We start from the raw sequence: 424,271 nt of genomic DNA, 5'->3' as shown, positions 1-424,271 counted from the left end.
GGAACAGACTCAGAACTGCCCGCGGTTGTGAGGCTCCTCTTGGGAAAGCGAAGCCGGGCGGTGTCTGAGCTGCCGGCAAACCAAAGCCCACATCCTGCAGCTTGGGGAGGCCCTGGGCAGCGTCTGCCCCCCAGGAAAGCAGGCGGGTGCAGCGAGGTCCTGCCCGGCGCCACGGCAGCCCCAGGGCCAGGGTGCTCCTTGCCAGGAGCTGCAGGGAGAGGCCTCCCACCCTCCGCCTTCCTGCGTGACAGCCATTCAGCTTGGAAGTATTTTCATTTCCATGCTTGAGTGCTCCTGTAGCTTGGAAGGGAGAGGAGATTTGTTATTTAAAGGTGACGGACCGACAAATCGTGGTATTTAGTGTGTTATTACCGTCCATTACGGCCCATCTCCATAGTATGTGAATGCCCCTGAGGTGGAGCAGGGCCAGCACTTCAGAGGAAGGTGGAAAAGCCCTTGCTGTGGCTGTTTGTGCAGCCATGCACAGGTAGGTGGAATTCCTTCCCGGATGCTGCCAGCATTTCTCTCACACCCTGCAGCATGTCTGGTGGTTCCTTTGGGAGCAGCCTCACCCCATGCAGAGGTGACTATTGCACGGAAACACGAACGGCTTATTGCTGCCTGCCTGGAGCCGGTGGAAGAGAGAAACGTTGTTGCCTTTGCTGTACGGGATAGCAATAAAAGGTCAGAAATGGGGCGTGGTGGTGCCTCACACCAGCCCCTTCTTCTGTGCTGCCCACCCCGGACTGCCTGTCCCAGCACCCACTGCTCTTTGGAATAACTTGTAAAGTGCAAAAAGTTTCCCAGTGTGGCCAAATCTCGCTCTGAATTGCAGACTTTAGGGAAGGGAGAGGAGGCCAGCACTGCTCAGGCAGTGAGTCTGGGCCAGAGTGTGCACCAGACCAGCTCTGGGGATGTTGCCATGGTCAAACCAGGTGAATTGGATAGAGCCTTCAGCTGATGCACAGTGCTCAGGAGCATGGTTAGTCGTGCTGCAGGGTAGGGGGTGACCCATGCATGGTTTCTGTGGGAGCAGGAGCAAGGGGGCATTGGATTCAGGCCGCTCTGCATGGGGCAGGAATGAGCCCTTCGTGTGCCGCGTGGGAGGGGTGTCAAACCACTTCCCTCAGGGCATCACTGGTGCCATGGGTTTGCCAGGCTGGACACTGCCAAGGAGAGGAGCTCCATCCCAGGCCACCTCCGTCCAGACAGCCCAGCCAGCAGCGCTCTGCAGAGGTGCCCAAGCACCCCACACCTGCTCTGGCACCCTTCCCAGGCCAGTGCAGAGGAGGATGCTGAGGGCAGAAGACCTCAGGTCTGACCCTGAAGAGCTGCTTGCCAAAACTTGCTTCAACTGCCTGCAATGTGCATCCCGAGGGCTGTTACCTGTGTACCCATGCTAGCTTTCCCAAGGACGGGGTTGGAAGAGGGACAGAGCTTCCACGACAACCTATGCTGTGCCCTCAAGGCCACTGTCAGCATTTTAAACCCTATTTGTTTTCCTACCGAGAGTGTAACAAGCGTGGTGTGTGTTTCCTATCCCCACTGAGGCTTTCCATGTGTGGAGAAGGAAGTTTAATCCCTGATGATGGAGTTTGGCAGAGAAATGAGGAGTGTTTAGCAGAGAGGGAAAACCTTTCCCCATGGATGCAATACCAAGCCGAGTCTGTATCGGCCTCCTCCTCCTCCTTGGCTGCCACAGCTCCATTATCCCAGCATCAGCCCCTCCAGTGCTGCAGGGCCTGATACTGTCCCAAGCCCAGCAGCACATTCCTGCTGTCTCCTGTGTGCCAGCCTCAGCGTCTGTCCGTCTGTCTGGTGGGGAAACCAGTTCAGGAACTGATGAGCCAAAGCCATTTGGCTGCTCTCTTTTCAGCCAGGCTGATCAGCAGCTAACTACACTCCCCGATCCTGCTTGTCCTGGGGCTGGCACAGTGCAGGGACAGAGATGGGGACAGGAGAAGGGACACGCCATTGGCACAGCCCTCTGCTGCCAGTTCGGTGCTGTTATGCTGGTGTCTGCTGTAGAGTTCGGTCCCAGTCCCATCCCTCTCCCAGTGCCACCAGTGCTCAGTGCATCCCTGCTCTGCAGGTGACAGGGTCCCCCTGCTGCCTCATTCTCACTGCAGAGCTGAGGGTCAGCTCACCCACTGTGGGGACACCCTTGTGCCTTGCACGAGGGGACAGAGCCCCACCATAGCGCCCAGGAGGTAACAAGAGTGTATGAGGTGTCAGCTCACAAGAGCCTGGCTCATATCCCTGAGCCCTGCTATGGGGCATTTGAGTACCATAGTTCCCCGTGTGCTTGGGAGAGGATGGCAGCCTCTCAGGTCACCCAGCAGCTTTGTGGGCTGGCAAAGGCTGGATGCATCTCTGCCATGAGCTGTGATTACAGAGGGTGGCCCTTGGCAGCACGCGGCCCCAAAACCCAAGGTAGGGCTGGACTGCACAGGCAAGACCAGTTGGTGGGGACTGCATCGTGGGGTCACAGCCAGGTGTTCCCTCCATCTCCCCCAGCACCCCACAAAGGGATAGTTTGCACCTGAGCATGCTTGGGGTCTGGGGTCCCTGGTTTGGGATTGAGTGCAGTGGCCTCCAGCTGAGAGCCCCAACTCATTCAGATCTGCCTCTGTCCCCCACCTTGCCCTCATGCTCATCAAAAAATCCTGAATGTCCATCCAGAAGCCACCCTAATGCCCCAGAGGGCTGCGCCAGATTGAGCTCACCCACCACAGCCAGGACCACCTTGGCTATTAAAGGTATTGGGGAACCCCCTTGGGAGAGTGTCCCACTCCAGCACCTCCTTTGGGGTCTCCCAGCAGCCTCTCAGGACTCATCTGGCCCTCCCAGCCCCCAAAGAATGTTTTTGTCCACCACCCCAAAGACCCTTCCAAGGGTCCCCCTCATGTACCCCAGGTGCCCTGCAGCAGCCCCAGCTCGGTGCATGCCCACCCTTAACTCCTCTGCTCCTATCAGGGTGCAAAACCAATCTGCCCACCCAAAAAAGGACTTTTCCCCTGAGCAGGTGGCAGAGCCATGCCGGGAGCTGGGTGGGAAGGTGGAGCCGATGCCGGCCGCCACAGCAGGTTTTGCATCCACCTTGATTAAAGACCTCAGTGAATGCCTGGCCAGCACCCCACAGCACCCCAAAGCCGGGGGGCTGAGGCGGTGTGATGACCCACCCTTACAGGTGGGGCTGGGGGGGCTCCCCATTCCTGGGATGGCTAACCCCACCTTAATAACTGGTTGCAGCCCGGTGTGGCCGGCAACGCCAAAATTTGCTGGCATGTGGCCAGCCCCTGTGGTCAAGGGTGTCACCCCAAAGCAGCTCCCCCCTACTTCAGAGGGAAAGCTTCCCAAAAAATGCATGGGAAACTCCTTTCTTGCCACTTTTTATGAATTATTTGGCTGTGATTCTTCTGGGTGTTTGGGGCTGCCTCCTGCCCCCCGGCTAATTTCAAACTTAATTAAACACTGAAACAGCAAACAGCTGGGGAGGGGATGTGCAGGCAGCAAGTGACACTGGGGTGGGTTGGCCTCTGGCTTACTCCAGGAAAGACCCTGCTCTCTCACTGCACTCTGAACAGGACTGGGGTTCTGCCTCCCTTGACCACCGAGGACCTTGGAAGGGGGTTGATATCTTGGGAAGGGTGATTCCCTCAGGGGTGCCTTATACCCCCCCAGCTTCATCCCTGCTCCAGGGATGCCCATACTCCAGTTCCGCCAGGGGGTACCCCAGTGCCCCCCCATAACCCATCCAAGGTTGCCCAGACCCTCTATTCCCCCACCCTGAGCGTACCCATGGGCCCCTAGGGGACACATTCCCCTCCCCTGGAGACGCCCCTTCTCCCCATTCACCCTGTGGGGTGCCCTGTGCCCCCTTCTCCCCGTTCTGCCTCTCCAAGGATGCCTCATTCCCACATTCCCGGACGAGGGTACCTGCGGTGGGGCGGAGCCTCCCCACCCCAACCATGCCCCACCCGTCCGTGGCTGCCCAATGGGCTGCGGCGGGGCGTGGTCCGAGGGCGCGGTCTGGCTGCATATGCATGTATGCAGATGAGCAGGTGCGGGCAGAGCGCGGCGGCACGGCACGGGAGTGGACTGGGACGGGGACCGGGACGGGGACCGGGACGGGGACCGGCGGCGGGGCCATGGCCACGGCGGGGCCGCGGTCCTTCAGCGCCGCCGAGGTGCGGGCGCGCTGCGCGCAGGGCGCCTGCCTGGTCTCTTGCCACCGCCGCCTCTACGACCTGAGCGGCTTCGTGCGGCTGCACCCGGGTGGGGAGCAGCTGCTGCGCCGCCGGGCCGGCACCGACGTGAGCGCGGCGCTGGACGGGCCGCCCCACCGGCACTCGGCGAATGCCCGCCGCTGGCTGGAGCAGTACTACGTGGGGGAGATCGAGCCCGGCGACGAGCAGGTACCGCCGCGGGCCGAACCGGGACCGGGTGGGCATGGGCTCTAGGGGGACCTGGGCAGGGCATATACAGATGGCAGTCGCTGTGGGGTGTCCCAGGTGCCGGGTCCAGCGTGAACAAGGGCTATGGGGTGTCCCAGGTCCTGATCCGGGACGTACAGGGTCTCTCTAAGGCACCCCGGGTCCCAGGGCCGGCATGTACAGCGTTTCTATAGGGCGCCCCACGTCCCGGGATTGGGATGTAGAGAGATTATAGTGTGCTCTAGGTCCTGGATCGAGTTTTGGTAGGGTGCTTCAGGTCTGTGCTCTCTGGGATCTGTGCAGTGCGGGGTCTATAGAGCATCTCAAATCCAGAGTGCATGGAGTCTAATCTGTGCAGAGTCTGTAGGGCACCCTGGATCCAAACTGCAGGATCTGAGCTATACAGGGTCTGTAGCACACTCCAGGTCCAGGCTTCTCAGGATCCAAGCTGTTCAGGTCATGCAGAGGCTGGATAGGCTTTGGGATAGAAGTTTCTGGGATGCATGTAGCATATAAGGTGTTTAGTGCAGCCAGATGTGTCTGAGCTGTATGGGACATGGTGTGTGTTGGGTCTGACCAGGACAGGACCCCTAGGATCAGGCTCTGTAGGGTCTGGGATCTACTGGGCATGAGAGGTGAAGGGGACAGAGGGTGTTTGAGGCTCCTGGAATCTTGCATGGGTGGTGCCTGAGGTGTGCAGGGGACCCTGAGGCCCATAGGGTGCCAAGAGCACAGAGTCTGGTACCTACAGGGTCCCACTCCACAGCCACATCCCACCCTGGCCATGCTAGGAAGCAGGGCTGATGGGTGGCTCTGGGGTGCCAATGTGGCGTGGAGGTGTTGGGGTCTTTGGAGGGATGCAGAAGATGGAGCTCATTGTCAGTTTTAGCAGGACTGTATGGCACGGGGTGGGCAATGTGACAGGACACCCCTCCTGGCACTCCGAGCACTCAATCAGGGACCAAGGTGCTGGCCACAAGGGTTTGCCAGTGGTGAGCAGCCACTGCTGGTGAGAGGAGCCCAGCCATCACCCTGACTGCCTGGTGTAGGGCATGGGTGTCCATGACACCCCCGCTGCGCCAGCCCTGTGCTGTCCAGGCAGATGGGAAAGTTTCCTGGGGAAGTTCCGCTGCCTCTGGGTGTCAGTGGGCGCTGCTACCCAATTACCAGCCCTCACCAGCATGCCGTGGGCAGGATGCTGAGCAGCGGGGCCAGCCCGGCCCCCTTCACTAGCCCAGCAGTGGTGTTCCCCTCTAGACATCCCTGCAAGGTCAGTGACCGGCCGGTCCCTCTGGCTGGTTGTTTGCTCTCGCTGGGTGTCCTCCCCAGGGCACAGCCTCAGCCCCAGCGCCACAGACAAGGCTTTGTTTCAGCCTCGGTGCAATGCCTGCGTTCTCCCTGGATGGATCCCGGCGATGGCACCTCCTCTGTTGGGACACTCGCTGAGCCGCCGCCTCCTTGCAGGCGTGACGAGCCCAACGGGTTGGGGCGAAGGAAGGTACCGGACGAACGGGTTCCTGCGCCTCAGCCCGCGCCGAGGAGAGCTGCCACCATCTCAATGCAAATACATGGCGTGATAACACCAGGGCGCAGGGAGATCAGATGCTGCCTGGTGCCAGATAAACCATCCCAGGCTGTAATACACTGGGGAGGGATTAGAGCTGCCTGCTGCATGGTGAGACCACGTCCGGCATGCACTGATGTGTGAGCTGCTCTGCCCCACTCCCCACCCCCCAAAAATCCTCTCTAGGGAGAGTTGATGCCCTTGGTGGTGCTTGGGTTCATGCTTTGGGTAATTTGGAGCAGGTGTACCCCAAACAGCTCTTTAAAGGAAGTGTTACGTTGCCCCAGTCTGGTTCCAGATCCCCACAGCTTTGCCAGGGCCTCTCCTCACCCGTTGGAATTCCCAGGGCTGTATCATCCTTGTGCTCAGGAATTCAGGATGCTGTGGTCCCACAGGCATCCAGCATCCTCCCCTCCTTCCCCCAGGGATTTCCAGGATTTTGGAAAGGGGGAAAAATATGTTAATGCAGGGGAAGGAAAGAAGATAAGATCCAGCCTTCATCCCACTGGTGTCTCCATGCCCCTTCCTGTGGCTCTCTCCTTCAGCCACAGGTCCCTTTTCTGCATCACCCAAACCCATTTGGCTAAGGACAAATTAACCCCTAAACATTTTATCTATGCAAGCAGGACATATAGGGGAGATCAAAGCGAGTACCAGTAATTACCTAAACTAGACAGTGGATTTTAACAGTCTCGCTAGAAGGGAACTGGATCATCTAATTACCCCTCCAGTTTAAGCAATGAGAGACTTTCATCACAGCCTCTTTGGGGTGCATGATGTGGCTGTGAGTCACGGTAAATCCTCCAGCCTTCTCAGGTTTAGTGTCCTTCTCTTCCTCTTGCCTGTATTGCTGCACGTCAGGCTCGCCCTGGCTTTCCGTCCCAGCCTGAGTACACTTGGATGTAGGCGGGACACCTGGGGCACCTCTTTGGGGGTGATGTAACAAGAAGTGACTTTTTATATTGCTATTATGACTAGGAGGAGGTAAATTCACCTCCTTTTAATAGTCCTGCTGCACCCAGTGTTTAATGGGCTAAGACACAGCCTCATGGGTCTCTGCCAGCCACTGCTCATGGACCACGATACTGGTGGGATGGTGGTGCTGGGATGGTGCCACCACAAGCAAGGGCCTTGCTTGAGCTCTCTGCATGTCCTGGGGTGTCCTCATGCTGCATGGATGTACCTGCACTGCCAACAGAGCTTGTCCCATGTGGACACCAGCAAATTGAGCCTCTGAGGAGCTCAGTGAAGGTGCTGGGGCTGTGGAGCAATGCAGAGGTATGGTAGGACTCCTCTGGGTTTTGACTCACTGGGCAAATGGGTGGAAAAAACCCTGGGTCCAGGCTTTTGGCAGAGCGGCTGTCTTCAGGCAGCATCGCCCTGTCTGGGCTAGGGGGAGGTTTCCAGCTTCTCTGCCTGTGTCCCAGGAACACCGAGCCCTGTGCTGGACCACCCTTTCTGTCTGTGTCTGCTCACATCACAGCTGGATTTTGTTCTTTTAATGCTCCAAGTCCCAATGCAGGACAGCATTGGGGTGGCATGACCAGTGCTCTCCAGCTGGTGCAGGGCCAATGCCGAGCTCCCCATCTGACCCACACCGGGCAGCCAGATGCTCGCAGGTGGATGCTGGGTCACCCAGTCACTGGATCATGCCATGCCCTGGGTTTTGGCCCCGTTGTCTACCAGCAGCAGAGCTGGCACCTTGCCGGGACTGCCACTCGCTTACAGTCGCAGCACCTCATGGGTGTTAACTTTCCCTTCTTACATCAGGCCCCTTGTTCATCTTCCCTGGCAGGACCCATTTCCCTGGGGACAACTCAAATGCATCTTCACCACCCACAGGTGACAGCAGAGCCCAGCTCAGCACACCCCTTCAACCTCCTTCCAACCCATCTCCTGTTTGGAGAAGAATGGGCAGAAGTCCCAGCACTGCTCTGGGTGCCATGGGGCTTGATCCCAGCAGGGCCCCTGCATGCATGGAACAGGCAGGAAGAGGCCACCCTTTGGGGAGCCAGTTGGGACATGCATGTGGTTTGCATCCTGGTTGCACCACAGCTCCCAGTCCTTTCAGTGCCAGCCCCAGGGTGAGCAAGAGGAGAACATTCCTCCGGCTCCCTGAGGAAGAGGAGGAGGAGGAGATTACTCTGGTGCTGAGAGAGAGCTGCCATATCACACAGGGCAATGGCATCTCACTGATGTCACCCAGCCCAGGTGCTAGTGGTGAGGTGGGATGGGAGCGCCCCAGCGCATCTCCCTGACCTGGGAGGACCGGGAAGCCTCCAGGCATGACACAGTGCTCAGGCATCCATGGGCAGGGGAACTGGAGGTGTGTGAACTTTTCGGAAGAGGGAGAAGAGGTACCGGGCATTGCGTCAGCTCAGCTTTCTTAAGCATCCTTCCTGCTGCTGGCTAGGTTGTGGTGCAAGCGTGAAGGTGGAGAGCACCAGCCCATTTCTCAGGGCATGGATAAGCCGTTTCACTCTCTTAAAGCCAAATTTTCTTCCAAAGCACCTGCAGGGCAGAGGCAAAACCATAAATTCACCATGCTTTGCTGGATTTTAAGGCATCCCATCTGCCCTAGAGTTTTGGAATGTCTGGCTGAAGGACAGAGTGTGCAATGTGGAAAATAGCAGTGGGAATCCTCACAGAGAGATGTGGTGGTACATGGCATCAGCTCATATCAGTACTCTGCCTGCAGTAAAATTGATGCCAATGGGATTCCAGCCTGGAAATACTGTCTGAAAATATCCCCCGTCCTTCCCTGCCCGCTGCCCCAGGCAAGGGGCTGCCTCAGAGCTGGGTAATGCAGTTCCTGTACCAGCAGAATGAGGCTTGAAATCCGGCTAGCCCGGGAAATGGGGTGGGAGCACAGCTTGCAAGGAGTGCTTGCTGTCGGCAAACAGTGCCCGAGCCCTGCCTCGGCGTCCCCAACAAGGCACAGAGTAAAGTCCTCGTGTCCTGGCAAGGTGACACTGGTTCTCCTGCATCTCAGGCCCTCCTGCAGCTGCCAGGGCAGTATTCCCATCAATAGGGTGGCAGTGCATCCCCCTCATAGCAGTGGGGAGAGCCTCCATTGAGGAGTTGGGAGAAAACCCTTCCTCTCTGGAAGCGGCACAGCTGGAAGCCCCGTCGGGAATGACTGTGCCGGGCCCCGCCGTACCCTGCTCCGGGTTAATGGGTAACCCAAGGTGACAGAGCGGGAGAAAAGGCATGTTTGGCACGTCCTGCCCAGGGAGCCGGCGCTGCTGCCGGGGGGTGCGGCTGGCTTGGGGTTTGCATGGGCACGCTGCAGCCTCACCAAGCCCCCCACCAGCGGCACGGACAGCGCCGGAGCTGGCACAGCTATGGGAAGGAGGCTGGTGCTGGCAGCTGGCAATGTGTTTGCTTCCAAGCATCAGACAAGGCAGGTTTCTCCTGTTTCTCAGCCCACCCTGGCAGTGAGACTGCAGCTGGGTCTTCGTCTTGCCACCACTGCACCAGTGCATCCCCTGTGCCTCAGCGTGCTCTCCTAAGCCACAGCCAAACCCCACCTGCCATATTCCATAGCCCATGGCAAAGGCACCCAGCCCAGTGTCACCCTGTGAAGGACACACTGCCTTTTTCCCTGGACAAGGTCCCTGCTTCTGTGTTTTTCCTTGTGCCCACAGCCAGCGTGGTGGCACCAGCTGTGCCACACCCCCCAGGTCTGCCAGCCCAGCTTTCTCAAGGACTGAAAAGCCAAGCTGGGCTTTTGTTGGTTATCAGTGGGGTGGGAGGAGGGAGCACTAACCAGCAATGCCCCCTGCTTTGCTGGCAGTGGCAAGGTGACCCCTGCTATGGCACTGCCCGTTTGCAGGGGGAAATGCTGGCCCAGGGCCCAGAGTTTCTGCATTGCCACCCTGAAGCACCCATGCTGTCCCAGCAGCAGGCAGGGTATTCCAAACATGGCTCGGACGGAGGTTTCCAAAGAGCCCCGAGCCTGCGATGCTCAGTGCACGGTCTGAAGGGCAGCGCAGCTCACTGGCAGCTGCTTCCCTCAGGAACCTGATCTGCAGGAACTGACTGACTTAAATTCACCAGAATTTTCCCCGTATTTATTTAGCAGGCAGGAGCTCACTCGGGCCATACCCCTGCGTGCTACAGCCATCACCATCCCCAACTGAATCCACCACTGATGCTTCACCACAGGGTTTTCCTTCTCTTTTCAGAGCCTCTCTGAAACAGTGGATGAGAAGGAGATGGTTGCTGCAGCCCAGACTCCAGAGCAGGCAGATCTCTGCTACAAAACAGTGGATGTGGAGAAGGTGAGAGCCCTGGCGTTCCTCCAGCACGCTGTTTGCTGGAGTGCTCCTGGGAAACACCAGGTCTCCTTTTCCCTGAACGAGTGCTGGATTTCTGCTGACTTCTTGGATGGGAGGGATGGCGTGAGGGAGCCGAACTGATCCAGCCACTTCTGCCCTTTCTCCTGGTGTGGATGGCATTGCTCATGCTTTATTACACAGGTGTGGCCACGCTGGGAGGTTCCCATTGCAGCAGCGTGGGAGGGATGGCTTTCTCTGACAGTGGCTGTGCCCTTCCAGAGGGAAATGTTGCCAAGCCAACACCTTGCTTGCTTTTATTTCTTTCTTGCTTTATTTTATTGCTTTATTTATTTTATTTTTTTCCCTTGCCTAAGCACTTGTAATGAGCAGTAAGGGTTTCCCCAGCCCAGGCAGGGTGATCCCTGTGTGTCCAGGGTGCTTCCTGCCCTGCCAGCTCCTTTCCAAGCATACCACAACAGCAGGAGTTTGTTCCCAAGGTGCCTTCGGCTGTCCCTGCCCTTCGTAGCACCATCTGGTCACCACAGCTTGCATGGTCCCAGCTGGTTGGTGGGCGTGCCTTTATCTTGTAGAAAGTTTTTCGAGCAGGAGAACATCTTTCATCCCCCAAATTAATATTTTATCACTGAGCACCTTTGAAAGAGAACATGGCATTTCAAAGTGACCTTTTTGCTTTAACTTTTCCTCTACCTCCCCAGTGGAGAATGGCTCTGTTCCCATCCCATACACCAGCTGGGGTTGTTTCCCTTCCTGTGTGATTGTGTTCATCCCTGCCTGCAGCAGAGCCCCCAAAATGCCCACAGCCACCCTGGCTCCTTGCCCTGAGGTGCCCCAGACCGAGCCATCTCCACCACTGGCAGCACAATCCCAGGTGCCAGGTTGCTGTGCCAGTGCTGTGTGGCACAAGCAGCCCAAGGAGAGCTGCCAGTCCTGGGGTTCAGCTGGGCGAGCGTGGTTTCAGTCCTGGCGCAGAGGTGGAACCAAGAATCCACCTTATCTGGCCAGGCCAGCAGAAGATGCATCCGGGGATGTTGAGCAGTGGCAGAGGTGGTGCTGCCAGTTGTGGCTCCCTATTTTCATGCCATGCCAACATGCGTGCCTGCACAGGTCCCTTCCTCTTGCACCTGAGTTCAGCCATGCACAGCAGCAGTGCTGGAGTCTCTGTTCCCACCCTGTATCGCTGCTCCCCATCCCTTTGCACTTTGCTCCTCACTGGGGTGCCCAAACAGCTGTGGTCTCCCCATGTGTCCTCTGCACAAGGAGAAATGTCCTTTGCTGGGGCAGTGCCGTGGGGATGGGATCCATGTGCTACCAGAGGTGTTCTGCTGGGGAATATCACTGCTCACTATCTAATCTTGGCAGCTCGAGAGGCAAAGAGCCCCAGTTATCAGGGCCTGATGCTGAGCCAGGTCTGGGTACAGCCACCTTCACCTTGATCCGCTGGCAGGTACCTGGTAACACGGGTGAGCTAAGCCCCATGTTCATGGGTAGATGGGGCTGGTGTTTGTCTGGCCCCTTGTCTGCCCCGTGCTGGTGCTTGTGGGGAGCTCAGGGCACCTTGAAACAAGGAGCAACTGCCCTTGGGGTATGGGAAGAAGTTTGCAGCCCTAAATCCTGCCGCAGCAGCTCAGCTTTGTGCCTGGTACTGGGATGGTTTGTGGGTTCCACAGCCCTACAACCGCTGTCTGCTCCCTCAGGACCTGGTGGACTGGCAGAAGCCCTTGCTGTGGCAGGTGGGCTACTTAGGGGAGAAGTATGACGAGTGGGTGCACCAACCTGTGGATCGGCCCATCCGCCTCTTCCACTCGGATTTCCTTGAGTTCCTCTCCAAGACAGCATGGTGAGATCCCAGGGTCTGCACTGTGGTGGTGCCTCCCCAGGGAGGGGGGAATGGCTCACCAGCCAGCAGGACACTCCCTCTGACGTCTCCTTCTACCCCGTAGGTACGTGGTGTTCATGGTGTGGACACCTGTGGTGCTCTATCTCAGCTGGGTCAGCTACACCTCCCTTGCTCAAGGCAACACCAGGCTCTTCTCCTCCTTCACCACAGGTACAAGCAGCAGCAAAGTCGTTGGGCTTCCCTTACTGACCCCACTCTGGGTATAGGGGCAGGACAGCCTTGGGTGGGGGGAGACCTGCATCCCTTCCTCATCCCTCCTTCGTGCTCACCACAAGCCACATGCAAGAGCAGCAGGTCAGCTGCACGTCTCCCTGCGGCCACCAGCGTGTCCCCTGCATGAAGCCACCGGTGCTTGCCCACCTCCATCCCATCCTCTCACCACAAGACTTGTTCCCCCCAGGAGATCAATAGAGGCACAGAGCCGGCTGACCTGGGCTGCAGCTTGCTCCCCCCTGCCTCCCGTCCCTCCATCCCCAAAACCGAGCCCTGCCGGTGCTGGGGAGTGTTCCAATCGCCGCTGACGCCCACCTCGGGCCGCGGCTGAATGCCGGCGTGGCGGGCGAACAAACCCGGCTCTCAGCGCTGCCGGCGCCGCACAGTGCGGGGCTTGTTTCCCCGAAGCGCCTGTCCTTGAATCTCCCACTGTCTGCTCCCTGCTCCCCCGGGAATAACAAGCATGGCCGGGGCAGGCTGTCTTCTTTGTTGTCTTTTTGTTTTTTTTTTTTTCTTTTTTTCTGGGTTCCCTATTTTTTTTGCAAGGTGCCACCCAGTGCCAGCTGTGCCCGGCTGTGGGGTGGAGAGCGCCTGCTGCACAGGCACCCCCTGCTCCTTGTGGCATTCAGCACCTTGCTGCCAAGTTTTGTAGGGTTTTTTTCCAAAAATAAGCAGATTTTAGGGGAATCCAAATTTTCCTAGGAAGGACACAGGGCTGGCAGCCAGCCCAGAAAGAAGGAGGTGGCTGAAAAATGTTCTGCGGGGGAAAGTGCCCAACAAATCTATTCTTTTTCCCCAAAAAAGGAACACCAACAGCACTGTTTTACTGTCACGAGTGCTGCCTGTGCAATTAAGGTCCCTCCTGCCGTGTTCTGGTGGGTGAAGCAGCTTCGTAAGGATGACACAGTCCCTAGAGTGCATGTCCAAGCTCCTGTTGGCATCTGGAATGCAGGGACCCCCCCTCACTGGCTTCCTGAGGCAGCAAGAAGCTCACTGTTTCTGTAAATTAATGGGAATCAAAAGAAAATGTGGTTTGGAGCAGTGCTTGGGCAGGTAGCTCCCTAGAAGCTCAGGGCAGGAGGTGGATGGGAGGTGGGAGGGAGGGAGGGAGAGCTGAGCATCACCCTGACGCCAGTGGGAGGATGGTGATGGATAAAAGCACCCGCACATCGCCTGCCCTGCTGACCACCGCACATCTCGTTGTGTAGAGTACTCCATCCCTGTCCACAAATACTACTTCCCCTTCATCTTCATCCTGGGAATGATCCTGTGGTCCCTGCTAGAGTACCTCATCCATCGCTTTGTCTTCCACATGAAGCCACCTGCTAGTAACTACTATCTCATCACCCTGCATTTCTTGCTGCATGGGCAGCATCACAAGGTGAGTCGCAGCTCCCGCCTCCGCTGGCGCCTGCCGGGCCGTGGGAATGGTGGCCTTTGCCCCACGGGAGCTTGTTAGTGCATGGCCTTTGCCCAGGCAGAGCCTGTTTGTGCCTGTTCAGTGTGACTGGTGGCATCCCAAGCGAGGCACTTACCCAGTACCAGTGAGGGCTGCAAAACAGCCTTGTAGGAGCTGGAGTTAAATTTGCAAGCTCTGTGGTTGGGCAAGGGGAAGACCAAAAGAGCCATAGGATCCCTCTAGCTTCGCTGGAGGAAATGGCCCTATGGAGCTTGGGCACTTGCCAGCTAAAGCCACCACCTGCCTGGCCACCCTGGCACGCATGGAGGGCTGCTCTCACCACCGGGTACAACTGCAGAGAGGGTTTTTGGTGTTGGCTTCTCCCAAGTGGGTTTCCCCAGTGCTCGGCAGGGACGTGCTGGGGGAGGTAGGGTGGGCTAGGAGCTGCCTGTCCCACTGTCCGTCTCTGCTTCCAGTCTCCCTTCGACAGCTCCCGCCTGGTCTTCCCTCCTGTGCCAGCCTCGCTGGTGATCGGCTTCTTCTACGGTGTCCTGCGGCTCCTGCTGCCCGAGGTGCTGGGGCTCTCGGTGTTCGTCGGGGGACTCTGCGGCTACGTCATCTACGACATGATGCACTATTACCTCCACTACGGCTCCCCCAAAAAGGGCACCTACCTGTATGGCCTGAAGGCTTATCACGTCAAGCACCACTTTGAACACCAAAAATCAGGTAGCACCATGTTCCCCATGCATGCTGGCAGGGGCAAGGGCTGTCAAAGTCCAGTCTACCTGCATGTGTGCAGCTGATTGCTCCAAAATATTTGGGATGGGGAAAGGCAAGCACTGCCCTGCTGGGGAAGCAGCATGTGAGGTGCTGTAGCTCATGGGGAACATTTCCTGGCTCCTGTGTTGAGGATGGGGAGCCAGAGCAGTGCAGGGGTGCAGGCAGCAGCCCGCCTCACTGGTGGGCATCACTGCTGCCTGGGGATGCCAGGGCGGAGGCCAAATCCCCATGATGCTGGGATGTGGGTGCCTGTCCCTGCCCAGGGCAGCATCTCTTCCTGCTGGGAGGCATTGACAGGTGTAGGGTGAGGCCCTGGGCTTCCCCACATCTGTCCCACACCTTCTGTAGCCCAGTGCTTGCTCAACCTGCCCTTTGCCCGGTTTCCTAGGAGAAAGCACCCCATCCAGATAAGCTATCATCCATGGGGCTTGTTGGCATGGCGCAGCCAGCTCCTGCTCCCTCTGCTCTTCCTCCTTGCCCTCACTTTGCCTTCCTCCCTTCCCAAAATGTGGAACTCCCTCACCAGCTAACACAGAGCCCTTGCAACACCTCGATGATGGTGGTGCTATGGGCTGAACACTCTCTTCCCTGCCCACAGGTTTTGGCATCAGCACACGCTTCTGGGATTATCCTTTCCGGACACTCATCCCTGAGGAGACCTTCAAGAAAGAGGACTGACAGCTCCAGCTCAGTGCTCAGCTGCCGGCTCCGTACCCCCTGGACTGGGGCTGGTGTCCCTCCCCAGCCCCCAGCAAGGCCAGCTGGTCCCTGCCCCCTTCCTGGGGGCTGTGCCACAGCAGTGACTCCAAAGTGGAGCATCCCTGTGGAGTGCTGTGGTCCAGCTGTGGCACTGGCAAGGGGATGGGGGGCTGAGGATGGTGGGGAAAGGGGAGGAAGAGGCTGTGGGGTTCCCTGGTGGACTCCTGCCCCTACCTCGCTGCCCTCCCACTCCAGGCTATGGATGCACGGGCAGATCTGCTGCCTGAAAGATGAAGTGCCTGATGCTGCCCTCCCTCCTCTGCCTTGGCACCTTGCCAGAGCCCTTGTCTCTCCTGGGGTGCCCTCTCCCCAGGGCATCCACATGCTGCAGTTAACCCTATTGCCTAACTCGTGCCGAGGGGATTCCCTGTCCTAGGTCCTTCTCCTGGCCCGATCTCAGCCCAGGATTTTCTTGGCCTGCAGCCCTTTTGGGGTGGGTCCCACAGGTCTGGATTGTGCCTTTTTCTAACCAGTGCACCCATATCTCTCTGCCAGATTCATCAAGTTCATGGTTTTCATAGACATTGGCTACTTGAAACTCAAACTCCAATGAAAAGAATTACTATGAGATGCCTTTTTTTGCTGATCCTGTGATTTTATTTTTTATTATTTTTTTCCCTAATGTTTACTGCAGATATTTAAAGGTTTGAAATAAATTTATATGTAAAACTGTAGACACTACAATTGTAAATAAACTGTATATTTTGAAAAATAAAACTTTCTAAAAAGGCTCTGGCAAATGTATCCCCCGGGGCTGCTTGCGTGTTCTCCCGCCCTTGGTGTGTCCCTTTCCAGGTGGTGATGGCCCTTGGAGCCACCGTTCCTGGCTCCCCTCATCAACCACGGTGAGGTAGGAGCTTTGCAGGGGACACTCACAGCAAACCTGAGTGACGCCGGGGCTCTGGGTAAACAGAAGCTGCCACTCACTTCTCTGAAGTTGGGCAATAGTGTTGCATGTACCCCAGAGCTTCCCAAAATTAGCCTGGCCCTCTGACGAAGCCGTCTGCAAAATTTCCTGTGCTCCCAGCAGAGGTCAAGCGCTGTTTCCAGCACCGGTGCCCGCAGCCCACCTCCTTTGGTGCTGGGGGGTCCCGGGGCTCAGGCGTGGGGAGGGGAGCAGGGGTGTGCTCTGGAGGGTCTCGCTGCACATGCAGGAAGTTCAGAAGGGCACAGAGCCCTTACTGTGAGTGTTCCAGTGCCCTAGGCAGGCCTTTCCACTGCTGCCAGCACAGCAGAATGGGTTGTGGTGCTCTAAATAACACAAGCATCAATACGGGGGGCACAACCTCCCCATCCCCTTTGTCCCACTGCACTTCCTGTGGGCAATTCCTCTTTCCATCAGGCAAAACCCAGCACAAGGGCATACAGCCCTTGGGGATACCCCAAGTAGCTTTCTGGGAACTGGGAGCCGTGATGGCGTGGGAAGCTCCAGTGGGTTGCACAATGTCCCTTCCGCTGTGACACCCTTTAAACCTGTGCTCATCCTGCCTGCCCCTCCAGTCTGCGGAGGCAGCCGAGGTCAGCGAAGCAGGACCAGGTAACAGACGGTTTCTCTTGGCACACGGACGAGATTCTTCCTTGGGGGCTGTGCTGGAGAGAGCCTGAAGAGGACGGGAGAGTGGCTGCAGCTGGATTCTGGGTGCGTTTCTGTCTTTTTTCTAGCCAGAAGAACCTGGCACCCTTCTCTTAACGCTGGCTGCATCAGAGTGGCTGCCGCTAATTTCCCTGCAACAGGGGTGGTTTTCTGTCCTTGCTACCTGCATGTGGGCTGGGGAGCAGGCACCATCCCTGTGGGGATGCTGAGCGCATAGAAAGAGCTTGATTTAAAATCTTGAGTGGGCGCTACGGGGAGAAAATGTGGAGAAGTTGGGGATGCTGGGGCTGTGAAGAGGCACAAGCCTTTATTAGATGGGTAACCACACAGAGAGACATTGGGTAGAAATGAAAACAGATCTTTACAGTCAAAGATATGGGCTCTGCGGGCAGGACCCCAGGGTGACGCGGGGCCGGAGCCAGGAATGCTGCCCAGGGGATGCTCCTTGGGTAACTGATGTCCCTGCTCCTCTGGGTGGAAGCTCTTTGGGATGGCTCATACTAAATTAATGTACATAAATCAAGCCAAAACATCTGTTGCTAATGCAGAGAAAGGTGTGCCACTACTGCTGCTAGTGATATCTCTGGGTGTGCCTGCTCCGGTCTGCACGAGCAGCTGCAGTGCTGGGCAAAGCAGAGAAAGCAAAGCAGCTGGAGATGTGATGGGCTGTGGGAGGATGCTGTGCCATAATAGGGTGTTCCTTAGGGTGGAAGGCGTGGAAGAGCTGCATCCAGCTGATCTCTGAGCAGCACCCGAGGCTTACCTGCACCAGACACCGCCAGCCCACATCCCCAGTGGCCAAGCCTTTTGCTGCAAGCATGGACATCGTGGAGAGGGTCCTCTCCGTGGCCCAGGCCATCCATGCCCAATTCGAGCAGGTGAAGTGCTGTAAGCACCAGTGCCAGCGCCTCGTGGAGCGCATCCAGATCCTGCTGGAGCCCGTGAGGATACTTAGGGCTCAGCCACGACAGCACATCTCCCACCACGAAGAGGAACTGATGAAAAAACTGCTCTGGGCACTGTGGGAAGCCCAGAAACTGGTGATGAAATACAGCCAGACCAGCTGGATCCAGAAGTTCCTGCGAGCCCGAAGTGCTGGTGAGGAGTTTGTCTGGGTGAATGAAAGCCTGGAGGACATTGCCCAGGGCCTCTCGCTCCTGCTGCAGGCAGAGCAGAAGCAGGCTTTCCTGGAAGCCTTCCAGTCAAAGACATGTCGCAGGCAGGATGCTGAGGACCTGAGGGATGACAGAGCTTTCTTGGACCAGGTGATTGCAAGTGAGTGCATTTAGCAAACCCTCTTTCCCTGCGACTGGTGGTTGGCCCCTCTCTCCAGCTGTTCCAGCTGCTGCCCAGCTCTGGCTTGATGGCCATGGAGAGCCAAAGGGGCATTTAAGCCATGAGAAAAACAATCCACACAGACATGCTTGTTCATACAGTGGCCCAACCTCTGCTTGTTTCTCTCCCCAGGTACTGAGGAGCCCCAAGGTGTGGCTGAGGAGATCTACATCGACAGGCAGTATATGGAGAACAAGGTAGACTGGATGCAAAGCGAGCTGAACAAAGTCATTCGTGAGATGGAGCGTAAGTCGGTGTCACACCACCTGCACCCTGGGCACTGTGTCCTTTCCCCCCAAGCCCTGCCTAACGTGTCCCTTGTTCCCTTCTGGCACATGGTGGGAGCAGGCTTGAAGAAGGTCAACGTTGGTAAAAGAGAAGACATCACTGAGATCAAGCGGGACCAACTCACTTTCCACAGGCACCTACAGGACACCGAGAGCTATGACCTTTATGAGGGCGAGTACCTCAAGTACCCTGTTGCCATCAAAACTTTCAAGAGGCCACTGACCACTGACCCAGTGTGAGTTGCCCTGGGTGGGAACGAGTGTGCCCCCAGGAGGGTGGCACAGCACCATGTCATGCCTTGTTCCGGGGATCTCACCATGCTGTCCTTTTCCACAGCAAGGTGAGAGACATCTTTGAAAAGGAGATTCAGACCCTGAAGAAGTTTGAGTCTCCAAACATCCTGCGCATGTACGGGATCTGCATTGAGGAGAACGGTAGGGGTGTCATATTAATGTCACCTTTTTCCTCCCCTGCCATCCCCAGCGCTAGCTGGTGGCACATGGCTTGTTGTGGTCCCTTCCCAAGAGGTGGCACAAGGCTTTTGCCTTGCAGACGGGAGCCCCTGCTTCTCCATCGTCATGGAGTACTGTAAGCACGGGACGCTGCGGGATGTGCTGAACAAGCAACAGCATCTTTCCTGGGACATCCGCATTCGGATGGCCCTGGGAGCTGCCAGAGGCCTTTACAGGTGAGCTCCTGTATAAATCAGTGAGTAAATCCACGTGACAATCCAAAAGCTGTGTGCAGCTTCCTGGTATCTCAGAGTAAGCAGTGGTATCCTGCTAGACACTGATTCCCAGTGACACCACCTTGGGACACTGAGATGGGAGGCTGGTGGAGAGGTAGGTAGTGGATTTGGATGTAGTAGCACCCATCTACCCTGGTCACTGGCCCCTGCATCTGGCTTCAAGCCTGCAAAGACATGGAAAGGGGAAATCCCCTTCCTCAGATCCACAGGGCAGACTTGGAAGCACTCTACAGCATGGCCAGTTCTCCTTATGGGTCCTGCTCATCCACAAGGCTTGTTGTTTTGCCCACAGTGGCTCTTCCAGCACCTGCTGGAAAGCTTGGCTTGGCAGGGTTGATCCACCAAGACAGGCAGAAAGCTGCTGGCTTCTCTGGATGCATGTCAGTCTTTCCCTCCACAGCAGGAGGGAGCACCGAGGTGGGGATGGGTCCATCATCATCATCATCATCATCATCATCATCATGTGTTGCCCTTGGTTCCATCCATCTGCAGGTTGCACCAGACAGGGGAGAAGTCTCGAGTCCACGGCTGCATCTGCAGTAGCAAGTTCCTGGTGGCTGGGGATTACTGTGTGAAGGTAAGCACCACACCTGGAGATGCTTTGGGGAGTTTTGAATGGTTTTGTGGATGTCTCCCTCCACCAACGCTGAAGGGAATTGTGATAGTCCAGGATAAAATGGGGTAGTGCCATTCCCCTATCCCCTTAGGCACTTAAACCTGCCTATCTTGGTCTTATCATCAGCAAAGTGAGCATTCCTAAAGCATCCAGCCTGGGATGAGCTGAAGTTGGAGCAATTCACCTGCCTTCACCTCTGGTTTTGCTTGCAGGAAGAGACCCGTGATGGGCAGCACACACGGCTGCACACCAGCTTTGCTGCCCAGGGCATCTCGCTCTGTGTTCTCAGGGCAGTCCCTAGCTGCACCACAGATTTCTACTTCTCCTTTTCTCTCTCTTATTCTCTCAATCAGCTGTCAGGATTTGAGCTGTGCGAAACAGAATCATCCATCAAGAGAAAAGCCCAGAAGAATTGGAAACAAGTCTCTATGTTGGCTTACATAGCTCCAGAGAACCTAAAAGACATCACCTACCCTTACAAGAGGCCCTGTGAAATATACAGGTGTGTCTGTCCCTCCCAGGAGATGCCTGTGAGCAGGCAGGTGTCTGGCAGAGTAGCTGCTGAGCTATAGAATGAGGCCAGGCTTAATTGGACACATAAGCATGTGCTTCCAGTTGGCATAGCCCAACAGTCCTCTCCATTAGAAGGGAGGAATACACAGCGGAATGAATACTGAGACTCTTACTTGTCTCCTTCCAGCTTTGGGATCGTTCTGGCAGAGATTGCAACCTCCAAAATCCCATTTGAAGGTGAGACAGAAGTATCTGGTTCCCTGCGGAAAAGCCACACGGCACAGTGTGGTTCCTGTCTGGCATTGGACGCTCCCTGCTCCTTCCCTGAGCATCCCATGCACGTGCCAGTCGCAGTGCCTGGTGTGCCTGGCTCTGCATGACAGCTTCACAGCTTCTCCTGAAACTCCAATACAGTAAAGTACAGCTTATAGAAAGCAACATGCTTAAACCACAAACATGCAAATCATTTTTTTTTCTGTTGGATGGTTCTGTGCATTTAAGCATAAACACATCCTGCTCTACTGGAGCCCAACAGTGTCATGCCAAATACAGGGGGATTCATTGCAGATGGAGTTTGGGTCACTTCCCTGCTGGCTTCTCCCTGCCACAGGCTGCAGGCAGGCTCTTGGCTTTGTGCTGGGTTTCCTCCCCAGCACCCTCCTGTGGCAGCAGAGCTCCATCCCGACACTCCTGCTTGCACTTGCTGTCTAGGCTGCACTTCTGAGGAGATCGTGGAGAAAATCTGCAATCACCATTACTGGGATCCTCTTGGGGAAGATTGTCCTGACGACCTGAGGAAAATCATTGAACAGTGCCGGGCCTTTGAGCCTTCCCAGCGCCCTTCTGCCGAGGGTAAGTGTCCTGGACATCTGCTCCACAGGTCCTTTGCATCCTTCAATCAGCTACTTCAGCAGGCAGTTTTCCCCTTATTTCCCACATGAATTTGCCTGGCTTTGTCTTTCGGGATCCTGCCTTGACCTTCCTTTTTATGCTAGCAAGTCCCCAGATTCCAGACCTCACGATTAATATTTATTTACCCATGCCATGACAATAATCACCAGGCTGTTTTTTCATTCAGCATCACATAAAAGTGGCTTTTTCTGTCAGACAAGCACTGAACTAGAAGTAGGGGTCTGTGGGTTAATCCCCACTCAGGTCCTGCAGATCCCGTAAGATGGAGGAGCAGCCACAACACTCTGCAGGAACATTTCCTGCTTTGGGTTTTGAGCAGTAAATTGCAGTCTTGGGCATTGCTCTGTGACAGGGAAGTTTTCACTGTCTCTGAAGCTGGTTTGGGTCTGATCCGATGAGTAACTGGTCTCCATCAGGAGATACAACAGAAACATCAGGAAAAGATAGAGGAACATTTCTGGTGTGCTTGAAGTCACGGAGGTCATACCTTTCCCTCGGTTCACCTGTCTGAGGGGAGAAAACTCCCTTCAATCTCATCCACTCCATCCTACGGGACCAGATCCATACAAGAGATGTGGAAAATGTGCCCAAGAAACCACTGTGTATCAGGTCTCTGTGCTTCCATCTCCCACCAGCACCTCCCTCAGCAGACCCTGACATAGGGAATCACCCTGGCTGAAGCGAAAACACCAAAATACCATTAGAGACATTGGCAAAGCCACACTGAGGAAACAGGATGGCTCGTTATCAGCGAGGGAAAGCCATCTTCTCATCTCTTAAAAAAATCCAAACAAGCCTACAACAAATACTCTGTGTTGATTAAAGCCATCCTTGTGTTTTGCAGAGATTGTGGACTTGCTGGCTGACCTGGAAAAAAGCAGAAACCACGGAAGTTAACTGTGAAAAACGGGGCTGGGTGACCAGAGGCAGCAAGGCCAGGAGTGCCACTCACCCATCTTCCCCCTCACAGAGACTGATGGCTCGATACACCTGTGTTTGTTTCTGTGTGTGACACCTTCACCTCGCCAAGGGGCCGTGCCTGGGTCACCTCGGAGGCAGCTGGGGTTGAGGTGACTTGAGGAGAGGCCAGCAGGAAGCCTGGGGGGACCAGAGGGATGGAACATAGCTTATTTTACAAGGAAAAGGGAGTTGAGCCTGTTCAGCCTCGAGAAGAGACGACGGAGAGGAGACTTCATCAGTGTCTGTCACTATTTGAAGAGGTGTCAGAGGATGAACCAGGCTCTGCTGGGTGGTGCCCAGCAATAGGACAAGAGGCAACGGGCAGAAAATGATACACAGGCAGTTCCACTCGAACATGTGGAAGAACTTCTTTACTGAGTTTACAGTGATCATACACTGGAACATTGCCCAGAGAGGGTGTGGAGTTTCCCCTCACTGGAGATACTCCGGAAGCATCTGGATGCAATCCTGTGAAACGTGCTCTAGGACAACCCTGTTTGAGCAGGGAGGTGGGACCAGATGACCCCACTGTGCTCCCTTCCAACCTGACCCATTCCCTCATTCTCCTCGGCCCCGCCCCTGCCCACGGGGCTCCCCTGGGGTCGCCTCCGGCTCCACTTGAGCTCCTCCCCGGTTCCCCTCAAATCCCTTCCGGTTCCCCCCGGTTCCGCTCGGCTCCCCTCGGGGTTTTTCCCGATTTTTCCCCTTGTTTTTTCCCGCCCTCCCCCCAGCTTCCCCCCGCGTTCTCCCTGGTTCCCCCGGGCCCAGCCCGCCGCCATGGCAACGCCCCGCCCACCTCCCCCCGGTTTGAGTGAACTTGCGTTCCCGCTCTTTTCGCCCCGCGGCGTCTCCTCCAATAAAAACTCTCCCCGCCCACTCTTGTCCCGCCCCTAAGGCCGTCAGGGGTCTCGTTGCCCAATCAGACGGCCTCCCCGGAGGCACTTTGACCAATCAGAGCAGGCCCTACCTCCCTGCTTCTCGCCCGGTCACCCCCAGTTCCGTTGAACAGACGGACAGAGCGACTGGCCAATGAGAAGGCGGGAACGGCTCCGACCCACCCAATGGCAGCAGGCGCGGAGGTCGTGGCCAGCCAATAGGGCGGCGGGGGCGGGGCGGCGCGGCGCTCGAGCGGCCGGCTGGGCCCCGTGGAGGTGAGAGGGGGTGGTGGGGCCAGGGCGGGTCGCTCTGGGCCGGTACCGGGCTGGGACCCCGGCACAGCTCGATCCCCTATGGCCCGAGCCGAGTCCCCCAGCACGGCTCGTTCCTCCCGAGCGCTCGGGCTGCCTGCGGCTGCCGAAGGAGGGGTATCCCGCTCTCATGCCTTTTTTTCGGCGGGTTCGTAGTTAAAGTATGCGAGCTCTATGAAAAAGCCGGCAGAGAACCCCCTCTTGTGGAGCGCGTGTTTCGTTTGGGTCGTGTTCGGGGGGGGGGGGGGAGTGTTGTTGTTAATTTCATGCTAAAGCAGGTACGGCAGAACCCCTGCGGGCGGTGCGGAGCGGGGCCTGGGTGCCCTCCGAAAGGGGAAACTGCAGCTTCAGCCTTCAGCCCTCGGGTGCGAGCCCTGAGGCTGCCAGCCAAGCTCTGCCTTCTGGAAGTGCTCGGAATTTCTCATTTGGGCCCAGGAAGCCCGTTTGTGGAGACCCTCCGTCTGCGGGGACTTCCCGGGGCTGCCTTGTAGGCAGCTGGCTGGCTGGAGGAAGCACTGCTCCTTTGACCAGATTCCAAGATTTAACCGTGAAAATGCCAGTATTGACGTTTTTATAAATCTCACAGTTAAAGTAGGCACTGGAACATGTTGCCCAGGGAGGCTGTGGATGTCCCAATCCTGGAAGTGCTCCAGGCCAGGCTGGATAAGGCCTTGAGCCGCCTGGTCTAGTGGGAGGGGTCCCTGCCCATGGCAGGGGGGGTTGGGATTGTATCCTTAACCAATCTCTTCCAACCCCTTAACGTCATGATTCTAGGTATGGTGAAAATAAAGGGTTTATTATGTGTGTAGGTGGCAGTTCTCTCATGAACATAATGCTAGAGATGCAGTACTTGATTGTTGAATATTGTTATGTCTTGGCCATGCAGCTGTTCTGGTGGGAGGTGGTAACATCTATTTCTTGCCTAGCTTAGGCTGAATTGTTAATTAGGATAAGAATGATGAAATTACTCATAAGTTAGAATTCCTTAAAAGGTCTATAAAAATATCTGAGCTTTAGTACATCCTCCTTTATTAATACTTGTGTACATTTTTTAGCTACTTTTTCTACTACAACCAGCCTTCGGTCTGTTTGTACAGCCCTAGCTGGGTAAGTGTTGGTGTGTGCTTTGGGCTTCTAAATAGTGCTAGAGGTCTGCAATTCCCAATGCCTTCCAGGTTTATGATTGCCTAAGTACTTTTTGGAGAATGTGAATGACTTCCAGTAGCTTGCAGAATTTAATCCACACACCTCTTCAAATAAAGGACTTTTGTGAGTTTTTGGTGCATCTATCCATTCAATTAATAAAATAATCTTGAACTTTTTTGTGTTGTAAGAAGTGTAACTAAAGTGCTCTTAATTTGGTGGCTGACAGCAGCATAAGAATTAATAATACACAAACTATTGTCTCCTGTTTTTCTTCAAACTCTAAGATAGTACTCATGTTCAGGTGGTAACCTGAAATCCATATGCCAAAGATGTAGAAGGGCAACCATCCTTAATAATATATTTGCAGTTTTATTGCAAATTTCATGTTTATCCAGTCTTGGGCTGAATGTGGATCCACAAATGCTGATGCTGCAGATAACTTCGTACCAATAGTGTCTCAGTCGTGTTCTGCTGTCATGCCTTTTCTGGGTTTGCCTGGTGTTGGTAAATACCTGAAGGGCTGTTCAGTGAGCTCTGGGTAAGGGTCACAGTGATCTCTTATGATAAGGGAATTTTATTTGAACAAACTTGAACGTCAGCTCACCTCCTGAGAGCAGCACAGCAAAGGACTGTGTCGTAGAGCTTGTTTCTGGCTGTATCTGTCAGTGCTTGTGCACTGCTGCTCACCAGGGAGTCTCTCAGATATTTCCTACTGTTCTTCAAGATCCACGTGAATTTACTTGGCAAGTAAATGATGCCAGCAAGAAAACATTAACTTTATGTACTCATCCACATGCTTATTTAAGTTGATTTTGCAATGTGCCTCTGGTGCTAGCTGCTGTCGAGCCAAAGACTTTGAGCCCAGGACTCTGGGAGGGTGTTCCCAGCTCACATATGTGTATTGACTTGTGGCTAAGCTCTGCAGCAAAGGACAAATTTTCTCTTGACTCTGAATTCTAAAAGCTTTTGTAGTCACTGAGTGCGATACTTGGTTCTTGCTACCATCAGGCTACACTTACAAGTAAATCCTAGTTTTCTTCAAATCTTTGCAGAAATGGCTCAAGAAGAGATGGAAGTTGATCTCCAGCCAGTGGCTGGTTACTCGGTGGAGACCCTCCGGACACTTGCCCCAGAGCCCTCTGGTCATGCAGTGCTCTCGTCCCACGTTCCCGTGCTGGGTGAAGGAGAAGGAGGCAGCACTGCAGCCCTTCCTGCTGATGATGCTGTTGTCACACCCAATGCTGGTACAACAAGGGAAGCAGCAGCAGAGCCTGACCCACCGCCGAGTCCTGCCGTGGCCCCCAGTGAGCTGCAGAGGCTGCAAGGGGCGTTTGATCTGTACCAACCACTGCCTGTGCCACAGCTCACACAGCATCCGCAAGTGAGGAGAGCTCGCAGGCAGCAGAGAATTGGTGATTCCCAGAGGACAATCAGTGCCAGGTAAAGCAGAAGGGAAATTGGGTCTGAACTGCCCTCTGATTGGGTCCAGCGCCAGTTCAAAACTGCCTTGCTTCCTGGCTTACAGTGCCCAGCCCAGGTGTGCGGCTGGGGCCAAATCCAGGGTACCTCGCCTACCTTTTAAGCTAAGTAATAGCACAGCAACTTCTGGTGTCTTCTGTGCCCTTGTTAAGTGAATCCCCCTGTTTCATGTGTTGGCAGGGGTGGTGTTGACTTCTGAGCCCTTCTACATTTTGAATTTTGCTTGCAGAGCTTCTGCTGCTACTGTTCCCTCTGCGCAGCCAGATTCCTGTCCATGATTCCTGCAGCAGTGCTGACTCTTGGCAGTTCCAGCCAGCATTTAGCTCAGTGGAGCTTGTGCTCTGATTTGCATTTCACCTTTGATTTGAGGACTGCCTGATTACATTTTCTGGTGACAGTTGCTGTAGAAACTTTCACAAACATACAAACTGATATTTTTCTGTAGGGTTTTTTTGGTTGGTTTTTTGTTTTTGTGGGTTTTTTTTTTTTTAACTTTCAGACAAAATAAAAAATCCTGTCTATTTAATACCATTTGTGATGGGATTAAAAGGGAGTGAGTGGGGATGTTCTCCAGCCAGAAAGAAATACCAATTTCTAGTTTATTTGGGTTTTGTCTCATCTTTTTAGCTTTTGTACATGCCAAGGGTGAAATTATAATTAGCTGAAGCATTTCTTTTAAATTAAGTGAGACCAAGAGCTCCTCTCCTCCGAATTGATTAAACACCACTGTGTTATTTGCCCTCCGATTGCCTGTGAAGGTCACTGTAGTTGTGAGGGCTGGAAGGCAACCCAAGAAACTCTTTTGAATCTGAAGGATAATTGAGATAATAGCTGAACTGATGGGGGGAGAGGGGAAGATGTTTCTATCTAGGGATGAAGTTCCTGGAAGAAAAGAAGAGGGAAAGTAGAAAGACTAGACACAAAGTAGTCAATGTGCATTTCGTAGTACCGGTGGCTCCAGAAACCAGAGCTGAGTTAGGGTTGGAGAGACAGATTAGGAGTTTCCTTAGGCTTAATAGTGAATGACACTACTTTGCTTTTCTCCTCTCCAACCCCACCATCCCCTTCTTCCCCCAAAAAAGACAGTATCATTGTTGTAATGAGAAGATTTTCTTTGAACTGAGTGAAATGAATTGTTGCTGATCCTGCTGATTGTTCACTGTTGCTCACAAAGTGGGCTATCCTATGTGACTGCCCCCCTACCAGAGAAGGCCTGATCTGATAACTGTGACATCTTCCTGCTGCAGTCAAAGCCTGGGAATTTTCCTGTAAACATTCATGGAGAAACATGCTGAAACTTTAGCTTACCTGAAATGACTGTAGCTTTTGTTTCTTGCTTTTCTGGACTCAGGGCAGCATTGGATCATTACTTTCAACTCAGCAGGACCCAAGAGCCAGCTGCAGGACCAGTTCCACACCTGGAGCCCCCCCGTATTGCGAGGGACACCCAGGAACAGCGCCCAGACGAGATAGTAGAAGTGAGTGACTCTGACAGCAGCACTTCGGAGGAGGAGGAGGAAGCAGTGGAGGCAGCAGCACCACTGTTGCCATCAGCCCAGGAGACACCTCCAGCAGCGAGCTCAGGAGGTTTGTGCAGTATTGGAGCTGTGTAGAGACTGATTTCAGACACTTTTCTTGCTGTTTGAAAACTCAGCAGGGAAATCCTTTTGAGCTTCACAACAGACAGTGCTCAGAGATCTTTGTGCCCACAGCTGACAGGAGCAGGCTGCTGCCACACGGCTTCCTGCCAAGCAGCTCCTAAGAGCAGCAGCAGCAATGGGTGATTGCTACCATAATGTTAAATAATGTTTTGCTGTTTGCAGATTGCTACATGTTCTGAACATTTCCAGGATTATTTGTAACTTGAATTTAGAGATTGCTTGCCATCTTTCCGATGTTACATATTATCAAGGAGCGTTATTGAAGGCATCAGGTCACAATTTGAACATCAGTAAGTGCTTTCGGAGAAGGATTGATTCAGTATTTTTAAATTATTTGAGATTTCAATCTTCTTCAGTTTAACTTTCATTCCTGTAACTTGTGACTCTTAGCTGAGGAGATGGAGGTACTTTTTGTTTTTCTTTCCTCATCTCTTTCTGTCGCACAATTCTTTATCTAAACTCGCGTTCACAGGCTGAAACACACTTCAGTGACATTGTTTGTGATGAACATACACAGTTTGTCACATGTAAGAGTGACAAATAGTTAACTTGCTAGTCAAGGTTATTGATGCCCAGAGAATACAAGAACAAGGATATCTTTTTACTTCAGTCTCTGAGGAATGTCCTTATGATTTACTCTCTGCCCTCAGTTTTGGTTTGGATTGGCCAGCCTACCTCATTACCCTTGTTTAAAAGGGTATGTCTGTGAGGTGTCTTTTGAACAGGTCTATTCTGCTTGCTCTGGGCTAGTTTTACATGTGACAGGAGCTCAAGCTGTTAAGTGCTGTATATTGTTGTATGAACATATGCTCTCTGTTGGATTTTCTGGAATTCCCTTGTTTATATAAGCCAGTGGCTCCTCTTAGAGCCACAGATGCTGGAAACTTTATTGACATTAGCCAGGGTTAGGTAATACTTCCACTGGATGGAAAGTATCTGCCTTGATTACTAAATGTGATTAATAACTCTTGTTTTGTCAGGAGCTAGAGAGGAGTCAGTGATTTCTGCTCCTTTTTTACTATGCTAGTGATGGTGATCCCCATGTAGCAATTCAGTGTGCCTGTGCCTCCAGCAGATGGGCTGACAGAAGCCCACCACAAAAACATAGGGAGAATACCAGTAGAATTGATAGTTCAGACAATTACCAGCTGGAAAACTGCTGAAGTCAGAGTGAATGGACAGCCAGCATGCGGGAAATGCTTTCTTGGCACATGAAATATGCATGCTTAGATCCCTTGGCAAAGCAACTTCTGCATATTGGTGTCTGTCTTTCTCAGGGCATAATGATGCAGGGATATAACCTTACATCAGCCTAGCTATAGATCAGGTCTGTTTGTTTTGTGCAGGTCAGAAAATTCTGATAACAATTTCTGTCCTTAAAAGACCTCTTCTTTTTCAGAAATTCTGTTGCTTTTCATAAAAGAAAACGTAAAATTCTTTGGCACTACTGTCGATGTATAGAAGGCCTTACACACAGACTGTGTCCAGGGCACTGATCTGAAGCTTTTTATGTAACCTGTGCTGTGTCACTACTTAACCTGTGCCCTGATGATTTCAGATCAAAGCAGGAAAACTCCTTTTTCCCTCATTATGAATCAGTTCATTTAAGCAATGCTTTTTTTAGTTTCCAGCCAGGTCCAAGCAGAGCCACCTCAAGCTTCTGCAGAGCATGAAAGTCTTGAAGATGAAGCTGAAGTCCAGCAAAAGCAAGTAGGGTGAACTAAATGCTTTTGGAGACAGATTATATATGATAAAGGCTGCATTTTCTAAAGCAGTTGTGTTGGTTTTTTAATTTTTAATTCTAGACAACTCCAGAAAAGAATCTGGGGCCATCAGTTCCTGTTGCAGCTCTGGATGAGGAGGAAGGAGATACCTGTGCAATCTGCTTTGAGCAGTGGACCAATGCTGGGGACCACCGTCTGTCAGCGCTGCGGTGTGGACACCTCTTTGGCTACACATGCATTGAGAGGTGGCTCAAGGGACAGGCAGGGAAGTGCCCTCAGGTAAAATGGGTGTTTATGTGCACTGGAAAGCACTTAAAGCACTTACTATGGGTGCCTAACTTGTGCCTCAGAAGTAATAAACCCCACCATTATTTTGATGTTATTAGGCCAGTAACAACTAGCAGTACTTTAAAGGATAGGTTATGACTTGGATCTTCTCCCAAGTAGAGTATTTGTGAGTAGCAGATGCAAAAGTTTGAGTTGAAGTGCTAAACTTAGAGATGGTTTCAGAATGCCCCACTCTAGTCCTGGAGAGAACCACCTGGAATGGAAATAGCAGATGGATTCCTAGAAGCAATTAACTAAGCATAAAGAATACGTTATTGGACAAGAAATCTGTCTGAGAACTGTTTTGGAACCACAGAATGGTTAGGGTTGGAAAGGACCCTAAAGATCATCTAATTTAGTTTTCAGTTGATTAATCTTCTGTTTTGAACTGTATCTGCTTTCGTAGCCTTTAAGAGGACCAGGTTGTTTAGGAAGCTTGCAGAGAGCGAACTGAGAACCAAGTGACGTCCTTTAATGTCCATTTGCAAGTGGTAAATCAGCTTTTGAAGGTTTTCTTTCCAGCTTTCTTTCCATGGTTAACTGATCTTCTTCGATGAGGTCTACACTTCTCTGTGATGTGTTCCCATTCCTTATTCCTTTTCTCCATGAAGGAACGTTGACCAAAAATAGGTCAACGAGTACCTTGTAAATAGGATTCAGTACTGCTGCTTTCTGAGTTGGTGGCTGGAAGCCCAGGGTTTCTTTGGCTTTGTCATTTTGAGAGCTTCCATGTTCTTGCTTGACTTTGCAGGATTCCCTCCTCTCAACAAGAAACTTCCTCTTGAAGTGTGCTATGACTAAACCTAAAGAATCCTTGTTGCCATAGCAAAGCCCCAAAGTTGATTTTTCTTACCCCTGTCAGTTCTGTGTAAGCTTTTCTTCCCCCACTTCAGGCCCAGAATTCTGAGAGACCTGCTTGGCACCTTTACTCTTTGGAATTTTGTGACTGCTTTCTTCTTGAACACTAACATCTCAAGCGTTGCTTGCTCTCTCTTTCTCTTCCATTGATATAAATACTAAAAAGTTCCTGGGAGAACTTGCCCTGGAGAGATCCTTGAAGCTGAATCATCTTCCCTTCATTTTCAGTCTCTGTCCTTTACAACTGAGCGTTCTCTGGTTGAATAGCATGGAGTTGCTGTGCATGGTCTGTATACTAAGTGGCTTGAGTTACTGTGAAATTGCAGCATTCCTGATCCTGCCAGTGGTAGCTGCTGGCTGCTAGGAAAGCTGTCTTAGCCATTTATTGTTTTGCAAGGCAGCTCTTTATAGAGGGAGGGAGGCTGTCTGCTCTGAAACTACTGCTTATGATATCTTTGTGCTCCTAAGTAATAGAGAAGTCTGCATTTGAAGCACACACAGTAATTAAATGTTTAGCAGAGGTTACTCGATCTGAGTATTCAGTGCCTCTTTTCTCATCAACAAAGAATATTTGCAAAACAATAAACTTGGAAGAAATTATGGCATCTGCAAGTTCTAACTTGCCTTCTTTTTAAGGTGAAGATAAAGTACTAAATGGTTGCAGCTAGATGCACAAAATTATTGACATATTTGACTCCCTGTGTGTCACAGAAATCAGTGAGATGTCAATGTTTCATACAACATTGGAACACTTCTATGGATTTGGGCCTGTAGAATTTGATAAAAGGAATATAGCACAGAAGTAATAGTTGGGAGTAAACTCAGGGGTTCCTAAATCCGTGTCTGTTGGCCAAGCAGCAAGTCTTGGTATTCTCAAACCCGAGGTTGGGCTGGTGTTTTGTTTCAGATCTTGTTTTCCCTTCTTTGTCTGATTTGGGGTTTTTTGTCCCCGGAACGTACCTGACCGTGCTGCCTTGCTGGTGCATTAGCAGAATACATTTAGTGGGAAGCAAGGAGATGGATTATTAAAGGTACAATAGGATATGCAACTTAAACTGTTGTTGTAGCCCTGCTTAGAGCTCTGGTGTCTGTATGAGGGAGCATCATGCAAACATGCTGTGTGTTTGTAGCTTTGTTTTCCAGTAGATAGCCCCTCCCTTCGGAGCTAAATAAAACAATACCTAGGGACTCACAGGGATGCATAGTTTGCATAGTTAAATTCCTGTAGATGAACTGAGCTTGTGTTTGATTTCAGTGCAATAAGAAGGCCAAGCGTTCCGACATCGTGATCCTGTACGCCCGCACATTGAAAGCGCTGGATACCAGTGAGCAGGAGCGCATGCGGAGGTATGGAGTCTCCATGGAAAGGCACCTGGCACTGAAAGCTGCGCTCTGGCTTCTACTTCATGCTTTCATTTCCTGTATTACCTAAAGCAATTTGTTTATTCCCATGGGGTGTATCAGGAGTGTAGCTGACTTAAAGAACCAAGGCCTTGCTGTGTTGCACGTTTTAATTTTCTTTTGGAACAGAATTCTTGAGTTTGCATTTTGTGGCCCTGAAACAGCAAAAGCTATTTTGTGCTGTATCCTGAAATGTTATCATGGGAGAACATGCAGAGTTGATGCCAAAAAGCTGTATATTGCTAATTCATCATTAGATAGGAAAAGCAAGGCATAGTTAGGAATGCAAGGAGGGTGAATAGCTGACCTTTTCTACCATCTTTTCTGCATGCATTAAACAGAGCAATACCTCATATGAATCACTTTCCATCTTGCTTTGTCAAACTCTTCATGTAGCTTTACTTGCAAAAGGTCAGCAAGCATTACTATGACTCCACTTCCCTTTCCCACTTAAATGTAGACTTTGTATTGAAATAAGGAAAAGCAGGTATGAAAATGGGGACTCATTTATTTTCAGTAAGATGCTGTCACAGATACTATTCTGGAATTAAAAGGCTGCAGATATCTGAGTTCTTCTGAGTCTTGTGTTGAGTAGAATTTAATTGGGGTTTCTTCACCTGTCTACAACTATACCACTGTTCTTTCAAGGCAGTCTTTCAACAGAAACCTCGCTATCCTGGTAATTATAGGTCAGAAATGATTGAGGAGTAACAGTCATGAAGGGAAGAATCTCCCTTCTCTCCAGATTGCCACAGCCTGATGTGTTTGAAGTGTGCCTTTAGAAGGGTCATGCTTCTTTTACTGGATTAACACAAAAATAAATGATATATAACATGGTTTTCAGAAGCACAGAAGGCATTTGGTGTGTAAATCTTATCTCTCATGGAGAGGGGGTTGTCTGACTTAGCCCTTCCCCACTAGCCCTGCCCCTCCTCTCTGCCTCCTGTTTTTGTTGTAAGGCAGGGAGCGGTGACTGCCTGTGAGTCCATGGAGCTGCTGGCAGTGGCTGCCTTGTGGCACAGAGCCACGAATGGAGCACAGATGTGTGTGTGCATGCATCAGTATTGTTTGCACGTAGTCTTGAATTAGGTATAAGATCATGAGGTTTGTTTGTCACATTCAGAAAAACTCACCAGCCTCCAGGCTCTGGGTACTTATATAAAGAATGTGTTTGTGGTGGTTAAATAGGCATTTCACCTGTTTGTTCTGCAGGGAAAAAAAATCACATGAAAAAGCTATGAGGAAATGACAGAATTCTGTGCTTTGGAACATGCAAGGCTAGGTCTGTGCATTTGCAAAATACTTAGGCAAGCTAGAGCTCCCTGCATATGAACGACAGAAATATCTGGAATATTGCAGTACGGAATGCAGTGGGCAACACAGACCAAGTGTACAGCTAATTTTAAGGAGTGTTGGTGTTTCTTTCCCCACTTTAGCTATTCATTCATGTAAACCTGTATGAAAGAGAAATAAATTCAAGTAACTTATCAAAAGTGCTGCTGCTACATGGTGTATATGCACTTCTGGGCTTAAGGTGAGGTAGTAAATGTGGCCTCTTTATGGGCATTCACAGAGAATTTATCTGTATTATTTTTTCTGGTACAGATATATTTTCCTGAAATACAAGATTAGCTACTGGTAGTAGAGACAAGCTTGAAGATCTTGCTGTATATAGTTATGCTATGATGTGCTGTGTTACTGACACAGTGTATTACATGGACATTGATGGTACAGGATTTGCTGAAGTGTTTCTGTAGGGGAAAGAAAATTGATTTCTCTTTCACCCTCCTCTACTAAATTAATCCGTTTGGAGAGGGTGAGGAGAAAGTCTGTTGGAACAATACTTGAGTGAGTCATTCAGAACAATTGCATAACTCAATATCTCAAGGTGAATGTGTTGGGTTAGTGCAATACCAGGTTTTCTGTTACTTGTGGATTTTCCTGAACAGGGCTGGTGGTATGAAGTCAGAGGGCAGGAATTGACAGCCCAGAAAAGCATCTTAGATAATACCTCGTCCTAAGGATTGCTTTTCTCTCCTTCCTCCAGCTCTTTAGAAAAGGAGCAAATGTTGCGGAGACAGGCAGAGCTGGAATCTGCACAGAGCCGTCTCCAGCTCCAGGTTCTGACAGATGAATGCAGCAAACTCCGCAAGCAAGTTCAGGTGAGTCTCATGCTACAAATGCACAGAGGACTTCTTTCTCTTCAACCTGCCTTTTCCATGTTCCCTTAGAGGAGAGAAGACAGGATTCCAGTTTTAACAATCAGCAAGATTTAGTAATCTCAATTGGTGAATCATTCCAAGCTGATAAAAACATCCTGCGCTGGAATATTCATGTGCGCTACAAAAACACTGACTTTTTTTGTGCTTTTATTACTTAATTGAAGTTGCAGCCCAGCAGTAGAGTTGCTTGGCTGCCAATGTTGCAGGTTCCTCCTCAGGTTTTGTGGTGCCTAGAAAGGCATGGTAATAAAAACTAGACTTACTCTCCTCATCTTTCTTGTAGTTGCATCAAAACAGGCTTTGGAAATCTCTGTAGTAAACCTGTAATACAACCTATTATCACTAGTTAGTCAAGAGGCTTGAGAATTTGTGAAGAGGCATGACTACTTGCAAAATCAAAAGAATAACAAAAATCCTTAGGGATTTGGATTTTTTGGAAGGTTAGTCAACATTCCCATTTAGCACCCTCTGGTACCCTGGGACCTGGCCTGTCAATACAGGAGGCTTTATACATGGGCTGAGCAGCTGCTGAGAGGCACCTCTTAGAACACAAATTACTGACTATAAATGATGGGTTGTTAAATTACTGCTTCCTTCTGCCTTATGCAATATTGAGATATTTTGTAACCCATCCCAGCTGCTTTTGCAGGATTCCTATAAATTATGGACTCTGCCAGTGCTTCCAGCTGTGAATAAGGGGGTGTATTCCACCAGTGCTAGGTTTTCCAAGAGCCTGTTTCATTGCCGGTTTGCTACTTTTTGTTATGTGAGGCAGATTATATCCTCTCACTGTCTAGCAGCCTGCTTTATTTTATGCTTCTCTTTGTTTCTGGATGTTTTTTTATAGTCTTGGCTATTCATATCTGTACATTAAACAACATCCTCTTTGCTGAAGTCTTCCTGTGTGACATAAGATAAAGCTTTATAAATTTCCTGAATTCCTGCATGAAGCCATATGCTCATCATCACTAATAAGAAAATTGGTCCACTTCAAACTTTGGCTTAAGAAAAATGCAAATAAGATGAAACTGCAGGTCCATAATGTTTTCCTGCAATTCATTTGGTGTTAAATGATGGAGTGTCCAGTCTAACTGAATTGAAGTCACACGTTATAAAGATTAAGTACCCCATGTTCTTTAAGCTCTGTTTCAGTATTTATACTGCATTCATCATTGTGCTGTAGTGGTTAATGCAAATGCTGGAAGCAATTTTAAGGTGCTTGTTTATACTATGAATAAACTGAAAGTAAAAGAATATACTGGGGAGCAAAAAAAGTCAGCAGGAAGTCTGCAATAAGTCTTTAACTTGTTTGATTATATTTTGAGCAGATGCCTAATGAGTTCCTTGTTTTATGAGAAGCTGGATAGTAAAGTAACTATTTGCATAGAAGCATTTAGTTTGGGAGGTTTCTAGCCCAGCCCTGTTTGGGTGACTGCAGTGTAGCATTGGGTTGTTCAGGGTTTTTTGTTGCTAGTGCTCTTGAGCTGTGCCCAGCAGCAGTCACAGCACTAGTTATGACCTTTTTTTAGGTTTGTATGCTTTTTTCCATGCTCTTACCCATTAACGGTCTTGTTCATTGTACTTTGTTATTGAAGTATGTAATGTTATTGAGACTATGAAATTGATGGTTTTCGAGTCTTTAGCTATATGAAAATACATGAGAAAAGGAACTTGAAGTTGAGGAGAGCTCTGGAAGAAAGCCCTCAGGAGCGGGGGCTGTGCTGAGCTGTGTCCTGCCCACCGCAGGAGGTTCAGGCTTGTCTTTTGGAACCAGTGCTGCTGACACCTTACTTTTACCTGATGTTTTTCCTTTAGGAGCAAAAAGAACTTGGGAATGAGATGTGAGCTACTGCAGTACTCCTCCTGAATCTGCCAGCATTTTCAGTAAAAGTAGCTAATGATAAGCAAACCATCTCTGCCTTCTGATCAGCTGGGGTAGGAGATTTGATTTTTGCACATAGGAAGCAGTAGCTCTGTTTGGGTATGGAGCAGGAAAAGGAGGACTGGCAGGGAAATTATGGGAGAGTGCCTGCTGCTGTGGAGAAGAAAGCAAATGTAATTGTGAGCCTTGCAGAGATCAGTTTATATTGCTTGATGTAATGGACAAGCTTTTTTAAAATAGAATTTTCAGAGCATCCAAAAAAAATTGAATGGCAAAATATCAATACAAACTTGTGTATCCAATGCCTCTAGAAAAAATATTAGGCTAATTGTTTTATTGTATCAAAATTGTTCATCTTTGTGATCTCTGTGTTCACCTCCAGTTGATGTCTGGGGAAGTGAAAGCTGGTATTTCCTTGCTGTTGTTTGTAGTGAAGCCAGTTAAAAATGCTCCATGTCCTTTAGCCTGAATTTGAACCCGATCCCCAAAGGGAGGTGCAAGGTGGAATGTCTGCAGTGCTGCACCACAGCTTGAGGTTGTCGTGTCCTGTGTTTCTCTATTGAAGGCAGTGCTGGGGCTCTGCAGTGCGAGGTGGCAGGTGTGGCTTCTCTAAGAGCTCTGTGGGAAACAGCCAGAGAATGACAGTCATTGTTACCTGCCTTTGTCTTGAAAGCTTCATATGAGCTATTAGGGCTGTAACCTAATACTCAAAACTGTTCTGAATGTATTGTAGCTGGTGGTTTTCCTATTCATTGTGCTCTTCTGCTTCTCCTGCATGCTCCTCAGGAAGACTTTTGCTGTATAGCCCATTCTTTCCCCCCAGTGTGACTGTGTTCATTCATCACTGCAAAGGCAAGCTGAAATCTAGGGACAGTCATAGCATGTGCAGAGAGAGGAGTCTGCTCTCAACAAGGCCTTTAGTTGACACCAGCCATCAGGAAAACTCTGCAAAGCATCTTAAAGGAAAGTATAGGCTTTTCCATAATGAACAGAACGTTCTGTTGAGCACAATTAGTGGAATTTGTCTGCAGCACAATGTTTTTAATCACCTTGCTAATGTGTCTCCAGTAAGACTTCCTGGTTCTGCTGGATTTGTCCATTGTGTTTAAATGTAAACATTGTACTAACAGTCCTTGCGATTTTAATTGCCTGGTTTCTTTTTTAATAACTTGTGTGAAAGTTGAATGTTGAGTGCAGGTGACAAGGAGAGTTTTGTAAGGTCCCCAGAGAAACAAATAATTTTAATCACTTCTGATCCCCAGTCATAGTCTCCTCCCCTCACCTTTTAGAAATAATGAGTTTATTAAAATTTTCATTAAAAGTTACTTTCTTCTAAGTTACCTGTGTTTTTGCTGACTGCTTACTCTAAGCCTGAAGCTACAGCTTTCATCATAAGCATCCTGACAACCCTCACACCCCTTCTTCCTTGCCCAGGTTGTTTTGTCTTTTCTTGCTCTAATGGGATCGTCTGGAGTCTTCAACTTCCTTTTTTTTTTTCTTTTTTTGTTTTTATATTCCCTTAGGACATTTGGAATGTGCTTGATGCCAAACAGATCAGACCTCTGTAAAGTGTCAGAACTGCTCTCCTCTTGAGCAGCTTCCAGAAGTTATAGGTCTTGATAACTATTAATGTAGAGCTTGAACTTTGGTCTCTCCTCTTTGAAAACTGCTGCCTTTGCTTCGATGCGGGTTAAGTGGTGGTGGCTGGTTCACTATTGAGGCCGACTTGCAATTACTGATATATTCATAGTATCATTCTTGTGACCCTTAATTGTTTAAAGATTACATAGTGTTTGAAGGAGAACCTGCATTGCTCTGACAACAGAAAGCAAGTAGCAATTTTCCTTCAGCAGCTTTCCTCTTAAATATCCTTGAGATCCTGTATTGTCTGGTTTTGACCTTGGATTACAAGATGGTCAAAATGCTTTTTGGGAAGGGACACCTCTAGTTGACTCACAATATGCTGGTGCCACTACCTGCATTCCCACCTCACACCCCTGATGATCTCAGCAGAAAAAGGAATTCAAGGAATATCTTGTTCCTCATAGAAGCTGTTCTTGTCTGTGCCTTTGCTGAGTATCCTTGAGCGTTCATCAACTGAGCTGGAGGAAGAGAGGGGAGGAGGTGGTAGAAAACAGGACTGGAGCTCTTGAGAGTCGTGTCGTTCCTGGAATTTGCTGCACAGGGTTTACAAGAACAGGGTCATCATCATTAAATAGACTGACTTGTTTCCTGCAACGCCCTTTATGTTGAATCTTGGGCTTTTATTTTTTTATGGGGTATTCTGGAAATTCTGGAAAATGGTTTTAATTGACTTTCTCTTGAGGTTTAGCGGCACATAATACTTGGCAGTTCATTCTCTTCTAAACAGCATTGATCTGGTAATAATTGTTACTGGCTTTTATGTGTTGCCCAAGAGTCCTCTCTTTCACAGGGTGTAATACATACAATAACAGACTTTGAGTACATTCTGCCAGAATTTACACAGCATTTGAATGCTTGTGTTGCACGCTGTCATAGGCCATTTACTTAAAAATGTAATACTTCAGGAACAGCATGGAAATGGGACTGTATTTCCCTCTTTTATCTGAGAACAAGTACAGTTGGAACACCTGAAGCAGAGAGTGCAGAAGGTTACACTGCTGGTGATGCATTAAAGCTCTTTGGGTTTTTTCTTTGCAGGAGCTGAAGGCTCTGGTGTCCCAGTACAATGTGAGCGCTTCGCAGCAACCTGGCAGCTCCCGCACCTGCCTCCCAGGCAGCCTCCCCTCCAGCCAAAGCCAGCGCAAGTACCACTTGGAAAAGGTTTTTTTGGTGTCTCAGACTGGGAACTGCAGAGTAATGGCATACTGTGACTCACTGAGTTGTCTTGTGGTATCCCAGCCTTCTCCACAATCTACTTTTATTCCTGGTAATTAAGCAAGTCAACATTTGGGGGTTCATAAGTAAAAGTTAATGTAATTTCTACTTTGTCCCTGCTCCCTGCTTCTCTGCTTGGCCTTTACATGTGCCTTGTAAACTGAGAATACTTGTAAGGCTCCCCATAGTTCATCTGGCCCCTGCATCGGTAGCTTCTGTCTAGCAAAGGAGCTTGTTTTCCCTGGCACTTCTATGGCAGAATCCCACCAGAGGGTTTCCACTCTCCTGCTGGAATGCCACATGCACCTTAGGTAATCCTTGCAAATGTGGAACTTCTGCAAGAAGGGGCTAGGCAGTGGGGCCTTCAGAGAAGCTTCCAGTGGTTAACTGAGAAACATTGCTTCCCAAATTGTAGGTGGATTGATGCACATGCAGCTGATTTGTCAGTACCCTTAAAAAAAAAAAACAAACAAAAAAACCTCAACCAAAAGCAAACTCCTTTTAATGTGAATGCTTAAAGCACTGTTTCCTAATGAGGAAATAGGAAGCCAAGAAGGCACGGACAGCCCTGGTTTTGTCTCATTGTTATGTCCAGGGGCCAGTGACCTGACATCTGGACCAGTGCCAGTGGCTTTTTCAGTGCAATAGATGTGGCATTAGGAGTCTGAGAGCAGTTATTTGCAAAGTGCTTTCTGACTGATGAAACTTACTTTATTCGGTTAATGGGTTTGAGGTTAATGTGCCTTATCTAGGCATAAAAAAGTGGTTTTCCGCATTTAACTGGTCTCATTTTTCTGTTATTTGTAGCCAGGGACTGAATCTCTGAATGGAGGCTTTGTGGTGACTCTTGTAGCACACAGGTTAAGTTCACCTGTAACTATTCTTTGCTGTGATGCTTGTTCTCTTAAATAGCCATGTAATCCTGCTCTGTATGGCTTTATCTGGGCAAGAGTGCCTTTGAAGAAGCTGGCTAAAGAGCAACAGGCCTTGTAACAAGAATTGTAACACTGGTACTGAATTTGCTCTTGCTGGCTCAGATCCTTAAGGATTTTGCCTTGTTGCCATTTGAATTAAAGAATGATTTGTGGCAGTTCTTATCCAGAACAGCAAATAACTTACATCGTCATCCCACCACAGGCTTCAATGCAGACTTTGTAGTTCTGGCACAGAATAGCAAGTTCTATGCATATGCTGCTTTGCAATAATCTACTTTACCCTTCTTCCATGGCAGGTTGTGGTGTTAAGATGATGAGCTTGGCCAACCTGAAGAGCAGTCAGTACATCCCCATCCACAGTAAACAGATTCGGGGCCTGGCTTTCGGCACTCGAGCAGATGGTTTGCTGCTCTCTGCTGCCCTGGACAGCACTCTTAAACTCACCAGGTGAGCCCTGCTGCCTGTCCCTGCAGGGTTTGGCCGTGTGCAAGAGGTTGGGTTGGATTTTATTCTGATTTCTGGTTTCTATTCTGCTTTCTGAAAGATGCTGCAAAGATGAGATCAGGTCTGCATAGTCTTCCTGCATGTGGGAACTAGCAGAGGGAAGGGCTTATTGATGCTTTTGCATCTTTGAGGTGGAGGTGTCATGGAGCAACCTCTCTCTGGCAGTTATCCCATGGAAAACAAGTAATTCAGCACAGATTGGCCAATTCTGTTGAGAATAAATGTAACATATAGACATGACATTTACTGTCCACTTGGGTTTCTGTTACTGCAGGGAAATGTGAAGCATGGGAACTTGTACATAAAACATAAATAAGGGGTGGTTAGGCTGGGCTCTTCCTTCCTTGCAGTGATGTTGGTTTCTCCAATTTTAAACTTCTTGCAGATCATGGAATTCATCTGGGGTATGAAATGCATAAACAGCATTGTTGAGCATATATTAGAGGCTCTCTAGAGCTAGCAGAGACTTAAAGCAGCAGGTTGGAGACTAATTATGCAGAGACTGGGAGAAAAATGTGTCCGGTCCTGTTAGAATTTACAGCTTATGAGTGTGTGTTCTTGCTGCACTGCTGCTCTTCAGTCTTAATCTTACAGTGCTTCAAAACTTTATTGGCTGATTGATTCTTACTGAGTTATATTAACATCTCTGTGCAATTTGTCTGTTAGTATTGGGTTAGGCAAGATAAGTGTCTGTTGTTTGACTAATTAGTCTCAATTCTTTCCTACAAGTGAAGCAATGAAGAGAACTTAATCCTGCAACAAAAATGTACAGAATGTTGCTTTCCTGTAACCATGTTGAAACGTTTGCTAGACTAGTTAAAAGTAAACAAAACTGTCTCTGATGCTCAAGTCAAGATGTCAGACTTCTAACTGATTAGGCTGATAATTCTTTTCATGGTTTAATCTGAAGAGTGAGCAGACACTGCAACAAGGAACCAGGCACTTCCATATCTGCCTCTTACTGCCTGGCTGGCTGCATCAGAGCTTGTGATCCTCTTGCTTTTGTGCTTGAACCCAGAATGTCTTGGAGTTAGGTGTTTGCCTCAACAGCATCTTCATACTTTTTTTCAGTTTCCCTCTGAAAGAATAGTCCTTCTTTGGACATCTTTCTTCTCTAGTTACTCATTCCACAGTCATCCTCCCCAAAAGAATTATCCAAGATGTCTTTATGTCTCCTGCTCTGGCTTGCAGTTGTTTAAAAGAGCACTGTGAGTTTGTTTTGGTTTTTGGGGTTTTTTTTCGTCCTTTTGTTTTGACCCAGTCACTGCTCTGATGTCAAACTCCCTGTTTCACCAGCTAGGTCTTTGTAGTTGTTGCCCTTACACTTACCTGGGAGCAATTACTTGTTTCTCTGGAGCATTATCACTTTCCCCAGGGAGAAGCACATGTGTTACAAAGGATATCTGGAGTTACTTTGATAAGCGCAGTCTTCTGTCTCTTGCTGTTCTCAGTGTGCAAATGCATGTTGACAATGCTGCCCTTTGCAAATACGTCCTGATCTGATACCAACTTCATCTGCTTTTTTGGGCTGCGCCCCTCTGTGGACTCCCCTCTTCTTTAGAAACCTGATTTGTAGAAGGAAGAATTAATATTATAAACGTGCTTTTAACTGTCCTCATCCCACTCACTGTCTCACTCTTGCTTAAATTGGATTCTTTTGAGGCGTAAATACTGTTCCTCTTGTGTAAAAAGAGGGGAAATAATTAATGAGAGATGTAATCTGAAGAGATGAGCCCTATGATCTCAGGAATATGTGGTATTACGGGATTACACCAGAGTTGCTTCTCCTAATTGTTTCCAGAAAAGTAACTTACCTTTCTCTTGCCAGTAAGGCAGCTGAGACCCTGCTGTGGGATTTCCTCTCCCAGTCTCCAAAGATCAAGCTGGAAAAAGAAGCATTGGCCTGGAAGAATTATAAATCACTTGACAATATCCAAGGGATTATTCTGTTTGGGTTTTTAGATTCATGCTTGGAGTAAAGGAAGAGTTAATTGAGAATTCCATCGAAAGAGAGATGCTTTTGTCTGAAGACTTTAAAAAGCTAGATTAGCTTACTTTAACTATGCTGTTTTCTCATCAGTAGATGCTTGTGCAACTGGCCAACACTTTGCTTTTCTTCTGCAGCTTGGCAACAAACACTGTGGTACAGACATACAATGCTGGTCGTCCTGTGTGGAGCTGCTGCTGGTGTCTCGATGACACAAACTATGTCTATGCTGGATTGGTCAATGGCTCTATCATGATATATGATCTGAGAGACACAAACTCTCATGTCCAAGAACTGGTCCCTCAGAAGTCCAGGTATGGGAGAAGGATTTGTCATTCCTCTCAACTAATATACATCAAGTTAAACAGAGCTTTTTCCATAAATCACAGAATCACACAATCACCAGGTTGGAAGAGACCTTCAAGATCACCGAGTCCAACCCATGCCCTAACACCACCTCAACTAAACCATGGCACTGAGTGCCACATCCAATCTTTTTTTAAACACATCCAGGGATGATGACTCCACCACCTCCCCGGGCAGATGATTCCAGAACTTTATCACTCTTTCAGTAAAATCATGCAACAATTGCAATTGTTTAAATTGTATTATGTGACTCTCTTATTCAAAAATTCACATTTAGCACAAATGTGAGAAGTCTCTCATAAAGTTGTATCGTGTATATATATAACTTATGCATCTGCCAAACACTTGTGCTCTTTTTAAGGCACACAAGGGTCAGAAGTAGATCCACTGGTGCAGCATAAACAGAAGAGCTGAATTTGTTTTGGAGCTGGGTTTAGTATTTAATTTTAAAAGGACAAATCACAAAGAGGTGTGAAATTCTGATGCTTCTGTTTCTTACACTCTGGGAATCAAACACTGATTGTGCTCATCTGATGTGTGCTGTCTGGTGCTTCTGTAAAACATAAGGCTCAGTAGTTAAGTTGAATTTAATTTATACTTGACACATTCATTGGGACTCCTTGCTTGAAGGACCATCCTCACAGCCTGCTTAGGCCCTTTGTTTGCCATGCAGTTGGAGAACTGGAGCTCTGCAGCAGCAAGCAGGATACCAGCAGAGCTGCAGCTGACAGCACTGACTCTTGCCAATGACCCTTCCAGGTGCCCCATGGTATCGCTGTCCTACCTGCCCCGGATGGCCTCAGCGTCACTGCCTTATGGCGGAATATTGGCTGGGACCTTGGAAGGAGCCTGCTTTTGGGAACAGAAAGCTGGCAACTCTTACCGGCCTCATCACTTGCCCCTGGAACCCGGAGGCTGCATCGATCTCCAAACAGAGATCAACACACGGCACTGCCTGGCCACGTACAGGCCTGGTACGTACTGGGGTGTGTCTGCAGGGCTCTTCCCACTGCTTCTCACTGCGCTGGGCTGAGCTCAGCAACAGCTGTGGTGCTGTGGGCACTGCAGAAACACAGCACCTGCTCTTACTAGAGCAGTGAGCATCTGCACGTAGATAAAAACTGGTGGTGGGCAAAAGGAGGCAGCTGCAGGGTGGTGCTGCTTGTATTCCCACAGCCTATCTGTGAGTACATTTTTCAAAAGTTACCTTTTTATTTCTCCTACACAGGTAAAAATAACCCGTGTGTGCGTTGTGTGATGATGGAACTGACTTGCAGCCCACTGACAGAGGCCTCTGAAGATGTGGTGTGTTCTTCTAACCCGGTTCAGACTTTCAGTGCTGGGCCCACTTGCAAGTTGCTGACCAAAAATGCCATTTTTCAGAGCCCGGAGGATGACGGGAGTGTCTTTGTGTGTGCTGGTGATGAGGCATCCAATTCTGCTCTGGTATGTCTTGCTCCTTTCCTTGTGGTGTAAGGGTTTATTGCAGTTCTTAGGAGAGGAGCCTTATCAGTCACAGCATAGGTGTGATTTGGTGGGAATTGTCTTGTCATGCACATTTCCCCTGTGCTAGCTGGTCTGTTGTACTGCTGTGGCAGGTATAACTTCTGATAGCATGGGATTCCAAGTCTTAGCCAAGGCCTGTGGTCCCCATCCATCAAAGGGCACGCAGGCAGTGAGCCCCTGTTGTCCCCCAGGGGAATGTGGTTGGGCACAGTGGCAGAACTGGGCCCTCTGAGTGGTGTAAGAGACTCGGTGGGATAGCTAGCGTGGTAAGTGCTGTGGGAGAAGGATGCAGGCTTTTTAGGAATGATGGGGAAGAGGAGGAGAAGGGTTGCCCTTTGTATAAAAAAGCAGCCCAAATGCAGAAGATGGACAACAGGCTGCATGAGAGCTCGTGAGTGGGGTCAAAGTGGGTGGTCAGGGTGGCATTGTGCTGCAAGTCTGCTTGAAGACCAGTCAAGCAGGGTGTGGAAGTAGAGAAAGGGTCCTCTGACTAAACTGAGGAAATCTTTTCTGGAGAGAGGAAGGTCTCTTCTGGCTCAGTCCTTGACCTTGTCTGTCCCTCCCACAGCTCTGGGATGCTGGAAGTGGTTCCTTGCTGCAGAAGCTGCCAGCTGACCTGCCTGTGCTGGATATCTGCCCCTTGGAGGTGAACCAAACTCACCTCTTGGCTACTCTGACAGAGAAGATGGTGAATATCTACAAGTGGCAGTGAGCTGTCCCTACGCTTGCCACAGACTGTCCACATATGCTGCTGATAACCCTACACAACTGCTCAGTCCTGCACTTGCTGCTTACAGGAGACAGGATCCATTACAGCACCTTTCTGGCAGTGGGGAGGAACTGGGATGTGCTGATGCCCAGAGCAATTCTTTTCTTTTTCTGTATTCCTCTTTAGCCCTGCCCTTATTTCTTCTTTTGTCAATTTTTTTTACTCGAACTCCACAAGCTGCCTCAGCACAGCACTAATTCCTGGAGTGTCTCCAGTGTGTGTTGCTGCACTTTTTTTTCCACTGTGAATACAGCACAGGGACTTTCAAATCTCTGCTACAAATGAATAAAATAAGAGGAGCTTGAAGACCTGAGACTCCCACTGCACTTTCTTGTGGAATCCTGCTGTGATTACCGGGTGATGAAAAGGCATCTCGTAGCATTGCTGATAGGCAGTGTGAAGGCAAGTGCACTGCTGTGGGGAATGTGCTCCCAATGTTCTATGGAAAGTCTAGGGTCAGTTGGCAGTTATTCCCTAACAAGGATGGATCCTGTTTTGGGGCCATGGAGAGAACAGGCTTAGAAAATCTAGAGAGAACCTTTTTCCTTTGTGGTTTTTTTCCATGAGCATATAATTTGCACTGTAATTCCTTAATTCTCTGCTTTCTTTCCTGTCTCTCCTTCCTGCTTTACCTGCAAGCAAACTTGGACAGTTTGGTTGTGGAAAATGAAAATAGTCCTGGAGAAGTACAGGTAAAGAAGAGGGAGATGATTCTTGTACGGCTGGCTGCTGCAGCCCAGTGTTCTTTCTTAAAGACAGGAATGTAGTGGAAGAGCCAGTACATTGGAAAAGAATGCTGGCTGCTTTTGTAGTTTGGCGATAGGGGAGTTTGCTTTTTTCTGTTTTGAGGAACTAGTGGAAGCTCAGGGACTTAATCAGCTTGTTTTTACTGACCATTTGCCTTGTTAAATCACAGTTTCCAGCTCACAACTGGTCACAGAGAGCTTGCAGTTGTGTTTATGTGAGTGTGCTGCAGCCGCTGGTTTGTGTAAATGTGAGCCCCTGGGGTGGGATCACAGCTCGGGGATGTGTGTGGGCAGGTGGGCTTGTGGCACCTTACTGTAAATACTCTGAGGGCTGGGGCGTTCATCTCCAGGTCAGGTCATGGAGCGGGACTTCAGTTCCATTTTATGTGTAACAAAGTCAAACTTGCAAGGATGTTGGAAGCTGCAAGACAAGTTAAGTTCCCTGTGCTGGAAGGTTATCCCTTGGCACACCTCTGCCTCTGGACATGGTGAGCAGCAGCTGTCCTATTCGGATTGAGTGTGCCACCACTTCAACTGCCAGGATAATTTTATTTTCTGAAGTTTGGGGCTTGCACAATGTGATCCTGTTTGTCTTAAACGGGCCTGAGAAGATCTCGACTTAACTTTATATTTTTCTGTATAGTATTTTGTTCCTGTATTTTTATACTGTAAAAATAAAATGTTTATAATTATCAAATATAACTGGTGCTGCTGTACTTTGAAAATAGGTCTCAGTGCCATTGACTACATGTCTTATGAACATTACCAAGGGTTCCCTTATGCAGGTGAGGTTTCTCTTGCTTTGTATTACTTCCAGGTCACACTGAGCTTCAGGCTAAAATAATGAAGGTGTTTAGTGAATGAGTCCTCGCTGAACCATCCTGATCTGACCAAGTGAGGGCAACAGAAAGGGTTGAGCAAGGTCAGGCTACACGCCTGGGACATCTTTTAAATGAAAATAACTCACTGACATGAGAATTTTTGGAATTTTAACAATGATCAGGAACTAAGGGCTGGTAGAATGTCATTGTGAGAAGGTCTCTGGTAACAGCTAAACCAGAAGGAGCAGGATGCTCTCTGCCATGTTAGTACAATGAGCTTATTGTTCTCAGCTATTTTGAGGCACCATTTATGTTCTGTCAACTGAAACCCCATCTTACCACAAGAAATTTGGAAAGTTTTAAACATACACAGGAAAAAGAATCAAAATGTTTTGATTTTGATTTTCTAGGCAGTCCTTTGATTTTCTGGGTAACACTTGTTTTCTACTTTATTCCACCATATAGGAATAAGAGATACAAACATAAGTGCTATTAAAATAATGGAAGATGACACTTTCAGGTTCTCAGTTTTCAAACAGAGAGTATCAGAAAATGTTCAAAGATAAGTGAGGAAACCTTGTAACACTGTCCTACTCCCAAGTTTGCAGCAGGCTGCAGGAAGGCACACCTAACTGGTGTGCAGAAAGCCATCAGCATTGAGCACTGATAAAAGGTCAAACGTGTTAATTAAATATTTTCTCATCTCTATCTGGAGTCAAAGGGGCAGATTTGGGATGGAAGGATGAAACAAATCAGTGTTTCACTGTCCAGGGCTGTTGTCATCAGAGGCTGAGCTGTTTTGCTGGTGTTTCAGGCATGAAGCCACTCTGTGGCTATTTCTGCCTCTGTCTCTGGGAAGATTTTGTTATTGTGGAGCAGGGTGGCCCCTTGGCAATTCCTGTAGTAAATCTGGTGTGAGGCGATAGGTAAAGCCAGGCAGTGCTGCGGCTCCTGCAGATAGGGCCCTGCTCTTAGCTGTGTATGGGCATTTTTAAATTTTTTTCTCCAGGCTATTGCAGGGGCAGTACCTTTTTTAATTTTAATTCCTGGAAAAGCAGGCCTGGGGGACAGTGCAGTGCTGGCCAGACCTGGCTATGGTGGCTGCTTGGCTGGCAACAATCCAGCCCCTACTGCTCCCTGCGGAGGTGTGGTTTTGGGGGGTGGCTGGTGGGGAAGGGGAAGCTGGAGTTGGAGAGCCATCCTTTCCGAGAAGGGCTGCCCTCCTCATCTCCCTCTAACAGGGATGATCTGGTGTTGGACCGTGGTAATCCCTAGGATGAGGAAGCAGCCAGCTCCAAGCCTCCACATCACGGGAGCTTTGCTGCCATAGCACCTACCCTGGTGCTTTAGCTGTTGAAGGGACTCTGGTGAGATTTTGACAAATAATCAAAAATGTTGCAGATGAGAAAAGGTCATCTACAAAGTGTGAGCTAATAAATGAGTACAACTCGGTGTGTGTGCACACGAGGCAGGATGGGCCAGTGCTTTGCTAGGCTCTGGCTATACCCGCTGCTTCTTGGAGGGCAGAAAAGCAACTACTTTTTGTTCCAAATCAAATTGGATTAAAACCAGACAATGTAGCAAGTGAAACAAGCAGCTTAAGCTGAACCTTGTTACACTGAGGTAGCCAGAGCATCCCAGTGGGATTTCATTTAGTTCTCCTTTTCCGTTTGTGAGGAGTCATGACAAGATTTTCTGCTTCTGTAGATTTGCAGATTTTCTACCAAGGCAGTAAATTCCTTAACAGACCCACCTTTCTGCTGGTTTGTGAAGGAGAGAGAATATGGGGGAAAAAGTTCAGGGAGGAAGAAGGAAAGGGAAACAAAGGAAGGAGCAAGCAAAATCTTGTTTTCTGTGGGATTTGATTTTCACTGAATGCCAGAACAAGTAAATGTGAAAGAACAGATTTCACTGTTGAGAGAGATTGGAAGAGACCAGCACGGTTTCCCTTGCTGAGGTGCCACTTTTAAGTTTCTATTAGCAAGTTTTTAAAGCCTTCCATGAAGGCTTTTTCCATCTGCAATGGGAATCAACTGAGTGCTCAGAATGCTCTTTGAGTCCAACTGCATCTCTCAGCCTTGCAGAGTCACCTGGAAAATTGAGCAGAGGGGGTCACAGTGCCTCAGCAGCAGGACTGCCCTTGGCCCGAGCTGCTCTTGTCCCCTGTGAGCCTGCAAAGTCAGGCATGTTGATATCAACAGCCTCCCTCACCTAAGATAATGATATTTATCATTGTTTATTTGCTTTTATCATAGTTAAAGATATTTAGACATACTGCTGAGGAGGCAAAAATGCCTCCTGCTCACGTTACTTCTCTTTGCAGAAAGAGGTGGGCTGTGCTCAGATGGCAGCCAGAGCAGTGGGTTCTGCGGGCCCAGGGGAAACTGTCCTGGGGTGCATCAGCCACAGCGTCACCATCCAGTTGAGGGATGGGATTGTTCTGCTCTGCTCTGCACTGCTGCAGTCTCACTTTGAGTCCCGTGTGCAGTTTTGCTCACTGCAATATAAAAAAGATATTAAGCTGTTAGAGAGTGTCCAAAGGAGGGTAATGAAGAGGGTGAAGGGCCTTAAGGGGAAGCCATATGAGGAGTGGCTGAGGTCACTTGGTCTGTTCAGCCTGGAGTAGACTGGGGGGAAACCTCATTGCAGTTGCAACTTCCTCATGAGGGGAAGAGAAGAGGCAGTCACTGATCTCTTCTCTGTGGTGACCAGTGACAGGACCCAAACAAATGGCCTGAATTTGTTTCAGGGGAGGTATAAGTTGGATATCAGAAAAATGTTCTTCACCCAGAGGGTGATTGGGCAATGGAACAGGCTCCCCAAGGGAAGTGGTCACATCGCCAAGAGTGACAGAGTTCAAGAAGCATTTGGACAATGGTCTCAGGCACATAGTGGGACTCTTGGGGATGGTGCTGTGCAGGCCTAAGACTTGGACTTGAACCTTGTGGGTCCCTTCCAACTCAGCATATTCTGTGATTCTGTGAAAATAGTACCTCTAAGTGCAAAAGAAAGAGGAATTTGGGGATCTATGCCCTAGAATAGCTTATCTAATCCTTGGGACAAACTTTACAGGTAACAGGCTCTCTCCAGCATGCGCTGGTCAAGAGAAAAGAAATGTCTCAAACTAATTTCAGTGATTATCCCACCCTGTGAAGCATAATTAATTTGAGGGTCCAGGGGCTTTGGTCTTGCATCAAGTCCAATTTGGTGCTTCCGCTAGCGGCAGAGGTCGCAGAAGGGGGAGCAAGCCCCCTGCGCTTCCAATGGCGTCAAGCTGGCAGCAGCAGTGAGTGCTTGGGAAAGCACTAAGTGGGATTGGGAAAGAATTGCGGCAGGTTGGAGGAAGGGCTGGAAAATTGCCCATATCTTTTTTTGTAAAGGAAAGTTGCTAACTGCAACACAGATCTGCATCAGTATGGGGGGCAATAGTCTCTGCAGTTATGGCCTGGGGCTTCCAAGGGTTTGTGAGGCAAAGATGTGTCAACAGCATCACTCTTTGGGGGACAAACAAAGGTCACATCAGGCTGAAACTTTGTGCTTGAGAGGCACAAAGCTCCCCTTGTGCTCAACACTCACAGGGTTGTAGCTGAAATATTGTCTTCTCTTTGTCCACAGCTGCCTTGGAAGTTGAGTATTTCTTGGTCTTCTGTTTTTTCCCAAATGTGGATGAGCAGCAGCACTGCAGGACTCTGACCTACAAGAAAACCTGAAACAGAGTGGGGCGGAACCTGTGAGTGTCATGCAAATAAACCATGAAATACCAGGCTAGTGTTGTTGCCTTAGCCAGCAAGAAATAGCACTGAATGGCAGCTCAACTCGATTATCTGCAGCAGGATTTGTTGGTGGAGAGGATCATTCACTGGGAAAGGCAGTGCTGAAGTTTTGGGGGATGCAAAGCTTTAGAGGGAGGCAGCTGAGCCAGGCTGCATGCAAGGGAGAGGGCCTCAGGGCACTGCGTGGAGGCTAAGCTGGGATTCGGAGCTGCCACATGGGAGCAAGCAGTCTGTATCCAATTAAAAATTGGAGTAGCTCCTCTGCATGGACCGAGGAAGAACTTTTGTTCTCCCTGGTGAGCTGGAGAGCAAGGACACTGCTGGGAAGGAGAGGTGTCCCAGCAACTCAGCTCACCCCGGCCTCGCTCTGCTGAGCTGGGGGCCATATAAATGGGGTTTGTTACTTGAGGTGATGAGACTGAAAAGTGCTACCTACTACAAAAGCAGGGATCTGGAAGCACATAATGCAGCATCCAGCGGGTGACATTTAGCCTTGTTGATAAAATGCTTAAAATGAGGCAATAAGGGAATTCCTGCTGAAGGAGAGGGGCTGTAGTTGGAGGGAGCCACTGGGGTTATCGCATGGGCAGAGATGTCACTGTGCCCAAAGAAAAGCCTCCTCCTTGTTTAACTCACTGTGTGGGCATGGTGAGCATAGCGGTCTTTTATGAAATGCCTGTTGAACAGTGGACAACAGAGGATGGTAAAATCCAAGGCTGGGAGAAGGTGTTCCTTGAGCAAAAAATGAGTCTCTGGAGATCTCCCAAAGGTGTGGGAAGAAGTGAGCTGTAACCTAGCTCCACTGCTCCCTTCTGTCCTCATCCTACGACAGATGGAGGAGCAGAGGCAGCTCTTGCACTGGGCTAACTCTTCAAATAATTCTCACTAGACCAAATAGGCTGCCAAGCACGGGCTGGATTTTGCTGGCTTTTGTTTTCAAGTGTTCCCAGCTGCGCAGCCCCTGGATGCCAGCACAAAGCCATTTTCCCAAGCACTGTGTCCCAGTGTGACATTGAAATACAAGAGGCAAGGGAGACTTTGCCCCTCCCTCTCCTGCCTTCACCTGGATGAGGTGGCTTCGGGTTGGTGGCTGCACTGGGCTCAAGGTCCACTGCTAGCTCCTGGACTGGGTAAGACAGTCAGTGGCGTTCTCAAGAGAAAGGTTTCTCCCGAGCAGGACAAGGCAGCCTGGGGCAGGAAGGGAGCAGCCCTATCGCTCTGCTTCGCTCTGGCTCGGGGAGCCAGGGCACACCCATGGAGCACCCTGGCATGCAGGCAAAAGCTTCTGACTTTGGCCTGATGCCAGCTTGTACTGGGAAAACTGCTCCTGGAGTCAACGAGGCAGAGGAATTGAGGTGAGATTCTCCCTGTCCCCCATTTCCATCTGCTGTTAGAAGCAAATCTGAGATTTGGGGGCAAACCCATCCTTGGAGGGTGCTGTGAGCTGGCCTGGTGAGATCCTGGTGGGACATCTGAAGAGCCGTAGTTGCTGAGCTCTTGTGTCCCACTGCTGCCACTGCCCCAACACCTGGACAGGTACTTTTTTACTGTGAAAGTTTGGGTCTGGCTGCTGGGGCAGAGTGGGCTGCAGCATCCCCAAAATGCTGCTCCGAGGCGGGCTGTGTGGTTGCAAACACTGCTTTTAGATGATCCATCACCAAATTCAGCATCCAACCCCCCTTATTGCCTTAGGAGGAACTTGTAGATCCCATCGACAATGAGATCAGCCATTGTAGATCCTACTTTGGAGACCAGATCACGCCTACAGCCTATTTCTCTCCATTCCCATGGACAAAGCCTGGAGCCACTATGGAGCGTGACATGCCAAATCCCAGCCCCCAAAACAGAGTGTCTGGCACTGACAGCACAGGAGGTGCAGCCAATGCATCAAACTCGAAAACAAGCCGTCTCATGGCACCCCCAAAATGTGATTTTTCTGCCCTTGTTCAGCTCTCTGCTCCCTGCAGCTACCCCAGGGCTGCGCCCCCCTAGTGCAGGCTCTTGGATTTACCCCATCCCCTGCAGCTGGCCCAGCATCCTGCCCAGGAGGGGCCAGGAGAGCATCCATATATAGGCAGAAGATCAAGCCAGCTGATAATTTGGCACTTAGCATGGAGAAATGACAGCAAGAAATTTGAATGTCAGCATTTTATTAAAGATTTTGGGTGTTTTTAGCAGCCAGTCAAGTTCCTGTTTTCACTGTAGTTTCCCTTTGTTCTTCTGTATTTTTCCTTCATTCTTTAGTATTTTTTCTTTGGTTTCCCGTGGCTTTTGTTTGTTCTTCTGCATTTCTTCTCGGATCTCCTGTATTTTTTCTTTGATGCTCTGTATTTTTTTGTTGATGTCCTGTACTTTTTCTTCGTGGTTACGTATTTTTATTTCATTCTCTTTTTTTACTTCATTCTTCTCTATTTTTTCTTCATTCTTTGGTATTTTTAATTTGTTTTGCTGTATTTTTTCTTTGTTCTTACGTATTTTTTCTTTGATCTCCTGTATTTTGTCTTTGTTCGTCCATATTTTTGTTACATTCTCTTTTTGTATTTCATTCTTCTGTTTTTTTCCTTCAATCTCGTCTAGTCTTTGTTTCTTCATCTCTATTTTCATTTCGTTCTTCCGTATATTTTCCTTGATCTTCTCTATTTTTTCTTTGTACTCCTGTATTTTTATTTCATTCTTCTGTATTTTTTCTTTGATATCCTGCATTTCTTCTTCAGTGTTCTTAATTTTTTCTTTGATCGCCTGCATTTTCTCTTCGTTCTTCTGCAATTTTTCTTTGTATCTCTGTATCTTTTCTTCCTTCTTCAGTAGATGTTTTTCGTCATCCCGCTCGTTAGCCGCAAAGCTCAGTTTCCCCATTACGTCTCCTACCTCCTCAGTCGCTGGGGCAGCTGAGGTGTGAGTGGGAAATGAGAGATTTCGGGCAAAAACTGACTACAGCTGCTGAGAGAGGCGAGGGACCGGCCGCCGCCTTCCCAGCGGGCTGAGCACGCCCAGGCTCGGCTCCTCGCGTCCCCGGCACCGGCGCTGGCTCCCCAGTGTTGCCCTGCGTGGCTGTGCGGCCGCGGAGGCCGCTGAGGGGCTCCGGGGGCCGTTGAGAGGCTGCGGTAACCGCTAAGGGCCTGCGGGGCGGCTGAGGGAGTGCGGGACCGCTGAAGGGTGGCGGGGTCCCCTGAAAGGCTGCGGAACCGCCGAAGGGCTGCGGGGCCGCTAAGGGGGTGCGGGAGCCCTGAGGGGCGGCGGGGGTCGGCGGGGCCGTCAAGCCGCCGTGGCCCCGGAGGTGGCTCCTCGTCCTCCCGAAGCGGCGCCTCGCCCGCCTGAGGAGACAACGGTCGGGGCGGGGCCGGGGCGCGTGCTGAAGGAGGGGCCAGGCTAGGCCACGCCCCCTCACCGGGAGAGGGGCGTGTCCCGCTGGGGTGACGTCACGGAAGCGCTGATTTGCATACGCCGTGCGTGCCGCGGGGCGGGCGGGCAGACGCCGGAGGTGGCGGATCCAAGATGGCGCCGTGCGGACGTGTCCGGAGCCGCTGCCCGGGCCCGGCGCTGCTCCTGCTGCTGGCGCTAGCGGCGCGGCCGGCGGCGCCCAGCCCTGCTGTCGGCCTTGCGGGTGCCGGCGGTGCCCCGCCCGGACCGGGGCAGCCGGTGGGGCCGGGCGCGGCCGTCCCGCGGAGTGCCCGCGGCGGCGGGTCGGGCAGCGGGTGGAAGCTGTCGGAGGAGGCGGTGTGCCGGGAGGACGTGGTGCGGCTCTGCTCCAAGCACAGCTGGGCCAACAACCTCGCCGTGCTCGAGTGCCTGCAGGACGTCCGCGAGGTGAGGGTCGGGCCCGGGGCCGGGCCGGGCCTGCCCGCGGCTGCGAACAAAGAGCGGGGTCCGCGCCGCCCGCGCCCCGCCGTGCCGCCGCCCCGCGTTTCCCTCATGGTTTGTGTTTTAAAAATCGGAGTTTGCGCTGCGGAGCTCCTTGAGAGGAGCGAGCTAGCTGCGGGGTGGATGTGAGGGCTCCGGAGAGCAGCTCCTCTTCATCTGCAGCTCGGGGCTCCGCGCTGCCGCCCGCGCAGCGCCCTCCGGGCTGGCAGAGCTCTCGGAGGGATGGCTTTGTGTTCTGGCTCTGGTGCCTTGCGGGGTTATTCGTTTCCAGAGGTCTGGGAGAGCCCAGCCCGCGTAGTGCTGAGTGAAGGCGCCGTGCTCGTAGCAGCAGTGACCTGAGGAGGTTTTTTTCACGTTCAGGTTCCCACCTTCGCCTAGAACTCGGCTGTAGAGGCGGCTGGTTTCCAGTCCTTGGCTGTGTGTGTGTGAACCTCGATATACAATCATTAGACCTGGGTGACTTTATTGGGAGGTTAACGGGACAGCCTGTGTTGTTCCCAAACATTTGTCGTGCGCGGCTTTAAGTCCAGCTCGAGAAAAAACTGAGTTGCCACCTTCGAGTCTTCCAGCTCCATCCTTTCATTCATTCCTGGGCTCAGTTTGAAGCAGCCTTTGGGGGACGTGCCTTTGGTGAGCTGTTCTGGTCTTGAGGTCTGTGTAATCCTTGGCTTCTCTGCTGTGAAGTGCAGGAATGCTAGGCTGGGTCAGTTTTAATGGTGTTTTGCCCAGTTGGGAATGCAATTAGGAAAAACCTGGGCTCGTTTCTCATCCCTTATTATGGGGACAGCAGATGGCAGTGACAATGGTTACTTTGACCGAGGGGAGTCTTGAACCAGTAAGTGTCAGTGATTACTTCTGGCTTAAAATGCAAAGCTAATTTAGATTTTTATCTAACTTCACGTTTTAATTTTGGGGGGTAGTTAGTAAGACCCTCGTGGTAGGTGTTTTAAATGAGTCCTACTGCAACATCTGTCACAGTTATGAAACGCTCTGATAATGTGCTTTATGAATAACTTGCCCCTTGCTGTTTCTTTCACCTGTCTGGGGTCTTTTGGCCCCCTTGCAGGGAGGTGTGCTAGTTTGAAAACAAACCAGTGGGAGGCACCAAGTCAGAATAACAATTTAATGGAAATTAAAGAAAAGGAGAAAAAAAAGGTAAAAGAAAACACTATCAAACTGACAGAGTCAAGGTACAACCTGACACCCTGTTAGGCAGGGTGGTGGTAGCAGTCTGGTAGAATGGTGGCTGCAGTCCTCTGAAGCAGTGATCCTGTAGTGAAGCAGTCTGCTCTTCCTCTGGAAGTCCAGTGGTGGCTGTGTAGCTCCTGTCCTCTGGAAATCCAGTGGGAAGCCCCTGTCTCTAGTGTTCAGCCTCAGCTTATATCCACGCTGGGATGCTTGGTTCCTCCCTCTGGGTGGAGCATCTCACAATGGGGTAACAAGTCATGAGGCAAAGTGTTGATTAGGCTCATTAACAGAAGATAGTCCGGAGGGAGTTATCTCTGAGTCAGGCGGCAGGACAATGATGGGCAATTAACAGAAAGATAGTCTGGGGGGAGGAGGCAAGGAAACACTGCCCCACCTGATTTCAACAGCTGATGGGGATGGTAATAGAATATACTGCAACCCAGGACATTATCCACCCCTTATTCTATTACCATCTACATTATCCCAAATCAATACCTTCTTAAACTCTAAAACACACATACATATATATATATATATATACACAGGGAAACCTACACACCGTTCTCACCTAAGATTAGGTCTCCTTGTGGTACACAACGGGTTTCCCCATCTTTCTGCATTACCCACCAAGTGCAACCAGGTCCTTGAGCAAAGACAATCCCACGGATGGGTTTGTCTTTGCCTGAGGTGGGATTAATCCAAACAGTCTTTCCTAAAATACCTCTCAGGTGTACCGCAGGGACTCTATCTCCATCCACTGTGTGCAAGGGTTCAGACTCGGCAGGACCAGCTCGATTGATGGACCCTCGGGTATTGACTATCCAGGTGGCCTTTGCTAAGTTCACTTCCCAATTTTTGAAGGTCCCCCCACCAAGTGCCTTTAGGGTAGTTTTAAGTAGTCCATTGCAGCGTTCAACTTTTCCAGCAGCTGGTGCATGATAAGGAATATGATATATCCATTCGATACCGTGTTCTCTGGCCCAGGTGTTGATGAGGCTGTTCTTAAAATGAGTCCCGTTGTCTGACTCGATCCTGTCAGGGGTGCCATGTCTCCACAGGACTTGCTTTTCCAGGCCCAGGATGGTGTTCCGGGCTGTAGCATGAGGCACAGGGTAGGTCTCCAGCCATCCAGTGGTTGCTTCAACCATGGTCAACACGTAGTGCTTGCCTTGGCGGGTTTGGGGAAGGGTGATGTAGTCAACTTGCCAGGCTTCACCATACCTGTACTTTGACCATCGTCCACCATACCACAGAGGCTTCACCCGCTTGGCCTGTTTGATTGCAGCACAGGTCTCACAACTGTGGATGACCTGTGAGATGCTGTCCATGGAAAGGTCCACCCCTCGGTCACGGGCCCATCGGTATGTTGCATCTCTCCCCTGATGACCAGAGGCATCATGGGCCCAACGAGCTAGGAATAATTCTCCCTTGTGCTGCCAGTCCAGATCCACCTGTGATACTTTCACCTTGGCAGCTCGGTCCACCTGCTCGTTGTTGCGATGCTCTTCATTAGCCCGACTCTTGGGTACGTGCGCATCCACGTGTCGAACCTTCACGGTCAGCTTCTCTACTCGGGCGGCGATGTCCTGCCAAATCTCAGCGGCCCAGATGGGTTTCCCTCTGCGCTGCCAGTTGGCTTTTCTCCAGCGATCCAGCCATCCCCACAGAGCATTAGCTACCATCCATGAGTCGGTGTAGAGATAGAGCCTCGGCCACTTCTCTCGTTCAGCGATATCCAAAGCCAGCTGGACGGCTTTAAGCTCTGCAACCTGACTCGATCCACCTTGTCCCTCGGTAGCTTGTGCAACTCGTCGTGTGGGGCTCCATACTGCAGCTTTCCACTTCCGGTTAGCGCCTACAATTCGGCAGGAACCATCAGTGAAGAGGGCATAACGTCTTTCAGTCTCCGGTAGCTCATTATATGGTGGGGCTTCCTCAGCACGAGTCACTTGCTCTTCCTCTTCTTCAGAGGATAATCCAAAAGTCTCACCTTCAGGCCAGTTTGTTATAATTTCTAGAATCCCAGGGCGATTCGGGTTTCCAATACGGGCACGCTGTGTGATGAGGGCGATCCACTTGCTCCATGTGGTGTCGGTGGCATGATGCGTGGAAGGAACCTTTCCCTTGAACATCCAACCCAGCACCGGTAGTCGGGGTGCCAGAAGCAACTGTGCTTCAGTGCCAATTACCTCTGAGGCAGCTTGGACTCCTTCATAGGCTGCCAAGATTTCCTTCTCTGTGGGAGTGTAGTTAGCTTCAGACCCTCTGTAGCTTCGGCTCCAGAATCCCAGTGGTCGGCCACGAGTCTCACCAGGCACCTTCTGCCAGAGGCTCCAGGACAGACCATTGTTCCCAGCTGCAGAGTAGAGCACGTTCTTCACCTCTGGTCCTGTCCTGACTGGGCCAAGGGCTACCGCATGAGCGATTTCCTGCTTGATCTGGGCAAAGGCTTGCTGCTGTTCGGGGCCCCAGTGGAAATCATTCTTCTTGCGGGTAACCAGGTAGAGAGGGCTCACGATCTGGCTGTACTCGGGAATGTGCATCCTCCAGAAACCTATGGCGCCTAGGAAAGCTTGTGTTTCCTTCTTGCTGGTCGGTGGAGACATCGCAGTGATCTTATTGATGACCTCAGTGGGAATCTGACGTCGTCCATCTTGCCACTTTACTCCCAGGAACTGGATCTCTTGGGCAGGTCCCTTGACTTTGCTCCTTTTGATGGCAAAGCCAGCTTCCAGGAGAATCTGGATGATTTTCTCTCCTTTCTCAAACACTTCCTTTGCTGTGTTTCCCCACACGATGATGTCATCGATGTATTGCAGATGTTCTGGAGCCTCACCCTTTTCCAATGCAGTCTGGATCAGTCCATGGCAAATGGTGGGACTGTGCTTCCACCCCTGGGGCAGTCGGTTCCAGGTGTATTGCACACCCTTCCAGGTAAAAGCAAACTGGGGCCTGCATTCTGCTGCCAAAGGAATGGAGAAGAAAGCATTGGCAATGTCAATAGTGGCGTACCACTTCGCTGCTTTGGACTCCAGCTCGTACTGAAGTTCCAACATGTCTGGCACAGCGGCGCCCAGTGGTGGCGTGACCTCATTCAGGCCACGGTAGTCCACCGTCAGCCTCCATTCTCCACTGGACTTACGCACTGGCCATATAGGGCTGTTGAAAGGTGAATGGGCCTTGCTGACCACCCCTTGGCTCTCCAGTTTGCGAATCATCTCATGGATGGGAACCACAGAGTCTCTGTCGGTGCGGTATTGCCGACGGTGCACTGTTGCTGTGGCGATTGGCACCTGTTGTTCTGCAACTCTTAGCAGTCCCACGGCAGAGGGGTCATCTGAGAGGCCAGGCAATGTACTCAGTTGTCTGATATCTTCTGTCTCCACAGCAGCTATCCCAAAAGCCCAACGATGTCCTTTTGGGTCCTTGAAATATCCATTTCTGAGATAGTCTATGCCGAGAATGCACGGGGCCTCCGGGCCAGTCACGATGGGGTGTTTCTGCCACTCGTTCCCAGTTAAACTCACTTCAGCTTCCAGTACAGTCAGCTGCTGGGATCCTCCTGTCACCCCAGAAATAGAAATGGGTTCTGCTCCCACATACCTTGATGGCATCAGAGTACATTGAGCACCGGTGTCAACCAAAGCCGTGTATCTTTGTGGGTCAGATGTGCCAGGCCATCGGACCCACACAGTCCAAAAGACCCGATTCTCCCTTTCCTCTACCTGGCTAGAGGCAGGGCCCCTCTATTCCTGGTCATGTTGCATGTTGCTCCCTTCCGGTGAATACGTTCCTGAGGTCCCTTCAAGAGGATCGGTCATAGTATCATTCCGGTACCGTCTGGAGTTCTGTGTGCGGGAGACCGGAGCAATGTTGACTCTAGATGCGCTTCTTGTGGTAGTTGTCCCTCTTTTTAGTTCACGTACCCGAGCTGCTAAGGAGGAGGTGGGTTTTCCATCCCACTTACTCATGTCTTCTCCATGTTCCTGAAGGAAAAACCAGAGGTTACCTCGTGGGGTGTATCCTCTCTCCCTGGTTGGGGGTCGCCGGCTCCTAATGGCAGAGACTCTTGTTGGTTCTGGTGGGATGTGGTAAATCTCTTCCTTAAGTTCCTTTTTCAGTTTCTGATGGCCTTCTTCAATCAAGCTCCGGACTTGCTCAGCCAAAAGACTTGTTTCCACGGATGAGACATGGGTGCGAAACGGGGCTGTGACGGTGTCCTCGTAAATCCTCAGTTTGTTCACCAAGACGCCCACCCTGTCCTCGCCTTCCCTCCATTGCAGTGTTGCCAGGTAACGGGAGTATATCTCTGGTCCAAGGCGTGCGAACCTCAGCCACATCTGTGACGTGCACTGGACACCATCTGGGCTCTTAGGAAATCTCTCATCTTCTGAGAAAATGATCTCCAGCACAGCCAATTCCCTCAGGCACCGGATACCTTGTTCCATTGTGCTCCATTTTCCTTGGTGCACCTGGAGGTCTTCTTTACAAAGGTACCTGTCCCTTACACTTGTAAGCAGTCGCCGCCAGAGGCTGAGGGTTTCTTGGGTTCTCCCGATCCCCTGGTCAATGACCACATCCCGGGACAGAGATCCCAGTTGCCTGGCCTCACTTCCGTCCAGAATGGTGTCATTGGCTGCAGCGTCCCAGATGCGGAGCAGCCAGGTCAGGATAGACTCGTTCGTCTGGCGGGTGAATTCCCTCCGCAGGTCTCGCAGCTCACCCAGGGATAGCGACCGAGTGATGATCTCTGGCTCTGCCTCTTCTGCTGGGTGCGAAGGTCCTGCTGCATCCTCGTCAGTCACTATGCGGACTGATTTGCTTTTTGATTTCTTCTTCTGCACGGGGGCAACTGCAATCGGTTTAGGCTGTTCTGGTTCAGTGATGGTTTGCGTGGGGACGCTGACAGTGCTTTTGGTTCCCTTCTCCTCTGTGTCAGTCTGCGTGGACATGGACGCTGTCGTCTTGCGTCTGGGTTCTTTCTCCTCTGTGTCAGTCTGCGTGGACATGGACGCTGTTGTCTTGCGTCTGGGTTCTTTCTCCTCTGTGTCAGTCTGCGTGGACATGGACGCTGTTGTCTTGCATCTGGGTTCTTTCTCCTCGGTGACAGTCTGCGTAGACATGGACGCTGTTGCTTTGCATTTGGTTCCTTTCTCCTCTGTGTCAGTCTGCGTAGGCATGGTGTTTGTTGCTCTGCTCTTTTTTCCTCCCTCATCCTGAGGATGCTGTGCCATAGCTCTGATTCTAAGCATGGTGTACATGGTGCAGGCTGTACAGAGAAGACAAAGCAGAACTGACAGCAAGTTTATGCCGTCTTTGACATCCAGAGGGAATTCAATATTTTCAAAAACTGCTGTGCCTGGCCTGAAAGGCTGGAAGAAACCACTCTCTACTCCTCCCACCAGGGGCTGGGTGCGATTGTTGAGGAGATCCCAGACATAGGAGCCCAGACTAGGACAGCCAAACAAAACTGAGTATATACTCCGAATGGTATTCATCGCCTCACAGGTTATTATGCTGTAGACATAATAAACCATTAAAGCAATTCTCATACCATTCCCTGGTTTTAACAGGAGTAATACTACAGGCAGGTAGTTCCCCATGTGAGGAAAAATATAGAGAGCAAGATACAGTACCCACATAGACAAGCTGAGCACCATGGTGAATAGGTTTCCGTTAACACAAAATTGTAATTCTGACTTTCTCTCAGAGCTGCCCCACGTTGGGCGCCAAATTATGTGCTAGTTTGAAAACAAACCAGTGGGAGGCACCAAGTCAGAATAACAATTTAATGGAAATTAAAGAAAAGGAGAAAAAAAAGGTAAAAGAAAACACTATCAAACTGACAGAGTCAAGGTACAACCTGACACCCTGTTAGGCAGGGTGGTGGTAGCAGTCTGGTAGAATGGTGGCTGCAGTCCTCTGAAGCAGTGATCCTGTAGTGAAGCAGTCTGCTCTTCCTCTGGAAGTCCAGTGGTGGCTGTGTAGCTCCTGTCCTCTGGAAATCCAGTGGGAAGCCCCTGTCTCTAGTGTTCAGCCTCAGCTTATATCCACGCTGGGATGCTTGGTTCCTCCCTCTGGGTGGAGCATCTCACAATGGGGTAACAAGTCATGAGGCAAAGTGTTGATTAGGCTCATTAACAGAAGATAGTCCGGAGGGAGTTATCTCTGAGTCAGGCGGCAGGACAATGATGGGCAATTAACAGAAAGATAGTCTGGGGGGAGGAGGCAAGGAAACACTGCCCCACCTGATTTCAACAGCTGATGGGGATGGTAATAGAATATACTGCAACCCAGGACAGGAGGCATCCTATCCGAGAGAATTTCGGAAGCTGACCTCACAAGCAGTGGCTCACAAGCTGCCAGCCTGCCGAAAAAGCAAGCTCTTGTTGTTCCTTTCTTTCCAGTAGCATAGCCCCTCCCTACTTTTTTCATAGTTCCAGTGCTTGTTGGTTTTCTGCCATTTTAGCAAGGTAAACCCTTTTGTGGTCTAATTTATCGGTTTTCTGCTGGAATAGTTTTGTCATTTTTCTGAGTTAAAGCACAGAAGAGGGTGAGTGCAGGGCTGGGACCCAGGGCTGTGCAGGGAGAGGGAAAATATCAAATCGAAGATGAAGGAATGCTATCATGCTTTATTTTCAGCGAGTACAAACCTTTATGTTGGCTCTGCATATCTCCTGAGAACTCCACTCTATGAATATTATGTCTGCTTGTGGTTTTCCTTTTCCTATTCCTAAGCCTGCCTTGATGTCAGTAGTTTGCTGGCTGTTGGTCTTGTCTAGCTGTAGTGCTGCCTGACGCCCAGTGCTGAAGGTGAATCTTTTCCTGGGTGACATTCCAGGCATCGACAGGACATCTCAGGGCTCTTTTGGATTGAGTTTTCTCTCTGAAGGTGCCACTCTGCAACCTTGCCCTTATTTGTCTGTTACCCTGGAAAGAGCACTGTCAGCTGGTCTTAACCCTCAATGGTTTGCCCCCAGTAACACTGATGTGATGGGCTGCATCCTGACGTAAAAATGACTTCACAGAGTGCTGCACTGAGAAACTAATTAAAATAGCTAACTTCTGTGTAGCCCTACTGTTTAACACTTGATATTTAGATTTTGAATAAAAGTCATGAGTTGTAAACACTGGGTAGCATTTCAGCTGATAGGGAACGGGGTCAGATGTTGTCTCAGACGTTTCCTTTGCGTTGGAGGTGACAGCGGAGGAAATAAGTGACGTATTGGCCGTTGTTGATATAACTTTTACTTTTGACTTTAGAGCATCTGACTGCTTGTTTGGATGATACCAGAAAAGTGTCAATTACATTTTAAAATGGGTGAGGATCTAGTCTGAGTCATACAGCCCACTTAAAACCAGTCAGGCTATAGTAAATGGATATTTGGGGGAGTTGTTTTGTGTGTGATACTGTCAGTGAGGACAGTGTGTGGACACTGCTGCAAGTAGCAGGTAAGATTTTTAGATGCAGTTAGGCTCCAGAAGCAGCCTTTTTTCTATAGGTGTTTAAGGTAATCTTACTTTTCTCATAAGAAGTTTCTCTAAAGTGGAGAAAAGTTCATCTTGAAACTGGGAGTGTTACTATTAGGATTGTCCATTGATCTTTCTTAATGTGATGTAGGTAAGCTAGGACACTTCTAAATATGAATAACCAGGAGAAACAACTACTTGAAACGTTCCTTTTGAGTCCGTAAAATATAGAGAAAAGAGAAGGTGTGCTTGTTTCATTAGTCAGTGTGAATGCAATCGCATGGTTTCAGTATCTGCTGTTTTCTAGGTGTGCATGTCTTTAAAGTACATCATCCCTTGCTTTCATTGGGTAGTTCTGAATCTAAAGGAACAGGAGTGTTGAGTTGGTGGTTGACTGGTACAGGAGCCCAACTCGTAAGGCAAATGTTGAAAGAAGTAGTTTAACACAAGTATTCAGTAAAGAATGGTGTGACACAAAGAAAATATTAAAAAATCCCCCAAACTCCATACCCAAAACCCTACACAAATGAAAAAACCCACCCAAACCGAACCCCCAAATAGTAAATGTTAAATTTTGGTTTTGAGCGATCATTTGTAGACTGTCAATTTAAAGTATTATCAAAAGAGTTATTTAAGCACGGTGTACTTTTAGAATTCTTGAAGAAAAAGTAGTCAGATCCCCAGACCGATATCAAATACTTTTTACCACTTATTTTTCCACTGAGTCAAAGAAATGTTTAATTAATGTAGTGCAGAGTCCTCTTTCCTTTTGTAGTAGAAGGATGGGAAGGATGCTCCTTGATTGGAGAAGGAAATGGTCATGGTTAGAGCTACTCATCTTAAACATTTTTGACCATAATCAGAAAATAGAATAAACCACATTTTTTTGGTGTGTTTTGCAGATGAATTAACTTCCTTCTAGTTAGAAGTATTCGTGCACTGGATATATTGCAGTTTTGAGTGACTTAAATTTTGTCATCAAGATTTTAATTATTATTCACCGAATACTATGTCATGATATAAAAACAGTAGAATGGGGTCGAGTGTATTTATATTTGTAAAGACCATGTTCCAAAGTGCTTTTTTCCTGAAAGGATTCAGGTTGCGAGCCTGTTTTCTGGAAAGACTTCAGGGCTTGCATTTCACTGAACATAGGCTGTAGCCTTTAAACCCTTTTTTTGTGGGCTTCCTGCTAAAGTGATTTGCATGGTGGTTAAAGTATAAATAAACCCATGAAATATTAATATATTTTCTAGGTAACGATTTTTGCTTGATTAATGATGATTTGCATTTGAAGCATGAGTGAGTTGTTGAATTTGAGGTGGGAAACATTAAAAGGGATGAAAATAATCTTAACCAGTGTGGTTCTCTTATCTGGTTTACTAGTGGAGCATAATTTTACAGTTAAAACCTATATTACATCTGGTTAATTGGTGAGTGAATTTGATACCATAATTGTTGAGCTTTGCTTGCAGAGACTGTGCAATATTTAAAGCATTATATTGTTCTGTGTAATGCTAATGCATTATAGGCTAAGTATTTTTTCTAAGATCAAATGATTGTGGTTAACCTGGGATTAGAGATCAAAGTTTTGGCCTCCTGCTACTTTCTTCATCCTGAACGGTTCTGTTTCTTTGGTAGCACCTTTATAGCAAAGACAGTGTAATTGAGCCTGAATGCGCTGCCTTCTGGAAAGAATAGGGCTCTCTCAGTGTTGAGGATTGGATTGAGAAGAAAACAAGTTATCGTGACAGCTGTGTATTTCAAGAATAGTATTTTTCCTGTTATTTCAGGATTGTAGTCGGTGTAAAAGGCCAGGAAATTCATTTGATGTGACTTAATGGACTAGGGAGCATGTACCATTTGATGGGCTGGGAACTGTCACATTTCTTCCATTTAAATGTTTTATTCCTTGCACTCGGTGTATTTGAGCTCCTTAGGTGATCTGATAAAATAGTGTCAGTGAAATGACTTGTTTTAAAATTATAGATGAAGAATATAAACCAGACAGTAATGCATTGGAGTCTTCATCTCTTTTGGTAATTGTAGGAAAAGTTGTGTGTGCTCAGGCCCTGTCCTGGTTTCGTAGTGTTTCTACCTTTTTGGCAAACGGATTGGAAATGTAAAGGCTTCCCTGAAGCTTTTTGCTCACACTGAGGTAGATGAGTGTGATCTGTCACAGTAGCTTATTTTATTTTATTTTTCCTCTTTTTATCTCCCTAATTTATTGAGTTAAAGGTCAAAGGTTTTATTTTGACTCAACATAAGACATTATGTCATATTTGCGCACGTACTCCTGTTATTATGTCTCTCTCAGCTTTCCCGTGCACAGGTGGAGGCTGGCGTTTAAAGTACCCTTTTTGAGATGTGTCATTTGTGGCAGCAGATGACTGGTTACCTGTCCAGAGCTGTAAGTAATTGAGAGCTGTGGATTAAACATAGCGTGAGGGTAGGCTAGTTCTTAGGAAATGCAGATGGTGAAGACACTCTTGAGAGGGTCGACCATCTCTTTCAGCAGTTACGGGTTTTTTTCCACAAAATCTCCAGGCATTCTCCCTGGCCTTCAGGGAGAGCTGTTTTAAGAAACTGCCTGTTTCTCGGGTTGATAAATCCGTGGTTGTGGGATGGAGGCTGTTCTGGTTCTCTAATCGTTACTATTGCAAAGGAGCAGGCAGTTAGTATTCCAGTGGTGCTCTTACAGTGCCTACAGCATTATCATCTGGTTCACATGTCAACGCTCAAAGGGTTGGGATTTTTTAAAGGCAATGATCAGAAACCTGAAAGATGTACCTTAAGCCTTGCCAAGGGCTTTGCTTACATTTTGCCTTCTTTCTAAGGGATATTGACCTGGCGATCATTCAAAGTCTGAAAAGGACACAGGAGTTTAAGAACTGTTGCATTCCTGAGAAAAATAAAAGGGGAATTCTTACCAATATAGTTGGAGTTGAGCTAACTTAAAGGAAAAATGTGTTGCAATTCTGAGAGATTGAGTTAATTATTGCTCTGTAACTGGACTCTGAGTTGAAGCCTGTGACATCTGAATTAGAAATTTTCAGATACCATTCTGTCTTAAATGGAGTTTAATGAAGAATTTATGACAGTTTGTGGTAGATGCAGATTACTTTGAGTGGTCAGGATAGTCCCTCCTGCTTCTCAAATTCATGAAATGGAAGATGGACTATCCAAGAAGAAGAGAGTGGCTCGACCTAGGATTAAGGATTGAGATGATTAAGTTTTGAAAACCACATGAGCAACAGGAAGGCAAGGCTGGAACACTGAAGGTTTTTCTCCTGAGGCTTGGCTTCTTCACTGAGATTAGCTGCATTTTTATTCTGAAGTTCTCGTTTTCCCTTGTGTTTGGATAGTGTAAGCTCAGTTTCCTCCTGGCTTTTGTAGTTAAATCTTAAAGTAAAATACTAAATATACTTTACAAGTTTGGGGGTTTTTTTTAGGCTAGTTACTTTGGCATCAGCCTTTGGCTTCATCTCAGGATGTAGCAATATTTAAAAGTGCTCTTTTCTTCTGGCTGAAGACATGTGTGAGCTGAATAGAGAGGAAGATGGTCTCTCTCATGCCAGGTCCTGGACTTACTGTCTTGTGAACAGAACATTGAGCATAGCTTCTCAGTTGTCCATATCCTTAGCTGCACTTTTTGTTATCAGAGAGAGTTACTTTTGTGGTTTTTTTGGGGATGGGTCTTAATTCTGTGCTGTTCTTGGCAGGCTGGTACTTGTGGTAGCTTGTTGTCTATCAGTTTGGCCTGGGATGTTTGGCTCAATAAAAGAGATTATCTTACAGGTCTGCTTCCTCCAGCAGGCTGGCACTGTTGGCCTGCTGTGGCTCTGCATACCAAGGAGAAAAGGAATGGAAATACAAGGGGAGAAATAAAGTTTGATGCAGGCTGTGCAGCCTGGGCTTGGCTCAGAGTGCAGTGAGAAAGCTGTGTGTGGGGAGGCGATTTACTGAGCCAAATAGCTGAATATATTGAAAAGCAAAGACTTGGTCAGTTGTTACAGTAGAGACAGGTACAGCTAGGTTGTGTTTTGCATGCACTCTCTTCTCCCTTATACTGGAGGAAAGGCGATCTCTCTGGTGCTGCTTTGGGTTGTCATGGTTGGAACAGAATGTTTTGAGGAAGGATTCTTCTTGGCAAATAAAGTGCTGTATTTGTTTTCTAGTACAGAGATGACTAGGTGTTCCTTGTAGTGTAGCTTTCCTGCATGCATGCACCACTTTTCCAGTGGATTCTGCTTATTTGGTCTTTGGAAAATGCACACTTGCTTTGGAAAAAGCTTTGCAGTTATTCTTCCTAATAATATACCCCAAAGAATTGGATGAATAAAAGGTCTAGGTAGTCGCCTTTTTATTTGAAATCTTGCTTTAAAATAGTTTTTTCTTTTTGATCTTCTGACTAATTCAGTTTTAAAGTATGTGAAGTTGGTTGCTATGGCACTAAAATTTTTCAATACTGTTAGCTGATAATTTTCTGTTATCGTAGGATACCTTGATTTTCTGGATGTTCAGCTTATCAGTATCCATCACAGTGCATTAGGTGAAGAGCAGAGATCCTACTTTCCCTGGGTACCAGCTTGTGGCATAATTGCAACCTTTTTTCAAGACAGGAGATGAAAACCCATCCTGTTCCACTTTTGAGCAGGGGTGACATTCATAGAAATGGTCCTGGAACGCTGGTATCTGAATGTCTGCAGCTCTGAGCTGAGAAATCTCCTTCAGGAGTTAGAGGTGTCTTTTTTCTCTGTGCTGCCTTTAGAGTTTTTGTGCATAAGTTTATTTAATTTTATTCCTTTAGATAAATGTGTCTTTTAGATCTTACAGCTTTGTGAGCTTAGATTTCCCGTGTTTGCATTAGAGTGCGTTTCTTGTTTGTAATGTCTACAATTTTGCCTTAAACTGAGCACCTGATGCCTTTAGTAACAGTAGGCTAAAGACTAATGGTACACATGGAATGTCCCTTTTGCCAAGTAACACCATAGGGAAAAATGACCATCATCATGCAGGACAGGAATGACTATTTGCTGCATTTGTTATTTTTTGTGCATCTTTGCCTGAAACAATGCATTGCTGAGAAGTGCTGAGGTGGCAAAAGGTAGTTAATGTAATAAGTTTTCATGGTTTCTCTACATACCTGAAGTATTTTACTCCTTTCCAGTTAGTGGTAGAACTGTGTGCTCTTTTGTGAAAAACTTCTTTTCGTTTCCTTAGGTGATTCTCAGGAGTTTTGAGTCTCTTTTAGAGAATGCAAGTGGTTATGCTGATGTAATTAAGTGCTTGTATGTCACAGTGTGGGTTAATACCAAATAGCTCTTACAGCCCTGCTATGCAAAATCAATCAGGCAAATGTGCTGTCTTTTGTTTAAAAAATAATGACTAGCTTAATCTGGTGGCAAGTTTGCTGTCTAGATCTTTTGAATCTTAATAGGAAGCTCACCAGCCTTCATCATGCTCAGTAGTTTGCTAATTGTGGCTTTCTTTTCTAGACTGTTCTGGTATTGCAGGGTAAAATACTTTGCACCAAGTGAACGGCAAAACAAACTCAGCAGAGCATGCATTCTTCTAAGTGTTGAAGTAATTGCTCTACAAAAAGGTTTTGGTGGAATTAAACAAAAGACAACAAACCCAAACCTGCTTGGCTTGTAGACCTTCTGTGACAGTCCAGACTTGATTTGAGCTGAGTCAACTTTTGTTAGTCTGTTCTCAGCTGAGTTGAAATAAGATCTGGAGGGAGCTTGCAGTCAGCTCTTTCCTTACCAATTGAATTTTTGGCTTATATCTGTCTCTGTGGCCTATCTGTGTATGTCACAAAATCAGAAAAACTAACTACTTTCAAGTAAAATCACTGCAATGCTGCAGTTGTCATAATCTGCAACAGGAATTGTTCATGAGGCTGCAGTTCTTCAGCTGTGTTCATGGTGATCTAAACAAATCAATATTAATGTGATCCTCTTGTAAAATTCAGACAGGCTGGTCAGAACTGTCTCCACTTATACAAGGTCCTGATTAACTGCAGGTGCAGAGAACTGTTGACTCTAGTTTTATTTGTCATGCGTTTTGTTTTGCTGTTCGCTTATGACGTTGTGTTGACTCGGATGCCTTTTTGGTCATAGAATTATAGAACCATAAGAGCGGTTGGAAGGGACCTTAAAGGTTGTCTCGTCCCAACCCCCCTGTCATGAACACAGACACCTTCCACTAGATCAGGTTGCTCCAAGCCCCCCTGGATTCCAGGAATGAGGCATCCACAACTTCTCGTCAACCAACAGCCCCAATTCCTGCCTTGACTGTTCCTTTTGAACTGCTTCTAGGAGCACACCATATTTTTGATGCTTCAACATCTGAGATGTGTGAGGGGTGAGATGCTGGATCTCTCACCGTGACACAGGTATTCAAATTTGTGGTGACATCTGTCTTAACTTACTGAAGCCTATAGAGCTGACTGTGCAGCAGAGGTCAGAGATTTTATGAATGTAGTAACATTGCTTACTTTTTTAACTGGAGGCTTCCAGGCAGTGATCAGTAGCCATCTTCACTTGTTTCTGATCAGTTGTGTGAAGCAACACCAGGTTTTAAAGCCAAAAAGAGAAAATGCTGAAACAGTTTATGTTGTAAATCTTTCCTGCATTTTTATGAAACAGAATGCTGGAATGGGACTCCCATGGTGAATGCTTGTCCTGTCTCTAGGAATCGCCTGGGAGGGTGTGCTTCTAGGGAACATTTCCCTGAACTGATTCACATCTCTAAAGATGTACGCTCATTTTAATATTACTGTTAATAGCCTTAATTAGATGTATATGTCCTACTAGCTGTAGGAAGGATGGTTTTCTGTACTTCCCTCACAGAACACAAAGCTTTGCAGTGTTTCATATTTTTGCTTCGTGGTCTGTGGTTTAGCAGGCACCAAACATATGGTGTACCATCACTGATAATACTCTCACCTCTGACTCCAGAAATAGCAGCACTGTATAGGGCAGAGTTGCCTGGAATAATGCAGTTTGTTCCAGCTCAGACACTCGGCAGTGTGGCTTGAGCTTGTCCACATCAAACCCCTCTCACGTGCTCTGGGGCTATGTTGGCTTCCTTTCCATGAGCAGCTCACAGGTAAGGCTTACACGAATGGGAAAAGCGTACAACAGACCACAAACTACAGGGTTTTTGGTTTCCCTCCCCTCCTCCAGGCATTTGTGAAGTCTTCCAGCATCCTCTTGTAAAAACCATAGTCTAAACTTGTTCTGCTAGGGAGGGTGCTGATGGAATTTAAATTCTTCTCTTTGTATGTCAGCTCTTCCCAAAGTAATTTCCCCAAATACTTTCCTCCCTTGAGGCATTTCAGTGAAACCCATCATGACTTTGTGATGCTCTCCAAGATTATTTAGTAAATGTTATCCTCTAATGTCAGTTTTATTCACTAAGGTTCAGTATCTCAGACTTAGTATACTTGAAAAAGGCATTTTCTGAAAACTTTCTGAGAATGCTGGAGAGCTCAGGTAGGCTGTGTGGTGCTGGCATGAAGCTGGGAGAAGGATTCAACTTGAATTTCTCTGTCGTATAGTTAAAAGAGAGGATGGGGTCAGTGCTCTAGTCACTTACCTGCTGGGTTTTGCCCCACCACAGCTGTATTATCCAGTGTGGTGTCTGGATTGGTTTAGGGAAAATGGAATAGGACAAACGTTTCTGTTGCTTAGAGCTGTACATCATGAATAACTTTAAATACCATGGCAGCATATTGTTGCCATCTTAAAGTGATCATTTGTCTGTTGAGAGATGGAGTTTGATCTCTGACTGTAAACACTTCTACTTTGCCTACTGGGATCACAAATTTGGAATTGGGATCCTGTCTAGGAGATCAGAGTTTTAGGTTAAAAAAAAAAATCCCCTCTGTGAACCTAATATGAAGCTATTTAAACAAGAATGATAGAAAAGGAAGATGTTAAGAGATGGTAGCAGAGTAGCTTAGAGGTTATTAGGCATTACAATATTGGAGAATACTTGTATATCTTAAAATCTTTGTCTCAGGTTTTAAGGCAGAGTATTATTTCATACACCGTGATTGTTATGATTTTAAATTGGGGCAGAAGAATCTTTCCAAACTGAACTTTTTTCCTTAGCAGCCATTTAAATTAAACTTGTGGAGGCTGGCTAATATTATGATCCACTATTCTGGGAGCCAGTGATGCTGAAAGTACTCCTAAATAGCCCTTCTGGGCTTTAGTATGGCTTTCTAAGTTCTTTGTATGTTGCACACTTTTTGTAGCATTAAAAGCTGTAAAATATATCAAAAGATCATATTTGAAAAGTGTCTAAAATAATGCCTCAAAGCTGTCAAAACACTGCACATGAGTAAAATTTGGGCAGTGTGAGTACAGTGCTATTTGCTCCCACATTTATAGAGCTTGTTACTTTGTTCTACCTTCTTTTGGGGTTTGATCCATTGGTAGCGCTTCACACCTGAATCCAGGCCTTCAGAAGAGCTTCTTTCTGGTGAATCTGAAGCCATATGGACAGGGAAGCTGCATGGGTTGTTAGGAGATGAGTGTCTTTATTGGAGGAGGTTGGGGAAGGTGGAGAATTGAACAGCACAGCCACTGTGCCAGTCATGAAGCCACCTGGAAACAAAGGGAGGGAAAATGATGTCAGGGTTATTCCCTTGTAGAAGCTGCTGTGCAGAAGCTCAGAGGATGCAGTCACAGGCAGACAGTGCTTTTTGCTGTTGTTTTCCAGCTGGGACTCTTGCTTCTCATGGGATACTAGAGCAGCAGGCTTGTGTTGAGCATCTGAGCCTGTAGCTGTCATTAATAGCTAAGGTGGGCACTGTTCTTGTTTGGTTGTTGTTTGTTTTAGCATGGACTTTTTCATATCATTCAAATGAACAATCCAAAGCTATGCTAAGTCAAGTCATCTAATCAGACTTTCCAGAGCAAGGTCCAGGAACAATCATTCCAGCCTGTTCTTGTGCGGAAAGTACATATTTTCATAGAAATAGACTGTAATATTCCTGATAACACTGATAAAATTACAGAATTGGTGGTGATGGTGAATGCAGTAGCGGGAAAAAATTATTCATTTTACAGAGAAACAAACAAGAGGCTTTGATTAGAATTTTTTGGATCCTGTGGCATATTGCTGGAATTTTGACCATGGAAGTATTTATCTTGAAGTTCCAAGGTTTTAAGTTGGATGTGGTAACAGCAGAACGATGTTGCTTTTCCCTGGAAGAGGTACATGATCAGGTGAAACTTCCAGGATAACAATGACTTGGAGAGTGTACAATGCTTTCTATGCTGGTGTTCCAGGTGGTGGTAGTTGTTAGCGGCCCCCTTACTAAAGCACATCTTGCACCTTGCTCTGAGAATTGCCACAGCCCTGGTGTGAGCAGAACAACTTCCACGTCGATTACCTTTCCTGTGGAGTTACCTGTAGAGTCATCCAGTTTGCCTGGATGAGAAATGTGTTAGGATCCTGTGACACTTTGGGAGCTGCTGGTTCAAATAACTGTGCTTTGGTTTCCTCAGCTACAGTACTTGGCAGCAGTAGAATGGTGTACAGGCTGAAAGCGTGGGCTGACAGTGAGTCTGTCTCCCTGCCGTGAACAGAGGTGAAGTTTGGTTGAGTTTGTTGTTTTTGCTTTTCAGCATGACATGTTCCATAACAGTTGAGCTTTGCCCCTACAGTCTTGGGAATGAGTAGCGTCTCTTCTTAATTGTGAGCAGATTGCATTGGGGTTTTTTAAAATTAGTCTCTCACCTGAATGATTCTGTAATTCTTTGTTCTTCCTTACAATAAAAGATATGAACGTGTTTAACATTTAGTGGCAAGACTTGCTGTATCAAAAGATAAGAGGGCACTGGGCGTCAATCTGAGTTACTTGATGTTCCACATTCTTTCTTACAGTCTCTTGCTAGCTTTAATCCATGAAAAATGCTTTGTAAAAATATGGAACAATTTCTTTTGCCTGTAGCATCTCAGTGTCTTAAAAACATTGTGGGTTTGAAATGGTGCTTCATGCTTCTTTTAGAGCAAATCTGCTACATGTTTTTGTCCAAGAGGAATTATAGGACTAAAAGAGTAGTAATATGCTATTTCAGTACAAAAATGCCTGAGGCTCTCCTGAAACAGAAGTGTGGAGTAGAATGTTACTGACCTGAGGAATGTATTTGTTCTTAGTTTTGATATTCACATGCCTGGTAAATATTTGGGATTTGATTGCCATAGGCATTCTTCTTTCCAGAAAACTGCAGCTCCTCCTTTTAATGTGACAGAGATACCCTGGGAGTAGTTGTGGAGGAGGGAAGGGGCACAGGCAGCTTGTCCTCAAATTCTCTAGACGATGTGTCTTGCCAATTTTCTGGCAAATGTTTATGAAGTCACATGTAAACTGCAACAGTTGATGGATCTACTTGGGAGTGTAAGAGCCTGAGATATGTGTGTGATGAATACTGCTCATGACTTTGGGAATTCTGCAGTGCTCCCTTGGCTGTAACACTGTGGATGCATTTGGGTAGTTTATCAATGAAATTCCCTGTTGAGAAGAAAGTGCTTGCTGAGGAAAACAACAGATAAAGTTACCAAAATAACCCTTGCTCCCTGGAGAGCTGCTGGAGGAGGGAAAAGTCTTGTCAGTCACACTTGGATTTGAATAACATGACATAACATCCTATCAAATGGTTTAGGGTGAATGGAGTGGGGGGCTGCTCTTCCAGCCCCTCAGGCTTGCTTTGTGTTCAGAGCTTGGTTGCTTATGTTGGGATTGTGCATGGGATTGAAATGTTAAATTAAGTGTAATAGTTTTAAATCTTGGCATGTGTCAGGCTTGTCCAAGCTTAAATAAATTGAGTGCAGAAGTGTATCTCTTACGCAGATGTGCCATAGTTGAATAATTGATACATATGTGAGCAGGGCCCAATTTTATATACGGTGTCTGAATTTTTGCAGAATGCCCTAGTGAACTTGAAAGTATTTTCTTTCTCTGAGCTATTAAACAAGTTGTGAATAGTCTGTTCTTTTTATTTCTTTAAAAAAATATATATTCCCCAATTGACTTTATGCTGTTTGACCATTTACTTAGTTTTGAGGAATGCATGTCCTAAATGGTGATTTTGGTGGGTGTTTCAAATAGTTTATATTGCAAATCTGAGGCAGTACTCTTGCAGAGAGCAGAGGCAGTGGGTCTGTCTGCAGAATGACATGAAGGACCATGTTGGTCCATCCAATTCAGTAGTGAGTTCCATGGCAGGTGGGGAATATATTCTAGAGATGTGTCAACAGTTACAGCTAAATTGCCATGTGAAGATTTGGGATTTCCCTATTCCCAGAAGGAGAAACAGCTTTAGCCTGGATATCTTTAGTAAGTGTCTCTCTTTTGTTTGTTTAGGGAGTGAGCTGACCTGTTTGGTCACTCATCCAGAAATGTTTCAACATAAGTTTCTGAATGAGGCGATCGGCTCTTCTCCCAGGAGTGATTTCTCTGGATAAAACAGTGCATGTTCAGTACAGCTTTCAAGTATTAGATGCAACTCTTTCAGCCTAAGATCTTGCTGCAATTGTTTGGAAACAAATGAGACAAATATGTTTGGTCACAGAGCTTTTCTCTGTTTTAATGCTCGTTTTTGAAGAAGGGATGGTCTCAAAGATATGTTTTGCTGGTTTGGGGAAGGAGTGGATAGCACTGTGTTTCAGCTGATAGAAAATTTAGTTTGTCCTCTTCTAAAGCTGCACACCATGGCATTCAGTAATGCCAGTAATAACATAGGCCAATTACATGTTTATTTTAGGCTTTTCCTTTCTGAACCAAGCATTTTATTTATCCTGTGTCAGGGGAAGATGATTAAAAGATTCTAATGAAATTTTCCTGGAGGTTTTTTGTGCTTTTACTGATTCCTTGTTGGTAAGGTCAGCATTCCCTGGAGGTTTGCATGCTTCAGCCAGCCCTTGATATGTGTTTGTAGCTCTTGTCCCACTTTTTATGCTGTCTTTGTGATGTGTTAAAACCTCTGCAGAGTGCTTTGAAGAGAGCATTCCTGGGAAAGCCATGTCTGGCTTTATTCTGTCATGTCTTGTGACACTCCTAGGAAGAGTGTTTACGGGAGAGGCTAAAGTGTGATGGCTTGCTGGCTAAGTCAGGCTGCTTCAGGTGCTCAGCTCTCTGGTTAAGAGTCTTGGACCTGAGAGGATAGAGAAAAATTCTCTAAAACAGCATGTTAGCATGAGCATCCATACTCTGGAGCGGAAACTGAGACATGGTGTTAGGATTACGTATTGCATGTTCCCATCCTAAATCAAGGTGATGGGTAACAGTTGGAGGTCTGGGTACCTGCTGGAGTGAGCGTTGATCTGACTCAGAAGCACATTAAATCCATGAGTAATAAGTTTCTAACAGTTTTCTGCTTCACTGCTTTTTTGTTCAGGGAAAATGGGAGGTGGTTCCAGCATGCTTGGCTGTGACTGGCAGTGCTTAGGAGTAGCTTCAGGTGTTTCAGTAGTCCCTGCTTCAGATATGCTCATCCTGGAGAGATCTGAGCACTGTCAGCTCATCCGGGGAAAGCCTGGGTGGCTGAAGTTGCAAGTCAAGGCCTTGTGGGAGGAGCGTGATACTAAAGTCATGGAGGAAATGCTTCAGTTCCATGTAATGGAAATAGGGCAAAAACTTGGTGAAGCCTTGGTGGGAAAAGATATTATAGGAAAGTCCATATTATATTTGGAATATAAATATATTTAATGTTTATAAATATTAAATAGATAAAATATTATATAAAAATATAATATATAAAAATATATAAAAATAAAAAATTTCCATGTTATAGGAAAATGGGCTTAAGGGGGTTAAAATTTGTACCTGTGGCACGTGGCTGTGTAAATTAATTCAGATTAAATATCTAGGGAAGCTAATGGAAACATGTTTTAATGAACCCTGGCTAATTACTCTATTTAAAGTTCTTGATCAATACCCAGGAGATCTCAAACTGCTTGCAGATAGTTTTTTTTTTTTTTTTTAAACAACCTGCACATATAGATATTTTCAGTGTTCTGCATAAAATCAAAACAACTGGAGTCACTTGCTTTGTAGACTTCTGGTTCACCAGGGCTTTATAATATTTGGGAGTGGTCTGTAAATTAAAGCTGAAGACTTAAGCATTTTCAAAAGTATTAATTGTGAATTTTTGATGGGAAGTGCAAAGGAATAAATGGGCTTTAGGAAGCAGATACTAGGACAGAACAGTGTTTCTGAAATAATCTATGGTGTTAAGTGTGTGACAAGGCAGCTGGGTGTGATTTTTCTAAGAGAGGAAAGAGTTCTTGTAAATATTTGCTTGTGCAAGTGACCTATATAAAGACCACCTCTTACTCAGAACCTTCATTTTCTTCAGAATACTGTCTGAATTTCAGTGGACTCAACATTAATATTAAATAGAAATGTCAGGCAGGCAGCCTTACCCTGAAGGCATAAACTACTGTCTTTGAATTGGTTCATATTAAGGAAGTTGGGATAAGTTTAGTCTTCTCTGATTTAGCTAATTAGCAAAACTGCACTGCGTCTTCATAGCTAATACATCCCTGTGTGTGCAAATGGACAATGGATTCATAACCAAGCTTAGGAAAGGTAACCATTCAGCAAACAGCCTGCAACACTGCCTCCTTGAGACTTGTTTCATGGATTCTCCAGGTATTCTGTGACAACTGCCAAGTCTGTCAGATAGATGGCTTTTATTCCTGTCTGTATTCAACCCAGTGCAGCTTTTGGTCTCCCGTTGGTAGCAGCACTGATTGCATCAATGGAGAAGTATCTTTGCACCCTGCTTTGACTGGTGTGGCAAGGGACTGGCTGTGCACAAGAAGGCTTCAGCAGCTGTCAGATGCACTAATGCTGTACTGCTTAAAGCCTTGCCCTCTTCCTGTACTTTGGTGGCAGAGGGGTACAAGAAGCAGCATGTTCCTTGGAAAAGAAAGTTAGGAGCCTAGTAGTCTCATTAAGGGAATCCCAGGTATAATGTTCTCTGTATTGATGAATGTCAGATCACACTAACTTAAAACCACCCACAAACTCCACATTGTAGGTCTTGATGAAGTTTGTAAACCCTTGCAGGCTCTCACTGAAATGATTTAGTGGTTAATGGGCTGACTGAAAAGATTCTTTGCCGGGGAGCTTTTCAGAGCTGAAACTGGCAATTATTTCGAGGAGCTGTTCCTGAGGTATGAACGGTCTTCTCAAAAGCTTTTTAGTTACACCCCAAAATTTGTTACATGGTAGAAAACTTGAGATGGAAGTTGTCACTTGCAGCCAGAGAAACCAGAGTCCAGCTGGGTCTTGAACTTTGCAAGAGAGAAGTCCCTGGAGCAGGCAGTGAGCAAACAGGGGTAAGGGATAACATGGAAATCATGGGACTTTGTGGCAGAATCCTGTTCTTCCCCCTTTTACAGAAAACCAAACACACCCTTCTCATAAATTTGAGATCCTCCATTCTGTGCTGTCTGAAAGCTGCAGTTGTGTAATGTTGTGTTAGCATAGTGTTTCCTTGAAGTTCTTGGGAAGATCGTGAGGTTGAAAACTAGCCAATAAACATTGTTCTCCATATTTCTCCAGAAAAGAGTGGGAAAGTTGGAATGTTATGCTTTAGTGTCATTGTAGAGCTGGCTTTCCATGTTCTGTTATCTTCCATTTAATGTTGTTGCTTTTCTGCCTAACTTGTCTGCTTTGTTTCATTGCTGATACATCTCTTGTTTAAATAGGGAAAATATCCCTGTTATGTTATCAAGAAATTGCTCAAGCATGACTAGAGATAAAATTAACTAGCAAGTGAGTGCTCTGTGCTTTGAGGAGTGGCTTCAGATGATAGCTCACATTCCCATACTAAAAATGACCTAAGGGAGTGATATAAAAAGACAGGGGTAGGCATGGGATATCAAACTGGAGTGAAACCTTTCATCCAATGGTGGATATGAAAGGACGAAATCTAACCTTAACCAGAAGATGTCTTTCTTTGTATGCAGAAGTGCAACAATTTTTGACAACTATCAGTCTTCGGGGCTTTGTGTCCATGCAGTTCGAAGCCAGTCTGGCTTGTGGCCTATATGGGGCCTTTACTGAAGAGCCTCAGTAAATGATTGTAATCACAGTGATTCTTTCCTGCAATCTTGTTAGTCTCCAACAAGAAGGTGGGGATCAGATATAGACAGGGTTTCTAGCTGCTGGGCTTGCTGATTTTCTATTCTTTTCTTTTCTTTTCTTTTTTTTTGTTAATACCCGTTTCACCTCAATTCTCCTAGATGTTCTAAAGGCAAAGAAGCTGCTGTATAGCTGTGATCACATCAAAGCCTTCAAGTATACCAGCAAATCTTTTGAGAACAGGCAAATCTGTTCTGTAGTTTTACTGTAGTGAATTCCTAGTGTAGATCCCAAGTACTGGCTGAAGGATTTTCTCTCCATGTGATTTGGTGTCTGCTTGGATTTCCAATGGCAACAGCTGTGCTGGTGAAAAATCATGTGTCTAGTTGATGTCTTGATGTCTTCCTAAGACACATGTAGAAAAGGCCATGGCCGTTCAGACTTCCTAGGAACAAAAGTGATGAGTTAACACAGTAATAGTACTTGGTTTTCATCCTTTACTACTTAATTTTCTGTAGATCTCTGGATAATAATATAATAGAATGTTACATTTTCCTCAACCTCTCAGGTAGTTGAAACAAATGCTTTTTTTTATTAATGGGTCATCTACTGGTAGTTGTATTCATTGATGTAAGTATTATTGAAGAGGCAACGCAGCTGGTGGTCCACAGGTTGGTATATAGATGGTTGTGTTCAGATATCTGCTTAATTCAGTGTTAAAATTGGATGTCTGGTTGTGTTGCTCTATGCAGACTCCTTTGCAGGTTGTCTGCAAGTAGTTCAAGCTGGTGCTTCTTAAAAATCAAACAACCTTGCAGCCAGCTCAGTTGGTATAAAATTATTTTCTTGGATCTCACAGCAGCTTTACATTCTTTTGCAAGGTTATCCTGGACCACATTTTTGGAGCTTTAGTTCATTCAACTAGTTTCTGTTTGCATGCAGTATTTCCTTTGCTGGTTTACGAGGCGCCTCTTGTGCCACATCTTGTTGCTGTGCTTAGTTAAGCCAGTTCAGCTGCTGGCAGGGCCAAGCTGTGCACTGAATTCCTGATGGAGCAGGAGGTTGCAGGGTGGAGCCAAAGCTTTGATCGACCATTAACTTGAACAGCCCAGCTCCTCAGACAGTGGTACTGGTGATGGTGTTCAGGATGAACAAAGATGGGGATGTGTAAAGAGTGGAGCAGGGTGGATCCTAGAGCCTGGTTTGAGCTGCCATGCTTCAGTGTGTTTGGTCTCTAGAGCAGCATCTGAGTTCCACAGGCAAAATGGTCAAGGAGCTGAGCACTTCTTAGATGAGTCTTAAACACTTAAGAGTGCCTGTAAGAAGGACAAAAGTTGTACATGAATCTCAGCAGCTGAAAGTCTTTATTCAAGTCCATCAGTTTATGGATATGCTGAAAATTGAAGATACAGTGTAGTGTTAAAATGAGGTACAGCCTTGTAGTGGTATTGCTGTCTGTCTTGAAATAATTTGAAAGTTATTATCTGATAACATCAAGTGCTCACTCTTGGAAGTTCTGGAGAAAATTAAATGATTTCTCAGAAGTTGAGGTGCCAGTGAGTCTAATATATGACAAACAGCAGCAGTAATTCAGTTTTATTAGACTTGGCAACGTAACACCTCTACAACTAAGCTGAAGGGGCATCTGATTTAAGCATAATACTCTTAAGTATTAGTGTATAAAAGAAGGCTCAAAGAGAGAGGATGCTACAGAATGTTTCCAGGTAGTTAAAATTCCGTAACACCTTTTTTTCCTTGCTACCTCCTGTCTTCTTAATCCTGCCACTGCCAGTGAATGTGACTGCTGAGCAGAACTGGATGAACATGCAGACTTGAGAGCTGCACAGACCTAACCAGTTGCTAAGCTTTCTCTCTGGCATACTCTAACAATGCTTTTCTTATTCTGTTTAATTTTGTACTGTGGTAAAAGGAGGCTTTCTGGTTAGACTAATTTACCATTATTTTCTCTAGCATTGCTCAGACTTGCATATTTGTTTTGCACATCTCAAAAGATGTCTGATATTAAACCAGTTTTAGTTTTTCCAAATCTGAGATGGGCATATATTGAAATGGATGCTCAGTCAGTAAGGAGAGCACCTTGATTTACTGTGAACTTCTGGGTGGGAAAATGTCCTTAAAAGAAGGATATAGACTTTATGGAAATGTGTTGTTGTCCTTTCTAGTCAATACAGAAAGGTTGTCTGGTGCAATTTTCTGGTGACCTGTTTCTAATTAACATGCAAATTAACTGCTTGGTGCTGGAAATCAGGATTGCAAACGAAGTGCTAATATGCATTAGGCTGGGAAATCCCCGGCATCTGTTAAAGCTCCAGCACTGTCTGTCTGCCTTGTGTTTGCCGCTGCCTGCAGAGCGGTTCCCTCTGGAGAAAGAGCTACTGCAACCTGCTGTCAAACGGCTCCTTTGTCTCACTTTAAAGAGAACAGGTTTTAATTTTGTGATGTTGATGCTTATTGCCTCACATAGGGAGTCATTTGAGTGCACTTACAGCCCTGGTTCACCAAAACTGGCTGTCGTGAAAACAGTCAAGATGAGCTACTTCAGGTATTTCCCCAGAGGAATTGCAGTGTTTCATGAAATAACTTACTTCTTTGTACTAGTGTTACAAGTGCCAACTAAATGAAGAAATTAGCATATTTATTAGTGCTTGTCATCACTTAAAATTTGGATTTTCATTAAATGCAGCTGTATGATTTTATATTTAGAGAGTGACTTTGATCTAACAGGTAGAAATGATTAATTTAGTAAAGGTCTGGTCAAAAGTGGGGTTGTACCTTTGTCTTTGAGGCATCTGCTTATTTTCATGCCACAAAACATCTTGTTTTTCCTCTTCAGCGTTTTTGTGCCAACATTACCTACTACCAATGATCATAACAGCTGATTTAGTAACACATTTTGGCACAAGCTGTGTAAGGTACAATAAAACTCCACTTGATTTTTGCATCGCAGCTTGTTTCTAGTGCTGGCAGTTTGAGAGAGACCTTTTGTGCAAACTGGGCAAATTTCAAGTGGAAAAAATGAAGCAGAAAAGTGCTCAAAACCCCTTTTCTTCACCAAAATGCAGCTAAAACTTAAGCTTTGTAAGAGAATTATGTTGAAACATCAAACTGTCAACAAAATTTGGTCTGTTTTCAAGTGGAGGAAAAATCACTTTTAGTCATGTAAATTGGTTCAAAGAGTTAATAATCAAATGTTTTGGTTGCAGATAGACTCAGCTCTCTGAATTCTCCCAAAGCAGGTTGTCATCCTGTCTCCTGCAAGCTGGTTCTGGAAGAAACAGTGGGAGTGTGTGTAGTGAGTCCTAATCTGCCCCATTCTGAGTGTCACTAAACTGCACCAATAAAGGCGTCTGGAAGGGAATCTGTCTGAAATTTTGTGCTAACTATGTTGGGGCAATATAGTAACAAAGTTACTTTTGAAAAAAAAATTGTAGCTCAAATTAGCATGGAGGCTGTTAATGAGCCTAATTAAAAAAAAAGATTTCTGAAAAAACCAGCATGAATTACTTTTCAAATCAGGGGTGTTCTTGCCTATAGGCTGTACTTTTTTTCAGAAGATACTATAAATCTGCCTGAGAAGAATGAAAGCATTTCAGCAAACCGCCTGTCGGCACTTTGCACTGTGGTGCTGCTGTGTAAAGCCTGAGCACCATGCACCTTTCGTGGCTCTCTTGTCTTTACAGCGTAAAGCCTCACTCTGCTAATCCTGCTTCCACCGAAACTTTAAATAGAAGATGAGGAAGAGGGATCAAGTCTTCAGTTCGAATAATTGATGGATTAACTCAGATTTGCTTATCTCAAAGGGCAGTAAGAACTGGCTTCCAGTGGTGAGCCCCACCTGCATTAGGAGAATCTTGCTTGTCCTGACAAGGTTTCCTGCTGCACAGTTGTTGAAGGAGGCAGGCTTCCAGAAATGTGTGGGAAACTACCTGGGTGTTTTAGAGGGTGTCTTGCTCCACCAAGTCAGCAAACTTAGTGCCAGGTCTGTGCAATTGGTTTTGTAGGGAAATTTCCTATTCCAGATGTGCGATCTCTTCTTCCAGTTGTGAAGTTGAACTGAGTACTTGTGATAACTTGCTGAGTTAAAAATAACAGCTAGTATTTCCCCTTAGATCAGGCAAAGCATCTTGCATCCATCTCCCCCTTTCCTAAAAGCAAGCCACAATTAGTCTTGGTTTCCAGAAGCAATTTTTATTTATGGAGTTGTAGAGCTCTCATTTGCCTAATCCTGTGGTTGCATGTTCATCAGGTTGTCCTTGTTCAGCACTTCACTAGGAATGGGAGGGCTGGGATCAGTGAAGGACAGATCACTGGAAAGCATGAGAGAAAAATATATGTTTTAATCATACTTTATCTTCCCAATTTCATGTTGCAAGAACAAGTGGAGCAGCTTGGTTTTCTGTTGGCTGTTGTCTTCTTGTGCAATAACAGCTGGTTACTTGAGGAAGTAGGACCATGGTTTCTGAAACCAGGGTAGCATTGCTTGTACTCAGAGAAGCAGCTTTGCAAGTTGCAATGGGCCGAAGCCTCAGATGTCTTAAATCACTTGCAAATGTGTGAATCTATGGGAAACTACAGATCTAGTGCTTGTGGTAACAAGCCTGGGAACTTAGAGCGGAACAGCCTTTCTGGCAGTGGTTTAAGTTGGATTTGGTGTAGGGGCTCCCTTGTGGTTGTTGCATGTTTCTGACAACTTGGTGGTTGCCTGCAAAATGTTGGGTTTGCAAATCTTGTGCTCTAAAATGTAATGAGAAATATAACTGATGAGGAACAAACCAGCTTTTTTGCCACACAGTACATTTAGCACAGGAAGGTGTGTGCAGTAAAGTGAAGACTTCAGAATAAGTCCTGAAACCTCATATTAATCTACAATTCGCTCGCATTTCTCATCCAATTTGCCTGAAGAATTGGCAGTCACTCTGGCACACTGGGCCTTCTTATTTATAAAAATCACTCTGTTAAGAGTCAGCCAAGCTGTTCTGTCAGCCTGCAAGTTTAACTTCCTGGCAGGTTTGTGGCCTTTGGTTTCTTAGGGTAAGAGCTGCTCCCAGGATTTGAGATTAATAATACAGAGATTTTTCTTTCTAGATTCTAGCCTGCTTTCGGGTTGAGCTGGGCCTGGGGATTGTTTTTGAGAGAGCATGTTCACGATGGCTCAGGCTGATCCAGGTTAATACTGCACTTACCCTGTGTCATCCTTTCCCCCACCAGCACTGACCCTGGAGGCTGTTGTGTGTGGCATCATCTCGATGGAAAGCAGGAAACCAGAAAACTGCTTACAGAAGTTCGTAAGGAGAAGCAAGGAGAGGGGTTTGGGGTTTTTTTTGATCCTCCCTGGTCAACTGATGAATGTTACAATTCACCAATCTTAATTTGTTTCCTGAGTTCTGACTGACTTCGCTTAAGTATGTATAAAGCACCAGAGACGTTTTGCTTTGCAACACAGATGCAGTGCAAGGCTTTGTATCACTGGACAGAGTTAGATGGACATTTAATTGTATTGCACCTCTGTGCATTGTGCACCTTCTGTTGCTCCTTGCCAAATGTAGGTGACAGTGGAATGTCAGTGCTTCGGCAACTTGAGAGGTGTGAAGATGATTGGCTTGTCAAGTGCTCTGCTGAGCAGTCACCTTAGTTGTGTAGCACTAAGTGTTTTATTTTGAATTTAATTGTTTTGGGGTTTGTCTTGAAGAAAAAAAAAGACCATTTCTTGTGCTTAAATAGATGAAAATTAAAGTTATTTCACAGTATTCTCTTCTTGACCTCAGTGTTTAGGCTGGTTTGGTAATTTCCTAGACTATCCATTATAAAAATACCCTTGTTAACCTGGTAGCCTCAGGTAATCTGGTAGATGCTACGTGATAGTCAGAAATGTAAACCTGAATCTCCTAAACTCAATTTTGCAGGCTTCAGGAAGCCTGAAAATGTTACTTTTGGGATGCCTGGGTTGTGATTAAATGAAAATTGTCTGATCGTGGCAGTTCTTAATTTGCTCTAAGGCTTTTCTGTCCTTGCTTCTTGTTTTGGAGGGCAAAGAGGATGGAGGTAATGTATTGCTATGTGCTCTAGTCTGGGCAAAGAGCACTGAACCACGTGTGTTGATGACAAGCCTGGCACTCACCATGAATTGCATATTTAGAAATGTAGCTGATAAAAATGCATACAAAGGAAAAGAAAAATCTTTAAATGATCTTTACAAGCCCAAACTATTCTATGATTCTACGATCTTGCTCTCACTATGTAAGTCATGTCTCTTCCTTATTGTGCAATCTGAGTTCAAATGTAGTTTGTAGAAGATTTTGTGTGATAACTTTCTAATTATTAGGGGGTTGGAAAACTCTTAAAGATTCTCTGAATGCTGAATTGGTGCTGGAGGAGATTTTGCTCTTGAATTTGTTCTCCATCTGCTCTTGTCTTTTCAGATGCTTCAAACTCCTATTGTGTCATGTTGGGACACTTACCCAAGTGATTCCACTGGACTGTTGAATGCTCACTTTTAGTATATATTTTGCTAAAATTTAATTTTCACTAAAAATAAAAAAGTAAATCGTAAGTTTCTCCTAAGAGGTAGTATCAGTTCTTACTGTGCCAGGTATTCTTTCTTTGTAGACATTTATCAGGCATGCTCCTACTTCTTGACTCACTTGGAAATAACTGACTTCTTCCGGAAGGAGATCTGTTTGATAAATGTCATACCTCTGGTATTCTGGGGTTTATCTCTCCTTAAAAACTGCCTTTGAAGAATTGTATATCCATCGTCTACTCTGTATTGTGTGATAATCCTAAAAGGCAGAGAAAAGTTAATTGATAATCTGGTGGGTATATTTTAAAGTTTCGTTTTGTTTTTGCATGGAGATTAACAAGATTTTTCAGGCATCAGAGTTAATTCTCACCCTGAGCAAGAACTCCTCAAGACTATTTAAAGACATTGAAGGAGACCAAAGTGGGTGGTTTTGGTCACAATGTCCACTTGTGCTTACAGTATTCAGATCTCACCTTGCTATGGAAGTTGTGCTATCCCAACATTTTTTTCTTATCATGCAGATAGGAATCTGCATGCAAGGGATTTGAACGCTCACATGGGGTGGAAAACTGCTTACTTGAGGGTACGGCTGTCACCTCTTCCCCTGAATGTCGCCAGAAGTATGCCACTGCCTTTTTGTGGACATGCAAACCACATCAGCTACCTGTGCCACTTGGATAAGAACAGATCAAGTTCTTGAAGTCCCATTCTCAAGCATTATCTGTTGGGGAAACATCTTTATTCTGCTTATTGGTCAGGACAAAATAATTTCCCCACATTACTGGGTTCTTCAGTGAGAATTGTCTGGGCTTTACCATCAGCATACTGGAACTAATCCTGAAAACTAGGTATTTCCTGTTGGGCATTTCTGTGCCTTTAGAGATCGGAGATTTGCTGTGGTGTTTATTCCTTCAGCCACAACCAGGCTTCAGAAGTTGTGTACCTTCAGATAGTTTAATAGTGTGTGACTATTGAAGCTATCACCACTGATCGGAGACCAGAATGAAGTGTTTTCTATCAAGTGGTAATTGTTACTGACTGAATACTTGAAGTTCTCTTTTAGACATAACAGAAAATTCTCTTATAGCAAGAAGACAGCATAGTACTGCCTGAGTACTTGCCTGCAGCCCTTCCAGCCTGCCCTGGATTTTAGGTTCTGTATTCCTGAGCCTTGTAATTGATTTTACTGTTTGTCAGGATTAATGGTGAGAAAGAACAACCAGCTGTTTCTAGAGCAGTTGAATTGTTGATTAAATTCCTGTGTTTTGACAGGTGAGAATTGTTCAGCAGTGATGCTGGTGGTGGTCCTGCGCAGAGCGCTGTGCCATGTGTTGGTACGGAGCTGTGGCAGTGACGAGCTTATTGCTGTTCTCCCCTTTGCCTCCCTCCCCCATTATTTTCTCTCTGTCGTTATTAGCAGAAAAGCTGTAGGTGTGCTCAGTCTTTTTAATTGCAGCTTGTCTTTATTCATAGCTTTTTAAGTAGGAGTTATGGAAACAGTAATTGGGAGGATTTGCAGGCAGGTGTCTGGCTCTCCTGCATCCCAGTGAGACATTTTTTCTACTAACATTGCTTTCCAGAAAGCTCTTCAAGCTCACTTCTAAAATCCAGCATCAAATGTGGCTTTTATTTTTTTTTAAGTTGCTCATCTGTGCGAAACTAGTCAGCTATAATTTCTTTGTTTGGCTTGAGGGGAACTGTTACTGACCTGGCTGCTTACCATGGTATCATTTTAAATCCCTCGAATTACCATTATGGTTCAGAATTTTCAAGCAAAATGCTTTGGTTTTATGGCTCTATCTAACTATTGAGCTGAGCAGTTCAAGCTGAAAAACCCTAGTGGTTTTTGGAAAAGGAGCTCTCAAAAACACAAAATACGTTAAAAGCCAGGCTTCTATGGGAGAACAGACCAGTACCTACGGGGAAGTGTGCTGCAGCTCAGTGCTCCAGGCTTCTTCTGGGAACAAGGTTAACAACTTAAGCATGTATCTAACTTTATGAGGAACTGCAAAGCTTTAAATAAGATGATTTATGTAGAGTTTTCTTTATTTTTGTCCTTTGTTCTATGTAGTGAAGATAGGTACTTGGTTTGGTCCTGTAACGGAGCTTTTGTTTGCATATTCTGAAGGCAAGCAGAATTTTTATTCGGTAGTTTGTTACTAATCCCATGGAAACCTTGCCTTAGCACTGGCTGTAAAGACTTATTCATGCTGATTTTTCTGTTGAACGAAATCCAAGCAATTTTATCCAGGGTTTGCTTTTCTTCCAGTTATATAAAGAAAATATTATGATTCATCCAGGTGAAAAGTTCTGCAGCTGTGTACAGCATCGTGCTGGTCCCGTGCTTTTGAAGAAATTATACCCAAGCAAAGGCGGGAAAAAAATACATTTAGTTGGCATTTCATATGTAGTCTCTTAAAATGACTCGTGGCTTGCATCTGCCTTTCCCCCCTGTATTCTATACACAGATTCCTAAATAGCCAAAGTGTGCTGTGTGCTATGAATCAGGCCTGCCAGTGGGTTGATGACTCATTTCCTTATTGGTGCAGATGTGTATAGTAAATGTTTCTGGATAACTCTTTTCATATGAAATGCGTCTCCCCTGTGGGAAATGAACACACAGCAATTGCTCTCATTAGGTGTGCACAAAAACTTCATCCTGAAAAAAAAGCTCAAATGGCTATTCTTGGTGAAGAAAAGGTTATCTTGAAGCAGTGGTTGAATGCTGGAAACTGCTGTGTGATCCCACTTGAGGTTTTTTTGGTTTTTTTTTTAATCTTGCCTCTTTGTCCAGCTTCAAAACAAGCTGCCATTTATACCAGCACAGTTCTTTAGGGAAATGCTAGAAGCATTTCTTAAACTAAATTTCAGTAAGATTCCTTTTGAATGGCATGCTCTACTTCTTGGCCAAGAAGGAATGAAGTACTACTATATTTTTCACATCAGTAAAGGCATTAGCACAGTAGATTTGTTGAAAATTGCTTTAGATAAAATCTAGGTGTGTGTTGCTGAAGTATAGCAGAAATGGGGTAGTAAAGTAAAATCAAGTGCATTAGCCATGTGGCACTGCTGGAGTCTCCAAGAAGAAAAATGTAATTTCTGCTTTGGTGCTGGGGTCTGTGACTGAGCACTGCACCTGGCAGCCCTGCTGTGAGTCACTGAGCCCGGCCGCCTTCACTCGCCAAGACATTTATAACTTGGTTTAATGTTGTGATGTATAATCTGTCTGAATGCAGAATGCCTAATGATGTTGTGAATCAGCTGGTTTCATCTTGTCTTTCTGGTCTTTTTCTTGTCATGGCTCTTGCAAAAGGAGAACCAGACACTAGGGAAATCAATTTACCACAACAATTTGTGTGGCTCCCAGGCAGATTGATTTAAATAAGCAAGAAGCTTAGATTTGAATAATTTCAGTCTTGCTTGAACACTCGAGTAATCTTTCTAGAGCTTTCTAGTTTGGTGATATTATATTGCAGCTAATCTTAGCTTTTATTGCTAAGCTTGGTATGTTTCCTGACTAAATTGATATGATCTGTAATTATTTAAATGCTTGCATGTTAATGTTTCTGTCTTTTTTTAATAATGTTTAAAAATGGCAAGCCATTATCTACTGAATTACTTTTCCATGCATTAAGCTGCTTTTGGATAGAAATGGGAAACTTAATTAAAATGTGGAAGATGAGTATTGTTGAAATAGAACTAAAGTACTAAAATACTGGATCAGATCAGTTGTTTTACATGGAAAAATGCTTAATACATTAGTCTAGCTTTCCTGGTCATTGTGACCTTTGAGACTTGAGAACAAGGAATTTTTTTTTTTTTTAAATTTCTTAATTGTTAGAAAAAAAATGCTCTCTTTTCTCAATTCCTGTTCAGAGCCTCATCTTCAAGGTATTGATGTGAATGCAGTTGCAATTGAGAATCTGTTTTGTCTGCACCTGCGGAAAGGGCTCATTTGTCAGAAGCTGGAGATGAGCTTACAGAGCAGGAGAAGAAAGGTTTGCTCTGGAAGTGTGTTAGCAGGTTCCCAAGTGGTGTATTGGTGGCTTCAAGAGCAGAAGCACTGTCTATGAGTCCCTTGTCACACAGCAGTCCTCCAGTATCCTCCTGAATTTCGAATTTGGTACACCTTGCCCGGTCTTATTGCTTGATGGTACCATCCTTCGGGTGGACTTGGTGGTTGTTTTAGTTCTCCAGTGCAAGGAGAAAGGACTCGAATTCTGGTTGCATGTGCTTCCTTGAATTTCTTCTGTTTCTTAGTCAGAGGCAGGTGGTAGGTACCTCTCTGTGACTAAGGCTTCAGTTGGCTTATCCTGACCAGTGTTTTTTGCCTGATCCAGAATGCATTTATCTAAAATTCATCTTACTGAGGACAATGGCAAAAATGGTAACTATAGCTGTTAAATTGTGAGTACAACAGGATGGACACCCTGCCTGGCTGCCATAAAGAGAGTTTCAGAACTTTCTGTTGAGTGCCTTCTAACTACATTTATTAAGGACTTAAAATTGATGGTAAAGTTGTTTTTAGCTATTATGTGAGAAGCACAGCTCAGTACAGCCTTCTGAAGTGCAGGGTAGCATAGGGAGCAGAGTTTAGTTTGGATGTGCATCTCATGGGCAGCCCTTCCTGTATGGGAGGAACTTGAAATGGAAGCGGGGCATTGTGCTGTTTCTAGGGCTCCCTAAAAATAGCCTACAGATCTTTCCTGCTGAGTTCAGCAGGTGATGGTGAGAATCCAGCAAAACAGATCTCATGGGGGAAACTCATCCAGGGTTGGAGAAATCCTCTGGACTGCCGAGGCGATGTCCTGATTCTCTGTCGCAGAGTGATGCTGCTTGCAAGCTGCTGTTGTGGGCTGTGCTGTGCTGTAGACCTTAATACATGTTAGTCCTTTGTGCTTATTTGCTTATTCCCACTGTGTACAAGTGCAGTGTTGTTCCTTAAGTGAATTTATATTGGCCTCTCTATTTTAATAGACTGGTCTCTTTTGAATAAACCGAAAGTTTTCAACAAAGTTTCTCCCAAAGTTTCTTTGGGAGAATTGGAGAATGAATAATGTAACAAGTCTCGCTTTTTCCTGGTATAGGGTTATCTCTTAAGGTATTTTTAAATCCTGGCTTCTGGCCCTTGTTAGTGGTGTCAAGTCAAGAGCTTGTGTGGCTTTTGACTTGACATGGCTCTTCTCAGCTCCCATGTTGTGTTAGACATAATGAACTTACACTGGGATGTGTCCTAACAGTGTTTTCATTGCTGTCACCATAGCCTTGGGGAGCCTCAAGTTGCCGTTGGATTCTCTCAGCTGCTGTGCAATACCTGCGGCTTTTCCAGTGAGCTTGTGAATGTGGTAATGAAGAAATGAAGGATGAACTCAGCTGAGGAAGGGTGGTGGCTGGGCCTGGTCGGTTTTTTTTCATGTTTGAATAGTACTGTGGTAAAATTGACACATAAAGAGAATGATAAAGTCAGCGACTGTAGTTAGTGCTTAAGTGAGAGAAGAACTGAATCAGTTTATTTTAACAGCAGGTAGTCACCCTACTTGGGACTTTTGTTCTTTGCCTGCTTCTCACTGCAGTGAAGAAGCAAGTGATGTGCTGGGCCCCTGCAGATCTTCTGAAGAAAATTCAATTCCAGTGTTTTATTTCAAATCTAGCTGTTAGGAGTGTCTGAACACTGGCTGTGCTCGGGGTGCTCTTGCTTTTGAGGGAGACTTCCCCATCGCATTTCATCTTAACAGCCGGGGCCCAGGAGATGTTGTGCTTTCAGGAAATCTCTTGCAGGGTAATAGCACGGGAAAGCTGGTATATGGGGTCCCTTGGTACATCCTGCCCCTCTTGTTGGCATTAGCAGATAACGAAACAGATATTGAATATTGCATGGGAATTCAGGGTGACATACCATGAAGAAGACTAAAATAGTCTTTTTCTTGTGACAGCCAAGGACTAGTGCTTGGGGTTGTGTAAGAACTGCTACAGGCCTGCTCATCCATGTGTAATGTAACATCCATCATGTTTTGGAAGTAGTGATGTTAAATGTAATTGTGCCTCTCACCACTGTCCTGAAGGAAGAAGGGAAGACTTCAAAATAAAATTGTTCTTCTTGTGGTTTGTGGTTAAGGCTGAAGTGGCTTCTCTGAGGTATTTGATTTTTATTGCCTCTAAATAGAATAGCTGGCAGGAGTTAAAAATAGCAGAGTCTGCTTCCCACCTGTTTGGATGCTCATCTTATTTTGGTTCGAGGTAGAATGTGTGAATGTAAATCCTTAGGATTAAAGCAGTGCTGCTCTTGCCCCTGAGCACGGGCAGGAGATGCTTATTGTGCCTTGGAGAGGATGGGCTCCTGATTGATGTGACACATGTGCCTTACTGGAAGAGGGGGAGGAAAATGCTCCTGAGGAGGGATCTTTGGGAGCACTGTGTGGCTTTCAGTGTGGAAAATTGGAGTCATGAGCCCGCATGTTGAATAACAAAGACAAATATGAATATTGGCTGGTGGAGTGTGTAGAGCATTGTTCACTCTGCTGAATGAAGCAAGAGCACTTGGCAGGGGAGCCTGGTACTGGTTAGAGGTGCTCTTCAGCAATGGTGGTGTAATGAAGCTGCTGGCAAGGGGGGAATGTCAGGGCTTGTTGGCTTTGCTCTGCAGCACAGCATTCCCTGCACTGGGTTGTGGGAATGGGGCGATGAGTAAGCAGCGTTTGCTCTGAAACCTGTGCTTCTCCTCTGCTTTGGTATGTGGAGCTTTTGGTGTGAACTGTTTTCTTAGCTCCCGTACAAAGCTAATTTACAAAGGATTTCTCTAGTTCCAGGCCACGTGCAGCCAAAACATGATTCTCTGAAGAACAAAGCATGATCAGAACAGCATTTTCATCTTAGGAGACGGGCTTTGCCACTCCATGTACAACAACCTTTTATCTTGTGTAAAACTGAATATTGCTTGTGAACTCGTCATGGCTTTTTGGAAGCTTTCTGAAAAGTTAAGGTCAACTTGAGGTACTATAGAGTATATACTGTCAAAAGATGTGAAGTCTCTGTATTGAGAATAAGTCATAGAATTTGACTTACAAAGAGATTGTGAACATAATTGATAAAAGCTCTTCATTAGCTGTTGCACTGAAATTACTTGTTGAGACCTCCATTTCTTTCTTGGCTCGTTTCTCTGCATCCCCAGTGGATGCTGGGCAGTACTGCCAATACTCATGCTATTGATTTTTGTCTCTTTACTGGAATACTCTAAAGTTTATCTGGGATGTTTCTGGTTAGAGTTAAGGTAGAATGTCATCCAGAAAAGTAGTTTAAAAGTAAAGCTGTCTTAGGATAGCTTGTGGACTGCTTGAATGCTGCAGGTGGAGATGCCACTGTGCATCTCCCAGTAAACTCACTGGTGCTGGGCGGACTCTTCCATAAGCCCATTGGTACTAACCTGACAGAAAACTCTAAAATTACCGTTTCCTGTTGATGTGCTGAGTTTTGGATGGTGCGATGAGCTGGGGTCAGCTACAGGGGTGAGGAGGACAGCAGACTCCCTGTCACCTCGCTTAGTGGGATAACAGCTCTCCTTCTCCTTTTATCCTCTCTTGTAACTCTGCCGGCATCCTTGCATGCCTTTTGGTCTCTGAAGCTTTTTGCTAGCATTGCAAGAGAGCTTTCCAGGAGCAAATCCTGAAACCTGGTGGGATCTGCAGCTCAGTGTCGGTGCTATGCTTAGTAGCAGAGCTCTGCTGTGGAGGAGTGTTGTGGGAAACATTATATCTGGTAGCAGTGCTGCCAAACTTAGGTGGCAAACCCGTAATTTCAAGGTCTGTCTTGTTCCACAACTCACTGGGACTGCCTGGAAAGCCTTCGAGAGGAGGAAGAGAGGGGACTAAGGGAAGAACAAACAAACATCTGGAGCAAATTTGCTTTGATTGTGCTGACTATTGGAATATGCTCTGATGTGTGCATCTGCATTGAGAGGAGAAAGGCTGAGAGGGCTTAGGGGCTTTAGAGTCCCCCATGCAGGGAGGCAGAGGCAGCAGGGACAAGAATAGCTTGTGTGAGAAGGCTGTGGCACAGAGCATGGCACTCCCAGCACAGAGCAGCGGGTGCAGCCTCCGAGCACCCGCCCTGCACTTTTGCATGGGTGGGAACAGCCAGCTCAGAGAAGGTGATTTGCTGGTAAGAGTCACCAAAGATACTTGCCAGGTCAGGCAAATGGGCTTAGTGTTTCCTTAAAATTGCTCCACGGTCTGTGGTCACTTCTGATTCACTGGAATTTAAACTTGAGATTTTTTGTGCTTTTCCTGCCTTTGGTATTTGCCCAAGGAGGGGTCTCTGCTGTGCAGGAATGGTACACAGCCTGCTGAAGACCTTGCTTAGTGTCAAATGTGAAACAAGCAAAACCACTTTTGACTTTCTATCAAAGCTACAACAGAAAGCTCAGCAAGTCCTACTCTTTCTTGGTGTTTGAAGCAGATACTGAACAGCGGATCTGCAAAGTACCAGGGGACAAGGCCTGCTTTATCCTTGTCTCCTTTTTATGTGACTGCTGAGCCAGAAGGACACACATGTTGTACTGGAGTTTTTTGATGTTGCTTTGTGCTATCTTTTCTGAATAAGTGTACTTACCTTAATGGTGTCATACCCCTGGAGGATGTAAAATGTCAGCAAAGGTGGAAAAGTTTGTGGAATATAGAATTCAGTTAAAACAGTGAAAAAAAAGTAGCAGAATTTGGTGTTTGGGGTCATGTGCCACTTGTGCTGTGTGTGTGCAAGATGACTAAAGAAATTGCTTCTGGTCCTGATAGTTTGATTTTTATGCACAGAGTTCTGTGTGTGTTTTGGAGGTGGTTGTTAGGTGCTTGTATATAACTTGGACTAATACATTTGCATAAACTAGGAACACCTAATCAATGTGGACATAATTATTTGGGTAAAGGATTTGCTGCATTGCAGATTTTAGCTCTTTTTGCAACTGGGAAAAACTATTTATATGAAATAAGCAAAGTATGTGGAAGCTAGGAGCTTGCAACTTTGGTGCATGATATATCCACAGTTGCCATGCTTTAAAACTGGCTATTTTCAAAGCATGGATGGTAAATATAGAGCTTTTTTGCTGACATGACAACACGGGGTTTGTTTTTAGTACTAAGAGTTCATTGGCATTAGCGAATATTTCAAGCTTGGTTTAACAAGTTTAACTTTCATTGCTCACTAAGTGTGTAATTAAGTTACGACATCTTCTCATCTGTTTTGAACTTAAATTATCACTGGTTTTAACTTTCCTATCACACATGACTTTTCCAGGATTGCAGGATGTGTGAAAATGATTTACTGTAGCCGTATGCTTCTTGGCTCAGAAATCCAGGATGTTTCAGTAGGTTTGAGGCATGGGTGGTTGTGTGATGTGTGGTTTTTCTTTTACAAAAGCTGTGTTGATTCTTGCCTAGACTACTCTATGTCCTCATGTTTCCAGAAATTCTTCTGCAGAATATTTTCTAGTGGTTGCATTGGAAACTCATCAGGTTTGCAGGAGGCTGGATCCACCAGATGTCTCCTTGATCCCTACCTTGCATCTGGCATGTGCTGTTTCCAGGTGTCCAGCAAGTCTAGCTAGTTTGATACCTGTGGGTTGAATCACTTTATTTTAGTTTGCTATCCTGGCTGGGTGTGTTTGGTGTGAAGAGATGGCTGTTAGTCTGTGGGAAGGGCACAGCTAAGAAGCCAATTGTCCTTTTATCAGCTTGCTGGCCTCCTTAGAAGCTTCTAGGTCAGCAGGCCCACTCTACGATTTCTCTACAGATGCTGGTGATAAATGGCTGTTTAGATCAAAGTGGAAAAAATATGAGCTGCCTGTACTGTGTGTCTGTGTGCACCATCCTCTGTAGTATAACTGACTGTGTGACAGTGCAATAAACTGGGGACCACCTGCAGTCTGACTCGACTTCTGTCTACCCTCTCTTTCATAGGAATGTAGCTGCTTTCATTAACATCTTTTCCTAATTGACTTTTTAGAGGTTTTTGCAATCTTCCTGAATTTAGGGAGAGAACATCTACTGGGTTCTTCCCATCCACAAGTCAGTTGCCTTTTTATTTTGCTGTTTTGCTCCATGTTGGTTCTCGATGGCTTTTGCCTGAGCAAGTCCAAAATCTGTCGTCTTCAATGTCTGAGGATTATCCATAGTGTTTGAGGTATGCCTGGTTCTTGATTTTCAACAAGTTCATTGCTACTCTTGCCTTAAAAGAATAGTGGAAATGTCTGCTGTCATCCCTTCTTGTGCTGTCAGGAGGGATTAAATTCTGGGAATTAAGGCACTTGGGCAGTTGATTTCAGACTCTTTCATTTGCATGACTTTTGCAAGGAAGCAAAGGAATCTGAATGCTGGAGATTGAAAATAATCCCTGCACAGAGTTTTCCCGAGACTAGAACAGTTTGGATTGAAAGGGACCTTAAAGGTCATCTTGTTCCAACCTCCTGTCATGGGAAGGGACACCTTCCACTAGACCAGGTTGCTCCAAGCTTCATCCAGCCTGGGCTTGAGCACTTCCGGGGCAGGTCACCCACAGGTTCTTTGGGCAACCAGCCTCACCATTCTCATCCACATCAGTTGATGAGGATACTTAGCTTGCTTTTCAAAATCCCATGGTGTGAATTATTTTTCCTTAGGATGTGATGCAGGAAGACCAAATCAAGTGTGTTTTGTATACGCAGCTGGAAGGGGCTCTGACTGTCGCTGAGGGAGTGGCTGTAACTGCACCCCAGACAGTGTGCTGTGCACTGGATGGTGATGCATGACACTGGTTCAGTCACCATCAGCTGTTCCTCTGGCTCCCAGCATGATGATGGTCCATTTCTGTTGCTAAAGCACCAACACCTTGTCCCCCTTTGGGCCTGGGTAGTGGTGGTGGGCTGCTCGCTTGCTGTATAGTTCTGACCTAGTTTTATACTGCTGCCAAAGCAGAGAGATTTAGAAAGGGATGGATGACTGTTGTGGTTTGGTTCAGTGAGTTGAGATCTGGTGGATGGGAAAAGGCACTTCTAAACACAACAGTGTTGATGACTTCAGTCTGGTGGTGACAGGACTTCACACAAACCTTTAAATTTTTCTGTGGAGTTCATTATACTAATGCAGTGTGATTTGTGGCTGTTTGTGGTTGTATGGAAGAAAATGCTTTTTCTGTTCAGGTTTTCTTATATCTGGTACTTGTTCTAAACTCTGCTTTCCCAGGGAGGTAGGAAGTGGTGTTTGTACTCTGGAATGTGAGTGTTAGTGCGTGAAGGAGTTTGGAGAACTTTTTAGAGAACTGTAAAGGGAGGCAATATATTCCCACTGAAGCTGCTAAACAGCAGCAGCTTCTGTGAGCCCAGAGGCACGCACATTTTCTGTAAAGGCTGTTTTTAATCCTTCAGTTCCAAGATAAGAGGAGTCCTTCTCTCTTGATAATCGGTGGAATATCCTTGCCATCAGCCTTCTCTCCTAAAATGCCTTGACTAACATGTGGTGCTGGTCTAGACTGCTCTCTTCCTTCCCCTTGCCCTGGGGGTCTTTCTGAGCATCCGTGTTCCACAAGCTCACCATGTGGGACTGACACAATGCAGCTTTTCTTGCTCTTCACCTTCATTTAGTGGTAATTTGAAACTTATTTTTCTTTCATGACTCTTACTGCATATTGTTCTGAAACTGCTCGTTTGGAAGGTTTCTTGGGTGGATATAGTGGACAGAGGGCCACAGGCTATCTCTTCAGCAAGGCAAAACTGGTGTGGGTTGCACTGGGGAGATTTTTCTTCCCGTTCTTCAAACTCAGCCCTTCAGTTTATCAGACAGAAGCTAAAAGGATTGTTTTTCTCCTGTTGCTTCACTGAAATAGGGAGAAGCAGGTTAGCATTGCATGAACTCACCTCTCCAACACTTCCAGTGGTAAGAGGGAAGAAGGATCACAGCTCTTAGCTAGCAGGGTGTTATCTTGTTCCACATTGAAAGGATTATTGGCTAGATAATACACTTTGCATATTTAAGTACTGAGCTGTGAATGAATGCAGTACTAAAGATTAGTTAAGATCCCATTTAAGTTCCATTACTCTTCTCAGAAGGATAAGTCTAGATTTTGTTTTCGCAGTGCTGAGGTTTGCTGCAGAGCACAGGGAAGTCTGGTATTTCAATGTGTAAGATTTTATTATTGTGTATTTCAAGAAAAGCTTGTTTAAGCTTCTCAAGTCAGTGAGAACCAGTATGTTATCTTTTTGGACTCATCTTTCCAGAAAAAGACCCTGAGCTTTAATCTTTGGTGGATCTGAAGCAAGGGTTACCAGGTTGGAGGGTACAAAAGTAATTGAAGTGACCTCAGAGGGTTTTGTGGGAGTGCTCTCTGACCCTTACAGGTTCTCCTGCCTGCAAATGTGTTAGTAAGTCCTGTCCTCTACAGGAGAATTCCAGTGCTAGCCTATATATTTTTACGAAGAAACTATCCTTGACTAAAAGACTGAGGCAGTAATTTCAGTGGGGGGCACTCTGCCTCCCAGCTTTTGAAAGTAGTCTAAAACCTTCATCTGTTCCTGAAGGATGTGGGATGAGTGCAGAAAATTAAGGAAAGCACACCTTGTAAGTCACAATAGTGTTGGTCTTAGAGGCTGCTGTAAAGTAGAGCAATTTGAGTGGCATCTTAGTTTTCAGTTGAAAGAATCAGTTCTGCAGTCTGAGGATAACTGGCAGACATCTGCTAGTCTTTAAAAAAAAGTTGATATCCAAATTTTCAAATTTATAATTACTTTGGGAGATACAGTTTTAGATCATGTCAGTCTGACCAAACTGCAATTAATTACTGGAATCCTTCAGGTACCATTTTTTATGTTCAAAGTGGAGAGGTGATTTCTGCCACTTAGTGCTATAAAAAGCAAAAGTGCTTTAGTTAATAATGGCTGTAATTAAGAACTTGGAAGTGTTTTCCAGGCTTGCTTTTTTCCTCATAAACTTGTGTTCATGTTCCCCAAAGCACCAATGGTACAAGTGTTGGTGTAGCAGATCGTGCAGTAGCAAAGGCTTGCACTGAAAAGCTCTGCTTGCTTCCAAAACTGCTGAAGTGCCGGTTCTCTTATGTCAGATCCCTGAGGTCTAACATCCTGGTGTCAATCGTGTTTAAGCTTAGAGTGGTTTTGTGTCTTACTGGCTCTTAAAGCATGTCTGGCATCTTAAGTATCAGTAGAAGCAGAGACTTTGTGAGCCAGGTTTGATTTTTCTGTGCGTGTGACAACCAGGTGATTTTGTCCTGCCTTTGTGCTGTTCTGCTGTGGAGAGGAGATAGGGATTTATATGATTAACTTTTTTCAAGGAACTCTTCATTGTGAGAGCTACTCAGGCAGAAAGGAGAATGGGATGGTTTGCACTCAGAGTTCTTTCCAAAGGAGCTCCCCAGGAGAATATAGTAAATATTTTGAAATGATGTATGAATATTGGATGTCTCCAGTTTCTCACAGTTGAAAGTATAAATCTTTGAACTAGCCCTTTTATGTACAGCTGAAAGAAAAGATGTTACTTCTCAAATGGGGAATATGAACATTTCAGTCTGGGGGAGGGGAGTGAGTCCTACCTTTCTCCTTCAGTTGTATGCACCAAACTAATTTTTCTTTAAAATTCTGCTCCTACATCTTTGTTTTCCCATAGGTGCTTTTTTGCCTTCCTAGTTTGGGCAATTGTGGCAGATGTCAGTGCATTCATTATGTTTTTGCAGTGTGTACATAAATGCAGCTACTCTTGTGCTGTTTGTTCTGTTAATACAGCATAATGTCTAAAGTACCTGTTCGTTTTTTGGTAATTAGGTGTCATCACTCTTGTGATGCAGATTTTAAAATTTCCTGTCAGTTGTGTGAAGTTGTTTATTACGGTGGAAAGGAGTTGACAGTATTTTAGTTTCAAAAGTTTAGACTCTTCTCTGTTAAATGCATTACATCGGTAGTAAACTGACACTCCTTTTCTTTCTCCTTTCAGCCAGATAATGAAATCTCTTCAGACTGCAACCATGTAAGTATTGCTTTGTTTATTCAGTCTCTAGCTATGGCATTTGCACCTCCCATCCCTTGTGAACCTGAGGTATTTTGCATTGTTTGGTACTTTGCAAAGGCTATTAATCAAGACACATTTGGGTTTCTGGACTGGCCTTTGGAGGAAGAACAGAAGGTGACTTCTTTAACCCAGTATAACCACATTGGTCTTAATGGAGACTTCGGAGTGGAACATATTTAAGAACTTTATAAACTGTACTTCTTTATCAGGGGAGGATAGCAGACGTCTTTTCTGTTTCGTAATTGGGGGGTGGTTCCCGTGATTTACTGGGAGCAATGTGATGTGTTCCTTTTGGGAAAGATGTGAGCAGTACTGAATTTAAACTCTTAATTTCAGCTGTTGACACCTTCTGTATTACTTTCACAGCTGCTAAATTCTTAGACTTGCTTGGAAAATGCTGTGGGGGTGTGATATTTAGAGGCAGTTTGAGACACTTGGCTGGTTTTAGAACAGATTTCCTCTCAGCACTGTGTTTAACAGTGAGCAAGCTATTAGCCAGTTTTTGAGCTGTCAAAGTGACTCTTCAAATCCCAGGAGTCTCAAAAAAAAAAGAAAAAGAAAAAAAATTCATTTCTAAGGTTGGTATTAGTTTCTTTTGGTTTTTCTCATTTGTATTCTGTCAGCATACACCATATCAAGATCCTTAATTGCTCAGTTAGCCCTGAACACAGACAGACAAGTGCATGCCTCAATGACAGTCTTGATTTTGGATGCTTGAGAAGCTGTATTTTGCTTTATTATTGGAAGATATATTCCAGAAATGAAACCCGGCCATGCTGTACAGCTAGTAATTTCCAACTGTGTTTATAAATTAACCTTTAGCACTGCCTGACTTCGTTGGCAGCTGTAATTCTCTGTTGTGCAGGGTTGGATCAGATGAAGGGCACAACATGTTTTTGTTTAAGTCTTTTTGAAAAAGAGAAAACTCCAGTAATTAAAATGTATCTGCCTGACATTTAAATGTGCCAGCAAAAATTACCTGAATGAAGAAGAAATTGAGAATTCTAGAAATCAAAGTTGGATCTTTCTTCTGCTGGATTAAGTGATGGCAAATGTTGGGTGGATGTGGATTATGGAAGCCATTCACAAATAGGAGCTGTGGGCAAAGTCTCATTTTCCCAGGCAGAAATTGAAGGGAGGTGATAAAAAACTAGACCACAGAGAGGTTGTCTCATGTCCATGTTTCCTTTGTCTCTCTCTGCAGTACAATTGCTGATCATTCCCTGGAAAATACTGCCTAGTGCTAAAATCAGGAGTTTTAAGCTGCAAGTTTAACCTTCTTTCTGTTTGTGGGAAGGTTCATTTGGAGAGCATCTCGTTTTGAGACTCTCCAAAGTGTGAGATTACAAATGTAGAGATGTATTCTCATCTTGTGTCCTCATTCTTGTACTTCCAGTTCTGCCTGGGAGAGACCTTACAGCGCTCTTTACAAGGACAGGTTCCCAGTTCATTCACTTTTATCTATTAAACCTCATGTTTACAATTTACTCTCTCTGTAACACCCTAGTTTCCCATCACCTCCTTTTTTAACTTTTCACAGCTCCAAAACCGTAAGAGGTGTGGAAGGTGATGCAGTTATGCTGATTCTGATTTTGGTTCTCTGTCTGTGCTTCCACCTTCCTGCAGCGAATGTGAAACTGCTTTCCTTGTGTAGAGCATGTGATTATGTTTTCCCACTGTTTTGTGTACAATTGAAATGTCAAAATAAAAGTTTGACCAAATTTTATCTTTCTGATATTAATTTGTCATGAAGGCAGAGTTTTTAATATGGATTTTTAAAACTTCTTAATCTTTAAGTTAGTGAAAAATGTTTAAATGCAACTTAAGTTCCTAGAAAAACAGATGAGCTAATAGAGCAATCAGGCAACACTTCAGCTATTAATTTGCTGAGGTTTCATGACCCTACCCTATATTTTCATTTTATGGTGCCTCAGGAGGACATCTGGGATGTGTGTATATATCTGCAGGGTGTGACTTGCCCGAGACTGATTCTTGCGCAATGACCCTGTGCATTGAGTCTCCTTCATGAGCTCATTGCTGGCTCCTGGAAGAACAGTTGTCCTTACAGAGGCATTTTGCAGTCTTAAGCTCTAATGTATCGTATGCTTAGCAGGAGAGAACCTCCTGTAGGTTTGAAGTATATCCGCATCCAAAAAGTTGTCTGGTCGCAGCCCTCACAGAAGGATCAAGCTGCTTTATCTCCTGTCCTTTTTGCTAGGTTTTTATAAGGTTTTCAGCATGAAATATGCTCATATTGAGGATTTAATTTGTTTAGATCACTTGCATCAGGCAGGCACACCATGGCACAGAAAGGTGTGGTGGGCTAAAGGCGTTGCTAAATATGCAGCAGGTAGCAAGTTAAACCTTTCATTGTTTTATCCTTTCAGTTATGAAATATTCTTCATTTGTTATATTTGCCTTTAATGAGTCAGCTCATGACCTTGCAGAGAGATTTCTGACAGCCTGAATTTGTTCAGTATGTGAAAATTATTGCAGAAATGAAGGGACAAAGTTGTTGTCAAGAAGACTTTTTATTGATCATTGCACTGTAGAAGGATGATGATACAGATTGGATACAAATGATGTTTCATTGTTTTCTGAAGCAAAATGTTTGTTATTCTCTATGGAAGGCTCTTAAACTCCCTTTCTACAAATGCTTTCTCTATAGCTCTTGTGGAACTACAAGCTGAACCTGACTACAGATCCAAAGTTTGAATCCGTGGCCAGAGAAGTCTGCAAGTCCACTATTGCTGAGGTAAGCCAGGAGGAAGGCATGGCTGCTCTTGTGGCATTGAGGCTTTTGCATTTCTATGTGACAGTGAATTAATATGTGAATAGTGATTTGGGGAAGCTCTAGTCTCATATACCTAATTTCTAGCTGTAATTAGTTCAATCTCCTTGCTGAAGAAGCCAGGTACCTTAGTGGTACCAGGCAAAGGGATGGGAGAAAGAAATGCTGAGCTAACAACCCACCAGCTCCTACCAGACCTTTTGTCAGAAATCTGTTGTGAATTGGATTTGTCCCCTCTTTATATCATGTGTTTGACATTTGTAAGAGTAGTGTTGTAGTGGGGGTTCTGCTGAATTTAACGTAAGGCTGGTTTTGGACTGTGTCTTGCTAGCAGAACGCATAAGCACACAGATACCAAATGATAATCAACCTGAGGTTTTTTTCAAGTTTCAAAGGGTGGTTACTCCAAGGAGACTATGTTAGGAACTTCCTTTTTTTAGGTTGCACTAGGAGTTAGTGCTCTGTATCTCAGGCATCCACACACCTTGGTCCAGCTTCAAAGATGACTTGATCAATCGTTTCTTTCCTTGTGCTCATGCTCGAGCTCTTGAGGCTGTGTGCTCGTGGGGAAGCTAGCTGAGCTGAGGTCTCTTCCTCTGTTTATGGTGGTTTTCAGCTAGACTTCAGGGAAGCAGTGGAAGCAAGGTTCTCTGCAGCTGTACAGGCTTCAGCTGACTTAATTCAGTCACTAAGCCATGCTTTCAAAAACATTATTTGTATATTCGCCAGTATAATGTGACCTAGCCATAAACTTGCCTTTTAAAAAAACATTGTCTGCTCTGGTGTAAATTGTTTAGTGTAAGGAGAGAACAGAAAAATACTTATTAAAAGAAGGCTAGAAGATGAAACAGTGGAAGGAAGACAGCTTGCATCAAAGGATTGTGTTGCAGTTGGAGTTTGGTAACTCCCAAAAGCAAGCACTGCCAAATCTGTTGAATCCCGCTTTTTTGCGATCATAGAAGAGATTGTGTTTTTCTGGTTTATGTCATATGGCTGCTGCAGAATTTTTACAACCAAGGCATTCTTGAAAACACTCTTTTAATAGTCTGTTTAATTACCATTTTTATACAGTGGCAGTCTGGCATTGCTGTAAATGATGCCCTCTAAATCTGGGATATGATGTTTAAAAGCAGTAGGAAGAGTGTACATAATTTTAGAATTTTGCCATTTGATGAGTGGTGTTTAGTTAAAGAAAAAGGTTAGATAAGGAATAATAATCTCATGTTTGATCTTCTGGTGTTTAATACTGAGACAGGTGCATAAACCATTCCATTAACATTTTTTTAAAGGTACTTCTACAAAACTCTTTAAAACAGATATATAGTGGGCATATACTCCTCACATATAGTATCAACCTATTCATATTCCCACTATTAACCTATTCCTTAAATTTCCACTAACAGGTATAGGTGACTTTTTGCTGGTTGAATGAGCTCTGTTTAAAGTATTGCTTTGCACTCAGAACAAAATAAAACTAGAAGAGCAATTCCTAGAAAAAGTCATTTGGGAAATGGTGACTGACCCAACTGGGTATGGGTATGTTCTGAAAAGTGCACCTTTAATTTTATCACCTAAATACAGTTTCAAATTTCAATTTCTTTTCTTCTCAGCTGTTGTGGTTTTTATAAGTTCTGGCAAGAGCTTTAACCTAGAATTATAGTTGGCCACCAGATAACGGTGGTTGCTTCAGAAGTGGCCTGGCAATAACATGATCGCTTGGTCTTTTCTGCAGTTCAGTGGCTCAGGCTGTGGAGCTCTGGGGCTGTTTCCAAAGCCAAACTCTTCCAAAAACAGCATGTTGCCGTTGTGTGCTGGTTTGGCTCACGGTACTTGAGCTGAAGTAGGGCCAAACCAAAGATGCAGCTTTCTCAGAGAGCACTTGCTCAGCTCTGTCCTGTTCACCCTGCAAGGGTCCTATGTGTTTTCACTTTGAAATGTATTTTATACCTTATCTGTAACAATTACATTGACCTTAGTAAATGTTTTTCTAGTAGCTATTTAGAGTAAATATAAAATATTTCACCACCCTACATCTGCCTTCAAATAATGATGTTTAAAATATTGAATTTTTTATTTGTTACACGGAAAGTAATGGTCTCATAAGCTGAGGCAGAGATCTGTTTTATTCATCTAGTCTGACCTGTGTGAGTCTGTCATAGGGTGCCCTGAGTTATTCTTGTTTGAATTAGAATATATCTTCCTAGAGACAGCTCTCCATTTTTTAAAATTTCCAATATAAATATTCCTACTTGGTATTTGAGAACCGATAAAATGGTTTCCTGCCTGTTCCCTTAGTGCTGCCCTTGCTTGTTATCTGAAACTGCCAGAATTATTGATTGCCATAGATCTTCCTTGAGATTGATGAGCCCTTCAGTATTTTTACAGGGACAAATCTTTGATGTAATCAAGTCAGCCCATTGCAAACCTGTATCTATTCCTTGCAAACCTATCAGCTCTGAACTTAAGTGTCTGCCTGCCAGGAGTTCTTTCTGCAGCGTTATGGCTGCGATTTTCAGTACGCTCCTGAGCAGGGGCCACCAGAACTGGGCAAGTATTTCAACATGGGCTTGCCAGGGTTAAAGAGTTGTGTAGTCTTGGTGCTCCTTGGAGCATTGCACTGCTTCTATTGAAAGATTCCTCCAGGGACCATCCTTAACTGATAAGTAACCATGTTTTCCCCTTCCCTTGGAAAGACACTGTCAAAACTGCCTGCATCTTTTACTTTCAGAGGTGGAGGGTTTGGCCTGACTGTCTGCTTCCCTGAGCAGTGCAGGCTGTGATTTATACTGGGGACCTGTCTGTTCTTGTACGCTGCTTTTCCAATCCCTGCACAGCTTTCAGCTTTGGTTAGCAGTGATTTTTACTTTTTTTAGACCACTGAGTAAAATGGTTTTAGTACCAACAATCAGTTTATGCAAGAGCCTCATAGAAAAGAATTTGATGAGGATTTTCCTTTATAATATTTTTCATCTCCCAGCAAGTTATAAACAGTTCCATAAATAGTGTTGACTTTTGAATCAGTCTCACTTCTGACCAAAATCTTATATTGTGTGAGGTCAGGTGGCTAATGGGGGTCTAAGTATGATTTAGAGATGTAATATGCTCAGTGTTCTAAATAAAGGTTTGTCAAACTAGCATTTTTCCTACAAGTCTACTTGATTGCAGGGGTTCAGTGTAATTATAAAAGACGATTATTGAGCAATAGAGTTTATAATCCTCAAGGTCGCTGTGTTTGCTTTTTTTGCATGCTGGCACACATGAGATTTCTCATTTCTGAAATATTTTCAATTATTCTGACTTACTGAAAATCAAACTAAAGCCTAGAGGGTTTCTTTGCTAGCAGATTTTGAAGCTACAGATGCAAGTTTCTTTGAGGATTTTCTTATAAGGTTAAATTGAATAGCTGCAGCCGCTGTAATTTTCTTTTTTTTTCTTTCTTTTTTTTTTTTTTTTTTTTTTTAACAGATAAAGGAGTGTGCAGATGAACCAGTTGGTAAAGGGTTCCTGGTGTCATGTTTGGTGGATCACAGGGGCAACATCACTGAATACCAGTGCCATCAGTACATCACTAAAATGACAGCCATTATCTTCAGCGATTATCGCTTGATCTGTGGCTTCATGGATGACTGCAAAGCTGACATCAATCTCCTGAAATGTGGCAGCATTCGACCTGGAGAAAAGGTATCCAGAAAACATGTAGGTTGTCAATAGACTTGTAAAAGTCATTCACTTCAGGAAACGGATGTGGAGGCTCTGCAGTAGTATTACTGTCCTGCTTGCAACTGAGAAAATACGTGGTGTATCTCATCTGTCTGAATAGGGTGATGTCCTGATTGTTTGCAGTTCCTTTTTAATAAACATGCATTCGTTTCTCTGTGAGGAATGACTATGCAGAGACTTTCATTTGTCTTTCCACACACCACTACAGGTGATCTGGCAGGTAGTTGTCTCTTTGATGAGGTACTCTCAAGCTTGACTCAGTACAGTGAATCCAAACAATAGATTTAAGCATGCCTATTGCCTGGCTTATTTCACAGTCTGGTTGGGTCTGGCAGGAAGGTTATCAAGGTGATGATGCCTGTGCTATAACCCTTTCTGCTTTCTCAGGCTCTAGTTGATAGACTGGATCAACACCATTTATCTGTTTGCTTCTCCTTTCCTCTGCCCCTAAAAAATCAGTTGAAGGGCACAGGGTATGTGGTGTCACATTTTAGTAGTTCAGACTTGCCAATACTGTCCTGGTTTTACTATATCGGTGTTCTTTTGCTATGTGAGACTTAAGCAGAAGTTGATGCAATGAACAGTTTATACTGACTAGATGTGGGGTTTGTTTTCAAGGGATTGTCTTTCCCTGCCTGCTTCAGCATTAGCTATAGGCAGGCAGCAGTTACGTAGTGCTGCAGGAATGAGTGACTTTTCTCTAAGTTTTATGTTAGGGTTAAAGTTAAAATTAGCCTATCAACTTTTTACAGTGTTTTTTTGAATTACAGCTTTTATGCTTATAACAGTCTCATAAATGAGCTATTAATGAAAGGGTTTGCAATAAGATACACAGTTTTTGGTTAAAAAAAGAAGCTTTCCTAGTTGTTTGAGATATTCACAGCTATAAGCAGCTAGTGTGTTAAATTTAAGTTCTAGTGTATTCCAGAAGACTTAGGTGAGCCACAGAAAGTACAAAAATGAGGACTCATTTCTGGAAACAAGAACAAAAGCAACCGTAGAAGTGGGAGGAACTTGGATGCACTATAGGTTCAGACTGCTAACAGCTGAGTAACTTGCTTTCTCCATAAAGTAAAGGCTCTCTTGTAATACTGGGCTGAAAGACCTCATGAAATGAGAATGAAAAACTGCTTTTAACAATCAGTATAGAATCAGAAGTGTAACATGCATCCTGTGTGTCAGGTCTGCATATTACCTGTGGCTTGACCAAATTTAAATAAAGTCAAATATTTATGGTAGCACTGAAGGGATGCAGCAGAGGGGATTTTGTAAGCATAAACCAAATCTCATATGGTAGGAGTGAAGCCAATGTGGGCAGGCCTGTGTGTGTGTAACTGTGCACAACCTGCCATGTTGATCGGTTCAGGCGGGTGAAGGGGGAGGATGGCTGGGCTGCTGAGGTCACAAGGCACCAAAGAGAGGGAAACTTTGGGTCACCAAGTTTCTGTGGGCTAGCAAAGTGGTCACTAACCAAACTTCCATGGGTTTTACTATGGCTTAGGCATATTCCTCGCTTTCTTGGTACCCAACCCAGAATATTGTGCCTTGGTTTGTGAAAGCGTTGCAGCCTGTCATATATCTTTTGTTATGCTGTCATCCTTGGCACTTGGAGCAACTGAAGTACCCTATACTGCTATGGAAACAGCTATAAATGGCTATGCAAGCATTTCTTTTGTCAGTGTTCTGTTCTATCCCTTTGCTGCTTCAGAGAAATCTAATTTGCTCCCATCAGATGCTGGTTAAGGTTTTATTTCCATGCTGTAGCTCCTGAGAGCTTACCTGTAGAGAAACAGTCATTACCTTTTTGTATGACTGAAGGTAACTGTGAATTTAATAAATAGGACCTGGACACCTGAGGAGGAAGATGGGGGAAGAGGTTCTTTCTCTCTTTTTTTTATGGAAATAAGCACAGCTAGACCATGAACTCCATCTACATCAGGCAGCTAGTAGATTGCAGTATGAGAGCTTCATCAGAGTAACTGGGATAAGCTGGCATTTTTAACTGTGAAAGGCACTTAAGTTGATCATCTGGAATTACACTGCCCTTTGAAGCTTCTCTGCTAGCTAACCACGTTCCTTTTCTATACTTCCTTTTGTTTCAACTTGCTCGATAGTTCCTAACTGAATTCTGTTCTTGCTGAGTGTGTTGCTTCTGATGTGGTGGTTTCTGTGCTTTCTTTTCACACATTTGTAGTTGGGTTTCTGCTTTGTAAGAGCAGTAAAGTTCAGCTTAGAAGTCTTGATCTGACCCTAGACTTCATTTTGCTGTATGTAGCAGAAAGGCTGTAGATGTGTCATGTGAAAGCATTAGGTTTTCTAACATGCCTGTGTTGTGGAGGTGTTGGCGGGGGGGGGGGGGGGGTGTCTTTGTCTTTTTCCAGCTAGTGGAGAAACATTTAAAAGTAATTTCAGTCACCTCTCCAGTTGGATGTTGTGTTTCATAATGAATTTGGTCTCCTGGTATTTAAAAGTTGTTTTATCTTCATGCAATAGGGATCTAATTTGAAATTGAAATGGGTAATTGCAGTGGAGCTTTTCTTCAGCTGCTGACTGAAATGAGCTATTTTCCTAATCCTGGTCGGGTCCAGGATTGTATCAAACTCTAGCGGGTAGTGTCTAGTTGCCAGGGTGCTATTTGGCTATGATGTCCAAGCTGTAGTTGATTATTTGCCATAATGAAGGCTGCATAAGTGTCAATTGCACATCTCTTGCAGTACTTTATCAGATAACAGTATTTTTCCTAAAGGAAGACACCTTAAAACACCATTGTTTTCTTGGTTTTGTTTTTGTTTTTTACCTCTAAATGCTTCCAGTACAGTTGCTCTCTTTCCTTAGTTTCACAAAAGTACTGGACACAGAAGAAACTGAGTCTAAATGGGAAGAGATTATAACATTCAGCTCAGTCTTCGTTTACTCAGTGTACTAGTATAGCAGTGTATGTGTAGTATTATGCAGTGTCCTATCATCTGAAGTATTGGGAATTAGCTAATCTGAGAGGCATCCCAGCATCCCTGGTGTGTGGGTTAGCCAGGTGGAATGCTGAACTGGAGCTCCCAGTTGATCTGCTGACTGGTTTTCCATAGCCTGGCTGCTCTGGCTCCAGCAGGTTTCCACAATTGTCCAGTGCAGGGTGCTGTGCTGATGAGACAGGTTATATTTTACCCTTCTGCCTGCTGCTTCTTTTTACTCTTCATTCTCTTTTGATCACTTTTCTAGCTTCTCTCTGATAGGCTGCAGCTGGAACAGATGTGTACTTGAGGCATGTCAGGTTTCAGACAGGATAAAATCCTTTCCAGGAAACTTCTGAAAAATGACCAAAAAAACCCCAACAGTTGCAAAGCCTAAGCTATACTGGGGGGAAAGTAAAATTTCTAATGGAAAATGAATAGTAAACCTAATGTTTTTAAAATTCTGTTTTGGCCTAAAGCTGCATGCCTGGAGTTTGAATTTTAGTCATAGGATTAAAATCTCACAGAGTGTTGTGCTGAAGGGGATTTGCTTGGGCACATTTAGAACTGAGTTCCATTCCTCTGTGGCTCAAAGTGCTGTGGGACAGTACTGGAAAGCTACTTGTATCCTTTGTGGATCTAGGTATATCCTTTAATAAAGCTATGAAGAGTTTCAAGATTCTCCAGACTAGGTAATTATCTAGTATGTTTTACAGATATTTGCAATACTTTCAGTTAAAATCCTCCATTTAAAGCTTGATAGTGGTGGTGAAGCTATGTTCCAAGAACCATATATGGTTTTTAGATTTAATCTCTTGTATTTCAGTGTATTGCTACAGAGAAATGAGGCCTAGACTTTGTCAACAGGCAGCTGTTTTGCACTAGTCCTGACTTTTGGAGTGAACTTAGAGGTTTTCAACTGCTATGGAGGTTTTCTGACAATGGGTGCTGGATAGAGGAAAATCTTTTTTGGGATTCATTCCACAGCAGAGCTGCAGCAGGTATTTCCCCCTTGCACACACCAGGTAGCTGGTGCTGGAGCAGGACTGGGAGAGCTCCTGCTGTGGGATGATGACCCTTGACTTTGGTGCCTCTGAAGCTGAGCTGACCGTGCGGGACTGTTGGCACATGGAATGCAGGTGGGAACAGGCAGCTGTTGTGGTGTAGAGCTGGGTAGTGATGCAGGTACCACCAGTGTGTGTCAAAATTGTGCTGCCATCCTCGGAATGAGCCTTCACTGCCAGCTGCTTTAGAACAGGATGGTTGAGTGCAGCTGTACACACATTTGTTTTCGCTTCCAGTCTGCAATAAGAGATTGTACAATATTAAATACAGTAGGTGTTACGCTGTAATTAAAACTTGAAGTGATATTTCTCTAAACCATGTTTGTAGAGTCCTATGCTCTGTTTGGCAGTAGTGTGGGTGCCTTCGTGCGCTTTTGAGGAAATGAAGTCAGGCTCTCCTTAAAATTGCTGAACTAGTCAGCACTAGCACTGTAGGGACCTGATCTGCCTGAAAATGAACCCCAGATTAGGCCAGTAAATCTTCCAAACAGTGTCATGGGGGGACAGGAACATGAAGGGTACCACAAGGAGGCGTGTAAATGCTTGATAGTTGGAGGAAAGGGCATGTTTCAGGAGCCAGATGGGTTCGTTTGTGTGTTTCTGTTGAGTCTGCCATGTTTCAATATTGCTCTAACACAGGGCAGCAGAGTAGCCAGCACTTCAGGATGATCTGCCCAAATGTGAAAACACTATTAGCAAAGAAATGCAATAAATGAGCCATTTCATGTTGTATCCCTAAAGTGTAACAGCAAATGTTCAACATCCAGCATATGGAAACCTGCTTTCCAGATTTCCTATTAAAAATAGGTTTACTTACATATATAATATGACACTGACCAGGAATCTAAACCCACACTGCAATAAACCAGGAAACTTCTGATTTTCCTAGCAGGAAAAGCTTGCCTTGTGCCCTCCTTGCTGGCTTGCAAAGGAAAGCTGCAGGTGAGTGAAAATAACCTTGGTCTGCCTTGCCTCCCAGCTGCAACTTGACTTGGGCAGGAGCAAAAATGTGCCGGAGGAGCTTAAAATGGTTGTTTTCAATCATTCACACGTGACATCTTCTCAGCTGTAATTGCTACCTGTGACTGACCATGAGGGTTTGCAGAACAGTGTTTGTTTTTGATGTGGTTATGGATAAATGGCAATTTTAAGTGATGTGGCAAATGTACTTCTAAGTAGTATTCCTCAGAATCCAGATTTGAGGTTCAGTCCTAAAGGGACTGTTGATGTATAATTATATTTCTTCAAAGATACCTACTCAGCATATGGAATTGGCCAGTTCTCACTCAAAGAAAGGAGCAAACCAAAAAAAGGAATTTTGGGGAGTGTGGGTTTTGGGTTTTCTGCTTTCGTTTGATTTTTGGTTTGGTTTTTTTTTTGGTAGGGGAAAACTTCTTTTAGCCTTTTTAAACTGATGATGTTTCTGGGTTGTGTTTACAAGTTAACAAGTAATCAACCAAATTCTGCCTGTGCTCCAAGTGTAGCAGAATTAAGACAGGAATCGAAGGCTGCCTGTGTAAGGAGACACGTCAGAAGAAAAAGATTTGGGAGAGTTGCATGGCTTTGAGTAATCATGGACATGTTTTATGGAGACTGCTCTCTTACTCATGCTCCTATAACAGCAGTGGATGATCTGCTTGACAGAGCAAGCTGAAGGGATGGCTCCTAAATGGTGACTGCAAATGCCAGACTGGGTGATTCAGCTGAATGTGAACGTGCATGCCTTGTTGCATACTCAGACAGCCTAAGTTTAGTGGCAATATCCTTTCGCAGCAGAGCAGCATAAATTAAGGTGGCCTTCACATGAAAACCTTGCAGCAGCCTTGAGAAGTCTATACCAGTAGAGTCCATTTGGGGACCCAGACCTTCTACAGAGATAGAGAGCACGGTTCTCTTTCTAAGCACATAAAGAGGATATAGGAAACTAAGTGGAGCTTTGCTGAGCTTTGTCCTGCCTCTTCCAGGCTTTCAAACAAAGCACAGGCTCTCTATGTTCAGTGGCAGTTGCTGCTCACAGTCCAAGGTTGTCTCCAGGCCTGCAGAACAGTGGATGTGGTGCACAGCACTGGGCCAGAACTGCTTTGTCCGAGACCTCTGTCTACTGTTGAATGCTTTGCAATTTTTTATTCTCTTGGTAAGGGAATTAGCATTCAGAAGCCTACATTAGTCAAAGCTCCTTTGTGGCCTTTTTTGCATCATGAATTTTCACCACCCAAACTGAAGGCATGGCAAAACTATGATTTTTCTCTCTCCCAAGTATCTTCTTAATGTGATGCTGTTCCTTGCTGTTGCCATGGTGCCAAGAAAGCTGTGTCAGATTAAAGATAATTTGGCTGTTTTGGTAAACTGCTCTGAGCAGTGTGACTAAGTAGTGATAATCTCATTAAGTCACATTAAAACAAGCCCAGAGCATTGGAGGGAGGGATTTCATGGTGACTGTCAGTGGGATGGTGATGTATGAAGTGTGGTCAGTACAGGTCTTAATTGTTGCCTCCTCTGAATTTAAATGTGGTTTAGGCTAAATGTTGGGAAGTCTATATGTAGACAATTTGTTGCTTAATTAATGTGGTACTTAGCCAGAATCACAGATCACTTGATTATGTAAAAGCTTGGTTACAGATGTCTTGTTCTCCTATAGGATGCTCACTCGCAAGGAGAGGTGGTGGCATGCCTGGAAAAAGGCCTGGTAAAAGAGGCAGAGGAGACTGATCCTCGAATCCAGGTTTCTGATCAGTGTAAGAAGGCAATTCTTCGTGTAGCTGAACTCTCTTCCGATGACTTCCACCTGGACCGGCATCTCTACTTTGCATGCCGAGATGACAGAGAACGATTCTGTGAAAATGTGAGTACTTTCCTCTTCCCTTCTCTCTACAGTAATCCATTTAAAAAACCCCAAAACCTCTCTGGAAAAAGGAATGGAAGTGTAAACTGGAGCCTGAGTGATATTGTATAATACTGGAAACAGATACCTTGTAGCTGTCATTTTGCAATAATTCCAGTATTAAATTCACTCACCCAACAAACATGCATTATTTCCAATGAGTTAATGAACTGAATTGGCATAAATGGTTTAATGGGCGTCATAGCTGGTGTGACAGGGAGTGGGGGAGGAAAGGCAGAGGTGTGTGACCACTCCTTTCTACAGCTGTGAGCTGTTGCACAAGGTAAGCCTGGTCTGACTGTACTTGCAGCACTTCCTATGCCTAGAGCGTGAGCTGAAGAGCTGCATTGTTCAGTGTCAAATAGCTTGTATTAGCTGAGAGTCGTGACACTAAAAGGGTGATGAACATGACCAGATTTTTAAAAATGCAATAAAATTTAAAGGATTTTTATTGCATAGAAGCTATCACTGTCATTTGAAGTATTAACTCAAATATATTGTTAGCTTAAAAAAATTCTCTTCAGGTGTAGTTTAGCCTGCTCGTTAAGTGTCACAAGTCTTAACTTTAATGGCAAATGTTATTGTTCTGTTTTACAGACTCAGGCTGGGGAAGGCCGAGTATACAAGTGCCTCTTTAATCACAAGTTTGAAGAATCAATGAGTGAAAAGGTACGTATCCTGGTGAGACAAATCCTTACTGCAGAAATCATCAGATCATTCCTCAGTCCAGACTGCATTATTCTTTTCCAGTGTTAAGGAAAATCTGTCATCTTCCTAGCCAGATAATCGTCTGCTTTAACAAATGCTTTTTACTTTTATGTTTTTGTGTTTCAAGTTTCAGTCTTTAAAGGATTTAAATAAATCAAAGCTTTTGGGTGGGTAATTTGGGGAGGCAGACATGGAGCTCAAGTGGTAGCATTGTGATTGACTGTTTAAAGTAGGAGTCACAGCATGCTGAGGTAAGCCTTGAATAAATGCTGTTCTAATTGTACAGATTAGAAACAAAAATGAAGCTGTGTTTGTTTCACTTGTGTTTTCAAGCATCACATTCTGTGGGAAGGATGCGCAGTTCAGTGACTGAAGTTTTCTTCATGGTTTTCTTGATGTGGTTTTCAACAACAGCAAAAAAAGTTGTTCTAGAAAGCTAGTCATGAACAGTTGGTATTGGCATAGGTGCTTTGTTAAGGCAGCAATGCCTTCAGTGATTTTAGAAGCAGCATCATAGTGTTTGGGATTATATGGAATTATAATGTCAGAAAGGATATGAAGATGAATATCTGTAAAGATCTCCTCAGAGCTGATCTGCTGAAGGAGCCTGATTCAGAGTGCTGGAGGGATCAGACTAATTTCCTTTTTGTTAAATGCATTAGCTGTCTGACAGCTTGGTTCCAATTAACAAATTCAAATCTGAATGAGTGATCACTGAGGGCTTGAAAGAAAGCTCCATTTTGTAGAAACGTGTTACTGAAATGAGCTGCTGCTGTTGCTTAACTTCTTTTTAGTTACACAGGGACACTGGTAGTTTTTGAAGGGTGTTTTCCATGATCAGCTGACCGAGGTATGAATAAGATGTAGAGAGGTTAGACCAAGCTGCAGCAGATGACTTCGTAGGGAGAGAGGGGTGGATGCTCTGAGGACGCAGTTTGCAGAGCAGAAGGAACACTAAGTGTAGTTCTCACTCTCAGAGCTGCCAAGGTTGGACCATCTGCAAAGTCACTGGTTTTGTAGAAACTGTTACCCAGCAAAGAGTCCCTTCGTGCTGATGGCGTTGGCTGCTGCATACACATGTAGCCAGCAATAGCTGCTGGTGGGTGGCTCGCTTTTTGTCATCCAAAACTGGTTCCCAGGCTGTATCCAGCCTTTCCCTACTTCAGGTGATGAGGTATCTGCGAGCCAGTACCTCCCTGTGTTCAGAGCTGTAAATTTGTCCAGTCCCAGGGTCTGAGACTGCACAGGAGCATGAAAGAGGGTGTGGGAATATCTTGGAGTAGGGCTTTCCAGGTCCTCGAGTAGGTGTGGGAAGGAGGGAGTGAAGTCAAAAACCTGACGTAAGGAAGTGGGGAGCGGGTTCTAGGGCTTTTCTGTTCCTTGTGCCAAGATTGCTCCCTCTTCTCCCTACCTACATATTCACTGTTTTCCTTCCTTTCAAGTGGGCTGGGAATGGGGAAATTTGCTTGAGCTATTCTGAGTTATCTGCTGCTCTCAGATTTAATTTCCACATAATGTAAACCAAAAGCTATGAAGTGTAGCAGTGTTTTTACAGGCCCTTTTTTGGATGAAATTCGGAGGGTTATTCTTGCAGCTGCTAGGTTCGGGTTTGGCCACAGTGCATCCTCATGAACCTCACCAGTTGTGGAAAATGGCTAGAAATTCCCACAGTTAGACTGTTTTATCTGCTGTCATCTCCTCAGTGCGTTGCAGAACAAATCCAAGAAATGCACTATTTTGTAAATGCAACTGGAAAAAGTTCTTTCTTGAGGGCACGGGGTGAGCATGTACCACAGCTGGGGTAAATGTCAGCAACTGCTCCTAGTTACCACAAATGAGTCACGCTCTCAGCCGTAGCTCTTCACAAAAAGCTGGATGAATGTGCAGTTTTGAGAGCTGCTCCCTTTGATACCCCTGATCCGTTGACCTCAGTGTGCATTGTTAACTGTGTGCTTTCTGTGAGACAAATGAAATTTAGCTGCAGCCCAGCTTAAACACATAAATTTAAAAGCATCGGTTGTTTCCTGAGATCCAACTTGAAAACTCGACAGCAGCAGGGCCAGCTCTCTGCCACCAGCACACGGAAGCTCATTCCACCATCCCAATGTGTCTCCTGCAGTGTCGTGATGCGCTGACGACCCGCCAGAAGCTCATTGCCCAGGACTACAAAGTCAGTTACTCGCTGGCCAAGTCCTGTAAAAGTGACCTGAAGAAATACCGCTGTAATGTGGAGAACCTGCCCCGCTCTCGGGAAGCCCGGCTTTCCTATCTGTTGATGTGCTTAGAGTCTGCTGTGCACAGAGGTAAGTGGAGTTCAAAACTTGCTGGCACCTTGGTTTTAAAATGAGGGACCTTCAACTTTGTGTATTTAAAGCCTTCTTCTCCAAGAACCTTTTTCCAAACTTTGTTTCAAAGACAAAGTTCCTCATCATGGTGCTTTCATCACTGTTGTTTTGATGATCAGAATAGCTGAGTAAACCCCTCCTGCCACTGACTTCTTTTGTGCAGACAAGAAGTTTAAAATGCAAAATAGCAAATCCCACTTGGACTGCTGATGTATAGTTGCAAATCCTTCTATTCACTGTGAATTCAAGCAGCTCTTTTCCTCCATTGTGTAGTAAGCATTAAATATGCTACAAGGTTAAAACACTGAATAGAGAACCTGTTTATCCTCACTCAGGGAAAACCAGGGATACTCAGTCCTCTGCCTGCTGTAAATAATGTTTTTTCTTGCAGTTCAGTAGCTTGGGTAAATGCCTTATTTCTGTGACTCTGGTTTTTCCCTATATAGAAGGAAGGTAAGTGTGAGAATATTATTTTTGATCATTTAAGTTAATGTAAGCTGGAGGTGTCCTAACACCAGCTGCTGTTTCCAAAGGCATTAGAAGGCTCAGTGCAGCTGGACCATGCTAAAGGTTCTCTGTGAAATTGCCATAATGTGAAATAATGTGTTGCATCCTCTAGATCTGCACTGGAGAACTGTTTGTTTTTCCTCTTGGCATGCAGCTGTGTGGTTTTCAGAGTGAGCAGCAGGGCTGCATGCTGCAGTGCCTCTGGCATGCGATGGGAAGGCTGCCATAATTCCATAAGCAGTCTCTACATTTGTGAGTTTGACTAACTCATTGCTTCTGATTGATGTGGAAATGATGTACCCTGTTTGTAGAAAAATTGTGGGATTTTTTTTTTTTTTACTTCTCCCTGCAGTAGGGCAGGTGATTTCCTGAATTACATGCAGAAAACTGCTGTTCAGTTATTTACTTTCATGGTGGAACAGGTTCTGCAGTGTCTCATGCATGCGGCATAGCCCAGGAGGAACACTAATTATTCCACACAGCTCCATGTGCATGTGTTACAATGCCTGGCAGCCCCTGTTGGAGTGTCCTATGTTCCATGGGATGTTGTGCACATATGAATAGGTTGTGATGGGGTCTGCAGGAAAGCTTATAGCAGGTCTAAGCATTTACTACAGCAAGATTTCTATGCAGCTGCAGTGGTTTGTTGGACACTCCATATACACTCTTGTTTTAGTCTGATTTTTGGCTTCCTGAGCATTTATGTATTATTGCCCTAGAAAACCCTCTCCTTGGAGAAAGTGTTTAACCTGCTGTCCAAACAAATTCCTCTCTGTTACATACCAAGCTGGTGAACTACCAAAGTGGAACTCTAGTGGGAAAAGGAGCCCTTGAGCATAAGGGGAAAAGCTGACTTGTGCTACAGAACTGCAGATCCATGAGTGCTTTCCGCTGTTCGTCAGAAGCAACTCCTGTAATGTGAAATCCAAAATCAGATTCTCTTAATCTTTCAGGCATTCTTTTTTAAAAAACTGTGTTAAATCCATAGACTGGCTATATTTTACAAGGTTGTTTAAATGACAGGAGCTACCATAACCTCTGCTTTATTCTCCAGCACAAATGCTCCAGCACATTTGTTGCAGTCTGGTGTTGTTCAGAGCGTGGACTCTTGATTGTCTCTGCTCTTCCAACTCGCTGGTAGCACAAGTCAAGAAGGGCTCTGCTAAGCATTGAAACTAAATAACATCATCTTCTCTTGGCTCAGGTCGACAAGTGAGCAGTGAGTGCCAGGGTGAAATGCTGGATTACCGGCGCATGCTGATGGAAGACTTCTCACTGAGCCCAGAAATCATCCTGAGCTGCCGAGGGGAGATCGAGCACCACTGCTCCGGCCTCCATCGGAAAGGTCGCACCCTGCACTGCCTGATGAAAGTAGTCCGGGGTGAAAAGGGCAGCGTCGGGCTCAATTGTCAGCAGGCAGTAAGGAGCTTTTCTATCACTTCACTTAAGTTTGCTCAGTTGGTAGAAGCATTGATTTGTCTGTCAATGTTTTGCCTTGCGATGGAGGTTCTGCTGAAGTCAGCCTGGCTCTGCTGGGTGCCACTGAATGCTGGAAGCAGTTGTGTAATTGCCATGCTATCTAGCAGCACATCAGTAAGGGGTGGTGTTTTTGCCCTCAAAAATACATTTTGCATTGTTGTGCTCTGGGTTTTGTATTGGATCTTCTTTAGTTCTTCCTCACCAGCTTTGAAGTCATGGAATTCTCTCCTTGGGTGTAAGATGTAGGGAAACTTGCTGTTTATAATTCTAAAATATTTCTTCTCCTTCCCTTTCCCCCCTCTTCCCTTTTCTTCCTTTACTTTTCCCCCTGTGCCCTGTCCTTGGAAATGCACAAAACCTTTCAAAGCACCTTCCCACTCAGTTTTATTTTTGCTATTTCATTCAGCTTTAAGGATGGAAATGGAACTTCAGGGACAGGGAGGTACAGCAGACTGCTGTGGGTTGATGTAGTTGCAGCCAGTGAAGGAAATGTTATTTTCCTCCAAAATACCTCTGTAAAATGGAATATTTATTTTGCCTTTTTTTTAAACTCCATTTTGGCCCAAATACATCCTGCTTATCATTTCTTTAAATTGAAAACAATTCAATTTTTGTTCAAACTCATTAGTGCTTTTTAATATGAAATTACATTTTTGTACTTAGTACTTGGTTTTAATGACCCATGACCCCAAGAAAGTGACATCAATGATAAAAATGGCAAAGGAGTATTAGTGCTGATGTAGGAATTTGGGGAGATGTATGCTCTTGACTTCTTTTAATATACAGAACCACTGTTCTATACATTTCTGTTGTAAATGTAGCTTAAAACTTGAGCCTCACATGATGCCAGTTTGTGTGTATTATCAAAGATAAATTAATACCTGTTAAATTTTTGTAAGGCATTGGGTGCTTTTGTGGTGAAGCTTTTCTGCATAAATACCAGGTGTACTTGTGCAGCAGCTGTACAGTTTGAGTCATTCCTGCGGGGATCTGTAGTGCATTACTTATGCTCTGCAGCCTTTGTGTGAGAAACTGAGTATTTGTTTCTGTTTAAATACAAAATTGAAACTGCTGCTTCAGAATTTTGTTATTTGCAAATATTCATAAGATCAGTTAATCTTGGGAATAACTTTTAGATCATGAAGTGCATGTTCAGAACAAGTCGTAAGTCAAAACAGGAGACCCCCAAAAGTGATACAGGATTTCAGACTTCCAGAGAAAAATATCTTTAGAAATTTTGAGCAGGTTTGGAGGTTTTTTAATTCTCTTATACTTAAGATACTGCTTTAATTTTTTTGCAGTAAGTTGATGCAATAGTAAATAGGATCGTCCATGAGTCTCCTTCAAGTTAAATGTGTTTTGTTCTCTGGGCAAAGGACAGCAGAAAGAAGCAAATAAGGTGTTGATTTTATAAACTACATTTAGTTTGTCTGGATTTTTATGGGCAAGAGGAAATAGATGATTGCAAGAACAGAATAAACGTTCCAATGTTCTGAGTTTCTGAAGACTGACATGGTGCTATTACATAGCTGCCTACAGCTTTTGAAATACTAAATAATTTATTGTTCTTATATTTTGTATTTGAATGGTAAGGGTTGTCAGTGTCTTTGTTGTGTTTTGATTTATTGTGTTAGAATGAGCTTCCTATTTTCGCGTTCCAAGGCAGATACATTACCTTTGCAAGGAAGAGAATATTGTGTGAAAGTCTTCCAGATACTAGGCAACATGTGCTAGAGACTCCAACTCCTTGTCACATGAGGTTGGCCCAGATGGCAAGCCCTGAAGAAGGGAAGTTAGAGATCCATCCTTTAGAGTAAGCTGGAGCCATTTCAGTTCTTTCTGGGTACCTAGAGAGCACCTTAGACGTATGGTTCTGCTGTGGCTCTTGATGGTGGAGCTGTTGTGTGTGGCACTCCTACATTTTCACCTGCAGAAACAGAGAACAGCACAGGTGCTCTGGGGTGGTCCCAGCAGAGCTTGCTGCAGTTCTTTGGGTCCATCTCCAGATGTTGTCTTTTCTATAGAGTCAAAGACTCGCATCCCTGTGCTTTTAGCAGCATCATGAGGTAATGCTAGTACAGCACCATGATTTCTTGGCTAACTCAAAGCAATAGTTCTTGTCCTGAAATTCTTCCTTATAGAAGCTCTTTGACCGGGCACACATGCCTAGAAAGTTTGCTGGAGGCAATTGGAAGGGAAAACATCTAATTTGGATCTGGTTTTACTTACTGTCCTGTCTGTGAAGGTTTGCTCTGATTCTGCTCGTCTTATGAAAGGAAGACTTTTGCCCATCTGCCAAAAACAACCTAAAGAATCCTAAAACAACAAAACACAACCAAAGAACCTCCATTTTATTTTCCTGCAAGGCAAGAGCATTGACTCGTACCCTTTCCTTCATCCAGATTCAGTGATTATTTGTATTTAAAACTGTCAACAAAATGCATTCTTAGACATTCTCAAACCCCCAGTATTTTAATCTGAGAAGTTCCATTTCTTGTGAGACACCTCAGCCGGAGTCATCTTGCATGTGAGAGTCTCTGCTCACACCTAACTGCTGTTGTGCAAGAAGCACATCTAGACCTAAGTGTCAAAGCTGTGTGGGGGTTTTGTCTTCGTTTCAACAGTGAACTTGCCAAAATTCTAAAGCTCTGTGAAGGGTGGAGAACAATGGCTTTCTCTAAGTGGTTTGGCCTAAGTTAGAAAGAGAACCCCTGGATGTGTGTTGAGCCTCATTGTGCCCAGCTGTGGACGTAAGGGATCCTATGCACACGTGTGCTGTGGTGGGTCATCAGATAGGAGATTAAGTGTCACTTAATTGTGAGCATCAGCCGTTCAAAGGTCTGCAGCTGTACTGGCAGTATATAGCACCTCTGGTGTTGCTTGGTGAAAGCAGTATTTTGTATTAGAGCTGTTGGCAAATCGTTTTTCAAATATGTGGCTTCTGTGTTGCCCTGGTCTTATCTTTGGGGGTTTTTTTCTGTTCAGACCTTTGAGCATCTAAAACTCCAATCCCTGCTAAAAGGGCATATATTTCTTGCCTCCAATTTCTAATACAGCTGTTAAATTGGTAGTTCATTGTTAATTTAGTTCCATTTCCAGGATAAAAGTTCAGGGGATTGTAAAGTTTATCCAGCTGCTTTTCAGCTGTGAGGGTTTGTTGTGTGAGGGAGGAAAATCCTATACAACCTTCACTTTTATCACTGTTGCCAAATTATTCCTTCTTCCCTGCAGTCAGGGCAACTGGCTTGGTGCTGCACATCTTGCATGTGGTTGAGAATTAAGATTGGGAATTCTGCAGTAGTGCCCAAAACAGGGTGGAAGGATAAGGAGGTGCTTCAGTGCTTCTGAGCTGTTGTACCCAGTGTGCTTTGGCCTCTTCCACTTGATAGCAACAGAAATACCAATTAATTGAGACCTGAGGAAGAATCCTGCCTACATAATGCTCTGGCCAGTTTATCTAATCTGTGTGTATAAAAAAAATGTTGGGTTTGAGGTTCTATTCACCGATTTGTCCTTGAGGGAGTAAATTCCACCTTTGATATGTAAGTCACCTAATTTGAAGTAATCCCATCAACTTTACACGCAGAGTATTCCCCATCCATGCAGGCTGTGTGTCTGCACCAGCAAAACCACAATATTCTTCTCCCTCTTGCAGTGACTCTTAAAAAGTTTGTAAAGAGCACATTCAATTAAGGTGCCACTATGTTATGAACTGTATTGGCTTCTGTTTGACCACTGTCAGAGTTGTATAAAACGTTTATTTATTTACTTTTTTAATTAAAGTATCCCAAAAATTTTTGATAGGTAGGCCTTTTCAGCTGCCTGCATCCCTTAGAAGCTGATGCTGGGCATAATTAAGAGCGAGTCGCAGCAAATCCTGTGTTCCTCCCAGGCAATCTGTGGTCTGTCCTCATGACTGCAAGTTTCCTGTTGGATAAATTGTGCTAGCTTGTATTTTCTCCAGTTCTCTGATGCTTTTTTTCTTGCCTGTGTTTTGAGATGTTAGGGTTTTGCCCCTGGGAGTTTCCTGGATGGTGTTTCGGTGCAGACTTTGAAAGGTAGAGAATAAAATTGTAACTGTGCTTTTGATTTAGTTGGGCTGAGGGCCAATGACTAAAACCATTAACTAAGTGTCAAGATGCTAGGAGCATGTAGACCATTTGATGTTGGTGTGCAGTTGCCTTCTCAGCAACCTCTTCTTTTTTTTTTTCCTTCAAATTTGTCAGCTGAAGATGTTTGCCTGCCGAATGATGATACCAGTCTGCCTTCCATCAGTCTTTGGAAATTCACAGCTTGATGGAAAATGAAGTGGGGCATGGGGATCCTTGGCTGAATTATGGTCCAGAAGCTACCTTTGTCCCAGAATTGAGATTTACCCAAATTCTCTTCCCCTGGCCCAGCAGACACCTCCCAAATTACTGTGTCCGGATTTGATTTTGTAACATAGTGCTAAATATGCTAAATGATGTTTCCTTACTAATAAGAGAGAATTGTTTTTCTGCAGCTTTTGTCAGAACAGCGGTTTCACAGGAAAAAAAGATTTGATGGAGCTGTTCATACTGCATTTACCTATGACAACTGAAAGTATTTAGAAGTCATAAAGGGAGTGCTGGGATATCAGCTTTGGGTTGGCACACCTGGTCTCTAAATCTTTGGAAAATTTTTATTTTCATCTTTCATTTACACTACGACCTCTCTTAAGTAGTTAAAACAGGGTGTCCTGTTTTATAACTTATTTTATACCTTAGACACACACATACATACACATAATAAAAAAATGTGTACTATAGTTCCTGACTTCCAAAAGCTTGAGCAGGCATCTCTGAGGAAATGTTACCTCATGGGGCATCAGAACAGGACATTGTACTCTCCAGGCAACTAAAAACTGGTTTAGACTTTGTAGATAGGCACATGATCTTTAGACATTGATTTGGGTTTCAGTTGTAAATAGTATTCATAAAAATACGACAAATTTGTGTGTTTGATATCGTCAGCCTTATGGAATTGAGGCTACCATCAAAGCTTAAGACAGATCACAAATAGAGTATGCAGATTTTACCTGTTCTAATCTGTAAATTGGTACATAAGTAGTCCAAGTTTACAGCTGACCTTCAGTGTGTGACTGGTCTCATACAATGTTCCTGGGATACCTTCATAATGATAATTAGGGTCCAGCAGTGCTGGAGTTGGCAGCACAAGTTCTTAAAATAAAACACTGCAGAGCAGAGTTCATACATTGTGATGTTGTTACTGGCCTAGAATTGCCACACTGAAAGGTTGTAAGTGCTCTCATTTAGGTCTTTAACATTTGTTTTCCTATCCACAATTCCTTTCTTCCAGCTTCAAACCCTGATTCAGGAAACGGACCCCGGTGCTGACTATCGCATCGACCGCGCGCTGAACGAGGCCTGCGAGTCGGTGATACAGACAGCCTGCAAGCACATACGGTCTGGAGACCCCATGTAGGTGCCTCTCAGTTAGAACTGATGGGTTTTTTCCTGTTAGGCATCTGTAAAGGTTGTGTGGCTGACCAGTAGAGACACTAAAACCTATCCAGACTAGTGACTCCAGACCAGTCATAGAGGGTTGAACTGAGCTGTCTCCATTCTTGCTGTACAAGCAGGCCAGTATTTTTATAGGAGGACTGGTTTAGCACTGGTGAAGGATGGAGCTATCACGGACACTTAAACTAAGTTTGTAACATTTGGTGTGCTAATTTCTCTAACTATGTAAATCTCAAGCAATATCACAATGTAACAAGCCTGGAAAGGCCAGATAAGCAAATCCAAAAGGCAGAGACAGGTGTCTCCTTTGTCTTCAGGTGTGATAATATATTCTGCCCTGAGCCAGATTTTCTGTGGAATACTCCTTACGATTTTGTTGTATATCAAACTTGCTGAGATAACTAAAACAATGGAACGTGAGAGAGTACAAATCTGATATACACTTGTTTTAGATGTAACTTTTTTGAAGGAAGAGAAAGATCTTCACTGAGTTTGAACATCTTATCTATGGTTCACTGGAAAGACTGATTTGGCAACACCAGCTGTTACAGGGAAGCTTAGCATGATTTTAACAGTCTGTGGCCTGGCTTTTTCTTCTGTTTGCAGGATTCTGTCTTGTCTGATGGAGCACTTGTACACTGAGAAAATGGTAGAGGACTGTGAGCATAGGCTCCTGGAGCTCCAGTATTTTATATCTCGTGACTGGAAGTGAGTATTGTAAAACAAGATATATCTTTATTTGATGTTACTTGTATTAAGTGTTTGTATGCATTAGCAGTTCCTTGTAAAACAGTATAGCTTGTGATTGTTCAGAAGAGGACCTTCAAGTATGGCAGGTTGGTAGGGTGTTAATGCCTGTTTAGAACACTAAAAGCAAAAGCTGCTTAGAAAAGGTGTGATGCCACTTAAATCAGGTACTCTTGTAGAAGTGATGCAACCTTAAAAAGTGCTCAAGTTTGAGCTCTAAAATTCATTGCATCTAATTAAAGAATTCTGTCTGACCATATTGAAGTTGAAGGTCTCTTTCTCTGCAGGTGGCAGCCAGTTGTGTCTGCTCTAAGTGCTGCAATATGGAACTTAAGGAAACCCAAGTTTATAAGTATAACAAAGTCTCACTGTGTGAGAAGCTTCCTGCCTCCATTTATGCCTTTTTTCAAATTCTCTGGGTGTGATTACAGCCTGTAGAGCAGATATAATACCCTTCAGAGCACTACTTTTCCATCTTTCTCATCCAGAGATGGCAGTGCTTTGTTTTAAATATATACAAAGCCCCTTGTGCCAGTGTTGGTTAGGATGAGGCGAGAATAAATGTGATAAACGTGACCAGTGAGGAAAGAATAAGTGTTTGGCTTGTCTTCTAAAGAAGATTGAGAGGTGAGGAAATAGAGTACATTAAATGGCCTTACTGCAGGAAATTGAATAATTGTTCTTAGTGGCCACAAAGAGTGTAAGGCAAGAAGTCCTGGGCTTCGATTACTGCAAGGAGTGTTCAAATCAAACATTAAGAAAATCTTGACTCATAACAAGTCATGGATTTATGGACAGCATTGCCAGCAGCTGAGAGCTGATGTGCTCTGTGAACCTTCTGCTTTTAAAATATAAGGGGCTTCATGGACCAGGGAGTTTAAGGTTTTTTGGCTGTTCATTTAGTCGTCTCAATAATTATCTCCATAGGCAGACAAGAATACTTAATTTTTCCCCCCTTCTTGTTTGTCTTCATTGCTGTGTCTCCTGCCTGTACTGTTTCCAGCAGGTAATTAGTTGTTTGAGTCAAACTTAAGGGATTGGAAGAAGGAAGACTGAGTATTTGCATTTTCTTGGGAGTAAGGATAATTCTAATTCATAGTGCAGGCTGGGCAAGATTAGCTTATCTTTGTTTAAACACTGTTCCCCAGAACTGGTTTATAAATCTGTTGTACTGACCATGTGCCTCAGACGTATGCACAGAGTAGATAGGGTTTTGTTGATATCTTTATCATTGTCTATATAATTGTGTCCACCGAAATCACTTCATGTTTGTTTCCTATAGTGTTTATAAATATGAAGATTCCATTTTGGAAAGTCAGTAATATCTCACTTAACTTTCATGTAATTAGACATCATCTTAAGAGATCTTCACTTAGATGCCAAGCAGGGGACACTGAGTTTTCAGCTGGCTCAAATCCAGGGCAGACAGAATCAATCCAACTTAGATTTTTATGGAATTGGTGTTTCAGAATGGCAGCAGTACAAAGTATGTGTAAGATATTACACAAGCAAGATGTGGTATGTACCTGCCTTTCTGCTGGTTCAGGACATCAAGGAGATGATTTTTCTCATGTGTCAGCCAAGTGGCTGGCATGCTGCAGAAGAAATGGGAGGTGCTTCAAGAAGTGTTGAAAATTTGATCTGTAATTAAAGGTTTTGGTGTTATTTAGGGAGTTGATTCAAAATTGGAATTTGGAATCCTGTTGGTTCAGTTGGTCAGACACTGCTGCTGATTGGTGTCCTGGTGGTGCCTGAAACCTGAAGTGGATTTTCTGTCCCAAAAGCATTTCGGGATAACTTTTCTGTTTGCAGATTGGACACAGTCCTTTACCGCAAGTGTCAGGGAGATGCCTCCCGCCTCTGCCATACCCATGGCTGGAATGAGACCAGTGAGCTGATGCCTCCAGGGGCTGTTTTCTCCTGCTTGTACAGGCATGCGTATCGCACAGAGGAGCAAGGAAGGAGGGTAAGTGCTGATGGGCAACTTGGTACTTGTTGATCTGTGGTAGAAGGGTTGCTCACACATTTGGAAGTTGAACACTCTATGCTAAAACTGCCAGAACTCAGAAAACCTACTTTAAATCATTTACTGCAGGTGGTAGTTGCACTGCTTGGGGTGCCCAACTCTTCCTCAAGGGTGCCCTGAAGGCCTAGGTAGTTGTTCTGGTAAGGCAAAATAGGCCCAGCAGGAATGGCAGACCCGTGGAGAGACCTGTGTGCTGACACTGACTTACATTTCTGTTCAAATGCAGTCCAAGTTCTCCCTCATGTCTTTCCAAAGAGGAATGTGATTCCTTGCAGATAGCCAGCGTAGCTGCAAAATTGGTTTTATGCAAAAAGGAGTTTCAAGATCAGCTTTCCTTGGCTGCTTCTAATTAAGTTTTGATTTGTGCCCAGCTTCAGATTATATTCCATTTAATTCTTCCTATTGATATAAATGCATCATTCCAGTTCTTTGGAGCTTGCTGTACTGGTAAATGTGCTTATGCTGTCTTTAAAGAAGGCAGTGGGGATCTGACTTGCTGCCCTGCAGTCTGGAGATCCACCATAATCGCATTTGTGGTTGAGAGGTGCTCTTTTCAAGTTTGCTGCCCTCTCGTGCCTTTAGCAAGGCACTCAGATGAAGGCACCTGGGTACTCAGTTCCATTTCTTTTGGCACTGTAGTGTACACAGCCCCTAGGAGTTGATGGGTTTATACAAGGGCTTAGTTTAAAAATTAATTTCCACAGCTTGATTTAAAAGGTCTTTTGTGGCAGAGGTCAAGTATTGATTGAAAGTATGTCTTTTAGGAATAATTTTTTTTAATGCAGTTTCTTAGTCTGCTGAGTTGAGACTTTTTCGTTCCATTTTATATTAGTGCTGACCAAAGAAATCAATAGCCACCCTGCAAATAATCTATCAGAGAGAGAAGAGGTTTTTAAATGTGTTTTTCTTTTGGGAAGTAGGCTAAGGGAGCAGCTGTCATTTTGAGATTAATCTTGGAAGCAAACTTATGGGAGGTTAGACCTGTATTTGTTTCCAGTTCTGTTGACAGAATGCTAGGTAACTTCCAGCGGTTTGGATTTTTAAATGTATGAAGCTTTAAGCTTCAACTGGTGCATTTTAGGTCTGATAAGCACCATACCAGTATCCCTTGGTTTTCTACAGTTTGTTTCTTCCTGTTTTGCAAGTGCTGACTCTGATGTGCTGCAGTGGGGATTGCTGAGAAGAAATTACAGCTGGGCTACATTGCCTTATTCTGGGCTTCTGGTTTGGAATTGAGGGCATGAGCTACTTTGACTTTTCTTCTCCAGAATCAGTCTGTGGCCTTGAGTAAGGGGGGATGGTGCAGCAGATAACCTGGGGACCTGATCTGACATCATATTTCAAAAAGTGAAGTAGAGATTTAAGAATATAAAATTAAACTTAGTGGAACAAGAGGAGCTTCTATCTAAACTAAATGACAGAGCTCCAAGCTCTTTTGAAACCAGGATTTCTTGTTGGGGCCCTGGCAGGCCTGTGCTGAGCAGTGCAGGACTCGTGTGACCTCTGGGATTGATGATGGCGTTTGTGGTCACTCTCAGAACCTTACCTGACAGCATCCTGTTTGCCCTGTGTGGATTTAGGGACCCTGTATGCCAAACACTCCCTGTTCTTCTTGCAGCTATCACGAGAGTGCAGAGCAGAGGTCCAGAGAATCCTCCATCAGCGAGCCATGGATGTGAAGCTGGACCCAGCCCTCCAGGACAAGTGCATGATTGACTTGGGGAAGTGGTGCAGTGAAAAGACAGAGACAGGGCAGGTACTATACACAATGTCACTGGTACTTTGTTTGCAAAACTGGAGGGGTGGGAAGGAGAGAAAGGGGATAAAGGGACATCTCACTGCCTCTTTATAGTGGAGACCATGTTAAAAATTGGTGCAGTTTGAAACACTCTGCACCAGACTCAGAGACAGGAGGTGCAAAGAAGCTTTGCATGTTCAAATGTTAGCGGAATGAGAAGGGAGAAGGGGACAGTTAGCAAAAAGGGCTTTAATGAAGCAACCCTACCTCCCTCAACTTCCTACTTGTAATATTCTAATACAAGCTTGATATTTCCCACATAAACTTTATCCCATTTCCATTTGGCAAGTACTGTCATGCTTCCTATGTTTATGCAGAACTGAACTAACATCTGCAGGTACTTAAAAAGTTTCAACAAATACTATCATGTTAAATTGCTGTGCCCTAGGAGGGCTGTAGCAAAGGGACCATTCTGCAGCAGATGCTGTAGACACCGCTCTCTTTTTGAAGTGCCCATCATAGGTTGGGTAACTAACCTCTCCTTAGGTTATGGAAAGGGAAAATTAAATGTGATATTCCAGAAGTGAAAGCACATCATGCAGCTTTTGAGAACAAGTGGTAACATCCTAGACCAACACTTTCAGTTATTGCTATATGTGTGTGTTCTGGGAGTGCTAGTAGAGGAGTGGGATTAAATGAGATTTAGGACTTTACAAAAAGGAGGGCAGTTTCACATGTGTAACAATGTTTTAAGCCCAAAATTTCAACTTGGGTTGTTGGATCACACACTAAAATGTCTGTTTCTGTAGGAGCTGGAATGCCTTCAGGACCATCTTGATGACTTGGTGTCTGATTGCAGAGACATAGTGGGAAACCTCACTGAGCTGGAGTCTGAGGTGAGTGGTTTTCAGCCTGAGGTAAAGGCAATAGTTAAGCATGTCTAGTTAAGCATGTCATTTTAATAACGATGAAAAAGCCTGAGGTTAGAGAAGCTGTAGAAATGCAGTATTCTGGCATCAAAAAACATCCTTTTTACCCCCATACAGTGGAAGTTTTTCATGGAGATTCTTGAGGAAGAGAAGTGAACAACAGGATTTTAGGCTGTTGATGGCATTTCTCTTGCTTTAAAGATCACTTACAGGAGTGAAACTAAGATTTGCACAGAAACCCAGTTACCTTTAATACAAGTCAAGATATGTGATGGGACTTGAGATTTTGCTTGCAAGTAGTTTTGAGTACTGTATTGCAACTTCCCTATCAGTCCCAAAAATTCTGCAAGCCATAACCACCAGGTACATAGTAGAGATTTCAGTGGTGTTGGCAGTTTTATCTATTTTACAAAGCTTCATATTTAACTGTCGAGCCCCAGACTGTTCCCTGTACCTCTTGAAATTTACACTGTGCCCTAGGGAAAGCTTCCTTCCAGTGGTTAGAAACTTTGATTTGCTCAGAACTATGCTAAATCTTCAACTCCTGCCTAGGTGTAAGGTGATTTCTAATGCTCTATCACCCAGTTTGGAGGAGAATGGCTGAATTATCCAAGCCAGGAGTTTCTGTGGAGACCAGGCTCTTCCCATAAGGCTTGTCTTGCATTTGCCATATTGGCAAGAGTGAACACCGAGATTTCCAGAGCTAAAGGGCAGAGCTGTCTGGATTGCATTTTTCAAAACCCTGTGAACTGGATTGAGTTTGAGTTGTTAGCCCAGGTTTCTCCTGGAGTCCTTTTCTCTTGTGCATTCACTGTGAAAATGAAAAACTGCTTATTTTCTGCAGGACATTCAAATTGAAGCCTTGCTGATGAGAGCATGTGAGCCCATTATCCAGACATTCTGTCATGTGAGTATTCTGTAATAGTGTGAATATCTTTGAGGAAAAAGCTCAGTGGGAAAGGTTAGAGAGTTTTAGTATTAGTTCTTGCTACAGTTCAAAAGTAAAATCAGAGGTAATCAGTTCCAAAAGTCTTTAATTAAAAAATCACCCTGAAATAAAAATTATTAGTTCCAGCTAGTGTTTCTGCTGTTGTCATAGCCCTAGCAGAAAAGCTAGTTTGAAGATTAAATTTGCTCTGTAACTGGCAAAAAACACTCTTTACAGTGAGTTAAATACTAGACTTTTTTCCTTCTCCTTTACATGCAGGCAGCGTTTTTAGCCACTCTACTCTGTGCAGCTGCTCAGCACTGCTGAAATAACTTCACTGGTGTAGGGCTGAGTAGTTAAAGAGCAGTGAAGGCACCTAATTTTAATATGTCATGTAATCACTGAGTCTCTGCAATGTGTTTTCCTGAGTCTGAAGTGTGTGTGTTTCTGAGATGGTTCTTTTCTGAACTGTATAAACATAGTTGTGTACTGAAGTTGTGTGGTGCATCTCTAGGGTGGTCAGCTCACCATGGAGAGTGGGACTGTGAGTTCCATATTTCCTGGTCACAGTGGGCTAAAAGAACATAAAACCCATGACTCGTAAGAGTAGCTAATTTTTATGCCTTTCATGTCTTATTCAGGAGGTTGCAGATAACCAGATTGATTCTGGGGACCTGATGGAGTGTCTAATACAGAACAAACACCAGAAGGAAATGAATGAAAAATGTGCAATTGGTGTTACTCATTTCCAGCTGGTAAGCAACACTTTGCTATCAGTGGAAGGCTGTTCTTTCAGGGTGTTGATAGGAATTAGCTAATTATGAAAATGCTCCTTCTTTGAAATTGATTTTACACTGTATTTAAAGAGCTCTTGTGAATTCAGACAGTTGTATTTGCGTGCCTGGTCATAAATGGTCACTTCCAGAGGTGGTTTCTTTTCAACTCCTCCTTAATCCCTGGCGTATGGTAGACAGGGTCCCAACTTCTTCAGCAGTGCAGCATCCCCTTTGCTTCCATGTTAGTAAGTTTGAACAAAAGTATGTGCTAATTGTATGATTGAACAAGTGTTCTTTTGGCCAGCACTTCACTTTTTTTTTAACTCCACATGACCAAAGCTGTTTTTCTCCCCGTTTCTCTCTTGCAGGTTCAAATGAAAGATTTTAGGTTCTCATACAAGTTTAAAATGGCTTGCAAGGAAGATGTGCTGAAACTGTGCCCCAACATCAAAAAAAAGTATGTAGTGCCTGACCAAACAGCAATCTGATTGTATAAGTATGTAATTAAGTGTCAGGGTATTTCATGATAGGACGGAAAATGCTGGACTTCCTTTAAAGGCCAGTTGGTTTGTATGTGTTCAGTTAGTGATTGTGTTCTGCAGATGGCTTAAGGTAGAGGCCTGCCTCTTAAAATTACTTCTGCCTTACTCCTGGATAGAAGCCTGTCCTCTTTATTTTACTTGCTCTGAAATTAGCTAATTATTACAATTAGTTGATTGCACATCCCAGAATGTTTTATATCCTTGCTAGATTCATTGTCTTCTAAGAGGCAGACTATTGTTGTTCTAGTTGCTGATCTGGGAAGGGAAAATAGCCCACTTGTTTTATCTGGTTTATTCACTGCAGTTCTGAGGGGTTTTTTTTTTAATGTTGTACTGCCGTAGTGTAAGGCAGAATTACACACAAGGTCAGTCGTGTTTGTGGATAGCAAGACTATTAACATTTTATGAGATAAATGCCCTTCTCATAGTTTAAAAGGGTTGCTTGCAATGCTGTGTAGGTATTCACCTTCATCTATTTCTGAGATGAAGCAAAGCTTTTCTAAAGTGCTGACATGACTTTAGAGCAGAGGTCTTGCTGGGCAAAGGGTTTGGTGGGATTTTGAATGTCTTCCTGTCTGCTGATCTAGACTCCACTTTAGGTTTTAATTGTGATACAGTTATTGTACATAGAGCTGTACCCAGAAGTGAGCACACATGCACAAGGACTTCATACTGTGTTTGGATTATTGGAGTCAGTTTCTCTGTTGTGGTAATCCAATACCAACCTTGGCTGGTCTTAGTGAAGATGTATGAGTAAAAAGCTGTTTTCTTTTCTGCAGGGTGGATGTGGTGATCTGTCTGAGCACAACTGTGCGCAATGATACTTTGCAGGATGCCAAGGAGCACAGGGTCTCTCTGAAGTGCCGCAAACAGCTGCGTGTTGAGGAGCTAGAGATGGTAAACATGTCTGAAGCTCTTGTTCTCCCTGCTCTTCTAGTGAGGTCCATCAGTTAAAACTTCCTGGTTTGTCCACCTTCGGGGAAAAAAGGAAGCTCATTTGTAAGATGTATCTAATTTATTTTTTCCGCTTTTCTTACAACACAAGGCTCAGTTGCCCTTCGCAGTGAAAGTACTGATTGTCTTTAACGCCTTAAATATAGTCTCACGAAGGCTAAGGCAAGCTAAATGGTCATTGGAATTTCAGCTAGAAGTGATTATGTTTAGTGTTAGACAGCAACGTGCTACACATTCTGATGTCCTTAACGTCCTCTAGGAAAGAACAAAAGCTTCATTTTACAGACTGAGGAAACAAGCACAGATGAAGCAACTCGACTCCAGCTGCTCCAAGTTGCTCAGTGGATAAATAGGAGTAGTGTTTGTTCTGGTAGGCAAAGCTGCCTCTCGACTTCCTGCTGCAGTGCTTGCAGTAATAAACTCTTAGGGTCTTTGTCCTGTAGATACTGTTTAAGTGTCAAAGCTTCACCTTAAGTAGGTCCATATCAGAAGAGGCAGCACTCTTGCCTTTGTATGGAAGAATTCAGATGCTGGGCATCACCGAAACCAGGAAACTTAATTCACATCCTTGATCACCTACTGTTAATATGTCCTTTAGCTTTCACATGGAAAGATTTTAGTTGTCTTGGACAGTTGTGATGATGCCCTTTTAGGAGAAGCAGTAGAAACAACTTGCTAGCTCTATAATTTGATTTAAAACCTTTCTTCAGTCTAAAAAGCTGACTGATCGCTGCAGGGAATTCCAAAGTTGGTTTCCTACTAACACCATTTTTCACACCCAAGACCCTTACACTCAAAGAAACTGAATGGCTCTTGTGAGGGTTGCTTACTTTTTGTGAGTAGAGGTCTCCAGTTAAGAGACTAAAAAAGTAAAATAGTCTTGAGTCCTACTTTAAGGCTCATATTGTAATTTTTCCTGCAGACTGAGGATATCAGACTTGAACCAGAACTTTATGAGGCTTGTAAAAGTGACATCAAGAATTACTGCCAGAACGTGCCCTATGGCAATGCTCAGGTAATGGAATTTGTTAATAATTTACAATTTAATTTGTACTTTCATTTCAGAAAACTTTTGAAGAACACTTTTGCCCCTGTAAGTGCAGCTCGAGGTTTTCATTTTGATATCACTCAAATATTTTGGTAGTACTTCGGAATGTTAATTTCTTTCTTTTCCACTGGTACACAAGCATTAAAACTGGGGGAATGCAATGCTGTGAGCACTTCATTCTTCAGTTAATGCTAGTTTTAAGCTATTTGCAGCTGGTTACTGCAAATGTTGCTAAAGATTTCTTAGGATGACATTTGCGTTTTTGGAATAAGTCCAAGAGACCCTCTTCATCTCATTAAATCTTTGTGAGAAGATGAACTTAAAGCAAGTTCTAGAAATAAGCTTTGGTAATGACTTTAATAAAATCTAGGCATTGGGATTTTAACTGTCCAAATGAGATGAAGGTGGTCATTAGGGGAACACATGGCTGTGTATGACAGAATCATATCAACAGTGTGTCCATTATGCCTGCAAAATGTGTTGTAGATTATTGAATGCCTGAAAGAAATCAAGAAGCAATTGAGTACACGGTGCCACCAGAAGGTGTTTAAGCTGCAGGAGACAGAGATGATGGACCCAGAACTGGACTATACACTCATGAGAGTCTGCAAGCAGATGATCAAGGTAATGGTAGTGTGCTCATTTAAAAGGGTGAGGTTGGGATATAAGAGCTCTATCAGCTATGAGCTTCCTGTAAAGGCTTGTTACAACACTGCTGTGCTCTTTCAGAAGTATGATTGCTTTTTTGCAAAGTAATCAGTTTCTTAACTCTGAATCAGGCTGAGGTTTCTTCAGGGCTCTTCTCTTTCAACTTCCTGATCAAAGCCTGTGTGCTAATAAATTTGTCTTCCCAACTGCCAGCAGAATTGAGGAGGGAATCTTTGCTGAGGCTTCTAATACAGTTCTCATCCAGTCAGTTTGGATTTGGATTGGCTTTTAGCAAGGGTGAAGAAGTTACGATTACAGAGAAGAGTAAAATCTTCAGCTCACTGCTGACCTGGTGCACACAGACTTTTATCAAACTGATAGAGCAAGCAAAATCATGCAAAACTTAAAATTAGAAATGAAGGCTGGAAGTGGTACCACGTAGAAAAGTAGAAAGCAGCAGTGAATGTTCATATAAGACACTCTTTCACAGTAGCCAGAATTGCAAGCCCTGAAACACTGGTACGTGTGGTCCGTATACAGTGCACTGACTCCGTATTTTAGCTGATGAAGAACATCTTGAAAGTTATTTGCTCTTCAGTGCAGACACATGCTTTTAAAAAGAAACCTGAGCTCATCAAAATAGTGAGGATTTGAAGATGCAACAGCCTTATGTTACACCCACAGAATTAGTTTCTAACAAAAGGAATTAGTACCTTGGTCTGAATTTTGGGTGAGCTGGTTCACTTTTGACTATCTGATTCAAGGGGGGAATGGGCTAATTACTGTCAGTGAACTCCTCTCTGCTTTCTCCTTATATGTGGTCTTAGTTTGCACTGAGTGGTACTAATGAAGTCTTCACTGTTGCTTTGTCCAAGCAGTGTTTACGCAGAACAGCAGTATGTGTATGGACTTAAAAGATTGCTTTTTTACTTTCTAAAATAAATGGGAACAAAAGTAGTTGAATATGAAACCTAATTTGGTGGGTATTTCTTTCCAAGTGTGCTTTTCTTAAGAATAGAAAATAAAGGCAATTTGCTTTTGATAAAGCCAGTCAGGACTGTACAGCTCAGTGCTCAGTCCGTAAGCAGAGACATTAATGCCCATGGTCAATTCAGAGAGCAGCACTGAAATGTTGGGGCTAGGCAGTGTGGCTGTATACCTCTCTGTTGGGCAGGTGATTATTCCCTTCCATGAAGGAAGCTGCTTGTTGGTTTTGGTTTTTGTTTTTTCTAGTGCTTTTAGTGATGAAACTTGTTGGGTTTTGGGGATATTTTTTTTGTAGCGCTTTTGTCCAGAGGCGGATTCGAAAAACATGTTGCAGTGTTTGAAACAAAATAAGAACAGTGAAGTGATGGATCCTAAATGCAAGCAGATGATTACCAAGCGCCAGATTACACAGAACACAGGTATCTTCTGAAAAAAACCCAGAACTTGCTTGCCCGAGGCGTTCAGCATGGCAGGAAAAGTATCAGTTTTGTTTTATTCTCCTTTGTGGTTTTATGTGTACACGCTGACCTTAGTCAGTGGGTCAGCATGTGTTGTTGAATCCTCTTATTCCTGAAGCTCTTATCTCACAATTTGAAATTCTATTATGAAAAAATACTATTTTTCCCCAAAGTTATGTTCCTTTATGGTATAATGCCATCCAGGAAATTTCTATCCCATCTCTTTTTGGAATGTTATGCTCTGTAATCTGAAGAGATGTGTGCTCTAACGAAGTTCTGTCATCTCTCCTGGTTAGATTACCGCTTAAACCCCGTGCTCAGGAAGGCGTGCAAAGCAGACATACCAAAATTCTGCCAAAATATCCTGAATAGGGCCAAGGATGATACAGAGTTGGAAGGACAAGTCATCTCATGCCTGAAGTTGAAATATGCAGACCAGGTGAGTAGAGCTGGTGCCTGCAAATGAGAAAATGTGCAGGATCGTGCTGATTAACAGTCATTGAAAAATCAAACTCGGTCTTGTGGTGTGTGCAATGTATGTAACAGGCTATACATAAAGGAGGTTTTTATGTTCCTATACAAGTATTACAGAATACTGGTTAATGTACAAGGTGGTTGATTACCGAAGGTCATTGAGTGAGTTAATGACTTTCTCCTGCAAATAGCGTCTCTCTCCAGACTGCGAGGACCAAATTCGAGTGATAATCCAAGAATCAGCCCTTGATTATCGGCTGGATCCCCAGCTTCAGATGCACTGTTCCGACGAGGTAGGAGAGTAACTCTATAGCTACTTTTGCAGGATGAAAGCTCCCTTTGTGTAGCGGATTTTTGTTTCTCAAAACACGAACTTTCCTAATAACTAAAACAAAAAAATCCCTTTGAGCTGCTTCTAGCTAGTCAGATTCTCTGCTTGTGACTTTTGCCCAGTGTGTAGGAATTGAATTTTCCTGTGCAGTGCTAATATGAAGTTAATTTTTTCATCTGGGATCTCATCAGTACTTATGACTATGGAAAAACGCTTTTTTCCTGTTGTCAAAAAAAAAGTCAGTTCTCTGGTCTTGCCAGCCTTAACTGGAATACAGTCAGGCTTTTTGAGTTTTCACTTTTGGTAACAGAGTTGGTCATGCTTCCAGTGTTACTTACTTCATGCTTTCGCATTCTTTCCATGCTGTTTCCTTCCCTGCCCTCCTCCTCACTACAGTGATATTGACTTCTTGCTGCTGGGTTTCAAAGGGTTATGCATATTGCATGAGCCAGGCTGCATTTGGCTTTGGGGATTTTAGGGGGGAAGCAATCTCATCATGTATTCTTTAGCTGTGCCCTGTGATGAGCTAACATATTGAGATATAAATGTGCTAAAAGGCAGAATGTTAAAACACCTCTTTCAAAATAGATTTCCAGCTTGTGTGCAGAAGAAGCAGCAGCTCAGGAGCAGACTGGGCAGGTGGAAGAATGTCTGAAAGTGAATCTGCTGAAAATAAAAACTGAGATGTGCAAGAAGGTAAAGAAAATAAATTGGATGTGCTCTAAAAAGCTCCTATCCCTGCAGAAGTCTTTGATTTTTCCAGATCACAGCCTAGGTCATGTTCTAGCTAGTATGCGGCCAGAGCGCTGAAATTTCCCTATACGTCTTGGTTCTGGCCTGCAGGGATTCAATTCACTTTCAATTTGCCAGTGAAAATTGTGCTGGGAGTTTCTCTTTTGCAATTCCAGACTTGAATCCTTTCTTGATTATGGTTTCTTAAGGTTCTGTTACTAATCTGTTTCTTCATGTTATCTCCATTGTAGGCTTTCCTAGTCCCAGGCTGTGTGATCGAGGACTGTATGAATTGTGCCGTGGCTAGATTTCAGTTCTAACTGAAGTAGTCCTGGCATATTGATGTCATCTTTTAGATTAATATGAGTATTTTAAGGAACACTACAAACCAATTAATTAAGCCTAAACCAGCATTCATAGCCTTATCCAAGGACAGTGATGGATTTTCTCACGATCCTGGATTTAAAAAGATGATACACCTTTCAGAGTCATTGATCAGCATGAGTTTTATTCTGTCCCCTTTTTCTGAGATGTACTTGAAATTTTCTCCTCCACAGGAAGTGCTCAACATGCTGAAGGAAAGCAAAGCAGATATATTTGTTGACCCGGTACTCCACACAGCCTGTGCCCTAGACATCAAACACCACTGTGCTGCCATTCCGCCAGGGAGAGGACGCCGTAAGTGCTCGTGCTGTACTTGTGTAACCTCTCAGTCCTGAGATATTTAACCTGCATTTTCTTACCAGCATAATCTTACGTACAAGATATTTCCACCAGTCATTTGTGGGCAGCAGGATGGAACAGCAGCAGAAGTGTTAGATGAATGGATGTCAAGAAGTCTTTCCTTGTGTCGAAGGCAGGACCTAGTCCTCAATCCTGATATAATATCCTTGTAGCCTTATCTGCAGATTTAATGAGTGTATTTTATGTGCCATCATTCTTATGATTGCTGACAATAGTGTGTGATAGCAGATCCATAGACCTTCTGTAAAATCCCTCCTCAGTTAAATTCCATTGAAAATGAGCTTTTAATACACATGAACTCATTTTTCAGTGAGGTTTATCTCCCACCTTGTATCAGCTTCACACAAAATCCAGCTCCCACATTTACATGAGACAATGTTCTATCAGACCGTATCAAAAGCTGTCCTAGAACTAAATTCCTTTTCTTACAGCAACAAGTTAGTTTGGATTCACAAGATTCATTCTAAGCTAATTTCCTTGGTTCTTCTTTCTTTGTCAGTCTTTGGCCATGTTTGGCTTCTTCATTTCAGTATTTAAATTTAAATTGAAGTATTTTGGAGGGTTTTTTTCTTCTCTGCTTAAAAATATGAGTCTTTTCTTTTCCAGCATTGCAGAGGGTAAGTAATCATGACTGCACTGTCTAAGTTCTCATAGCAGCTAAAGGCTATGAGACTTCATCAGCTGTTCTAAGTCGTCCAAGACTGAGTTCAGCAAGTTCAGACCACTTGAAACATAATATATTTAAGTGTTTCCTAGCCCTTTCTTTTCCTGCTTGCGGTCAAGCTCTTGCACTTTGTTACTGTTAATAGGTTAGCTACTTGGATGGGATGTGGGGCTGTTCAAGAAAAACTAGTGGGAGAAAAAAGTTCTGAATTTTCCCATCTTATGAAGTTTATCTGGCATTAAAAATAACAGACAAGTATTTTCCTGATCGTTATGTTTCATGCTGGTTATTGAATGCATTTCTGAAATTCTGGATATCCTTTATTTGTTCCCGCTTTGTCATAATTCTTTTGATGTGTGTTCTGATGTGGTTGCACTGCAGGTCTGCAGGAATTTGCAGCTTAGAGGGCTCTGCCTGTGAGTGCTTGAATTGACAACTGTGCATTAAAAGTCTGGAGCTGGTTTAACTAAGTCTGTGGCCTGTTGGCTACAAGCTAAATAACTCTTCACTGCAAAGCAGAATATATCTAATTAGGGATTAGTCAAGTATGGTAGCATGGAAATAAAATACAAAATTTTATGTTGATGTCTCATATGAGCATTTAACGAGCTTATGAGTTAGTTGGCCAAACCCCTCTGTAGGCACCAGAACGCTGTGATCCCATTTCCTTTTCACAGGTCTGTGTGAAAACTCAGGAAGTTAAGCCTTTCAAAATATATTGTTGATCAAAAACTCCTAACAAGCCTAAGGAGATAAGATTGTGCTTTTCTGAACTGAATTTGATCTTAGCTCTCTCTAAAGGCTGGTGGCATGGAGTTCAGAGTATACAGCTCGTTGAAGGTACAGATTTAAAAGACTTCATAAAATCTCATGTAAACCACGTGAATTATATATTGGATACATACTGTAGTTTCTTTTTGGAAGTCAAAATTCTTTGCATCTCCAAATGCAATACTGATCATGAATCTTGGTGAAATTGCTAGCCTCAGGCATAGTCTGCCAGGTCTGTTTAGAAAGCCTTGTAACCATCAGCCTACATGAGAATGGAAGAGCCCCTCTCTGCACCATGTTATCGACACCACTGTTGCTATTTTGTAACACCATCTTCTACACATTACAGAAATGTCATGCTTAATGGAAGCTCTAGAAGATAAGCGTGTGAGGTTGCAGCCTGAATGCAAGAAACGCCTTAATGATCGTATAGAAATGTGGAGCTATGCTGCAAAGGTGAATATGTAAACAATTTCCATTTTTTATGCCTTAGATCTCTCTGTTGCAAGGTATTTATGAAAAACTTCAACTGTAATGAAATTCTTGTCTCTGAATGAAGTTTAGTATTTTGAGTTTGGTCCAGAAAAACTGAAATCAGGTCTTCTTGGAACTTATATCTTACTCTCACTGTGTCTGGGATGCATCCCTAACAATGCAGAATTAAACTATCTTTTGTGCACACAGGGCTTAGTCTCCTGTAGAGAAGTTGTGGGGCAATGAAATAGGGGCAGGAAAACTTCCTGTTAAAAGGTGCCTCCTGAACAGCAATTCCTTCAGGTGAATTATTGCAGGCCTGCTTTTTTCTGGTTCAGGCCAACTCTGATGATGACAGGAGGCAATAGCAGTACCTGAGACTAAAGCTGGTAAATTTCACAGCTGAGGGTTGCATAGAAAGCACAGCTTGGCTCATTTATTCCCTTTTCACCTCCAGGTTGCCCCAGCAGAAGGATTTTCTGACCTTGCCATGCAAGTTATGACCTCTCCGTCCAAGAATTACATCCTGTCTGTGATTACAGTTGGCATCTGTGTACTCTTCCTCATCGGCTTGATGTGTGGACGCATCACCAAGCGGGTGACAAGAGAGCTCAAGGACAGGTAGAGCCTGGATTGCCTGCTGAAGAAATGCCTGCCCAGTGCCCAGTTTTGTACAGCCCTCCACTGTATAGTCTACCCACCCCCTCTTGTGAGAGGAGAATAAAAAAAAAAAAAAAAAAAAAAAATTAGAACAGCAGCAGGTGTTGGCTCAGTTTTCCCATCCTGGATCTCATCCGTGGCATCTTCATCCTATGAAAGTTTGTGTGCAACATTGACAGCCCAGCCAGCAGCTTTTTGTTACCCCTTTGTTAGCAGACTCTCGTTTACCTGCCTGTAGACAAGTCTCTGTTGTACTGTTGGAACTGCCTTCACTCTCCAAATCAGACTGATATGACCTGCAGCTCAAGCAGTTTTTAAGTAAATTTTTAAAGACAGACATATGCTGCATATCGACTATATGATTTAGGTAATGGTTCATACTGAAATCTAGTCATCCTCTGTGGCTGGGTGAAGTTGAGGCAGGAAATTAAAGGGTAAATTGCATCTTACACCACAGTTGGCCTTGTTTTGGACATCTTGCTCGTCTGTGTAAAGCATCTTCAGAGCATAGTCTTGGACAACCTAAGGACACCAAGCACTGGTGTCATCTCCTAGTGAATATCCTGCTTTTGTGACTGTGGATTTTTTTGGCTGAAAAGATGTCCTCCCTTTCTTCCTCTTGCTGCTTGCAAGATAGAATAAAATACTGACCAGGATTGAATACTCATATGAGCTGTACAACTTGTATTTCAGTAGATTAAAGACACGATGTAGACACGAGGTGTGTAGAGCCTGTCAGTAGTGAACAGTGTCAGTGGGCAGGAAGTGCTCTGAGCAGTTACTCGGTCAACTTTTTTATTAGCCATGATGCAGTAAAATTCTAACACTCCTTTTATTTTACCTTGCTGCTGCTAAGCTGTTGCCCTCCCCAATTAACTGTGTGTAGATGGTATTGATGCACTGGCAGTGCAGTGCTCTGTCAGTGATGCAGAAAGCACCAGAACACTCAACATGCTCTCTCTCCATATAACGGTTACTTGTGGGTTAGCGTTTGTAACCACGCTCTGGGTCTTAATGGTTTGAATGGTAGCACTGAAGAGTGCTTTTCATTTCCACAACTGCAGTTGATGGTGATAACACCTGGCAGTTTCCTGGGATGTAGAACACAGGTGCCGGTCCAGAATGCCAAGCAGAAGTGGATGGAAGAATGATAGTGTGGTATGAAAAGCAGAAACATCTGGATCTTTAAGGGAAGTAGCTTTTGCATAGTTACCATCAACATGGCATTTATGCTATGTATAGTTATACTTCCAGAACTGGATACTTGCACCCAAGAGCCCAAAGAAGGTGTTTTGGAAAAGCTGCACCAGTAGTTGTGGCCTCTTCTTACTATCACCTGTGTTCCTCAACTACAAGGAGGTGTGGAGCTCATAAGACACGTGCTTTAACTGAAACATGGAGTGTGTTGATGAAATCCAGGAGAGGCTGCATGAGAGTCGATGTGTACAGGAGGATATGTTTTATTCACATTTTAGATGTGCTCTCCTATGTGTGCTGTGGTAAAAACCATGTGCCTGAAACTGTGCAACTTAGGCTGATGCTTGAACTGTAACTTTATTTTCCCACTTAGCACACTACTAGGTAAGACCTGGTGTTTCCATTTCTCCCCATTGTTTTCTAGAAGAACAGTGGAGGTGGTTTTGAGACACTCCAGAGTGTGGACCAGCTGATTCTGGTGATGCTGTGTATACAGAATGACATATACAAAATACTGTGAGCTTTTGCTATGACATTTTTGCTGAAGCTTTTTGCAAACACACCTTCATCCCGCTCTGAGGATGGTGGCAAACTAATATGGGTTTAGACTTGCTATGCTAGTGAGTCTCACAAACACTTCTGGTTTTGTAGCAAAGTACTGTGAACACAAGCAAGCAGCAGTGAAAGCCTGAGTGATGAAGTTTCAATGGAGAGTTAGTGTATGGTAGGATTGCAGTTAAGTGGTGAGGTAGAACTGAATTTAAGCCTGAATTCCTTTTCTTGCCCCACTTACCTGGTGTTAAGGGAGCTTGACTTGGCCGTCTGTCAGCATGAAGTGGAGCAGAAGAGAAACAGTTAATCAAGTGTCTTGAGGTAGCACAGGTGTGTAACTCCACAAATATTAGTTTGGCAATTAGAAGTGTGTGTTGTATCACTTGACTGAGTGTTGAAATGACTGCTGTCGAAATGGATGTGCTCACAGAGCTGCCAGCAAGGGAAGTGGGATCTTGGTAAAGCCTTGCTTGCTGGCATGAGTCCTGCTTCTCCAAAATGTCTGTCAGGCATAATTAAATTGCCATTGGAGGGCTTTTTTTAAACTGTTGTGACTTTTTGAGAAGGCATTTTGTAACCTGATTAGCTTGGAAAGCCTAATTAGATGGTTTATTGTCTAGAAATAGCATCTTCCACTAAATTCCAAAAGACATTGCGGTGAAAATTGTAGGTTTGTAGCCATAGTTCTGAATGTAAACCCTGTTCAGCTCTGAAGGTGACTTTCTTTACTTTCAGATTTAAGGCTTTCTGGGTTTTTTTTCCTTTTTAATTTGGAGAAGGTTATGGTAAGGGTGCCCGGAGCCTGGCATTAGGAGTCCGTGCTCTATGGTGGTGTTAGTCTGTGGTTGGTGGTGTTCTGCCTATGTCAGGCTCACCTGGGAGTTCAGTTTCAGTGTGAGTGTGCTGGGATGGTGTTACAGGTGTGTGGCTCGAGGCCCTTGGAAAAAAATGTAGGATACTAAATAAACCTTTTGTCACAGTAGACACCAGACCCTCCTTTTAAAGGATGGATGCTGGCAAGGGGTCCAAGCCATTTTATCATTGAGCATGTTATCTTTTCACGTTTTAAAAGGAGGTCTCCTACCACTGGTGATGACCAAATCTACTTTTTTCTCAACTAAAAATCTACCAGTCACAGTCTTGACGCATTCTCCTCCTTTTCATGCATACCTAAAAATCTAGAGGTTTCACAAGCACAGAAACCCACAGGAGTACTGTTCCAAAAATAACTGGTTTTGCTGTTGCCAGCACATCATCTTGCCTGCAGGTAACCATTTTCCACTGCAGAGAAAGAAAGAATGAATCAGAGTCACAGAACAGTTTTGAGTTGGAAGGGACCTTAAAGCTCATCTCATTCCAACCCCTGCCTTGGGCAGGGACACCTTCCACACTAGACCAGGGTACTCAGAGTCCCATCCAGTCTGGTCTTGAACACTTCAGGGATGGGGAGTCCACAACCTCTCTGAGCCACCTGTGCCAGTGTCTCACCACCCTTGTATGAAGGTGTGAGAAATGGTTTTAAGAAACACTGCTGTTGCCTTGAATTCAAGAAAGCCTTTTTAACTTCTCTGTTGTAATAGAGAGTGTTAGCAATAGCTGCAGTCAGCCAAGAGAAGCTGTGGAAGCCTGTGGTGTGTGGAAGAACCTGTGGTAGTGTTTCTTCTTCATAACCCTTACCTCTCACTGGAGAAGTCTGCCTTCCACTGAATGCAGTTTAGGAGATGGTTGTTGGTTGGGTTTTTTTTTTCTCCCGATCATCACAAAACCTTCTCTTGGAGAGCCAGATGCTCTCAGAGCGAGACTTGATGCTGATGCTTAGGGCATGGATGGAAGAGCTGAATGTTTGGGATCTGGCAAGGTGTGCAGCTCTCCATTTGCTTCCTGCTGCTGTGAGGGTTAACAAGTTAGGCTTCCTAAATGACGGCATGTGCACGTGTCAGGAACTGTGCATGATGTGCACCTCTATACTTCACTCCTGCTAGCCTGTTACAGTTCATTCTCTTTCACAGTAATAAGCTTATTTATTGTTTACCTAGTGAGTCTAGCCAAGTCCTTTTGTGAGTTTCAGTGTGGGATTCTCCTGCCTCACTTTTGTCATTAGGCTGCTGGAGTAATTCAGATATGAGTGGGAACAAAATTCCTGGCACTTGAAGTACCGCCCAGCGCACCGAGTTAAGTATCGGTGTGTTTGTGTCATTGCAAATGGCTGGAAAGACCCTAGTGAAGGTTGAATAATTCTGTAGCAAAATTTAGCATTTCCTCCAGAATCTGACCCTGTGATTGATCAGTGTTGCTCTGAAAGAATCCACAGTAAGTGCATTGTATGGAAAATAATGATGGTGACCGTCTCAAGTACGGAAACTAACTGCAGGTAGGTACGGAGATAAGAAATGTAACAAGCCAGAAGGATCCCTGGAATCCCATAATGTTGTAGAGAAATTGTGATGAAGTTGGATGGCGATTTCTGTTTAAACACAACGTTATTACTTAGTGAAAGAAGATTGTAGGTTTTTTTACTTTATCAGTTTTGTTTGGAAAAAAAGTTTTGAGGTGTGTATGAGTGCACAAGTGTGGTATGAAACCAGACAATTTCATCTAGCACTTCTGTCCCTATTTAAAGTACAGCTCTGTGGACTCAAAACAGCTGTAGTGTGGGTTTGTGTAAGAGCACGTTCCTAATTCTGGGGTTCAGATCCTCCAGGCAGCTCCCAGGTACTGATCTTTGCGTAGTCTCCCTGTTTGGGAGCCAGACCTGCCATTTTGCTTCCACCAGTGAGTCATGGTTAGAGGGGACCCAAATCACACACATGTGCCAGAGAGAATTCCGCTGGCATCGCTGTTTGTCCTGTGCTGGTGGAATTCTGCATCTGCTCTCTTGAGTTCCTGAATGCTGCCTGGGATAGGAAGGAATAACAACGTTGCTCTTCACTAGCCAGAGGCCAGATTTTCTCCTTCCACAACACCCAAATTTGATTCCATAGCTGACCAAGCACAAAGATCCCTTCCAGGGTGAATCGCTGCACCCTGAGATCCACCCCCTGCTGCCCCTCTATTGACTGAATTAGAAGTGCTCGTGTAGCTCTTGCCTTGGGAAATACTGAACTAGGAGAAAAGGGAAAGGTGTGACTGCTGCGCGTAGAAGCAGAGGATCGGAAGCTGTGAGTAAGGCGTGTGTTGGACTGGGCACGAGCCGGGTGTTGGGGGAAAGGGGCTCCCCAGCCCCCCTCAGTGTACAAAGCAGACCCAGCAGATTCCTATGGTACAGCAGATACAGTTTGAACGTAGTCTCCTTTTTTTATTATAATTATTTTTCAATGTGACATTAACGAGACTTCTTTTTTGTAAATTGTTTCCCCTTTCTGTGTATAAATCCTGGCCACTCCTTGTTTCAGTTGTTTTTTTGGTTTCTTTTTTCTGTTTTTTTTTTTTTTTTTTACATGTCCATGCTGTGTAATTTTGAGATGTTACTGAAATTCTGAACATAATAATGTGCATTTTTTTTTTCTGTACAGATGAAATGGGAGAATTTAATAAAAAGAGTCTGCAGGTTTGTACTTGTGGTGGTTTATTTCTGAGGGGACGCGGGGGGGAGGGGCGGTGGGTGAAGGGCGGGGCCTGTTTCGGCCGCGCCGCCGCGGCTGGGCGGGGCGGATGGCGCACGCGCAGTGGCGGCTGTCGCGCGGCGGCCGCGGCCGTAAAGCGCGGAAGGTCAGCCCGGCCTCCCCCGTCCCAGGTGAGCCGGCGCGGCCCCGCCGACCCCGGCCCCGCCGACCCCGGCCCCGCTCCGCGACCCCGGCGCGCCCTCCGCCGGCACCGCTCCGGGCCCTCCTTCTCCTCCCGGCCGCCCCGCAGCGCGGGGTCGGGGGCGAGCAGGCCGAGGCGGCGGCCCCCCGCCCCGGGGCGCCCTGACACCCCCGGTCCCTCAGGCTCCGGCACGGACCGGAGGCTGCGGGTGAGAGATCCCCCGGTGCTGCTGCTGCTGGAGCTGCTGCAGCCAGGCCCTGGGGTAAAGCTTGTGGTAAAGCTATCCCCGGAGGGGCCTCTCCAGTGCCCTGTGCCAGTTACTCTGATCACAAACTTCGTTTCCTCCTTCAGGTAAAGGCCTGGCAGCGTTAATAATCAAGCTTATTTTTGTGCCCTATTAATTTCTGCCTTTAGGAAGCATTGCAGAGCATGATCTGTGCCTGATGGGTGTTTCAGCTCTCCTTTTCACTGTTGTGAGGGCTTTTCCAACTCTCATCTGGTTCTTTGCTCATTGTCAAGTTGCACTGTGTCAAAACCAAAGATGTAATGCTCTGTTCCTATTTAATGATCTAAGTTTAAATTCTAAGGGCAAGGTGGTTGTTCAGGACTAACTACCCTCCTGTTTGTTTGCTCATCAGCTTTCCCATGTCCACTTATACCCGACATACCATGCGATGTTTCCTGCTGCCAGCCTTGTGTGTCATGAGACTCACATTACCACTCATCTTCTTTTCCTTCCTAGAAGGAGTGGTACTGAGGTAACGCCTGAACACATCTAGGTGGTGCTTTAGGAAGAGTCATAAAGAGCTGCCAGGATGTTTCTCCGATTGCTGTCCGATGTCCAGTGGCGGGCAGCTCACCCGAAATGGAGGAGAATGACCAGCTCCCAGCGAAGTACCTCGACTACAGCAGAACCTCATCCGGTTTCCCTGCCGGCACAGGCACAGGTTGTCATCTGTGGTGGTGGAATCATGGGCACCTCTGTGGCATATCACCTTTCCAAGATGGGTTGGAAGGATATAGTCTTACTTGAGCAGGGCAGGTAAGGATTTCTGGTTAAAAACCCAACAAAACAGGACTTCTATGCTGAACAACATCTGCTGTAACATGTTATTTCTGTCTCTTCACCTGAACTAAAGTGAAGACCTGGAAATAGCCTTTTTCCCTGGGAGAAATAAGGTTATACTGAACATTAGTAACAGCACTTACTGCCCCTTCCCAAGCACAGGGCTGCTCTGCAAGGTGAAGAGTATCCCTTGTGTGACTGTGGTGGCATAGCCATGGCTCAGGGCCGGACTCCCACACAGCCATGCCATTTCCCTCTGCAAGACAGAGAGAAAGTAAGCTTGAGAAAACTTGTGGATCAGGATAAAGATATGGAGATTGTACTGCCATGGGCAAAACACACTTATCCTACGGCAAATTAATTTAAAATAATTACTCTATTTCATGCCAGTTAAAATAGATTCAGGTAGTGAGAAACAAAAACCAAACATTAAAACACCACCTTTTTTTCCCCTCAACTTCACTTCTGCAGTTCAGGGTCTTCTACCTCCCCACAAAGCCCTGAGAAACACTGGGGTGGCACAGTGGGGTGTGGTCAGTACTGGGCTCCAGTGTGGGTCCTCCATGGGCTGCAGTTCCCATCAGAACTCTACTCTGGTGTGGGTTTTCCATGCACCACAGTTCTTTCGGGAGATATCTAGCTGCTCTGCTGTAATCACAGGTGATCATGTAAAACAATGCAGCTGGCAAAGGTGATGAACTGTTTAAAGAGAACTAAAAACCCACGTTATTCCTCCAGCCCCTGCTGACCTCTCAAAGCAGGATGCCATGTGTGTCTAAAGCATTGCATAGCCAGCAAAGCTCCAGAGACTGCAAGAGGTTGTAAGCAGGCATCACTAAAACATTGCCCTGTAAGCTGGTTAAATTCTCAGATTATTCAGCTTGTTGGAGGATTTAGTGCCTATCTGTAAAACAGCCAAGGCTGTTATGGTTTGGTTGAGCAGATGTGCCCTCATATAGTTGAATCAGCTCTCTGTAGCAGAGCACATAGTTCCTGTTGAAAACTGTGCATCCCAACATTTCCGCTGTTGTTTTAGACATCCCTTTCTGAGGGGCATTCATGTTATTTTCATTAAGAAGTATGGGGGATCCTGGGCACGAGACACCGCTGAGACTTTAGGGTTTGAGGAGGTGTTTATTGCAGCAGCTTCTAATGTCCTAAATAAGTGCTGGACTGCATATTTGTGATCTACTTTAGAGCTTCCCACCTGATACTGCCTTCAGGAATAATTCGTTGTGGTTCCTGGAGTTTGTGTGGCTGGGAAGCAGCAGGTTCTTTCTAGCTGCAGAGAGAAGAAATGGGGTATTCGCATCTGAGACCTTGTGAGTGGGGTACTTCTGAGCAAAGTGGGGTGCTGGGCTGCATTTGCAAGGGAGTGTCATTTTTGCTAGCGTGGAGCAGGCCATGAACAGCCTATTAAAGATCTGCAGTGAGTTAAGATGCTGTGCAGGCTCAGTCTGTGCATGCTCAAGGAGAAAGAGGAACATTGCAGTAGCAGAAGTGTCTTACAAGGAGCACAGCATGAGAAAACTGTTCTTCAGCTCTTTGGGTTGTCGTTGAGTAGGGGTGTAGCAACTGTTCCTTACCCAGCTGAATCTTAGGTTGAATTATTGAGAGAATGTAGACGTGCTAGGCTGAAAGCAGTAGTGCCAAATGGAAGAATGCATGATGACTTTAGCAGCAGCAAAGGTGACTTGGAATTATTGTGGAAGCAGGCTGCAAGGGAGATGCTTAAATCTAATTGCCTTGTCTTCCCCTGTCCATGCTGCATGGAGTTGTGTAGGTTTCTGTCTCTACAGAAGGCCTTCACCAAACAGCTCAATGGTTTAGGGACAGTTTTAGAAGGAGCAAGAAACATGTGCCTGTCTATGGCAGTTGTTAGAGAGTGAGAGGGACTTGCTCATACTGTAATCTTCAAATATGCAAGACTCAAAGCCAGGTTAATTTTGATTTGAGGGAAATCCTGCTTCGGAGAAGGGAAAAGTCAGGCAGCTCAACTTAAGTATATTTTTTTTACAAAAAATGCTTTCTTTGAAAAATGTCAGTATTTAGGACTCATTAAAGAGAAATTGTCTTGGACTGCAATCTGTTTTCAAAAGTGAGCAAAAGCAAAATCATCCTAGAGGTTGTGTCATCCCTGCATCGTCCAACTTAGTGTTGCTCTATGTGTTGTGGTGAGAAGTTGCTGTGTGGTTTGTGCCGCCAGTGGAGCTGCTGGAGCAGCCTGGTGTGGAGTGTGTACCTGGCAGCTGTATGAGGCCCCTCTCTGCACCTTTTCCTGCAGGTTGGCTGCTGGTACCACTCGCTTCTGTGCTGGCATTGTGAGCACAGCCAGGCCCACGTCCATAGATCTGAAGATGGCACACTATTCAAACAAGCTCTACCAGCAGCTGGAACAGGAGACAGGAGTGCAAACAGGTACTGAAAGTGTCATTCACTGAGTAATCTTTGGGAAACTGAAGTACTGACACTGAAATGAGAGTGCTTTTACAGTGTCTTAAGGCCTGAAAGTCTTGTTCAAAAACAATACATATGGACTTAGTCAGATGCAAAGAGATGTCACTAATGTAATCAGAATGGGGAGAAGAGTATCAGATGGGCAAACTGAAGGCAGACTACCTGCAAATTGTGACAGTTTGCATGTTACCTGTAACTTGGGCAGACATGGGGGAATTTTCACAAGGACATGGAAAATATTATTGCAGTGACTGGAGCGAGTTGGCCCATTCTGTGTACTGATTCATTTCTGAAAATGAGAAGGCGGTTAACAGGAACACTGAAGCATAAGCAAAGCCATGTCTCTTACTGTAGTCTAGGCCTGGAAATAACACAAAAAGATTATGTTGAAATTCTCCTTCTCCCTCCAGAATGTTTGAGCATGTAACTGATAGGAAGAACTTGGTCACTGAAAGTTTTCTTCTGACAAAAACTTGTGATCTCTGTCAGACTCAATAGAGGTTAATAACTGTGCCTGCCATTAAGATGAGTACTAATTTAGTGCAAGTGTTGGAGTCACATAATATTTGGTTTTAGCTGTTGAAGTTTTATTCTTCTGAGTAGTTATTAGATCACTTTTTGGCCAGTAACTTCTCTCTCTCTTAACACCATGTGTGAAATTCAGGGGTTTTTTTAATAAACAGGAGTATATGAAGTAGAAAGAGAACACAATTAAAAATTAAATTGCCTTTTTGAAAAGTTCTCTCATGCACTTTTTAATTACTAGCTTGCAAGTGTTTAAAATTATTTGAGGATGTGGAATTTCCAGGCTCCTGAGTAGTGGAAGCAAAAAGTCTGCAATTATATTAAAGCAATGAGTCTGAGATGGAAAGGAATTCATGCTCCTGTCCAAATCTGACTTGACTTTGGTCATTGTCATAGGGTACATGAAGACAGGCTCTATTTCACTGGCTCAGACTCAGGACCGACTGATCTCTCTGAAGCGCATTGCTTCATCGCTGAAGTACGTATGAGCAGGAAATACAACTCAGCTTCAGTGTGCACCAGCTCTCCTGCAAGACAAATGACATCGTGTTTCTTATGTTCTGTGGCAGTGTAATGGGAATACCATGTGAAATTATCAGCCCAAAGAAAGTGGTACAGCTCCACCCACTGATCAACATTCATGACCTTGTGGGGGCCATGTATGTGCCAGAAGATGCAGTTGTGTCATCTGCCAATGTGAGTCTGGCTCTGGCAACCGCTGCCTCACAGAATGGTAGGAGCTTTTTTTATCTATAGTGTGCTCCCCTGCATGATAGCTCCCTTCTTTCCATAAAAGAAAATTATGTTCTGCATCTCTTTTGATATTCTAACCGAGCACTGAAGACCAAAATTGTGTCGTTTCTGTAAAGCTCAGATTCTTTAAACCTGTTCATTTCTGAAAAAACAGGCCAAATTTTTTTTACATGCTGAATCTTTATAGGTTTCCTGGGATAGATCAAGCACCTGTTTGTTGTCCTTAGTGGTTACATATTTCTCTGAATAAGCACACACTCTTTCCTTCCTAGAACTGACTCATAATTACACATCAAAATAGTTAATTACCTACGAATGAAAGGGGTGACTAAGCCTTGTGGAGTATTTCATTGAGCACATATGCTTTGGAAATGTACTACAAAATGCTGTTTGCCCAGCACTTTGGCAAATTTGGAGTGGTCTAAAAGTGGGAGAAAGGTTAAATATGATAACAGGGAATAAAGGTCATTAAGGATGAAAGTCTGTCAGATTGGAAGAAGCTGCTTAGGAAGATACCTCACTTAGTTTCTTTTAGCCCAGCTTGTTTTTGCATACTGCTTATTGATTTTTTCCATGAAATGACAAATTTCCCATAAGAGAACCAGTCATGCCATCTGAAACTGCAGACTTTGTTGCATAAAGGAATTGTAATGGAAAGAAATCCATAGCTGAGACTCTTTTCTTTCATGATACTGGGGGTCTATTTATCACCCAGATTATCACATAGAAAAAAGTCTGTAGCTCTTCACAGTCTCAGCTTGTACAAATTGTACATGTGGTGTTTTACAAATAACAAGGTTTTGCTTAAGAATTACTGGGTCAAGAATAGATATTTGTCTCCAAGAGAAAATAAGCATTTTGGTTGAGAGTAAGGGTTTAAAGCTAACAGTCTGACACCTTAGTAAGAAGGCTCATGGCATACTGACTTTCTGATGTCCAGGTGTCCAGATTCATGAACGGACGAGTGTCAGTCATGTCACAGTCCAGAAGGGTCGAGTGACCGGAGTTGAGACTGACAGAGGGCGGATTCAATGCGAGTACTTTGTCAACTGTGCTGGCCAGGTTGAATTATTTAAAATTTTCCTCTTGTTTCTGTTGCTTAAGAATATGTGCACTTCCCTTTGGTACTTTTTTTGTTTTCCTTTGGGGTTTTTTAATGGTTTGTGCTTTGGCTTGGTTTACTGGAGTAGATCAAGTCATGTTACTCAGCAGCTTAGCCCAGCAGGGGTGTGAAGGAGGAAAAGCAGTGCTTGCTGTTTGCTGAGCACCAAACGCTGGGTGTTAACCTGCTGAGCAGCCCCTGCAGCTTATTGTACAGCTCTGCCCATGGTCTCTCTGCTGGGAGCTTCACCCTTCTGACAGAAGGAATTTTGCATTGGCTGTTAGGGAGACAGTTAAGTCTCACCCTACCCTCTTATCTCCCTCCCCAAAAATTTGTTTGCTTTTACTCCTTAGTGTCATGTCTTCTCTGCTGGAAAATACACCTGACAATTGCAGTTTCTCAGCTAGCAGCAGCTGTCTCCCTTGTTAGTAAAGGGTCTTAGCACAGGCACCTAAATGCTGACTATTCTGCTTCTAGATGCTGAACTTGGTACTGACTTAGGTCTACAGATCTTAATTTGCTTTCGTATTGTAAACTGGTACTTCTTAGTTTTGAGTTGGAGCCCCTTTTCTAGTTCTTGTGTTGGGAACAGAAAACCAGTTTTTATCCAAAACAATTCAAATTCTAAGAAAAGAGAAAAAAGTCATGTCTGTTTAAGGTCGGGGGGTCTGAACCAAATCTTACTTGGTCTTTTATGAAAGCAAAATCAGAGAGGTGACCTGTGCCTATGTCCTGCTTTTTTTTCCTGGAGCTGGTTTTTCTCTTTTCCATTCTGACCTGTGCTTTTTTGATTTCAGTGGGCCTATGAGTTGGGCCACTCTGGGGAGGTACCAGTCCATATCCCACTCCATGCCTGTGAACACTTCTACCTCCTGACACATCCTTTGGAGAAGCCTCTGTTGAGCAGCTTACCAAGTAAGGATTCTTCAGCTCTTCTCACTTTTCTTGGTGAATTATACCCGCCTTTCCAAGGTGACTTGTAGTTTGTGACAAAAAGACCAACCTTGGGCTATTGGTCCTCAGCTCATTTGGGATTATGAAGTCCTTCTCTCTGAATTGCTCTGAATATTCTTTTTCAGTGGTAGAAAGAATATCTTTCTTTACTCTTGGGAAAGCTTGTCCTGCAGGAAATTATTTTCAGAATTCATCAACTTAGCAGGAGAATGACCTTGACTCTAGCTTGAGTAGTAGTTGTGTGTGAGTCTTGGATTGTTGCATTTGTGGGCTGGAGAGTATGCTAGCCTTGGCACTGTGTTTTCCTTGCAGGCTGCTGGCCCCAAATGGCCCATCTATTCCTTTCCTCCAACTGAAGCTAAGGCTTTACAATGGCATTTACATGTCTATGAGCTGTAGGGGCAACCCAAACACTTGAGGTAATTGCTCCTCCCCCATGTTCTGGCTTTTGGATCTCTTTAAAAAAAGCCTTTGTGTTTGAAAACTGTGGTTGTGAAGTAGAGAGCTTTATTTACTTACTCTCAGTTGTTAGCAAGATTTTCTGCTTCTAGTGAGTAATGTATATACTGTCCAGGGAATTCAGATCTCTGGCCAGAGTCCAAGTGCTTCACTTTTATCTGACTGATTAAAACCCTCGCATGTATATATATATGTATGTATGTATATATGCACATATATATATATATTCTCAGCTTTTTCCGTACATGGCAAAAATTGCTATAGAACATGTCAGGTGGAGTAACGTAAATACTTCAAGTTGACACTACCAGTGGAAGGAGCAATCCAGACCTGACTGCTCGTCCTCACTCCAGTACTGCCCACCTTCTTTGTGCTGGTGGCCCGCAGTAAGCTGGATCTGTTAAAAATTAGCTGTTCTTAGAATAGGGAGAGAAAGAGGGGCAGGGAAGGACATGTCTTGGTGGAACGTATGGTCTTGGGTGCAGTTTCAGTGGAACCAAGCCAGTATAATAGTTTATCAGTGCCACCAGGAATCTGAATCCCTCTTATGTCCTCTCGCTCCTGGGAACACTGTCCTGCTGACTTGGTTCAATTCGGTTTATTGTACTGTCCAAAAGTTAATATGCATGGCTGTGGTGGGAGCTAATGGTTTAACCTAAACTGGCTCACCAGGGTGTCATGTGAGAACCAGAATGGTCTGACAGCGTGGGGCTGGGGGACTGAGACTATCCCTTCTCATGTCAGGAGACTGCTGGCTTGGCCTGGCATGTCACCAGCCTCCTGTTGTTGGTGTTTGTGGGACAGCAGCCTGAGACAGATATCCCTTCTCTCAATTCCCTTCCCACCTGTTTTCTTCCCTCTGCAGCTGTTTTCGACCCTGATGGCAGGATCTACATACGCAACTGGCAGGGTGGCATCCTCTCAGGAGGCTTTGAGAAAAACCCCAAACCTCTCTTCACAGAGGGACGGAACCAGCTGGAGATCCAGAACCTTCAAGAAGACTGGGATCATTTTGGTATGTTAGGGAAGAAAGGTTCCCACAGCAGTGTAACACGTGGCTTCAGCAGAAGGCAGAGTTCACGGCAGTGCAGGCTGTCGTTGACTTATGGGAAAGACAAACATTCTCTCAAATTCACTCATCTCTTCATTTGTCAGTAATTTGCTGAAAAACCCTTTACCAAGGGCTGCGGTACCTGAAGGGAGCCTACATGAGAGCTGGAGAGGGACTTTTGACAAGGGAACCGAGTGCTAGAACAAGGGGGAATGGCTTCCAAATGATAGAGGGCAGGATTAGATAAGATATTAGGAAGAAATTCTTCCCTCTGAGAGTGATGAGGCATTAGCACAGGTTGCTCAGTGTTCAAGCTCAGGTTGGATGGGGTTTGGAGCAACTTGGTCTAGTGTAAGATGTCCCATGCCCATGGCAGGGAGGTTAGAATGAGATGAGCTTTGAAGTCCTTTGCAACGTAAACCATTCCAGGATTCTGTGATTTCTGTGTAATACTTAAAAACACCCACTAACCCTCAGCATGTATTAACTTCCTCTAGAGCAGCAAGGTACTACATCAACTTGCCAGTGCTGCTCTTCCATTTCAGTTGATTTTTGACTGTCAGTGCCACGTGCTGCTCCTCTTGTGACGCAGTAGATCAACACTGTTGACCTGCCACATAGCTGTGGTATTTTGTTTCTGCAGCTCTCTTCGGCAGGGACTGACAAGTGCATTTCTATCAATGGCAGTTGCTTTGTGGACAGAAGTTGGTATTGTGGCTTCCCAGACTGCGTCCCACCATTGACAGTGGTGGTTTATTATATTCCAACTGTTCTGTCTTTCTCTTCCCATTTCATTTGATTCTGGTTTTATACTCCATGTGTACTTTTACATGGAGGACTCTTTCTGTAGGAAAGAGCATAGCATGGTCTGCGAGTCCCTTTCTTTCCCAGCCACTCCTGCCTCTTTGATGCCCGGTAAGTTGGTATGTGCCCTCTCATCTTCAAATTTGCCTTATATTCAGGAATCCAGTTTTCCCTTGTGTCAGAGCTCTCTGCATCCCTTGAGAATGCACATGACTCTAGGCATGGATGGAATTTCACTGATTTCTTTTTTCAGTCATAATGTGTTCTTCCAGCTATGCTTCAGGTTAAACAGAATAATTTTACTTTTATTTCTGAGAGATAACCATACTGATACTCTAGAAGTTTAAACTCCAGGGGATGGAGCCAGGATGGGGTCTCTTTTGTGCTGGTATATGCTAGAGGTTTTTAGATCCCTAGATGCCTACAGACTTGCTTGAAGATACTAGCTTCAGTAATGTGTTGCTCAAGCTCTGCACCCACTTCATATTTGGTTTTCATTTGGCTGAAATGAAGAGGCACTGCTTGCTCCTACCCCCAAATTGCCCAAGTTTCCAAAGGAGCTGCATGCTATGTTCCAGCATTGCCCTTTCATCTGTTCAAATGTGCTGAACAGTTGAGCAGAGTCAGAGCTTACTCAGGCAGTATTTGATCCTTTTCTGGGGCCGCAGTTCCTGGGGTTTGAGCTCTTGTATTACTGCTTTGATCTTTGTCGTTGGAACACCTTTTGATTTTAAAATAGGCTGTGGAGTTGCTTAAATTGGACTGGGTATGAGAACAAATCCAGCACTGATCTCTCTTTTTATCAATAAAAAAATAGCCTGTAACTACAGGCTCTCACTCTGGAATTCTAATGCTTGAGAGAGGTAAGAGAAAGAACAGGTCAGAAAGACTCTTTCTGTTTGTAACTTCTTAGGTAATGTGAAATCTGATTATTTTACTGCTTGTGCATAAAGCTGAGGAGTGTTCTTAGGGCTGAATCTTGAGGGCTTTTATCTGGAAGATAAAAGGTAAGGTAGGCAGAGGTAACTTTTGGGCAAATAGCCAAGTAGATATCTTATCCTTTTATTAATGCTCTCAAATGTCAAACTGTGAAGAATTGCCGAAGGACTTTTCCAGCGTGACTGGGCAATGAAGCAGTGAGGAAATTCAATAAGGATAAATGTGAAGTGACACAAGTGTGTGGGGATGGTCTTGTTTTCACTATGCGACGTGATGGGCTTTGAGCAGACCTTGCAGTTGTATTAGTTCTGTTCTGTGAAGGCATCAGCGCAGTAGCAGTCAAAGCAAAAGACAAGTTAGGAATTACTAGGAAAGGAGCAGAAAACGCAGTTCAGTATGCAACACTAAATCCTTGGTTTGCCAGATACTAGTTCTTGTTCTAGGCTGTTTCCAGAGGGTATCATAGGACTGGAGAAGGCCTGGTGGAAGAGCAGCAAGAGACTGATCAAAGCTTGGAATAGTTTCCAAGAATGGAGTGACTTGAGTGGGCTGGGGAAAGGAGATGACAGAAAGGAAATAAACAGAGGTCTATAGAATCTAGAATGAGGTAGGCTGGAAGGGGAACTGCTGATCACTGTCTCTTCTAATCCTGGAAGGCATCAAAAAAATCAAGTGTGAGCTTTAAAACAGAAGGCGGTGATTGCTCATACAACAAATTTTAACACATGGAACTCCTTGTCTGTGTCTATTGGATTTTTTCATGAGGCCGGGGAAGATTGGTCTAATACTTAAAAGAGAGATCAATTTAGGGGTTTCTAAATAGAGAAAAATATACCAAATTTTTAGGAAATCCTTTGAGCTGATGGTAGGTGGAGGATCGCAGAGTGCATGGGACAAGTGTCATATAGATTTGCCTGTTCGTACTCCTTGCTAGATACCTATTTGATATTTGTTCCTATTGCTTTCCCTAACAGAACTGAGCAGTGCTCTTGCACTGTTGAAAACAGTACTGGGCTCTTGCTGTGGATCAGTATGGCTGCTTTTATTGTATGCTGTGTGATCCATTTTGAGTAGTGTGATTCCAGCAAGAAAACCATTTCTCCTGTGACTGTATCAAAACACGGAAGCAGTTTCTGCCTGAAGCAGCTGAAGTATGTTGAGACTGAAGGCTGTGACTTTTTGTCTCTTTATTGTCTTGCATCCTAGGGCCGCTTCTGAGTGCCCTCCTGCGCAGAATGCCAGGTTTGGAGACGCTGCAGATCATGCAGTTGGTGAATTGCCCAGAGTCCTTCACCCCAGACATGCGTTGCATCATGGGAGAGTCGCCCACCGCGCGGGGCTACTTCGTTCTGGCCGGCATGAACTCAGCTGGCATCTCCTATGGTGGAGGAGCAGGCAAGTAAGTGGTCTATCACTGTTGTGTGTGTGTAAGTAAGGGTTTAGCCAAGAGTCTGCTCAGATGATCCTTCTGTTTAGAATGTTCTGGTTGGTATTTGTCACCTCCTCTGACAAAGATTCCTCTTCCGTTTCTGACTTGAATGAAGGAGGGGAGCAGTGGCTGTGTTCTGATTATGTTCTCCTGTGCGTATTTCAAATCTATGTTGGATTCTCCTCCTGTCCTGCACACCTCTCCTCTGGCATCACATCTCAGTGAGCAGCTGGGGATCAAGTAAGCTTCCTTAAAGCTGTGTTGGGGAGGTTTAGGTTGGATATTAGGAAAAGGTTCTTCATACAGAGGGTGGTTGGATACTGGAACAGGCTCCCCAGTGAAGTGGTCACAGCACCAAGCCTGCCAGAGTTTAAGAAACATTTGGACAATGGTCTCAAGTACATAGTGTGATTCTTGGGGTTGTTCTGTCCAGGGCCAGGAGTTGGACTCAGTGATCCTTGTGCATGCCTTCCAACTCAGGATATTCTGTGATTCTATGATTCTATAACTGGTGTGATTTTTTTTTTAAGTGATAAAAGCTTAACAAAACGTGTATTTCCTCATCTTCTGTGCTTCATGATCCCCTTTAATATATCATTTGATTGAAGTCTTTAGATCATTCAAGTTGACACAGCAGTTAATTCCTGTGAAAGCAGGGTGAATCTGTTGCTGATGAAACACCATATATGTGATGCCTGTGCTGACAGTAGTTTTAAGACTGTCCCCTACAGTAAGTTAGGTGTGGAATAATTTCCCAGTAAAATCCAGTTCCTGTGTTGATGCAGATACTTGGACAGGCATTTAAGTGTGATCTCAGCAGCAAAGATGCAGAATGATAATTTCTCCCTCTGATTCCCATTTAGTTTTGGTGATCCAGCATTCCTTCTGCCACACAGCCTTCTTAACAAACTGCTTGCTTTTCATGCTGAGTGTTAGTATCTGCATTTGTCTTCACTGGTTTGTCTGTTGTCTAATAATTTAACTCACCAGAGAAACAACTCATGATTATTTTTCTGTTGTCACATGAAATACAGAGAATCTTTGCAGTGAGGTTCTCTTAAGAATCAAAATAATTTCCGAAGGTAAAAGCACTATTTGTCCATTCGTTTCTACAGCCCCAAGATAAACAGTTTGGCTTGCTAATGTAATTTTTCATGATCAGCTCCAAACCCCTTTGTTTTGCTGTCTGCTGGCTGTGAGCAGAGCCTTCTGCTCTGCTAAATTCTGAGTTGCCCGTGTCCTTCAGCTCTGGAGAATGCCTTCCTCCTTCACTGCTGGAAGTGTAGCTAAACATAACTTGGCTGTCACCTCGTGCTAAATGAATGCTGTCACCAGTGGTTTGTGGCCGAGCCTACACCAGGCACTGAAGAACAACAAAGCAGAAGCCTCAAACTCCAAATGAAATGTGCTTGCACTTCCTTTTGTATCAGAACCCAAGGATATGACACAGTGTCAGCCAGGTTACCTGTCCAGGCTCCGGCTTCGTTTGGCACATGTCCTTAACTTCCTGCTGCCCTGTATGCTTCATCCTAATGGACAATTAGTAATTTAGAAATCTGGTAGATGCATTTTATAAAGGGAAACTTCCCAGATTCTGCTAGTGTTTAGAATACCATGTTACATATCTTCTCTCTCCCTATTGTAAGAAATTCTCATGTCCAAACTGCTTTGCTTCTGACTTCAAAGCTACACTCTTTCCCTGAAGATGTTGGCTGATATCTTAGTCTTTATTTCTTCCATCAGGTACCTGGCAGAGTGGATGGTAAATGGGTATCCGTCGGAAAATGTCTGGCCTTTGGATCTGAAACGTTTTGGAACCCTTCAGAGCAGTCGTACTTTCCTCCGTCACCGTGTGATGGAAGTCATGCGTAAGTGAGGTCTTTGCATTCAGCTCTGGCCAGGCTGTCTCAAGATTTTCACTTTGCTGCACTGTCTCTCCTCTGCCATCATTCTGAGAAACATTTTCCTTCTTCTTGACCTCCTTTGTGGCAATACAGCTCCTTCCAAGGAGAAAGGAAGGGATGAGGGATTTTTTGTCTGCCAGCATTCTTACTCACTTTTCTAAAAGAATGCTGGTGGTACCTTGCTCTCCGCTATTTCTGTGCTTTGCCTCTGGTATAGGGAAATTTGTATGTATCTCTGTAGGATTCCAGCCTAAAAAAGCAATGCCAGGGTCTTAACTGGGAATGTTACACTGTCTCAAACATTGTTATTCTTTGCACATCATTACAGTGTGGGAATACCTTCACTTCCAGCTTATGGCTGGGTGACCCAGTTATCTTGCATAATTCAGGAAGTCTTCGTAGACATACTGCTTTCTCCTGTCAGAGTTTGCGATAAATACCTTGCAGAATAGATTAGAGATGCCATTTTTCTTGTCTAAAGCCATGCTTTGTTTCCTCCAGTTGTTTGAATATCTGCCATATTGTCTGAATATTGTGGATGACTTCTTTTCAAGTTCTAAATAGAAGTATGAAGTGCTCCACAAGTTGCATAACAGGAACAATTACTTGAATACCAAGTCTAAACTAAAAACATATGTTCGGGTGAAAGCAGAGAAGTTCAGTAAACCTCTTAGCCCTGCTATATCTGGGGAATAAAAACCTTATGCTGCTTTGACCTTCTTCCCAGAAAAAATCACTTTATACTCTGGGCATTATTCTGCAGTTGCTTTCCAGTACAAACCTCAGTTCTGATAGCTGCAGAATCCCTCTAGTTTTTACAGAGTGAGCACTGTATACCATTCCTGCAGTGTTATGTTCCCATTCTAATCTAGTCTTCCCTCTACCCTCTCTTTCAGGAGTGCCAATACGAGATACTGCCAATAAATAAATTAAATTATTAGCTATGAGGCAGAAATGATGGAAGTGTTCAGTAAGAGATATTTGGCTTATCTTCAGTTTTAAGCTGTTTCTGACCTACGTAGAATTTTAACATTTATAAAGCAGTATTCAAACATCCTTTGAGTTATTACTCTCCACTCATAACCAAGGAGGATACTTAGTGTTTATTAGGATAACTTGTTTTCTAAATAAAAATATTATATACTAGCTGAACAGATATAGAAGCCATTTGGAAAAGCTTCAATAATTACAAAAGGCTGAATTGCCGTTATTTAAGAAGGCAAATTGGATGGTCCCTGTAGCTGTGGGCTGCCTACCCCAGCATTAGCATTGTCAAAATATCTGATATAGTGCACTGCCAGGGAAGAATCCTGCATAATTAATGCTAGTCAGCATGACTTCATGAAAAATAGAGTTTTTGTTATATTGCAGAATTGTCATGAGACCGTAAGTATCTATAAATATAAGTGTTCTGTGCAAATATTGTTACTCTGATTTTGAAGAGCTATAAATGGATCAAAATGGATTTGTGGCTTTTCAAAAACAGCAAAAGGAAGATTGGAGCTGTTTTGAGGGAGTTCTATTAATGGTTCAGATATTAGTAAGTACTGATAATCTGGAAGAAAAGTTTAGATAAAGATAATCACTTTGCCTGATAAAGGATCTTTATGACCATTGCAGCCCTCATGTGTGATCTGAAGGTTCCCCGCTGGGACTTCCAGACTGGCAGGCAGCTGCGCACTTCACCGCTGTACGACCGCCTGGATGCACAGGGAGCCAGGTGGATGGAGAAGCATGGATTTGAGAGAGTCAAGTATTTTGTCCCACCTGGGAAAGGTGAGATCATATTTTCCTCTGCCTAGTGCTTCCTGGTTGGTCTATGTAAGGTCTTGATTCATCCAGTTTATTAATTTTTCCTTCAATTCTTCTTTGTATTAGATCTGCTGGATTTGGATCACAGCAAAACCTTTTACAAACCAGACTGGTTTGATATTGTGGGTTCTGAAGTCAAGTGCTGTAAGGAAGCAGTTTGTGTTATTGACATGTCATCTTTTACCAAGTTTGAAATAAGTGTAAGTACCTAGGAAGGGACCACCTGGTAAAGGTGAGCTTTAGTTTATTATTGCCTGCTTTTGCAAAAAAATCTGTGTCCTATTGAGGATGGATAGAGGAAGTCGCACTGTATGGCCAAATTCAGGTTGTACCACAGTATTAAGCACAGATTGGATTTTGTCTGTTAAGGGCCCAGTTTATAGAAATACCAGCTTAGTCTATACATAGAATTTGACCTCCAGCACTGTGCCGCTGTTGTATCCTGTTACGCTTGAGACATCAGTGTCACTATCATCACAAATTGAAATAATTTGGGCCAGGACGTTGATGTGATCTTAAGCTGCCCCAGTGGATTTGTTTTGCTCAAGCAGCTTGTCTGACTTTCGCTTCCTTTTGATTCATGTAGTCCACTGGAGACGAGGCCCTGGAGAGTCTGCAGTATCTCTTCTCAAATGACCTGGATGTGCCAGTTGGGCATGTTGTGCATACAGGAATGCTTAATGAGAAAGGAGGGTATGAGAATGACTGCAGCATAGCCCGGCTCAGCAAGCGCAGGTGGGTGTGCAGACAACATCTTTAGCCATGATCCTTTGTGTGTTTGAGCCTTAAAGGACTTCCTCATGAAGATCTTAAACTTCTGTCACCACCCTGAACTAAAACGTCTCAGTTCTCCACCAATATTCCTAATTCAGTAAATCAAATGAAAGGGAGCTTCTGAACTTACAAACATTGGGGAAAATAAGCCTTTTTCTGGGATTACAGATGAACATAGATTTCCTCAAAATGTTAGACCTTCAGATGTTTAATTTCTTAATTGAGATACAAATTGTTTTTAGCAATCACTGGAGTTTATTAATTAGGTAACCATTTAAGTGCAAACTAACTCCTGACCAACGTCTTTACTGGAATTGCACATTGAAAATACTACTTTTTGATTATTTCAATGTTCATTGCAGTGTATGTACTCTTAATTCTCATTTCTGCAGTCTCTTATCATTCTTTTTTTGCTCTCTGATGCAAACTGACATGATCACAGGATTTTATCCTTAGACTCACCAGTTAGGGCTCTCTTTGGCATCTAATAAAAAGCTCTCTCATTTTTAAGAACTTCATGGCCATGTCCCAGCTGAGTGTTGGATTTATTTTTCTGGATGGTTTTCTATGTGTGTTTTGCACAGTATTGGTGTGAAAGCATTTTGTTGCTGCTCTTTCAATTAGAAACAGCTTTTCTTTCTCTTCCACTTCTGTCTGCATTCATGTATTGCTTTAAAGTATTGTCCTTCTCTATGTGAAACCAGTAGCTTCCCTCCTTGCCTAGTGATTTCTACAGATGGTATCTCTGTCAGTGATGTACTTCAACTCACAGTTTGTGTCAGAGACACACACAAGCAGCTCATTTTCCCATATCAAGTGGAGTTCTGTTTTTCGAAGCTGTTAATAATAACCACCATTGTGTGTGAAAAGACTTTTGCTAAAACAAGAAGTTGCTGTGAGGACCATCCACTCCTGTCAGTAGAAAGAATCACTGGTGGTGAAGAGCTGCAAGTCCCTTCTGCAAACCAGTTGTGACTTTTGAGATACCCTGTCAACTTTCTTCAGAACTCCCTGTGTTCCGCATCTAGTCACTTCTTGTCACCAGACCACTGGTAATGCTTGAAGTGTGGGATTTCTTTTCATGACAGATGTGATGGCATTGATCCAGAGACCTTAGCTGTGGTTTTCACAAACCAGCTTGTTTTGACCTCCCGTTAGCTTGGAAACGGCTGAATGGCTCGAGTAGTTGATGAACAAAGAATGAACTGGTTCACTTTGTGGTTGTTCATTCATTGTTTCTTGGGTTTGATTTATCTGTTCCAGCTTCTTCATGATTTCCCCCACTGACCAGCAAGTTCATTGCTGGGCCTGGCTGAAGAAACGCCTGCCTGATGACAGCAACCTGATCATGGAGGATGTGACCTGGAAGTACACAGGTAAGAAATCACTGAAAGCAGACCTCCTCAGACAGCTCAAAATCACAAATGGTGTCTCCTGCTGCATGCCAGTTAATTGTTTAAAGTGCCTGGAGTTGCGATTTAGTCTCTTTTCCAAATATTTGGAGGAAAACAGCAGTTCGGAGACTTTCTTCTGGCAAGCCATAAGCAGGAAGACAGCATTCCTTTACTGTGGAGGGTTTAATGACTCTCTCCTCTGTTCTTAAATGTACACATACCTATTAATTCAATAAACACTAAGACTTCAGAAATTGGAGCACACATGCATGTTAGACACCAGGCAAGACTTCTCCAGTCTTATCCTAATGCTGTTTTGTTCCTCTCTTTAGCTCTCAATCTGATTGGCCCCCGTGCTGTGGATGTCTTGTCAGAGTTGTCCTATGCCCCGATGACTGCAGAACACTTCCCCTCTCTCTTTTGCAAAGTGAGTGACTGTGCTTCTGTCCTCATTCTCCTAGGTTTTTCAAAGCATGGGTGAAAGGAGAGGAAATATGTTTTGGGTAATTAGAGGAGAACTAAGATTTACAGGAAGGTTTACTGCAGTTACTGAGCTAGGTTGGTAAAGAACTCACTAGGCTCACTTGTCTTTGGGTTCGGTTTGCTAAATATATAGGTGAATATGCATTTATTTTCAGTATTCCTTTCGCTGTAGACTTGTCGCCATTTGATATCTTGACGTATTTCATATAATCAATTAAGCTGTCAGAGGGGCAGCTGGGATTGGGGACTCAGGCGTCATTGCCTCCTGTCATGTTAAAAAGCTGAGCAGATAGCTGCTATTCAACTTCTGTCTTGTATCTAGAATACAACCTGTGTTCTGACCTAGTTCCAGGGCTTATTGCCAAGTGTCAAGAGATGACTAACAAGTCTGGATAATGGGACATCACTATTTGAATTTGGGAATTTAAATTCGTTGCAAGTATGTGCGTGTGGCAAAGGGGGAGAGAGGGCTGGGCAGTGTGGATGTGTTACACATTGTGCTCCTTCTGGATCTCTGTGCTGTGTTCCAGTTTGGATGATTTCACCCCTCTGATTCTGCAGGAGATGAGCGTGGGCTATGCTAATGGCATCCGTGTGATGAGTATCACTCATACAGGAGAACCTGGCTTTGTGCTTTATATCCCCATAGAGGTAAGAGTGCACTGCAGCCTGAGCTAATTAAAGCAGTTGCTTGCATGCATAATTGGAAACATTTTCCAAGTTGACTCCAGGTGATGAGATGTCTGGTTTGCCCACAAGAAAGCTGCCTGCAGGCAGCAGGGGGAGTTTCCCTGCTTTATATTGCATTCCAGTGGGGCAGAGCTCTTGTGCTCCAGTGGCAGGGGATAGTGACATTCCTGGTGGTGTCAGATGCTGCTGCTCTCTCCTGGTGCCAGTCTGTGTTTCACCCTTCCGTTGCAGTACGCCCTTCACGTGTACAACGAGGTGATGAACATGGGACAGAAGTACGGGATTCGGAATGCTGGTTATTACGCGCTCCGCAGCCTGCGCATTGAGAAGTTCTTTGCATTCTGGGGCCAGGACCTGGATGCTTTTACTACTCCTATGGAGTGTGGACGCGAGTTCCAGGTCAAGCTGGAAAAGGTAACCACCTTCTGCACTGGGGTTGGTGGGAGAGCAGAACTGGACTGAAAGGCTGCCAGCCAAGCAGATGGATGTGTTTTTATGGAGCTGTGTGCAGTAGCTGTAACATATATTCCTGTACTTCAGAAGGCTGCTAGAAATACAAAAATGCTCTGTCTTCCTCCTTCCTGGGCAGCATTCCCAGTGACCTGTGCCTGGCACTGCTTATATGTGCAGTGCTCAGTGTGGCAGAAGGTGCTCTGTACCTTACAGATGCTCAGAATTCTTGCTTCTCCAAGCTGTTTTCCCAATCTGATGAAGCAAAAGCCAGCCTGTGAACCCAGTGGCATTTAATGTTGTTAAATATGAGGCTAGGCTCCAATAACAGGTGTTCTGTCTTTTTACTAAAACAAGGAAGTTCGTAGAACAGAGTTATATCATGCTTTTGTGGTAGCAGGTGCTGTTGCTATCAGTGGCTTGTTTTGTTTCTTCCATCTTTGCATGAGCCAAAACAAATGCTTGTATCAATTCAAGAAAAGAATATAGTGACTAAGGATACAAATTTCACATTAGTTACAGTTTCCCTCTGATTTATAAAGCGGGCTAGACTTCTGGAACAAGAAAAATGGCAAAAAGTGGAATGGAGACATGGTTTTCACTAGAGTGAAAATTAGAATGATTTTTTTAAAGACCAGCTTCACAAACATTTCCGTGTCTTTTAACATCTGGAGCAACAAACATGACAGAGAAGCTATCTGAGGTGGGCTTCTTGTGTATGGAGGCAGCCCATTTTGATAGGGCCTAAGTTCCAAGTGTAAATTGCCCTTGTGTTGGCAACCTGGTCTGATACAGCTCAGCAGCTGCCACAATTTCTGTCCCTCACATCAGCTGATGCTCCCTTTTCCCCACAGGGAATACAGTTTCTTGGCCAGGAAGCGCTGTTGGAGCAGAAGCAGAACGGGGTGTACAAGCGCTTTACCATGTTCATTCTTGAGGACCATGACACGGATATGGACCTCTGGCCCTGGTGGGGGGAGCCCATTTTCCGCAACGGCCGCTACGTGGGCAAGACCACCAGCAGTGCCTACAGCTACACCCTGGAGCGCCACGTCTGCCTGGGCTTCGTGCACCACTTTGATGAGAAGACAGGAGAAGAGCTGGTGGTGACGACTGACTTCATCAACCAGGGAGAGTACGAGATCGACATTGCCGGGCAGCGCTTCCAGGCCAAAGCCAAGCTCTATCCCTTCAGCTCCCTCTTCACACAACGGCGCCGCAAGGATGAGGTGGAACTGAGTGGCTACCAGAGGGAGTAGTGCTGAGTAGACTAGACCCACCCCTTGTCCCAAGCTGGAGTCTTCTCCCACCATCTTCCAGCCCTTTCTCCTCACCTCATATATTTCTTTCTTTTCCTTTCTTGTCTTGCAACTTTTAAACTTTTTTCAGTGTGTTACATTTTGTATATTTTAAAACTTTAATTTTCAAGCTTTCCCAATCCTGTCTGTCTCCCTCCTTCAACCCTTGCCAGGCTGCCCTGTGCCACAGTGGTTGAAGCACAGTGCTGAACATGCAGGGATGCCTGTGTAGGAGTGAACCGCACCAAAGGCCCTGGCCTTCTACTGATGGGAAGGGTTGGGGTGAACCCCTGAGGACTGCACCCTTCCTCTCTCCTCTCCAGCAAAAGGCATGGGACGGCAGGTCTTTGCTGCTTGTGGTTCAGGTGGTGGCTGACCTCACCCTGCTCTCCACATACCATGTTGCAGAGGGGTCGGTGTGTCGATGCACACAGCAATAGAATGATCAGCTACCTCACTGGCATGAGACAAAGCATTGTGTGAGCACAGCCAAGAGACAGGTTTTGGTGTTGTCCAGCCTGTCAGTGCCCTCCTTTGTCCACCATTTCAGTTTTTCCCTAGCAGGGAGTCAAGTAGATTTAACATCAGAGTATTGAGATGACAGTAGCGCTGGTAAGTTTGTTGTTGGTGGGATTGGATTTTTTGTGTGGGGTCACTGAAACTAAATGGCCTTCTATAAATACAGTCAAAGATCAACACGTGCATTTCACTTCTATAAAGGAATGTTGTTTTTTCTTTTTTATTAGCAGGAATACTGATTTCTAACAAGGACAGATGTTAGTGTTTAATGTTAAATGGGGGTGTTGAAATGCTGCTTCTGTTTAAGCTGCACAATACACAGTCTCTTTGGGGATTGTCTTTCACTTTGTTTATGTGACTTGGTCAAACTCATCTGGCAAGGTTCATGGAGAACTTGCATTGGTTTGGGGAACTTGAGCAGCAGGAGGGGATATTATCTTGTAGTTTTAGCTGCCCGTGGTTATTTTGAAATTGTAGGAAAAGACACAGCATTTGTGTCACCTATGGTGCAAGAAACACTGGGTTTTCTACTGATGGTGAGAAAACATCTCAGCAGCTCCTGCTGGACTCAAGAAGTTGTCTTCTGTTTTCCTCCTCAAATCTGTTGCACTTCTTTGTCTCTCAGTAGTACCTTGCTGAAGGGATTGAATAAGGGAGTGAAGGGAGCATGGGAGTGGGATTATAAATTGCTTTTCTTCAGCACTGCTCTTTGCATCTGGCTTCTCATAGTGATGCTCCAGATGGTGCAGCTGGAAATTCACCCCTTCTTCAGGCGTCAAAATGTGCCAGTTCAATCACTGATGGTAAATGGTAAAGAAATGGGGGAATGCTGAATTGCCTTGTGCATGTTTGCATCATCTTCATGTTTTGAGCACAATCAAAAACCGAGACTCTTTTTATTTTCTTGAAAAAGGTCTCTTAAATGTTTTCCCTGCCTCTGATATCACATACTCCTCATGGCCTTTCTGCTTCAGCATCTGTTGGACTTCAAACACAGCCTTGCACTGATGTCTGCCCTGTTAGCTGTGGGGAACACTTTCTCTATGGTCTAGAACCATTTTTGGGCACTTTATTTTCCAGTTAAATGGTGAGCATCAGTAGTGTAAATATGAGCTCAAAACCTTCCCTGGTTCTTGTTTTAAGTTTGCTTTCTGCTGCTTTAGTTGCTTTAAGCTGTGCCTTCAGTTGAGTCTGTGGCTGCCAGTTGAGGAAACTGTAAGGGAATTTAGGATTTGAGCATATGGTGTAGTCGGTTGAATGTAGATGTCACTTCTCTCAGTATGCGTTCCTTTGTTTGTGGTGGGTTCCACTGGAGTGTGTGGCTTCTTCCAGGATTTCAAACCTAGTTCTGAATGGACATGCAGAATTTTCCAGTTTCTGTAAAGGAGTGACCACACCAGGGCAGCTTTTTGAGAACTTGCAGCCCAGAGCACTCTGTGTTGCTGCTGTAGGCGGAGATTCCGCCTGCTTGTCATTTCTTCCAAATTCCCCTATTATTGCTCTCTGAATTGAAATTTTGCCTGGTGTGTTAGAATTAATTGCTTAAATGAAAGGTTCATAAAGCATCTAATAGCAGTTTAAACTCTATAATTACTTCTTGCATATCTTTTCTGCTTACAGAGATACCACGATCCCACTGTTCCCATGCTGGACGTGTACCGGGGAGGACCTTGGTCCTTCTCCATTGGTTTTATGGGACACTGCTTTGCCTTCCTTATCCAGGAAAACAGGCATTCAACCAAAGGAAAGTGTTTTGTATGTGATACTTAGGATGTGGAGCAGCCCTTCTGCTTAGGGTTCTTAGAGCTTCTTAGAGCAGCCCTTCTGCTTAGGGTTCATTGACCGTTCATTGTGGCTGAGTAAGGCACAGTACTTCTACAGGAGAAGGCAAAGTATAGGGCCAAGGTGTGCTGAAGTGTGTAATGAAACTGCTGAAGAGAGATTTTAGCTTGAGCTGTTCAGTTCTCTGCAGAGTTAGAACTAGTTAAGACCAAACTGGAAAGCTAGCAGTATGTTACCAACCACTCGTTCCAGCCACATTATGTTCCTCCTTGTGATTATTTTTCCTTTTCCCTAATTTATAGGCGCCTGTTAGTTCCTCAGGCAACTTTTCATACACGGGTGTCTCTTCTCCAGCAGTTCTGACAGTAAAATTGTGTTTTATGAGCTACTTTTGTCATTATGTCTGCTAAGGTTTATTTTATGTCTGAAAGGTTTATTTTATGTCTAGATCTATTGACTTTTCCATACCAAAAATAGAGAGTGGAAATAGTTTTCCACCATGATGGTAGATATAGCAACACTTCATGTAACGCTGTGTTTGCTGTTTGAAACTTGGATGGTTTGGTAATTGTCAGTCTTGCAGCTCATTAACGCCTACTCTGGCCTTCACTGCTATGAATTCTGTTCTTGTTTTATATCAGAACTGGAGAGGTCTTTGACTGCTGTTAGGCTTAGTCTATTTAATTTCTGGTGTGGCTATTTTTAAACATACAATGTAAAGAATAGTTTGCCTTTACCAACTTGAACACCTGTCAAGAGGACAATTGAATCACGTTTTAAAATAATGATACTGATAGGAGGAAGATCCTTCTAGCGTAGTGTTTTCATCTCGAGGTATTAAGCAGTGATGTAAGACTCTAATCCCTTTATCTGATGATTAGAGTGCCTAAAAAAAGAGCAACAAAATCTGTTGAAGAGTTACTACCTTTAGTACACCTTCAAATTAGGAAATTAGAAATTAGATCTTTGAAGCTGCTGTGACACAGTCTTAACATCTAAGATGGTAAATAACAGGGACTGTAAAATTCTGCATCCTGATTCTCATCATTAAAACTGCCTTAAAATGCTTTTTGCTAAAATGGTGGTTTGTTCTCCTTCTGCACGGTAAGACTATGAACCTTGGATTGGGAAACACAAAAATAGCATCCGTCTCTGTGGCAATAGAAAGGGAAATGGCCTCATTTTGTGCTGAAGCTGCAGGTCTGCTCTCTGCACCTCGTGTGTATCAGTCACAGGGTTGTTACCAGTTCTCTGGGTCTTGCTGTCCAGAATGGGAACAGCCCTGTGGATTCCATTCACACAGGCATCTTTGGAGGGAAGGGAGCCAGTGAATCCATCTAAATGTGCATCCATGGGAAGGGATGGCTTGCCCAAGTGCTGTCTGGAGTTGCGGGAACTTATGGAAGACGTAGCAATTCTTTCCATTAAATGATTTTTACAGAGATATTATGTTGTCTTAACATTGCTGTGTCCTTTCCTAAGTTCTCATGTTTTGTTAGTCCTTGAGTGAGTACTGCAAGGCTTGAGTAAAAGTGGTACTAGAAAAGCGGAAGTCTATTGTTCATACTTAACGATCTGAGGATACAATTAACAGTCTATTTCTAGAATTATGTTTTCTGTTTCACGAGGATGTGTTACAGTCATTTTCACATCCGTCTTTGCCAGACTTAGCTTCTTTTTGTTTTCTCCAGTATCTAGATTTGACAGGCCTTGTTGGACAGTTTCTTATTTTGTGGCAAGGAAGGGAGGCTGTGTGAGACTTGCACTGCATCTCCACATCTTGGTGTAAGCTTGGATTCCTCCTTTCTACTGTTGCATTTGAGTTGCCATCAGTCATGTTGCTTTTCCTGTAACACCTCCAAACTCCAGCCTCTGCTGCTGTAGAATTTCTCAAGCACAAAGTTCTTCTCTTCCTTCTACCTGATGCTTTGTCATCAGAGCCATCTTGGCTCTAGGTCTGCGTCTCTGCATCAACTTAAGTTCTTCAGCTTTTAGATGGTGCTGATACCAACATCAGAACTCCCAGGCGGGTTTGTGGCTGCTGTAAATCCCATCATTTACCCCTCCCTTTCCCTGTGCCAGGATTTTCCCACAGTCCTTAACACTTCTTTAGTCTCCTTCCTCAGGTGGCTCAGTGCATTAGTTCCTTTTGCCATCAGAGAGTGAGGCACGGCAAAATAAAAACTGGTGGAGGGATGGTGGTGTGGCTAAGCTGAGGTGGAAGGAGAGGTGCAATGAAGGTTTGATCCTTTGCTCATTACTCAACTCCTTAAGCCCAGCCTTGGAGAGATGATCAGCCTCGATTCCCAGCTCAGGGAGCATCTTCCTCTGCAGCCTTAGTGCTGGACAGGTGGGAGCCATGGCTTGAGGCAGAGTTGGGACAGCATTAGCACTTGTTTCCCAGCACACATTTGCCTCTCATTGGGATGAAGGAAATGGTGCCACACAGGAGAAGTGGGACCTGAAGTGCACTTGATTGCCTGGAACACTTTTGTCTCCCTGGCACATCCTTGCAGCTGTAAAGGTACAGCACTGACATCACCAACCTCATCCTTCCAGCACATTTGAACCAGAATGGTGACATTTTGGGAAGAGATCTGTAAAAACGAGGTAGTTTCTGTGTCAGGGGAGTGGGGAGTTGCTTGCAAGGGCAGAAGTCGTTTTTATTTAAAACACAACTCTTGTTGTGTATCTTGGCTGCTTATAATGTTGAGGAGAATGTTCACAACCTTCATATTTGTCTTCCCAAATGAGTTTATTGTAATATTGGGTTAGAATAATTTCTTCCCATTTCGGGATGTTTTCCTGTTTTAAACTAACTTTTCTTTAATTGATTGTTTGGATTTCTATTTTAAAAAAGGCATTCAGTCATGGAATGGAATAGAACTTGGGAAAGGTGGGGGATTGGTATCATCTGATGACTTCAAGCTGTCACTAAAAAGAATTTGAAAATTTTCTTTGCACTTTAAACTTTCCTTAAGTATTATGGCTGTAGCAGTGTGCTTATAGCCCTTGGCATGAGTAGTCCTTGCATTTTAGAGAGGAAAAAAAGACTTTGAATATTTAAAATGCCTTAAAGCTTTAGGTGAGGTGTTTGGGCACTGGCTGGGCCTGCCACTTGATTTCCTTCCTGGAAAGCTGTGTGCCCAGAGCTGGTAATTTTGAGCAAGCACTGGGGGATGGTGGAAGCTGCCGTTGCAGTATGAGACTGGAATTTGTATGGAGCTGAGAGCCCCCGTGCCTGTCCAGCTGCTGGGCTGACACCTTCCTGTTTGTTTCCCCCCCAGAAATGTATTTATTCACTTTTTCCTTGTGGTGTAATGGGTTTTCTTCTTTCTCTAAAGAAGCCTGAGCTGGTGTAGAGTACTCTCTGAGCATCCTGTTGCATTAATGGGAACAAAATTCTCTGCCTGAACGCTTTCCTGCTGTACCAGCTGACATTTGCAGGCAGGAGTTGGGAGGAGCGGGAGCGGAGGGGATCTGCTGCTGCTCGTAGCATTTGCTGAGATGGCTCAGAGACTTCTCGTCTCCCATTTGTCTCAAAGCTGAGCTGGATTACTGATGTCAGGCTGGCTTCTGGATTACAGCACAAACCAGAGCTGCTTTGCAGGTGTGGCACACTTGGGCTGATGTTCTGTTAGAGATCCCATCTGCTTAGAATAAGGAATCCCAACAAAGAGGAGCAGTACGTTACAATGAGGAAAGTGTTCACATTAATATTTATTGATTTGTTAGTACTGGTAACAGTTGATCTTCCCAAATGGATTCTTGGCACCTGCTACAAGCAGAGAAGATACTTGGGAGTTGTCAGCCATCCCAGCAAGGACCTGATCCATTTTATGTGTATGGAGAAAAATCTGTGCTGTTGCCTTTCACTGTGGCTGAGGTTTTTTTCCATGCTCAAATTCCCTCCTTTTCCTGTAGTGGGACAGATCTCACTTCTTCCAGTGTAACCAGAGGCAGATTAATATCTCTGAAGTCCTTGACAGGTTCTCCTGCATATCCTGGTCAGGCTTGCAGCAGGACACTCATCCAAACCCACCTTCATGCTTTTGTCTCCTGAGACCAGATTTTAAAAGGGCTGGGAAGATTTCTGATGTGTTGCTACTGCTGGAATTTTAAGAGCTGAAGTTTGAACTTGTGAAAACACTTTTCTAGTGCCTTACGCTTGTGAATGTTGTGCAATGGATGTAGCTGAGGTGGGACAGAGTAAGGAGCAATGTCAGCAGCATGGTTCTCCATCCACTACGGCCGTCTCCCTCTGCCCTCGTAGGGCCCTGGCAAGCAGGTGCCAGCAGGTTGTCTCCAGCAGCACAGGGAGGCTCTTTAATCCCTTTGCAGTGTGGGGTCAGAGAAACCTCATGCCAGAGCAACACTCTGAGGGGAACAGTGGTCTCAGCTCTGCTGAGTTGGGATTTGGAGGGGTTTAGCAGAGACAAAACTGCTCTGATTGTCAGACCCTGTGGCAGATGTGGACAGTTGTTCTCAAGCGCACAAGTCAGGGTGAGTTCGCTGCTCTCCACTGAGGCCATGTTGTCATGTATGCTGTATTTATATCATGCTTGATTTCATTTCATATTTTGGTTGGCTTAAATGTTGCTAGGTTTGTATATTAATAAAGAGGCATTTTAACTACTTCTGAATTTTGCCATTAGTTATGCAAGAGCCTTGTGTGTCAGAATCCAAATCCCCCTGGTTGTTTGGGTGGGATCCTGCAGGGACACAAGGCTTGTTGAAGGGTCCAGCCCTGGGAGCTGGAGCGAGCTCTGGACCTGCCGTGTCACTCTGGGTAAGTCCCTTCCCTGCCTCTGCCTGCATCCACATTCAAAATTGCTTCCTTCAACAGCTCTTCCATGTCATTCCCTCTGCTGTGGTGGGGCTCAGGAACATGGGCTGCGTGGGACCAGAGCCTCTGTTTTAGGGCCCAGGGGGGCTGGGACATAGATGTGGGGTCTGGGTGAGCAGTGGAATCACCAGCTGTTGGGCTCTGGCTGGAGGGGTTGTGCTGGGGTTCTGCTGCTGGGCAGCCAGGCTGGTGTGGGGCCAGGCTCATCTCCTGCCCCAGTGAGGGGATCTTAACCACAGCTGCAGGCTGGTGTCTGGGCCGGGAGGGGAGGGGAGGGAGAGCAGAGCATCATCTGGGCCCCACAATCCTCTCATTCCCTTCCCCTCCTCTCCTGACCCCACTGATGCCCAGGTTTGGGTGCAGGCAAAGGCACAGCAGGCAGGGCTATCAGAAGAAAATCACCAAGCAGATTTGATGCATGATTTTTATTGACTTTAAAAAAAACAGTTGTTTTAAGACAGTTGTGTGCAGAAGTACCCATGTACACAGAGGCTACGGGCTGAGCTGCCCGCCTGCTCCTAGCCCTAGGTCAGAGCACTGGTCTCTCCCTCTCCCGGTGGGGCAGGGGGCGATGGGTGCTCGGATCAGGTACTGTGTGATGCAGACAACCTCTGCCAGGTGGGCCAGCCCAGGCACCTCTTCCCTGCCTGCCTCCTGCCCGTAGCCTGTGCCTACACCTCCTCTATGTACAGTACAGTGGTGCGCCGGCCGTGCAGCACGCGCCTGCCTGCGGCCGCCTTGCCAGGGAGACACAAGTGGTCGCGAGTCCTAGTGGGACAGCTTAAATAAAAAATAATAATATAATAATAATTAAAACAACAGAAAAAAGGGGGGTAGGGGAAGGAAGTTAGCCAAAAAAAAAATACTGTCAGGGCAGCCAGGAGCTGCGAGCGTGCCCGACACTGGATACCAGCACTGTGCTGCCGGAGGGTTCGATACCCGGGTTTGGTACCCAGCGTCTCCGCTCACCCTGCAGTTGTCAGGCCTGGCCCTGCTCAGCTGCAACAGGAGCTGGTCCAGCCTCATCACACTGGATTTGGACTTTCTAGCCACCAGTACAGTGCCCTGGATGTGTCTCTCTCTCTCAGCAGCACTCCCCAGCTAAGATCCAGCCTGGTGTGAGGAAGGAAGTGGGTACAACTGCCAGATACATCGGCCACGTCCCTGCCACCAGAGCGCACACAGCCTGGTGTTGCTGATGGGAGATGGTCAAGGCACTCATTGTTGCTCGTGGTTTTTATTTTTCTTCCCCATTAAAAAAAAAAAAAAAAAACAACCAAACAAAAAACCCACCAAAAAAACTCAACAAAAACCACCCATGAAAGTGGAGAGCAGGGCTTGCAGCAGCCTGTGTCCTGGGGCTGCCTGCATCAGGGAGGCTCCACTTCTACAGGCTAAAACCTACCACAAAACTCAGGAGTTTAAATCCCTGTGGACAGAAAAGCTGAATTTCCCCAGCCCAGGGGCTGCTGACTTGCCTGCTCCAGGTGACCAACCCACACCCTCGTGTTTCACAATTGCAGAGAAACCTCAAAAAAATAAAAGAAAACCCTGAAAAATGACAAAACCAAAGTGGAGAAATAGGTAAGAGGCTGCTACAGAAAAGCCAGATACAAAAGGGTAAAAAAATCTCCAAGCCCAAAAAACCCTACAGTGATTGTTCTTCAAATTAACTATTGCAACCAGGCAGCGCGGGTAGAGCTTCTCCAGATGGGCACTGCCCCACAGCCCCTGCAGGCAGAGGGTCCCTCTCTGGCGGACCTTTTTGATGGCTGCCTTTTTCTTGAGCTTTCCAGCATCTCCTAAAAAAACCCACACCCACCTGATTGACCCAAAGAAAGTGGTTTTAATGACACCTCTGGGGAGACAGTTTCCTTCAGCATCTCCCCATCCCATGTCATAGGCTGCCTGTCCAGCCTGGGAAGCCCTGGAGACCCTGAGGGCATCGGCTGTACCAGACTGGTGTAAACCAAGCGCCACCCCTGGCAAACGGAGCAAAGACTTTGGGATTTCAGCTTCTCACCAGAGCTGTTTAGAACAACACAAAAGCAAAAGCACAGTTCACTCACCCACTCATCTCTGATCTGTTTTTTCCTAGCCTGAAAGCAAAGGAAATCCTGTCTCCTTGACTCTGCTGCGTCCCACAACCCCTTGAGCATCCTGCAACTGCTCACAGAGCTCAGCCAGAGGGACCAGGCTACAGCTCCTGCAGGTTTCTTAGCTGCCCTCCTGTACAGTCACTCCTGAAATCTGTCCTACCCTTCCCCATCCTCAGGTAGAAGAGCAGGGATCCTGGGCCCCAAAGTTGGGGTTTCTCTTCGTCTCCCTGCACAGCTGTGCCAGCAGTTGCCAGCCTGCAGCAGAGCATCAGCAATGGCCAGCTTCCCGAAGCTTCTGGTTCCCCACCATGGATCCATGCACTGGGACCTGCCTCTTGCCAGGAGCCTTCCCTGGAGAAACGACGGCATCGGCTGCCCCAGGTGGGTGAAAGAAAAATACTAAAATAAAGGAAAAAGGAAGCAGCTGGTTCCACTGGTGAGGCTGCGCAGCTGCCACAGCTCCCTCAGCCCCCTCGGCCCAGACACGATGCTCGAGGGGTTCCCCAAAGTCACGTGGCTTCAGGGCAGGGGGGTTGTCTTGTTTTAAAAAGAGCAGCATTTGGTTTGACTGTAGAGAGATGCAAGGCGGCTGCCCCCGCCGCCTGGTCAGTCGCTGATTGTGTTTATAAATCCTTTCTCAGCTGGGTTTCTTAATAATAATAATTTTAAAAAAGCAAAAAGTCTCCTTTAGCTCTGAACCTAATTGGCTGCTGGAGGCACCAAATACCACTGGGGTGGCTCTGTCAGCAACGCAGACCTGCGCTGCCCATCTGGTGCTAGTCGCTTGAGGCCACCAGGGAGACCCTCACCCTCTGCCCCTGCAGGCAGCAGGACCTGCTGGAGCAGGGAGCCAAGGCTCAGCCCTCAGTTTCCCCGGTAAACCTCGATCTTGCTGGTTTTGGCCAGCATGTCGATGATGTGTGCCTCAAAGTCAGCATCGTGCACCCCTGTCTTCCTGAACTCCCCGGCATAGCGGTTGTTCTCCCAGTAGTGGTGCCAGTTCCCCCGGCTGTCAGCACCGAACCCAAAGACGTTCACCTGCAGTAGCAAGGGAGGGAGTGAGCCAGAACCCCCCCACCAGGCTGGGGCACCCTTGTCTCAGCACCCCCTGCATTGCTGGGGGGACTTTTGAAGGTGCCCATCCCTCTGCACAGCCTTCCCACCTCTCAAGGCTGTGCCCATCACTGTGGTGTTAGGCAATCAGAGTAAGTGACTGCTGCAGTTTGACCCCAAGAATCCACTTCCTTACTTAACCCTGTAAGGTTCAGGATCCCAGCAAAGCCATTCCATGCAAGCCATGAGCTGAAGGAGCCATTACCTACCTCATCACAGACGTGGAGGGCGAAGAAGAGCACCAGCATGCCAGTGGAGGGGTAGCGCCCGTGGTGCTCCGTCCAGCGGTCGTGGATGTACTTGAAGAAGGCAGGATTGTAGATCTGCACCTGGGAGGACAGACTGGGGTTAGTGCAGGAGCCCCAGCAATGATCCCTTTGGCATCATGAAAAGGAAGCTCCTGTGAAGGAGCACTGGGAACCCTGGGAAATGATGAGGTGACAGGGGCCATGGCCATACAGGTGCTTGTTGCAGGGGTAAGGATGAGCCCCACATACCTTTTCTTTGTCCACACGCAGAAAAGGCTTCACAGGCGCGTATGTGCTGGGAAAAGAGCGGAGAGGCAGGTGAGTTCTTGGGGGTCCCATGCCCCCAGCTCCAGTTTGAGTTGCCAAAGGGGGCTCTGGGAGGGAAGAACCAATGAATCCCCACTGCTCCCAGGGGAGCTGTCCTTGAGCTAGGTGAGCCACCAGTGCCCACTGAGTACTTACAACCTGATCTGGCCGGTGGAGAGGGCACTGGCGATCCAGAGCAGGTCCAGGGTTTTGAAGGGCACGAGCACGAAGCTGACGTTGGCGGGCAGGTTCTTGGCACTCTCCGGGTACATGAAGTGGTGTGTGGTCCGACCACCCACATCGCCCTCAAAGCCCACTGTGGGGGCCTGGTTCATCCTGGGGAGAGAGCAGGGAGGATGACACCACCCTTCCAATGCCCTGTGCCTTGCAGATGACATGGGTGATCACCACGAGCTGCTGAATGCTGCCAAGCAGCAGTTTCCCACCCAGGGGAGGTCTGGACTCACTCCCATTCATCCCAATAGCCGGTGGTGCCAGCATCACCTCATGTCTCTGTACTGCCCAGGCAGGCAGGTCCCCGGCAGTGCTCTCTGGCCCTCACCGCATCACAAAGTCGTGCCCGTCGATTTCCGGCCCGTAACCGGAGCCGCGTAGGTTGCCTGAGTTGCCAACCACGGCACAGCGGCGGCAGCGGCGTGGGTCACGGGAGCGGTAGGGATCCTCGCCCGGTACGATCTGGAAGAGCTTGCTCAGGACCTCGTGGGTGTTGTGGGACTTGAACTGGGGCTGCAGCATCTGCAAGAAGGGGAAGGAGGGCGCGGGGAATCAGACAGCGCCCTCTCCTTGATGGTGGAGGAGAAATCTGTGCCTCCCGTGCCAGAGCACACCATGGCATTCCCGCCCCTTCGCTCACCATCCACCACCTCTGGACGTCGGGCGGTAGGTCCATGTTCTCCTTGGTCCACACTGGGGACACGGTGCCGTCATAGCGCCCATCAAACCAGTCGGTGGCCCCGGGCTCCTCGGCCGGGCAGCGGCGGCAGGCGCAGCCCCGGGGGTACGGCCCCCCCTTGCTGAGCCGCTGCATCCCGGCATAGCCGGGCACCAGCTTCACCCGGTGGATGCCTCCCAGCCCGCCGGGGTCCAGGTAGGCGATGCTGTGGTGCGAGTAGGTGAAGAGGAGGGACATGACAAAGACGAGCAGGAAGGCGGTCGAGAGGAAGCAGAAGCGCAACGAGCACTTCATGGTCGGCGGGTGGCTGAGCCGGGGACGGCGCCCGCTCCGGCACAGGGCGCGGGCATAGGGCGCGGGAGGGCGTCAGCCGGCCAGCGAGGCTCCCTGCGGGAACGAGAGCTGTAGCTAACTCCCTGAGGCGGCGGTGTGGGGAGGGGGATGTAGAGCCTCCCACGACCCACCGCACCGGGCTCTTACCTGCTGGGCTGCAGCTTTCCATCCGCGTTGTCCGGCCGCGGCGAGGGCCCCCGGTGGCTCCACGTGCCAGGCAAGGAGCATCTGCGGAGGGGTCCGGCACAGCTCGGCGCACCGGCCTCAGCCGCGGCACCGCGCTCCGGCGGCTCCTCCAGGTCCCGGCCCCGGCTGGCGCTCAGCTGCGACGGTGCTCATCATCCCCGGGGTTTAGCTGATCCGCTGGCACGCTGCCCTCAGCCGCTGGCTCGGGAACACGGCCACGACGACACCAGCCTGGAGCGGGAAGGAGGGGACGGCGGGTCAAGGGGTGGCGATACCGACAGCGGAGCTGGGGGGCTGCGCCGAGCAGGAGGAGGGTGCTGGGGGCTAGGGAGTGTATTCCCCGCTGAACACCCCAAAATGCCTCCCAGCCCGTCCCAGGCACGGGGCTGCAGGGTACGAGCCGTCCCCGAAGGGGACAAGCAGGCGCAGGGTGCGCAGGGAGCTGGGATGCCGGCATCGCTATCCGTGCCTGGGGAACTCCCAGCAGCTCCCGGACTGTGCCCTCCCTGTCTCTGCCAGACAAAGGCTCAGCCATGAACTCGCCTCCGGAGCCAAACAAGCGGCTCCATTCTGTAGGATCAATTCTCCTTCTCTATCAAGCCACAAGCAGCCCCTCCAAAACCCTCTTCGCCGGCTGCCGCCGCCGCCGAGACAGCCGGGAAGCAGCCGCTCCGCAGCCTGACGGGCACACTGGGGACGGACGCTGGCGACTGTCCCCCCCCGAGTGGCCGCGTCCCTTGGGGAAGGTCACTTGCTCGCTCGTGATCCTGGAGGGTAAAAATAGCCAGGGCAGAGGTGCTGGCGCCTGCGCCCGGCGAGGAGCGGCCAAGCCCCCCGAGTCGGGGGTGGGGGCCAAAGCCAGACCATGCTCCTTGGCCAAATCAAAAAAAAAAGGTTGAAAATCCCCTTTTAACCCAGTCACTGAGCTGGGGCAGGATCCAGAATCCCAGGGCGTTGGAGACATGACCTCCCCTCCAGGCCTTTTTGGGGAGGGGGTGACCGCCCCCCAAGGTCAAACCCTGCAGAGGCATCACCTCCACGGCTCAGCCCTGGCCCCAATTAAGCCAATGCCGAGGCCGGCAGCACTAATTAGGAGCCGGCAGGCACCAGGATGCTTCTTCCCTAGGAAAAACATCTTCTGCAAGACGCTGGCTTGCTTTCCAGGAACAGACTGCTAAGCTCCCAAAAACCTCCTTGTTGGGATGGGAAGAGAACATGGACCCCTAAGTCTCTCCCAGCCCATTGCACTGCCAGGCATGGACACCTCCCACACAAACCATTAACCCCCTGACAAATATTTGTTCAAGTGGGGACAATCTTTAAAGGAAAGAGCCGAAAACTGAAGGCACATCCCAGTTCAAGTGTTTTTCTGGGCTCTGGCGGGGAATTTTAACACGCCTACATGGCACACGCATGGCCAGCAGTGACTGCAACCAGTTCCTTGGGCTGCTGCCAGCGGAAAAAGCAGGGTGGTTGTTAAACAGAGGGTTTGCATTTAAGGAGTTTGGGATAAAGCCAGTGAAAAGCTGTAACAGCCCACCCCGATGCAAAACGCTGGAAAGATTCGCAGGTAAAAGGCAATTTTAGGGCTTTTTTCAGCTATGATGTGGCAGGGCCACCAAGCAGGACGGGCTGATCCCCTTCCCCTGCTCCCGCTGCTCACCATCCCACGGGGCTTTTTAAAGGCTAAAGGAAATGAGCTATCACGTGCTTGTGTTATTTTTGTTCCTGGTGAAAGGGGGAAAATCCCTTTCCGGCTCCCCAGCTCAGCCTCGTCCTGCCTGAGGCATCCCAGCCCTGACATCATCTGGAGCACATTTTGTATGGCCCCCATCCTGGGGCCTCCTGGAGCTGCCCCCGACCACAGCAGGGGGGAAAACCCCCGTCCAGCCCAGCTCATGCGCGGTAAAAGAAGCCTTAAATCCCAGCGGCTGGTTTGAGTCATCATTTTCCTAGTAGGAGCTGGCAGCTATTTCCATCTGCACTAGTCCTTACAGCCCCCAGCAGGGACAGGGCACCCACAAATACAAACATATCCCAGCAATATCCATGCCCTCCCTGCCCAATCCTAATCCAACCCGCCTCCACAAATAAAACCCCCACTTGCAGGAGCTTATTGCACTAGATTTTGATTTTTCCTTCTTAAAATAACAAGGGATTTCAGGATTTCTCCTGTGGTGAGCAAGCTTGGCAACTCAGTGATGCCACCAAATACCCTTTCATTCCCAAATTCATCCCCAGGATCCTAAATTGCCTCCTGAGGACCATGTGCTCATCAAACACAAGTTTCTCTTTGATTGCAGGAGATAATGAAGCAAGGCTATTAAAAGGTCCTGGGAAATTGCTCTGCTGCTTTTACAGGTGGATGCTTTTTTCCAATCATATAATCTTTAATTTCAGGATGAGTGCTGGAGCGATGTGACAGAGAGCTCCAGGGCCTGGAGGATGCCTGTCCCTTCCCTGTCAGACAGAACACCATTGAGTACATCCCCACTTGGCATCTTTAGGTCTCGTTGGCTTTGTTTGCTCATTTCTAAGATATCCTGAGGTTGTTGGCACAGATTTCCGTGCCAGTAAATGGCAGGGTGGGCAAAGGAAGGAGCCATCACTGGGACATGGGATGTCACCCTATTAGGGGCAGGGAGAGAAGGGCAGTGGAGGAGCAGTGGCAGCATTGTCTGCACTGACTGCTGCTCTTCCTAGGGGATGAATGGGCTGAAAATTCCCCCAGGAGTCTTTGGGAAATGCCACCCTGGGTGACCAGGTGCTACTCATCCCATGATCCCTGTGCAGAGACATCACTTCTGCCACGACCGAACCACTGATTGGGTGCCAGAGTGGTGCATGGCTCCTGCAGGTGGAGGAGAGGGAAGCACACAAGGGACCCCTTGGACTGGACTGGCATCTCTGTCATGGGTGGAAAACCTGAGAATTAGGGTTGGGTGTTTTTGACAGGGAAGGAATGGATCTGAGTCTTCTCCCACCTCCTTCAATGCCAGGCAGACACAGTGAGTGGTGACCTGTCCTTGTTTCAGGCGTGACTTCAGTGGGCTGGATTACTACAAAAAGTCATAAAACTGTTCAAATTTCCTTTTGCCCATGGCCCAAGCGCTGCCAGAGGTTACAGCCCCTGGGCAGAGTGCCAGGGAGCCGCTTGCCTCCATGGGGCCGTCAGCTCGCGTTAGCTTGGAACAGCGAGCGGGAATCTGCCAGGGGCAGCGCGGGAGGGGACGATGCCCTGTCCCTCTGCATCACTGGGCTTCCAAAGCCAAAACAGCACTTGGTGAGAAAAGCACAGTTAATTAAGAAGGTCCTTCCTGCTTCACCCATCCAGAGGGATTATATTTTCCCCTTGAACTTTTTTCCTCCCTGGCAGCTGGATGGGAGAGGGAGCAGGGAGCACACCCAGTGTTGACACAAGGATGGTTGTCCCTGCCAGGGGATGATGCCATGAAGATCTGATGGCCAGCAGTATACAACCACCAGGTATTAAGAGAAGAAGCCAATTTCATGTGTTAAGCCATCACTACATCCCAACAGCAGTGAGGACCTGGTAACTTATTCTTCATCCTTTTAATTAATCATATTCTTATCAGCCAGCTCAATCAGCTAGTGGAGCCAAGTTAATTGGGTTTCCCGTGTTTTAAACCCTACTTGCATCCCTGGCTGCCAACAGCAGCAATTCCAGCCTTTCCTTCTGTCTGGCCTCCAGAGGGGTTATTTCGGGCTCATCCCTCAGCGCTGGGATAGGGCCAGGAAAGAGAGTGGAGGCCAAATCCCCAGTGCAGTGCTGGGATGGAGCCAGCCATGCTGAGGCCATTTCCTATGGGATCTGGGAGTGCAGGGGAGTGCCAGCAGTGGGAAAACAGAAAGGAATGCTCCCACCCTTGCGGGTGGATGGGCCTGCAGGGACTGGTCCAGGAGCATCCTGAGTTCCTTTGCTCAACTGCAGCGGGACCCTCAGGGAACTGCTCTGGCTCAAAGAGCCCGTGCTGCTCAACGGAGCGATGCTGGGTGGGCACTCTCCCCGCCAAAATTCACACTGGCAGAAGTAGCCAAGGCAGATGCCCATCCCTGAAGCTCACACTCCCGTTGGGACCAGCCAGCCCCACGTGCCAGCCTGTGTGGCTGATGTCCCTGCGCATTCTCCAGTGCCATTTCCCCCACCCTCTGCCAGCCATTCTGGGTCTCCCCAGGCTGCCATGGGGAAAAGGGGACCCTGGCTCCTTCACTCCAGGGATGTTGATAAGCCCAAGGTCATGCTCACAGCATGGCCTTGTCACGCTCAGCTCCCTGTGCCAGAAGAAGCAGCTCCCTCCTTGAGGCAGGACAGGCAGGGAGGGGAGTGGGATTCTCTCCCCTGATCCTGAATGCTTGTGGAACTGAGTGGCAGAGCCAGCCCAGCTGCTCTGCACCCCAAGCACCCACCCCAGACCCCCCAGTTTGCACCAACTCAAATACCACCAGCTCAGGCACCACTCAGCTGGGTACCACTGAACCCTGGGTCACACACCACCACACCCAGCTGAGTCCCACCGAGCAGCCAGGTTTGGCCAACCAACCCAGCAGAACAGAGGAGGCAGAGTCCGGGGCTTGCCACCACCACTGCCTTCTTCTCTCTCCCACCCTTGCCGCAGTTCCCTGTGCAAAGCCATCTGGTCCCATGGGGAGCCAGCTCCCCACTGCAGGCCACATTTCTGCCTCATCGTCCCACAGCTGCACACTGAGGGCAGCAGGGTCTGCCTGGTCCCTGTCCCCCTTCCTGCCAGCTGCACAGACACCCCACAGACACCCCTGAAGCAGTCTCCCTGCAGCCTCAGCTGCCTGTGAAGACGCAGCCACACCTCAGGCAAACATGCTCTGTAGGAAGGGCAAGGGCCCCTGCTCTGCTTTCACCACCAGCATCCGGTGAGCTGCCAGCAGCACCCTGAGCCTCCCCGCCCGGCTGGGAAAGAACCACTTCCCCTCCATCACTGCCGCTGGTTTTACCAGCCTGGACCCTTTAGGTTCATGCCTGATGCCTCACCAGGAAAATATGTGCAGGAGTGCAGGACAGGCGGATGCTGCACCAGGAGGTGCCACTGCCACTTGTGGCCCTCTGCCTGGGGAAGGCGAGCAGGGACACGGGGCCCCCCTGCACTTTCCTGTCTTCCTCCCTGGATATCATCAGCGCGGAGGATCCGAGGCGCTGGAAACCCAAAGGTTCTCCTTTGGCTTTTGAGGGCTGGTTGATGGGTGCAGTACCCACAGCCACTCTCTTTCCCCCGGGGCACAACCCAAGCTGAGAACTGCAAATTCGGTGCATGCTGTGGGTGGCCCCAAAAAGCCACCAGGGTTTGCTCCACCTGCGGGCAGCACTGAGAGGACGTTGAACTCGTTAGGGAAATTACACCTATGAGATTTCATTGCAGGGAAGTTACAAAAGGCTCCCCAGGCTGGAGGGCATCAATCCCAGCACAGCCCAGTTACAGCCAAGAACTCCCACTCTATGTAAAATTAGAGCAGTTCCACTGGTGAGGGCCCCTGACTTCCTCTCTCCACTAGCTGGGGCTCCGCTCAGACACCTGGGGAGAAGGGGGAGCATTTGCAGCTTCCTAATTAGCCCAATTACTGTTGCAGATCAAAAGTCCTTTGCTGGGGATACCCAGAGCAAAGTGATTGCACCTTGTTCTGGTTTCCCAAGAGCAGCTGTTGAGGGTGTTATTTTAGAGCTCAAACACTGAACTATCCAGCCCGTAAGAAAAAAAAAATCTATATATCACACATGCATATATATATAACATTTTAAAAAATATATTCACTACTCATCTATGTGCGGTTTTGGGGGTATCTTTGGGAACTTTGCCTTGGAGTTGGGACCCAAATCACTTGCACTTTCCAAAAAAAGCTTTTGGAAGACGCCGGTGGCAAAGAGCAACATGAAACCAAGAGATGCCCTGGAGCCCAGCGCGGAGCCCAGCAGGGCAGGGAAATGAGGTTCCCAGCCTATCCCATCACATCCCACACCCGCGGGGTCAGGCGGGCTCCGATAAATCCTGGCTCATGAAGAAGCACTGAAGCCGGCCAAGCTACTGGAAAGCAATTAGCAGCTTGCAGTCGTGCAAAAATTAAATGCAACGGAAGGAGATGAAAGCCATCGAGCTGCCGGGACCTCGGCCTGCCAAACTGGGCGGCATCCGGCGTGCCGAGAGCCCGCAGCAAAACCACCGAACCCTCAGTGCCACCAGAGCCTTTCCCCAAAAAGCGGCAGTTTGGAGCTTGTTTGGGCACGAAAATTCAAGCGTTCCCGCAGCATGCGGCTGCCGGGGCTCTCCCTGCCGGCTCTCCCTGCCTGCCTCCGGCGCCGGCGAGGCGTGGGCGGTGAGCGGAGCGCGCCTCGCCGTTCCCAAGAACCGCCATGAGCTCCTCGGAAGAGAGGGAAGCGCTTTTGACAGGCAGCTGCCGCACACCACCGGCAGCGGGGCTGCTGTCGCTGCCAGATGGGGACAGACAGACAGACAGACAGACGGGCACGCGCGCGCCGGGCGGGGGAGGGCGGCGGGCAAGGCACCCCCCCACAGCCCAACCCTCCCCGCTGAGGCCGCGACTTTTGCTTCTGATACAAGGGAAAGAAAAAAGAAAAAGGAAAACCAAGCCCGAAGCGCTGAGGAACTTCCCGCTGGCGCTCACCGTCTTGGCCACGATGTGGCCGGGGCGGCTGCTCAGGGCTCGGAAGAGGCGAGCCCGAGATAATGCAGGGCAAAACTGCCTTCACCAGCTCGAAGCCCACATGTCTTCCTGGAGGGCGGCTCAGCAACTTTTGGGGTTTGTTGTGATTTGGTTCCCCCCAGCCATGTTTTATGATTGTAGACAGCAGGCAGGGACGTGACCCTTCCTCCAGTCCGAGCTTGCACGCTGCCCGAGTGCCATCCTCCCCCCAGTATTTTCCTGCTGGGATGAAAAGCCCTCATTCTAGGGAAATATTTGGGAGCTTTGGACTAAGTACTCTGACTCTGCAGCTGGAGCCCGAGCAAAACCTTGCCTTCCCCTTGTGCCAGCAGCACTTGAGCCCCCGGCATGTGTGAGGACCCCTTGAATTGCCAGGCCCTGAAATAACGGGCTCCGGTATCAATCCCACCCTGGCAGCCGTGCTTCAGCCAGGGAAACACCCTGAAACACTGGGATAGGCACACCGATAAGATCTCACACCAATGCCCGTGTTAGTGCCCCCCCCCCCACAGGAGGGACAAGGCACATCCCCTGCTCGGTGACACAGTTTTCTACCCTGTCCCCAGGGACGCTCAGGCTGTTTGTGAAATCCTGGCTGCCACTACCCATGCAATGGATGCCGTGTGTCACGCAGCCATGTGTCACACTGCTGCTGAGGGACCTTACACTCACTCTGGCACTGGTGGGGACTGGGGCCACTCGCAGCCAGCCCTCCCACCCTGGTCCCCCGGCTCTGCCCTGAACATCCCAGGACACACGGCTGGAGGGGAGCAGCTCCATCAGCCCCAGCCCCGACACCCCTGCTAGGGCCAGCATGCTCCCCGGGGCGAGCACATCCTCCCCAGGCAGCACCCTGGAGCTGCTCCCCGTGGCTGGGGCCAGCACATCCTCCCTGGGGACAGCACCTCAGGGCCCGGGCCGGCATTCTGGACCAGCTCAACCTCCCGGGTCTGAACCCAAAGCAACTCGCGTGGATGCTCCCGGCAGCCAGCATCCAGCACCGGGAGCAGCACCCAGAACCCGGACCTGCACCCCGGACAGGAGACAGCATATCCTCCCGGGGCTGTTCAGCACCCATTGCATCCCGGCGGGATGCTCTCAGCCCCGAGACCTGCACCCAGCCCCGGGACCTGCACTCATCACCGGGACCAGCAACCGGGACCACGACACCGGGGATGAACCCAACGCACCCCGTGGATGCTCCCCGAGGCCAGCTCCCAGCACCGGCACCAGCCCGCGGCACCGGGGCAGCTCCCGGGCGGGCTCCCCCGCCGCAACCCGCTACCCCCGCCGCCTCCCCGGGACCGGCACCCCGAGCCGAGCCGGGCTGTGCCCGCACCCCCCGCCTCGGGCCCACTCTCCGCCGCGGTACCTGGCTCAGCTCCGGCATGGCCCCGCCGCCGGGCTCACCCGGGCCCCGCCGCCACCGCCCTCCGCGCCGTGCGGAGCCGTGCCGCGCCGTGCGGGGCGGGGGGAGCGGGCCCGGCAGGCTGGGAGATGTAGTCCTGGGCCGCCTGGCGGCGCTTGTGGGACTTGTAGGAAGAGAGAGGGGCCGCCTGCGCCCACCCTCCCCACCGGCATCTCAGGAATCTACCCTGGTGCCCAGCCCGGGACTCACCCCGGCACATAGGCACCCCCCAGTCCGGTGCCCAGCATCGGTATCCCCGGTATCCACTCGGAGCATCGGCAACCCCCTGAACACTCCCGGTACCCAATCCGATACCCAACTCGGTAACTACTTCGGTACCCATCCCAGTACCCACCCGGCGCACCGGCATTTCCGGGCATCGGCACCCCAATACCCATCCCCCGTTATCCACCCCCGGTATTCACCTGGCGCGCCGGCATCTCCCGCTACCCTCCCTGGTACCCAATCCGGTACCCACCTCGGCACCCATCCCAGTGCATCGACATTCCCCAGTACCCAGTACCCCGACAGAACCCCAGCACACAGCGGGCACCCATCTTGGTAACCCACCGGGAGCCGACATCAGCGCCCACCGCCCGGGCACCCCTCCTCTCTTCAGAGAGCCCTGTGAGGAGCCGGACTCATTACAGGGGTGACCCAGGGCACTTAGGGGTGCGCACCACCGCCGAGACCCATTTTAGGACAGAAAACGTCAAACCTCCATTCCCCCTTTGCAAGACCCCCGAGATGGGGGAAGGGAGGGGGGAAGCAGCACGGGGGCGCGCTGTGCCTTTAAGGGGGGGTCTGTGTCCCGCCGCGCAGTACACTGGGAATTGTAGTCCCTCAGTGCCGGGCGCCCCGGAGCGGCTGCGGGGGCTGGACTAAACATCCCAGCAAGCCCCGCGGCGCCGGGCTGGGGGCGGAGGAGGTGCCTATGGCGGCGGAGTGGAGCGCTATTCTCCTCACCTGCCGGCGGGGCCATGGCAGCGTGTCCGCCCTGCAGCGAGGCAAGTGGCGGGGCGGGCGCCCTCCCTTCCTCCCTGCCCGCGGCGGCGGGATCGGCTCTCAACGCCGCCCGCCTCTCGTTTGGCAGAGCTGGAGGTGCGGCGGCTGCGGGGCGGGCTGGGCCCGCGCCCCCCCGCGCTGCTTCTGGCCGTGGAGGACCCCTGGGCCCACCTGGGCAGCGGCGGGGCCACCCTGAACGCTTTGCTGGTGGCGGCCGAGCACCTCAGCGCCCGCGCCGGATGCACGGTGAGAGGTGACAGCCTCTGGTGGGTCCGGGAAGGCTGGAAGTCAGGAGGGGACGCTGGAAGTGAGGGGGGTGCCTGTCCTGTCCCCACTGACTCTTCCCTGATGTCCTCTCCCAGGTGGTGACCGCTGACGTCTTGAGGGACGCCCGCATCCTCATCTTGCACGTGGTGAGAGCAGACCTACAGCCCAGCATGGGACCTCTCATTGCACCCGCTCCCTCCCGGTGACCCTGCCATATTCTCTGTCCCACCAGGGCCGCGACTTCTCCTTTGACGACTGCGGCCGTGCCTTCACCTGCCTTCCCGCCGAGGAGCCTGGCGCCCCAGCCGAAGCGCTGGTTTGCAACCTGGACAGCCTGCTGGGGACCATGACACACCGGGTCTGTGTAGCCTGAGGATGGGGCCCCGGGGATGAGTTTGGTTTCCAGCAGGATGGGAGCAGTGTTGGGTTCCTGGGCTCCTTTCCTGCCGTTCCTGGGCATGTGGTCCTTCTCTTGGCAGCTCTGTGTGGGCTCCCCACCTGGCGTCTGGGTCTGCAGCACCGACATGCTCCTCACTGTGCCCTCAACACCAGGTGGGTGGATACCAGCCTTGCTTTGGTGTGGGACAGGGTTCTTAACCAGCAACACATCTGGTTCAGCCTGTACCATGCTCCCATGAGGGTGTGGATGTTCAGCTATTGCTGTCCTGTGCACAGCTGGGAGAATCCGTTGTGCCTGCAGTGAGGTGGCCAAGGCTGGATGCTGCTGCCACTTCCGCTGCTGTGGTGCAGGTTTTCAGGCAGTTGTGCCCAGTGTGAGTACATGCACTGCCCCAGTGGGCACTGGTCTCTGTCCCTCCCCCCAGGGGTCAACTGGGACAGCTTCCAGGGTGTCCGAGTGATCGCAGTGCCCGGGAGCCCAGCATATGCCAGGAACCATGGGGTCTACCTCACCAATGAGCAGGTTGGGGCAGCTCCCCCTTCAAGAGGCATCCCTTGAAGATGCAGTGGTCTCCAGTCCTGTGATGCCTTGGGTGCTGGGGTCTCAGCACTGCTATGGCTGCTTGGCCTAGGGTTCCCTGAAGAGCTCACTGGGATGGTTTTGCTCCCAGGGGCTGGTACGTGATATCATCTACAAAGGCACGGAGGCCCAGATCCAGCAGTGTGCAGGGCCAGACGGCACCGTCCCCCTGGTACGGCATGACTCAGGTATTGGTGACCCTGCCAGCCCTGTCCTTTGTGTCACCTCAGCTGCAGCCTCAGCCCTGATGTACCTGGCAGGTCTGTGGGATTGTTTTCTTCTCCTCGGATGCTGCCGAGCAGCTTCTGGCCACCCATGTCATCCCTCCTCTGGATGCCTGCACCTACATGGGACTGGACTCAGGGGCTCCACCCATCCAGGTGACAGCCCCTCTGTGGGGAATGGGACCCTTTGCCACACAGGTGTTGCTGCTGGGCATCTCTTTAGGGTCTATTTGCCCCCACACTTCCGGATTTGGGTGGGAGAGGTAGTGGGAGGGATCACCCAGCAGCAGGGTGGGGTTCAGGATGGCTGGACCCAACAAGTCCCTTTTCTCCCCAGCTCTCCCTCTTCTTCGACATTGTGCTGTGCATGGCAGGGGGGATGACAGAGGAGGATTTTGTGAAGGGTGGTGGTGATACCAGTGTGAGGAGTGCCCGCTCTGTGCTGTGGACAGCTCTCCGTGGCTTCCCTCTTAGCATGGGTGAGTGCTTCCTTCCAGCTTCTAGTGGAGTGTCCCTGCCCAGGGGGTTGTAACTAGATGATCTTTAAGGTCCCTTCCAACCCCAACCATTTTATGATTCTATGCTGTGGTGAGTGCATGTGATGTGACCCATTCCTAGGCACTCTTCCCTGCATGGGAAGAGATGGGGTGGTCAGGGCCTGACAGTCATCTCTGGGTCCCCAGGTCTTCACTCCTGACCCCTTCAGCTGGGGATGTTCAGCCTGGCTCACACGAGTGTCAGACACACCCACATTTTTTTGTCCATGTGCTGAAATCTCTCCTGCCCCCCACAGCCTGCATTCCCAATGCATCCTATGACTACATGACCGCCTCTGCGAGCGACCACATCCGCAGCCTGACTCTCCTGCCTGGCTCTGCCAGCCACCTCCGCTTCTGCAAGACAGCCCATTCCCACGTGGATGTATGTCCTTCCATCCCAGCCTTGCTCATGCGCGTTTTTTGGGGTTTGCTCTGGGCTGTGTGCCCAGACCCTGGTCCCACGTGTCTCTGTGCCCTTGACAGCAGCCCTGTCTCCTGGAGGATGGCTCTTCAGTCACCAACTGCCTGCTGGAAGGAGCTGTGCAGCTGGCAGCTGGCAGTGTCATCCAGCACTGTCACCTCCAGGTACATGACTAGGATGGGGGTGACCCACCGCTCCCAGTGCATCGAATGGGCAGCAGGGTGACGTGCTGCTGCCTAGGATGGAGGAACTGCAGCTGTGAGATTTGGGATGCCCTTCCTCTTTGAGACTGCCTTTTGGCTCATACTGGGCACCCTGGTGGCTGTCACCCTCTGCAAACAAGGGGATGAGACTGTCACCTCTGCCCTGTCCTGAGCTGGGAACCAGGGCAGACCCTCTGCTTTGGGGGCTCTGTTACGGCTGTGAGCCCTGGAGGCTGTCACCTGGCCTGAATTTCCACAGTCCGTGTTTCTGCAGCCTTGTGACAAAATTATGTCCTGCCACCTGGCTTGTGCTGGCACCAGCTTGTCTCTCAGGGTGGTTGTCCCATTCCAAGGTCAGGATTTGGCTCTGGTTTGGGGGCCAGAGATGCCATTGTTGCTTCTTCTTCAGGGTCCCCTGGTGATCGGTCCTGGCTGCCTCCTCTCGGGCCTTGACGTGGGCTCCTCACCAGCCCTGCGGGGCCATCCCCTACGTGATGTTGTCCTGCAGGGCCACCACATCCGGCTGCGTGACCTGCCCTGCCGCGTGTTCACTCTCACTGGCCGCCTCGATGACTGGCAGGTGCGGGGGCAGTGAGATGGCACAAGGCTCCCAGTGAAGCCAAGGTGTGACCAGCCCCTCTGTGCCCCTGCAGATCCCTGTGGAAGAGGCCACCTATCTGAACGTGCCCTGGGCTGAGTTTTTCCAACAGACGGGTGTACGGTAGGTGCCACATGTCAGGATGGGAGAGGAGACCCAGCTCCCAGAGGTGTCATGACCACCCCAACCCATCCCACATTCCATCTCCCCTCGTGGAAGGTGTCCTCGAGCCCCAGGACAGTGCTGATGGTCTCTCCCTCCATCAGGGAAGGGGACCTTTGGGATGCTGAGACGCCACGGAGGAGCCGCTGCCTGCTCAGTGCCCGGCTCTTCCCGGTGCTGCATGCCCGTGAGGCCCTGGGGCTGGAGGATGTGCTGTGGCTGCTGGGCCTGGCCACGGTGGCCAGTGAGCAGCTGACACGCTGGCGGATGGCGTGGCGTATGTCCTGGCAGGAGCTGCTGCCCTGCCTGGACACGGAAGCCGAGCTGGGTGCCCGCCAGGCCCTGTTCTTCCTGCAGGGCCAGTGCAAGGTGCGGCGGGTGCTGCTGGGATGCCAGGACAGCAGCCTCCTGCCACTTGCCCGCAGTGCTGTCCATGAGGGCTACCATGAGGCTATGCTGGGCACACTGGATGAGGGTGAGCTGGACTCACTAGCTGCGTATCTGGTTATCAGGACTGTTCAGTGCTCCCCACCCCCTTCAGTGATCCCCCCTATTTCAGGACCCCATGGGGTGCACCTGCAGAGCATCCAACAAGCCTGGGTGGGTGCAAGCCATGCAAGTCCCGCTCCCGTGGGGACGGCTTAAGGCAGAAGTGGGCTGGTTTGGGGTGCAACCTGCAGCCAGGCTGTGGCTTTGCAGCCTCCTTTTATTTATTTTTTTTATTTTCTAGTTGCCTCCACAGCCAGCGATGCTGGTATTGCAGCACGGGCACTTGCCTGTATTGCTGAGGTCCTGGGCTGCATGGCACAAGGGGAAGGCGGCTTGCGGAGCGGTCCTGCTGCCAACAGGGAGTGGGCCTCAGCTTTTGGGCGCCTGGAGAGCGGGGACATCACTGGTGGTGTCCAGAAGCTGGCTGCTGAACGCCAGAAGTGGATGAGCCGGTGAGGCTGAGGCTGGCAAGAGGCAGCAGGCAGCTGCTCCATTCCAGGCGTTGGTGCTATCATGGAGATGTGGCAGTGGGCTCAGCATCTTTCTCATCCCAGGCCGGCTCTGCTGGTGAGAGCAGCTCGGCATTATGAGGGGGCCGAGCAGATCCTCGTCCGGAAGGCAGTGATGTCCTCGTGCCAGTTCATCACCGTGGAACAGGTGGAGCTGCCACCCTTGGGGCACTGGGTGCAGGTGGTATGTCCAGCCCGCCTGGACCTCTCCGGTGAGCGCATCCCCCCAGTCAGATGATCCATGTCTCACCCCTGTGGTGCTGGGGGAAGAGTCAGAGTGCCCCCTGAGGCTGATGGTGAGTGTTGGCAGGTGGCTGGAGTGACACACCCCCCATCACCTACGAGCACGGGGGGGCTGTAGTGGACGTGGCGGTGCTGGTGGACGGGTGCCGGCCCATTGGTGCCCGGGTGCGGCGCATTGTCCAGCCGGAGCTGCGCCTCGTCAGCCTCAGCGGGACACCACGGAGCGAGGCAGTGGCAGAGCTGGTGTGCCGGGAGCTGGAAGACTTACAGGATTACTGCCAGCCACATGCACCAGGTGAGGGGTCACCAGCCGCCAGCCTGGCTCTGTACCTGTGATGTCCCTTTGCTGCCAGGGTGGCCCTCTCTGGGGCCAGTGGGATGAGGGAGCAGGTAGCACAGCAGGCATCAACTTCCTTTTTGTTTCAGGAGCCCTGCTCAAAGCTGCCTTTATCTGCACCCAAATTGTGCAGTTCCCCTCACAGACACCCTTGAGGGCCCAGCTGATGGAGAGCTACGGGGGTGGCTTTGAGGTGCACACCTGGTCAAAGCTGCCGCACGGGTCTGGCCTCGGTCGGTTTGCAGGGAAAGGGCTGGGCAGTCCCTCACTGGTGCCTGGGAGTGGGGCATTGCCCTTGCTGCCCCCTGGCCTTCAGGGCCACAACAGTGCCTCACTGCCCTGGCCCTGCTTGTGCTCCCTGCAGGCACCAGCAGCATCCTGGCAGGAGCAGTGATGGCATCCCTGTACCGGGCAGCAGGGAAGGCTGCCAGCACCGAGTCCCTTATCCATGCTGTGCTGCACCTAGAGCAGAGGCTCACAACAGGTAGGACCTGGGAGATTAGCTGACCCACAGGGTGGGGGTCCCAGCAGTGACTGATGACCCTCTGCCCTGCAGGGGGTGGTTGGCAGGACCAGGTTGGTGGGCTCGTTCCTGGCATCAAAATCGGGAGGTCGAAGGCCCAGCTGCCACTCAGAGTGGAAGTGGAGCAGATTTTGGTCCCTGATGGTTTTATCCAGACCCTGAATGATCACTTGCTGCTGGTGTACACGGGGAAGACTCGCTTGGCCCGCAACCTGCTCCAGGTAATGCCTGGGTGCCTCTGGGTGTCGCAGAGTGCCTCTGCTCCCCCTGTGGCCTTTGGTGGCATCCCCTTCACTTGTGCAGCTTTGCTGCCCCAGAGTGAACTGGCACCCGAGGCTATGGGTGCAGCACTGCCTCCCCAGAGCCAGGAGGACAGTGACAGGGACATTCTGGCCTCTTGCAGGACGTGGTGAGGAACTGGTATGCCAGGCTGCCCTCCATTGTGCAAAATGCTGACGCACTGGTGAGCAATGCCGAGGAGTGTGCCCAGGCCTTGAGGCAAGGTGTGAGCCCCTTCCCTGGGCCAGGTTGGCCCTTTTAACAGCTGAAGAAACACAGGGAGAGGCTGTGCAGTCTTGGAGGGGAAAAAGGCTGGGGGATGCAGGCTCTTGCAGCTGCAGAAGCCTCAAATCCTCTCCCAGGCCCACCTTCACCAGGCAATACCCCAAAATTCAGGCTTGAACAAAGATTTTGAAGAAGAGGGGGTTAGACATGCTGAATTTGATTGATTGGCAGTGGGCCATTGGTGACAGGGCTGGGGGCCATGCCTGGTCAGTGCAGCGCGTTTATCTGGCTGCTGCAGAGAGGAAGCTGGAGCATTAAAGCAAGCAAATCCTGCCCCTGTGGAGGATTAAAAATAGCAACGTGACAGGGCTGGGGTTGCCTGCTCGGCCAGCAGAGCTGGGAGGAACTGGAAAAGAGAAGGCAGAATTTAGCTTGGGCTGAGCAGGAGAGCCAGAGATGTTTCTGCCCTTTGGGTGAGAAACAGAGACAAGTAATTTGCAATATTACCTCCTCTGCAGGTGACCTGCTGCTCCTTGGCAAGTGCCTGGACTGCTACTGGCAGCAGAAGAAGTGCATGGCCCCGGGCTGTGAGCCGCTGGCCGTTGGGCGCATGATGGATGCTCTCCGGCCCTACGTCCACGGGCAGTGCTTGGCTGGGGCTGGGGGCGGCGGCTTCCTTTACGTGTTAACCAAAGCCTCTCGGCAGAAAGAGGCTTTGCACCGGATCCTGGCAAACACCGAGGTGAGCTGTGAGCCCCCCACTGCTGCAGGCGGCTTGCAGCAGCCTTATATAGAACATGAGGAGCATCTCTCCCCGCCACACATGGGATGTGATTGCTTCTTGTTCCTGTGCCCTCCCTGGGACCTTGGAGGTGAGAAGGGGTCCTTTGCTAGCTCCTGCCCCAACCTGTGACTCTTTTTCTAGGGACTGGGCAACTTCAGCATCCACAGCATCGAGGTGGACACAGGTGGTTTCTCTGTGGAGGTTGTGGAATGTGGTATGAAGGATGGTGCTCACCCTGGAGGGGACAGGGCTGTGTGAAGGCCTTCAGCCCTGGCCCATTCCTGGCAGATATCTCGAACAGATGCTGGGAAATCCCCACTGCTTTAGGGGCAGCTTCTTCAGCCAGCTCCAGCAGGTGCCTTAGGTCTCGATATGGCCTTTTTGTGCTGCTACTTGCCCCAAAAGCCAGAGCCTGGAGAAGCTGTGACAAGTTGTGCAGGCAGGCAAAACTACCCCTGCTGGGTGGCTTTGCTGGAGGGACAGTTTGCTAGGGCCTCCAGCCTGATTTTGGGGTTTCACTCCAGTTTTTACAGTTTTCCGAAGGGAACAAACTAGCATTTGTGATGCTGCCTTTAGCAGGAACCTTTCTGCTCTTCCAGCAGCAGGGATCCAAGCTGCCTGTTCAGCATGCAATGCTCATGCAGCTGGATGTGGAATCAAGACCCTCTCGTGTCCTCAGGCACTGTTTTGCAGTGAAATAGTGAATAGTGAAAGCAAGTTACTAGTCCCTGCAGTCTGTCTGAATAAAAAAAGCTTGTGTTTGTCTCAGCATGTGTTTGTACCCCTCTGTCCCTAGCAGGGCTGCTCCCTCTCCACAGGACAGCAACGGCCCAGCAATGCATGGGCAAAGCTTTTCCAGGGGTGGGAATGGCAGAACCTGCATGCAAGGGCTGGTCATCCCCCTCCACAGCCCTGGCTGAGGGAGACAGCAGCCACAGGAGGCAGCCAGACAAGACAAGAAGATGCTCTGGATGCCCTGGCACAAGGTAGAATAGAACTGGGGCAGAGCAGAGCTCTTATCCCACATCTTTCCAGCTCCCTGAAGGCCCACAGCTGAACACACACCACTGGAGACTGCAGCTCAACCAAGCAAGGTTTATTTACACAGTAGCTGCACAGAGCCAGCAGGGGACATAGCCCCGTTTCCTACAGAGGCTTTCTAGTGATTTTCCAAGCACCTTCCCAAGGAAATCACTCCTTCCCCCTTCTGTAGAACAGTCCCCATCACCACCAGGAGAGAGCTGGGGTTCAGCATTTGTGACTCCAGCAGCTGACCCTTAAACTAGGGGGCACAGAGGGAACACAGCTGCAGCAGCAGACCTGCACCTGTCCTGGCCTCCTGCAGGGCAGCAGAGCACATGGAGTCGGGAGCAGGCACTGCTGTGTTCTGAGAAATAGCATCATGCTGCTCTCATCATGAGAGATTCCTCATGTGCCTTGTTTCCGCTCCCATAAAAGGATGGCAGCTCTTCTTACCAGGCCCAGGAAAGCCCTTTGCTCCAAGGAATGTGATCCCCACACCATCTAACAGCCAGCCCCAGGACAGGACCCAGGCAGGCTCCAGAACTGCAACCTTCTTGCTCTTAGCTGCAGTGTGGTGCTGAGCCAGGCACTGACCAACTACAGGCGCAGCCGCTTGATATCCTCACTGCGGAAGTCGATGCGGAGAGCCAGCACCTGCCGGACCTCAGCGGGAGTAAGGCGCCAGGTGAGTGGACCTGAGTTCGGCCCCCAGTAATCCAGGATCTCTGTCACCTGGAAAAAGAGGGGAGCTGTAGGAGATGACTCAGCACAGACTGCACTCACAGGTAAGTTTGAAGTCAAGCACCATCAGACACAGGGCAACTTCTCCAGCTTCTCCCCACCCTGTAGGTGTGATGACATCTGGATGAACTCAGTAAAGCCATGTGCAGTGCAGCTGGTGCTCCCACAATTCCCCAATAGAAGCAGACCAAGCGCAGCTCACCCTTTCCAGGTTGAGGATGGTGGCCATCTGGGAAAGACGAGCAAACTTGTCACGGATAGTCCATGTGGTGACTGTGGTGAGATAGGCTATGAGGGACCTCAGCTCCTTGTCAAACTGCAGACCGCCGAGCTGTGGGCACAGAGAGAGATCAGTTAACTCTCCAAGCAGACCCAGAGGTTGTGCCAAGACACCAATTAGAAGTCACAGGGAGGCAGGGGGAGGTCTCTGAGCAGGAAGGTCCCAGTTAGACCACTTATTGCAGATTTAAGTGGCTTATGTTTAGACCCACCTTAAAACCCAGCTCCCTTATTGGTGCCAGCTCTTCTCAGTCCCATAAACAAACCTGCTTTGTCCCTGTGGGTGCTGTTGTAAAAGTGTCCCTGAGCTGGTCACTGGTGCTTGCAGAGTTTCTTTGAGGGTAACATATGCATCTGCCCTGCATATGTCCTTTACTGAGGGTTTGCAGTCAAGAAAGACTAGATGGCAGAGGAGTGTTTTGCTTACCCTGCTGAAGGTGGATTTGAGCAGCACTTTCTCCAGTTCAATGGCTATGAGACTGGTCATAAGACCAGTGAGAGTGTCATAAATCACTGGAGACAGCCCAGCCTGGAAGCAGAAACCTGTGTCATTCTTGTCAGGAAAACTGAGCAGAGGTGTCTAAAACCTAAGGCTAGGAGAGCTTACGAATAAGGACTTGCAGGCTTGCCATGTGGAGAGCACCAGAGAGGTGATCCAGGTATGTGGGGCCTCCAAGCAGGCTTTGAGAATTGCAGGAGAAGGGGGTGACTGGATCCCTAAGAGCCCAGCAAGGCACTGAAGGACACCTCTGCTCGCCAAGCAAGGAAAGAGCTGGAGGATGCCACGTGGAAGCCTGGCAGGCTGCCACCTCCTTCTCTCACCTTGAACTCTGTCATCTGCTGTTCCAGATTGACGATGAACTGCTGGACCCAGGGATCATTGGCCTCATAGTCGCTGAACTCCTCCTAACAGTGAAATGCAGAAAGTGTTGTTTATGTGGCCTGAAGTAAAGCACAGCCAACGGCCCAGAGGACAGGAAGGGAGGTCCCTCCTGCAGCAGCACTTCACCCCTTCCGTTTTCTCAAGTTCCTCTCTAGCCAAACGTCCCTTTCCAGGCTCGGCTGCAGAGCATGGTCTGGGTATTTTATTGATGCTCTGTGCCAAGGAAACAGCAGATAACTGAGGGGAAGGAAAGAGCGGTTGCTCTGTGCTGCTGAGCAGAAGACAGAGAATGCGCAAGAACAGCTGGAAGTAGAGAACACAGAGCCTCACCTCCTCGATGTTGTGGGAGACAGAGAGGAATAGGTTGATCCACGGCTTCACCTGGGGTTTGATGGCTGTGCTGTTGAGCTCATTGAGACCTTCCTGAGGGCGATAGCAAGAAGAGAGGACAGTGAGGCACAAAATCTTTACAACCAGGCTGTCTTGATGCTGCTTCACATTCTCAGCTGGGGAAACCGACCCACAGACTTGCACATGAAACTGAACCTGGAAGGCCCAGACCCCATACTCTTCCAGTGCCGGAAGGCTCTGAGGACATCATGACAAGAAGAAGAGGATGGATGTTGGCCCAGAAGCTGCTGTTGTGCTCACTTTGTGTGGTCTGAAGGGCTTGTGCTTCCCCGTCCCACATAGCTACAGATTTCCTGGCAGGAGCGAGGCATGGGGGGTAGGAAAAAACGCAAACTCCAGCTTTTCCACTCAGCACCAGCCAGGGCACTGTGACTGAACTCAGCTGATGCCTCCCACCTCCAGTGCAGCTTAGCTCAGTAAGAGAATCTAAAAGGAGGATAAAAGCTGTAACCACAGTTAGTTCCCTGAATTAATCATAACCCCAACACATGCCATCTCCCCCGAGCAGCAGGCTGTCAGCAAAGGCTTTTCTGTCCCCTGTGATGAGAGCTCTTAAAGCCCTCTCCTGCCAGCCACCCCTCTTTGGCTCAGCAAGGTGTCATGAAAGCTCACTCAGCATGTAACTGTGTCGGTACCTATTCTGACTGGCATTTGATGGAAGTTTTTAACTAAAACTGGCATTTCTGAGCAGGCCCTGCTGGCAATTGTCCTTTTCTGAGGCAAATTCAGCGCGTGTGTGACTCAGGCAGTGCAGGAGCTTCCTCCCCAGACTCTGGATTGCTTTGCAGCCACTTTTAAAACCGCACTAGAGTCAGACTGGAGAGTTTTACGCCTTACTGATGAGCTCTTTGGTTTTGATACTGACCACAGTCCCCAAGAGGGTTTGCTGGCAGTGCTGAACTGAAGGCATCTGCCTGCCCTGAACTGCAAAGCCAAAAAAAAAAATAGCCTGACCCCTCTGTGAAGTACAAAGGCAAACCTGGTTCAAAATATTCTCCTTTGCTTGGTTTCTTTCCACATGAGGTACTAGGTCTTCCTGCTTCTCTCCCTGCCAGAGACCACTGTGAAATTTTAGGACAGCAGGCCCCAGCATGCCACAGGAGGCTGGATTTAGCCAGAGTCTTCTGCTCTATGCTGAGGAGTATTTGCATTTGGGAAAGAAGGAGAAACCTGAGAAAAGAGCATCTCTTCTCTACCAACAGCCTGTCTTCAGCATTACTTAGGCTGTGGACAACTTGACAATGTGCTGTGCCACGAGGGAGAAAGGAGGAGATGGAAATGTCATTAATATTTCTTCTCCTGAAAATGCTGAACCAACTGCAATTCTGTGCTCAGTGAAGATGAATGAAGCAACATTCCTTCTGGCTCTGCAGCTGTTTCCAGTGCTTTTTATGCAGCCGCTGGCTGGTGTGGCTGTATAAACGGGCTGGGGCTCTTTCCATGCCTCAAAGCTGACTGATTTGCTCCCTCCTGCACCCTACCCAGCACTCCTGGAGTCAGACATGGCCTGGCCCTGAGCTGAAGTGATCCCTGCCAGAGTTGTCCCTGAAGACACCAGCAGGCAGTGTTGGAAGCCAGCAGTAATTCAGAGAGACACTCACCTGCAGCAGGTCACGGAATTTGTTGGAGACAGCAGCCATGTCCGAGAGGCAGCTCTCAATCTTGGCCTGTGCTTGCTCACCCCCAAATCCTTGGCTAAGCAGCTTGCTGCAGTCACTCTGCAGGGAAGAGATCCATGAGCAAGCTGCAAATTAATAACCTGGGCAGTTTTTATCCCTTTGTGTTGCTGAGCTCTGGCTGCCCACCAGTGTGTGGGCTAGGTTAGGAGCCCATCTCTTGCTCCTGCAAAGGCAGAGGCTGCTGGCTCCAGCTGTGAGGAGAAAGGACAGCAAGAAAGGAAGCCAGGGGCTGTCTAGCCCAGCACCAGAGAGCTGCAAACTCTCCATGATGCACATGTTATTCCTGCACCAGGTTGGTCAGGCTGGAGGAACTGGTATTGCTGGCTGCTACTATCAGCCGGAAATTGCTCTGCCAGCTCAAAATTGCTTCCCTAAGGCTGGACGGCAAAGACCTCAAGAATTCAGGCATATCAAGGTCCAGATGGTTTACTTGACCCCTGCCCCTGCCAAGGGAGGATATTATAAATTTGATTTGGGAAAAACCAGTAAAGAATAGAGACTGCACCTCCAAAGTCTTCTTTAGGGTCATGATGTTTTCACTGCAGACTTCCACATTGTTTAAGGTCACCTGAAAAAAACCCAAAACCAACCCAAGTTGGATTAAATGGAATTTCCCAGTACTTCATCCCCAAGTCCATACATTTACTCCATGCCCTGCTAACAATACGGACTGAAATGCAAGTAGTTAAGGGACAGAGTTGCTACTGTGAGATCAAAGCACTGCGGATTCACTGAGCTGCATGAAGCTAAACTCCAGCAACTGAGCACATGTGCTGAATCTCCAGCTAGTACAGAGTTCAAGACAGTTTACTCCTTTTCCTCATCATCCTGTTCACAATGTTGCCACGAAGCCCCACTCGTTGGTGATGGATGGAAGCCATAATGTACCCCCAACTTTCTGTAAGTGTCATGAAGAACAGAGCAGGAGTGGCTGTGGGTGATATTTTAAACACTGTGTCCAGAGCAGCAGGGGAGACAGGGAGGCACAGGTAACTAGGCAGGAGGAATCAGCAGCCCTCCTGCCAGATGAGTATCTGTTCTCCACTGAACAGACTGTTCTCTACCTGCTGAAGATGAACTGTCACTATAAGGCTGGGGTTTGTGCAAACAGGGAAATGAGGCAAGGTGACAAGTGAATGAGGAGATTCAGTGGAAGAACTGACATTTTAAGCCCTTTGCTTCAAGAAAGGTAGAAACCTGTAACAAAGAATTCTATGAGATTAAAAGAGTTCAGTCTCTCCTGCTCCCTTTGTTGTCTTTTCTCCTCGTGCAGTGAAAGCTCCAAGGAACCTCTTCAGTGCTGGCTGTTCACAACAACTTAGAGAGAGGGAGACGAGTCATGGTGAGCCAGCCCCTCTCCAGCGCTCTCAGTCTCTGCCCACAGGTCTGCTCAAACCTGGAGAGAGCAGAGCCAGAGATGTTCTCCCAGAGAGGTCTTTTCCACAATGCGAAGTCTACACAGCATCCCAGCATGGGGAGGGATGCGTTATGCTGCAGCAGACAGGAGCGACAAGCAGCCCCTTCAGATGCTCTCTGAGGGGTCTGAAATGCTCCCTGTACCTGTTCAAGCATGGACAGAGCTGCAGTTCTGCTGTTAGAACGCAACAGGAGGATCTTGCAGACCAAGCAGAGCGGACAACCCTGCTCTAATGAAAACTCTTCAATCATAAGTGAGGGAGCTGAGCTTGGGCCAGGACTTTTTTATCTGGAGGAAGGTGTGGATGAGATGCTCCCCCACCACCTCTGTGCAGAGCCTGTGAAGAGCAGGATTGGTGGACACCTCAAAAGAGCACAGACTCTTCTCCAGCCCGGAAGGAACTGTCATCGCAGCAGCCCAAGAGGCACTCATGGGATCACAGTTGCACAGGCTGGGTGTGGAAGCTCTACAAACCTGAGATGAGGCAGAAGCATCCACCAGACATCCAAAGGCAGGCCACCCACCATACCTCAACAGATTTTCAGGTTCTCTGAACACTACAGTCACACCAATCCTGTTCCCAAGAGTTCCCCATTGTCTTTCTCCCCACCCCAACTCATTCTGCACCAGAACAGCCACCAAACCCACCAGAAAGGACTGCTTGGCCTCGTCGGTGCTTTCAATGCCTTTGGTGTCGAACTTGCCCTGCTGCAGGCTGCTGTGCATGATGTTCACAGCACTGGTCACCCCTCTCTGGAAGTCCTGGAAGGTTGTGGCTGGGAAGCCCTGCTTCAGCTTGTTGTACAGAACCTCCCTATGGGCAAGCAGAACACACCAGGGTTTAGAGCATGCAACAACAGAATTATGCTCTGTGCCTCGGGACAGCATTCTGTCTGAGATGTGACCTGAACAAGGTAAGTGGAACTTCACAGGAAAAAAAAAGGCTGGCAAATATCACCTGACAGCATCTGAAGGCTGAAAGAAAAACATAACTACCCAGTTTCTGAGCTTTCCCAAATATCTTGCCTGCAGCTGCCTGCTGTCTTCAGTCACAGTTCCTCATTCCCACAATGGAATGAAAAACAGCAGGACAATTTCTGCAGTCTCACGCCAAGTTTGAGTCATTAAGTAACCCTGAGAACAACTAGGGGTGACCATGTACCCTCAAGCAGGGTAGGACCCCAGTGCTACATGGCAACTCCATCTCATAGGGATTTTGGGCCATGAGGTTCTTTTTTCTGTTTGTCTTATAGGTGGATCACCAACTACTACTGTGAGGAAAGATGCCCAGATCCAGCTTCCTACACCTGTTACTGCTTCCTACGAGCATCTTCCATGGGGATGACAAGCCAGAGGTTCAAAGGCAAAGAACACAAGGAAGACCATCTGACAGCAAACATTGTTTGCAGAACGTGGAGGCACATTACAGTGAACCTGGTGTATTTTCATTACCTGAAGTCAGACTCCAGCTCGGTGGTGGAGTGGTTGATCATGGCACAGAGACAGTCTATGCTGGAGCTGGACAGAGCACGCCCAATGCACTTCTTCACTATATAAAACACATCATCCACCATGCTGGAGGTGAGCTGGCCCTTCTCATAGCTGTCCATGGCAACAGCCTGCAAAGAAAGCTGTCTCAGTGCCTTGGGCTCAGTCAGCGGCGCTGCCCCAGCAGTGCTGAGAGGCCAAACTGCCCATCTTCCCCCTTCACCCTGAGTGGCTGGCACCCCTCAGACTAGTTTGCAGTAGCCCACAGACCTGGAAGATACCCTGGGGTATGTCTGAAGTCAAAATTCAGAAACAACCACTTGCTTTTCAAGGCCAAGGGAAACAAAAGACTTCCCTGACAACTGCAAACTTGCCATGTACACATAACCCTCCCTTGGGATGCTCACCAGAGGACTGAGGAGCACACACAGAGAAGCATTTAGGAGGTTCTCCCCTACCTTGTTGACAGTCTCCCTCATGAAGTATTCCTCCATGGTGATGTAGTAGCCAATGAGCTCTTGCATGGTGCAACTCAGCAGACAGTTGTTGAGGAGCTTGTCCAGGTATTTTTGATGCTCTGTGGAACACAAGAGAGACCCATCAGCAGGAACCCAGGGCCAGGAGGCAGCTCCACCAAGTCCCTTGCTGCCTGTCTCATGGGCACCTAATGGACAGACACTTGCCAGGCCCAACCTAGAACAAATCACAAGCCTCAACTGTGGAGCTGAAATTGCTGAGCTGGATTTTGCAGGTGGTCAAAGTGCTTTCCAGAGCTCTACAGAGTACCAAAACCTCGAGCCTGTTTTTCCATGGCCTCCACCCTTAGGATTTGTGCCTGCAGTGACCAAACAGCTCTTCCTCTCTTTGGGGACATTAGTTTGTTATACCCTCCAGTCATTCTTAATGTTGGTTTCCCTGTTAGAGGGAACAACCAGTGCTGAAAACAGGTTTGGAAAGGCCAGACTACACAATCATCTTCCACAGAGCACTCCCAAAGTGTCTTTGCAGACCCTGTGTCACTCTGCTCTGCCACTAACTCAGGTATATCTCAATTTCTGGCTTTGATGAGCAGAGCTTATGAGTATTGGTACTCAAGGTGTTACCTTGCTTTACCTCCTCTGAGGCCATGGCATCTCCCACCTCAAAATCAGCTATTATTCGTCTCTTGATGAACCTCAAGTAGAGCTCACTGCGGGCATTCATCAGAGTGACTTCTGTTAAAATAGGGTCAAGCTCCCTGGAAGAAATAGCAAGAATCAAGACAGCAAGACTACAAAAGGAGAGGCACTAATTCAATTCAGTTAAGTAGTGTGTTCTCCATTCTCTCACTATGAGATCAATACTGCCCCTTTCCATCTGTGCCATCGAGTAGCAAATCTCAGCAGAAAAAGTGGTATGTGCAAAGCATGCACACACAATCAAAATATCCCCCTAAAGTCATCTCCCAGGAGGTATCTCTACAATATTGCTTTTTTCTCACAAACTCTACTCCAAGATTTAGCAACACTCCCCCTCTTTTTTCCTCATAGATGTGAGGACATCCACGTCGAAATCACAGTGGTAAGGACTGCAAGACTCAAAGCAATTTCATGTAACTTCAAAATGAGCCCTGTTTTGAGTGGGAGGTTTGACTAGAGATCTTCATCAGTCCTTTCCTACCTCAGTTTTTCTACAATTCTGTGAGCCCTATGTTGCTAACGTTAGAAATGCCTGGTCCCTGCCATCTCCACATATGTGTTTTTGTGCACAGATTCATGTGTTTCTCTGAAGATGATAAAGAATCTGTTTAAGCTCAACAGCTCAGGAAATGTGATACAAAAAAAGCATCTTACAATGCAGAACACAGTGTTCAGATCAGAGATGACTATGAAAAAAAGAGAGACTGACACATCAGCTTTTTCATCAGCATGCAGAGAATTTAACAAATCCTGCTTGAAGCCTCACGGTGCACAAGTGGGAGAAGGAAAGATCATCTTTATTTTACAGATGAAAAAGAAAAAAATCAGAAAACTGGGATACATGCAGAGTTACTCAGAGCAAATAGTAAGTGGATATTACTGCTGAAATAATAATTATGCAGGCTCACAGACAGATCTTCCTTGAAGAACCTAAGTTTTCTTTCAAGGTATGTTTGTAATTCAGGCAGTCCCAGAAGGGCTGGGTGCACTTTCAAATGGCCTTGCTTGAGGGTTATGTAAATATTTATGATAAGAAGAAAAAGAGGGAGTTTAAAGCACTGCAGTTCATTATCAAGAAACTGACGGTACAGAGCTGCTGCAGCAGCAGTATAGATTAAATAAGACCCAAATATTTATTCCTGATTCTGTCACAAATTATCTGTCCAGGGAGCTGCTCCGTTTTGTGGGCTCCAAGGCCATGAAAGAGTAGCGGGCACAGGCAGTTAAAATCTCAGTCCTTCATGTGTGGTGATATTGCCAACCCTCCAGGAATGCTTAGAGCCAAGGCTTAGAAGTAATGACTAAGCAAAATAAAGCCCCACTACAGAAGTTTCCTTTATAGAAGGGCAGTGAAGGGCACCTAACAATTGGATTTTATGAGTTAATAGCTGCAAAGCTTCTGGAAAGAGTGGGAGAGTTATCTAAATGCTAGGTAGTGTTAATAACAACTCAAAAGTGAAAGGTTAGAGAGCATGAAGAGTTTTTCTTTGTACCTTGGTTCAATTTTCTCTGCAGAAGAACTTCTCATCATGCTATTCTGGACTTGCTGGAACTGCAATCACAAAAGAAAGGGAGAGTCATCAGTCTTTGCTGATGACTTGGAGTTACCAGCCACTTCTCGTGCTATAGCCTAAGGAAGTGCTTACTCACTGGGGGTGATAGGCATGCTTTGCAGGAAGCACTGCCAGAGAAGGGAACCACATCAGTTCACTTCCTCCTCCTCCAAGGCAGAGCTCATCCTGCCAGCAAAGGTGGTGGGATGGGACTTGACCAGAGGCACCAAGGTGTGTGACCGTGAGACAGTTGCAGCAGTCCTGCATCTAAGCAGGAACAAGACAGTGGGGAAACTGTACTGAAAGCACCCTACAGACCTGCACAGCAAAGAATGACCAGGGGGCATTTACTATGCTCCAAATGAATCCTCCTCTGCATCAGAAAGCACAGCTACAGGCTGAACCCCTTCCCCTACCAGGGTAAAAATGGAGCAAAGCAAGGTTTCTCTCAATACATAGGGTCAAACTCTGCTGCCTCTACAGCAGTGGGAGCCCCACAGAACTGGATGGAGGGCACAGTTGGCTGCATCAGGCAGCCTCACACTGCTCTTACCTGCCTGTGATAGTCCCTCTCCTTGATGAACTTGTCCACCACCTTCTCCACCTGCCGGTCGCACTCCAGCTGCAGGTGCTTGATGAGGGTGTAGAGCCTCCCTGGCCCATAGTAGGTCTCCACGATGGGCTGGTGGGTCTCCACAATGCGAGCAATCCCTGTGGGGACAGGGGAGAGAACCAGCAGTTCCCAGAGCACAGCAGAGCTACACAGGTCCACAGACCAGACCTAACAAAGGATCATTCATTCCACAGATAAAGAGTGCAAATCTCCTGGAGCAGAAGCCATCTCTCTGTCCCAAAAGAGAACTCCTGCCATGCCCTGTGTGCCAGCTGCCCTTCAGCCCAGCAAGATACAAGGTATGAGGCTTCCCCAGGACAAAGCCACACAAGCTAAACCTGGCAGGGGACACAACTGCCACCCAAACCCAGTCTCAGCTTTCAGCACTTGCAAGGTTACAGGGAAAAATCAGCCTAGGGATGGCTCTTGGGCACACACTTGCTGCAGAGAGCAAGCATTAGTGAAGGCAAGAACTTCTTGTAGGAAAAGCTTATTTCCAAGGAAGTATCTCTACAATATTGCTTTCTTCTCACAAGTGCTCTACTCCGAAAGTTAGCAACACTCCCCCTCTTTTGACACTATTGCCAAGAAAGCTCTACTGGCGCCAGGCTGGGAGAGTAACTTGGCAGTGGTGCCGCCTGGAATTAGAGCAGATTTCATAGAGAAGGTGGCTAATCACCATGGGATCTCAATTATGGTCTTTGGCAACATTCCCAAAGGGCATTCACATTCCTTTCTCTCCCTTCCTTGTCTGCTTTCAAGCTCCCATGGTGCTTCTTGAAGAGCCAGGCCTGGAGGCACCAACAGCTGCTCATCCCTAAGGGATCTGATTTGTTTGTCTGGAGAGCTGCAAGTCTGAAGAAACCTCCAGGGAATACCCATTTGTTTTGAGGATGCAGAAAACAGGAAGAGTCTGATACATAGAGGAAACCAACAAATCCTTTGCAAATCCACTTCATGCCTGTGCAAGATGTCCACAGGAAAACTGGTTTATTGTGATGCCCTCTTCTGGCTGGAATAAATTCAGCTAGCTGCGTCCCTGTCCCTCGAGTGTGAGACACCTGTAGCTCAAAGGGCAATGAGGCATTTAAAATTAAAAGCATTTAAATTGAGGGACCGTCTCATCACGGACTATTCGCAATCAATCAGGAGAGAGGAAAGGAAGATTACCTTCGAAGAGGAGTGTCAGGGTGTCTGCAAAGATGACAGCAGCTCGACGGTCACTCATGTCTGTTCCCATCACCAGCTGCAGGTTCTCTTCTGCTTTGTTGGCCACCTGCATGACAACAGGACCAGTCAGCTGAACACCCAAAGGTATTCTTCATCCCACAGGTCCACAGTCCTTGCCCTAGAGAGCTTTCACTGGCCTTCCTAATGCAAGAGCTATTGCCGTATTATCCTCCTTTGAACAGGGATCCTTTCCTCTCCTGTAGAAAACTCAAGGCTTGAGGAAGGGCAGAAACTTGTTCCTCTCTTTCCAGGCTCACTGTATGATTTTTAAGCAAGTGCAGAGAGCAAGACACAGAAGAAGCCAGACGAGCCCCTGGATCTGTATTCAGACACCAGAAAGCTCATCCCAGCATGCAAATGCAGGGAGAGACATGAACTGAGGCCAGTGCTATTTTTTAAGGCTAACAAGCCACTGCCAAAATCTCCTTCCACAATATCTGTTGACAGAGACTGGGTTTTGTTTTCCCCTGGGTTTCACAGAGCCTGTTACCTGCTTGCAGAGGTACTCAGAGAACTTGCTCAGCCCCTCTTCATGTAAGCCTAGCAGAGGAAAGATCTTGAAGAACCGTTCCACCTGGGGCAGGTCTCCCTGCTTCATAGCTGTGTCAAATTTCTCTGCAACAATTGTCTTCAGACGCTGCTCTGCTTCCTGCAGGAGCTTCAGGTTGGCATCAATTATGCCCCCTAGTCAAAAGCACAGAAAAGAAAGGGAAAAGCAACAGCACAATGTTAGTACTGTATCTAGGGCTGCTTTTTGTTTTTCCAGGAGACCAGCACTGTGCAGTCCCAAGCTGAGAAGGCAGAATGCACACTGGAATTCCTCTACTGGCAAAGACAGACAGGTTGGTGTGTGATACAATGTGATTTTGCATGGAGGATGACGACACATCAACTGGGATTTTCCTCTTAGCAATTTACTCCTTCATTTCCAGTTGCTCTGCTTGGTAGCACACTGTAACACAAGAACAATTCTTGACAGAGCCTTCTCCCTCACTTCTTCTGGTCTGAACATTTTGTCCTTTGCTTAGTTAGCACCTAAAATACTATTACAGCTGTGTGCCAGGAACTGCCCTTCCAATTAATGATAATTCTGATGTAATAACACTTCAAAAATGCTCATCTCTCAGTCAGTCTATAAAATACCAAGACCACTGGCCTGCATTACATCATCTGCTTTTTCTGTTGGGCTGAGGCAATCTACCATGGGAAATGAGCAGTCTCTAGATATCCACTGGAAAGGTGACTCATCAGTATGTCCTCACAAACAGTGCTTACCTTCCTTGCCCTGGCGACTGAGCTCAATCACTGACTTGTCCAGAGACAGATAGCGATGGATGTGAGCTGCTGCCTGTTCATAGTCTTCATTTCTCAGGGCTGTCTGAACTCCATCCATGCAGAACTTCAGGTCAAGGATGTCATCAGCTCTCTGAATGGCCTGATAGAGTCGGTTCTGCAAGAAAGGCAGTCTCCACTGTCCTCAGCACTGTGTAATTGACAAGATTGCCACTCACCCTCTTCAGGGTATTCTACCAGGAGCTGCATGGACAGAAGGGGATGCTGGAGAACCAGCTGCTATACGGAGAAGCATCCCTGGAAGCGTTCAAGGCCAGGTTGGATGGGGCTCTGAGCAACCTGGTCTAGTGAAAGGTGTCCCTGTCAACAGCAGGAGAGTTGGGAATGAGATGAGCTTTAAGGTCCCTTCCAGCCCAAACTATTCTATGATTCTACCACTCTTATACCATGCAATATGCAGGAGCCCAGAAAGACACAGCTAAAATAAAGAACATAGCAGCTTCCAGCCACGTGCCCACTAAAGGAAGGGCACATCCTCTGTGCTGTGAGCACAGAACACAGCTGGGTGGTGACAAGTTCCAACACCCCTCAGCCCAGTTACCTTGGCAAGGTCGAGCTGACGGACTTTACTGCTGACGTTCTCAGCCAGATTGCAGGTGAAGGTGACCATTCCTGCCAGCTGCTGGGCATCCCCCTCGATCAGCTGCAGATTAGGGCTGGGAACACACGTGAACGGAGCGTGAGGTGCACGCATTAACCAGTCGGATGGTGTGCAACAGCAGGATGGCTCTTCCTCCAAACACAGCTGGTCCTGTCACAATATTCTCACTCACTTCATTCCCTCCTCTGGGAGCAAAGCAGGAGAAAGGAACAGACTGACTGCTTTGGAAGAGGCTGCACAGACCAACTGTGCCTTGCTACCACACAGGGCATGAACAAGCCACTGGGCCTTTATGACATTCTCCACTTCTGAAGTGGAGGTGAAGTCTGTAAACCTGTCCTCTGAGCTTCTGCTAGACACAAGGCCATTTAGGATGATTTTCCAGCTGGCCTGCACAAGTTCACCGTAAAGAAACAGTAATATTTGTTCACACCTATAGACAGCCTGACAGAAGACGCCTAATCCAACGATTGATGCTGAAACCTGGCAACCTCTGACATGACACTTCCAAAAAGCTGCTCGGCCTACACCAAAATGGGTCAGTCTGAGTGAGGACACAGCTGTCAGTGCTGCTGAGAAGAACTGGGCACCTGATGAGGATCCAACTAGTGTTCTCTACCACAAACCGATTTAAAGTCTGACATTTTCTGAGAATGGATGTGCTTCCACTACAACAGTGAAAGGAGTATCTGGGTGAAAGGAGAAGGAAGGGGAACGGGTGGGGAACACTAACCCCATGCGATGAAGAGCAACCATCTTATTCTCTATAGTGCTCTGCTGCTCCAGGAGGGCATCCAGCTCTTCCTGCACGACTTTCTGAAAAAATAATAAAAAAAAAAAGGATGAAGGAAGTGTTGTGTGACTTTAGCTCTGCTCCAGGCCAGCGACTTATCAGACCCTATGTCCAAGCCAAGGACACAGAGCTAGCAAGGCATTAATGCTTTCAAGAGCCCACATGACCAATAAATACTTTCTAAGCTCTCTTTAATTCTCTAAATCTTTACGGGTTTGCCATTTGAAAGCAAACACAAAAACTCCTCCCCTAGCCGGGCTTCCAGCACACGAGATCTCAGAATCTCCAAGCTGCTCGCGACACAGGGATCCGCGGAGGCGACACCCACCGCCGGCCGGGCCTCAGGGGCGGCTGAGACTGCATTAAACACCTCTGGAAAGGATCCAACAATGAGGGGCACAGTGACAGCGAGGCATCCGCTTTTCGGGGCCCCGCCGCCTCCCGTGCCCGGCCCCACACACCTCTTCCTCACACAGCCGGCTGTAGGCGGCCTCCAGGTCCGCAAGGTCGGTCAGCGACTGGATCCGCTCCATGGACAGGGCGGAGGCGGCGGGGCCGCCGCTCTCCCCGGGCGGCGCCTTCGGTCCCGGCGCCGTGGCCGCCGCCATCTTGGGACGCAGCTGACGCGGTCGCTACCGCCGTGAGGCCCGTCGGGGCTGTCGAAAGCGGTGCCTGAGCCTTGGCGCCACTGGGCTCCGGCTGGCGGAGAAGGAAGCTGACATCTCCATGCCAGAAGGCGGCTGAGGGTTTACGGGGTGGGGGGGGAGAGGGGGGCTCGTGGTGCGGGGAGCAGCTGCCATAGCGCAACAATGATTCAGGCACGGCTTGGGCAGCCTCTACCACTACACGGCGCAGGCGCGCGCCTGACCCGCGAAAGCCCCGTGGAGAAGGCGCGGGAGGGCAGCGCGCAGGCGCGGCGCTGATGGCGGAGGAGGCCGGCGGCGCGCCCGCCTAGGCCGGAGCAGCATCCGCCGCCATCCGCACGGTGTGCGCAGCTCTGCCTGCCCGGCGGCGGCTCCGCGGCCGGGACGTGCAGGACGGGCCGCTGGTTTGTGGAGGGGGAGCGTCGCGGATTCCGCGGGGCCTGGGCCGGGTGGGGGCGGCCGGGCCGGGCAGTGACCTGTGGCCGGTTCTCGGGGCGAGCGTTCCGCAGAGCGCGGGGAGGTGTTGGCTCCGTGCCCTGCCGGGGCAAGGCTGAGGGCCGGTTTCTGGGGCCCGGGGCGGTCGGCTGATGCTACGGTTCCTTCCCGCCTCAGCCTCGGGGAGAGGAGTCGGCCCTGAGCAGCTGCGGGTGGCTGCACTCGCGTTCAATGAAACGGCGGCGCCAGGGACGTGTAACGGCGCGGGGATCCCGGAGGGATTCCCTAATTGTGTTTGGCTTCTGAACAGCTATAGCCGAGACTAATTAGTAGTAATTACTGGAAGTACTGCTCAGCCGCTCGACAGTAAGGAGCTCAGCTGGCGCTCGGCAGCCGGGACAACTTGGGAGAGCCTTTTGCCTCGTCGCGCTAATAAATACCAAATAGCAGCCGGGTTCTTGGTGTAAAGTGATCCGTGCACACGGAGGAGGGCAGCGGTTCTCTCTGCTGGATGGAAGGCTTTGCTTTTGAGAAGTTTATAATTGTGTTCTACTTGTTGCAGAACTACTGGAGCTACAATAAGGTGAAGCAAATCTATCGCCAACATGTTTCTGTACAACCTAACCTTGCAGCGTGCCACAGGCATTAGCTTTGCTATCCATGGCAACTTCTCAGGTAATTTTCTCCTCCCTTCGCATGTCTTGGCTTGAGGTTTTTTTGGATAGTACAGGAAAAAGATGGGTTTTACAGTTTGCTTCGGTACAGCTGGGGTTTTGTTGCTGGTACATTATCATTTGCTCTTGAGTGTTACTTGGGCTGTGGTAACTTGTGGAAAGATTGACAGAAGGTTGACTTGATTATTTATCAATCTAATTTATCTATAGATTTAGTTCAGTATTCTGACCAATTTTCTGGTGTGTTAAAAGGTGTTCAACAATAGTGGTACCTAATGTGGTGAATAAGATTCTTTGAATTCCTCCATGGTAATCCTAAAATTGGCATTTGGAAGTTTCCTCTTCTTCCATTGTAGCGCTTCTTGAAGTTGTGTGTTGTGCTCTGTTGTTGCTGACTTGTGCTCATGTTTTGGGTACTTCAGGAACCAAACAACAAGAAATTGTTGTTTCCCGGGGCAAGATCCTGGAGTTACTCCGCCCTGATCCCAACACAGGGAAGGTTCACACTCTGCTGACCGTGGAAGTGTTTGGAGTCATCCGGTCCCTCATGGCCTTTAGGCTGACGGGGGGGACCAAAGACTACATCGTGGTGGGCAGCGATTCGGGGCGCATTGTCATTCTGGAGTACCAGCCCTCCAAGAACGTGTTTGAGAAGATCCATCAGGAGACCTTTGGCAAGAGTGGCTGTCGCAGAATCGTCCCAGGCCAATACTTGGCTGTGGACCCAAAGGGCCGCGCTGTCATGATCAGTAAGTTACTCTGTCAGCTTGTGTTCTCCTTACTTTTTTTGTTTTCTGTCTTGTGGATATTTAGTTTGGAACAAGTCTTGGCCAGGTATAATTGGAATTGTTTCTTGGGCAGTGTTTTAGGCTGTGAGTTTTGTCAAGGAGAATGCAGGCATGCAGAGTAGTTCGTTGATGCTGATGGAATTGCACAAATAAATTCTAATGCTGGGTGAAAAGTTGGAAAGGGACCGGTTTGCTTAGCAGTGCGCAGAGCCCTGAAGTGTGGTGTGCGGGAGAGAAGATGGGATTGCAGTCGCCAGTGCTACAGTGTAGCCAGTCAGTTCCCGTGGCCTGAAATGATGTTCTGAGTTCATGTCTCTTCTCTGAGATGTGTTGTGGAGACAGCCAGATGCATTTCTGATCAGGCGTCGCAGGTAGAAGGACACTTGGGAGAATTTTTTTGGTAAGATTTAGCATGAGGTGTATGGAACTTTCTCAGTTTGCTGAAGGCAGCTCTGTGCAGTGCTGATGGTAGTTTCCCAGTATGTCTTTATACTGGGAATAGCAATAAATAATATTGTTTCTTTTCTAACATGTCTGCTTTTCCTGGGTGAGAAGGTAGCACAGTTACAGTTGTGCCATTCATGTTGGTATCTGAGTGGTGTTTTTTATGTTGTGGATGCTGTGTGTCAGGCAAGAATACGTTTTCTTAGTTAAAATATTTTTGTGGAAAACTTGTCACGCCAATTGGCTTTAAACAGCAGAACATCTGGATGCTTCTTTCCATTTGTCTTTGCTTCCTTGCAGTCTGTCATCTCTGGTGTGGTGAAAGGAGCAAGTAGATCTGCTTCAAGCCATTGTAGATGGAATATTGGGCCAGGTGAATGTAGCTCAAAGGGTCAGGCTTTGGCTTTAAAGAGCTGAAGTTGTCATTTTGTGCTTGCAGCCGGAGAGATTTAAAATGAGACATTCGAGGTTAATTGGTGGCACAGAGATAAACACCAGCGGTGAACTTCAGCTGAAGTAATGCTGACATTCTCTTGCCAACTTACAACTCGGTTTTGGACTGCAGGTATGGTCAGATTTGATCATCAAGTGATGGGCTTCACATGCTGTTGTCCTTTCTTGCAGGTGCCATTGAAAAGCAGAAGCTGGTGTATATCCTGAACAGAGATGCTGCTGCTCGACTCACTATTTCCTCCCCACTGGAAGCCCACAAGGCCAATACCTTGGTCTACCATGTGGTGGGAGTCGATGTGGGATTTGAAAACCCAATGTTTGCTTGTCTGGAAATGGATTATGAGGTGAGAAGAACTTGATTTCCCTCTGCTGTCTTTTGAGCTTTGTTGTTCCTGTTCTGTTTTTCATCTGTCACTGGGGTACACTGGCTGCTTTTGCTGTCTGAGATAGTTTGTTTTTCACAAACTCACTGGCTTTTTGTCTTGCCTTCAGCCAGAATGGGCAAGTCTCTTCCGTCTTGGTGATTCTTTTTGCTTTTCAGCTGAAAATATGTCTGTTTTCTTGGTCTGAACTTCTCTTGTGCAGCTTCCAGCAAGTCTTTTGGCCTTCATTCTGTTGTTACTCAAAACTGTTTTGCCACACATCAGTTTTGCTTCTCCTTTTAATACTTTTCTTGAAAGACACCTCCATGTGTTCTGTTTTAGGAAGCAGACAATGATCCGACAGGCGAAGCTGCAGCCAACACACAGCAGACATTGACATTTTATGAACTGGACTTGGGTTTGAACCACGTTGTCAGGAAATACAGTGAGCCCCTGGAAGAGCATGGCAACTTCCTCATAACAGGTACTGCCCACAGTTATTTTCGCATAAGTCTGCTTGGTTCCCATTCCCCAGGGAAACACAATTAATACTCTTTACGTATTAGGAGTTGTTTCAATTGTAGTCTGAGCCATTCGTATAAATTAATTAATTGACTTTGCAGTCAGGTAATGAGGGGTGGTTCACACGTGGAAATACACAAGCATTCATAGAAGTAGCTGCAGTTTGAGAATGCTCCTGAAATTAGCTGGTAGCAATGCAAAAGGACTTAGTTAATGTATAGGTGCTGTACTCTCTTGCATGGGATTCCATCACCTAAAGGCAGTAGATGAATCTGTGGATTAAAAGCTCACTTTAAGGGGTTGGATGCAAAGCTAATATAAGACTTTCAACTAGGGAAACTGCTGCAGGCTCCTCTCCAAGCACAAAAGATGCTCAGCTAGGAGAGCATCTTTGTATGCTTGCCCTGTTGCATCTCCTGTAGGCAGCTGTCAGACAGACACCAAATATTGTGCTGAATCTGTTTGATGATATCTTCTGTTACACTGAGATCACAAGAGAAGCATTTTTAAAACCATACTTTAACTAAAGATGTGTCAGAAACCGTCCATGATGGATTTTTCTGCAAGCAAACATACCAGAAACCCAAGGGTTGTGTTTAACTGACAAGTTGCTAGTGTGTTATTTTGGGTGTGTCATGGCTTTCTAAGCAAGAATAAGCCAGGAAGGATAAAACTTAAGCAATTTATCAGAAGCTGCATCCTTCCAGGTCCCCTGGTTCCATCTTCCCTGTTCTCATGGTGGCACAGGCAGCGGTACTCAGTCTTTTGTGTTCATTTTCAATAAGAGCAGGTTTGTATATGCAGGGTGATGGAGAGTACTGGAAACTACATTGCTTTAAAGAAAACCAAATGTTCTGCAGGCAGTGAGTGAGATCTGTGGTAAAGGCTTTTCTCCTCACATTTTTCTTACAGTTCCTGGTGGTTCTGATGGCCCCAGCGGGGTGCTGATCTGTTCTGAAAACTATATTACTTACAAAAACTTTGGTGACCAGCCTGATATCAGATGCCCAATTCCCAGGAGACGGGTGAGAATTTTTTAAGATGATGAATGCTTGGAATTTGCCTTTCAAGGTTAAGGGCATCAGGAAGGTTTTAAAGTAAGAAAAAAAAGGTGTTAAACACATGTTGGCTTATCTACCTCACTGGCTTTGTGTTATCTGGGAGGGAGGACAGAATTGGGCATAGCCTGAGGTGATGAGTGTGGTTCATGTCTCTTCTCTGAGATTTACACTGGAGATACTCCAAAGACTCTGATCAGGCAGCACTGTCAGTGCAAGATAGGCTTATTTGAGATTGTGAGTCACGGTGCCTATTGTAGATGCAGGTGAATTCAACAACTGCTCTGTTGCATCTAAAGCTGCTTCCTTTCCCTTTGGTATTGGGAATTATGTGCTTTGGCAGTGCTTTGTACACCCACCAAGGTGCTCAAAACCAGCTGCATGGGTTGCAGCCCTTTCCTCTGTTTTTAGCTTTGATATGTGAGAGTTACCTGGAGAGGAGAGTAAAAAACATGAAGGGATGATGCTTAGGCACGGTGTCCCACAGCTGTATTTCCTTCTGGGGCAGAGATGTACTGAGGGTGACTATGGGTGTAACAAAGTGATGTGCTTTGTGTTAAAAGCTTCCTTGCATACTGTGACCTCTTGAGGCACCTGTGAAATGGAAACACTTAAGTGAAATCACCTCTGTGCTTGTCAGGTAATTCCACCAATGACCTCCACTCTCTTTCCTGACAGAATGACTTGGATGACCCAGAGAGGGGTATGATTTTTGTCTGCTCTGCTACACATAAGACCAAGTCCATGTTCTTCTTCCTGGCCCAGACAGAGCAGGGAGACATCTTCAAAATTACTCTGGAGACTGATGAAGACATGGTAAGTATCACGTGAATGCAGAAGCATTAATTGAGAAGAGTCCTTAGTCAATTACTTTCTCTAAGGTGATAACCATTTACTGTTGTAAATATTTACTGTTGTAGTTATCAAAAAGCTTTGTAAGGGCACATGTTTTACATGATTTGTAATACAGTTAACCCTGGTTGCAGCTGGGGGTATTACTCATAGAGACACACGATGCAGGGTTTGCAAAATCCTTGGAGGATTATGCTGTGAGTATTATGCTCTAGAGTCACTTGAGCACATTTCAGATATTCTACAGGTGGTCTTTTCTTTAAGAGATGTGAACAGTGGTCCATGAACATAGTGGAGAGTATTTCAGTAACTAATTCTGTGGGACTTAGTTTCCCTGGATTGCAGCAAGTGCCCTCTGGTCTCTTAATTGAATATTTACATGCTACAATCAATATTTTGATTACATATCAAATATTTTTGCAAATTGAGGTAACTAGCCTGGTACAGCTGGTCTGTGAGTTGAAATTACAGACTTGCAGTGGCTTGCTGCTGCCTGTTTTAGTATTCTGCTCTGAAAAGATCTCTGCTGCAGTGTTACTAGTTGGGTTTTTTGAGTAAATGTTGAGTGTTAATTCCTCCTTCATCTAAACACGTCAAATTTGGTACAGGGGATGATTGTGTAGCAGGTGCCAAGCCCACCAGGGTTCAGGGAGTGTTTGGACAATGATCTCAGACACATAGTGTGATTTTTGGGGTTGTTCTGTGCAGAGCTGGGAGTTGGATTTGATAATCCTTGTGGGTCCCTTCCAACTCTGAATACTCTGCATTTCTGTGATGTTCAAGTGGCTGAAGATTCTTCTCGGATGTTTCAGCAACAGTTGTTGTGACCATATCAAATTTAGAAATTTGCTCAGGACAGTTATTTTTCTCATGTTGGAGAATTGGCTGGTGCTCAGTGAAGCAAATTTCCTTTCTTAGGCAGGTTTGCTATTTTTACAGCTTCTGTTTTCCAAACTGACTCAGTGTTACAAAAGGCAGAAAGTCTTGGAATAGAACAGGCAGCCTGGCTTGTGTGTTCAAATAATCTGTTGGATTTGGTGATTTATGACCTGGTGCCCCAAACTACTGATGTGTTAAGCCTGGCCTGCTCTTGTTTCATTTCTTTGGAGAAATTAGCTAGGCAGGTTTTTTTTTATTAAATCACACACGTGGCGTTCCAGTACTTTACCATCAGAGTCACATCTTCATCTGCTTGCAGGTAACAGAGATTCGACTGAAGTACTTTGACACTGTTCCTGTTGCTGCTGCCATGTGCGTGCTGAAAACAGGCTTTCTCTTTGTGGCATCTGAATTTGGAAACCAGTGAGTAAACAATTTTACGTCAGTGTTTTTCCCCTGACGCAGACTGGTTCTGTTCAGGCCTGCAGACTGACCCTTGAACTTACTGTGCGTAGAAAGACAACACCTCTGATTTAATGGGTAAATAGGTGCTTTCTTCAGAGGATTTGAGAAGAATGGTTCGATTAGGTGATGAATGGGGGAATTTTCTTGTTGTTGGAACTCAGATTAGATGATGAAGTGTAGAGAATAAAAGATTACTTGCTGTTGCAATGGTTTTTGGAAGAATTGAGCACTTTCTGTTTGTGTAGGGTTCATCACATATCTAGATGAATTATCTTTTCGATTAGTTTGATAGTTTTGGATGTTTGTGTGTATGGCCCACTCAGAAGTAAATAGGTTTTCTTATCAGTAACTGTGTTCCTTTCCTTAGCAGATGTGTATTTGAGAGCTTTCTCTTAATTCATGTTTGGGCTTCTAAACACTCTAAAGGATCATGCACACCTTTGAAGATTAGCTTAACCGTGTCTGAGTGGGGGATTCACAGGAATAGAGATTTAAACTTTTTTTTCCTGACTGTATCTACAGTCAGCCACCTGAGGGAGCCCCAGCCAGTTTGCTGGACTGAATCTGAATTGAGGAAGCTCTTGAGGAAGCCATATTCGGGCTTTTATTAAAAACAGGAAGTAACTCGGTCTATCCTTCCGTGGATTTTTTGGTTTTTTTTTTTTTCTTCTCTGACATTTTACTTGATTGTTGTGTTATTTAGGCTCATAAAATGGAATAGGGAATGTGGTTAAAAATAGTGTGGTTAAAAAGGTGAGAGTATTCCAATAAAATAGATAACTGTGGAGTTGAAGTCTTAGCCACTGGCCTTGCTTTTGGCCTCAGCTGTCAGTTGGTGCTTTGGCTTTAACACAATATCTAAAAGGCTCAAGGGTAAACAAAACACTGAACCTCTGGGATACTTTGCCAGTGACAGCTGCAAATATGAAGGGCTGGGAGTTTGTGGGGGGTTTCTTGTTAGTAGTTTTTTTTATCTTTTCAGGCCTCTGATTATTTTTAAATATTTTGTCACCCAGAAGACAATCCTTAAAGCCAAGTATTAATAACTGCATAATGTAGGGTTGGATTTTTTTCTTCCCTGCTAGCTGAATTAAGTTAAGCCTTACTTAAAGAAGTTACATGAGCCTTGCTGTGAACATGCTGACACTCTTCTTTCTGTCTGAAGTTACCTGTACCAGATAGCTCACCTGGGGGATGATGATGAGGAGCCAGAGTTTTCTTCTGCCATGCCTCTTGAGGAAGGAGACACATTCTTTTTTCAGCCACGACCTCTGAAGAACCTGGTGCTGGTGGATGAGTTGGACAGTTTGTCTCCTATTCTGTGTTGTCAGGTATGCTGCCATCAGCAAGTTCCTGTTTACACATGTGTAAGTGGAGTCACCAGCTATGTTATTCCAGGTTTCCAGAAATACTGCTCTAAGTAAAGACTCATAGAAAGGCAAATCTTCAGAGTTCTTGTACAGCTGCCTGAGATTGGTACCTGGCCCTGTAGCTTTTGATTCCTGTGGAGATAAATACGTGTCTAAACACATGGTGTCAGCCAGCAATTCTGTGCTGCTTCTCTGTTGACCATCAGACCAGTTCTTTGCAGTGAGTTTGGGTAAAACTTGACATTCTTTCAAGGCAGCAGCTGCAACATCCTTCACAGCTTTTGGTGTTTGAAAAAAGCATTCTTGAAGCAGTAGTGTGATATATATATATATATATATATATATATATATATATATATATATATATATAGCTTAGTTTTATTTTCTCATTCCATGGATGTTGTTTTGACACACTTTCTCCACACAGATAGCAGATTTGGCCAATGAAGACACACCCCAGTTGTATGTGGCTTGTGGTCGGGGGCCCAGGTCGTCCTTGAGGGTTTTAAGACATGGACTTGAGGTAAGACATCCAGCACTAACAGCCTGAGAGATGAGGGTGGTGTGAGGAAATCCTGTAGTCTGGAGAGCTCCTTTCTCTTGCTTGGAGAAATAGAAGGGTTGTACTGTTTATTCTTACATTCTCAAAGGCTTTTTGTTTACTTGACTTCAACAACCTGCATTCTGTCTCTTCTAAGACTTGAGTGTATTGAGCTGGAACATTCCTGGTGCCTGCCAGCTGCTGCTGATCTCTGCTGGGGGCGGATGACCTTGTTTTAAAGCTGATCATCCAGAGCAATAATGTTGCCATATCATTGCTGAATATATTCTGCCCTGTAGCACATCTGGCATGGGCTGAGAATGTCAGAATTGGGAATTGTTAGCATTCCTGCCCAGTTGTGGGAAAGCTTAAAAACTGGTGGTTTGGTTGCATACTCTAGTAAATCTAAACATCTGTTTGCAAAAGAACCTTCTTCCTGTTTACTCTTAGGTATCCGAAATGGCCGTCTCAGAGCTGCCTGGTAACCCCAATGCTGTATGGACTGTGAGAAGACATGTTGAAGGTATGCAGTATTTTCCTGAAGCAGAGGGAGGTCATAGTGGTTTTATGTGTGGTTTTTTTGTTGTTTTTTTCTGGTTTTCTGTCCAAGGAGATAGGAACGGTGCTGCGTGATGGTTGTGTGCCATCCCCAGAAATTGTGGTTTGAATCAGCAGCCACCTGCTTGTCTTTAGAAGCCACCCACCCTCTGGTCCCCTAGCATTGTCACACTTCCTTTTGACAAAGAAGCAGCTGCCTGCAGCTGCATCTGTCACCCAATATGCTGTGTCAGCTGTACATTTGCAACCTGAAGCTGCTGAACTTCTCATGCTTCCCCACTTCCCATACTTTTTTGCCCATAAGTTCTTGCTCAAAGATCAGCAGGCAACAGCTATTCTTGTTGTTGGAGCATACTGAGTATTCTTCATGTGTGTGTTGACAAGTGCAGTAATCAGCTCTTTGTGAGAGAGTGGGATACAAATTATGGAACAAAGATGATAAATCAGCAACAGTGTCTGTATTTTATTACTTCCTTCTGTGCATATCTGTGAAAAAAAGTCTGGGCTAGGACACACTCCCTATTCAAAACCCAGCAGTGTGTAGAATGATGGTGATTCTGGGAAGGTCAAGATACCAGGTTGGCAGAATATACTGGATTAGGGGTTTGGTTGGTTGTTCAGGCTTTTTTCTTATATCCTGATCTGAAATAATAACCTTACTAAAGTACAGGAGGAGATGTAGTCCCTTGTCCTGCCTTTCTCTTAAAGGTGAGAACAGAGTTGCACAGAAGCACCTAAAAAGCTTAAAGGGAATCTGTTCTGGGTACTGGCAGTCTCAGAGATTATTTCCAAGGCAGTGCTTTGTATAACTCTCACAAAGATTTCCCCAGGTTTATACACTGGATCTAGAAAGGCCAGATTGTTGCAGTAGAGGCCTTAGCCTGCTATGGTGACATGATACCTTGTATTTAAGGAGTAGTGTGTCTTCCAGGGAACCAGTAACCCTGTGGGAATTTTCAAACACTGCAGTGGGATTTACCTTGCCTTTCGAGACCTGCCATCAGTTCCTGTGCTCATGTCCTGAGACGCATGTACTGCCTAAGCAACATGGGAGGAACTTTGAGCATAAAGTGCCTTCATGTCCCCCAGAAATAAAAAGGTCAAAAGGAAAGTATTTCCACAGTTCATATTAAAAAATACATGGTTCTCTGAAAAGGGGCATTCCAGTTTGTTAGAAACCTTTTCTCCAGCATTCTGGAAAAGAAGCTGGTAAGATTTTCTCCCTCTGAGGACTGGAGGCTTCTGACATCACCTTACAGTTTTAAAATCTTTTCTGTTGGGATTCCAGAAGAAGACTTTGACTTTTCAGGAGGTGAAGGACCATTCATGATCTGCAGGAAGTGGACCAGTCTCATTTGCCTCCTCTTCTTTCCACCTTCCAAATTCTCCAGGTTTCAGCATCATCATCTCCGTGATTTCAGAAAGACTGGAATCTGTAGCTGTTAAGCCGTGCTACTTACTGAATACAGTTATATGAAACTGATCCCCAAGTTCCAACTCTTGGAATTCAGAAATTATTTTAGTGGGCTTTAATCAGAGAGAATGCAGAACCTTTTCAAACATGTATCTAATCTTGAAACTGCCCTTGAGGACTCAGTTTGCAGCGTGGGGTTTCCCGGCTCTGCCTCAGTGCCATGGTACGTGTATGCTGCTGGGCCTCTGTAAGAAACACCCAGGTCTGCAGTCTTCAAAGCAAATACTAACTTTGGCTGGTACGTGGTGATACTCACTACCAATACCAAGCCTTTTTTTTTCTTCCACAGGTTGCTGGTGGTGGAGGTGCTGATCACCACAGGTGTGTACCTACTGCTAGGGGCAACTGTACAGTCCCACAGGTTAACCACAGACAATCCCAACAGCATGGGGCTACATTTATGCTAAGCACTTCAGTAGAAAAATTCTAGAAACTGGTGTGTAGTTGAAGATTTTTGCCTTTGAAGTTCAGTAGCTGAGAGGTAGAAAGCAGATCCCAGTCTATCTTGCAGTCCTTGGGAAGCAAAACAATCAGCTGTGTCTCTGTGGGACAGTCAGTTCTTGCTAAAATTGGATGTGTATGTTTTAGGGGTATTTTCAGCTCTCATGTAGACCAAGGTTAGGCTCCCAGCTGCTTTGTACAGACCTCCAAGAGAAAAAGATCAAGTGTGCTTGGAGCACGTGTAGATATTGTTGGCATGGGAATGTCCTGTGATGATGGGATTCATCTGCCCATGAGACAGAAGTGGATGGGATTTGCACCAAACCCTCTCTTGCAGTTGAGTATCTGTGGATGTAGCCGTGTGGTGTGTTGACAGATGGGAGCTGGGAGTCAAGAGTCAGCATTCCCTACCTGGCACTCTTGCTGGAGGAGCAATGTGCAGTGAGTCAGCGCTGCAGAGTTGCCACACAGTAGTAAACAGAAGCCCAGGAAAATGTGCTGTCATCCCCTCAGAGTCTGTTAACTGAGAGTGATCCTGAGCTCTGCCACTGCTCACCAGTTTGTTCACAGAACTCCTCTGAGCTAGTGGTGACTGCATTTGTATCAGTGCAGATTCAGATGCTATAGAGTGTGAGAAAACTGTCACAACTGCACTGGCATATAAGAATGGAATTCTTATGGACTAACTCACACTGAATCCATGACAAATAATGAAAAGCACAGTAGTGTAGAGTTCAAGGACTGAAATGTCATGTTTTCATAACTGGTTATGATGTGTGCGTGAAGCTGCAGAAAACTTGTAACGCATGTGTCGGAGAACGAGTCTAGCTGTGGTTCTTCAGAGTCATTAAAACGTCTCTGTTACTGAAAGGAGCTGACTGGAGCAATTAGAAGGGTAATAAGCATCTCTGAAGTCTTGTCTCTGCATACAAAATTATGCCTATCTTTTCAAAACTCTGGGGGAGCCTGATGTTTTCCTTGGGATTGTGTAGAGCTAAATAGATATCTTTTCATATTAAAATGTATAGATCTTTTCTTTTTCTAACTGAGAACACTTCTCAGTGTGCCTTAGGGATTTAGTCCTCTTAATTTCAACTAGGCTGCTATATTTTCGAAACCAAAATTGTATTGTTTGAGGCTAGATGAATGTCTTATTCACTGACTTAATTCTGGTAAATCAAACCCTTTATTTCAAAAGCTCCAGCAGAGAGTCATTAAGCAACACAGACTTCAAGCAAAAAATGCACTTGTCACCATTATTGACACAGACTTAAAGGCATGCTCTAATATAAATGTAAGCCAATAGAAAGAAAGAGCTTAAAAGTATTAAGAGGTAGGAATGAGTTTTTGTTTAGAGTAGGACTAAGGGAATCTGTTTTGTTTTCAGATGAGAGTTCTTTATCCTATTCCAAATCACATGTTTAGACCTCCAGCTGGGTCACAGTGGTTTATCATAAGAATTGACAACCCCCAGGGAGGAAGGCAGAAGCTCTGAAGTAATTTGGAAAGCAACAGTGGTCTTTGAAATGGAATTCTTAGAACATCCTGTCTATGGGATATTTATGAATCAAATGCTTAGCCTGTGAACTGCTAGAAACTCCATGATCGAGGAATTCTTGTAGACTTCTGGTGCTGAAAAATTTCTCCAAGTTTGTAGGAGAAGCTGCTGTCAGTGTAGAAAATAAGCAATGTGTGTGTCTTGCTGAACTCTTATCATCTGCTGTTAATGTTGGAGGAATTCTCCTGTTGAGCCAAGCGTTCAAGTAGTTGGCGATACTGATCGGGTTCTGTGGGCAGATTCAGCTCTTGCTTTCTCATTCCCCCAAATGGACTGGTTCCTGTAGTTTGCTGGTGTAGGGTTTTGGAGCTGTTGGAGGTTATAGGCTGTGATCACTTAATAGAGTAGAAACAGAGTTCATGCCACAGACATCTGTTGGAACTGCTTTAGTTACACAGAACTCTTCAGTTTGATCAGAGTTGTGGTCTGTATACCAGATGTTGCAGAGAAGAATGATGGGTTTTTTTTAATTTTTCACTTGCATATTTTCAGCTGTATGTAAGAACTTTTTGTTATAAACGTGACACAGCAGGTTTGGCAATGCTTCCCTCTAAACAGGGTGGATAAGAAAAGAATTATTAGTTCTTGAAGCATTTGTTTTGGTTAACCCAGCTCAGGTTCTATAAGCTGCTGCTTTGTATTTTGTAGCATCCTGTTTCGATCCCAGTTAGAGTCCTGTATTTTCCTTTTCTATTAAAGTCATTAGCCACTTCTCCATGTCTCCCACATTTGAAAATTATGGAGAATCTCGTTCCAAGGCAGAAACTGTGACAGCTCTCTTACACCCTCACCTCCACTAGATATGCTGTGGTGCCCAGGTCTGAGGTTTGGGTTGAGTTGGGTTAAAATGAGGAATTTTCTTTTTAAGAAATAGCACTTGCATGACAACAGCAGCAGAAGTGGAGTTGCTTCTCTGAAGCAATCTTATTTCTCTTCCAAGACTCCTGGCTCCATTTCCCAATAGACTTCATTGTTTCTGTTGCTTTTGTTATTCTGTTTTAATGAGATTGTCCTTTTCCCCTTGTAAGACCTATTGCTTTCTGTAGAATGAAAGCAGACAGCAGTAAACTGGGACATTCACTTTACCCAGTCCTACTACCCTCATTTCCCACAAAGTTCCCCTATTTCCAAATGAGCTCTTAAGATTATTTTGATTAGCATAGCTCCTCTGTGTCCAAGCTACAGGAGTCTCCCAAGCTGTCCCCTTTGGGAGAAGCCAGCACTGGAGATAATAGAGCAAACACTGACCTTTACTTCTATTGGGATAAATGACAGTATTGCAGCTATCTTAAAAATGTAATTGTTTCTCATTCCAGGAGACTGTCAGAGTGACTGGAAGCCAGTTGAGCTTCTGGGGAAGGATAGAGCTGGTTTAACCCTGAATTCTGCTTCAATGCACCCAAATTGTTCTCTGCAGCCTTTTGTTGTCTGGCTGCTAGATAGAGATTGTGGTCCTGCAACAACATGGTGCAGCATCCGTGGTGTGGTTTCTGCAGATAGATTCCTTATGTTCAGATTTTTGGAGTATTTAATTTGACTTCATTGGGTGTTAAATCTGGATTCATCTCACTGTGTGAAGTGGGACAGCTGTCTCAAAGGCTTCTAGTACTTGTGCGTTCTTTGAAAAAAATAGACAAGAATCTTGCTTGCCAGAATCCAGAGTATTGTGAATTGACTCTGGATCTGGATCATGGTTTGATCCCTGGCTATGTCTTGAATTGTTTGGCATCCGGCGGTGGCTGGCTTTTGGACAGCGTGTCCTAGAGCGAACTTGTGCAATACTGTCAGCAGCTGTAATTATCACAGGAATTCTACTGAAGAGTAACTGCTAGACATCTGTCAGACTGCTGATTGTGTTGGGAAGCCTTGCATTTATTAAATCAGCACTCTTTTTTTCCCTGTCTCCCTTGACCAGATGAATTTGATGCCTACATTATTGTGTCCTTCGTAAATGCTACGCTGGTACTGTCTATCGGAGAGACTGTAGAAGAAGTGACTGACTCTGGATTCCTGGGTACTACACCCACCTTGTCCTGCTCTCTTCTTGGCGATGATGCTTTGGTACAGGTAATGGAAAGCTGCTTCTGACATGTCTGCCACTCTCAGCTTGCTGCACAGATGTGATTTCTACAGTAATGCAACATATGTCTAAAGATGTGGATTGGCCGAGAATGATGCTGATTCAGCCTTTCCCTTTTTATATCTTTCTAAGTGAGACTGGACCAGTTGAAAATGGTCCTAATCTCCTTCAGTAGTTCCTTGCTGTGGTTGAAAGATGTAGTTCTCCCAGCTGGCAAGTATCTTCCTGCTTGTTCAGCCTGCTGCATAGCTGATAGATCATGGCTGCCAGGAGTAGTTCTTGCCTTTGGCTTCTGCTGAGTCAGAACCACCAGTGAAATGGGAATTGTGATGGGATGAAAAATACAGAATTGATATGACCTTTCTTTTTGTTTCTTTAGGTTTATCCAGATGGGATCCGGCACATCCGAGCAGATAAGAGAGTAAATGAATGGAAGACACCAGGGAAGAAAACCATTGTAAAATGTGCTGTGAACCAAAGACAAGTAGTGATAGCACTGACTGGAGGAGAACTGGTTTACTTTGAGATGGACCCGGTATGTGTGTTAATGGGAATAAGTTTGGAAGAGTGAGGTATGAGGTATGCCAAGGATTGATCCTTGACCAGACCTGCAGAAAAGGATTCAGTAGTAAAGCACCCTTCTAGAATGGATAGATCAAAGCCCTGCATATCTAGACTGTGTCTACCTGAGATTATTTAATGGCTAATTAAAGTCTCTGAAGCTCATAACTGAGGCTGAAGATTGTGTATTTGTACTCTTGCTCTTCTGGTTCTCCCAATTGTAGCCAAAACAAATTCTTTAGAAATTGTTATATTATGTAACAAATCCAAAGCGTTATGTTTAAAGACAAAGTATCTAATTAATAAGTCATATGTTTTTCTTTCTCAGTCGGGACAGCTGAATGAGTACACAGAGAGAAAGGAGATGTCGGCCGACGTCGTTTGCATGAGCCTGGCCAATGTTCCCCCTGGGGAGCAGCGTTCCCGGTTCCTTGCTGTTGGACTGGTGGACAACACTGTCAGAATTATTTCACTTGACCCTTCGGTGAGTAGCTGTGCTGTTTTTGCCCTTCCATTGGTTTGAAATGTTCAGAAGGACCCTCTAGAGGTGGACTGTGTCCATCCAGACTGTCTTTCCTTATTCAGGTGGGTGAGCAGGAATGGATAGCTTGCATGGCTTTTCTCTGCTGGTTGGGAGGGAATGTGGCGTTTGATCCTTCTCTGCAACAGATACCCTAGTTTTATTGAGACTCACTTGTGCCTCTGGAGGTTCAGCTGATGAGTCACCAGAGCATTTTCTTCTGTTGTTTTGGGTGGGTTTTTTGTTGGCTTCCCCCCTCTCATCTCCCTGTTTGTACCTGTACTAAAAGCAGAGTCATTCTGCAAGCAAGTTGGCAGCAAACCAAACTTGTCATTCCTCTGCCTACAACAGATGAGGTGTTCAAAGCTGGTTGCAGTAACCTAAATTTTCCTCAGGTCACTCCATGCTAAAGAGCTGCAAACAGTGCTAGAACAGTTTGGAAGGCTCCAGTTTTTTCTTCTCTGAAGCCCAGGCTGCTACCACTCCTGCTTCCCAAAATTCATGGAGCCTGCATCTATTGTGGCTTTTTTCTTTTTTCTGTGCTGAATACTTCTTTCTGGAGATCTAAATGGGCATCTTCAAGCTCCTTAGATGGAGCTTGAATCCTGTCTTGCCATGCCAAGCCTTGCTGACGGGAGTGGTCCCTCTCTCCTGTCTTCCCCAGGATTGCTTACAGCCCCTGAGTATGCAGGCGCTGCCCGCACAGCCCGAGTCACTGTGCATCGTGGAGATGGGTGGCACAGAGAAGCAGGATGAGCTGGGAGAGAGGGGCTCCATTGGCTTTCTGTACCTGAACATTGGGCTGCAGGTGAGGAGTTCCTGACTGGTTCTGACAGGTGTGTCTTGAGGAGCTTTTGCTTGAAAGGTGGATTGTTAAAATAGCCGTGTCACCATGCAGTGCAATACAAAGCTTGACTTCCCTCTTTGTTACAATGTGCTTGACAACAGTGACTGGGGAATTCACTGTGTGCTTTAGTAGAGGTGTGAGTTTCCCCATACATTTTTAGACTAAAGACTAGTCAAAAGCAAGCGTATTACCCCAGATTTTGTGTAGGACAGACTGTGCTTTCCCCATTCAAGAAAGAAGGCATATTTTAAGAAATATTTCTGGGTGAAATGTTGAGCAGCTCTTTAAAAGCTGCCTGTAGGGCAGAGTATCAAACAAGTAACTGCCCACAGCAGAGGCTCTGCTCTAATAACTCTGCTATTACACAGCTTTTTGTTACATCCACTACAGACTCTCTGATCTTTGACCAAAAAATGTTGTTTTGACAATTCTGCATGTGGTAAAAATAATCAGCACAGTTTAGGTTCTTCCACATGCCTCAAGTTTGATGTCAGAATGCAAAATCTTTTTAAGGAGCATGAGTTTTTGGGTAAATCTTTGTACCAAGAGGGATGGGGATCTGGAATCCACCCTCAGGTTTTTATGGCTTATGTGATATACTAAAGTCCTTGGTCTGTTTTTTATTTTGGAGGGGGTCCTTTCTGCCATGTAGGACTGTGGAGGAGCTGTGCTTTCTTTGCTGTTAAAAGTGTGGCCGTCGGGGAGAGTTGTACCGACAGCTAGGAAAACAAACAGCTAATTCTTCAGAAACTGCCTCTCCCCATTGATTTGAATTATGCCTGTAGGAAGTTACTTCTTACCTTCAATGTGGATCTTTTTGTTTTGCTGATGTCAAGAACGGTGTGCTGCTGCGAACCGTCCTGGACCCTGTCACTGGCGATCTTTCTGACACCAGGACCCGATACCTTGGCTCCCGGCCTGTCAAACTCTTCCGTGTCCGAATGCAAGGCCAAGAGGCGGTAAGGGAGGCGTGCTCTTGCAGGGGTGCAGATCCACTCCCCAGGCACTGCATCCCAGATTTTCTTATGGGTGGGCAGGGTGGGGAAGCATCCCTGCAGCACAGCAGGACCCTCTGGGTAAGGGTGGGAAGTAGAATGACTTCATTGTGGAGCTGCCTGGCTTGCAGCTTGTTCTTTCACAAACAGCCTTGTTCTTCTTATTCTCTTTACTACTGTGTACTTCTGCCCTGTCTTTGAACTAGGATTCATCTGACCCATAGGCTGTGTTTATAGTGTGCTTGGAGAGCTCTGAGCAGATTCTTGGGCTTAGAGACACGTCTTACCTCTTATTGCACAGAGAGATGGAGAGAGCTCTGGGCAGAAAACTTACCCTTGAATGCTTGATGCAGTGAATGGTTGTGTCCTTGCATGTTGGGAATAGCTCAGCCAAGGGCTGGACAGCTGCCATACATGGCTCAAGGAAAATATTTGCAAGATTTGGCATAGAAGGAAAAATGTGTTTCATCAGAAGTGCCACTTCCAGCCCTTCTGATGTGGCACTGGGGAAATCAGCCACCCCCTGCTTGACTCATTTTTGGATGACACCTTCAGAGTTGAGAAATATTGCCGATCAGCGTAGGGGGGCTGGATCTGGGAATTCGAGCTCTGCTGTAGTGTTGAGGTACACTGGGGGAATCGCTTAAACTTGCTCCTGCCAGCTGTAACTTGGGAGATGAGGAGCTTTGCAGCTCTAGCAGAGAATACCTGTAGAGTAACTGAGTGCTTTTTTACTTTGAGATCAGCTGTTGTTACTCAGGCAGAAACTAAGGTTGACCTAAAACTCATTTAGCCAAATGTATAAAGCTGAAGAGTTTGGAAGTCAATCTGCTTCCTTTTTTCCCATAATTTGATTGAAAATAGGCTAGTGATGACTTTCAGTAAATTTCACTAAGAATGCTACAGCATTTGGATTGTGATGAAGCAGTAAATACTTATTTTAAAAGGCCTGTTCCCATTAGAACAAGCTATTCCAAAAAATGAGATATGACAGTATTGTTGATCTTGGCTTTTACAGGTAATAGTTTTAGTGCACCTCAGTTGGAGTATTTGTTGTCGTGATAGTACTTTAAAGCTCCTCTTCATGCCATATGCAATTTCAGAGAAAGCTGAAAGCAAGAAGTGTCTCAGGTGTGCTCTTACCTGTGTGGGGTCCACCTGCAAGAGTTCAGTTGTTGCAGTGGGGAAGAGTTGGGCACTGTACATCCATTTCTGTTGCATAAAGTGAGCTTGCCTCCATTCCCAGACCTAATAAATTTGCTGCCTGTCTTTCCCAGGTGCTGGCCATGTCAAGCCGTTCCTGGCTTAGTTATTCCTATCAGTCACGCTTCCACCTGACTCCCCTGTCTTACGAGACACTGGAGTTTGCATCTGGTTTTGCTTCTGAGCAATGCCCTGAGGGCATTGTGGCCATCTCCACAAACACGTTGAGGTAAGCACCAGAAGGGAAACACAAATGCTTCTGGGCTGGGATGCCAGGCAGGTGAAGCAGTGGTGAATTCCACCAGACATTCTAAAGGAAAGAGGTAAAGTGACTTGACTTCAAAAAGATTTTTTTGTTATGAATAATGACTTGATAGAAACACTTGGATGGGTTTCAGAAAACAGATGAAGGAAAGTTAGGCTGTCAAAAAAATGGGGTGTACTTCTCAGATTTGTATTTTCTAGCTTTTTAAAATAAGTGTAATTCAAGTTATTCTTCAATTCTCTCATCCTGAGAGAGGGAAGCTTTTAATAAATGTGGACCTGTTATGTATTAGGATCTTGTGGTTTGTGATCTGAATTGGCTGCTTTGCAGGAAATAAACCATGTGATGTAAGAAACCAGAGACATGACAGGGATGTATTTGTTGCCTTTTTTAAAGTTCAGCTGAGATACTAAAAAGATAAATGAAAATAATGGACCACAAATTCAGATGCTGTGCTGTATGCACTTGAACAGGCACCTTTTTCATATCTGTCCTCATTGAAATATTACAGCATTCATTGCTTTTAAAGGAGTCATTCTTTCTGGAAAGACTTGTGGTTTTCAGACACCAAATGCCAGAAGAACTGGTATTTCAGCTGGCAAGTCACAGGAAGAAAGAGCTGGCATTGCGTTTTTCATACTCTTTTTAACTGAAGTGCCTCTGAGGAGCATTTGATTACATGTCGAAGTCAGTGTCACATTTAGATTCAGATGATGTGTTCCCCAAATGTGCACTTTCCTTCTTCCATGTGCCCTTTGTTCCTCTTGGGATAGACTTGCTTCAGCACCAGTCAGAATGCACCCTGGGACAGTGAGAGCCCTCAAAGACCTTGTGCTGCAGCACACACCGTGGGCTCCCATTTTAGGATGTTAGTTTTGCTCTGCTCTCTGGAGCTGTTTGCTAGTTGCTGTGTGGCCTGAGGAAGCTGCTGCTCCTCTCTAGCACTAGCCAGTTTCACAAAGAAAAAGTTCCACTCCAGTTTCGTTCTCTTCGACAGCTGTTTTTGGATCCTGTTCAATGCTTGTCACATCTCTGTCCCCCAGGATTTTGGCACTGGAGAAGCTGGGAGCAGTCTTCAACCAGGTTGCCTTCCCGTTGCAGTACACACCCCGAAAATTTGTCATTCACCCAGAGAGCAACAACCTGATCATCATTGAGACAGACCACAACGCTTACACCGAGGCCACCAAGGCGCAGAGGAAGCAGCAAATGGCTGAGGTAATTGGGGTGGAGGACAGGTACACACATCTGTTCCCCAGAGGGGACTTCTGCAGCTGAAGTACTCCCTGCTCATTAGTTCCCAGCTGCCATTACCTGCAAGGCTTTCTGCCCTGTGTGAATGCAGGGGCTGAAAGGGGAGTGGAAGTCTGCCTCAAAACAGCAATTTCAGCAGAATGCACCACTTCGCAGTGTTCTTCCTTTGCCTGTTGTTAGGACATGTTTTAAGAACCACCTGGTGGAGGACAATCTTGCTTGTGTAACACTGTTCTCTGGGGTTTCTGTGGTTGGTTGAGGATGCTTGCATTTCAGTGGGTTGTTTATTTTCTTCTCAGGGTTGTTTCCAGAGTTGTTGATTTGGAGAAATGGCTTCCCAGACAACTGTCCCTTGGGCAGGGCAGAGCTGACACAGCCGTGCTCTGAGCTATAGAGGCACCCTGGGGAATAAGCTCAGGGTGGGTGGGCGCTTTGGAAGTTAATGGCTTTTATGTCTTCACAAGCAGTACCTTGCCCCAGAATACCTGGGCTTAGGCAAAACAGGGAGGTTGTATTCTGTGCAGAGGATCAGCATGCTGGGAAAGGAAATCACTGAGCTGTTCTTTTCTCCTGTCCTTTAATGCCATAGGAAATGGTGGAGGCTGCGGGTGAGGATGAGAGGGAGCTGGCTGCAGAGATGGCTGCAGCCTTTCTGAACGAGAATCTTCCTGAGTCCATCTTTGGTGCTCCCAAGGCAGGAAATGGTCAGTGGGCTTCTGTTATCAGAGTGATGAACCCCATCCAGGGAAATACGCTAGATCTGGTCCAGCTGGAGCAGAATGAAGCTGCTTTCAGGTAAGAAGTGTTGCCAGATGCAGCAAGAGTCCCTGCTTGTGATGAGTCTTAGGTGTTTTTTTCCTTTTGCTTATCTGTTACTGAGCTGAAATCCAGATGGAACATGTTATCAAGCGACTGGCTTGAAATTCTGGGAGTGATTTGTCTTGCCTTCCCTTCCCTTCCAACCCCAATCTTGTCCACATGTGACATTATGAGCTGGTGGTGCTCTAAATGTGATTGCTGGACCCCAGTGCCTAAAGAACAACACAGGAGTGTAAATGGCAGATAAGAGAGCTAGGAACAAGAGAATGTGCTGTTCTCTCTCATTTCCCCTTCTCATCCAGATAAACTGAGGACAGATTAAGTGGAAAGGAAGGTGTTAGAGGACTGGAGGGGAAAACCAACACAATAACCATGAAGAATAGCAAGTGCCTCAGCAGGTGAAGTAGAGTTAGGTCATGTTAGTCCAAAAGGCTGACCTGTCATTTCCAACCTGCCTGAGCCATTTACTGAGCAGGAAATAACTCTGGAAGATGAGGAAAGTTATTTGTATATATCCCAATGGGATCAGCCTTTGAAAAACAACTTCTAGTAGAGTTTTGCACATCGCTAGGCAGTGTCCAGCCTGTGAAAGTGTAAAGTAACACTTCGGGCATTGTGAAAACGTAAAATGCTTTGGGCGTATGTGATGGCTGCAACACATATGGAGAGTGCAGAAGAATGAGCAAATCTGCATTAAACATTTCTACAAGGAGGAAAAACGACCTCTTAAAAGGCAATGTCAGTGTTGAAGGGTTGGACTCTCAACTCTCTGCTGGGCAGGTGCAGGTTGTGCTGTTGGGGAATCCAGTCGGGGTGTGCAGCATTAGTGTGGTGATAACACTGATGTCCTGGTGTGTCCTGTCCTTCCCAGCGTGGCCGTGTGCCGGTTCTCCAACACTGGTGATGAGTGGTACGTGCTGGTGGGAGTCGCCAAGGACCTGATTCTGAACCCACGCTCAGTTGCTGGAGGGTTTGTCTACACGTACAAGCTGGTGAATAGTGGTGAGAAGCTGGAATTTCTGCACAAGGTGAGGGGAGTGATGGGGTTATTTCCAGTCTGAGTGTTGGAGTTGGTCTTACTTGCCTGAGTGCTGCAGTAATATTGCAGTACTTGGTGCATCCTGGGCAAGATTATCGTGCTGGTGTTACGCGTTGGAAGCAGCCTTGGAGAAAATAAGCTGCCTCCTACAAAATCATTTGGTCCATCTTTTGCAGAGCTGAGGATTGAACACAGATCTCTCAAGAGTCCCAGTTTTACCCATCTAATTGGGTAAATTGGAAAGGAGCAGTGTTTTTCATCCCCCTGTTAGGGAGGGGAGGGAAATGGCTCTGTTTGCTTTCTGGAATATGAGCTCAGAGAGCTGCTTAAGCACTTGTTTACAGAGCAAATTCATACTTGGGTCACTTGAACCCTGGTGCTAATACTATCAGTCCTTGGCTGACCATGCGCAGCTGGTGGGAGCTGTCATCTTCCTTGGATGCTGTTTGATTGTGTGTAGAAATGATTAGTGACCAACTTGTTTGATAAGTCTCAGGGGCTTTAGCAAAGGTTTCAGCAGAAAAATTACTGTTCTTCCCACATACTTCTAGCGTGGCTGAGATTTGAGCAGATGAACACATGGAAAGGAATGTTGTGGCTTACTCACTTCCTAGAGTCCTGATGCAGTGAGTGGGTTCTGTCCTGGACCGTGGCCTTCTCTGGTGCCACTGAACACCCACTGGGAAGTTGACAGAGCTGAAGTAGTGAAATAAACTTCTTTTAGTCAGTGCAGCCAAGCTAGGAATGCTGTAACTGGAAGCTCTCTACATGTTCCCCTACTCTGCTGTGGCTGATCGTTTTGGATTGATTAGTGGTGGGAGATTTTTCAGACAGTAATCTATCTGAGTTACTGAAATTGTGAACACACGGTAGTTGTTCATATTTAACAATTTCTTTGGTGGCAGTGTCAGATGGCTGAATTACATTCATGCCTTTCTTTAGAAACAGTCTGGGTAGATTTAGGCCAAGTCTAAAGTTTTTCTGTTGGATGTAAACCAAAACTAAGAACCGAGGCAACCAGGCCCTTACTTTCTTTTGCTGCCTGCCCAGTATGGGGTTCTTAAGCAGTCCTGTGCTTCAGTGAAGGTGCACTGCCAGCAGTGTGTTGTGTGTGAGTACCCAAGGCTCTCTTAGCTCTATGTGTGACATCTGCTACTGTCAAAAGGCCTGCCAAAGGACTGACCTGTTGCCTCTCCTGTAGAAAAATATTATTATTAGCCTTTTACATTGAAAGCCTTGATACAGGCCAGTGAACTTCAACCATACCATTAGCTGAATCTGTTCTGAAGGTTTATGTAAGGTTAGCTCTCTTAATGAGGATTTCACAATCTTCCTCTTCCCTCTCTAGACCCCTGTGGAGGAGGTCCCTGCAGCCATTGCTCCATTCCAAGGCCGAGTCTTAATTGGAGTTGGAAAGCTCCTGCGTGTATATGACCTGGGCAAGAAAAAACTGCTTCGGAAATGTGAGAATAAGGTACTGCCTTCTGTTCCTGGCCAGAGCTGTCAATTTGGAATGAGTGATACTTTGCAGCAGGAGTGAAACAAGGGGTTTAACTGCTACTCCAGCTCAAGTGTGTGTGTTTACTTGGTCATCAGAGCTGTGTTTGCCTTGCTGGGTGCATCTATCCAGAGTAGTACTGGACTAGACTGGGCTGTTGTGCTGCCCCTCCACATCCCATGCACTTAGCATTTTCTTACCACCATTCTGACAGTGTTGCAAGTTCCTTTTCGTCCCAGCTCAGTGTAGGCTGTCACTGACCATGTGCAGGGGTCTGTACAGACTGTTCCTTTGGCCACCTGATGACAATGTGAGAGGTCTTACCCATATAGAAGATAATTGCTGGGAATGTTTTGTTAGTTTAGGTGATCAGCAGCTGGGGGACAGAAGCTGGAGAGTGCATATGACCACCTCGTCACATCCCCAGAATGTTGAAAAGGGGATTTTCTCCTTGAAGTAGATGGTCCTTCTTGCTGAGCATCTCCGCTACTTTAGGAAAAGAAATTGCAGGAGCATGATTTTCTAACTCTTAATTGCTTGCTCCTCCCTCTCTTGTGCAAGCTGCAGAACCTGTGCCAGTAGCTCATTACTGCACAAAAGAACTCCAGCAAGCTAACAGACAGACTGGGAGCTTGTAGGGGAACTTTTTTTATTGTGTTGTGTGGTTTTGTGAGGTTTTGGTTTTTTTTCCCTAAAACATGACTCACATGAAAAAGTGAAACTTTCCTTCTTGGACCTTCCATGACTTCCATGTCTCCTCACTATGTGAAGAGACATGGAAGCAATGCCTGCTTGTAGGGATGTCCTGGCATCTCCAATCATGGGCTCACCAGCAGAGCTTGTTCTTTGAACAGTGTTCATACAGAGAAGACTGGGAATGCCACATGCTGTATGTTAGGTTGCCCTGTATTGATGGTGTATTTAGAGTGGGACTGTGGTATGGCAGAAATGAGAGATAGTTTTGGAGGAAGGGATGGGGAAGTGGGGAGTGAGCTGTAGTTCACAGGCAGAAATAGTGTTTCAGTTGGAGTATGGTAGAGTTAATGGGTTGTGCTTCCCTGTTTGAAGCACTCAGGTTTTGTCCTTTCTCTCTCAAAAGCACATTGCCAACTACATCTGTGGGATCCAAACCATTGGGCACAGAGTGATTGTTTCAGACGTTCAGGAGAGTTTCATCTGGGTGCGCTACAAAAGGAATGAGAACCAGCTCATTATCTTTGCTGATGACACTTACCCCCGGTGGGTCACTACAGCAACGCTCCTGGATTATGACACTGTGGCTGGAGCCGACAAGTTTGGTAACATCTGTGTGGTGAGTGTGCCTTGCTGAAGTCAGGGCTTTTTGGACATGTTTTCCCTTAAAACATCCGTGATTTATCTTAAAAGAATGAGAATCTGTCCTTAGCTGGAGACAACGCCCTGTACCATTGAGCTGTTTTCATGGGGTGACTCTGTCATCATAGTGGGCTGCAGTTTATCGGTTTATTAAATGAAGCAAATCAGTTAAAGCATCAGCAAGTCATAAACATATTTCTGAGGTATCCAGTAATTTGTTTTTACTGTGAATAAGCCTTGAAAAGAAGCTTGTGACTGTGAAAGGGCCCATGAGAACTTTAGTCAGGGTTATCACTCTTACTTTTTCTGACTAAACCTCATCGCTGGCATTTAGCTTTCTCTGTCACTTCCTCTCCACAGTTGGCTTTGTCAGCCAACACTTCCCCACTTGGCTGGATTTCAGCAAGGGAGGAGGAAAGAATAGATGGTCTTTCTGGCAGAGCTTTGATCTCTTTCTGAAGTGTGCTCGGGTGCTTTGGAGTGCAGAGTTCAGCACGCGTCAGATGCTGCGCCTGCAGGATTTGGCCAACACACAAATCAGTCCTCTTCAGCTTTCCTGACCCACATCCATCAAACTGTTTCCTTAGTGGAAACCACCTTCAGATCAGTTTGACCATACCTCCCAGAGTGATCTGCAAGTGCCAGGCTGGGCAGAGGCTGGTTGTGAGGCCCTGCCCATGTTGAGTGATGGGCTATTGGTCTTGATACCACTGTTGTCATATAACTGTAAAGGCTGTTTTGGAGAGGCACCTGGATTATTCTGCTGTAAGTGTAAAGTGGTTCTTGCAGAGTCCACAAAAGCAGCCTTTCAGACAGCACAAGGGTTCTCCAGAGATAATGTGCTGCTTCTTGCAGCTGGCTGATTCTTTCTTCCACTTTCAACACAGGTGAGATTGCCTCCCAACACCAATGATGAGGTAGATGAGGATCCCACAGGCAACAAAGCTCTCTGGGACAGGGGCCTGCTTAATGGAGCATCACAGAAGGTAATACTTCATGGGAAGCACATGGTTATTGTAGGAAAAGAATGCACTGCTTTTCTGTGAAGGCCTTTGCAGTGTTGTCCAGGAGATGTATTGGCAGTTCTGCTCCTACACAATCTGCTGTGCTGTGGGTGATCTGTTTTCACTGTTGCTCCAAGCCAAATTTCTGAAATCACAGCTGAAGCCTGTTTGGTGTGTTTGATGGAAGCAGCTCATTTTCTTTTGCTGCTTTCTCTCGTTACTTGCATCCGTTTGTCCAGCTGAGTTTTGCCATCTGGTCACAGGTGGAAGGCACTTCCTTTCTAGAAAGGCATTTCAGAACTAGCAGTTGGCTGAATTTATTCTGCTTTCCTCTCTCAAGCCCTTTGATGCTTTTATATAAGCTAAAGAAAAAACATGCTTCTGTGCTTGCCTTTCAGGCTGAAGTGATTATGAATTATCACGTGGGAGAGACGGTGCTTTCCTTGCAGAAGACCACACTGATTCCAGGAGGCTCTGAATCTCTTGTTTATACCACGTTATCAGGGGGGATAGGAATCTTGGTCCCTTTTACTTCCCATGAGGTAAGCAAGGCCAGGCATCAGGCTGCAGTCTTGCTGCTTTTTGTGCACCTATCCCCAGCCAGTATATTAATGTGCTGCATTCCCTGAACGGCTCCACAGTGCCTGAAAACCAGAGCTACAGGAGAGCCTGTGGCTCCAGTGCAGAAGGAAAGAGGAGTTTGCTGGCTCCTGCATTGGCTCTATAAAGAGTGGAGAGCTTTCCTTGTTGCACTGCTGTTCTGATTCTGTGCTTTCGAGGAGCTTTGGGGTGGTTCAGTGTCTGAGGAGGGAGGAGTCCTTTGGCATATTTTGTGTAGCCTGTAAACTATTGATGTTTCAAGTCCTGAGTATGGTATTCTGTTCTCCATTTGCTGTGGCCTCTTGAAGCACTGGATGCCAAGACATTCCATGTTGGAGCTGCAGCTCCATGCTGCTCTATGCTTCATTTCCTGGGAGGCTGATCCTGACCAGGGTGGCTGCTTAGCTCTGCTGTGGGTGCTTCCCAGGTGGAAGTGGTGAGGGGGGTAGCCATGACCTTGGCTGCCGTGTGCAGGGCTGCTCTGGCAGAGTCTGGTAATGACAGAACCACAGAATGGTTTGGGTTGGAAGGGACATTTAAAGATCATCTCATTCAACCCCAAGTGGCCATGTAATGGCAGTGTTCCAGCCACTGCAGGAGTACCTTCTGATGGGTGTTATCTTGCCTTGCTAGCAGCACTGATGTGTACCAAACTGTTCTCTTACCAATCCTTAATCTCCCCAGGATCATGACTTCTTCCAGCATGTGGAAATGCACTTACGGTCTGAGCACCCTCCTCTCTGTGGACGAGATCATCTCAGTTTCCGCTCCTACTACTTCCCAGTGAAGGTAGGCCCTGAGCACATGGGATCACCTGGTTATGGGGGTGCAGCAAGTTTCTCTGGGGTACAGCTTGAGGCTGGCAAAAGCAAGGCAAAGTTATTGTCTTGAACAAGGCAAGGTTGCTATTCAGTGGGGAAGACTGGGGGATACTGTTAGTAATGGCTCGTGTAGTGCCTGTGGCAGCTGGCTCTTGAGCAGCACTCTGTAAGGAGAGCAGTACTTAGCACTTAATACATGTCTGTTTTGGTTTCTTAACTCTTGTAATGAGCCTCCTGAGGGCTGGTCCCAAGACCCAAGCTGAGAGGTGCTGTAGCTGCACTTTTCCATTTCCCCACAGCATCTCCATTTTCCACCAAGAGAAGCAGCATTACGTAGCTGCTGGTGTGGCTGGGTCAAACTGAGTGCTGCCCTGGGTTATGTTTTTTCCACCACCATTGGAAAGGGAAATCTAAGTTCAGAAACAGCTGTTCCTGCCTATTTCTGCTTTTGAGGAACTGTTAGAAATTGTGAACTGCTAAATGCTATGACCAGAAGGATCTGGTGGTAGTTACTACCAGGGTAATGTGCGTGGAGTCAGTCAGAACACTGTCCCAGCAGACGAAGCTCTCCAGGTGCAGAGGGTGGTGGTGTTCTTGATGAGCTTCAGGGTGATTTGCAGCATACACAGCCTCAAAGACAGCTCCCATGTGTTTGAAGCTGCCTTTGTCATCACTCACAGCCTCCCCCACCCTTCCCAGTGCAGGGCTCAGACCCAAGCGGATCTCTCTTCCTTTCCCTTGTGGGATTCTTCAGCTGCACCCAGGCCTTTAGGGTTTCTGTTTCGTTAATCAAGCTGGCCAGTAATTAATGTGATGCTAACTGCTGCTATTCAGCAGATGAGGTCACCGAGCATGGTCTTGTTTCCAGGACAGGATTAAGAAAGTCCTGGGAACAAACTGTTTGTGGCCATTTTCCCCTGTTTAGGCAGGGTTCAGTGCCTCTGTGTGGTGTTGATTCAGTTCTCTTCTCCTTGCCCCTCCAGAACGTGATTGATGGGGACCTGTGTGAGCAGTTCAACTCCATGGAGCCTAACAAACAGAAGAATGTGGCTGAGGAGCTGGACCGGACCCCACCTGAGGTGTCCAAGAAGCTGGAGGACATCCGCACGCGCTACGCGTTCTGAGCGGCAGCTGGCAGGGGCAGAAATGCTTGCGGCTCCTCTGGGTGCTCTTCCAGGCACCGTTGGGAGGAGGAATGTGTGCTTTTTTTCCCCCCTTTTCAAATATTGGTTTGGTCCTCTTGATTTATTTTCAAAGTAATGTGACTCCAGTAAATACAGTATCAGGTATTAGGTTTCCCAACACATCCTGCTGCCTATGTGAAGGCTCCTGACATTCCAGCTTCTGGCCAGAGCAATTCTCTCTTGGGAAGTGCCCAAGGCAGGATGCCAGCTGACCCTCAGCCCCTTCTCCTTGTCCTCCCTTTCAGACTTGGGAGTCCCAGGGTGTCTTGCTGAAAGTTCTGTAGGGCAGGTCCAGCTGGGTCTTTGCTGGGTCAAGTGGGGTTTGTGATTTGCCAGCATTTTAGAAAAGGAAAGGAAGGAGCTGTGGCATGATTCAGGATTACCAGGCTCCTCTTAGTAGCCAGTGGTGAGCTGCTCTGGGCTTATGGTAGTCCAGGGAGCAGCCAATGGGAAGCTGGCTGTGTGGAGGGTGCAACTGTCGCACTTGTCTTCAACGTTTTCTTCTGAATTGCAAGGGGGTTTTTTGGACTTGCCATTTCTGACTGTTTTCCCTGTAAATAGAGTTTTGTACAATGTTGACTCTCTTGGGGGTGGGGAAGAGCGAGGCCCGAGTCTGGGACTTGATTGGTTTCATAATAACTTTGGCAAGAGAGTGTCTCCAAGCTGTGACTGTGAGCAGCACATGAAGAATAAAAGCCTGTTTTTTCACTACCCTGGCGCTGGGGCTCTTCTTCGTGGCAGCTGCTGCTGACCTGGCGGGAGCAGGAGGGGAGGAGGAGGAATACAAAAATGTGCGCACCCTGAGAGCCCCTGTGCTCCTGCAGGCCCCTCGCTGCCCCCCTGCCCTGCCTGGAGCTGGTCCCCTGCTGCTTGATCTGCCCCAGGACACACACAAAGCAGGCTGTGGAGAGAGGGAAGTCATTTCTCCAGCCATTCCAGAGCATGGCTGCACTTTAGGGGTCTTGTGTTCTTCGGTGTAGCAGCTGCAGCTCTGGGAGGAGCAGCTGGCTGCCAGGAGGGCTGGGGAAAGGTCCCTGTCCCAGAGGCTTGGTAGCTGGCTGCAGAGGCTCCTAGTCGGAGTGCACCCACACAGCAAGTGCTTCCTGGTTCTGCTGGGTTGCTCCCTGCTTCTGCTGGTTGGATCTGTCTGAGAGCCTGTGACATCCCGGTAAGGATGCTGCTCCCCACTTGGGGTTTGGAGAGACGGGTGGTCCTTGGCCTGGTGCCTGTGCTCCCTTTGAACAGCTGTCACGTTCTCCGGTGCATGTACTGTGTGGGGTGAGGGCAAACACACCCTCCTGCCCTGTCCTTTGCACCCTCCTCTGCTCTCCTGTCTCGTCTCGACCTCACAGGCCTGCGTTGGCAGGGGCTTAGAACCCTTTGGCTCTGACATGGCATGTGGAGCCCCACCCATCCTCTGCCGACGGAGCAAAGGGCTTTGTGCTCCCTTCCCAGGCCTGAGTGGGGGTGGCTGTGTCAAGGGAGAGGCAAAGGGGAACTGAGCTTCGTGGGGTCCAGCTTCTGGCTTGCCATGGACTTAAAGTGCTCACCCTGTGCTCCCTGTCCGTTGTCCTCCCCGAGGAAGTGATGCTTTGGATCAGAGGGCACTTCCAGCAGAGCTCCAGTGACACTTGGTATTTGTCATGCTGCGGTCCTGAAAGTGAAAGCGGGGGAGGGGGACGTCTTGAGATGTTCCCAGACTGGTTTCAAGTACAAGGTTTTACTTCTTGGCTGTGCCTGGTGAATAACCTGTCTCCAGTACAAGCCTGGGAGGGACTCACTCCCAGCCATAAGGAGCCAGGGGGTTGTGGGGAGCTGGCTGAGCCTCAGCTCCCCTTTGCTGGGACAAGGAAGGTTTCTCAGTGAGGGTTCCCCCCTGCAGCCGCAGTGAACCGGGTCCTAGCTGCAGTCTGGGAGCAGAGCTCCCGGGGCCGTGCACTGAGAGCTGTTTGCCTTGGGCTCATCGCAGCACTGGTTTCCAGCCCGGAGCAGCCGAGAGCAAACCGCCCCCAGCACAGCACTGCGCAGCTCTGCACTTTCCCTTCTCTTCCTCGCCCCATCCCGGCTGCCAGGCTGATGAGTACGTGGGCAGGGAATGCTATTAAATGGCTTCCTTCGGTGACTGCAGCTGCTGCGGGCAAAATCCCTGCGGACACCTGAGTGAGGAGCTGGACTAGCTCCTTCCCTGCTTAGAGCTGAGCATCTTGCCCCCAGATGAGTGCTGGGAGGGAGGCAAGGGCCGTGCCCAAGACTGGCCAGGACCAGAGGAAGCTTGGCAGGAGCACGGCAGTGGCCCTGACTCCTTGCCAGGGGAATCCCAGTGCGCTCTCACAGGCAGAAGTGCATTCCTTCCCACGCGTTTCCCTGGGAGCACTGACCCACTCTTTGATAGTCGATTTTTTTTGCTGACCCTGTGGATGCTCGGCAGCCCTAAGCACAGACACAGTGGCTCTTCCAAGGGGCTCTTCAGGGTGATGTGGGGGAGGACAGTGTCCCATGTCCCTTGTCCCCTGCTCCTGGCAGGAGCTCAGCCCTGAAGCATCCTGAGAGAATGACATGGGCTTGGGCCATCGGGAGCAGAGTCCTGCTGGCCTGGAGCCAGCCAAGCATACCTCAGCCCCTCTGAGATCAGTGCTGCAGTGCAGCCCTCTCCCGGGCATGTGCTGGGAAGGTGCTGGGCTGAGTCCCACTTTGCTTGCTCCAAAACGTGCCTATGGGTGCTCAGCCCAGTCAGTGCCCTGGCACACTTGGCCAGGAGAGCCCAGCACCCTGGGGGTGCCGGTGCTGGCAGAGCAGAGCACCCCGGGGAACCTAAGGCTGTGCAGAGTGGTCAGCTGGGCACCCCAGGGGCCATATAGGCACCTGACTGGTTTGGGTGGGCACCGTGCAGGGATGGCTCAGCACCCTGAGGAGTGGAAGAGGCATGCACCAGAGTTAGACTCGGCACCCCAGGGGCTCCCTGCTGCTGCAGTGAAGCACCTCAAGGAGCAGGGAGGGACCCAGGAAAATGAGCCAAGCACCCTGGGGATACTCAGTTGCATGAGCTGAGCACACTGGGGACACCCAGCTGGGGCAGCAAAGCACCCCGATGAGCAGTGAGGTACCCACGAGGGTTAGCCTAGCCTGGGCTACCTGCGTACCCTGGGGACAACTCCCGCTCTCGCCGCCCACCCTGGGGACACCCATCCGGCTGGGGCAGCCGAGCACCCGCGGCGGGACAGGACTGGACTCTCCCCGGGCCGTGCGGGGCGGTCGCTCGGTCCCCTCTTCCCGCCCGGCCCCCGGCCACCGCCCCGCCCGCTCCCCGCGCCACCGCCCCCCGCCCGCCTCCCGGGAAGCGCGGGCACGGCCCCGCCGCCGCCGCCGCCCGCGGGTGGACGCGTCCCGCGCCCGCGGCCCCGCGCGCCGCGCCAGGTGGGTCCGCGGAGCCTCGCGCGGGGGGCGCGGGGGGCGGCCGGGCACCCACGGCCCCGCGTGGGGACGCGGCACGGGGCGCACGCACCCCGCGACCCGGCCGTATTTGCTTGGGGACATATTGCAGGGACATGGCACACAGGTCCCTTCCCTGGGGATGTGGGTGGCACCCCTTTGCGTGGGGACACTGCACGGCGCCTTTGCGTGGGGGCACGGCACGGTACACGGCACGGCTGCTTTCCCTTGGGACATGGCATCGCGTGGCCCTCCTGGCACCGGGACATGGTGTGGGGACGCAGATGAGGCCCCTTCTGTGCTGGGATATGGCATGGACCGTGCGGGGGACACAGCACACCCCCCTTTACAAGGGGACACGCTGTGGAAGATGTGGCACAAGGACATGCTATGGTCTTATGGTTCCTTCCACAGCGTGGGGACATGGTAGAGCCCCATTCACGGGGGTGTAGGGACACGACGCCTCTGTGTGGGGACCCAGCATGCGGTGGCTTGGCCACCTCACCAACCCCGTCCCTTTGCGTTCCTCGGCTGAGGCCGGACTAACTCACTGCTGGGATAATGGGGCTGGGTTGAGCCCCCTCCTTCCCTGGAAATCCCCTGAGGGTGTCATCAGGGAAGCCCTGGTAGCCCTGCCCCAAGCGGGATACAGCCATACACGACTCCACGGCCACCCACAGTTCTTTGGCCACCAGAGGCTCACGCGGGGCTGTCCCCTCCCCGGCGCCCCCGGGGCTCGGAGCGGGTGTCTTGCCTGGGGGCTGCAGCCTGGGCGCCTGCCTGCCCTGGGGCTGCAGCCGGGGCTCTCTTCCCCCAGATTCCCTCTTGTAGTCCGGGGGTGCTCCTGCACCCCTGCAAACACATCCCTGCCAACACCTTGTGACGGCCCCGGGACCTGCTGCCTCCTGCCACCAGCTGGAGAGGAGAAGCCAGCGGGGACTGCCGGGAAGGGGGACTAACCCCCCATCCATGGCAGGGAACAACTGCCCGGGGCTACCGGAGAGCAGCCAGTGCCCGGAGCCTACACCTGTCCCTTGTCCCCACACCATCCACGCCACTGCCCTGGAGGCTCCCGGTGAGCCCCAGCCATGTAGGCACAGCTTGGGGCTCCACTGACGGCCACCATCAACATGCAGCAGGGCTACGCTGCCGTCCTATGTGAGTACAGCTGGGGGACAGGGGGGATTGCCTCAATAGTCACCTCAGTGGGTGTCCCTGAGGGGGCTGATGCCACTGGCTTTGGCTGCCCAGGTGTCCTGGCTGTGCTGGGGCTGGAGGCTGCAGCACCAGGCGAATGCGAGCTCACCCGCCTGCTCCAGGACAAGCTGCAGTACGAGATGCGCCTGCAGTACATGGTAACCCCAGCTTTGGGAGGTGGGGGGACACGTGGCATTGCAGGGCCCCGGTTTGCTCCAGGGGGGGCATGGGAGGGCAGCACCCACTGCTCTACAGTGGCCGGGTGCTGGGTGCTGTGTTTTTTACCAGGGACAATTTGTGCCAAATTGTGCCCAGAGCTACTTCTCCTGGGGGCTGACCACACCAAAGGGCTTTTGCACTGGCTCCCTGGTGTCATGCTGAGGCTGGCAAGGATGTCCCCATTACTTTGCCCCTTGCCAGCCCCCATATTCTTCCTTGCCTTTCCAGAAACACTACTTTCCCATCGACTACACAGTCCAGGTCCAGTACGAAGAGGTGCTGAGGCCATCCAACATCACCCGCCTGGTAAGAAGGTGGCAGGGGAGAGTCCCTTGATGGGAGCATTCCAGGGACCCACGGGGGCTGCATGGCTCTCACCGTCTTGCCCTTTAGCGCAACGGGACAGTGTCGGAGGCAGCACTGCGGTACCTCTGGTTCCATGTCAGCTCCCAGGCGGTGCTGCGGATCCGTGAGGTGCTGCCAGAGAAGCACCCATCCTGGAAGTACACCCAGGAACTCTGCCAGCTCTTTGATGCCCTGGGCGAGGAGTACAGCAAGTACCGGCAGGTGAGGATCTCCCGGGCCCCCCTGGCACCCCTGCCCAGCCGCCCATCATGCACTCGTGTGTTGGGAGGACGCACCCAGCCATGAGCACCCGGGAGGGGGACAACACGGGCATGGACATTTTCCCTGCATGTGGGTTCTGGGGAAGGACTGACGGGGACAGGGTGCAAAGACAGAAGTTGGGAGCGGAGTGAGGGGCCGTGAGGTAAGGCCAGGATAAGCCCCACATCTGGCATTGGTGGTTCAGTGGTAGAATTCTCGCCTGCCACGCGGGAGGCCCGGGTTCGATTCCCGGCCAATGCAGCAGTTGCATCGTTTTGTTGCCAGCAACCCCTCCCCCTTGGGGGACCAGCAGACCTGGGGAGGGGGAATGGGAATGTCACACACACCGACCTCCGTCACGGGGTGGTATTACCACGGCCGGCGGTTGCGCGGGATCAGGCAGAAGGTGCCCATGAATTCATCTGTTTTCCCGGTGGTGGTCCTTCTTCTCTGCCCAAGCTTCTGCTGCCTCAATGGAGCTGCTGAACCCCGAGGCAGTTGCATTTGGGTGCTGGACACAGCTGTGTCACCAATGTGAACCCGATGTGTGGCTGGGTTGTCCTGTGCCACGGGGCAGGTTCTGCAGCCCCTCTGAGGAGAGAGTGAGCTTTGCTCGGTTGTCTCATCAGAGAGTTAACTCTGAAGGCTGCTGCCAACCCGTCCTTGCTGTAGGTGATGCGAGGCAGCGGGGAGCGGCGTTCCTATGGGCTGTAGGCGCGGTATGAGAGCTGTGTTGGGGTGCTCTGAGAGGGTGTTCAGAGCTGACAGGGCCTGTTCCTGCTGCTCGCGCCCCGCTGGGTTTGGGAGTGTGGGGGAGGGTTGGGAGGCTCTGCACATCTGGCATTGGTGGTTCAGTGGTAGAATTCTCGCCTGCCACGCGGGAGGCCCGGGTTCGATTCCCGGCCAATGCAACAGCTGTATCTTTTTGCACCCTGGTGTCCTTTGGTGACTGCCAGGGTGCCTGTGGAATAGCGCAGAGGTGCTCCCGTGGATGCTCCCTTGGGCATCGCTGTGCCCTCGGGGCCGACTCTGTCGTTTGTGTGGGTACTCAGGCCCCGAGGGTGGCAGCAGCAGCTCTGCCTGCAGTGAGTATCCCGGGTTTGGTGGCACTGGGGAGGAGTGAGAGGAGATGGTTTGGTGACTGACCACCTCGGCTGGGAGGCAGGGAGGGACACTGTCTCAATGACAGCAAGGGGTGCTATGTCGGTAGCAGTGAAGGTCCCTGGCTTAGGAGCAGTGGGAGGTGCTGGTTCCTGTCAAGGGTTCCCAGCCGCGGAGACAGATGGCAGCTGTGGGCAGTTCCACATCTGGCATATGTGGTTCAGTAGGACAATCATTGTGCTCCTGCTCAAAAGGCAGGGTTTGGTTCCTGGTTAGTGCAGCTCAGTGTCCTGCCTTTCACCTCTGCAGCCCCCAGCCCCTCCACCTCACTTGGGCTCCATGCAGCCACGGCGTGCTCTGGCTGGGAGATGCCGCTGCATCCCAAGGCAGAGGTGTTTGGGTGCTGGATGTGGGTGACCTGTCACAGCTGTGTCACCAATGTGAACCCGAAGTGTGGCTGGATTGTCCTGTGCCACGGGGCAGGTTCTGCAGCCCCTCTGAGGAGAGAGCGAGCTTCGCTCGGTTGTCATCAGAGAGTTAACTCTGAAGGTTAATGACAACCCCTCCTTATTGGTGATGTGTGAGGCAGCAGAAGAGGCGCTTCCATGGGCTGGAGCCGCGGTATCAGAGCGGTGTGTTTGGGGTCCCCTTTGTGTGTGTGTGTGTGTGCATGTCTGTATCTCTGTGTCTGTGTGTGGTGTGTTCACGGCCAGCCGTGCCTGCCCATGTCACACTCACTCTGCCGGATTTGGTACCGTGGGGCCGTGCCGGGAGGAGCCTCACATCTGGCATTGGTGGTTCAGTGGTAGAATTCTCGCCTGCCACGCGGGAGGCCCGGGTTCGATTCCCGGCCAATGCAACAGCTGTATCTTTTTGCACCCAAGTGTCTCTGTGGGACCACGGGGACTGCCCTGGGTGCCTGGAGGGACCACACACCCCCCAGCACATCTGTCCCCCCGTGTGGACGCGAGGAGTGTCATTGTCGGGGGAACAAAGCCAGGACACCTTGGTGATTCCCGGGGGACTTGGTGGCAGAGAGGAACCCTGCCTTATGGGCAGTGGCTGTCCATGGCTCAGTGACAGTGAGGGTTCCTGGTGTGACGGCGGTGACAAGGGTCTTTGGCTCGGTGTCAGTGAGGACCCCTGGCCCAGGGCAATCGGGCTTGCATGGGTCTGTGGGGTGCTGCCACATCCAAGAGGCGGCTGTGTTTGGGTGCTGGATGTGGGTGGCCTGTCACGGCTGTGTCACCAATGTGAACCCGATGTGTGGCTGGGTTGTCCTGTGCCACGGGGCAGGTTCTGCAGCCCCTCTGAGGAGAGAGTGAGCTTTGCTCGGTTGTCTCATCAGAGAGTTAACTCTGAAGGCTGCTGCCAACCCATCCTTGCTGTAGGTGATGCGAGGCAGCGGGGAGCGGCGTTCCTATGGGCTGTAGGCGCGGTATGAGAGCTGTGTTGGGGTGCTCTGAGAGGGTGTTCAGAGCTGACAGGGCCTGTTCCTGCTGCTCGCGCCCCGCTGGGTTTGGGAGTGTGGGGGAGGGTTGGGAGGCTCTGCACATCTGGCATTGGTGGTTCAGTGGTAGAATTCTCGCCTGCCACGCGGGAGGCCCGGGTTCGATTCCCGGCCAATGCAACAGCTTCATCCTTTTGCACCCTGGTGTCCCTTAGGGGACCTTGGTGACATCCTGGTGAACTGTCCCTGCAGACAGATGTGGAGGCGGTGGTGGCCGATCTGGTGAAGCTGATCCACAGCGCGGGCGCTGAGAGCCGGAGCAAGGCTGTGCGCCCCAAGGCACTGCTGGACAACTGCCTCAAGGTCATGCGGATGCTCTACGGGGTGCCCTGTGAGTTGGGGATCAGGGTGGGAGGCCTGACCTTGGGGAACGCCAGGTGCCACACAGGGGGGCCATGTCCCACACCATGGCAACTGTTCCCTCTATTCAGGTCGGTGGGAGTCCACCTAACACTGCAGAAGACCCCTCACTCAACACCTCCTTGCCCTGGAGCCTCGGATGCTGCCTCTGCTCCTCCCAGAGCCCCATGGGGGGTTCCCAAGGAAGGTGCAAAGGTGGGACAAATGCCACCCCACCTGGGACCAAACACTACCCCTTCCAGGACTGTGGGACTGTTTATGGCTGTGGGGTCTTGTCCATCCAAGACGTCTGGCACCTTTTGCATGGGTGTGGGGTCAGACACACCCTTCGTGGCAGGCAGCTGTTAGGAGGACATGCAGCCTTCCCTGCCCACAGGGCAGGTGAGGGCATCACCCTGTTTCTCTCGATTTGTATTTTTTCCTCAGCTTTCATTAAACACCAGTTAATTCTCTAGCATTGCAGCTCAGCTTCTGACTGGGTCCCGGGAGCCTCCAGCCTTACCCAAAATAAAGGACCAGCAAAGAGAACCCCACTGCCTCCACTGCCTCCTCTTTTGGGGTGTCAGCCGCCTCCCTTGCCGCTGTGGGGGAGAGACTCACTCTGATAAAGGGACCCCTGCCAAGCTGCCTCCGTCAGCCCCGGCTGCTTCCCCGGCAAGGAAACATCTGGATTTGTTTGTTGTGCTTGGCTGCGCGGTGCAGGCGGCACACCAGAGGGACTGGGGCTGCCTGGCTGCCTCCCCCCTTTACAGCTTAGTTCATTAGCTTCATCAGCTATTAGAGACCTTAATTGGTGTATTCCTGGCTGAGGGCTGCTTAGGCTCATGAGTCCATGGGCACTGCAGCATGAGTAGAGACAACGTCTTCCTCCTCCTCCTCCTCCTGTTCCTCCTCCTTTTCCTCCTCCTCCTCCTCCTCCCTTTCCTCCTCCCTTCAAGCCTTCATGCCTAGTGATGATTCCTGTTTATATAAAGCCCACACAGAGCTCATATAAAACCCACCAGCGATGATCCACTGCCTCATAAAGAGCTTTAACTAGAGGGACCCTTTCTCCCACCCCTGCTGGCTTTAACAGAGCCCCTGTGTGGTCCAGGGACCCACCTAGGGCTGCCTCAGCCCTTGGGGCTGAGCCCCAACCTCCCACTCCCTTGTGTCAAGTGTGGGAATGATCCTTCATCCCCCTCCACTTTTCAGTGGGAAAACTGAAGCTCTCCCTGCAAAGAGACCCCTGCCAAGCTTCCCAGAGCATCCCCACAGCAACGGGCTTGCCAAAACCCTGCGTGTCCAGCCCACTTGAGATATTGTGCATTTTCTTCTGATCCCTCTTTTGAGAGATGGCTTCAAAAATGTCAGCTGAGAGCCTCTACAGGAATGCTCTTACAGGATGGGGAATGGGAGCCTGTTTACAATATCCCCTGGTGTACCATGAGGGATGGATTCAAGGAGGGTCAGCCCAGGATGCCCTGCCCAGGTCTCAAAAAACATCTTTAGGCATGTGCTGAGACTTGGGAGATCTCCTGCTGTGAAACCCCACAGCTGCTGGAATAGGAAGAATCTTTGCTGGCCTTGAACCAGCAAGAAAAAAGCCTGGCAGCATCCTTGGGGTGGGCATGGAAGGGCAAGCTGCTTTTGGGGTGGGGAGGCTCAGCAGGACAAGGGCTGAGTTTGGGGACTGTTTGGGATGTGCCCATAAGCAGTATGGCTTCTGATCCTAGAGTGAGGATGCCCAGGGGGCTCCCTTGGCCCCAGGGGATGCCTTGGATTCAGGACCACACTTGGAGCATCCTTCCTTATACTGCTCTGGACCAACTCAGCATCCCAGGCTGGGGGGGCAGCAAACCCAACTCTCACCCCCCAACCCATGTGTCCCTGTTTCTATTCCCCTGCCCACACCACACCCTCCCTCTCCGAATCAGAGTGAGCCTGTAAATGGCAATTCATTCACTTTAATTGGTTATTTAAGCTCAGTGGGCGGGTGCTGCTCTCACCAGGGCAGCCTCTGCCCTCTCCAGTCCCAGAAGGTGCCATTGCTGGTGGCCGAGAGCTGGGCCAGCAGCTGCAGGACGCCCCGCACGCTCTCCTCCTCCGTCACTGGGCCCTGCCGCACCCAAGGGCAAGGGACAAAGTGAGCCTAGATTCTTCATCCCAACACCCCCAATCCCACCCATGGTATGGTGGAATGCCAGCTCTGGCTGGGTTGGTTTGGGAGCAGCTGAAGATGCTTTAGCAGCCAAGGTATGTGGCCTTGCACAAATTGATTGTCCTTCATTTGAGTGCTGTAAAGATGGAGGTTAATTTTTTCGTTCCCCCTTAAAAAGTGACACTTTTGTCAGCCAGATCAGGGTAAGGGACAGCTGAGTGCAGGACCGGGGTGCCCTCTGCTGACACTCGACCAGGATGGGAAAGGAAATACAAGGGAAGAAATTGGATGGTTTTGGGGGAGAGCCTGGAATTCTCCCTTTGCTGTGGTGGCACAGCCACTGTGGGACCAAGGGACTGCACGGGTGTGGGTGCCCAGGGAAGGGATGTCCACGGGAAGGAATGTCTGTGGAAGGGATGCTTCTGGGAAGGGGTGTCTTTGGGAAAGAATGATCCTGAGAAGGGATGTTCATGGGAAGGGGTGGCCTTGGGAAGAGGTGGCCTTGGGAAGGGATGCTCCTGGGAAATGATGCCCCCAGGAGTGGATGCCCGTGGGACCTTCTTGAGTTAGCATGCCATGCACCTCCCATCACTCACCATCCCCTGTTCCAAGGGAGGTGTCACATGTCCAGGGTCCACAGACACGCAGAGGATCCCTCTGCTCCCATACTCCAGGGCCAGGCACTTTGTGAGCATGTTCAGAGCAGCCTGGGAGGACAAATTCCCCACCTTACCATCACGATCTGGCAATGCCATGGCCAGTGGTGGGGGGAATCCCACAGGAGGTGGCCCCCAAATTCCTCCCCATCCTCCTGCTGGTGGTACCTTGCTGCAGCGGTAGCAGATGTCCTGCCTCTCCTCCCAAGCCTCCGCAACCTCGATGGAACCCAGGATGCTGGAGATGTTGATGATGGCAGCTCTGCTGCAGCTCATCTCATGCTGCCCTTGGGCCTCAGCAGCTTCCTTCAGCAGGGGCAGGAAGGCCTGCAGGGGATGGGATCTTAGGCATCACCACCCTCTTCTTCCCTATTCCCAGCGTCTGGGTCAGGGGCTGACTGTGTCCTCACCTGGCTTGTCTGCAGGGGCCCGATGGTGTTGGTGGTGTAGACGAGGCTCATGTTCTCTGCTGTCTCGGTGGCCAAGGTGCTGCGGCGCGTGGTGCCGGTGTTGTTAATCAGCAGGTTGAGGCCAGCACTTCCCACCTCCTCCCGCACCTTCCTGACTGCTGCCTTGATGCTGTTGGGGTCTGTCACATCTGCAAGGAGACAGAAGGGTTTGGGCACAGGCTGGTGGCCACAAGCCTGACAAGGTGCTGTAGGTCATGGCAGGAGGCAACTCCCAACCACTGACCATCCTCCTGGTCCCATCATGACCTGGTTGAGCTGAGCCAAACTGAGGGATTCGCCTGCTTGGTGGCATTTCCTGGAGCCACCCACGGTCGCAATTAAATCCTGAGAAGCTTCATCCCCTTCCCGCCCCAGCACTTACCTAGAGGCAGGATCACGACGTTGGGAAAGCCCAAAGCCATCTCATTGACAGCCTGTATGGAGAAAGCAGGGGGAGGGGGTCATGTGGGGAAGCTCCCTGGGGGGGACCCTGCACCGTGCTGGGGTGGGAACAGGGTGGCCCCTCATGTCACAGCCGACAGGTTAAAACGAGATCCAGTGGGAGCGATTTGGGGTGAGTCACTGCTTCTAGAAGCAGCCTGAAAGCTCCCAGCAGCAATGCCCCTGGCACAGGGGCTGCCAGCAACCCCCCCAGCACTTCCCATCATGCACATACCTGCGCCAGGAGGTGCAAAAAAAATTAAATACATACACATTTAATATATATATATAGCTATTTTTAGTGTTTAATACATATCTATGTATTTTTGTTATATATACATACATACATATATATATATATGCATGCGTTTTTCAGTGCCGTTCATTGTGCAGGATGCTGGCACTCAACCTCCCAGTTCTAGGTGGGATGGTGGCAGCCCCAGGCACCATCCCAGAGCTGACTCCCTCCTGTCCCCCCACGCCAGTGCCCTCCCTACCTTGCCCTGGGGGTCCAGGCAAGCAGCGAAGAGGTGCTGAGGTGGGCTGGGCTGCTCCAGCAACCCCTTCAGCAGCCCCAGGCCCAGCCCCCCATCGCAGCCGGTCAGCAGGACACTGCTCACACGGAGTCCCTCCATCCCCACTGCTCTCCACAGCCGGTTGTGCCGCCCCAGTGAGGTTTGGCAATCGGCCTCAATAATCTGGGAGGTGGCAACGCTGTGGGTGCTGCTGGGATGGGTGGAGGTGGGGGGCACCGCCTGCACCTCCTCTTCTGGAGGGGATGGGGCAGCAGGATGCTCTTCTGCATCCCAGGGTCACCCATCACCTTGACCATGGGGTTTTCTCGCTCCTCCATACCCCGCAACTACCATCCCCCTCCAGCTATGGGAATCCCAAAAGGGTGATGGGACCTTCCCAGCTGTCCCCCATCACCGGGGTGACCCCAGGGAACCAGAACATCCATAGGAGCGCAGGCAAGGCTATTAATTACAGTACAACCTTTATTAATACTGGAATCTTCACAGTGCATTCGTTACTTGTAGCAGTGACTATGGAAAACGGGGGAGGGGGGGAAAGAGGGGAATTACCACCAGAAAAAAAAAAAAAAAGGAAAGAGGGAATGAAAGAAAGAGAAAGAAACTTGGCAGAGGAACAGGGAGAGGGGAAGCGGCGGCAGAGGCGGGAACACGAGGAGGGAAAATAAATTAAAAAAAGAGAAAAGAATAAGGACCAAGTTAACAACAGCACCAGAAAAGTTACTTCAGTCAAAAGACAGGTCAGTTTTTTTTCTTTTCCAAGGAATTTTTGTTTTCTGTACAAAATAAGAGACCCCCACCCCCTCCCTCAAACCCAAACATTTGTCACTTGGCATCAGCGGTTCTGGGCAGGAGAAGGGGAAAGGGGGAGAACTAAATTGTTATTCCTAACGGGGAGGGCTGAGGGGGCTGCGATGCGACAGACAGCGGGGGGGCGGGGGGTATGTACAGCGGGGGCTGGGGGGTTGTGCTTTCCTCCAGCTGCCGGCAGAAATCAGCTGCTTTGCCTGGGGGTCTGAGTCAAACCTCCTGTGCCTGGACCCACCTCCGAGAGGACCCTGCACTTGGCCTGTGAGTGCTGAGTGGTTTGGAGGGGTTCCCAGTGATCCTTGTGAGGGGGGCGGGCAAAGAGGAGGTTCAGCATCCTCAGTCCCTGCACCCTGGTGTCCCCCCAAGACAGAGGGGACTGCAGTGCCGCTACCCCCCTGCCCTGCCTGCCCCCCCATCCCCCAATTCTTCTTCCCCCCCGGCACCCCCAGCCCATTGCTTCTGCCCCCTGAAATGAGGCTGAGCTGTGTTGGCCCCAACCAGGCAGCTGGGGGGAATGGGGCCAGGGCCCCCACTCCTGGTGCTCCTGGTGCTCCGTGGCTCCTGCCACGGCCCTGCTGGCACCGTCCTCTCCTGCTGTGGCTGGGGCCACCCACCTGCGTCCGGGGGAAAGAAAACAGAGAGGAAAGGGAAAGCAAGAGGGGAAAAGGAGAAGAGAAACAAAGGGAAAGAGGTGAAAAAAAGGAAAGGAGAAAAAGAGGAAAATAGAAGGGAGGTGAAAAAGAGTTAAAAAGAAAGGAAAAGAGGAAAAGAAGAGGAAAAGAAGAGGAAAAGAAGAAAAATGGGAAACTGAAGAAAATAAGAAAAAGAGAAGGAAAAGCTACATAGAAGAACAAAAGAAAAAAATCAAAAGAAGAAAGCAGAAAAAATAAAACAGGCAAAAGAAGAGGAGAAAAGGAGAAAAAGAGGAGAAAGAGGGCCAAAGAGAGAGCATGTGAAGGAGGGATGTAGGGAGAGGGCAGGGCAGGAGGAGACAGAAGGGCAGGAAGCAGGGGGCACCGGGGAAGGATGGGGCAGCGGGTGCCGGCGGGTGGGGGCTCCCGGGGAGGCGCAGCGGTTGCCCCTGATCCATCGGCCGTGGCGGGCACGTCCCTGCTGGCCGGGGCGTCATCACGATATCCGCGGGGCCGACCTGTCATTGGTGACGGTCCTGCGCAGGCGCACCCCACGCCGGATGGCCACCAGCATGTCTTCGGCCGGGGGGTCCATGGAGGCCGCGGGGGGCGGCGCGGGGGTCTCCTCGCTGGGGCCGGACCCCACGAGGGCGGTGGGGAAGGGGAACTGGCCTTCCCCCAGGGCGTGGGCACCGGCCACCAGCTCCCCGATCTTCTCCACCAAACTATGCCGGTTGGCAGCCAACTGTTGGTCCTCCTCTTCCTCAGTGGAGAGGTGCTGGCCGGTCCCGGGGTAGACAGAGATCTCCATGGCACCGCCACCCCAGGCAGTATTGGGAAGGCTCAGCCGCTTGGGCGAAGCTTTGGCAAAATCCAGGGGGTTCGGAGAGGCGTCATCAGCGTAGAAGACGCACTCTTCACTGCCCACCCGTGTAGGGCCGGCATAGCCAGGGGAGTCGGGCACTGTGGGGGTCTTCACGGGGACAATGGGGGGTCGGATGGGGATGGGGCCAGCATTGGAGAGCGTACGGCGGACCGAGGGCTTGGTGGAGGGTGTGCGGCGGATGGTGGCCACTCCTGGGGTGGTGCCGGCTGGCAGGTTGGTGCCGGTAGGCAGCCCGGCGGTCGAGGCAGGACGCTTGGTCTGGATCATCCGCCGGTAGTTCTGGGCGATGTTGCTGTTGCGCGGGATGGTGGAGGACTTGTCGAAGTCACTCTGGGGGTCACACTCCACGTCACCGTTCACCGAGTAGCAGTCGTAGTCGGAGCCTGGGGAGGGAGCAGCACCATCAGTGTGGCTGGGGGGGCAGTGGGTTGCCAAGCCCAACCATGCCACCAAAGCCAGCCCCAGCCACCTCCATCACAGCTCAACAACAACCAAATTCAACTGCCATGATCGTGACACAACCACTACTGTCCCAGTCATTGCTGGCACAACATGCTCAGCATCAAACCCAAACATCACCATCGGAAGGCAACCACAATCACCCCAACCATCACACTGAAATCACAACCAAGCCCAGCTGTCACCATTGCAACCACCACAGCCAGAGGCATCACAACATGATCACAGCCAATTTCCACTGCCACCACAATGTGCTCATAACTGGCTCAGCCATCATCATGCCAACATGATGACAAATGTGGTTATTTGATCTCCAGCTACCAACTCTGTTGCCATCACCTACCATCTGCCACCACCTCCACCTGTACTCAGACTCTGTGCACAGACACATCACCACAAACCATCACCTGTTATGGCACTTCCTGGCACAACTGTACCCACTGAGCCCCAGCTAACACCCAAATAACCAGGAAAAGCTGTGGTTATTTGTGGCACCCCACTGGCCCCTACACAGTATGACTACAGGCTGATGCTACGACACCCAGAGCACACACAGATGTGCCCCAGGACCACCAAAGCCTCTGCTGTCCCCTTCCCCACTCTAAGTGCAATTTCAGGTGGTTCTAGGTACCCCCAGTGCGGGTACCTTGAGAAGGGATGGTGTCCTCGGAGCAGGAGGGGGTGGTGGTCTGCGTGCTGTAGCCACTGGAGTACTGCAGTGAGTCCCGGCTGCTCTTCTGGTGCTCCAAGCTCAGCCCACGGGTCAAGACCATGGCCAGGTCGCTGGCGGCAGGGGACACCTCCTCCCCATGCTGTGGGGGCAAGGGGCACTGTCAGCACCCTGGTTCCTCTCTTGGGAGCCCCCAGGAGCCCCCCACCTCTGTGCCCTCCCTGCCGCAGCCAGTACCTTGGCAGCAATTGTAGCTGGTGACATCCGGGGCCTGGGAGCATCCTCGCTGCCGATGCCTGGGTACCCACCAGCAGGAGAGCCCATCTCGGCTTCCCGCAGGTGCTCCACGCGGTCCTTGCGCCGCTGCAGGGTAGGGACCACCGGCTGGTCATAGGGGCTGGCCTTGGACCAGTCCTGCAATGGGCAAGGCATGCGGTTCATGCTGGTGACACCGGGACCAGGAGTGGGACAGGAGGGGTCTCAAGCTGATGTCCCCTGACGCCATGAAGATTTTTTGCCTTTTCTTTTATACCCCTGTTACACCTTTTTTACAACTTCTGTATTTTTAGTGCTTTCTGCCTACATTCTTGGATTTGTTTGTCAAGCTGAGAGGCTAAACATTTTAGAAGCTTCGTAGGTAGAGGATAGTGTGCCCCAGACCCCAAGGTCCTCTCCAGAACACATTCTGTAAACTAAGATAGAACCATCCAGGGGAAGGTTCCTTGGGGAAGGGGGCTCATTCAAGCCTCCCATTGGGGAATTTTTGATAGATATGCTAATTAGTAACACCTATAATGTTATACCAGACATTTTGGGGGTGTGCATTGCAGTGTGCATTTCGGTGCATTTGACCTGGACGTGTGCACCTAAGGAGCCTTAAAACAAATACCAAGGTAAAACCCTTTTCCCCTTCTAACCCTGTTTGACTCTTGATTTTAAGACCAGGAAAAGGCACCACCCCATGTCAAGCCACGGGTGCTGCTCAGGATGCTCTGCCCCATGCAGGAAGGGAAAGGAGGGTCTGAGGGCTGAACCCCATGAAGGGAGGGGGGAACCACGTGTGAAATACAACCCTGGTGGGATGGCAAGGACTAACCGAGGTGGGGGAGCTGCACTCGCTAACTGACTGGCAGGTTTCGGAGGCCTCTGAGGACGCCGAGCTGGAGGACTTCTGCTGTGCCGTGCCGAGCCGAGAGCCGGAGGGGAAGAGAAGAGGCAGTTAGCAAGCAAAGCCAGAGCCATCACCCTGGTTAGAGCTGAACCCACAGCTCCCCTGGCTAAGCGAGGCCCACAGCCCTCCTCCCCTCTGGCAGCGGATGCAGGATGGCGAGCAGGATGCAACCTTGGCAGCAGGGTCAAGAACTGGGATGATGCACTGCCCCAACCCTTCCCCCTTCTCACCCCAAGCCATGCGGAGCCAACAGGTATTTTGGGGAATGGGGACCTTGCTGGGTTGGTGATGTCAGGTTAGCATGGACAGGTGGGAATGGCAGCTCCCTGGGGATCCTGGACATCCTTGGCACTGGGGATGGTGCAGCATGAAGGGGAAGCTTTGTTCCATGCTGCCTGGTGGGTGACTGGCACAAACTGGGTATTATGGGGCTGCAGTGATTGGGAAACACCCTGTTCTCCTGGCATGGGGAAGGGGATACCTGTACCCCGTCCCTGGGGGAATTCATGGATGGGGTTCTCTGCCGTGTGGCCCATGATACCCCCAAGTATGGCAGGCACTCTCAATATTCCCAATATTTATTTCCCATGATGTCAACACAGCTGGAAATACTCCTGAGGGTGGGTCTCATCACCTCTGCACTGGACCCTTGTGTCCCACCCAGCACCACCCACCCATTCTATGATAGGGGAAACTGAGGCACAGAGGTGGGCAGCACTGACCACCCTCCCCTCACCTGGCTGGTGATGTCCGAGGGCATGGGGGAAGGTGGTTTGGAATAAGCGGCGTCCTGGGAGATGAAGCCGGAGTCGTGGGAGGAGACGCTGGAGAGGCGGGTGGCGGCGGCGGGGGGCTGCGCCAGGCTGCGGTAGCGATAGGTGGAACTGGGTGAGCAGGTCTGAGCCCCGCCGGGCCACGCCATGCCACCCTTGGCACTGCTAACGCTGCTGGGGGGGCGCCGGGGGGACGGGGACACGCCGGTGGGGAGGACAAAGGAAGGAAAAGAGAATTTAAGACAGAGGTTTGGAGGTGGCAGGATGGACAGTGCCCTGCCACACACCACAACCTGGGGAAACTGAGGCATGTATGGTCCTCCTGGGGTGTCCCTTCTCCTCCTGGGGTGGCCCTGTGGCAGGGAACAGGCTGGGGGACATGACAGAGGTGCTATGCTTGCCCTCAGACCCTCATGCACAGCTCACATCGTCCCCAAACCCCAAAGGACAGGGCATGTGTCAGGCCCCCATCCTGCCCCATAGATCCGCCAGCCCTGCCCAGTGCACCAAGACCAGTTCCTCCATATTAATGGGAGCCACCTGCCCATATGGACATGAGAAGGTGGACATGCACCTTGTGAGCATCCCCAAAGGCCGTAAGCATCATCAGCCCACTGGGGTTAACGAAGAGGGCTGGATTTCCTGGCTGTGGTTGGGTGTGGAGCCCACCCCACCATACCTGCACATGCTGGACTTGCGGGAGCTGGAGCTGCTGGGTGAGGACGGGGGTGTCTGGTAGGACCAGCTGTAGTCAGAGCCCTTCAGGTCCTTGATCACCTGTAGGAAAGATGGGGTCTAAGTCCCCACAAAGATGCTCCCCCACTCCCCTGACCCCTGGCTCAGCCCTGCTGACCTGCTCACTGGCGGGTGGCAGCTTGTGGGGCTCAGCAGTGAGCACCACCAGGTCCTCGATGATGCCCTGCAGGTGGGTGATCTCTCCCAGCATGGGTGAGCTCCCCATTCTGGGGGACAGACAAGAGGGAGCATCAGCACCCACTGGGCACAGGAACAACCCCCGACCCTCTTCGGTCCCCAGCACTACACCACCACCGGGCTGCAGGAAGGTGATGAAGGTGCAGAAGCGGCCCCGCTCCTCGATGAGGGCTTTGCGGACCGCCTGCTTCTCTGTCTCCTCCAGCAGCAGGTACATGTCATTGACGTCCTGCAGTGCATTGTCCAGCTGGGGCTGCAGGTCCCCCTTCCCTGAGAGATGGGGCACTGTCAGCACTGGGCTTCCCTGCCACCCTCCCCAGTCTGCTGGTGGTCCCACTGCCAAGCTGAGGCCATTCCCCCAGCTTGGGGACATCACCCCATCCTCACACTCCAGCAGATACCACAAGTCTCCCACTGTGCCCATATCCCTGGAAGGTCGAGGAGCACCCTCACCCCACAGCAGCCCTGGGCAGGGGTCTCCTCTGCCATGCCATCCCCATCCCTGGCACTTGGGACCAGGGGACCCCTTGGGCTGTCACACGGTGGGGCTGGCATCGCCTCAGGATGTGGGGTGCAGGCTAAGCTAAGCTAAAAGCAAGGTGAGGGTGGGAACAGGGAGCGGATGGATGGACGGACAGACAGAGGCTGGGGAGACTGGGGGGAGTAGATGAGGAAGCAGAGAGGGGGCCGGTGGTGGGGGGCAGCGGTTCACTTACCAAGTAGCTCTACAGGAAGGATGTGGAGGGGAGGGAAGAGAGAAGGAGACAGAGAAAACGTGTGAAAAGAGGCCGAAGGCTGGGGCGCATGCCCCGCCTCCCCACCACCCCCAGGGCCATGCTGGCACCTCCCTTTCTGCAGGGGGGCAGCAGGACCCCCCCTAGTGCCCACCCCCGGTTGGCAGTGCCACAGCCGGGATACCTGCCCTGGCTGGGGGTGCTGCGGAGGGGCTGGTGGGGGCACCCCCCAGGAGACCCCCCCCCCTCACCTTTGCGAGCCTTTTTCTGGAGCTTGAGGGTGTCAGAGGACTTTTTCTTGATCTCATGGCGTGCTCGCTTGTACTCTGGGGGCACAGAAGTGCTGTCAGAGGGGACCCCTGCCCAGCAGTGCAGCCACCCTGCACGGATCCATCCTGTCCCCCTCATACCTTTTGCATGGTCCTTGTCCAGCTGGTTGGCAGTTTTCTTCCAGTCCTCAATCCTGTCCTGCAAAGGGTTTATCAGGCTCTCCATGAGGGCGCTGGAGCAGGGAGAGAGATGCAGAGAGTGTCGAGAGCGCCGGAGCCAGTGGGGAGCCATTCCCCATCCCAGGCCCAGCCCACACCCAGAATCTCCTTCTTCAGTGAGGGATGAGCCCGGCCAGGCTGTGTCACCAACACCTGTGGGTTTGGAGGCAAAGCTGATCCTGGTCCCACTTACTTGGTGAACTGCCGGAGCTTGGCCTCGATGCTGCGGTGCCGCATGCACATCCGGCGTCAGCGCCGAGCCAATGTCCCTCGTGGCACCTGGTGGGGAGCAAAGCGCCGCTGGCAAGGGCAGGGACGCCCCCACACCAGTCCCAGCCAGTTTGTACAGTGGGAGCAGGGTGGCTCATGACAGGGATGATCAGTGCGGGATGCACTGGGCATGGAACACTTTGGGTTAGGGGGGTGGTTGTTTTTTCCCACGACAAATCCACAAAAATAAATAATGATCAATAATACATGAAACACTAAATATCTGTTCTGGAGGTTTTGAACCCACTCCCATTTTTTCCTGGATCGTCTTTAATTTGGCACTGGGGGATCAAAGAAGGGAAGGGATGAGGTACCCTGGCTTAGTTCCAGGCAATCAGCTCTGTCCCACACCTCCAGGCACAATCCCGAGAGAATAAAAAGGGAGTCCAAATTCCTCGGGGGGGATATTTGCCAGCAGCAGAAAGCAGGAGCATCCTTTTTAGGTGAAACCGCTGTTAACTCTGAAGCCTAAGGATGGCCACATGGTGGCAGTGCTGCTGGCAAATCCCAGGAAAACCAGCAATCAAAAATCCTTGGGTGCAAACTAAGGCGACATTCAGCCTTTCTCTCCCCTAAAAAGCCTCCAAAGACACCCTCTCACCCTTTTGCAGGAGTGTTGGACGGCCCCCTCAGTCCCCAGTGCTACGGAAATAGGGAAACCCATGGGCCAGAGCCTTCTCCTGCACTGGGGTTGTCTCCTAATCAGCTCCTAATGCTCTTATCCAGCTCCCTGCTTGCTCCTAATCTGATTCTCATGCACTGTGTGCAACGGGCAGCAAGCCAGCCCCCCCCCCCCAACCCAGTGGCCTCAGTTTCCCCCATGCTGCTGCTCTGCTTCCCACCCCCCTCCAAAAAGCTCTGCAGGTCTATAGCAGCACTACAAGTGACGCTGACTCCTGTTGTGTCTGGTCCCCAGCTGTCCCCAGCATCGCCCCTGTGCCTCCCCCCTTGCTTTTGGATGCCTGGGCTGGCAGGGAGGCTGGGGGAGCCCTAATCCCCCTGGTGCAGTGGGCTAGTGGGTTTGGAGGCAAAGCTGATCCTGGCTCAAGCTGCTGCCTCCATCTCCTCCTCCACCTCCTCCTCCTCCTCGCATGGCTCCAGATGGCCTGGATGCCGCCAGTCTGCAAACCAGCCCAGGACCATCTGCTTGGCAGAAGCAAGCGGTGGGAAGTGGCTCCTCGTTGCCAGCGGGCACCCGGAGAGGGTCCGGGGATCCTTCCCCTCACCCCCCAACAGTATGGGGGACCCCGCATGCAGCCTTGGCTCTTCAGTCACCTCCCTGTGTGAATTGTGGTTTGTCCCCAAAACAGTCGCGCTTGGACTCCTGAATTTCCCTCCAGTTAATTCCCTTCCCTGGAGACCCCCAGACCAGCCGGGACCCGCCCATGGAACTTCCCAGGTGGGTGCCAGGGACAAGGAGGGTGGATTGTGCATCCTGGGGAGCAGAGATGGGTGCAGGGGACCACGGCGTGGGGCTGAGCCACCTGAATGTCTCAGCCCCACCAGAAAATGTGGCTAAGCACCCATGGGTGGTGAGGAGCAGCACCCACGTGGGTGCCGACCTCCTTCCCTCTCCCCACTCTGCCTTTCCAATGCTGCTTCCCAGGGCATGCTCCACCTTGGTGCGGGAACAGGTTGGGCATCTCTCTGTGGATGGTGAAGCTGCTGCTTGAAGTCCACCCCAACAATGTGGGCAGGGGACACCCCACAGGGGACACTCACCACCTGTCCCCCTACCCAGACAAGCCTGGGGGCACCCGCCCCTAGGAGAGAGGACCCTACCTCGGGTGTTGGTGGCCATGTCGGCCACTTTCTGGAAGGCATCCAGGAAGGCAACTGCGGCCAGCACCGTGGTCCTGGGGAGGAGAGAGCGAGGGGGGAGCTCAGTGGGTGCGGGACACATTGGGATGTGCCAACGAGGAGGGGGGTGGCCCATGTACCACCCTGCCTTGGCCACTCACCTGAGCTGGGAGTGCAACTTGGTGGCCTTCGAGTTGAAATCCTCCCATATGGGGTAGGAGCTCTGCAAGGAGGAAGGGTGATGGTGAGAGACAGAGCCCCTCGCCCCCTACACCACTTCCCCAGACAGGGAAGGCCCCCCCTTCACTGGTGCAGAGACAGAGCAGCTCAACAGCTTCTCTGATGGCTAATAAAGGCCACAACCCTTTTCCCTCCTGTTTTTTTCCCTTTCCAGTCTGGCCACCCAAACTTATAGACTATGGAGACCTCAGGATTATGAGTGATCTCCTCCTCACAGGGGTCAAGGTAGGTTATTATAGGTTTGGAAATTTGAGGGGATGAAATGGAAAACATTTAAGACCCTGGCTAGCAGTAGAGGAGACACCCCCAGCTTCCCCACAAAGCACTGATTGGCCAAACCCGCCATCATGTGAGAGCTCTAGCCCCACAGCCAGGAGCCCCGTCCTCACCTCCCCTGAGCCCAAGGACTGACAGGGCAAGAAAGGGAGGTCGTGGGAAGTTTTGTGGGACAGGGACAGGGCACAGGTGCTTGGGAGGCCACCCCAGTGCTGTCTCAATGAGGCCACTCCAGTGCCATCCCAGCAAGGCCATCCGTGCAAGACCAGTCCCACTACCCTTGTGGTGAGGCTATTCCAGGGCTGTCCTGGTGCCACCATTCCAGTGAAGTCATCCCAGGGCATTCCCACTGCCACCATTCCAGTGAAGTCATCCCACGGCAGTCCCAGTGCCACCATCCCAGCGAGGCCATCCCAGGGCTGTGCTGGTGCCACCATCTCAGCGAGGCCATCCCAATGCCACCGTTCAACAAGGTCATCTCAAGCACTGTCCAGTGAAGCCAGTCCCAGTGATGCTTCAGAGATGCCAGTCCCAGTAGACCATGCTGGTGCCATTCCAGTGAGGCCTCTCCCAGTAATGCCAGCTGCAGCGCCATCCCAGCAAGGCCATCCTGGTGCCATCACAACAAGGCTGATTCTGATCCACCAGACAGCGAGGCTATCCCAGTGTCACCATCCCAGCAAGGTCGGTCCATGTTGTCCTGGTGAGGTTAATCCTGGTGCTGTCCTGACAAGGCCATCCCAGTGTCAGCCTTGTGTGCCCAGTACTGGTGCCATCATTCCAGTGAAGCTATGCAGGTGCCACCACCCTGGCAAGGTGATTCCAATGCTATTCCAGTGAAGCTGGTCCCAGTGCTACTGTCCCAGCAAAGCCATCCCAGTGGGGCCAGTCCTGGTGTCACCATCCTGGTGAAGCCATGCCAGTGCTGCCATCCTAGCAAGGTCAATCCTGGTGCTGTTGTCCCAATAACAAAATCCTGGTGCCATCCTGGTATTGCCATCCAATGGCAGTGATAGGCATCTTTAAACTCCCCTAGGACAGCCACCAGGGGACATGTACATCACCACACATCTCCATGGGCACTATGGCTTGGTGGCAGCCCTGGGGATGAGGTTTGCACTGAGGGGCATGGGACCAGCCTAGCATTGTTTTTGGGGACCATGAAAGCCACTATTTCTTCATGAGTCAGCAAAGAAAGAGTTTGAGGGTGCCACTTCACACACCACTTGTGGCAGTGCCCCGCTGGTTGTGGGTCCCCAGGGACTATCATTGCCAGAAGGCTGGGCCAACCATTCCTGGCTACTGTCCCCAGGCCACCTTCCTTGGCCACCCTGGGCAGGGGCAAGTGAGGCTCCCCTGTAGAAGGGAGCGGGTTGTGATGGCCCAAACCCCCTGTGATGCCAGCATGAGGAGGATGGGAAGAGGACAATGGGGACAAGGACATGCCAAGGTCACTCAGGGATGCCGAGCACGCGAGGAGAGGCAACAGGAATGAAGCCAGCTTGGGGACTGTCACCAACAAACAAATCCTCCCCACCACAGGCCAAGGGGTGCTGAAAAAGCCACCCACCACCAAAATAAGGTCCCTTTGCCCTCTGACCAGCACAGGGGTCCCAGCCATAGGACCATATGCACATCACTGCCCTTCAATGCTGGCAGTTTCTCAAGCAGAGAGTTACTTGTTCCCCAGTGCCCGTGCCAGGACACCCACGTGGCTGGGCGATGGGGACAGTGCACCCTCAACTTGGCCGGGGCGGTGCAGGGCACGAGCTGAGCCCCAGCTGTAGTGTGGTAGGGTTTTCCTTCTTCTTCATCATTTTTCTTTCATCTTTCCCACCTTCAAATGGCGTGAAACTGATTCCAGGCTGGTCTCCTCGGGTGAGGAGTTCCCAGTCCCACCGCATCCGGATGGTGCTGGGCATGTCACTGGGAGGTGACAGCTCTGGGCTGGCTTATCCCTTCTGAAGTCTCAGCAGGGGAATGGGGAAACTGAGGCAGGGGCTGCCCCCACCTCCCCCCTGGGAGTATAGGACTCAGCCTGACTCCTGTAGACTCCAGGAGGCTGCCTGGAGAGGGTGGCTGGGGTGAAGGCATTTGGGGGAGGGAGTTGATCACCCCAGCACCCGTTTCCCACCAGCCCTGGATCCCACTGCCCTGGGGGGAGCTGGGATTTTCTCCCTGGAGCTTTTCTCCCGGCCCTGAGCCAGAGTCCGGCTGCAGAGCCACCACTGCCCCTCGAAGGGGTTAATCTCCTTCTCAGCAATGGCTTTTATTTTTTTTTTTTTTATCCCCCCTCCCCTGCTTTGGCAATGACAGCATTGTCTGGACGGGTCTGCAGCATGAAGAGAGGAAGAGGAGGAGGTGGAGGAGGAAGAGAGCTTTTGCCTCCCAAAAATGACGAGGGCTAAACCCCACCGCTGGAGCTGGCTGTGGGAATTTCGGCCCCCCGAGATGAAGAAACATGGCTGGTCCCCCCTCCCCACTCAGCCCCTACTCAGAAATACCTCCCAGCATTTTTAATTTATTTTTTTTTGAATGAAAACAACAAAAAAAAAAGGTTTTTTTTTAAACATAGGCCCCATCCTGCTCTCAGAGAGGGTGGAGGCAATATCCTCTCCCCGGGTTAGGAAATGGGATCAAGGAGCTGGGAGACCTTTTTGTTCCATTGGTGTCAACCCCACTGGGTCCAGCAGAAATCCACCCTGGGCATGGGGGGGGGGGGGCAGGGACAAGGCGATGCCTGAAATGGGTGGCAATGCCGGTGTGGCGCCAGTGGTACCTGGCAAGGGGCACGTGATGCCTGGTCAGTGTCACCCAACAAGAGGGCTCCGGCACCCCCTGGGATGGATACAGGGCTGATACAGAGCCAGGATCCCCAGTATGGGCTCCAATGCCCAGCACAGGGCCCTGATGCCCATTATGGGATGGATGTGGGGCTCTGGCACCCAGTGCCATGCTCTGACACCCAATGTGAGACCTCGATGCCCGAATGGAGCTCTGATACCCAGTGAAGGATAACAGGGCAGATAGAGAGGCTTGCAACACCCAGAACGGCTCCGACAGCCACTGACGGATCTGGGGATGATGTGGGGCGCAATCCCCAGGATGGAGCTCCAGTATCCAACAGTGGATATAGAGCTGATGGGGGGCGCGATCTCCAGGGCTCTGATGCCCAACACAGAGCTCGATGCCCAGTAAGGGGCTGATGTGGTGGTTCTGGGCACGCCGTTGCCGGGCTCCGACAGCCGATGTGAGACCCCCACACTCGCTGCGGGGCTGGTGTTCGGGCTCCGATACCCGATGCGGGGTTCCAAGCCCCATCTCGAGGCCGGGCAGCAGAAGCCCCGGTACCCACCGCGGGACCGGCACCGGCGGCGCGGGGGCTGCGTGGGGAAGCCGGGTGATGGGGCGGTGGTGCGGGGGGAGCGCTGTCACGACAGCAAAACGGGGGTGCGGGGGTGGGGGGGACGTCCCCTACCTTCATGTCGTTGATGATGGCTTGGAAGAGGCCGCCGAGGGCTCCGCACTCCTTCTCCGCCGTCTCCATCGCGGCGCTGCGGCAGCCCGGGGCGGGCGGCGCCGCCGGGGGAGGCCGCGGCGGCGGGCCAGGCTCAGCGGCGGCGGGGGGGCGGGCGGCGCCCGGGCGGCGGCGGCGGCGGCGGCGGCGGGGGGGGCACAGCGGCGGAGCGGCGGCGGAGCCGGGCGGGGCATCGCCCCCCTGCCTCCTTCCCTCCCTCTCTCTCGCCCTCCGCGGGTGCTGCGCGGACCCGCCGCCCCCTGGCAGCGGCGCGGAGCGGGGCGCGGAGCGGAGCGGGGCGCGGGGAGCTCCGGCCCGGGGCGGCGGCGGGGGCGGGGCGGGGCGGGCGCTGCGCGGCACATGCGCCGCCCGCCGCGGGGCCGGGGGCTGCGGGCGGCGGGGGGGATGCTCGGTGTCAGCCCCAGGGATGCTTCGGGAGCGGCTGCGGGTAACCCGGAGGACGCGCAGGGATGACGGAGCGGGGGGCAGCCCCGGTGGTTCTCGGGGATGCTCCTGGGGGGGGGTCGGGGAGCAGCGCCGGCTGTCCCAGGACTACAGCGGAGGGAGACACGAGGGGTGCCTGGAAATGTGGGACTGGTGGGGCCAGCACAGGGATTTGCTCCGGAGGCGGCGGAGAAACCCCCAGGGATTATCTCGGGGTGCTGGGTGAGGAGCAGGAGAGCCCCAGGGAGTATGTGAGGACACTGCACTTGGAGATGCCATGGGATGGCCGAGGGCAGTCCCAGAGCTCTGGAGGTGCCGGGGGTGGATGCTGCGTCTCCCCAAAGGGTGTTTGACCCCCACTGCCTTCCTGACCCTCCAAGATGTGCTGGAGGCTGAAGTCCCTCCGCAGTACTTACACGACAGCTCTGAAATGTCTCAGTGCACTCGATTATCACGCAGCCATGGGAAAGGCATGGCCGGCCAGCAGACAAACCCTTCCCACAGCCATCCCGAGGCCCCATCCGCAGCCTTCCGGGATCTGGGGGTGCCAGGCTGAGCCCCAACAGACCTCCCTACCCCTCGCAGAGCAATGACACTCAGTTGGGGCAAGGGTTTCAGTGCGAGCCACCTATTCCCCCTCCTGCCAGAAAAGTAGTCCTGATCCCATGCTGATGATGCCCACACTGCTCTGGACGGCGTTGGTCAAGAGCCACCCATAAGGAAACAATTATGGCTCAGCACTCCGGCAGCCGGCTGGAATTTCTCTCCATAAACTCAGTCCCTCAGTGTGGAAACAGGCTGCTCAGCAGCAACGAGCTCAGCAGGAGTGAGGCAGAGCCTGCCCTGGCCCACACTGGCAATGACCCGGGGGTCCAGCAACAGGTACCCCCCAGCACTCTGAGAAACTGGTGGGCTTGAGAAGACACTGCTCGCCTATCCTGGAGGGCTGGCTGTTAAAATTAACCCGCCGTGACTGGGTCTGGAAAGCCCGTTCCCGGGAATGACAGGAATGTCTTTATCCTGGCCAAAGCAGCGCCGGTATGGGGCTGTTTGGGGAACCCACTGCCAGAGACAGTCTTTGTTGTAAACAGGCCAGAAGCCATAAAAACTCCACGAATTCCTCCAATCCCCCTTTTCCTGGGATCAAGTGAGGGCCTGAAACATGCAGGGGATGCACTGGTGTTCCCCCAAACCACAGCAGCCTGGCACGTGTTGGGGTCCCTCCGTGCTACAGGACGGGATGAAGGCAGCACCAGGGGCTGCTCAGGGCCAGGAAAATGCCTGTCACTGTGCTGCGGTTTCGTGACTGTGGCCTGGAAGAATTTCAGTGGTGTTTTTTTTCCTGCTGGGAAGAAGAGCAGGCGGAGAAGCCCTGGCGAGCCAACGTGGCAGGGCTGGGCCAGCCTGGGGCACAGGGTCAAGCAAGATGCTCCATGCCATTCCCTGCCCTTGCTGGGTTTTTGGCTCCACTTGGGAACAAAACTATGATGGCAAGCCCAGCAACAAGGAATGGGCTGTTCTGCATTGCCTGTTTATTTTATCAGGGGGAGCTTAATGCAGGAACATGGAATGGAGTCTGGGGTTAGGTCCACTGCCCCCCGTGTCCCCCGGTGCCAGCTGGGAGTTGAAGCTGTGCCGTTGTCCCTGCCAAGAGCTGGGGACTCAGAGAGGATGTGTGAATGCAGGGAGGGGGCCGAGTGTCAGGCACAGGAGTGTCTCCCCGAGTGAGATGCCACTGGCCACCTCCAGCAGGGCCTCGGAACCAGAGGGTGGAAGTCAGGGTGGTGAGAGGTGGCTGGCAGCCCCGCGTGCTTGTTTTCCAGGGCAGAAGGCCAGGGGTTGCTCCCGTCTTCCCTTCCCCTCCTCCGGTGCTGCTGGCAGCAGGCTGGGTGCTCAGCTGACAGTCACGGGGAAGGCATTAGCAAAGCAAAGGGGAGTTTCCTCGCCCCATTGCAAGAGAAGATGAGGTGCTTTACCCTGGCCCTCTCCTCCTGCAACCCTTCCCCATGTCCCCACAACACCCACAGGAGAAGCTGGGCACAGCCTGAAGGTCTCCCGTCATCCATACGCACAGTGGGGGGCAAAACCAGCCCCGTGTTGAGCGCTTGATCATCTCTATTAAACCCACCAGATCCTCTGGTGGCCAGCAACCGGTGTGCCTGTTCCCTGGTCCGTGTCCCCTGGTCCCTGCCCCAGCAACTGTGCACACCCGCGGCGGCCACAGGGATGCTCAGAGGACCACCCGTCGGTCCAGCTGCTCTGCCTGCCCAGCTCGCTGGTGTCTTGCTTCCAGGTGCTTGTTTTGGACCTTCTCAAAGTGCTGCAGCAGCTCCGTGTAGTCGATGTTGGAGGCTGCTGTTCTCTTGAAGCTGGTGCTGGGCTTGGTGTTGTCCCTGCAGGGTGGGAAGAGAGAATGAGGGTGGGAAATGGATGTGGATGTTTGGTACTGTGAGCATCCAGCACTGGCAGCACCAAAAGCTTGTCCCGAAGAAGCTGAGCTCAGCAAATCCTAGTCATGCAAATCCTGGTGCCTCATAAAACACCCCTAAAGACATATTTTCTTCCTCCAAACATGTGAGATAGAGCCCAAGAAGTCCTGGGACAAGCAGGGGACAAGGGACATCTGCATCGTGGCTCCACATGAGAGGTTTAATCCCTCTGCCACATGCTCCCATCTATCCCAACCCATTCCAGTCAAAAGCAGTGAGGAAAGGATGCCAGGGCCGTGTGCCTCAGTTTCCACGTCTGTTTTTTTGAGCAAGCAAAAAACATCCAGTGGCAGCAGGAACAGTCCCCAGGGATGAGCACCCATGGCAGGAGCCTCCAAATGTGGGCTCCCTCAGGTTCCAGCCATGGATACTCATCCCTGTGCTGTGCCCATGCAAAGAAGGGGGAGACACCAGCCATAAGATGCCCACGGGAAGATGGCAGGCAGCTCTGGTGGCCCTGGTATGTCCCTGGGGAGGGGGCAGCTGTGGCTGGCCGGTTATGAAAGCCGGCTTCCGTGTTTGAAGGAATGTAGGTCAGAGTTAATCAGATGCTCAGGCCGTCTGACAGCTCGAAAAACCCCCACTGCCAGGGTTAGTGGGGAGAAAAAAGGAGGGGGAAGCACATGCAGCCCCCTCTCCGCCCCCCCAATTAAATATCAGTGCTGGGTTGTGGGTAGGAGCTCAGCGCCAGAGGCCATGAGGGATAAAAGCCATCCCAGGGAAGCAGTTAAAAGCCAAGGAGCGACAACAGCGGCGGGGGGTTAATTCAGAAAGCTGCCCATCTTGGGAGCTCTTTTTTGTTCCCAGGGCTGCGCCAAGGCACAGCCAGCTTTATCATCAAACCCCCCCACTACTCATTAGCCAAAGGTTGGAAAGCAAATCCCACTGGCAGCACCCCTGGGCAGGGAGCACGAGGATCTCAGCTGGTCCCCAGGGAGATGCCGCCCTTGCACATCTCACAGATCCCCAAAGGCCAGCAGTGGAAATGGAGCAGCCATCCACAGGCATTAGCAGGGTGCCAGGCTCCTTTTGGGTGCCGTGAAGACTGTCCAGGCTGCAGGGGGGATGCTTTGGGAGCACCCCCCAGCTGCTGGAGTCTTTCTCCATAAACCTCCTTCCCAGCTCTGCTCGTTTCCATAGCGACCCCACAAGTGAAATTTTCCATCCTGGATGCCAAATGCCTGTGGATGAGGCACAGCCCTCCCAGGGTTACCAAATATAGACACAAAAAACCCCCCGAGCCAACACTCCCAGCCATGGGGACAAGGAGCAGCCACGGCCGCAACGGAGCTGGGGGGTGAGAGCCAGAGCATGGGGCTGACTGGGATTGGGGCTGAGCCTGGAATGGCAGGGATGCTCAGCTGTGGGGGAACAGCTGATCCAGCCTGATGCCGGTCCGTCCCCACAGCACTTACGCGGTCTGCATGAGCTCTGGGTTGGGCACGCACTGGAGGCGGTGGGAGAGGAGCTGGAAGGCGCTGCTCTGGGGCAGCAGCATCAGCAGGCCATAGAGAGCCTTGATCAGGTAGGGGTTGTTCTTCACATCCAGCAGCTGCAGGCGGAGATCTGGAAGCGGACAGAAGAGGATGGGAAGGCAGGGAAAATGCATTTCAACTCCAACTGCAGTAGCAGGTTCCTCCCACCCACTCTGATAGCCCTGGAGAGGCTCTAAGCCTCTGCCAGCCGACCCATGGGGCACTTGATGGCACCCTTCTCCCCTTTCATTAACCCATCCATCTTGGTGTCCCACACTGTCCAGAAGTCCCTCTCCTTGACACAGCCCCCTGGGGGGCAACTGGCTTCCCAGTCTGCTACTTCTGATACCACTCACCCCTGATACTGTCTGCCTGAGAACACACATGCAACATGGGATTGCTCCTCAGCTTCTGCAGATTCAGCAGTAATACCCACCCCGGAGCATCACATCCAGAGGGCTGGGTGACACCCTCCTGGGGACTCTCTGGAGCAGAAGGGATCCCCTCCGCTTGGTTCTGAGGATTACATGTGCTGGGCCTCAGTTCTGCTCAGTAGAGGCAAAACCACCCTCTGGCCCCATTCCTTGCTGTGCTCATGGTGGAAGAGTCTTCTGGAGCCCTAAATACAAATGAAGGAGTAGCCCAGGCAATGGGGCAAGGCCTGGGTCCCATCATCTCACCTCCTGGTTGTCACTTGCACCTCTGGTGTCTCCCAGTGAAGGGAGCCATCCCTAGGGATGCCACTTTGTGGGGGACACGTCTGTCCCCTACCCCGAGATGTGCAAACTAAGGTGAGTGTGGTGGGGAACTCTCGAATAATTTTGGGGCATGCAAAACCACCACAGACACGTGGCTGCCTCACACATTGGGACAGTCATCCTGGGGATAAGGGACAGGGTCTACTGGAGGGAGCATGACTGGGGGTCTCTACTACCCAGCTGCTCTAACCCTCTTCCCTTAAATATTTCCCAATACTACCCTGGACCTATATAGGTGCCCCATAAAGTCCTTTCCAGGACATTTCCCAACAACCTCAGTGCACTGCTACACCTTCAATGGGAAGCCCAGGGGCAGCAAACTGACATAATGAGAAATCCCCCCACAGCCCCAGGTCACCCTGCCATGTCCCCTGCCACCATCCTGGCTCCCACTGTCACACCCCTGAGACCCTGGTCAGGCACTGCAATATTACCCAGTGGGGGACCCACACTGCTGCATGCTGGAGAAAACATAAGCTGTTTTTTTAGGGCTTAATTCTTCATTCCTAGAAAAATCCACTTTTTTCTTGCTAAGATCCCCAGTAGCACCCACGCTGCCAACCCGTGCATCCGAGGGTAGCACAGAGGGTTCCCCCCCATCTGACGCCCTCCTTGTGCGACCCTGGAGATGCTCAGTGTGATCCAGGCCCTCCCCCATCCCTTCCCCCATCCCTTTTGTTGGATGCCAGTGCTGCTCGCTCCCTTAACCTATATCTGGGGGGCAATGCTGCCCCCCACCGTGCTGCCAGTGTGCCCTTTTCCCGGCGGGCAGCTCCAGCACCGGGCAAACCTCCCGGCAAGAAGTCTCATAACTTCTGCTCTATTTATTTGTGCGGCGGCTGCCGCCTGCGATGGAGGCGCGGGGAGGGGGAGCACCACACGCCGCCCCTTCCCCACCCGGGGTTTCCTCCTTACACGTGAATATGGGGCACTCGATGAGCTGCACCAGCTTGTCCACCTCGGTGAGGAAATCCACAGTGACCTCCAGATCCCCGCTGGATGTGGCTGTTAAGGATGTTACCTTGGAAAAATGTGGCTGGGTAGCAGCAGATGGCTCACGCGGGTGATGCCAGCATGGACCGTAGCTTTGCCAAAGCCTCCCTGTATCCACAGGTCCTGTGGGATGCGAGCGGGCAGGGAAGAGGCAGGGCTTGCATACAGGCAGGGCTGAAAGGTCTGTAGGGTGGCCAAGGGATGACGGAGGGAGACAGGATGAGCAGGTAGGTACAGGGGAAGAGGCAGGCTGCCCAAAAAGCTGAGAGCAGGCAGCAGGAGTGTTCAAGGGAGGACACTTGCTTTTACCCTCCTGGCCCATGGGGACAGTGTGTCTCCCAGAAGGAATGCCGGTGTGCACTGGGAAGGGAACTTGAGCGCGTTACTGTGCTTCTTCGTTTGGAAAACTACTCAGGGAACCTTGGGGTTTGCTGGCACATGAAAATAATCACTCTGCTGAAGGCAGATGGTGAGCTCACCGGGGACTGTGCTGTGCTGGGCACTGCCTGCTCCTCACCAGGCTAGGAGGCCAAAGCCATCATCTTCCTGGGAGGAAGAGGATGTTGAGGAGCCTCCCCTCCTGGGCAGGGGAAGGTCAAGGCTCAGTCAGTGCATGCCTTCCTCTCTTCTCACCACAAAAAAAGGGATGACACCAGGGGAAGGGAGCTGGCACATGCCCAGCACAGGCTGCCCTGCCCCAGTAATGATGGGCTGCAGGCAGGAGGCTGGGCTGGCCTGCAGGATGACCTTGGTTGCCACAGAGGGACCAAGGGCCAGTTCAGTCCCCACCCTGACAGAAAATCCCCAAAGGATACAATTTCTGGATGAGGTCGTAGGCATGCTTGTAGTTCTGGGTAAGGAAGCAGAGGGACACGGTTGTCACAGGGTTGTGACACCAGGACCGGTAGAGGCAGCAGAAGAGGTTACGGCTTTCCTGGGGAAAGAGGGAACCATTGGGGTTTGGTCACCACTGGGAGCACAGACATGGCATGGAGAGCCCCAGGTACCCAGCATCAACCTGCCAGGCTGGCAAGTGCCACCGAGACACAAAGGGATGTTTCTGGACCCACCAAGTCCATCTGGCACTGCCAAGAGCCTCAGCCTCAGGAGATGGGAGACCAGGTGGGCTTTGGGGTGACAGCATGACAAGGTGGCCTTCAGGGCTGCTGTGTCCACCACAGGATGAAGGGCTGGAGGATGACCACCCAAAGGGATACCCCTGCATCACTGGTTTTCAGCAGAAGGAGGAGGAGGAGAAATCCTCCTCCTTCTCTCCCTCCTTGGATGTCACTGGTGCTGGTGGCAGCTGCTCAGCAAATCCTGTGGGCATGTTCCTGGGAGGGACATTTGAGGGACTGCAGGACTCTCCTCCTGCTGTCACCTGTCCCATGGCCCATGTGGGGACAGAGGGAGGAAGGAAGCAGCTGCTTGGGGGCTCAGTAAGCCCATTCCCATTCCAGGGAGAAAAGCAAGAGTTGGGCAGAGCTGGGCACATCCTCCAAGTCCATCCTCAGCTCCTGAAGAGTGGAAGAATAAAGAGGCTGCCCGAGCTCCAACCCTGGGACCTACCAGGCAGGGACTGAGCAGCAAGACACACTCCAGGTGGCTGCCAGGTCCCCACCACCCCCACTATGTCCCCTCCAGCTGCTAAGCCAGCTCCTGCTGCTCGTACCGGGGTCTTCAGGTCCTTCAGTTGGTTTCTCAGCTGGAAGAGCTCAGAGGACGTCAGCAGGATGGTATTGAGGGTGTGGACCATGGTAGAGGCGAACTTGAGGTCCTCCTCCCTAAGCAGTATGTCTGCCATGGAGTGAAAGATGTTCTCTGCATTCAGAAGTAGACAAAGCTGCCTGTGTATCAGAGAGGAGAGAAACCAGGGGGGAAGGATGGTTAATGAGAACAACCAAAACTCTGATGTGAGCCCACTCCTACAGAGAGGACCAGGGCGGAGATCTGGGTGCATTAGAAGTTGGGTGAGTGTGATGGTGCCAGAAGGGAGATGCTGCGGGGCAATACCAGGCTCTGCATTTGGAGCATGCAGCTATTCACACCAGGACAAGAACAAAAAACCATAGCTAGGCTGAGACATGTCCCTGGTCATGTTGCTTTGGGGCCTTGCTGACACCCACCACTATGGCTCGTGCCACCTCAAACCTTCCTGTGACCTCTCTCACGAAGTTTCAGTGTCACTTTCCACCCCGACCAGTGTAGGGAGCATGCAGTAGCACCATTGCAGATGGCATGTGATGGCCCAGTCAGACCAATATCCCACTGAGACCGGGGAACATCCCAGTGAGCATGGCCAGTGGCGCAAAACAATTCCTCCTGGCATTCAGCAAAGCTCTGGAGCCAGAGGCTGCTCTTTGAACTCCTCCAGGCTCCAGCTGCCAGGAGATCCGGTGCTGAGTGGCTCCAGAGCTCCAGCTGGTGAAGCTGGAAGATGTCTCTGCTCCACTGGATATCCTGCCAGCAGCACTCTCCCCAAAACACAGTGTAACCAGCACTGCAGCCCACGCTGATCTGCCTGGCTGGGTCACAGCAGGAATGTCCTGCTTAACAAACCTTGAGGCATTCCCAAGATTTTCAACATTTTTTTAGACCAGAAACAAAAAAACAGGTTTTTTTTTTCTCCCACATTTGTTTGGATTTTGGGATTTCCTGTTTTTCTCCAGGCTGTTGCCTTCCTGGGCAGTTTGTATGAGGACACCTGAAATGCTACCCAGTGCCAGCTTAGATCCCCAGTGTGGGGACTGGAGAGACACAGGGAAGTCTGCCTGGCTCCTCGGCATCCCAGCTTCTCCTGAAACTGGGATGCTCCCTGGCTCACCACATTTCCCCATGGGCTGATGGGGAACCTTGGCACCAAGGCATCCCCCAGAGCAACTCTGCTTTCCCCCAGCTCCTACCAAGCACAGTTCCCCACCAGATACTCTTAGCTGGACATCAAATTTCCCCCTGGAGGCATCTCTGAGAGGATTAAGAGGCAAAACAATAAGCAACTGTTTGGGCTGCTGGGTGGGAGGCATTCACTAGCTGCCTGGTTTGGCCGGGAAGTGAGAGGTACACCTAAACTTCCCCTGCCTGAAAGTCATGTTTTCACTTCCTGGGGTGAGGAGGAGGAAGGATGTGAGTTTCCAGCCCCTGTTCCTGTGAGGATGGACCAGAGGAAGACTATTTGGCTCTAGTTAGACACCAAAAACCATACCCTAAAGCCTGGTGGTTTAGGGACGCAGGAGGAGAATGAAGATACAGATCTTCTCTCCTTAACACATGGAGGAAGAAACCCCCATCTTCCTCCCACCTCTTCGTCCTGCCAAATAATCCCTTCCCTCCTCACCCAGCCCCGGCTGCTCTCCATCGACAGCTCCCGCATCCCGCGTGGCTGCCGCCGGACAATGAGATGCTCTGTGCGGGATTTTACGTAACCCAACCCGGCGATCGCCCTGGACCCCGCTAAAATGGAACGGGCTGTGATAAATAAGCTCATTTATCCCAATTATTCTTACGTAACCAGCTGCATTCATGGGGATGAAAACGCTTCCCTGATTTCTTGCCGCTTGGACGCGGGCTGGCTGGAGGAGGGAGAGCGGTGGGAAAGTGAGGCATGGAGGGAGGAAAGGGGAAGGCAGAGGCTTTTAGTCCAGCCTGATGGAGCCAAAAGCAAATCAATAGCTCAGAGTTGCAGGCAGGATCCAGTCACTGCCAGCTGCAGCAGAGCAAGCCCAGCCTGGGCAGGACCAAGCCCAGCCCAGGAGTAAGCTGGCTCCATGCTACCCTTCTCCAGCTGGGGGGATAAGTGGATGCCCCATCCCTGCCAAGCTTCCTCCAGCAGCCGTGCTGGGCACTTGGACCATGAAGTAGGACGGTTTACTGTGCCCAAAGAAGGGATGAGTCCTCCAGAGACAAACACTGGGACAGTTTTAGCGTCAAGAGTGAAGTGGTTGGTGCACCAGGACTGGCTGCACTGCTCGTGGCTGGTGGGGAGCCAGTGTTTTATACCTTCCAGGCAGGAAGACTATGGCAAGAGCTTAAACAAGAAAAACTGCCAGGGAGTACTGAGGGCAATTCAGTGACCTCCAAAGCTCTCCCATCACAAAAAGGATGCCAGTCAGGTTCCCCCTTCACCGTTCCTCTGTGGAAAAGGAAGGTTCTTGCTTTCCATAAATAGGAGCTCTGCCATTTGTCTGGTGATCGCTGTGCTCACAGTGAGCAGGAGGCTGAATGCGAGCTGCTTTCTAATTTCAGGCCTGGTTTTGATTAGTGGGGAAGGGTTGGGATTGTCCCCCCTCCTTTCAGTGGCATTGGGGAACTGGAAACTGTCAGGGTGTTAGAGGAGTAGTTGTGTGGAGACGGTTTCCCTGCTTCAAAGCTGTGTCACCCCACGGGGATGCTGTCCTGCTTGGGCACCATCCCCTCCAGCTGCCCCCAGGTTCTCTGAGAGCCACCAGCAGAATGAGTTTGCCAGTGCACAGCATCCTCCTATGGCACTGGCAGAGACCTCAAACTCCCCTCCACGAAGCCCCTTGGTCGGCATATTCCAAAAGCAGACCCCAAAGGAGGGGACAACTGGCTGGTCCTGCAGCTGCTGGCCTCCATGACAGCAGCCAGCAGCTGAGCCCAACTGCCAGCACCAGGTGGCTGCTCGTGGCGTGGGAGGGTCCCCAGGAGCCCATCCCCTGGGAGGCTTTGATGGCATGAGGGGAACGCCAGGCTGACTGGGAGGAGGCAGGGAAAGGGGCTGAACAGAGGACAGGTGGCTTCAACTGAGATGCCGGTGGAGTGGCTGTGGAAGGGAACAGGGAAGAGGGGACAGAGAGTGGAAGCCACACCCCTTATACATACACATCATAAATATATCCCAGATATATACATCCCATAAATATGTGTGTATATATATATATATATATATATATATATATATATACATGCAGACTTTAAATATATATATCTCCCCAAATATACATGATGTGATGACGGAAGGAACCAGCTAATCCCCCTGAAGCATCATTCCAGCGAGATGCCTCTCCCTGGAGCTCTCCCTGCATCCCTGTGGGTGACGTGCATCCTGTTGCTCATGGGGACTCAGAGAGTCCCCCAAGGACCTCCTGGCATAGAATAAGAGGGGAAGAAGTGTCCCCAGGGAGGCAGAAGCCACAGAGCATCATGGCACACACTGGTAACGTTAGGCAGCCGGCAGCGCAGGCACATGGCGATAATGAAATGTGGTATTCAGGCCATTAAAATTTAACTCCTTAAATTAAAAGGGTTATTCAAGCCTTTCCGATGGAGCCAAGGAATGTGGCTGCAGGCAGATGGGAGGCAGCATCCGCCTGTAGTGTGATGATGGGGGACACCTTGAGCCACCGTGGGGCTCCCAAGGGACCCAGCAGGTCACCTCCAGCCCCTGCTGCAGTCACAGGACCCTGCCCACCCCCTTGCCTGACCCCTTGACAACACAAGGCTGGCCAAGGGAAGAGCCACAGAGGGCACCACAAGCTTTGCATGGCCACGTTACCCTGGGGTCCCCCTGTGCCTCTGATGCAGCAGTCACCAAGTTGCCAGCACAGCAACGTCAATCGCAATGAATTCCCATCACACAAACGGTTGGTAGAGGGGGATGAGGCACGGGAACAAGCAGAACAGGGATCATACAGGGGCAGGGAGCTGCTGCAGGGCAATCTGCTGGAGCCCAGAGGATGTTGGCAAGATGGGGTGGCTTTAGAGCCACATCTCCAATTAAGGACAAGCCCCGGCGTTCCTCCCAGCCCTCTTGCTTTGACAACTCGATGCCTGGAAACCGGCTAATCTAAACATCATCATTTCAGGCAGCTGTCAGAGCTCCCATCCTGCCCGCTCGTCCCTTTAACCACTTCAGCCCCGTCCCCTGCCCCGAGCCACTGTGCAGGAACAGGGTGGCGGAGGGTCAGGCCAGACCAATGCTTGCTCAAAGAGGGTGAACATTTGTGTTTCCCTTAACTTAAAAAAAAGTAAGATGAGATCCAGTCTCACTGCAGAACCACCTCCTCCTCTGGGATCTGTGGGGTGCCTGAGGGGAAACACTGGTCCCGTCCTGTTGCTCGGCCATGCTGAGCACCGTCCTGCTGTGTTCAATTAAGCAGGTGCTTCTTCATTAAGCACTAGTGATTTGCTTTATTAGCTCTGGGCTAATAGACACGGGGCCCCAGCAGGGAGAGGATCATGTCTCGTCCCACTTCCAGCAACTGGGACAGAGCCTGAGCTGTGGAAGGAGCTGGCTGAGGCCTGGGAGTGATGCTCTGAGGGGTTCTGCTCCACTTTTCTGCTCATGGGTCTCAGAACAACTTCCACAGCTGTGAGGAGGGCAGAGCCCTTCCATGCTTCCTCCCAACCCTCCTCTTCCTCTGCTCCCTTCCTCTCTCCTCCCAAAGGCTTTCCCCACCCTTCCTCCACACCCCAGGCTCCCCAGCAGATGCCCCAGCTTAACCCACCTAACCAGGGAATCCACAGCCTCCATGATGCCCACTGCCCATCCCCATCCCCCTGAAATTCTCTTGCCAGGAAAAGCAGCATCCTCAGCCTGGCCCAGCAGCTGGGATCCTTTAGGAATTTGCAGAGGAAGCATAGATAAAATTAGGTTGGGAAGGGGAGAAGGAGAAGAGAGCAAGTGGGGAAAGCAGGAGGATGTCATTGTACCATCCTTTCCCTCCACATCAGCAAAGAAAATCCCAGTCCTCCATTTTAATCCCCCCCTTTCCTGAATCCAGGCTCCAGAGCTGCTCCTCTGGGCAAGGGAAACCATGGCAACCCCAGCAGCTCCTGCTTTACAAAATTCATAGCGTTTTATGTAAGGGATTTTGAATGGTTTGGGAAGTTTAGGAGTAGGGGAGCTCCTTCTGCAAAAGGCAGGTCTGGGGAGGAGAAGGACCCTCATCAGCTTTGGTTTCTTGGAACGGTTACCAAGCTCCCCAGGGAAACTTGGTGAAAGCTGCAGCCCGGAGATGTGCATATCCTGGGAGGCAATGTGTGGATCTGGGAAGGAGATGTGTGGATTCTGGGAAGGAGATGTGTGGATTCTGGGAGGAGATGTGTAGATCTCAGAAAGCCGGAGGAGACAAGCCCTGCGCTGCCTTCGCTTGAAAAGGGAAAGGTGCAGAGTGTTTCACTGCAAACAAGAAAACCCTCCCACGAAGCGTCTGCTTGGCAGCAGCCGTCAGTGTGACAACTGCCGAAGGAGCCGCGCTGCCAGCTCAGTGCTGGGCTGCGGCCGCCTCAGTGTCAGGCACTCCCCAGGGATCCCTGGGGATCCCCAGAGCAACCAAGACGGATGTCTGAGAGGAACACAGCACAAATGTACATTAGTATTTCAGGCCAGCTTCAACTGGTGAAACAGCATCTTGATCCTGCAGAGCCTCAGCCCGTGGCTTCTGCTCTTCCTGATGCTCCCCTTGGACATCAGGTCATCAGGAGGTCCCTGTCCTGGCTGGCAGGATGGTGTCCCTGCTGCCTACTAAAGCTGATAGTCCAGCCTGAAGCTGGGGACATCCACCTTCACTCGTGATGAACCCAGCCTTGTTCCCACCTTGGACATGCCTGGAGAACTGTGCCCTTCAACGAGATCACCTTCAGTTCTCCAAGCAGATATCCAACACCTCCGGACATTTTTATGATCATTGAGATACCTGCAGGTCCATACCAAACAGGAGAGGGAAACAGGGCTGTAGCAAGGGGAAGGAAGAGTAATATCCTTTGGGATAGGCCAGAAGCTAAAGGACAACTAAATTTGGAAACTTGATGGTCCACTCAGCCCAAGGTATGGCCCAACTTTTAGGCATAACACAGATGAATGTGGCAGCTCCCCCAAGGTGAAGCCCACTAGACAGACAACCAGCACCAGCCTCCAGCTGCTCAAGCTGGTGTGTCCCAGGAGTTTCCTTGAGGAAACTTTATTGTGACTTCTGGATAAAGCTATCCTGCCCATAGAATTCGGGAATGGTTTGGCTTGGAAGGGACCTTAAAAACTATCTCGTTCCAACCCTCTGCCATGGGCAGGGACACCTTTCACTACACCAGGCTGCTCCAAGCCCCATCCAACCTGGCCATGAGCACCGGCACTGATGAGTCATTGGCGACCTGCAAAGCTTACAAAATCCTGTAGGAACATCTGAGCATCTACAGGAGGCTCACTTGAAAAACAGGCAAACCTGACCTTCCAAACCCTCTAGGACAGCAAAAAATTACCTCCCTGAAGCACTTCTTTTCCATCTTTTAAACTTGCCAGTGACTCGATGGCGAGATGGGTGGCAAATGCAAGTCTTGCCCTGGGCTCTTGGGGCTTCAAGCCCCAGGCAGGAGGCACCAGCAGCAGCATTAGAGCACATGCCTGGCTCCAGCCACCACCGAAGCTGAGGAACAACTCATTCAGTGCTCGCAGTTCAAGTGAGCCCTACAGAGCTTGCTCCCAGAGGGGCACTTACACCGGGCACTGATGTTTTCAGGCAAGCTCTGTTAGGAAGGGGAGGAAGGGTAGGGGCTGGCTTGGGAGTGGGGGAGAAGTGTAGAGCAGCAGCAGATCCTTTCTTCGAGACGTCCGCTTCCCTTTCAGGCTGACAGCTGTGGCCTAATTTTCAAGAAAACTGACAAGCGCCTTATTTCTCCCCCTATAATTTCTTATCACTGCAAATAAAATAGGTTAAAGGAGCGGGTGCAGAGCTGTGGCAACAGGAGCTGGGAGAGGCTGATCCTGTTCAGGGCACGCACAGCTTGTACAGAGATGGGAGCTGCTGTCCCTGCGCTCACCCTTCCCCATCACTTTGCTTTAAGATGAAGAAATAAAGTGCTTTTGTTTCTAAAAGCATGGCCAAGGAGCAGGTTGTTGTCCTACAGGTGCATGAGCCTTTGGACCTCCCTGCAGCGAAGGCAGATTTGGGGGAAAATGGTCCTGCTGGCCATCTCTAGACCTCTGAAAGCAGAGGGATAGAATATGGCAGTAATACACGTGAAGCTTTCCAGAAGGAAGGAAAGAGAAGAGACTGGGAAGAGGTGGAAGCATCTTATGGCTCAAGGATAAGTGTATCCTGGGGTGGGAGGTAAAGCTGTCTTGTCTCTTCTGCCAACAACTCGAGCACATGCTGGAGCTCAGGGAAGGAGGTGCCTGTAACTCAGTGAGCCCTGCTGCACTTCCTACTCAAGTGTCAGCTGAAAAAATACCCCATTTATTGCCATGGTTTAGACACCCCAGATGTTATTTCAGCTTTAGTGCCAGGCTTGCCTCCATGCCCCCTGCCTCTCAGCATTCCAGTTGGATCACAATGCCTGCCCTGCCTTCCAAGCCAGGATCCCTGGAGGGATCCCAAGGAGGGATGCAGCCTGAGGAGCCTTGCTCCCTCAAACCCTCCAAGGCCCACAGATGCATGAGAGGAGAGCAGATGGATGGTCCCTGCCCTGCCAGGACCATAAGAGAGCACCCAGTGCTATGAGGGGACCAGCTCCAGGTGCAGCTGAACATGAAGAGCAGCTCATGCACAAAGGGAAGGAGCACTGAGTGGCAGGAACTCCAATCAGGGTGGCTTTTGCACAACTCTGTGTTTTCAGTGAGGAATTAAAAGTGTCCCATCCAGAGATATCTGAGGACATCCCATCCTGGGAGCAGAGTGCCCAGCTGGACTCACTGGCTGAGGTGAGCTCTTCTCAGTTTTTAACTGAGTGTGCTCTGTACCTGGGGGATAACCCTGAGCAAGATCCCCTGGAGACAGGTGGTGGGAAAAACACTGTTACTCAGCCTGATTTCCTGTCTTGGCTCTTCCCTCCACAAAGATGAATAAACCGAGTTGTCACAGCTGCAGAGCCAGAGAAGGAAACACCATCAGAATACCCGAGCCCCAACCAACAGGATCAGACAGGTTAAGCTGCTTCCCCCATGATGAGGGTCCTCACCCCATCAGCCAGGCAAAGAAAAATTTGGGAGACACTTTGGAAGCTGCTTGTGCTGAATCCCTGCTCTGCAGAACACGACAGTCAGCAAGCAGGGGAGCTGTGGGCTCCTCTCCCCACAGCCCAGTTCGTCTTCTCCCAGCTCCCTCCTTCCACAGCCTGCTTTTCCACAGCATTCCTGCTGTGATCCTAAGGAAAGTGCTGGGAGGAAGCAGATATCCCTACCTGGGGACCTGCCCTTTGAAGGAACTTGGCCATTTTGTGAGGATTTTCCTCTCCTACGCACATTTCCCCTTCCTCCCCTCCACCCTCTCACTGACCCAAATTAATCCCAGCCCACGCCGGCACTGCCGCTCACATGTGGTTCCCATTTTTCTACAGGAAAACCCATCAAATCCTTCCAAGCAGCTCCAAGTATGGCTGGTCCTGGAGCAGCTCTGGTGGGTTATGACAGCAAACTCATTTCCAGGGCCTGGTGCACCCCAGCTCATCCAGCCCCTCCAGCTCAGTGGAGGAACCTCCTGTCCCTCGCTGGGGGTCCAGTCCCAGAAAGGAGCTGGCCAGGGCTGGCCCAGCTCCTGCTCTCCCAGCAGGGATAATCCTTAGACAGGGCAACCAGGCTCCTCCCTTGTGAAGGTCACACTGTTGGTGACTGCTGGTGCATTGTGACTCTAGAGTCAACCTCTCCTCTAGGGGAAGCTGGGTTTTCCCCCTCTGGCTCCTGCTTCAAGGGGCTGGGGTATCAGAGAGCCCAGAATGATGTCCCAGAGCCTCAGTGAATTAAAACCTCAATAAGCACATGCTCCTGTGGGCTCGTGGAGCCCACTGTGTGATGTAAAAGAGGCAATTTGAGAGCTGGGGGTTTTTGGAGGTACAGTGGGGTTGCTGGCTTCCATCCAAAATTCCCATAGGAGCCTGAGGAGAGCCTGGAAGGCATTCACGGTGCAAGGCTGGGGCAGAGGGAGAATGCAGGAAAGCAGAGCCTGTTTACCACCACATCACTGTAACACTGTTCTGGATCTCCAGGCACAGGGTTTTACATGGCAAGCGGGGGAGAGGAGGTTTTGGGGAGCCGGGAGAGTTAAAGGGAGGCACAAAGGAATGGGCTGGAGATAAGAGAGGAGAAGCCCACTGACCTCTGTAAAACTGGGAATGTTCACCACCCTGCTCCATCACCCTGTGCCTGGCCAGGGCCTTGGGTGGGAGGGACTCCCTCTTTCTGCTTTGCAAATGGGCAAAAAAAAAAAAACCAACCTAAAAAGCTTTCTCCGGTTCCTCCTCTCGGCCAGGCACGAGGAGGGGGATGGCGAGTGCACAGTTCATTAAAGCCGGAGGGCAGGCGGCCAGCGAGCATCCTGGCAGGCAGAGCAGTGGATTTTCGCAGGCTCGCTGCCTCCCGACACAGAAGCTTCCCTTGTAGCACTCACAGCTGTTTGGATTTTACCCGAGTTCATATCACAGTTTATCAAAGAGGCTCCATTTTTTTTCCCCTTCTTTTTTTTTTGCACTTTTCTGAGTACAAGCCAAACGGTTCCCGCAAAAACAAACGCAGGTTTTGTTCTGCATTGCAGTGGCACGGAGGGTGGGAGAGAGGAAGAGGTGACACGTGTCCCCCCTCCAGCCCTGATTCACTTGCAGAGGGATTTTCAGGGCATGGGTTTGGCAATGGGAGCTGGAGGGGGCACAGTGGCATCAGCACATCCAAAGGAAGGAGCAGGAGTAGGTTCTGCATCCCAGCAATGGGTGCCTCCAGATCATCAGGAGGTACTGGGATGTTCAGCCAAGGAAAATGTGTGTCCAGGGGAGCTCAAGAGTATCCAGGCCTGGGAGAAGAGGAGGGTTTTGGTTAGCTCCAGCTCCTGAGTCTCTCCCAGTGAGGGGCTGGGAAGTGAGGACAGCACAGCAGGAGGAAAGGACAAGGTTAGGGATGAGTTGGGAGCCAGGATGGGGCCGAGGGGACACTGGCTCACTGCAGTATAGTGGCATTCTGCAGTTGTGGCATCCTCTTATTACCAAAACAAACACCCACTGGCTCTGTACAGGATCCCCAGTGCATCCCTTGCTATCCAAATCTGTGGCTAAACCCCCATCCCACTCCCTCCCGACAGCCCTCACTGGGATGCTGGCAGGCAGCCCTTCCCTTCCCACTCTCCCAGACAGAAAGCACAGCCCTGGGAATGCCAGGCAGGCCAGTCAAAAGCGATTTAACATGCACCTCACTGCTGGCCTGCCAAGAGCATCGGATGGATGTCTGTGCTCCACACTCCTCCAGCCCTCTGCTCCCCTCCTCTGATTCCTCATCCTGGTTAGCAGGTTCAAACTCACTTTGCAACTTTTTCCCTATTTTTTGTGGAGAAACTGGTGTTGTACAGTCAGCCCCAGCCTCTTGGAGAGCCCTGTCATGCCCAAAAACAGGGACTGGCCACCCCAGCCCCAAGGACATCATGTACAGCCCTTCATGCACCCAGTGTGACCTGCTAGTGCTTGTCCTCAGCTCTGCCCTCCTCATTATCCAGCTCTCCACTGGCCTCATCCCAGCAGGACTTTGAGACCTCAAGAACAGTCAGAATTTCCAGCCAGGTGAACTTTTCCCGTCTGCTGGAACTATAAATCTGTGGCCCCATCATGAGACTTGGGATTTTCCAGCTCTCCAGCTAATGCCATAAACTGGCTGAACAACCTTCTGTGTTCCAGCCTCTGTCTTCCAGAGTGGATGGAGAACCAACCAGCCCTCCTGGCCAGCCCCCACAGGGTTCAAGCATCGCCCCAAAGGCCAAGGGCCATCTCCAGTCAAATGGACAATCCCACCAGGTGCATCACATGGGAGGTGGTTGAAAAGTCATGCCAGGGCCTCTTCCAAGCAGCTTAACCTCAGAAAACACCTCGTGAGAAGGTGCCAGGCAGTGGGGAGGTTTGTTTAACAGCTCTATAAAACAAGCTGAGACAACCCCTGCATGCGGGCCCCTGCCTGGGGAGCAAAGTGCTGACTCAGGCATCCTCTCTGCCCCAGGGTGCCACTGCTCTGCGAGAAAATAGCCTTGCTGGGTTTAAGAGTTAAGCCCTGCACTTCAAAGCATCCACACATGACATGCATAGGGATGTCTCAGCCACTCAAGCACATCCCATACCCCAGAGAGTTCATTTGCTGTGGCAAGGTACATCAGCCATGAATGTCTGAGCTGTTCCATCTCAGAGAGCAGCAAAAAGCTGGCTGCTTTGGTGCTAGGCTTGACTCAGCCAGCTGAACCAGTTCCTGGAGCTCAGACTGACCCTGGGGACAGCACAGGAACTGCACAACCAGCTCTGGGGAGGTATAAGACGGGAGAAGACAGCTCCTTGCAAGGACAGCCAGCCCTATCCTCACACCGTGCTCTGAGCAGCAATGCTGATGTCCATGCAGTAGGGCTTAACCTCTCCCTTAATCCCCCCATCCCACAGCGCTGGTACCAACCAACAGGCATTAAATCCAGCCTGTAAATCTTGGCGTGAGCTGAAAAGCTCGGTGCCGCTCTGCTGCCTGCCTCCTGAGCAGCCAAGCAGCTTTCCCTCCACAGGGTTCCTGCCCGGAGGACAGCCGTGCTGCTCCAAGGAGCCATGTGACGCGCTGGAAGCTCCTCCGCATTTTTCTGCTGCTCCAAGCCACCGTCGGGAGGTCAGCAGCTGAATGGGAATATTTGCTTCTTGCTTAGGGGCTCTGTAGAATCCAGGACAGCCACGTGCCAGCCAGGGCAATCAGCAAGAAGGGTGGAAGGCCTCAGATCTGCTTATCAAGGTGGGAGGTAACACTGATGGTCCTGCCTCTGACAACACTTTGGGAGCAACCTTTGAGTGCAAACATGCCTGGCTTGAGAGGAGAAGGCAGCACTTGGTATTCTTAGTTTTGAAGGCAGACTAATTTTTCTGGCTTCCAGCCTAAAAAAAGTCACAAGTGACAGTAAGAGAGAACTGACCCCCAAAGGAACCCAGTCAGCTGCAATGCAGAAAACTGATGCCAAGCCAAAAAAAATATTTGGAAGAGATCATGGGAGCAGGTTTCCCTCTTTTCTCTAGGGGAGAGGGGTGGGACAGCATGAGACTCCGTGGGACTCGTACCACTGGAATCCCCTCAGCACATCCTTTGCCCAGACATTCATGAGGCATTTAAACAGCTTTGAAGAGCCTTCTCCTGGATGTTGCTCTTCCCTTCTCTCAGATCATAAATGACAGAATATTCTGAGCTGAAAGGGACCCACAAGGATCAAGTGTTGGGGCTCAGCTCGGCATGTGAGCTCCACCACAGCCATAGGCTTTCTCGCTGTGAGGTCCCCTTGGATTGAGGGGATCCTAATCCTAAAGTCCTCGGCACAGATGAGGCATCACACCATGGTTTGATGGGCACTGGATCCCACTGGGGGAGGCAGCAGACCAATCCATCTCTTGGATGCACAAACAGCACTGGCAGAGGGACCACGTGCCAGTGTTCAGTTATTCCCCAGCCTGGTGGTCACAGGCAAAGAAGAAATTCTCTGGATACTTCCTTATGAATGATAGAAGTTTTTGGAGCTGTTTCCCTGTTATTTTGAAGGAAGTTTGTGTTGCCACATAGCTCCAACCTGTCTTCTCTGGCAAAGCATCTCGAGATACCCACCTTGGGGCTGGGGTTACTGATGGTGAGGCCACTTGTCCCAGCCTCTACCTCTGCCTGAGCCAGGCTTGGAGGATGAGTTCTGCCAGCGAGGGCTGCAGGTACTTCTCCCACCCATCTCCTAGCATCAGACAGGCTCTGGAGCAGTTCTATATGTCTTGGGGACCACAGATCCTTACACAGCAAGAGATAGTCCCATCTCCTGCAGAGATCACTGGTCAAAACCCACTTCCATCCCCAAGGATGTAACGTACCATAACCTCTGTCTCTGGGACTCTGAGGACATATCAGGAGAGCGACTAAAGTCCTTTCAGAGTCAGCAACCAAGCACGAACAAACTTGAGTTGGATTAGAAATAAACTACCTTTAATCGCAGACCCCCTATGTGACCTCATGGACCTTTGAATTTGCCCACCAGCAACGTGACAGGGAAAACTGCTGTGCTGTGCTTGAATAAAACCCCCGTCTCCCATTTCCCTTTCCTGTGAACACTAATCCTTCAGCTGGAAATCATTGCCTAAATGTAACAAGCCTATTTTCCTTCCCTGCTTCACTGTTCCCAGGCCAGCCTGGGAAAGAGGCAGCAGTGGTCCTGGACCACACTTTAGCAGACCCTGTCCCAGTCTCTCAAGCATCCCCCTTGTGCTCTCCAGCGCAGGATGAAACATCACCAGCATCTCTCAAGTCAAACATGAGGCCGGCTTCTCACCCTGCTGTGCGAAACAGCTGAGCTGGCTTGTGGATAGGGGAGGGATGTAACGTGGGAACGCACATACGGCTTCAATTTGAAAAGTGGCTAAAAATAGCTCCACGAGGCTCCCACGTTCACTGAGTCTCTCCAGCAAGAGACCAATCTTTGCCAGAGAGTCCTGTAGAAGTTTTTCTCCTCTATTCTCATCTTGCTTTTTCTGGAAGCAGCAGAAATGTAGTTTACACCAATCCTCTACCCACCACCAGTAGGTTTCAGAGTTAATCGCTGGTACCTGGGGGAACGGCTCACCCTTCCAGAACCACCACTTTGGCTCCAGTCCTGCATCTACTCCACATGAGCAACAACGTGACTTGACAAAGGACAGAGTCATCTATTTTTTTTTTTTTTTTTGCTTTACCAGGTTTTTTTGGGGCATGAGTCACTGTAAAAAGCCTCGGCTTGCTGAGCTGCTGTGAGCCGGTCCCACCACACCTCTGGCTGGCTGCTGGGAAAGCTGGGCCTGCCAGGCAAAGCTCATCCTGCCAGAGCTGGAGGGAAAAGTTGGAGGTGGCCGTGGTACAGGAGAGCTTTTAAATGGGACCCTGCCCAGGCTCACTGTCATTCTGGTCACCCGTCACCCTGCTTCCCTAATACACTATGGGGCCACTTCCCTGCCAAGAGTGGCTTATCCTAGGGGCTGTGCTGACTGGGGAGAGGACAGTGGACACTGTGAGTGGGATATTGTCTCTGGGATGAATCCAGACTTGGGCAAAAATTGCTGCCTAAGCAGGTACAACTCCACAGCCAGCTCAGCTTAGCAAATTTTGGGAGCTCTGCATGCTGTATTTTCCCACTGCAGTGGTGGGACCCCCTCATCAATACCTGGCACACCCCTGTGCCTTTGGAGAGGTGGCTCTCTTCTCCCACAGAAGCATGGCTTGTATCTCATGCTCTCCCCCTGTTCATTTGATGCCACATCCCTGAAAGCAAGGGAGGAAAACCCAGAGTCCTGCCAGCTGCTTCCATGAACCTCCTCACGGATTCCTCCACCTCACCTCGACCACTAACCCTGTTATTTCCCAGCGAGCTGAGGAATGGATATCCCTTGCCCCAGATTACATTGCATTAAAGATGACTCCCTGCCAGCTGCCACGACACTTGGCATTCCAACATTCACAACATTTGGCTCTCCAGCCTCCGCCGCAGCTCCTTATGAAGCTGAAGCAAACCCTACCAACTCTATGCATTGTAACACATGGCTTTGGATGGGTGAGCATCTCGCCAAGCTGGCTGGAGGGATTCACTTGGCTTGGCACTCCAAGTGCAAGCCTGTCTTCATGCTCCGGCTGGTCGAGTTGTTTCTCAACGAAACAGGCTCTGACAACACTGTTTAATGAGGAGCCACTTTGCCTCTGGGGATGGGAGAGAGAAATATGGTGCCTTGACATGTGAAAGGCAAATCCCGTTTGCTACAAAACCGTTTGTTGGAGAGCGAGGGAAGCTTGAGGAAATGGTTTTGGCTCTGAGTGAATGTAGTACTTGGGCTTCTTGACCCTGCTACCCCTGTCCCACCTGTCCCAGGGGTGCTCAGGGGCTTCAGTGAGGCTGGTGGCGGGCTCTGACCTGATGATGAAGGCTCCTCTGGTCTCCAGGAGTTTCCGTTCACTGCTGAAGCGCTTGAGCAGGTTGATCATGAACTTGTAGAAGTAGGAGTTCATGGTGGGGGTGGAGGGTGAGCACTCCAGGCCTTTTGTACCTGAGGAGGCAAGGGGAGAGCAAATTAAGAGCTGCCAGAGCCCTGCTGCCAAAGCCTCGATGAGAGAGCAGACACTCAAAACATGGCCACAGCACTGAGGAGGGCAGGGGCATGGAAAGATTTTCAAGCCTCATATAACCACATCTGGCTGGTCCTAGCAGAGCCAGCCCTGTCTCGGCTGTCTCCAGCCCAGGGGAAAGCATCTTAGGGTGGTTAAAGCCCTGGAAGCAGCACCTGGGGGTAAAATGGGATTTTTGGGAGCTCATCCCAGAGCTATTCAGCTTCAGTAGCTGGTAGAAGAAGGGGTACCTGAGGCTCTAAATTGAGCCAATCCCATCTCCTCAGACATGGCATGTACACTCATCCCAAAACCACCAGATTGCTGGTGAGTTGAAGAGCCTGTAATCCAACCCCATAAGCCATAGATGTCCTGAGCCCAGTGTGCATGTAGGGGCAGACACACACATTCAGCCCCAGGTCACGGCATGGACACCGATTTACACTCGGTGATGTGATTTTCCCTGGGCAGAAGCCACTTGGTGCAATAGTGTCACATACAGTGTGTCCCAGGGCTAGCATAAAGTACTGGTCAAACCACAGCAGAACTCCAGGCTCAGGGGTTGTCCCGGTCTGAGACTCTTGGCAGGGAGGGCAGGGAAAGGGGCAGCTCCCAGCTCAGGGAAATATTCCTTCCACACACAAGAGCAGGGAGCTGGCAGGTAAAGATTGCTTTTCCCACAGTGAAACCCCAGGGGAGATGGTTTATTTAGCAGGACAGCGCTCAAAGCAAATGTTTGGAGAGAGCATTTCAAAGGCGACTTTGCAACAAGGGGAGCTCTCTCCCTTAATTTCTCCTTTGGAAAGGCCATGTCTAACTGCGGTAAGGAGGAAAGCCAGCACACACGAGCACCCCAAGGCTATTCCCCATCCACTACTTTCATCAGATAACCGAAGGAAACCTAAGCAGTTTGATTTATGGATGTTGTCTGCTTCTACGGACACTCAGTGGAGCATGGAGCAGCCAATTAAAGATGCAATTAAGCTGCCAAAGCCCAGGAAAGCTGATGGAAAAGCTGCTGGTCTGTTTTCCACCCTGCCTCTCCCAGTGATACACAAGAGATACACTCAGGGCAGCTTCCCCAGCTTTGGATTTAGTATCTAAGAGAACATACAGAGCCAAAGAAAAAGGAAAATGAAATACGAGGTCATCCTGACCAGAACCTGGTGTCCTCTTCCTGCTGGAGCTGTGTGTTCACCCACCCCTTGGTATATCTGTAACCCAAACCAGGCTTTGAAGCAGGCAGCACCCCGAGCACAAGTGTTCACCATCGCATCATGTTTCCCCTAAGCTGCAGGGAAGATGATCTGGGCAAAAGAAAAAAAAAAAAAAAAAAAGGATCCAGCCGAGCCAATGTGCTCCAAAACAAAGGTGTGTTTGTTCGAAGGCAGGGAGTACCCGGCGTGAAAATACAGCCGTGCCCCACATGTCGTCACTACAGCTGCTCAGCACTGCTCAAAAGGGAGCAGAGACAGTGTGGAGGTGACAGGGGGCAGCTCTGCCTTCCTGCTGTGCCTGCCTGCAGCTTACCCTCATACCTCCCAGCAGAGCCTGGGAAGGCAGGTGAAGACCAAGCAGAAACTGTCTTTTAAAGCTGCAAAAATGATATTTTTGCCTGTTTTCTCAGTAATGCCGAGGCACCCAAACCTGGTTGCGCTGCAACATGAGCTAGCAGCAGGTAGGACATCCCACCTTCATCCCCACCAGCTAACAATGCTCCAGTGCTGTAGTTTGCCTGGGAGAAAGGTCTGATCTTGGAGTTTCTCTCTTCTCAAGACCCCAAAAATAGTCTCTCTGAGCCCCACAGCAGCATGGACAGCACTGCTGCCCAGTGTTCCCTTCACAAGGCAAAGCCAGCTTTGTACCTTGCTGCCATCCCGCCTGCCTTCCAGCCAAACATTACATATCCTAGAACACATCCTAAAGGAAAAACAGGAGAAGGCAGCAGTTTTTCTCCTCCCTGGCAGGACCAGCACTTCTGCTGTGCACAGGACAAAGCCCAGGAGCTGTATGGCTGCAAAACCGACCAGCCAGAAGCACTCTCAGATATGTGCTCTGAAGTGGTGCAGCATCTGCTGCATCTTCAGCTGGAGACTGGGAACAACCTGCTGGATCAGCTGAGTATCCAAAAGGCAGAATTGCCTTGGAGATTCCAGCTACAGTCTTCAGGAGCTTCAGTACTGCTGTTTTCTTCCACTGACTGGTTCCTGAACCTCGGACCCTTCTGCCCAGCCTGGGAGCAAGGAAGGACAGGGATACAGAGATGGTGAAAACAAGTCTGTGCCCTGTTTTTCTTAGGAGAGGAAAGCATATGAGTATGCCCACTCCAGGGAGCCTCTTCACCATCCTTTGCCTCTAGGAGCACTGAGATTGAACTTCAGAGGGATCATTTCTCCATCCCTTGCCCACATGGTGCACAGCAGCTATGCCTGCATGTCCCTAAGGAAGGTTTCCACTGTGGCACACCATGCCAGAGCAGCCCTGCCAGTGCTCTCCAGGGGTAATGCTGGGAGTGAGAAACCAGTGTGTAGGAGTCTGCCAGGCTGCAAAAGGCTCAACCAAACCTCAGATGGAGTTTAAACAGGCAATACTTCTTCCAAGCAGGAAAAGCCGTTCTTTTCCAAAGCCTCCCAATCCTCCAAACTTCCTGTTTGCTCTGTTTACAGGATGTCTAGGAAGTGGCTGGCACCTTGTGTGCCATGGTGTAACCCTTCCTGGCGTAGCCTGGAGCTCAGCTCGCTGCCCCGCGGGTTACAGCTCAGCACAGTGGCATTCCCAGCTCGACAGAACTGTAGGAGCAGCTTGTCAAGTGTTTCTCTGAAGCACGAGAGACAAGCAGGAAGAAGTGTTAAGAAAACTGTGGCATAATTAATTGAAGCTTGCACCTCTCCCCCTTTCCCTGAAGCAAGACTTTGCAGATCTGTAACCTGGCAGATCTGCTGTTAACGTAGCCAGGGCTGGTGGCACGTCACGGCTCTGCTGCTTTTTTTTTAATTTTTTAAATCTGGCATGGAGGAGGAAGCTGGAAGAAGAAAGATCCCTGCTCAAAGGAATGATGAAATTCAGTCCAGATATTCACCAGAATAGGAACAAATGGGAATTTTGGGCTCAGAGGAACATCAGAACAGTGAAACATGATGAAAAGCATGTGGGAATTGCAGCTCCATGGCTGCAATGAGTCCCCACCAACCTGGGCCCTTACCATTGAATCACAGAAGGGCCCTTAAAGCTCATCTAGTTCCAACCCTCCTGCCATGGGCAGGGACACTTTCCACTAGATGAGGTTGCTCAGAGCTCCATCCAATCTGGCCTTGAACACCTCCACAGATGGGGCAGCCACAGCTTCTCTTGGCAGCCTGTGCTAGTAACTCACAATAAAGAATTTCTTCCTAATATCTAAGCTAAACATATCCTCTGTCAGTTTTACACCATTATCCCTTGTCCTATCAATGACTACAGCGACCTCCCGCAGCCCAGGACACCGAGCTAACAAATCCTTTCCCTGGATTCCCTTCACAGACTGGGGTAGAGCCAGGGACATGAGCGGGCTTCTCGGATCACCTAAGTCAGTACCAACATCTGTTCCCCCCATCCATGGGTGCCAGCTCGAGTGGAGCACAGCAAATGTCTGCAAACCCCCCGTGCATCCCTGAGTGCTCACCAGCGGCTCATGCTGTTCCCATCGCTTGCGTGGCCACGCTATAAATCAACCGAGACAGGCAATTAGGGATCTATATTAAGGCCCTTATAAATATATATTGTACATCACCCTGGAACATTGAGGCTGTCTGGCTGCTTGATGGGCTGAGCTGTGTCGAGAACTACAGTATCCAAAGTGTCCCCACATTGCTCCGGGTGAGCCTGGCAGACTCCGACATGAACTTGGATTTTTCTACCTCAGCCACAAAGTGCTGAACTTCACTCTGGCATAAAACATAACTTCGATTAATTTACTATAATTGGTTTCAAACCAGTCTTAATTAAAACCGGTGTGGACTTGCTTAACTCCATTGAAACCAAATTGGAATAAGATTGGAGCAGAAATGATTCCTTTCTGAAGCAAGCTAAAGCTGGGTAAGCTGGTTAAAGAGTATCCACAAGGGTATTTGCGGTGGTTTAGCTAAAATGATTTACCGCAATCTCTAATTGAAGCAATTTCAGCTCGGATATAGGCAGGGTAAGCTAAGAGTTGGCGAGGACAAGCATCCTTCCCACCCGAGTGCTTTCCCCAAGGCGTCATGTTTCCAGCTCAGCCCAGAGAATGATCTCCCTCAGCTCCTCTGAGAGAAACAGGGATAAACCCGGCGGCAGCCGGAGCTGGTCCGTGAGCCTTCAACCCGCCCGAGCGCCAGCGGCGTGGGAGTCGGCACTGCCAGATGGTGCTCTGCGAAACCCCGGGCAGCGACGTGGGAATCTGTGCGGCGTCTCCCCCCGGCAGCCTTCCCCAGGATGTTTTGAATTTTAGCTTTTGCAAACACGGAGTGGCAAAGCCTCGCGGAGCAGGATAAAAATAGAGCCGTAAAAAAGGCAAATCCTCCCCTCCTCCTCCCAGAAAGCCGGCGCAGGGCGTAGCTGGAAACAGATGTGAACATGTCGGCAGCTCAGCTGGGCTCTGGAAAACCTCCACTCTCCCCTCTCCAGAGCACAGGATGCTGCTGGGGAAATAAACCCATCAAAATTCTGGATTGCACGGGCAGGGGCTGTGCTCAGCCTGGTTTTGCCTGGGCACACATAGATGTTTCCCCCTTTCTACCTGGCTAAAGAGCCATGGGTTTGTAATTCCCATGACTTCAGCGTATCAGCAGAAAGGGGGTCCCAGATGGGTTGGGGTACATATTTTGATGCCATATGAGGCTTTTGCTGCCCCTGGTTCCCCCCACTTGATGCAGAGTCTGTTCTCATGGCTGCCTTAGAGGAAGGCAGCAGGCAATGATAATCCTGACGGTTTTCCTAGGAAGGTTAGCAGCCAACTACTGCCTCATTTTTCTTTGCTAAGGTAAATCAATAAGCAAAAATGCAGCAGGGGTATAGCTCAGCCATTGTTCTGGAGCACAAAGTACACCCAGCAGAGCTGCAAACCAGGAATGGTTAAGCTTCATGGTGAGCTTAGAGTGGATTGAGGCTCCTGCATGGAAAGGTGAAGCATACAGAAGATAACCTGTAGGAATGAGCAGCAATGGGCTTTGCTGGGCCATTTCCACACCAACACTCTCATTCTGATAGTTTGTTTTTCACTTCATTCCTCACCTCACCCTCCAAATTCCTCACAACATCTTAGGAAAACTGAGGCAGCCCAGCAAAGTAGCTCCAAGGGAGGGCTTGGCTAGGAGTGATTTATCTACACCATCAACTTCTCCTTTGTCCACCACAACAGATCAGTAATCTCAGCTGTTTTTTGGGAATCCCCAGGCTTTCTGGCTGGCTGTATGCTGTGACCATCTCAGGAGGGATGGATACCTGGAGGCACGCCAGGCGAGTTAATGCTACATCTGGATGGTCTCTCCTGGGGTTTTCCATGGCATCCCAGCTCTGCTATTACACTCTAATATCCAGGAAAAGAAACAGATCACCCTTTCCTTCAAATTCCTCTCCTCCCCAAGAGGCAGAAGAACGTTTTTGACAGTCAACTCTCCTGAACAGCTTCATGCTAGTAGGGAAAGAGATGCCACAGCCACCAATCATCAGGAACCAGACCACTGAGCTTGGAGCACTCAGAACAGCCCTCTTTTCTCTTGCCTGCTTGGCTCCTCTGCTCCCTGCTGTCACACTCCTGATCCTGCAAAAACTGCTGGAAGCTGGCTCCTTTGAGAGCAAGTGATTGGTGGTGTGATGTCGGCTGCCTTTTGTTGGGAGGATGAGTAAGTAGGGGTTTAACTTTTATCCTTCTCTAACACTGGAAATAGCAGTTTAGCAAATCTGAGCCATCTGACAAGGGGCCACGTTCTCTTTTCTACCTGTCATGGACCTCCTGCACCCTACAGACTCTCACCTGATGTTTGCAGAGGCTGCCCTAACATTTTCCAGACTGTATGGAGGTGGGACCTTGTCACACACTGCTACTTCTGCTAATCTGATTACACAAACGAAGCAATGGACAACGAAAAGGGAGTGGTTTGGCTCACTGAGAATAAAATTCCCCCCAAGATACATCAAAAGTAAACCCCTAACACAGAATATCTCCGTTCTGGAGCGTTGCACATTCTCCAGGGGGGATACAGCAAGATTGAACTCAACAGACTACATTTCTCAGGGACTTCTAGCAGTCTCCTCCAGAGTAATCCACTGACTCCTGGGATATCCATGGTTTGCCAGTGGAAACCAATGACCTCAGGCACATTAGTGCATCCACATATAGAGTCAGACTCCTGGTAAACATCCTATAGCATGAGGAGCTCAGAGGGTACAGCGCTGTCCCCACCATCTCCGGCAGGAAGCCAGGCAGGAGAGACCGGACCAAGCTGGAGAGGAAACAAAGGGCTGTAACTGCTTCACCTTACAAAGCTGTGCAGAAAGGAAGGAAGAGATGTGTTTGAGAGTTACCCTGTGCAAGGCAGCAGCTGGTCTGGCATCCTTTTGGAATGAGCTTTTGTCTCTCCTGCAGAGCAGAGCTGTATACTAGGCTGGAGGGCTTGCACCTACGATATCATGGAATGGTTTGGGTTGGAAGGGACATTTAAAGGCCATCTAGTCCAACCCCCTTGCTATGGGCAGGGACACCTCCCACTAGACTGGGTTGCTCAGAGCCCCATCCAACCTGGCCTTGAACACTTCCAGGAATAGTACATCCACATCTTCTCTGGGCAACCTCTTCCAGTGCCTTGCCATCCTCACAATGAAGAATTTCTTCCTAATACCTAACCTAAACTATTCTCCTTAAGCTTGAAGCCATTCCCCCTTGTCCTGTCACTCTGTGCCTTGTCCAAAGTCCTCCAGTTTTTCTGGAGCCCTTTAAGGCACTGGAAGAGGCTCCAAGGTCTCCCTGGAACCTTCTCCAGGCTGAACAACCTCAACTCCCAGTCCGTCTCCTTAGTAGAGGTACTTCAGCCTCTGATCATCTCTGTGACCTCCTCTGGACTTGCTATGACTGGTCCATGTCCTTCCAGTGCTGAGGACCCCAGATCTGGATGTAGTCATCCAGATGGGGTCTCACCAGAGCGGAGTAAAGGTGCCCAATCACCTCCCTTGACCCACTGACCTTGGTGACAACCACTCGGGTCATCTGCTACTTGTCTCAACTTCTACACGGTTGGAATAAACACTCCTAAAGCAAAGCAGGCAGCTGGATTCCCATTGTACTGACCAGACTGGCATTGCACCATCACTCCAAAGACCAGGGAGCTCTCAGGCACAGCCCTGCAGCCCATGTTCCTGGAAAAGTGGGCAGAAAGCACCAAGGAAGCATTCCTGGAGGCCAGCACCAGCCTCCCTCTCCCAGGGCAGTCAGAGCAGGTCGGGAGGAGATGTTGGGTCTCCCCGGCAGTGCTGAGCTGGGCTGGCCCCAGCTCATTGTGCTTGGAGAAGGCGTCGAGGGCAGCTGACCTTACGTAACCGGAGAACAAAGCGGCTAAATAAAAACTGGAGCTGGGAACGGGCTGCGGAAGTGGGACACGGCTTTCCTGACTAATCAACCAGCATCTGAAGGAAACCAAACTCAATGGCAGGGAAACAACTGCATAAACACATCCCGAGGGAAGAAAGGGAGAGAGAGGAAACGTGGGGAAGACCATGGGGGCACTGGCCCCTTCCACCTCCACTCCTGCCCTTACTTGCTTGGCTGGCAAAGCCTGGAGTGTCAAGACAGAGAGCACAGCAGGGAATCTGCCACGAGCTCAAGGATTTCAAAGGGTGACCTTGCTCGTTTACCTGCAAAGCCACGAACTGCACATTTGGAAGGGCCTCAGGGATAGGAGACGATTGGGGCTGGGATGGATCAGCAGCTTCCCTCCCACTGCTGGCTTCAATGGCAACTCAGTCTGAAGTGGATGAAGACAATGGAGAGATTTTACCCTGGGGAAAAGTGCTGGAACCCTGCAGTCCCCACTCTGATGGGGGAACAGCATCCATGCTACTGCCAATACAGCACTGAACCACAGCACCCTAGGGAACCATCCCATACATCCCAGTATGAAACCAGTGACTCCAGAAAGGGATACACCTTCTCTTTGGTGCCAGCATGATTTTTGCGTGGGAAGGGCAGAGTTTTGGCTCACTTGCTCTCACCATTTGGGACCACACTCACACATGGGGATTTCGACTGCCCACTGTCCTGCTCCGAAAAGCTCTCCCTTCAAGCAATCCTCTGACAAAAGGAGTATTTTTCAGGAGCCTCTGATATTCCAGGCATAATCCAGGAAGGTCCTGGCCCGGCTGTGACCTTCAGTTTCCCTGAGGGAACTCCCCAGCAGCCCATCTAGTCTCAGCCTTGGGTGGTCAAAGCCAGACAGGACTGGGGCCATGATAAACGTCCAAACCCAATGAACCAGCTCCTTTTTCCCTCCCCAAAAACATCTGCCTTTGGTTAAAAGCCAATGACCCTGCAAAGCTCAGCCCCAAATAAATTCTTAAGGAACATATTTCTGGTGCATTATAGGGAAGAAGAAAATAGGTGAGGAAGCCAGAGCCCATTAGGACCTGTGTGGGGGCAAGTTGTCCCACCCTGGGGCAACGGGAGCTCCAGCTCCAGCAGATCTACTCCAGGAAGGGAGAGCCACACTCTTTTTAAAGGTTACACTTAAGGAAGTGAAGCCAGGTTGCTCTTCCAGATAGCTAACAGGGGCCACGGCAGTCGTTAGGATCCACGCCATCCAGCCTGCTATTTTTAGATCATCCAGAAGGAAGGAAACCTCAGACAACCATCAGTGTGAGCTGAACTGCAGCTTCTCAGCTGCTTGGCCAGCGCTGCAGGAGCCGCTCCACCCAGGCAGTCTCACTTCTGACAGTGGGAGGATGGATGAGACTTGCAGAGGGCTTGGGGAGGTTGCCAGCTCTGCAGCCCTCACCTCTCCATCGCAGAGATAAAGCTGCCAGCAGGAAACAGGTAGATCCACAAAAAATATCTGACCCTGAACAGCCCAAGACTTGAGCTGGTTGCTGGCGCAGACAGTTATAAGACCAGGGAGGGGTGAGTGATCCAGGACCTTTGGAGAAAACAAAGCCTGGGGATGGGAAAGCAAAGCCTCCCTCTCTGGTGGTGATTTTGCAAGGCCCTGTGGCTGCATCCTGTGCAGGGAGAGGCAGACTTGGCTCAGTGCTCGGGTTGCAATCCAAAGCTCACATGAAACGTGCTTTTGGCTGGGATGACCTGGCCTGGGGAGTACAGCTGGGAGGCCCTTAAATAGCAGCAGTGGAGGAGAAGGAGCAGCCAAGCAACTGTAAAGGATGAACCACAGACAAGGGAAGGTGGAAAAAATTTCCCCATGTGCTGGGATAATTAATGAAAGGTTGGTTTTCTTTTTTTTATCTCTCAAGTCTCCAGAAAATAGGATCGCCCCTCTTCATCTCTCTCCTGAGGTTTTGCCAGACACTCAGAGCAACATAGCAGTTCATAGCCAATGTGGGCAGCCTGGCACAGGAATCCCTCTGCAGATCTGGGGATGTTTTGGAGAGCTGGGATTGCAGCCAGCATCCCATCCTGCACTGATTCTAGGCCTCTGAGGGCTTTTACAAGGAGCAAAGAGGCTGGAACCCAAGGTCCCATAAAAAATAGGACAATAATGACATCCCTCCACACTGTCCTCTGGAGCATCCTGCTGCTAAACTAAGCCCCAAATCCCCAAAACGCAAACTAGGGGAAAGAGCAGTAAAAATAAAAGAAGCGCCCTGGTCTGCGGCATGGCAGACTCGATCCCCAAACTATGCTGGGTGGGGATGAAGACGTTGATTTATTACTGTAAAAGAAGCTTCTCCTTTGCCTGAGCAAACCTGACTCGTGCCATGGAACATGGAGAGAGCCCAGGAGTGGGGAGGCACGGAGCTGTGGCACAGGGGCACTCACTGGAGGAGCTCAGCTGGCCAGCCCTGGCTGGGACATGGAGCTCCACTGGGCCAGGTCGCGCATCGGAGCCATCGGAGGGACCGTGACCCTCCTCTGTCTGTCCTGCTGGGGAAGAAGCGATCTCAGCCAGCAATTCCAGGTCCTTCAGGATAACCTGCGGAGACAGGGATGGTGCAGGGTGAGCACACACAGGGGCAGATGGCTCGGTGAGCTTTTCTTTCCAAATCCACATACAGAGAGGGTTGAGGTGGGAAGCAAATACCAAATCCCAGCACACTGAGAAAGGTGTAAGTAAAAGAGGGCTACCTACAAAACTCCAAGTGGAAATTACACAACCAGGAATAGGGCTTGCTTTCTTCTTGTTCCACTTTGGGGAGGTCTGGGTTTTGCTTCCCCTTCATAACCACAGATTTGGGACAATACCAGCAAGAGCACAGGGATGTTCTGGGGGTAAACATCAGCCAGCTCCCCTCTACAAGGCAGCATCCCAGGGAAGGCTCAGCTCAGGACGTCAGGGCAGAGCTGCCACTTAGATATCATAGTTCTTTCTTTCCAGAAGTCACCAAATCAGTCTATATATAGCATTTCTGCAGAAGTTATTACCGGGTGGGTTTTTTTCCATCCTCAACCCTTCTCAAGTCTCAGGCTATTTTGGGTCCCCCTTCATTCAAATGTCCTTGGGTCGAGATGTTTCATCAGCCATCCCTGGTGCTCTAAGTGCAGAGGGGCTGTGCAGGGCAAAAAGGCTGCCAAAAAGGGTCGACTGCCACGTCTTTACTCCTCAACATCTGGCAGAGCACATCCCCAACCACCCATTGCCCACCAGCACAGTATCCCAGGCTTTCCCTGTGTTCTCACAAGGCATCTTTTTGAGGAGCTGCAGTTATATAGGAGTTTTAGTTTCTGAGCTAACATAGAAAACCCCTCCCCCTGGAAAAACAAAAAGCCAATTATGATTTTTTTTTTTATCATGCTAGAAAACACAGCCCCTGAAAATCAGGAAGAGGAGCTCCTGAGTTTTTCTTTTGCACAGATATCTTAAGCTGAGTGAATCTTTGGGGCTTTTTTTTTTGTAATTAAGGCTGATTTTCAAGCCCCCAGGAGCCACGGAGCAGGCAGTGTGCTGTCCAGGCTGTGTATGGCGTAGAGGCAGTGGTGAGGAAGCAGCCTGCCACGGGGACCACAGGGCTCCAGCATGCTTGGGAAGACCCTCTGCCTATAAACATGATTAAGTCTCAACCCACAGCTCCCAAGGGCAGCTGAAAGGCAGGGAAAAAAAATAAGACAACAACTTCTACTGCTGCCCCTGAAGAATACGGCACCTCCATGATGCTGTCAAGGCTGGGAGCTCATTGCCAGCATGGGAGGACCCTGCCATCATCAGCCTTCATCCTCTTCCAGGGAGAGGCCTCTGTGGTCCTGGCAGAGGGAAGACCTTGGTCCTCCCTCCCTGCCTGGATTTCAAGCATCTGTGGCTCAGACAGAGTGGTGCTGGCTGTGTTTCATTTCAAGTGCAGGACGCCCCTGAGCAGAGCTCAGGATGCCTGGTCTCCTGAAGCCCTGTGTAGATTCTCTAGTGGCTAATCATGTGACTCAGCTGAACTTGCAGCCTTTGAACAGGCACCAACTTGGGACTCAGGCTCTCGCAGTGGGGAAATAACACCCACAAAGGTTTCCAAGTCATGTTGGCTGAAACTGGCAAAGGGACTCAGGGCTTGGCTACTGGGGTTGGCAGGCAGGCAAGAGCCAGGGCTCTCATTCATGTGGTGCATTTTGCCAAACCCAACACAGCCAGGAGCTGAGGCCATATGTGGTTCATGTACAGCATGACCTAGCCACTTGTGACTAGCTCCCTGCTGCCCCGGTGCCCCCACCCAGCCACATCATCCAGCTTAGTCTTCACCAGCAGCTCCCACAGTTTGAGGAAACATGACCAAGCCCCCAGGCTGGGCAAAAATCAACCCTGCTGCCTCTCAAAGCTTTTAAGAGTCGTTACTTGAGGTCAGATCCTTAACCCGGAGCCTCATCTCTGAGATGCTGTTGGGATCAGGATGCTCCAGCCAGAGTAGCCAGGGCAGCAGTGACCAGCACCACTGCAAGGTATGCATGGACCTCTTGAGCTTTGCAGAGGTTAAGGGTTATCCCCCCCATGTAGGTTACAGGCAGGAGGTGGAAAAAGCAGCATAGGCTGAATTTTGCAACTAAAAAACATGGAGGAAATAACAAGCAGGAGGGGTCAGCACATGAGCACTGGGAGTAAGAGCAGGCAGCTGCAAAGACATGGGGTTTTCCAGCCATGGGAAAGAGGCAGGAAGCTCCAGCTCCCGCTGCCTCTTCCCCGCATGCTCCGGAGTGGGTTCCCAGCTGGGGACAGAGGAAAGGCAGGAGTGCTTGGTATGCACTGCACATCCCTGTGCTAAGCAAAGCTGGAGCTGGCGGCTGGCTTTGTGCAAGCCAGGAGGCTGTAAGAAAGCAATATCCTGCCATTGCCATGGCAACGACCGGCTGTGCCAGGAGCGAGCTGGTCCCATCCGTCAGGAACCCAGTGGCCGTCAGACCTGACAGCGCTGGAGCACGAGGGCCAGAGCCCTTCTCAGCTGCCAGGCGAAGGTGTGATCCTGACAGCCGGCCTGGAGGATCAACCCCCAAGGGCGTTTTCCCAGTCCCAAGGGGATTTCTGGGAAGGTTTTCCAGTGGTGATGAGACCTAGGAGTGTGCCCTGCTCTGGGCAAATGTGTGCCTGGTTAGTGTAAATAGGAAAAGCAGCAACATGATGGATGGGGAGACCTGTCCAATGTCTCAAGCCATTCCCAGCACAGGGCTGAAGAGCAGCACGTAAGAGGACAAGCTCTGGGTGGCCGGGGAATGAGAAGCAGGTTTTCAGACAGTTATAAATAAGCAGCTATTTCTCCTCTCTGAGAATAGGCAAGATTTCTCCCTGCATTGCCTCCAGAGCATGGATTTTGAGGGCACACACAACTGTCAGCTTCTCCAGATCTAGGTCAGGTTAATTTGCCGCTTGTTCTGGTTGAACGGAGCCGAGACCAGCTCTGCTGGCAGCGGCAGGGGGGGAAGGCAGCCCCCAGATGGAGTGTGCCGGACGGGATGCACCTCCCTGTGTGTGCAAAGCAGTGCCTTGGTGCTCCTGGAGGAGGGGGGGCATTTGCCTCTGGTCAGAACACAGGGCTGGCCCCAGCCCATGGCAGAGGAAGGGAAAGCGATCCCAGATGTGCTGCAGACCCCTGGGAGTGAGACTTAGCATCCCACAGCACATGATGACTACCAGGACACCAGAGCAGGCTGCAGCAGCAGCTCCTGGGGCACATGCAGTGGCAAGGATACGGACTAGCTCCTCCTTGCTGGTATTTACAGATAAGCTGGGAAAAAAAATAATAAATTAAAATGCCTTTGTGCAGCAGGGAGATGCTCCTGGGCGGCCTTGGATGTCCTAGTGAACATCTAGCATGCCCTGGGCAATGAAATGGGGCACTCAACATCAGGTTATTCTTGCCAAGGAGAAGATGGGAATTCAGCTGAAGCAAGATGCTACCAAGACAGAAAACAAGAACATCAAGGGCAGCAAAGCACTTCTTCAAAGGGGCCCAAGAATCCGTGAGGCTGTGGAAAACCCTACGGCATTTCCAGTATAGGCAAGGCAGGTGGTGGAGAGACCCAGTGGTAATGAGGAAAAGCCAAGGGTGCTGCTGGGTGCTTCCTCCTTCTCCACAACACAAACACAGCCCCTTTTGTTTTATATTTTTCCTCGTTCCAATGCTTTAAGCCATAGCCAGGGAAGGAGGTGAGCATGGGCAGGCAGTCCTGGAGCCAGGAGTGGCCAGGAGCGAGGCTGGCCGAGCCCCAGACACACACAGTGTGAAAAGCAAACTTGTGTCCTCCCTGTCTCCACCAGCTTTAAAGACAGAAAAAGAAAAGAAAACCCACAATTAATCTTCCCACACCAATTTAACCAAACCTCTTTTCAGGTCCCCGACACAGCAACTTTTATCCTCTGATCTTGCCAAGATCTATTTTTTATGCCTTCCCAGGAGAGGATGGGGAACAGAAGGAAGGCAGAAGGCCTGGAGGCTTCTCCTCTCCTCCCCAGGGCAAATCTTGCCAGGTCATGCTGACACATGCTCACAGCACTAGCAAATACAGCTGGCAGTGGGGAATGCACTTGGTAGTAGAGCCACAGCCATCCCAAAACAAGCTGGAACCTGAAAACTCCCTGTCCACTCTCCCGCTTTTGTAAATCCCCAAGCTGTCCCTGCTGCTGGGGGTGTGAGGGCCAGGCCTGCAGCACCCAACACTGCCACAGCTCAGAGCACCTCTTTAAATGTGTTTAATTAGTGCACAGGGAGCTTAACATGCCACCTGATGCCAGTCAGGGCAGGATGCCAAGAAGGTATTTCATAGAATCCCAGAATATGCTGAGTTGGAAGAGACCCACAAGGATCATCGAGTAATGGAATTCTTAAGGTTGAAAAATCCCTCTAAGGTCACTGAGTCCAGCCACTGTGCTCACAACTAAGCCATGTCCAAGTGCCACAAGTGCTATTTCTTCATGTATTGAAGGGCAAGGTCCAGCCAGCGGAACGGGGCTGGAACAGCCCTGGAGTATCCCTACAGGCCATGCTGTGGGAGACTGGATGACTGCAAACCCTTCAAATTCAACACCCACAGTCCCAGAGCTTATGACGGGCAAAGGGTTTGCTTTTATTTGCTGTCTCCCACCCACCACCTCCCTCTGCACACAGGGAACCAGGCACCCAAAGCCCAACTCACCAAATCCTGCATCCTACATCTCCATCCCACCCTGGACCCTCTCCGAGTCAGCTCCCCAGGACAGAGATTGCCTGCCCTCCATGGCAGACAGGTTTTCTGTGGTTTTAGTCTGCTCCATAACTTCACCCAGGAATGCTACAAGCACCAGCTCAAGCCCAGATTGCCAGTTTACCCCAGTTGTTCAGTGTACGTATAAACTGCATATGCATGTGTATACATAAATTAGGAAATCATGGTCTGAAACTGGTGCTAAGCCAAGAAGCTCCCTATGGATCCCACTCCCCACAAAGAAACTTCCTATTTCTGCAGGATGCAGTGCACGGATTATTGTTCAACCAGGTGGTCTCGAGTCCTCTGAAAAAGCATCACCCCACTTCTGCTTACAGGCTGCTTCCACCTATGGCAATCCAGGCTAACCGCATTTTCCACCATCCGACTGGAATGATACACATTTCTCTATACCCCATTTCAGTCCCAAGCTCACCCTCAGTGTAACTTCCCCCTTGAAAACCAGTAGCCTCCTTGCTTCAGTACCCCATAGCTTTGAGTCTCCCTCCGGAGAAGCTTTACCACCAAAAAAAGTTCAGGTAAAGCCAGGCATACATACATTACAGTTCTCCTCTTTGCAGTCTTTAGCTTACACCCTCTGCTTTGCATCAGGTCACAGTATTTCGGCTGTGGCAGATGAATGGCCGGGAGCTGGAGGACAATGGCTCTAAACCCAACAGAGCAAAGCTCCAAACCAAGCCATGCTAAGACAGCTATTTGCTTTGGCACAAGCCTTTGTTCAGCTTCATTGTACTGGGATCGGGTGCGATAGGAGAAGTTCGCCAGGATTTAGGGTGACAGCAGAGCTCAGAGCAGGGTAGAGACCTGGCTTTGAAATCCTGCAGTACTGCAGCAGGACATGCAAAGGAAAGAGATGACTGTCAGTATACCACCATGCCAGGGTTTTCTTCTCTTCTAGTTTGATACTGGAAACCCAAGAGGGCAGAACATTTCAGCTTCTTGTGGGAAGTCGGCTTGAGGGTCATGTAGATGTTCAAGTACATCACAAAATCTCAGAATGGTCTGGGTTAGAAGGGACTTCAAAGATCATCTGGTTCCAACCTCCCTGCCATGGGCAGGGACACCCTCTGCCTGATAAGGTTGCTCAGAGTCCCATCCAACCTGAACACTTCCACGGATGGGGCAAGCCACAGCTTCTCTGGGCAGCCTGTGCCAGTGTCTCACCATCCCCGCATAGAAGAATTTCTTCCTAGTAACCCATCTACACCTGCCCTCCAAAGTCAGTGGCAGCCCAGGCTCAGTTCATTCCCTCTAGGGAAGGTTACCAACTCTTGAGGAGACTTCTGAAGGAAGTACTTCTGTACTCAAAGCCTTGCCCAGCCACTGCATAAAGAGCAGGTTTTCATGTTAGCAGAGTTGAGGAAGCCAGAGTCTACTCTGCTTCACATCAGACACCAGCTCCACCTCATGCGTCATTCCTGCATGATTCAGACAAAAGTCCCAGCACAACTTCCAACCCCCAACAAGATTGAGGCAAGCAGATAAGCAAACAGGAACACGTTCAGCCCTAAAGAAACCACTCCATTTTGGAGCCGGAAAAAGGAGAACAAAGCAAAGAAAGAAACTGAGTAGTGTCACTGCTTCATGGTTTTCTGAGATGCCCCAGTTCCTGTTGTGCTCACTTGAGCTCAGTGCCTGGATCCACTCAGAATCCAGGGAACTGAAAGGCTACATCCAGAGCTCCCTTTGCACCATGAACTTGCAGGAGGCAATTTGAATAACCTGTCTTCTTTTCTGAAGTGCCAATCAGCAGTGCCAATCAGCAGTGGTGCCTTTAGCCTGCAGGTGGAAAAGTCCCACCCACTGCTCCCAAACAGCACTTTCTGACTTTTCACCTTCCCTAACATCAGTTTTTCAAACAGGGCAGCAAGACTCATACGGATGAACCGAGCAGACAGTGTAGAAAAACCCACTCCCAGCAGGATCTGGTTACATCTTGTAAGGAAGTTTTCAAGCACATCAAATTTTAAGCAGGGCTTTTATAGATTGCCTTCAAAGCCAGGTCTCAAACACAGGACAGAACATCTCCCTGTCGGGGAAGCACAGGAAGCAGCACGAGGTGACGCAGTGCAGCAGCACAGCATCTGACAGCCAGGAATCCTGGATCCTGACTTGTCTACATATCAAAGGGAACTGCTTGTTTCAGCTTAGCTCCAACTTCTCTGTGCTGCCTTTGTGAATCTTAACTAGGTCTCTTGACCATTTCTTTACTGGCACAGGAGAATTGGGTAGGAAGGGGAATAGGAGAGAAGGCAGAGATGACTCAGGACACTGCAGATGCATCATGAGATGCTGGCCCCTGTTTAGCACAGTGGAGGTGGTGCAAGACCCTGTGCTACTTGAATGACAAAAACAGGCATGAGAACTTAAGGGGCATGGATCTCATCCGCTCCATCCAGCGTGAGCCCTTCTTTGCTTTGGGCTTGATTATTTATGGCAAGTGCAGAGAGAGACTGAGATCACCTCAGCAAGACAAGACCTTAAAAATAAGGTGCCTGAGCACAGTCTGATTTCAGTCTGATGCCCGGACTAGCACTGACCCTCCAAACCCAGACTGTCCTTTGGTGATGAGCTGGTGACAAACAACTGTTCCAGGGCACATCAGCAGAGTGACAGGTAGCCTCCAAACTGTGTACAGGGGCCAGGGAAACGCTAGGCGCTACAGAAGGATGTTCAACCTTGTTGGGAATACAGATGATACCAACACTGCTGTCCAGCAGGTTCCCTTGGGGAGGGCAGCATCACAGGATGAAGACAGCAAAAAAAACCCCTCTGAAGATGTGTGTACACCTTGTGCTACACCACACAACGTACACAGCCCGATCTGGAAAGAGGCGGGAGATGCCTCCTCATCAGAGCGGATGTTTAGCTCACTTAGGCCCCCAAGCCGACCAGGTGATCCCCAGGCTGTTATCCAGGAGCTTCTGGGGGTCACAGTCCGCTCCAGGACAACATGACTGTGCAAACAAATACTGCACTGGCTAAGCAAGCACCTCCCTTTTCTAACAGGCACTGACATAGCAGGTTAAGTAGCTCAGAGTGTCCTCATCATTCCCAAAAATGTCCAGCTCAAAACCCCCCTACTATTTCAGTCATTTCTATTTCCTCCGCAGAGAGCAGCAAATCTGGTTGACAGCCAGCTGAGTGGTGGTGTTTAATGGATTGACTCGTCTATGGATTTCCTTAAAAAAAAAAAAAAAAGCCACCTCCAAACATTTAAATAAATAGAAGCCAGGATTAAATAAATCAGCTTAAAATTACTTTTGCGCCATTCCCAGTTATGTCACATGGAGGAAATGCATCACCAGGGTCCTTTCTTCACTGTTTTTTTCAAATATTAATAAGCAGTGTAATTGCAACATGACTCACTGCGATCTCCTGCCAAGCTGGAGAGACTATCTGCAAGATGCAGGCTTTCTAGAGCGTTGCAAAGGCAGATGTGTGCTTGGGGACTCTTTTGGAAAGGTTTGCACTGTAAGCAGCAGGGGATGGAAAATGGCCAGGCAGTTGCTTGCCTTTGCAAGTCATTCCCTCACTTGCTCATTCCCTTCCCTCCTCTCTTAATGATCCCCTCGCACATGGGATTTACTGCAGGATTGGAGTTTGGTGCTCTGAGCATATAAGGCACAGCATAGCATGTGATTTTTATTCCATGAGGAAGGTCTGGACCGAGAAACCAGCCAGGATCATTTGTACTTCCAGGCAAGAGGATCCAGCTGATGGTGGAAGCTCTACCAGTGCCTGGGCCAGCTGTGGGCCATGCTGCTGGCCTCCCACCCAAGCACTAAAATGCCCCAGGGAACAACTTAGAGAGGAATAAGACAACAACACCACCAAAATTGAGATGACTGGAACCAGGGGAGAGGGGTGAAGAAGCAAGACAAGGAAACAGGAAAATGGTGCAGCACTGTGGGAGATGAAGGGCAACAGCAGAGCAAGCTGGCTCAGTTTGCTGTCTGATTATCTTTGCTCACTTCCAAGCTGAGTGGTTCCCAGCCAACCTGATGCCACTGAGCATCTACTGCAGCCCTACCAGGCAATGCTGCTGCTGCCCTCCAAGCAGTGGGTGCTGCTTAAACGGCTTATGATATAGATTTGGCAGCACCAGCTTGGACACAATCCCCCTTGCATCTTTACAGAGGTTGTTGCAAGGCACCTGAATTCCCACTCAGCAAGGATCTGACCATGACTCAGCCCCAGGGGTGAAGCCCCATCTGCCTTCCCAGGCAGGCAAAAAGGATTCTTAGGAGCTGGATTTGAAGGGTCAATTCTCAGAGATGGAGAACAAGGTTTATACATCAGAGAACCCCCAAGACAGCAGGATTTTCAGCTGAGCAAGTACCTACAGGCTCTGCATCGGGTCTTCTTCAGTTTGGCCAACAGGGTAAAACCCCTCAGTGCCAACATTGGCCAAGCATCACAAAATACCTCAGTTCCACCAAAAAACCCCAAAACCCCAGTAGATGTGGAAGCAGCAGGCTTCCAGGATTTCTGCAGCAGCTGCAGCACTTACCTCATCCGACTCGTCTGAGAGGGTCCGCAGCAAGATGGGGAAGAGGCTGTCGGTGTGTCGGAACATCTGGAAGCAGAAGGATGGGTGGGCATCAGTCCTACAGGCCAGGTCATACACAGCCACAGGACACCTGCCCCGAGGGAGGCTGCCAAGAGCTTCACCAGCATTTTCCATCTAAGCTGGAGAGCTCTTCTTCCTCAAGCTACAGGGTATCTGGCAGCCAAAGCCTTCTCAGAAAAGGCAGGTAGACACACACTTGCAGGTAGACACAATTACAATTTGCACTCCTATCAAGGCAATGGAACAAGCTGGGAGCTGACAAACTCAGCTGAATGCTGAGTCCCCAACCTACCTTACGAGGAGTCTTGATGTACAAGTGGTAAAGCCATTTCAGGACTGCAATTCTGGTCATCATCCCAATGGATGTATCACTGAGGTGGTAGTCCAGCACCTGAACTATTCCATCCAGGTTCAGGGTCACCTGGATCCTCTCACAGCTGCATGGAAAGAAGAGAGGCTGCTTCAGTACTGTAAAGTCCAGCTCATTCCTCCCATTGTGGGGAAGTCTACAACACTCCAGAGGCTGCATCAAACACCTCAGCTCAAACCCTCACTAGATGAAAGTCACTAGACCAGGTTCCTAGTCCAGCCAGCCCTTGAACATTTCCAGAAATGGGCCATCCACAGCTGCTCTGCAAAACCTCTGCCAGTATCTCACCATGCTGTGAGTAAAGAGTTTCTTCCTAACATCTAATCTAAATCTCTCCTAGTTTAAAACTGTTCCCCCTTGTCCTATCACTATCTACCTATGTAAATAGTCACTTTCCTTTTGTATAATGCTTTGGAAGCAACAGAAATCTTTGAGGCTTTAAGGGTTACCACTTTTCCCAAAACAGCTGGTACCTACGCATGAGAAGGCACTACTCTAAATTAAAACAGTAGCATGTCTGTGTGAGAAACTGGTCCATACTGCAGTTGCCAGATTTGGGGTTCAAAGATTAGAGATCCATAAATTCCATTCAGAATCCACCTCAAGGCTGACCCGCTCAAACAGCTTCAGAGAACATTAACCCATGTATTCAAACTCCAATCTGATGAAGGCATCCAGGTTCCACTGATCCCAATGGATTTGGGCTGGCAACTGCAGATGGTGCCCTGTCTGGCAGCGGGTTTGGGATGCAGCTCTCTGCTACAACACTGTCTTGAGACCTTCATCTTGCTTCCCAAAAGATCAGGATAACCCTTCATCATAAACAAGAGACGAAAGGAAACAAGTCCCTTAGTTCGCCAGGACATTGTGCCTGTTAGAAATTGACGGTTGCTGCAGACTCTTAGCTCTTGCTCCTCCAGTTTTTCTCCCAAATAGCTGGGACCTGCATTGGGACAGGTGACCCCAAAAGAAGTTGTCATGATATGGCATTTTTATGTTCTGATTGTGATCCTGAAATCTACCTGATGGTTTCCCACTTCCTTGACAGCAAGGATATGGGAAGTACCTGTCACAGGAGACTCATTTAAGGAGAGGTAATGGTTAGAACCAAGATGGTTGGAGAAGACCACCAAGGGGAGGTTGCACTCAAGAGCCATGTCACGCCTCTCATATCCAAGCTACTGAATTATTCAAGGCTGGACCAGGCTCTTGCCGATTTTTCCAGTGTGCACAGAACTGCCGTGCATCTTGTTTGATAAGAAATCCTAAGGGGCAGATCTCACGGTATAATTTGCAAGTAGAGCTGTGGCTTAATAGGATTTGATCTTCCCCAGGACACACGTTGTAAGGGCGAGACAAGAAGGCTGCAGCCCCTCAGAGCCCTGCGGGGATCTGACTGCTTGATCTGCCTCACGTAACAGATGCTGGAGGCTGCAAATTGCATTTCACTTTGATGTTGAAAACAACAGCCGAGGGCCAAATGCTCAGACACACGGAACTGAGGGGAAGGAGGGACCCAGAGCATGAGGAGTTTGGGAGAGATGTCCAAGGGAGCAGCATCCCCGTCCATTTAAGCCAGCCCGAATGAACACTGCATTTGGTTTTCCTACAAAAGCATCTCCCATGGCAGCTGCACAGCCTGCCATGCTCCCAGGCTTCAGACGGAAGAGGAGAACGAAACCTTGACCCGGTAACACCTCCACACCAAATATACTCATTGTCTGCACAGGATGGGGAAAAAGAAACATCAGGGTAATGCATGTTCTCAGAGGGAAGAGGCCAAAAGGACAGCACAGAGAATTGGTGCCTGAAGCTGGGCAGTTTGGAGGTGGCTTTAATGCTGTCACATCCCACCAGCTCCGTGCTGCTGTGAGGTAAGTGGACGGGATGCGAGGTGCCATGGGCTGCCACAGAACTGTTAAGTCTGCTGATGCTGGACTTCTAACAGCACAGTAGAAACTTGCTTCTACAAGCAATTTCCAATCTGTTTTGTGCCAAAATCACTAGTGAAAGCCCCTTCTTCATCACTGCTCATGATGCAGCACCTGGGTGGAGCCTGGGTGGCTCAAGCCAAAACCCACCCAAGCAGACCCCAAGAGGTGGCTGGGAGCACCGGGCTGACCTGGAGCCAGGCAGTCCCCAGCCATGCCCCAGCCATGCTCTGTGGCTCTGCTGGGCTCGGCTCCCACTAGAAGGGATTGCAGCTGGGAAAAGCTCCTCACTGGCTACCCTCTGCCTGCAGCTGCCGAGATAAACCTTTTAGGGGGGGTTGCTGGTGGAGAAGCAGTTCCTTTACTCAGCACAAAAGCCAGGCACCACCATGAAAGGTGAGGGGTCCGACAAACATGGGAAATTGGGCTAAAAACCTCCCACCAACCACAGTCCTCTGCCTCTGGGACAGAGTGGCACCAGACTACTGTGGGCTACCCCCTTTCCAGGGGTTACGGCAGCAGCCGAGCATGCTGCAGCTCCAGAGCCAGGCACGCAGCTCGGCCTGGCTCTCCTTAATCCCCAGGCAGGAGGGAGAGGGAGCAGCAGTAATGGCATTGCGTTACTGTGATCCTCCGGGCCTGCCACGCCGGCTCCAGCGCCGGCATCTGCGGCAGGGCAGATGTCAGATGCAATCACTTCCATCTAACCCACTACCCCAGATTCTCCTCCGGACGATGAGTGTGGCCCTGGCACCACCCCTGCCGTTCGCCTGTGACAGCGAGAACATGTTTTTAGGGCAAATTGAGCAATGATGGGGGTTGTGTCAGGCTCTTACTTCTGGATACTGGGAGTCTTTGCTCAAGGTCAGTGGTGGGGCAGAAGACCCATCCCCCAGCACATCCCCCCATCTCAGAAAGCACCCTTCAGCGTAAGAACTGAGCTTACTTTCCCACTACATTCAATCCACAGCAATGTTTTTCACTTCATGTCCTTTATCAACCCATTTTCTCACTTCTCCCCTTTCTTCAAGGGCTTCTGCCATCTCTCTCCTCAGCAGTCACCTTTTCTCTGCCAATGCCTGAGCTGTCATCTTTCTCCTGGCCTCCTGCCTGGCCCAGCTGCTTTCCTGACCCCATTTTCAGACAAGGTTAAGGTCCAGGCCAGGCTCTAGCCTTTAGGCAAGCCCAGCAAAATGGCCTTGCCAAGGGTGGAAATATCCAGGTTCTTTCATTGTGGTCCAAGTCACAAGGGCAGCTCCCATACAGGCTGGCAGCTGTGCTGCTCAATGGGCTTGAGCCAGCGGCCAGGACATAAATAGCTTTGCTATTGGTCCCACAAGCTGTCACTTTCTTGCCCTCCATCACTCTCATTTCAGTGCTCTCGGCTTCCTTCTGCTTACTGCAGTTTCCAAGATCTCCCAGGGAAATGATAAAGCCAAGGTCTAGGCAGAGGCATCCAGTCCAACGAGCTGTAGATCACCGTGACAAGGGCTGGGGCAGCGTGCCTGAGGTCCCCCTCCAGCTCAGCCACCCAAGCATGAAGTGCGAGCAGCAAAGGGAAGCCATCTCCTCACTCCAGGCTGGAAAGAAGGGCAGGAAGAGCCACCCTGGACCTAAAAGCTGTGCAGGACAAGCTGCTGGAGAACGGGATTCCAAGGCAGGCTTGGTGCCTTAGCTCAAAGCAAGCCATCATGCTGCCTCTTCAGCCAACCATCCCCCGGGTACTGCAGAGCACCCAACACCATCCCTACCCTCCACCAAAGTGTTCCCACCACCACGAGTTCCCCAGCTGCACCTTCAAGGTGCATCAGGCTCTGGGCATAGGGGTACAGCAACTTACAGCATGAGACAAGCAGCAGCTATTTTAGCCTTGTAGTAAGCACTACCACATTCAAAAGCCTGGTTTAAATGCAGGCTTGGGCAGTTCAGCCACGTGACAGCCACTTGTTCTTTCTGCAGAGCAACACACAGCTTTACATGTCTATGTGTTGCTGACCACCACCTAAAGCATGAAGCCTTCCTTGCATCAGGAAGTACCACAAACGCTCTTCTTGGAGATTTCATGTCCCTCATCTAGTTTGGTGAGGGACTGTGGTCCCATCAACCTTGTCCCATCACCCAGACGGCCTAACACTGACTGCTTCCAGCTGTGCCCGACCCTCTGCCTGGTAGGACCATCAGGAAGTTGTCTCAAACTGTCCAGGTCTTGTTTTGAAACACCAATGCAGTTACAAGAGCCTTACTTTCCAGCTGTTTTGGTCCATTGACGCAGGACAGACATCTGGATCTTCTCCTGCGGCAGCTCAGACCGACGGAAGGAAGCCCGGGCTCTGCTCCAGCAACCATGCTTCCACCTCCCCTTCCTGATCCAGGCTCACACCAGTGAATGCAGCAGCAGCATGCTCAGCCAGGCCACAGGAAGGATCCAGTGCCTTTGAAACATGGTTCTGGTCCACTTCCAGTGACAGTTTTTGCAGAAGGTGGAAGTGAGGCCCCCCATCTGGATGGGGAACCCCAAAACCCCTCCAGCCCTGCGTAGCCAGGCTCTCCCAGCAGCCAGTTTCTGTCTTGGCACAGACACGGTCTCCATTTCCTAGTGGATGCCACCAGGAAACTCCCTCCAAGTAAAGCTGGCAAATACTTGGAAAGCATTTTGGAGCATGTTTTAGGATCAAGTGTGTCAGTCTGTAGCCACAGGCATGTGCCCAGCATCCATGTATTAAGCATTCACGCCTTGTCATCTTCTTGGATGGCACCTTCCCAGAACATGGCCCTCTGCAGACGCCAGGCCATGATCTCCTCTGCCCCCACTGACCAAGGTCCTCCCTTCCCTGCTGCTGGAGCACTGTCCCTCTGCAGCCGGCTGGGGAGGGCAGGGGAAGGGGCGTGAGAGCTGGATGCTTGGCATTGGGCCATGCTCCATCATTTGCTCGACAGGGGAGGCTGGGAGAAGGCGGGGGGGGGGGGGCCGGAATGAACAAAAACAGAAGCAAAGAGTGACTTCATCTTAAAAGGCAGCTGCAACTTCCTCTGTTTGCAGGCTTTCCAGCTTTTCCCAGCAACGCAACGGCTTCCTGCGGTCCTGCCTTGACACCCAGTGGGCATTCAGCGTGCTGGCAGCTGCCGCTCCCCGGTGTGAATTATGGCTGCTGATGGCCACGGGTGCCAGCTATTGCCTCCCTCCGGCTCCAGCGCCAAGCCAGACAGCCTGAGCGATGGATGGAGCACTAGGCAGATGTCCAGGGCTCCCGTCAGCCACATACAGCCCTCCCCCCAATCCTGTGCCAGTCCCTCACAACAGATGCCATGGCAAAGATGTTTCAGGTCCCAGCGCTGGAGCAGCAGAGAGGTCGCACAGGGCAGGTAAACCCCACAGTAAAGCCTGGCGTTTCCTGCTGAAAAGGGCTTAGGAGGGCTCAAGAAAAAGCCCCTCTGCAAAACCAGGTCTCTTAGAGATATGGAGGGTCTTGCCTTCTGTCCCAGATGGTTTTCCCTGGTGCTTGAGGTGCTGACAGAGCATTTCAGCTCAAGCAGCTGTTCTCCTCCTGGCTCTCGGTGACATTGGGACAAGTCACCCCAGCTCTCCCTGCTTCTGTTCCTCTTCAGTTTTCACTCCCTCTCTCCCTCACGTGCAAGATCTTCAGCACAGAGCCACCATGGCTATCACTTGTCCTCCTGACTCGATGCCTCTTCTTTTTCTTCCCCCACCCTCTTTCCCATTTCAGCCCTATGCACATCCACTTCTGCACTTGCTAAACTTCAAGAGCCGAGCAGGGTCAGGATACGGCAACCACAAAAAAGCCAGGGAAAGTCATTTAACCACCATAAACCAACATTTAGGTGCAAATGAAATGACCTGTACTTCCATGAGAGAAAAAAAATTAAGGGCATCATTAAGACCAAGGAGTAGCTGGGCTGTGCAGAAGTGCAAAAAAAGGAACAGAGAGTACAGACCATCAACCTGAAAAGCTGACGCTTGCACTGCTCTGGGATGTGTTGTGATGGGCATCACGCTGTTAGGAAGCAGCTAAAGCAAGGCATCCTATTTTGGGGATCACAAAAACAAATAAAAATAAGCATCAGCACAATGAAGTGTCGGAACTCACTACCTCAGAGTAAAGGAACTGCAGGCAGCAGGAGGAAAGGAAAGCTATTAGAACAGATAGATTTGGCCCCCAATTCAGACAGCTGGATGGGAAGAAAGGTATTTGCAGGAGAGATGATTTAGATGAAGTATTGGGAGAGATCATGCTGGGCACAGAACTGGTGCAGGGCTGACTAATGCCACACAAGGCAGGCAGGAGGCCAAGACCTGTGCAGCCCTAGGTCCAGCCCCATAGCCCTGTGCTGTGGTGGGCCGCCAAGACAGCAGCATGGAACTGGGTCAGTCTCTTTGAGGGAAGAAACACCTCAGTTCATCCTAAAGTCAAGTCATTTTGGTGTAAATACACCAGAGAGAAGCAATTCCTAGAGCATCCCCAGTCATCCACCCTACTGGAACCAAGAGACCCCCATCTGTCTCCCAGCCCAGCATCTGTCAGTCATTGTCTGTACCCTAAGAAGCTTTCTCCTCAAGTCCCTCTGAAGCAACAAACAGACCCTACCTGGTTACTGTGAAGACTCCGCTGTTGCTGGAGTCACCAGATGCATCCAGAGAACCTGGGGGCAGAAAAACAGGAGACACAGCTAGTGGGGTGATGGGGAAGGTAGACAGCAGGACTGGGAGGCTGGAGAGCTGCATGACCTTCTGCAAAGATATCACCAGTCATGGCCTGAGGGTCCAGGGACCCAAGGGATCCCTCCTGCCTACAGTAAGCATTCTACACTCCTTGTCAAGCCCTTCCCTGCTGCCAGACAAGCTGGCACAGAACTGCACTTACCCAGCAAAATGCAAGTGGGCACAGCTTCAGATCTCTGCCCCAAACTGGGTCCCCTCCTCTGTAACAGAGGCCCAGACACATCCTGCTGATGGTTTCAACCATTCTTAAAGAAGTAGCTCAGAACTGCAGAGCTGCCTTTGACTCTCCTGATTTCAATGCCTAAAGATACCACATGCACAGTGAAGGTAGAATCCAACCCAGGACATCTCCACCTGGCCACAGCCTGACTCCACATCGAAGCTAAGTGACTCAAACAGCTTTCCAACCTCTGCTCCCTGCTAAAACTGGGTCTTACAAGCATGGTGACAAAGCATGACAAGATGAACTTGACTCTTTGTGCCCCCTTGTGCCAACAGCCTCTACTCACACAAGCAACATCACTCCATCAGCATGCCTGGACAGCAGAGCTGAGTTTCTCATAGAAAGGCATCAGTTTTATCTGATCCTGCCTGCTTCAAGGTGCAATTTGACACCAGAGGGGCTAAGAATAAAGCAATTAAGCTTTCTGTTGATATTTTAAAGCCCTTCTGTGACAAATTTTAATACAAGAAGGTATTCTTGGGACAAACAAGGAATAAAAAAGTTTTTGCTGCTGTGCTACAGCAGTAAATTTTTCTGCTTTCTCTCTTCTAGTAAGAAAACCTGTACAGAGTTAGGTAATGAAAGCTCTTGCACCTTTATTGAAGACTAAGATGCTTATTTAGACTGGTATTTTGAGGTGCCTGGGTCCACATTATGGATAGAAATAAAAAAAAGGAGGAGGAAAAAGAGCACTGCATTGGCCGGGAATCGAACCCGGGCCTCCCGCGTGGCAGGCGAGAATTCTACCACTGAACCACCAATGCTGTCCTGCATGCTGCCTCCGCGCTTGCCGCCTCCTCCTGCCACCCCAAACGCCACCCATGCCCACACTGCCACCCCTGCCAGCCGCACCCTGCCTCGGCAGCTCCCCTGGCAGCTCCCCGCCTTGCACTGCTGCTGTTGGACAAGAAAACCCTTCAGTCTTAATCCCATCCTCCTGCTCCCTCTCATGGCAGGATTTTCCAAAAGCCACTGGTGGGCGTGTTATAAGGAGAGCACCGGGCTGAAGGTGCAGCTTTAGAAGAACACCTATCAGCCCTCGTGATTTAAACACTAACACATATTTCATACATCTGGACAACAAAGATGTGTTGTGCCAGAAGAAACGTTTAGTCATGCCAGCACAACAGCATCCAAGGGATGTTGGAGGGCTAACACCACTGCTGTTCCCAGGCATTGATTCATAGGGACCACTTAGTTTCTTTTCACTTGAACCCTCCTTCAGGTCTCCCATCCCACTTGCAAACTTCTGCCTTTTATGTGCTGGAAATCTTAGGACTGGGACAATACCTGCCAGATGGTCTGGAGAGCACCATGAATCTGGAAAGGATCCAAAATTCTTCTTTTTGTTCTCAACCCTTCCCCACCACAGACATTCTCCATGCACGTGGTTGATGCTCTACCAGGACTAACACAGCTCTCTGAGTTCTCCTTTGGGTGACGATAGCTGCTCCCAAACTAAAAGTTATCTTTTTCAGGTCAACTTGATGACTAAGTTGAAGGGGAGCATGGTGAGAGGATGGGGATGCTCACCAGGGCATGCAGCACTGCAGCACCACTTGGGCTCCAGGTCAGAGCAATCACCCTCTTATGCAGACTACAACAAACGTGTCTGTCTCAGCAGAGGATCATCTGTGCAACAGGTCTCCAAAGAAAGCATAGAGATCCCATGTGCTCTGAGCTGCTTCAGGACACCAAATCAACTCAAGAACTTCTCTTGAGAACATTCCCTTGACCTTCCTCACACCTCTAATGGCCCAGACCAACTGAGACTCACCGGTGGTCACTGCCTCTGGCTTGGAGAGGGATTCCTCCGAGGTGGGCTTTGCTGGTATAGTCATTGATGGCTTGGCCTCATCCATTTCATCATCCTCTGGGATGACCAGCTTCATCAGGCTCTGGTTGCACACGTTCGCCACCTCCTTGATGTCTGAGTGAAGGCAGTGTAAGGAACACGCAGTCCCACACATGGGCAGGTGCCAGCCACAGAAAAGCCACTGCAGCCCCACCCAGCTACTGCAACCCCCCTCACATCCAAAGGGCCAGTGTGGGTGTTAGCACTTGGTGGGAGAACTTCTCCTGGACCTGCACTCCAGGGGCAGGAAACAGGCACTGGAACAGGCACTTCCCTGTGGGTTGCTGTGGCAGGAATGGGAGCAGCTCTGAGTTACAAGGATACTCTTCTTGCGATCATCGTAGGAGAGACACGGCAGGACAGCGGTCAGGATCCCTGAGGAGTAAGGCAGCATCACCCGGCCAGCCAGCTGGATGAACTCCCGCATCCAGCACATGGCTGTCAGCTGGATCAGCTCATCTGGAAGACATGGGACAAGCAAAGGTGAGACAAAGGGCAGCACTGGCTCCAAAGGCCAAGAACCACCTGCAAGCAGGGAGCTGCCTCTGCTCTATCCTGAGAGATCTTCATCTGGGACAGTTTAGTCCCAGAGGAGATCAGTAAGACCTGAATCTGCAGTGAGCTTGAGATTAAACACAGTCATTAGGTTTCAGTTACCCCAGTTCTACCCTTAATGCAGGTTTCCTAATTTACAAGTATTCTGTCAAGCTTCCCAACACATAAGGGTATTTCTTTGGTCCCACCCACTGCAGCTGTGGGTCTGGGTCAAACATCATTCCTAGAGCTGGGGTTTTAACAGCCTCCCCAAATTCTGGAAGAGGCACCACCACCAAGGCACTCTGCTGATGCAAGGCCAGATTTTAAGCTTAACAGTGTAAATTCATTGGGAGTCAGTTTAATCAAGAGCAACCAGTCTCAGTCTATCTATACTTTTCTGTCCCCCAAGAAACCCACTCCCATTGAGCAACGTTTAAAGAGCAGTTTAAGCTTAATGAGCACAACTAGGGAACAAGATCCTTCTCAGGAAACACATCCAGCTGCAGCTGTGACTCTCTGCCACTGCCTACACAGCAGACCCATGGGAGCTACAGTGCAGCACTGGCACAACCACACACATCCTTAACTATCTGACCTATGCACCAAATGCCACCAGAGGTTACAGTAAGACCTTACAGAGATCCTCCTAGCAGTGCTGGATATCCACAGGTGCCAAATATTTTTCTTTTAGGCCCCTCTGTTTTGGAAGATGCCAGACCTATGTTACGGCTGTGTGATCTGCAGTACAAAAGCAGTTGTGCCAACTTCAGGAAAGCTGCCTGTTCCCCACTTCCAGCAGAATTTTCATGCACAGTGACAAAAAAAAGGCAAGCAACTGAGCTGATGAACAGCCTGCTGGAAAACTCCTGGCCTGAATCTACAGTGGGCACCACAAATCAGGAGGCTGGTGCTACTGCCCGGTCCTGTGCACTCACCTGCCGCCTGGCAGTGGATCACCAGGATATTGGCCATTTCTGCAAATTTCACACTGGAGGGATTCTTCTTGATCTCCTTGAGGAATTCCCCAAGAGCCACCTCACACCTGTAGAGACGCAGAGCAGCTGGTCAGAACTTGGTTGCCTTAGAGCAATTAGGAAGAACTTATGGAGACTGTCTTCTGCAGGTGCACATGGAAGGATGCTGGTGGCACGGCAGAAGTGTCTCCACACAGGAGCAGGGTCAGGAAAGACGATGCTGACAAGCTCACCCTGCCCCACAGCAGACTGCACACAGCTGCAAGGACAGAGGTGATGGCAGCCCAGAGGCCCCCCCAGCTTCTCACAACTCCCCCACCGCCACACAGGCTCTGTGGATATGGAGGTGCCTGGGATGAGGAGCAGGGGGGCAGGTGACAGCCAAAGCTTTCAGTGCTTGTTCCTTGACATGGGGATGCTGGAAAAAAAGAGATATGGGTAGGATGCAGAAAGGCCTGGCAGCAGGAGAGACCCAGGCTGGTCTCACCACTTACTTATGCCCTACAAAACCAGTCCAGCCACTCTCTCCCAGCACAAAATGCCAAGATCCTCTGACCTCCCTGAGAACACGCAGACATTCCTGCACTTCAAAATGCCTCTGTCTTGGGGACCAGCAGCAGTATCTGTGGAGCCAGCTCCCAATCCTTGCTTCTCTTCTCCACCCAGGAGATGCTGGGCTGGAGCTCTGCTTTGCCAAGAGAAGCTGTCATGCTGCAAGTTTCTTCAGAGAGCTCATGCCCATCCCAGAACCACACACCAGGCTCTGTGACTCCGACATCAGGTGCTTGGAAGCCAACAACTCAACCAAGCCAAAACAGTTTGTCCCCCAGTGTAGAGTATGGTCACGGGATGGGGGAGGCCCTTGCCAAAGACACTCTGATCCACTGCCCAAGCCAATCTGTCTCCCACCACACACATGGAGCTTCACTGCAGTTACACAGAAGAATTGCAAACCAATAGCAAAAGTGATGGATGAACAGCGAACATCACACAGCCCTCATGCCCAGCCCGCCTCCACACTCACATTTTCCGTATCTCCTTGCTGTTGTCTCCCAGGATCTGGAAGAGTCCATCTAGGATTTCTGGCAGGTAATCCAAGAGGTTGATATCAGGCACAGACTCTAAGACCAGGATCTAGATCAGGGAGGAATACGAAAGAAGAGGTGAGTTTTGGAGATGCGGACTAACATCACCAGCACAAATCTGGCAGGATACTGAGGAATTCAGAGCTGAGCTGTGTGGGATGGGGGGGAAGAAAAAGAGGACACTGTGGAGTTGCCCATCTTGGGAAACAGCTGAGCTAGCACAGCAAGCAAGCAATCAGCCTGCAGCAGTGCTACCTTTCCAATCACAGCTCTGCAAAACAAAGCAGGGATCGGGAATGACTACCAAGACGCATCCAGGCAGACCTGGGATGGCTGAGAGAGCACAGGGGAACACATCTCCCCATCCTCTGGCCAGGCACCAAGAGCTCCTGCCTTGCAGAGAAAGGAGAGAGCAAGTGGAGATCCCTTGCCTCCTGGAAAGCAACATCCCTCCATCACCTCTGCGTGATGGAAAGCAGCCTAGCGCTATCCCTTGGGAGACTGTAACCTCTAGAGCACAGTATGTCTATTTATACAAGCAACACTTTAAGTGTACTTTCTACAATGCCCTGAGCAGGCTGGCAGAAGCGCAGTGCCTCGTCACTGTGACTGCAACAACAAGGTGACAAGGGAGCTGCCCTTTTAAAGAAGCAGGTAAAAAACTCTGCTGGCTTAAAAACCTGCTGAGGTAAGTCCAGGAGCTCACACATCACTGTGGATACCTGCAGTTTGCCTGGACATGGGAAGCTGATGGGACACAACGTCCTGGAGTTCAGACTGGAAGGCACACATGGCACCCCGTGTACCTACCCAGGATATGATGAACTGGCGGGCATACTGGTTGTTGGAGTAAATCCTCTCACGCAGCAGCGGGATGAAGCCTACCAGGTCGAACTGGTTGCTCTCTGTCACGATATCCTGCAGAGCCCAAGCAGAGGGTGTTAGGATGCCTAACAACACACGTCCACGCAGCAGCCCTCCCACCCTGTATTTTTAAGGCACGTGACAGGAAAAGGATAACAAGCATGAGTCTGCATGTCAGGAGACCTGGGGAGAAGGAATCATGCAGTTTATTCAGGCAATGAGCTGGCAATTCCCCTCAGGCAGAGACTAATGCTGAGCAGGACCCAGAGAGGGATGCTCCTGACTGCTGTGACAGCCTGGCTGAACAGGAAGCTGGGAAGCTTCTCTGATTCACGCCTCAGTGCTGTGCTGCACACATGAGCAAGCACTTCTGATGTAGCCATGTGGATATGGGTGGGAGAGTCCCCTCACTTCCCTTTACAGCTCTTTCCACATGCTTGGTGGATTTTGCTGCATGGCCGAGTCCCTGGGCCTGGTGCAGTGGAGCACATCTCCCAGCAGGAAGGTTTGCAGAGGAGACTGAGTTAACTGCTGTGATAACAAGGAGCAAGGGCAGGACCTGGCAGGGAGCAGCTCACCTCTGAACAGCAGCAGAAAAGGAACTGGGAGGTCTGTGGCAGTAAAAGACCATCAGCAGGCAGAACAGGAACGGGAACCAAGCCCACACCTTGAAGCAGCAGCAGCAGCTCCACTCGTATCACAACTCCCTTAGGCAAGGGAGGGAGAGCAGAGGAGCAGCCCTTCTGCTGCCTGGCACAGCACTGCAACCTTCAGACTCAAACCTTGCTTCCACCAGCTCCCACGAGCTGAATGCACGCATGCCACTGGGATAACCCACGAGGCCCTACATCCGGCTGCCTGAGAAGGCTACCAGAGCCTTGACTGAAGAGGCTGCAGCCAGTGAGAGAAAAAAATATTCTGACAGCAGCCACAGGACTGAGGTGGGATGGCTTTAGCAGCTGCAGCCTCAGGGACTGACATATCCCCAGCCAGGACATGCCTCCAGCTTGCACCAAGGACTCTCAGCAGAGAGCAAAAATACCTTGAGCAGCCGATCCAGGAGCTCAGAGCCACTTTTGACATTTGGGTCAGGATCAGCAGCCAGCTGTGAAAGACAGAAACAAAGAGACGTTGCAACAGCAGGTCCCAGGTCTGCTCCCTGTTCTGCAGCGCAGCTCACAACAGGCTCACAGGACTGTTACTCTCCTTTGACAACACAGGGACAGACATACAGAAGTCCCTTTATCTCCAACTTCTCATTAGGCTCCAAAAAATTCTCCTGAGAGACTTCTTAAGGGAGAGATCAAGCACACATCACCTCCCCCAGCTATGCAGGTTTTCATGGGCCAGCAGTCACTCCCAAGGAACAGAGAAGTGCAGGTTACCAGTGAAAATCTGCAAATGCAGACATGCACAGACATAGTTTTGACACTACAGACCCCACAAAGCCAAACTGCTGCAGATCCACCTTGCCTGCAGCAGTTCTCTCAGCCTCATTTTCTAGTACCATTCAACAAGGAGCAGGAGAATACATCCTGGAGGCGAGGACAGAGAACAAGGTATCTGACAGTCAACTTCATACCCACAGTATCAGCGGCTACTGTGTAGAAACTGCTCATTTTGCTGATCCTTGTGGGTCCCTTCCAACTCAGAATATTCTGTGACTCTGTCCTTCAGACCTGTCTGGGTCAAAGTAAATCAGTTTGCTTGGAAAAAAAACCTTGAACAATTTGGTTTGGAGATGATGAGGACTAGTCCTCGAAAAGCACATGGGGATTAAGAGGAAGCTTCTTACCTTGCTGAGGCCATCGAAGAGCACATTGAAGTGCGGGAGGACAGAGCCCCTGGCCACCTTGACAATGTTGTAGAGAGCCTCGCAGGCGTAGTACCGCAGTCGACTGTCAGCATCATTGAAACACGTCAGCACTGGCTCAATCAGCTCTTTCAGGTACAGCCCAGAGTCCTGGGGGCACAAGGAGACTGGTTAGCTAAGGACCATGCCACAGCGAGTGGGAAGAGATGCCCTGGAATACACTGCAAATATTCAGGCCTGTGATGGCTTTAGTGCACCTATGCCAGCCAGGATTTACTAATGAATTTTGAATTTTATTACTGAATTTTTTTATTCAGGTACAGTGAGAAGCGATCAGGTTTGCTGGGCATCTGCCTCATCTCCTGCCTGCAGGGCAGAGGGAGCCAGGGATGGATTTCTGTAAGGGCCAGTGTTAGCAATGCACAGCAGGAAATGGAAGGGCTGAAACTCTTGTCAGCTCTTTTAACACAAACTAGCACCCAACCAGCTGAGTCTAGTCCTGCTGCTGGAGACTGAAGATGGACAGAAGCCCTTTAACCACACTTAAGCAGCTGCCAAGATGTAACCCAGGCCAGAAAGTACGCCTGGGCCCAAAGGGTGTGGCTGGGTGTGCTGGGAAAACTCCAACACAACCCAGTTGTAGGCTGCAATAGCAGGAGGGAGCCAGGGAACTGCAGGGCCACCAGCCCGAGTCTCCCCATCACACTGACCCAAGAGGAGCTGCTGTTCTCTCACCGCAACCTGCACAAGCCAAAAAACCCATCACACCTACCTTGCCAAGGGCAATGGAGCAAGCAGCGAGGCCAATGAGTCCCCCTTTCCGGCTGTGGGGGTGCTGGGAGAGCGCAAACTCCTGTGACAGGATCTGGATCACGTGTTTGATCTGGGATGTGTTGTTCTGAGCCACAAACTCTCGCACCAGCCTGGGGAGAGGAGCAAGAGGCACACAGGGAGGTTTAGGTTCTGCCTGATACAAACATTGAGGGGCTTGGTGTCAGAGACAGGGACTTTCAGCCACAACAAGCACCAGAGAAAGCAGTACTGAAATCCAGAATGCTGAAGGAACCCAAAAGCAAAACCAGAGCTCTCCCCTCCTCCCTGCTCACATTCACCAGCAGCTCCCTGCCCTCCTGCTGCTCTAGCCTGCAGCCTCCTACACCGTTCACAAACTCTCAGCCCAGGATGAGCTCTCAAGGGCCAACCCAGTGCAGCTGTGTGCTTGCAGAGAAGTTACCAGGTCTACACAGCCCCTCCAACAGGGCAGGTTTTCAGGGTCATTCACCCCCAGCATGGCACAGAATGGGAGCCCAGCACGCACCCAGAGTGCTGGTGGCTTGGCAGGGAATTGCTGCCCACCAGACCCACACACAGTGCCATGGTTTTGGACCCTTCCAGCCACCCATAAGTGCTTCAGTTAACATCCCATATATATAACTTTACTACTAACAGTATATTTCAATATTCTTAAAACAGCCCAAGACTTAACAAAAAGCCAACACAGTTTCCATATACAATACCTGCTCCTCCCCAGAAACTTGCAGGTCGTTACCCAGAGATAATTAACACATCAGTCGCGGATGAAGAGATCCATATCCCTGCTCCTGCCTACAGAACTGCTTCCAGGTCCCAGCTTGCCCAACCAGCTCTTCAGCCCCAGTTTGCTGTTGGCAGGGCCCTTGGCCAGGCAGGGAGGCACAGGCAGCTGTGCAGGCAGCTGTGCAGGCAGCTGTGCAGGCAGCTGGAGCATTGGTGGTTCAGTGGTAGAATTCTCGCCTGCCACGCGGGAGGCCCGGGTTCGATTCCCGGCCAATGCAGTGCTCTTTTTCCTCCTTTTTCCTTGCATTTCTATCCATAATGCAGACTTAGGCACCTCAAAAACTTTGCCTAAATAATCATCTTTACCTTAACTGTCAATAAAGGTGCAAAAGCTTTCACTGCCTAATTCCATACAGGGTTTCTTTGGCACTATATAAATCTCACACTTCCAAACAGGTGCCACCGGCCATTCACACACTTTATAATCCAGGAACATCATTACAGAAGACGTTTATGAACTTTTCCTCCCCAAAATTACGAACACCAGCTCTGCTCTCATGTAGCTCTGCAAAAAGCAGTTGCTCCCTTTCGCTCTGGGGGCACCAGGCAGCCCCTCCCTCACTCTCCCTACTCCAAAGCCAAGTTCTCCAACAGTTACAGTCCAATCCCCACTCACAGACTGCTGCTTTAGGGATTATGGCTCCATTTCCAGTCCTGCTCCAAGAAGAGAAATGCACTGAGCTCGAGCAAGACAGATCATTGGGATGATCATTTTACTGCCTACATTTCACTAATGGAGCTTTGAACAGGAATAAATTTACAGGCTTCCTTCGCAAGTTTAAAGGACTCAAGATTTAACTAATGAGGCAAAAAGTGCAGCATCAGAGCCTGCAAGCAGCAGGAGCTGCTCCTGCATTACCAGCTAAAGGATAAGGAGGTTCCTGAGTCAAGAGGCAGCAACTCCCTCCTGGCTTGATGCCATGGACATGGGAGTGATGCTGCTGGGGGCATTCTGCGATGGCTTTTAGATGAACTAAACCTGTGAAATCTGTAGGAAAAGTTGGCCCTTGCTTTTTCCTCTTCACACTCTTCCCAAGTTGTACTTGCAGCTTGATCACATGAACTGCCTGACCGCAAAGCAGACTTTAGTTAGTGTAAGGCAAGCACAAACCCTTAATCCCAGGGCAGAGTAAGCTGGAACAGAGCTGCTTGGATAGGGCACAGAGCATCACCCCTCACAGTGCAGCAAAGGGGTTACTGAAGTACCCCTGAGACTGGAGTTATGACGACATTGCAAGAATCCCACCCCGCAACACTGCAACCCACCCAAAATAAATTATTCCTATAACAATGAGAGAAAACTAAACGCACAGAACAGCAGAAGGCACTCACTGGGTTGGGTTTCTAGCAAAGCACACACTCACTCTTTCCCAGGTGCCACTTTTCTCTGCTGACCTCTCACACAGCCCCCTCCACGTTTGAGGCAGGCAGTTCCCACATCCCACACTGAACCCTCAGCAGAGAGACTCCATGCCCATGTCACGGACTGCCACGCGTGCCTGACTGCTCCCCTTGCAGGCCCACCACGGCCACATCTCCCACCCAAAACTCACCCACCAGCTCGGACCATCACTCCCAGCCCTGCGCTGGGCTGCACCCTGAGGCGATGCTTCAGATCTCCTGTGGGAGCTGAGCTCTCAGGCAATGCCCAGGGAGAACACACTCCTTCCCAGGGAAAGCTGCGGCCCAGCACAGCAAGGGTGAGAAGACAGGCAGGGTACAACAAGCAACACCAGAGGGGCATGGCCACACCAGAAGGTGCCTGCAGACCTTTGCCTGGAATGCTCCGAAAGGAAGGCCCGCTGGAACAGCAGCTGTGCACAGGAAGAACCAAGGGCAAAACCCGATGGCCAGGGGTGACAGCAACACTTCCCACCTCTTCTAGCCAGCATCCAGCATGGGACAAGCTTGGGTGAACCCTCGGGGGAGAGGTGGGATGCCACCAGGACTCTGGATGTGTCGCAGCACAGCAAACAGTACATTTCCTACAGTGATGCCACTCATGTATTCACCTCGCATAGGGCTGTGCAAGCGCAACTGCACCGGGCACCCGCCGTCAGAACGAGCCTCTGTCACGGGCTCTTGGGATGCGCCCGGAGCCAGCGGGTCCTCACCCGCACCCAGGAGCTGACGCGCTCGGGGATAAACTTCAGTGGCCGGCGGGATGGGGCTGGGAGACAGGGAGCAGCTCTGGGAGAGATCCCTCCTGCCCGAGCACCGCCCACGGCGCTGTCCCCGACAGGGTCACCGTGTCACCTGAGCCCCTTCCCGGGGCTGCCGAGCCCGCAGGGACCCAGGCCAGAAGCTCCGGTACCCCGGACGTCCCGGGGTGACCGCCACCCCCGGGCAGCCAGGCCGCTCCCTCCCGCCGCCCGGTGTACGGCTGGACCCACCCAAGCATCACGGGCCGGCTCCCGCCACCCCGGGGCCGCAGGGAGCCCTAGCAGCACAACACCTCGCCCCGCCCTTCCCCGGGGCGCCGGGCCAGGCTCCCTGACCCCAGCCCCGGGGCCGCCCGCACCGGCACCGCCCCCATTCCCGCTGCCCTCCCGGCTGCCGGTGGCTCCCGCCGCTCACTTCTCTATCTCCAAGGCCGCCACCTTCCTCTTCTCATAGAGTTTGTCGGTCAGCGCCCGCACCACGCCGGGGGTCAGCGGCGACAGGTCCCGCTCCGCGTTCATGGCCCCGCCGCCGCCACCGGCGGCCACGTGACCCCGACCGGGCGATGCGGCCACGTGACCCCGACCGGGAAGCGCGGCCACGTGAGCCCGCTCCGCTGCACAGCGCCCCCGCGCGGCGCGGAGACACGCTGCACCACCGGCTCATTAACCCCTGGGGTCATTAACGAGAGCGTCATTAGGGAGAGACGCCTTTGCCCGGGTAGCCCGAGGAGGCACAGTCCCGGTTCTGGGCACAGGTTTATGTCTAAAAGGATTTAGCAGCACTTAATCATTGCTTAATTTAACGTTTACAAAGTGATTGGACAGCCTTAGCTGCAACAGTCACTCAATTATCTATAAAGTGTTTTAATTGAACTCAAACATGCACCCACGCAGACACACAGGTAGATATTTGTAAATGTACCCAACTACAACTATTAAAATCTCCCCTCAAGCGCCAGTGAAAGACTTGGATCGAATGCATTGGTGTTCCTCAGCAGGTGAGGGTTGAGCCTCAAGGTGTGGGGGTATCGGCCCAGACTGCACCACTTCAGCTTGTGGTACAGACGGATTGTTTGTGCGTGGCTAAATGTCTCCTCTCCAAAGGATTGCCCCTCTTGTGCCAGCATATCTGGCCACTTCACACGTCACAGGGTGCCTTTTGAAGGAGACTGGAACATCTAATTTCAAGATCCCTGTGATGCCCTTGGCACACCCAGCATGGAGGTGTCCCACCCAGGTAGAGCTGGAGAGTCCAGACTAAACCGGAATTACTGGCAAGGGCAGGATTGACAGCAAAAGGGATGGATGTGGCGAGCAGCTGCGCCAGGAATCTGCACCTCACTGTGGATTTATCTGAAGTTTGATAGAGAAAAGCAGGAACAGAAGATGCCACTTCCCATAACATGGAGCCTTTTCTGCAGGGCTGATGCCCAACTCTCATTCCAGCTGCTTCCAGCCAGCTCCTGCCATATAGCAAGCTGAGCCAAAGAGGGATTTCAGCTTCCGCTGGCTGGTTATGGGCTCAAGGGCTGCCTTTGTTCAGGCCAGTACCTTCCTACGTGCAGCAAAGACCTCAGAGAATCCACTGATGTGGTGATAATCCCCCCCAACTAAACCTACCATGTCTAGAAGAACAGAAAAGCTTCCTACAACTTTCTAGCAGGAAACCCTGCAAAGAGTCCACAAGAAAAGCTTGGGGGACAGAAAGCCCAAGGAAGAAAACTGTGTCTAGGATTTGGCTGCTGCTTGGCCAAGTCAAGAGCAGGGCACACATTTTACCTGTGTGTATGATCACACTTCATGGTTAATGAATTTACCTTTGCCACAAAAGTCCTCAAAATAAACTGAGAAAAGGGAACACAGAGCACAATGACACTGGTTTGAGTACAGGATGGCACATGGATTGACACCACAGTGCCACTGGTCCAGCATGGGGAGCCCAGCACATCTCCCTGCTTCAAACACAGCACTCAGCACAAAGGTCAAGTAAAATCAGACAAAAAAAAAAAATTACTAAAAGTAATGTGCAGAATGTAATTAAACCATAACCAAGTTTAATTAAAATGTAGTAAACAGGGATCAAATACAATCTAATGGAACTGGGACATCACACGTGCCCACGAGAACAAAATGTGAGTTGAGAGACAGTGCAGAAAATCCCCCACCACCTTTCCTGCGTTGTGTTCAGCTGAAGAGGACAGACTGGTCAGAAAATCCCATTTCCAAGAAGAACTCCCTTCCTGGAGAGCAGAAGTCAGTTGCTTGTCTAAAAAGAATTTCTGAGACCTGTTCCTGGGTCTGCCATATTTTGGGGTACCTTTCCTCCATGGGACAAGCACTGGTTCCCAGACCAGAGCACACCCTGAGCAGGTCCTCACCTGGACAGGTACGATGCCATCGTTACAAAGGACCAGAGGGAGCTTCTCTGAATCCCCCAGCGGGTGCCTCTTGAAGCACAGCACAGGGTCCCCTCTCCTATTACAAAGGCCCGGGCACAGGACCCTCACCCAAGGCAGATGCCCCTCTCCACTGATAGCGAAGGTCAGGCTTTTGGCTTTAGTTCTCTGCGGCTGCAGAAGAGGCACAGAAATAATTTCAGCTGGCACTAACCCATTTCCCACTGGGCAAGCAATGCAGCAAAACACCCACTGTGTTTTCCCTGGCAGGTGCTCCTGTACCCCACAGCAGAGCCGCCCCTCACCCTCTCCCTTCCAGTTGATTTAGGGCCATTCACAAGAGGAATCTGCTTCAAAGAGAGAGAGCCTTCCAGAATAACAGTTTAAAATCCTTTCACTTAACTGAATCATGCAGTACAGCAGGTAAATAATGATGCACCAGATGAGACATGGCAAATCCCCTGGCTGCAGTGATATGAGACATATGGAACAAGCACAAGCACAGCATGAAAACAGTACAAAAGCAAGAAGACAAAAATAAATCAACACGATCATCGGTAAAGATTATTTCCAAGGACATTAAAAAATGAATTTCTTATTAGGGCAGAAAGCTGACTTCCCTCATTCTAATTCAGCTACTAAAGTGTTGGGGAAGGCCAGGTCAGAGCCTCACTGCACAGGTCCCAGGACAGAGGAACTGGGCTTCTCTTGGATAACAGCTCCAGTCACTCCCTTAGTAAAAAACAGCTTAATACGCCCCAGGGAATCACCCAGGATCATCTCATTTTACAGAAACAAAGAGGAAATAATGAGTGCTGACTTGATGACACAGAAACTGCTTCATCTAAGCCTTTGTCCTTGGAAAGCCCCAGCTCAGCTGTTGCACATTTCAAACGCTTCCAGTTGGCTGCCTAATGTTTCCCTGTCTTCAAAGTCATTTAGACAGGCTAAACTATCATTCTCATTTGCTGTGCTGCTCTGCTCTAACAGCAGCTACTGCCTCCCAGATCATCTCATGCCAAGCACCTTGACATTGTGCTTATAGCTTAAAGACAGTATCATCTCTAAAAACACCCTCACTTACTTTACGAAGTGCCTCAGGAAGGGTGGGGAGGGCGTTCAGGATCACTCAGCCCCAGTGACCCACTCTCCCACCCGCAGACCTGTGTCCAGCTGGGTCTTACCAAATCCCAACAAGCTTTTTGTTTGGCCCTTCTTGATTCATAGCACCTTCATGAGCAGATCCTGGAATGCAGAGAAAACTTGGCAAGAACAGGTGGAGGGAGGTGGAGAAGAAGGAGCAGGGCTGTTAGCTCTGCTTGGAGGCCCCTGTTATCTTCTGCCAAATTAAATTAGGGTTTAATTACAACCTAAAGGGGAAATCTAATTTTGATGCTAGAACAATGCGTATATTTTATAGTAACAGAGAAACAAGCACATTCCAGTGAGGTCCACGAGGAATTAATTTCCTCTGGGGCCACTTGCTGGCCGCTTGCCTGTTTCTCTTTATTCCCATTTTTTAAAACCAAATTAGGCTTTTGGACATGGGAATGATGAATCAGTGTTCAGCTTTTAATCACCCCATCTCCCCCTCAGTTAGCTTTGCTGGACCTGAGCCTGCAGACACTTGCTCCTCCTGATGCTGAGCTGGTGGCCACTGAGGGTCCCAAGCATCTGGCAGGAGAGCAGCCTCTGCTCCAAAGGGTTTGGCACGGCCCCTTTGCTGGCTCTTTCTGGCTGGGGATGCTGTGAGAGCTCCCTGTTCTGCTCTGCATGTTAATTAAGCAGTAATGTATCTTCTCTGGGTCCCTCAGCAGCCACCATGTGATTGTGCATGGCAGAGGTGCAAATGAAGATGGTCTCCAAGCTATTAACACCTCAAATTGCTCATCAAGAGCCCGGCAGAAGGGCAGCATGTCAGATATTATTTCTGGTCCACATTAAGCACTGTCGGTATTCTAAGTGATCAGAACAAACTAATTCAGTCTGACTTGATTTCAAGAGAATCAAGTATCAAGCCTCAGGAAGGTGAGATCAGTAGAACTGAAGCATCCATACATCTAACCTTGTTGGAGCCCATCAGCAGTGCCTCCCAGCATCCATCAGACACACATTTATTTTGTCCAGGAGAGAATTTTTTTTTTTCCTGCCTGGACAAGACTCTTATATGCGTAGATGGTTTTTTTCTTCCAACTGTTCAATCCATTCTTTCCTCCTCACTTTCTAGTCACTGAAATGTCTTTCAGAGAAATCCCTTTCCGGGGATGTATCCTGGCCACCCAGCTTCTCTTCCTGTGGCATTACCAAAATCTTGGCCTTGGCCAGCGCTGATTCCATCTTGGAGCCACCTAGCATTGACTCTGTCAGACAAGAGGGAAGCTTCTGGCAGCTTCTCACAGAAGGCACCCCTGTAGCTCTCCCACACTACCAAAATGTTGCCATGCAACCCAGTACGTGTCAACCTTTCACTAATCTGTAGTAGTGCTAAGATTTTATGATTTGGCCTGCCACTATGTTTGTGTCGGAGGGGAACCTGCAGAGAAATCACAGTGGGAATTACATTTCCTGTAATTACATTGCATCCTCACTGCTGGATAAAGTCTGCCTAAAAATGTTGTTGTAACTGCTGGTGTATTTCTATTTTTAACGTTGCTCCTTTTTTTTTTTTTTTTTTTTTTTGTTTTTAATGACATTTGAAATTAAGTTATTTTCTCCATGGGAGCTCTGGAGGGCTGGGAGTATTTTGACAACCCAGAGACATTCAATCAAAATAGTTTAAAAACGGAAGAGGATTTTTATCCAGGCTGATGTATAGGCTGGGATTTCTGTTTGCCCCTTTAACCCTTTTATTCCAAATTCAGTTTCACACCTGCGAGATGGGTCATTTGTTATATTACATATTCTCCTTGGGAACTGACCCTTTCTATTTTCTTCCCTCAGATTTTGAGCTAACCCATGAAATCTAAGGTAGTCTCATAACTTCTCTGGAAGAGATAAGCTAAACTATTTTAAAATAATCTTTTCAAAAGCCTTTCTACAGAGAAAAACCTTCCCTGAAGGCAAGGCAACCCAAGAAAGAAAGGGAAAGAACCCACATGACTGGTGTACTGTTATTTTGCCAGGCACTTTTGAATTTATTTTGTGTAAAGCTCTCTTGAAGCCTGTACATCATCAGGCTTCTGATGTGGAGGCATCAAAGTCATGCAAGGATAAGCACACATACTGTGCCCTGTGCCCCTGACTGGGATCCTTTTTCCTCACCTGTTTGTTAGGCTGTGGTTTTCCAGGGCCACCTCCTATTGCTGATACACGGTGCTTTCCTTGACGTGTGCTAAAAGCAACAGTCTCCTCTGCAGCCTTTCCCCTTTTTATGGACAGGTAAAACACACACAACTGTCTCAGCAGCTGCAACAAGATAACCATCAACATCTCCCCCTTGGAGGCAGAGGTGCATTTCTTGTTTGAGCATGATGGCGAAGCAGAAATGTTCCTTTTGGACCCGGCCAGCACAAGGCTGAAACCAAACAAGAAGCAGGCAGGACATGGGCAGGTAGGACAGGCACCTTAGAAGCATCCAGGCACTGCTCATCCTGCTCATGGAGTGCTCTTTGTGCTTCTTTTTGCAGGGATAGGTCCAGGGGCATTTGGACAGACCCCACTTCCACTGGCCCCTCGGAAGACAAATTCATCTGGTGCGTTAAGGAGAACCTGGAGCTGGTGGTCTTCTGCCTGTGTTGCCAAGGGGTGCACATGGAGCTGGGGATCAGCTCCCAGGAGCTGAGTTTTGGCAGCTGCTTCTGCACAGGTCACTCATCCCATGGGCACGCTGAGACTTGTGACAAAGAGAAAATGTTTGACTCTGGTTTCAGAGGCACAGATGAAGCTGCTCCAAGGTGCACTCAGTGGTGAGGCTGGTGTGACTGTCCTGTTTCGGCAGGACAGACAGCAAGATCCTGGTCCTGAGAAACCACACCCCACTGTGAGAATTAAAAGGCACAACTACATCTGCAAAATGCTATCAAAGGAAGCCAAACGAAAGCCTGAGTAGTGTTCCAGGAACCACATATAAGGGATAAAAACAATTAATTACCTGAACAGGACCTAGTATTTGTGAAAGGAAATCAGGCGTATGTGGTGGATGTCACTGTGAGATGCAAATATACTGAAACACCTTTGGAAGAGGCCACGATGGAAAAGGTGAGGAAATATCAATACCTTCAAAAACAAATTCATGAACTAACAAATGCAGCAGACATTGTGCTTACGTATTAAAAAACAGTATCATCTCTAAAAACACCCTCACTTGCTTTACGAAGTGGCTCAGGAAGGGCGGGGAGGGCGCTGAGGATCGCTCACCACAGAGACCCGCACTCCCATCCGCAGCGCCAGCACAGGAGCGGGCTGCGCAAAGCCCGGGCTGCGCTCGGGGGTCCCACACCGCGCCTTCCGTGCCCTGGCCCAGCAGCTGAACTCTGCCTCCGCAGCAAGCGGGGCACGACAGGACGGGCCGGGCTGCGCCGGGCCCCTGAGGGCGGCGGGGAAGGGCCGCGCCCGCGGAAAGGCCGCCCGCCGGCGCTGCAGTGGCGGCGCTCGGCCACACGGGCGCGCCCTCGGCCCGGCCTGGCGCCGGGAGCGCTCCGGCCCGGGGGGCAGCGGGCAGAGGGGCCTGGGCCCGGGCCTGGACGGACACCGCGGACACGGCACACGGGACGCGGGGCAAAGCCCCCGGCCGCCTCACACCCGCCTCTGAAGCGGCTGAGCTTGCTCGTTTGAACACAAGAACACGCAGCACACACGGGCTGTTAAATGCCAGGATGCAAGCCAGAGACTTACCTTCGCCCCGGGGAAGGGATTTCTCTGGAGGCATTTGCACAGTGGGAGAAATGAACACGCAGGTGAACAGCACTTGCATTACCTGTGTATTTATTGTCTCTCTCCACACGATGCTTCTTCACCTCTGGAGCGAGTCCAGAGGAGGCCACCAAGTTGATCAGAAGGATGGAGCGCCTCTCCCATGAGGAAAGGCTGAGAAAACTCGGATTGTTGAGTCCGGAAAAGAGAAGGTTTTGGGGTGACCTAATTGCAGCCTTCCAGTACCTGAAGGGAATTTACAGGAAAGATGGGGCAAGACTACTTCCAAGAGCATGTAATGACAGGATAAGGGGGAAGGATTCAAACTGAAAGGGAGTAGGTTTAGATGTTAGGAAAAAATTCTTCCTTGTGAGGGTGATGAGGCACTGGCACAGGTTGCCCAGGGAAGCTGTGGATGTCCCACTTGTTTCTAGGATGTCCTGTAACCTCTTAGGGCTGGTTTAAAAAGAAACCTCCTCAGAAACAAGTCTTGCACTTCGCAGGAAAACACTCTAGGCCAAGGCTGGGAATGCAGGGAGGAAGGCAAGGAGCAGAGAGGACCCATCCCAAAAGAGAGGGGCCAAAAGGCTGTGGAAGTGCTTCCACCAGCACTGTGGAGCTGAGACTAAGCCTCCTGACAGAAGCAGGTCAGCCTGGAGCTGGAGGGACTGACAACAAACTGTCAGCCCCTCTGGGTTGCTCTCACCCAACCCAGACACTCCTCACATGAGACAAAATTCATCCAGGAATTAACGTGGTGATTTAATGAGAGCACAGGTGGATTGACACCAGGGAGAGAGGAATCTTTCCTACAAGGGCCAGGACAACCCTATGACACATACTGGTCCCAAACTCTGAGATGTTAAAAAAAAAACCCAACAAGTCTCAAGCTGTGTGGTGGTTTCTGAGCCTGCTTGGGACACAGCTTTACACCACTTCCCACACCCGCCTCCCAAAATAGAGCAGATAGAAATCACACTGCTTCTGCAAACCACATGTGAAGAGTCACATGGGATGATACGACCCTGCCAGCTCAGGCTGTGTAAGAGCCATCAACATCAGGACAGAGAGGTAATGATAGTGCCCAAGGTCCCTGCCAGCCCCAAGGACATGCACCAGAAACCACCACCACCCCTCCACATTAAATGCAAGAATTTGATGGAACACTCTGAGTTGGAAAGGGCCCACAAGGATCATCGAGGCCAACTCCTGGACACTCAACAGTGCCAAGACTGGTTCCCTGGAGCATGGCACCATATGTGCAGCATCCTTAGCCAGGCCCCCAGGGACCACACACAGGACCACCCATTAGGCACAGCCAGGGAACTGGGTGAAAGCAGCCTCCCAACAAAGCACCAACTCTTTCCAGGTAATCCCAGGACAAGGCACCAGAGACCACACACACAGGAGGTATTTAAATGGCCTTACATGATGCACTTTGAATTTCTCCTCCAGGCAATCAGATGCAGATTGAAAGGGCACTTTGGAGCAAGCCATGGACAGATGTTTGCAAGATCTGATTTTTGAGTTCACGGAGAGTCCTCAGCTCCTGCTGAAACCCACAGACCACAACTGTACCATCACCCTCAAGAAGAAAAGTCAGAGGAGGGTCTGAGGCCCCTCAGGCTTCATCCAACATGGCTCATGCCTCTCCCGGAGTATTCCTATGGGGTGTAGCTCATCTAATTTTTTGGGGTGCAGGCACTAAAGCTCCCCAGTCACTTGATCCAAGGTGAGCTGGACCAGGGCCAGCCACAATCAGCAATGCAGGCTGGCACTGCAGGTCCTTGTAAAGATCATCCTTAGGCAGCTCTACTTCCCTCTCTTGACAAGTTATGGCCCTGGAAGTAGTCTCCACTGACTTTACTGTGGTTATTCTGACTTGCACTGATTTTACAGATGACAGAAGCCATTAAGCCTTCTCCTTCCTCATGCTTTGCACAGCAGCCAGGGGATTTATAAGCATCAGGTGAGCTCCTGATTCTCTATGAGACAGAAGAATGCTTCTCTATCAGACTTGAGGCAAAGGCCCTTCTGAACAAATCAGTGGCTCTAACAATAAATACAATTTGTGGTCTTTGTTCAAAATTAAACAAGCCCCGACAGCTGTAATTTGGAAGTGCTGTTTAAAGCAATCTGCACCAACTACAATCTTACCAGCTACTCCAAAAAACAGATGCAAACAGATGACTATTAACCCCTGTAACAAAGAGCAAAGGAGGAGAGATGTGTTCCAGCTGTCTCTGTGGCCAGGATCTGGATACTCACCATTTTAAGATGTCTTCATGGGGGCAAGTGCTGAGAGCTTGAAAACACAAAGAGTATGGCTGCAAGGGTTAACAATATTAGGAAGCAGTGGGAAGCCAAAGAGCTGGTTGAGCATAACCACCTGAGAGCAGCAGGTTGCTCCTGGTTGGATCTGACAGGCAAGCAGAAGGCTTCCAGCCATGGAAAGAGAGAGGTTCTCAGTCTGTCCTCTTCTTAGGGCAAAGGCTGCAGGAGAGGGGAGCTGGATCTCAAAAGCTGAACCCTGAGGACAAGCTCACAGCATGGCTGGTGGGCTCTTTGCCTGCCAGCATTGCTGTCCTTCCATGGGGCAAAGAGCAGGGTGAGAAAAGGAGGGACGTGAAATGATGGAGCACGTCCTGAAGTCCTCACCTAAGAGGAAACATTCCCGCTCGTCTTAACCACTTCTGCCGACCCCCAGAAGGTGTCTCCACCGGCCCACGCTGATGCGGCACATCCCGCGCAGGCAGCGCAGCCCCAGCCCAGCGCACCCTCCAAATGGGATTCTGCAGCAGGTCACCACGGGCCACGGAAGGAGAAGGTAAAGCTGCAACGATAATGAGCACAAAATGAAAAGCAAACCAAAAAAACCTCCAGTTTAATATACTTGCTAGGGTCGAATCCCAAAATAAATCAGACACTGAAGCTCCATCCTGCTGAATATGCCGGCATTGCCATCCATCTCCTGCCCAGAAGGAGCAGGGATCCTCACCCTGGCAGAAATCAGATTAAGGGTGTGGGGGGCTTTTACCGAATGTAAAAACCGAGTTAACGTTGCTGCTGAGCCACTGTTAAAGGTCACTCACATGGTACATCAGAATTCCTCCCTGCTTTACCTAGAGTGAGGCAAGCATACTCCCAGGACATGCGCTCACAGTCCAATGGTCCCACAGAGCTGCTGGAGATGGGATAAGGGATGACCAGACAGGATTGACCTGGTCCAAGTGACACTGGGGACAGCTGGGGACAAGTGGGTGGTGATGGAGGCCAGCAGGCAGGAAAGAGGTGACAGTTACCAGTGAGAAGAAACAAAGCAAGCTCCCAGCTGGAGAGGTTTCCTGTGGAGGAGAAGGATGACTCTCCCGAGGGCAGAGCCACTGAAAAGACAGCTTTGAGTCAGGCACTGTTGAAAATACACAGCAAGGCAGCTGGGCCCAGAGGACCCCTGGGGTGCCCGACCCCCCGGTACTCCTACCTCCCTCTGCTACATGAAGCACACAGTGGAGAGTAAATAAATCCTTCTTGCTCCATCCCACACCACTAATTCTGGGATGGGCATCTCTGTGGGCTGTTCTGCGCTTTGCTGAACCCCATTCAATCTCCCTGGAAGCTGAAACCCTCCCCTCTCTCTGCTCCTGGCTGCCTCCCTGTCCCAGTCAGGGCATACATCCCTAACATCCCAGAGTTCTCACACCTTAACCCGGCTGCTACTGGTTCTCTGAGTTGGCAAAGACAATACACAGCAATCTGTCAGAGTTCAAGGATCATGTGGACAATGCTCCTCACCATAAGATTTAGTTTTAGGTTGTGTTCCCTGTCCAGGAACAACCTTGGGCTAGAAGGAATCAGCACAAAAATCCCCAGTGCAGACTTATACCAAAAAACTTGTAAAGATCTGGCACCTGGATTCAAATTTACAAGGGGTTTGAACCTCTTCTTCTAAGAGTTTAAAGATGTCTCAGCTACCCTCTGAAGACAGGAGCACCAGAAAAGAGCACAGCCATACTAGAAACAGTACTTTTGGGTAGAGCAGTGCCAGGGGTTCAGATGGATTTTCTCTTGGGAAAGCTGTTTGATGCACAGCTTGCAGAAAGCAGGAAAAGAAGGAAGGGTGACAAAAGATGGAGAAATTAAGAGGAATGAAGTCTGGGAGATTATGTCACCTTACCCATCACTGTCACATACAGTGAGGGCTGTTCCCACCAACAAACCAAAAAGAAACATCAATGTTTCATTTCATAAACAATAAAGCTCTATAGAAACAGGCCTTGAACCTCCTGCACCTCCTGCCCAGAGAGAATCCATGCAGGAGCCATCCAGGCAGCACTGGTGGAGAGGCTTGGATAGGGAGGGGGATGCCCTTTGCAGAGCCCATGTATCTTGGGCTCCCACTGTGAGCCTTGGCTAATGAAGATGGGCAGAAAGCAAGGGCAGAAGCTGGCTGCTCCCCAGATTTGCAGCTGAACAGTGCTGGCAGAGCAAGAAGTCACCTTCCAGCATTTGCTGACTGGCTCCAAAATTAGAAGGCAATTCCCGCCCAACCTGCCCCCCCCAGCCTGATCTGGGCATGGATGACACATGAACATCTCCCAGGCTAGGTTCTGATGGCACGGTACAAAGCCAGGGAGAGAGTCAACCACCTGACAGCACTTGGGATATGCAGTGCTTTTCCCCCAGGCAATGCTTTCTCCTTTGCCTCCTGTACCCTCAATTCACCTCTCCAACACCCCAGAGCTGCTCCCCAGTCCAGCAAGGAATGACAGCTCTCAGGGTCTGTCACCCTCATGCAAAGGAGGCGGCTGAGGCTCCCCAAACCCAAGTAAGAGTTGAAGTGACTCCCATGCAGCTGTTCTGGGCTCCAACTTCCATTGTAATGTCTCGAGTCAAAATCCTCCAGGTGTGTGACAGTGGGTAGAAGCCCTGAGGCAGAAGAAGCTGCCTCAAACATGCTGTAGTGCTCCCAGAGCTCAACCAGAAGGTGCCATGCCCAGGCCTGGGGGCAGGCTAGCTGACTTGCCAGCCAGAGAGCTGGGAAAAGAGCAGCACCATGCTGGAAGAGGCAGAGAGATGGAAGGTGCATGGTGACTATCACTGTGCTGAAGGTAGAAAAGAAAGAAGTCTACAGACACGTTGAAAATAGGAAATCATTACCACCTGTCTTTGTCCTGACAGAGCATCCCTGTCCCACATCCCATGTGCAGCTTTGTGTCTCTACTACAGACTTGGTAACAACATATGCTGGCTGACAATCCACTCCTTGGCGAGCATCTTTACTTTTCTTTCTGTCTGAATAAAGCAAATAACAAATTTCCAAGTCTCCCTTGCTTCAGCTCCCCAGTGCCTCTGCCTATGGGTAGAAAGACTCTCTGCAAGCTGTCCATGGCAGACACATGGCCACCCCAGAGGTGATCCCTGCCCACCACCGAGCACTTGCTCCAAGAGCCTCCAGCTCTGAGAATTAGGAAACAACTCCTCTGGTACACCAAGCAAACACTGCTCTACTGCTGCCAAACCTCCTGCAGCCGAGGGACACATCAGCAGCACCTTCCCCTCACAACTCAACCCTCCTTTTCTAAGTTACCCAGGGGATTTAAGCAGGGAAATAGCACCTATGGGGCTACCAAAGCCCAAAACATAGGGCCCTAAGGAGCTGAGAGCACCAGGGGCAAGAAGGGGTTGTGTCACTCATCTGAGACTCCCCAGCACCAGGGGCATGGGGGGTAAATACATTTCAGATGGATGTTCCCACTGTTCCTGCCTCTCCCTGCCAGGGGCTGACAGAGCGCTGCTGTCAGATTTCTGCCTTGCACTCTTTTTCACTGTCTGCATTTTCCATTTCTTCCTTGTTATAAAAAACAACAAAGCAAAACCCCATCAACTGTAACACAGAATTGGTTTTTTTTGTCAGCACCAAGGCTGGGATCTGGCTCGCAGGGTCCCTGCAGTGACACCTGCCTGGGGACATGCAATGAGAGAGACAGAGACAGGAGAAATCACTAATGCCATAGGAAGACCCACTTGGGAGGAGAAAGGCTCCTGTTCAAAACAAATTGGCCAAGAAAATCCTGAATGGAAAGAATAATTTTCTACATGTTTAGCTAAACAAATCCTTTCCCCAAAGAATCTACTGGCAATTCATTACTCTGGATCTGTAGCCAAGATGTTCCCACTGTCCAGAGATGTCAGATCAACACACAAAGGTGGTTTGACGTGTGCCACAGAGGTGCAGAGTTCCCTGCTGATCTATCCTGGCACGTGGACTGCTCAGTGCCTGTTAGCTCTGCCCCAGGGAGGGAACACATCTTGCACGGGAAAACAAAGAGGTGATGCAGAAACAGCAATGATCAATGCAGATGACAAGGCAGGGGTCCTGAATAAAGGATGAAAGCTCTAGAGAACAGCTACATTTGGGGATGAGCCTTTGGCGGCCTCTGTCACAGGTCTCTAAGAATATCCTTGTGTATACTTTGTATTATCTTCCTTTTGAGGGGAAACCCAAAGAAAACTGAGGAGCTGGTTACTGACCTTAGAAAGGGGACAAATTAATCTTTCAAGAAGAAACCTTGAAGGTAAAAAATAGGACAAAATGTTTGAATTGGACTCCAGATTTAGTTCCTCCTGTGGGGAGATTCTGAAGATCCGTTCCAGTGCTACAAAAAACCTCTTGGTGCAAAGGCTTAGCTCAGCTTTGAGCTATCAAAGATCCAAGGGGTGAAGAGAGCGTGTTCTCAGTCTGTCTCTAACCCTGTAGGTGTAGACAAAGAGTAACCACGGGAGATTCATGGCTCCACAGCGGGCATGGATTGGCACGGGTTGGGCACATCCAACCCCACAGCCACAGCTGGACTCTGCTGCTTCTACCATTGCTCTGCTCAAAAAAGCAGCAGGGACTAGAGAGTGAGGAGGAAAAAATGGATTGAACAGTTGGAAGAAAAAAACCATCTACGCACATAAGAGTCTTGTCCAGGCAAAAAAATACTTTTCTCTCCTGCCCAAAATAAATGTGTGTCTGATGGATGCTGGGAGGCTCTGCTGATGGGCTCCAACAAGGTTAGATGTATGGATGCTTCAGTTCTACTGATCTCACCTTCCTGAGGCTTGATACTTGATTCTCTTGAAATCAAGTCAGACTGAATTAGTTTGTTCTGATCACTTAGAATACCGACAGTGCTTAATGTGGACCAGAAATAATATCTGACATGCTGCCCTTCTGCCGGGCTCTTGATGAGCAATTTGAGGTGTTAATAGCTTGGAGACCATCTTCATTTGCACCTCTGCCATGCACAATCACATGGTGGCTGCTGAGGGACCCAGAGAAGATACATTACTGCTTAATTAACATGCAGAGCAGAACAGGGAGCTCTCACAGCATCCCCAGCCGGAAAGAGCCAGCAAAGGGGCCGTGCCAAACCCTTTGGAGCAGAGGCTGCTCTCCTGCCAGATGCTTGGGACTCTCAGCGGCCACCAGCTCAGCATCAGGAGGAGCAAGTGCCTGCAGGCTCAGGTCCAGCAAAGCTAACTGAGGGGGAGATGGGGTGATTAAAAGCTGAACACTGATTCATCATTCCCATGTCCAAAAGCCTAATTTGGTTTTAAAAAATGGGAATAAAGAGAAACAGGCAAGCGGCCAGCAAGTGGCCCCAGAGGAAATTAATTCCTCGTGGACCTCACTGGAATGTGCTTGTTTCTCTGTTACTATAAAATATATGCATTGTTCTAGCATCAAAATTAGATTTCCCCTTTAGGTTGTAATTAAACCCTAATTTAATTTGGCAGAAGATAACAGGGGCCTCCAAGCAGAGCTAACAGCCCTGCTCCTTCTTCTCCACCTCCCTCCACCTGTTCTTGCCAAGTTTTCTCTGCATTCCAGGATCTGCTCATGAAGGTGCTATGAATCAAGAAGGGCCAAACAAAAAGCTTGTTGGGATTTGGTAAGACCCAGCTGGAAATGAGCTGCCCCAGTGCCCAGGGCTTCTTCCCTAAGCCCTCCTCATAGCCACAGCTGATTTACAGCTCCCAAGAGGCTGTGTCCTCTGAACAAAACTGTTTCTGGATGAGCTCTGTTCTTTGTAACAGCAGCACTTCAATGCCTACTGGTTAACTTGGCTTGGTTTCTGGGGCATTATGGAAAAACCATTTGCTGTTGTCATAAAAAGTGCCCAGCCCAGACTTCTGCACTCTGTAGAGAGGTCACAGCAGGAGGAACTGCCAGAAATGCGTTCATAGATGTGCCCCAGTATGAGTGCAGGATTGCTCTTGGGCTTGGGAAGCACAGCCCAGCCCTGGATGGCCCTGCTTCCAGGTGTGTTCAGATGTGTGCTCCCCCCAACAGATGCAGCTGTTCCTAAAGCTGCAGACCCTGCTGATCTCTGTCAAACACCAAAGAGCTGCTCTGGGAAGGTGAGTGTGGTTTAACAGGCCAAAATTCCCTTCATCAAGGTGGTCTTTGCCTCAGGCCACAGAGGTCTGAGGAAGCAGCTTTCCTTCCAGGGGAACCAGTATGGGGGCTACACCAGCATCAAACTGATGGAGATCACCTATTCCCTGAACTGCCAGCCTGATCATGGCTGGCCAGTGTTATTTCCACAAGGGAAATTCAAGAACACTTTGTCAAACCCCAGGCAAACAGCCTTGGTCTTTGCAAAGTACAAACAGGACACCAGGAAGAAGAGCTTTAAGCAGAGGGCAAAGGTGCACCTACCTTATGGTGTTCACCTGGCTGTCTGTCTGGAATGACCAGTGGTACAGGGCAGGAAGTGGGCTGCAGTTGGTCATCTCCATGTACAGCACTTGTTTAGTGTCATTCATGACACAGCCAAAGTCCAGGGCCTTGGCCTGGAGACGGAGATTTGGGAAGTGGACTTCTCCCCGAACAGCGATGTGCTCCTCATGAGGATGCTCCATGAAGGACACCCTGAGTGCCCTCTCTGCTACCCGGCTGTTCAAATTGTTCTCATAAGCTGGGTTAAACTGGATGCAGAAATGAAGTTCCTCCCCTACATCCAGCACCATGGGCTGCAAGGAGATGAAGAGCATTAATCACCTTTGTGATCATGTCCCAGTCTGACAGCAGGAAACAGTAAATGTTAAAAGTGTGACCCCAGCCTGGGCTTCTCAGTTCACCCTCATTTCTTTACAGTGGGGGTCTGACTGCAGGCACCACGCTCTGGCCCGAGATCCTGTCAGGCTCACGTTTCTGTGCTCAGCAGCAATACAAGGGGATGGCTGCTGGAGAGCTGGGATGCTTTCCAGGAGACATCTTTACTGCATGGCTTGCCCCGATCTGCTTTCCTGCTCCCTTCTCCTCGTGTCTTAGAGCCAGCATGGATGTTACCAATTCAGGTAAGATTTTGCTTCTTTCAGCAGCTCTGCTGATGCAGCTCAGGCCAATCCACTGCTGACACTACAGAATAAACTTCTCAACTCGAGGACCTCTCAACAGACCTCTCAACACCACATCCCTCCTCTTCAAACCCCACAGAATGAGCCCACAGATGCCCACCTTGGAGTCTGCAGGGAGGGGCTGCTGGTTCACATCACAGATTAGGAACGGCTGCTCCAATTCCAGTACAATGCTGAGTGGAAGGGAGCAGGTGTCTTTTAAAGACAGAGGCTTGGACTGAAGAGTCAGGAGAGCACTGGGTTGCTACAGAAACAGGAGACAAGGGAAAACAACCTCAAGTGGCCATAGACCTCCTTCCCCTTCCGATGCATTTCACATATTTCAACCCCCAAAGCACATACAAGCCTGACAGACATGTCAGTAACATTTTCAGCGTGGATCCCGCTTGGATTTGCATGCCCGACTTCTCCCATGCCTTGCTACAGTGACCTTCACTCCACAAAAAGTGCAGAACCACCAGTGCACTTTCAAGGCTTCCTTCTCTTGATGCCCAGACAAAGTAACTGACCCTGTGAAGTATTGGGGGGACCTTTCTGACAGCTGCTTCTCCTCTGGGAAGAGACAGACTTCTTGTTCACTCTAATGCTTTCAGTTCCCTTAGGCAGAGTGCTTGGCATGAGATGATCTGGGAGGCAGTAGCTATTAGATAGAGCTGAGCAGAAAAATGAGGATGATAGTTTAGCCTGTCTAAATGACTATGAAGACAGGGCAACATTAGGTAGCCAACTGGAAGTTATTGAGATGTGCAACAGCTGAGCTGGGGCTTTCCAAGGACGAAGGCTTAGATGAAGCAGTTTCTGTGTCATCGAGTCAGCAGTCATGATTTCCTCATTTCTGTAAAATGAGATGATCTTGTAAGCATAATGCTTACAGAAATTTGTAGAAATTTGTACAGAAATAAAAAAAAAAAAAAGAAAAAATCCATATATGAAGGGAAACAGGTGATAGAAGGGTCAGTGTCAGCAAACCCTCTCTTGGAAGCAGAGGGGAAAGAATCCATGCGAAAAAGCCAAATAACCCAAATAGCCAGCCTGCCTTCAGGGAAGGATGTTCCTAGGATGCCCTGTGGCCTTCTAGGGCTGGTTTTAAAAGAAACCTCCTCAGGAACAGAGATGTCTCACACTTCACAGGAAAACACTCTGTTTAAGCTGAATACTCAAGACCCTTTCCTGATTTCTCATGTTTTTGCTTCCCCAAATGCCTCCCTTTGTTTCTCACTCCTCCCTCTGATACAACACCACAACCCAACTCCTCCTCAGAGCCTACAGACTTGACAGTCATCTGTGTTGCACATGCAATGCAGGGAGTTGGGCTGCTGACCAGCCTGGTGACTATGAATCTCTCTGGACCCAAGGAAAATGGAAAGCCCACACCCAGGGGAGTCAGGCTCTGCAGGAGCCAGGTAGCCACAAGTTGAACTCTCAGATTCTGGATTTCCAGGCAAGACATCCTCACCAGTGCCCTGATCACTCTGTTTCCCTCTCCAGTGAAACCTTTGGGCTCAGAACTGCACAGGGACAGTCCCACTGCAGGTGATTGAGCAAGTCTTCCTCAAGCTACCACTGAGGCAACCCTTTCTCAGAACACCAGTATCAGCAGAAGCTTCATGCAGACACATTCCACATTCACTTCCACATGTGTGTCCAGTGGTCCTAGAGCCAGGGAATGCACACCAGGGTTAGCTGGCATTTTCTCTGCAGAGTTGCTCTTTCCCTGGGAAGAAAGGCACAGAGAGGAGAACACCCCAAGACTCTGTTAAAATCTCCCCCTGAGCTGCTCTCCAAGGGTGCTGCAAAACCTGGCTGCCCTTGGGACACCAGGGCTGGCTGAGAGACTGGGGTGAGTGGTTATGGAAATATTGACAAAAGTCAATTTGTCAATTCTAATGATCCCTGGGAACAGTTTCCCACATGGATGGACATCACACTGATCATTAGAGCTGGCACACTGAGTTTTCCCCCTCCAGGACTCAGGGCTAGACCAGCCCTCTGCCCATGTTTGTCTTCAGAGGAAAAGGAAAGCTGCTCCCAGATGCTCCCACCCTTCACAGAGCTTTTGTTTTGCTCCTTGCTTCTCCTGAGTAAAGCACTTGGGATTTGTTTAATTTATTTCCTGCCTGGGCTTCTAGTCTTAAGTGTAACTTACTTTCCCTGGCCTTCCTTTCTGCCCCAACACATAACACTGATAACCTCCTGTTTGCTCCGAAGGAGCAGTATTTCTGTCAGCCTGGATTTTGGGATCAGCACTGGGTTTTGGTAGCTATGGAAACACAAAAAAGCCTTAGCAACTGATGGTGGCCAGCAAGGAAAGCAACTGGTGCTGCCATGGAAACTTGTGGCCTTAAAACAGTTTCTTGAAGTCACTTGCTCCTTTTCCCAGGCAAATGTCAAGGGGCTGCAGAAGAAGCCCCTGTGGAGGAGATCTGATAGGGAAGGCTCAGCCCTTGGCAGGGACCTCACCTGAGCAGTGCTGGAGCAGCCTTCGAGCACCATCTCCACAGTCTGGCCTGGCCTCAGGTCCATCTGCAGCAGTCGCAGCTTAAACATGGGGCTGCCAGCTCTGGGGAGCATCTTTCTTCTTGGTGCCACCTCTTTTGAAAAATGTGGAAACCTTCTGTTGTCCTTTGTCACTTGAAACTGGTAACAGCAGGGATTGAAGCTAGAAGAGATGCAGAGATTGAAAATGCCATGGAAGCTGCTATTTCTCTGTGGTCACTCAGCTTCAGCACTCTGGTGAGGTTCCCTGACTGCACACTCTGAAATAAAACTTCCATGCAGAAAGCTGTCTGAGCTCAAAGCTTAAGCCACAGCCAGGTCTTGGCTGCCCTGGAGTTTATCACCACCCAGCAGCTGCTCTGTTTGCATAAATCCAGGGGAAGTCTTTATGAAAAGCATCTTCTCAGTTGCTGCCTCATCTCAGAGCATCACCAGCCTTAGCTGCTTAACATTCTGAGGGTTTTTCCGAGGTGCTTCCTGCAGGTCTCACCATATCAGACACTGATATGTGTCAGTATCAGTGGCTGTATCAGTCAGTATCAGCTGGCTGCAGGCAGAGGGAGGAACAGCTTGGCTGCCATTTCACCTTTCCCTTAGGAGCTGCTGCCTCAGGTGGCTACCTCTGAGGATGCTACTGAGAAGCTGCAGGGTATAGAGACTCATCTGGTGATCTGAGCACCACTTGCCTCACTGGTGGGGTCCCTGCCATGGCACCCCCTCATCTCCCCCCAGTTCTTAAAGAGCACCCAACCCTAATCACTAACAACATCTCACCCTTTGCCAGAACAGTGCAGCTGGGATTGTGTTTTACAAAGAGAAATGAACTGTGAGAACACAGGGTCAACAGAAGTTTCCCCAGTATGAAGACAGCAGCAAGACCAGTCTGGCTACTGAGGGAATGGAGTGACAACAAGAGATTAATAACTCCAGCTAGACAGAAAACAAAATGAATGTTCAATGGAAATTGATTCCTTCATGTAAAGAAACCTTAATTGCAGGCTAGTCTGGAGCCGTTATTTTACTCTCAATAAATCTGAGCATGACCAGGAAACAAATTGTTCCTGGAGCAGTTACTGGTTTTCTGAAAGTCACAGAAAATATGGCTGTCTGCTGCCAGCAGAAGCAATGGTGGGAGAAGAAAGTTGCTGATGTGTACCAGCTTAGTATAAAATGGTTTATGTTAGAGACAGCAATGGATGAAAGCTTGGAGAAGCTCTGGGTAGGTGCAGAATTTGTGGCTCTGGGAACACCCAGTGTTCCCTGGGTCCCATCTCAGCTCACCCAGTAGCAGCTCTGCAGCTGACAGCCCTGGCAACAGCCCTCAACCAAGCCAGTGGGCACAGATAGCAAGAGGCAGAGCATGATGACACCAAGCACATTGACATTGTCCACTCTGTCGAGTAGCCAGTTTGTGGCTGCACAGAGCACAGGACATGCTGGACTAGGATCCACCTCCCTGCAATGTCCCTGCTTACGTGGATGGCTGGTGGGTATATATTTAACCCCCCAAAATCTATCCTAAACGCTTAAAGTAGGATTAACCTACTCTTTCTACCCAAAAATTTAGGTATTGGGAGCACTGTGGATCCTCTTTGCAGCCAGGGAAAAGAACAGGCACCTCGAGAAGACAATTCTCATCCCAAGAACTCTCCAGCACAAAGCAAAGAGCACTTTGAAAAGCTCCTCTTTCTCTTGTTTACAAAAGCGTGTCTGATTTCAGACACAGGCGATAGGATCAGTGAAGCCCCTCCTTCGAGCTCACCTCAGTTAACACTCTCCGTGCATCCTGCCCAACCTCAGCGGGGTTTTCCTCTCCCTTTCGGGGCTGGTCCTGCAGCCATCCTGACTTGTCTGTGCTTCGGGCTTCTGCTGTGGAAGAGACAGTGAGGAAGCAGGCAGAAGAAAAGAGGAAAGAACCACTAGATCCTCTCTGATAAAGCACAGCCCGGCAGGGCAGCTGGGGAAGAACAAACCGAGGAGGATATAGGGCAAAGACAAATTCTGCTGCTCCTCCCAGACTCCCAGGCAGAGGGGAAATAAAACAGCACCATTCATTTAGTCGAGGACCTGCCAAGAAGCTACCGCCAAGGTTTGCACTGTTGTGAGATGATAGTCCATGGGGAACAGAAAAGCAAGCAATGTTATTGCAAAGAGAAATATGGTTATACTGGTAATGTAGCATTTTCCAGCCAGACACTGCTGGGACATGCTGTTTTCCTCCAGTTGTTACTTGATAAAGTGAGGAAATAAATGTATTAGAACTAAAGACAATTCAGTAACAATTTAGCAACTGGTTTCCATTTCAGTGGCTTTTGAGGGTATCTAACAACTTTCAAATGGCCATCACATGTTTCTGAGGGAATCTCTGGCTTCAGGCAAACAGAGCCAGGACCTTGTTCGTTGAAGAAGATCTAGTCTGAAAGACTACAGCAAAACTGCTCCTTGCTGAGCCCACAGGAGAAGCAGGAGCTGAGAGATCTCCTGCCTGAAGTGGGGTCCCAACTTGAGCTCTGGAATAAACAGTTTATCAGTGACAATTGTGGTGCTGGTGCCCACGGCCTGGACAGGGATGATGTCCATATGGCTGTTCTCAATGAACACCTTCACCTTGTCCTGGAATTTCTCTGTGTCATCCAGGTTTGCTGTGACAATCAGAGACACCTCAGACTTAGGGGGGACCACTCCTTTACTGGGTTCAATCCTCCAGTGTGAGCGTTTGCCAGCCTGTAGGACAAGCCAAACACGAACTTAGGATAGAAACCATGGACCTGCTCTGCTGTGAGGTGCAGGAAACAGGAGAACTAAAGAGAGGATAAAAATCATAAAGGCTGTAATTTCCCTAAGTCTAAGATATGGAGTCTGGCAACAGCAACTCTCCAAGAGCTTATACAACCTGTATTTTACCTCCCCTTAAGACTCACATCATTAGCCCAGTTTTGCTCAACCCAAGGGATGCTCCTCAGAAGAAGAAGGTTATTCCCCCTCCAGTCTCTCTTTGGAGTGCTTGCCAAGGGAAGCTATTTACTCTCTCCTGGCTTCCTGACAGTGGAGCTGGATCTGCACAAAGGCTCAAGGCCAGAGGAAGCCAGGACTGCTCAAATACCACCCCAGCAGCCACACAGCTGGAGGACACTGCTGAGAGCCTGAAGAATAACTCTGCAAAGCCAGCTGAGCAAAACCCCAACACCAAAGTCTCCTTTCCCAAGGGGCCTTCAGTGCTTCTCAACAGCCCCTGAAGGACCGAAGCCCTCGCTTCCCACTGACCATCAGCTGCAGAGAGGTGCCCCAGTGCCCTCTGCTTTGGAAAAGTCAGCTCTAAATGGTTATAGCAGGGCAGGAAAGCAGTAAGCAGGAAAAAAACCTGCAAGACGTGCCCTGTGGGCATGGCATGGCCTTCCTAAGCGTTCTCATCCCCTGGTTTCTCATGGACCTCCCTCTGCAGATGGGGCAGGAGAGCTGGAACTGCCCAGGGGAGGCAGCGAAGCCTTTACAGCAGCACAGCTGGACTGACACAGCTCTGCAGGTCAGGGTCTGGTACAAGCATGTCAAACCCATCCTTTCCATGCCAGGCCCACCCAGCCAAGGTGCACCGCTCCCTGCAGGGGTGGAGAGCAGAATTTCACTGTGGAGTCAGGGAAAGCTGCCCTGGCAATCCCCCACTTCAGGGTTATGTTTATCCCCCAAACAGCTGGAAAAGCAGCAAGAGGAAGATTCACCCCGCTCCTCCTTGGCCCAGGAGGCTGAGTTTGGACTCTCAGACAACACTTAATGCTTCATCCACAAACACAAACAAGTCCACAGTGTCAGGGCTGGCTTTAACCAGCTCCAGAAGTTCAACCCACCCAACACGGAGAAGAAAAAACTCCTCCCAAGCCTATTTGCAAGCCTCTCACAGATTCCCCCTCCAGCAGCCTTAGAGTAATGCTCTACTCACCACTGCATTCAAATTAAGGGACCGATTTTTCATCTGCCTACAATGACATAAATGCAGAAGAAATCTGTTGTCTTGAACAGAGTGAGTCCAGCTTTACAGCAGGAAGCTGAGGGCAAAGTGTGGCCCAGCAGGGGCTGGGCAGTTTGTGGCTGCAGAGTTTTTTCTGTCCCCACTGGAGATCCCTGCAGTGAATACAACTCATCTGCTCCCCAGGAGAGGAGAAATGAGATGAGGAAGAAAAGCAAACTGCTATATACAATGATATCTCTCTCTTTAACAGCCACTTTCTGTCCTCATCCTTCCTCTGCCCACTTTCAATCAAAGAAATCACTCTCAAAAGCACAAGAATGGCTTCTGTACTTGATCATCTGGTACATGATTTCAGCTTGTGATTTTGGAAACAAAACAGCTCCTTCAGGAATATCCCAAGTGACCCAGCTAACAGAGGCCTCACACCAGTGCAGATCTCTCACTCACATGTGCTCAAAGCTGGCAGGGTTAAAGCCCTCCCACACACCAGTGAAACTTCAGCCCCACCAGCTGGACTCTTCCCATACCTCGATATCCTGGGATCCCAGGGAGCGGATGGTCCCTCTGCAGGTGTAAATGCTAGAAAAGCTGGCAGAGAAATTTTCCAGCTTTTTACAGCCTCCTGTGAAAATCTCCATTCTCACGCAAACTAGCTGAGAAACGGTTTGCTATTTTGTAAACTATTTTGCAGGTGCAGGTTGTTCTGGAATACTGTGGATATTGTTTTGGTTCATTGAGAATAATATTTTGAGAATGGGAACTATTCCTTTCAGCCAATCACTTTGGTGGGTGGTTGACCAATGGGCCAATCATGTCATTTCTCTGTTGCGAACCAAGTTACATAAATGAGTTTGTAATTAATTAAATAATCCCATTTTATCCTGGACTTAAATTCTGTGTCGTTCTTCTCGCTGTCCCTGCGGACAACAGCGACATGCAGGGACTTATGTTAAATTCCCTTGGCTTCATAAAACCTTTAGCTCCCTTCCTCCAGGATGGGTGAGTGATTTTGAATATCTGAAGAGAGCTGCAAATGCTGGCCTCTCCCAAGCCGTCCTCAGGAATACAGAGGTTGAAGGCCATGGGTGCCAGGGAGGTGTTGGACAGGGAGCACCTCAAGGTGCGAGGAAAGCCTAAGAAAATGACACAAATATCCATTTAGGCATCAATATCCCATGATTCCTGGTGTGAATGTCCTGGTAGGATAAAACTGTGCTTGGATTTTAGCTCTTTGTTATCTGAACTACAGCTCACCTCAGTTCCCTTCGACGCTGATCCCAGATTGCTGCCTTGACAATGCCCAGTCTTAGCCCCGCTGAACACCACAAATTTCTCTCTGTTGGGGAGGAGCTCTCTCAGCTGCTTCAAATCAACACCAGTTCTTTCTCACTGGTGAGTGTGCTCCTTAAATGACCATTTTCTCTGAAAATTCAATCTGTAAAATTCCCTGCTAACTCCACCAACGCTCCCACCATTTTCAAGATATAAAAGCAGTGATTTGTCATCGAGGAGAAGCTACAGTTAAAGAAAGGGAGGATGGAATTAGGAACTAGAACATGATGAAAAGCACCCTAATGGAGTTTCTCTGGGCAGGATCCTTAAGGCATCTCCTGATTTGGGGCAACCAGACTGAGCTCATGACAACTCACAGCCCACTCCACTGGAGGCAAACCTGAGCCTTGCTTCGAGATCAGCAATTAGGAACCACCTCACACAACAAACGGGGACATCACACCCACGCTGCTCACTGGCTGTGATTGCTGCCCCCAAAGGTTCACACCAGTTCACTCCAAGACTTGGTTTCCATCATGGAAAGCAAGGGATACAGCCACACCTCGTGGGGATGTCCTGCAGAGCCAGGACACCAGCCCACAACCTGCTCTGCAGGGGATATATGGCTTGGCTGGCCAGCTGTGTGTGGAGGAGACATCTCCCACAGGCTGCTTACCAAGAGTGATTTGAACACAGATAGGGAGGAAAAGCCAACTGCAGGCACAGCCCAGAGCTTCTCCATGCCCATCAACAGTGGCCACTGCCAGCTCCAGCAGTGACTACAACACAGAGGCAAGAGGGACACAGAAAGGACAAATGGCACAAAACAGGCACGAGAAAGGCACAAAAAAGATGCCACAATCCCAAATGCCACCGAGGTCGCCGGATGCAGACAACAGTCAGCAGCACAGTTAAAAGAAACAAAGATACCACAGCTGCCTTCAGCTGAAGAGCCCTTAGGAATGAAATCAGATTAAGCAGGATGAATCTCCTATTACAGAACCATATTCCTGCCTGGTGCCTTTCTTATTATTTCACTTATTCGAAAGGAAACAAGAAGTGGCTCAGCGGTGATGCAGGGAAGAGAGGAAGCAGCTCAGGAAAGGTAATGAGTTTTCTTAAAAAGTCCGTGAACAGCATGAAAATACAGAAGCATCCTGGGTGCAGAATGATAATAGCCCTTCAATCAATCCACAATTGATTTCACATTTAAACTGCAGATCATCTCAGTAAAAAGCCTTTTGTGAGCCTGAGATGGAGAACTGGAATCTGCATTTCAAAGGCAATGCTCTGGATGCTCAGCCACCAGCTCTCTCAGCAGAGCTGGGCTTTTAGTGGGGAAGGAGCTGGGCTGATGTAGGAGACACAGGTGCCTGAGGCAGACCTATTGCTAGGGCATCTGACCTGGTCAGCAATGATGTGCCCTCACAGCACCTAATTAACATCCGGCACTAAATGTCAGGTGGGTAAATGATGCCCTTGGCTTGCAACAGGAACACGTGCCCAGAGCAGCTATAGACTGGTAATGGCTTACGCTCCCTTCTCCTGCAGTCCCATCTCCTGGGCCCTCCTGGGACAAGGACTTTCATGGGCATTCTCCTGGCAAGGAACAGGAAGCTGGGGCAGAGGAGACTATGAGGGACACCAGAAAATACTGAGTTTTATTCTTTTGGTCATATTTGATCTCACGATGGCAAAATGCTGCCTAAGGCACCAGCAGCCCTGGAGTTAACACCCTGAAGAGGCTGTTTGGAGGAACACGAGTGACGGATGCTCTTACGTTCAAGTGCTCCATTTCAGCAATGCACAAACCTCTCCCACTGTGGTGGGAGCCCAGGGCACACTCACCAAAGGAGACGTCACCGAAGTGGAGGGCAGGCACATCAAAATGGAAAGTCAGTCCCATCACGAAGCCCCTGCAAGGACAAAGGCAGGGAGGCAGTGGCTTTGTTAAAGGGAATTGCAAAGGGTTCGGGTGTCTTTAGCTGCTGTCAGAGCCACCCTGGGTTTCAAATCAACCCAGCATCCTGTTCTCAGCACAGCACCCATGTGGACAGGAGGCAGCCAAAGCAAAGTGGTCAGCAGCTGATGGGGCTCAGGGCACCATGGCAGGCAGGACATGCCCCTGAGTTGCTGCTGGCCCAATGAAGGATCCTAAACGCACACCCAGAGATGCCTATGTGCCTCAGCTTCCCCATCTGTAACATGGTGGACACAGCGGTGTCCCTACAAAAGTGGACTCACTGTAACCGGCCTTCCCAGCCACAGATTCTCTGCTTCAGTATTTCTTATCTGGAACTGGTGTTTGGGTGGACCATCTTTCCCAGGAGATCTTGACACACAGAGTCATTACAGGCAGGTTTTTGAGACAAGAATCCAGGGGATCCTCAACCATCCACTGCAGCAAGAGTTCTACACAGAGGACAGATGAAAGGACCAGCTTGGCACCACTGCACCAGCTGTCACAGCCACAAGCAATGGCTTAAACAACTGAACATGGGTGTCCTTAATCCAACACACCACCTCACATTCAGCAGACAGGCTCCAAACTGCAAAAGTCACTAGCATCCACTGAAATCAGCACTTGAAGCCGCACAAGACTCACAGATTTATTTCATGTTTAATGCCAATCAATGCCCACTCTGCCTTTTAGTTAAAAATCAGGGGCCACAGTGAACTGTGCCTTCTATTTTATTCACCAGACTGCTCTACACATCTCGACAAGCAAAACCTGCCCTTGCTCAAGGAGAAAGCTGCTTATGCAATATTATCCCATGACCAGTTTGGGGGAGGGACAGAGGAGAATAAATTATTTGATTGTGAAATGTTCCCTCTTCATTTAAAAAGAAGAAAAAAAAAAGGCAGCACTTTTCTGCAAACAAAAAGCCAGCAAAATTGTTTCTCTACTGAGGTCAGACCTACTCACCACTCTTCTCTTCAAAAGTAATAACCTTCTTGGGGTTTTTTTTATAAATTTCCCTTAATCTATTGGTAAAATCAAGTGCAGATTCCTTTCATTTCCCTACTACCTTGATCCAGTGCCTCCCAACAGCAGCAGCCTAGACACAGCCAGCTCCAAAGCTCCAGAGCATCCAGCAGCAGCTTTCCTGCCTACCCCATGTTATCCCACCAGCCCATGGCTCAGATGTGCTGGGACAAGCCCTCACTTGAGGCTCCTGAGCTGAGGTTTACCTGCAGTCTAGCTGCTTAGCACAGCACTAACAGTGTCATTTACTCATTCACCTTTTCTTACGTAATGAAAATAATAAATTGATAGAGAGAAACAAGGTATCAGCATCAAAAATGCATCAAGAGCACAATCTTTTTGTAAGAAAACAACTCAGTGTGTCCTTTCCTGCTACAAACAAGCTTTTGAAAGTGTCTGGCATGATGTAGTGCTTCATTTCCTACCTCTTTCAGTTGCTCTCTTATTTTTTTTGCAGACTTGACACCACTGGGATGGAAACAAAGAGGTAGAAAATGACTTTTCTTCCTTTTCAGAAATGCTTTGTTCTTTCTAGAGCCAGAGATATACACCATGGCTGAAGTATGATGAGGGACTGGTCAGCAAGGGAAAGCACTCCCAAGCCCTTTGAGAGGGCCAGTGCTGAGCCAGGAGGATGGATGGCTTTCCTCTGACTCTCAGAAACAGGCAGGAGGCACTGGACTGAAAACTGTTTGCAATGGACTCGAACTCAAATGCAGCCAGTTTGTTCCAGCTGCTTTTGGACAGCCTGAGCTCAAAGGTGATTTGTGGCTGGGACTGGAACAAAAGCCTCTGAACATGCAGCTTTTTGATCCAGTGTTGCTTTCATGTGCCAAGGGGTTTTGCAGGAAGGCTCCCGGCTGATCTCCAAGGGAGGCTGCCAAAAAGCAGGGATTGGGGTTCCATGAACAACAGACACACCTTTCCGACCCCATCAGAAAGATCCAGATTCCAAGAACCCCCCCAAATTTGACTAGTATCACAACTACCCAAGTTACCAGGAATTCCACAGGTCCACAAAGCTCACTGCTGCCTCTGAAGCCACCAGGATCCACTCCAACCCTGCTGCTCACCTCATAGCTGTGGGCTGCTCTGACAAAAACCTTCCCGATGTCCAGTTCCTCAAAGCTGAAGTGGAGCTGGGGCCCAAGGCCTTCCCCTATGAGGAGCAGGGGCAGCCTGGTCTCACAGCCTGGGGAGAGATTTCTATTTCAGTACAGCAATTCCCTCTGCTATCCTGCATTTTCCAGGCTGCCTTAGTGCTAGTCCCTGACTCTGAGCTGCCTGGGACCAGCTCCTGTTGTTCCAGGAGAAGATACGGACCCTTCTCTTCCCTCAGGAGATATGCCTTGGATCTGGCTTCCAATTTCTAACCCACCCCTAGGGCTGGTTTCCAATTTGGCCACCAGTTTTCACTCTGAAGAAGCAATGCTCAGTTTAAAATTATCTCTGATTTCCTTCCCATGCAGTTAAAGGAACTTTGAAATTCATTCAGTGAAGGCACAAAGCTCGCAAAGAGTTTGGCATTGCTGCCTGGCTTGCAAGTAAATGAGGGTGTAGGTGACACAACTGCACAGGACTCTGTTGCCAAAGTCCTCGGCTTCTCTGCTTTCTGAGATCAGATCAACTTCTCTGCTTTTCAGTATCTTGTTGACTGAATCTCCCCATATTTTGTGACTGGCTTTGAACAAAATTCTCATCTGACCACATCGATAAACAGAGATCCACAGTTTCACATGACACAGGACATCACAACATAAAGGAGAAATCATCATTTGGGATTTTTGAGCAACTAAGAAAGTTCATTTTGAGCTTCAGTACTTGCTATGAGCAAATTTCCAACCACTTCTTCACTGCTGGCTTTGCCAGTTGCCCAGAGTTGATCAATTCTGTAAATCACCTGATCCAGAAGTACCTGCCAAGTAATTTATGGAGGCATCTTCAGTACAAGTAGAGGCCAACAAAACCCCTTTCCAGTGGGGCAGGAGATCCAGCTGCACAATGCACTGCACTGGGAAAAAGCTCCCAGATATCCGCAGCATGGGGCACACAGTATCTGCAAATCCTCATCCCAAGGGATTTGGGACTAGCAGAGAAATGCCCGAGGAAGGCAGTCACATTTCTTGAAGAGATTAAGAAGCAAAAGTAAACAACTTGCCAGTTAAAGATGGCTGTTTTCTTCAATTATTTTTGCACCCAGGGACCATGACTCTGGGACAATTCCCACCCTGACAATCCACTGGATCAGCTCTGATCTGTAAGGAAATGCATCATTTAAAAGACTACTTGAGAGCCTTTTCCAAGGGGCCAAAGGAAGAGTTAAGCTCTCCCAAGGGCCTCTCAGAGTCATTCAGGAACAGGCTGCTTTTTCTCAACACACATCTTTTGCCCTGGTTCCTCTAAGTCCCAGGCCAGCACAAGGCTTGCATGCAAGTAGTTTTCCTCTTTCTCTGTCATGAAAAAGCTGTCCTGGCACAACCCCAGGAGAGTCCTGCAGCAAAGTGCTGGACAACCCCATCACCAGAGCCAAAAGCATAGCTCTGAAAAAGGAATCCCTTGGGAACATCTTTTTAAATCCATCCTTTCCTTCCACAGCTCCCACAATTGCAGCTGGTGGGCAGCAAGACAGTTTGTTAGCACAAGCCCTGAGTAATTGCTGTAGATGGCATTTGCTGAGTAAACCCTGCACAATTACTGTGTAAATAGGAAGCTGTTTCATGGCATTTGTATCCATCACTTGGAGCAGGAAGGCAAGAACAGAGCAGCTGGGCTAGGGATTGCAGCACCCTCCAGAAAGGAGCTCAGCTGCTGGAGGACCTTGGGCCTCACACCTCTTCCTTTTAAGATGGGCAAACCCAGAATATTCCCTGAATGGAAATCTGGCAGCCATCTCCCACTCCTGAAAAACACCTAAGCAGCACCATGCAGAGACAGAGAGGAAGGACAAGGTAACCTGAACCACGCCATGTGCTCTGAGCATTCCCTGCCCTGTGCCAGCACAGCAAAGCCACCACCTCTGAGATGGGGTCATTCAGGTGGGGAAAGGACAGCTGCTCCCAGAAAGGAACTTGATGGCACTTCTGGAAGACGGGACAAGCATAAAACTGTTTGTATAGCAGGGTGCTCATCCTTCCGAGCACAGCAAGGCCCATACAACACCACCTGGAGGAACTGAGAGCCACAAGGTGACAATTCCCACACAGGGAGAGAGGCTCGTGCTGGCCAGGGGTGGTCCTTCTGCAGACACCCTGGGCTCAGCAACCTCTGGTCCAGCAGTGTCTGGACCGTGGGAGGGGATCCAGGATCAGGGAGTGCATTTCTAACTTGGCTCCTACTGCCTGATGGTGAATCCATGTAAAAATGACCCATGCTGGAGGTCAGTGGTCTAGAAGATTTTAGTACTCATTCACTAAGGCTTTTCTGCTCTGTAGCTCTTTGGCCTTTGAGGAAACACTAGCAAAGCTATGGCATGAAAGCTTATCCCTGCACTGCCTGGATTGTTGTGGGATCAGTGATCCAGAGCCAGGCGCCTCCAGCTTGTATGGGAAATCCCCTGGAAGTTGCAGGGACAGCAGGGATGTGCCCTGCTGACCACAGACCCTTCCCAGCAATTACACAGCAGCCCAGTGATCTGGGAGAGTATTTGCACCTCGCCTTCACTGGGGTGAGAGGGCAGGAGAAGGAGCTGTACCTGAGATGTCGCAGTAAACTGCTTGCTCATAGACCCGGGCTGCTTGGGGCTTAAAGAACACATTGATTTCAGCTGAACAATTTGGCCTGATCTCTCCCTCCTAAAGCAGAAGGCGACAGCAAAACATCCATCTTCAAACATCGCATTTCTTGTTTTCAACCATAGCCCTGTAAGCCTTTACTTAGAGCATCAATGACAAGCAAGAAGCGAGCAATGCTTATCAACAATACTGATAACAGTTTGGAAGCAGCTGCAAAAAAATCTCTCTAAGTGCCTTACCTTTACTGGCACCTGGTAGTAGATTTAAACCAGGGGTTTAAGTCTGGGCCAGGCTACCTGTGTGTCTGTAACTGTCTGCTGCTTCCTCAGGGTCTTCTCTCTCTGCTTCTCTCCCAAAGAGTCCTGGAACTGATGCTCAGTCCCAAGCAGCCTTGTCATGCATTTTTGGAGGATCTCACTAAAGGATATCACTTCTAGAAACTGTTTTTAAAAAAAGGCATGACTTACATTTTCTCAAACCCCAGCATTACAACTGTTTCTTAATGCACTTGTTGACATAAATACATGAACCTCTGATAACTGTAATAACACTCCACAAGGAATGAACAATTTAGCTTACAGAAGGAGACAAAAAGAACAGTTATTTTTTCTATCAAGAAAGTGAGGCTTTGATTCTGCTTGCTGCTGGGTATCCCCACTACTCTGTCCAAAAGTCTTGAACGGACTGGAGCCTCCAGCTCTCCTGAAGCATAAATATTAAATAACTATAATATTGCCCATCAACTTGACACTTAGAGCTCAAAGGACAACCCCTCCAGGAATTAAAGAGCTGTGACATGGTAAATCACTGGGGTGCCGCTGCAAGTAATTCCCTAATGCACAGCTTGCTTAGAGTTACCAGAACAGAGGGAAGGACGGAGAGAAAAAAACCAAAACTGTTTCAAATACCCACAAACCAATAAGAAGGAAAGGAAAGTCTGAAAGAATTAATTCACTTGGATTTTACTCAAAACCTAGAGGAAACACATTTTCTAGATCTTCTAGCCAGCAAGCAACTGGATGAAGATGAAGCCTCACTATCCAACAACACACTTGCTTGAGGAACATCAGCTGGCAACCCACACTCAGCATGTGAGACATCAGACCCCTCAGGTTCTATCAGAATGCTGCATGGACTCACCAGCATCCAGAGAATAATCTTGGATTGACAGGAATAAAAAGCATCTGGGTTGCTCTGAACAACATCAACTCTGCTACAACACCTGGAGCTTGGCTAAGTGGAGCACTGAGAAGAAACACTTGGATGATCATTTCCCTGGCTTGGCTAATTAGGGTCTAATAATTCCCCAGTGCTCATCACCCAGCTGCTTGCTGTGTGTTTAACAGCCTGAATTCAGTGCTCTCACCCTGGGCAGAGCCTCCCAGGTGAGGGGGATGCACTAGGCAGCTGCTTGCCTTTGCTTCAATCTCAACAGCTGGAGGTGAATGCACACCTCAGCTCCACAGTGTTCAGCACTTCTCTTAAAGGTACTGCCTGGGCTGAGCTCCCCAGAGGCACCATTGGGTCCTTCAGCTGCTGTGGCCTCTGCCCAGAGAGCTGCAGCCAGCCCTTGTTTGGTTCCTTCACACTGCCTTGCCAGGCCTGCCAGCACCATCAGCTACACAAACAACCCCTGCTGATACGCTGGGGAAGGCCATTAATGAAATGTCAAGAGCAGTGATGATGCACGAGGTCATCATCTTCTAGAGGTGTGTAAAGCAGGGAAGGAGAGCACATCCTGAGCCTTAAACCCAAAACACACTGCTGCAGTAAAAGGGAGGGGAGTTCAGCAACAAGTGGGAAAGAAATGAGCCCAAATTACAGAAATGCCACACAGGTCACTCCAAGGAAAAGCCTCCATTTGCTCTGAGACTCATGTGCCAGACAGCAAACTGGGAAGAAGGTATTTGAATGAGACAGGACAGGAGCAGTGATGCTGAGGGTGCAAACTGATGCCAGGATTTGACTGTAGTCCTGCCATCAAGGCTTATGAGGGCTGTGCACCAACAGGTTACCAGGGACAGGCACCTTAGAGTTTGTGCTGGCTGTCAGACAGTGCCTACCATAAACTGAGCATCCAGTTTTCTGGAACTGTGTTATTTCTTGCAAGACTTGGGGATCTTGGTGTAAAATATGACTCTGCTTTTTCAGATTTTACACCACATCCTCCTTTAGTGTAACACTGGCTGCTCTGAAACCGAGTTCGAACAAACAAGAACAAGGTCTCAGAGCCAAATCACTACTGGGAAACCCAGAGAGCATCCCTCCTTCCACCAAGGCCAGAAAACAAACTTCTTGGAGTCTAACACAGCACTATCAGTCCTTCAGGTTGACCATCTCACAAAGTGCTGTTTGGCTGTTCCTCCTGCTGGATTGCAGGCTGATGGTACTCACTGGTCTGTTTTATGTGCTGCCATCAGATCTATTGGTCCTGTGGACACTGGGGCAGTTCAGTTATTACTCAGAGGCTGACAGAGGCAATACATCTCCTGTTAATGGAAGAAAGTATAATACAATTCATAAGCAAAAATGAAGCTAAGCAGGAGAGGAAGAAAATTAAAAAGAACCGTAGGCCTGATGAATATGCATCTGCTAACAACAGTGCTCTGTTCTAGCTGAGTGAGTTTAGCTGACTTTGGGATTTGTCAAATGCCAAGGCCAGCACATCTGTGACAGAAATATAACTGACACAGGGATCTTGCCCCACTGCTTTGGAGCACAGGAACAATAATACATCACAGAGGCAAGGAAAGGGACAGACCTGACTGGACAGGGGACCTGGGAAGGGGGTGCAGGGCCACAAGGCAGGGACAAGGGTTGGAGATGATAACCAGCCCATGCTTGATGCTTGTGACAGCTGTGTCTTGCTGTGAGCTGTGTCCATGTCATTTGTCCTGCTCTGGTCACTGTCTACTGAGTTGTGGGTGAACAAGACTAGGACAGCAAACTTATCTGTTCCCCCACTAAGCCCTGGCAGCCAGCCAGACCGACTGCATGCCTGAGCCCCTAAAGTGATTTGCAACAACTATCCCAACTGCAGTGGTGGATACTGAAGCCCTGCACTCATATCCTTGCTCCCAAGAAAACCAGTTAAAAACTCAAGACTCCTGAGCTCCTGAGATCAAATCACCATTCTGCAGGATTCTGTATATTTGGATGGAAACTTTTGGCAATATATCACAGAGAGCTTCCCTGTACTGTCTGGGAAACTGAAAGCCAGGGCATTTGACTCTAAAGGTAGAGGGGTAAGAAGAAATCATCAGTTACACATAGTCTACTATTCTGTACTATTCAACCAAATTCTTTCAAGATATAACATATTCTGGAAAACTTCTGCCATTTCTCCTTTCATTACTGCAGTATGTCAGTCAGTATGTCAAAGCTAGAAAATGTTGTTAGATATTTCTCCTGGGAAATTAAAATAGCTGTTGAAGAGATTCCTCACATGCCTGCCTCCCCATAGGATAAAAAGAACTACTAGTCCAAAGGATGTGCCTCGTTACCCACCCTTGCAGACTACAGCTACATGTGTGTGAGCCTTGGAACACCTCAGGAGTCAGTGCTCTGCCTGGGCTGGCACGTTCTCTATAGGATGGCCATTGAGCCAGAGCACAGAAAACTGCTGTGGATGCAAACCAGGACAGAAGTGAAGCTAAGCAGAGCTGTGAACATGACAGTACACCACTTCTGGCACCACGTCAGCCTCCACCAGGCTGCCACGGGCAGGTGGCCTGAAATACAGATGGTGGATGGCTGATGAGACAGCACAAAATCTCCAGCTGTTGTTCCCTGGCTTTGCTACAGCATCCAGCGACGCAATACAGGAGGGGCTAGCTCAGAAGCTCACCATGACTCACAGCTACAGAAGTGATCTCTGTGCAACCAGAAATACACGTGGACCCTGTTTCTCCTCTCTCAGCCCCTAAACGATGAGAATGTGATGGACTGGTCTTGAAAAGCTGGATACCACCAGCGTTTGGCCAAATTGCCGCCTCAGTTTGGCAGAGGGGGAAGGCAATCCACAGAAAGGAAATCATTGCTCAGAGCAGACAGGAAAACAAGACAGAGCTGGCAACAGAAGTACCAAAATGGCACCCAAAGAGCAGCCTGTTAGTTCAGGGCACCCAGGAGAAAGGCAGTGACAAAGCTAACATCTGCCTCTTTCAATAAATAACTGCAAGCTGTGGGATGGACCAGAGCTCCCACTGGACATGGTGCCTTCTGCCAAACATTGAAGCGCTTGGCAGTAACCTCTCCTTTGGATGGGGACCGGTTTCCCCAGCTGAGGTGGAGATTTGCAGGAACAAACAATGCTGTTATCTCCTGAGCCAACCCTAGGTCTATAACCCAGCCATCTTGAAGACCACCTCCATCAGCTAAGAGTTAACACATGACACTGGGGAGTCATGACCAGGCAATGACAGGAGAGTGATGACTCGTCAAGGTCAGGGCAATGGTAACAAATCCTTGTCCTCCCTTTCCTCTGGTTTCTATTTCCAAGGAGTCAGCTCCCACGTGTCTGCAGTGTGATTTACAGCTAAGCTGTGGTGGAGAATGTGCAACAAAAAGCAAGGACTTTCTCCTTTGGTAGCCACCTGGGCTTCTTGCACAGCTGCTTCTGCTGACCCATCATGTGTATTTGCAAAAATAAAACACAATTTGAGATGCGCTTGGCAAGTCAGAGTTGCGTAACAGTTTGTTTCCCACGGGCTTGGATGGATGCTCAAAATGTTCATGGTCACATGGCGATTCCAAAAATCCCTGCCTCCTCTTTTTGTTAGGATTTTCATCAGTGACTTAACCCTATACAGACTACAGTGACCTGCTGGAGCTTCTAAAGACAGCAGCACCTGAAAATACTGGCAGCTAATGGCCCACACAGCAAAGCTTCTGCACAAGCCCTGCAAAGCCACCCTGCCCAGAAAGCCTTTCCAAGACTACTATCCCTCCACCAGCTTCCTAATTTCTGGAAGCGATTACTTCCTCCAGCCACTTGTCACAAGGCTTTGATTTTCTATAGGGTGCTCCCAGACATCATAGGTGATGGGTGGGAAGAAGAGAGCAGCCACTGTTGGCCAGAAGGTCAGAGGCAGAAAGATCCCAGCTTTGGGGGCCTCTCCAGCAGATGGACTGGCTGCACAAGGGGAGTCTCTTTCCAAGCTAAAGTTACAGGGCCGTCACCACAGAGGAGGTTGTAGAAGTCAGTGGCAGTGGAATTCTAAATTCTGTATTTGATAAAGAGGATCAGATACTATCATTTGGTATAAAGACACCCATATGCCAGAGCAGGGAGTAGACAGACAGGATCAAAACTCCAAATGTGAAACCAAATGTTCCATAAATAATGGCATTAAAGGAAACCAAAAGATTGATAATGCTGGACAAAACAGAACGTAGTAGCCCACTTATGTTCAGTTGTAGAACAAACCATGTAACATTAAAACAGCCTTTTAAGAAGGGTTTCCACTCAAGATTTGAGGCCAGGCCATGCTTTATGTCTGTCCATCATTAGATGGAGTACCAGAACTCTACTATGGGCAGCCAGACTTCTGGAGCTCACCTTAGTGCACTTCAGGAGCGCAGGGCAGGTTAAGTCAGTTGTGGAGACATGGCCTCACTGTAATGAAAAGCAGGAGCCTGGGGAAACACTCCAAAATCAGCTCAGCACACCACAGGATGCTCTTAATGCTCAGCTGATCAGCTCCCACTGTCTGCAATATTCCTACTGCTCTGACACAAGCTTTTGGTCACATCATGCTGCTGTCAGCTTCAGTGGTGTAAAACTTGCATTGTTCTGACACTGGTGGCTCTTGGCCTTAGATGGGCTGGTAGGAGTAACCAAGAAGAGAATGTGATCCTGTTCTTTGGAAGGAAAAAAAAGTGTTTAACCTTTTTTAAAAGAAAGCAGAGGTTGGGATTATTCTGGGGTTTACTCAAATGTGAAAAGGGGTTTTGCACTGCACAGACAGTAGGCATTCTTCATCTCACACCATGCAAATACTCAGAATTTGGGCTCTGGGTGATGGAAGGACATGGGGGTCTGCTTGCATAAACAGAAAAGCAAAATATTTTCTGTCCCTGTGTGCAATAGAAAAGTCCATTTAAACCTGCCAGCCTTGTGTCCAAGCTCACAAATGATGCTGGAAAGGAGACTCAGACATGGTTCATTCCAGGTTACAGGAAGGGATTGGCATTTCTGTGATTAACCTTAGGAAGAATTTGGCCTGCTTTCCACAGAAAACCAGTACATGCTTCAGTGAAATGACAGTGCTCCAACACCCTCTGTTACTCCCCAAACACTATGTGTAAGATGTATCCTTACCTACAGTAACTGATCCCTCTGGACACTGCAAGGACACACATGGAGTGCTCTTGATGTCAAGCCCTTGCAGCAGAGCTCGGCTTTGTCAGGCTCCCGTCCCTGCCAGAAACCCACAGGGCAGAAATGCTTTTTGCAACCAGCTCTCCAGCCTCACCAGAATCCCGATGACTTCTCTCTTGGCACACAAAGCCAGCTGAGGCAGGGATCTGTCGAGTGACCTCATTCAGGGATGAGGAGGAAGAGGAAGAGAAGCAGGAAGGGAGGTTCTCAGCCATCACTTACCTTTGGCTCAAGGGAGAAAATGTCATTGTTGAACAGCATGGGGTCTCCTTGCAGCCTTGCCCTCTCTCTCTGGATGGTGCGGGTGAGAAGAGCAGAGTGTTCTCGATGAGTGGTGTCCACTCTGCGCTCCTTCAGAAAATCAGATAACTTGTCCTTTTCCTGCCGACACAGCCTGTGATACTGCCTGCAGCCACAGGAGAGACAAGCCCAGCAGGTTGTTTAATCAGCCACGTATTTGCAGAGAGAAGTGGAAGTGCAGGGGCAGCTCCTCAGCAAGGGGCTGACCCCGAGCCATGGGGTCCCAACTGGATCAGAGGATCACTTGTTGTTCACTGGCACAGCACACAGTTTTACTCCACACTTACAATCTCAAGAGAGGTTTCAAAAGCCAGCAGCCCTCAAGAGAACCTCAAAGCCTCTGCCACAACTGTGGGAGAATCCACTACCCACCACAAGTGGCTTTTCCTCGCACTGAGCTGCTCATGGGAGGTAGATAAAGATCAAGAAACGCCTACTGCAGGACTTTCCTGGGAAGGCAAGAAGAAGCTGAGCTTCAGCTGCAGGTTACCAGCATCACTCTTTGCTCCCTTCCTTTCGGACCTGCAGGGATAAGCAAACTCTGTCTGCCCCATTCCCTGCACTACCTTCCACCAGCTCTCCCTTACTTGGTAGCTGCAGCAGAAATCACTTTAGTGTTTAAAGATCACAACCAAGAGATGAGAAGGAAGCACTGCTACAGAGCAGTTCCTTCTGAGCTGACAGGTCACTGTCCCCCCTTCATGCTCCAGTCCCCTGGCCAAGAAGAACCAGCAGGTGACAACAGGGGGGATGAGTGGAAGCTCCATATGGAGTGAATCGAGGGAGTGCAGTATAAGCAGGACAGTGATCATCACGCAGCCCAATTCAAATACAATTAGAGAGGAAATACAGTCATGGACATTACCAGCTGCACACAGACAGAGCCTCAGGCTAACACTGTCACCAGCACCAAAAATACTCGCTGTGGCTGCTCCCTACAGAGCACGATCGGAAATGTCTCTCCATGGCTGACCTACAGTGCCGGGCACGGGGAGGGCTCCCACCACTGGGATAAACCACCCTGGACTCAACCTCCATCAACAGACAATAATTCCACCATGATGTGACAGAAAGTCCTGTAGGAGGGAGACAGAGCAAACTCGTGGATAGACCTTCTCATGATCTAGAGATTTTTGGGTCCCCTCCCAGTACAGGGTCCTGCACTACCCTCCTCTCATGAAAGTCCTCTCTGCTCTGAGATCTCAAAAGCCTCTCTGACACCAGGACAGTGGCCTTAGAACTATGACCATCCTTAAGATTGTAAGTAAGGAAGAACATCCTGGTCAAAGTCTAGGACACAAACTGGCATGAAAGCAAATCTAAGTGGGAAAAAAATCTGGTCAAACTTAGCTGTGGGGAAACCTGTTTTTTTTTTGAGGGGAAAGAGGATCACTCAGAGTCCAGGCTGAGATGGGCAGGTGGGAAGAAATGGGTAAAGAATGGTCCAGGGAAGTATCCAGAGAAGGCTGTTAGATTTTCTTTTAACACACTGAGCTTACATGGAAGTCAGAGACTGTGTAATTAAATAGAGAACAGTGGAAAACTAGTTTTGGCCTGCAAGGCATTTCTGACCTAATTACGTTGAACTTTATTTGCTCAGAAGCCCTTAAAAAGTGCTGCAGTTTGAGGCAGTTTCCTGATCAGGTCTGGGTTCAGACTAACTCCCATGAACCCACACCCATCCAAGTCTGAAAAGTCACACAAGGACTCCCTGAATCACCTAAGCTTTTCAGTGTCATTTCTAATCCATCCCCCTGGGCTGTAAGTGTTTCTCTACTGCCTGAAATGGGAACTTCAAAGCTTCCCCAAGCACACCCTTTGAAGAAGCAGGCCCATCTCTCACCACCATGAAGACCCACAGTGCCCAAGCCAAAAGCACTTCCAAGCCCTGTGTGGCACTTCCTTCCTTGCAGAATCCTCCACCTCCAATCCCTCCCCAGCCTCTAAGGAAGGGTACAAATTCCTCACTGTGCTGGAATCCGGGACAGTGCAGGGCAATTCAACATCCTCAACTCTCTGGGCCAGCGAAGACCCCTGCCCTGCACAGCATTGGAAAGGAGCCTGACATTTTGTCAAAGCTGGAATGGAGGGAGCTGCAATGAGCATCAGAACAGCTGAGCCACCTGCAGCTGCATTAAGTCCTACTGCTGAGTGCAGTCCCAGGTAAGGAGTGTTGACACTCTCCTCAGCCTCATGGACCCTCTGTTGCCCAGAGATCTCTGGACCTCAGGGGTTTATGGCTTCCACAAACAAGAATTTGCTCTCTGAGGAAATCCAGTCATTGCAATCAAACCTTCTTCCTCAAAACATCATCCTCAGCTGGAGTATAGATGGAACTGGAATGGGAAGTGCTGAGCTCCATTATCCTGAAGCCCAGGTTCACATACCCTGATGTCTGGATGGTTTACCCTAAACCATTTAGAAACACCAACATTTCCTGAAGCCATATGTTAGTTTTACCCTTGGGCAGGGTATCTCACTGAAATGCATCTTTCAAACTCAGTTTCAGTTGATTCTCCTCTTCCTGAGTAGCAAAAGCCTTCCACTGGAAGCAGACTGTGACATAATTTTGGTTGGGAATGACCAGAAGAAAAGTGTCACAGCTTTTAGCTGATTGAGCAGTTTCATGGATCAGTACATTTATCACATCCCTACAGCTGTGTGAGGATGTCCTAAACACCACCTTAAGCACTTATTTCTGGGTATGTTTGTAGAGGTTTGTCCCCAAGGGGACAGTATTTACAGTGAGATTTCTCAGATGTGCTCAGGTGACCCACTCAGATCACAGGGAATTCTGCATCGAAGTCATTCAGGTGACTCTGAGGAGTCACAGCTTGCCCAGGGTCTCCTGCAGGCGTTCCTGTCTCTCCCCATCTCTTGTTGCTGACAAGGAAGGATGCCTGGGGGCATGTGGGCAGAAAAGGGGGATCCAGAAGAACAAGTGAAGTGACAGCCCACGGCAGGAGGGGACACAGGCGAAGAAACACGACCCAATACTCTACAACATTCAAGATGACAAGATCACTACAAAATGAACACCATGAAAACTATCATCATCTCCCTGTCTAAACCCATGGCCACATCAGTCTTGAAATATTTGGGATTGTTCTGATCTCAAAAACCAAGCTGAAGCATTTCAAATTAAATAAAGAAGGGCAGAAAGAAAGTTTAAAAGTACAGAGCAGCTTCTGTATGAAGATTGAATGGGATTTCTCAACCTAGAAATTGAAGAGAAGATAGATAGGAGAGGTTTGCAAAAGCATGAATAGCCTGGGAAATGGGAATAAGGAAAAATTTGTCATTATTTGTCATCAATCAGGAACCCAAGGGCCTGAAAATGTTATCTGTCAGAAATTACACAAAAGTTGTAGAACTCTTCCAGGGAATATCCCATCCTTTGAAACACACTGCTGGGGGAGGCTGTAGAGGCTCACAGAGAGCAACTGGACTGATGCTTCGAAGATAAAACCATCAGAAGCTATTAAACAAAGATGAGACTAGAGCCTCCAGCCCAGGAAGACGCCAACTCCAGAGCCCAGGAGGGAGGAAGCAGATGCTCTGTCTCTGCACGCCTTGCTAAACATCCCTGACTGCTGCGCTCCCGGAGAGGAGCCGGGGCTGCAGCCACCCCAACACTCCTGGCTGCTGGCACTGAGGGCTCTGCTGAAGGCTGGAGGCTTTGCCAGAGCACCTTGTACCACACAGGGATGTTGCTGGCATGTGCTGAATCTATACCCCCACAAATGTCTGGGTACAGGAGAGCAGGCACAGATGCAAGGGAATCGGGAGGATGCTGCAGATCTTTCTGCCAGGCAGAGGAACTGACACAGAGAGCGGAGCTGTTGGGGTTGGCTGAGGGCAGCTGCAGACTTCATGTCTTGGGCACCAAATTAAATGTGACATTTCATTTAAGACTCTTGGTTGTTTAATACATATGTTTAAAAAATAAATCTCTGTACTGTACCAGCGATTCAGCACAAGGCATTTCACTTGACAGGGTAATGTCCACAGTGTGCAGCTCGGGATGCTCTGCTGCCATGAAAGCACATTTACTGAACCTAGATGAATCTGCCCAATCATTATTTACACAACACAATCTTATTAGAGGCTGTCAATTCTCTCATCCTTACATCCTTTGGATACATTTCCTACGGATGACAGGATACAGCTCTTTCTACAACCTGGGCAAAGCAATGTCTGGACTTGAAATTCAAAGGCAGACTTTTTTATAGAGCAGTAGTGCAGATGTTTTTTGGGTTGTGCAGTCCTGCATAAGGCTGTGACACAGCAGAAACACCACTGTGTTTTATCCTATCACCCAGCTGCATGACTATGGACACAGTTATCTTAGCACATCATGATCACTTTTAACTGCCTGGAAGTGAAGAAATCGAACCCTGGGTCATCTCTGTGGGGCCTGTAAAAAGACTGAGGGGGAACTTACAGAAAAGCTAAAACATCTCTCTGAATTCTTCTAATACTACATGATCAGCCTGGTGCAGAAGGGAATACTGTTCAGAATAGCAGAAATTGTTCTTAAATATAAAGACAAATTTGATTTAGCCTGAAAGTATATCTCAGTGATTGGATGAGCAAACCCTTAAACAAGATTTCAAAATAAATTTCAGGGTTTATGAAGAACATTTTCCTAGGATTCAACAGCTGGTACTTTTCTTCATCAACTACTGCTCTAAATATTTGAAAGCTGGTAGCCAGATTGATTAGACAGAATAGAAATAAACAGTCCCTGCTGCATTTAATCTTCTGAGATGATTCTTCCTCTGTCCCTCTCACTCCCTCTTTGCTGAATTTGGATATGAAATCTTTTTAGGAGTGCATGACAGTCAAATTTGGAATATTTGGCTGTTATAGAAAGGAAGTTCATTTTCATTTGCCCAGGTTTTCAGAAGCCTGGGCCTTGCTCTCATCTCTTCTACGAGCACAGCTGAGTCATTCCCAGGTTACAACAAACCCCAGAGTATCCTCACCAGCAGCACTGCTGGTGTTAATGATCAGAAGTTCCCAACATGGTGCAGGCCTCAGCCAAACACCTCCTGAGCCCAGGCACCACATTCCAAGAGAAAGGTCTCTATACAAAGGAATCACATGAAAACTGATGGGGATGAAATGGGTTCAGGACTGGTTGTGGCTCTTCAGACAGCTCTCTGGCATGATAAAAATCAACTCATTTTTAATCAGGCTCCTCACTGTGCAGCCAAGTACTCCCCATTATCTCCTCTGCACTGTGCTTAGGAAGACCTGTGTGTCTTGCTGGATGAAAGACTCCAGCACAGGAATATCTGGGAGCCAGCATGGGGGCTTTGTTCTGCCCAGCATGAAGGAGCCTTCCAGAATATGCTGGAAAGGACACCAAAACCGTGGGATGATGAAAGACAGCACTGCTGCATGGCCAGGGTGCCACAGGCCATTTTTAATCTTTATTGCTGCTACAGTAATGATACACTGGGGTACCTGCCTGGTTGAAACATTGCTTTTGGCCCATGGGGAAAACACTGCTTTCATTCTAATGGCAAAGACAGACTCGACATACCACTTAATAAATCAATCACCCTTCAAGCTGCTCTACTGCTTCTCAGCAGATGCTGATTGATCCACAAGGAGAGGAATCTAATGAATGGGCAGTTCTGCCCTGAAACACATCCAGAGGTAATGACACTTAAGAACGTATTTGTGGTTTCCAGGGATGATGGAGTGGGCAAGCTGCAGTCAAGGATGACCTGCAAAGAGATGGAAACCACATTCTTCCAGAAATCCTTCATGTGATAAAAATGGGCTGTGTGGGCTCACATGAAATCTGTTTCTGTGCATATGTGGGGATGAACAAAACAGCCTGAAGGAGAGTTTTAACTTCCAAACAACCCACCTAGAACACAACCCCCAGTCTGTGCTCATGCAGTCAACTCTGCAGGTTGCTTTAGCAGGGATTTTGTCAGGAGGGGTGTCACATAGTTGTGGAGCTATAAAGCTGTGCAAAAAAACCTCAAGCAACTGAAGCACAAACTTTATTCCCCTTCATGTACCCTCAGAATGACAGACTATCTGTCTTGAAACACAGTGCCCTGGTGAGAGGGCAAAGGCCATACTCTGTTTGCAAGCAGCAGAATAACCTTATCTAAAACAGTATAAAAATCATTATTACAAGAGTTCTAGACAAGGGGAACAAAGGCAGGAACTGGTTGTTACCTATTAGCTGTTTTGACAGAAATTAGCACTTTGGAGACCAATTAGGCTCACCCATCAAGCTAATTAATTGGAACTATAAAAGCCTATAACCAATCAGCTGGATAAAGCATTAGGTACCAATCCTGCATCTGTGGCAGCACTGCTACTATTAAGAAACAAAATCAACACATAATTGCACAAACTGCCATTTACACCTTTTTTTTTGCTTACAATAACTGACTCCCTCAACTCACTTTGAAGCAAACACACAAGGACATAAAAGTTCAACAGGAAACAGCCATGCTCCTTGGAATTCTCACAAGAGAACGAAAAGCAGAAGGAGCAACAGTTGCCCGTGACTGGCAGAAAGAAAAATCCCTCTGCAAAGTTTTAAAATTCCTGACAGTCCAAGGCAAAGCTTGGTCCTGTAATAACTGCAGCATCAGACTGGCTTACACATTAAAGTAACACAGGAAACAAGATCTTCTAAAACTTACAGGATACAATAAATTTCTACCAGCTGCCAGCGCCAAACACAAACAGAAAAGATTACATCCGTTGATGCACCACAGTGAAGCTCTGGAATCAAAAGAGGCTGCTCCTTGGGAAGCAGAAGGTTTCCCCAACTCTGAGCACTTAGTGCTTATTATTATCCAAACTGTCTGGATGAATGGAGAGTTGCATGAAGATGGACAACACAGTGGTGGCCAACGGGAGCTCAGGGTCTGCTGCTATGAATTTAGCCCAATAGTAGCTTAATGCTGCTCCCAGCAGCATCAGAGCCCCCTCAAACACTCACACAAGGCTGATTTCAACCTGAAAAGGGTTTTGGTATTCCCAGCCTGGTATCCTGCACAACACATGAGTGACTCAGATAAATACCTAATGTGGTAGTGAGTTGCTCAGGCAAGTATTGAACATCCTCCTCTTTGGCTGAAGTCAATATAAATGGAAAGCACTCAGGAACTTGTCTGAGTGATCTCAGGAATATAAAATGCAAGGTGACAAGACCTAAACCTCAGTTAAACCCTGCTGCCTATCCACATCCATCGGGGGGTTTACAAAGAAAAAAAAAGAAAGAAAGGAAAAGGCTTGATCTAGAGACTAAATCAATAGGATTTTCATTTCATTTCTCAAACAAGTTCCTGGAAGCCACCGATTGCAACACCAGCCTTGCCAGACAAATGACGACCCATGGTAGGAAGGGGTTTCTTAAAGAGAAAGAACAGGGCTATGAAAAGGTGGTTGTTTTCTGCAACATCTACACAAAAGCACAGATGAGTATCAGAGCAAGGCAGTAGTTTTCTCAGATGCTTTACCCTCGTGAGTAGCTAAGATGTTCACAGGTGCTGGCACATCCATACTAGATTTCCTTGTTCAGCCTCAAACAACAATAATCAGCCAGAGCTGGGAGTTTCCTGCATGTGTACATTGACCACTAACACACCACCAAGCCCTTGCACGGATGGCCTCACGTATCAAAGGAAGCTGATTCAGCCAAACCGGGCATCACTTCTAGCTGCAGAAAGGGATTCAGCATCACAACATGTTTATATTCAGCTGGCAACCCCATGCTGCTCTGCACAGCAGCTGAGCACTCACTAACAAGCTGACAATTCCCCTTGGCCCATTTGCAATGCTGGGTAGCCTCTACTACAGCTTCCCCTGCTGCCAGTTAAGCACACCCAGTCCTGTAGTTACACATCATCTTCCCCAAGCCCCAGTGACGCCAATACATCCCATCGAACTCACTGCCATTCCACAGGTGACTGAAGAGTTCCACATCAGCTCCCTAAGTAGCCATTTCAAAATGTGCCTTAATTTTTCCTGTGATCTCATGCTTCATTTTCCCCATCAGAGATGATGCCAGGGCTTTTTTCCCCTCAGTGTTTTCCCCTAGTTCTCTGCAATGAGGCTCAAGGGTCTGACTGCCAGCAATCCCATCCGAGGATGGTTTGTGAATAGTCCAGAGAGGGTTAAGAGCTATTTGCATGCACAACTTGACACTGACTGCCTCAGGAATCTCTTTTCCTGCCACCTATAAACATCACCTTAAGGGATGCAAATGTCAGGGCACTACCTGTCCTGTGAGATTACAGCCTAGGAATCAGACAGGGCTTGAAGACCAAAGAATAATTATTGTTTAATTTGCATGGGGTTGTTTGGGTTTTTTTACCTTGAAAACATCCCATTTTAGCCTAAGAAAGGGCATATTTTACCAGCATTTCAATGAAAGCTACTCTAAGAGGAGCCACAATCAAAACACTGAATGAGTGCAAATGCAGATTAGAACAATATAGTGACATGGAAACAGGACCCAAAAGGAGGATCCCATTTACAGCCTGAAGAATTCAATCCCAGCTAAATGAAGCACCATTAACAGGAGCACATCAAGGGAGCTGAACTGGAGGTTTCTGTGTATTCACCAGTGATGCAATCTAGGACTCTGGGATGTCATCCAAGCTGGTAACTGTTTGCTTGGCCCACCAGACAAGCTCCATGCAATGCGTTGGAAATAATGATGAAAATGTTTTTGTGCGCTTTGGGTTTAGCAGGAGCAATTAGGATTTGTCGCCAGGTAAACAGTTCTTGGCTGAGAAACAAAACTCAGTCCTTTAACGCTTAGGGAGAGCTCAGGTGAAACACACTTCTGCCCAGCAGCTGCTGCGATTTGGGCTCTTGTACAGCCCCACTGAGAAAACAAAAGTTCTTGGTCTTAGTGCTTTGCTGGTGGTCAATTTTTCACCTTAAAAACACGTTCTGCAGAGTTTGGTGGGGATTAGAGCAACACACAAAAAAATAATGAGAACAACTGGAGCCGTGGGCAAGCTGAACTTTATACATGTCAGTAGTGACAGCTGATGAAAATGCTGCAGTTTCTGCTCATTAAGGAGCTATTGCTGCAATTAGGCCTGACCTGTTCCCATGACCACCAGTGAGAACATCACTACTGGCTAGTGGAGAAGCCTTGGGCCAGCCCTGTTTATGTGCTGGACCTGAGACTTTGCAGAGAGGAGAGGAAAGACAAAGCCCCACAGCCCAGAGCTGGATTACTCTACTCCTGCATCTGCCCTGATGGTAGTGCCAGGATTGCTGGAGGTCTCTGCTGGGGCCTGGGGGGATCAGTGCCTGGTGTGGGAAACACAGAATTATTTTTCCTATTCTTCTGTCAGAAATTTTGCCAGAACAGAGAAGCTCTGGGGGAAGTTAAGGGGAATTCCTGTCAATACTTGAGCACTGCATTCTATCCTGTTCCCTTCCTACTCCTGTCCCTTGTCTACATATTCCTGCCCTTAGATGGCAGGATAGGAATAACACTCCAGGGGGTGACTTCAGGGGATGCCTGAGAAAGAACATATCTTCCTATGTTCAGATTATCAGAAGAAGAGGGTGCAGCCAAGTTCAGGACTCAGTTCTTAGGACTGAGAAACCGAGTGCAAATCAGCCCCTGCATCTCCTACGTCCCACCCCAGGCTGTACCCACCAGACACCTCTTACTGCTGCAGCAGGAACTCGTTACCCCTCACATAGACGTGGCTCTCCAAGAACCAAAGACGCAAGTTCCACAGTTATACTTAACTCCTCTGAACTTCAGCCAACATCATGATCTCTTCCCTGAGCCCACAGATAAGAAGAGCTGCAAAGGAGACATCCCTGACACACTGTAATAGCCAAATGAAAACCACTGCCAAGAGATGGAGCTGGCAGGCTAAACTTTGGCCTCTCATCCATTAATTGTGAGCTGTTTCTTAAGATAATTCTTGTCCCATTAGATCTACCCTTTCCATGAATCACTACTGCTCCCGACAGGCAGAAAAGATAAGGTTTGATGGTTTTTTAATAGCTTGTTTTCTTCTGCTTTTTTAACTATGTCCTTTTGTAAATTTGCTTTCTTGTACGACATCTAAACTTTTATGGGTCCAGATCTCCCAATGGCACCTTGCAAGCCCCAGACACTGGTCTTGTTTTGAGCAGTGTGTTTGCTCAGATCATCTCCAGAGGTCCCTTCCAACAAAAGTTATTCTATGATTCTATCTTCTAAATCAGCCCAATTGCTTTTCACATTTTCCCCAAATTTGTCATATTTCCTATACCCCTGTGCATATACCAATGGGCTGATGGTAGATGAACAGGCATTAGGGGACGTCAGCCTTTAAGAAAGTTCCCACTGAAGAATTCATGATGATGTTTTGACAAAACAAACAAAAAAAAAAACCAAAAAAAGAGCAGAAACACAGGAATGTCTGAGTATTTAAAAAGAAATCTCAGTGAACATGGGGATGACTTAATTAGAATAAAAATGCTGCTTCTATTCAAAGATTAAATCATCTTTTGAAATTTAAACTGGCTTTCAAAGGTTCACCATGAAACAGAAGAGATGACTGATGCCCTCAAGTGACAAGGGAAATCAGATCAGCTTTGACTGACAGGAACAGCACAGGCTGTCCACAGCACAGCTCACGTTGGGCATCTCATGAGAGGACCACTGGAAAACCACGTGCTTGTGGCCTCCCAGAGAACAGGCCTATTTGGCTGACAGTGCTGAGTAACCATTTCACAAGGTGCTTATGCTCAGGAGGGTGCAGCCAATACCTAACATGTTCCAGCACCCTCCAGGAAATCTGGGACAGAAAAAGCTCAAAGGCTGCATCCTGCTTAAAACATGAGAAGCAACAGCAAACCCCACACGTCCTGCCCGCTTCCAGCCATGGCTGCAGGGCAGCAGCTCCGATGCTCTGGTTCCTTTTGTTGCTCTTTACCAACTCTGTTATCACCCAAACAGAGTTGGGTTTTGTTGTTTTGCACACTGAATGCTGAGCTGCCTCACCTCTGGGTGCTGAGGTGGTAACGAGCTGTCCGGTTACCAAGGTTGTGAACCAGCAGAGTCTTCTCACTGCTGTACTTGACCGGACACTCCGAGAAGTCCAGAAGGTCAGGGAAGTCCAGGATGGCTCGGGCACCAATGGCACAAATTGGCACAATGAACTCTTCCCTTTCGGTGATGCAGAGGAGCTGGTGGAAATAATCCTGCAGGAAAAGAAACTGTCTCAGCAAAGGACATTTAGTGTCATCCCCACAGCAGAAGACAACTGCTGTGTTCTATGACCCTAACAGTAGCATTCAATAATTAATAGTACTTTGTACCTCAATGACCTTTCATTCCAGTAGGATGACTTGGACAGGGCCGTTAACTTGCAAAGAAGAAACAACTCTATTGATTCACCTGCTTTCACAGCAGAACTTGACAAAATTATCTGATACTTTGATTCTGAGGCACCAAAATAGAGTAATTTCAGGTAGTGGATTACAGTAATAACAGAACCTGCTTTGACCACCACTGCAGACTATTAAAGGCACCACTAAGAACCCAGCTGTGCCACAACACTAACTCCAGTCCCAGCAATGCAGCAGTGTTGGGGGAGCTTGGCAGGGGTGCTCTGGTACATTTTCAAAAGGACTTTGCCACATGAACAATCAACAGCCCATTTTTGGTGAAATACTTACCAAGCTGGAGATGGTAACTGCTTTAATGCCAGGTGAGTGTAGGGTGCACATGTATTTCCCACCTCTTCCCATAACATCATTGGGACAAGGCAAGGGACACACACACCCTTAAAAAGCCATCTGATCCATCTGCCCACACTGAACTCACCTGGCCCTAATGCCAAACTATTCTTGCCAGATGTCTGACAAGTACTTAAATCACTAAGAATTTCAGCCCTGCCCTCAGCAGCCTATTGCAGCTCTGCCCTGGGCTTAGGGAGAGCTCTTCCTGTGGGAGAATCTCCATCTCCCTTTACATCTCACCCCAGCTGCAGGGGACACAGCAATAACTTTGCTGCCTCTGCTGCATGGTTGATGCCTTAATCGCCTCCCTCTTCCAAGGTCTCTAGGAGTGATTCGGTGCCTACCTGGACAAAGGTGGGATGGAACTGCAAAAAGGAGGCCCTCAGGCATCCCTATCAGAGCAAACTAAACCCTGCTATTCCCAGTAGTTGGCTTGCTCAGGCAAGAGCCAGACAGCCCCTCCTTCCGCTGTCTGGCATTTAGCAGTAGGAAGGTGAATCAAATCACCAAAACCATTTCACTGTAGGGATGAGCAGATCAATCACTAGATGCACGATGTGGCATTGCTGTGCTGGCAGCATCGTCTTACCCCTGGTGAAATCAGTGGTAGAGCTGCTGCTGTAGGGCCAGGAGCCATTGCCTCCAGCAGCTCCTGTATCGATGAGCTGATAAAAGCTCTGCCTCTTATCATTCACTTGCTGGCCTGATCTTTTCTCTTCAGTGCTTTCAACTCGTTTGATATTTTTATAATTGTTGAAGCAGCAAGCAGACAATTTGATTTAGGAACCGCACATAGCAGCAAGCTCTCTTAACCAGAACCAATTCAGATTCTTCCATGGTTGGGACCTCCTGCTCCCATACCCATCCTCTCCAAACTTGGAAAGGGACCTAAGGCTGCCAGAAGAGGCACAGACACACAGCTATTGCTTTAACCCAAAGCTAATACCCAGTGCCTACCAACCACCTGCTCAGCAGCAGTTTAAACTCACCCTAACAGCTGCAGCCACGTCCAAGATGGTAAAAGAATAAAGAAGGATCTTTTTTTTTCCCCTAGACCTCTCAAATATTCACACTTGAAATTGCAGAAGTGCTTTTGCTTCTCCTATTTGGAAGGTAAAAATAGCAGGAAGGGAACTGCAGCAAACGACCTACAGCACTGAAGATCACATTTCAGGAGAGCGTTTCATCTTCAGCAAGTCTTTCTGAATTAGCAATTTTGCACTCAATCTTGCAGCCTAAGCCCTCTAAAATAAAAGCAACGGGCAGCCCATGGGAATTTAAAGCACCTATTATCTGGGCACTTCACGTCCCAGACTGCTCAGACCCTCAGAAACTCCATTAGCAAATGCAGAATGCTATTTACCTTTTTTTTGGTTGTTGTTATTTTGGCCACACTACTGTAACAAAGGCATTGTAAATCCAATTGAAAGCTGTGTGTCTTTTTAAGCCTTGGCATCCTCTATTCAGTTATCTCTCCCTTCCAGATGCCAGGTAGACTGAAGAGGATGCAAGGAGTTCAGATCAGTACGGGGATAAAGAGAAAAGAAACTTCAACAGCTGGAGGTATCAGAGGGAAGTAAAAGGGAATTTTCAGTCATTGTCATTGCTAAGAAGTGAGGGGATCAGCATAAATGTAAATAAGAGCCCAAGGAATAAATCCCTCCAAAAGCCAGCACAGGCACCCATTCCCAGCTCTGCTGCTGGTGGTGGGCACTGGGACTGGAGGCACAGGCGGGCTTGGGAAAGGGGACTTCTCTGTGTCTGCCAAGGCAAGGCAAGAGGCAGCGAGGCAGCCATGACCTTGAGGAGGACGCTGCCTCTCGCCGCCCATGCCCATGCACGTTGTGTGCTGAGCCCCTTTTACAGGGATGCTGCAGCCAGAGGAAGGCTTGACCCAAAGCACTTCAGAGTGTGCTGACCCTTCAACTCCATGATGGCCCCCCAAAGTGGATGCAGTGTCAGGCCAAAAAGGGGGAAACCGGAGCAGAGAGGGGTGTGCTAGGCAGAGGCTGGCTGTCCCTGCTGCTATGAACTCATGGTTCGCTCAGCTTCAGAAAGCTGAATTGCCTTCCCTTGGGAAAAGAGGATTGCAAATTCTCCACTGCAGCACTGCCCTGTGTTATCAGGACACTAACTCTGGGACAAAACCCAGGGGGACAGCTGAAACCAGTTCAAAATCTTGCTTTTATTCTGCAAACCCTAAGCAGACTGTTTAAAACCAGGTTTCTAAATAAGCCTGAGTGAGCAAGAGGGTGCATCACTTCTATGCTTTATAGATTATTTAGACACAGCTTCAGGCTACAAATTTTCATGCAAATATCCCTTTTGCATTCAAACAACCCTTCTCTCAATTTCAAGAAAAGTACAGATGACTGTAGGATCATTCCTCTGCTCTTATTCCTCTTTGATAAGCAAAATGTTACAAGCTGTGGCCTTCCAAATATCACCCTCGGCATTCAAATTAGTAGCCACTGAAACTAAACCAACTGCTTGTCTCAGATGTTATTTCCTTGAATTATAGAATTGTTTCATTTGGAAAAGACCTTGAAGATCATTAAGTCCAACCATTAACCCAACACTGCTCTCAGGCCCTTTGCAGACTCAGGCCAACATTAATTGGTGTCACAGTGATATCAACCTTGATGCCTGCCCGGTACACCAGACTCAGATGTCAGTTATCCTGCATAACCAATCCTAAATCCTTCACTGAACTCCCTGCAGCAGACAACTTGCAATGAAAACATCCCTGTAGCATGAGGTAATATAATAAGTCAAGCAGGGAAAGCTCCCTGCTGAAACCATGATATCATATAGGCTGGAAAAGAGAGCCATTAGAAAAAGGGGAGAGACTGAAGGATGAGGAAAGCTCCACAGGAGAAGGGGTACCCCTGCTCCTGCCCCTTCAGCTACCAATTCACAGTAGTCTTTGAAAGCAGTCCCTGTTCTCCAGGTTCATTCTGTGCTTTCATTTGCTTTCATCTTCTGTCCCTTTCCTCCCTGCAAGAGTCATCTTAAAAGTCTGTTTGGAACAACTTTGGTGCGCTACAAAACATCTAAGAGGGCTGGACTGAATTTTAAAGGAGTTAATTTCAGTAACGCAGTAACTCATCGTTCTGTCATCTTTCCTATTAATCAGTGAGCAATATTTCAGTCTCCACTGAGCATTAGGAATGAATTTTGCAAACCTTACAGATTGAACTGGTATTGCCTGAAAAATATTGTCTTCCTACAGTGGAAAGAACAATAGGACAGAACAGAATAAGCTGTGCTATGATTTTATGTGCTCCCTGCTTCTTTCTTCCTTTCAGATAATCCCTTAATAAGCCTGAAGGACACACAAATACAAACATTCCTGTCTGTTGGGTATTTGCCAGTCAGTTCCATAATGGTTTCCAATTAGGCAGAGACTGTCAGACCACAATGCAAGGACACCAGGGAACACAGGGTGGCATGAGAAGATCCATGCTGAGCAACTGGAGCCGTAAAACAGGAATGTGTAAATCAGAAGCAGCAAGAGGAACTAATTGGAAACGTTGCCCAGCAGAAACATTAGCATTTCATATTTATAATGCAAGTGCCAATAAACGAAGAGACATGTCAGCTATTCATTTACTTTCTGACAGCCCAACCATGTGATACATTCCCAAACGACTGCAAGACGATAGGAAACTGCTCATTTGTCAAGAAAGGGCAACATGGCACGTGGCATTTCAGCCACTAGCAGCTCACATGGTCCTTCTATTTAGGGCTCAGCCACAGTTTTGCCTTGAATCAGGAGTGACTTCACTGAAGTCAGACTTACCCCAGGGAAGAACAGATTCAAAGCAAGAGAATTATATAAACCAACTGCAACATCCACAACCCTGACACAGGGGTTTGTATCTGCAGCCCAAGTCACTGGGTCATCCATAATCCCTGTGGATCATGGAGCATGATCCACATGCTGCTCAAAGGCATGCCTTCCACAATTAAAACACAGATATTTTGCCAGCAACTTCAAGCCCGATGCAAGTGGCTTTTCAGAACCATTTCTCAATGCCTGCCTCTTTGCTAAGGGATTTTCAAGGTGCTCTGCTCCTGCTGCCCATGCTATTGATGTGTTTCTAGCTGAGCTACAGCACTCTGGTACTTCGCTGACTCGCATTCAATCAAGTACAAGACAAAATGTTCAATTTGCACAAAATTCTGATTCTGCGGTAAAAATCCTCACATGCTTCTTGCTGAGCAGCACACAACCCTCTCCTGATGCCCTACAAAACCCCTGCAAGGAGCCCAAAGCCCAGTTCAGTGAAACTGCCGGGGTGTCAGTGAAGCTGTGCAGAGAACCTCTCATTGGCAGAGCTCCCTGTGCCATGCACTCACCAGTTCAAGGGCAAGACAAGGGACAAAGTATGGGACATTAGTGCTCTTGTGGGTTATCTCCCCCTACTTCTATCTGTGGTGATGTTCACATGTTGCTCTGTTGCCTCTCAACTCCAAGTGCAGCACTTTGCCCTTCACAGGTATCAATTTACCTCTTTCACCCTGAAAATGAACACTAATTCATGCTAATAAATCACATTCTAAAGACACCAGTGTACTTTGCAAAGCCTACCTCAGTGATGTTAAGCTCTTGTGTCACTTGGGTAGTACAGAGAACTGCCCAAGGCCAGCATAATTTTTAGTCTAAATTTTAACAGTGTTAAATAATTCCTTAGTCCCTCCTAAGGAACAAGGATCTAGGGAACACAGGGCATTTCCCCTTTAGTTTTCTGTATCCATGCTGTTTGAGGATAGGACAAAGTGTTAAACTAAGTCTAAGCAGCAAAGGGAAGATGGGAAAACAGGTGCACCCAAAGAGATCCTGCACCTTTGCCTTGGTGCAGAAACATCAGCTGGCTCAGAACTCTCCCCATCTTTGCCTCTCCAAACAATTCAGGTGAAGAACAGTGCTAAGAGATTTCAGGATGCTGGTGGAAAGAGTCAGCCTGCCTCTCTTTGTTTCCCTGCAAGGCTTCCTTCCATTCATATCTTAAATCCTCCTGTAATAACAAGCCTCCAGATAACAGCACGGGGATTAGACTTGCCAGGGCCTCAGCACTGATGTTCAAACCTCCAAGCAAAAGCACAGCATGTTTGGCACAGAGCAGTTGTGAGCTGCCAGAGCAACCAGCGACATGCATGAGGACACAGCCACAGCAGTGTCACTGCCCACAGGTTGTACTTGCCCTACACAAGCTCTTTCAGGCAGGTGTCCAAGTCACCTGCAGCTCACCAACCTCCTGCTGACTAAGAGCACGTAGAGCTCAGCATGCCTGTGCCAGGCTGGCTCCCTGCCATGGGCACAGCACCTCCTCTCCCCTGGCCTCGCAGCTGGGTCATGGGCAGGCAGGTGTCCTCAGGGACAGCACGGCTGCAAGCCTGGGGAACAGAGGGTGTGGAAACACATCACCTTTGCTTCAGTCCAGGGTGAGGCAGGGAAGTGAATCCCATCTGTCTGGGCAAAGCAGCTCAGCCAGAGGCAGTAGGGCAATGCCTTGTGGCAAGGAAGTGCCGAGCAGGTCAGACACCCGCACTAGGATGGAGACAGAACACCTGAACCAAGTCATCCTACAAGTCATTCTGCAAGCCTAAAGAACCTGCTTGCTTCTGCCTGCACACGGCCATGCAGCTGTGTTCCCAAGGGGGAATGTGCTACTGAAGGCAAAACAGCACGTGCTATCCTGGGGTAAGGAAGAGATTCCCTTCTAACAGACTGAGTTTGAGTGGGGCAGTCCAGCTGTGGGGATACAGTCATGTGGGCAGACCAGCAAGAGAAGGAGACCAGACACTGTGGCCTTACTGAGAGTAAAAGAAACCTGAAGGGCAAAAAGAAAAACACAGCAAGACAGAGAGACAACCCCCAAAACAAGGAGATGGCACTGAGAATTTAAATGGGCTGTAAAGAAGCAAGGGAGAGGCACAAGACATTACCAGGAAAGGTTGAGGCAGAAGATGAGAGCAGTCAACTTGCCAAAGTGATGGAAAACCACATGACACCCCAGGCTGTGCCTATCAATTATGGGTTTCAAAGGCATTTTCTGCCTGGAGAAACATGACCAGCACTGACTCACAGTGTGGTTTCATTACTAAACGCCAATCTCGGCTCTCCAGGAGCTCTTGCTGCCTGGTGATTGTGGCCAGGCAGCTGCCAGTGCAGGCAAGCTGGACTGCTGGGCATTCCTTCCTGCACCCAGGAGGCCCTGCAGGCACCCTGCTGCCAGGTTCTGCCCTCTGGAATACACACACACACACACACACAGCAAAAAGGCATTTTCTAGCACACAGGTATCAACCTCTGAGCACCAAATCACACCTCACAAAGTCTAAAACAAGTGATTTTGATGGACAGGCAGCTTCACTGATAAACAACAAACTCACTTGAAGCTTGGAAAAAAATGGAGGTTTGTTCTGCACATCCATCCAAGCCTGATAATCCATAGCCAAGGAAGTCCTGAACTCTCCAAATTCTGTCTGCTTCCAGCAACACCCTGGGGCAGTGAGTTCCAGGGGCTAATTTCACACTGAAGACAAATATTTTGGTCACCAAGACCCCTGGAAGATGAATACACATGGCTAAGACCATCAGCAAAAGCCACCCAGGATATCTCTGAGGGTGGTGAGGAGCAGTTGGAAGACAGAAAAGCAATTTGACAGCAAACAGGTGAGGAACTTCTAGATTTGAATGATTACAGAGCCTCTGTTTGGAATACGCTTGGCTGTTAGCTGGATTTTTAGGGAGCAGACAACCTCAGGTTACCACACAATCTAAGTCAGTGTGATTCAGAGGAATCTGGTGAGAAACCTTGGAGACAGAACACAATGTTGCTTTTCTCCAGTACATTACCAAAAGCCAACAAAATCAGAATACAATAACTTCTCTTGGGATTATCATCTCTGTCTTTATTTTCCTCAGAGCTGAATCTTACTTTTACACCAGTGCTGTCCAATGGTTGAGGTCTTACTAGCTTCAAAAATAATTCTTTTGGGAAAAAAAATTAACAGCTCACACATGTGTATGCTCCTTTTCAGGGTATACAAATGCCAAGATGCAGCTGTACAAGTTCATTATTTTTTACTGAGAGTAGCAGAAATTTTAATGCAGACGTCCTTTTCCACTTGAGAAAGCAGAGCAAATTCACTGTTTGTCTGTTGGCTTGTACTTGGCAAAAACAAACATCTTCATGTGCTGCATGGATACTGGAGCAGCTGAAGCTGAAAGGCTCAGTGGGAACAAAAAAGAGCAGCAGGAACAGGGAAACTGAGGCACATTTGAATCAGCAGAGGAAACCTGCAGCAGATGTGCCAGAATCAGCATGGACCCCACCAACGGAATCACTTGGGCATGGACATCCATGCTGCACCTTCCCAATATTCCCAAGCTAAATGCCAGACCAGGAATGATTTAGTACTCTCCAGGAATAACTGAGGGACCAGAACTGCATCCTTCCCTGCCCTTTGCAGCCGTGTCCCTGTCAAAACCTGTTATCCCGGGATACACTTGGACTTCTCTTGTTGTTCCTCCACCTGTCATAAGCTCCAACAGCTTCTTTTGGCCACTTGTTTGTTTCTCCCAAGAGGTGGATTTGGAGAGGGGGTTAATTCATCTGCTCCTATCACACTTCCATCTTCCCATCCTGCCTTTCTCTCATGCACACCTCTTACTCTTCATTACACAACACCACCCTTAATTACACTGTTCTTTTTCTGGCCTTTCTCTACTTCCACTACACTTTACTGTTATGTATCAAGAGAAGCCCTTGTGTCTAAGAAAGTGCTTCAGGAGAAAAGATTGAACTCTTCTCCTTTCCTCTCTCTTTTCTTCCCACCAGCTTGCTCTTGGCACAAGCCTCATTTGAGAAAACGTTCCCCTGTCTGAAATTCAAAAGGTCTCAGTTTTTCTCTTTACAGTGGAACACAATTGCTGACATTTTTCAACTTTTCCCTTCTCAACTTTCTTGGGAAATTGCAAAACAATCACAATTTTTTCAAGAGAAGGTAGAGACCTTCAAGAACACACTGCTCTGGAGGTGCTGTGGTTCTCCAAAGGGAAAGCAGAAACACCATGTTGCCTCTGGAAAACCTGAGCAGAGGTGAATTAAACTTAGCAGGAGCCTGAAATGGCACCTAAAGGCCTCCCACTGCTTCTGCTAAATCAGCCCGATTCCAAGGCTGTTTCAAAACACATTTCCTGCAGTGCCAATGCCACTAATTATAACTAATTTCAGCATAAAGTAGAGAAGACTCAACACCTGAGCTCTAAGTTCAAGTTGCATAGAGGCAGCTAAATAAGCTTAGAGAGGCAGAGATTCCTGCCAGGAACCAGGATTAACCAAGGAGCCACAGGACACGGTGCACACTCGAGGTAAAGCGCGAGGGCAGGTAAGAACTGTACAGCCTTCAACATTCACATCAATCCAGGGCTTTCAAGGGAAAGAAAGGGGCTAGAAAAGGTCCTTTGGGTTAGATACCACCAACATACTGCCAAAATCAGGGGAGAATCGCCTGGGAAGATTTCCACCATCTTGCAGAACAAAGGTGCTGAGACATTTTATTCTGGATGTGCTGCAGCAGGTAACTTGCTGTGCTGTAAAGCACTGGAATTAACATCACTCTCCTCTTCCAGCTGCTCAGTGTTAAACCTCCACATCCCAGCACTTACCTGGTCCCTGTTCCTCAGAACCACTGGCATTTCACAGACCTCGCCAGGGGTGTAGTTCTGAAACACCACCTCTGGTGGGAAAGGCTGAAGTGAACGGTGATCTGGGTAAACTGCTGAGAACTGCAGAGGCAAGAGAGAGCAGGGAGAGGTTCAGCTGCTGGGAGGAACATTCGTGAATGAGAATCCTGCACTGATCCCCAGTGAGTACAGACTCTGGGTGAGTACATCTGCCCAGCTCACACTGGGGAAACAGTGGCTCTTCCACCTCTGCCCTGGGCTGCTCAAAAGCTGCTGCACCACACCGAGGAGGCTCAAGCCAAGCAGCTCTTTAGGCAGGTGTTTCTTCAGGTTTCCTTCTCAAAAATCCAAGGCAGCACTTAGCTCCTGCAGAGCCCTGTGCTAATGGGGTCACAGAGCTCTGGGGCACTGACTGACAGAGCCCTGAGTACTCCTGGAGCAAGTACAACTCCAAAACTTACATTAGGCTCCATGGGAAACAATTTTGGGATTACTTTTACTCTGAGATAGAGACTCCCACACAAGTCCAAATACTTCTTTTTATCTGATGCTTAGACACCAGTGAGAAGAGTACCAGAGGAGGTAAGGGCAAAAAGAAAGTAACGCAGCAGTTAGGAAAAAGACAAGTGAGGTGAATGCTGAATGGGGATAAGACTCAGCTCTTTTCTCAGCAGTTTTGGGCAACTTGAGTAAGACTGAAGTTGGTGTCTCCTTTTTACATGAGCTTTAAATGGCTGCTTTCTTGTAATCTATTATTGGTGTCATATTTATTACCATTGCAGAGGCATGTCTGGAATGATACAACAGTAAATGCTTACTGAGCAAAGACATTACTTTGACAAAACCCCTCCCTGCTTTTGTCTCCCCTCTCCAGCAGCACTGTTCCCACTCAAAACACACAGGCAGGTGTCCTGCACCTCCACAGGAGTCACAAGTGGCTGAAGTGAGGGGCTGCAGCACACTGCCAGTTATTTGTGCATCTGTCTGAGGCATTCCCAGCCTCCTGTGCTATCCAGGGCAGTGCTTAATCAGTTTGTTGCAGCTCTCTTGCTGACAATTTCAACAGCCTATCTCAGTCATTGACCCACTGGGACTGTGCTTTAAAGTGAGCAGCCCTCTAAGAAAAGCAGCTTTAAACACACCCCTCAGCAAACACTGATCCAGATAAAGCACGTCCACTCCCCTCTGCCCTGGGCAAGTCCCCTGTACATCTGGCAGCCTGCAAAATCTAACACCCTGTCAGTGTCCCACGCATTGTTCCAACCCAAAGCTTTAATACAATTAGTTTTCTTAAATCAGGAGTAATCACCACAGGCCCTCAGCCTTCAAAGGCCAACACTGCCACTGTGGAGGGAATCCTATAACCCTAAGCATTTGACAGTGACCACACCAAAGCAAGAGGTGGCTATTTCAGCAGAAGAATGGAAAATGGCAAGCTCATTCCCTTGTGCTCTGCCCAAGCCTTCTCTCAGGGATGGCAGCTACACTCCAGCAAACCCCACCAGCTTCAGCAGAGGTTATTTGTGTTGACTTAGCACAAATTGGGACTCCAGTGTCTCAGCAAGGAAAAATGCTTTGCCTTTCCCCCACCAGAAGGACCTCCACCACCACCAGCAGTTTGAAACGACAGCAGGATCTGGACACTGAGATATTTCAATGAGCTGGAGGGAAGCCTGTCACAAGTACACACCCACTTCAAATGTCACATCAAACAGCAAGGAAAAGGGCAGGGAAAGGCTACCTTGTGATGGAGGTCTCGCTCTTGTCTTGAAGCTGGACAACCTGGGGCAGATTCATCTCCTGAGTGCTGGCCAGCCTCTGCTTGATAGTGAGAGACATCTCCTTATGAAAGGCAGAGGGAGTCAGCTGAAAGGTAAAAAAAATAAGGCAAGAGACTCAGAAATGCCCTTGTTCAGAAAGGCTTTTCTTGTTCAAGTGCCAGTGATGAATAATTTGTGATCACAGCCACTAGGACAGTTCTGGAAGCCCTGGAAGTTACCTGCTGAAATATTTAACATCAGTAAATTAATGATATAGAGCAGAATGCACATGCTGTAACCACGTGGCTCTGTCCCATTAGCTTCTCTGTGATTTGATGTGACACGTTTGGGGATTTCTGCTCTTTGGGCATTTGTTTCCAGTTTAGTTCCATTGGATTGAGCCAGTGACCTTTGCAGAGAGTGGGGAGGAGTTATCAGAACTCCTCTAACTCCATCCTTGCATGACACTCACAACCCACAGTGTGGAGATGTCACTGCTGGGTGAGTCCGAGGGAGGCAGGAAAGCAGCACTGTGCCAAGACTGAAGTGCACAGGAATGGGTCCAAGTTTCAGTGCTCTCTTTTTAATGAGCACTGTGTGTTTTCTCTGTCTGGCCTCACAGACCCCACCACAGCAGAACACAGAGAGATGTCCTTGACAGAGCCCCAGCACCAGGGCATCTCCAGTCAAGTGAGCTCCAGTCAGCAAAGGGACATTTGTGGATGGGAAGGAGGAATTGCCCTGACTCCACTGCTGGGCTGGATCTGTGCTCCACACAGAAGATGAGAGAGAAGAGCTGGTTTGGAACCTGTTCTAGCTGGGACCACGTCTCTCGAAGCTCCAGGCAGAGTTTGAGCTACCCTGCCCCTGCGAGGTGCCTAAGGGCAGGTTGGTGAGAGCAGCACAGGCGAGTGTCCAACCTGGCAGAAGGAATTACTGCCACACAGAGGGGATGGAAAGAAGCACACGCTCACAGCTTCAGCTTTACATTGGTTTAACTTGCCTCTAGTCCCTTCGCTGGATTCGTTGCCCTTCTCTGGTCTTGCTCCAGCACCTCAATGTCTGTCCTGAATGAGGGGCCCAGAACTGGACACAGCACTCTTGCCTGTTGAGAAGTGCAAATGGGTTTGATGTGATTATTTCACCAAACTCAGGGGGAACATTCCGTAGGTACGTTTGTACACATAGATATAGATGTGCACATCTCTGTGCCTGTGTGTGGGAACTGATCATGGTCTACATGGTGAGTGAGTGAACTTTGACAACAAACTCTGCTGGGTCACTGTGGAGACCTACTCAGAAATTTCTTTAACACTGGTGTCTCCAGGCTGTGGCATCCTTCCAAACTGGAGAGCACAAGGCCTCCCCACCTTGTTTCCCTGGGCCACAAAGACACAGCAGAGTCTGCTGGCATTTCTCACCTTTCCCTCCACCCTCCTCTCCCATGATTATTGGAACCCTATTTACTGGAATTATTAGCCAAATCCCTATTAATATTCAAACTGTCCTTTATAACTCTTCAGAATCTTCTCAGGAATTCAGTTTCCACCAAAAGAATCTTCTTTTGGTGGGTACAGAAGGATGGCGAACATCACTTGGCTGCTTAATTTTTCAAGAGCGGCTGACCTGATGTGACTTTGAGTCTGGCCCTACTTAAGGACTCAGAGTGTTATGAACAGCCTCAAACCCAGGGACACTGCTGCCCCAAGCATTGACAAAATCAGAGCACTTTCCTGCTTTCCAAAACAAGCGTCCACCCTTTGTGCAAGAATGTTTCTGCTGATTTTTCTAACTAATGGAGCAGAGAGTTCAAGACTCTGATTAAGAATTATAGTTTCTCAAGTCTAATTTGGTTAAGTTACAAAAATTACCAAACAAATATAACTCCTTCCAGGTGTGAAATTACCACGCTGCCCAAGAGCATTTCTCCATGAGGGCCCTAGTTTTCATTTAGTAACATCCATATTCAAGGCTTCCTGTAGGCATTAGAAGTCGTAACAGCAGAAATAAAAGCAGGAAACCATTAAAGGAACATGAGCAATTAGCTCAAACAGAAATTCAACATATGGGAAAGCAGGCCCGCTTCAGACTTCATCGTAGTGGCAGTTCTCCAGAATTCTTACCCTACAAGAAGCACAGGTAAACAGGGCCATTCCTCTTCCAACCAGCAGCCTGACAACCACCTCTCTGTCTGTGTCACAAAAAGTGGGTGTGCAAGGAAGGGCAAGAAGAGAAGACAACCCCAGAAAGTGGGTTTCAAGCGCTGACAAGACTCAAACATGGACAACACTTACTAAGCACTACTTTGGGCTAGAAATAACGTCCCCACCCTTTCTGGCAAACTGGACCAAGGAACAGATGCATTTGCCCACTTCTTATTTTCAGAGACTTGGGAGACCAGCCCTAAACTAAAATTATTTGACATTAGGTAAAATCTCTCATCATATTCCCTCTTGCTTCCTTCTGTTCCATATCTTCTTTTTTTGTGTGTGTGGACTTGCTTTATACAGCAAGACATTGTCTACACAAAGATGACCATTTCCTTCCCCTCAGGTTTTACCTACATCCTGCAAGCAACCCAGTAACTTCATTCCTTTATTCTCAAAGCAGGTACAGCATTGTACACATAATCCACAAGGCTGCTGTTTCCTTTTGTTCTTACATGAAACATGAGAGCACAGCACTGTCTTATGGATATGAGGACACGCTGTAGCAAGAATTAGGATTTAAACCTGGAAATAACTATTTTTCAAAAGAGAAATCTAATGAGGGACAATACATTAATCTGGATTTCAGTGATTTATTACTGGGTCTTAAGAATAACTGGATTATTTGTTCCAGTTTTCTAACTGCAATTTCATTTCACTTGAAATGAAGCCTGTCCATCATGCCCACAATGCTAATTTCCAGATCGTTTCTACTCTCCATACCCCCCATCCCAGTCTAGCAGCTTCCCCTACTCTCTAGCCCTGGAGAGATGCTCTTCCCTACTCCAGAGTTCCACTTCCCTAAAGCCTCCAGGGATCAGCCTCCCAGGCCTGGGGGAAAGAAGCAGAATTAGGAAATCAGCCTGATCTCCCTGCAGGGATAGGAGGAAACACCAGCCACGACACAGCACAGCTCCAGCCCACCACCCCAGTTCCATGAGGGGAGATCTCCACGTACCCCACCCCAGACAGCTCTTTGATACCCAGCAGGATGTAATTAGGTTCCTAATCTAGGGGTAAGTCTGGGGAGGTAAATGGGTTATAAAACTGCTGTGCAGCTTGCAGTGATGGTGGGGACTTCTTGCTTAGCCTAGATGTTGGAATAAAGGGAGAATTGAGGAGGCTGAATCTGGGATGTCCTCAGTGATCTTCAGCTTGGCATCCTGTTCTGATAGATCCGGGTTTCCTGAGACATGTCAGGAATTGTACCCCAGGCCTGGGCATATTTCTTCATTGCTTTTCTAGGTGGCACAGCTGTCCTGGCACAGCTGGTTCCTGTGACTGCAACAGTATTACAAAGTGCGCCTTAGAGTGGCATTTGGTAATGCTCCACAAGTTTCAGGTAAATTTATTTTAGACACTGCAGATGAGCCCATCATGTCTTTGCTGAAGGAGTAAAGAAAAACTTTCCACACTGAATTACAAGGCAAGAATTTAATTTGTATTTTGCTCACCCAAGGAGGACCCTCATCGTATCAATGCAAAGGACAGCAGGCAAACCTCTGTGTTGCCACAGCTCTGACAAGACCTTTGGGGGTGTCCTTTGGTGTTGCACCTGGTGAATACCCTCTGATGAGCTTGTTCCAATTAATCAGGCACACATTTACACACACACCAGCCAAGGACACCCAACTGACAAGAGTATCTCTGCTGTCAGGTAGCTTCATGCATTTTTGGCACAACAGATGCTATAAACAAAGCTTCTCAGGAGACTCTAAGCCACAGGCAAACCAAATCCTCACATCTGCTTGGCAGGGAACAGGGAACCCTACATTTGGAAACCATCATTCATTATTTAGGGATTTACAATCCAGTCAGGGAGGATCTGAGCCCTGAAAAATAATTTGCTCTCCAGCTAGCCAGCCTGTGGAGACTCACTCCAGAACATCTCCTGCACGACATTCAGTGTAAGCAAAGCTCAGTGTAAACTGGAGAGTTGGGGCAAAGAATCCTCCCCTGTGACACCCTTGTGCACTCAAGTCACCAAGACAGAACTGCAAGGAAAGGAAGCTGAATGGTGGGGGATGCTTCCTGGCTCAGAAGGCAGAGCTTGGAGACAGATTCCAAGGTGAGACCCACCAAATCTCTCACACCTGGTCTGAGGTGCACTCACAGGGCTGCCTCCTTGTGCCCCTTCCCACAGCTCCAGCACCTTAGAACCAACCTTAGATCTCTCAGCTGCTCAGCACAGGAGTGATTCCTGCCTGCTGCAGGCAAAGAGGACAGCTGGAACCAGGTTTCGTGCTCAGAGGACTTGCCAGAGAAGCCTCAGGTGCTCAGCAAAGGAAACTGCTGGCAGGAAAGGATCTTCATGGAATGGCATGGTGGAAATGACATCAAACACACACAAGGGCTTGCAAGCCCCTCAGCACCCAGTGCCAAACCTGATGCTGGTGCCTCAGCCCACTCTCAAACTCAACAACCCTGCTCTCACACTCAGCTGTGTCTCTGCTACTGAACTCACCATGTATTTTTCCAGCTCAAACCTTCTGCCCCTGCCAGGCAGATGGAGGGGGCCTAAGCCATTCCTTGGTCCAGCTTGTCAGCCCAGACAATGTCATTTCTACTTCTCCTAGACTGCTGCAAGGAGAATGCAAGTGAGAAAAAAGCCTGATCCGCAGGCTGGCACCTTGGATGCTCAAGAGCTAAGGAAAAGCCTTGGCTGGGGAGCTCTGCTCCCTGGATGACAAAGTCTTTTAGCTAATGACTATTTAATGTGCAATGCATAAGAAGTCTCTGGAGGGAAAAAAAGGACAAGAACCATCTTTTAAGTGAATGAAAGATTTGTTTGATGCTGTGGGCTCACAGCTACTACTGAGAGTCCTTGCCCCAGGCAAGGCAGAGAAAAAGGGTCTGCACAGGACCTGTACCCTGCTCCCAGGTGAGTGGTTTTGGCCATGACCTATACTGGATAAATAAAAGCACCTTCACCTCATCTCTTCAGGGCAGGAATAATAACCTCTGAACACTGCCTGGCTCATGAACAGTCTCCTCCATTCTGCTGACATGCAGTGATTTATTAGTTCACCTTTCAGCTGCATCCCCAAGATGGAACACGGGACATTCCCAGCATCCCTACAACCCATCCGCTCCCTTTCTAAACCATCCCTTCACTTCTGCAGCATCAACTCTAAGTGCACAGCACAGGCTGCACAATGCTCACATCCTGACCAGCTGCTTCACCTGCCAGGTCATGGAGAGTTTGAGCATTGGCTGAGTTCTTTGAAATGCTTCTGTGAACCTCAGTCCCAACCAAGATGGTTTAATCTCAGTCTTCCAAAGATTCTCAGTCAAAGTGCACGTGTGTTCACACCCAGTTCTCACAAAGAAGCTTCAGTCTCTGGAAGACAATAAATTTTAACTCAATTCAGAGACACCAAACTGGAGACGGGGAACCAGCCAAAAGCAGAAGCAGGAATACAATCCCTGAGCCTGACCTTGGCTGGCTCCAGACTTGTACTTGCTTCTCCAACACCCACACACAATACTGGCTGCCAGAAAAGTAAATATTCGGTATTTAGTGGATTGCTGCTCTAACACTACAGCACTGGCTGCAACCCCAAGGTGTCACAGAACAAGCTTTAACTTCACTGATTATTTCCTGTCCTTCAGGTATGGGGCACGTCTGGATGACCTGCTATGAGTAATTTGCACCCACATGGAGTAGCCTGGCCTTTTTATTTTCTCTAACTACATACAGGAGTCTCCACTCAGCTCTGCTCCCAAGTTCTCCCTCCTGAGGCCAGACAACCTGGGAACCAAAAGCCACCCTCCACCCGGAGAGGGGACGCAGCCACCAGCACTCCAGCATAGGGGCGGTCACCAGCATCCCCCACTTTCCCCACTCTGCAGGGCCACTCTCACACACCAGATCCCCTCAGCCAGCCAGGCTGTGGCCCTCCTTCAGGAGCAGCAGGGCTTCCCAGATATAGGAGAAAGTTTCACGAAAGATGTCTGGACTTCAGGTGGCTCTCTTGAAAGCTGTTTATTGCATAAGCGAAGTTACAGCATTTCAGGGAGTGGGTATCCAGAGCCAGCCCTACAGCTGCCAGCTCCAGCTGTAGGCATACCTGAAGCCCCTTTCTGTTCAAGTTACAAAGCATTATATACTTCTCTTTGCAGAGTATCTTAACACATAACAACCAATAAGCACCGTACACAATACCTTTACATTTGCCTATAGCCTATCATAGCTACTACCATCACCATATTATAGTCATTATTATCCAATCACAAGAGTAAGTAAGTTACAATTTAAGCTTACAGTGGAAAATTCTCAGACCTTTCTTCTTCTTGCTACATCAACATTTCTTGTTTGCCTGCCATATCTCTCTTTTTGGTAAAGACATGTTTTCTATTTACTTATGCTCTTCTTGAGACTTATTTACTTGATGAAAAACATCTTTGTTTGTAATCACATACCTTTGTCCTGCTCCTAAAAATCTCCTTCCAACTCATCTCCAACCTTTGCCTTCTCAGTTACTCAGCGATCACTGTTTCAGCAAAACATCTTTTATTCTATATCAAAACTAGCTTTCATTTCTATCTCATCCCCAGTTTCTACATTCACAGATCTTTCTGCCAAGCCTACATACCTGTGAAACTTTCTTACCAAACTTTCATCCTCCCCAACACCCAGACAGCCCCAACACCACCATGGCAACAACAGGGATGTCAACAGGGGAGGAGTCAGTGGTGGTTTCAGGAGGTGACAGCAGCCTTTCCAGCAGTGGGACAAAGGGATGCTCAACACCCACCTGGTGCCCAGAGGGGAGCTGCTGTGGTTCCCCTGCCCCAGGGTAGCAGAAGCCAGCTGCACTTCCCCACATCTGCTGGGATACTGGCAAAGCCTGGCTGCCAGTGCCTTTTTCAATGTAGTAGCAGCAGCTCAGGGACAACACACAATGAACACAGCAAACACACAGTGAAACTCCCTCCAACACACCTGCAGCATGTCCCAAGAACTGCAGCATGTCCCAAGGAAGCAGAGAGGAGACACACTTGCCCGCAGCCCAGAACAAAAGCAAGCCAGGTACCTCAGCATTTCAGACAAGCTACCCTTCTCCGTCCTAGCATGGTCTGACCAAAGCAGGCTCCAAGCTCTGCTCTCTTTAGAGGCACAGGTAACTGTTAGTTTGTGCAGGGAGCTGAAATCCTTCCTCCATCCCCGGGAAAGGCTCTTTGTGTAGCTCTTTCCTCCTGCAGAAATAAATGAGCCAAGGGCAACAGGCAGGCACGTTGCATTATTAACCTCTCCTTTGCTGCAGTGCTAGGAGGACACAGAGCACTATGAGCCAAAACCCTACTGCAGGCTCTGAGATGGGACCTCACAGCTCAGGCACACTCAGGCTTCTGAGCACCAAAACCAGAGACCCTGGGGGGGTTGTAACAGGCACATCAGAAACATCTCTCCTGTCATTGCTGCTGCACTCATGAGATCAAACCCACTGAATTAACTGGACACTTTTGGTGTCTTGCAGACTACACAAAGCTGCAGCAAAAGCTGTAATGAGGATCCAGAGAGAAGAGGAAAGTGCTGGCAGAGACAGCTCACAGGATGGAAGAGGTGCAGATGGGAGTACTCCCCACCCCCATTTTAACCCATGAAGTGCTCACTTCAAGAAAGGACTGACTGCAATGCTCAATCACTTCAGATGTTATCAAAATATTTACATTCCCTACCGAAAAACTGCACTGAGATCACTTACCCAGCTGCAACCTTATGAAGGCCCAATCATGAAGTCCCAAACAAGCAGCCCACAGTCCTCTTTGTTCCAAACAGGGTTCATATTTGTTTTCTTCAGAGAAAGAAGGAAAATCAAGTTGGGCCCTTTTAGCCATTTTTTCATTGCCTTCCTCTGAGCAATGCAATCACCCATTGCAAGGGAGAACATAGATTTATTTTTTTTGGTAGCACAGACCTCAACATCCAGCCTTGGGTTTATTTTCTCCCTTTTTATCCCTACGCTGGGAATCAATTTGGTTTCCTCATTTTTTACTTAATTTACATCTCACTTTCAACCCTGAACTGCTTCTGTACTCTTTTCTAAATCAAGACACTATTTAAATTCCTGCCTTTCAGAGACCCTGCATTAGCTGTGCAGTTAACAAACTTGAAAAGAATAAATTGTTTTATCCTCACTGCCTCTTAAAAGAAAACAAAATCCTTGACCCCAAGTGTAATGCCTCCTAGGTTTTCTTTTTCTTTAGTTCTATGAAACCATTTAATCCAGCCAGCTGTCTTTGTATCAATGCAAAAGAAAATTTACAAGCCTCCAGAAGTTAATCACAGTTCAAGGGGAATCTCTGACACAGAGGTTAGGAAAGGCAGTAACCAAGGCTGTGCCTGACAGGAGACAGTGCTTTGGAAAGATGGGTAGGCTTTGGATGGAGGCTCAAGCCTGACTCAGCAAAGTGCTGGCACAGGATCTCAGCCTCAACAAAAAAAAGGGACAGATGTCAAGGGTGACAATGTCTGTGCAGTTACAAGATAGTTCAATAGTTGTTCCTGGGACTGCCACTGTCTTAATCCCAACTGCCTTGGCATCCTGTTTCCTGGCAGCTAAAAACTATCTGAGACCCTGTGAACACAGAAAATGCAGCAGCAGCACCACTCTGTAGGACCAGGGCTCAGTGGTCCTTCCCAGTCACAGAGGCAGAGCAGAGCTCAGTGTCTCCTCCCTCACCCCCAGCTCTTCTCTGCCAGCCTCGTCCTGCCAGGGCATTCTCCACCCCTCCCACCACCGGGGCACCACAGGCTGGGAGCAGCAAGCTCTCCCTCTGCTCCACCCAAGACACAGAACCGCCTGCAAGCCCAAGCACACGGCAGCTCTCTGCAAATGGACACCTCATGCCACTAAAACCACAGCCACACCTGAGCGCCCAGCACGATCCTCCAATGGTCAGCCCCAAGGACCACCCCAAATGCCACAGGCAGGCCTTCCCTCCAACCTCTCCAGGCTGAGGAAAAATGTGCTTAACCAGATCCACAATAGCTCGGCTGGCACTTGCAGCTTCTGGCATCACCTGGCAGCTCCATTTGCAGTAGGAGGGCTCTCCTTGGCTCCTGGCTTCACAGCAAATCGGTCATCCCCAGCCTAGCAGGTCTAGTGCCTCTGCAGGGCACTTCCAAACGCCAACAGCTGGCTCTGTGATGAGAAGAAAGGGAGAGAAAGACTAGAAAACACAACAGTTGTAAGTGGAACACAGGGATGGGACAAACCCAGTCCGTGACATGCGTTTCAACCTGAGCCCACAGGAGCACCTGGCATGATTAGAGCAGCTACAAAGCACCAGGCTGTTTGAAAGCAGTGCTGTGAAAGGGGTAGCTTGTTTTATTTATCACTTGAGAAGCACCAAAGGAGCAAGCTGCTGTCCTTGCTGTTTCCAGCCAGCTGGTGCAGCTCCCTGCAGCCCACAGGGCTGTGCTGAGAGGTGCTGGGGCAGTCCGCAGGCACCAGCTCTGCTGGGCAAGGAACTTACTAACTGAAGCAGGCACCAAGAAAAAAAATCAAAGCCAAATGTGGCTTTTCTTGCACTGGGCAGTTGCCTTCACAGGTCCAATACAACCACACAACAGCCACAATTGCAGAGTTTGAACTCAAGCAAAATCCCAAAGCATTTGGCTGGGTTGCTTAAGGAGGGACTACTGGATTGCCTTTGGCTTAGCCAAATATTTGACTGCATTTGTATTCAAAAGTCTTTTGCTTAAAAGATTGGGAGTTTTGCTAAAAAACAGCCATGCAGAGGCTGTTCTGGGCTGGAACCTGAGCCAGGGCTTTCTGATTTTTAAACAAGGCATCTGGTACATCCCCTAGAAGAGCCTCTGCTCTCTGCCCTGGAGGTACTGTCAGACTCTACAGCTTTTGTGTGATCAAGGTCTCCATGCTGACTCCCATCACATCACATATTAGCAGTGGGTGCAGAGGGACAGATTTTCATTTTCCACAAAGAAGTTGTCCAAGCTGAAGTATTAAACAAGCTCCTCAGGTTCTTCCTTTGAACCTCTTCCCATCCTTCACACATCCCAAGAACTACTGCGAATCAAAGAGGCAGCAACAAAACCAGCCCCAAACATCTCCTGAGATTCTCCTTAAGGGAAACATTCCCACTCATGAAAGACCAGCTTTGTAATAAACATACAGCCTCAAAAACAGAGGGGAAAACCCTTCAAAACATAAAGCAGAAGCGGAGTCACTCATGACATTGGAGTGGTTGATCAGAAAAGCTGGTCAAATGGGTCTGTGTAGCAAACACCAAGGGCCTGAGAGAGTAAACCTGTCCAGCCACTGTACCATTTAAAACAAGGGGGGGTTTAGAAGACAGACAGTAGCCACATTAAAAAAAAAAAAAAACAAACCAAATCAATAAAGAAATTATAAAAGGTTAAAAGATAGGCACCTGAGTGGGGGTAGGAACAGCCAGGTTTGCATCTTGGTGACCATCAGCACAAGCATCTCTGAGTTCCAAGGCCGAGCTGCAGGACAGATCCACCTGATTGGAGCTGTGAGCCTTACTGCAGAGTTTTGGTTTCCCATTATAGGAACAGCTCAAGAGGTTTGATTTGAGCAGCGTCTCTCTGCCAAGGATGAAAGCAAGGACCTGAGTACCCCATTTGTGACTTCCTCTCACATTGAAAAGTCTTCCTAGTGCACTCTGGCACCTGATCTCATTAAAAAGGAAGAGAGGGAACAGATGGAAACATAAAAAGAAACTGTCAGCTGCCAACCACTGATCCCATCCTGTCTCCATCTCTCTCCCCACTGCGGCAGGAGCACAACCAGCAGCTCTTGCAAGGACAAGGCCAGCAGGAGACAAGGAGGATTTCACGTGGGCAATAAACAGTAGGAATAGATGAAATCTTGGTAAATAAGAGCTCCTTTCGTCAGGAAAGGCAACACATGAGACCTATGCCATGTCCAGGAGCCCTCCTGTCCCTGCAAACAGCAAAGAGTGGTATGCTGGCTGAAACAGCCACCATGCCTGAAGCCTTTCCAGCATGCCTCCACCTGCAGGCACCAGCAAACCCAGGAGCAAAGTCCAGCAAAAGATGAGGTGGGACCCCCAGCAGGGCCTGTAGGAATCTCTCCTTTCTCTCTCCCAGCCTGTAGTTCAGGTATTGAAGCATTCCAGGAAGCCTCAGCAGGCCCAGGGGATGTCCTATAACCAAGAGCATAAGAGAAGAGACACCGAGACATCACTCTTCCTTTCAAGGTGTTTGCTTCATGCTTGTCCCTGAGCATCCCTCCTTGGATGCCACCACAGAGACAGCTCTGCAGCTTTCCCTCTCAAAGCAGCACAGGGACTCCCAGGGCAAGCAGGCTACAGAGAAGAAACTTTCCCCAATTTCTTACCCATCCCCAAACATTTTCCCCTTTCCCAGAGAGAAAAAAACCCCACACTTCCCCTCCCCGTCCCAGAGGCAGACATTAAGGTGGACCCAGGATGACACTGAAGGTCAAAAATTTGCACTCACCTAATTACAGCTCTGCCAGGTATCAAGCAAAGGGACTCGTTTCACAGGGGCTCAACTTTCTGTATTTATGCAGGAAAAGGTGAAGTCACAAAGGGAAGCAAAAACTCTAATTCATCCCAGTGCTGGGAATGCTACAGGGAGGCTGATCTATCCTCTCTCTGTAATTAGCCTCTCTATTTTCTGAACACCCAGTGGTTTCAGCAACATATAACATCAACTTTTTTTGTAGAAAATGGTATCTTTCACCAGACTAACTTGATGGGAACAAAATGTATTACTGACAAACCTTATCTTGTCCATATCCTTGAGCACAGCTGGCTGGATCAACATACCTTTAAAACTAGTGCCTGCAGCAGTCCTGAAAGGCAGAGAAAACAGCATCTCAGCCTTGTGGCAGAACTGTGATGCAGATGATACTGCACAGGAAAATTAAGGTGTAAGCTGATTATGCATCAGCTCTTCCCCAGCAACTACCTACAAGCGGGGTCTTGTCCCTCAGAAGGCACAAGGTGTCACACCCCACGTTTGCTGTGGGCTTAAATGCCCAGCATGTCTGCAGTCAGATTACAGCACCTGCCTCCTGCCCTAGCCACCCACCTAAAGACCTTGAAGAGAAATGGAAAGGCACTGACCATCCAGCTGGTGCCTTCAGCCCTCAGCATCCTCCATCACAAAAAAAAAACCAACACAGGAGAGGGCAAGTAAAAATTGTACCCAGGCACCAGGAACCTCTAGAGGCATCCATCAGCTGAACTGCTGAGACACAAATATCTACAGCCTCTCTTTAGCACAGCCTCAAGGCAGAGTCTTTGTTTTAACCCTCCCCAGCTGCTGCTCCCACCTTTTAAATCAGGAACTGGATGCTAATTTCTTCCAGACAAGTTCACAATAACTTGCTGGGCTGAACACAAAAAGATGGCTTCAGTTTAATTTTCCTATGACTACAACACAGAGGTTTCCAAACTTGTTTGGAAACTATTATTTTTTTCCTGGCTGGTGTCTCTAGCACTGAGAACTCCTTTTACAAATGGTATCTTCGTATAGAGATGTCTGGGATTAACCAAGCCAGGTACATCAAACCTTCACAAGGAATAGCTGAGCTGCAAAGGGAGCTATGAATCCCTTTACGGAGCAGCCCCGGGAATTGGCCCAGCAGTGAGGCTGGTGGGGAAGCCAGTTTGTTAAATAACACTCCTCCAGGAGCAAAAGGAGCAACAGCTCTGCAGGCTGACTGGGGAACTGCTGCTAACGGAACACAGCTCCCTCCTCTGCTGCTCTGAGAGCCCTCCCTCCCCACACAGAGACAGCAGATCAGACAGCAAATTTCCTCTCAGACAGGACATTTGAGGCTGTAATGGCACCTTCAGTCCCTGGGCTTTGCTCCTCTCCACTGCTCAGCAAACTTTTCTGCCTCACTGGACACACTGGTCCCTGCATGCCCTCAGCTCGAGAGGGGACCCTGGGGAGGTCAGACCTGCCCCTCCACACTTTCAAGCTCACTGGGTTGCATCTCTATGCAATCCTCAAACCTTGCACATAAGGTCAGCCTATTTTTTCAGTCTCATTGGCAAACCGAGCTGAAAAGCAGCTGGGGAGGAACATTCACTCGGGAAAGCAGGATTTCTCCTTCCCAGCAAGTAGCATTTGCAGGGCAGCAGACAAACTGGCTGACATTTGCAGAGAGCTCTGAAGGCACATAACCCTCTGGAAATGTGCATCATCAGTCCTGCTATTCTTGGCCCACTAAGCTTGTTTGTCTCCCACAAAAGCTGTGAGAGCACAACTCTTGCACACATGCTGTCTCCCTGGGAACTAATCCTACCTCTGTCCTCCTTGACTTAAGTGTTCATTTGAGCCCACAGCAAAACTTCAAGGCCTAGGAACACCTGGCATGAAGCGAAAACAAAGGTCAGGTATCAAGCACAACCCCTCCTGGGGAAGTACACCCAACAAGAAATCCTCTCTCACTGCGCTCATAATCCAGGTAAACAGCTGCTCTTGGAGACAGAAGCAATCCAAGGAACTTCCCAGCACAAAGTCCTGCCTGGTCCCTTGGCAGGGCATGGGCTGCTGCCAGCATGGGCTTCCTGCCTTCCCAAATTCTCCCCTTGAAATTGCCACTTGCCCCAAGTCTATGTACAAGTCCATCTGGCAACTTCACAGCAACAGCAGTTGTTCTTCCAGTAAAATAAATTCATCTAGGAGAGAAAAGGCAGCTGGCATCTGCTCCCTGCCAGAGCCCACAGCAGACATTTCTACATGTTTTATAAGGCTCTTTTCTCTCTCTTTCACTCCACACAAAGCACACTGCACAGGTGATCAGTGGGATCAGGCATACAACCACCTAAATAAAGATTTAGGTGGAAGAGAATTTGGATGTCTCTGGTCCAACCTCTCCACACAAACCACACAATTTCCGAGTTAAAACAGATTGTGCAGGGAGGTACCCAGCAGTGTTAGGTATCTCCCAGGATGGAGATTCCCCACCTCTCTGGCTCACAGAAGCCTTCACCTGCCTTTAAAGTCACCAGACACACATTTGTCAGCTACAAAATGGGCTCCAAAAGATACCGTGTGCCATGATCCCATAGTCCCTGCTCTGTAAGTTAACCTCAGCATATGCCTTCAAAGTCCTTGGCTCCCTGAAAAGAAGAAAAAGACTCCTATTGTGGGTGTTGTTTGTTTTGAAGCAGCCATGTGTTGAACCAAAATGCCAACTGCTTCATACCGTACAGCAGAAAGGCACCGAGGTTATCTGCCCTGCACATACGAGTGCCAGAAGATGGGTAACAGACCAAGAATCTCATGGAAATAAAAGCAACCTCTTTTAGCAACATTTATCTTTAGTCTTGCAAATGCAGTGAGATACCTACCTCTTCTTCATGGCCTCTTGCAGTCCAACAGCACCAGGCAGGCAATATCAGGGCCATGGCATCACCACCATCTATTTCACTGCCTGGGCAATCAGCTGAGTATAAACACAGCACATCAGAGATGGACACCCAGCCAGTTGATTATACAAACCAAAGGGATCAGCCAGGAAATAGTAAAAAGAGGTCTGAGTCACAAACAACATGACAGAGCAGGTGGTAAATGGGCTGATGAAAAGGAAAAAAAGAAAAAGGTTCCTAAAGCACCTAAGCCACACCACAGAGGAAAGGTCAGAAAGCAGGGAACATTCCAGAGTCAGGCCAGCTGTAAATGAACCCAGCTCACGGCTCAGAAAAGCAGAGCTGTAACACATTCGGAGTGCCAAGATTTGCTCAGCTAATACATGCCAAACAGCAGCTCTATTTGTTTTCCACTGGATGAATAATCCTTTCTATCAGGATGCAATCAGGAGCCTAACTCCAATTTAGCTGGGACAGCCTTTCTTCTGATTAGGAACCTGGAAATCTCAGCTCAGCCACTCACAAGTTTCTTGCTTGCAGGGAGATTGTTTATAACAGCCCAGCAGATTAAATACAGCAAACATTCACTGCAAGAATCAAAGCAAAGCCGGAGGTACTGCTCTGCCTCTTTATACAGCTGCAGAGCATTTTAGTTGAGGGAACAGACCAAAGGATCATTCTTTCACTGATCCCCTGAAATTAAAATTATGCAACTGCTTTGCATCACTCATTGCCATCCAAATTTAAATGATTAAAGGTGTTCATTTCTCTCTGGAGTCAGGGCAAAATAATGAGGACTTGCCACCTCCACATGCCTGCACTTCAGACTTGTCCATACGTGACTTACACAACCATTGCAGTGACAGAGCTCAAAAACCAAAGTCTCTCCTAACACTTGATAACTGAAACTAGAGGGGTACAGCTCACAAAACAGTGGGGCCAAAAGCTGAAACAAACACATGGCCAGGATATGGGGAAAACAGGAAGGAATGCTGGAAACACCAGATTCGTAAAGCTAATGGCAGTATGGATGCTCCCTAAACAAAAAGCTCTATATGCTGCATTCCCATCGCACTATTACCGGGGGTTCTGAATGTTTAAGGCTGTCCTCTACCTTGCTGGGGGGGGGTCTGACTCCTACAGATATGCAGTAGACATTCTTAACTCACTCAGCCTTGGCAAAAAAAAAAAAAAAAAAAAAAAAAAAAAAAAAAGAAAAAAAAGCTGTATCCTAATGAAAAAAAGCAGAAAAGCAGCCCAAAGCTGAACATGGGACCACTGTGGAAGTCACTGTCAGAAGTCAGGGCAGAAAACAAAGGTCTCCCTCCAATCTCCATCAAAAGGGGATGATTCCCAAGTGCCTCCTACCTCCTGGGTAGTAAATCAGTCATCTGCAGACCAACCAAGTCTTTGAGAAAGAGTCTGAAATCTCCACCGCTAACACCAGACAAGCTCCAGATGTCATCAGGGCAGGGTTGGCTGAATTATCCCCACCCAGGGAATTAGCTAAATTTGCCTCCTCAGTCCAGAGCGCTTTTAAATCCCCCATATTGATCCAAGTTGCCAGAGGTGTTTCAACCCTTGAGACCTTAAGATGCTGAACACTGGCTGAGAAAGCAATTTTAAATACACGAATCTTATTTTCTTTGGTGTTTATTTAAATAATGGCTGTGAATGAACCGCTCATCCATCTTTGCTACCAGCTCTTGCTAGGAGTAGGGTTCATTCAGCTCCATTTTGCATGAAATTCCTGCTTAAAATACTGAGCTGAATCAACAGATTCTGTCCTGGAAGAAAAGGTAGCTCTGCCCTGAACCGCAGTGCATCACACAGTCTGAATCTGGCTCCGCAAATTAAGGGCAAGAAGCAGGACAGAAACAGAACAATTAATAAATTGGCATAAACTGCTGGATTTTGATGGTATGGTATGCCCCTTCTAAAAGAGACATCCAAACCCACCTGGGCCAAAGGACTGTTCCTTCAAGTAGAAGAAGCAATACAGTAATCCCTCTGTTCTTCTCCTGGTTCTGGTCACCAGAGAGCTGTCCATCAGCCCATGGCCAGGAAAGCTCAGATCCTAATTAAAGGCAACATTTAAATCCCAAAGCAATAGAGATTCATTGGCAGAACATAGCAAGCGACAAAAGTACAGAAGCTTTTGGTAACAATTCTTTGAATGGAAAACTAAAGTTTATAGGAATCACTGCTGGAAGGCTCTTAGGGGAGAGGGTTAAACATTGTCAATTGGGAGATTTAAGCATTGCCTGGGAAATGTCAAACGCTGTCGAGATATGACAAAGATCTCTGTAGTGATGCCCTAGCAAAGGGCTCATCTCTGAGAATGCAGACTGATGGATCATCAGCCCTGCCAACAGAAAGCAGCTTATTAGCAATTGGTACAGAGAGTACAGCAAAATAAAAAAAACCAGGTCACTTCACCAAGATATCCAGCATCTCTCTCCAGTACCTACAGCCACATCTGCAGCCCAGCCCTGCTGTCAGTTCTTCCAGGCTTCCAAACCTTGGCTTCCAGGGTGCTTCCAGGCACATCTAGTCAGTGCTTTCAGGCTTCCAGGAGCTGCTTTCCAGGAGCTGCACTCAAGCCACTTCAGGGAAAAAAGATTAAGATATTCCTTAACTTCATCAGCAGACTTCCAGGAATTTTCTCACCTCAGAGAAAATGAAATGAGAGGGACATTTTTATTCATTTGCTTCAAAGCAAAATAAAAGCAGCCACTGCAGCAATAAGACAGCTATCACTGGAGTAGAGCTCTTCAAAGCCCTGAAAGAAATAGCCTTGCCTCTAGCTTCCAGCTGCACTGAACTGCTTTACACCACCTTACACAAAACCCAAAATAAAATGCCTCCTACAAGTTATCAAAGAAACAGCATTAAAAGTGTTGTTGATGCCCATAGGATTAGGCATTAGCTTCTAAATTTCCCCATCCTTTGGTCTCCAGAGCAAACCTTCAGGTCCGACTCAACCCCAGCATTAGGCTGGTCTTCTGAAATAGTAATGAAAGCACCTTCAGCAAGATCAGACAGACCATGGAATCTTCCTTCCTTATTAGTTCAAGTCCTGCTGTCTCTGACCAGCTTGATTCCCACAACAGCTACTTGGCCTGTGGCAGCTGAACAGCCACAGAGCCTGAGCAGCAGATGAGGCAAAGCCTGGGGAAGAAAATCAGGTGTGAAAGACACTGACAAAGTGAGGAGCACTGGGATCTGAATGTCACACCATCCCTTCAGAATTGTCTCCATGTGGATCCAGAACTATAGAGGCTGGTGCTCCAAGAAAAAGCTGGTGCTTTCTCTGGCCTTGCTTGGCATGTCAATATTTAAGCAATAGATGCCTTTACATCACCTTCAAGACATCCTTTGAAGGGAAGGAAGGAGGGAAAGGGGGAGAGAGAGATGGGGAGCAATACACCTTCCAAGGAAGATTAAAAGAATCGAGGTTTTGTGAAACCTAACCAGGTCCCAGACATTTTTGTATCTTTACAGATGTTACTGTACAAGGAATGAAATAACATTAAAATCCATTTCACAGGGAGAAGAGAAAAGCTTTGGAGAAGAGCACAAAGGACAGTGCTGCAAACTCTTTCAAAGCCAGTGGAGCACATCTCCTCCTGGGGGTGGCCAGCTCTAATTGCCACATTGCTTCCCAGTAATGATAGGAGGAAAGGAGTCAGGACAGCTGCAGAAAATAAATTAGACTTCTCAGAGGAGAAAAAAGGAAGAGACAATAACTAAGATCTTTTTACCATGATATTTGTGACAAGAGCCATCAAAGCATGAGAGTCAGTGATGGACAGCTGGGGAGAACAGTCAGGATTCAACAAAACTGTTCAGACAGGATAAAATCAGAATGAAAATTAACATTCATCAAAAGTAGTAGCCTTTTGCTTTGCCCTAGAAGTACCACTGGGTCACAAGGTAAATATCTCATTCTGCTGCCCAGATGCAAACCAAACCCACTCTTTTCCTGAGGGCAACTGCCACAGCTCTGTAGGAGGGTAAGGATTGGACACCATCTCTTCTCTAGCTGGGAAAGAGAAGCTCCCTCCTGATCTGACAGGTTCACTTTGACAGGCATCAGAGTGGGCTGTCCTGCTCACAGTCAAGTGCAGTAGGATGGGCAATTGTTCATGGGCTTGTCAGAGCCACAGAGGAAGCAAAATCCAAAGCTCAGTCACCCTAACTTTCCTCTTCTGCTCTAGTTTCATAAAGGTAAGGTTTTGAAAATATCTCTGACTTACCTTCTGTGCCAATGATCCCATCTTCATCTGGGTTGGCTCTCTTTTCTTAAGTAAAAAGGAAAGGGCAGGGGAAGCCTGACTGAGCAAATAGCTTCCCTTCTGTGGGGGCATTTGCTCAGCCCTCCACCAATGGGAGGCAAATTATCTTCTGGTGCAAGGGCAGGGAGTTCAGCACAACTCTGCCAGCGAAGAGCTTGGCCCAGGTCTCCCTTGTTGATTCCGGCTTTCTAACAAGCATTCAATTTTTAAGACAGGATCTTAAAAAAGGGGGCATCTGCACAGCTGAGAAGACACAGGATTCCACTCCCTCCTCCTGCTTTCCACAGCAGACCTAACACCCAGGAAAAAGAAGACTTGGGAGTCATCAGATGTAACACCTCATTTATTCGTTACAGCTGCCCCTGTTCTTTCCCCCATATCATTATGGGCAAAATATATGGCAATTACAGTCCCCCCTGCAGGTGCATTTTCCACGAGGTTTCGAAGTGCAGCTCTGAAGCAGAGCTCCATCTAAATAGAGCCAGCTTTGAGATCTGTATCCCAAAGCTCAGTGGGAAATGGGCACCTCTAATCCTTAACAAAACATCAAGCAAGCCACCTAGGACACCATGCCCTGTGCTGTAGCAATTCCCTTCACCACATCAAAGGTGACAGAGTCATTTGACAAATTGCTCATTCTTCTTGCTTTACAGGACTCTTGTGTCACAGCACTGCCTCTGAAGCTTCCCATTTCCCCTACAGAGCAAGGTTACCCCAGCATTTAAACATCAGACAACAGGTTTACCTGACACTTTAGAGTCAGCTAAGGCACAGCTCAGGCCCTGCACAATTTATGGTGCTCCTGGAAGCTGGTGGCTTTAAAAAAATCCCTTCTCTGGGCACAGCCTTGTCTCAGCTGCCAGAGCCCCCACACAGTCCACTGGGTCTGAAGGCACATTTTTCATTGCCCTTCAAGTCCCAGAAGGCCAGGACTTGAAAGGGACACCCTAAGGACACAGTCAGAGCGACCCTGGCTGTAGTGAGGGAATAAAATAAGTCAGACAAAATGTAACACCTCTTCCAGTTAGTTTCCAGAAATCCTCAAACAACAGAGAATTATTCCACACAATAACTTCTGCAGCTTGGGGAGATGCAGCCATGTGTTTGAGGACATGTGCAACCAGTGTGTACAGGCTCATAGCTGGGTGCTCTGCATTCTTCTCACTTCATTGCTGTTGAGACATTTTGACTCTTCAGCTCTAACTTCTGGTTCTGCAATAATTCCCCAAATAGTCAAACTACAGTTTCAGGCATCCCATTACCTGAGGAGGATATGACCCTGGAAGTGTGACTGACCACAATTCAATCTTTCCTGTAAGAAACAATGGACAGAGGAATGTGTGCAGGCCTTCCAAAAATGCACACAACCTAAGCCCACAGGGACAGCAGATGTGGCATGGAAGATGGAAAGACAAGCAAGACCACTGGGGTTGTCAGCTGCCAATTCAACACCTGGTAATGACAAAAGTACTAAAGGAGATTCTGCTTTTAAAATACCAAGAACTGCTTATTAACCTGAAGTTGAGTGGAAAATCCATAAAGCAAAATTAAACTTCATCATGTCCTGGTGACCCTGTCTGACCCACCTTCAAACACATCATCCTTCTGAAAGATCTCAGCTGCTTCACCTGCAAGACTGAACACTGGACAAATCTCCCACTGCCAGTGGTCCTGATGCCTTTTCCAATCCATTACATTTTCATCACCACCTTCCCCATGCCTGCTGCTCACCGAGGTCAATTAAGGATGAAGGATAGCAGGACAATGACAACAGTAACCAGAGTAGGGTATTAAATAGCTGACAGCAGAGCTCCGAAACAGAAGGGACAGACAGCGAGGCGTTACTGTACATAAGCTTTCACAATGCAGATGCAGTATAGACAGGACTATAATCTGCTCTCAGGCCTGGAAAACCCAATCCCCTCAGCAGCAGCCATACTACTTACACCTGCAAATTTCCTTATCTAAGTCTTAAGGACAGAGGAGCTTCACTTTGATCCAGATCCAGCTCAGCTCTGAGCTGTGCTGCCATTTTGAGGTGTTCCCTATGCTGTGGGGCATTCTCAGCATCAAGGCACAAAACCCTAAACCAGAACATGCACACACAAGGTTGGGTACAAGCATCCTGATGTCCTATTCCAAAAAGAAGTTGCAGAGCAGGGAAGTCTGTCTTATCCTCAGAGAGCTTGCAATAAGCATTAACAATACGTGCACTACCACTTAAACTACTTCGAGGAATCCTTCCCACCCCCACTGTCTGGTTCACCAAGCACAAAATACCTGCTCTAGATCAACCCTTATTGTCTTCCTTCTCCCACACTGCCAGTTCCAGGCTGGACATTACCACTCGCCAGTCACGACTTGCTTTAAAAGTGGGTTTGTTTTGTGTGTTACATTCTATATTTGTTGTGGTACTTCGTGCTTTTAGGCTTGCGTTTCAAATTCTTCTTAGCAGTTACAGACACTAACAAAAAAAACCACAAAAGAGAATAAAAAGCTCTCCTAATTCTAACACAAACAGCCTGGGATTTCATGGAAAGTTCAATACTGAAAGGAAGTGAGGGAGATCTAAAAGACTGTTCTGCAGTTAAGAGTCCACAAGAATAACACAGCAGAACTGTGGAGAGTCCCATCAAAACCTGCAAAGTCCTACTTCATGCCTCGCTTTTCTTTCAACTCTCAGCTTCACATGAGGCTCAGAGTCCATCCACACACGTGTCACACCTCCCCAATAGCAGCTTTCAGATATATGGACCTCTTACACTTGGTTTGCCAGTCAGGCCCTATTTCAGCACCTCGCTCTGCTCTAGTCAGGGTCAAAAATTAGCATTTTCATTTGTCTATGCTCATAAGCCAAGACTGTACTGCAGAGGCCTAGGGAGGCTTCTTGGTACAGAAACAGCTCCTTTGGAATTAATGCATCTTGCATCAACAGAAGCAAAGTCTTAATATTTCAGCAGGAACCAAGATTTCATGTGTTGGCCCTATTCCAAAAACTTGGGCCACTTACATCACATGCACTAGATTAAAATAAAGCAGCATTATGGTTTAGTTAATTTTTTCTGCTCCATATATCTCTACAGGCATAAGAAACAGGCTTCTGAATTTGAAATGGAGCCTGAAGTTTCTGCAGAGCTTCACTTCCCAAAAAGCAAATATTTACATCCACTAGCACCAGCTGCCTCTTTTCTTTTTTCCTCCATTTAATTTCCAGATGCATTGTTGGTACATCTGCTCTATTAATTAAAACTGATTTACACAAGACAAAATAAAATCATTATTACAAGCCTTCAGTGCAAATGAGTGATGTCTAAAATTGCACTGACATCTTCCAAAATTCCCATGTCCCATTTTTGCACCTTTGCTGCTTGAAAAGTGTTTTGCTCTATTCAAGTCCATTGGGCATTCCTATAGCTAAAACCAAAAGATAGTTTAGCCTAACCTGACTCTCCTGACTTGCTCTTAGCTCCTGCCATGAATGATTAACACAGTGAGGACTGAGGGGAAGGCTGGTGGTGTTTGGCTGTATATTTTCATGACCTAACCATTTTTCAGACTCATCTTTAGGAGAGCAAGGAGTGGTGATGTAGTTTGGTTTCTGGCCTTAGCTGGCCTTACTTAGGAAGGTACAACCCAACACATGCCTGCTGAAGCAGCTCTGAGGAGCAAAGAGCTTCACCACAGTGATCCCCACAGCCACAGGTGTTCTCTTCCTCAGAGTGTTACTGGCCTCAGTCAGGTTTGCCTGTTGTCAGTAACCCAGTGGCAACTTCAGGTCAGGAGGGCTCCTTAGAAATCCTTGCCTTTCATTATCACACTCTCTGAAAGGTGGAATCTTCCAGATACCGCTCAGAAGGGCTTGAGCTGGGAAGGGGAAGAGAAGAGCACACAGCACAATTTCAATTTATGCTCCCTCTGGAAAAGATAATACCCCTCTGCCAACTACAAAGAAGGTTCTGTCCGTGTTTTTCCCTGCTCCTCCTATGTCCGCACGCTTTCCTGATGCCCTGCTAGCTGTATCAACAAAATCTTGCCCTCACAGTCTCTGTAGGACACATCAGCCACAGAGTCCATCTCATTCCCCATATTTTGATTCCATCTTCAATTTAATCTCTGCTGTGAAAAGCCACAGAAGTGGAGTCCTTAAAACTCATCTACCTTCAAGGGAAAAAGTAAATATACAAGTTGGCTCCAAGAACAGATGGTGTCTAAAAGAAATTATGATAATTAAGCTTCAGAGTTGTAGATTTCCAAGGGACTATTCCACTCTAGCACCAGACCTCTAGGCCAGTGCAGCAGTTAAAAGTTTCACCACACTTTATTAATTGCTAATTACTGCTTCATTACTTCCACTCATGCTCCTGAGACTGCTGCTGTCACTGTTTCCTTCAGGGGTCACTTCAAAACTGTAGAGGGTGATGTGATGAGTAAGGTCAGTTACTGAAACATAAAGAGGTCTTCTCAGCTGCTATGTGTGCTCAGCCCCAAACCAGTTCTGAGGCCTGTTACACTCACTAAGCACAGTCTGTCATCAGGATCGTACAAGAGGACTCAGAATTTGTTCAATTTACAATTGCACATTTGTAAATTTATACAGTTTACACTTGTAACTTCTGTTCTGGCTCCCTTTTGGCAAGCCCCACTGTCCCAACATCTAGCCTAAGGAGCAGTGGCTGTCCTGTCTGCCCCCTCTGTAACCCAGTGAGGAACTAGTCAGAGAGAATTTTACATCTGAGTTTAATCCATTTCCTACTCAAACTCTTCCCCCCAAAAAGTTTGAGCAAATTCAGTCAGAGTCTAGTCTTGAGTTTTCACATACAGAGCAGTGATACTGCTGGGAATTGAAAGCTGGACGATATCCAGAGCTTTGAACAGGTTTCCAAGTCTGAAAACAGTTTTCAAGCACAGAACTTTCACAAAGCTAGTCACATAATTAAGAGCCAAACCACTTACATGAATATAAATTTATGGGCTAATACTACCTGGTTTCGTAATGGAAACAAAGTTAATTTGGGTTTTATTCAGTGCCAGTGTTATTAACCGTGCATCTTAGGCATAACTGAACTTCTCCATAAATCTAAATTTCGTTAACACCCTGAAATCAATTACTTTGTGATTTATAGCTAAGACCATAGTGCTGACAATTATTAAACACCAGCCTACTCTGGTATTTCCACACAAAGTGCAAGCTCACTCCAGGTGAGGACCAGCCTCTCCTGTATTCCCAAAGAGCAAAAGTAAGTTTTTTAACTAGCTTTCTGTTAATTCCCAATACATTAGCTGGGGCCAGGTCCCTTCCAGGTCCCTACACTCAATGCCAGTTCTAAGAGCTGCTAGGTGTTTTTCAGGTGTGACAAGCCTCTGCTGCCATTTCCACCAGCCAGGAATCCTACAGCCATCCCAGCCCTAGGTGCACTAATCCCAAACACATCCTGCACTACTGCTCTACTCCATGAAGGGCTCTACATGCTGTCTGCACAGCTGGCAGCATGGTTTGCTGGGTACCATCAGCATCGCTGCAGTAGTGAAGGCAGGGAGCTGCTCAGAGGGCTCACACAATCCTGATGGCCCCACACTCCTCTGCTGAACACTTGTCTGTCAGAGTACACCATTATTTGTGGGGACGTGCAGCTACTCAGCAGCCACCTCGGAATTAGGTTTAATTGTGACCCCAAGACAGATTTCATTACATTTCAACTCAGTGGTGTTGAGTTGTGCTCTGTCATCAACCTGGGGCAGTCAACTGATTATAAAGCAAGTATTTAATCACCTTAACGCTCTGGAGACTTAAATTAAGGCATTTCACCACAGTCCCTTTATTCCTTAGTCTTAATTGAGGTTTCATTACCCACTGGCTACAGGGTCATTGTTTTGAGGCACAGGTACCTGACAGCTGAGGACCTGGGGCTACCTTGGCATGAGCTTTCATTTCTATCAGGCAGCATGTGCTCATTCATCTCTTTGATACCCAGATAATGATCTCTGGCTTCAGCAACAAATAAGTTTTGAATATTGATTCACTTTCACCCTGCCATCCCCCAATCTAAACAAATCAATTCACCAGCAAGTGACAGGCACTTCTCCCTGCTATCCCCCAATTTAGATAAATCAATTCTTTAACAAGCGAGTCATCCCCATTTAGTAAAGCACTGGGAAGATGTACTTCAATAAATCTGTTCAAGTTTCCTACAGAGGAAAAATATTGCTTTAATATACAATTTCATATTATTGTTTTAATAAAAGGAGCCATTAACTGTGGTGCTCTAGTTCAAGTTGTGTTACAGGTAAAATTTCATCTCCCCAGTCTCGATGGGGGACACAGAGGACCTGACACAAGACAGAAAAAGGAAATGTGTTAAATAGCTGTTCAGCCAGGGAGAAAGCTAATTTGGTTTGGGCTCAGTGCTTTGTCTTTGCTTTCAACACCAACTATTTAAACTCAAAGACTGCCAGCCATGCTAGCATATTAAGATCTATCAAAATTCAAATAAGATGCATAATCTAAATAATGTAGTGTATAAATTGACTTTAAGGACTGAAGAAGTTGCATATGCAGCTTTTAAGGTCTGCAGCAGCAAAAGGAAGACATCCATATTTTCCCTTTACTTTCCAATCTGCCATTTCATGTCTTTAGGCACTTTTTTTATACTATTATATTGGGAATGCAAATATTTCATAAAACTTTTTGTAAGCTTGAATACAATTCTGAGCATTTACATTTCCCTGTAATTCAGTAAAACCATGAACCCATTAAACAGTATTTCTACCAAAATCAACCTGACAATCCCCATAACAAGCACTTCTGACCCAGACTCCTGTTTCAATGATGCTCCAAAGTCCTCTTATCTTGTTTTGACATTAAGAGCCAAAGCCAAAGTATTAAGCTTCACTGAAGCCAAGAGAAGCAACACTGTCCTGCAGTTCAGCATCCATTCAACTCCTCTTCTGCATAAAGATTTCCCCAAAAAACCCCAACTAGCTGTAAGGAAATGAAGGTATCATAACAGGATCCATTTCCTGTATCATCTCACACATCTAGGACACAGAATGATTTTCCCCAGCTCTCTAATTTGGTGCTCACTTCCAAAGAGAAAGGCAATGAAAAAAAAACACATTAGCATTAGTAATTGCAATCAAAATGAGTTAGCAAGCAGTGTCCAGCCAAATTGGATAGCCAACCCAAAGACATTCACCTGGAACCCCTGGCAGGGCAGCAGAGCCAGCCCTGAGGAATAAGGCACACAGCTTTTTCTTAATCACACTGCTTGGTGAAGGCAAACAATTAGGATGAGAACATTTTGATAAGAATAAATAATAGACTTTGCAGACAAAAGTACAGCGTATAACAACCTTGTCCTACCATAGCAGTTGTCACAGGAGGGAGAAATAAAATATCCTTAAGACAAGATCTTTGCTGCTAAAAGTTACAGCAACCACAGAGAGGGACATGGACTACAATGCTCAGTGACAAGGCCAAGGCAACTGTGTTGAGGCCTCCTCCAGTGCTTTGACCACATCTGCCAGTGGAGTCTCTCTGAGCTGGTTAAAGAGAGAAATGAAGATCACTTTACCCTTCACTCATTAAGGATGGATCCACATTGCAAGATGAGAAAAGCCTGGCAAAAAAAAAAAAAAAAAAAAGAAAAAGAAAACGAAAACTAAACCTCCCCAAGCCCCCTATTGCATTTCATTGATTTTTTCTATGTTTGGTAAAGAAACATGTAAACAGAAACACTGAAAACCTAAAATAAAAGGCTTTATTTACTCCAAATAACATTTGTTTTCCTTTCTTTTTTAAAAATGTCTTTTAACACTTACATTTGTCAGTAAAATGAAAATACACAACAGCCATGTAAATCAACATCTTTTCTTCTACTTCAAAAAATATATCATCCTTCAAACTAAAAGCACATATGGATTACTTACAACACGAAAGCTTAATGACTGTACAACCCTGAGGGTTCCCACACAAACATGAACACACTTGTGTGCACAAGAAAGGCAGCACACAACTGGCCAACTGTTTGTTCAGGTGGTAACACCTCAAAGCCTTTGTTTTAAGGATTTTTAGCAAGGAAATGCTGGCAAATCACAGCAACCTCATGTTATATGAGCCTCTCATGGCTGGTAGAAGTTTCCTGCATTTAAATGTCTCCTAAAGGTTCTGCTCGTTATAAGCCTAAGTGTCTACAGCCACTGGATAATTCTTTTAGCAAATTTCATTCTTGAGAATTGAGCTCAGCTTTGGACCCATAAGAAGTCACAAGAGAGGGCTTGATGGCAATCCAAACTATTGCCTGAAGAGTAAGCAATGAACAGCCAGAGGCTGAGCGCTTCTCTGGCATAAACAGCTCCATTTGATCCTTCTGTCAAGTGACTGAAGTGCACAAAGAACTGGAACTTAGGATATCAGCATGGCATTCACAAAACAGCTGCAAGAATGAGATGGAGAAACCATCATCAGGCTTTGGCAAGGAAATTTTCATCTCAGTCCTCACTAACTGAAGTGCTAAAGAGGCTGATATTCAAAGGCTACAAGGTGAAAATTCAGAGGCTCTTGTTTAAGAGTAATGGTAAATGGGGACACATACCAATAAACACCACCATTCCATACCATCCAAAATGGTAAAGCAACTTACACAGGATTTCCCTCACATCACCATTAAGAATTATACCACCTCTAAACTAAAGGGATGTCAAAAGACAGTTTTTAAGGATGGCGACAGGAGGCTCTGAGGCTTAGGCTCAATCGTCAGCCCTTGCTTCCACTGAATCAAAGATTCTGTGTTACTCCACATCCTAAAACACCCAGCTCAGTGGCCAGAAATCAAGGTCTGGTTTTCTTTTCTCCTATTTCCTACATAGACAATACAGTGCAACTAGGATTGATAGCTCAAAATATCTTCCCAGCACTCTCAATGTCACACCAGTTTTGCATTGTTACCTTCACAATAACAACACCTTCTGCCTGCCTGTGAAACAAGGTCTAGCAGCAGCAACTCACTCAGTTTTAGAATTATTTTGAAGTGGAATGTCACTAGTCATTTGCTGCTGCTGAGCTTGCACAATCAGGTGGAGCTGTCTCTTTGCAATGGCTGTGTTTAAATCCCACAGAAACTCCAACAGCTTGCCCTGGAGGAGAATCTCCATGGGCACGAACTGCAGAACCTGCTGGGGAGAGTCTGTGTCCAGCAAGGAGCTCAGCAGTGTATGCAGATGCTGCAGGTACTCCACAACCGGCGCGGGGAGGCCTCGGTAGCCAACGCACAGCAAAGCAGCGCCGCTCCTCAGGGGCTCCCGGGAGGTTGGACATGCAAATGTGATGCTCCTGAAACAGCAGTGCAGGATGAAGACCAGGCCAGCTGTGAAGCGTGTCAGGCAGGAGAGAACAGGCAAAACCAATGCATCTCCCACTGCCAGCTGGGCCAACGAATGCAGAACACACTCCAAAAGCTGCTGCTGGTACTTGGGTTCTCCATCATAAAGCAAAGAGAAGCTGAAAGTCAGCAGCGTGGCTGAGTCCATGGGCTTTATTTCCATGCTGGGCTGGCTTTCTGTGTCACAGAGGGACGGAAAGCCCACGACAAGGCACTTGAATTGGTCACTACAACTTTCATTTAGAACTTCCTGATGGCACCTGGAAAGATCAGACACTTTTGCCAGTATGAGTTCCCCAGTAAGAACTTCACAAGAGTGACAAGGCTGCAGCATCGATCTGCTTTTCAGTCTCCCCCGACCCAACTCCTTCATTGCTTCACTAAGATTTTCCAAGACCTGAACATCACAAAATGGAGAACACTTTACCCTTGGCAATCTTTTTCCTTCCAAAATGTACCAAAAGCTACATTCAAGGTTAGAAAGTGATCCTTCTAGGATGCACATGTTCCCAGCATTATTTAAACTATGTTCCTCAGTGCAGTGACTAAAATAGCCCTTTGCCACTTTATCATTCCACGTCAGGGTTTCCATCATTTTCCTTTCATTGTATGTACTAAAATACTTGTTTCTTTGCCCAAACCACTTTGCATTCATGCTGCAACCAGCCTGGGATTTCTTGACAAGCCAGTTATTTCTGCCAATGGGTTTCACGTGAAACCTTTGCACGAAGAACTCTACCGCACAGTCTCTTAACTTGTTCAGTTTCATCTGCTCTGCTTCTTCCATGCGCTCAAAGAGACGGATGTTCTCAGAGATGGTCTCTACCTGGCACTTGTGGAAGAACGTGCAACACTCTTCATGTGTTTTAAGGAATGATTCTGGTAGTGCATGCTGGGGGAAAAGGGCTTTGTTGACTATTTCTGTTCCAAAGTTCTGTGTCATTTTAGGAAGAAGCAGATGAAGGCTTTCTCTGCCCATATAGCGAAGACAAACCACGTAGGCCTCTGAGTTTCCAGCTTTGCTGGTGGCTGGTTTAAAGACATGGACCTCCTCAAAAGAGCAGTTTAGCAGAAAGAGCAGATTGATAGAACAGTGTTCAAACAGAGTGAACATCTTCAAAACAAAGGATCCTCCAGTGCCCAGGATCATTAAAGCAGTGACTGTTTCACAGTAGTGAAGGGGTGAGACGAGAGCTTCCTGCTCACCTGGGTTTCCCTGGCAATCAAAGCTGCCATCAGCAGTTACCAAGTGGACTGTGGTCATACTGCTCACAAAGTTCTGAAGTCCTGTTAGATGTCTTAATGTCATCACATCCCCAGTGTTATCTGGGCCAAAGTACCACCACGGTAACGTATTTGCTATCAGACGGTCATCCATGATCATCATAAGGGTGTCATTGGCTTCATGATACGGGTTTAGAGTATTAGCTACCCAATTCCAATGGCAAGGGACATGATGGGACTTCAAGTAGTGGTTAAGGCTGGCTATAAAAGCTCCAGGTGCTTCACAGAGGTGGACAGAATTCAGTTCTCCGTCCTGAAGAGCTTCTTTGGGGAGAAGAGAAAAACTGCACAGGATCTCATGAAATTTGCACCACGCTTGGGTACAGAGCTCAGCACTCACAGATTTCTTCACATGAGATATTATTTTCCCTGCTTTATTGGTAAACGAGGTGTGCTGATGCCAGTCCTCCAGGTTCTTATCACTCAGTTGGTTCTTCACTTCATTCATTGAGTCCTTCAGAGCCAGGAGTGAGTGAAATTCCATGTGATCACATGTAAAAGCATTGCTGGGATCTGGCAGTTTCCATTCATCATTCACTGGCTTAGCATAAGTAAACTTCTTCGCAAAGAGCTTCTCAATTTCAGAAAGAATTTCAGGACTAAACTTTTCAAGGTTGGTCTTCTGGTCAACATAAGGCTGCTTACATTTATCCATTCTTGGGTGGATTCACAACCTGGACAACAGCAGGGGAGAAGAAACTATGTCATTCCAATCATACCAGTATATAAATAGGAAAAGCTTTTTATAAAAAATAAAAATGTATCCTGCTTAACCTCTGTATTCCAGAACAGGAGAGAAATGCTTCATGGACTCATACACCACTGAGGAAAGTAAATGAGGGCTACCCTAAATAAGGCCATTTGGAAATCAGGAAGGTCACCAGTTCAGTTGCCCTTCCTGCTATTTACCCAGCAAGTGAAGAAGAGTTGGCTGGTGCTTGACCCTTTACTGACTCTGAATACTCTATTTACTTTATAGGTATAAACACTTAAATACAAATCTCTCTCAGTCACAAGAGAGAACACACCACAAGCTCTCCAAGTTCAGAAAGTGGCTCAGAAATCTTATCACCTGATTATGGCAGTATCTATATGAGAGCTCAAAGTACGGAGGGTGGGGTGGCCACAAGTAAAGGCAGCTTTGAGAGGGAGCACAGCTACTGCTCCTCCAATTTCCGAAGTGGGAACAACCCTCCCACCTCTTCCACCAGAGGCAGCATGATGCTGGGGGACCCCCTCATTGGCACCCTCGAGAACTGCCCCTCAGATGAAGGGCCCTGGAGAGATGTTGGACACCAGGCTGTGAGAAAAACCCCTCTTCTCTGCTCAGCATTACTGCTCTTTGCCAGATGCAAAGCCTTATGCCTTCCTTCAATGACTGAAAAAACTGTGATACTTTTGAAGTGAAAGGACTTGGTTGCAGCTGTGGTCAATGGGAACGTGTGCTTGATGTTAAAGAAGAACGTAGTGCCAAGTGTTGTGCTGCGAGTGGGTAAAGGCTGACAAATAAGAGCACACTCCACACAAAGCTAACAAGGCTGCTGCCATCTGCTCCACCGCTCAGCACAAAGCACACACACGGCACAAGTGACAGGCACTAACCAGAAATCAGCCAGCCAGCAATTTATTCCAAACTAAAATGTTCATTTAGGCAAAATAATTCAACCAAAATTACCACCCGAGATAGGAGATCTCTCAGCCTATCATTTTAACCATCCCCCAAGCCCCCCCCATTCTCTCAAAAGCAAAATACAATGACCTTAAGTGTTACATAACATTTCAGTTTGAGAAAATATTGGATTAAAATTGAAAGAGCTGAAAAACTTTGGAAACAATGGCCAACCTCAGCACTTTACTCTTCCCCTTGAACCCATGCAGTATCTTAGGCCACAGCCCACATCTGTCTCCCCTTAATTACCATCAGCCCTCTGAGGAGAGGCACATGGTCACACACACAGCTGAGGTTTCATCTTGCCTTCCCCCAGTTCAAGGCCTTTCAATGGGCAGGTTTAATTTCACTGTCCTCTATGCAGATATGCTCTGGCTTTAATCTCATCTTTTCTCATAGGATGTTCTGGGGGAGGAGGAAAACTGAGAGAAACACAGACCACTGTGCCCTGGACTAGTTTATTTCATTTTAAACACCAACTCTGAGTACGGGCTTTTAATTACAGCTCACCCCAGTTACTCATAGGAGAGGTTTGGGTTGGAAGGGACCTTAAAAGACCATCTCATTCCAGCCCCCGTGCCACGGGCAGGGACACCTTCCACTAGACAAGGTTGTTCAGAGCTCCATCCAGCCTAGCCTTGGACACTTCCAGGGATGAGGAAGCCACAGCTTCCCTGGGCAAGCTGTATCAGGACCTTACCACCCTCACAGGGAAGAGCCTCTTCCTAACATGTAATCGAAATCTCTCCTATTTTCGTTTAAAACCGTTCCCCCCCACCACCCCCCCGGCCGATCTGCGTGTAAAAAGTTACTCTCCCTCTTTTGTGTAAGCCTCCTTTAAGTACTGAAAGGGACTCTAAAGTCTCCCCGGAGCATTCTCCAAGGCTGAACAACCCCAGCTCTCTTAGCCTATCCCAGAGGTACTCCAGCCACAATACTAACAAGTTCAACCCTAAATCCAAGCTCACTCAGCGCATAGCAAGAACAGGCAATCGCCTGCTTTTTCATCATCATTTCCAGCCCCATTCCGGCCGGGACCGGACTCTGGGCTCGCCCCACTGCGCAGCTCCTCACCCATCCCCGCGCTCCGCTTCCCGCCCGCCGCCGCAGCGCGGCCCGGCCGCTTCCCTCCGCCCCGGCCGCTCGTAGCGCTGCGCCCGCCCGAGGCGCCTCCCGCGCCGCCCGCTCCCTACGCGAGGCCGCGGCTGCAGCACGGCCCAGCCCCGCTCCCGCTCTTACCCGGCGGGAGCGCGCCCGGCCCGGCCCCTCGCCCGCCGCCCGGCACGCCCTCTCCTCGGGCGGCACCGCCCTGGCCCGGGCCGGGAGGGCTCCTGCGCGGGGACTTTGCCATCAGCTCGGGGCAAGGTTCGCAGCTGGGACGGCGGAAGGGCAGCGGAGTCCCGTGTGCCCCGTGAAGGCTGCACAGGCCGGGCAGGCAGCAGCGCGGTTAATCGGCTCCATTTCCTAAACAGGAGCTTAAGAGCGGCTGCTTCTCACGAGGAAAGGGGCGCAGAGGAGCCGCCTCCCAGCAGCGGGGCAGCCCAGCAGGACAGCATTGCTAGGAGTTACCCATGCAGCACTTACCACGCGCTAACACTGACAGGTTGCTCAGGAAGAAAAGAGGAGAAGAGCTTTGTTGGGATGTGTGGCCACCCGCTGGAGAGGGAGGGCTGGGGCTCAGCGCCCTGTGTGTTTTTTTTCCCCCGCGCCCTGGGCTGCCTGCCCTGGGAGCCTGAGCCAAGCGCCATTGTCTCCCAGCCCTGCCGAGGCCACGGCTCAGCACACGCTGGGTCTCCGGAGTCAGCAGTGATGCTCCTCCAGAGCTTGCTTTGCCGTCTGTAACCCACAAGGCAGGTACTTAAGAAGACTCTTCACATAATAACTCACTTTGCTGCCCTTTCTAAATCCCCAGGAGACTTGCTACACCCAGCTTGGGTTAGCAGGAGGCAAGAGCCTTGAAATATTAACAGAGTCATAATGAGCATCACCAAGCATCCATTGCAGCATCCCTGGCAACATGCAGACACGTTAGACAGCAAAACAGCATCTAATCTGCACACGGAAGCAGGAGGGTCAAAGCATATTCATTATTACAGTAGACAGCAGGTGCAACTTGCTCCTCAGACTTTAAATATTGTGGGGATTTTCCTATATGCAGGTTCAGGAATGTGGCACTCACCAGCCCTTGTGGGAACAAATAGTCAACAATGGAACATGAGTAAGCAGAAATCCTTTTGCTTTAATACCAGGCTTCCTGCTATTCATTTTTGCACCCTCACATATTCTTCATGAAGCTCAATCCAGTCCTAAGCCAGAAGTAGTTTTGGTACAGAAATTCAGTGCTATCAGAACTAGGCACTCCAGAACTGATAACTTGGGAAAATTTTGCTTGAAGCCCAGTAACTGAAAAAAAAACCCCTTTACATGTCTATCATGAGGATGTAATAATGTATACATAAGTGATCTTTTCTCCTGGTCTAGGTCCGTGAGAGAATTTATATATTAAAGTCATAACTGAACACAGAGATCTATAACCAGACAACTTTCCTCCCCTCTTTTAAACTACTTGCTTGTTTTCTAAAATGAAGCTAAATTACTACAAAATAGAAAAAATTGTAAGTATAGAAAAAGCCCAAACTAAAACTCTTTAAATCCCTGGGGGGGGGGGGGGGGGGGGGGGGGGGAGGAGAGAATGTATTTTTCAAGCCAAAACTGTCATATTGACCCCCTAATAGTGGTGTAACAAAAAGGTACATACTAGCTACCTCATCAGAAAGAAATTTCACCTAATGAGAAAGAGCTGAGGTGCAGATGGAAGATTTCTATGTCTGTCTCAATGCCTCTTCAGCCTTTGACTGGCCCATTGGAAAATCACCTTTACTCAACCAACATCTTTGGCTATGTAAAAGTAGAGCGAGAGCTGGGGCAAATGAATGAAAACAGATGGGCAGCTGGTGAAGTGAGGAGCTGAGAGTGTGGAGCTGAGGATGTGGTGGATTCTCCAGTGCCTGGTCTGGTCTCTCTTGATTGTACAGGGCACACAGTAATGGCATTGCTAAAATCTTGTCATTAGCTCATGAGAATTTAAAGTTAATGGGCAGGTCAAAGATATGTTACAGTCTGAAATGTTTGTGTCTTGCATTTGTAATATCTCTGATATCTCCAGTGGTGCTGTGATGTTTTGTTTGCCTTCCTTTCGTTGTTTTTGTGTGCTCACACACCAGCCACAAGGTTTACACTGACTGACTTCTGTGGGCCATAGGTAATTAAAGCATAGAGTTTAAGGGTTGATTCTTTAAAATTTCTTCTTAAATACATCACTTTTCACATGTTCTTGGGTTCTTGAGTGTTTGGATAACACTACCAAGAGGACAGCTACAATTCAGCTAGTTGGGGAAAGTGGAATGTAAGCAAGACTTGACCTTTGCATTTCTACCCTGCCAGGCTTTTACAGTAGCTTGCAGCTTCTCAGTGTTACACTCCCCAGGACTCCTGAAGATAAGGCTCTTCCAAATCACAGGAGAGAACAATTCATCACTGAGCACATGACAGCACAAGAGTCCTAGCTAAAATAAATGTGATTGAATAGCATGCTGAAGAAAAATGTGATGCTTTTTCTGAAATTAAACTCCTAACTCAGCTTGGGAGCTTCAGGATCCTCCTATGTTTTCTGAAATCTCTTCAAGTTAAAGCAGAAATTTGAGTAGACACTTCTGTCTTATGCAAAATATTCTCTTTTTGTTTGTTTGTTGGTTTGGTTTTTTGGGTCTATGTAAGATACTTGACGTGAGAACATAGCACTTTCTTCCTGCATTAATCCTGCTCCTATGGAGCTAAACTTTTATCAGCTGATCAACAGCTGATATTTTCCCAATCAGACCATAACCTGTGTGCACAGCTGTGGCACCAGCAGCCCCAGATGGAAGCATCTGTCTTTAAGGGAATATTGGGCAGTTAAACACAGGAAGTTAAACATCTCATTAAGAACAAAGTAGTCTTGTTTATGCCCCTGACTTTTTTTTTTTTTTGTAGATATATGGTATAACTCTACTCTGTGATGGAGCTGGGGAGTATTGCTGGAGTATTTCTATCATACTTGATGTGCCTGAAGTTGTCTGGGAAGACTATGCTGAACCATGGAAGAAACTTCATCAATTCTATGGGATACCCAGTACTTCTCACCCTGCTTCTAAATTCAATCCCAAAACCACATAATTTTGCACCAGATGTCACCATGGTTTATCTATCACTGTGCCAGATGCAAGATATTTGTGAATTGGGGTGATAGTGTTGGTGTGGCAGAGCAGCTGAGAGAAGGTTCTCAGTCAGACATGAGAAGAATCATCCACAGTGATTATGTGGATGATTATGATTAGATTTATTGCTAATACAGTATCTAAACTTTGCCAGTGAGGTATCTCAATCACAACATCTATTGGAATGTGGTGCCTGATGCTGGGACAGCTGGTTGCCTTTAATGAAGTGGGTTTCCATTGCCTTGAGGACTGATCTGTAAGGGTCATTCTTGTTCTGCTTCTGGCTTGCAGTCCAAAGTCAGGCAGATTTTTGTTTCACTCATCACCAGAGGAATTGCAGCCACTATCTGCTACAAGGAAAGTGAGTTGGGAAACTCCAGTAAACAGTGTCTAATGTAGCCAGTTAGTAACATGATGTACAATTATCTAACTTTTGCTTCTTTAATCAAAAATCACTGAAATGAAGGGGAAAGCCTATCGACTATTCAATAATATGTTATTATTGCACCACAAACAAGATAATGAGGAAGCATTGATCCTGTTGGAGCAGCACGAATACATCCTGACAGACCACGGCTACAAGTGGTAGCATGTTCACCTACTGACCTCCAGAAAGCAGTGTTTTCCAAAGGGGGCTTTGGGGAAGTGAGGACATGGTTCTGAGACCTACTGAAAGGTCTGGCATCAAGTTCCACTGTGCGAAAGTATTATCAATTATTGAAGAGGAAACCGGACCACAGAGCAGGATAAACCTTGGTCCTGTGTTGTTTTGATACATGTAAGTGGCATTCCTAGGGAGAAATCATATTCTTCATATGGAGAAGCATATTGGAGCCCCAGGCCAGCAGCTGGCTGTGGTGCAGGATATGAATTGCATTTACCTGTGTTGAATAGGGAAATATACCTATTGTCAAAAATTCTTAGTGATACATGAGCTGTGTAATTTAATTATCTGAGAATTGTTTTCATCTGTGACAGGCCTAAAAGCATTTCTTCCTTATTCTTTATAATTTTTAGTTCAAGTTATTTGTGTTTATTTTAGGGCAGAGGGGTACCTGGCCTTTTGTAGTCTCTAGTCCACCAGGATCTGTGGTTTCTTTTCCACTTATCCTCACTAAAGGATTGTTTCAGCCCTCCACCACACTTTCCCCTCTGAGCTCTCTGATTTTTTGCCTGCCTCAAAGCACTTCCACATTGAAAAGCCCATCCATTCATCCCAAGCCTGACATACTGCTGATCCCTGGTTGTGCTGTTTGTATCCCTTCAGAAGGTAGAGCTCCTTTCCCTCAAATCCCAAAATTATCCTTTTTTATACTCTCTGTCTGAGTTCCTTGCCACAGATGCTTTTGCTTCCACAAACTCCCATAGCCACAACCCCAGTCTTATCCTTTGCTGTTTGATACATCTCCTAGAGCTGGAAGATGGAAGTGTTGGCTGGTATGAGGACATCTCTGCTCTTTTACTGATTCCTGTGGTATCATTTATTCACAGATTTCGTCAAGCTGCTTTCTCTTTCTGCTTGAGTCTTACGAAGTTGGTGAGGTTTTACAGAGCAGGCATACAATTTGTGAGTGCTATGGCTGCTTCCCTGCCAGTAAACATCATTAAACCCTTTACATTAACTGATCCCTGCCCTAAAACCCTTTTCCCACCACCCTCACAGGAGGGCTGTTTAGGACTGCACATTTTGGGCAGCTGGAAGCTTTTTTCTGACGTCTGGCCTAACTGAACACGCATCTCCTCGGTTTCCTGCTGCCTGTCTTAAGTTTCTGTATCTCTCCTGCCTCCATGGCAACATTTTCAGGCTGTCATGGAAGCATTGCTTTGCTCTCATTTTGCTCAGCTAACCATGACAGGCTCTTTGAATGTCTGGTTTTCTGTTCCCCTGGCCAACCCTTTGCTGCATTCACTGTGGTCAGAGGTCTCTTTTCTGTCGATGTACAATGAGCAGCACGCACACCACTCCCGGCAGATCTTGCTAGAGATTGTTATTAAAATGATCTATTGAGGAATAACTTTTCTGGTATATAATTTGATTTTATTTATCTTTCTTGTGGCTAGTAACACTCCAGTGGCTGTCTAGGCTAGCCAGTGTACAGAAAATAATGAGTTTCCCCAACAAAGCCTTTCCAAATTGCTGCAAAAATCCTGATTAGTTCTTGGCAGTTAGTATTTTTTTAATCAAACCTGGAATGTGTGCTTTCAGTAGTCAGCAGAAAAGCGAAATCTTTCCAAGCTTTACCCATTTCACCTTCCTCCAAAACACTGAGGCACAATCCTGGCTTTTTTAAGTATAAGAGAACAGGGAGAAATGCCCCTTAGGTAAGTGAGCACTGCACCTATAAGGGCATGGTAATCCCTGTAGGGCTTTGGGGGGGATAGTTTCTTGTGGACTAGGCTGTCCCCACTCTGTAGACACCCTGTGAATATTTCTGCAGCTCAGTTCCCCTTCCCAGAAGAGTGATGTGCAGTATGTGTGAGAAGACTGCAAGATAATTTGATACTGTGATAATGTCAGCACACAGGGAAGCGGAGACTTACCCTAAAGCATTAATTAAATGTTTTGATGAAATGCTTGCAAAATACTTCACGACGCTTCTTTAGATGGAAATTGCTGTAGGAATGTACAGCATTGTTAGAAAATGATTTCAGGTGATTGTATCTGCATCCTGTAGCAGTTGAAGTTCTCGCTACAGAAGCAGGGCTTGAATGACAGCCAAGGCAGTAAAATCAGGATTATAGATACAAATTGCTGCAGACACATACAGACAGAGACAACTGAGATTCTTTCAGGACAGAAGACTCTCAATACTTTTTTTCAGCATTATGCAATCTATTCAATACCTTCTTTTTCTAGATAGATCTGATTTGGAGTATTCCCTGCGGTCTAATTGGCATGAGTGCCCTCAGTGCTCAAATTAATTTTGTCCTAGTAGGGTGAACGTTTATCTCGTACTTGTCCAGCCAATGCAGCATTACAGGTTAAAACTCAAGTAATTTCTGTTGCTGTTAAATAACAGACACTGCAGATAGATAGATAAAATGGTCCCTTTTTGATAATCCTGTTTTCCATGTAAATCCAAAGTAGGAAGGAGATTGTCTTAGATGAGAGCAAATTGGGAAGAGCTCTCAGGCTGTCTGATCTCTCTTGTCTGCTTTGCAAAAAAAGAATCAGATTAATGAACGTAATCAGATTAAGGCTGAAGAGGGGAACATATCTGGGGGGCATCAGAACTCCGCTGATACCAACGAACTATATGGAAAATCAACGTTGCGGGCCTAACATTGCTCTTTAATTTAATTTAATGGCAGCAGATAATGGGTTTCAAAGAAGTCCTGAGTACTGGCAGGAGGAGCCTGGACTTCCAGAGGGCAGAAAGACTTGAGGGAGCTGGGAAGTGGCTCTAAGACCCTGAGTTTGGGTGAATGTTGCTTGGGGCAATGATGACTTGCAGAGTCGTTTGGCACACTGGCTCACAGCCAAGCAGTGTGGGCCCTCCTTGGGTACAGGATTTGGTGCAGTTAAATCTACCTAAAACCATCTCTGCTCTCAGTCTGCTGTGTTTTGTACAGAAAAACAATGCTGAAAAAAAAGGAGGATATACCTAGAATAGGCAGAAGCAGAGATG

At 48.4% G+C, this 424,271-nt stretch overlaps 15 protein-coding genes, 2 long non-coding RNA genes and 8 other non-coding genes across 41 annotated transcripts; 16 read left to right on the top strand and 9 right to left on the bottom strand.

Annotated features, from left to right (window-relative positions):
- Positions 1 to 4,077: 4,077 nt before the first annotated feature.
- On the top strand, positions 4,078 to 16,083 carry FA2H (fatty acid 2-hydroxylase). Its single transcript, XM_032121592.1, has 7 exons — positions 4,078 to 4,418; positions 10,188 to 10,283; positions 11,996 to 12,138; positions 12,242 to 12,348; positions 13,620 to 13,792; positions 14,287 to 14,539; positions 15,192 to 16,083. Exons 1-7 carry the CDS (start codon positions 4,152 to 4,154, stop codon positions 15,269 to 15,271), a joined length of 1,119 nt encoding a protein of 372 aa, XP_031977483.1. The 5' UTR covers positions 4,078 to 4,151; the 3' UTR covers positions 15,272 to 16,083.
- Positions 16,084 to 16,794: 711 nt separating this feature from the next.
- On the top strand, positions 16,795 to 23,403 carry MLKL (mixed lineage kinase domain like pseudokinase). The gene is made up of 11 exons (XM_032121987.1): positions 16,795 to 16,991; positions 17,652 to 18,221; positions 18,414 to 18,527; positions 18,630 to 18,804; positions 18,906 to 19,003; positions 19,122 to 19,257; positions 19,810 to 19,894; positions 20,287 to 20,435; positions 20,634 to 20,683; positions 21,158 to 21,298; positions 22,203 to 23,403. Exons 2-11 carry the CDS (start codon positions 17,765 to 17,767, stop codon positions 22,253 to 22,255), a joined length of 1,458 nt encoding a protein of 485 aa, XP_031977878.1. The 5' UTR covers positions 16,795 to 16,991; positions 17,652 to 17,764; the 3' UTR covers positions 22,256 to 23,403.
- A 27-nt stretch (positions 23,404 to 23,430) lies between these two features.
- On the top strand, positions 23,431 to 46,574 carry RFWD3 (ring finger and WD repeat domain 3). 3 transcript variants are annotated; one of them, XM_032121984.1, is made up of 13 exons: positions 23,431 to 23,469; positions 25,704 to 26,091; positions 27,482 to 27,717; positions 29,416 to 29,501; positions 29,597 to 29,794; positions 31,956 to 32,047; positions 34,149 to 34,263; positions 38,888 to 39,116; positions 40,296 to 40,446; positions 42,628 to 42,804; positions 43,616 to 43,830; positions 44,085 to 44,302; positions 44,931 to 46,574. In XM_032121984.1, exons 2-13 carry the CDS (start codon positions 25,706 to 25,708, stop codon positions 45,072 to 45,074), a joined length of 2,247 nt encoding a protein of 748 aa, XP_031977875.1. In that variant the 5' UTR covers positions 23,431 to 23,469; positions 25,704 to 25,705; the 3' UTR covers positions 45,075 to 46,574. The 3 variants fall into 3 exon arrangements, with proteins under 3 accessions (XP_031977875.1, XP_031977876.1, XP_031977877.1); XM_032121985.1 differs by lacking the exon at positions 23,431 to 23,469 and adding an exon at positions 23,503 to 24,612; XM_032121986.1 differs by lacking the exon at positions 23,431 to 23,469 and adding an exon at positions 24,281 to 24,413 and having other exon boundaries at positions 25,698 to 26,091.
- Positions 46,575 to 53,961: 7,387 nt separating this feature from the next.
- Positions 53,962 to 139,959, top strand: GLG1 (golgi glycoprotein 1). The gene is made up of 26 exons (XM_032121767.1): positions 53,962 to 54,278; positions 98,605 to 98,637; positions 101,348 to 101,434; positions 104,936 to 105,151; positions 111,841 to 112,044; positions 112,681 to 112,752; positions 114,911 to 115,094; positions 116,848 to 117,062; positions 122,463 to 122,584; positions 123,233 to 123,334; positions 125,186 to 125,339; positions 127,018 to 127,155; positions 127,947 to 128,033; positions 128,911 to 128,973; positions 129,636 to 129,749; positions 130,139 to 130,227; positions 131,092 to 131,209; positions 132,189 to 132,281; positions 132,801 to 132,938; positions 134,245 to 134,368; positions 134,704 to 134,846; positions 135,073 to 135,174; positions 135,801 to 135,908; positions 136,502 to 136,622; positions 138,473 to 138,579; positions 139,055 to 139,959. Exons 1-26 carry the CDS (start codon positions 53,967 to 53,969, stop codon positions 139,220 to 139,222), a joined length of 3,414 nt encoding a protein of 1,137 aa, XP_031977658.1. The 5' UTR covers positions 53,962 to 53,966; the 3' UTR covers positions 139,223 to 139,959.
- A 4,856-nt stretch (positions 139,960 to 144,815) lies between these two features.
- Positions 144,816 to 172,031, top strand: PDPR (pyruvate dehydrogenase phosphatase regulatory subunit). 2 transcript variants are annotated; one of them, XM_032121768.1, is made up of 18 exons: positions 144,816 to 145,101; positions 145,493 to 145,792; positions 148,101 to 148,234; positions 149,195 to 149,276; positions 149,368 to 149,531; positions 150,492 to 150,613; positions 151,451 to 151,568; positions 152,932 to 153,081; positions 156,067 to 156,259; positions 158,033 to 158,157; positions 159,814 to 159,969; positions 160,072 to 160,205; positions 160,592 to 160,740; positions 162,043 to 162,155; positions 162,506 to 162,600; positions 163,218 to 163,307; positions 163,578 to 163,760; positions 164,651 to 172,031. In XM_032121768.1, the coding sequence occupies exons 2-18, from the start codon at positions 145,566 to 145,568 to the stop codon at positions 165,053 to 165,055; spliced, it is 2,640 nt and encodes an 879-aa protein (XP_031977659.1). In that variant the 5' UTR covers positions 144,816 to 145,101; positions 145,493 to 145,565; the 3' UTR covers positions 165,056 to 172,031. The 2 variants fall into 2 exon arrangements, with proteins under 2 accessions (XP_031977659.1, XP_031977660.1); XM_032121769.1 differs by having other exon boundaries at positions 145,496 to 145,792; positions 164,651 to 165,055.
- A 620-nt stretch (positions 172,032 to 172,651) lies between these two features.
- On the bottom strand, positions 172,652 to 185,606 carry ST3GAL2 (ST3 beta-galactoside alpha-2,3-sialyltransferase 2). 2 transcript variants are annotated; one of them, XM_032121771.1, is made up of 8 exons: positions 185,520 to 185,606; positions 177,401 to 177,670; positions 176,882 to 177,322; positions 176,570 to 176,763; positions 176,164 to 176,343; positions 175,951 to 175,996; positions 175,663 to 175,782; positions 172,652 to 175,378 (listed from the first exon to the last, which is right to left on the bottom strand). In XM_032121771.1, the coding sequence occupies exons 3-8, from the start codon at positions 177,212 to 177,214 to the stop codon at positions 175,205 to 175,207; spliced, it is 1,047 nt and encodes a 348-aa protein (XP_031977662.1). In that variant the 5' UTR covers positions 177,215 to 177,322; positions 177,401 to 177,670; positions 185,520 to 185,606; the 3' UTR covers positions 172,652 to 175,204. The 2 variants fall into 2 exon arrangements, with proteins under 2 accessions (XP_031977662.1, XP_031977661.1); XM_032121770.1 differs by having other exon boundaries at positions 176,882 to 177,307.
- An 853-nt stretch (positions 185,607 to 186,459) lies between these two features.
- Positions 186,460 to 194,113, top strand: FCSK (fucose kinase). 6 transcript variants are annotated; one of them, XR_004242684.1, is made up of 23 exons: positions 186,460 to 186,562; positions 186,649 to 186,806; positions 186,923 to 186,973; positions 187,060 to 187,185; positions 187,307 to 187,379; positions 187,652 to 187,749; positions 187,898 to 187,978; positions 188,067 to 188,186; positions 188,368 to 188,509; positions 188,824 to 188,951; positions 189,053 to 189,154; positions 189,603 to 189,773; positions 189,847 to 189,914; positions 190,058 to 190,428; positions 190,684 to 190,894; positions 190,997 to 191,163; positions 191,262 to 191,489; positions 191,621 to 191,764; positions 191,896 to 192,015; positions 192,088 to 192,275; positions 192,458 to 192,517; positions 193,077 to 193,300; positions 193,484 to 194,113. XR_004242684.1 is itself a non-coding variant. In XM_032122240.1 (23 exons), the coding sequence occupies exons 1-23, from the start codon at positions 186,490 to 186,492 to the stop codon at positions 193,598 to 193,600; spliced, it is 3,258 nt and encodes a 1,085-aa protein (XP_031978131.1). In that variant the 5' UTR covers positions 186,460 to 186,489; the 3' UTR covers positions 193,601 to 194,113. The 6 variants fall into 6 exon arrangements, 4 of the variants coding, with proteins under 4 accessions (XP_031978131.1, XP_031978130.1, XP_031978132.1 ...); XM_032122240.1 differs by having other exon boundaries at positions 189,056 to 189,154; positions 192,458 to 192,557; XM_032122239.1 differs by having other exon boundaries at positions 192,458 to 192,557.
- A 310-nt stretch (positions 194,114 to 194,423) lies between these two features.
- Positions 194,424 to 209,192, bottom strand: COG4 (component of oligomeric golgi complex 4). Of its 2 annotated transcripts, XM_032122243.1 has the most exons (19): positions 209,046 to 209,192; positions 208,525 to 208,607; positions 207,732 to 207,846; positions 207,113 to 207,287; positions 206,328 to 206,521; positions 205,778 to 205,883; positions 204,548 to 204,705; positions 203,935 to 203,993; positions 202,367 to 202,500; positions 201,722 to 201,840; positions 201,228 to 201,394; positions 200,424 to 200,589; positions 198,864 to 198,926; positions 198,281 to 198,397; positions 196,599 to 196,691; positions 196,208 to 196,291; positions 195,813 to 195,914; positions 195,309 to 195,437; positions 194,424 to 195,097 (listed from the first exon to the last, which is right to left on the bottom strand). In XM_032122243.1, exons 1-19 carry the CDS (start codon positions 209,190 to 209,192, stop codon positions 194,963 to 194,965), a joined length of 2,346 nt encoding a protein of 781 aa, XP_031978134.1. In that variant the 3' UTR covers positions 194,424 to 194,962. The 2 variants fall into 2 exon arrangements, with proteins under 2 accessions (XP_031978134.1, XP_031978135.1); XM_032122244.1 differs by lacking the exon at positions 209,046 to 209,192 and having other exon boundaries at positions 194,963 to 195,097; positions 207,732 to 207,976; positions 208,525 to 208,609.
- LOC116450145 lies at positions 204,705 to 207,118 on the top strand. The gene is made up of 3 exons (XR_004242686.1): positions 204,705 to 204,906; positions 205,370 to 205,921; positions 206,604 to 207,118. It is a non-coding gene; the product is annotated as an uncharacterized LOC116450145 (long non-coding RNA).
- A 267-nt stretch (positions 209,193 to 209,459) lies between the features above and the next one.
- On the top strand, positions 209,460 to 238,838 carry SF3B3 (splicing factor 3b subunit 3). The gene is made up of 26 exons (XM_032122237.1): positions 209,460 to 209,569; positions 210,226 to 210,338; positions 210,760 to 211,086; positions 212,194 to 212,366; positions 212,727 to 212,868; positions 213,819 to 213,931; positions 214,643 to 214,780; positions 216,015 to 216,118; positions 217,326 to 217,491; positions 217,958 to 218,053; positions 218,522 to 218,594; positions 224,018 to 224,169; positions 224,562 to 224,717; positions 225,072 to 225,227; positions 225,928 to 226,071; positions 226,947 to 227,069; positions 228,383 to 228,537; positions 229,617 to 229,791; positions 230,417 to 230,622; positions 231,518 to 231,674; positions 233,034 to 233,159; positions 234,283 to 234,495; positions 235,406 to 235,504; positions 235,921 to 236,064; positions 236,807 to 236,911; positions 237,927 to 238,838. Exons 2-26 carry the CDS (start codon positions 210,269 to 210,271, stop codon positions 238,065 to 238,067), a joined length of 3,654 nt encoding a protein of 1,217 aa, XP_031978128.1. The 5' UTR covers positions 209,460 to 209,569; positions 210,226 to 210,268; the 3' UTR covers positions 238,068 to 238,838.
- Positions 211,410 to 211,491, top strand: LOC116450174. Its single transcript, XR_004242705.1, has one exon. It is a non-coding gene; the product is annotated as a small nucleolar RNA SNORD111 (small nucleolar RNA).
- LOC116450177 lies at positions 214,089 to 214,168 on the top strand. The gene has a single exon (XR_004242708.1). It is a non-coding gene; the product is annotated as a small nucleolar RNA SNORD111 (small nucleolar RNA).
- A 2,659-nt stretch (positions 238,839 to 241,497) lies between the features above and the next one.
- IL34 (interleukin 34) lies at positions 241,498 to 247,077 on the top strand. Of its 2 annotated transcripts, none has more exons than XM_032121737.1 (7): positions 241,498 to 241,541; positions 242,374 to 242,714; positions 242,808 to 242,911; positions 243,201 to 243,278; positions 243,366 to 243,539; positions 246,382 to 246,520; positions 246,621 to 247,077. In XM_032121737.1, the coding sequence occupies exons 2-7, from the start codon at positions 242,687 to 242,689 to the stop codon at positions 246,638 to 246,640; spliced, it is 543 nt and encodes a 180-aa protein (XP_031977628.1). In that variant the 5' UTR covers positions 241,498 to 241,541; positions 242,374 to 242,686; the 3' UTR covers positions 246,641 to 247,077. The 2 variants fall into 2 exon arrangements, with proteins under 2 accessions (XP_031977628.1, XP_031977629.1); XM_032121738.1 differs by having other exon boundaries at positions 241,499 to 241,541; positions 242,533 to 242,714.
- Positions 243,769 to 243,839, top strand: TRNAG-GCC. Its single transcript has one exon. It is a non-coding gene; the product is annotated as a tRNA-Gly (tRNA).
- TRNAG-GCC lies at positions 244,419 to 244,489 on the top strand. The gene has a single exon. It is a non-coding gene; the product is annotated as a tRNA-Gly (tRNA).
- On the top strand, positions 245,468 to 245,538 carry TRNAG-GCC. The gene has a single exon. It is a non-coding gene; the product is annotated as a tRNA-Gly (tRNA).
- TRNAG-GCC lies at positions 246,239 to 246,309 on the top strand. Its single transcript has one exon. It is a non-coding gene; the product is annotated as a tRNA-Gly (tRNA).
- A 1,402-nt stretch (positions 247,078 to 248,479) lies between the features above and the next one.
- Positions 248,480 to 251,112, bottom strand: LOC116449834 (C-factor-like). Its single transcript, XM_032121736.1, has 6 exons — positions 250,733 to 251,112; positions 250,177 to 250,228; positions 249,756 to 249,943; positions 249,514 to 249,672; positions 249,286 to 249,396; positions 248,480 to 248,647 (listed from the first exon to the last, which is right to left on the bottom strand). Exons 1-6 carry the CDS (start codon positions 250,868 to 250,870, stop codon positions 248,534 to 248,536), a joined length of 762 nt encoding a protein of 253 aa, XP_031977627.1. The 5' UTR covers positions 250,871 to 251,112; the 3' UTR covers positions 248,480 to 248,533.
- A 101-nt stretch (positions 251,113 to 251,213) lies between these two features.
- On the bottom strand, positions 251,214 to 264,521 carry MTSS2 (MTSS I-BAR domain containing 2). Its single transcript, XM_032121739.1, is given in 16 exon segments — positions 251,214 to 253,479; positions 254,202 to 254,367; positions 254,463 to 254,639; positions 255,322 to 255,396; positions 256,133 to 256,343; positions 256,849 to 256,946; positions 257,023 to 257,131; positions 257,207 to 257,372; positions 257,819 to 257,827; positions 258,088 to 258,162; positions 258,247 to 258,338; positions 258,518 to 258,570; positions 258,572 to 258,603; positions 260,377 to 260,450; positions 260,556 to 260,617; positions 264,389 to 264,521. Coding segments are annotated over 16 exon segments (2,241 nt in total). The 5' UTR covers positions 264,458 to 264,521; the 3' UTR covers positions 251,214 to 252,706.
- A 1,860-nt stretch (positions 264,522 to 266,381) lies between these two features.
- On the bottom strand, positions 266,382 to 332,052 carry VAC14 (VAC14 component of PIKFYVE complex). 3 transcript variants are annotated; one of them, XM_032121797.1, is made up of 20 exons: positions 330,848 to 332,052; positions 327,569 to 328,831; positions 322,205 to 322,355; positions 321,415 to 321,582; positions 320,662 to 320,724; positions 319,566 to 319,673; positions 318,695 to 318,804; positions 317,632 to 317,738; positions 316,484 to 316,618; positions 316,082 to 316,234; positions 313,948 to 314,002; positions 307,335 to 307,479; positions 306,983 to 307,048; positions 297,616 to 297,769; positions 287,431 to 287,563; positions 272,259 to 272,433; positions 271,402 to 271,520; positions 270,509 to 270,588; positions 268,776 to 268,926; positions 266,382 to 267,264 (listed from the first exon to the last, which is right to left on the bottom strand). In XM_032121797.1, the coding sequence occupies exons 2-20, from the start codon at positions 327,586 to 327,588 to the stop codon at positions 267,102 to 267,104; spliced, it is 2,256 nt and encodes a 751-aa protein (XP_031977688.1). In that variant the 5' UTR covers positions 327,589 to 328,831; positions 330,848 to 332,052; the 3' UTR covers positions 266,382 to 267,101. The 3 variants fall into 3 exon arrangements, with proteins under 3 accessions (XP_031977688.1, XP_031977689.1, XP_031977687.1); XM_032121798.1 differs by lacking the exon at positions 330,848 to 332,052 and having other exon boundaries at positions 327,569 to 327,760; positions 328,671 to 328,976; XM_032121796.1 differs by lacking the exons at positions 327,569 to 328,831; positions 330,848 to 332,052 and adding an exon at positions 325,606 to 325,763.
- On the bottom strand, positions 314,998 to 315,068 carry TRNAG-GCC. Its single transcript has one exon. It is a non-coding gene; the product is annotated as a tRNA-Gly (tRNA).
- Positions 323,176 to 323,246, top strand: TRNAG-GCC. Its single transcript has one exon. It is a non-coding gene; the product is annotated as a tRNA-Gly (tRNA).
- Positions 332,053 to 346,747: 14,695 nt separating the features above from the next.
- Positions 346,748 to 386,631, bottom strand: HYDIN (HYDIN axonemal central pair apparatus protein). Its single transcript, XM_032122175.1, has 10 exons — positions 386,607 to 386,631; positions 385,167 to 385,320; positions 384,200 to 384,215; positions 383,408 to 383,527; positions 373,988 to 374,187; positions 362,899 to 363,082; positions 353,637 to 353,722; positions 351,426 to 351,493; positions 349,184 to 349,438; positions 346,748 to 347,088 (listed from the first exon to the last, which is right to left on the bottom strand). The coding sequence occupies exons 1-10, from the start codon at positions 386,629 to 386,631 to the stop codon at positions 346,766 to 346,768; spliced, it is 1,431 nt and encodes a 476-aa protein (XP_031978066.1). The 3' UTR covers positions 346,748 to 346,765.
- A 7,314-nt stretch (positions 386,632 to 393,945) lies between these two features.
- On the bottom strand, positions 393,946 to 398,188 carry LOC116449994. Its single transcript, XR_004242623.1, has 3 exons — positions 396,868 to 398,188; positions 395,793 to 396,551; positions 393,946 to 394,540 (listed from the first exon to the last, which is right to left on the bottom strand). It is a non-coding gene; the product is annotated as an uncharacterized LOC116449994 (long non-coding RNA).
- A 13,600-nt stretch (positions 398,189 to 411,788) lies between these two features.
- CMTR2 (cap methyltransferase 2) lies at positions 411,789 to 418,165 on the bottom strand. Of its 4 annotated transcripts, none has more exons than XM_032122008.1 (2): positions 417,971 to 418,165; positions 411,789 to 415,391 (listed from the first exon to the last, which is right to left on the bottom strand). In XM_032122008.1, exon 2 carries the CDS (start codon positions 415,370 to 415,372, stop codon positions 413,057 to 413,059), a length of 2,316 nt encoding a protein of 771 aa, XP_031977899.1. In that variant the 5' UTR covers positions 415,373 to 415,391; positions 417,971 to 418,165; the 3' UTR covers positions 411,789 to 413,056. The 4 variants fall into 4 exon arrangements, with proteins under 4 accessions (XP_031977899.1, XP_031977898.1, XP_031977900.1 ...); XM_032122007.1 differs by lacking the exon at positions 417,971 to 418,165 and adding an exon at positions 417,626 to 417,919; XM_032122009.1 differs by lacking the exon at positions 417,971 to 418,165 and adding an exon at positions 417,461 to 417,512.
- Between the last annotated feature and the right edge of the window lie 6,106 nt (positions 418,166 to 424,271).

Source organism: Corvus moneduloides, chromosome 12 (assembly GCF_009650955.1).
Source record: "Corvus moneduloides isolate bCorMon1 chromosome 12, bCorMon1.pri, whole genome shotgun sequence".
NCBI lineage: Eukaryota > Metazoa > Chordata > Aves > Passeriformes > Corvidae > Corvus > Corvus moneduloides.
Note: the sequence above shows the minus strand (reverse complement) of the source record. Positions and strands in the feature narration are given on the sequence as shown.

Excerpts from the sequence above, each read along its gene's own strand:
- FA2H (XM_032121592.1), top strand. The coding sequence starts at position 4,152 with ATGGCCACGGCGGGGCCGCGGTCCTTCAGCGCCGCCGAGGTGCGGGCG. Across the intron at positions 12,349-13,619 it reads CTTCTCCTCCTTCACCACAG|AGTACTCCATCCCTGTCCAC; the intron begins GTACAAGCAGCA and ends CTCGTTGTGTAG. Across the intron at positions 14,540-15,191 it reads CTTTGAACACCAAAAATCAG|GTTTTGGCATCAGCACACGC; the intron begins GTAGCACCATGT and ends CCCTGCCCACAG.
- MLKL (XM_032121987.1), top strand. The coding sequence starts at position 17,765 with ATGGACATCGTGGAGAGGGTCCTCTCCGTGGCCCAGGCCATCCATGCC. Across the intron at positions 18,805-18,905 it reads CCACTGACCACTGACCCAGT|CAAGGTGAGAGACATCTTTG; the intron begins GTGAGTTGCCCT and ends CCTTTTCCACAG. Across the intron at positions 19,004-19,121 it reads GATCTGCATTGAGGAGAACG|ACGGGAGCCCCTGCTTCTCC; the intron begins GTAGGGGTGTCA and ends TTTGCCTTGCAG.
- RFWD3 (XM_032121986.1), top strand. The coding sequence starts at position 24,305 with ATGTGTGTAGGTGGCAGTTCTCTCATGAACATAATGCTAGAGATGCAG. Across the intron at positions 34,264-38,887 it reads AACTCCGCAAGCAAGTTCAG|GAGCTGAAGGCTCTGGTGTC; the intron begins GTGAGTCTCATG and ends TTTTCTTTGCAG. Across the intron at positions 39,117-40,295 it reads ACAATCTACTTTTATTCCTG|GTTGTGGTGTTAAGATGATG; the intron begins GTAATTAAGCAA and ends CTTCCATGGCAG.
- GLG1 (XM_032121767.1), top strand. The coding sequence starts at position 53,967 with ATGGCGCCGTGCGGACGTGTCCGGAGCCGCTGCCCGGGCCCGGCGCTG. Across the intron at positions 98,638-101,347 it reads TCTCTTCAGACTGCAACCAT|CTCTTGTGGAACTACAAGCT; the intron begins GTAAGTATTGCT and ends CTTTCTCTATAG. Across the intron at positions 125,340-127,017 it reads CAGAGGAGCAAGGAAGGAGG|CTATCACGAGAGTGCAGAGC; the intron begins GTAAGTGCTGAT and ends TTCTTCTTGCAG.
- PDPR (XM_032121768.1), top strand. The coding sequence starts at position 145,566 with ATGTTTCTCCGATTGCTGTCCGATGTCCAGTGGCGGGCAGCTCACCCG. Across the intron at positions 149,532-150,491 it reads AACCGCTGCCTCACAGAATG|GTGTCCAGATTCATGAACGG; the intron begins GTAGGAGCTTTT and ends TCTGATGTCCAG. Across the intron at positions 163,761-164,650 it reads TCCAGGTCAAGCTGGAAAAG|GGAATACAGTTTCTTGGCCA; the intron begins GTAACCACCTTC and ends TTTTCCCCACAG.
- ST3GAL2 (XM_032121771.1), bottom strand. The coding sequence starts at position 177,214 with ATGAAGTGCTCGTTGCGCTTCTGCTTCCTCTCGACCGCCTTCCTGCTC. Across the intron at positions 176,764-176,881 it reads ACGTCCAGAGGTGGTGGATG|ATGCTGCAGCCCCAGTTCAA; the intron begins GTGAGCGAAGGG and ends CCCTTCTTGCAG. Across the intron at positions 175,379-175,662 it reads CCCTCCACGTCTGTGATGAG|GTGAACGTCTTTGGGTTCGG; the intron begins GTAGGTAATGGC and ends TTGCTACTGCAG.
- FCSK (XM_032122239.1), top strand. The coding sequence starts at position 186,490 with ATGGCGGCGGAGTGGAGCGCTATTCTCCTCACCTGCCGGCGGGGCCAT. Across the intron at positions 187,186-187,306 it reads TGGGGACCATGACACACCGG|CTCTGTGTGGGCTCCCCACC; the intron begins GTCTGTGTAGCC and ends TTCTCTTGGCAG. Across the intron at positions 187,979-188,066 it reads CAGACGGCACCGTCCCCCTG|GTCTGTGGGATTGTTTTCTT; the intron begins GTACGGCATGAC and ends TGTACCTGGCAG.
- COG4 (XM_032122243.1), bottom strand. The coding sequence starts at position 209,192 with ATGGCGGCGGCCACGGCGCCGGGACCGAAGGCGCCGCCCGGGGAGAGC. Across the intron at positions 206,522-207,112 it reads CAGTCGCCAGGGCAAGGAAG|GGGGCATAATTGATGCCAAC; the intron begins GTAAGCACTGTT and ends GCTTTTGACTAG. Across the intron at positions 196,292-196,598 it reads TCTCCCACAACATCGAGGAG|GAGGAGTTCAGCGACTATGA; the intron begins GTGAGGCTCTGT and ends TTTCACTGTTAG.
- SF3B3 (XM_032122237.1), top strand. The coding sequence starts at position 210,269 with ATGTTTCTGTACAACCTAACCTTGCAGCGTGCCACAGGCATTAGCTTT. Across the intron at positions 228,538-229,616 it reads ATCTCCACAAACACGTTGAG|GATTTTGGCACTGGAGAAGC; the intron begins GTAAGCACCAGA and ends TCTGTCCCCCAG. Across the intron at positions 231,675-233,033 it reads AGCTGGAATTTCTGCACAAG|ACCCCTGTGGAGGAGGTCCC; the intron begins GTGAGGGGAGTG and ends TTCCCTCTCTAG.
- IL34 (XM_032121737.1), top strand. The coding sequence starts at position 242,687 with ATGCAGCAGGGCTACGCTGCCGTCCTAT. Across the intron at positions 242,715-242,807 it reads GGGCTACGCTGCCGTCCTAT|GTGTCCTGGCTGTGCTGGGG; the intron begins GTGAGTACAGCT and ends TTGGCTGCCCAG. Across the intron at positions 243,279-243,365 it reads CATCCAACATCACCCGCCTG|CGCAACGGGACAGTGTCGGA; the intron begins GTAAGAAGGTGG and ends CTTGCCCTTTAG.
- LOC116449834 (XM_032121736.1), bottom strand. The coding sequence starts at position 250,870 with ATGGAGGGACTCCGTGTGAGCAGTGTCCTGCTGACCGGCTGCGATGGG. Across the intron at positions 250,229-250,732 it reads GCCTGGACCCCCAGGGCAAG|GCTGTCAATGAGATGGCTTT; the intron begins GTAGGGAGGGCA and ends TTCTCCATACAG. Across the intron at positions 249,944-250,176 it reads CGTCGTGATCCTGCCTCTAG|ATGTGACAGACCCCAACAGC; the intron begins GTAAGTGCTGGG and ends GTCTCCTTGCAG.
- VAC14 (XM_032121796.1), bottom strand. The coding sequence starts at position 325,709 with ATGAACGCGGAGCGGGACCTGTCGCCGCTGACCCCCGGCGTGGTGCGG. Across the intron at positions 317,739-318,694 it reads AGCAAGGAGATACGGAAAAT|GTGTGAGGTGGCTCTTGGGG; the intron begins GTGAGTGTGGAG and ends GCGTCTCTACAG. Across the intron at positions 316,619-317,631 it reads GATCCACTGCCAGGCGGCAG|ATGAGCTGATCCAGCTGACA; the intron begins GTGAGTGCACAG and ends CATGTCTTCCAG.
- HYDIN (XM_032122175.1), bottom strand. The coding sequence starts at position 386,631 with ATGGGAGAGGAGGGTGGAGGGAAAG. Across the intron at positions 374,188-383,407 it reads TTCTGAGGAACAGGGACCAG|GATTATTTCCACCAGCTCCT; the intron begins GTAAGTGCTGGG and ends CTTTTCCTGCAG. Across the intron at positions 351,494-353,636 it reads GAGCAGCCCACAGCTATGAG|GGGCTTCGTGATGGGACTGA; the intron begins GTGAGCAGCAGG and ends TTGTCCTTGCAG.
- CMTR2 (XM_032122008.1), bottom strand. The coding sequence starts at position 415,372 with ATGGATAAATGTAAGCAGCCTTATGTTGACCAGAAGACCAACCTTGAA.